Source organism: Trachinotus anak, unplaced genomic scaffold (genome assembly GCF_046630095.1).
Source record: "Trachinotus anak isolate AG129_WGS33_773 ecotype Australia unplaced genomic scaffold, CSIRO_AGI_Tana_v1 ptg000012l, whole genome shotgun sequence".
Taxonomy (NCBI): domain Eukaryota; kingdom Metazoa; phylum Chordata; class Actinopteri; order Carangiformes; family Carangidae; genus Trachinotus; species Trachinotus anak.
Genome location: NW_027273863.1, coordinates 24,842,958 through 25,345,918, shown reverse-complemented (window position 1 = coordinate 25,345,918; position 502,961 = coordinate 24,842,958). Strand labels below are relative to the sequence as shown.

The window sequence follows — 502,961 nt, the reverse complement described above, 5'->3', positions numbered from 1 at the left end:
GTTGATCAGTTGATCAGAGTTGAGCTCTGTCTCCTTCAATATCACACTTGTATTTTTAAAATCTCCCAGAAAATCTCATAGTATACGGTTATGATGATAAATACACACACACACACACACACAGACACACACACACAGACACACACACACACACACAGACACACACACACAGACACACACACACACACACACACAGACACACAGACACACAGACACACACACACACACACAGACACACACACACACACACACACACACACACACACACACACACACAGACACACAGACACACAGACACACACAGACAGACACACACAGACAGACACACACACACACACACAGACACACACACACACACACACACACACAGACACACACACAGACACACACACACACACAGACACACACACACACACAGACACACACACAGACACACACAGACACACGCGCACACACACACACACACACACACACACACACACACACAGAAAGACACAGACAGAAATGTGAAATGTTGTTGTGTTTTGACCTTCAGGGCCACCGTAAAAAACAGAGCAGCAGCAGCAGCAGCACAACAGAGGGAACAGGTCAGTGAGGTCAGTGGTTGAGGGGGGGCCTCTAGAAAGAAGCTGGGGGGGGGGGGGGCGCTCACACCAAGACTACAGGACCAACATCCCATCAACCACTGGGAGCAGACAGACATACAGCAGTGACCTCTGACCTGTATCTACAGCTCTGACCCCTGACCTCTCTACAGAGGAGACCAAAGACAGTGAGACAGAAACAAATAAACAACACTGACCTTTGACCTTAAGAACCACTGTTTTCTCTCTCAGGAAGTTTCCGTCCTTGTAGACTCTGCAGGTGTAGTCTCCTCTGTCTCTGACTGTGAGGTGTTTCAGGGTCAGACTGAGGTCTCCAGTTCTCAGCAGGTCTTCCTTCATCTCTGTTCGGTCTCTGTAAACCTGGTCCTGGTCTTCAGGTCTGTCAGAACCGTTCAGATTCACATGGACCTTCATGTTGTCTCTGTCCCTCCACTCCACTCTGACGTCTCCAGACAGACGAACAGCTCTCACACCAGACCAGTCCTTGATCTTACAGGGCAGCTGGACAGACTCCGCCCCCTCCTCCACCTCCACCTGTTGGACTGAGAAACAACAAACCAGATGATCAGCTGTTCAGACAGCAGCAGCAGCAGCAGAACTCAGTATGAGGTCAAATATTGATATGAATATTTGTCTCTGACAGAGAGTGAGTGAACCAGTTATTAAAGTGTGGTGGATGATTTTACCCAGAGTTCAAAGGGAAACAGGAAGTAAAATATCATGATCTCAGTACACAGTCAGTCAGACACTTAAAGTGGAAAACTGTGCTGTTACATCATTCTGACCTGATTTTTGTGACTTTACAATTCATATGAGTAAAGTTATTGAATATTATTCCTAATAAATTTCTCCCAGTTGAGGGTTGTAGTATAACAAGCAGCAGCCTGTTAATGTCTGACCTGATTTTGGTAACACTACAGCGTATGAGAGTGAAGTTATTGAATATTTATGCAGTAAGTGTTTTCAGTATTGCACTTTGTAGACGGTCCCTGCCCACTCAGCCGGCTGCACGTAGAAGTCAACGTTATTTCTCGAGCTCCGCTGACAGTTCGTTTTGATTCAACCTGGGTTGTAGCTTGTTGTCTACCTCACCACGACAGGAAAGAGCCGCTGTTTGTGCCCCAACAACATTTTAGTTCTGAGTTATTGAACCGAGAAGTTCTCTGTTCCCTGTGAATATCTTTCCAACTTTACCAAAGCCACAGTTGGTACTTGGAAGAACTGGTGCTAACATCCATCTTCAGAGATCCAGTCACGAGTGAACAGCTCTCAGTTCAGGTGTGAACACTCAGACCACATTCTGAGGTGGTCTGACCCACGTGTCCACATTCTTTCAGCAGCGTGAACGTGAACATGTCCTGGTCACACTGAAGGACCGCCTCCTCTACTGACGTCCTCTGACAGTCTGATGAGTCCTGACACAGTTTCATACTAAACTGAAAATATTTTACTGTTTCCAATGGACAGACTTGTGCACAGATGCACACACACATGCATACACACACACACACATACACACACTCTACCTACCTTGTCTGTCCTTCCACATTTGATACACAATGAAACCAACTGCAGATAGAACCAGGACAGGAACCAGGACACCTGTGAGAACCTTGGGCCAGACCAGAGGAGGAGGAGGTTCTGTAGTCGACACAAACAACAACATCAGATTAAAATGTGAAAATCAATAAATACAGATTAATAAAATAAAACTACATAGAATAAAAACATTTACAACAGAGGTAATTTCTAGTCTGACCTCTGACCTCTATCTACATCACTGACCTCTGACAGTCAGTTGTACTTCAGTCCGGCTCAGTTGTTGTCTCCGCCTTCTGACGGTGCAGGAGTAGGTGCTGCTGTCCCTGATGGTTGGTTTTCTCAGAGTGAGGCTGAGGTCTCCAGTCTGCAGAGAGTCCGTCCTCATCCAGGTTCTGCTCCTGTAAACCTGGTTCTGGTTTCTGAGGTCGTCTCCGCTCTGCAGACGTAGATGAACAAGCGGGTCTCTGAGGTCTTCACGGCTCCATAGCACAGCAGAGTTTTCAGAAACAGAGACAGTGACCTGACAGGGCAGCAGGACAGACTGCACCCCCTCAAACACCTCTACACCCAAGGCATGCTGGGAAACTGTGAGGACACAAACAGACACAAAGATCAGCTGCTGGTCTCCAGGAACAGCTGACTGAGTCTGACATCATCATCTTCAGTCTTTTTGAAGGGACACACACACACACTCTAGAGTCCAGATCTGTCTTGTGTGATCTAATGATTGGTTCTAGTCTGGGCTGGATTATCCAATGGGAATTATGGGCACGGGCCCAGGAGCCCAGCCAGCTGTTTGGGGAATAACTTTTTTTTTTCCTTTTCTTTTTTTTCTCTTTAAATTTCAGATAATGACACCATGTATAACCAATAAAAACTGTGTTCATATGACCCAGCGCTGAACCGCCCGGACCGTCAGAGCAGGAGCGGACTGATTCAGAAGGAACCAAAGTAGTAAAAGTGTCTGTTTTAAACGCAAGAGAACAAGAGAAAAAGAAGAGAGGGAGGCGTCTTTATTAAGGAGTGAGCCTCTGTTCACACATAGATGTTTGATGTAGGCCTAATATCAGTAATGTTTACATTTTAGGCTATGTAGTTTTATTTATTTATTTTTTATTTTGATATACTTCATTTTATTTTTATAAACCATTCAGTTGTATGTGGCTTCGATGCAATACCTTTGATGAGAAATACGTGTCTGTTAAAATAAATCTCTAAGCTATGACTCCACCTGACGTGCTTGATTCTCACATGACTTGAGACTTGCTTGTGACTTACTCCCACCTCTGGGGAAACAGATGATCAGTTTACAGAATCCAGAGACGAACCTTTGTGTTGAGGGTGCCTGGAGACAAAATCAGCCATGAAGGATTCAACCTCAGTCATTACTACAACACCACCCACAAAGACAAATACAACAGGTACACCAGAGCAGATATCATCACTGACCTCAAAGGTAAATACACTGACAGTATTTACCAAAGTCATGATTTCACTGGAGTCCCGTCTCAAGGTGTCTTATGCTGTTTCCCTTGAGCTTGATAAGGCAAATGACTAACACGGCTAAAAGCTCTGAAACAGTCTCTCGGTCCCATCACAGTGAAGTTAAAACAGGTCTGCAAGTTCTTCTCCCTGCTGTTCAGTGAGAGTACAAACGTGCTTCTCATCAACACACCAGCCACTGACACTTTGTTTGAAGTACACGAGGAGTTACTGAGATTGGTGTCTTCATGTTTACAGATGTTTTCAACTCCGTTAACAATGTTGGTGAGGATGGAAGATTTAACAAGCTTTCAGCTGTTGCTCCTCCAAGAGAGCAGCATTTACTGTCCAATACTGCACTGTGTCACACATCAGGGGGGAAACCTCTTTTAATTATTATTATCAATCATTTTTAATTATAGTGTTTATGTATATATATATATATATATATATATATATATATATATATAATTTAAATATAGTAGTTTTATCATAGGGTAAAAATCCAATTTCATTTTGATCTAACTGCCACGACAGTTAGATCTGACCTTCAGCCATGTCCTGTATTTAGTTACCATGGTTACCAACCTCACTGGAGGCGGGAACAGGTCTCAGGAAGTCTGTAGCTTTTTGGATGAAGAGAGCAGATACAGACTGAGGTCAGTAGAGGAGTCGGGGAAAGAGCTTGGAGAGGTTGTTCTGAGTCCCCAGTGTTTCTGGAGGACAGTATGTGATGTGACACAGAGGTGTGCTGCAGTAAACTCAGGGATACAGTTTCTCTAACTCATGGTCGTCCTTGTGGATGTTCCCTCACAGCCTAATTACCTGAGTATGTAGTTACAGGGAGGAGGCCAAACTGTGATGGATGGTTTTGAACACATGAAGCATTTCAGTGTTAACAGCCCTGACGCACAAAGATGTTCCTGAATGTGAGATTTAATTTCAGACTTCTACTCATCTTGTCTCTATCCAATCACAACCTGACAGCAGCTTTCAGCCAATCACTTGTAAGCTGTCAAATGATACAATCACTCTCTCTCTGCTCTCATTCAGCTGTCAGTTCAGCACCGTGTTCATTCTGTGACCCCCCTCCACCCCTTCACCCCCTCAACTGTGGACCCCAGACTATCTCTAGTCACACCACCTGCTGAGAGCTTCCCTCTCACGGTGATGCTCCCACCCTCATGCTCCATTCCTCTTCACCACCACTAGTGTCTCCACTCTGGGGGGAGGTTTCTCCAATCAGAAAGACCTCAGTATCACAGATCACTTCCGCAGTGATCCACTTCCCGCACCAGCAGGACGACTTCTTTCTGCTCACAATGAATTTCTCATCAATCGCATTTTAATTTCTCTCACACTCTTATTAGTCTCTTCTGATTGAACTTATATTGTGGACGATCTTACCTGGACATGTGATCTACTTTTCAGATGAATCGTGCAGATCGCCTCATTAAAAGTTTCTATATTCAGGTATTCAATTAAATAATAAAGTTCAGTCTCTGATAACCAAAGAGGCCACGCCCTCAATTCTCCAGCACTTTAGTCCTTAATCAAATGTAAACAGGTGAGTTCTATAAATTCACCAGTACAGTTGTCATGAAGGAGAAAATTATCTTTAGAGACCAGAACAGTTTGTGTTCCAGGCTGTAAACATGTTTGTTTCTGCTGTAAAGTTGGACATTTGAACATGGGAGTCTCTGGGGACTGACTCACTGCTGGAGCCAGACTCTAGTGGTCGTTAGAGGAACTGCAGCTCTCAGCTCTTCACTGTTGATGCTTCAGGTTTCAGACCTGGAGGGTTGATGATTCAGGCCATTATAAGCTGTTAAACAACCACTACCTGCAGAAATGTTTTATGTATAAAAAACAAGTTCTCTGATAATAAATACATGTTATTTTTTCATCCCAAGTAAAAGCTGCATTTAAAATATAATACATGGAGGACAGCTTTAGAAAAATGTACATCTTAAAATAAGGTGATTCATTTTATATTAATGAAATAAAACATGTAGCTGGAGTTTTCCTTTTTCCTCTTTTTTTATAAAAGTGACAGTTGTGGTCATGTGACCTATGGTTGTGTGAGGTCATCAGGTTCAGTCAGTGTGTTTCCTGCAGCAGATTCAGATCAGTTAAGAGAAGCAGCAGGAACAGAGTGATAAGCTGCTGCGTTCAGGGTCAGCAGGAAAAACGTGTTTTCGACACTTAATCAAATTTTATTTCCAAATATGATTTCGGCATCCAACGATTATGAAAACAAGATGATCGAGATAATTATTGATATATATCAATTATTGTACCTGCATTGGCTCCTATCAGCATTGACGTAAACCAAACATCTGGGTGAACCCCCTATTTTTCACCCCTTTTCCTGCTGTGACGCCTCAGAGCACAGACACTGTAGACACACCTGTCACCTGTCCAGCACAGTGCCGTCAGACCAGAAACACCACGGCCACTCTGAAGCCCCAACAGTTCTACAGGAGCAACAACCCGGAGGTGAGATGAGACAGATCTTTTTTACCAACTAGCACAGCGGCTAGCAGCTCCCGCTCTCTTCACTGCTTCTGTGTGTGTGCTCTAAGTGCCTGATGTAGGGCTGGGCGATATGGTTAAAAAATTAAATCTCCATTTTTGTCCATGTTCTGGATGATTCACAATTTTAAATCGATTTTGTTGTTCCTACATGAACTCAAGAGAAAAACTGCTCCCATTCCACCAGATGCTTCTGTCTCAGGTGTTGGAACAGGTTTGTTATTCTGCCACTTTTTGTTTTAACAGCACTTTTACAAACTCTGCACAGCACGGTGGTCTGTTCCAGGTCAGACCTTGCAAAACCAAACCATTTCCATATGACTGAAGTAACACGACTACCTTCTTTCAATATTATTTCGTTGTCTTTTGCAGCTGCCATGGCTCACACTTGTTCTTTTACCCAGAGGAGCTCAAACGTAAGGGTGTGTCTGGGAAATTGCACCAACCACCATGCTGTGGTGACTCCAGAGAATTACTTGTGCTGGCTCTTAAGTGACAGAGGAAGCATTAATCTCGAATTTGTGATTCAAGCATTTTTCAAATTGTTTATAAACAAAAACTTGAATTAATCAAATTAATTCGATTTATCGCCTGGCCCTAGCCTGATGACATCACTCCTTGCAGTTGTGTGTGTCCTCAGTCCGAACAGACGACAAACTCGACTGGCAGAGGAAAAGGGGTCAATCAGCCTTAAGCAGTGAGTTTACCTCTTGTGCTGGACCATGAACCTGCCATAACGTAACATGAGACATGTCTCAGATCCAGATTCCAGTCCACACAGCAGCAGGAGTTCATGCTCACTAAGAGACAGGCAGCAGACTCTCACTGAAGCTCTGCAGATAAACTTCCAGCAGAAAACTCAAAGGTGGAAGGGATCTCAGAGAAGTTGCTCACCTTCATTACACTTGATGACCAACCACCATCTGCTGTGGAAAATGTTGGAGTCCACAGCCTGTCGGAGCACTTAGAGCCCAGGTATAATCTGCCATCCAGAAAATACATTTCAGAGACGGCTTCACCCGAACTATACAACCCAGTGTCCTCAGTCAGAAGATGTTGAAGCTGTGAACTTATTGTTGATGTTTATCATATGTTTATTATCAGTTTTACATCTCAAATATTAATTTGAATAAATGTTACAGCTGTTGCTGCTACCTGAAGTGTTAGTTTAGCCTGATGATATAACTTTAAACACAATAATATTACAGTAAAAAGAGCTCTTGTATCAGAATCTGTGTCGGCCAATACTGATTTTCAGCAGTGTATCAGAATCTGATTGGAACTGAAGAAATGTGAATCGGCCCATCTCTAGTTTGAGCTCCTCACTCTGTCTCTGAGGCTGAGTCCACACACCCTACAGAGGAAACTCATTTCAGCCGCTTGTATCCACGATCTCATTGTTTCAGTCACTACCCTGAGCTCATGACCACAGGTGAGGGATCAAAAGAAGATCAACTGGTAAATCAAGAGCTTTGTCTTCCAGCTCAGCTCCCTCTTCACTATAACGGTCTGGTACAAGGTCCATGTTGCTGCTGACGCTCCACCGATCTGCCTGTCAATCTCCTGCTCCAGCCTACTCTCACTGTGAACAAGAGGTACTTAAACTCCTTCACTTGGGACACTGAGCCCCCCCCTGTTTTCCGGTTTTCAGGCCTCAGACTCGGAGGTGCTGATTTTCATCACAACTGCTTCACACTCAGCTACAAACTGTTCCAGTGAGAACTTGAGGTCACGTTCTGCAGAACCCAACAGAACCACATCATCTGCAAAAAGCAAAGATTAAATTCTGAGGTTCCTGAAGCGGAAACACTCCTCACCTGAGCTGCACCTCAAGATCCTGTCCATGAACGTCACAGACAGGATCAGAGACGAGGGGCAGCCTTGGTGGAGCCCAGCTGACAGCTCTCACTTTGGTTGTACAGGGACTAAATGGCTGGTAACATCAGGCCTGGTACAGAGATATCTTTAACTTATATCATGTATAACCAGAAAAACTACATAGGCACAACACCTTTTGCTCTGCAATCTGTTATATTATTCATTTTATAATGTTTTTTCTTTTTTGGAGGAACTTGATATTATTGATTGATGATATTATTGGTTGATACCATCAACAAGCTGCTGCCAGAGTTGCCTCACACCAGGTTTTTTAAAACATTAAATAAATAAATTATCAATATGATAATTGGCGTCTGTCACAGAAAACACTGGCTTGAGTCTGTATGAATAATAGTGTTAAATAACTGTGATCTCAAAAATGATCAAATTTAATAATTTAAATGCCATAATCGATCAGCCCTACAACTCGCCATCAACAACAAACCCCCAAAGCCTCATTTTTATGAGGCTTTTTATTTATAATATAAAGTTACTGCTGTGGAAACATGAATAACAGCATGACTTAATTTGTACTCATGAAGACAGGAATTTAAAAATATTTCCAGAACTTTGCGACAGTGTTACATATTTGTAATATTAATAGCAGAAATGTGCTGCACTTGTGCTTTTTCATGTTAGTTTTATATTTGAATTCTTTACTTTTCCTGAATCTCTTGCTTGCTTCAGCTTGTGGAAACAACAACAAATTGAGAACTTAAGCCTAACCCCAAAGGTAAGATGTTTAAAGAATGTGAATATTATGGGCTCAGCTGAATCAAGTTAACATGTGAATTAAAGCAGGTTAGTGGATTTCCCCACTAAATTAGAAGATTAAGGGACGTTAACAGATCACAGACTAGACTGAGATACTGGATATTGATCAGATCAACAACATTAACAGGAGCAGCCATTAATTTTAAAATCCTTTCTGGTAATGTCCTTTTATCTAATGTTGTGGAATTAAAGCAACATGATTCTAAACGTTACTTTTAGGGGCAGTTAAATATTAGTTAAATCTATACAGTAAATTAGTATGTATGGTTAAATATATCGTTTTCTGTCTGAAGCTCCTGATCAAACTGTGTCTCCATGTTTCTCTGAAGGAGCCAAACCTGGATTTAAATGTCCTGATGTTTCTATCAGTTACTGAAGGTGGAAGTTGTGTTTCACTGTTGTTAGTTGTTTAATTTATGAACATCAGAGACGTTACATCAGGTTGAAGAAGAAGAAGACGTTTCTACTAAATCCACCAGGAGTTTAACAACTGTTCATATTAACACCCACAGTCTGATACACACTGTTACACACAATATAACACACAACTGTACAGTCTGAGGTAACACACACACACACACACACAAACACACACAGACACACACGGACACACACACACAGTCTGAGCACAGTAATATAAGATAATCTAACGGTTCAAATGGCCGGAATCCGCCCAAAAATCGCGGACACCAGCAGTGTCCGTGTGTGTGTGTGTGTGTGTGTGTGTGTGTGTGTGTGTGTGTGTGTGTGTGTGTGTGTGTGTGTGTGTGTGTGTGTGTGTAGCTGCTGTCTCAGGGGGCCTTTGGGTACCTGCTGCCCATCATCTCCTTCGTGTTGGCCTGGATAGAAACATGGCTGCTCGACTTCAAGGTCCTGCCTCAGGAGGCTGAAGATGAAAACAGTGAGTCACAGTCTCACAGCTCTTCACTAATTACCACTGTTAAACTGTCAGTGCTGTTACTAATGCCACTGCAGTGCTACTGCTAATGTCACTGCTAATACTCTCACCACCACTGCTAATACTGTAACCACTATTATACTGTGGTGGAAGAAGTATTATTTACTTCAGTAAAAGTACCATTACATAAATGTGAAAATACTCCTACTGCATTAGTACTACTGATACTAATGTGACCACTACTGCTGCTACTGCTTATAGCATTGGCCTCATAACTACTGCTACTACAACTACTGTAACTACAACAGTAACTATTGCTGCAGGTTACCACTACTACCAGTATCATGACTACTACTATCACTATCACACACTGTTACTAGTACTGCTACTGCTGTAATATTATAGCTATTACTGTTGACTTCTGTTACTGCTGCTACAACAACTTGTATTACTACTACTACTCCTCTTTACCACTGCTATTTTTAAATTACTGTTAGTGTACTAATACTATGAATACTAGTACTGCTTATATTAGTGATTCTGCTGCTTCTGCTTTGCAATATTATCACTGCAGTTTGCATTATGACAGCCACTCTTACTATTGAATCAATCACTATATTACCACTGTATTACTACTATTTAATGTGTTAATCTAACTACTACTGCTGCTACTTTTAGTAGTAATATTGGTACATTTTTAATTAAATAATTAAATCTTTTTCCAGCACTTTTACTATTAAATCTTTTTATGTAACTAGTATTGTGCAACTTGAACTACACTGATGTTATTACTACGTCTACCTGTATTAATACTCTGTGGTCCTTCTCCTGCTGTGACAGTCCCCTCATGTGTCCTCCTGTTTGCGTTTCAGGGTATCAGTCTTTCATGGACGCCACGGAGCGAGCTCCACTCATGTGTCCAGGTCCTTTATCTGACGGACAGTTCTACTCTCCACCAGAGTCTGTGGCAGGTCTGTTTACTCCCACTGAACCAAGAAAAACATCCAGAATACTTACCTCAGCATCCTCCCTGTCAGTCCTGTCAATTCCTCCTCAGAGGCTGCAGGTCAAACTGCACCTGTGGTTTAGTCTGAACCTGTGTCCTGCAGAAATCACCTGAACTCCTGTAGGGGTCACTGAGGTTCTGCGGACCTGGTGATTTTTTTATCTATGTTCTTTTGGAGGTGACACTGCAGTCATGTATCAAACCTGTAAAATTATGTATTTACAATTAAGGGTGATCAGTTCAGTGTGTGTTGCCAATTCATTTTTGATCCGGAAAAAAACAAGACTAAAACTAAAATCACATAAATAAATATATCAAAATATACCATATTTTTAGTCACCAAGTAAAAACTAAACTATATCGACAAATTAACTAATTACTGTTGTAATGCAAAGTTTTATTCAACGACCTGTAGCTTTTTATTAGCTGAACTCTGCCGCCCAAAATAACTTGATATATATTTATCTGCCTGACCTGTTGTACGAGTGTCAGTGACAACACAGTGACATCAGCTAATGTAACATTACAGCGTTGGTCCCTTTGGACAGAGCCAGGCTAGCTGTTCCCCCCTGATTCCAGTGGTTATGCTAAGCTAAGCTACACTAGCTAACTAGCTAAGCTCCAGATGGTATTTTTTTGAATTTGCCATTTTATCTTCACATCCATTTGCTTCTCTTTTGTTTTCAGACTCTGACGAGGATCTGGATGATAAACACGATCCAGAAAAAGGGCTCATTCAGCAGGCGACCTAACAGGTACGTGCTAACACATTCTGTCAGTTCCTTGAGGATGATGCTTGCATTCATCTGTTTTCATTTTTTCCTCTCTTCAGGATCTCTCCTCCTTCTCCTGCTCCTGTTGTGCTACTGATGGAAAATTCTGCCTTACACATTCTGCCATTTTAGTTTTTATTCATCTCAAAAGAGGTTTTTGTATACGCATACCCACAAATGCACTTCAGTTTCTGATATCAGCCTTTCTGCATGTATACAGATTGGAAACGTGCTGCTTTAAAAGGAATTTCAGTGTCATGACTTGTGGTTATTTTTTAGGATTTATGTTTTGCACATTGCTTCTGAAGCTTCCAGATGCCTGAGAAGAATTTGGTTTAAAAAAAAAAAAAAAGTTAAATCATTACATTTTAGATCAATTTCAGTATCAAACTGTTAATTTCTTCTCTGAGGTATTAATGTCTTCTATTACCAATGTCATGTTTACTTTTAATTTGTGGATAATTTTCTCTTGCTTGGGTTTGAAGTCACTGTAAAGGAAAATAAGCTCGCTCCATAGACTCTGCATAGAAAAGAAGGATTTTTTTTGGCCAGTATTGAGTTTATGGACCATGTTTGTAGCAAATGAGAGGCGAAATATTAATGATTTACTGAGCTAATGAAACGACTCTGAGAAACGTATTCATTGCTTTTTCAAACTTACTGCTCTGAAAAAGCACTGGAACACCTTGCATGGAACAATTTATTAAAGACCATAAATCTGCAGCATTTACACATGAATGCTGAGCATATGGAACAGTGTGAACTGTAAACTGCTCTCAGCTGCTGTCAGAGACAGTTGGAGCTTGACATGAGTGGAAAAAAAAAGAAGTGTACATATCTTCTGCATGCCTTGCAAGCCCACTGGTTTTGTTTTTACCAAAAAGCTTGTCTGTAAAATAGAATCAATAAAATGTGAAACTTTGTGTGGTTGTTCTTTTTCTTCATATTTTTCTTTTGATTCCAAACTGTTTAGTTTTTTTGTACCGTCATGAAAACGCGAAACCATAGTGATGATGTCACAGTAACCCACCCCTGTCACCTCTCAGCTGACTCTGTCCTCAGCTGAGGGACTCAGATCAACATGGTGGAGGACCGTCAGGTAAAGGGGGCGTGGCCTCAGCTCAGTGGAGTGACAGGACCCAACAGATGAAGAGAACTCTGTGTTTTCAGTAGATCAGGACGATCTACCTGGTTTTATTCAGCACAGCAGAGAACACAGTCTAACAAGATGTCAAAGGTTAAAGGTCAAAGAAAAACAAGAAGAAACCTGTTGAACAGAGAATCAACTTCCTGCTGAAAACAAGGAGCTGACTCTGGTCAAAGTCTTTGGTCTGTTTTCATTCAAAGCTAAAATCTGCATAAAACAGCAGCTGGAGCTGGGACCCCCACAGAACCAGGTCCTCCTCAGTCCTGACTCCTGGGCTGCAGTGACCTCTGACCTCGTCTCCTCCACCTCCATGGAAAACATCAGGAGGTGAAGGATAGAAGTGAAGGAGAGGTGATAAGGACTTAGGAAAGGTATCAGGCTAACTATTTATAACGTGAAGAGGAGGAATCTGACCACACACACACAACAGAAGGAGGAAATGTTGAAATCAGAAAAATACAAACAGAGAAAGTTGTTAAAATAATAATGAAATCAAATAACTGAGCAGGTTAAAGGTTTAAACATTAGTTAAGAAGAGAAATGAATTTTTAGAGCAGTGAGAACGTTTCTGTACAGACTGTTATGATGATGAAGATGATGACTGTTCTTCATCATGACTCCTGACTGATGTAAAGAGAATAAATCTATATTTATTGATCAGGGAACAGTCAGACAGCACAAGCAGATCATCACCAGGGACAGAACACATGTGGGCTCTGCTGTCTCCAGACTGACGTCCTGCTGTGAGACAGCTGGGACAGTTCGGCCACACCCACATCTGATGACATCATCAGTGAAACAGCTCCTACATGTCCTGTCAGCCTCAGATCCAGATTCATGTGATCCAGCTCAGAGTGAGAGAACAGATGATGATGACATCACACAGGAAGAGGCTCCATGACGATGTCAGGACATATTTGACATCTATACATGAGAGTGAGGAGAATTCCTCCAGAGTGAGACCTCTGTCAGAATTGAGGATCTGAAGCTGAAGTCTCCTTGAACTCTGAGACCAGGTGGGCTCCTGGACTGATCCTGAACCTCCAAGACCCAGAGTGACGATCAAACGTCTGATTGATCAGTCATCGGAGGAGTTGGATCAATCAACCCCCTCTCGTTTGTGAAAGTGGGTGTTTCAACCACACCATTGGTTCTCCCTGTAGAGGAGACAGAAGACAGTGAGACAGCCAACCAGAGACAAACAAACAACCAGAGACAAACAAACAACACTGACCTTTGACCTTGAGAACCACTGTTTTCCATCCCAGGAAGTGTCCGTCCTTGGAGACACTGCAGACGTATTCTCCTCTGTCTCTGACTGTGAGGTGTTTCAGGGTCAGACTGAGGTCTCCAGTTCTCAGCAGGTCTTTCTTCATCTCTGTTCGGTCTCTGTAAACCTGGTGCTGGTCTTCAGGTATGTCATAACCATTCTGATTCACATGGACCTTCATGTCAGGGTTCCACCACTCAACTCTGACGTCTCCAGACAGGTCAGCTGTGGTCTTGAAGGGCAGCTGGACAGACTCCGCCCCCTCCTCCACCTCCATCTGTTTGACTGAGAGGACAACAAACCAGATGATCAGCTGTTCAGACAGCAGCAGCAGCAGCGGCAGCAGAACTGTGAAACATTTGTACTGAAATCTATTTGATTGGTTGAGTCTTAAAGAGACAGTGTTGTCTCCTCCTCCTCCTCCTCACTGACTCATGTCATTACTGTGAACCATCACATCAGTGTGCGCCCACAGCTACACATGAATTAATCTGACATCAAGCAGCACTCCTCAGGCTCAGTGGTCCTCCAGCTACAACAGAAACCAGGAAGCAGCTGGCAGAGAGGAGACCACAGAGCACCAATCAGCTCACAGCGTGGAACTGATCCAGCTCCTCTAGACCAGGTGGACTCAGAGTTCTGGTTTTTCACAGGAGGAGACTGAGCTGCATGCAGCTGGAGAGTCTCTCTGAGTCAGCTGTTATTGTAGCTGAAGTTACTGTAAGTTAACATTAAACTGTAAAACACGATCTAACGTTTGTGTTCTTCAGAACATGAACAGACTTCAGAGCATCTTCTCCTCACCTGCAATTTGCCCAAGGATGCAGAAAAAGATCTGAAAAAACATCTTCCAAAGTTTTTCTGACAAACTCAAAGAACTGATATCTTTAAAGTGTGTAAACAGGGAGTCAATTCATGTTTTCTTTATAATAAATGAGGGGAGCTTCAGTTCTACTGGATTTATAGAACCAGGGGAAGTCAAGTTCTAGCTTCTTTCACCGCATTATTGTTGATTTGGGAATTTATATTAGAGATGGGCCCGATCTGATCCTATATCGGTATCAGGTCCGATATTGACGTCATTCACTAATCAGATATCGGACTGACAGGGCCGAGTCACTTCATGCTCACTAAGAGACAGGCAGCAGACTCTCACTGAAGCTCTGCAGATAAACTTCCAGCAGACAACTCAAAGGTGGAAGGGATCTCAGAGAAGTTGCTCACCTTCATTACACTTGATGACCAACCACCATCTGCTGTGGAAAATGTTGGCGTCCACAGCCTGTCGGAGCACTTAGAGCCCAGGTATAATCTGCCATCCAGAAAATACATTTCAGAGACAGCTTCACCCGAACTATACAACCCAGTGTCCTCAGTCAGAAGATGTTGAAGCTGTGAACTTATTGTTGATGTTCATCATAAGTTTATTATCAGTTTTACATCTCAAATATTAAATTTGAATAAAAATGTTACAGCTGTTGCTGCTACCTGAAGTGTAACTAATAAATTCCTTTGCAATGCATTTAAATTCAGTGCATTCGTGTATATTTTTTGCTCTTCTAATAAGAAGTGCTGTGTGATTTATTTTAGCCTCATGATGTAACTTAAAACACAATAATATTACAGTAAAAAGAGCTCTTGTATCAGAATCTATGTTGGCCAATACTGATTTTCAGCAGTGTATCAGAATCTGATCGGAACTGAAAAATGTGGATTGACCCATTTCTAGTTTCTATGCCAGTAACTGGCTTTTCCATTGTGTTTTTGTTCTTCAGTGGTTTTTATTTTCTTAATTAATAATGTTTGTACGTTCCCCATCCTCCCCCCTGATGCAAGGATGACCGCTTTTCTGGATGGCAGATAAACCCTCCCAAAGTTTAACTTCATATGTTTACTCCTGCAACGAGTTGAGCAAGGCCCCAAGAGGTCCCCTCGTCAACTGTCTCACTCAGGCCTCAATGGTGGCAGCGGCGCCGTGAGGGTCTGGTGTCGGGACGGCCTCTGGGACCCACTATACTTGCAGCATATAGACTCATATGATGCAGCTCTCATTAGACAGATACACAATTGCATAGAATTGTTTTGGTTAGCCTGAATGTAAACTGACTTAAATATGTCTTTGACTGCTTCTCAGTGGAACACAATCTGGAGTTCAGCTTTAAGATCCTCTAAATGTGTGAGGTTCAGGATTACACAATACAGAATTCTAAATAGAGCATATATTACACCTGTTAGATTATCCAAGATGGATGACAGACACCAAGATTTATACTGGCCGGATAAAGCGGGACAGTCCTATCCAGGACTGTCCCGCTGTTAAAACACTCTGGGTAGATGTAAAATCCCTGATGTCAGAGTTCTTTATGCTCAGTTTCCTGTTTTGACACTCATGTCAAGAAAAATGGAAACGAGCTGTTACCAGACAGTTTTTTGGAATTTATGAATCAATTTTAAATCAGGAGATATAGAATCATGATTCTAATGTAAAATATTTTTTTTGTACACCTCTAAAACATGATGGCTCCGGTCCGGACTGTCCCCGGCGCAGAGGCATAACAAACAACCAGAGACAAACAAACAACACTGACCTTTGACCTTGAGAACCACTGTTTTCCCTGTCAGGAAGTTTCCGTCCTTGGAGACACTGCAGACGTATTCTCCTCTGTCTCTGACTGTGAGGTGTTTCAGGGTCAGACTGAGGTCTCCAGTTCTCAGCAGGTCTTTCTTCATCTCTGTTCGGTCTCTGTAAACCTGGTGCTGGTCTTCAGGTCTGTCAGAACCGTTCAGATTCACATGGACCTTCCCGTAGTCTCTGTTCCACCAGACCAGTCTGATGTGTCCAGACAGGTCAGCTGTGGTCTTGAAGGGCAGCTGGACAGACTCCGCCCCCTCCTCCACCTCCACCAGTTGGCCTGAGAGGACAACATACCAGATGATCAGCTGTTCAGACAGCAGCAGCAGGTTTTAATCTCTTTATTGAAGGATCACAAAGTTGTAGAGAAACCTGAAGGACAGAACCAGATCAGACCAGAAGGTAACAGGGACAGAAATCTAGAAACTAAAACCAGGTGTTGAAGGTGTTGGAGAGGATCTAAACACAATAACAATTCACGGGTGGGACAACACCTCTTGTTTGTGATTGGATAGAGTCCCTGTCAACCCTTTTATGTCATTTCTTGTTCCTGCTTCTACTCTCAACAGTGTCTCTGAAGGAATTTCAAACTGAGTTTGAAAGAATGGAGGAGGAGAGTGAGATTATAGGGGAATATTTCAAAAAGGACAAACACATGATTTTTGTCTTGATATGCTGTCAGACGCTGAAGTCAGCTTCTGATTCAGCAGTTAAGGGGAAACTTACTCAGCTGAGCGACCGATCCTCCGTTTATTGCACCTCTTACTGTTATGAACGTGTGTTGTAGACATTTGATATAGACCTTTATCGCTGCCTGAACCCCCCCACCCCTAAAATGGACCATACAACATCTTAACCTTGATGTTAGTTGAACGTCTGGTCCCCCTGCCTCACTCCATCAGGGGCTCACAGGGTTAAATGGGTCCAGAGCTGAGAGTTGATCAGTTGATCAGAGTTGAGCTCTGTCTCCTTCAATATCACACTTGTATTTTTAAAATCTCCCAGAAAATCTCATAGTATACGGTTATGATGATAAATACACACACACACACACACACAGACACACACACACAGACACACACACACACACACAGACACACACACACAGACACACACACACACACACACACAGACACACAGACACACAGACACACACACACACACACAGACACACACACACACACACACACACACACACACACACACACACACAGACACACAGACACACAGACACACACAGACAGACACACACAGACAGACACACACACACACACACAGACACACACACACACACACACACACACAGACACACACACAGACACACACACACACACAGACACACACACACACACAGACACACACACAGACACACACAGACACACGCGCACACACACACACACACACACACACACACACACACACAGAAAGACACAGACAGAAATGTGAAATGTTGTTGTGTTTTGACCTTCAGGGCCACCGTAAAAAACAGAGCAGCAGCAGCAGCAGCACAACAGAGGGAACAGGTCAGTGAGGTCAGTGGTTGAGGGGGGGCCTCTAGAAAGAAGCTGGGGGGGGGGGGGGCGCTCACACCAAGACTACAGGACCAACATCCCATCAACCACTGGGAGCAGACAGACATACAGCAGTGACCTCTGACCTGTATCTACAGCTCTGACCCCTGACCTCTCTACAGAGGAGACCAAAGACAGTGAGACAGAAACAAATAAACAACACTGACCTTTGACCTTAAGAACCACTGTTTTCTCTCTCAGGAAGTTTCCGTCCTTGTAGACTCTGCAGGTGTAGTCTCCTCTGTCTCTGACTGTGAGGTGTTTCAGGGTCAGACTGAGGTCTCCAGTTCTCAGCAGGTCTTCCTTCATCTCTGTTCGGTCTCTGTAAACCTGGTCCTGGTCTTCAGGTCTGTCAGAACCGTTCAGATTCACATGGACCTTCATGTTGTCTCTGTCCCTCCACTCCACTCTGACGTCTCCAGACAGACGAACAGCTCTCACACCAGACCAGTCCTTGATCTTACAGGGCAGCTGGACAGACTCCGCCCCCTCCTCCACCTCCACCTGTTGGACTGAGAAACAACAAACCAGATGATCAGCTGTTCAGACAGCAGCAGCAGCAGCAGAACTCAGTATGAGGTCAAATATTGATATGAATATTTGTCTCTGACAGAGAGTGAGTGAACCAGTTATTAAAGTGTGGTGGATGATTTTACCCAGAGTTCAAAGGGAAACAGGAAGTAAAATATCATGATCTCAGTACACAGTCAGTCAGACACTTAAAGTGGAAAACTGTGCTGTTACATCATTCTGACCTGATTTTTGTGACTTTACAATTCATATGAGTAAAGTTATTGAATATTATTCCTAATAAATTTCTCCCAGTTGAGGGTTGTAGTATAACAAGCAGCAGCCTGTTAATGTCTGACCTGATTTTGGTAACACTACAGCGTATGAGAGTGAAGTTATTGAATATTTATGCAGTAAGTGTTTTCAGTATTGCACTTTGTAGACGGTCCCTGCCCACTCAGCCGGCTGCACGTAGAAGTCAACGTTATTTCTCGAGCTCCGCTGACAGTTCGTTTTGATTCAACCTGGGTTGTAGCTTGTTGTCTACCTCACCACGACAGGAAAGAGCCGCTGTTTGTGCCCCAACAACATTTTAGTTCTGAGTTATTGAACCGAGAAGTTCTCTGTTCCCTGTGAATATCTTTCCAACTTTACCAAAGCCACAGTTGGTACTTGGAAGAACTGGTGCTAACATCCATCTTCAGAGATCCAGTCACGAGTGAACAGCTCTCAGTTCAGGTGTGAACACTCAGACCACATTCTGAGGTGGTCTGACCCACGTGTCCACATTCTTTCAGCAGCGTGAACGTGAACATGTCCTGGTCACACTGAAGGACCGCCTCCTCTACTGACGTCCTCTGACAGTCTGATGAGTCCTGACACAGTTTCATACTAAACTGAAAATATTTTACTGTTTCCAATGGACAGACTTGTGCACAGATGCACACACACATGCATACACACACACACACATACACACACTCTACCTACCTTGTCTGTCCTTCCACATTTGATACACAATGAAACCAACTGCAGATAGAACCAGGACAGGAACCAGGACACCTGTGAGAACCTTGGGCCAGACCAGAGGAGGAGGAGGTTCTGTAGTCGACACAAACAACAACATCAGATTAAAATGTGAAAATCAATAAATACAGATTAATAAAATAAAACTACATAGAATAAAAACATTTACAACAGAGGTAATTTCTAGTCTGACCTCTGACCTCTATCTACATCACTGACCTCTGACAGTCAGTTGTACTTCAGTCCGGCTCAGTTGTTGTCTCCGCCTTCTGACGGTGCAGGAGTAGGTGCTGCTGTCCCTGATGGTTGGTTTTCTCAGAGTGAGGCTGAGGTCTCCAGTCTGCAGAGAGTCCGTCCTCATCCAGGTTCTGCTCCTGTAAACCTGGTTCTGGTTTCTGAGGTCGTCTCCGCTCTGCAGACGTAGATGAACAAGCGGGTCTCTGAGGTCTTCACGGCTCCATAGCACAGCAGAGTTTTCAGAAACAGAGACAGTGACCTGACAGGGCAGCAGGACAGACTGCACCCCCTCAAACACCTCTACACCCAAGGCATGCTGGGAAACTGTGAGGACACAAACAGACACAAAGATCAGCTGCTGGTCTCCAGGAACAGCTGACTGAGTCTGACATCATCATCTTCAGTCTTTTTGAAGGGACACACACACACACTCTAGAGTCCAGATCTGTCTTGTGTGATCTAATGATTGGTTCTAGTCTGGGCTGGATTATCCAATGGGAATTATGGGCACGGGCCCAGGAGCCCAGCCAGCTGTTTGGGGAATAACTTTTTTTTTTCCTTTTCTTTTTTTTCTCTTTAAATTTCAGATAATGACACCATGTATAACCAATAAAAACTGTGTTCATATGACCCAGCGCTGAACCGCCCGGACCGTCAGAGCAGGAGCGGACTGATTCAGAAGGAACCAAAGTAGTAAAAGTGTCTGTTTTAAACGCAAGAGAACAAGAGAAAAAGAAGAGAGGGAGGCGTCTTTATTAAGGAGTGAGCCTCTGTTCACACATAGATGTTTGATGTAGGCCTAATATCAGTAATGTTTACATTTTAGGCTATGTAGTTTTATTTATTTATTTTTTATTTTGATATACTTCATTTTATTTTTATAAACCATTCAGTTGTATGTGGCTTCGATGCAATACCTTTGATGAGAAATACGTGTCTGTTAAAATAAATCTCTAAGCTATGACTCCACCTGACGTGCTTGATTCTCACATGACTTGAGACTTGCTTGTGACTTACTCCCACCTCTGGGGAAACAGATGATCAGTTTACAGAATCCAGAGACGAACCTTTGTGTTGAGGGTGCCTGGAGACAAAATCAGCCATGAAGGATTCAACCTCAGTCATTACTACAACACCACCCACAAAGACAAATACAACAGGTACACCAGAGCAGATATCATCACTGACCTCAAAGGTAAATACACTGACAGTATTTACCAAAGTCATGATTTCACTGGAGTCCCGTCTCAAGGTGTCTTATGCTGTTTCCCTTGAGCTTGATAAGGCAAATGACTAACACGGCTAAAAGCTCTGAAACAGTCTCTCGGTCCCATCACAGTGAAGTTAAAACAGGTCTGCAAGTTCTTCTCCCTGCTGTTCAGTGAGAGTACAAACGTGCTTCTCATCAACACACCAGCCACTGACACTTTGTTTGAAGTACACGAGGAGTTACTGAGATTGGTGTCTTCATGTTTACAGATGTTTTCAACTCCGTTAACAATGTTGGTGAGGATGGAAGATTTAACAAGCTTTCAGCTGTTGCTCCTCCAAGAGAGCAGCATTTACTGTCCAATACTGCACTGTGTCACACATCAGGGGGGAAACCTCTTTTAATTATTATTATCAATCATTTTTAATTATAGTGTTTATGTATATATATATATATATATATATATATATATATATATATAATTTAAATATAGTAGTTTTATCATAGGGTAAAAATCCAATTTCATTTTGATCTAACTGCCACGACAGTTAGATCTGACCTTCAGCCATGTCCTGTATTTAGTTACCATGGTTACCAACCTCACTGGAGGCGGGAACAGGTCTCAGGAAGTCTGTAGCTTTTTGGATGAAGAGAGCAGATACAGACTGAGGTCAGTAGAGGAGTCGGGGAAAGAGCTTGGAGAGGTTGTTCTGAGTCCCCAGTGTTTCTGGAGGACAGTATGTGATGTGACACAGAGGTGTGCTGCAGTAAACTCAGGGATACAGTTTCTCTAACTCATGGTCGTCCTTGTGGATGTTCCCTCACAGCCTAATTACCTGAGTATGTAGTTACAGGGAGGAGGCCAAACTGTGATGGATGGTTTTGAACACATGAAGCATTTCAGTGTTAACAGCCCTGACGCACAAAGATGTTCCTGAATGTGAGATTTAATTTCAGACTTCTACTCATCTTGTCTCTATCCAATCACAACCTGACAGCAGCTTTCAGCCAATCACTTGTAAGCTGTCAAATGATACAATCACTCTCTCTCTGCTCTCATTCAGCTGTCAGTTCAGCACCGTGTTCATTCTGTGACCCCCCTCCACCCCTTCACCCCCTCAACTGTGGACCCCAGACTATCTCTAGTCACACCACCTGCTGAGAGCTTCCCTCTCACGGTGATGCTCCCACCCTCATGCTCCATTCCTCTTCACCACCACTAGTGTCTCCACTCTGGGGGGAGGTTTCTCCAATCAGAAAGACCTCAGTATCACAGATCACTTCCGCAGTGATCCACTTCCCGCACCAGCAGGACGACTTCTTTCTGCTCACAATGAATTTCTCATCAATCGCATTTTAATTTCTCTCACACTCTTATTAGTCTCTTCTGATTGAACTTATATTGTGGACGATCTTACCTGGACATGTGATCTACTTTTCAGATGAATCGTGCAGATCGCCTCATTAAAAGTTTCTATATTCAGGTATTCAATTAAATAATAAAGTTCAGTCTCTGATAACCAAAGAGGCCACGCCCTCAATTCTCCAGCACTTTAGTCCTTAATCAAATGTAAACAGGTGAGTTCTATAAATTCACCAGTACAGTTGTCATGAAGGAGAAAATTATCTTTAGAGACCAGAACAGTTTGTGTTCCAGGCTGTAAACATGTTTGTTTCTGCTGTAAAGTTGGACATTTGAACATGGGAGTCTCTGGGGACTGACTCACTGCTGGAGCCAGACTCTAGTGGTCGTTAGAGGAACTGCAGCTCTCAGCTCTTCACTGTTGATGCTTCAGGTTTCAGACCTGGAGGGTTGATGATTCAGGCCATTATAAGCTGTTAAACAACCACTACCTGCAGAAATGTTTTATGTATAAAAAACAAGTTCTCTGATAATAAATACATGTTATTTTTTCATCCCAAGTAAAAGCTGCATTTAAAATATAATACATGGAGGACAGCTTTAGAAAAATGTACATCTTAAAATAAGGTGATTCATTTTATATTAATGAAATAAAACATGTAGCTGGAGTTTTCCTTTTTCCTCTTTTTTTATAAAAGTGACAGTTGTGGTCATGTGACCTATGGTTGTGTGAGGTCATCAGGTTCAGTCAGTGTGTTTCCTGCAGCAGATTCAGATCAGTTAAGAGAAGCAGCAGGAACAGAGTGATAAGCTGCTGCGTTCAGGGTCAGCAGGAAAAACGTGTTTTCGACACTTAATCAAATTTTATTTCCAAATATGATTTCGGCATCCAACGATTATGAAAACAAGATGATCGAGATAATTATTGATATATATCAATTATTGTACCTGCATTGGCTCCTATCAGCATTGACGTAAACCAAACATCTGGGTGAACCCCCTATTTTTCACCCCTTTTCCTGCTGTGACGCCTCAGAGCACAGACACTGTAGACACACCTGTCACCTGTCCAGCACAGTGCCGTCAGACCAGAAACACCACGGCCACTCTGAAGCCCCAACAGTTCTACAGGAGCAACAACCCGGAGGTGAGATGAGACAGATCTTTTTTACCAACTAGCACAGCGGCTAGCAGCTCCCGCTCTCTTCACTGCTTCTGTGTGTGTGCTCTAAGTGCCTGATGTAGGGCTGGGCGATATGGTTAAAAAATTAAATCTCCATTTTTGTCCATGTTCTGGATGATTCACAATTTTAAATCGATTTTGTTGTTCCTACATGAACTCAAGAGAAAAACTGCTCCCATTCCACCAGATGCTTCTGTCTCAGGTGTTGGAACAGGTTTGTTATTCTGCCACTTTTTGTTTTAACAGCACTTTTACAAACTCTGCACAGCACGGTGGTCTGTTCCAGGTCAGACCTTGCAAAACCAAACCATTTCCATATGACTGAAGTAACACGACTACCTTCTTTCAATATTATTTCGTTGTCTTTTGCAGCTGCCATGGCTCACACTTGTTCTTTTACCCAGAGGAGCTCAAACGTAAGGGTGTGTCTGGGAAATTGCACCAACCACCATGCTGTGGTGACTCCAGAGAATTACTTGTGCTGGCTCTTAAGTGACAGAGGAAGCATTAATCTCGAATTTGTGATTCAAGCATTTTTCAAATTGTTTATAAACAAAAACTTGAATTAATCAAATTAATTCGATTTATCGCCTGGCCCTAGCCTGATGACATCACTCCTTGCAGTTGTGTGTGTCCTCAGTCCGAACAGACGACAAACTCGACTGGCAGAGGAAAAGGGGTCAATCAGCCTTAAGCAGTGAGTTTACCTCTTGTGCTGGACCATGAACCTGCCATAACGTAACATGAGACATGTCTCAGATCCAGATTCCAGTCCACACAGCAGCAGGAGTTCATGCTCACTAAGAGACAGGCAGCAGACTCTCACTGAAGCTCTGCAGATAAACTTCCAGCAGAAAACTCAAAGGTGGAAGGGATCTCAGAGAAGTTGCTCACCTTCATTACACTTGATGACCAACCACCATCTGCTGTGGAAAATGTTGGAGTCCACAGCCTGTCGGAGCACTTAGAGCCCAGGTATAATCTGCCATCCAGAAAATACATTTCAGAGACGGCTTCACCCGAACTATACAACCCAGTGTCCTCAGTCAGAAGATGTTGAAGCTGTGAACTTATTGTTGATGTTTATCATATGTTTATTATCAGTTTTACATCTCAAATATTAATTTGAATAAATGTTACAGCTGTTGCTGCTACCTGAAGTGTTAGTTTAGCCTGATGATATAACTTTAAACACAATAATATTACAGTAAAAAGAGCTCTTGTATCAGAATCTGTGTCGGCCAATACTGATTTTCAGCAGTGTATCAGAATCTGATTGGAACTGAAGAAATGTGAATCGGCCCATCTCTAGTTTGAGCTCCTCACTCTGTCTCTGAGGCTGAGTCCACACACCCTACAGAGGAAACTCATTTCAGCCGCTTGTATCCACGATCTCATTGTTTCAGTCACTACCCTGAGCTCATGACCACAGGTGAGGGATCAAAAGAAGATCAACTGGTAAATCAAGAGCTTTGTCTTCCAGCTCAGCTCCCTCTTCACTATAACGGTCTGGTACAAGGTCCATGTTGCTGCTGACGCTCCACCGATCTGCCTGTCAATCTCCTGCTCCAGCCTACTCTCACTGTGAACAAGAGGTACTTAAACTCCTTCACTTGGGACACTGAGCCCCCCCCTGTTTTCCGGTTTTCAGGCCTCAGACTCGGAGGTGCTGATTTTCATCACAACTGCTTCACACTCAGCTACAAACTGTTCCAGTGAGAACTTGAGGTCACGTTCTGCAGAACCCAACAGAACCACATCATCTGCAAAAAGCAAAGATTAAATTCTGAGGTTCCTGAAGCGGAAACACTCCTCACCTGAGCTGCACCTCAAGATCCTGTCCATGAACGTCACAGACAGGATCAGAGACGAGGGGCAGCCTTGGTGGAGCCCAGCTGACAGCTCTCACTTTGGTTGTACAGGGACTAAATGGCTGGTAACATCAGGCCTGGTACAGAGATATCTTTAACTTATATCATGTATAACCAGAAAAACTACATAGGCACAACACCTTTTGCTCTGCAATCTGTTATATTATTCATTTTATAATGTTTTTTCTTTTTTGGAGGAACTTGATATTATTGATTGATGATATTATTGGTTGATACCATCAACAAGCTGCTGCCAGAGTTGCCTCACACCAGGTTTTTTAAAACATTAAATAAATAAATTATCAATATGATAATTGGCGTCTGTCACAGAAAACACTGGCTTGAGTCTGTATGAATAATAGTGTTAAATAACTGTGATCTCAAAAATGATCAAATTTAATAATTTAAATGCCATAATCGATCAGCCCTACAACTCGCCATCAACAACAAACCCCCAAAGCCTCATTTTTATGAGGCTTTTTATTTATAATATAAAGTTACTGCTGTGGAAACATGAATAACAGCATGACTTAATTTGTACTCATGAAGACAGGAATTTAAAAATATTTCCAGAACTTTGCGACAGTGTTACATATTTGTAATATTAATAGCAGAAATGTGCTGCACTTGTGCTTTTTCATGTTAGTTTTATATTTGAATTCTTTACTTTTCCTGAATCTCTTGCTTGCTTCAGCTTGTGGAAACAACAACAAATTGAGAACTTAAGCCTAACCCCAAAGGTAAGATGTTTAAAGAATGTGAATATTATGGGCTCAGCTGAATCAAGTTAACATGTGAATTAAAGCAGGTTAGTGGATTTCCCCACTAAATTAGAAGATTAAGGGACGTTAACAGATCACAGACTAGACTGAGATACTGGATATTGATCAGATCAACAACATTAACAGGAGCAGCCATTAATTTTAAAATCCTTTCTGGTAATGTCCTTTTATCTAATGTTGTGGAATTAAAGCAACATGATTCTAAACGTTACTTTTAGGGGCAGTTAAATATTAGTTAAATCTATACAGTAAATTAGTATGTATGGTTAAATATATCGTTTTCTGTCTGAAGCTCCTGATCAAACTGTGTCTCCATGTTTCTCTGAAGGAGCCAAACCTGGATTTAAATGTCCTGATGTTTCTATCAGTTACTGAAGGTGGAAGTTGTGTTTCACTGTTGTTAGTTGTTTAATTTATGAACATCAGAGACGTTACATCAGGTTGAAGAAGAAGAAGACGTTTCTACTAAATCCACCAGGAGTTTAACAACTGTTCATATTAACACCCACAGTCTGATACACACTGTTACACACAATATAACACACAACTGTACAGTCTGAGGTAACACACACACACACACACACAAACACACACAGACACACACGGACACACACACACAGTCTGAGCACAGTAATATAAGATAATCTAACGGTTCAAATGGCCGGAATCCGCCCAAAAATCGCGGACACCAGCAGTGTCCGTGTGTGTGTGTGTGTGTGTGTGTGTGTACTTGTACTTGCTACATAGTAAGGACCAAAAAAAGTATTTTACTAACAGAGTGAGGACATTTTGGGAAAGTGAGGACATTTTGGCCGGTCCTCACTTTTTGAGACATCTTCAAATCACATGTTGAGGGTTAAGACTTAGTTTTAGAGTTATGGTTAGAATTAGGTTTAGGTTAAGGTTAGGGTCAGGGTCAGGGTTAGGGTTAGGCACTCAGTTGTGATGGTTAAGGTTAGGGTAAGGGGCTAGGGAATGCATTATGTCAATGAGTGTCCTCGCAAAGATAGACGTACAAGTTTGTGTGAGTGTGTGTGTGTGTGTATCTTACTGTACAGGAGGATCACAGTCACCAGGAACATCTTCATCTTCTCTAAAAACTTCACTGACAACAGTCCCATTAAATCCGCTTCTTCCTGAACAGACTGACAGTTACACCTGGACTGGTGGAAACTTCCTCTGACGCAACTTCTAAAGTTTACTTTCAATTTCAACCTGAAGTCCCTAAACACACCGAGGAAGTTCCGGGGAGACCTTCACAATAAAGGCATTTTTTCAAATGTTTTTCCAGTACAGTCAGTAAGTGTATAAGAAAAGAATCTATGAGTTAGGTAATACAAAGATTGCAAAGGTCAAAGGTCACATTAATGAAGACAGTGTTCAGATAAACAGTCTGTATTAATATGTTTAATTATTAATGTGATTTATCTGAGCAGAGGCCCTATAGTGGCTTTATTGTGTTCATTATTAAACACATTCAGAGAGTCTGTGTATCATCATCAGAGGAGGATGGAGACACCACACAATGGAAACCATTAACACCAGTTTATTACCAGTGAGACAGCTGCTCCAGACAAACACATACCAGAATAAATGAATGAACAGTGAAACAAATAATCTGAACCAGCACATGTGACTGTAGAGATGTTGTGTTCAGTCCTGCTGAGGGTCTAAAGGTCACTATGTGGGTACTGGTCCAGTCTTCACTTATTCATTGAGGGTTCTTTGCACAGTGTAAATATCCATACAGAATATATTTATATATATTTTTTACATTTTCTATATTTTTTGCAATACATTCCCCATGTCTTTATTATTGTAAATATCCCACATCTTTGTTGTTTATTTTAATTTTATCTTTAATTTTACTCTAAGTTGATTTATATTACTGTTTTGCACCAAACACCAGCACAAATTCCTTGTATGCAGAAACATATTTGGCAATAAAACTGATTCTGATTCTGGGTAATCCAGACAAACTTCTATCAAATGGGATTAATTTTTAGGAAAGACCAGTATTTTATAATCCTATAGGATAAAACTATAAACTATAGCTTTGATCCTGGACTGAGTTTATTATAAATAATGTCTATTTTTACAAACATTTTAAATCACTGCAAGTTTACATGTTACAGTTTATATGAGGACAACTGAGAGAGCTTTAATATGATGTAATGAAAACATTAAAAAAATGAAAATTAGCTTAAATATATATAAATAAACATATACAAATGCCAATTCAATGAATAGAAATAACAAATGAACTGAAGTTAAAAAATAATATTAAGCTGACATTATTACAGTTTTTCACAACTGTTAAAACACATTTCTTCAGACCTTCCCTGCTTTTATCTAAACAAACCTCTGACTATTCACTCACCTCAGAACAGTTTAACCTCAGGATCTAACAATTTTCAGATTGTCCTGCTTCCCTCTCTGTCTCTCCATGAACAAGAACATGGTCTGTGTGTCAACAGTTGTGAGTTGTTGTGTGTAAATTTTGACACCTGAGCTGTGATTGAGTTTAACTTCTGTTCCCTGTGGTCACCTTGATGTATCACAGTGTGTTTTAGTGAAAATGTGTTTAGAGTTTTCAAAAAGGTGAAATCAGATCTGAAACTTGTCTCTAACAAGGTGAAAATAATTAGTTTTTCTCTAAAGAAGTGATTGATTTAATAAATGTGTTTACACTGTTTGGTTCAGAGAATGAGATTTAGTGTTTTAATAATTCAGAAAAACTGTTACATCTGGATTATTTGTAGACCACAGTTCACTAAGAAAAACTGGAGCTTGACATTTTCATTTGATGTGATGTGTTTACCAAAGTGTCCACCAGGAGGCAGAATTAGACCATGAACACCAACCTGGTGAACCGTTACGTAGTGGAAACTGTTGATTTTTATTTACCTGTTTAGATCTTTTATTAAAGGTGACATTTTAATGAAGTCAGAGGGTTTTTAATATGATGTTGGAGTGAATTATATTTTACACTGAGACTCTTATTAATTGAATAAAGACTGACATTAATCACTGTTAAAACAGTTTGTGTTTATATGAGACTGGATGAGTCTGTTGTTCAGCTTCTGGACTGAGATCCTGACAGGAAGCAGAGTTTGAACTTAATATTGTTTCACTTCAAAATCAAACTTTAATGACGGACACCAAACCAAACTGCTCATGGACAAACCTCATCAGTTCAGAGGTTCTATCAACAGTAAGGTCAGTCATGGAGTTCCACAAGGTTCTGTGCTAGGACCAGTACTTTTCAGTCTATATATGCTTCCTCTAGGAAACATTACGCAGATGACACCCAGCTGTACTTATCCATGAAGCCAGGTGAGACTAACCAGGTAGCCAAACTTCAGGTGTGTCTTAAGGACATAAAAACCTGGATGACCAGTAATTTCTTACTTTTAAATTCAGACAAAACTGAAGTTATTGTAATTGGCCCAAAACACCTCAGAGATACACTATGTGATAATATACTGACTCTGGAAGATATTACCTTGGCCTCCAAGTTTTTCAAAGCTCAGAAAAAGCCCAGAAAAGTCTTTTTTCTCTGAGTGACGTCACCACTGTGTACGTGCACTCTATCCACGGTCCCACTGTGTCTCGGGAACGAGCATGGTTGCTAGGTTACTGCTAGTGATGTCAGGACGAGAACAAGTTAGTGTGAAAAGTGAATAAATAACACAACGGCAAGTTTTCTTCTACACACATCAAGGGTCATTGATTTTGTGATTTTTTTTGTCGCATTTATTCGTCACTTCTTACACTTTTTTTCAGGAATGTTGTTTTTAATCGATATTAACCGCATAACCGGATTCACTAGTCAAGTCAAGTCAAAGTCAAAGTCAAAGTAGCTTTATTGTCAATTTCTTCACATGTTAAGACATACAAAGGAATCGAAAGGACGTTTCCCACTCTCCCGCGGTGAAACATATAAAGTGCACACTGCACAGGCACGACAGATAAGACAAGAGCACGACAGATAAGACGCCGATATGATTTTTCATCACTTCCTCTGTAACAGTTTCTTCAGGTATTTTAATTTAAGTCACTGAGCTTCTGTGTGATAGTTTGTGTGATGTGTGAGCAGCAGAGTCTCCTCCTGACTGCAGGTCACCACCTGTCATCAACAACCACCGCCTCATTATTTATAGATGAGGGACCTTCACTGTGTCAGCGGGTTAAACTAGAACTGAGTCCGGCCTGGACGCAGCGTCCTCCGGGTCAGCAGCGGGGGCCTGAGCCGCTGCAGCCCGCGGCCCCTCTCTGTCCCTGAGGGGAAGAACCGTCCTGGACATCCTCATCATCGTCTCTCTAACTCCCCACGTCCTCAGTGTGTGTTCAGTGTACAGTAGCTAAATGTTCAGTGGCATTCATCATTTAAATTAAATCTTTATAAAAAATAATTTTGATATATTTTTCATTTTCAAATCAAATATCTGTGAAACAGAACAGTGAAACATAGAAAGAGCAGTGACGGGACATAAAGCTTCACTACAGCCCTGCACAGTGTTGGTTGTTTTGGTTTTACACGCCGTATAAATCTGCTTCTCGATGAGAGAAAGTAAACGTAATAACTTTATCTGATGAGTTGTAGTTTTCTGTCACATGCAGCCCATTCTGTGGTTTGCATGAAGACTCTCTTTGATCAGTGTACTCTGTTTAAATAAGATGTTTTGGTAATGACAGGACAACGACTGCTTGTGATTGATTGCTGTGACGCGCTTCAGGGGCTAAGCATTAGCATAGCAATAGCATTAGCATTAGCATGGGGCGCGACGCTGGACAGCCCGACCCCCAGGCGGCCCTGCACCCAGCCATCGGGCTCGTGGTTCTGTTGCCTTCATCTGCCACAGATCCTGAACGTTGTAGTAGATTTTAGAACCAGCGCTGTCGTCCATCTTGAAAATGTACCACATCTTTCAGGATGTGCGATAGAGATGAAGATACCAGATCCACCTGTTCTCTAATTGGACTCTGCTTTGTGATTGGACCATCTTTTCCAATCATTTTAAGGTGTAAGGATGGCGTCAGAATTGTGCTTGTAAATTCAGTGTCACACACTGTGTAGGAGCTTTGAACACCAAGTTTTACACAGTTGTCTGCTTTGTATCTATACACAGACATTGACAAAAGCAGTTCTTCCACGGTGTCTTTGTGTTACCTCATCACTAATTTCATTTGGTCAGATTTTAAAATCACATGGTCTTTTCACAAATACAAATCTCCTCTACACAAGCACAATGTCTTCACGTGTACATACTTGAGTTTCTCATACAGATTTTGCAGGTTTACAAAGATTGATTTAAAACTACATTTGGAATTATTTGTGAACATCACTTTATCAGCTCAAAATCCTTTTGATCCTAGTTTAGGTTTAGGTATGTGATGGAGTCATGCCCATGACTTACCATTTTTTGCTGGGTGTGCGGCACCATACAGGATGTGGTCCTGGCCTGAGGTGGGTTCTGGCATCTCTATGAAAACATGCAGTTATACTAAAATACATTTTCCATTGCAGGGCAAATCAAGACATTTTAGGCAGCTTTTCACAAAACAATATTGAGAAACATTTTTACTTTAAATAATTCATTTCACTTACCATTATAAACTCAGTGCAAGTTATGAAGTTAGCTCCCATCAGTTTCACAGGAGGTTACTGCACACAGCTCCACCTGCAGATACTGTCAACAGGAATCCTGGAAAGACTTTTAAAACCTTACATTACTTGGTTGTGGTTTAAGTGGCATTTACTGGTGCCAAAAAAAGAGAAGTTGTTTTTTGTTTTTGTTTTTTTTGTTTTTTAAACCTTACTGATTGGACAATGACAATCCAATCACAAAGTTCAGTCAGAGGGCAGGTCATTCAGTTGCCTTCAGCTCCATGGCAGATCCTGAAAGGTGTAGTAGGTTTTCAAGCCCATGCTGTCCTCCATCTTGACAATCTACTCCACCTTTCAGGGTATAGGCAGAGATGAAGGTAAAGGAACCACCTGCTCTCTGATTGGACTCTGCTTTGCTGTCCAATCAGATCAAGTTAAAAAAAAAAAAAAAAAAAAAAAAAAGAGAGTCAGAATGTGTGCTTGTAATTTTTGAGCATAGGGGTGGGCGATCTGGCCAAAGGTCAAATGTCAATCTTTCGAGCTTTATCACGATCCACATTGTTTCCACTGATTTTATTGTGAAAGTCCTAACCGGAAGTAACAACGTCTTCTTCCGCCGCTTTGACACCAGCTCCAGATGTTAGCCAGCTAGCAGCTCTTCCTCAACAATGTTGTCTGACATGTACAAACTGAGCCACAATCAATCACATTTCTGGCTGAGCTCATATGGAGGATTCCTCTGGACAGCACAGTTATTTATGAGGTGTTTAAGCGCTTTGATTTGACAGTGAAGTCGCTGCTAACCAGCTGCTAACCAGCCGCTAACCAGCCGCTAACCAGCTGCCCCGCCTCCTGTGAGCCGCCTTTACCGCAGGTGTCTCATTGGCTGGTGATGTCAGCTCTTGTTCGGCTCAGGTGAAGAATATAATAATATATAATAATATAATATAATATAATATATGTCTGTGAGCCAAATGCAGCAGGCTGCAGAACAAGGGCCGCTGTCGCCAGCTGCGGTTAGCAGGCTAGCCGCGGTTAGCAGGCTAGCCGTTTAACAGGTGGCAGTGGGCAGGTTAGCAGCATTAACCCTGGACATTAACCAGGGCTCTCTGAATATAGCAGCTTTAATGAAGGCGTCTGTACATTCATATTAAAAGTTGATCATGTGCCACAGTGAGATCACCCGCCTCTAGTTTCACAGTTGTCTGCACAAAGATTTGAACAAAAGCACAACTTCTGTCTCATGGTCTCTGCATCAGCTCACCACTGGTGTCTCCAACAATAACATCACTTCTCAGAGATTCAGCAGCTACAAAAACTCTGTTCAACATATCCAGCGTCTCATTTGTGCCGAGTTTCCCTCTTTGCAAACAAAACAACAAGCATCAATATTTCAGTTAATTTCTCTTATGATGCAAAGGACTCGTCCTCCAACCAAACAGGATCTGATGAATAAAGTTAACTCTCTTACCTTCGGTGCTGCAGAGGAGCAGATCCGCTGGAGGCTGTTGACAGAGCAAAGCCTCAGTTTCTGCCTCATGTTTGTTTGTCGCTGCTTTTTAAAGAAGAAGACGCGCGTTTTCTGCCCAATCAGCGCAGGAGGGCAGCGGATAAACAGCGGCTCTCTGCGGCTCTGCTGCTTCCTCTCTCCTCCTGCTCCACCGGCCTCCACACCGCCGCAAGCATCAGCGTGTTTCTGCGTGTTTGTTCCAGGTTTATATTTCTTACATTACTCACATCATTCTGGCAAAGACTCGACCGAGTCTGACCAGTTTGTTTCCGGTTTGTCTCACGGACACACGGGAAATATTAAAGCAGAAACATGAAGGCCAGAAACAACAGGAAGTGCCAGTAAAGGAAATGTTCATAAACTGCAGCGGTGAGTGAAGGTAGAAGCCCAACAACAGCTGTGCAAAGTTTAACTTACTAGTGAATAATAATCACAACATTCAGAAACATACAGTTCATTTTGAATAAATAAAAGGCTGAAATGTCTCCAGTGCTTCCTGGGCCCCAGGAACAGTGAAGTCTGTGTCTGAAAACACGTCACTCTGTCCTGAAGCTGGAAACCAGAGAATCCTCCAGAGACAACACAACAGCACTGACTCTGAAATGTTAGCAGCTGTGTCCTCCATCAAAACACTGATTAAAATACATGACTGGAGGAAATATAATGAAATAAACGACTCACTCAGGAACAAAGGTGAGATCAGCTCAGCTGAAGGACAAACAGAATGAGCTCAGGACACAGAGCAAAGAAAACTCAAGACACCTGTGTGAGCTGCCCAGTTCTCCACCTGTGCTCCTCAGCCCAGCAGTCATGTGACCCCACTTCCCACAGGACACTTTATTTAAGTACCATTTAAAAAGAAAATGCAGTACTCCATTTTGCATTTTCATTTTCACAGACTCATGTGTGTTCTCATCTACGAACATATTAAAATGATGATTTTCAAAGACTGAACCTGCTGTGCAGTGACAGGATTTATTCATAATGAACAAACAGCTCCTCAGGCCACTGCTTTTACATGTCACTGTGCTCTTTAGGGTCAAAATGAAAATGCACTCAGTCCTCTCATTGAGGCAGGTCATCAGTGAGGACGTCACTTCCTCGTCAGTTGTAATGTTTCTGTCACTGGGGCAGTGGTTGTAGCTTGTTGCCTGTCAGGAAATGACCAGAGATGAGATTTAAAGATTTTTAAATGTTTTACAATAAGTGATAAGATGCTGAGGGACAGTCTCATCTCATCAGTGAGGACATCACTTCCTCGTCTCTCGTCACTTTATGGGGCAGTGGCAGCAGCTTGTTTTACCGTCTGTGTCTTATAATACAACTCAATGGAAATTACCAGACATATGAATTTATCTGTGGGCGTGAATCTCCATCAGCTGAGTCTGCTCCCTCTGCAGCTCCACCTTGATCCCTCACCTAAATGCACTCTTCTTCTCAGTCAGCAAGATCTTGAATTCATTTCAGATATAAAGCCTGTAAAATGATATGAGGTTGATGAGTGTTTGATCACTTCCAGTGGTGATTGCACACACAGTAAACTCAGAATAACAAACCTAAATAAATGCAGGTGAAAGACCTTGTAAATGTTTGTTGTCTCCATGTTGCAGCTCTGAGAGTCACTCAGCAACAGTTTGACTGATAAATCAAAGTTTAGGAGGATGTGCACACAATGAACGCACTCGTGAACGCGCAGCAACAGGTCGAGAACGTTTTTCGCTCGTTCTCATTGCCCAAAGGCATGATGGGAGTGACACTATTGCGCAGTCTCTATGGGCCGCAACCCGGAAGCCAGAAACTTTTTCGGCGTATGCGCCAGACGAGCAACTTGTATTGAACTGAATGGCGCCATTTTTAGATCCGTCATCCAGTTCTTATAATACATCCATGATTCGTTGCAGTGATTTTTTGAGCCTTGATTTGGAGACGGACATTTGCAGGTGTATGTGGTTTTTATTGAAGAACACAGAATAAATTGAAGGTCTTGTGGTGATTATCGCCGCTGAATTTTGCACAGGGACGCCAATCCCCTCTGCGCCATGTGCTGATCTTTAGCACTGTGCCCCTTGTGTTCCACCCATGGATGTATGATAATTCATCCATGGTATTATCATGTTTCCCAGAGCATGTTTCACCTATGGTTTGTCACATATGGGCTGTTGTTGGGGTGTGTGCGATGCTTTTGAAATAAAAGTAAAACACTTTGTACGGATTCTGACTCTGAGCTAAATAAAGCCTTTGTTAGTCTAGCCACCGTAACCGGTTACTCATTCAAAGTATTTATATTGAATAGTAGATAAAAAGCCATTCGCGATGTAGAGTTGTATATGATGTAATGTGTGACCCCGCTCTACAGATAAATCACAAATAATACACATAGTATTTGGTTGGCTGGTTGTAAATTTCTGTTATCGATTAGTCAGCCTGGCGAGACTAACAAAGGCTTTATTTAGCTCAGAGTCAGAATCTGTATCAGAACAAGAAATTATTTCACTGTCGTTTCAAAAGCTGCGCACACACCCCAACACCAGAACAGACGCAAATGTACAGATATCTCTATCAAGAGGCTCCTGCAGCCGGAAAACGGTATGTGAGGATGGAGCTGAGGGATCACCACCATTTATTCTGTGTTCTTCAATCAAACCCACGTATTCCTGCAAAGACATTTTGTTTACGGCCGCCTCAAAATCACCGCGACTCACGTTTGCTCCTGACTTCCGGGTAGGCGGCATAGGCCACTTTTACAACTTCCGGGTTGCACAAAAAAAAAAAAAACCCCACAAAATTGAGAGGTGATTTTGCAAAACAAAATCGCCATTATAATTAAATAATTAATTAATTGCATTTAATAATCAGAGCATTCCCAATCTCTCAAAACCAGCAAGGGGAGGCGCCTGGAAACAGCTGTTAATGGCCTCTCTCTCTCTCTCTCTCTCTCTCTCTCGTTAACTGCCCCACAGTTCTGTTAACAACCTTAAAATGCAACAGTCAAGAAACTGAACTAAGTGACATGTCCAGTCTGTCTGTCGATCTCCTCCGCTCTGTTGAGTTACAGCGCGGCACCTACACACAACCGGCAGCGTCAATCAGTGGCGGGGTGTGTGAGTGCGCCTGCGTTGCAAGAACCAGTTATATAAGGTTATACATGTGGAACTACGGCGGGGCAAATTAAACTTAATATTACTTTACTACTACAAATAGCGATGATAATAAGTTAAAATATTCATGGGAAAACAAGACAAACATCGTCTTGACATCAGCATAAACAATCATGATCTGTCGGCACAACCTTAGACTGTAATAAAGGCAAAAGCCTAAATAAAATAAAATAAAATAATGCTATTGTTTTTTTCTAATGTTCTCTCTGATCGAGCATTTTATAAGTAAATATAGCTGAAATCACAGCACAGTCTTTGTCTTTAATTCATGTCTTTGATGATTTCACAATAGGCGGTCCAGCCACATCCTACTAGATTTTGCCCTTGTCTTGTTATTTCACAGCACCGGTTGAATTCTGTAACAACGTGTTTCATCAAATCAAATTTTTCTTGGTTAAGAAAACCAGCTTTGAAAGGCAACATTTGAAATAATATCATACTATCCTACTTCTTGTCACAATAATAGTTTATTGTACATTACATTAAATTCAGCTGTATGTCTTAAGCTTTATGTCCAAATGGTCTGTTTCCAGAGTACATTTTTTTTCATTTCAAAACACTACTTGTATTTTATGACACTGGGTTTCAGGACATTTTGGAATAAAACTGCTGCAAATAAATAAAAATTATGTATTTTGGTGAAGCAGGATTAAATACCATTTCATACCATCTTTTCACAATAAGAGTTTTAAAAATATATTTCACAACTGTATTAGATAATAAAATGTATTTATTCATCTAACAATACATGAATTAAAACCAAATTATGTGCAGAAAAGTGTTTTATGGCATTTGGTCTCCATGTATTCAAATGATAGTTCATGTCTTTATTTCAAACATAGGTATTTAGTGGTGGTTCAGCTTCACAGTTAGAAAATCACTTGTTTATAAGATTCAAAATATTATGTTGATAAAGAAGAGGCCTTTATGTTAAACCACCAGCAACAACAGCAACATGTCGAACTTACCACTACATAAAAAATGTGAAATTTGCACACAGAATGAAATCCACAAACCATCAGTTTCTGTAATACTGTTTTATTATTTTTTCACATTTTTATCGACAGAAGTCAAGTATCCAAGGCATTTGTAAACAGTGTGTCCACAAATCTACATTTTGCCTCTATTCAGTGTGGCCTTTCAGTCAAAAACACTGTCCTTTTGAAATAAATACAATACTAATAAAAAAAAGAAGAAGAGGATAGTAAACTAACCTACATCTGTCTGAAGGAGCTCATACAGATCCAGATTCAGTCTTTGTGTGTAATCACAGTCTTGAAATGATGCCACATTACTACATGAAATGACACACAGATAAAAGCGCCCCCTTCTGTCCAAAAGAGGATGTGAAGGAGGCAGAGGAGGAGAAATGGTCGTTAACGGAGTGAAATCCTGGAACTGGCGTCGGCAGGTAACCAACAGCAACGTCAGAGGTTCCAGAGGAAATCAACGACATGAGGATGAAACACTGAGACCACCTGCTCGACTGATTGTACATCTCATATCTGCTGCCCCAAATACTCACTAGAGCACGAAATGTGGATTAATCTGCCACTGAAAATAGTCCCCAACAAATGCACTGTTTACTCTTGTTTAAGTCATATTTGCTAAAAACTAGTGTCTAGTTGTTTGAGGACATAAAAAGCCCATTTTTAAAAGTAAAACTAGATTCTTTTTAGCTGTTTTTCCAGAGTTGCATCTGCAGGAGAAGCCAATTGGTTTAGAGCTGAGGGCCACAGACAGAGGAGCAATAAGAAAAATATACAACACCACCAGCCTTGTTCTTAACTAAATCAAATCCAAATTATGTCACAAAATCAAATCTGAGAAAAAGTGCTCTCATCAAATGCAAGGTCCACATTTAAGATTTACAAAGGAGTTATGGGAATGATGGTCTCAACATTTCATCCTCATCATTTATGGTCTGACACCGCGACACCAGCTGAACAGGAGCGTCACGTGAAACAAACGGAAACAGCCGTTTCAAAATGTGAAATGTAGGCACAGAGAAAACAGAACGTACAGTAGGTGGATGAGTATCTTGGTGCTTCACTAACACTATACAGATCGACACAGGAGTTAGTTGTGATTTGTATGTTGTTCTTGCTTTACATGAAAATGGAATGTTGTGTTATGTGTTTCTAGTCTAGTCTACTGTGTTGAATACTGAAACCATGCGTCAGGTTTTCTTCTTCACTGCTTTTCTGCAGGCGTACGATGATAACCGACTACATTCCCCTCTTATTGTTTATTGAAAAGTAGTTCCTTTGTGTCCCTCAGACTTTTCTTCATTGTTCATAATCATTATTGTACTATCCCCCACCCCCATCTTCAAAGTTTATCTAGATACCACAAAAAAAAACACATCTTTTAACACAAAACGTGAGCTCTGATATACATCTGTCTACATCAGTTCAGATTTTTTTTTCTTCAATTAAAAGTTTTTTTCTTAATCACTGGAGCCTTGAAATTCATCAAAAAACACATGAATTTGTGTGTCTCATGTTATTGTTTTAACATTTCCAAACAGATGTGAGCAACAGTTTCCCACAGAATTATGACACAAAGTTTGAAAAACCCTTAAGACTGTTTTGAAGACATTTCCCAAATCCTCTTGTTTATCCTGCAAATATGAAAAATATGGAAGTTGCTCCATTCTTTGAACCAAACAAAAAAGATCTACTGTATTTTACAATTGTATGTAAAAATTAAAAGTAGTAGTGCTTAAATTTTTGATTAAGACGGACCTTTTGATTTTGAGTCATTGAAGCATGACAAGCAAGGAGTTGTGTTTTAATCACAGATTACTAGTTGCTGTGTACTGTGTACAAAACTCTATACTTCTTGACCCAGACTTGTCAGTATCACTGAAACTGTCAAGTGTCAAACAACAGCATCAAATGCTTTGTCAGACTCTTATGTATTCTGTAATAATAATAATAATAATAATAGTAAGATAAAATATCTTCATAGGAGAAGTTAAAATTGTTGACAAAAACTGTACATTGAAAAACACTTGAAATGTCCTTGTATCTACTTATAACATTTATGTTATAACATTATGATTTATATTCTATATCATATAATAATGTGTATAAAGCCATTTATTAAATATTCATATTTTGCCTAGAAATGCAGAACAGGGGGTTTTTGTCTGGCTGCAGAAAATCAAACAGGTTACTTCCCTCTTCATCAAAAAAAAAAAAAAATGGTCTTAAGGATTTTGGAAATGTTTTCAAAAAGTTATAAGTGTCACTGTATTACTCAGTTGCCAAAAAGTCACTGGTTGAACTTCTTGAATGTGAAGATTTTGCAGCTTTGCTTTGTCTTCCAAGACAGTAAATTAAAAATTCTTGGATCATCAACGGCATTTCCTTCACTTGTAAAAATACTGATTACGTGACACAAACCTCACAGCCCACACTTCATTTTTCCTGATGAGCATTCTGTTTTGGATCTCGTGATTTGTTTTTGCCTTCCTGTCTCTACATGCTGTTCCACGTCAGACCAGCAGGTGTCCTCGGAGGACAGCAACCGACCCGACTGCATGTTGCATGTGTATATACATGAAACACTGAACCTCTACAGGCAGCACAACAGTCATTAACACTGTATCTTCATTGAGGTCTGAAGATTCAGGATAAACAAGAAAAAAAAACAGTGCAAAAGAGAGATCTGTAACAAAAGGCAGACAAATGATATTTCACACTCCTGTGACACTGCCCATCATGAGTGAGGAGGCTGCTCTTTAGGAAATAAGTCATAATACTGCTTTAAATGAATACTGTGTATGTCCAGGTCTTACAGACATTTAAAACATCACCTAATTTTAGAGAATCATCAAAAATGTTTGCCCCTCAACCACAGTGTAATCAACTGTCACCTTAAAAACTGGACTTGTGTGAGTAACTGATAATTTAACTGCGAACCATTAGTGATTACTTAATTTACAGCCCTGAAATATTTCACTTTCCATTTGTCTGAATTTGTCTATTCCATATAATCATTTTAAGTGGTGCATTTTCAAAAACACAAAAGGATTTTTTTTAAATCAGTGTGTTAAATATCCAAAAAACTAATCTAAAAAAAATCAAGCAAATTCAACTTCCAGGTCAAAAAATTCCAGAATAAATGGATGAAATTCAGACGCCCCATAAGAAAATCAAACATAAACATCCAGGCTTGGTCAGTCATGTCGTCCAACAAAAAAAAAATTCAGAACTACTTGAAACCTCAGACACTTCAGATTTTTTTTTAAATAAGAATTTGTGAATCAGAAAAATAAAATCAAACCACACCACTTAAAATGAAAGAATTCAAACCTCATAAATCCAAATCAAATCAAAGTAAAATATTTCAGTTGTGACAATTCAGTTGCATTTCAATTTCAAAATTAGTATTTAGTTTTTTTTTTTTGTAAAATTCAAATTATTACCGAAACTATTACTCCCAAACTTTCACTAATGTACCAACTAATTAATTTTAGAATTAGAATTAAATGTGGTTTAATTTTAACAACTAAACATAAAAAAATGTAATTTCTCCATTTAAGTACATTTCTCTTCAAAATGCCAGACGTGTTGAAAAATTACAAAATTAGAGGAATTTTGGTTTTCGTGTCCGATGTGATTCTTCACTGCTTAAAAAATAAACATCTAACTAAGTTTTTTGTTTGTTATTGAGTCTCATTTTCTTAAAGCTCTCAGTGTGGTGAGATCATTTCAACAAATCAACCTGTCTCAAGTCACTTTTCTTGATTGCGAAGCAGCGTCTTATCGCTTGAAATAGAGATGCTCGTTTATAGAAAAAATGTTGATTGATTTTTTTTTTTTTTTTTTTTTTTTACAAAGTTCATTAATGACCTTGTAACACCTGACGAAGCTATCTCGCCTCCAGGCTCCATTTAGTATCTGTTCTGGAGCTTTTGATCATAGCACATGAACAGCAGATGTTGCCTGGGTCTCATGGAATTGCGTATATTCAAATGTCCTTTTTTTCTTATCACTTAAAAGACGGCTGCTTTCTACTAGTGAAGCAGTTGCTAAATGGAATCCTTTAAGAGCGCTAACAGAATAGAAATTTGAACCACATCTATAACTCTATGGCAACTTCATCCACCTGCTGAGGAAGATCACCTGCTATGATCGAACACTCCACTACAACAACCAAATGACGCTTGGGGTGAGATTGTTCTGTCAAAAGTCGGGTTGCAATCATCTGCGCTGGAAGATTTTTCACCAGTTCCCAAGAAGACATTTTTAGAACCCAATAGTAGACAAAAAATGACTTAAAAAGAGATTTTTTTACAGTGTAGTTATGGCTTGTTGAAACGACTGCAGCAAGAATTAATCTGCGTAAGAACTTCTTCAACTCCACGGCCTAAACTGTCGAAAAACAACTTGCCTGGGGACGATCTAGTGCTAAAACTCGATGTCAACTGACAGAAACATGATCAACAACATTTTTGATAATCAATTAAACTCATTAATCAAACAAAAACACTAAACATGAAATACTTTCAGCGTCTCATATGTGGAGAATTGCAGCTTTTCTCTGTTTTATAATATTAAAAATCTAATATCTTTTGAGTTTTTGTTGGTCGAACAAAGAAAAAAAACTAATTTGAAGATGTCAACTTAGGCTCAGGGAAATTACGACAGGTTTTTATCACTATTTTCAACTTTTTTTCTCAGATCAAACAATTTGTTGTTTAATTTTAAAGCATGATCAGATTTATAGATTAAAAAAAAACAATCATTAGCTGCAGTGATCATTAGTCTTTTCTATACTTTCCCTGTGATTTAGCTCAACTTCAAAACTTTTCACGACCTGGAAACTGTTGCCTTCTTTTTACTTTCCACATTTTAACTTGCATATATGCAAACTGTTGTCTGGTCTGGCATGTGGTGAAGAAAACGTTTCATTCAGGCAAGAAGGTCATTACCCATAAATCACTGATACTACTGTTCAACAACTGGCCAACATGATGCAGGGCCAGAAACTAACTTTCTATCCAGGATTCTTCCCAAACTAGCAGCTTTTATTTCTGGAGCTGACTGAGAACAGACGACTACACTATGACCTCTACATGATGGTTCGACTACTTGTCTTCCTACATGTTTAGTACAAATGTTGGTGTTGCTGTTGGTACGTGATTGGCTGTATCTCTCATTGAACCTGGTGAGTCTGTCAAGAATGCCAGCGCGCTTTCCCAGTCCAACCTCAAAAAACTTCTCCAAGCATAGTTTTTCTTCCAACTGTGTGGAGGATCCCAGTGACTCGTCCAGCCAAGAATGTGGTCAGGAGGAAAATGCCGATCCTGTTCTTTTCAGGTTAAACCACTTATCAGGATGCCAGTCGGGAGGGGGGGTGGGGGGGCAGCTAGGATATATGGATGCATTGTATGGAGCTGGCAAAAGCCAAACAATCCGACTTCCAGCGGTAATACTACGTGTCATTGTGTCAGGGGAGCAACAAAAGGCCTTGCATCGGACAGGAATGCATTCTGTGCGTGCCAAGCTGCTTAGCCCAGTGACCTGTTGTCCAGTTGGGTTCTTTTCAAATGTTTTTAACCCTAAAAAAAAAAAAAAAAACAACCAAAAAGAACAAAAAATGGACGCTAAACATTATTTTTTTTACATAGCACCATGCCATCGGTTTCCAGTTCTTAACACTTATTTGCAGTGTATCACATTTCCATAGGGTTTTTTTTTTTGTTCCATGAGAGTGCTGATATGCGGTGTCCGGAAAGCAAAAATTGCTGACATGAGGGTGAAGAAATGAAAACAGGAATGAAGAAGAAGAAGCACGCAGACGTGATGTGAGGGGGGAAGCGGGAGGACTGAAGCTGAGGTATCTGTTCCAGTGAGTCTCGTTCTTACACGGTGACCACAGGGACGTCCAGTGTGGGTGCGTTTATACATGTGCTATACATGTGAGGACCGTGGTGACAGAAGGCACATATTGCCGAGGGGGTGGGGATGAGGGGGTGAGGGGGAGTTGGGGTTTATGAGCAATGATCTCTCCAATGTCCCAAGCGAGGGAAGCAAAGCCTTTGTCCGCTCGCTGCACTGGCTGGTGGATGACAAAGAAAACACCTGCCCGCTTTCAACATTTTCACCAACCAAGCAGATTTTTCATGTCACATAGGGGTCTCCGGGCTGAGTGGTCCCCAAATTAGTTCAACTTGTCATCATCCCACCACGGATCTGGAGGTTAAGAATGAATCAGGATCCTCCAGTTAATGGTTTTTGAGCCACACAGGCTGCCGGCACGGAAGCTGTATTGAGTTTTTTACCAGCCATAAGCGTTTTGAGATGAGAGCAGGACGTCCCCGTGATGACTGAGGCCTCTGACAGGGGCTAAACTCCAGCTGACTAGATTTCAGAATAAAAGAGATGTCAGTGAGACCTGCCTCATCGCCCGCCCCCATCTGAAACTCTCAGACGCGGACTGAAACGTGTTCCAGCGACTGGGCCGGCGCGGGGGCGGGTGTTGCTGCGGGTGATGGCGCAGCTGGAGGGGGAGGAGTTATTGCTTTTAGCTCGTTGCCAGGGCAACTCTGGGTGCTGACGCCACGATTGAGGGCGCCGGCGCGGGGCGGAGCGTTGGCAGGCAGAGTGTTGGGGTCGCTTCGTGGGATGTTGACAGGGCAGGAGCGGGTGCGGGCGTGGCCCTTGTGGCCGCCCGGGTGGCAGACGAGGCTGCCCACGGTGTCGACGGGCGACAGGTGGCGCTTGAGCCAGCGCTCCACCCGCTCCTCCTTGTACTTGATGGAGTACCAGGTGAGGAAGATGAAGAGGAAGCCGAGGAACTTCAGGCTGGCTGCGAGGCCAAAGTAGACGAAGCGCAGGGAGGTGACGTCGTACTCCCAGCAGGAGCCGTGGACGCCGCAGTCCTGCTGCCACAGCATGCAGGTGGTGTCAATGACGGCGCCAAAGTAAATGGGTGTCGGGATGTAGGCTGAGTGGAGAAAAGAGGGAAAAGACAGAGAGAAAAGAGGAAGAGAGAAAACATGAGGGAGGAGAGGAGAGAAAAGAGAGGGAGCACAACAAGGAAGTGAAGAAAACAGAGAAGGTGGAAAGAAAAGGGACAGAAAAGATAGAAAGGACAAACATGAGGGAGCGTAAAGAAATCAAAGATAAAATGAAAAGGGAAAGTCAAGAAAGAGAAAAGGAGAAAAAGAGTGAAAATAAGAAGAATAGAGAGAGAAAGACAAAACTCATGAGCAGAGAAATTAGCACATCTGACAGAATTTGACCAAACTGAGGAAATTTCAGTGAGATAAGACCCTGTTTATTTCACTCCAGTGACTCAGCATTGCACATCAGTGATGTTGGAAAATAGAGTCAACATTGCTGTAATAAAGTTCAGAAGACTTATCCTATCTTGCCTCAAAAATGCTGGATCCTACAATTCCCATAATGCAAAAAAAAACAAACAAAAAAAACCAGCTCCACAGCCCAAGTTTGTCACAGTGTCCACTTAATTCATCCTGACAGCAGCTCTCTGGACGTCCTATATATCAATCCAATTTACCTCCTTTCTCCTTATTCAAGACAACAGTGATGTTGAGGCCTTAAAAAAAACAACGTCTCATTTCCTAACGCTCAATCAGCCCGTCGGTCAGCAGTTACAAGACGTGCGGTGCATTTACAGCAGTGCATTTAGCTGATGCCTAAAGTCATAATGACTTATCTTCCTCCGGTGCGCCTGAGCTGATGCAGGTTTTAAAAAGACCGGCATTGGTCTCAGATATTCTACCTGTTAATTTAGACTTTCTTTCAAACCTGGTGAAAATACTGGGTAGTGAAAACCTCTGTCACCATTAAATGATAAAAAATTAGTAGTTTTCTCAGTTTTGTCCTGTTGTCATTTTACTCACCGAGAGTCCTGAGGAGAACAAACTGCATTCCCAGAGCGAACGGCCTCTCCTGCTCCGCTACAGACCTGCAGGGACAAGCAGATGAATGGGAGTTACCAAATAAAAAAAAAACACCGACCATCTTGTATATTTGAGGTGAAACACTAATAAAAAACACCTTAAAATGAAGTGTTTATACATAGAATTGGATCTGAAATCTGAGTCCTACAATACAGAAATATAAAGGAGGCAAACAGGATACAACGTCATTCAGAGTGGCAGCATTTACAATAGAAGAAGTGATAACAACTGTATATGATGACCGCGTCAATAACTGTCTACTGAGCCGTGTGGCTTCATCTTTTTCAGTATTTGAAGAACCAAAACGTTTCTATGAACTTTAGTTGTACTGTGCACAAGCTGAAGGATCTCAAAGAGGGAGGGTGTTTGCAGACTTCACAGAGCTAAGTCTAATTTACCTTTAAGGACATTTAAAGCTCCTGTGAGCAGGATATTTTATGACTTCTTTGACTTCTATTGGTAAAGTGACATTGATCAGGAGGGTTGTCAAATTCTGCCTAAAATCTGAACTTAATCGATGTCATAATCAAAATAATACTCAACACTTAGCAACTTTAAGACCAGATATTAAGTTTTCAGTTGATTTCTGTCTACAGGTGTGTATAAACAACGTTTTCCAAAATGTGCCATTTTTGGCAGCTGAAAACAGTGAAATATAAAATAGTTTATCAACTAATGAAATGTTAGATTTTTCTGTTAAAGATCAACTTATTTGGACAAAAAGAGAAATAAAAATGTTCATGTTGAAAATCTGACTTGAAAAATTCCAATTTTCAGACCAATTAAAAAAGTTTTAAGGTTTGTTGTGAGAAATAAAAAATTTTTTTTTCTGAAAAACATCAGTCTGTGAATGTTTCTGATGAGCATCACTCATTTATGGATTCCCCAGACAAAGAGCGAGTTTCTTCATCTGCTGTGTTAATTTCAGCCTAAAATATTGCTCTCACCTCAGCTCTGAGTTAGAGGGTCATACCTGAGGGTGACGATGATGGCAGAGGGCTGGGCGCAGGCAGTGATCAGCGTGACGATGAAGAGGAAGATGAGGAAGGGGATGAGGGTGCTGCAGGTGCGGTCACACTTCCCCGACACAGCATAGCCATTCTCGTTCAGGTAGGTCTTGACGATGACGAGCTGCAGCTGGTTGCTGCCCTGACCACTGGACGACGGCGTGATGACCTGCCGACTCTGGACGCAGGCGCAGTCTGAGTAGTTACGAATCTGCAGGACAGACGGTGTCAGTGAGATAATCATCAAGAAGACTGGCAGCGTCTCTCAACCTCTGCACTTTGAATCTTAGTAGAACTAAATGACAGTATCCTAAATTTTAAAAATGCACCAGGATCAACTTGTTCAAACTCCAGAACCTGAAATCACTTTTTTTTAAATCCTGTCAAACAGTATCAAAGATAATTTCTAAGCTTTTTCGTGTGTTTTTAGGCCAGCCTAGAACAAGTAAAAAGGTCCCATATTTTATATTTTGTGTTGATCTCCATCAGAAGATACATTTGTGGTTTTAAGAACCAAAAACCATCTCAGTGTAGTTTTACATCTCTTCTCTGAGGCTTCTCTCTGGAGCTCTAGTAACAACAGGTCAGTCAGGTCAGTCTGGCTGTTTTCTGAGGGATCCAATAAAAATACAGCAGATTACAGGTGAACACTCAGAGAAACCAAATCCTGCAATGCTAAGTTCCAGAAGTCCTGACGGCTGGTTTTAAGGCTCAGTTTCTGAATACAGGCTGTGTGCATTTCTCTGTGGACTGAGGCTTTGATACTTTCACAAACACATGGCCATCTACCTTTAGACCTGATGGGACCTTTAATGTGATAACTTTGAACTTTTTAGAGTTTGGGCACTGAAATCACAAAGGTACAACTGCATTAGTTTGTCCTGGTCATCTACTATCCCTGACTCTTACCCCGGTGCTATCATTGGCCACGCTGCTGCAGCCAGCCAGGCAGGGGTTGAAGTACGTGATGCCATCGGAGCCGCAGACCGGAGCATACTCGTGGATTTTACAGCCGCAGTTCACATTACAACCACCGGTCAGGTTCCTCTGGGTCATGGTGAGAGTTGGTCTGCAGAGGAAAAACATGATGAGACGTTTAGGTTTTGCTGTTTAAAACTCACCCACTTTTTTATTGTGTGCAACATAGTAGTAGTAGCAAAGAGTCTTAGTTGAGGTTCTGTTCTGCACAGACAGACTGTTGATAGTTGAAAATCACATGAAACTCTCACCCTCCTTCAACTATCAAGCTGAAGCTAAAGATTACAGAAATCTGATAAAACAGTTTAAAATCAGCTCATTTTCAGGTCTCAGGTCAGTTTTGGATGGATCTTCTCCGTAATCAGCTGAGGCTTATGGGTACTGTAGTATTTTGAACCATCAGCCATAAAAAAAATGATTTGACTCACAAACAAAGTTGAAATAGTTTAAAATGCTCAGAAATAAAGCTGAAAATGCTAAATACTACAGAATGTAAATCAACACTTTCCATGCAACCCCATCATTTCAAAACTTGGAAATCAAATGAATTGTATTTTTTTTTTTTATTTTTTTTTTTTATTCAGAGTTGTTTAGTGGTGTCTTATATGCAGTGGTTCATAGTAAATGCTCATGACTGCTGCCCTGTAACATGCTTTGTGTTAGCAGTGATGTACAATTACAGCTCAGGCTGAAAGGAATTTAATGTTGTCATGAGCTGTGGAATTAGTGACCTGATTTTAGGGCTTTATCTAAGGATTGTAAATGTCTGCATTAAATTTCATGTCAATCTATGGTTCTTTGAATTTTTCAGATACTTCAAAATGCACAAACAGGCAACCAAGTGGCCAACACTGCCATCACTGGAGCCAACTCACAGTGTGGCTAAAAAAACATTAATGATCTGGAGAAGAAGCAGCGACTTTAACTGATACTGATTTAGTACAAGTGCATAATGGACACTGAAAAATCAGCAAAAATGGTGAGGGAAGAGAAAGAGACAGAAGAAAAGGCAGAAAACAAAATGATGGATAGAAGGAAAAGGAAAATAATGAAGAGAAACAGATGCAGAATCAAGATGGAAAAGGCTGAAGAAAGGATGAGAAACAAGGAGGAAGTGAGAGACAAAGATGTGAGATCGAGAGGAAAATATGGTAAAAAAAAAGGATAGAAGATGGCATTAAAAAGCGATGAAAACATAAGGACAGTGGAGAAAGGCACACAAGAAGAAGCAGAGAGAAGGATGGATGAGGGATGAGGAAGAGGAAAAACAAATACAGAAAAGAGAATTTAAAAACAGCACTAAAGATGAAGACAGGACAGACAGACAGACAGACAAACCAAAGACCAAAGACAGAAGCACAACAGAGAAAAAGAGAGGGCAGTCAGCCAAGGGTCCTCTCCTCCAAGCTGTCCTTGGACATTTTCCATCGTTGCCATGTAATTGCTCTCAGGGACGCTCCGTCCAAAAGAAAACGCCTCCGTTTACTGGCTCGTTATCTGTTATCCTGCACTGATCTGAACACTCGCTTCCTCCCCAACGTCGGCCACAGATGGGGCGATAAAAACTACCACTGACTCTGTCAGTGCCGGGAAATGATTTAATATGACAAAGGCCAAGTCGCAGTCAGGAAACGGCTGTCTCTGATTTAAATAAAAATCTTCCAAAAACCCTGTTTGGAATTACGAGGTGACCCGAGAACAGCAACCCCAAAGGAGGTGTAAAAGTCTTAAATCTGTGCCAAAAAAAGACCAACAATCACAGATAATCACAGGTACATTTACAAGCATCAGAATTTATCTATCTATTTTCTTTCCTTTGCATTAGCTATGATAAGACCCAGCACAGTGTGGAGTAGGCAGACTTTAGTGGATGATAATGGTCGACGGTGTTGAAAGCTGCTTCTACCTCTTCATGTCAAAAGTCAGTGATACTGTTTATGTAGTTTATTACTTATTTGCCTTTTTGTTTGCTTTACTTTTGCCATCGTTTATGACAGCTAGCCACATTATGTTAAAGGGTAAGGCTGGCATTTTTCTATATTTTTATTGTTGTCAATGAAAGACGAAAAGTCCATTTTTTCTCAACACGTCCCTGCCCTTTCTGTAGCTCTCAGCCCAAAGCCCACTGGTTGCTACTGGAGACAAACATGTTTAAAATAGACTCACAAAGTGTCTTTAATTCTTTTCATTAAGTAAATGTAACCCAAACCACATTTGTTGAGGTCTGTTTTCACCTGCGGATTAATCCACAATTGATGCTGTAATGAGTATAAACAGCAGGAGGATGGTGTATGAGAGTCTTCCAGGCTCATCGAACTGGTTTGAGATCCCAGGTTAGACCTGCAACACGCTGGAGAGATTATATACCTCATCTGGCCTGGGAACACCTCAGGATCTTCCAGGAGGGGCTCAAAAACATTTACGGGGAAAGGGATGTCTGGGCTATCTTGCTTGACGACCCCACCCCAGATTGGTAGCAGAAAATGGATAGATGGATAGATAGATAGATAGATGGATGGATGGATGGATGGATGATGGATGGACAAACCCAGACACCCAGCTGTATCCAGGATATTAATGAGTTGGGGCAGATGTCCTCTTTGTTTGGGGGTTTGAGAGAGGACAAGTTACCACAGGGTGTTTATAAGCGTATCAACATAACAGGCTTGGATGGAGACAGAGAATAACATAAAGGAGAAAAGAGATGGAGAAACAGATATGTGTTGAGATGGACACCAAAGCCATTTTTCCGACCTCTCTGTTTTTCTCTGTGGGTGTTTTTTTTTTTTTAACTCTTCCTTTACTGTCCATCTGTTTATCTCTTGCTCGTGTCTGTTTGTTCTCGCCTGTCTTTGTCTCTGCTTTCCTTCCCCGCTCTATCCTCCGAGTCTGTTTGGCTGCCTCGCTCCATCCCCCACAATAAAATCACAAGCCGACCACTCGACACCCGGTGTAAATTTTCAATTCAAATTAGACACAGAGCAGACAGACTCGACAGTATCGTGACGCGGTTCTCCTTCGTCAGCAGTGATGCATGACAACCCACCGCTTCCCTTAAGTGAACCCTCCCAGCTTCTCCACCCCCCTCGAGGCTCCTCACCCGGTGGTGTAGGGGATGTTGATTCCTCCAAGGTTGATGCTCTCACAGCCCACGATGAACAGCGTGGAGAAGCAGAGCAGGGAGACTCCGCTGCAGATCATGGCCAGCTTGGCCGACTCACGAGCTCCCAGCTTCAGCTTCTTGATGATGTAGCCGCCGAGGACGATGCCGACGCCGGCGCTGGGCACGATAATCACTCCTGGAGGGAAGAGAAAGGCGTATCATTACGAATTCACTCACTTATTCATAGACTGCTTTTTCTTCAAAGCATCTTACACTGGGGCCAGCTAGCTAATCCTCCCACCCAGTTAAACAGCTTTACAGTATGTCCCTTTCAAAACTCCATGAAAGAGTGAATTATGACCGACTCTGCACTGGAGCCTTTTAGCCTCCTTTAGCCACCAGTTTTGATTTTACGACACGTTTTCTGTCTGGTTCAGTCGTATCGTTTCCAGCAGGAGGCAGAACAAACAAGCTTTGATCAATCCAACAAACACATCCTGCCCAGCACCAAACTACGGACAGACAATGTTAGAGACTGGCTGGTGAATAGAGTCAAACATTTAACTGCAACAGAGCCAGATACTTTTCTCAGGAGTTGGTGGAGACCAAACCGGAGCCAAAAGAAGATGAATGTTGGGACTTACATTCACCAGGTGGATAATCACACCACTCCAAATCAAAGATACATCTGCTGGATGTGAAAATACACAAGTGTTTGCTAACATGTTATCCATAACGACTACACAGTGGTGGTTTTGTTTCTATCAACTAGTTTTGTTGCTAGGACTGCACCCATTTTCTTGAACAACTATATCTTTTTTTTTATAAGACTATTAAGTTATCTGTTATTCGTGCAAAGATTCACGCTTCACTGTCAACTTCTACTTGTACGAGTTGAATCATCTACAAATTGAGAAACTGTGGTCTTCGCAGCCTTCATTCTGTCTTCATTGACAAGATTAATCCTAAAGAAAACGCAGCAATCACAACAATGGCCGCCTCCGGGCAGCCCTGCTTCACCGTGACGGCACACATATTCAGTGTGGGTGGCCCCCGAAGGGAGCGGAGCCTCTGACCCAGGCAGAGTCAGTGCCTTTTCAGTAGGTGTTAGATAATGTTGTGTCCTGATGTGTGTGGCTTTCAGTCCAGTGTTTTCTACCATTATCACTCTGGTGTGGAGTTCACTGCCTAGTCAGACGATGATAAAACCTTGTCTGGGCTTGAGATTTCTGTCTTTCTCTGTAAGAAAACAACAAGGCCAATAGAACAGCTTTTGTTGTTCAGGGAAATTTGGCCCTAAATAAATTTAGGAAGTCCTTGGTTAAATGGGCAGCAACAGACCTGTCTTTCCAGGAAAAGACTGACTTGGTGAAGATTGTCTGGTCAAAACACATGAAAATCAGAAGATACCTCTCATCTGCCTTTCATGAATTGAAAATTATGCAGAAAGACTGAGCATAGCCTCCTGGTACTGGTACATAATCCAGGATAAATGACTAAGCAATGTGACAAGAGTCTAAACAAGCCAGGGCACCAAATGATTTATCTGCTGAGGGAATAGAACCACAAACCCTGGCAGGTGGGTGCCAGAGCCTTGCTCTACCCACTCAGCTACCAAATCGCAGTCATACTCCATGGAGACCTCCCATGAGCAGGCTCTCGAGGAATGATTTGATTTCACTCATAAGAGGTTGGTATAGTATGAAAATATGTGCGAGTGGCAGTTTTAATCGGAGGCTCCACAGCCCACTCCACCTACAGCTGAGACAGTTATGTAACTGTAAACACACTAAAACATGTCTGATAACAAAAGCCTGAAAAAGATGTGGGTATGACTAAACGTTTCCAAACAATATAAATGAAGTTTCAGCGTTATAAAATTTGCTTATTCTAAAAACTCATCAATAACAGAACTTTTTGTGTGGAAAGTTCAGATGACTCACGGCACCTCCAACTGTGACTAATGCTCCGCTGCTCTTTGACACCAGCAATCAAAATCATTTTTTTCTAAAGCCGAGTACTTTATTTTGTAATTAAACTCTGAAAATTGCACGAAGCATAGCAATGAATTGTGATGACAAACGGCCAAAACTGAGAAACGAAAAGAAGCTTTTGCTTGAGTCTTCATTGTCATACAATTTGTTGGAGAAGTAAACTGTCTACGGTCTTAGTTGCTATGTCTCTGCAAACACGTCCGTCCATCAAGACTACAGAGAAAAGTAAACTTCCAAATGTGGAAATGCTTTTTTGCTATCAGCAGCGACAGTGCACCAGAATAAACCAGCATCACTAGAAAATGTCATCAGGTCAGAGCGGAGCCTCACATTCCTCTCAGCTTATCAGGCTCCGAGTGGCTCTGTTGCCTTAAGATATGCTTCTGAAGGACTGAAGGTTTCTGTGACACACTGCTGCACTCCTCTGTGGTGGGCCGTAACACACAGGTTTCGCAAAGATAGTTTAGACTGGTCTGTAGCGTTAGGCCTGTTTCAGGCGTGTTAGAATGGACAGACTGTCATGATAGCTTCAGAGACCCAGTGTTAGACTGGGAACTGAGTGTCCAGGTAAAACTGTCTGAAAATGTGTGTTATCCCCATTTTTAAATCATAAATGTGTGGATAAGGTAAAATACTGAGTATAACCTGCCCCTTTGCTCGACATGCCACACTTGGTTATTAGCATGTTGTTCTCACAAAGAGTTTTTGTATGTAACGTATTAGCCTATATGCCTGTTTAAGCATCCATGTGTTTCAGCATGTAACTGTGAGTGTATGTGGAGCATTTTAGTGCTTTTATCTGTGTGTGTGTGTGTGTTTCTAAATGTGTGTGTAATGCACTCAGTGCTCTAGCTCAGTGTCCCAGGTGCCCCCTTCATTTGAAGACCAGCAGTGTCTTTATTATTAATGTGTGTTGGCTTGCAGCTATGGGCTGACAGCCTCTCCTGCTCTGCTCTTAGATAAAACCAGCAGAGCAGCGCTGAACAGGCAGAAATTAAAGTCCCGTGTGTTGTATGAATACTCTGGTCTGTCTGCATCCTGTCTGTGCTGCTGAAGAAATATTACATGGGAGCTCAGAATAGAAGGCAGAGAACAGTTTTGATGCTCAAATACTTCCCGAATCTTAGAGTTTCATGAGAAATAAATCCAGTTTTTGATTTCTTGTGGGCAGTAAGTGTAGTGCTCATGATTAGTGCAGACATCCAGACATCAGAGCAAAGATTACAGAGTGGATCAGACATTTGATCGGGTGATGAGGTTACTTGGAAAAGTGCCTCTTTGCTGCTTTAATACAAAGTGTTGTGTAATTCATCTCACCGGTGTAGATGCTGGCGTTGGAGGCTGGGATGCCAAACTGGGACTCGATGAATTTGGGGATGAAGGTAATGAAAGCGGTGACGATGGCGCTTTCTGCCGTGTAGGACAGGCTGACGAACAAGAAAGTCACATTGCTGAGGATCCTCGCTGCTGCTTTGGGCAGGTCTGCAAGAAGGAGAGATGAGGGGTGGACAGAGAGAAAAGTTAAATTTTTTGTTTGTTATAAAGAAGTTAACTGTTCCTCACAGAGCCCTCTGTCCTGGCTCGACTTCCTGTTTATTTGAACAGTCTACTGTCACCTAGTTAAGTACTCAAAGGAGCTATTTTTAAGTTCTGCTAACGCTACATAAATAACATTGAGTTTTCAAGAATAGCGTCATAATATGTCTTCTGCGCAGCTTCTTCTTCAGGAGAGACTGGACGCTACAGTGACTCGGTATTGGAAAGTGTTTTGGGGCTAGCTGGTTAGCATGCTAACTGCAGTGGAGGAAAAGAAGTTATGGAAATAGAGGCAAAACAGAAGGGTTGCTTTCCACCTCTGGAGACAGCTCTTAGTGAATAAAGGAATGAAGTTTGATGCTGAACTCGCTGAACATTTCTTCTAGACTGGTAAAGAAATGAAGAGAAGAGCCCAGACTCTCTATTCAGGGAAACGCTCCATCTATATCTGACCTCATCATCAGTGACATCAGCAGCCTCTTCCTGACATGTCACAGTGTTTTCTGGTACCTTTAATGTCCTTGCCGAAGCCCATGGAGGAGGTGACCGTCTGGCTCTTGTTGTTGTTGCTCTTCTCCTTGAGGACGTCGTCGTCACTGGACAGGTCGTCCAGGCTCAACTTTTTCCTCCTCTTCTTCTTCTTGTGTCGGGGCGGCAGCTTCTTGGGGAAGGTGAACATGGGGAAGATGACCAGCAGCATGGCCACGGCACACAGCAGGAACCCACTCCACCTGGACAGACGAGGTGGGATTGAAATGAAATATTTAAAATACAGGAAATTAAGTTTTCATCAAAGTGTCATCAAGAGGTGAGTCCACACTGTCAAAAAGTCAGTCTGGGCTTGGTATTATTTTATCTCTCTGCCTCATTAGTGTCACATAAATAAACTGCAGTCAGGCTTGTGCCAAAAAAAAAATAAAATCACTGGTACACTCATCCATCCTCTTCCTGCTACCATCACCTATAATTCATGTAGGAAGCCTGTGGCTGTTGGCGAGTGAGTCACAGGTTATGTTGTCAGTTAGAGGACGGCATCACTGAGAGCTGCAAATAGATGACTAACAGCATCTCACACACACCAACAGATTCACAGGTGGATATAAGATGTGTGCAAAGACGTAATCCAAAGCGCAAACGTGCATCTCGTGTTAAAAGTGATGCTGCATTTCTGGCAGATTCTTGACTTCCCTCCCACAGTGTAATTTCAGATGTGGTTGATTGTCTTTATCGGTTGCAGTTTTTTCCCTCTCGATTCACTCTTCTGCATAATGTCACAGTCACAGTTGAATCACAGAAATGGGCAGCAACAAAACATATTCGGCTCTTATTCAGTCCTTATAGCTACATCATCACAGATAGGGTGCACAATAGGAAAAAACTTTTACACTTTTGATACTGAATAAATATCCAAAATTCAATCCCAAATCAGCTTCAATTGTGGCTCAGTACCGACCAAAATGTGTCTGTAGCTTGATGCAGCAAAAAGTGTCAAGATTTCCACCAGTGGCATTAAATCTATGAACTTTTCTAACTTTACATGATATTTTATTTAGTAAAGCATTGAGCAGACTGGTAATGTTTTCTTCTGTCTGCCTCTCAGCTCCAGACCACTGGTTACAACTGAAGTCATGCATCTTTCAAAACCCCTCACAAATATATACTTAAATTAAAAAAAAAGACTAAAATAACTGCTCACTGTAGTTTTTAACAAACTTTGCTTATGAGAAGAAATGGTGCACTTGTTTTGGGACTATTTTCAGCTGTGGATTAATCCACATTCAGTGCTGTAGTCAGTATTTTTGTCAAACCACACGACAGAACAATGAAGGAACAATGAAGGAACAATGAAGGAACAATGAAGGAACAATGAAGGAACATATCACCCAGGGCAACAGTGTGGCTCACTGATGTGTTAATAGTTTTTGGAAACAATAAAGCTGATTTTGGTCTTTTCAAGGGATTTACTGACAATGGGACACATTTTACAATAATATAACATTTTTAACATCAAAGCTTCAGAACTGAAAAACACATTTTGGGTTTAGCACTAAAACTCAGGTCCAGTAGTGGCTCAGAAAAACAAAACAAAATAATCATATTATACAAAGCTCTATCTTCTATCAACCAGGCAGATATTTCTCACCAGTTGCCGATGAAGCGGGGGTCACTCTGGTCAATGTTGACAACAGTCTTAGGGTCCACATAAAAGCCGATGAGGACTCCTCCCAGCAGGTACCCCGCTGCTGGTCCCAGTGCTCCCATCACATACATGATGGCTGAGAAGAGGAAGAGAAAAAACACAAGAATAGTGCTCAGACTTTAAAGCTGCAATAACACATTTTTGGCAACTACAGCACCATTATCTCACCAATGGAGTTAGGTTTGATGAATATAAGTCCAATATTCACAGCCCTGGTTTGGTTTCCATCAGCTCCTGAGCTATAACCATGAGCTATAACAGGCTAAAAACCTTCCTGCAAAGCTGAAGGGTTGGTGATATTTTTATGTGACCTGGACTATGAGGAACCCTTTTCAATTTACAGACAGATTTTGTTCCATGTTAATATAAACAAAAATTAGCTCAAGGGCTGAAATCACCAATGTTACCTTCACAAAGATACATTGGTTTGAATAGTAATACTTTTTATAATTAGAAGGATGTAGGATGTTCAAATAAAGAGATGAAAACACTTCAGATTTTAACGAAAACCTATTTATTTAATACTGTATTCACGCTACCTTAATACTTGATTGCTTAGGATAGACTTAAAATAACTGCTGGTTCCTGTCAGAGAAGCTGCTCAGAGCTAAAACAGTTTTAGAAAATGTTTTCCTTACTTTTTCCTCCATAAATCAGTTTTTTTTTATTATACTGTCTTTTTCTCCCTCAGACTAACAGCCTGTGGTCATGTTTCAGCTGGATGACCGTTTCTTATATACAGCTGCTTACCATTTTAAAGCAACTGTGTCATCCTGATCACTTCCCCAGACTCTCTTTGGGTCTTATGTGCATGATTTTACTAACGTCTGTCTAAGGAGAAGAACCACTATATGTCAACTTCTAATTCAATTTTCCAAACTCAGTGACATTTGCCCAACTTTAACCCTTATGTAACTCTTCAGAACTAATCTAGCATTAAGAGCGGGGTACAAAAGCCCATGTGTGTGGGTCATGTGAGCAGATCATATGACCGTGCCATAAGGGGCCTGCTTGGGGCTGAGAATAAGATTTCTCCAATTAGAGGGAATTAACATCTTAAATTCCTTGGCCAGAGTTGAAAGGTGGTATGGCTTAAAAACTCCAAGCTGGACCAGGCACTGAATCAGCCACTGAACCAGGGCGAGCATTATCTAACTGTCAGAGTCCTGAGAACTCACTGGGAGCTCTGGGTTCATGTCAGCAGCAGTTTCAAAGATGCCTCGTATCAAACTTTTACTAACCAGTGTTGTACTTTTCAAAATAAAACGACAACTTGCCAGTGATGCACCAACAGCTATCATTAAAATCTTTTCTTGGCAATAGCCTGTCCAGTGTTGAATGGAAAATCAAGTTGTGTGGCATAAGACACATAATAAGTCACTGAAAAAGACTCATGAAGTTTCCACACCATACATTCTTTGTTTTGTTTGAATTTTAATTAATTTTGTGTTTTTTACAGTTTTCTCTTGCATTGTCTTTACAAGCCATGACACTAAAATCTACAAATCAAGCTAGAAATCTTGGTGTAGTTATAAAATGTCAACAGCCACATAAAGGCAATTACAAAATCAGCCAATTACAGTCTTAAAAACACTGCAAGAATTACAGGATTTTTGTCTAATAAGGATACAGAAAAAAATACTAACTTATCTATGTCCTATCCATATCAGACAAAACAGCAGGTTTTTTTTGTTCATTTGTTAACTGAAATGTGCTTGAGATCATTATTTCAAACAAATCATCAATCATTTTAATTTTCCATTAAGTTGTTAAGCTGTTCCAATTAATCTCATATTAATTATGAAGTATAACGTGAAGAAAGAGAAAAAAGTCACAATGATATTTAAAAACGATAAATTACCATAATTGGGTAAATGGAACCAGAGAATGATAAACAATAAAAGATAAATGACTTTAAAAATAAATGTATGATCAAAATTGTTGGTTATTGGTTGTACTGTTGATTCATATTCTGTAAATTGTATAATAAAGTCAGCACTGCACGTGATTCAAGTCCTCATTGTCACGCATAAACAATCCACATGTCTAACTCACGGATATTCCTCAAAAACTCCTTTTCAGCACCTAGTCCCCATAAAACCTCCACACTATTCCAGAAATGCCAGCAGCAGCATGAGCACTGCAGTTACTCATCTGCAGAGCATCTTCACAGAAGCATATTGTCCATCTCTCCACTCGTCTATTACATCATCCGACCGGGTCGGCCAGAGCCTGGGATGATAGAGCATAGGGTCGGGATTGAGGGCTTGGATTTTCCAAGAGGACCCTGCGGCATCATGGATAATCCCTTATCTAGCCGGAGAAGAGGGAAAACCCTCGGCTGGCAGGCTGCCGTGTTACGCAATGTGATGCAGAATATCAGCAGAGGGATAAAAGACGACCAGGCTGCTGGTGGTAAGGCGGGCAACCAGGCACCACTGAGATATGAGAAGCCAGAAAATAGGGAAAAAATTAAAAATATGGAGATGGAGAAATCTCAACAATAAAAAACACGAAGAAAATTTCCATAAACCACCTTCATGAAGTTACATTTAAGAGGATGTGAAGTAATCTGGGCCAATAACTCGGTAATTGCTGCTTTGGGCTGTGGGTGTTGATTTATTGTATATTATTAAGTTATTTTATGGCTTGTGTTGACACAACATTTAACACTGGAGAGGTTTGGTGTCTTTTAATAAAAAAGCCTGTTGAATCATTTTCATGTCACTATCATTGTAATATTTTTGCTGTTATTTTTTGTTGCTTCCACCCTTGAAGCTTGAAATGATAAACAGTAAATTTTGCGTTGTGAATAATAAAAGTAAAACAGGGAACATGATGAAACATGGCTGGTTTCATTATATCGTGACAGTTGTAATCAAAATGGCTTTAAGGTAACAAATCACATGATAATTTATCACTCCACATGCTTTTCCATTACCTCTATTTTTTTTATCAATTAACTGTTGTAACCTCCACCCCCATACTTTTCAGCCTGTTTACTGAAGGTAGACCATGACTGTGACTCCCCCACATCTTTATCCAGTCCACAGCCTGAGGCCTGCTCCAGCCCAATCCTCCAGTGTTGGGCTTCTTTTCCCAGAAACTTGCAAACTAAAACTAAAATATGTGGCGCAAAAACCGAAGAAAACAACTCATCTCTCTCCTAAGCTCCTTTGAGGTCAGTGTCAGTAACTGTGACAGTAGGATAAACAGTTTCTTTATCACAATACACTACAGGAGGCTGATAGTAAGAAGCAGAGATACACTGATATTTGTCTGATCCAAACTATTTCATTAGACAGGTATGAAGCAATTTATTTGATGCTATCAGTGAAGCTGATGCTATTATCAGTGACTGTTGAAGAAAATTAGGGACGGCGAAAAAATCGGAGACTCAAAATCATTAATATTGGTTTCTAAGATTTCTTATAAAATGGATTTATGATTTATTTATATAATAAATTAGTTGGATAGAACACACACTCTGAATATGTCAACCTAGGGGAATGGTGAGTTTATATATAAAGCGAAGAACAAACTTAATGGAGACCCACACACAAAGATTAGCATGAATCTTTTTTGCGTAGTTTGATGCTCCCTGTGACATTTCAGACACCTGGGGCCAGACACATAAATAATGCGTACACACAAACACCATGCGTACGCCATTTATGAACAATGTGAATTACACATTCTTTTGACCATGCACACACGTGGTTTTTTAGAGCGAGCCAAGTTAAAAAAAAAAGAAAAAGGAGACACAGAATTTAACATAAAATAATTATTAATATTATATTATATTATAATATAATATATAAATATATATATTATAATTTCACTGAGCTAGAATTCATTTTTATCATTATAAGTTTTTCTGTTTACAGAGCAAAAACAATTTGATAATTCATAAACAGAAATAATTGTGTTTGTGTAGTATTGTTTAATATTATTTTCTCATTATTTATTGTGAGTCATTTTGTAATATGTTTCCGTAATGTGTAAATATTTACCAATCACAGTTTTAGATGCCTGTCTGGAGCCTGATAATGAAGACGTTCAGAGTAAACCAGGACTTTACAGGTGGAGTTATTGTGGTGAAGATTAGTGATGAGCTCAGTTTGTGATCCGACCAACAATCAGTGAAGTTGTGTTTCTTTCTTGCCGTTCTGATAGCTTGTGGCACAGACGTGTTGTTTTTTTTTGCAAACTGATGTATTAAGGGAGTGTCTTCAACCATTCATGGCTAATTGTGGGAAAATTAGGCTTGTGTATGTGCACCCAATGTCTCACAGGTGAGGTTTAGTCATGAATCTACACAGAGTTTTAAACATCTGGCACCAGAATCACATGATTCTGAGCCAAGTCATAGCAGAACTTACAAAGTGACCATTAAGAAATACATGCAACGTTTCCTGATCCTTGCATAAGTGTCATCCAGTGTGTGGAAGTTACACAGTGTTACTTCAGTAAGCTGCCTGTTAAAGAACAGGTAGATGCAGCCAAGCAGTCTGATCTGGTCAGATCTGGTTTGTCTGCACTGTGCTGTGAGTCATGTTTTACTGGCTGCAACACCAGCTCTGAGAGTGAGCAGGTAGCTAATTGTCCATCTTCTTTTTCTTTTCATCCTGGCATATATATTTCTATTATAATAATGTGTTGGTAACCTGCCGACTACAGTGTAATAACACTCTAGTATGTCATAATAGCCTCAGCAGGATTCCTCCTGGTTATGAGCACTCTAGTGCTGCCAAGGTGTTGCATCACCGTCACACACATAATAGGAGTACACAGAGGCCTCTACTGCAGCACTGACAAACGCTGCATCTGTAGTCTGGCTCCCTACAACCCTGATTACATGAGTGTGGACCTGCTGGGCCGGCGTCACACCACAACACGGCCGTAAAAGAGATCGATGGCAGCTGTAAATTAGAGGAGAAGCTGTGGGAGAGCGACTGCTGGCAGAACACTGTTAATAAATGTAAAATCAAATTTTCTCAATTCCTCAATCGACAAGTAAAAAGCTTGTAAGCTTTCAATGTGTAAATCAAAATCATAAATCTTGATCTGGAGTTGACAAGTTTTACACAAGGTTTCATTAGAGTTTTGCTGGTTGATGGATGGGTTTATTTGTGATGGACAGCTTTTTTTTCTTTTTTTTTTTTAATGAGAAAACTGTAGCTGCTTTTTTTCCCCACCACCTGACAACATCAGTAAACGCTGAGCGAGAAGCTGCGTGACGTAGTGTTTGGAGGGACAGGCTGACAGGCACAGACGTAGCTGAGGCCAGGTCAGGCCAGACTGCAGCGAGATGGATCAGGGTGGGGGGAGACAATGAAATGTTATGGGATGTGAGCGATGTCATGGCAACCTGCTGACAAAGCACTGTCTGGTTACAACTTCCCAGCACCAACATCAGACTCCCTGCCCCCGTGAAATCTGTGCTCAGGCTTCCTGCACGTTTTTCATTCAGAGTATTCATGATCCTCAGTCAGTCTGTGTTGATAGGAGTCACTGTCAACATGCTGCTGATGGCAACCGTTGGACAAGATTTAATTCTAAAGCTTAACATTCACAACGACTAAAACCTCCAGAGATTTAGTCCCATAAGAGAAGGGACTCACGAGGGACAGATTTAAAAAGAGAATAATCAAAAATGTGGCTGCAGAGGCAGGAAATCCTGATTTTTAATCCAAAGACTATAGAGTGCTACAGGAATGAGTCCTAAACATAGACTTTATATGAAAATGGACAAAGACTCCAGGTCTGAAAAATTAAGTCAATGTGGAAGAGCCTTAAACCTGCATTCTATCTAATGACCATCAGGGGGCGACACCTCTGGTTGCAAAAATAAGTCTGATTGTATTGAAGTCTATGGGAAAATGTCTCTACTTCTCCCTTGATTTATTACCTCAGAAAATGTTTTCCTAATGAGTTTATAGTCTCAATCGCTAGTTTCAAGTCTTCTTCAACACAACATGATGATGTTCAGTTTTTTAAATTATAGTCCATTTAGAGGAAAATAGACGATAAAGTAGGGTATGCATTAGGGCGTGGCTACCATGTGATTGACAGACTGTACCACACACGGCGACCTGCCTGATTATCAGGACAGAGGACAGAGCAGGTCAGATCCACCCCTCACTCCTCCTCAGCTCCACCTTCTCATCGAAATATGGTGTCTTCTGGTTTCAAAAAACCAAGATGGTGAAAACGGCACCAGATTGTTGGCAAACGGCAGTTCACAAACCAATAGGTGACGTCACGGTGGGTTGACACTTGGTCCTAAAACCTGGAAGTTTGTTGCATTTTATCACTCCCTGTTCCCTCATCCTTTAGTTGCTGGTTTTTTGAATGGTTTTTGGTTAGATGGCTGAAATAAGGTCTGTGGTTAATGCAAAATCAAGACGTTTTCAGGTTTGTTCTATTACACAAAATACATCAGTAAATACTCCAGTCCTGATTTCTTTAAGATCTTACGTCTCTTTGAAAAGGCCGGTTGCTAACAAGCGTCTAAAAAGCCCATGTAAAAAATCCAATTGGCTTTTTGTTGAGGGAACCAGGGTGAGGCTAACATCCGGGCTAGCTTAAAGTACTAACCAAAACTGAATTCCCCAGTAAATGTGTGCAGTAGTTTATGCCTTCTTAACACAAATACACATTAGGTGTCAGTTTACTAGGTACACCCAGGTAAAACTGGTGAATTCTAATACATCAGGCCTGTAATAAAACCTCCATCGTGACGGTTTTAATGTTGAAACTGTTTTAGAGAAGTGCTGCATCGCTGTTCCTGCTCTCTCTCTCTCTCTCTTTTCAGTCTAGTTATGAAGCTGATAACATAACACAAAACATGCTTTAACATCAACAAGCACTTAAATGTTCAGTGGCATTAAGCCCTTCAGCCCCACAGTCCCTGGGCTGTTTGAAAGTACTTCCCTGCAACATGGACTAAATTTAGCCTCCGGTTTCTCTGGTCAAAACTGAAAGATCCTGGGCTCCAGGAAAAGCTCAGGCAGTGATAATTAGCCTGTCGACAAATGGCTGCACAACCTGCATTTGAACATTTGTAAGGTCCAATGGTGAAGTTTTTTGTTTTTTTTCTGGCAGCAGGTTAAAGGTTGAATCAAACACTGTTTGTGAAAGATGTTCCTTACAAAACTAAATACATTTCTGCACATTAGAACACAGAGCTTAAGGTTCATTTCCTGCTGTAAACTTGGAGACACAGACACGCGACATGAGGTTAAACAGACAACAGTGTCTTGGTTTTCTGGTTTAAACTTGTAGGTCAGTCTCTCAGAGGGAAAATACAGAGTTGAGTAAACAGGGGCTTTTAATTCCACAGGTTTAATTCCTGATTCAGTGGTAAAGCTTGACATCAATAACACATCAAAGGCCAAATAAATGAATAAAGGAATAAATTCTTTCTTTCACTCATCTACAAGCATTTTCCCGCACATGCTACTTGCAGCACTTCATTGAGGCCACAACAGAAACAAAAAAACAAACAGGAAGCTAACTTTTTACACAAACTTACTTTTCAAGCGCTATTTCATGATTTTAATCAGAGCACTGAAGGAGTTTATGATAATCTCAGGTAGGAGGTATTTACTAAGGATTGTAAAGAATTATACGTTTTGAAAGGCAGCTGGAAACCAAGTCACACAAAAACCTGAAGTCAGTAATGTATATTTTCATCCAGCTTTTGTATACTTATTTTCAACCTGTGTGCATGAAGCAAAGGCAAAAGGACAAAGAAACACCGTGTCCATAATCAATAATGTCTCAAAATAAGGTCCAGATGTGGGTCACTGTCGCATGTCACTTCCCTTGATCTCTACAGCAGCTGATGAATATTTCTACGTGGAGCAGTGCAGACAAATCCAGTATTATCCAGTATATCATCTGTTTAGGGGTAGTTCTAATTCTGAAAAAACACATTTGTTGACAGAAAATTAACTAACAGTTTTGACTGAGATTAGATTGTTAGCTTATTAATTGTTTAAATGAAGGAGCAAAAACACTCAACCTCCCACAATTCCCGCCTCCTCAAATGCTAATATTTGAGGACATGGAAATCTCAATTTCTCACATTTTTATGGACATCACATCGACTCAGAGAGAAGTCAGTTCCACACTTGGGCCAATATTATATTATGATAATGATATTTTTCTGCCATATGTGGTATTTTTCATAATGTCAAATTTTTCATAATATCAATTTTCTTTTTGTCTGCCATGTTGAACTGCTGTTTAGTGGCAGAATCATTTATATCTGAAACATTAAATACAATAATATAATCTTCTATTATTACAAAAAACAACTGACACATTAAATACAACAATAATTATATAATAAAATAGTCTGTGATAATATCATATATCATGATATTTGGGCTGGACTGTATCGATTAGATTTCAGATATCACCTGAGCCTGCAGCTGCTAAAGGAGATTAGCACTAGCCGCAGCACAGTGTGGTTTGCTGCTTTTCTGTTTTAAGCCCCGTTTCCCACAATTGATCATTTTTCACAGCACACCCAAACACGTTACACACCAGCTTTAAAACCACACTTCGACCATGGCCTTCTTTCAGAATTGCCATCAAATCCATCTATGACTGTTTTAACATTTTAAATGTCACAACAACAACCAACCAATCACGGCTTGTAGACAGGTTTTTGAAGGGATATATCATCTTCCTGTGCCAGAGCCACAGAAGTAGCTACGTCCATGAAAACAAGCAACAGAAAACAACAAAGTGTGGATTAGATCTCTCAAATCCACGTTTCTTTGATCAATCAAAGTTACTTGCAGGATATTCTAATACAGCTTCTAATAAGACTTAAACACAGGCCAATGTGAGAGTTAAAGACTTGATTTTTAAATACTGTTTAGAGCTGAATTACATTTCTGATCTGCTGCTTGATTAAGAGCCTCTCAGGACATGTGGGACAGGCCTGTCTACCGTCCCCTGAGTCAAAACTAAAGATGGCGGAGCAGCATTCAGCTTTTATGCACAACATATACCAAACTCTAAACTTGTCTTGTCTGCATTTGTGAAGTTAAATTTTATTTTTGTATTGCCTTGTGTCTCTTTATATTTTCCCTTTATGACCTTGTGTCTTATGTAAAGCAAACTGAATCCATAAAATGGGGCAAAATCAATCTCTAGTGGTTGTTTGGTTGCTGTTGTTTATATCTATACTGTATAATGAAATTGACTTTTGAGCACATTTTTTTTAACTCCCAAGATAACACAAAATAGTAGAAAAAAAACAGAAAAGCTGATTTACAAACCTGGCTTCATCAGCAGCACATGTCTAATGTCTGAATCTACAGTAAACTTAAATTCATTTAGACAACTTGTTCCTCCTACTATCATTATCATCATATAACAGACACAGCTCTCCACAGGTCTGAGCTCACATGCAGAGCACTGTAACATGACGCACATGTCGAAACACCGCAGCCCTGTTAAACCCAGCGAGGACCATATTGCATCTCTGAGCTGGCACATTAAAATTTCAAGTGGTTGCAGCGTGGCCTCGCATGGGAGCCAAACAGAGCATCTCTTATTGGGGTTACAAAGCAATATTGTGCTGAATTATTCTAATGGATGTCTGTTACGCCTTTGGGCATGATCTCATATGTAGGCTAATGCAAAAGAGGGCCAAAATGGACCAGAATGTTTGTTCTACCGCAGACAGCAAGTGTGCTGCACCCATACTGGCACATAACAGAGTGGTAATGATGAAGAGCTGGCTCAGGACCTTCTCTTCTCACTTGGTTTATGTCGGCTCTTGTTACTCCAATCTCTGCCGAAGGTTCCTTTAGTTCAAAATACAGCTGATGGATTGTAGGTGTGTTCAGTTTGTCCTTGTTACACTGGAGCCATGTGTGTTTTGGGACTGATCTGAAGATTAGTGTTAACTTCTAACACATTGCATTTTAGGGCCTGGTCAGTCCACCATCTCTAGCTCGAAGATTCTGCTGAACTGAACCAATGAGAGTCTTATAGAAACAGATTCAGACAGCCAGGAATTCATACATCATATAATCTAAGGAACCAATCATGTCAACTTGTGGGGACAGGGGGCGGGCCTAAATAAACCTGATACCTTGTCAGTAAATAGAGCCAGAGTTAGCATTAGCACAACCAGTAACACTGTGTCAGCCACTGCCAGTTACAAGCTAACAAACAACATAAACAAATAAAAGATGCTAACTACAATAACCGTTCTGATACGTCTGCTAGTCTCTGATTCTGGTCTCAACAGGCTCCTCATCTGAGTCTCTCCTCCTCTAATCATCTTGATACTTTCTGCTCTTTCACCTGGAGACCTGGAGCCAGCAGGTGGTGGACGGGGCACAAGGTCTGATCCAAGTCTCTCAATCAGGAAGTGAGATGAGCTTCAGACAGTTTTTCAGTTTTTCTTTTTTCACTTTTTATGTAGGAAAAACATTGTTAAACAAAATGTGAATGATTTTTACAGAATTTAAAACATGTTCGGAGGAACTTTAACAATCTTTTTCAGAAGCATTTTCCTGGACAAGACTGTAGTGTATCAGTAGCACTAAGGCTTATATCAGTAGTACTGATAATAGTACCACTGGTTACCATGACAGGATTAGAAACAAGTAGCTTCAAAGCTCTTGTGTCATGTGAACTTGTCGTCAGTTGGATTCCCGCTTTTAATAAATTACCAGCAATAAAATCCCGTCTTTGTCCCAGTGAGAGGTTCCTTCGAGGCGGGGCAGGACCTTAAATAAGACGTTGCATTGTGTTACTGCTGAGCTGACCCCATTCCCATCTGAATTAAGATTCACTAGAAACTCAAGTTTAAATCTCCCTCCCTGTCGGCCTTTTATCTCCATTAACAGCTAAGAGGAACCAAAAGATACCTTTGATCTGAGGAGGGATCAGGAGACAAATGGTACCGATTGATTTCTGGTTGCGTTTACTGCAGGACTGTGGCAGGAAATCCTCCCCTTTGCTTCTGTAAGCTTTCGATCAATCTGTGTTTTTAAAACGTCTGCAGAGATGAAGCGGCGGGCTAAATGAATACAGCGTTGGTCTATCTTAGATGGCAGTCCAGCTGAGTCCTCAGTATGGGTGCAGATTTACCAAAGACATCATCTGTCTCCGTTCATCTCATGTTTTGCCACTAACACAATAACCTAAGTAGGCTAAGTAGCATAAGAGGCCTATCTTTGCACAGTCAGCCCTTTGTGCACAGTTCATGGTCATCATCAGACACACTGGAGAATTCAACTCAGGCGAAAGAGACTGAGATCTGCAAATTAATGCTTCAAATTACTTTGTGTTGCATTTTTAAAACATCTTAAGAGACATTTTACACGATTGACACATTACATTTCTGATGGTTTCATTTCTCTACTAGAGGAACGTTAACTCCTCCTCATCAGTCCACAGAGATCTGATGGTTTCTTCCGATGTCACTTTTTGTCTCTTCAGCGATGAGAGACATTTAAGTTGAATTTCATGTACATTATAATTTATAAATTTTATAAAGTCTGTTTCCTTAGTGCCTCAGCAAAGCATAAAATCTTTCTTGCAACATTTTCAAATTTCTAATGTTTCCTTGTTTTCTTTTTTCAAATCAAAAATGTTTATAAAAACAGGAGGATGGAAACGTGCTTTGTGTTAGCAGCAGGTGACATCAAGGTTACTTTAATTAAAACTAGGGACCACTAGAGTTGAAAATTAGCAATAGCTATTAACTCCCTGTGCAACACATTCATGCTTTGTATTGGAACTATGTTAAAGTGCATTGTTCCGGTTAAATAAACAATAAAACTAAAATGAACAAAACAACATTTTGATTTCTTTCTAACATTTTTGACATCCAGGATTTGAGCTGGTTGGCACAAACATCTATTTAAGTGCTAAAATGTGACTTGAAAAGATTAAAAGTGAATTTTTGGCTTTAATAGTAAAACATAAGTTGAGATACAGCTGTTGAATGTGTTCAACTATACATAAAAAAAATGTCCTTGAAATGAAAGCCGCTACTTTGGAAAATAAAAGCAAGTGAGACACGCAACATTTACCAGTGTAAGACTGGCTGAACTTTGCGTTTTTCAGGATATTGGACTGGGTAGAAAAAAAACAGACTGTGTCCTCATTTCAATGGCTGAAGAAGCTGTCAGCTGCCATTAAACCAACCGGCTACACCAACATGTTTCTGCAGCCAAACAGAATCTGCTCCTGTTGACTGGGACACTCTGCTCTGCTAACCGTAAACTGGAAACAAATGATTTCATTCAGTGGCCATGAAAGCAACTGAATGCCAAAGTTTACTGGTCAAGTGGGTGTCGACAAACACTTTTTGGTAACTTGCCAAAGTGGCACAACAACAACAAGAGAGGGAATTTAAATATTTAGTTCACACAGATTTTCATTTAAAAGTTTCTCCAAATGTTGTCATGTGTTGTAGAATCAACTTGCAGTGGAAGAAAATCACCAAAGAAACTAGTGGTGCTGATTTTTGCCATTTTTAAAAAATAAATTTATTAATTGTTTGAACTATCAAGTGTCAGAAAATGACAAACACTGCTCAACATCATTTCTCAGAGTAAGTTTCTTGTTTTGTGAGGGTTTGGCCCTAACCCTAACTCAAATTTTGAGTCCTGCACACTGACTCCACAAACTACTATTCAACAGCATTTGACAAGTGTCTGGGACCACATTTACTTCTCTGCTTACTCAGCTTTTTAAAATTTCACTTTCCGGGGAAAAGTCTGAGTCCGACCTGTGGTCCTTTGCTGCTTGTCATCCCATCTCTCTCTCTCCTGTCTCTCTCTCACTGAAACTATAATAATAAAAGAATTTATAAAAAGGCCAAAAAATTCACTTTCCAATACTATTACAGATCTTGCTTTGACAGCCTCGACAACTGCATATGGGTGAGATGTTTCAGTGTCCACATACTTTTGGCCACGCAGTGTGCTATATAAGAGTAAATGTTTTGTTTGGTATTGCTTATTATTTCTTTTTTGCATTGAAATTAAGATAAAACACTCAACAACACACACAATTGCAGCCAAAGGAGTTTTTTTTTAGTTTTTTTTTTTTTACTACAGCCTGCAAAGTGTCCAATCACACATAAGACCTTCCCCTCTTCCCGACACTTCCCCTACTCTCTTTCATAACACAGCTCTCATTTGTTGGTTTAATTCGGCTTTACCTTGTTTGAGGCTACTGGGGCGAGAACTTCTGGGGAAGCATGTGAAAGAGAAAGTGGGGATGGGGGGGGGGGGGGGTTTCAGGGGCGGCGGGGGGCAGTTTCAAGGTCACATAGTCGATTTGGCCGCAGAACTTTCTGGAGCAAGTCTTACGTGTAGGCAGTGATGGTGGCAAATGTGGGGATCACAGAAACTCTGTGTCGCCGGTTTTAGTTTTTGGGCTTCATCAGCAACAATTCTGATGAATGATTAATGATTAATCATTAAGCATCTCAACATATGAGAACCTTTATTTGTTATATATGAAGGACAATTAAATTTTTTCCATTCTAGGATATTGTGAAGTGCATTTTTCACTGTTTTCTAAACTGGTAATTGATTCATCAATATCAAATAAAACTACTCTGAACTGTCACAACTCAATGGTCAGAGTCATGGGTCTGTACAATATGGCCGATCATCATGGACACTTGGCCCACAATGTGTTGGTGTCACAGGGATATTAAACATGTTTGATATTTACAACTGAATTCTGGACAAATATCAACATGATTGTGTTTGAGAGGGTTTAATGTGTAGAATCTGTGTTTTCACTGTTTGTCTGAACTGTGAAAATCCTCAAAACCACCTCAAGACTAAGATGATGTGAGCACGTGGATTTAGAACGGGACAAAGTTAAGGCCTGGTCGGTCGGGGTGTTGATTGCCTTCAGTCTCAGACGCTGTAGAAATTGATGCTTATTGTATGGTTTGGGTTTTGCAGTTTGTTTGGGTTCTCACAGCCCAGAAACAAGCAACCCAGGGCTTAAAACTAAAAGTCACATGGGCTCACAGGTGGCCGGTTTACTGCAGGGAGTAATCCTCATTTTGGTACATTTAGCTAACTGTGACTCAGTCCTTTGTCCTTTGTGCCATTTGTGTCCTTTTTATCTTTGTTTTCTACTTTTTGTTTTATTCTCTTTTGTCTGTTTTACTGATTTTAAATTTTAACATGCGTATTTGTAATTCTCCCTGTTATACTTTTGCCTTTTCTAACTGACACTTCTCACCTCTCCTTTCTTGGTGTCTTTTGGTGGTGTTTTGTTTTTATCTACTTGCAGCACTTTGTGACTCTGTTTTGAAAAGTCCTATATAAATAAAGTTATTATTATTATTATTATTAATCCCTCTTTTTGTCTCTTCCGTAGAGTTTACCTGCAGATATCTGAATATGAACATCAGTCCAGATTTAATTTCACTCTGCAGGGCTTTCCAAACTTCAGGAGCCATATTCATCTGTTTTTACCAATTTACCAAAATGAACATTGTATTTTTGGGGGGTGGTTTTTCAGGTGCTGCACGTGCTGAACATGAATGTCAACTGATCCCAACACGATTACTACTGCTATTAGATAATGTGAAGACAACAACAGAAGTAGACGCAGCCCAAACACCTGTTCATTCTAACCAATCACTGCACAGCTAACTTCAGTTATCTCAGATTTATACCAGGTCGATGAATTGGTGAGAGCAGCTGCTGCAGAGGTCGACTGGAACTCTTACCTAGATACAGCGAGGCGTTCTCCTTCTTGACGTTGTCATCCAGGTAGGTGGGTCCCAGCGTGTAGATGGGCGTGGATCCCATGCCCACCAGGATCTGAGCGATGATGAACAGCGCCACGTACAGGTTGTGCTCATTGCCCTCCTGGTCTCTGGGACAGGAAGTGATGTCAACGCGGTCCCTGCCGCTGGTGTTGCTGTTCATGCAAAGGCCCTCGTTGGCGGAGGACGAGTTGACCTCCTGGATCTGGTGGGCCGGGGAGATGAAGTGAGGTAAGGAGAAGAGGGCTGCACCCACAGCGATGAAAACCCCGCCCACCGCCAGCCAGCGAGGCCTCTGGCCCCGTCCACCAAAGTAGCTGATGAAGACGACCACCAGGAGGCTCCCGATGTCGAAACAGCTGACGAGGAGGCCTGATTCGGAGCTCCTCAGGCTGTACCGCTTCTCGATGGTGGTGATGACACTGCTGAGGTAGCCGGACACCATGAGCGACTGGATGAACGTCAGGTAGCACATGCAGAAAAGGAAGCAGCGAGAGTCCTGTAAGATAATGCCCAGGTACTTCCTACTGGGCAGGCGGACCTGTGCTAGCCTGGAAGCAAAAAATCCCGGGGGCTTCCTCCTCGCCATGTTTTTACTCCTACGAATCTCGGTGTTCTCCATGTATGAGCTCGGTCTGTTCAACGCCGACTTCCCTGGCTTGGGCAGGTAGTTTGTTCTGGTTGGGGACTCTGGCTCGAAGGACTCAGTTTTGGCAGGAAGCTGGATGAATTCTGCGCTCTCTTCTGCTGTTATGGACATTCGCACAGAACTAGCCAGTAAGGTTTCCTTTTGAGGGGCTGCTTCGTTTAAAATAGGCATACTTTTAGACTTGAAGTTTGTACCTGGTTCCTCCAACTCACTGGAAAACCCATCCTCCTTCTGAAGGGATTCGGACAACTCGGCTTCTTCGTGGTCAGCCATGATGTTCAGTCAAACCCACCTTTCTTTAGGGGTTAGAAAAATAAACCAGCCCAGCTTCAAGCATCTACATTTACAGTTCAGGGGCTGCTGCCCATCACATTTATTATTAATAGGTACATCTACTCCCACAAATAGAGTCTGTGGTACCTAAAGAGGCCCAGAAAAAGCAAATATGACAACCAAAGTCAAAGTAGACTCACAGCTTCTGCTTATCTGCAGGACAGCCTCTGGGTTTGTTTATCTTCTCATGCACACTTGCCTTCTGCCACCATCTAATCCGGAGGTGGAGACCGCTCAGGCCTCCTCAGCTTGACCAGCGGAGCTCCGGGGCCAGGGCTCCCGGCAGATGGACAGCATTTCCAGTCTCAGCAGGATGCTGCTGCTGCTCGGCGGGCAGGGATGAAATGAACTCGCAGAGCCTGCGCCGCATCCCTGGCACCCCTGCCTATGAAGATCACACAGTCACAGTGCCACTACTGTCCGTACATTACATGATTGTTCTCCCTTTCTCCTCCTAACTCCTTCTCCCCAAGTCAAGGGCATCCCCCCTCCACCCGCCTCCGATGTTATCACCGCACCAGCTGTCCTCGCAGCGGGCGAGAGAGGCGGTCATTGAGTGGTTATATTTCTATGTGAGTCCCTGGAGGTGTGTATGGGGAGATAAAAATAAAAATGAGGAAAGAAGAGCACCCGTCGAGGAAGAGGAGCGGGCAGTGAGAGGTCCGTGCAGCCTGGTGCCGACCTGTCGGAGGAGTAAACACCGCAGTGCTGCTCTCAGCCGAGTGTCAAGCTCAGGGCTTCACAACACGGAAACGGGGGGAGCGCACTTCAAAATAAAGGCTCACAATTTAACGTGTAATCATATATCATGTAAAGTTTCCACAAATTACTAAAGGAGTAGTTAAACCTTTGATGTTGCCTTAAAAATAAAAAGAGAATACAATATTCATAATGTATATTTCACAATGGAATAACTTTGATTTGATTTTGTATGAACTCATAAGTCGAGGACGGGCTCATATTCAATTATCAAACCATTTTACGGGTTTAGCGACTTAATAACATCAGCTTGGTTTAGCGTTTGCTTTTTGTTGAGAAGCAATTAGCTAAGAAAGTATTTGGAAAAATATGTACCAGTCAGAAGTAATGTTTTATATTATTAACTGAAGTTTTTAATCAATTTGAGTTTTCCATACACAGCTAACAATTTAGGGTTTTACTTTGAAGGCGCAGCCTCCTTCATTCCGCAGCTAGCCCCGCAGCTAGCCTCCCAGCTAGCCCCGCAGCTAGCCCCGCAGCTAGCCCCGCAGCTAGCGGGTGAACAGAAAACAACAACAATGGCGACGCTGCGCTTCGCTAAGCAGGAGCTCTGGAGCCACGACCCGGCCTCTAAAGCTCCACATCCTCATCTTACAGCACCGTCTCTGAGGGGCGGGCGGTTACAACCAGACAAAATCCGCGTCTGCATCAAAAACAAAAAGCCTCCAAAATAAAATCACAGGAAGTCAGCTAAGGGAAGACCGGAAACGGGTTTTGCTTTCAGAATAAAAGCAGAGGGTGTATCTCCAAGACAGTTTAGGTGTGATTATTATTATTACATTATTCGTCTGGTATCCTTGTATGTATGAGAATACATACATGTGCTTTAAGTATAAAATAAAATTTAAAAATGACATTATGTTACAATGCAATATACAATATAATATATAGTCCCTAAATTAATTCAGTAAAAGGCTAAATTACACTTACAGTAAGGTTTTCTGGTATTTTGTTCGAAATACAGCAATATGTAGTGCAAAAAAAAAAAAAAAACTGAACTCGGCTACTCAATGTTTTATGTTAAAAGTGGACACAGTGAACAAACCTGTCCTCGACTACCATAAAGGAAGATTGATATAGTAGCTACAGATTAGAATTATATTTGGATTATATCCTATAAGCAAAAGCAGCTGTTAAGCTTTGAGAATGTTCACCAAAATAAAGTGAAGTTCACTGACTCAGCTACACCTGCACATTTGCAACAACAGGAATCACACTTTAGCATCCAGGTCTCATCACATCAGTGAATTCAGTTTTATTGATTAGTTTCGAGACAATTTTTAACATAAACTATCAATAAGAACAACCATCACACACATGAAAGAATTATTTTGACTTTCAACAGTTTGACTCCACTGACCACGATGTGACACATTTAGAGGCCCACAGTTTCTTATCAGCTTAAAAAACATGTTCCCAACCATGTGGACAAACTGATCTGAGGAGCTTTAACCTCCACTACATCCCTGCTCAGCAGGATGAAGGCGCCCTCTTGTGTTGAGCATCAGTTTTCAGACTTCAGCTGTTAACTTGCTGTGATGTTCACTGCAGGATGATGAGTAAAAACTTCTTACGCTGCCAATGGCTTATAGTTGAAGTGCACTCGTTGATTGCCCCATATTAAATATCAAGACTATTTAAGTGTGAGTGCCGGCGTCTTCTTTGCCTTTGGCAACTTAAAACGTTTCTAAAGACACTTGAATACATGTAATATCACACTGTGTCAGTTTGTTCACAGGAGTCACACCCTGTAACACTGATACTTTTAACAAAATGCACCTTAGCTGACCTTTGTCTGTTTGAGTTTACAGAACTCAGTTGTGCATCCATGATACCAGTGAAGCCAAACTCCAGCATAGAGAGCCTGAGTTTCTGGACTCTGTGGAGGAGAGTCATGGTTTCAGAGACACTGTAGAAGGACAGAACACCTGCTCTGTGATCCAGGTACACTCCTACTCTGAGACTGGAGTTTTAATACAGTCATTTTACTTCAATACTTCATTTTCATCAAACTGTGGATAAATCTCAAACTAAAAGTACACAAAAGATGTTGGAGAGGGGTGTCCATATACTTTTGGCAATGCAGTTTATTGTACTTACTGACAAAGCAAAATAAAGTATGTGATAGAGGAATATGCAAATAACACCCTCTAATGGAGAAATTAATATCTGCAAATATATGACAGCACAAGACGGAATTGATTTTTAAATGGAAGTTAGACTGGACTCATGATTATTAGGATTTAACAATAAACATATAGAAAACAGCCTAACTATAATCACACGAGTACTGAACTCAAACCTAAATCAACCTTTTACTGAAGTAAACTTTATATTTTAGATTCAAAATAATACTAAAATGAATAAATAAAATATACAATTTAAAACTCCATCAGTAGATATATGACATATATGTCAGATGAACAACAATCAAAACACATGGATTCAATGCATCAGTGTTACCAATTTCTAAAAAACTAGTACTTAACTTTCATGTCTTCATTGCAAAAATATACAAAGAATATTTGAAAGCAGGACTTTCAGCTATTCTTTTCTTTGGGATGATACCTTTATGTCATTTCAGGCTTTTGGTATTTTTCCACCATTTTTCCTGTAGTTGATATGCAATTGATTTAATGTATTGAAAAATGAAATTGGCGACTGACAGAAATGGAACTGCATGGTGGTGCAGTGGTTACTGCTGTAGCCTCACAGCAAGAACGTTCTGTGTTCAAACAGCAGGCCTTCAAAGAAATAACTCTTGCCTACTCAAGTCCACACAGCTCAGCAGTGTTTTCAGTGGGACCACAGAGATAAAGTCCAACATGTAGAGGCTGAGTGAATGTGGTCTGGACTCTGTGGAGGAGAGTCATGGTTTCAGAGACACTGTAGAAGGACAGAATACCTGCTCTGTGATCCAGGTACACTCCTACTCTGGAGGACCGAGGACCTGAGACTGGAGTTTTAATATTGTTGTGTCTGAATTCATAACTACGTTTGTAAATATCTAATGCCCAAGAATTGAAATCACATCCAAACTTTTCACTGACACTGTTATTGTTTTTGTACGCAACTGCTACTGAAACTCCTCCCAAGCCTTTTTCCACCTCCCAGTATGAACGTCTATTAAGACCCTCTATACTCAAGACCTGAAACTCTTTAGTGAATCTGTCTGGATGACTAGAATAAGACTGTTCTTCTTTCATCACTGTTACTTTTCTGTTTCCCTCAGATAATAACAGACGTGTGTTTGCCGTGTTTGGATCCAGTGTGATTTCCTGTGAATATTTTAAGAATCCAGCTCTGGTCTTGGGCTCTGGTTGTGGCAGTAAAACATCCACTTGAGTCACTGTCAGTGAGATGTTTGTCCATGTCTCTCTCAGAATGTCCTGTAGTTTATCTCTGAGCTCTGACACAGCTGCTGTCACATCCTCAAAGTACCTCAGAGGACGGATATTGATGCTGGATGAGTCTGTAGATTGACTGAGTGGTGACAGTGAGGGGTAGTTGTGTAGAAACTGGGTGTGATCCTCTGTGTGCGAGAGCTGCTTCAGCTCAGCGTCTTTCCTCTTCAGCTCAGTGATCTCCTGCTCCAGCTTCTCCTGAAGCTCTTTGACTCCACTCACTTCAGTTTCCTGCTGGGATCTGATCTGCTGCTTCACATCAGAGCTTCTTTTCTCCATGAGACGGATCAGCTGAGTGAAGATCTTCTCACTGTGCTCCACTGCTTTATCAGCAGAGCCATTGATAGCCTCCACCTCCTGTTGAAGCAGCTTCACATCTTTCTCTCTGTCCTGGATTCTCTGCTGGATGTTTTGTCGACTCAGCTGGAGCTCTCTCTGCCTCTCAGTCCTTTCTGCTGCAGCTGAGACTGTGTCGTGGCCTTTATGTTCATCCACAGGGCAGAGATAACAGATACACTGCTGATCAGTGCGGCAGAACATCTTCATCACCTCATCATGACGAGAGCAGATGTTCTCCTGGAGCTTCTTGGAGGGCTCCACCAGCTTGTGCTTCTTTAATGGAGCTGCTTCATAATGAGGCTGCAGGTGTTTCTCACAGTAAGAGACCAAACAAACCAGACAGGATTTGACAGCTTTCAGTTTTCTCCCAGTGCAGACATCACAGGCCACATCTTCAGGTCCAGCATAGCAGTGATCAGCAGGAGCAGCTTGGAGTCCAGTCTTCTTCAGCTCCTCCACTAAAACTGCTAACATGGTGCTTTTCACCAGGACAGGCCTCGGTGTGAAGGTCTGCCTACACTGAGGGCAGCTGTGGATTTCCCTCTGATCCTCTTCATCCCAGTGGCTTTTAATACAGTTCATGCAGTAGCTGTGTCCACAGGGAATAGTCACCGGATCCTTCAGTAGATCCAGACAGATGGAACAAGAGAAAGTTTCCCGGTCCAGCTGAACTCCTTTCTGAGCCATTTCACCTCTCAGTGTCAACGACTGTCTGAGTTTCACTTCCTGAGAAGTGAATCTAGTTTGAGCTGTGATCTACACAACATTTGTCTCTGCAGTGAACGGGGCCTGTCAGCTCTCTCACTTCACCACATGTTGGTTCCACCCATCTTCAGACTGTAGATCTGAAGGGGAGGGAACAAGGAAACACGTGGACAGAGTGGAGCTGGCTGTGTTAGAGAGCAGGAAGAAGAGGGAGGGTTATCAGGCCTTGACTCAGTCCAGGAGGAGGAGCAGTTTGATACTGTGTGTTTAACCCTTTATTTACAGTCTGGTTCATTTCTCATTTAAAAACACTGATCACCTCAATTTTTATCTTAAAAACTCTCCTTGGGATCTCTGGGTTTTCACAATCAGTTACAGAATCAGCTTCTCTGTTTTCCTAAAATGCAGTGGGATTAAAGTTTTTATTGGTTTTAATGGATCAAATACAGTAGATGAAAAGAGAAAAATCAACAACTTTTTTAGAAGTAATTAAATATTTAAATATTGCTTTTGACTTTAAATTTATTTTGATAAAAAAGGTTAAATTCAGAATGTAACTTTGATCTCACATGACATGAATGCACCTAAACATTTACCTATGAAGATGGTCACATGAAAATCTCTTTTTAAATGTATTTCCTTCTTATTTCTAGATTTCTAGGTCAAACTCTGATGAGAATATTTTTATGAGGGAGAATAAGAACTATCATCATGAGCATAATCTGCGTGAGTAATATTGATAAATAAGAGACAAAAATGTTTGTCTCATGTGTTACATCAGTAGAAGATGAGAGGATGTTGATGGTCAAAGTTGAACATATTTGTATTTCTCCAGGTCTTTGACAGTTCAAAATGTCAAAAAGCAATTTGAAAGAAATTCATTTGCAATTAAAAAGATTATATAAATGAAATCTGCTCTTCATGAAAAATGTTTGAAATTGTTGTTACAAAACTAAAAGTACACAAAAGATGTTGGAGAAGGGTGTCCACATACTTTTGACAATGCAGTTTATTGTACTTACTGATAGAAAAAACAAGTAGATGTGATCAAGGAATATATAAACAGTACCCTCTAGTGGAGAAATTAATATCTGCAAATATATGACAAAAAGCACAATTGAGGATTGAAATTCAAATCGAAGTTAGATTAGACACTGGACTCATGATTATTAGGATTTAACAATAAACATAAACACATAGAGACTAACCAACTATATTCACATACTGAAGACTGAGGACCTGAGACTGGAGTGATAACATTGTTTTGTCTGAATTGATAACTATATTAATAAAAATCTAAGACCATTGACTCGTGATCATCTCCATATCAAACAAACATTATTCAAATCAGCTTTCAGGCTGGAAGTAGAACATGTGAATCTGAGATTTGAGGCCGAAAGTTAAAATTTCTCTGACTTCTTGAATTCTGATTGACCAACATGGAAATACTACAAAAAAATAGAAGTATAATGCATTCATTTCAGACATTAAAGACTGGAACAGACATAATCTTCACATTTACCATTTGTTGTTGACTTTAACAAATTTATTGAATGAATTGATTATTATTGAATGAATGAATCATCTCCTCATTGATTATTATCATGATAAAGACACTTTGATAAAACCTCATAGACTTTATTTGTAAGTGGATTTGAACAACAACGACATTTGTTCTGACAAACACATCAATGTAAATGTAATTATAGATTTGTGTCTTTACACAGTGAGAACAAAACATCAGTGATAAAGGAAGGTCTGCTGATTTCTCTGTTTAGGCCCATGCAGTGGAAGAGAAACAACAACACACAAATACATCAACACAAATATCCAACAAACATTTAGAGCACAGACAAGTTTGTGTTTTCATGTGGACAAATGTGAGTTTAGGTCAAACAAACATGATGATGAGCAGTGATATCCTCCATGGCTGCAGCTCCACCTGAACAAACTCAAACATCAACACAACCAGAAATGAGAAGAGGTCAAGGTACCACCCATAATGTTTGATTGACAGGTGATCTGTGTGCAGTGCAGAAACACAACAGCAATGAGCTTTTAGCAACAAACATGGAGACAAAATAAAGTGATGAACTTAAATACAGATTTGAACCAACTGCTCCTTAAATGACCTTTGTCTACTTGAGTTTACACAACTCAGCTGTGTCTCCAGGGACACAACCAGAACAAAGCCAAAGTCCAGCATGTAGAGGCTGAGTGAATGTGGTCTGGACTCTGTGGAGGAGAGTCATGGTTTCAGAGACACTGTAGAAGGACAGAATACCTGCTCTGTGATCCAGGTACACTCCTACTCTGGAGGAGTGAGGACCTGAGACTGGAGTGTTGATTTTGTTGAACCAAAATTCATAACTGTTTTGGTTACAACTTAACGCCCAAGATTTGTCATTCTGTCCAAATACACTCCCTGCTCTGTTGATATTCTTGTATGCAACTGCTACATTAACTCCTCCTCCTCTCCACTCCACCTCCCAGTAACAACGTCCAGTCAGACTCTCTCTACTCAGGACCTGCCACCAGCCAGTGAATCTGTCTGGATCACTTGAATAAGACTGTGGTTGATCCATTGCTGTAGCTTTTCTGTTTCCCTCAGATAATAACAGACGTGTATGTGCTGTGTTTGGATCCAGTGTGATTTCCTGTGAATATCTTAAGAAGTCAGCTCTGGTCTTGGGCTCTGGTTGTGACAGTAAAACATCCACTTGAGTCTCTGTCAGTGAGATGTTTGTCCATGTCTCTCTCAGAATGTCCTGTAGTTTATCTCTGAGCTCTGACACAGCTGCTGTCACATCCTCAAAGTACCTCAGAGGACGGATATTGATGCTGGATGAGTCTGTAGATTGACTGAGTGGTGACAGTGAGGGGTAGTTGTGTAGAAACTGGGTGTGATCCTCTGTGTGTGAGAGCTGCTTCAGCTCAGCGTCTTTCCTCGTCAGTTCAGTGATCTCCTGCTCCAGCTTCTCCTGAAGCTCTTTGACTCCACTCACTTCAGTTTCCTGCTGGGATCTGATCTGCTGCTTCACATCAGAGCTTCTTTTCTCCATGAGACGGATCAGCTGAGTGAAGATCTTCTCACTGTGCTCCACTGCTTTATCAGCAGAGCCATTGATAGCCTCCACCTCCTGTTGAAGCAGCTTCACATCTTTCTCTCTGTCCTGGATTCTCTGCTGGATGTTTTGTCGACTCAGCTGGAGCTCTCTCTGCCTCTCAGTCCTTTCTGCTGCAGCTGAGACTGTGTCGTGGCCTTTATGTTCATCCACAGAGCAGAGATAACAGATACACTGCTGATCAGTGCGGCAGAACATCTTCATCACCTCATCATGACGAGAGCAGATGTTCTCCTGGAGCTTCTTGGAGGGCTCCCCCAGCTTGTGCTTTTCAAATGCAGGTGACTGAAAATGAGGCTGCAGGTGTTTTTCACAGTAAGAGACCAAACAAACCAAACAGGATTTGGCAGCTTTCAGTTTTCTCCCAGTGCAGACATCACAGGCAACATCTTCAGGTCCAGCATAGCAGTGATTAGCAGGAGCAGCTTGGAGTCCAGTCTTCTTCAGCTCCTCCACTAAAACTGCTAACATGGTGTTTTTCACCAGGACAGGCCTCGGTGTGAAGGTCTGCCTACACTGAGGGCAGCTGTGGATTTTCTTCTCATCCTCTTCATCCCAGAAGCTTTTAATACAGATCATGCAGTAGCTGTGTCCACAGGGAATAGCAACCGGATCCTTCAGTAGATCCAGACAGATGCAACAAGAGAAGGTTTCCCGGTCCAGCTGAACTCCTTTCTGAGCCATTTCACCTCTCAGTGTCAACGACTGTCTGAGTTTCACTTCCTCAGAAGTGAATCTAGTTTGAGCTGTGATCTAAACAACATGTGTCTCTGCAGTGAACGGGGCCTGTCAGCTCTCTCACTTCACCACATGTTGGTTCCACCCATCTTCAGACTGTAGATCTGAGGGGGAGGGAACAAGGAAACACATGAACAGTGGAGCTGGCTGTGTTAGAGAGCAGGAAGAAGAGGGAGGGTTATCAGGCCTTGACTCAGTCCAGGAGGAGGAGCAGTTTGATACTGTGTGTTTAACCCTTTATTTACAGTCTGGTTCATTTCTCATTTAAAAACACTAATCACCTCAATTTTTATCTTAAAAACTCTCCTTGGGATCTCTGGGTTTTCACAATCAGTTACAGAATCAGCTTCTCTGTTTTCCTAAAATGCAGTGGGATTAAAGTTTTTATTGGTTTTAATGGATCAAATACAGTAGATGAAAAGAGAAAAATCAACAACTTTTTTAGAAGTAATTAAATATTTAAATATTGCTTTTGACTTTAAAATCCTTTTGATAAAAAAAGGTTAAATTCAGAATGTAACTTTGAATCTCACATGACATTAACGCACCTAAACATTTACCTATGAAGATGTTCACATGAAAATGTATTTCCTTCTTATTTCTAGATTTCTAGGTCAAACTCTGATGAGAATATTTTTATGCAGGAGAATAAGAACTATCATCAAGAGCATAATCTGTGTGAGTAATATTGATAAATAAGAGACAAAAATTTGATAAGTTTGTCTCATGTGTTACATTAGTAGAAGATGAGAGGATGTTGATGGCCAAAACTGAATATATTTGTATTTCTCCAGGTCTTTGACAGTTCAAAATGTCAAAAAGCAATTTGAAAGAAATTCATTAGCAATTAAAAAAATTATATAAATGAAATCTGCTCTTCATGAGAAATGTTTGAAATTGTTGTTACAAAGCTGGAAGCACACCACTATCTGAGTATCAATGTGCTGCACCATCAAGATTTATTTCCATCAAACTGTGAATAAATCTCAAACTAAAAGTACACAAAAGATGTCGGAGAGGGGTGTCCACATACTTTTGACAATGCAGTTTATTGTACTAACATGAGGATGTGATAAAGGAATATATAAACAGTACCCTCTAGTGGAGAAAGGACCTGAGACTGGAGTGATAATATTGTTTTGTCTGAATTGATAACTATATTAATAAAAATCTAAGACCAATGACTTGTGATCATCTCCATATCAAACAAACATTATTCACATCAGCTTTTAGGCTGGAAGTAGAAGATGTGAATCTGAGATTTGAGGCTGAAGGTTAAAATTTCTCTGACTTCTTGAATTCTGATTGACCAACATGAAAATACTAGAAAAAAATAGAAGTATAATGTATTCATTTCAGACATTAAAGACTGGAACAGACATAATCTTCACATTTACCATTTGTTGTTGACTTTAACAAATTTATTGAATGAATGAATCATCTCCTCATTGATTATTATCATGATAAAGACACTTTGATAAAACCTCATAGACCTTATTTGTAAGTGGATTTGAACAACAACGACATTTGTTCTGACAAACACATCAATGTAAATGTAATTATAGATTTGTGTCTTTACACAGTGAGAACAAAACATCAGTGATAAAGGAAGGTCTGCTGATTTCTCTGTTAAGGCCCATGCAGTGGAAGAGAAACAACAACACACAAATACATCAACACAAATATCCAACAAACATTTAGAGCACAGACAAGTTTGTGTTTTCATGTGGACAAATGTGAGTTTAGGTCAAACAAACATGATGATGAGCAGTGATATCCTCCATGGCTCCAGCTCCACCTGAACAAAGTCAAACATCAACACAACCAGAAATGAGAAGAGGTCAAAGTACCACCCATAATGTTTGATTGACAATGGCTGGCAATGAGCTTTTAGCAACACGCATGGAGACAAAATAAACTGATGAACTAAAGTACAAGTTTTAACCAACTGCACCATAAATGACCTTTGTCTATTAGAGTTTACACAACTCAGCAGTGGCTCCATCATAACCATAAAGCCAAAGTCCAGCATGTAGAGGCTGAGTGAATGTGGTCTGGACTCTGTGGAGGAGAGTCATGGTTTCAGAGACACTGTAGAAGGACAGAATACCTGCTCTGTGATCCAGGTACACTCCTACTCTGGAGGACCGAGGAAATGAGACTGGAGTGTTGATATTGTTATGCCAAAATCCATGGTTGTTGCCTTCACGACCTACCGCCCAAGATTTGTCATTGTTTCCAAATGCACAATCAAACCAGTTCCCTGCTCTGCTGATATTCTTGTATGCGACTGCTACATAAAAATCTCCTCTCCACTCCACCTCCCAGTAACAACGTCCAGTCAGACTCTCTCTACTCAGGACTTGTGGACATGTAGTGAATCTGTCTGGATGACTCGAATAAGACATTTGTTGAATCATTAATGTTGCTTTTCTGTTTCCCTCAGATAATAACAGACATCTGTTTGCAGTGTTTGGATCCAGTGTGATTTCCTGTGAATATTTTAAGAATCCAGCTCTGGTCTTGGGCTCTGGTTGTGGAAGTAAAACATCCACATCAGTCACTGTCAGTGAGATGTTTGTCCATGTCTCTCTCAGAATGTCCTGTAGTTTATCTCTGAGCTCTGACACAGCTGCTGTCACATCCTCAAAGTACCTCAGAGGACGGATATTGATGCTGGATGAGTCTGTAGATTGACTGAGTGGTGACAGTGAGGGATAGTTGTGTAGAAACTGGGTGTGATCCTCTGTGTGTGAGAGCTGCTTCAGCTCAGCGTCTTTCCTCTTCAGCTCAGCTTCTCCTGAAGCTCTTTGACTCCACTCACTTCAGTTTCCTGCTGGGATCTGATCTGCTGCTTCACATCAGAGCTTCTTTTCTCCATGAGACGGATCAGCTGAGTGAAGATCTTCTCACTGTGCTCCACTGCTTTATCAGCAGAGCCATTGATAGCCTCCACCTCCTGTTGAAGCAGCTTCACATCTTTCTCTCTGTCCTGGATTCTCTGCTGGATGTTTTGTCGACTCAGCTGGAGCTCTCTCTGCCTCTCAGTCCTTTCTGCTGCAGCTGAGACTGTGTCGTGGCCTTTATGTTCATCCATGGAGCAGAGATAACAGATACACTGCTGATCAGTGCGGCAGAACATCTTCATCACCTCATCATGACGAGAGCAGATGTTCTCCTGGAGCTTGTTGGAGGGCTCCACCAGCTTGTGCTTCTTTAACTGAGGTACATCATAATGAGGCTGAAGGTGTTTCTCACAGTAAGAAGCCAAACAAACCAGACAGGATTTGGCAGCTTTCAGTTTTCTCCCAGTGCAGACATCACAGGCCATATCTTCAGGTCCAGCATAGCAGTGATCAGCAGGAGCAGCTTGGAGTCCAGTCTTCTTCAGCTCCTCCACTAAAACTGCTAACATGGTGCTTTTCACCAGGACAGGCCTCGGTGTGAAGGTCTGCCTACACTGAGGGCAGCTGTGGATTTTCTTCTCATCCTCTTCATCCCAGAAGCTTTTAATACAGTTCATGCAGTAGCTGTGTCCACAGGGAATAGTCACCGGATCCTTCAGTAGATCCAGACAGATGGAACAAGAGAAGGTTTCCCGGTCCAGCTGAACTCCTTTCTGCGCCATTTCAGCTCCTTGAAGTGAATGTCAGCTTCCTTTAAACTACAAAGGTTGTACCAAGATCCTACTCTTGTTATGGTAGCCTGTCACTACTTTGCACTCTGTGACGTTCATTGTGTTTGAGATAAGCATAAAAAAGGAGGTGTTTACAAGATTTGCTTCATTCCAGGAAGAGGAGTTGTTTGACAGGTTCAAGGGTTTTTTTGTTCCTCATTGCTAACATTGTGACAACATGACAATGTGCTGACTCACTGTCCTTCACACTTAAAACTGAGTAAAGAGGACACATTCAGTCATTAATGAAGTTGTGAGTTTCATCAAATGAAAATACATGACACAGACACTGAGAGGCTGTTCCTCATGAAAATGTTTAGTTTCAATAAGTGATTCACTTAACAATAAATGCAGGACGTGTTTTTTTTGCTTTTGTTTTTTTAGGTTTTTTTTGCCTGAGCTAAACAGCAACTCAGAGCATCCAAAATGGATTTTATAAATTACAGTGATTTTTCAGACTCACTGCCAGAATCCACATTAGTAATAAACAAGAAGCAGGTGCCAGTTAGAGAATGTCATAAAGTACTGTTAATTGAAACACTTTAATTATGTGATTAACTATAATAAACTGAATTTAATAATAATCTGTTAATCCTGCATCTTCCTCACTGAGTTGATCAGCCACTCAATCAATCAGATAGGCTGGTTAAAATATGTTAACATGATGATCATTATTTGGTGTATCAGAAATGTAACTGTTTTTCATGTTGTGGCTGATCAGTGTAAATACAGCATTGAAGATTGGCTTAGGAAATATTCAGTACACTGTTGCAGGACTTGTCCTAAAAAGTGCCACTGCTCAAGAGCCTGAAAATCCTTTTGTATTGAATTACTGTTATGGGGTAGGGGGGTTGAATTGCATTTTGGGGGCCTCATCGCCATCCCATGCCGCACCTTCCCTTGCTACCACGTGCGAGGTTCCAGGCTCCAATATCAAATCATGAAGTAAAAAAATTACACCCAAGCAACTGTAAAAATTCAGATACTGTTCATATCTGTACAGATCTGTGCAGATATATATACCTCTTGTTGCCACTTGGTGCCCCCAGTGTCTCATGTTTACTATAATGAAACTTTCAGGTGCCTGTCAAGTTAAAATGTTAAAACACAGCATCACATCTGTCATGACACAAAAGTCAAAAACAATAACAGATAACAGCATTTAATACATTATTCTTGTCCTATATGTAAAACAACCTCAATTAATTTTATGATAAATGAGCTCCTTTATATGTGGTAGAAAATGACTAAGTACTGCACTTAAGCAGACTTTTGAGCTACAGAGATTGATTAGAAGACTTACACAGTTGCCACAAGTGCTTCACAATTCACAGTCTGTCTCTGAGTCATAGCTCAGTCAATACACAAACCTCGCAGCTGCATAACTAGAAATGAACTTCATTAAAATTGACAGTCGTGCACCTGATTAACATACAGTTATATGATATTGGAGTTTGGAGCTAACACATAAAGACTCTCCAGTGCAGTACAGTAAGCCATTGGGGAGATAGTGATATGATCTCCCAGTCTGTCAGAAAGGAAACCACCAGTAAATATTTAATCAGCAATTTGGTTCGCCTTTCAAATATTCATGAAATCTAATCACCTTAATCATGGTATGATCGTTATTTCACAGCATAATGAAACTCTCCGCCATCACTCAAGCATGACCAGGGTGGCTGACTTCACGGCACTGCTCTCAAAAACAATAAAACTAACGCACCCCTCTTACACACACACACACACACACACACACACACACTAAAAATACACACACACTCACAGTGACAATATAGGAAGGAAGCCAACAGGCAAAGGGGGGAGAGAGAGAAGGAAAGCAATAAAGTACGTATATTTATTTAGCATCTAGTCAAGGAAGTGTCAATATGCTTTACAGAAAGTAATATGGAGTGTGTTCAGTGCATTAAAACAGAAAAAATGTAATAAGAAGTAAGAGAGAGGAGAGAAAAGAAAGAAAGAAGGAAGGAACAAACTGTTGCTCCTGTTTTTAGTAATTCATAGTATCATAATTAATTTAAGTGAAGGGCAAGTGTTTTGCTCCTGTATCATGCATCCAGTTCATCAATGCACAAGTGTTCACTGTCTCATACACCATTAGAATAATGTGAAAGATGCCATATTCTCAAAGAAAATGCACGATGGCTTTAAGTTGGAATAAATAAAATAATAATAAAATATTATTCAACAAATAACAAATAATATAAAACCAGAAAAAAGAAGTGTGGGCTGATAAGAAGAAGGAGCTGAAGAGACAGGCAGGAAAACATAAATATGCTAATTGTGTAATATGACAAAATTTGCAGATGACACAAAGATACGCCGTCATTTATCCCCGAACATGCAGCTAAGTCCTCCTTGCCACCAAACCTGACTGAAGAGGCTGGGGAGACGTGCCTGGGGGCCACGGCAGCAGCTCTTTACACAGGAACACTGAGATGGATCTAATGTACAGTATAATGTTTGGCCTGAGGAGCACACAGGGAAGCTGCTGTGTCCTATTTGCTGGGATGTTGAGCTCATTTTTGGGGAGCACTTCATTCTCTCTGCCCTGTGGGATCTTAGCCACAGGCTCAAATACAGTACAATCTATCTGTTGTTCATCAGATGCTGCAATAGCCTCTCTGCTGTGTCTGCATGGTGCATCTACTTTATCTCACCTTAACAGTTTGGATGTTTGGACACAGCAGGAGGAGATGTCAGACATGTTATCATTTTTGTTGCCATAATATTTTGTTTCTCCCACATGGATGAACACATCAGAGAGCTGCAGCTTCATCTCTGTAGCACATACTGTATGTTTACACTCTATAATGTTGCTCTTTTTCAGCCAAGTGGCATCAAATTTATTTGAACATGTCAGAGTTTTCAGTCTTGTATCCTTAGTTACTTGGAGCCTTGAAACTCCAGTTTCAAAGTTGATCAATTGAGACAAACAAAATCTTTTAAAATGAGAGCTTCAAGGGTATTAAAATGTACCAGGGTACGCCTCTGGTCTTATCCAGCCTTAAGGGTAAAGCTTTTCACAGCGTTGAGGAGTGCGGCAGCTAATTAGCGCAGAGATAAACTTCTAATGAAGCTGTGACATATAAATAAAAAATACACTGAATAATCTGATAATGTTGTCTTTTTATTATTTGGCCAGGGGCAGATCCAGACTATTGTATATCATGTTCTTAGAATAAAGCAGGACATCTGCTCAGGCCTACAGAATCTTACATGAAGGCATTGTCCAAAGTAACATACATGTAATATCTTATTAGTTAAATCTGTACACAAATGTTGTTTTATGATGATAACAAGACTATAGGTGTCCTACAGGTGAGTCCAGACAGGAAGTGAAGTCTCACGTTTGTGATGCAGATCTATAAACGACTGCAATAAGCATAATTTTTTTTTCTCAAGTTGAAACATCTCACTGCGCTGCCCTGAGTAATTTTGTGTCTAATTGTGTTTTTCCATTGGTTTCCATTGTATGCAATCCTGCTGCCTCTAAACTTCAGCTCACATTCTATAAACACAGTAAACAAACAATAACACAATGCAACTACCAATAAAACCACAACATGTCAGTGTTCTACTTCTGTTTATGTACAGATTAAATAAACAATATACTTATTGTTTCACATGCACGTTAAAATGTATGTCTTGCTGCTAAGCTAATGACCCGCTGGCTCTATATTTAGTGTCAATGAGTGGTATCATTCTTCTCTTGACAAAGATAGAGCGAATAAACATATTTCTCAAAATGGCTGACTGTTTCTTTAAAGTCAAAATAAAATAAAAATGGATTGTCAATTTTTCACAACAAAATATTCATGTCTCTCTTTAACATAAATTATAATGAAACTATTTAAAATTGATTCTCCCATCTTTTGATTTGTCAATACAATCATATTTAAACGTTAAAGCTGCTTTACTTGGCTTCTTGACCACTAGGGGGCAGCTGCCTGCTGCTGCTTGAAACAAATCAACTGAGCCACGGAGTAACTGAGTTTATAAATCCAAAAGTCTGAGCTAATCAAGCCTGTACATCAGAGAGTCATTGGTTTTTATTTGTTTCCCTCTGTATCTGGCTTTTCATTTTGCCACTTGGGCCAATAAAAGTCCAATTTTAATGTTTTACAATTCTCCATCCAGACAAAAGAAACAACATGTAGTAAGTCTACGGGGTTTGCTAGCAGCTCTGAGAGGCAGTGCTTTGGCACAGTGGTGATTTAAGCAAAATGCTAACAGTTAGTTTGCCAACATGTTTACAATGACAATGCTAAAATGCTACTGTTAATTAGGTGTAATGCTTACCCTGTTCATTCTACTGCCAAGGCTCATGGGAAGGTCATCGGTTTTGCAGGTATTTCATCAAAAACCAATGTATAGAACAAATATTTTTTTTACTTTGAAAATTCAAGGTATTATCCAAAAACATTACAATTTATCCTAAGTGGAAGCAATTTTCATTACAATCTCTTTAATAGTTATTTCACCAAAAACTCAGAACTAGAGTAAAAAATTGTTTGTGCAAAATGTCATGCCAATCCTTAAGATAGTTGTATTACAGTATTAAAGTGAGGACCAGGTGGTGGACCAAAGATCAACACTGTGATTCCAGTTCTGTTCTGTTTACCTCAGAGGTCAGAGCCAGGTGTCACTCCCTCCAGGAAATAGATGACGCCATGATTCGTTGTTACTGGTGGATTTATTCATCTTCTGCACTTCTAATGGCACCATCATCACCAACGCCACCACCATCAAACTAATTACATACATAATATTGTACAAAATCAACACATATTCATTTTACAACAACGACAGAAACATAACATACAAGATGACATCTAAACATGTGAATAAACTTACCTCACTGGCTGCAAATGACCAGGAGGGAATGAATGGGCCAAATAAATCTTTAAAGCGGGCCGTGCACCACCTTCAACTTAACTTTAAGGAAGTACAAATAACTTTCTTTCAACTTCCTCTGAAGGAAAGTGTTACAACTTAAAGTGTCCCTGTGCAACAGAGTACAAACGTGGGTCCTACATCCTGCAGAGAGCCAATACAAATTAAAAAAATTCTTGAAAATAAATCATATAAATAATATGTACAAACAAAACATATTTAAAGACAATACGTCGGAAGCTTGTTATGGTTGTTGCTTGCTTGTTGTTGATATTGCTTCCAATACCAGTTGATAACAAGGCATTACGCAGTATTTTGTGCATGCAAACACTGTGGCAACATGTCCACAGATAGACGTTGAACAGTACTGTGTGTACGATTGATTTAATGAGACACAAAAAAGCAGCCATCTTGGATTTTAAGGTTGGTGCTAGTGAAGTTCCCCTGAATTTCAGAGTCAGAAATCTGACTTCAGGGGGCGTTCCAGCTGAAATTTCCAACTGGGAATTGGGAAAATCTCATTTCCCAGTTCAAATGTAACGCACTTCAAGTGTGCATTTATTTTCATTTTAGTCACTTTACAAATACAGCAGTCCTGTACATGCATGTACCTGATTTTAAGACAAATCCCTGACACTTCTGTGGCTGCAGATTAGAATAATCCTCCAAAGGAAAGTCAAATAAACGAGGGAGAGTTACAGCTGCCTTCAGTTCATTCCTCCTCTCCCTCTGCTGCGCTCAGATTTACTTACAGCACACGATTATTGAAGCCACGTGGTAAGACAGTGTGGATAATCATACAAGAAAGCAACAGCTTTGGGCGTCAGTGAGGTGAAATACTACAAGAAATGTGAATCCCAGAGGCTTGACACAATCCCCACAGCACACAACCTTCAGCGCAGCCCCGGAGATAAACAAAGAGGTACATCAACTCACTAATCCTCTGAAGAGGGAGTCAGTCACCGGAAACCTGAAAAACCAAGAGGGCCGAAACCCACCAAAGGCCAAAGAGGAGGAGTGGAGTGATGACAGGCGATGATAGCAACAATAAAATGATGTTGGGGAGCAAAACAGAGGAGACGATTTGAATCTTAGCTTGGATGTAATGCACTCAGATTATCAGTTTTGAGAAAGGTGATTGGCAGGGATTAAACAGCTGCTGTTAATTGGAAGTAAAGGTGAAGTGGGAAGAAGAGGGGAAGATTATGCAAAGTGGGCATTATGATGCAAAACGGCAAATAGTTCAAATTAGAGCAGAAGGTCTGGCATTAAAACGTCTGTTAAAAAAAGTTTTTTAAAAATCCTGATCTTGTTTCTTTGTTGTTTATTATTGATGTTCTCATCCCATAAAATCCAGTTTATCCCCTCATTTTCCTGTTAAGTGATTTTAAGGTTGTTAAAATCATCTTATTCCACACTTTATGACAGTATCACATCCATTATCTAATCTGTATCAGCGTGTTCCAGCTCTTCATTGAAGCTGCAGTACATGATGTTTGCACTGAGTGAAATGGTCAAACCCTGACCCCAAACCTAGGTCTTCATCATTGTAGACATATTTTCCCAAAATTAATCCTGACATGTTTGGTGTTCTTGGAAACTTAAGGATCTCAACTGGATTTAAAATCAAGTTCAAGAGTATTTAAAGAAATTTTGTCAACACGTCATAAGTGTGTACTGATGAGCCCACTGGTGAGAGGCTGATTTAGTCGAAAAAATAAAGACAACATTGTGGCCTCCACAGGCAACTTGTAGAAAGAGCAATAACACTGACAGGATTTGTTGTTTTCCTTAACTGACTTCATACTTTCAGGTCTATTAAATCTCTCTTTGGTTTTACTTAGATTAACGTATCTGAGCTTCTCCCATCACAGCATCAAGAAGTTTGGCTGGTTAACCTGTCACAGGGTCCTAGAGGAAACATTTGTAGCTGGGTTCCTTTTACCCCCTGGGGTAGTTTCCCATTTTGCCTGGTGGGTTACCGCCTTATCAAGAAGTTATCTGTTAGCTTTAGTGAGCTTTGTGACACTTTCCACTCATTTCCCTGGCTTCCTGCTATTCCCTTGCTAGAAGAAACACTTCCAACCCCCAAAATCTCTTAATAAGATACCAACCTATTATGATCTCTTTCTGACCCCTGAGACCTCACCTGGAAGGTAGAGCTTGAATCAGACTTTACTGAGGAAGACTGGGAAGAAATGTTCAATAGAGTTTGTTCTACCTCCTCATTTGCTCGTTGGATATTGATATGAGGTTTTACACAGATTATATTTAACAAAAAACTGACTCAGCAATCTAGCTGCAAACACAGACTCCTATTCTTGCAAATCACACCCATATTTTTTAATCTTGCCTACGGATAGCACAGTTTTGGTTCTATTTTAGTACAATTCTTCTAAAGCTCTGAATGCTAAATTACATTTTTTGGTGTGGATTTGTCTGGTGTCTCTAAAAGACAGAGAAAGATTGTGTCTTTTTAAGGTGTGTTCTCCTCTGGAAGAGTCAAATTACACCTCCAGCCTCTTCTTCGCTGGAGGATTTGACGTCTTTTCTACATTTAGAAAAAATTAAATATACTTAAACGGTCCTTTGATGACTCATACAGAAATGTAACATACAATATATGTCCCAATATCAAGATTGATGTTGCCATATATGGCAACATCTTATAAGGGGATATATTTTTATCACATATATACTTCATCCGGAAATATGAAATATATTTAATTTATATATCAAAATATATTAATTAAATATATTTTAACAACATACATATAAAAGTTTAATGTGCTTATATATGTTTTTCTTGTTAATTTCGTATTAATTTTAAACATGTCTGTCTTCCCATTGTGGAAAAATGTATAGGCTAGACATACATACATAGTTGTATGTCAATATATGAAATACTTAAATAATCTGACAGGTTTCATACATATTTTTTTACATATGTGTTTTTATTTATATTTTCATATATTTCATACTGTATATGAAAATTCAACAATCAGTCTTTATGTAATGGAACATTCTCAGTTTTACGGCACATTGCATACAGTAACTGGTTATGTTTGAGTCATTTACCTCCCTGAACTTAATTATTAGTAAATTAGTCAGCTTTCATAGCGTACAGTATTGCTGTGTGGAGTACTGGCTGACAAGGAAGCATTATTAAACTGTTTATTTAATTTCTCTTATATGAAATATTATCTTGTGGGGGAGTAATCATCCAGCTGCAGCTTTGAGTGGGTGCATAAAAAAAGGAAAGAAATGAGGAAAAACTGCTGTGTCACTGAATAATGTTCTCAACAAAAGTTATCTGTTTGGGCTTTAACCCTGAAGCCACCACCCCAGGCTTCATTTGATGACTCACTTGACGCTGACGGAGTCGCCCATGGTAGAAGAAGGTGACAACAATGACCTAAATAAAAACAAAAGAAAAAAAAAGAGATCTAAGATACATGTAATATACATTTTATTTCCTTAACATGTATGTGTGTGTGTGTGTGTGTGTGTGTGTGTGTGTGTGTGTGTGTTTCATTTCTAGCACTGAGTATCTCAAAAAGCACTTTTTCATGTTGTTTTCTAGTTGTGGTTTGATTTAATTGTGTCATGGAAAATTCATGTCACAATGCAAAATTCATTTAATTAAGACATGTTAAATGTACACATACTCACACATGATACACATGTTTTGTTTCATTTAGGAATTTCTTCCATCCTCCATAGGTTTTGTTTTGTAGCCTGCAGACTCGAGGCAGGAGAGACAAAGAAGATAAAAGTGTTGATGCATGGCGAGAAACTCGGTTTGTCTCCCGCTGCTGCAGAAACAACTCAGCAGGATCTTTCTAACCTACATTTCAGTGCTTTAATGTCCAATACATCTGTAAGTATGTATCTGCAAGTAGCATATTACTGCAGTATTATTTACAGTAGTATTAACTGCTACACGTAAAACATAGACATATGGTCCATATATCATCGTGTGGTTAGTGCTGAATGTTCATGAGTATTTATTTATTTTGTGGCTTTATAATATATCAAGAATATCAAGTACTAGCTGTACCATTCTGACAACTTCAACTAATTTTTTTCATTTGCTTTTAGCACATACACATAACATTCACCATATGAAAAAGAGATATAAGTCAACACCAGCAGCAAGCCTGTGAACATATATCTATTTAACATATAAAAAATAAAGTCAAATAAATACAAACTGGTCGAGAGAAAAACTGAAAGACAAACTATGTGAGATTGTGACCAAGAGGATGACAGCCCTTAAACCTTAAAGGTCCCATATTCTACACTATTCTGGAGTTAAATTTGAAGTGTTGATACGTTTGTGGTTTTAAGAACTAAAAACCAACTCAGTGTAGTTTTGCATCTCCTCTCTCAGGCTTCTCTCTGGAGCTCTAGTAACAACAGGTATATGAGCCAATCAGAAAAGAGGATCTGAGCTTCTCTGATGATTGGCCGACTGTTTTCTGGGTAAAAAATTCTGGGTTTTTGAATAAAAATTCCAGGTAAACACTCAAATCCTGCAACATTGCATGGTGGGTCCAGGTGGGCGGGGCTTGGGGCGGGGCTGAGAGCAGTGACTGCTTTGTTGTGACATCACAAAGTTCCAGAAGTCCTGACGGCTGGTTTTAAGGCTCAGTTTCTGAATACAGGCTGTGTGCTTTAAGGCTTTAAATGCCTAAACCTAAACAAACTGTGACTGTTCCACAAAGTCAACTTGTTAATTATTGTTGTCATGTCAATGAAGCTACGTCTGTGCTGGTACACTCCTGTATGGACATGTCATAAGAAGACATGTGAACCCACAGCAACATGGATGGGTCCTCAACAACTAAATCCACAGCAGCAGGCAGTCAGTGATTTATCCACAATGTGAATATCGTCTCCACACACCACAGGAAACACACTCTGGTGGCTGCTGTATGTAGCTTAGCTCTGCTGATGACCAGCTAAGTTTTGGTTATAGTCTGATGGCTGGTGGTCTGGAACTTGGCCCTGCTGATTACGATCCAGATGACTAATTGATAACAAACTAACAAATGACTGTACTGATGACTTACATAATTCATCAAAGGGACTGATCAATGAAAGAAAGCAATTAGGATGCATCTGGCAAAAAATGCAAGTACTCAGGTAGGATTCAGCAGCCAAATCAAAAATAATAATAGAGGGTTTGGTACGTTACTTTTATTTCATGGAAATCTAATTCTTGGCTTTATGAGACAGAATCTACTTTAAAGCTTTCCGCTCAGAACCAGGGTTTCTCCTTTTCCCCCAGTAACCTCCAGACATGATTTAAGCATTTAAAAAGCATTTAGCATCTCAGCATGATTCAGTGTAATCTATTGCTCATGGGTTTGAAAACATGCTCCTTTTACTACCAGCTGATGCCACAAAAATTCACTGACTTTCTATCAGTGATGCTGAATCACAGCCTCAACCGGGGCTCTTCCCTCCTCATGATGTCACAGCCGTAACAGCCGCCTGCCTCCTAAAGCCGGCAGCAGGGGGGAGAAGTCAGTCACTGTACTGGGCTTCCCGCTGCAGAGCTGCACTCTGAATCCTCCCTGAGCATTTGTGTCAGACAGACAGAAGAGAAGAAGCAGCAGAGGACAAAACTACTCCTGGAAAAATATTATTAGAATAAAAAAATAAAAATTTAAGATAATTTTCCCGAATGGCACCGGTTCATGGGACCTGCAGCAGAAACATGGAGAGGTCAGACTGCGATATGAAAGGAAAGTCCAAGAGGAAGAGGAGGAGGAGGTGTAAAGGTAAAGGTTAGTAATTGCTTGTCTGTTAGTTGTTAGTTTGCTGAAGTTTACGTGGGAAATGCAACAGTAATACTCATATTAATGTGGTGGGTTTACAGTGATTTTATTATATCTGATTTTTTAAGATGGGATCAATTAAATTATCCTCTAAGCCTTTTTTTTTTTTTTTAAACTATTTTGGCATTTTTTAAATAATTGAACTATGAAATTCTTACACAGGCTTAGTTTTGCTCTGACATTAGATTTTGACTACATTACTTTACATCACAAAACATTCATTTGGCTGATGATTTTAAAAGCAACTTAACGATATTCATTCAACACTGCATTCAGGGAGGACCACACGTCATCAAACAGTTGTTACCTGGTATTTATATCACAAACGAGTTTAAATTGCTGCGATCCTTTTGTAGTAATTTTTATAATTTGTTTATAGTAACTTTATAACATTTGATGGTGTTTTGGAGGCGCAACCTTGACAACTGCTTTATTATTGTAACCATGATGACTTACATCCTCTAACCTTAACTAATTAATTGACTTAACCTAAACCAAACTGTGATATTTCCCTAAACCTAAATTGTTTTGATGCCTAAACCAAACCAAATCAGACCTTTACCATAGTATTGTCACACAATGAATAGGTTAGTTATTGATTATTCAGCAGTGATCCTTACCTGGTTAACAGTGGCATATCTCCAGCTACTTCAGGAAATGCTCCAATGAGTCGCATTAGGTGATTGGGCACAATTATATCTAATATATGCTAGGAATTGACATCAGCATTGGGACAGATAAAGTCAAGTTAGTGGATCCTGATCAGTTTCTGTGCAGCATATGACGCCTTCAATCTTCTCACTGTTTCATTTAAGGAAAAAACTTCCCTGGTGAACTTTGTCATTTTTTTGTATGTATTTAGTCATAAACCAAACTACTGGACAAACTGAAATTTTGACCTGATGATGTTCCTAGAGCAAAGTCAGGAAGTGTAGTTAAAATAACCAAAGTCATTACACGTCATCCTGAGGGGAAGATTTCACAACAATCCATCCAATAGTTTTACCATGAATCAAAAATATCAACCTCACTGTGGCTCAGATTAGCCACAAAATCCAAGTCATTAGGATGCATCATCTGGAGACCATGAACGTCCATGAATGTCAGATATTTCAATCTGAGCCAAAGCGGCTGACATAGCAGATACCTGCCCCTGCAATGGATGAAAATGGGAGAATCCCCAGGCAGCAGTGGTACAATTGTGATATACAACAACCAGTGACTACATAATAACTTAACTCCAAGGTAACAGAATTACAGAATATGAAGACAAAGCAAGTGGCTCTCCTTTGCTCCCATAGACATATGACCAAATCCAGTGTTCATCCTATCCTCAAATCTTCAATCTTCCTTCAAATCTCTGCTTCTGGATGAAACAAAGTCAAGATAGTGTGACTTTGTTTCTTCATATTTCACATACACTGTGTTCAAACAGACCAACACAGGCAGATCAGAGGCTCAACAGGTGGAACAGGAGTTATATGAAGCTCACAACACAGTATGTTTCACTCTCTATTTACTCTGCTTCATATGTATCATGTCTGTGCATAAATGTAATGATGCGGGCTCTGGCAATCATAATTACAGTCGTCCGGGCAACAAGTCAGCCTTTGAGGATTAAACTGGCATTGTTCTCCACATGCTAATCCTGAGTAAATGCAGCAGATTACTCCGTGATGGCTTTTGTATTAAGTCCAATGGTTATTCAAAGTGCGCTAAGCTTATTCCACTTTCATTAATGACCCATTGGCCTTTTTTTTTTTTTGTGCATCAACGCCAGAATGACCTCTTCTAGAAAATCATTACTCAACATAGCTCCTCAAATCCCACTATTTTAGGGCCAGGACTCACTTAGCTAATGCTTCCACTGTATCCGACGACGGGCGCCACTTTCATGCCAGCTGTCATTTTAGAAACAGAAGGCGGCAAATGTTTCTCAAATGTTTACAATAGAGCTCTGTGCGTGCACAACAGAAGGGAAACTTGTTGTGTGACTGATGTACTGCCTATTTATCCAACAGTAACTCAACAATGTTTATGTTTTTCTTTTGCTTTGGTTGACTGAGTTTTGACTCCACCTCCATGAACTATTCAATTATTTGCACAGAAAACAAAGAGAAAAAAGATGCAAGGAGTCACATGGTGTTACCAAGTTCTTTCTGTCAACTCTTACATGAAAATATTCTAAATAACTTTCCCATTTCATTTCGTACTGAGCCTTAAAAGTCCTTCATCAGTGTGAGATCATGTCCTTTATGTAACCCTGCAGCATCAGTTACCATAAAGGAACAGTTTGACATTCTGGAAAGTATACTTAAATAAGCTCTTCTCCTAACAATCTCTGAGAGGAGATGGGAAAAAATATGTAGCTTGGCATAAATACAGACATTTTGAAAAGATGTGAAAAGGAGAACTGGTATTTGTGTGCAGAAAGGGTTCAATAATTGTGATGCAAGAGCTGCAGGATGATGGATGCAGATAATTGGCACAATTCAATGAAGAGAGAAAATTCACAATGGAAAATAACCCAACCTGAGTCTGAAGCTTTACATTAAAAAATGGTGGCACAATGCTAAGTTACACATCTCAACATAAAATTTGGTTGAAAATTTAATTCTTTCTAGTTGCCTACATTAAATATAACAACATTTCTATGACAACGTCTTAATTTCATATTGTCATAAAGTCATGGGAATGCTGCTGCTCGTTAGGGAAACACACATGCTTTGAGACAAACTCAAATTAAGAACTTTCTAGATCAAAACAGTGAGAAACTTTATTTTAGCTCCTTTGTTACAGAAAACTCAAATTCTCTCTCCCTGTTAGGAATTATTGGACAGACTATTGAGTACATAATGAAATTATGCTGTTAATAAGGTTTTTTTTTTCTCTGTGCACAGATGACAGGATGAAGTTGTTGTGGGTTTTTCAGTAAAAATAAATTTTGCTATAAAATCCCCTTCTGCTGGCTTTTCAGTCAAATTAACAAACTGGCATTTGTTGGCTGTAAAGTCTAGTTGGAGAAATTATTTGATTGTCCTGCTTTTAGCGAGGATTATGATTCTGCAGCATGGAACAGACAGCTGCTGCCTGTGATGAGTCTGTCAGTAGATTTCTGATGACGCATCACGCGTTTGGACATATCTGTATATTGGATGCATTTTGGATAAGTGAGCTCCATCGTGCAGTCAAACTTAGTGGGGCATGTCAGTGTGCAATTTCACTGATGGATTCGGCAATCTCCACACTTCTCTGGGGCTCTGGCTTCATGAAAACATTAGCAATATGGTTTGTGTGCCCATTTAACTTAATTGCAGGGATGCTCAGTGGGTAAAGTGTGGTACTAACTCTGCAAGGGTTAGGGGTCCCATTTCTTCTGAAGCTCAGTGTGAGGGGAACTGCTGCTAACACTGACAAGGGTTGAGTTTTGATCCACACTGGGGCTGAAAATGCTGTACAAAGTTTACATAACTGATTTTCTGCTTCCTCTACAGAGCATTTCAATAGTTTTTCCTTTTAGTGTTTGTTTCCAAATCTTATAAACTAAACTTAAAACCACAAATACCAGAAAAAAAGATGAATGAGAATGATAAAGAACATGTCCTCTTATAAAATTCCTACTCTATTTCTCTGTCTCTGCCTTTCTCCTCATCTTGTTTGCAGATGTATTTATTATTATTCTAAGTGGGGTTGGGATTATTTATACCAGAGGTTTTCAAAGTCTGACACTGAAGGGTAGCTGCCAATTCAGCCCTGATTTCAGCCTATAATTGTACACATTTTGGCAAATCAACGCCATTAAAAGTATGAACTGTTATCAATTTCTGTTTGCTGTGTAGCCATGGATGTACAGACAACTGTCACTGGATTACTGTGAAACTGAAAAACCAGTTCTTGAATCATAAGGGGCGTCTTCTATCTAAGATTTCTGAGCAGGTGTACGGACATTTGTTCGTGATGCACATCAGACATAGTGATACACTAGAAAGTGTCACACTGAATCTAAAAGAGACTCTCTTCCTGTAAAAAAAAAACAAAATAGGTTGTCTGTGCAGCAGGTTGTTATGACCCATAGTTAGGTTTTGTTGCTAGGCCACCCATTCGTTCAAGGCAATCCAAACTCTTCTCTCACGTTGTCCCCCGTTGGTGGAACGCACTACCACTTCCTACCAGAGCAGGGGCGTCCCTCTCTACCTTTAAAAGACTCCTGAAGACCCAGCTCTTCAGAGAGCACCTTCTCTCCTAGCACTACAGGACAAATCTACACTTAAAGAATCATCACTAGCACTTATTGCACTTAACCTTGATTGTTCCCCTTTCTGTAAGTCGCTTTGGATAAAAGCATCTGCTAAATGACTAAATGTCTAAATGTCTAGGCGACATCTAGTGGTCGTAGTGATGATGACAGGATCAAAGGGAAAAGTGCGGTGACGTAGTTTATAGAGCGACAAAGTCCACGTCAGGAGGAGGTTGGGGTGGATGGATGAATATGACCCAGGAGAGCGGTGTTCGATTCCCATGTGACAGTAGTTGTTTCTATTATCCATGACTGTTCATTGTTATTACTGTTACCATGACAACAAAGATCGTCTAATGATGAACCCAAATCACCATCTTTTCCTAAACCTAACCACGTAGTTTTTGTGCGAGGGGTGTGATGGTTCGCCTAAATTACAGCAACAGAGCTCTAAGATATTTAAAGTCAGTTTTCGCCAGCTGATTCGCAAACATAAGATAACTTGACCTCGTGTTTTGGACCTGAGGATGGCAGCAGCAGATTTGACACCTTTGCAAGAAAGAGTTATTTTTCTAGTTTATCTTAGCCAACTGCTAACTTAAACTTGGCCTAGAATAATTAATTAGCTCTGTGGTTATTTTGTTTCTTAACCATAAAATTACAGGTTGCAGTAAGTTGGATGAGATCAGCAGAACTATATTTTTTCCTTATGTCTCATGCATGTTGTGGTGCAAGAAATGTACTGTGTCTGTGTTGGGTTTTCTGCTGTTGCCGTTTTGTTCTAACTTTTCACAACTTGCTTAAACACCTGCTTTTCTAAAGTTACAGAATCAACAGACATCACGATAATCTGTTTGGATATTAAGGGTCTTTTTTATGTCTGTTTCAGTCAGAGATGTTTTTGGGAAAATTGCAGTAAATTCTATTTAATGGTCCTTTCGTTACATTTGTTTTGGCCTGAGCGATCACAATGACAGATCCAAATACTAAACAAACCCATATGGGTATGAAACTCACACACACACACACACACACACACACACACACACACACACACACACTAAATAATGATGTTGAGAGTAAAAATATAGTATCTGCAAAACAAACCAGAACTTAATTCATCAGCTTCCATCAGAGAAGCTTCACTCAAACTGAGAAGTGGAATTTAGGAAAACCACAGGAAAGGACACGATTAAACTAATTAAGTTGCTTGATATGTGTACCTTGGTACTAAATAATATGGAAGTGCCTGAAAACAAGACAAACATGCACCACTGCACCACTGTGCTGCCCCGGTGGTTGTTCAAAGTAATTAAAGTGGACATGTGTATGCAGAATCGTTCTACGAATCCATCTACATGAGCATAGCTTTATATGACAATGGCCTCTAGTGGTGAAGGCTGTTGTGTCAGGAGCAAACATTGCCATCACATCACATTTGCAAACACTCATACATCATAGGTTTTGGCTTTTAATTTCTAGCAAAAGTAAAAAACTAAATGTTTAAATGCAAAATTTTTGTTGAATGAGAATATTACCTGATAGTGACATCGCTCTGTGGTTAGTGAAGGGACAGGAAATGGGTCAGGTGAAATTTTTCTCAAACTACGTGGGGGGAAATTGTAATAACTTCATTGTAATATTATATGTTAGCGATGTCATTATGAGCATGTTAGAACGTTTAAGTTAGCGTGCAGCTCAAAGCACTGCTGTGCTGTCAGAGCTGTTAGCGTGACTATAGACACTAAGACTTGTGACATACTTGTATTGCCACTTTTAGATAAGGAAATGATCTGAATTCTTCTTCCACGTCCTGTCACGAGTGGCAGGCTGACATCGTTGGTTACTGTAAGATGAAATTTAACCACTCATACAGCTTTACCCAGAACGTCAAACAAAACACACCAGACTCCAAAGAAAAAAAATTCAAATTCACAGTAAATGACCCGGATCTGCACCAAAATTTAATGGGTTCTTCTCCGGCCCATCACCCATCCTTCCACCAAGTTCGGTGCAAATTGGCTCAGTACACTTTGCATAATCCTGCTGACAAATAAACAGACACAGGTGAAAACATAACCTCCTTGGTGGAGGTAACAACAACATACAGCGTCACAGTCAGAGACAAATGAAACCCAATCTTTCAAACTGATAAAGTGACAGTAAGGCAGCAGGCGAGGGCATTAAAAGTTGAAACAAGGCCATTTTCAGCAGTCAACAGCCTGCCATAGATTATTGCTGTCATCTTTATTATCTCTCATTGCGATTTCATTGCACATTACCATATGTTTCAGGCAATAATTTCATCACTCATTTCCAAATAATGATCATCAGCCTGTTGATTTGAAAGCAGACGTTTAGCTTTGGCCGGCTTTGTTGCTTGAGTGTGATTTGATGAGATGCTGCACTGAACTAAATTTAGACTTAGACTGAGAGAGGCTTTGTAGTCTGTTCTCTCTGCGCGGGAAGGAAAATGATGTTTGACATGGATCTGCTGTGAAAAAACAAACACTCAGGTGCAACAATTACAAAAAAAGATAAATATGTAAATAGAGCATACTTGTAAATGTGGTTGAATGCAGTTTTCTAAGTTTCATCTCACATTTGCCAGCTCATGATTAACTGATTATTTTTGCACAGACAGACCACATCAAGTGTGAAGTGATTAACACATGAGCCTATAAAGTTATAATTGTTATGAAACTTTTTTTGCCGTCATTTTCTCCAACTGTGTAACCTTTAACTTACGTTGTGCTGATTGACTCTCCCTTGCACCTAAATTTTAGCAAATATCTGATCAGTTTCACGATGTACGTTACAGTTATAAAAGTCATAGTGACTGAATGTGTTGGTATTTTCCTTTTAATATGTTTATGACAATGGGATATCAGGTTTTTTAAATTCATGTGAATCAAAGAAGAAAAGAAGTCATCTAGTTTATGGGTTGTTTGTGAAGAATGCAAATAACGTTAATAACATCATTTGGGTGATAAGTTAGTGTCAGAGCTCTTGAAACTTTTCACCACAGAAACAGATACTGTTGTGCCAAAGACTTCTTACTTTAGTTTAATATCTCCAGCTAAAACTGGAAGTGGACAAAATAAAAAAGATGGACGGGCCACATAAGGTCAATGGCACAGCGTTGCATCACTGCTGGCTGTGGTCACCAGGACAACAAACACCTGAACACATCCAGCTGTGATGCTGGGAGAATTTTGAGCTGTATGCGAACCACAAACACATCCACATATTTGCTTTGAATAATTAATTTAATTGATCAATTGACTCATTATCTCAACTCTGAATTGTTCATTAGTGTAAGCACAGGAGGTGGACGAAATAAATACATTAATACATAACAAAATAAGCAAAATAACAAAGTAAAGCCCTGGAATAAATACATAGAACCTTCGAGAAGCTCTGGTTTGTTTATCAGCAAAAATATCTCAAAAACTGGTCAGTTTGTTTTTTTATGAAGTGTGATGTGGAGCCAAGGAATTGATGAATGAATTAATCATTTGTTTATGGCCACTTAGGGGCAGCAAAACAAACTACAACTAGATTCTTTACATATTATCATCTAATAAAGTTGCCATGATGAAAGCATTAGCATTTTCTGCACTACTCACTATTCTTTCTCTTGTGGTCAACTATGTTCACCAGATAGTCTTCATTATGACTTTTATTTATGATTAGTGTGTTGATCATGAGGCCTTGTAAACAAGGTAGCCACATCACTGAGCAGTAGGGTTCAAACCTGTATTAGTGATAAAGTTTCACATCGCTGTGAGCAGGGTTTGAACCTGCGCGGGGAAACCCCATTGGATTTCGAGTCCAACGCCTTAACCTCTCGGCCATCACAGCTTGTGAGTGTTAATAGAGGTTATCAGGAATCAGTTTCTGATCACAATTACCATGTACAAAAGAGCCAAAATAAGTCGGACTTCCAGTACAATATCTTAGCTTTTTAAGCCTTACGTTGTTTTCATACAGTGTCTAGTTTGAAAATGACAGCTGGTCTTTCTGACTTAACACCTCCTAGAGTTTATGGCTGTGAGAAGGACTTGAACCTGCATGGGGAGACTCCATTGGATTTCAAGTCCAACACCTTGACCACTTGGCCCTCACAGCTGCCTTGTTGGAGTTTTCTATCTATTTTTAGTACCTTTCTTCAGTCTTTACTGGTTTGGCCATTGCAGATGTTTTCATTGTTTGAATAAAATTACACATATATGACATAAATTGAAGGATCTCATCACAGCATAACAGTTTTTATGTTATACCTCTGTTAGAAAACAAAGACTCAGTGCACAGTCTTTGAACCTGCGCGGGGAGACCCCATTGGATTTCAAGTCCAACGCCTTAACCTCTCAGCCATCACAGCTACAAAAAAGAAGTGCAATTATGATTTCTACATCTAAAGGTGCAAAATAAAGGCAACCACATGAGTGTGGGAGTTTCTTTATATTCTTAAAGAGATTTTTCTTCTCATCCAAAAGCCTCCTCTAGTTTGTTAGAGTCTTAGATTGAGCATTGTTTGAATAAAATTACACATATGACATAAATTGAAGGATCTCATCATAGTGTAACAGTTTTTATGTAATATCTCTGTTAGAAAACAAAGACTAAGTGCACAGTCTTCGCTGTGAGCAGGGTTTGAACCTGTGTGGGGAGATCCCATTGGAGTTCAAATCCAACACCTTAACGACTCAGCCATCACAGATACTTATGACCATAATGCAACAGTAAAGAGCCACTGATTGGTTCACAATAGAAGTAATTTAGTTCAAACATTTTCTGATCCACCACAAGCAGATTCTTCTTACTTTAAGCATCAACTCTAGATACTCATAGAATACACCACCAGTCCAGGAGTTTGGAAGTAAAAGTCTTCCAAGTTGTTAAATTCTGCAAATTGAAGAAGCAGCAGCTCAATAGTGAGTCAATAGTAGTCATAAGAATGATTTCTGTCCCTATCCCCCATCCAGGCCATGGAAGACAGGCCTTAAATCGTATGTACGACTGTGCCATGTGTTTGTGATTTGTAAGCAGACTGTCTTGTTATTTTCATTCACTTTGGTGTGTTAATCAAACTTTTTCTTCTGTAATTGTGAGGGTCTTGTAAGGGCATGTATTTGTTTGTTTGTTCATATTTGTGAGCAGGAGCCATTATGTGCAAATGTTTATGTGTTCATCAACTCACTTGAATGTGCCGTCAGCAGTTTGCTCTCTCAGCCCGCCCACTCACCTACAGAGAGCTGATCAAAGCTCCAAGTGTGGTGTTATCAGAGCATATTTTCTCAGAGACGAAAGATAAAAAGATAAAAAGAAAAAAAGAAACAGAAGGAAGGTTTTGCTCTATTATGTTGAGTTAGAAGACTGTAGACCACATTTTCTTCAGATTCTTTGTGAGCTGAGAAGCAGTTGATTTATTCAACTTTTTACTTTAGTGCATCTTCTTACAACAAGAAATTAGGTCATTTGCTGTCTCAGCTCCACTACACAGACTTTCCTTACGTCCTTTAGATTGACTCCAAAATGATCATCAGGATTTTAAAGAGCATCTTCTGAAAATCCAATCCATCATTCAATATGCATCACAGTCTTTGGTCATCATGTTTTCTCAGAAAGCCAGAAAGTACAATAAAATCTAATCTTAAGCCGTGTTTATTGAAACAGAAGATCATGAAAGCTTCTATTCTCTGTAACCTCTGCATATTCAAGCTTCAGCATTTTATTAGATTCATTCACAGATAGACAATTAGATAGATAATTGTGACTCTTGCAACTTAACCATGGGACAAAATTTATTATAAATTAAAATGTGACAGCCTTGCCAAGTACTTGAATCTGAATGTGTTAAACATTTAAGCACAGAGTTTTACAGGTTGCAAAATATGGATTTGGGTTTTAAGCCTTAATTCTTTTGGGCTACTATTTCAATCAGGAGTTTTAGAATCTCTTAACCATATTGAACCCCACTGTACTGCTAAGTTATTTGTTGGCATCAGTTCCTCCAGAAAAGTCCTTGCAGTTTTTAATTTTGGGTTCTTTCAAGGGTTTAGTATTCTAAGTAAGTGCTGTTTAAACTTGAACACAGGTATTAGGCAAGGAGCACCCCCACAACACATCAAACTCTTTCTTCAAATCATAGGGTGGACATCAGTCTAAAGGGGCAAATCTAGATGAACATTCAACAACGCTGTGAGCAGGGTTTGAACCTGCGCGGGGAAACCCCATTGGATTTCAAGTCCAACGCCTTAACCTCTCGGCCATCACAGCTGACATTTACCTATTGTTTCACTAGATCGTATAGTCATTGAATGATGAACATACGCCAAGAGAGATTTGGCATTTCTACGTCTTGCAAGCTTCCTTGGTTGTGTATTGAACAACCACACAAAAAGTGCATAATATTTCTTCCACAACAGTGACCAAACCACTTGCATTTCTTACCGCCTCTTAAGAACACGTTTTAAGAGGTGGGTAGTTTCAAACAGTGACAGACTTAAGAACACCCTTCGAGTGTGTAGTGTCTTAAATCGCTGTGAGCAGGACTTGAACCTGCGCGGGGAGACCCCAATGGATTTCAAGTCCAACGCCTTGACCACTCGGCCATCACAGCTACAAAAGAAGAGCATGACTATGATGTTGATATCTAAAGGTACCAGTTAAAAGGCAACTGAACTTTCTTTATATTCTGATAAATCTCTCTCTTTCCATCCAAAAGGCTTCTGCAGTTTGACTCACTGGTGAAAAGTCTCTGGCATTTACCTCTGACAGCTCGTTCACACCTTTAACATCTTTTGAGGTCAAATGTCGATCATTAGTCCGGCTGGTTGTCTGTGACAGTCATTACAGTCGCACCTGGCTTTCTTGGGATTGACATAATTTTCTCTAATTTGTTTTCAAACATAACTTGTTAATTGGTTTTGGCTTGTGTGAAAACAGTCAATTGAACTCTGCTGAGAATCAAACAACCTAGACCACTTGAATATGCAGGCGTCAGTCCACTTCCAAGCAAAGTCAGGTGCAGTTTTTTGAGGTGTCAGAGAAAAGATGACCAAAAACAGTAAATTGTCATAGTAGATACGTGATTGTAGCATGAATTCAAAAGCCTAACTACTGATAAAATTTACCTGCTAATTATGGGAACAGTTGTGTAGCCAGTGGTACTACAAATGCACACAAAAATCAAAATGAACAAAAAAGACAGCAACCTTATACTCAAAAAACCCAAACTCGATTAAAAGACTGCTTTAAAAGCCAAGCTGCAAAGATCTTTGTTGTATAATGTCATTCTGAAGAAGCTTCAGGAAGGCTTTTTCTACAGTTTGCATAAAATATTAAATGTTGCTGTGAGCAGGGTTTCAATTTATGATGGGGGTCCCCATTGGATTTCCAATATCTTATCCACGCTGCCTGCACAGTTGCTTTCTTGGGTAAGCTTGGGTAGGGTAGGCCACCCAAATTTCCTTAATTTCTATAGAAATACCTGTAAGTTCATTGTGTTGCAAAAATACCTTTTAGTAGGGTTACTACACGATAAAACACCTCTGCGTTCAGGCTCATACAAACACCAGGATATTAAGTGATATTAAGTAATACATAACAAGGGTCTAGGAAATCTTATCCAGTGAGGAAATATTAACCCAAACTTCCACGATTACAAATATCATTACTAATACTGAGGCATTCGATAGAGAAATTATGACTAAAAGTTTCCATATTTCTTTGCCCTTGAGGAAAGACAGTCCACATTACAAGTAAATGAAACCCGCTTGCCATTAATTACGCTTAGCAAATGAGATTATCCACAGCTGTCAGACCACACACACACACTGGACAGCGAGCGGGTGCTTTTTTGCTTCCCCCCTGCCATGCCTAATTTCATTATTCTATTAAATAAGCTTCATTAACAGTGGCTGGATGGAGAAACTCTGCTTCTAAGGTTTGATAAACACAAGCACTGTAATAATATCAAGTGATGCAAGCTTCCTGTTCTCATTTCTGCACGGCTCTTTTGTCTCAATCCATTCTCTCTTCGTACAGAGAATTGTAGTGTTTTGGCTCCAAGTGACTGTTCTGCAATACTTCGCAAAACTTTTTTTTTTTTTTTTTTTACTATTTGTTCTCAGTGATGCCCTTTCTAGACCAGATAAAAGAGTAAAATGAGCAATGCAAGTTGAAACTGAAACATGCAGTTCCTCTTACTTTTTACCAGATGATTGTCACAGTCGGTGATGTCACACCACTGTGATGTGACTGGTTAAGGTGTTGGACATGAAGTCCTATAGTATCTCCCTTCGCAAAGGTTCAAGTTCTGTTCACAGCGATGCATGACTTTAACAGTTGTCTTGCCAGTACACCTCCTTCTAAATAAACACTACTGGAGTCACACCCCCTGCATGAAGTCACAGACACCTCGATTTACACCCCAGTTCTTGCAGTCTGCAGAGAGAGTTCTCCTGAAAGCTGTGATGGCCGAGTGGTTAAGGCGTTTGATTTGAGATCTAATGGGGTGTCCCCCGCGCAGGTTCAAACCCTGCTCACAGCGATATCTACTGTCAGTGCTTGTTGTGCAGATGTATCAATTGATCAAGCTCAAAAAGAATGTAAACTCTAAACATTTTGATGGGCTCTGCCAGTGTTGAGCAAAAAGCAAGCCTCACTTTGTGCAATTCTATTACAAACGGAAAGAAAAGAGACAAGTTCAGATATATTGTCACAACTCTTTCCCAGGACCATAGTTATAGCCACATCTAAATTACTGCTTCAGTAGCATCAAAACAATCTCAGTTTATAACGTATCTTTTGACAGCAAGCACAAGGGAAATCAGAGTCTGGAAGTGTTCAAACTGCAGACAGCCAAGCAAATCCCTCTGATCATCCAAGAACCATATCGTTGATCATTCAAGCAATTTATCAGGTATCATCACCCCCAATAATTAAACATCAAATGACAACCAGCCAAACCACCTACAAAGGTGCTCTGGCCAATTCAATGGGATTGCAGTTCATTCATTCAGAGAATCACTTCTGTGCAACAACATGCCATTTTTAAATATCCCATGGAACAACACAGAGACGGAGCCATTTTTAAGAAGGAGGAGGAATGATGCCAGTGAACAGCAGCCTACCATGGATGAACCAGGAGGTGCATTGTTTGTTGTGTTGTGTTCATTGCCATCACACCTTTATAATGTCATGCTACTCATCTCGCTGACGCAGCTATCACCATCCAGCATACACCCCACCTACCAAGTAAGGGTACTGTTTGTAGTCGGAAGGTCTTTTGTAGGTCTCTTGTAGTCTGCAGATAGCCCTCACTTTGCAGCTGTGATGGCCGAGTGGTCAAGGCGTTGGACTTGAAATCCAATGGGGTCTCCCCGCGCAGGTTCAAACCCTGCTCACAGCGAAAGTTTACCAATAACCTTTAAACAAGGTTATGCTTTGCCATGATGGTAGAGCTGCTGTGCCACAGGGAACATCTCCATGCTACCATAGATCACTGGGGCCACACAGAAGACCCCAGGGCTTATTTGGAAGACGTCTTCCAAACACCAAATTGATCTTGTCCAACACCACAACCTACATTCAACCAAATGTCAAGCTCAAACAATATTGGTGGCCAGCTGCATGCCTGAAGGGATTGAAAACACTTAAGTCATATCCTCTGCATTATTTCTAGGGACTTGGGTGTTTTAGCCACCCCTCATTTTGACTTAATATTTTTTAAAGCTACAGGTGGCTCCATCCATCACAGATGAATGACATAATGAGTCAGATGCTAATGCTGTCAACCACATATTCACATATTAGACCCAAATATGTACCTACCTGTGTTGGAAAACAGCTGCAACTTCATCCCTAAATTGCTGCACAAACCCATTTTACAGATTTGCTTGTGAGAGAGATTACAGGTAGGTTACGCAAACAATTTGTCATGTTGCAACCTGGGTAACCTCTAGTTAAATCAAATGCAGATTGTAATACTGCAATTCATAAATGGGTGTGAGTTAATGAAGTGCTACTTGAGAGACAGAGAGAATGTGTGTGTGCACATTTGTGTGTCTACCAGTGAGGGGAAATTGAGTGAGAGACGAATGGAAAAAGCAAAAATGACAGCAAGTGTGAGAAGGTGCGAGGGCTTAGCCGATGTAACCCAAAGACAAACACAGTTATTATCTTTTTGGTCCTAAAATAAATGGCCCCATTAGCTGCGATGATGCAGGTCATTAAAACACCTCCAACGTGCACCTGCCGCTGCCTTCAGAAGCTCCAGACTCACATCATTACATTCACATCCCATCTCACAGCTCCCGCTCATATCAACCCACCACTTAATGGCATCACACGCCTAATATAACTGCAAGGTGCAAGGTTAATGCAGAACAGTTTAGTCTGCACTCTTCATTATTCTAATGACTTTTAGTTTGCATTGCAGTGCCCTCCAGAATCGCCAGTCACCATGGGTAAAAACAGGCCAAACGGACAGTGAAATTATCCAACAGGAAGTCAGAAAACATGCATATTCCATTTTATAGCTATTATTTTAGAGGTAAAACAAGTTATTTAATATCAGTATGGTTTTTCTTCAGTTTAAAAGTGACTTTCAGTAAAATTTATTACAATTTATATCAGTTTTTCTCTCATTTCAAATGATTTATGTATTTTATAGCTTTGTGCTGCTTGTAATCTTGGTAATATTGAAATTTAGAATAATAGTATAATATATTTGTGTTTGCCTGAAGGTAAAATCAAAATTAATTATTTTAACCCAAAATACTTATGTTAGAAAACAGTTGCAGTTCCAGTACACCAGCATATACAGATAGTTATGGCCTTAACAATGAATAATGAAGTGTCTTGAAACTGTGCATTGTTTTAATGTTGATTCATAATATTTATACTTTCAGCAGACAGGCATTAATATTTTAGATACAGTAGATATCAAAATATAATTGCCACTCTGGCCCATATTTCTCTATGTTTATGTGTGTATGAGGTGTGTGTATTCTGCCCCACATGCACTGCTAAACAAAAGCTGGTAAATGGTGGCAGGGCACCAGATTAATCTAAATGGGGATGAATGGGGTCAGTGGTTTCGGGGGCCAGCAGAGATCAGGAGATGATCAGTTACAGTGCTCGAGTTTCCTGAAGCCAAATCCCAAACTCAAAAGATGTGGAAAATATAATACAGTAAGTTGTTGAGTCTGGAGCACAGAGGAAACATCTGCACATAAACATGTGTGAATATACTTTGGGTTTTTAGCAGGATTTTAAAAATAGGTACCCAAATCGAGTGGATGATTCTCTTCTAGTTCAAAATCCCCTCCGTGTAGGTTTTCAGAGTGAAATCTTTGCAAGAGACAAGCACTGCAGATATTGTCATGCTGACAGGGTATTCCTGTATGGCTATGGTGAGGTGAATTTATTGCAGTGATGTTGTATTTAGACTTGAAAAAGTCCGGTCCTGTCCCGGTGGTTGTGAGTCTCACTGAACACAGAAGTTACCTTTTTCCTTGACAGCATCTGCGCGCACACAAAAAGCTCACGACAGCCGAAGACACGTTGCCTTTCTAAACTGAAAAGAACAGAGTGATGCAGACGAGACATCAGCCCGATCATGGCCTGATCCCCTGAACAAAAATAAGCATCCAGACAACAATTTGCTGCTGTATCTTGTGTAGTGTCATAGAGGAAGATGTCATATTGTGTGTCTAGGATGCCTCATCAGGCCCTGAAAGAAGACTAACATGTCAGAAGTATATTTGGCGCTGTGATGCTTCAGAAACCATGGTCGTGTTGACATTTCTAATCCTGGAAGTTTGTCTCTGGTCCCTGATCACCTTTTGTATCTCATGCAAGAGGTAAAGGGTTGATTCTAATGCATCTCCCCTCCACAGGGCAATAATCTCAGGTGCCATGTTCTCCTAATCTGATGTAACAACATGACAAGATTAGTACCAAGATACAATAATTATTATTTCTGTGATGGGAAATATGACAGCATATTTCTTGTGCATTTATCCTGGTCAAACTAACCCAAGTTCCTTTCAGACCAGTGTTTTAAAATCCTTATGTTAAATCAAAAGAAATACACAGTAAATGTTAGTAATATCACATATGTAATGAAAAGGATTATAAATGTGTATGTTCTTGTCTTTGGCAAGTATTTGGTAACGTAGGTAACACCACATTTGGAGAAAGCTGGTGACAACAACAACAAAAAAAACAAAAAAAACACCAATCACACCAAGAACACTGCTTTTCATGAAACCCTTGAACCTCTCACTAAATCTGCGGAAATCAAATGAAAAACGATTGTGCTTGATTCAAAAACTGTGTGACCGGGTTAATAAGACAAAGCTCCTCATGCAGTTTAAGCCCCTCGATGCTTCCTGTCTGAAAACCTCCGTCCTTATCACAGACACCTTTCAATTACCCCAGCTGGCTCTAAGCTGAATGTCTGTTTGTTTTCGTTCCAATCTTTTAGTGGGAACTCTAATGGGCACCCCGGCCTCAACCGTTACGTTTGCACTATCGCCATAAATGTGTTTACTTCAGTCCATTTCATTACTTCCATGGATGGGAGTGAATATAAAACTGTGCTGTATAGGCATTCAGAAACATGACTGTAATTGGGCTCATTTCAGAAACACAAAAATCAGAGCGATGAGCTGTTTTATTTAGTGTAGGTACATGGAAGTGAAAAGCTGCATCTTTCCCTTTATGATACTGTATGACCGTTGCGTCATGCTGTGGAGAAAATGCTCAATCATTTCATGCGTTTGTGATTTTGTTTTTCAGAACGAGGCAACATGTTATCAACCCTCATCAGTCCCATAAGACACTGGGATACTGGAGCATCATCAGCTGAAGATGCAGACAATTCAAGTAAAGCTTTTTCCTTCTTGCACTTCAAAAAATGTTGAGTTTTTTTCTGCCAATAGAACTTCATTTTTCCATGTTCTGCTACCATTGACAGATTACCATAACCAGGGTAGCACAGGGCCAAGTGACCTACACACATTATGTATTACAGTATGTTGCAATTGCAGTACATTCATTATTGCTGTTTGTTTTTTTTTGGTTTTTTTTGGTGTTTTAAAACTTTGCACTTTGCAAACCAGCCCAGATGGACTATTGGCTACTTAAATGACATTTTTAGGCATGCTAGCAGCATGTTAGCAGCATGCTAGCAGCATGGCAGTGTTGGTCTGCAGATCAGTTGGTTCACCATTTTGATCCAGACTTGGACCAAATACATTAAAAACTAATGACTTTCCCATCAGCTCCAGCTCTGTGTTGAGTCGGGAGCAGATGACGGCTCTGCTGAATATTTTACCTGCTAAACATCAGCAGGTTAGCATTATCTTTGTGAGCATGTTAGTGTGTTGGTGTTAGCATTTAGCTCAAAGCACCACTTGCCTAAGTACAGCCTCACAGAACTGCTAGCATGGTTGTAGACTAACTGGACACGATGGGAATGAGCGAGCAGACAAACATCAGATTATTTTAGCATTTCCCAATAAAGATATCCTAACCTGCTATTTGCTGCAGTTTTTTAAAAATGTCTTTTTAAGTTATACTGTGTTCTAGATTTAAATTTGTGAATTTAAAACGGACAAGTAGCCAGGTGCTAGCTAGATTGTAAGATAACAGTAGCCCAACCGACAGTAACTGACAGTTGGCAGCTATTTGTAAGTTCTGTTATTGCTGCATAGTCAGTGTTAGCATAAACAGATGTTTACTTACCAGTCTTAGCAAGAGCTTCAGCCATCGATGTGTTAACAAGACAAGTTAAAGCACAGCCTCTGAGCAGCTGCTTCTTCAGAGCAGACGCTGAAGTGACCCAGGCTCAGGAGGCGATCACACGCCGACGGGGCTGGAGCTAACTGGTTAGCATGCTAACCGGTTAGCATGCTAACTTCAGTAGTAGTCAGAAGCAAAACAAAACAAGAGGGTTGCTTTCCAAGTAAATAATGAAGTTTGACACTGAACTCACAACATTTGTTCTAGCTGGTTAAGTAAACAGCTGTTAATGCTAACATTGGCTACATAGCATGAAGCAAAACTTATAGCTCCTTTAATCAATATCTCTCTTCATTACAGCCCATTTAATGAACATATAAATGGTGTACATATAAAAAGTTATTTAAATTATTTATTTGAAATTATTAAAACATACTAATTTTCCGAGGTAGAAATTACAAGCGGTAAAAAAAAAAAAAAATCATCCCATCATCGCGCTACATCACTTTGTTGTGTATCTGGACAATTTTTCACACTCCATCCGCTGGAGTTTGCTCGTTCGTTGTATTTTAGGAGGAGCTGTTGTGTTGTTACTTATAAACAAACCCTGTTTGCACATAGTTCTGACCTAAATAAATCATCACATCACTCCAGGGACCTGTGCACATGCCCGTGTAGTAAACCATCCATGTGCAAATGTTGGGACCTACCACCGACATATTTCACCCTAACAAAGTGCACTGTGATTCCAACCAAAAAAAAAAACCTACATTTTCCTTATTGTTACTTTTCATTTTCCCTGTTATGATTTTTATCTGTCAACAGGTACAAGCAGTGTGGAGGTGAAAGAGAATCAGGAAGATAAAATCCAGGTGGACTGCGACCTACTACGAAAGTATCATCCGTCAACTTTTTGCACAACTTTCCCCAGACACGGACCAAGAGCCCTGAAGAGGAAGCAGCCGTTGGTGGATGGAAAAGACCGGCTGCTCTACCAAAGCCACCTGACCCATAAAAGAGCAGCCTGGGCTGTCACTCAGAAGAACGCTCTGGTGCAGCTGAACGAGCTACGACCTGGGCTGCAGTATGAGATCATCTCCAAGACCGGCCCCCTGCACGCCCCGGTGTTTTCTGTAGGCGTAGAGGTGAATGGTCTCCACTTTGAGGGTCGAGGACCTACAAAGAAGCAGGCCAAGATGAGGGCTGCAGAGCTGGCTCTCCGGTCGTTCATCCAGTTCCCAAATGCCTCCCAGGTTCACGCTATTATGGGGAACTTCACCAGCACACCTATGGATTTTACAGCAGATAAATTGGACATCCACGATGCATTCCTCAAAGGGTTTGAACCATCACTGTGCGAAAACTGTGATCTCCTGCACTGCAGCACAGCAAAAAAGGAGGTTTTCTCCAGCATTTACAACCACAAACGACTTGTTCAACTCACACTGGACTTGGTCTCCTCAACAAATCCAAAAAGACGAGCCCTCAGCACCTCACTTTTAGAGCACCTTAGCCCGGTGGCACTGCTCAACGAGCTGAGACCAGGACTCAGGTACATGTGCCTGGCAGAAAGAGTTCATGGCAGGCTGATGAGGAATTTTGTGATGGTGGTTAGGGTGGAGGGCAGAGTGTTTGAAGGGTGTGGTCATAGTAAAAGACTGGCGAAGGCACAGGCAGCAGCAGCCGCCCTGCAGTCTCTTTACAACATAAGTCTAGGACCAGAGAGGAAGGTCGTGGGCCTCCAGGGCAGCAGAGCCAAAAACCAGCTACCTCAGGTGAGTAGGACTGCCGTCCGTCATCACCACGCAGGAAATGAAATTAAAGATGCCTTTTCATGAACTACAAAGCACACTGCATTTGACATGTTCAGACTGTTGGGACATAGTGTCACCAAAACAAACATCATAACAAAACTGTACTGTAGAAGTATGTTCTTCCCATAAATAGTCACGTGACTCATTTGTAGACAAAAAGGTCTGATCAGTACTTCACAGGTCATAGCCAGAGCTGACGCTAGAATGTGCAGAAAAGTACATTTACTCCAGATCCAGTGTATGAGTGTCCTTCACATGTTTCCCCTCACTTGGAAAGACCATGAGTCAGCTTCAAGCAGCGACGCTGAATTTGTCCCTCATCTCTTTAGCTTTCACCAGTCTCCTAAATGATCTGGATAAATGGGTCTGAGGTGTGCCGTATGCTACCAAATGGAGTGTGCCGCACATCAGCATGACCATCATGTCCTGAGGCCTGAGAGCAGGATGGCGTCCTGGATGCTCATCTGTAGCATCTAAACAACTTCATTATGTATCTGAGCCTCTGAGAATTGTCCTCGACGTCTTTTGCTGTCGTGCTTTATGAATACAAGAAGATTTGTCTCCTGAGATCGGCTGAAGGAAGAGGGGGGGGGGGCTTAACATGGCAAATGCAGAGCTTCACCGTCATTCAAATATGCAAAGGAATATTAGAAAGATAGACATGTATATCCTTTATGAAACCCTGGGGCAAACTGATGAGAGAATCCGTAGACAGGAAGATGCAACAGTAACATTATGGATGAGAAAAAAGATTTCGATGCTCTGAATTTGAACTAAAAGGTGATTTTACACTGCTGCAGGCTGACACACCAAAACTTAATGACTGAACAATTTGCCGAAGCTTTCCTCCTCCTCTTTGTCTAGAAGCCAATTTTTTTCTCAGCCCCTGCAACTCATCATTTAGCCCCCCCCCCATATGAACTGTCTGTCAGGCGGCGTGACGCATTAATGAACATTATTACACCACATTAGGGATGAAGGAGGAGCGGCAGCAGACCAAGGAGATTGAGGTAGAGCGGGTAGGCGGTGTGAAGAGCATAATAATCTGACAGATAATTGTTTAACACACTCATTACACACGACCTTGTGCCACTGTCATCCAGAAAACATTGAGCAGAGAGTTTGACAAAAAAAAAAAAAAATCAACTGCATGTTCCTACAAAATAAAGTGAGACATTACTGAGGTCATGTCTGGGTAATATTTCAAGACTGCTGGCGTGGTAAGTGACATGAAGAGTTTAAATTTTACAATTATACACATATGCTAATTATGTTTTTTTAATGAAAATATGTAATTTGACTTTCCACCAAATTATACAGCTAGAAAAGGCTTTTTGCCAAGGCTTTTAAAAAAGCAATATCTGAACCATAATATAAGTAGATAGAAAGCAGAGAATAAAGAATGGGAAACTTTGGGGGTTTAAAAAAGTTAATGCCTAGTTATACATTTCTCAGGTGGGTGGGGATGTAATCTCATGGCTTAAATATCACTAAAATCCTGGATACAGCCCTGTTTGTACACTCAGACATGGTTAACAAAATGCTTAAGCTAATCCTATAGGGACAACAATGTGCAAACATTTTGAGTAGTGAGAAACCAAATAAAAGGTCCATTCACTGATTTTTGGGCAGATTATAACAGTAGTATAATATAGTATTGTACGATATAGAGTACAGTATTGATACTCTTTTAGCTCTGTTTTTGGGCTCCACCATCTGTGGGAAATATCACGCTCCACTATGTTCAGCTGGTCTCTAAATGTGTCGACTTGTTGCAGTGTTTCCATATTTGACAGACAAATAGTCGCCCACTCAGAGCCTAGAACCCACCTTATTTTAAAATCAAATGATTTAGACATTGATTCAGTCAGTTATATGACCATGAAAGTGTTGCCATGGACACTGGGCTACAACTTGAATGTTGTATTTGTTAGCCAATATTTATGTACATTTTGCAAATTTCAGCATGCCAAATGTTCTGTCAACAGTTCCTGTTTACATGTGTACAGTTTGATGTACTGACAATGAAATGCTCAACAATGACATACTTAAAAACTTAAAAATCTGGGGATTTGCAAGGACCAACTCTTTTCATTTCTTTATGGACATTTGGAAATTTAAGTCTCACTGAATCTAACAAAGACATGTATCATGTCTGTGTGTTCAGATATGACAGAATTATGAGTCAGATTAATGACACAAATTGAAAAAATTTGGGTGTTAAGAGTTTTTATCGTAGCCAACCTTCAGCAGGTCAAACTACAGTGACTACAATAACTAACTTTGATCACCTGCAGACACCTGAACCTGCCTTTGCCTCACCTCTCTCCCTCTGCTCCTCCCCTATATAATAAATCCAAATTTATAGTAGATGGAAACCGCCCTACAAAAAGTGGCCCAAATTATTACTGCTTCCCTAAGAAAAAGAAGAATTTGTTACCCAAGAAAAAGCAGCACAACTGGGGCCAAAAAAACAATGGCCCAGTGCTGTGTGGTGCTGGTGTATGTGCAGTTACATGAATAGACAGAAAGTTTGGGAAATACACTTGTTCACTTCCTTACCAAGAGTTAGACAGGAAGATTGATACCACTGTCATATCTGTCCATTAAATGCAACAGTGAGGAGCTGGTTAGCTCAGCTTAACAATGTAAGTGACATTTGCTTAAAAAAAAAAAAAAAAAACTCCAGTTTCCAGGATTTTTAGTTGTAATTTGTGACCAGTTTTTTAAAAAAAATTACATTTTCAGTAGGAATAAATTAGCTTGGGCTCAAAGCCACAGACAGAGGGGAAGTTAAAAGCTTTATGAGATGGACTAACTGATTTGGGTTTTATGAACAATATGAAAATATAACTAGCTTTATCCTTTAAGTGGCACTCAATGGATTCAGAATCATGTTATCATCAGTGTCTTAAGCGTCTTCTCATTAACCTAAAGTGGACCACATGAAACATGCAGTCACTACTCTCATTAAATGTTCTTCATCGTGTATCCCTCAAGTCATTAAAGCATAAAACATGGCTTCATTCTTATGGTTTTTCTGATGGGGGTGATCATGTATGAGGGTGTAAAGTTTCAGTGTGAGTCTAGTTTACCCACCAATCTCTTAAGAATTTATCAAAGATTAATTATTTGCAGCTAATACTGGGCTCAATCCAGACTCTCAAATATTTCATTTGCTTCCTCCAAACTGAGGAAAGAGATGGGCTGATCGGTTTTATTTTCTCTCAAATATTCAGCAGTCGTGTTTAATACAAGAACATTCAGCACAGCTGGTATTTTTATATTATCTCGTCTGAGGCATCACTGATCCTCCTCCTGTTAAAACTCCACAGGCTTGTTTTGTTTTGATGCTCCTCCTGACTTGTACTTGAACCTTGCTGCATATGGAAACTACCTGTAACTTCCTGATGTCTGCCACAAGAGTGACACTGCTCTAGAAATATAATTAGGCATATTTTGACAAGTAGGAGTGCAACACCTCTTCCTCCGCAGACTGGGGGAGTTTAGAGGGAGAAAACTCTCGGCCATCACTGACAGACTGTCAGAGTCCGCGCTCGCGGTCCAGACGAATGTCTCAGCTCTTGGTGCATCTCTGCAGACTTTGTCTGAAAGTTTGTGTGTTTTCATCGGCTGTCGTCTGAGGAAAATAAGACAGCAGAAGTCACAGTGTCCTCAGGTTTAAATATAGGTTGAACAGAAGTTTCTCCAGCCAACTTATTAGGAACATTAACAATCATGAATATTGCGTAAATAGAGGTTTATATAGATATAGACATTTGCGAATATTTCATAATCGAAATAGTCATGATAAACCTTGTGAAGCATTTATTTACTTTATTTTATAAAATGTTCATTGTTCTAACATATTTTCTTTTTTGTCTTATGTTTTTTTCCTTTCTGTTATCTTTTCCATAAAAGCACTTTGTAAAGAAAAGTTATTTATCAGAAGTTTCATTCTTATATTTCATTAAATAAAATAAGTAATAAAATCAGTATAGAAGGGTGATGCTGAGAACTCTCAGATTTTTGTTTTGCATTTTTTGGCAGCTAAACTTATGAATGATGAGTGAAGCAGAGCAGAACGTCTGAAACAAAAAGAGACTGTTGCTGTTAAATAAAAGAAAAATGCATTCTCAAGGACATAAAATGATTTATTATGAATCAAACAAGCGGAGTCTGTTTTTTTTCTTTATTTTACAATATTTTAATGATAAAATGCATAATTTATTGAAATCTAAATCGTAATAACTGCCAAGATAAAAGCTGTGCAATTTTGTGATTGTGTACATGAGAAAATTTAACAACAAGGAAGACGACCCAAAAAGATCAGGTTGAATTAACGGTGTAAAACACAAATGGGCAGACGCAGGTCTGAGGGCAGCAAGCAGGACACAACAGGTGGGACTAGCTAGACCATTATGGCAGGTAAACCACATACACAACAGTCTGACGTCCAGGAGGAGGAATGAGCCTGGCGTTTATTCTCTGGGGCTTGATGAGGGACAGGTGTGACTTCATTAGAGAATGAGCAACAGGTGCAGCACGAGGAGACACTACGAGGGCATCAGGTGGACAGGTGGGGGATGACAGGCACCAGAAGGTTTCATGATGAGTTCTGGGACTGGATGCAGGTAAAAACATGGGGTGACACAGCTCCTGCAGGCACTACAGGTGCTTTCAAATCTGACGACAAAGACGGGATACACATGTTTTTAGATTCAGCGTGGCTTGCATTCTCCTGTTATATCATTATCCCACATATTCATAATGAATAAGCATAAAAGGCAGAAAGAAAGAAGCAGAGAAGGGAGGACATGTTGATCATTCGCACTCAGCTAAACACTACCATCTCTACAATTTCTTCTTCTGCAGTTCTTCACCGAGTCGATCTTCCACCTGGTGAGAGAGAAATACACAGAACTGACAGACGGTTGTTTCTCTACCTCGCACGCCCGTCACAAGGTCCTGGCAGGGATTGTAATGACCAGAGGTGAGTGATGGAGACACGGTGGTCGAAACTCTCACAGGTGTGGTGTGAAAAGAGGAGGTCAGACGCTCAGAGATGCTTCGCCGCCCTGGTCTCACACCAAAGCTTTATCACAGAGAGTTCCTAGGACTTCATCACCTGGTTTTTATTCTGACATGCAAGCTGAGGATTTTCACTTTGCGTCACCAGCTGTGCCCGCCCTTTTTGTTGCATCGCAAGACACACAAAACTTTTTTTTTATAAAAACTTTTAAGGCCCTTGGTTTTAAGTTGTACTGTACAGTTGTTAGATGTTGAACTTAGCTGAAACCCAATACTTACATTTAAAAGTGTAATCATCAGGTTCTCTGTCGGTGCTATATTATTTTCATTACTAGCATATTGAATCTTGGGATATGTTGGGCCAATCCACTCATTGGATCCCTCGCTGCCCAGGAAAAAGGTTCAGGTTTGGGTTAGACACATTTGAAGGAGCCTTGGAAGTGGGACCGTCTAATCAAGCCGCTGTGACGCAAGCGATCTTCAAATGCAGCCTCTGAAGGATGTGGCCCCTGAACTGAGACACAGCTGCAGCATGAACTGCGGGACCTTATAGAAACAGGTGTGTGCCTTTATAAACTATGTTCAATCACAGGACTCCAGTCAAGTTCTAGACACATCTCCAGGATTATTAAAGCAAACAGGTTGCAGCTGATCAGCAAAGGGTCTGAATACTTTAGTAAATAAGAAAGTCAGAATTTAAAATTAAATCCACAACAGAATGGAGTGAACTTGAAGTGAAGAGGTCTGGATACTTTCTGAAGACGCTGTGTGAGCAGAAATGCATTTTTTCCCACATGATGTCTGCAAAGTGAAGAAGGACGCAGCAGCGCTGGATTATCACTTTAAGAGCATGGATGAAAATGTTTTGCCACTTGTCTGAGCTCATCATTTAAAGCAGGCAGAAGAGAAGCGTCTGAGCTGCTCTTACATGAAAATGTGTCACTGTAACTCAAAGAAACAAGTTACCTCAGATTACCCTGTGGATCCTGAAGGGAGGTAGTCATCTTTACCGTCCTGCAAATCTTTGATGAGGCTAGATTGCAACACAACAGCCTGTTTTTGAGGCGGTGGAGTGATCGTTCAGTCATACACTTTTCATTAGCCCTTCACAGCCTGTTAATGTTCTGGTTGTGACGGGACGGTGAGGCAAGTAAAGAGGAAACGTCTTGTTTTCTTGTTCTGAGAGTCAAATGAGGCGTCTTGTTTGAACTGTATCGTGTCAAATGTCTTGTTCCATCAGACAGTTAATCACTTGCTCAGTGAGTCACCAAAGATCTGAGCTGTGGTTCCCTCTTGTCTTTCTCTGACTTCTCTCTTTTATTTATCCACAATTTCTTTTTATTCTTTTTCTGCCTCCTCCTCTTCCTCCAGGCTTTGACCTCAGATCAGCCCAGGTCGTGTCTCTGGCCACAGGGACAAAGTGTCTGGACCTGGACAACGTGAGCGACCGCGACCTGACGCTCAGCGACTGCCATGCTGAAGTCGTCAGCAGAAGGGCGCTGGTTCGATTCCTGTACGCTCAGCTGGAGCTGCTGCTCTGGTACAAACTATAATACTTATCTTCTTTGTCGTCTTTCTTTCTTTAGTTGTCCACAAATCTAACAAAAAAAATAAACATAACATAAATAACAGTCAGTCCATCTCTCAGTACTGTCCTTACCCTGCTGTTCTGAGCTCCTCCCCATTGGTTCCTACTTATCAGCTTTTCACTGTGGATTTCAGCAAACGTCTCTCAAACAGGAGGAAGCAGTGCATTTGTTGGGGACTATTTTCAGCTGCGGATTAATCCACATTTGGTGCTCTAGTGAGTGCTAGAGCATGTGGCTCACTGATGTTTCTCTGGAAACAATGGAGCTCTATGGCTCAGAAGGATAGGGATACACCAACAGTACTTGTTACCTGCCATCATACTATATTATTCCACTTCATGGATTCTGTATTTGTGTTTTAAAGTGGGCGGGGCTCTGTTGGGATAAGGTTGTGTTTGGTATTTCAATGCACCAATCAAATTTTTTTGACTCATTGATTTATAACTGAGGTTGTTTTTCTAACTCTAAATTTGTTGCTGCCTATCTAGACACAAATATTAAATGTCACAGAGAACTAAGTATGTTTTCTTTAATGTTTTAGGGTCACAATAGCAAACTTTATCTGCCAGGGTTGATAAGTTTGTTATTAAATACAAACTGACTGATTATTGTTTTCAGTCTTCAGTCAGAAGCTGGTTTTGTTTGTTTCATGTTGAAATGAATCTGCCTCTTAATTCTTATTATTTTTGCTTTCTTTCCTCTCTGAAGTAAGTCAGCAGACAGTGCGGAACAATCGATCTTTGTACCAAATAAAGGTGGCGGCTTACGGCTACGGGACGGCGTCCTCTTCCACATGTACGTCAGCTCGTCACCCTGTGGAGACGCTCGACTCAACTGCCCCTACGAGACCACAGCTGCATGTGAGACGGACACATTTAGATCACAGTAGTAATGATCTCACTGTTTTGTTTTCCAGAGTCGTAAATATATCTTCTTTCTGTTATACCTACCATCTAGATGCACCTTTGGTTTTTTTGTGTTATCATCATGCACTTAGTGTCCTGTATTATCTTTAATAATCTATTGTTCTGCTGCTGTTCACAAACCCACTGACCCAAAGGAGCTTCATTTATTTATAAAAGGAGAATCCACCATAAAACACATTAATTAATAAGTACCAGTACTTCTGGCTCCATTAAGCAGCTCTGTCTTTGTTCCCTCCTCTTGTAGATGACGTATTTTCAGCAGATGAGTTGGAGCTTGATGCTGAAAATGCTCAAATGTTTTGCAACAAAGCTCAACAACTCACAGCCAGTTGCTCTTGTATTTCTACACTGACGAAATTATTAAACTTTAATGAAGCTAAACAGGTGTGCAGCAGATGAATACACAGGACTCAAATGCAAATACTGCAAATACTTTATGATATTTATTAATTGTTCGAAATGTGGATTTCCTGAACGCAAACCAAAAAAAGCTCCTGACACAATGAAAAACAACTTTAAACTATAGCAAACTGGACCGACCTTAACGCACTCTCACACTGTCCTGGCTGAGCAGAAAACTGTGGTGCCACTGCACAGGTAATTAGTCTCCTCACCTGATTGGCTGTTCCTTAACAAGCCAATTAAGCTGCACAGGGGGAGTCAAGCCACCTCCTATAGTATGACTGTTTAAGTCGACTCACAGCGACCTCTGTCTCTGTGTTGATCTCACTCACCTTTGTCACTATTTTTGTGGTCTGCTCGGTTGTTTTTCAAACCAGGTCCATTATCACACCATTACTATTACTATTTGAATCAATTAAAACAATCTGAAGAATGGAGAGTGAGTCAAAGTTTTGATATGATGTTCCTGGACATGAGAGGAAAGTACTGCGTGTTGGTCCTGCTCTGTGGGACCTCAGCAGTTACTCAGTACCACGGTGTCTAACCCGACTCCTCCTCTGTCAGACCCCAGCAGGAGGTTTCGCTGTCACCTGAGGGTGAAGGTGAACGGTGGCGAGGGGACGCTGCCCGTCACGGCACGGAGAGCCAATCAGAAATGGGATGGCGTGTCGCCTCGTAAACCTCTGGTCACCATGTCCTGCACTGACAAAATGGCAAAGTGAGTCTGACTCAGTCCTGGAAGCTGTGTCCTTCACAGCTGAGAGGCCGTCAAACTACCGCCATGACTCTGCCCGGTGTTGTTTTTTTTTTCTTTTGATTGTTTGTCTCAACAGGTGGAGCGTCGTGGGGCTCCAGGGGGCACTCCTGTCCCACCTGGTGGAGCCAGTTTACCTGCACAGCCTGACGGTGGGGACGCTGAGCCACACGGGTCACCTGGGCAGAGCCCTGACACGCCGCCTCGCACCCGTCAAGCACCTGCCCTTCCCCTACCGACGCCGGCAGCTGCTGCTCAGCTGTAGGTGCTGCACTGCACACCTACACACTCTTCATCTTCCTCTTCCTCAGTGATCCAGTAGGAGACAGTTTGTCCATGTGCTGCTCTGCAAACTGTTGCACAGGAAGTGATGGTTTCTGGTTCATTTGAGTGACGGGGAAATGAAATGAGTCGTATCTCTCTTTGTAGACCTCTCTTACCTGAGGTCTTCTCTGTGTCTGCGCAGGTTTGAGCAGCAACGAGGTTCGGCCAGCGGGAAAGGCCCCAAACGTCAGCGTGAACTGGAGCTGTGGTGACGGAGGCCTGGAGGAGATCAGCACCTCCACAGGAAGGAGGAGGGACTCTGGGATGCCGTCACAACTCTGCAGGGGCTCCCTGTTTGCCCGGTGGCAGAGGCTGCAGCAGCAGGTGGGTCAGAGACGCTCAGGCTACATCCACGCTACTACGTCTTCGTTTGAAAAATGGCGTTTTAAAATGAAAACTCTATATCAGAAACTATCTGCCTCCATACAACCACACCTGAAAACGTGTATGTGTGACCATTCACAGGCACTGGGCATGTGCAAGCCGGTGTAAACAGGAAGCCAGTTGTCTACTCTCAGGTGCACTCAGCTGATTAGTTGCAGAAAATACTATGAATGACAAAAGCAAAGGCAGTTGTAGCATTAACATACAGGATTTCAATGAACAAAAGCTGCTAGCAAAGACAACCAGGTCAGTGTCGCTTGTAATTCATGTTTTCACCACTGGTAGCCGAGGCTGATCAGAGCCAATCGGGGGGTGACCCGGTGTGTCTACATCATCGTTTCCAAAGGTCTCCATTTTTGCCCGTCCATACTACAAGATGGCCCCAGAGTTTTCAAAGTTTTCAAACAGCAGCATTTCCAAAATGCTCCCTTTTCTAGGCTCAAAGTTTCCAGAGTAATATGGACAGGAGGCGAAAATGTAGCCGAAGTGGTGCATTTTAAAACGAAAGCACGGTAGCGTGGACGCAGCCTCGGAGAGGGGAAAACACTGAGCCCAGAGAGGCTTCATGTCAGTAGGGGCAGAGGGGGGACCATTCCTGGAAGATGTCATCACCTGTATTTTCTCTTTAAGATTTTTAAGTACAATTTTAGTTTTCAGTCCTAAAGAAACCAGAGTTGAAGGCTCATTGAGACCATGAACCTGAGACACTGGCTGGGGTCCACCAGCTGATTCATTAGCGCACAGAGGTGATCCCTCTTTCCTAAAAAGACCACATTGTCTTTCAGCTCTGCCACAACAATGCTTCTAAAAGCAAGGTCTAATCTCCACTGAGATTAAAATATGCATGCTGAGAGAGTTGTGCCAGGCCAACCGGCCTCGGTTTAAAATTTGATGACGGCAGACAGAGTCGTAATTATTTACAGAAGCAGCTGGAATCGCTGTAAGAGAAGCTGCTCTTAATATCACATGGAAGAGAGGACGCAAACCATTATGAAAAAGAGTTGGAGATAAAGACAGAGCCGCAAAGACTGAATGAGGAGCAGAGAAACTACGATGTGGAAGAGTGTTTTAGAGAGCCACTGATTTGAAGAAGCATGAACGTGAAAGAAGGACTGGACGTTAGAGATGGAAACTTAAGCTCCTTAGTGTGAAAAACATGGCTGTAAAATCACTGGTGCAGCTGTGTTTGAAGCTTTGTCTTGGATTTATCGCACACTGATGTGTTTCTCAGATATCTGAGGTAGAGAGGGTGAAGCTGAGTCGAGCTAAAGCAGCATCCACCACAGCTGAGCATAATTGGCCTGATGGCTGAGACACGTGAGATGAAGCAAGCACATGTTAAACGTACCTTTCTGTTACAGAGCTTCAATCTCAATTTCTACTAAATTGTATCAAATGACAAGAGGATCACTCATAGTGATGAACCTGCACCGAATGATCAGCTGGATCTGCTAACTGTTGGACACAAGACGTCTGTTCTCTGTGTGCTCTCGAGGTTTTCACATTTGTGCAAGTTGCATATCTGATCATGATTGATCCAAACTGATAACACGTCTTAAACTTCAGCACATGAATGTGAAACTCTGCATAATATTATGCAATAATATCTAACATGCAAAACACATTTTTGAGTAGTTTTTCTTGCACAGTTAGCCAACAGTTTTCATTTCACTCTGCAGTCTGGAGAGGCTTAATAGCTCTTTCTAACTGCTGACAATCTGACTTGGCAAACACAGATGTCACTGACATTATCTACAATTTAGATGTAATTTCTTGGTCTCTGCTGTTGAATCGCCAGCATGGCTTTCAGGGAAACCTGATTGGAGGGGAGCCGGGCTTTACCTGCAGTGATGAGTCAAAATGTCTGCTGTGTAAAATAGCCATTTTCACGGGACAGGTGCCATTTGATGAGGATAAACTGTGTTGTTTATAGCTGAGAACTCAACATGAACCCATCCACAAAACCTTCCACTGTGAAATATGTCCTTATTATATAAAAATATTAATTCACTAAATCATGTTTCTGTCTCTCTTTTTCAGTTGAATGGTCAGATATTGGCTACAACAGGGACATACTTTGGCTCCAAAATGACTGCAGGATGCTACCAGAGGGCGCTGCAGCAGTTCACTGGTGCTCTGCAGGTTGGAGGTCTGGGAACGTGGCTCAGAAAACCTCCACAGCAGGGTCACTCAAACGTCAGTGTGTGAAAAACAGTGCTGAATGTGGAGGGTTGGAGTGAAGTTCATGTATGTTTTTCTTTGTGAGTATTTGGATGAAGTACAAAGAATATGGCGCTAGTTAGAAGAGACATGGGATAGAAGTACAGAATTATTATGCAAATGAGCGCAAAGCAAACACAAAAGAAAATCTAATTTAGGCAAAAACCGAAGTAGACTTATTAGCGTGTAATGTTAGCTTAAGTAGCCTGAAAGCTGCAGCTCTGGAGGCTAATGCTAGCCTGTCTGACTAGCTTAAACCTTAACAACCATGTCTCTGTAGCCACTTAACTAGCCAACTAACTCACTGGAGTGAAACTGAAAATAATAAAAGTTTAACAAAGCAATAGACAGTGTTTGAGTAAAAATTAACTCATAAACCTGCACAGAAACAGCTGCTCAGTTGGAGCTGGATGTGTAAATCCAGGTTGAATGCAAAGTGTGTCAGACAAATTTTTTTTTTTTTTTAAAGTCAACATAGCAGCAAAATGGCTGCAAATATTCAAATTACAATTGATTACAATACAATTGATTCATTTGATTAACAGAGGGGCCCTCATTTGTTGAGAAACCCCTGGAAATATATAACACTTTAAAAAAAAAAAAGCTAAATAAAGTCATACTCTTTTGTGACCACAAGGCTAACTGTTGAGGTAAAAATGGTCCAAAGTCAGTATTTATAAATATTTTTTATAAAAGAAGATTTTTTAGCTCTTTTCTTTTGCAAACATGACATGAATGCTGCATAATCCCACAGGAAATATACACTAGAATATACTCCTGATTTGTTGTAGTTAATGTGAATGAAGGGTCAAGGGTCATTGTTGCTGCACAAGTATGAATGGTGTTTAATACCCAGTGATAATTCAGTTGGACATCCCATTTTATCTTGTGTGTTCAAATACTTGTGAGGACCCTTTATTGCATAATGCAAAGCCCTTAACTCTTAAACCCAATCTTAACCCATTGTAGAAGTGAGAAGGCGCCAGACTGTCCTCATAAGGTCTGCATCCATACCGGTCCTCTCAAACACTACAGTACAGCAACACACACACACACACACACACACATACATACAAAACTAGTTTTTCTCACATAGGAGGACATTGCACCGACTTTGAATTCCTTGGTGACTGACCTATCCTAACAGTAAAAGCAAGTCTTAATCCTAAAATTGAATGGTTTACCTTAAGGGAACCAGTTTTTTTGTCCTCAGATTGGAGCCAAGTCCCCACATTGTGACTGTGTGAGCAGATTTATCTCCTGTATAATGTGATTAATAAAAATACCAACATACCTGATGACTGCAAAGCAAAATCTGTTTTATGAGTAACCTTTACTACTGAACTGACACTGTCACGTTTTAATTTTATTCTTAGTTTTTTGTGTGTTTTTTTTTTTCCTCTCTAAGTAAATGTGTGTTCTGTTGTTTCAGTGATGTACATTTGATGTAACTGTGCTGCTCATTATTATGTAAAGTTTTTCCACACTCATTTTGAAGAGTGTTGTAAAGGGCCAGTGTACATCAGGCTCCGGAGTGTGAAGACATGCTGCCACCTAGAGGAAGACTGTTTGCATTACAAGATGTGGAATTCAGATATTACTGAAGAAACATGATTTTTCCTTTTATTTCTTTAAAAGTTTAATTACAAATATCCCAAAGGCTGTTATTTTAGAAACTGTGTTCTATTTTCGTAGTTTCTGTGTTTTGGTGTTTATTTCTAGAAGTTTTCTGAGGTAAGGAATGTAAAGGAGTACTTCTACCGAAATGTGAAATGCTATGTAAACTTTTATTATTAGGTATGCAGAATGTATGTAGTTTATATCAGCCATGACTATTTTTATCACTGCAAATAAATTTACTTATTTGTGTTAATTTTTTTGTTTGTTTATCCTGTATGACATCAGATACTGAGGTAAAGTTACTCAAAAATGTCCAGAAATACTATTACTTATCAAAGATGTCATTCACACTCAAAAACCACTCAACTAGAAAAAGTTTAAACAGCAAAAATGGTTTATTTTGATTTTACAAGCAAATGCTTGTTCCTCAGTACACAGCTATAATCCACAAAACCGCGGTCAAGTCGATCCAACAGGTTTTCATCTTTTTTTTTGTTTCTTTTGTGAGAACTGAGCTGTGCTGAGCGTTTGTTTGTTTCTACATCAACCACTTCGATCACATGTAACACTGTTAACACCACAGAGCCACAGTTTTACAAGACGGCAGATGACCAGTGCTTAGTGATCATGTGATCTGGTTTCACTGTGATTGAGAGCGTGAAGAGTACGACTGAACGTTCAGTTAAAACAGGTGAATTATGAATATGGTAACAGAGTGGCTCAGTGCTGGTAGAAAATGCAGTTGAGTGCAGTGAAACTTGCTTAAACTGTCAAGAAGAAAACAATATTGGATGAACTACAGATCAAACATTCATTCACACACACTTTTCATTTTCTTCAAGCAAACAAAATGTTTCATCATTTAAACCAAGGACGATCCTTTCGCAAACGGCGAAACCACATCAATGGTCTCTGCCCCATTTCTGCTGAAGTGTTTTCATTTGCATTCAATTGTTTATTTTTAAGAGAAAGAGAAATTAAAGAAATTAAAGCCAGTGTCTGTGAAGTGGAAAATACAGTATCTCAACAGTCACACTTTAATATAAATAACCTTTTTTTAAACATAAAGGTATAATATTTTTATATTGTACCTTTTTGTCTGCAGCTGTAAGGTGATCATTTTTATAAGGCAAATGAATAATTAGCCCAATGCAAAACTTCTAATTAATTTGGTTCCACTAAGAAAAAAAAAGACGCAACATTCACCATCCCTGGTATAAATGATAAGATTAACTCAGTTTTTTGTCAATGTAAAACCTTTACAGATAAACTGACATTTTCAATTATTAAGCAATAAAATGGATTTACACAAAATAAAAAAACTGAAATGCAGGATCATGTCATCAAGTTATAAAGGCTAATAAAACTGCTGCAGCTAAAATACACTTTGCAGCCCAATGGACTGCTTTCTTTCATATATTACAATTTATATAATACAAATGTTATGTTTTAAAGTATTAGGAGGGTAACACTTTACATTTGCCTTTTGACAAGTACTGTAAACACTTTATTTAAAATTATGGTGTTTTTACATCTTCTAAATCAAAATTTATCTCCACAAACATGGTATTTCTAAGGCTTTTCTTTCATTAGAAATATATTTCAATGGACTCGCAAAAGGCAGCTGTTAAATGTTACCAAATAAACATACATTGAAACTGTGGGTATCCACCAAAAAAATGTTTTTTACCCACTGATGAGAGAAATGTTTGTCATGTCAATGTACTTGTTTGAATGAACAGTTCTGTTACAAACCAGCGAAACGGTCCACAAATCTAAAGCTAGACTCACAAAGAAACAATCAGTTTGAAATGAACTGTGCTTGTTAGTCACGTTACTGCTGTAACTAATGAGCCCTGTCGGAAACACACGTTAAAGTACAACTGCAGTCTGTTATTACATTAGACAGGTTTTTAGACATCGATTTGTATCATCACCAGACAGACACACACACAAACACACACAGACTTTGTTCTGGTAACATAGTGAAATACTCTCAAACACATACACACACACACACACACACACACACACACTTGAATGCAGCTTTGGCTGAGTGTTTTTGTGACAGTGGCGAAGCAAAGCAGGTGAAAGTGAACGCATCACGACGCTGCTCAGGAATTGGACTTGTTTTAAAGTACCATAACAAATATGACACTGACAGATTCCCCACAACAGTGTTTCAACACTATGAATAAAGGGCACTGCGATACACTAGAAAAACTTTTTTTTTTTTTGTACAATCATGTCTAGCCCTGGTACAACACCCCTTGCTGGGCATCAGTGGAAATGTTTCATCGTCTGTTCCTGTATATCACATATGACGCCAGTTTTGAATGAATCCACAGAACACAGCAGACCCACTTTATTCTCTACACAGCTGTTCAACATCAGTCTATAATACCTCCTCGTACTCTGACAGGACTCTACAGACTCTGCTGGTCACATTAGACCAGGAGTTACCTTTGTGTTCACAGACACAGGATGTTAAAACCACTAATCTGTAGAATTTTTGTGTTTTTATTCAAATTAACTTTGTGCCATAAGTTTGAATCTTTGTGGATGAATGAGGCGATCTACTTGAGAACTGTCTATACAGGTTTGAGAATAAAAAGAGAGATAAAAAAGGGAGCCAGGAGACTTATACTCTCTTCCTGCGTAAACCAACATTTTTCTTAAACTTTATTAAACTCATTTAAAGTGCACCATTAGAGAATTTAATGTCTGTTTAACAAGACATTCAAATTTACAAGTAGCAGCTGCAAGTTCTCATTTTTGACCCTTTTAGAATTATTCTTGCCGTTAATTGTGACTGAGCTAATTTATGCTAATGAGTTAATAGCTGATTATGGTGCCACTGCCGTCATTATATACTGCATTAAGTGACCAATATATCAAACTCCCTACAAGCTCTTTTAGGCAGCATAGTCCCAGGAATTACACTCAGGAACTAAAAAAAATCCCTTTTGACATATTCTTGTTTGCACTTTCACCACCTCTGTAGAAGTGTGAATATTAGGCAAAATAGTCCAATGACTGATTAGAAACTAATGGTTTTGTTTGAAAAATCATTTTCACGAATAACAGAGAAACAACAGAAAGTCACCTTGTTTTTTTTTTTATAATTTACTGCTGCCCCAACAGACATTAGCAGTAGCAACAATCAGCTAAACGTTTTTATTTATTTGTTTTAGCACATAACTGTATTAAAACATTAACAAAGTTTGTTTATCTTATTCACTTGCTTGTTCTCCATCGCACACTATGTTCGTCTTGAGTCAAGAAGTTGAATAATTTTAACATCAATCGATGGCCCTGATATTGATAACCCCAGTACTTGTTAACTAAGTACTGTAAAAGGATGTAACCGTGAAGCTTGTGTTTGACTTGACAGCAGACTGCACCCTGACGCTCTCTGGACCACCAGGACCTACAATGACCTGAAGCAGGAACTCTTTTCCGACCAGGAACTTTGGTCCAGGAAATTAATTTAGACAAAATGCAGGAGTTCCTGAGTTCCTAAAAAAGTTCCTTGGCTCCTGGAGGTAAGAAAGGCTGCTAGAGTCTATTTAGTCCTTCAAAGTTCAAGATATATTATTGGTATTATTTCTCTGCAGCCAGTCCTGTCTAACAACGCTCTGAACAGGTGTTTTTCTCAGAGACTAAAGATTTAAACTGTGCACATACAGGGTGGTTAAAGAAACACTGAACCTTTCACACCAATCTTAGATGGCACAATGCTGAGCGCTGTATGTCTACACATCTATCAATAACCTGTCCACAGGGCAGGGAGCTGACTGTTTCCTTTTTTCTGTCTAGTAAACACACAGTGGTCTGTTTACACAACAGAAACAGTTCATGTAAAAGATCATTTGAGAGATGTGACCACTGGGACTCACACCTGAAACTCTAAAGCCTCCACAAAGCAGAGGTAGCTGACATATGTGACCAGTCAGTGTATTTAAAACACCAACGAATCCACACTGAAGAGACCACAGCACTGTCAGTGGAGACCGCTCCATCCTGGAGGGAGTTCAAATTCAATGGCTCAGAGCTTCACTTGCTCATCCACAGTGGAGACAACACTGAGGAGCAGACAGGACTTCAGTCTTCTGACAGTAACCAGGCCTGACAGAGGACGTCACACTGTGTCATGATGCTCGGTGGTTATCAGACAGAATCATCAACACATTCACAATATGATTTATGGAAGATTGTTTTAAAATATAGACAGCATCCTCATCTCTCACCAGTTGGAGTGCTGCACTCAGTGCTGCCACTGGTGGCTGGAAGCTGTAGTACAACATTAATTATCAAAGGTCCCGAATAGTACAAAGGTAGATGTCCATGTGTTTTTATAAAGCAGGTCTAGGTTCTATATTAATACTGTGAAAGATCCTCTCTTCTGATTGGCTTACCAACCTGTTGTTACTAGCGCTCCAGAGAGAAGCCTGAGACGTAAAACTACACTGAGATGGTTTTTGGTTCTTAAAACCACAAACATATCTTTTTATGGAGATCAACACTTCAAATAAAACACAGGAAGTGTAAAAAGTGATAAAACTACTGTCTTATCTTAACATTGGTATAGCGATGATCAAAGTTTGGTAGCAGCTGCTACCTTTGTCTGTAATGCCTCAAATAGAAAACAAGTCAAGATGAACTTTAATTACTTTGAATACATCTAATAATTATAATTACTACAATTACACAAGCTTTATAAATTTTGCTGTAGACAGGAAGGTCTGAAAATCTGATCATGTATATTATGTGAGTTTTTCTTAGTACCGTTTAAAAATGGTAGATCTGGTTTCAATTACTTTACCCCCGCCAGGCACATTTCCTTCAAGCTGGTGAGTTTTTCTTTTTAAACAATCTTTTGATCAAATTTAATGAATGTGTGAGTGACTCAGTGTTCAGGTTCAGTCTGACAGCCATCCAGGATCTTGACATGTGGTATGACAGCACTATTTTTAGCTGTATCGACATACCAGCAGCACAGGTGTCTCCACAGTGGGGTTCTGTGCCGACACAGAATCCCTGCCAGCACAGGAAATGTTTTTCTCATGTTTCACAGGTCACCAGAGAAGAGAAACCAGTTCAGATTTCATTTCTCCATTATCAGCCATCACCTTTTTTTTGTACAGAACAGGACCATGAAATCCCTTTGGGTTATGTGCTGAACAATCTTACAATCTTAGCCAACAGCCAAAATTCACCAGCATTTGGCTGTTGGCTAATTTCTCCACAATACCTGTGTACAAAAGCTGCAAAGGCAGTTTGTTTTTCTAAAAGAGCAACAGCAAGAAAAATTGTAACAGCTATTGTTTTTTTGTTTTTAGTTTTTTTCTAAAAAGGTGCATAACTCACTCGCACAGAAATATCTGGAAACTGAGCAGAACCGAGCTGTGACAAACAAAGGTTTCATTCCAAAATGTGATTACCTGTCATCTGACCTCTTTTTCTTTTTTTTTTTTAGTATTATGTGTCTTAGAGATATTACATCATGAATCTCAGGTGCCACACAAAAAGCTTTGGAATGAAACTCAGAAGGAAAAATCCACCTTAACACCACCAGCTAAACCAATAAGTGGCTAAACACAGTCTAAAAATCGTGTTTTAAGTCTTGTTATTTCCAAAACCGTCAAAAAGTAAAGTTTTAGATGCAGAAGATCAGTGGCAAAAAGAAGATTTTAGCATTGTAGCACAGCACAAGAGTGAAAGCTTCTCTGTTGAGCTGCCATTTGCATCAACGTTCACCAATCATACTAGAAATCAACTTGTGCTGACAGGACCAAAAACACAGGATCAGAATACAATGTGAAGCCACCAGGACCAGCAGCATCATAGAAATGAGCAGAAGGTAAATGATCTGTGAAGTCATCACAGATTCTCTTCTGAAATGGAACACAAAAAACTAACTCGTGGATTTTCCTCTTTAAAGCATCAGGCTGCCATCCTGGTCCAAATTTGAAGATTAGATTTGCTGTATTAAAGCTTAACTCAGCATCAAGCAGATATATGCAGCAGTTCACTTATCTAACTCTGTTTTTTAGTTTTCAACAAACTTGTGTTACGTCTCTGTGCTATTTTTCATCAGTGGTATGAAGGTTTGTGTTTTTTGTTTTTTTGGCAAGGAATCATTTCCATGCAAAACACACACGTGTTGTGTATATTTTGGCGTTGGTGATTTAGAGAGTGTGACAGATGCAGGAGACAGTGAGGGCAAATCCTTTTCCCGCCCTGACCCTCAGAGAGTCTCGAGTATCAAACACTGACCTTTAGGCTCAAAAGACTCCTGTTAAAAGTCAGTGATTTTATCCTTCATTGAGTCGTGGCTCAAATTACATCAGTGTTACAAGCTTTCAAAAACAACTAAGCTCTTTACAGCTGCCTTTTCAGCCTACAGGTGATGGTGTCTGACATTCTGAACGTAAACTCTGTGTGGAGTGCCAGTGTCAGGTTACAGTAGGAGCAGGAGGAGGTGGAGGTCATTTCTCCTGCAGCAGGGCGGGGATGTTGATGTTCCAGCCGATGGCCTGCCGGTCAAAGCCGCAGGTGAACAGGTTGCAGGAGGTGTTGTCCTCACACCAGGCGGAGCAGCACACCATGCGCCGGTGACCCTGAACCATGACAGACGACACAGCAACTGTTAGACACTGAGGAGGTGAGGTGTGACCGACAGAATAAACTAACGATGATGAACAGAGTCTGACTATTAAATGTCGTCGATACAAAATCTTATGATCTTACAAAATTTCCTTTTCAGGTTTTATCGAACATTTATTTGCAACAAAGATCTGGGGCTGGACTTAAAATGGCTGTGACTCAGGAGGTAGAGCAGATCGTCTACTTATTGGAAGGTCGGTGGTTCCACTCCCAGCTCCTCCAGTCCATGTGTCAAAGGGATACTAGACCCTGAATTCCCCCCCTTGTATTAATGATATGGGTGAATGTGGCTCGTACTGTAAAGCGCTTTGAGTGGTCGATAAGTTGAGAAAAGCTTGATGCAAGTTCAGTCCATTTACTTTAAATCAGGGACGCTGCAGTTGCATCAACATCAGAAAGCACCACTGTTGTACTTCATTTCTGACAATTTTTTTAACCATGAAATACAAAATTTTGTTTTCTGGTAAAAGTAGTGAAGCAGTCAGGATGGAAAACCTGATTCAGCTCTCAGACCAACAGCAAACTTCACAAGACAACAACACTCAGTGCTTACAAGCTTTAAAAGCAAGATCACCTGATCACCTCTAAAACACTCTACTCTAAATAAAGGAAAGGTGTTTTGTATGGAAGCTGTGAGGGGCCAGTCAGAGGCTCCTCCTCCTCTGACTGACTGACCTGTCGGTTGCTTCGTGGGAGTCGAGCCAGTCGCACCCCAGACATGTCGAACAGCCGGACCTGCCGATTGTCGTGAGGAAGAGCGATGATTCTCTGGTTCACCGACACGCTGATCCTGAACGGAGCAAACAGCAGGGAGGTACAGTACACAGGAGATTAGATTACACCGCAGTAAAGTAACATATACAACATGAATTATGACCATAACAATCCACACACTCATATTTTCAAAGAGAGCAGTTCTCAAATGCGGTTCCACACAATTTTGTCATAATAATCACATAAGAACACAAGGATTAAATAATTTTAAACATTTTCTGCAGTCCTGTTATAGAAAAAATAACATTTGTGCTGAGATCACAAACATTCAAAACCAGTAATGAGGAGTTAAAGGAGCAGTGCAGTTGTTTTATTTTGAGTAATGTATCTTATCATCAAATGTTCCAGGTTAATTAACTGTGTAAAATCATAAACACTGAACTGCGCAGGCCTGTTCTCTTGTGATATCAGCGCCTGTCACTCATCTTTCTGTCGGTTTACAGCTCACAGACCTGTTGACAGCAGAGTCTGTGCGGATGGTTGCTATGGGCGACCTCATGTTCTTCAGGTCCCACACTTTGACGGTTCGGTCGTCGCTCCCCGACACCACGTTGTCTCCCACCGTGAACACAGCCGATGTCACCGTGCTGCAAGGAACAGGAGAATCGTGGCTGAAAAACACTGCTGCTGACACAGTTCTATATTATTTTTGTTTCTTTCTGCTATTTATCAATAGTTTTGTCCAGATATTTGTATTTGTCAAAACCTGAATGTGTGTGTGTGTGTGTGTGTGTCAGACTGACTCAGTGTGTCCCTGGAACACGTTTACAGAGTGGATGGACGGGTCTCTGAAGTCCCACAGTCTGAAGGTGGTGTCTCTGGATGAGGTGACCACCAGACGCTGTGTAGGGTGTGTGCAGCAGTGGGTCAGCTCCTGGTCATGGCCTGAAAACACACACACACACACACACACACACACACACACACACACACACACACACACACACACACACACACACACACAGTAAATTATCCCTTACACACTGGTGGTGTATTCCCCTGTCAGACTCATCTTCATTTAGCTAAAAAACCTCAGGCTCAAGGCCGCCTTGTTGGGAAACACAACCCCCCTGCTGAATTGCCCTTGAGCAAGACACTGACTCTCTTCCAGCTCTATGGAAATCCAAGGATGACCTTTGACTTCCTCGTAAAAAACAAATCCTAATTCCACTCTGAAAAGTAAAACACTGTGTAAAGAGATTTTAGAAGAATGAGGTTCAAATGTTTAACAGCTGCATGAGTTTGCTTTTGATCTGTAATAACACGTTTATTCCCCAAAAATACAAAGTGTCTCCACTACTATTTTATTTTTGTCAAGGTTAAAAAGACCTTGGATGAGATACTAAAGATCTTACAAACAGAATGATGATGATGATCCAAGTTTTTAATTACTTAACATTTTTATCATTGTTTGGCTGAAGTTAAGCCTGTTTTATACATGTAGTTATTGTTAGTAATAAATTACTTAAACTGAAGCTTACACCTTGAATCGTGTTTGTTTAACCAGGAATGTAAAATGCTCACTGGTGATTTTAGATGAAGTTATGCGCTGTAACTTTTTCTTGTCTCACTGCGGCTGCTGCAGCTGGAACCACTGAGTCTGTACAGAAACCAAAACCTGAGCTCACCAACCACATCTGTCAAACTGCTCTATAATCAGAGCTTCAGCAGAAGCACAGCACAGACTGATCAACTGTAGTTGCTTCCATTTCTGTTCATGTGAAATGACCAACACACACATGTAAATGAGCTTCAGAGATGTTGGTAGGCATATTTATTCAAACGGGGCAGAGCCAGGCTGTCTGAACATACTGTATAAATGTTATTGAAGTAAAACATTTAATAAGAAACACAGTGTAATATTCCCTTCATCATACCAGTAAGTGAGTGGACCAGCTCTGAGGTCTCCACATCGTAAAGGTTAGCAGCCCGATCCCAGGACGCTGTTACCACCTGTTTGCCCCCGACCAGCCAATCAGCAGCTATCACCACGCCCTGATGGCTGCGCAGAGTCGTGGTCGCCACACGGACAGAAGGACAGTCGTTCGGACCCTCGACTTCACCGTCGGCCTCGTCTTTATCCGAAAAGTCCACGTCGTCTTCGCAGGGCGTCTGCTGCTGTGGCAGGAGCGATAGAAGTTACAGGAACAAACGTCTAAACAATTCACAGCAACATCGGACAGTCAACCAGGAGCACAAACAGGCTGTTGATGCTTACACTCATATCAGCGATAGGCTGTGGAGTCGGCAGCTGCACCATGTATCTCCAGATGTGAGCTGTCTGGTCTCCAGAAGCTGAGCAGGGGAGAGAATTCAACTTTGTGGTTAAAACTGACAGAAAATTTACATAATATTACAAAACTAACATGACAAAATAGTTTAAAAAACTGAAAATAATATTTCTCTAGACTTATTTTAGGGCCTATTCCAGAATCAACACTTGGAAGTATTCCATCTCTGCATGACTCTTATTGAATATGTCCAAGTTGATATAAGGACAACATAGGGCTGGATGATATGGCCTATAAATAATATCATTTCTAGACTTTATCATGATACACAATATATATTAGATATTTTTATATATCTTATATTATATATCCTGTCTTATATCTTATATTAACACATCAGTACGATGATTCTAGTCCCTGCAGCATTTATCTGCATTAAAGCAATCATTAGTGGTTTCTATTGGATCGATTTTAAATTTCAATGCAAAAAGGAGGGGAATCACAACCAAGTTAAATTTGACCTTTAACTAAAACAGAGCTCAAAGCAACAAAGAAGTGCCTCCATTTTCAGTTACTCTTTCCGAACATCATAAACTTGCTTTTGGCGTTTTATTTCTTTCATTCCCTCCGCTCCAAATACAAAACACACAAAAGCCAGAGCAGTTTAAAACAATTAGGTGACAATTTGTACTTGATGTTTGCGTTATAGTCAATTACTAATCCCACATGGAACAAGTCATGAGTACATCGAGTATATCTGTTATAACGCTCACCCCTTGGACAACATTTTTCCAGCTGCAGTAAATAAATGTGTAGAAAACAACTGATGTGGCTGCAGCCACCTGGAATTTTAAGGCTGTTTTAAGTTTTGGATCATTACCTGTGAGAGCCATCTGTTCAGTGGGGTGGAACTTGATGGAGTTGACTGTGGAGACAGAGACAGAGGTATTACATCACGGCATGACAGACACTGTTTCATATACTTGTGCTGTAAACCTTGTCTTTGATTTTCTGATTCACATTTCAATTAGCTTTTGAGAGAGAGATCTTACATTTCCTGATAAAGCACATATATTTGCACATTTAAAAACACAGCACACTTAAGCAAAGAATGTATTAATGTATGTGACAAACACTTTCAGCTAAAACACTGCAGAATGTAACAAATATTAATGTTTCACATATTTACAGCAACAACAGGGCTGGGAATAAAACCCCACAGAGTCTCTGTTTCACCAGACCAGTCTGAGGAAACATAACTACATCTATTCTATTCTTTATTTACTGGACATCTATAACTTTACCTGATCCTTGATGTCCCAAATATTTGAGGAGGCACTTCCCAGTTTCAATGCTCCACAGCATCGCAGTGTGGTCTGTTGGAATACGTTATGGACGCGAAAGAAGAGGGACAAACTTTAATTTCAACAATGTGTGGCTGATGTATTAGAAAAAAAGACACATCTCATCCTCCGGCAGAAATGTGTTAAATAAGAGATTTTATAAGACAATAAATGATGAAGCAAAAGATAAAAGAAGAACACTGAAGAAATACTGCGGAAAAAGAGTGAATGGGATGCACAGTGTGTGGGAAACAGAATAATATATTTGGAGAGAAAATAAAAGATTTAGTGCAAGACAGAAAATTAGTGAAATACCTGCAGATGCAGTTCCCAGCACCACAGGTTGTGTCCTGGTGGCGCTGAGGTCCCAGATCCCGTCTCTGTGGCCAACATACTCCCTGACCAGTTGGCACACCGCTCTGGATGTTGTTGCTTTGAAACTGGACACAATCTGACACCGACACCAAACTCAAGTTAACACATGACACCTGGAAATCACAGCTGCATCCCTGACAGGGTTCCTACATCATCCCACACTTACTTAAATGTCATATTGACACTGGTCATCATTAGAAATTATTAAAGCCGCTTTGTAAAAACCTTTCTGACATGCTACACACCAGATAAATAAACTTTAACTATAAACTTTAAGTCACAGAATCACCTTATGTCCAATACAACGAAATACAAAGGTTTTACATTTTTCCCACACTTTTTTTCATTTCCCAAACATTTTAAGGCCTGGAAATTATCCAATTTTAATTTTCCAGACTTCTCCAGAGCTGTGTAGGAACCCTGTTCAGAGGGAAGGAGGAAGCGGGTCAGCGGATCTGAGGATCACTGAGGAGCGGCTCAGCGGGGTCCTTGTAGTATGCCGGGGCTAAGAAGCTTTGTTTGATAACAGTGTTATTCATATCAGTCCTGGGTTCGAGAGGTTTTACCAAATTATGTTTATTGGCATTTGTTTCAAGCTTCTCTGAGCATGTGACTCGCGGGGTTGCCACTAATCTGATGCTCCATGTGCTTTAAAACAAACACCAGTGATGACACATCAACCCAGATCTGGTATCAACACAATGCAGACACATTAAGTATCAGTACTGTATATTGCATTTGTCATACCAGGGTTATTGTAAATGCAAAACCGAATGAAAGAAAGAAAAATCTTGAGGGGGAAGAGGCGGCAAAAAAATCCTGAGTACTGAGTTAAAAAATTAAAAAAAGAACAGTTATTATTATCGGTCAAAGATCAAGGTTTGGTCAGGGTGTTTACATTTAAGATAGGGATGATACAAACTGGACCCTCGGTTCGTTTTGGGCACAGGCCACTAAATAAGTTCCAACTGAAAGGAAACAGGAGAGCAGAGAGAATGGTATCACTCCTCTGCAAAAGAAATCTCTCTCTGCAAGGAACATATCAGAACAGAGCACAGTGTTCACTTTTTTATCTGTTGAAAAAGATATTAAATCAAAAATGTATAATAAAAATAAAACTGACACTAAAAACATGAAGTACCATTGCTAAGCACAGTGGGAATCAATGATTGCTGGTGGTTAGCAAGCAGCATAGCGGATCAAGTGATTGATTTCTATACTATATAATTTCTGTGCTATATACACGTAATACAACTTGTTTTATCTTTCATTTACATTCCAATTAGTTTGTCAAATAACTTCAAATGTAACACTGATTTCACCAGGTCACATTTAACAAAGCTGCAACAGGGAATGGGAGGTTTAAGGAAAATGTGAAGCGCCGCAAAAAAAGCTTCAAGTATCTGGCTGAACAGCGACTCTAACGCACGCAGCAGTTAATGCTCTACAGTTCGCAGCTCCGGTGTGCAGTCTGCTACAGCCACATCAAGATTTTGCTGGTTCTACAACCAGTTTTACTGTCAGTGAATCAGTTCACAGGTTGATGTTTTTTAGTTCTGGAAAACAAAAGTTACTGCTTTTATTGTCTATGTGATAGAAAATCAATATATCAGCCGATTAGCTTATCAGAGATATATTGGTACAAGTGTCAAAAATGTTCCTCTGTGAATACTGTATCTTGGGCAGATGAGGTGGTGAGACATTTCAATCTGTGATTGTGTGTTTTTGAAACCTATTTCGGGGATGCAACTCACTCTTTCATCCTCGAGCACAGTGTAGCTGCGGTGGTTCTGGTTTAAGAACACCATGCTGCCAGGTGACAGGTCTGTCAACAGTGTCTGTGCTCTGAAAGACGTTACAGCAGGAAATGGGGTGAAAATTAGTGGGTTCACCCGGGTGTTGTGTTCACATCAATGTTGATCGGAGCTGGAGCTGATAAATACCTGCATCTACTGCAGACTCATTTGACGCGGGTGTGAATGCTGATTATATCCATTTCCATTGCCGACAAAAGCCCAGTGTTAGCAGGTCTTAGTGGGTTGATTTGACCAGTAGAAAAGGGGCTATATCGTATTCACAATGCTCTATACGAATACTGAAAAAATAATTTTTATTTGTTTTTTTTGTCATTTGAGTGAAATGACTCTTCAAAGTCATTATATCTGATAAATCTCTGTTTACAGATACAACTAAATAAGTTATCTAACAGAGAGTGTTAATCTTAAAAGGCTAAAAAAAATAAATAAAAAAAAAAAAAAGGCAAAATCTGATATGGCCAAGCACTTTTGAGCAGACCACACACGCCGCCATAATTGAGCAATGATCTAAAGCAGCCAACAAATGCTCCTCCACCTTGACTCTTTTATTAATCAAGGCACAAAAAGCATTTTGAGGTGACAATCGCTTCATGTTAAAGATGTCTCCAGAGTGTACCATTATGTGAATGCCAACAAAGAGCTAAATCAAAACTGAAGAGGTGCAAATGAAAAAAGCCTGTTAGTGAGATAATAAAGTCGAGTTTTATCTCACACAGAAACTCGTTTAAAAAAAAACTCCTACATTTGAATGACCAAGTCTCTTGGGGAGGGAGTGTCGACCCCCTGGCTGGGCTGCTCATGCATATTGGCACACAAGGGGGAGAAATCAACAAATTACCCATGAATCTCCACCCCACAACTCCCAACTGGTTACGCTGAAGTTGCGGGATCCACCTACTCTGGCATGGCAAGAATTTGAACGTGGCTACGAGCAAAAAGGTAAAAAAAAAAAAAAGACAGCAGTTCTTCTCTTTAACATTCATGAGCCATGTCATCTTAACACTGACGAGCTACAGAACAATGGAGCCAATTTACCAATTTTCATATTTTTGTATTCTATACAAAATTCAAGAAATTAACATTTTCTGTGCTGCATTATACAATATATGACAGGTGTTTCTAATATTTTGTCCAACCTCTCATTTATATCAGGCTAGGATAAATAACAATAACCTCTCAAATGAATCAACAAGTTGAATCTACACAGGTAGGATTTACTGCAGGGGTGTTGTGTTAATGTAAACACAAGCAGACTTCAACCTCTAATCTGTATAGGTTACATATATGTATGTATATGTTAATATGTACAATGATAAGAATTTTTTTTTAAATTTCCAAAATCTTCTTTCCACTGGTAAAAAACCAAGAATCAAACTTTTACCTTGCTTGTTGAAGCCTTGTAGGTCGTCTTCAGTTTCTGTGACAGCTGACTTGTGCTGTGACTTGCTGTGAATTAGTGTCAGAGAAAACAAAGCAATATACATTGATAATGGTGAGAGGATTCATGAAAATAGGTGCAGTAATTTTAAAGAAATTAAAGTATTTCAAATAGTGTGTACATTTGACTGTATACATGTTATTCAAAATAATACAGAATCTAAATGTAGCTGAACGTGGAGTGTGACTAACCTTTTGTTTTAAGTGCTCCTTTGGCTAAATCTGCCCCTTCGAAAGTCTGCCCCTCTGCAGCCAAACGGTCGTTCAGCGTTTCAATTTCTCTGCGTACTGAGAGTCAAACGTGTCCAAGTTAAGAAGACTGACAGTAGTGAGACCACCTGCATTCTGCACTGAACATTAATGTGTCACTGTCACTGCCACCATGTTCAGATCAGGTTACTAAAATATAAGAGAGTTGTTCTTCAAGTAGACACAATGAGAGATTCTAAAGTTATTCTGTCTAAAGAGTGATGCCATGTCAGAGCCAAAGCACTGATACCAGAGTAGAATCAAACAGTTGTTCACTACAGGAGACACAACCAACTTTAATGTTCTTGCTCTTTAATGATATAATCTTAGCTACTTCTCCCTTGAACACACCTTTGATTGCCAGGATTAGAGGTAGCATAAATTATTGTTTAAAAATTGGTATTTGAAGCCCTAAAGAGGATATCATGATGCCTAAAGGTTACAAATAAAGAATTTGAATCTTGACACCCAGATTAGCTGATTAAATCTGAGTGGAAAAAATTCTCTTAAACCCCCCTCAGCAAGGGTTTGTTGCAGCCTAGCTGCACCATAGATGACTGCACAAGGCTGACTTGTCATGAGAGTCTTCCACCTGAACTCCACATCCGTTATCTACTGGGTTTTTTTTGTTTATTTTCTCTCTTCATGATGACTTACACTCCAGGTTTTCTATGTAGAGGTTTTCAAACTCCCTCTCGATCTGGCTGAACAGGTCCATCAGATTGCTCCTCAGAGACAGAGGCAGTTTGGAGTCCTACAGGGAGATAATAGAGGAACAATTAACAACCTGGGATGATCATTGAGGAAAGGTTTGTGAGGTGTGTATGTGCACAGATGTATTAATGTGAAGTAGGTTGAGGCTGAAGCACAGAGCAGACAAATGAAGTAGAATAAAAATACAAGTTGAGAAAGTGACAGACAAAGCACATACACGCACATCTATACCAAATATTATCTGCTCAGAGATCCTAGAAAATAAATGATTGTGAGCATTGTCATTAGATCATCGTTGTGTAACATCAGCATCATGACTTCTGTCCCATCCCAAAATGCACATGTACAAAAAGCCATTAAAACCCCAACTAAGTCTCAACCTGCTGAATAAAAGATGAACTCACTGTCTAAAATAAAACATAACTATGTAATAAAGTTATTATGAGATAAGAGTCAGATGAGTATATGAAAGCCGTCACACAGTAAAAGTACATCAGATATCATGTTAATTAAGGGCCCTCATGTATTTCCGTGTGTCTTAATGTATGTAAAAGGGGAGCCCAGCTAGACCCTCAAACAGAGCAGGGACACTGACCGTAAACGTCAAAGTAAATCTAAAACAGAGTGGCTTCAAACAAAGAAAATTCACCCTCTGGAGTGGCCCAGTCAGAGTCCAGACCTTAACCAGGTAGAGATGCTGTGGAATGAGCTGAAGAGAGTCACTCACTCTCGATATCCTGAGAATATATCTGAACTGAAGCAGCTTTATAAGGAAGAATGGTCCAAAATTCCTCATGAACATTGTGCAGGTCTGATCAGTTGAGTTGACTTTTGTCAGTCTCAGTGTTTGAGGTTATTCAAAAGGTTCACACATTTTTTCTTCAACACATCATCTGTTGCCATCTGGCTGTGACAGAGTGAGAAGCAAAGGCACAAACAGGAAGTGGGCCATGTCTCCTCAAAGCTTTTTTTGTCCAATCATTATGACACTGCTCAGCGAGTAGAGCCCCTTTGTACCTGGGTGCAGTGCATGCTGCATAATGCACTCTTGAATTGCCGCTCACAGCTATATTTTCTAAAGAAATCAGTCCAGTGTGCTGTTAGCATTCACAGGCTGATGTTAGCAGCAGAAAAGCTGAAAAGAGCACACATCAGAGTAACTGCACAGAAGAAAAGGACCAGCTGAGAGGAAAGGCTGCAGAAAAAAATCAAACATAAAGTAGTCTACTGGAAACCTCTGTAGCTGTAGTAGCAAAATGCAAGAGCAAATCCACTTCCTGACAAGACAAGATTATCTCAGTTTCCTAGATCTCTACAACCATTGCATAATTGCTGGAATATCTCTTTAACTGTTACAAGCATCAGAACTCAAGTTTCCATCATCAGAAAATGTGGATCAAGTAGGCAGATCATCCACTGATGTCATATAAATATCAGGAGTTGGAAACTTTGAGACAAACAATTGGTGGCTCTTATTCTCCGGTTGGACGTTATTAAACTGTCAAAGAAGAAGAGATGAGATACACAACAGAGCACCAGTCAAAGCTCAAATGATAGAAAACATGATCGAAATATTGTTTCATTTGTCCTTCGCTTGTGTTAAGTCACATGCTTCATGTATGTCATGTTTATTTGCTCAGTTTGTTTCCACTGCACTTTTTCTCTATTTTTTTAAATCAAAGAAACACCAGAAAACATTTTTGTGAAATGTTGATGAATTTTCAACATTCCCATTCAGATTATGTGCAAATCAAAAATGTGGATGGGAATGCACCTAGAGAAGGAAAATACAATGTAACCATGATCTTGAATGAGTAGAAAAATTGCATCACATTTACAGTTTTAATTTACTCCCTCTCTGACCTTTAAAATCACAGAACAAACATTTACTACACCATCCAGACAGCAGCATATTTTTGAGTCATATGACCTTTGGTAAAAAGCCCTGATTTGTTTTACCGACTGGACAATATGAATTTAACTGCACCAAATACAAAATACAGTCAAGTCTGCTCTTCCACTTAGGCAAAATAAAACATACTGCTGGAATATCTAGAATATCACATTTTTAGGGGAAAGGATCCACCACACAACACCACCTTTAAATACTAATCAAACCTAAACTACACCAAACCTCTACAACTAGAGGTAGAACTAAAAACTATTACACTACTGTCTGAAACACAGGGGGCCACACACCTGAAACTTACCTCCATTCTCATGAAGGATTCCAGATTATCAGAGGACTGGGACCAAAAAGGACCAGAGTGAAAAAAGTCATGAGGAAGGGATTACACTGTTTGTCCTGCGTTTTAGCTGCAAACTGCTCCTTTCAACGGGCTGAAGTCCAGGACAACTCTTATGCTCCTCTCACAAGAGCTGCTTGATTATTTATACTGTACATTATAAACACAGCTTCCACACTCAGGGAGCCATAACACTTGCAAGGCAGCAATAATAAACTACTGACATTTATTTAGAAAAGCCAAGTGTGTTTACAAGCTGTCAATAAACTATAAAGGTGACATTAAACAACTTCCTCCAATCATCAAGACAGAGACTCATTATTGATAGCAGCATTTAAAAAATTCATAAAAGAGTTTATTATTTTATACTTAAATATATGGAAGGTTATGGAAGATATAAAACTGCCAAAGGTGTATCAGGGGAAATTAGTGCAAATGCTAATATGTTCATTCTTTTAATAGGCTTATAGGCTTTTTTCACAGCAGATATTTTGAGTTGACATAGTAGCTGCTAAAATCCTGATTTTATAACCATGTCGTCGTCTGACAAAATCACAAAACACATAAGTTAAAGACAACATCTTCATTTTACTTCTAGATGAGAAAAAAAGTCTGTAATGGGTCTGAAATGTCAGGAAATCTAGGTTGCAGCGCTGCTAAATCCTTTTGAAAGATAAACCGATGGGAAAACTCCAACACTCAGTCAGTCAGTGACATTCACGTCTACAGGGCTGGCACCAAACAAAGCAAATTTACATTTCATTTGTCAATTTTCACACATAGACAACTGAGATGGAACTAGCACACAAAAAACAACAAAACAAGGAAACATCAAAAATAAATAAATAAATAAATAGAAAAACAAACAAAAAAAAAGATTAAACCTGAAAGTTAGGACTCTGAATCTAAATATAGTACATATTGCAGATACAAAAATAATAAGGTAGTGATAAAAATGACATGAGGTCAACACAAACAAAAAACTTAGCACACTATGATATCATGCACTCAGGCTCACAACATTTACCCATATTTATCTATACTTACTGCTTAATGTCATAAACTGGAGATGTGGAGTTTAAAAGATGCCAGGCTCTAATGAAAAACTCTCCTGTGTTGTATTGTAGGATCCAGTATTTTGGAGATTCACCCATACAACAGGCTACATCATCTTATCTGCCTGCTACATGCCCTGTTTCAGTTTTGACTATTCTTTTCAGTCTCGCTAATTTCAGAAACTTTAGCACTACATCCCTGGCCTATCTCTTTAATCTGCTAAATTCCAGTTAAATAAACATTGGGTGAAACAAGCAATCTGTCATGGCTGATTTACAACTGAGGAGTCACAGCAACGTTGTTCAGGTTGTACAAGTTTGCAGGTGAAAGTTCAACAAGCTTAGATTCAGAGCAGAGAGATGAGTGTAATGTAGCCACTTCTTAATTCAGTGGCTCTCAATCTTTTTTGCTGCTTTTCCCCAAGTTTAACATCTTTCACATAATTAATTGCAGGTAACTGTGTTCACCCAACATCCCAGAAGTTTCAGAAGTATTTCAGTTCCTTACTGGCTGCCCATAGAAACCCAGCAAAGCCTCAGATTCCTGAGAACCAGGAAGGGGCACCAGTGATCTCACCAATCCACCTGAGCAAGTGCAAATACCTAATCCTGTTCTGAATCCATCTGTTTTAACCAGAGTGTCAAAATAACAGAGCAAACAGCAATTGTGCAGTAACTGTGGCATGGTTAAGCCAGCAACAATATAAACCACTATGTTCCCTCTAACCGGGTGCATTAAAACCTAATTGGCTTAGGCTTACAACCAAAGTGCTTACGCGTGCTGACAGCAACAGCAGGACGGCAAGCTAATAATGACAGACAGTGGTAGTGTGTCACTTCCAGAAGAGCAGCTGGAAATACATTGTGGTGATTCCAGGGGTTGTAAGCTTTGAATATCTTAAGAGTTTCTACTCACTTTTTAATGTAGTTTTTGTTTCTCTGCATTATGTAAATTAATAAGTCATTACCTGTCCCTCCAGCATATCTCTCTGCAGGCCAGATCGCTCCTGCTCCGTGCTGTTGGTCCTGCGGATGGACAGGCTGTGGGACTTCCTCTTCTGCTTGGCCTGGCGGGCGGCGGCGCTGCTCCCGCTCTCCACCGGCATCCCTCCCTCTAATCCTGATGTAACCACAGTCTGAAAGTGCAAAATTATAGGGAAGAAGGTGACCAAAGGGTCAAAAGAACAAATCCTGGCTTCAGTAACCTGGGGTTGAGGGCTGGATGTGAGTCCCTCACTCAACAACTGCGCTCACTGGAAAACATAAGATGACAGTGCTGTACTTGGCAGTGGTTGCATTTGGCGGCGAATATGTGTGAACGTGTGAAATGACAAAGTGAATGAGTGTGAAACGGTGTTGCTGGGCATACAGACTCAACAAATCCTCAGTGAGAACCTAAAGGTGTAACAAGATGAATTACCAAAACAGAAACTGAGAAGTGTACAACAATAACATGACCTTTTTTTCACTATTTCTAAAAGCCAAAAAATGTCTGCATCCCAAAAATGATCACAACATTCAGAAGACCATCTTCTGGTAACTTATCTTTTTAGTTATAAAGCCACAAAATCAATTAATCTAGTTAATGTTCATCACACTGGACTGTAAGGTAACAGAAAAAATAAGCATTTAAATATTTTAGTAAGACTGCTAAAATTTTTATTTTTACCATGTACTGGTGTACCATCACAGAGGCTGTAACCAGTGAATTTTTGGCACTTGTGATAAAAAAAAAAAAAATGTAAAAATGGCCTAAATTATTTCTCACTCATCAATTAATTGATTCACTGTCTAAGCAGCAAAACCTCCCATTTTATATAGGTTACCAGAATCATTGGATATATTTCTAATTCTAACTTATCACTGCATCTCAGAAATCACTTGAATTGTAACTTAGTATTTACTATCTACTATCATTAAAAAATATATATCACCAATATCTTGCCCACTTAAACTTGTAACTGCAGTCAGATGATCATTTCAACACCCCTGAGACTGCAAGAAGCCTGCATGTTGTCAGCTTTGTCATGACCCAATACCATAGATGTATGCATATTAGTAAAGGTTAGAATTAATGTAAAGGCTTTAGGATATGTCAGTGTTCTTCTTCAGAAAGCACACTTCCCAGCAGTGACACACACAGGACCGCCTCATCTGTGTCTGAGGGTGAGGGACTCATTGTTATGGCTGCTCATATCACAGTAATAACAACATAAGCCTGGCTCCAGCTGTCACATATGAAACCAGTGCGTTGCATTTGCCCTTGACCTGACATAAGACGGTCTCTGGACTCATAAACAAAGCAGGGGGGGGGGATTATTTCCTTTGTTAGCCCGTTATCAGTACAGACATGAGCGCCCGTTAGTCCATCTTGTATGAAACACCCTTGTTTAGCTGTCAGTTACCCGGGCTTGGAGTCAGGTAGTTCCTCTTGCAGACTGGCACTGGTCGGAAAAAAACCTTTAAGCTACGCTGTGTTGCAAGACATTTGGAGGAAAGAAATGAAGGAAGTATACACTCTTCCTGCCTGAAAATAAGCGTCAACTAAACAAAGTCTAGACGATGTTAGCTTTGTGACGGCGCGATGCCCAACAAGCTAAGGAAAGCTAACGTAACCCCGTTAGCTGGAGGCACCGAGTGAGCTAATAGGCTAAATGTCAAGACAACCTGCCCAAACATGGACTCCAACTTACCAGAAAGTCTACAAACGCAGGGTTTTATTCCGGGATATTGTGGGAAATGTCGACCTTTCTAACATTTTCTTCGACGTGGGAAATTAGAGATGGGCTGCTTTGGTCCTGAAGCCGTGTTGACAGTTGACGAGCTCCGCCGCGAGAGAAACAGATAACGAAGCCAATTCCGGCCGGGGTTTTTCACAATAAGAGCCAAACCAGATTTAATCTATCGCTTCTGATAAACTCTCATCAAAATGCGTGAGTATCTTGCTTTCTCGGGTCCATCATCAATAATTAACTTTAAACGGCTTTTTACAAATAAATGTCACCTTCCTGTAAAATCGACACATGAAAAAAAAAAAAAAAAATAGGGTTTAACTATGAATGAATAAAAAAAAAAAAAAAAAAAGATTATTATAGTTGCACATAAGATCAGTTCATCTGAACATGTAATTGTTCTATTACTACCGGAGTTTCTGAGTGTATAAAATACCTACCACACATACACCACGGTAGTAACATGCTTAGAATATTTCCAGTTCAGTACAGGTATGATAAAGGTGAAGTGAAACTCACAGCAGGGTAATCTCCGGGCATGGCCTTGGTTTTTCAAGATAAAAACACACTATATGGAGGAATTTTATTGCAAGTAAGAACCTGACTGCAGCTTTTAGTTCAGGTGTATATTTATTGGGCTCCCATGTTAATGGATATTTCTCAAGAGGAGACTTGTACAGGAGGCATCATCACTTTATCCAAAGTAAAACCCAGTATTTCCTGAGCCACATATAAACTGTAAGGCATAACATTTCACTTAACCACTAGTGCCAAGAGAAAAACCTGTGAAATTGTATACAAATCAGTTTAACAACTGAATAATGTTTCACATATTCACTGTTTATCAGGGCCCAAGGCTGATCACGAATTCAGTGAAGAAAAGTCAGACATTAACCATCATTGAGTCTGTTTTTCCACATAGTTTTGTTACAAGATCTTCACAATTCTGCAAGAATAATTTTGTGAGCAAAAGCCTGGAGCGCTGACAAACAAGACAAACTATTATTATTATCATTATAATAATTACTAATCATTTAAATGGGTTGGTGCATTTGCCCAGCAGTTTCTCGATTAAAAAAGGAAAGATATTTCATGTTCTCTTTGCTGCTGGGGAAATGTATAGAATGAAGACACTCTTTTTCACAAGAGTGCAAAGGTCTCAACAGTCCAGAAAAAAACAGTTTTATCTGCGGTCAGTGGTGCCTGACTTCCTCTTCCCGGCCAGGAGGTGTTTGGGTTTGAGGTCAAACACGTGTCTGTCTGACTCTCCCTTCCTGCATTGGCGGTTCATGCCTTTCTGGGAGTTTTTCATCATTTTCTTTGCCTTCTTCGCCATCTGAGGAACAAACAAAATAAAAGACACTGACATGAGTTCTCTTACACTTTACACCACGCTGCTAAAAAGCACATTAAACAGTCCTGAGTCCTAAATTAACTAACTCATGGGCTAACCTATTTAACTGTGAAAGAACTGACATCTACAACCTCCCCATAGGAAAGAGTTTACATAACCTTAAAAAAAAAACCCAAGGACTGAACAGCTTATTAAACTGCAGCATAGTTTATTAAATAAAAACTAAGTAGAGACACCATCACAAACCTTTGGATCTCGTAAGCCAGACTGGTCTCGAGGAGGACGGGAGGCGCTCTGGCTGCGGGTTTTGGAGGTCGGAGGGGCTGAAGCTTCACGCTTACGTTTCTTAGCGACGCTGCGGGACCGTCGGGCCTGTTGTGCGTAGTGGCTCTGAAACACAAGAGGAAAATGCTCATGAATCAGCGCCTCTGTGTGGGAGACTATTTCTGAGAGTGTTCCTGTGCACAGCAGCTTTCAGACACAACGTCAAGACTTTCAAGGTTTTGTTTGGCAAGAGACTCAACTACAGTTTTTTTGGACTTGAGATATGAAGTCAAAAATGGCATCGGGCAAAATTTCAGCCTCATTCTTAAGCTGTGAGAAAATCCTGATGAAACAACTGGAAGATTGAAAATGTCCTTCACAGGCCTTTTTATACATCAGGTTTCGATCTAAGGACAAAGTACAGTAACACCGAAGTTTAAGTGATTATTTATTACTAAAAACCTTTACAGCAACTTTTTTTTTTAAAACTTCAAATTCTTTTTATTTTTCTCTAATGGAGCGTTTTAGGTTTTTAAAGTGCAGCTGCAGGATGGGAGCTCTGACCACAGTCACAGGCAGAGTACAAGGCTGTAATATGCAATATTGTCATGTTATCTTATGAAACAGGACATAGTCCACATGATTAATTTAATTCTGTCATATTATAGAGTCAATGCATCCTGAAGGTTCTGATCTAAAGGAAGAACTTACATCATCCTTCTCGTTCATGTCCAGACCGAGGTTACCCATCTCCTTCTCTAGTGTCTTTCTTTCAACCTGTGGATAAAAAACACACACACACACACACACACACAGATGGTTAAAGGTGAACTTGAGTCAAATGTAAGCTCGTGTGTTGACTGCAAATGGAGATATTAAAACATCAGCCTCTGATGTGGACATGCTGAGAGGAGCCCGAGTTTGTAACGTCCCCCCCTCACCTTTGTGGCGGTCCTGGGCATGCGGGGCCCGTGCACGTCCTTCTCTTTTGACTCCACGACCAGGAGCTGCTTCTTCTCGCGGATCTGTTTGGCCAGAACGCGGATCTCCTGCATCTCTTCGTCTTCGCTCTCGTCATCCGATTCGTACTCTCCGGCTCGCTCCTTCAGTTCCTCCTCCTTCTCCAGCTCCTCCAGTTTCTGTGAGTGAAGAGGAAAAACAAACAGGACCGAAAAATGAATCCGTTCCATTTTTCTAACATTTTTTCTCTTAGTTGTCTTTCATCTTTATCCAGGTGAGGCTCACTCAGGATTAAATTAAAGGACCAATAAAGGTAGATACGAGTTAAAGGTCAACATCTAAAGGCAGTTTAACACAAGATCAGAATTAACAAAATGAATCTGACTGATACGACTCTGGTCTGGTGTTCTAAGAAGAGCTGGATAAGAGGATCTGTCAGGAAGCTGCGACCACAGACAACAGTATCATCACTGCAGCGAACGTCCCCACAGAGAGAGAGACGGCGCAGAGACTCACCTTCATGATGTCAGGATCTATGTAATCTGCGATGTTGTGGCCCTCCCAGACCTCAGGGATCTTGTCCTGCTTCTCATCCTCGTTCATCAGGTCCCAGTATTCTTAACACACAAATTAAACAATGTCAGCGCCGCGCACACAAGACTTTACTTTCTACCAACTCACAGAGGCAGCTTGATCTTTGAAATGAAGATGTTTCTTACTCTGTAAGTCCAGAACGTAGTCATCGCCGAGCTCCATCTCCAGATCTCTCTCCTGGGAGGGGAACAGGAAAACGTTTTATTATACTGACACACACACACACACACACACACACACAGATCCAGTGGTGGAAGAGTTACTGGGATGTGACAGTAGAAACACCACAGTGCAGGAATACTCTGCTACAACTAAGAGTCATTCATTCGTAATCAAATACAACACCATTTGTATCAATATGTACTTGTAAAGTACCAAAAGTAAAAGTACTCATTATGCAGAATGGCTCATGTTGGAATTACACTGTACTTATTGTTTTTATTGTTTGAATCACTGATGCTTTCAGTACATCATCACTTTATTGTTGCAGCTGGTGAATTTTAAGTACTTCATGTACTGCTGGGTAGTTTAATCTATGATAAAAGTTTTAAATTTGTTTGTTGATTATATTTTTTATAAATAATCTGAACCTACAAAAAGTCATTTGTAACTAAACTTTAAAATAATGTAGTGAAGAAAAAAGGCAGAATATTTGACTTGAAGTTAGAAAACAAGATTAAATTACTTAAGTACTTCAAAATTATTAGTACAATACTTTCACTCACTCACTGTTTTTTTTACTTTACATACCAGTTTGCGTTTGGGTGCGTCCACCTCCATCGCTTTCCTGCGCATCAAGGCTCCCTCTGGGATGAAGGGAGGCCGCTCCTGCAGGAGGAAAAAAATACAACATCAGACTTCATGAATCTCAGAAAACAGCTGAAGAAAAAAAAAAAAAGGTGAAACGAGAAGGCAGGACTCCGACAGTGTGGATGGCGATTATTTCTGACAAGGAGCTGAAACGCTCGTCTGGACGGAGATCGTTGTGGACGCAGCCTCCGTCAGGGACTGTGTTTACCTTCTCGTCTCTCTTGGTGGGCATGGCCAGGTGGAGCCGGTTGAGAACATCGTGGACCTTCTTGCCCTTCATCTTGTTGTCAACACGATGGGCGAGGAGCCGGTCGCAGGCCTGACACACACACACACACACACACACACACACACACACACACACACACAGGAACATGAATCACAACACGCTTGCCAACGGCAAATTACAGTACTTGGTTCGTCGGGGAGCCCGATTCTCTCACCTCAGTTTTGACCTGCATGACTCCCTCCTCGGTCAGGGTGCTGGTCTCGATCACAGGGATTCCCTCAGCAGAGAGGTCTGCAAAGATTTTCTGACCACAGCAAAAAGACAACCGTTCAGATAAACCTGTGACACCGTGAAGTCATCGCCACCGGGTCTCAACTGTCAATCACTCACCTGATTCTCCTCAGACAGCTCATTGAGCTTCTTCACGTCACATTTGTTGGCCACGATGATGAGAGGCTGCAGGGAGCGAGACGCAAGCGTTACTTCAACTATTCTAATTCTAACATGTCACCACTTATTTTCTCATTTAACCTCAGAGTGATCCACTAAATATAGTGGAGACTTTCCACTAACTGAGACACTGAGGATTCTTCCTCAGATGCCCAGATGTGAATCTGTAGTCAAGAGGAATTAGTTATGGTCTAGACTAGTTTCTAATGTTGTCTTTTTTCTGCCTTAATTTGAAAGAATAAGAGGAAAATGTCAGAGTAAGACAGAGAAGGGTGATAATACGCAATAAACGTCCTTGATTAGATTTGAAACAGGGATACTGTGAACTCCAGCTAACCGCCTTAGCATCGCACCAACATTTCTCCAACAGCTGGGAATTTGTTATGAAATATTCCCTTCAATTCCACAAGGTGAACTTTAAACTGGCTGCAGCTTCCATCTTTATCAGCAGTTACACATCCACCAAAGCTTGTGCAAAATTGACAACGTTAGATGCTGAAGTAATTAGTCGAGTGTAAAACTGTAAACGTTCAACTTGCGAATGGCAAGAGAGAAAAATATTTGCATGTTTCTTTATTTTCCCTTTTAACAGAAAGAGAATCAGACATGTGATCACAGGTCTGCGGTCACAATATGTTTTTGTTCTTTTACTCTACCTGAATAAAAATAAAAACTGAATTTTAAACTGATTAAATGTAAAGGAGACCGAACTCTAATTAGTTTTGCAAAAGTTTGAGGAAGTGACAAAATCTGAACACAAAACATTCACAAAAAGATGAAGATGAAGCGTCCCCACTTCCACCAAATCATGACGAGGAATCGATCTGAGCACGAGCCATTTTCTGACATATCATATGATCACAGAGTAACGAGGCCCCTTCTGCTCCCTGTAATTCCCACAGTTTTCTCCGACTCCCACTCGCGTCTGTGCCTAACAGGTGACACGTGTCACTCTCTGACCTTGTTGGCGAACAGGGGCCGGATGTTGTTAAACAGCTCCAGCTGCTCCTGCAGGGTGTGGCCGCACTGCTCAGAAACGTCCATGACGTAAAGAACCGCCGCTCGCAGGTGAGCCAGAGCCGTGATGGCCTGCATCTCTATGGTGTTCCTCTCCTCCAGGGGGTGGTCCAGGATGCCAGGGGTGTCCACCACCTGCAACAAAGCGCCACAGGACAGACATGAATCCGAGCCGCTAAGCCTCTGTGGCACACACTCTGTCTCTACTTCATATTCATACAGCTGAAGTTCAGTGGAACACAAAAACACATCTGACGCAGGAGAACGTGTTTGTGGGCGAGACAATGACTCCAGTGAACCACGGTGATGCGTCTTACCTGCCAGCGGAGGTACCTGTAGTCCATGTGACCCACAAACAGAGACTTGGTGGTGAAGGCGTAAGGCTGGACGTCAACATCTGCTCTGGTCACCTGACAAAGACGACCATTTACGTCACGTTAATTATCTCAAAAGGGAGAATCACTGTGAGCCATTATCACAGCAGTCGCGCACTAATGATGTGTTGTAAGGTGTCATTTACCTTGTTGATGAAACTGGACTTGCCGACGTTGGGGTAACCGCACAGAAGCAGGGTCCTCGTGTTGGGGTCAATGGTCGGCAAACGGGACAGATGCTGACGCACTGTGGAAGATTAACATGGGACATTAGTTATTTTTATTAGTATTAAAGCAGGCTTATAAAAAAAAACTCTGAACTGAGAAGCATAAAATAAACATGAAAGGAAAAAAAATCAAACAAGATATTTTTGATCATTGCTACAGATTCAGTCTGTTTAAATTTGACCAGTTTCATGCCTTAAAGCAATAAATCAATTAATTTAAGATGCCACATTTTTATTTTCTGTAATCTTTTCCTCACCTTGTTCCAGATACTCCAGACTTGACTTCTGCCTTTTCAGGATGGTGCACATACGACCCAGAGCGGCCCTCTTCAGCTGTTTACACCGATACAGAGAATCTCCATATTTCATCAGACGCACATAGTCCTTGGCGACACTGGAAGGTCAAACATGAGAAATGTTTGTTCACTGCATTGAGTCTTAAAGCTGCTGTAGGCCTGTCTTTTCTTATGTGTAGTAAGGAACTTGTTTAAAGCATATTTGTGTGTATTGATGGACAAAGTCGGGTTAAAGGGCGATTCATGTCATCAAAATCAGGTGTAAACAAATACTCATGCTGCACCAAATATCATATACCTAACATCACAGTGTATTCACAGCAAACATATTTGTTTTAACAAATGTTAGTCGCTGTACTAAATATTCACCAACACACAGCAATAAGCAACAATATACAATATACACAAACTCACTTATCAATCAGATTCTTGGCGATGTTGATCTGTCCTAAGGCCAGTTTGTAATGGTCTTTGTCGTACAGCACGTTCATCAGATCAGCATAGAATGGATGGATGTCCTGAGGAGACAAAGAATAACGGCACCAAATTTCACAAACAAAAGTTGCATCTTCAAAGTGATCCAAAATATTAGTCATTTAAAACGAATCGAGAGACGTTCGAGTGTTCTGACTTACGTCGAGCTTGGGGAAGTCGGTGAGGATCTGCGTGAGGCGGTCATGGTAGTTCTGCTGGGTAAACTTCACCTTTCGCATGTAAAAGTGTCGGATACGGTGGATCTGGTAATGCTTGTGTATCACTGTGGGTGTCTTTCTTTGCGTTTTGGATAAAGTGATGTCGATGAAATCCTGCAGGGAGAGGAAGAGTATGCATGTCAGGGTCAACGTTATTTCCTATATAGGATATTTATTTTATTTTCAGCAAAGTGTTGGATTCTACATTTTTATCCTAAAAATTGTTTTGCAACTTTAAGTTATTTGCCTCATCTGTTACATACTTTTCCTTGACTGTCTCAAATTGAACTTCTTGTGTCTTGGGTAATATTAATGGAGTGGGTCTATTGATCACTGCAAAAATTACTGTCTTGTGATACTTCTCATTAATCAATACTGCAGCATGCACTGGAACTGCAACCGATCATTTCCTGACAAAAACATGTCGTTTTCCTGTATTTACCTCGCAAAAGCTCATTGCTAACTCTTCTCAGAGAGTACTGCCAAACTCCATTAACAAACCTTTCAATTTAACAGACAAATATACTTGGAATCAAAAAACAGACAACTTACAAGGTTTAAAATTCTGTCCTAAAATGATCACTGTCTTCCTGTCAATTCGGCACATGAGGAATGCAGTTAGCAGCTCTTTTTCTGGAGACAGCCCACATGTGATGGCTCGACACGTTATTTAAATGGCCTGACGCTGCTGGACTAACAGGTGAGAACCACAGTCTCACCTCGGGCTTAATGTAATGCTGCTCGCTGTGCGACACTTGTCCTTACAGGGAAAATGTGAGTCTTAAACTTGGTGAGATCTCTGGACTAATAAAGCAGATGAACATATCCACTCGACACGTGTTCTCCTTCCCCGCAGACGCCGCCGTGTTTCCCCCGCTCCACTGCTCCTCACAGCGGAACCACGAAGCGGCAGAAACGGCGGCGGCTGAAAACACCACACTCCCGGAGCAAAACTCACCTTCGCGGTGGGAACCACCATAATCTTCTTGAAATTATACAGAGCCATTTTGTCGGGACACGTTGAGGCCCGCTGACGGCACAGGGAAAGGAGGGCTCGGTGTTCCGTCACACCCGGAAGAGACGCAGAAAACACGTCAGAGTTTCTGCGCATCGCCCCCTGCAGGCCAGATCCGGCAGGTCTCATTATGGGGGGGGGGGGATCTTGACTTGGTCTGATGTGTCCAGAATAAACAAATCAATTCTCTCTTTATACTGTATTTTATCGTTTGAATAATAACGCCAAATGATTACGTTACGTTTTTTTTATTAATATTTATATTTTTTAATATGATAACTTTTTCTTTTGATTGCAGAGGACTGAGTAACACACTGATATCATGACCTCTAAATATATATTATATAAATACTGGTTATTTGATTCTGTTTTACATGATTGAATTTTAAATTTAAATACATTTCAATTTAATTAAATAATAACTTTTAAGAAAGTGGGAGAGGAAATAGGAAAAAACTAAGTTCTGCTACACAAATTTGTATTTATTTGTAAAGATGTGTCTGTAATCTATGTGTTTTAGTGAAATATTGAGGAGTTTGACTTCTTTGGGGCTCAAACAGTGATTGGAATTAACCATCTGAGGAAATCACTTCTTCGTCGTGGAACAAATAACAACTCACAGATGTCTGAAAGCACTTTCTGTGAGGGGTCAAAAGCAATACAGGATGGTGTCCGCTCATTTAATCTTTAAAACTGCACTGTAACTTAGACATTTATCATGTATTTTTTTATGTAAAATCTTAATCCGAAAGGTTAGTAGTCAGTATAGTTGTCAGATAAATGTAGTGGAGTAAAAAGTACAATATTTCCCGCTGAAATGTAGTGGAATAGAAATGTAAATCATCATAAAATGGAAATACTCACATAAAGTGGAAGTACATAAATGGAGCAGAGTCATTCTTCACTGCATCAAATTACATCTCTGTCCTTTTTCTTCTTTCTTTTTTAAATATCATTATTATTTATTTTCTTTATCATAATTTTCCCAGTGTATTTTTTCTTGTTTTATTCAGGATACAAGATACGACAGTTGTGTCAGGGTCGGTTGTTTACCTCTAACAAAAACAAATAAAAACAACAACCAAACAAAACAAAAACAAAATATGACAAAACTAAACAAAAAAACAAACAAAAACAAAAAAACTCGACTCCATATTTGTTGTGATCAGAGGTTATCAAGAAACAGCCAATCAGGCGGCGACAATTTCTCCAGGCCACACCCACCCCACCCGATCACGAGTGGATCCGCGTGCGCCCGCCGCCGCTCTCGACCAATCACAACCGTCCGCTGTGAGCGCGAGGGAGGGGGAGGGGGAGAATGGGCGGGAACTCGATCCCTGTGTGACAGCTCCAGGTTCAGCGCTGCACCAGAGAGGGGAAAGACACGAAGAGGTCTCACTCCGCTGAGCTGCCTCCGGCCTCAGCTCATGTGTCCAAAATGTTTTAGCCAAACAGAATGTTTTTTCACGTCTTTCGAGAAGGCTTAAAATTGATTCTGATGTATAAATATATATTCTGAGTTAAATTCAAATCTTGTAAGTGTAACAAATGCTGCTATGTAAAAACATTTTTCTGTTACAGATACATGAGGGTCGACCCCCATCCCCATCCTTATTTAATATTCATGAGCAGGGTATAAACACCACACACCACAACACAGTTATAAGGAAGATTATTAATGTATTTTCTGAGCAGTACAGCGCCTCCTGAGGAGCATGAGTAACTGGTGTACTGAACAGTTGTATAATAATGATGAGAATAGATAGATTGCTGCAGGGGTCTACCAGGCAGGGGCCCTGGGGCCCATGTGGTCTGGGGGACCCTTGGGCTTCGCCTGCAAAATGTCACTGAAAAAGACACAAAATTTAAAAAAAAATTAAAAAAAGAGACACACAATGACCAGAGGGAGATGCAAAACAAACAAATGAGAAACAAAAGCAGAAAAAAAGCAGAATGACCACAAAGAGACACAAAACAACCACAAAGAAACTACAAGATGCAAAATGACTAAAATAGGATGTAAAATGATGTTCAAATCAATCACAAAGAGACACAAAACAACGATGAAGAGACACAACATAACCACAAGGGATGCAAAACTTCTACTTTGTCTAATTTTGTGTCTCCTTCAGTGGGTGTCTTGCTGCTGTGTGGAGGGGCCAGGGGGGGCTTTTATGTTACTGCCCACGGGCCCATTGTTTCATAATTCATCCATGTTGATAAAACACTATAATACAGATAATACAATACATATTTAATTATATATAATTACACAAATGAACAGATCCTTATAGTGTATTGTAAAACATTTAGTAGATGTTTGTTCACAGGTACAAATCCCTCACAGGAGGATTTAAAACTCTCTGTGTTCAAACCTCACGCAAACAAGCCCAACTTCAGGTTTAACTCTTGACTACAAAATAGTAGTTTGATGAAAAGAGTAAAAATAAAGTTAAATAATAACTACATGCCCACTTACAACAATATACACTAGTTATAGATGCTTCACCAGTTATATTTTTATCAACACTTAAAATGTGATGAAAATCTTGTGGGACGGATGAAGGAGTTTTTTAAGAGACATGCCGATGTCCTGAGCAGAGGTATTTATTGATGCTGAATGCACCAAGGAGACTGGCAATGGACAATTACAAATGTGAGCAGGTTAGTTAGTGTAGCCGCGTCTGAAGCCGTCCCCTGGACACGTCACTCCTGAACAATAAATGATGTTCACCTAAGTCACATTGTAAAAGGAATCTCAAGGGAAGACAGTCTGTCTCTGAGCTGGTGGGTTCCTGTATGTGACTGGACCCCCCCTCGCCTGGATTCTCAGTCCACGTTATCTTTACAACACTGATTGCGAGGACAGTTTGGCTATCCTTGAGACAGGCTGTGAACTACTGTTGTCAGGGCCTTCTCATACGTCTGATTAGCCTGATACTAAAGACCCAAAGAGGGAAAAATTCCCTCGCACTTACAACTTCATTGTCGATTGAAACCTAATAGCAGAAGGCAGTCAAACATAAAGGCTCATGAGTCCGGCTGTAAACAGAAGTAGCCAACTGTGTATGTATATAATAATAAAATAACAGATATGGATTTCTAGTGCACCTGAATTTATATACACATCAGTTTTCTTTATCCCTCCTTTTCTGCCCTGAGCAGAGTTTTTGGCCTTATTCAACAAAACAGTTATTTGGCCAAGAAAATAAAAGGGAAGTTAAAAAAAAAAGTTGCACACAGTAACATGGAATAAATTAATTAACGTATTTCAAACATCAACAAATATATATTTTGCACAGTGAATGGCAATATGCTGTATGAAAGGTACTGTTTACTTTTTTCTTGCGTGATTCATCTTCACGGTGTAGACGATCTTTGTGCTGCACTCGAAAGGGAAAGGAAACGGAGACTTCTCCATTCCGAAACCTCCTCTCGTCTTTAGCGCTAACGAGTGTTTCATCGATCGGAACCTTTAGGGCTAGCAACGTTTATTCCTCGGTATCAGCCAGGGCTTCTTGGTTTTCTTTTTTGATCCCCCCCTCCCGTAGAGCCTGCTGTCGACCGTGAGGACTTCGTTTTGAAATCCCAGGCGCCAGATTTATCGAGCCCGACTGCACAAAGTTGTTAGGCAAGCTAGCTAGCTAGCCACCTAGCTAAGTCTTAGCTAGCTTGCAGTGCTGGTCGGGGGGAGCCCGTTTTGTTTTTTTTCTTTGCAAACATTTTTTTTGGGGGGGGCGTCGTTTTGTCATCGTGCTGCAACTGGCCGTGGTTGTTTCCCCTCAAATCTGAAGACTATTTGCGGTGAGGTTTAGAGCGGTAAGCCGGTTGTTCCTAGCTAGCGTGCTCGATATAGCCTGCTAGCTAATACCCTGCGTATTTAGCCTGGAAGCCAGCTCAAGGCCTCAGTCCAGCGCCACCACCAGCTGCCACCGCCGCCACCAAAGTATTTGCATTGCCCCGCAGTGAGAGGTGACAGGTGAGTAAGCAACAAACACACGGGTACACACTGTCACGTCAGTGCTCCGTAAAGCTAGGTTCAGTTAGCTTGCTTGCTAACTCAATATTAGCCTGATTGAAAACGTTAGGGGGGAGGGGGAGGGTTGGGGAATCCGCGAAATCACGCCGGAGGTCGCCATCTTTCACTGGATGCTGCTGCAAGCCAGCTAACTAGACATGGCTGCTACTTTCCAGCCCGTGTCAACTTTGTGACACAGCGCGATGGTGTGTTCACGGCGTCCCTTGCACTGCTCGTTTATTAGCTACTGTACTTCGCTCTCAGTGAGCCCACATATGGCCCTTGGCATGGGCATGGCATGTTTGAGCTGCAGTCTTTCTCGGCTGTGTCAGCCACTAAATACGCCTGCATTGCGTCTTTGGTAGAAGTTGCAGTGTTTGACTGGTTAAGTGAATCCAAACAGGCTGCCGTAGCCTGTCTGGATGGAGATAAACACTGGTTCAACTCTCCCACAGAGACATGCAAGATGCCTGGTGACCAGCCTCCACTAGCGGTAACCCACCACTAAAAATAAACTGGCTGGCCCACTGTTGCATTTTTCACCGGTGGGGCTGGACCTCGGGGTTATTTTGGAACAACAGAGTAACATTTGGGTTGTAAATCACCTCTTGTGATTATGCAGGGATGTGTGTTGTTTTGGTTTAGGCCTCGTCTAGACGTAATGATCGACTCAGGGCATGTAAAGCGGAAACGGCATGTACTGTGACCGGGGTCAGCCTTTTTATGGGCTGTACCGGGTTAAACTGTATGGCAAACCCTGTCAGGAGTCATGTGATTACCCTCTGCCCTGTATTACACTAACCTCACTTACACTACTTTACTTTTTGCAAAACCTATAATGCAGGAAGGTAGATTATGTGTTTGTAAAAGGTGCTGACTCAGTTAAAAAAATTATAGTGTAGTTGGCATCTAATGCAGGACTGGGCCAAAACATCAAAAAAAATCTTTCATTGTGATTGATAGCGACATTGTACATTTAATACCATTAATGAGGAAGACAACACACTAAAGGTGTTTGTTAGACTTAAAGGATACTCAACAAGGCACCTTTTCCAGCACTGTATTTAGTTTTGAACTGAATCCTAAACACATAGAATAAAGGTTTGTTATGTTCCTAAATCATTATTTGCTTTTGAATCAATAACCAATGTGGTGAAGCATGTATGCCTAAACAAGACAACAAAAACAACAGTGCTTTTAAATAAATAGCTTTTGGCTATAGCACAGTGGTGCTGACAGATGTATTTAGTTTAATGTGCCACATAGATAAAATAAAAATGGATTCTCTAATAAATCACACTTTTTGAATTCTTATCATAAGGTGTAATGACTGAGAAGGTAGATACGAGCGACTGCTGGTGGGGTTTGAAGTAAAGTTACCACAAGAGGCTCATTCATGAGTTGTTTACTCCATCGTATGGTAACGTTACCTTTATGAACGGAGGGAGAGGTTTGTTGTGTGTTGTCCCGTCTTCATCAGCGCAGGTCGCCTGCATATTTTGCAATAGCCAGTGTCCTTGCCTTGTGCAGATGTTTGACTCTCCTCATTTTTGTGTTTCTAATAACATTTGTGTGTGTTTTGTTTGGTTTGTTGTTTGTTTTGCTTTGCTTTTTTCCCCCCTTGTTTTTTGGCCTCCACCCTTGTCAGCTACATAACATTGAGTTGACCCAATGGACAACAGGATACGTTTATTGTAAATTACTCATCAGTTTATCATTGTTGTTGTGGCATATTTTCCCCCGTAATATTCATTAAGATAATTTTATTTCCTGGCTGTAATGTAACATATTATTATACTCTGGTTTAGGTCATGGGCCTTTCAAATCAATGGGAAAACGGCCTTGTTTTAACATAAACTTTGTGAATTTGCACATTTTGAGTTAGTTATAAGTGTAAGTGCAAAGGTCCTCATAAGCATTGATGGTTGTAGGATTTTCTTTGACTCAACTAGGACGATTAAATTGCTTGTGAAGTTAAAGATGGAAAGTGACCATCAAGTTCACACAGCTCATACATGACAGTAATGTAAGGATTTGCAGCAGAGTTGAATGTGTAGGGCCAAGTTGAAATCAGCTGCTCAGAGAATTTGCCATTGTTTTTTGTTTTTTTAATTTTTTTTTTAATTTTTTTTTTTTTAAAAAGTGGGTTTGAATGACACAGAAATCTTGTTTTGCATCAGATCAAAACCCTTAAACCAAAAGCTGAATTAGAGTTGAGAAGATTCTGACAATTGACAGAAAAATAATCGTCAACTATTTTGATTGATTGATTGTTTGGCATTTTTCAGGCAAAAATAGTAGATTTCTTTTATTTATTTATTTTGAATATTTCAACATATTTCATAGAAGAATTACTGCTTTTCTTTGTCATATTGCAAAGTGAATATTTGGGAGGTTTTGTTTTGTCAAACAAAACAAGATATTAGAGGATATCACATTCAGCACAGTGAAACTTTTTATATATTGGTAAATCAAAATATAATTGGCAGATGAGTACTGAAAATAATTGTTAGCTGTCGTTGTTCTAATGTGTTTGCTGTGAAACCAAAGAAACCTTTATTGAACATGTCATGTATTCATGTTATTCGCTGTGCTATGGGTGTGGCTGAAAAAACACACTAACAGGTTTCAAGTCTACTGTTCAGAGCAGTTTATCACACAACAGCTGTTTTGATAACTGAGTAGAATTGATGGAGAGTTGTGTTTAGCTCCATTCATGGCAGGGGCATCACACACACACGCATGCCGTGTATGGGAATCAGTATGTGGATCAAAGGTCACCAGCTTTACAGCCATGCCATTCTTTTTCTGCTTTGTATGCAAACACAGCAAGGGCCTGTGTCAGAGACAGGCACCCGATTGTTGGGGCGGATTATCACTGCTTTACAAACTGCTCCAACAGGACAGGAACGAAGGTGTTTCCAGTGATGTTTGGACTGGGTTGTGTCCCCCTCTTTTTTTCTCGGATGTAGTGGAAGTTACTAACCAGCAGGGCTGCTGGTGCTGAAACTGCAGCCTCAGGGATGAAATAATGATGGTGAAAACCTGATCCACACACCAGCACAGCAACAAAAAAAGCAGAGAGTGCAGAAAAATGTCACTGTAGAAAGTAGAACTGCAGCAAATGATTATTTTCATTATCGATTAATCTATTAGTTATTATCTAGGTTGATTGTTTCAATATGTAAAATGTCAGAAAAAAGTAAAATTTCATCAGATGTCTTCACCAACAGTCCAAAACTCAGATAGTTTAATGTGGTACTAGGTCAAAACCTAGTATATGGTTGGACAGCCTAGTGTCAGCTGTACTCACTTATTCAGTATTTTAATACCGCTGAATTCCTAAAAAAGGTGTTCTTATTTACATGTTTTTCTGTTTCTGTTGTTAAAAAACAGAACAAGTGTGAAATAGTGACTGAAACGCAGCCCATTAAGATGCATGTTAACCAGCAGTCGCTTCCAAGCTGCGGTTAAAATCCTGATTTTTCAACCATGACGACGTCTGACGTCACCAAACACGAGTTAAAGACAAAGACTGTGCTGTGATTTTGGTTATATTAACGTTTGAAATGATCACTCAGAGAGGAAGTTAGAAGTTCATTTACATCAGCTGCCATGTGGTCAGCATAGAGAGTTGTGTCTGCGGAGGGAAAGACTGTGGGGCAATGCTGCCAACTCTCTCCTATGAAAAGTAGAGGTTTGTCTTGTGCAGGGGGATATGGCCTATAAATAATATTGGGATGTTTTTAGGCTATATGGTGAAACACCATATATAGCTCAATATTTTGAAATCTCCTCTACAGCGCTTCATAAATGCGCAATTTAACCCTTTGATGCATAAAATCACACCAGTATGATGATTCTTATTCTTGTCCCTGCAACATTTGTCTGCATTAAAATCTTCTTGTTTACTGTTAATTCATTAATGGTTTCTATTGGAACAATTTTAAACTTGCAAAAACAGGGAAAAGTTCAATTTGACCCTTAACGAAAGACAAGAATCCCTGAGAAAGACATTTCGCCCTGAGGCCTAAAACCCGCCTGCATGACAGGGGCAGAACATCTTGGTTTTCATGTTGCCCACGTTAACAGGTTAGACTGATTTTTACGCATGACGTGCACAGTTCCCAGCAAAGACAGACAGGGAAAACATCTGTTGATAGTGATATTGACATCATACCAGCAACATTACATAAAATTTACACCTTTTACTATAGCTTCAATGTCTTGGACATTGAACATGAGAAAATATAAATGTAACCCATAATCATATTATGTCAATAATTTAACAGGTGAGGAGCAGAAGTATGCTCTCTCTCTCTCCGTTACTGTTTCTTTCGCTTTGGATATGTGTGTCTGTCTGTGTGTCCATCCTGCTCTGAACGAAGGTTAACTTAAGTCAAGGCAAACTCAATGCAGAAAGATGCCGCCATGCACATGCAAGGCAGGCAGTGTGTTCTGATGCCGTTTCTTTTCTGAACCAAATTGTCCACCTCCATCTTCAGTTATTGTTTTAGAACACGTATGTGTTTGTCATCTCTGTCAGAATCTCACTACTACCTGCACGTACTGGTAACATTTGTGTTTGTATGAGGAGATGTCGATTTTATAGTAACATGTAAGTCACGTGGTAACAAACTGAGAAAAACCAGTTGAAGGGGCTGTCGTTCAGTGTAGTGTAGACACAAACCAGTTGGAATAAAATCACCTTACATATAAAAAGACTGTTATAGTTTTATTTCTTACAGTTTTCTGTAATACAAACATTTCAAACTCTGTAAAGTCTGTACAGTTTTACAGGCAACTGTGTCATTTTCTTTTTGCATTTTGGGTTTGTGGTTGCTTTATACTTTGATAAATTCATTAAATGAGAAGTCAGACTTACAGCTGAGTTCGTACTGAAAAAAACGGCACCATGCATGTGCTGTAAGGACAGTTTAAAAGGTGCTAAACCCCAGAGGACTTAAAACAAATCTGTATGAGAGCGTGAGCAGGGTTTGATTTAAATATCTACATCTGCACCATATATTATTCTGTGTACAAACTGGCATTGAAAACAAGTCACATTTGTATAATGAGTTTTCTCATGGTACTTTGTCCTTTTTTGAAAAGGTCACGCATCCTCACCAGGCTTCTATAAAGTCACTATCGGACACTGGCCCTCTGTCCCTTTTCATCTTACACGTGTTACAACTGATATTATTCCGCAGTTATGTGATAAACATCCATTTTTGAATTGAACTTGTTTGTCTCCTCTGCCCCCCCGTAGCTTACTTGGTGACGCAGAGACTTCTCCCTGAGGAGCCAAGAAGCAGACGGCTCATGACTTCTGACCAGGACACGAAAGTTGTAGCTGAACCACAGGTGCAGCAAGTGCAAGAGGCAAAAGAGAACTCTCATTTGGTGAGTTTTACATACAGACATGTTTTTCACTTGACCTGCTTTTTAACCCCTAAATTTCCGTGTTTCTTTATACATTAAAGTGAAAGTCCTGTTTTTTTTAAGCAGTGGAAGTGTATTTGAAACTTGTGAAATATAATGACAAATGTGGACGGTCCTAAAATTAAAACTTCAATTATATATTGACCTTGCCTACTATTTCTTAATGTGACAGATTAGTTGGCCAAATTTAAGAATAATATTGTAGGGAATTAATTCCTTTATCACCTTCATGGAAATTTTTGGCAGCACAAACTTAACAAATGAGTGAATTAATAAATAATTGCTCAGCAGCTGCTGTCAGTTTTAAAGAAACATTTGTTGTATTGGGAGTATTTCCCATTACACAATATGGATAAAAGTCTTTTTCCAGGTACGTGGCATTTTATATTCTGACATTGATATGGATTATGAATTATTTTATCCGTTATGTCATGGATAAAATATCCAGGTAGGAATGTGCGTCTTCACATAGTCCTGCAAATTGAGTTGTAACATCTTTTTAAATGTGATTAATGATTCATTAATTTGTCTTTTATTTTCTAAATTAATTGTGATTAATTAATGTGTTATTGTGTACTCTCATGCAGCAGCAACACGGTTACATTTCATAAAGTCATGTTGGAAATCTAGGACTCGATTGCAAAATACACATTTGTTCTTACAGGCTCAAGTGTTTTAGCTGATTGTCTCGTATTATCAGAGGCTCAGCCCACCACCCTTAAAGGACCAGTCTGTAGGATTTAGTGAAATCTAGAAGTGAGGTTGCAGATTGCGACCAACTCAATACCCCTCCCCTTACCCCTCCCCTTATAAGCATGCAGGGAAACCTACAGTGGGCTTCAGGACATGTAAAAAAAAACAACAAAAAAACAAAAACAAAAAACATGACAGACCCATCATTGTTTGGTTAGATTTGTCTGTTCAGGGCTACCGTGGAACCATGGTGGGCTCCGTGGAAGAGGAGCCACCCCAACGTAGAGTTGAAGAGCTCATTCTAAGCTAACGGATATATAAAAATTTTTAGTTTCAGGTGAAAGTACACTAATGAACAACTTCATCAACTTCATTGATGCCAAGAGCTGGACATAAGATATGAGCGGTTGTATTTCGTTCTGAGTCAGTTATTCTGTTGTGTTTTTTTTGTAGCCATCTGCTGGATGGACAGTTGTGTTGCATCAGAATTTTGATGATTTTCAGTTGCTGTAGAACTTGTATATACTTGGATTACCAGCATTACATTAAGTTCATAAGCATGCATTTGACACTCTTACAAGACTGAATTAAGAGTTTAACAGTGAAATGGACTTGAACATACTATTTGGTTGGCTGTTTGCCACTACATACTCAGGATTGCTGTGTGGCTTCAGCAGATGTTCAGCGGTCGGTGGTTTTAATCATAGACGTTTACATGCAAATGTAAGCCAAGTCCGCTGTAGTTGGCAGTAACTTCAGCATTTCAGTGAGTAACTGTATCTAGTACAGTAGTTGGTTTGTTTTGTCTGTTTTAACCTGTCTTGCCAAAGTTGAAGATTTTGTCAATTAAACCTTCTCTTATGTAATAAGGAACACAATGCAAATAAGCATTTAGGTTTATTGTGTTGCAATGCTTGACAACTTTAATTTTACGTCAGGACTGGGTGTTTGCAGTCTGGTGTTTATGTTTTTATCATTGTCAGATCTAACTTTCTATTCAAACTAGGTATGATTTTTTTTTTTTATGAATGAAACTTGTCTGCTTATGATTTTGTTTATGTTTTGCATGTTACATCTCTTGCATTTAGCTGTTGGAACCTAGTCATGGTGGTGGAATGCAAGTATAAGTTTCAGTTCCTACATCACCAGCATGACAGGCCTGTACCTTGGCACAGTAGATGTAGCAGATATAAATGTTGCTGTAATGCTTGAATTTAAAGCAGAAAGACGTTTTTTTTTGTTGTTGTTAATCATCCAGAGTGGCTGCAGAGTCGCATGATCTTTGCCGTCGTGCTAACAACCTTTTTCAAGGAAGACCTCTAAGTCATTGACGGCATCATACCAGCCACAGCCTACTTTTGACTGGGTTTGATTTCCCACACTGATTATGTATAATAGAGAAGTAAAGAAACAGGACACAGGAAAGGAAGCAATTCTTGTAACTAAATAACCGTGACCTGTTTTTTTATTTCTCTCTTTTCATGAGCCTGCACTGGCCCTATTGATCATAGGTGTGACATTTTGTTCCTTGTTGGAGCGTAAAGGCCCAGGACTGAAAACAGTGAGGTACCTCTTGGGTGCAGCAGAGCAGCAGCTGATGTTTGATTTTCATGCCTTCATGAGATGTGATGACACATCATGCACTGTCGAAACTGAGACCTTGTCAGAAAGTGTGTTGAAAAATAAGATCTTAAGTTACTATCATCACACGAAATTAGCCTGGGTGCGGATGATGTTGTTGATGTTTTAGCAGCTCCTTCGTCATGGTGTTGACAGACTTTTCATCTTATGCTTCTATCCCTTCTTTTATAAAATCTGTTTAGGGTTTGTTGAAAATTGACATTTTGAATCCAAAATAGATTATTTATTTTGAAACTGTGGTGGTGGCTGTTGTAGCTCTAACGGCATTCCTGAGGACGGGTCAACCCGAGGCTGGGGGGCCAATGAAGTGTTTTAAAGGTCCCATATTTTACACTTTGCCAGTGTTTTATTTGAAGTTCTGATCATCAGAAGGTATATTTGTGGTTTAGGGGACCAAAAAACATCTCAATGTAGTTTGACATCGCCTATCTCAGGCTTCTCCCTGTTGCTTTAGGGCTTGGGGTGTGGCTGAGAGCAGTGACTGCTTTGTTGTGACATCACAAAGTTACAGAAGTCCTGACGGCTCGTTTTAAGGCTCAGTTTCTGAATACAGGCTAAATATGGGCTGAAATGTACTTGGTTACTTTCCACTGCGGAAAAGTCTGGAATTGCAAAAGGTTGCTGCAGGTGTTAATCATTTCAGACATTTGCCATAACTTAAAGTCAAGTCAATAGTTTTCATCACAGTAATGGAGGGGAAACATCCAGCAGAGTTGCTCTAACTCATATTTTGGAAAGTATTTTTAGAAAGGTTGCATCAGGACCTGTGTTCCCTCTGAGCCGATATTTTAGTGCTCTGCCTGTCATCATCCATCAAACATACCAAACAATATCTTGTTGCACTCATCAGCCCCTTTTGCACATAGATCCCACTGTATTGCCATGAAGAAGACCCTTAATTACTCCACTTTTGCTTGTTTACACTAAATCAAATGATGACATAATGTGAATTATTTTAGACAGCATGCTGACGTCCTGAAATCAGAGGTGTGACATGTCCCACCATGCCGTGCTCGTACCTTTTACACACACATTGATGCAGTTCTGTAACTGCTTCCTCTGCTGGCATGAAGCCCCCCCGCCCCCCCAAAACCCCCTCTATACCGAGCAGTGAGGCTGAATAAAGGTACAACATTCCTGCTTTGAACAGGCTGTGTGAAAGGGGCGATCAGTAATCACGCCACAGAAGCTGAAGTGGTGTAAATGGGGTCAGCACAAGCAGGTTTTAACAGAAGATGAGGTGTGGAGGAAGTGTCTGATATTTACTTTCTGGGCAGCTAACCTGAAAATCAAGCTCTTATTTTTATACAGGCCAAAATAATTCACTCAACAGTACAGTGTTGCTGAATCCTGTAACCCGACCTGTTGCGTGACTGTGTGTAGAGTTTTGGGTACCGTGTGAAAAGGCGATTACAATTAGACTTCATCTTCTTCGCCTTCTCTCTCTCTCTCTCTCTCTCTCTCTCTCTCTCTCTCTCTCTCTCTCTCTCTCTCTCTCTCTCTGTCTCTCTCTCTGTCTCTCTGTCTCTCTGTCTCTCTCTCTCTCTCTCTCCTGTTACAAATGAGAGTAACTAGTTTTGCTATGATAAGACAAAGTCAGTTAACAAATGAAGTGAAGCATTAAATGTCAATTGTTATTAAACATGGGCAACAATATACTTTCTCCATGAATTTCACGCTCCACAGAGGCGAGCCCAAATAGACCCAATAAACAGCAAATATCTGTATGTGAATACACAGGAGATTGCCGGTGCTCCAGGGACACAAGAACCAAGCTGGTGGGACATTCAATGCCTTAGCACTGCCAATAAATGTACTGTTAGGCAGCAAATAAAAAAATACTGTTTGTCGTTTATTTAGTTTTATTTTTGCTGGGGTTTTTTTGTCAGCTATAACTTGAGCCTGGAAGTGACAAATGCCCACAGAACTAGTTTATCAGTGGTTGCAATTTTTTTTCTTAATGTCTTTATGCTAATTTTTCTGTTTTGGTTGCCTCACGCCTGTTGAGCCTCTCATGCGAGCAAAATAGAATTTAAAACAGCAGCCGGTTATTTTACCATCGGGACTGAAGAGGAGCAGATGTGGTGGAGGGTGTGTTTGTAGCAGGCGATGTAGTCAGTCGGAAGCCTGTTTGATATATAACCGTCATTTGCTTTGATTTGATTACCTTGTGTCCACAGAGAGTATGTGGTGGTAAACAGGAATCAAGATTTGACTGCATTTAATGGACTCATTAAAACGTTATTGTCTCAGTGGTGAGTGACAACTTGGGTTATCTCCCAGAAAATATTATTGTCATTTTGCACTGTTGTGTCTGCACTGGAAATATGTAAATGGACATATTACTCAATCTATGCTTGGCTGAATGGGACTGAATATTAGGATGGATAAACATCTATAAATCTGCTTGGAAATCATATAAAAAGATGCTAGTTAATATGACTTTTTTCAGAAAGTAATCCAAGGTCTATCATTGATTACAGCATGAAGAGAAAGCCCAAAAAGCCACTCTCAGCTTTTTTATATTGTATATGTTATTTTCAGATAAAGTCCTACAATATTTAAAAATTCATTGTGCATACCTAATAACGGTATTTGATAGAGATTGGGCGATCAACATTTTTCAGTTCCGATCTGATTCCAATACACAACCGCCGATACTGATACAAGAGCTCTTTTTAACTTTAATATTATTATTATTGTTGGTATTGTGTTTAAGGTTACATCACGATGCTAAAATAAACCACACAGCATTTCTTATTAAGACAAGTGATGACACTCGGTTGTATAGTTCGGGTATAGCCGCCTCTGAAATGTATTTTCTGGATGGCAGAGTATACCTGGGCTCTAAGTGCTCCAACAGGCTGCGAAATCCGGCATTTTCCACGACAGATAGTAGTTGGTCATCAAGTATAATGAAGGTGAGCAACTTGTCTGTTATCCCTTCAGCCCTTGGGTTGTCTGCTTGAAGTTTATCGCTTTTCTGGAAAGCATCAGTGAGAGTCTGCTGCCTGGTGGTGTCCTCTTGTCTCTTGGCTAGCATGAACTCCTGGTACTCCTTTATGTGAAACCTCTGCAGGTGCTTGATTAAATTGGTTGTATTGTACAACGCAACTATGCTTCCACCCCTTGGCACGCTGGCTTTACACACATTACAAGTAGCTGTCTTGCTTTTTGGCTTTTCCAGGCTAAAATATCTCCATACATACAACATTTTAGTCAAACCAACAGCTAATGTTATTTGCCCACTCAGTTACACACTGAATTGGTGACGTGTCTCATGTTACGTTATGGCGCGTTCATGGTCCAGCACAAGCTGTGGACTACAGTCTGGATCTGTAAGTGGATCTGTCTGATATCCGAATAGCGAATGACGTCAATATTGGACCCAGTACCGATATAGGATCGGATCAAGCCCATCTCTAGTATCTGAGCTCCCAAACCTATCCTAGGAGAAGAATATGGCATGTGTAGCTAAGAGATGTAGATCCAGGAAGCAGAAACGAAGCAAAAACAATCTGAGGTGTCAAAGTTGTCCTGCTAGAGGGAAGCGCTGTTCATGCTAAAGCGGTTTTGCCTGTGTGTTTTCCTCTTACAGAACTTCCTGTGTGGGTAATCCTGCATGCCATCCCCTCAGACTCCACAAACTCTTTTGCAGCCTGTGTAGCTTATGATTCTCCCAGGGTGCCACACAGCCCTGCAGGTTTGATTGATGGTAGCACATGTGACACTTTCTGCAAAGACTGTCAGGGCTAAATGTGGTCACCAGGGTGGGACGTTACACCAGCCTCCAGCCAAATACTGGTACATCCTGGCTGTGCCCCCCCTCTACCAGTGACCTAACCAGCTGCTGTTAAGATGCCTGTTTATTTCTAAAGAACTCACATTGAAGGTGGGTGGTGAGTTGTAGTAGCTGTCTACTCTAAATTAAAAACATAAGTTTCTTACTCCTCCCCCAGCTGTGTCATGCCGTCTCACTGTTCTGGCGTGGTGTCTGGGTGGCTGGTTTTCTTGGCTGGTGGCGTCACAAGGCTTTTGGTTTTGATTGAAAATCAGTTTTACTTGTGCAGTATTTGGCACCAGCACTGTGGCTTGAACAGGGCAGTGTTCAGATTCCGGATCACTCCCTGTTTTAGTCTCACTTAAGTTTCCAGTGCAGGCTCCAGCCCCAGACATCATTCTTCCTCGGATCAGAGATCACGCTTCTTTGTGTGTTTTTTTTTTTTTTTTAATCTTTAAAAAAAAAAAGTTTTGTCTTACTGTCATTTAAACTTAATGCTCTCTCTAGTGGAGTTTGTAATTCCCTTAGTGTAGTGAAGCATGGCTGCTGCTGCAATCCAGAGGAAATCCAGGGAATTGAATTGAGAAAGTGAACCTGTGTGTATCTCTAAGCAAACTTGGGGATGTGTCATCATGTTTCCCTGATGGGTTTCAATCAAATCCCCTCAAATGGGAAAGAATGTGAAACTGAGGAAATGGGTAAGAAGTAAGCGGATGGCCTTCAGGCAAAGAAAAAGTTATTTTTCCTGTGTGCTCCAAAATTAGGAAGTGGAAAGAGCCCGCTGTATTTTTCCGCTCTCATTTACACATGCTCGAGATTGGAAAGAAGATTGGCAACAAGAAAGAAGGGGAAACTCTTCCTCTGATGGAGTCCAGTGGGCTAACGCTCCAGGCTGTAGCTCTCATTACAGGCCGGGATTAGTGGTGGGAAAAGCGGTCGAGGAACCAAAATACTGCCTCCGGGCTTGAAAACACTCAGTTCAGGATGTCAAGGTCCCTGAGCAAAGTTAGTTTCCGTTTTTAAAGAAGTCATAAAATGCAAAAGAGTCCAGGTCATCTTTGTACATGTATATTTTATTTGTTTATAGACTTGTTACCTCACATACTTCTCATCGAATACGGGCCGATGTCTTTAAGCCACAAACAGTGTTGGGACCACAGGAAGTAAATGTAAAACTTCATTCCACGTATAAATTATGAGTTATTTCCTCAGAATTTAGATAAGAAATAAGGAATAACAAAGTAAGCAATTACAGAGCCATAATTGTGTTTTAATAGTAAGTATTCAGTTAATTTAAACTGTATACTTTAATGTCTTCATTTATCTGAGTAATCAAAATCTATTTTGCCCCAAATCAAACTGGTGCCATAGTAACACAAGCCATGTGGTGCAACCAAACCCTTGTGTTTTCCGCCTCATTCCTTATTCACACACATGCATCCACGCAGAGAGACACACCATATGCCTCGCACATATGTGTCAGAAACAGACCAGAAATTGAACATGAACTATTTATAGCCCTGCGTGTAAAATTAAATAAGTTATAGACAAAAGCTAGAAAAAAAACAGCGGCAAACAGCAAAAATAAAACAATTTATACAGCTGAATATTGTAAGAGGTTAACATCATATCATAGTATGATTGTACAGAAAGTTGATGAACAATATATCATCTCCCTGCTCTACTTCTAGTGTCCTGATAACAGACTGAGTAACAATTTCATTTCACTTCATTCATTCAGCCTGATCTTGAGTTCTGTTTGGCAATGGGGGGTCTGTTTGTTTTTGGTTGTGAGTAATGTATCCATCATTTATAGTCAACCTAGAAGTTGCTGTAGCTATAAGAGGTTAACTTAAATTGTTTCTGCATGTTGACTTTTGACAATGTGTAGGTTTGCGTTGATCTAAAAAAATGCCTGCCACCAATTTTGATACAATTTTTCCCAACGCTGTTTTTCAGGGTGGTAGATCCGTTGTGAGTAGAAAGATCCCACATCCACATTTTTTATTCTGCCTACAAAATGTTGATTAGCCCTGCTCAAGCTCCAACTTTGTGTCTGAATACATCAACAAAAACAAACACTGTGGTTGAATGCTATCTTACGTAGAGAAAAACTGAATTGGAAAGAGTTCATCACCTTGAGTCTGTTCTGCTGCTGTCATATTAACCCAGCTGTGTAGTAATGGAGGCTCAGGATGAAGCATTTTACAGTAGTTGTGATGCATCTGACTCCCGAGTGCTCAGCACTCTGGCCCACTGTCTCCTCCAGCTCTGTAGCTGTCAGAGTGGGTAGATGAGCCTCAGGTCTGCAGACAGACAGATAAGTCCAAATTCAGCTGTTTTTGTTTTCTCCCCTGAAGGACTCTTGCATGTCTGCTGTCTCTGTTTTTCTTCCTGCCGCTGCGAGCTCGCCTCCATCAGAGAGGCACAGCAATAAAACCCAGCGCTACGCCGGCTGCCCTCCGGTGACACCAACAATAACTCCTCTCTGTCCGCGGTCCATGATGAATCACGTCCTCTCGTCTCCTCCCAAAATACACCCTCAATCAGGGAAGCAGCTAACCTTTCCCTCCTCTGTGAAAGAAGGGAACATTTTAAAATTTTGAAAGGTCAAGCGGTGCCCACAACGTACACATCCGTTGATGTCAGCAGCAGTTTCTATGGCAGCCAGCTCGGACAGGAGTGGGAGTTTTACATTAGTGCAAGGCTGGATTATTAGCACAGACGGGGGTGTGTGTCTGTCTGGCCAGACACATCCCGAATGATCTTGTAGTGCAGCATTCGTGAAATACGACCCAGGAACGCTTTCTCTTGCTGGTAATCTTGTATCAACTCAGGCTTGTCTTTCTCTTTCCTCGCTCCTCAACTCTCTTTCCTTTAATCTGTCTTCCTCAGTTTTTGTTACCGACTTTCTTTCTTTCAACTTGCTGCTCCTTGAATAAGAAGCTGCTTTTCCCCAGCAACTCAGCTTGTTAGTAGAATAATGTATTAAAACCAAGGCTCAAGAGGGCTGATTTTAATTTGAGCGATGCCTCAGGGTTAATTTAACACGTGGATGACTGGAGCAGGCTTCGCTTGAGCTCAGGTGTGCAACTCAACACTCCCTCTACAGCTCCAGCATTTTGCCAGAGAATGACTCAGTGCAACAGCGACAAGGCAAAAGCAGAGATGGATGCTGAACAGGAGTGAGACAGCCAGTCAGCTTCTGCAACGTCAGCCTAGCCCACCAGGGCAGCCGAGCCTCAGTGCTGTCATCAGATTTGTCGAATCAACCCAGCAGCTCGGATCGGAGGGGCCAGACAGAGCGTGGCTGTGATTTGATGGGGATGACTTAGAGAGGTGTGGTGATGGGGGCTTTGCTTGAAGGAGCCCAGGTTATGGCTTAAGGCATACAATGCTGGTCCAGGGTCTTCCTCTTTCTGCCTGTGGAGATACTTAGACTCTGTTGATGTGTGTTAATCATGGATTGGATGCAGTGGAGCCTGATACCACCACCGACAGGAAGCGCCTGGCCCGCTTTGCCTCAGGACTTCAATGAAACTCTGGCTCTGACTACAGCTCTGGGTTACAGTCTGTTAGCCTGTGAGACGTGCATGCTGAACTGCTGCTTTGATCCCGTGAGTATGTCCAGCTGGCAGCAGGGCTGTGTGGGCCTGGTCCCTGTCAGGTTGTACCAGTATTTCAGCTCCTGTCAGATGTTGTTGGACTGAGGAATCTTGCTGGCGGACGAGGCAGTTGCATGATATGATTCACGATATGAATTTCTGTTGTTAAATTTAGAAAATTCAGTAGAACTATGGTCATTAGTGTAGCATAATGATTAGGTAAAATAAGTCTTCCCATTCAACCTGGTTACAAATTCCTGCTGCTCAGTCACTGGGAACAGTGCTTAAAAGTTATTAAAACAGTGAGTGATAAACAGTAATCTTATTTACTTGTGCAATGATTCAGTTAAAGTGAAACTGTTAAGATGTGATGTCATTCAGATGTCATTTCTCCCCTGTGTTTGACAATTTTCTTGGCAAAGCGGAATTTTACCCGGGTTGACAATTTAAACTTGAAGTTTTGTTTTAGGAGATTTTGCAGTAGTGGTTTTCCTCATGATGGTGTCTGTTACAAAACTGTCATGAAATGTAGGTATGCTATTAAGTAATATGTCATGTCATGCTAATATCTGGTGTCCTGGCTCATCTGCCAACACTTTGTCACCAGTTTTAACAGGCTGAATTGTCAAATAAGCAAAGAGAAATGTGTTTCTAAAATTCTGATGAAGGACATTACTTTTTTTTAAGCTTTTATAGTGAAATGAGAGAAAAGTCAACTAAAGACACAGATGAAGCCAAAACTTCTTAAAAGCACTATGTGAGAATAACATTTAGGCATAATTTATCCAGTAACTATGAATTTATGTCTACATTTTTACCTCACTGAACATGTTTTTATGTTATATTATATGTTGTTATATAAATATATGTCTGTTATATTAGCAAGTTTTAGTGGCACAACGAATTAATGAATTGTTAATGGTTTTCTGACCGTTTTTTTGTTTTTATTTATTTATTTGTATTTTTTTTTCATTAAGACTCCGAATGACATGAATCACCAAATTTGATGAATATCTGTTGCTTTTGTTTTCATGAGAACTTCCTTTCGAATTGCAGGTATACCATGTTAAAAGTTTAATCTCTGACCACACTCTGTTCCATTGACAGGAATCCGCCAAGGTTTCAGACCTCAACCCCAATGCGAAAGCATGGGCCAACCACATGTTTAGCCTGGACCCCAGCGGGAGTGCAGACACCACAACTGCTGCCCTGCAGCCATGGAAGGAAGGCTGCGATAGTTCGGCCGACCCCGGCCCAGAAGGTCAGCCAACCATTTTGGATACAAAATATGTTGACCGCTTCCATACTTTGCTTTTTTTTTGCCATATACCAAATGACATAAAATGTAAATCCATTGCATTTGCAATACACATACATTCACATATAAGTAGTAAGTCAACAAATGTAATCAAACACATAGATATAAGTCAGACACATATGACAATAAAAAAAGCAGCAGACAGCAAGACATCTGCCAGCAACGTGTTGGGACATCTTTGGAAACAACAAAAAAAAGTTGTTCCTCTAACTTTTTTTAATAATGGGCTTTTGCGTTTTTATTAGACTGCCAAAATATCTAATAAGCAAAAGTTGTCGTGACATCTCATGTAGCATAGTCAATAGATTCCACTCCCTGTACCCCCTGACTTCCATTATTGTACCGTAAAGTCTGGAGTGTAGGAACTGAAAGGAGCTGAAGTGTTAAGATGCACCCTGTAAAACATGTAGTGCAATCCCAATTTATGTATGTGAAAATGTACTATATAACATCACATGTGATTAAAATATTGTGGTAAAACACTGTAAAACGAAGTGTAAGAACTTGAAGTTGCAGTGTCAGTGGTGGCTGAAACACCGAAAGGAGTTCCAATGTTAGCTGACTTTGTACTACTGAAAGGAATTGAAGTGTCACCTGTAGTTGAATTACTGAAATGAGTTGAACTGTCAGTTGGATTTTGTGCACTGAAGGCAATTACACTGTCAGTTGGATTTGAAACAGTTGCTGGAGTGAAAGGGTCAGATGTGGTCTACGCAGTGAAAGAAGTTAAAGTGTTAAAATAAAGAGGATTCTTAAAATTATATTGGTATGACAGTAACAGGCTTAGTTGAAGCACATAAAGAGCTGAAGTGGCAGTTGTAGTAAAGCAGTTGTGGTGCTGTACCTCAAACACTGAAAGGAATTGAAGTGGCAGTTAAAGTGCACTGCAGTTATTTTTTTTTTCTTTTTAATTTTGATACACTGAACAGAATAGATGGGTTATTTAGAGCTGAAGAGTCAGATGGAGTTGAGCAGTAAAGTGTTAGAATGCAGCCATTTTTCTGCTCATCTGCCAACATATATGCCAAATGAAATATATCTGTAATAATCCAGTAGTGGCAACTAATGTTAGCTTGTTGAAAAAGAAAAAAAAAACAGCTGGACTCTCAATCCCTAATTTTACTTCACAGCCTGCCTTCGTCTATTCTTGTCACTTTTCTCGTCATGCCAAGACACCCTTTTAATCATTCATACTCAATTTAGTATGAGCTATGAATATTCCAACCACAGTCACCGTTCCCTCTACACAAATGACCATAATCACTCACTTTAATGTGCCCAGCCAAGTATAGCTGATACAGAGGCAACAAGGATATGGTGGCGAAACAGAAATTATTGATTAGTCTGCGTTTGACTCTGATTGACGTTGTGGCCTATTTCATCTTCTACGTCTGTGAGGACATTTATGAAAATTTATTGCAGAACACTGGTGACTTAATATAGTTGGGCCATTCATGTAGTGGCCTTTTTCACAACTATCAACTCTAGATGGCGTTTTATTTTTTATCTTTCAGCAAATAAAGTTCTGTCAGTTTTTAGGGTGTTATTGCAAAGACAGTGTTTGCTGCTCAGCACCATAAAGGAGTTAAGGATTTAATTCAGACGAGTTTCTTTTAACGAGATGTTTATTTAATTGTTTCCTGATAAAACTACTCACTTAACATGGTTAAATATTCACAACCATGAAAAAATTATGGTTTGTAGTTGTTTGTAGTTTTCAAGAGTAAATGTTCATTGTCCTGCCTTGACTGGACTGTTGCACCTCAAGTGATCTTCGGTAGTCGTCTCATTTATTTAAAACAAATCTAAAAGGTGAAATTAATCTTTTCTTGTGTGTCAGACAGAAGGGCCATCACACTGATTGTCATGTGATATTCTCAAAGAGAAAGACAGTTGTTGTTCATTTCTAATAACTTCAACTTAATTGTTTTGGGTTTTTTTTTTTCATTGCTACACTTCCCTCAGATGTTTCACATTAAAAGCCTTCAAGCACCCAAAAGAATACAATTCCTTACTTCCTCTGTAGACTTTTAATGTGAAACAGTTAGCAGGAAGTGTTAAGTTTCATTGACAGAACAAGATAAAGTTTATACAATTATTAGTTCATAAAAACAATATTTCAGTTTTTTTACGAAGTCAGAGCAGCATGTTGGTGATTATCACACTACTCATTTTTGCTCTTATGGAATTAGTGCTGTGGACCTTTATTTGTTTGTGTCCCATCTGCTATTTAAAATGCTTAGACTTTTTTTAAATAGCGTACAGTGATCTAAAATGCATGAGAGAGGGGTGGCAAACTGACTGGTTCAAACATATTTGTAGACAAAGTAAAGTAGAAAAAAGGGATGTCACACCAAATACCTTAGATAAATTGACTTTTTTACATTGCACATAGAGACAGGTAATTAGAGACAGGGCTAAAATATGAGGCACTTTGCTTAAAAGGCATCACTTTTAATTTAGATGGTTAGTGAAATCCCCTTCCGTTACCCCTTTAATCATTATTATACCTCCCCTTGTTGATTGCCACAGGCTATGAAGCCAGTGAAGACAAGGCTTACAAGGAGCCCCTACTAACCGACCCAGATGAGCCTCCACCGGTACCAGTAATGCTGGCTGAGCCGGCTCCCGTGGCCCCTGTCACCCTGGAGTGTGCCGAGCCAGCCTATACAGAATACCCGGAGCCTGGGCAGCCTGGGCACACAGGTGGGCTGGTTAGTGATTGGTTGTTTGTCAGAGCAGGCTTTGGGCTGGTTGCACATCAATGGGGGTCAAGGCCTGGAGACAACCCCCCCCCACTAAAAAAAAGCAGTGTGCACCCTCAATAACAGGGGTAAAAGTTTTTTGTAGTTTTTGTCCCTTCTCTCAGTATATTTTTGTTAATGTGAGGAAGTTTTTAGACTTTAAAAATGTTTTGTTTAGCAAATATAGCAGTGGAGTAATTTACTTAAAGTGTCTTTTTAAACCTCAGTGATCGGAGTAAACTTAGCTTCATGTTGGTAAAAGCCGTGCTCAGTAGCAGAATTTATTGTCTGGAGTCATACAGTGACTGCTGAAGAGCTATTTGTTGTTTTATGTTTTATTTATCGCAGCATTTAAGTTTCATTGACCTGTGCCAGACACCATCTCTGACAAGACATTTATCTCTAAATGCCCTCAACCTGAAGGGAAAGTCAACATAAACAACAATAACACTGAAGCGAAGGCTAGTGCTCAGAGAAATATTATAAAACACTGTACATATATGTGTCTGAGCTGGTTTTTCACTCCTAAATGATCAGCTGCAGGTGATCTGCACATTAACCTGAGCTCGGATTGTTCTGTGGAGGCTAGCAAGTAAATCGCAACAGATTCAAATGTGTATGTGAGCCACTAGTATGGTGGTGAAGAATAGACGATGAATTCACCCAAACAAGCTAATATTTAATGTCTTTATCAATGTTAAAGCCTCAGGAGTGATTTATTTATTTCCAACCCGTCTTGGTGAACATGGTAGCCTGGATTTTACAATTTACCCCTGATGATTCCACTGAAATTACACTGTTTTTGTTGAACCACAAACGAGCATAATGCAATATAAACATAAATACATTTTCTCATACTTGTTTATTTAAGTAATGCGTGTTTGCTCAGCATGTGTCCTCTTTCCCATCCACATCCTGCTTAATCCTTTATTTTTCTCAACCTTACATTTCATCGGTCTAAATAATGTTTTGCTCCCAGGGTCAGGGATTAGTTAAATTGCTCCTTATTTTACAAAGATATTTCCCCTTGTGTTTGTCAACAGGCAGTGATCCCCAGCCTGAGAATCCCCAGGAGGGCTTGAGGGAGCACCTGAAGAAGACCCTGGAGTTCTGTCTTTCCCGGTGAGTTTATCTCCATCATTTTACCCCACATTACATCACAATAAGATACATTAGGTACATCTTTGACAAAACCAGGAGTAGGTTTGCTTGAGTTGTAAGCATTTTCCGACAATGGGACACAGGAAGGATGGAAAAGTTGTTGTACCAAACCTCAAATTGTTTAGGAATTCATTTAATGGACAACAGCAGCAGGCTTACCATACTAAAATCCCAGCCTCAGCAGCTGTTTCACACTTGTTAATGGAGAAAAGCACTTAAATTGAGCCACAGTAAGAAGAATTGCTGCTCTTAAGTGATCATTAAAGACCAGAAAAGAAAGGCTCTTGTAGATGATCCCCTCTCTGGTTTTTCTGCCCCCTGAAATAATATTGATCCTGGTTGTCATCAGCAGCACAATGCTGCATTTCTGTCAGGATGTAATGATACTTCTGTGTCAGTGTAGACTCAAAGGTCCACAGTGGTCCGTGTGTTGTCTTCAGGGGTCTGAATTCAGGACTGTATGTACCCAGACTCTACATGAAGACACGCGTCTGTTACATCAGTGGCTCCCAGCTGGTCTAGACTCTGGGCCCAATTTTGACTTAGGATATAAAAACTCAAACATTGACCACCTTAACACATATTCACATCATTTCCATCAATTTATGACATCTGTTGGCGGATTATAAACTCAGGACCTCTTTGCACTGAGGAGAAGATGCTAACAACTGTGCTTCCCCTTTATTTCACATTCATTTTTTTAATTACAGGTGGGGCTTAAAACCCCTGCTACACTGTAAAAAGGTCATTTTCTTAGATGCATTTGATAAGTTTGGTTGTTAGAAATAAACTAAACTTCCACTCAAGTGCTATAATCTCTATTATTCTGAAGAGATGGAGGCAGCCACCTAACTAGAGAGGCATACAACCAATGGGAGCACAGTGACATGTACTGCAGTTCTACAATTACTCAACTAGATCATTATTAGAAGTTTAATTGGCCACTATTTTCCAAGCCAATATGGCAAACTATTGTAGGATTTTCTGCCTGTGATAAACTAAAATACCTTAATGTCTTTGCGGGTTGGTCAGACAAAACAAGTAATTTAATTTGCTTAAATTTTACATAATCATAATTTTTTTAAATGTATTTTTATTTGGTATATGATATTTTATTTGGTTTTGATTTGACAAATTAATAAACAAATTAACCAATAATACAGGTTATAGTTTGTGGTTGTGGCCACCCTGCCAACTTATGTTGATAGTAAATCAGTCACTTATTAGGTCTCTCTCTCTCTCTCTCTCTCTCTCTCTCTCTCTCTCTCTCTCTCTCTCTCTCTCTCTCTCTCTCTCTCTCTCTCTCTCTCTCTCTCTCTCTCTGTGGGCGTCGGGCGTGGTCTGAATGAAAGCCTTACTTCATACTGTTGAATGCCTCTGTGGTGGTGGTTCAACTGCTGGTTTTGGGGGGAATTGAGGCCTCACAAAATGTCACTGAGTATAGTTTACTGTCAAACCTACAGTCGGAGGAACAAAATCACATGAGGGCAGCGACGTCAGAGAAACCTGAATGCACCCAGTCTCAAACACCTACTGCTGCATTTCCTTTCAGAAAAAAACATTTAGCTCACAGTGGCATAATTAAAGCAGCCGAGTGTGCAACAGCTGTAGACGCAAGAAGCTGAGAGCTTCAAGAGGCACCACTTCACATTCCCAAATGTGTCATCTCTGTGTATCCTAAACGAAGCAGCTTGATGTTCATTAGATCTAGAGTGCAGTTGAATGTGACATCTCTCAGGTGAGGACAGGTGTAATTCTGCGGGTGCTAATCACACAGGTGCAGTCAATATTATCTTCTTTGTCTCTCAGGGAGAATCTGGCCAGTGACATGTACCTCATCTCCCAGATGGACAGCGACCAATACGTGCCAATTGTGACAGTGGCCAACCTGGACCACGTCAAAAAGCTCAGCACCGACGTGGAGCTGATCGTGGACATTTTACGATGTGAGTTAGGTGTCATTCCTGTCGTTATTTATCAACCACTTCATGATCTTAAAACCGGATTCCGATGATGGTTGCTCACCTGCAAGTCTGTAGGACAAGACAAACTTCTCAGACACAGCAAATTTTTATTAGCCTGTGGTTGATTTCCCAGGAGAGGTTGTTAAAGTGCATCCAGCAGAGCCTTACCTGCTTGTCTTTGATTTATACACATACTTAATTTACTACTACTTAAATTAATCCTATCTCACTGGAAGCTGCACTATTAGTTTATGGCTCAGTGATGTGTGTAGTGTCAAGATTTTATATATGAAATTGGATGAGATACTGAACTAAATAATTTGTGCTGCCGTTTGGCCTTATGTGATAGTATTTAGGACATTCATGTTAAAACCCACTAAAGGTCCCATATTTTATACTTTCCCTGTGTTTTATTTGAAGTGTTGATATCCATCAGAAGATATATTTGTAGTTTTAACAGTTTGCGGTTTAAGAGACTTTTTTTTTGGTGAATTGTTATTTCTGGCTTCCTCCAGCTCTGCCATTGGTCCAGGTGGATGAGAAGGGGGAGAAGGTGCGACCCAATCAGAACCGCTGCATCGTGATCCTCAGAGAGGTTCCTGAGAGCACACCCATTGAGGTCTGTGGATGTGCACGGCACTTTATTTGCACTGAGACGATCATTAATCGTTTTATAAAGACGTCAGTCAGTTGCTGGACTCCCCCAGCCGTTCTCCAGCATGAGTCAGCAAGGACATGGTGTCTGATTATTCCATGGATAATGCACATAAGCATAACCTGTGTGCACTGAAGGCACCAAAAATGTCTGGCTGTGTGATTGTATAATTATCCTTCATTGTCAATTCTATTATTCACAGTCCCGGTAGCGCTGTGCGTTAAAAGCAGGGCAAGTCAGGTTTATTTATACAGCACCATTCAGACACAAGGCAATTCATGGAAATACATTAAACATAGAAGATGACATTAAAATAGCATTTAAAAACAATAAAAACTAATTTGAATAAAAACAAATATTTTTAATAAGTTGAAATTACGGTAAAGTGAAAATATATTTATTTGTAATAAGCACCCTTTAAATCACCCTAATATGTATTGTAATGATTACTGAAATTAAAAACTTAATTAAGACAATTGTAGGGGTACGATTGATGGAGGTAGAGCAGGTCGTCTGCTCATAGGAAGGTCCGTGGTTTGATTCCCAGCTCCTCCAGCGCCACATGTTGGGCAAGATACTAAACACCAAACTGCCCCCAATGTATCATCGAATCATTGTGTGAGTGTTTGTGTATGGTAGAAAAAGTGCTAAATTTGATAAGACTAATAAAACACTATAAAAGTGCAGTCCATTTACCACAGTTAGTTATATCAGTACCTGATACTGTTAAAGGATCATTGATGTCTTAATCTGCAGGAGACCATCTGTATCAGAGAATCAGTTGGATAACCCATCAAAACCAGGGTGGTGTGGTACCAAGCGTGGCCATCCTACTTTCAGACATCTAAGTTTAGGAGGAAGTTAATGTTACTCGGTCTCTTTTCATGGTGCAGCAACAGCCGCTGAAAAATCCTGAGCAGTCAAGCAGTGGCTGCAGAATATTTGCTGAATGCTTATGATATCAGTAACACACTTATCTGCCCCAGCATGACAGAACATTTTCACTTCGACTAACTCAGGCCTAAAGTGGGCTGCCACAGCAGGACATGGACATTTTCAGCTCTGCAGTAGAAAAGAATCTTCTTTTTTGTATCTCATCATTTCAGTATTAAGGAAACAAAAATGCACTGTTAATGTTTATTCATTGGAGCATTTTCTTTCCACAGAGGTTAACGACTTCATGTTCGTACTGTGTGTTCTTCAAAATAAAAGCCTGGCAGTTGAGTGTGACAGCTTTATTCAGAGTTAGTGATGAGGCCAAAACAAAGGGGGGAACTTTATTAAATAATATTTATTTATTCACTTATTATGCACCAATATCAGTATCTGGCACATACTTAAATTTGTCAGCCACATGAACTATTCAGAGCCAGCTGAATTATTTACAACAGAACTCAGACATGAAGTTTCTTCTTGCCAGCTAAATTAGTTGAGGGAGTACCCACACTTATTAACTACAGCTCAGTTTAACAACATGGCCACATCCTGGTGTCATGTTCCCAGGCCAGTTGTGGTTTCATTTTTTTGTTTTTAGACATTTTACCCTGATGTTTATTAGGCATGAGAAGCTAACAGAAATTAAAACAGTCAGTTTTAGTTTCTGAAAGTTTGCACTTTCTAGACATGTAAAAGTATAAAATGATGGTTTCTTTGTCATGGGATTCCTCACTCCAAAATTCAAACACAAGCTTTAACATTTAACACAAAATTTTAGATTTTTCTCAAGGAAGAAGATTTTGACGTGTTCACAGCTGTTTGAAGTGAAACTAATGGTTAAGAAACATTTTCCTGTATGAACCACAACTTCATTTCCCAGCTTTTACTTTGATTTGCTGGTAAATAGCTGGTGGTTTTAGTGCCTGACCAGTCAAACAAACTTAATGCGATGACCTTCTCTTATCTTGCTACAGGAGGTCGAGGCTCTTTTTAAAGGGGACAACTTACCCAAGTTCATCAACTGTGAATTTGCCTACAACGACAACTGGTTCATCACCTTTGAATCAGAAGCTGATGCACAGCAGGTAACGACAAAGTTAACATTTTATTAATTTTTTTCACTGTCACTCTTAATTATTCTCCTCACCCTGGAAATAACACTGTCCTTGTCTCTCTGTCCATTTCTTAATTGCCTCAATCTTTTTTCCTTATAAAAATCTTTCCTCACTGAAGAACTGTATGTTTTGGTTTGCTGTTAGTAATTCACCTGAAGAATCATCTAGTGCTTGTATGTCAGTCCAAGCATCAGAGTTATCAGTTCTGTTCCTCGTGATATTTAAATCAAATTGTTTCCTAATGTTGTCCCGTAAGGCATATCAGTATCTGCGTGAGGAGGTGAAGACCTTCCAAGGGAAGCCAATTAAGGTAGGTTGCACGGACAAACACACACTGACTGATTAATGCAGAACAACCTGACAAATCAAATCAAAGACAGAAGTCGCTGCTTGGATAAATGAATTCTTTTTGGCTTCAGGAAAGTGAAGAAAGTGTATATTAAAAGCACAAATCAGCCCTCTGGAGACTCAGTGTTCTTTTTGTTCATTTCACCTGTTCTGCCGTGCACCTGTCTGTGGGCAATGCTTTCATTTATTAATTATTTGCACATCAGTGCTTGAGCAAAGTTGTAAATGTAGATTTTTCCTCAGCGAAGAACCTCATGAATAATTAATCAGTGTCACTAAGAAATAGGCAACAAGGTTTTTGGGGCTGAGAAATCACAGGTCTTCGCTTAAGAGGTTCATTTAGAGGTTACATGACATCACGCTTTTGAGTAGTTTCCACTAATGTATGAAAATCCCCATTAACACCACAGAGGCAGAGAACTTGGCTCTGCAGAACAGCTTCTTCTTTTATACCCCACTCTTTTATATTCTGTGTATGTTATGTTCAGCCATGGACATTTAGAGAAAGATAGACTTTATTGCTTCTGTCATTTAATACTTGAATGTAGACCACAAAATGAACTTCTATTTCCTGGTCACACTGGCCGGGACACTTACCACATGCTGTACCAAACTCAGTTTTATATGGGACTTGTATGACTGTCTACCAGCACTTTACCAGCCATTACTGCCAAATTATTTGCTTAAATTCAGGTTAACAAACCTTTGTCAGTCTCCACTAAGGTGTAACAAGGTGTAATTAAACAAAGACAAAGATGTGGACCAAGGCGGATATTTATCAATATATCAATATAAGATATTTATCAATCTGCTGAAGGTGAAAATTTGGACTGAAATGCAAGATGAAAGTAAAAATCTGTCACGTTTACTCCACTTCCACATCGTTTAAAGCTGAAGACGCAACTTCCTGCAATTTCATCCCCATTTTTCTGTTTCTGGCCCCTCTCTCTTTCTACCAGGCGAGGATAAAGGCGAAGGCAATCGCTATCAACACTTTCATGCCAAAGAACGGTTACCGGCCAGTGGAGGTGAACCCATACGCCCAGCAGCGCTACACGTCCTACTACATCCCGCCGGTTTACAGCCCCCAGCAGCAGTTCCCCTTATACAGCCTCATCACGCCGCAGGCCTGGTCGACCACACACAGCTTCATTGACCCCACACTGGTGAGAGTCGGCCCGTAGATTTAAATTCGTAGACACAAACTGAAGTTGAATCTAGTCAACAATAAATCTGCAGGTTCTTTTGTCAGCTGCTCATTTCTAGTCTTAAAGTTTGTAAAACTTTGTGATGATCGTTTGTTTAATTTAGTGGTTAGTTTGAAATTAATTTGAATTTAAACATGACACAGAACTTGTTAGTTATTTCAGATTTTCAAAATAAAATACATATATCAACTGGAAGCTTAAGGTTTACCTCTTCTGTTGTTTCAGAGGCTTCCTGATAATGTGACTAATGAATCTGTTTTCTGTTTACCAGGTTGCCCCATTTCACAACAACCAGTTCATCAACGGATTTACCACATCACACAGTTTCAAACCAGCGACGTCGCCCCTCACTGTCAGACACTACTCGCCCAGGAACAGGTCCGTATCTGTGACTTCTCAGATATGTGATCCAGCAAAAGCAAAAAGCCTCTGACTAACAGCTTCCCTGTGTGTACAGAGAGAAAAATAATCATTTTGTCTAATAGTTAAATTAAACTGCTTTAACAGCAATTTTCTACCAAATGAAACACAAGTAAAGTTGTAAAATCTCTGTTTCTTGTGAACAAACATAAAAAAAAAACTCTTATTGCTGAGTCACTGTTGTGCCACTGTCATTCCTCACATCACACGTTGTTTGTTTCCCTACAGGAATCACAGTAAACCTCACTTGAGGCCGACCATCCCCACAGCAGACCGCAGCACAGGGCTCCTGGACAGCCCGGGCCTCTTTCCCAGCTTCCCCAGCGAGAGGCTCAACGGGGTCCGCAGCAGCCCGCCGACACGACTCCCCACCAGCCAGCCCAGAACTAGGTTACCCTCCACCGCGGCCTTCCCTCGTAGGGACACCGTCGGCACAGGGCGAGTCACGGAGCCCACAACCACAGACTACTCCCTGGGCGTCGGTCGAGGAAGGTACGACACCGTCTGAACACACAAGTACTGACATGTGCCACTAAACACTGCTGTGGCAGGATAATGGTGCCAGTCTGTCCTGATCACATGGGTCTGGAAAGTTTTGAAAATGCATATCATAGAAATTAGAGCTTTAGATGTAGCTTTAGAGATTTATTGACTTGGAGGTTGCTTCATTTCCCCCCACATTGTCTCAGCTTGTAAACTATTGCACAAAAGGCTTTAGTTTCACTGGAGTAATTAAAACAACTTTAACAGCTTCAACTGGGCTGACACTCAGTTTGTCTGCATTACTCAGTCTTCTTCAACCAAACTGTCAAGAAAATGCAAGTTTTAGATTTGCTTATGAATTTGATGAAACATTTAGAGATGCAGTAACTAGAGGAATCGTGTTGACTTTTATTCACGCTGTTCCATGTCTTCCTCTTTCTGTTTGTTTTGTGTTTTTTTTTCTTGCTAAACTACTACAAGCACAAAGAATTGATTTTAAATCAATAACTGAGAAAGGTTGAATTAAAAAAAATAAGGGTAGTGGCAACTGTTTATTTGACAACTGGTGCAAATGTAAATCTGGGGGAAAGTCCTTTGCAAACATTGCAGCAATCAGCAGTTTCCTCACCTGGGCAACACAGATTACACAAACCTTCAGCACTGATTAAGTTTTGCTGCTCCTCTGAATTCAGCAGTAGAGCTGGTTCAGGCTACGTCCACACTGCTACAGTTTAGTTTGAAAACTCATCTCTTTTGCTGCATTTACTCCTGACGTCCACATTACTGCTGACCTTTCCTTACAGAAACACAGCTGGACCTGTTTTAGTCTGAAAACTCTGGGCTTGTGTTGTAGTCTGGACGGGCAGGAACACACCTTTTGAAAACAATGATGTAGACACCCATGGTCACTCCCTGATTGGGTCTTATCAGCCTCAACTACCAGCGGTGAAACCAACATGGATACAATTGTTACTGACCTTGTCCTTGTTGTCTTTGCAGTTAAATTCTACATTATAACACTACAACTGTCTCTGTGTCTATTTCTGATACGCAGCTAAAACCATCACTTAAAAAAAAAGAAAATGCTGTAGTATTGTGGACATAACCGCAGTCTGAGACGTGAAGTGTTACTTGTGAATGTGAATGCTCCTAACATAAGGTGAATGTGGTGTAGAGTTGTTTCCTTTGTGTCAGGTGAGGTCGTTGTTCCAGGTAGAGTGGATGTTTGTAAATTGAGATGTTCTCTTTCTTAAAGGAAAAATGTTTCTGCTTCTAGGAAAAAGAGGGACGAAAAGTTTACAGTAAGTATGTTTTTGTGTGTCTCCTCTTTGTCATTCTACTGTAGCTATATTTCCATCTCAAAATAACAAAGTAGTTGGTTTGAATTTAGCTTTAATTTCAATGGAGAGACTAATGTAAAGGAGACAATAAAAGCAGGGTTAAACTGTAATGTAATTATGCTTTGCAGTGTCATTGCTCCTTAGAGTTTCCCTCATGCTGAGGTAAAAGCTATTAGCACCTCGTCACTGTTGCTTGTGCAGTAGTTTGACTTTGTGTATATGTTACAAGGTTGTTCTTTTCCCTCCTCCCCTGAGTTTTGTGCTGACTCTGTGTCTGTTGCCGTCAAGCAGAGAGTGACACCTCAGTCGCCACCGCCTCCCCCCAAACCCCCATCTCCGAGTTTCGAGCTGGGCCTCTCCAGCTTCCCCCCCCTGCCCGGAGCAGCTGGTCAGCTCAAGACCGACGACGTGTTCGACAACCGGCTGGCCAGCAGTGTTGTTGTCGGAACCGCCAAGGAACGGGTAAGGACTGGTTCTGACATCGAGCTTACACACAGCACTGCTTAGGCGCACAAAGGTCAGAATTTAGAAGGTTGAATTTCTTATCTAAGTAAATTCTTCAAGCAGACATTTTGAACATTGTGATCTGTATGACTGCAACAAACCTTGGGCTCTGTTCAACCTGGTATTGACATAGTGAACAGCTCTGAGTTCAGGTGTGGACGCACCCAAGACACATTAGAGATCCGATCACTCAGACCACATTGGTTAAGCAGTGTGAACGCAGATGAGTCCTGTGCCACACTGAAGGACCGCCTACTCTACTGACGTCCTCTGCCACAGTTTAATTAGTCCTGTCTCATAATGAGCCAAATTTGACCGACCCACCCTCCTCTGACACATCATTCGTGTTCAGTGTCTTCAGCTGAAAAACTGAGTCTGGCTGATGATACAACTGCTAAAGGAAACAGTTCTTTGCTTTAATCTCTTCCTCTGTGTGTGTGTGTGTGTGTCTGTGTGTGTCTGTGTGTGTCTTGTCTTTGCAGAATGTAAGTGCTGAATCCAGTACTGGAGGAGCTCTCTCTCCAGCAGGTCCCAAAGAGCCTCTTCGGTCCTCCACCTCCCCGATGCCTACAAGCTTCCAGCCCTCGCCGACCACCCCGACCCCGGCCGCAGCCCCGACACTGACCCCAGCCACCGGCCCGCCACACAGTCCTGCTCCCTCCCTCCCCTCAGCGTAAGAACCACACTGAAGCACACTGAGAGCAGCACAACACACCGGTGACTTATGAGGTGTAGGAAATTAGGGCTGTACCTTGGTCACTTTCCCAACTCTGAGTTGAAGTTTGAGTTGATAAAGATTTTCGAATAATTTTCTTCAGCGTTGTTGCTAGTGCTTTTTCATGAACACTTCTTGTGTGAACCTATGAGCAACACTGTGTTGTTAATGACCTCTGCCCAGTTATGAGACACTACCACAGTGCACCTGCAGAGCTTTGTGTCCTGGTCAGAGCTCAGTAATGAACTGCTGAGCGCCGATCTGACTGAACTGTTGCGGTGATTCAAAGGTTTTATTTGTGTTAACATGCTCATAGAATATGTGAAGTGAAATGCAGGCCAGTAGTAGAAGAGGAAGCAGTGGCCAGTGGGTACTTCAGCTGACATGGCTGGAATTTAGCAGGGTATGAAAACCGCAAGCAGAAACAAGAGTGAGGCAGGAACGCTGTGTGGTTGTGTTGTTTTTTGATCATAACGCAGCAGGAAAAAAAAATGTTTCCTTTAGGGCTGAATGACATGCAGCAAAATCCACTTCAGTTGGGATGATCATTTTTGCTTTTTATTTCCACTGGAAAAAATGTAGAAATGATGTGATTTTTGTTTGGAAGTCCACACACTGATGGCATCAAGACATGCATCAACAAAGACTGTTGTGTGTCGCTGCTTCAAGATAGAGTTGCACAACATGACTTTGTCTCCTACAACATACATCAGTGAGCATCATATTTGTGTTACCCCTAGAGGAACAGACTTTCTTGATTTTCTAGATAGTTTTTGCTTTGCAAGTATAGAGGGTTTCACACACATCACTGCTCTGACAGATAGACTTCCTGAGTGATTCTGTTCTGTGCTTGTAGAGAAAAAAGGGTGTAGAGATGCACAAACAACTAACGAGCTAAAGAATCAGACAAAAATATCGACACTCTGTTCAAAAAAGGTTGCAGTATGTCCATGTAGTTCACACAAATCAGTTCCTGTTATGTTTCACTGCCTCTTCACAGCTTATTTTAATGTCGATGCTTCCTGTTTGTGTTTATTTCAGGGAGGTGAAGGTGACAGAGGTGAAGCCAAAGGAGGTGCAGTTGTCTGTGGAGCGAGTCCCTGGCACTTTGTCCACTGCAAGCAAATCGGTGCAAGTCAACGGTGCTGCCACAGTCAGTATTGATTTCTGCTTTTCCTTTTTTCCCCTCCCCTCCCCTCAGTCTCTTCACCCTCAGCCCTTTTTAATACTTGCCCCCTCTCAGACATCTCCATCACAGATGAATCGATCACAGTGTGAACAAAAACGGGGTAAATGAATCGTGCCTTAATTCTGCAGCGTCTCGTATTGATTTTGATTGGACGAGTCAGTTTCTCACACCTCCTGGGGAAAAATGTTTTTGAACAAGACAGGCATCAGTCTGCAAGATGTAAATGCAGCAGCAACAAGGAAAGTTTTTATCCATGAATTCAACTTATCCCTCTCTGAATTTTCTTCTGCCAAAGCAGAAAGGTCTGAAAAAAACAACCTTTGCTTCAGTTCTGGTGAAACTCTCCCTGGTTTTTAACATTGCAGCAAAAACACAAGCGAAGTGCAAAAAGCTGCAGCTGATGAAACATCTGATAGAAATAAGACTGAGGCTGCACAAGTCTGCAGGTGTGAACAGAAATCTCTAGAGGGCTTTTAGGATATGGTGAAACACGATACAGGATATAACAAATTAAATAGCATCTACACACCCAATGTGGGTCAAACAAATAATCACTGCTGCCAGGTCCAACCTCCAAAATGTCGACCTCCACAAACCAGAAAACCGCCATGTTTTTAGGTTTTAAACCTGGTTTTCATTAGTCTCAGACTTTGCCTCATCTCCTTTGTACTGCTACATCTTTTTGATTAACATAATGCTTTATAAAGGCTTTTATTAGGTTATTTTCATTCATGGTGTATGCCACCATGCGTGGTTTGATTTTGATTTGCATTTTTATTTTTGTTTTAGAAAATAAAACAGGCTTATTTTTCAGCTGGATAGTGTCCTGCTCAGTATGAATCTTTGATCCTTATCAAAAATCTTCATTTCTGTAAAAAAAAAAAAAAAAAAAAAAAAAACTATCACTATCAAAGTCCTGTGTCTGTCTGACCTTACTATCTTTATATATAAAAAGGCCAACATGAAAATGTCTTAATTAGTCAGATATTTAATTGAGTGGACATATTAAAATCTGTCATAAAACATAGTAACATAAATATTAAAAAGTAAATATTAAAAATAATCGTCCAACTTACATCTCCAGGTGTTTTTACAGCCACAACAAGACCTCGTGTCCAGCAACATTTAGAGAGGACGCCATTGCAGAAGTTCAGTGAAACAAAATATTGTTTTATTTGCAAACAACAACAAACCTAAAACCAAAAAAAAGAGACACACACACACACACACACACACACACACACACACACACACACACACACACACACACACACACACACACACACACACACACACACACACACAGAGTCCTCTGACTCCCTCATGTGTGTAGAGAGTGATCTCCCTCTCCTCCAGCCTCCCTTAAATAGTCCGTGGTGGGCGGGGCCGTAAACTCACTGTGGATCAGGAGCACCTGAGGAGAGGGAGAGGAACACAAAGGGGAGGGGTGTAACAGGTGTGCAGACAGAAATACACTGATGGTGAATGTGTGGAGGCCAACGGACAAACAGAATAGTTAACGACTCTGTTGTTTCCTGCCAGGAGCTGAGGAAGCCCTCCTACGCTGAGATCTGCCAGCGGGTGAAGGACGCTCCGACATTACAGCAACCGCCGACCCCCAAGGAAGCCAAGCCAGCCTGCGCTGCCCCCGCCGGCGAGGAGAGGAAGTGCCCCGACACCTTTGCCCCCGCAGGGGAGGCCAAGGCCAGAGAGACATACCCCCCCTCCTCCAAACCTGGCTCGGCCTCCGTCACTCCAGGCAGACCCCCGAGGGAGGCCAGAAGGCCGGCAGGGAGGTGGGCCTCCCCGCCCCCACACCCAGGGAAAACCCAGAGCAAAGATCCCCACCACACCCCACCCAAGTCCCCGCAGTAAGGGAGACTCCCTGCCCCCTCCCCGAGTCCTCCAGCCCCTCCCCACTATGCTCCACAGATGTGTTTAAAAAAGGAAATATAAGTCAGGGCTACTCAATACTTATATCCCAGAATCACCAGTCACAAACAAGCATAGAGGACGCCTTCTTTTCTTGATCAGGGCTTGCAGACAAAAAGCACTTTACTGTGCATGTAGAGCACCGTTTCATTCTTTTTACTCTATTTATTTGCTTTTTTTATTTTAAAATTTCACTTTCATTTCTCCTTTTCCCTTTTTGCATTACGTAGTTGTGTCAGCCTGTAAGTTGGCACCGACAACACTGAAGTTTATTCATTCTGTCCAAATGGCCTTGTGGGATTAAAGTAGTCTTGTGTGCGAAGCAGCAGGGCATTGTTGGGAAGCCACCCCAGTGGATGATGGGAAAGACCGCGTACAACAGACTCCACCTTGTTTGGCTCTCAAAGTGAGGGGTTTGTTTGCATGTCGAGTGGCACCGTTGTGCAACGTTATGTAGCTTAATTATGAGTCATAATTAGCAGATGTGTTTTTTTTCATACATATTCACATCCGTATGCAACTATACATCTAAATCTCATCACAACAAGACTCGGGATTCTTTGGTTTACATCGACTCAGTGTTTTTTGTTTTCTCCAGATTTATTTACACTAGATGATGTTTGTTGCTTTGTTTGCAAACTGTTGTCGACTGTCGGTGCAGTCCCTGCTGGTAAACGCTGCAGCGTTTTCTTCCTCTCATTGTTTTCTCTGTAAAGAATCACTTCCTTCTTCTCGTTGTTGCTAACACTGCTAACCAGCTAGTTATGTTGTATAGCTTTAGCTGATGTGATATCAGTGCTTTTAAGCATCACACAGGAAGGGCATTTGGATATCTGCAACCAAGACTTTGCTTGAAGACAAATTAGGACTCAAGGCATCTCTGGTTATTTGTCTGCTGGAAATGTCTGTAAGTGTGTTATGATGGGTTTTTCCAGTCACTCTCAGCATGTGTGAAGAAATCAACATTTTATTGGCATTTAATTCCTTTTTTTTTTTTTTTTTTTTTTTTTTTTTTTGGGAAAAGCAAAGCAGGCTCTTACAGCTGCAGCGTTCTCTTATCTCTCCTCATTTCCTGTTAAAAAACTGTGGAATAAAACTATCAGCAGGCACATACTGTGGAAGGAAGACGCAGGGTGGGTTTTTTTTTTTTTTTGACTGACACCTGGCGTTTCTTGTCTGAAGCGGTTTGGTTCACTCTGGAGGCGAGGAGGAAATTAACACTAGCTCATATGTGCAGTAAAACCCTCATCAGCATAACCACTGTGACGGGTAACTAACTGTTGTGAGGAGGAGGTGTAGGCTGACGTGTTCTTGTCTGAAATGCACCCAAAAAGGGCACAAGTGGAGAGTTGTTGTCCAGAGAGGTGACAGTGGGATGTTTCTCATTCACACCATTCAAACAGTGGCATGTCTCCAGTTTTTTCTCCCAGACACGGTGCTAGATGTCAAATCCTGGAATCTGTTACTACAGCTCAGCCAATACTGTATGTAGAAATACTTGATTTAGATCTGCAGAACTTTATTTGCACTCTTAGTGTTTTCTCACACTTCCAATCAAATGTTATTAGATGAAGCAAAAAAATAAAATAAAATAAAATAAAGGGAATTGATCCTGAAAGTCAGTTTTCCAGCTCAAACTTGAGGCGACACCTTCTCTGTAGACACAATCGCTGAAGCCTTTTGTTTTTGTCGTCCTCGTGGCTGCCTGCTGAAGGATGGTGAAGGATGGATGTTTGTCGGCTTGTTACTGATGCTAATGTTAACTTTTATTTCTGCTGAAGGATTTGGTGCTCGTACAGGCAAACGCATCGGTTTGGATTGGAGTGCTCCGAAAAGTGATGGATGTGGAAAGTGAAACTGATGAGTATTTTATGAAACTTAACTGAAGAAGGTAAATGATGAGTGGAGGGGGTTTTTGGGAACGTAGTTCTTTGGGAGTCCCATTTTGGGGGGGGGGGGGGGGGGGGGGGGGGGGGCTCGGCTCGGCTCATGTGGACAGTGATGAACCAAACATCCTTTAAAAATGTAAACATTTAACAAACAGGCAGACCAGAGCAGGTGGGTTTACAGCAGGCGTGTCCATCCTCGGGGTGAAGACGTTCAGCTCCTCCTCCTTCCTCAGCATCGAGTCTTTACCACTAGGGTTGTTTGTGTCCTTATTTTGTCTGTTTTTTGTCGCCGTGCTCTCGTCGGTTTCTCCTACTTCAAGTTTGCACACTTCGCTCTGTCCTGAGTTTGAAACTGGGTGTTTAAAAAATTCGAAAAGATTGACCAAAGCACACAAGCTTTCTTGCTACTTCACTCCTGTTTTCTTGGATAAACTGCAGCTGACAGGAGTTAAATTTAAAGCACAGAGTAAAGGAAAACAGCCTCTACTATATCCTTTCCTAGTACTAGGTACATGAGAACATTGAATATAAATAATTGAGTAATGTTTTGGCATTTTTCGATTCCTACGTCAGAGTAAAGTAGCAAGAACACAAATTGAGGGAGGGAGGTTGTGGAGTTGGGTCCGAGCTTGTTGAATTTCTGCTTTGGTTGGTATGTCTGTTTACTGTAGCAGCCACTTCGGCAGATAACCAACCAAGTCTCTGATTTTTTTTTTACTGTATTAAAAACATGATCATCCGGCGAAATGTTAAAAAATTATTGGTGTACAAGTTTTGAAATGACAGCCAGGTGATAAAAGTTAGTTTTTTGGGATGCTTCCCTCCCTGCTCCTCAGTCGTGTGCTCAGGTTAATCTTTTAAAGTTGTCACCTCAGATGCAAAACCCTTAAAAAACAAAAAAAAAACAAACAAAAAAAACACTGTACTACAAACGGTATCTGTTTGGGGGGGGAAACAAACCTACACGACGTGGGACCTCACATGTCTCGCCAAAGTCTTCCTGCAACAAGAAGCATTCTGGGTAATCCCTAAGAGAAAACAGGAGCCCATCTGGAGAAGGGAAAGCTTCATTAAAAAGCCTATACTCCTGCTCATAGCTGCTTTTGATTTGGATGCTAAATCTTGAGTTTTCTAAAAAAAAAAAAAAAAAAAATTGTTTTTTCTTTGAAGGACTGAGATGCACTTGGATGGGTTAATTATTATTTTCCTTTTTTTGTCATCGGTGGAAATGGTAAAAGAGATGGAAATGCACCATATCCACTTAGTTATAAACAAGTGCTGTTTATTCCATGAGAAATATCGTTAAGTTTTCTTTTTAGGGAGAAGAAAAAACAAATAGAGATGCATCGAGGTCTCTATACATACGCAAAATGTAAAAAAAAAAAATATTTCCATCCAGTGTTTGAGAAACTTGAATTTTATTTAAACTTGAAAAATGACTTTGCCTTAACTTTTATACAAGACAAGCATAGTTTATTTCTTTTCAAAAAAATAATCCCCAAAATGTTAATGAAGCGTGACATGTGGAAAATATTTAGTCGTACTAGATGTCACAAGTCTTACTGAGAGAGAGAGAGAGAGAGAGAGAGAGTACAAATCTGCAGCAGCGTTGTCTTTCTTTGCTTTTTTTTTGTTTTTGTAAAATGTACGAAAAAGAATCATTTTGTTCTTTTTGTTTCTTGTTGAATAGTTTCAGGTTTATTTTGTTTGTTTTTATTTTTTGGGGAAAATATAAACCTTGTAAATGCAAAATTAGTCAATACTGTATTAAATATGTGCACTTTGAGGTGTGTGCTTTGCTTGTACAGTTGTAAATACTCAGAAAAATATAAGAGGTACCTTAAAATGATTATAAAAATATATTGATCTTGTTGAACTATTAATGTCGCTATCGAGCTGGATGTAGGATATATAAAAAAAAAAAAGTTAATGTTGTGCTTTTGAAAATATTTTTCTTTAACTTTTTTTTTTTTTTAATTTTAGTTTGAGTGTGCAGAGTTTGAATTCTGCTCCACTCTGAAGTGTGGGCAGGTTGTCTGATTGTACTTTTTTTTTTTTTTTTTTTTAAGTTTTGTTTGTTGTCTTTCATTCCATTTTTCATACCTGTGTGGTCAGTCACACCTGGCCGTACAGGTGTGTGGCCCTAGCCCCCCCACTTCACTGTGCACACATTGGAAAGAGCCTGTGGAACTGGCCGAGCATCTTAATGAACGGACTTTCTAAAGCTGCGTGTCCACCAGCCTCCTCTATAAAGCTCTGGCTTATTTTTCCTCTTTCTGTTTATGCAGTAAATTATTATATATTATATATAATCCAGACAGTTTGAACACTGAAACTGTTTTGCAAGAAGAAGAAGCACTACATCTCAGAGTTTCAGTCCTCACTGTCCACAGCAGTAGCCTCTAATGCCAGGTATGTTTTTAATACTACTGTTGCAAGACAAAAAAAATTAATGTAAGTCAATTAAAAACTACAGTAATATTAAGGTTGAAATCAAGGTAGAAATGACCATGACACTAATATTCAATATCCATATGCCATCACAGTTATGACATGTCCATGCATATGCAACTCCACAGTGTATAATCAAACTGCATTGTGTCCACGTAAGGTGGACAGCATGACTAGACAATATCTAATGTAAAACAGTTTTTAATATCTGGAAAATACAAGGCTGAAGTCCGGCCTCTGGTTAAAATGTCCGCTAACTTTATTTTTCTTGCTGATGGTTCAGTTTTTCTAAGTTTTTCTGTGCATATCTGAAGCTGATTGAGACTCTGCTGCTGTTGTGGATGGTAAAACATATGTTTTTTTGTCACTGAAGAAGTAGTTAAGCTAGAGCCAAGAGGCAGTTGGCCTAACTTAGCATAAAGACTGGAAGCAGGTGGAAACAGCTAGCATGGCTGTGTCCAAAGCTCAAAAATACTCTTCTGAAGTTCGCTAATTAAGATTTGAGAAGCTGTCACTGCATCTACCTTCAGTTCAGTAAGAAATGATCTTAAAATGTTACGTACCTTCCCCGATATCAGATTCTGACATTTCTGTTTGTGCATGATTAAACGAACCAGACATAGCGAGTTAATGAGTGAGGTTTACAGATGTTGGTAGGTGTATATTTAAAGAGCCAGTCCAGCTGTTTCCACCTGTTTACAGTCTTTAATGAATACAAATGTTTTTTTGTTTTTGTTTTTTTTTATTTAACAAATCAGCGCCGTTTTATTTAAAATTAGAAACTTTCCTATCGAACACGAGTATGAATCTGACCAGATGTTTGACGCCAGCTTTTGGTGCTTGACAGTTTTACCAGTCCAGATTAACCTGTGCAGTTTTGATAGTGTAGCTATGGCCAAGACTCATGGGAGATGTAGTTGTTGAATGCTAGTAAATGTATCTTAATGGCGTGTTCAGATGTACAGTAGTGTCTTCAGAGGTTGGTTTTTGATTTGTTGTGTCTGAAACCAAACCCTGCATTCGGCACAATTACATTAAGTCTGATTGGATCAACTGCTGCCAGTCTTGATATTCTCCATGTATTTAGTTCTGTTTGGGTCGACCATGTTGTGGACAGGGTCTCCATCAGTCGTCTTAGAATATGGACAGAAACCCTCAGCAGCTTACCAATAGACGAATCCCTCAAAAAAGAAAAACAAAAGTTAGCGGAAGCAAAGCAAAACAGAAAATCATGACTTCAGCTGTTCTATATCACAAGTTATCCTCTGTCGCCGCTTGCCGCCTGTTGCCAGCTACAAAGAGTGATGGCTGATGGACACGTCCCAGTTTTGTCTTCTGTCTTCAGACACGCTGTGCTTCCAGGCGATCTGATGTGTGACGCCTGGGGATCAAATCAAAATGAAGCACATTCGAAGCACATCGCAGTTTGTACAGCACGCGGCGCTCTCGGTGGGAAACAATCGGTAGCCACCTGCGAAGTGCCGATGAAACCTGGGCCTCGGTGTTGCAAACATTTTGGTGTCATTTGTTTAAAAAAAAACAAAAAACATAAAAGACACTTTTTGGGAAATAAATTGAAATCTTGTCAGGATCGGTGTCATTGAGGCAGGTTGAGCTTTAAGTTCCCCACCTGAGTGTCTATGTCGGTACCTGATGAGTCTCATGATCTGCACTGTTTGCATCATTAACATTATTCCTTATCATCTGTCTGTTTGGGGGTTCTTGTTCAAGTTCATTAGCTTTCCTCCCCTGAGAAATAAATGTACAAATAATTTTGCTTTTGGACTTTTTGTTTCATTTTCTTGGAGCTGGGGACAGAAGCAGAGGCTCAACTGGAATCACAGATGTTTTTTTTGTTGTTGTTTTTTTTAACCTTTTGTTTCAGTGTGTTTCAGAGCAAGTTTTCTGGCACATAGTACAGTAACATGCGCGGATTGAGATGTCTGTTTAAACCATTTGATCACATGTGGACTGCATTTTGATGTGGCAAAGAAAACCAATAACTGTGCCATTATACAACTGTTGTTTTTGTCTTGACCGGGCAGTTTAACCTGTACATAGCTGAGCGCTTGCCATCTCGGGCTTTTACTTTTGTGTTTGTGTTTTTCTTTTTTATTATTTTAAGATGTGATTTTCGAGGTAATGAAAGTCCATCAAAGACTTCTCACATTTGGAGAAAACTACAATGTGACACCACTGACTGTAGGAGCGCTTTTTGTGCGTTGCGGTTTGGCGGTCGATCTCCGTCAAGGCACGTCTGAACCCGAACTTTGAGAGATGGAAACACAGACGCTGATTCTACAAACTTGAGCATCCCTGAACTGTGAATGTGTGCATGTGTGGAATAAATAAACGTACCACCCACAAATCCAGACCGATGCAAAGGTGACTCTTTCTGAAGCTTCGGTACCTCAGACCTGGATGGTACCGCTTTTGAAGGGATCTCTCATTTTTGGCGGTTTAAGATGGCCGCTAGTTCTGCACGCCTCTCCTGTCTCGCCGGCATTAACGCAAACGCTCAGCTGTGGCGTTTTAGGAGCTCCCCGGACTCCTTGATGGAGCGCCACCCTTCATATCAGCCTGTCAGTCGCCTCAGCTCTCAGTCTCCTCCTTCCTGTTCGCCCATTTTGACAGTGCCATTGTTTTGTTTTGTTTTTTCTCAAGGGTTGCATCTTGTCATAAAAATGGACGCCCTTGTGGCTGTGGTTTTTTTTTTTTTTTTTCTTGAAGTTATAATAACGAATGCTCACCAACTGACTGGAACAAGACTCGATCTCTTTATCAGCTCACTGTGGTTTAACTCATTAACACTCGTACCGTGCTACGCTAACAGCTGTGGACAATCGATGACTCCACCGTGTTGGGGTTTGGACAGATAATTTTGCCTAACGACACCTTTAACAGATGTGAAATGGAGGTTGTGTTCAAGAGGGCTTTTCAGTTTTGTTTTTTTTCTTTTGTTTTTTTTTTTTGTTCCTCTTGTGATTTTCTTTTTTTGGGTGGGGGGATCTTTTCTTCCATCAAGACTGGAATCAAGCGTACATGTCAGCTATAGATAATTTAAGTTACTCTTGTGTCATGATGTAAAACTGTCTAATTTGGAGAAAAAAAATGTAGCTTACTGAAAAATAAAGATTTAGGCACTGTTGAGGATTCACTGTCATTTTTCCTTTAATGTGCTTTTGACTAATTTTAAAAGTTTATATGACTGAATTTAACAACATAATTACACATAGGAACCACAATGATGCCCTTCCTCTTTCTTCTTGTGACATTGTGACAGGCTGACACACTAAGCTTGCTGCCGTGGACGGGGACAGAAAATAAAATTTATTTTAGCCACTTAAAACATGACAACAGAAAAAAACTATATCGGTCTCAGTATACACAATGTTTCGGATATTTTCCGCGCCAAACAGCCCTTTCCGTTGGAACTACAGTTTTCAACCGTTGAACTGCCGTATTACACACAAGTATTACTCCACAGATGTGATGCTTGATACAGTCTATAGTAGTAATACGGTAGTTCAACAGCTGAAAAAAAATCTAGTTCCTACAGAAAGGATTGTTTGGTGGCAAGTAAAGCTCTAAAAATATTCAAAATAAAGCTTACACTTAAACTGATAGTAGTATTTTTTTTATTTTTATTTTTTTCCCTGTGGGCATGTTTATAAGTGGCTAAAACACGTGTTAGCATCGCTCAGTGTCTGCCGGTGCTCTTACCTGCTTCTCTACACTGGCAGCCCACTGATATGAATTTACTGCAGGTGATATACTGACAATAGATAGGTATTTCACTCAGTCCCACGTCAGATAACAAGAACTACCACTTTAAATGCTTGAAATGTGATGATACTATAAATAGGAATTGTGAAGTCAGGATAATAAAATTGTCCTGTGCAAAGGTTTTAGACACTGTAGAGGTTTAGATTCTTCTCCATCACGCAGAACCATCGGGAGGCATTGGTCCTGAATTCTGCAGCCGGACGAGTTGAAACCATAACATACAGTCACAAAGAACCATCTTCAGACCCCCACAGAGACCTGGCCTTTTTTTTTAGCTGTTCTTTTTCCTGACTGTTTTGACTTATTCACTTCTGATTAACCCTTTCATCCACGATGTCCACTTGAGTGGATGGAAATAAAAATATTTTTTTCACTGGACAGTTAGATCTATATTGAAATAATAGAGCTCCATGTGAGTTGTTTTGTATTGTATTTTGCACTGGACTTCTGTGCTTTATTTTCACTGTATCTGGTTTTCACTGGACAGTAGATTTATATTGAATTAAATAATTGATGTAAAAAATTTGTTCTTTTTATGCTTAAAGATAAATGAAAACACTTGGGGGAAAAAAATCCTGACTGAGGCTTTTATAATTCATGCATGAAAGGGTTAACCAACTGAAATGTATGAAATCAAATGTAAAGAAGGACATATTCATTTCATGGTACCAGACTGGAGCTGATGCAGGCTGCACATTTTCCATTTGTTCTTGATGACTTCATAAAATCTCCACCAAACATCGGTTATTTTGCCTCAATGACTTACACTGAAAGAAACATGACAGCCTCATTCAGAGGTTTCATGTTCATGATCAGCATCACAACAAATAATGACCTCAAGTCCAGAAAAACACAGATCTTGTCTTCTATGTGTCAAGACTCAACTGAAATTCTTCACTCTAAAATTTGAGCAAAGTGACTCTGAACATTTTTCCAGGTTTTGAAGCAACAGGTGACAGAAAAGCTGAAAGGACAGAGACTGACTGACAAATGTTCCTCTGCCCTGAACGTCAACACTGTAACACTGTAGTTTTTGCTGCTTTGCCTCGTTTTAGTTTCATTTGTTCTCCAACAGCTTTGAATCAGATCCTGGAATGAAGACACAAGAAAAAATTTGATTTATTCTTTGGGAAAAACAGTTTTAGTTTTAGTTTGCTCACGTATCTCTCAACAATGTTGATGTACACAAATACAACAACAAATATTTCAACAAACATTTAGAGCACAGACAAGTTTATTTTTCATGTGGACAAATGTGAGTTTAGATGAAGAAAAACCATCATGAGCAGTGATATCCTCCATGGCTCCAGCTGCACCTACAGAAATAATGTTTGATTGACAGGTGATCTGTGTGCAGTGCAGAAACACAACAGCAATGAGCTTTTAGCAACAAACATGGAGACAAAATAAACTGATGAACTAAAATACAGATTTGAACCAACTGCACTTTAAATGACCTTTAACTATTTGAGTTAACACAACTCAGCTGTGTCTCCACAACAATTACACCAAAGTCCAGCATGTAGAGGCTGAGTGAATGTGGTCTGGACTCTGTGGAGGAGAGTCATGGTTTCAGAGACACTGTAGAAGGACAGAATACCTGCTCTGTGATCCAGGTACACTCCTACTCTGGAGGACTGAGGACCTGAGACTGGAGTTTTGATTTTGTTGTGCAAAAATATAAAACTGTTCTGGTTACAATTTAATGCCCAAGATTTGTCATTGTATCCAAATACAGATTCATTCCAGTTCCCTGCTCTGCTGATATTCTTGTATGCGACTGCTACAGAAACTCCTCCTCTCCACTCCACCTCCCAGTAAGAACGTCCAGTCAGACTATCTCTACTCAGGACCTGCCACCGTGAAGTGAATCTGTCTGGATGACTAGAATAAGACTGTTGTTGATCCATTGCTGTAGCTTTTCTGTTTCCCTCAGATAATAACAGCCATGTGTTTGCTGTGTTTGGATCCAGTGTGATTTCCTGTGAATATTTTAAGAACCCAGCTCTGGTCTTGGGCTCTGGTTGTGACAGTAAAACGTCCACTTCAGTCACTGTCAGTGAGATGTTTGTCCACGTCTCTCTCAGAATGTCCTGTAGTTTATCTCTGAGCTCTGACACAGCTGCTGTCACATCCTCAAAGTCCCTCAGAGGACGGATATTGATGCTGGATGAGTCTGTAGATTGACTGAGTGGTGACAGTGAGGGGTAGTTGTGTAGAAACTGGTTGTGATCCTCTGTGTGTGAGAGCTGCTTCAGCTCAGCGTCTTTCCTCTTCAGCTCAGTGATCTCCTGCTCCAGCTTCTCCTGAAGCTCTTTGACTGGACTCACTTCAGTTTCCTGCTGGGATCTGATCTGCTGCTTCACATCAGAGCTTCTTTTCTCCATGAGACGGATCAGCTGAGTGAAGATCTTCTCACTGTGCTCCACTGCTTCATCAGCAGAGCCATTGATAGCCTCCACCTCCTGTTGAAGCAGCTTCACATCTTTCTCTCTGTCCTGGATTCTCTGCTGGATGTTTTGTCGACTCAGCTGGAGCTCTCTCTGCCTCTCAGTCCTTTCTGCTGCAGCTGAGACTGTGTCGTGGCCTTTATGTTCATCCATGGAGCAGAGATAACAGATACACTGCTGATCAGTGCGGCAGAACATCTTCATCACCTCATCATGACGAGAGCAGATGTTCTCCTGGAGCTTGTTGGAGGGCTCCACCAGCTTGTGATTTTGAAATGCAGGTGATTGAAAATGAGGTTGCAGATGTTTCTCACAGTAAGAGAGCAAACACATCAAACAGGATTTGACAGCTTTCAGTTTTCTCCCAGTGCAGAAATCACAGGCCACATCTTCAGGTCCAGCATAGCAGTGATCAGCAGGAGCAGCTTGGAGTCCAGTCTTCTTCAGCTCCTCCACTAAAACTGCTAACATGGTGTTTTTCACCAGGACAGGCCTCGGTGTGAAGGTCTGCCTACACTGAGGGCAGCTGTGGATTTCCTTCTCATCCTCTTCATCCCAGTGGGTTTTAATACAGTTCATGCAGTAGCTGTGTCCACAGGGAATAGTCACCGGATCCTTCAGTAGATCCAGACAGATGGAACAAGAGAAGGTTTCCAGCTGAACTCCTTTCTGCGCCATTTCACCTCTCAGTGTCAACGACTGTCTGAGTTTCAATTTCTCAGAAGTGAAACTAGTTTGAGCTCTGATCTAAACAACATGTGTCTCTGCAGTGAACGGGGCCTGTCACCTCTCTCACTTCACAACATGTTGGTTCCACCCATCTTCAGACTGTGGATCTGAAGGGGAGGGAACAAGGAAACACATAGACAGTGGAGCTGGCTGTGTTAGAGAGCAGGAAGAAGAGGGAGGGTTATCAGGCTGTGACTCAGTCCAAGAGGAGGAGCGCTTTGATACTGTGTGTTTAACCCTTTTCTCTTTTGTTTAATATAGAGCTCATTTATCTTTTAAAAAAACTGATCAGCACAACTTTTAGATGAGAATCTTCCTTGGATCTTTGGTTAAGATGTTCTGCCGCACTGATCAGCAGTGTATCTGTTATCTCTGCTCTGTGGATGAACATAAAGGCCACGACACAGTCTCAGCTGCAGCAGAAAGGACTGAGAGGCAGAGAGAGCTCCAGCTGAGTCGACAAAACATCCAGCAGAGAATCCAGGACAGAGAGAAAGATGTGAAGCTGCTTCAACAGGAGGTGGAGGCTATCAATGGCTCTGCTGATGAAGCAGTGGAGCACAGTGAGAAGATCTTCACTCAGCTGATCCGTCTCATGGAGAAAAGAAGCTCTGATGTGAAGCAGCAGATCAGATCCCAGCAGGAAACTGAAGTGAGTCCAGTCAAAGAGCTTCAGGAGAAGCTGGAGCAGGAGATCACTGAGCTGAAGAGGAAAGACGCTGAGCTGAAGCAGCTCTCACACACAGAGGATCACACCCAGTTTCTACACAACTACCCCTCACTGTCACCACTCAGTCAATCTACAGACTCATCCAGCATCAATATCCGTCCTCTGAGGTACTTTGAGGATGTGACAGCAGCTGTGTCAGAGCTCAGAGATAAACTACAGGACATTCTGAGAGAGACGTGGACAAACATCTCACTGACTGAAGTGGACGTTTTACTGTCACAACCAGAGCCCAAGACCAGAGCTGGATTCTTAAAATATTCACAGGAAATCACACTGGATCCAAACACACTGGATCCAGGTTAAGAGATGGTTCCTCAGTTGTCTGATTTAGTTCTTCTATTGTCTTAAAATATGTTTTACTTTTTGTTTTATAAATTAAATTGAATGAAATACAGTAGATAGAAAAAATACTAAATCTGTTGACTTTTCAGTATTCTTGAATTGTTTGATAAAGTCCTTGAATTATCCCCGGAGTGAACCCAACTCTAGTAACAGAAAGAACAATGTAATATTGGGGAAGAATAAACCAGAACACTAATGAAAAATGGCCCCTATGGGTGATCACTGGCTTCATCATGAGGGCAGAGTATAGTCTCAATAACCAAACATGAACTACATAAAATTGGTCAGTTAACTAGTTCCATTTTCAAGTAAATAAAAGAAAAGCAAACATTTTTGCATTTTATTTGATTTAAACAATTAATTCCTGATGACTTGCAGCATTTTCACAGAACTAACCAGGATGTATGACATCAGGTATTTGATTATAAATCTTCTCATCCTAAAATCATCATCTTCAATAAAAGCTTGAGCCAAACTGAGCTGAGGAGCTTTAACCTCCACTACATCCCTGCTCAGCAGGATGAAGGCGCCCTCTTGTGTTGTGCATCAGTTTTCACATTTCAGTTGTTCACCTGCTGTGATGTTCACTGCAGGAAGAGGAGTCACACCCTGTAACACTGATGCTGCATTCAGGTCACATGGGAAAGATGGAAGACAAGAAAATATTTGATTTATTATTGAGGAAAATCAACTTTATTGATGATGTGAAGCTTCAGTTTGTTCCCACATTGAATCAGTAAAGTCTGTTCAATGACTCTTGTTCAGTGATGTCATGAACAGATTGACTTCATCCACACAATCAGTTTGTTTCACCTGAATCTCAGAGACGGAAAAGAAAAGAATCAATCGTCTCCTCATTGATTATTATCATGATAAAGACACTTTGATAAAACCTCATAGACCTTATTTGTAAGTTGATTTGAACAACAACAACATTTGTTCTGACAAACACATCAATGTAAATGTAATTATAGATTTGTGTCTTTACACAGTGAGAACAAAACATCAGTGATAAAGGAAGGTCTGCTGATTTCTCTGTTAAGGCCCATGCAGTGGAAGAGAAACAACAACACACAAATACATCAACACAAATATCCAACAAGCATTTAGAGCACAGACAAGTTTGTGTTTTCATGTGGACAAATGTGAGTTTAGGTCAAACAAACATGATGATGAGCAGTGATATCCTCCATGGCTCCAGCTCCACCTGAACAAAGTCAAACATCAACACAACCAGAAATGAGAAGAGGTCAAAGTACCACCCATAATATTTGATTGACAGGTGATCTGTGTGCAGTGCAGAAACACAACAGCAATGAGCTTTTAGCAACAAACATGGAGACAAAATAAACTGATGAACTAAAATACAGCTTTTAACCAACTGCACCTTAAATGACCTTTGTCAATTTGAGTTTACACAACTCAGCTGTGACTCCATAAGAAGAGTAAAGCTGAAGTCCAGCATGTAGAGGCTGAGTGAATGTGGTCTGGACTCTGTGGAGGAGAGTCAAGGTTTCAGAGACACTGTAGAAGGACAGAACACCTGCTCTGTGATCCAGGTACACTCCTACTCTGGAGGACCGAGGACCTGAGACTGGAGTGTTGATTTTGTTGTAGCTAAATTTATACCTGTTTTGGTAACAATTTAATGCCCAAGATTTTTTATTCAATCCAAATCCACATTTATCCCCCCTCCCTGCGACTGCTACATCAACTTCTCCTCCTCCTCTCCACTCCATCTCCCAGTAACAACATCCAGTCAGACTCTCTCTACTCAGGACCTGAGAGAATGAGGTGAATCTGTCTGGATGACTAGAATAAGACTGTTGTTGACTCATTAATGTAGCTTTTCTGTTTCCCTCAGATAATAACAGACATGTGTTTGCTGTGTTTGGATCCAGTGTGATTTCCTGTGAATATTTTAAGAAGTCAGCTCTGGTCTTGGGCTCTGGTTGAGGCCTCGGTGTGAAGGTCTGCCTACACTGAGGGCAGCTGTGGATTTTCTTCTCATCCTCTCCATCCCAGTGGGTTTTAATACAGTTCATGCAGTAGCTGTGTCCACAGGGAATAGTCACCGGATCCTTCAGTAGATCCAGACAGACCAAACAGCAGAATTTTTCTTGGTCCAACTGATTTCCTTGCTGCGCCATTTCACCTCCTGAGAGTCTCTGTCAAACAGGTTCACTTCTCTGAACAGAAATAATCTCTGTGACGGGGAGGGAGCAAAGAAATTTCTTGACAGGGTGGAGCTTGATGAGTGTTGAAACAAGTTAAAAGGGAAGATTGTTCAGGTTTAAATGTATTACACAAAGAGGAGGTATTTGTGAGAGACAGGGTGTGTTATCTGTCATATACAACATGCAGTCAGAGTTGTGCCCCAGCTACGATAGAATAGTTTCACTTTCACCTATCACAGTCAGTTCCCAACAGCTGGGCAGGTACTATTATACATACTTTACAAAGTTTGAGCAAAGTTAATGAAGTTCTATTGCAGAATAAAAAAGAAGTAGTTTCGTAAACTTTGACCCCATAACTGATTCCTAAAGTTAAGGATTCAAATCACTGTCTCTCTTTTATCTTAAGTCACTCCTACCTCCCTCCTCCAGCAGGCTGATTGCAGCAGCCGATGATGATGATGATGATGATGATGATGATGATGATGATATCATTAATTAGTTCAGAGAGCTTGAAAGTGTAAAATAACATGAGCTCAGGAGCTGAGATTAATATTTTTTCCAGACTCACAGAACAAGATGACATCATCCAGCATGAAACAAATCAAACCATTACAAGCTGTAACTGAACCCAGTGAAGAACAGATCGACAGGTATCACACTGAGATGGAAAACCTCCAAGTCAACATAGAACAAATATCTAAAAATAAAACCACTGAATGTAACACTACAGTCATTGAAATATATGCATTTTCACAACAGGAGTAATATAACATCTTTATGTTTTTATTTATATTCAGTGAATATTAACACTTTCCCATGAAAAAGCTTAAGGTAAATTAAAATGATCCTTCTTTGGAAAATAAACGGTCAAAATATCTTAAGGTTTGTTTTTCAGCTGTGACATTATATTTAACAGATCTGTAACACTCAGTGTTTTATTCAGGACTGAATAAGTTCTAGATGTGATAGATCTATGTTAACACTACACAGAAACACAATGTGGCTGCAAGAAAGTGAAAACTAGTGGAGACATTAATGTAGGAGCCGTAGCCTGTTGCACTGGTGAATGGTTCGTCTCTTGATTTGTTTGGTCTGGTGATGATTGCTGTAGGTGATATAGGGAGTTGGTTCACCTGCACTGGGTTTGGAGAGAGGCGAGTGTGGGTAGCCACAATTTTTGTTGACCGCTTTTTGTTCAGTCTATTGTTTAGTTACACACGCCACTAGTGTACACGTTTCCATCTTTTAGGCAAGTGTGTAACTTATAAGCCGCTGAATGTAGCTGTGCTGTTTTATTAAATGGTTAAAGAACTCACTTGGACTCAGCGTGCTCATATGAACTCTGCAGCAGCGTGTCACACAATACAGGACCTCATCTCATCCTCTTAAACGACTTCAAAGGGACAGGCAAGTCGTTATAATTAATTTCACAAAATTAAAGTTTGTTTGGGTAAAAAAATATAAATCAGCAACTATTTTCAGTACATACAGAATAACACATTTGATTTATTCTTTAGTGAAATCAGTTTTATTCACAATGTAAACCTTCCGTTTGTTCCCACATTGAATCAGTAAAGTCTGTTCAATGACTTGTTTCACCTGAATCTCAGATATGGAAAAGAAAACATTCAATCACCTCCACATTGATTATTATCATGATAATTGCAGTTTGATAAAACCTCATAGACCTTATTTGTAAGTTGATTTGAACAACAACATTTGTTCTGACAAACACATCAATGTAAATGTAATTATAGATTTGTGTCTTTACACAGTGAGAACAAAACATCAGTGATAAAGGAAGGTCTGCTGATTTCTCTGTTAAGGCCCATGCAGTGGAAGAGAAACAACAACACACAAATACATCAACACACATATCCAACAAACATTTAGTGCTGAGATAAGTTTTTTTTTCCCCACAATATTTTTATTTAGATTTTAGCATGAAATACATCCTGTAATATTTACTCAAAATATTATATACCTCAACACAAGATTGCTGCAGTCACTCAGGACATAGAAAAGGAAACAAAAACAAATACTTCACAAAATTAAATTAAATTGAAAAAAAAAAACAACATAAAACAAACAAGCCACCAAACAAATGTGCCTCTTGTCTTAACAGTTGGCAATTTATACAATATGGGGTATATTAATTGCAATGTTACAAAATATAACGAGTGTTTAAATCTAATTTTTTTATATAATTAATAAAGGGCCTCCATATACTCTCAAATATATGCTGCTTAGCCTTTAATATGTAGGATATCCTTTCTAATGGAAGGCTTGATAAAATCTGTCTTATCCAATGAGTAGTACATGGCCTGTGAATGTTTTTCACGTTTTCACAGAGCTATGCATTTTTTGGCATGAAGCAAACTGAGGTCTATGATTGCTCGTTCACTTGTGCTATAGTTGTGTTGCTTTGGATATAAACCTAGCAGAAATAGTTCTGAAATAATCTTTTCGATTGTAATTCTTACCTCCTTGTAATTCTTACCTCCTCCCCGAACATTTTGAGGTACGTTGGCCCTGTACGTTGCCACATACAGTGAAACAATGATCCCTTAGTTTCCGTACATTTTGTGCAAATTTCCCCCCAAGGCATTCAACTTATATTGTGAATTCTCAGAAAAGAAAGATGTCAGCATATTGTAAAACTCTGATATGACACCCTTTCTCAGACTATGCTTTAATAACATTTTTTCCAAAGGTGTGTGTACCGGTTTGGTAAGTACATTATTCTGATTTGCTTTAACAAAGATTATAAAATGGAGGTATTTAAAAAAAACGCTTTCTATAAAAGTTGAAAGGACAAAAGACATCATAATATTCAAATTTGCCAAGTAAAGGATGTAAAGTTGAATGCTTTTAAGTCCCTTAGAATACCACAGTCTGTTACGTTCATTCTTCCAGGTGCAAAGAACTGGTTACCCCATATTGGACTATGTGGAGATAATGAATGTGGTTCTTTTAAATCTATTTTTACATCACACCATATCCTTATCATATGTTTTACCATTGGATTTCTAATTTGTGTCTGTTGTTAACTTGCTTTGTCTGAGTAGATGTATACGGAAAGAGGCAATTTTAGACCATGAGACTCGATCAGGCACAGTTCTCACTTTGGTTGTACAGGCACTGAAATGGCCCATAGCAATGGGCCAGTACCCCAATACTCCTGCGGTAACCCCCATAGAGCCCCTCAGGGGACATGGTCATAAGCAGTTTGTCTGGTCAAACTCCCATGACCCCCTCAGAACTCCTGCAAGGCTGAAGAGCTGGTCCACTGGCCCACGGCCAGGACAGAATCCGCATTGCTCCTCCTCAATCTGAGGTTCGACAATTGGTCGGAGCCTCCTTTCCAGCACCCTGGCTTAGACTTTCCCGGGGAGGCTGAGCAGTGACTCCTGTGAGACCTTTGTCTATTTGAGTTTACAGAACTCAGCTGTGTCTCCATAAAGCCGAAGTCCAGCATGTAGAGGCTGAGTGAATGTGGTCTGGACTCTGTGGAGGAGAGTCATGGTTTCAGAGACACTGTAGAAGGACAGAATACCTGCTCTGTGATCCAGGTACACTCCTACTCTGGAGGACTGAGGACCTGAGACTGGAGTGTTGTTATTGTTATGGTAAAATGTATAGCTGTTTTGGGGACAATTTAACGCCCAAGATTTGTCATTGAATCCAAATCCACATTCATGTGAGCTCCCTGTTCTGCTGATATTCTTGTATGCAACTGCTACATCAACTCCTCCTCTCCTCTCCACCTCCCAGTAACAACGTCCAGTCAGACTCTCTCTACTCAGGACCTGAAGACATGAAGTGAATCTGTCTGGATGACTAAAATAAGACTGTTGTTGACCTCGTGTTGCTTTTCTGTTTCCCTCAGATAATAACAGACATGTGTTTGCTGTGTTTGGATCCAGTGTGATTTCCTGTGAATATCTTAAGAAGTCAGCTCTGGTCTTGGGCTCTGGTTGTGACAGTAAAACGTCCACTTGAGTCACTGTCAGTGAGATGTTTGTCCATGTCTCTCTCAGAATGTCCTGTAGTTTATCTCTGAGCTCTGACACAGCTGCTGTCACATCCTCAAAGTACCTCAGAGGACGGATATTGATGCTGGATGAGTCTGTAGATTGACTGAGTGGTGACAGTGAGGGGTAGTTGCGTAGAAACTGGGTGTGATCCTCTGTGTGTGAGAGCTGCTTCAGCTCAGCGTCTTTCCTCTTCAGCTCAGTGATCTCCTGCTCCAGCTTCTCCTGAAGCTCTTTGACTCGACTCACTTCAGTTTCCTGCTGGGATCTGATCTGCTGCTTCACATCAGAGCTTCTTTTCTCCATGAGACGGATCAGCTGAGTGAAGATCTTCTCACTGTCCTCCACTGCTTTATCAGCAGAGCCATTGATAGCCTCCACCTCCTGTTGAAGCAGCTTCACATCTTTCTCTCTGTCCTGGATTCTCTGCTGGATGTTTTGTCGACTCAGCTGGAGCTCTCTCTGCCTCTCAGTCCTTTCTGCTGCAGCTGAGACTGTGTCGTGGCCTTTATGTTCATCCACAGGGCAGAGATAACAGATACACTGCTGATCAGTGCGGCAGAACATCTTCATCACCTCATCATGACGAGAGCAGATGTTCTCCTGGAGCTTCTTGGAGGGCTCCACCAGCTTGTGCCTTTCAAATGTAGGTGATTGAAAATGAGGTTGAAGGTGTCTCTCACAGTAAGAGGCCAAACAAATCAAACAGGATTTGACAGCTTTCAGTTTTCTCCCAGTGCAGAAATCACAGGCCACATCTTCAGGTCCAGCATAGCAGTGATCAGCAGGAGCAGCTTGGAGTCCAGTCTTCTTCAGCTCCTCCACTAAATCTGCTAACATGGTGCTTTTCACCAGGACAGGCCTCGGTGTGAAGGTCTGCCTACACTGAGGGCAGCTGTGGATTTCCTTCTCATCCTCTTCATCCCAGTGGGTTTTAATACAGTTCATGCAGAAGCTGTGTCCACAGGGAAGAGTCACCGGATCCTTCACTATACCCAGACAGATAGAACAAGAACATTTTGCTTGGTCCAGCTGATTTCCTTGCTGCGCCATTTCACCTCCTGAGAGTCACTGTCAAATAGTTTCACTGTCTCTGAACAAAAACAATCTCCGTGAAACTATTTGAGCTGGAGTGAGCAAAGAAATTTCTTGACAGGGTGGAGCTTGATGAAGGGTGAGCTTGAAACAAGTAAAGAGAGAAGGTTGTTCATCCTTTACTGTATTACACATAGAGAAGAGAAAGGGTGTGTTTTTTACCATTTACAAAATGCAGTAAGAATTATGACCCAGCTACAATAGAATAGTTTCACTTTCATCTATCTCATTTAGTTCACAACATCTAGGCAGCTAATATTGTTCATATTTTACAAAGTTTCCAGCAAAGTTAATGGAGTTCTACAGAAAACAAAAAACTGAGCTTCATAATCCTCCTCCAGCAGACTAATTGCAGCAGCAGCAGCTGATGATGATGATGATGATGATGATGATGATGATGATGATGATGATGATGATGATATCATTAATTAGTTCAGAGAGCTTGAAAGTGTAAAATAACATGAGCTCAGGAACTGAGATTAATATTTTGTCCAGACTCACAGAACAAGATGACATCATCCAGTATGAAACAAACCAAACCATTACAAGCTGTAACTGAACCCAGTGAAGAACAGATCGACAGGTATCACACTGAGATGGAAAACCTCCAAGTCAACAGAGAACAAATATCTAAAAATAAAACCACTGAATATTTTCAGGGTCAGGTCAGGTTCTTCTTTGTGTGTGGACCCGTCACTAAGGAAGTAGACTGCTTCTTCACCTGTTAAAAACCTGTCTTGGCAGCTGGCAGAGCCTGACTTACTTTGAAAATATTTCAGAGGAGTTCGTTCCCGTAAATCAGGTGTAGCATCAAACCAGTCACATGATCGACCATTTACCTGAGCTCTGTGACCGGTTGTATCAGGCTTTTTGAAAACAACAGAGGTTTATGAGGTTTATGATCTGGTGCAGCTGATGATTATACAGAGGAAAAAAACCTGAGCCAATCTCTGTCAACAGTGTTGTAGAAACATGATGTTTTAATCACGTTTAGGGAAAATCATGAATGTAACAATGTTTTGAATCAGTATTTGTATATTTTTGTGAGGCCTCTCCAGGTGAATACTACACACACAACTCCAGCTCTCCACTGTCTACGTCAAGCTCAAGTCCACCCCCAACTCCTCACAGACACTCTCCAGTGGACAACAGCTGGCTCTTCAGTGTTGAGATCCTCTGCAGTAAAATACCATTAGAGATTAGTAGGAAGCTGGAAAATAAAGAGCAGCCAACAGGACGTGACAGACGTGAACTGACTCACCTGATTGTAGGAGAGATCCTCACCATCATTATCTCTGATTGAGGATTGTTTCAACGTCTCCTCTGTCATTCAGAGATGTTATTGAAGATCAAGTCGGAGGCAGTGGTTATGACTCTTACCGAGCAGCTGCAGAGCAGAGCTGACAACCTGATGAGGGGAAAACCTCCCTTTAACTAAAAAGACGAGAAGTGAGGGAGAACACCTGCCTTCCAGGACTGTGCGACTGGATCCATATGGCTGTTTAAACTGGAAACCAGAGCAGCTGCCACCATTCACTGACACTGATAATTGACCATGTGACCACCAGTAAAAGTAGATAAGTATCATAATATTTTAGCATTTCATCATGTCAACAAGTATTTGTGAATGTCTTCTTGTTATTGTGCCAAATAGTGATAAAATGCATTGACAGTAGCTCCTCATTGGGGTTTTTTGACAGTTGTGATGTTAGACTGATCTTTTAACTGTAAATGTGACTCTCTCCTCTGTTGTGTACCGTAGGGAGTTCTCCTCCGACACCTGGACTCTTCACGGTCTCAGTGGACCAGACCATCATGAATGACACTGTTCTGAATTTCCTCAATGACCTTGTACTGATGTTTACAACAAAGCACAGCCTCAACATCAGGTATCCACCAGAGCTGGGATCAACTCTGAGGTGAGACTTGAAGTGTAAATATTCCAAGTCATTCTATCTTTCACCAAAGATTGGACTCTGAGCCACGTGTGATTTTTCAAACCAACACTTGTAATATACAGATATCATCATAACAACTGATGAAAAGTCAGTTTATGATCAATATTTGACTTGAAGCTGTATTTCAAGGGTAAAGTCAGTTAATGTCTGGATCACCCACAGAACAAGTGATGATCACAATGATTGTTTGTAGCTACATTCAAGTCTCCTTCTGTCTTAACAGGAGCTTTTTCAGGATAAATCCAGACAAGGGAACCAAAGCGGAGAAGAAAGAACCTAAACAACAGCAGACCATCAGTCCCAAGGTTCTTTCATTGATCACAAACATTAGAGAGTTTGAATGAAACACAAGTCACTCTCTTTCAGACACACACAGAATATATTAATGTAGATATCAGCTTGTCTGTTAATTAGTAGTACTGTATATACAGGGGGTAAATTGGGTCAGAGCTGAGCTCAACCTCCTTCAGTATCATATCATCATATCACACTTGTATTGTGTGACTCTCCCAGTAAACATAATATCACCTGGGTTTTGATGAGTAACTCTCTAGACTACAAAGAGAGATATATGAGGTGATTTCTAAAAATACTGTTTGAAACCTGTGGACAAACTGAACTGAGGAGCTTTAACCTTCACTACATCCCTGCTCAGCAGGATGAAGGCGCCCTCTTGTGTTGTGCATCAGTTTTCAGATTTCAGTTGTTCACCTGCTGTGATGTTCACTGCAGGAAGAGGAGCAAAAACTTCACTCAGCCGCTGGCAGCTTGAATCAACATCAGTAAAGACACAATAAAAAATATATGTAACATCACACTGTGATAGACAAATAACACATTTCATTTATTCTTCAGGAAAATCAGTTTTATTCATGATGTAAACCTTCAGTTTGTTCCCACATTGAATCAGTAAAGTCTGTTAAATGACTCTTGTTCAGTGATTTCATGAACAGATTCACTTCATCCACCACAATCAATTTGTTACACCTGAATCTCAGATATGGAAAAGAATCAATCATCTCCTCATTGATTATTATCATGATAATTACACGTAATTATAGTTTGATAAAACCTCATAGACCTTATTTGTAAGTTGATTTGAACAACAACAACATTTGTTCTCACAAACACATTAATGTAAATGTAATTATAGATTTGTGTCTTTACACAGTGAGAACAAAACATCAGTGATAAAGGAAGGTCTGCTGATTTCTCTGTTAAGGCCCATGCAGTGGAAGAGAAACAACAGCACATAAATACATCAACACAAATATCCAACAAACATTTAGAGCACAGACAAGTTTGTGTTTTCATGTGGACAAATGTGAGTTTAGGTCAAACAAACATGATGATGAGCAGTGATATCCTCCATGGCTCCAGCTCCACCTTAACAAACTCAAACATCAACACAACCAGAAATGAGAAGAGGTCAAAGTACCACCCACAATGTTTGATTGACAGGTGATCTGTGTGCAGTGCAGCAATGAGCTTTTAGCAACAAACATGGAGACAAAATAAAGTGATGAACTAAAATACAGATTTGAACCAACTGCTCCTTAAATGACCTTTGACTATTTGAGTTTACACAACTCAGCCGTGTCTCCATAACCGAGCCAAAGTCCAACATGTAGAGGCTGAGTGAATGTGGTCTGGACTCTGTGGAGGAGAGTCATGGTTTCAGAGACACTGTAGAAGGACAGAATACCTGCTCTGTGATCCAGGTACACTCCTACTCTGGAGGACTGAGGACCTGAGACCGGAGTGTTGATATTGTTGTGCAAAAATGTAAAACAGCTTTGGTAACAATACAATGCCCAAGATTTGTCATTGTGTCCAAATCCACATTCATCTGAGCTCCCTGTTCTGCTGATATTCTTGTATGCAACTGCTATATAAACTCCTATTCCTCTCAGCTCCACCTCCCAGTAACAACGTCCAGTCAGACTCTCTCTACTCAGGACCTGAGAGAATGAAGTGAATCTGTCTGGATGACTAGAATAAGACTGTTGTTGACTCATTAATGTTGCTTTTCTGTTTCCCTCAGATAATAACAGATATGTGTTTGCTGTGTTTGGATCCAGTGTGATTTCCTGTGAATATTTTAAGAATCCAGCTCTGGTCTTGGGCTCTGGTTGTGACAGTAAAACATCCACTTCAGTCACTGTCAGTGAGATGTTTGTCCATGTCTCTCTCAGAATGTCCTGTAGTTTATCTCTGAGCTCAGACACAGCTGCTGTCACATCCTCAAAGTCCCTCAGAGGACGGATATTGATGCTGGATGAGTCTGTAGATTGACTGAGTGGTGACAGTGAGGGGTAGTTGTGTAGAAACTGGTTGTGATCCTCTGTGTGTGAGAGCTGCTTCAGCTCAGCGTCTTTCCTCTTCAGCTCAGTGATCTCCTGCTCCAGCTTCTCCTGAAGCTCTTTGACTCCACTCACTTCAGTTTCCTGCTGGGATCTGATCTGCTGCTTCACATCAGAGCTTCTTTTCTCCATGAGACGGATCAGCTGAGTGAAGATCTTCTCACTGTGCTCCACTGCTTTATCAGCAGAGCCATTGATAGCCTCCACCTCCTGTTGAAGCAGCTTCACATCTTTCTCTCTGTCCTGGATTCTCTGCTGGATGTTTTGTCGACTCAGCTGGAGCTCTCTCTGCCTCTCAGTCCTTTCTGCTGCAGCTGAGACTGTGTCGTGGCCTTTATGTTCATCCACAGGGCAGAGATAACAGATACACTGCTGATCAGTGCGGCAGAACATCTTCATCACCTCATCATGACGAGAGCAGATGTTCTCCTGGAGATTCTTGGAGGGCTCCCCCAGCTTGTGCTTTTCAAATGCAGGTGACTGAAAATGAGGTCGGAGGTGTTTCTCACAGTAAGAGACCAAACACATCAAACAGGATTTGGCAGCTTTCAGTTTTCTCCCAGTGCAGACATCACAGGCCACATCTTCAGGTCCAGCATAGCAGTGATCAGCAGGAGCAGCTTGGAGTCCAGTCTTCTTCAGCTCCTCCACTAAATCTGCTAACATGGTGTTTTTCCCCAGGACAGGCCTCGGTGTGAAGGTCTGCCTACACTGAGGGCAGCTGTGGATTTTCTTCTCATCCTCTTCATCCCAGAAGCTTTTAATACAGTTCATGCAGTAGCTGTGTCCACAGGGAATAGTCACCGGATCCTTCAGTAGATCCAGACAGATGGAACAAGAGAAGGTTTCCTGGTCCAGCTGAACTCCTTTCTGCGCCATTTCACCTCTCAGTGTCAACGACTGTCTGAGTTTCACTTCCTCAGAAGTGAATCTAGTTTGACCTCTGATCTGAACAACATGTGTCTCTGCAGTGAACGGGGCCTGTCAGCTCTCTCACTTCACCACATGTTGGTTCCACCCATCTTCAGACTGTAGATCTGAAGGGGAGGGAACAAGGAAACACATGAACAGTGGAGCTGGCTGTGTTAGAGAGCAGGAAGAAGAGGGAGGGTTATCAGGCTGTGACTCAGTCCAGGAGGAGGAGCGCTTTGATACTGTGGGTTTAACCTTTTTCTTTTTTGTTTACTATAGATCTCATTTGTCTTTTAAAATAACTGATCAGCACAACTTTTAGATGAGAAACTTCCTTGGATCTATGGTTAAGAGATAGTTCCCCAGTTGTCTGAGTTAGTTCTTCTCTTGTCTTAAAATATGTTTTACTTTTTGTTTTATAAATTAAATTGAATTAGATTACATCAGATGTAAAAATACAAAATCAATCTCTGTTGACTTTTCAGTATTTTTGAATTGTTTTATAAAGTCCTTGAATTATCCCTGGAGTGAACCCAACTCTAGTAACAGAAAGAACAATGTAATATTGTGGAAGAATAAACCAGAACACTAATAAAAAATGGCCTCTATGGGTGATCACTGGCTTCATCATGAGGGCAGAGTATAGTCTCAATAACCAAACATGAACTACATAAAATTGGTCAGTTAAGTAGTCACATTTTCTAATGGATAAAAGAAAAGCAACAATTTTTGCATTTTATTTAATTTAAACAATTAATTCCTGATGACTTGCAGCATTTTCACAGAACTAACCAGGATGTATGACATCAGGTATTTGATTATAAATCTTAGCCTAAAATCATCATCTTCAATAAAAACTTGAGCCAAACTGAGCTGAGGAGCTTTAACCTCCACTACGTCCCTGCTCAGCAGGATGAAGGCGCCCTCTTGTTTTGTGCATCAGTTTTCAGATTTCAGTTGTTCACCTGCTGTGATGTTCACTGCACTGCTTTATCAGCAGAGCCATTGATAGCCTCCACCTTCTGTTGAAGCAGCTTCACATCTTTCTCTCTGTCCTGGATTCTCTGCTGGATGTTTTGTCGACTCAGCTGGAGCTCTCTCTGCCTCTCAGTCCTTTCTGCTGCAGCTGAGACTGTGTCGTGGCCTTTATGTTCATCCACAGGGCAGAGATAACAGATACACTGCTGATCAGTGCGGCAGAACATCTTCATCACCTCATCATGACGAGAGCAGATGTTCTCCTGGAGCTTGTTGGAGGGCTCCACCAGCTTGTGTTTCTTTAATGGAGCTGCTTCATAATGAGGCTGCAGGTGTTTCTCACAGTAAGAGGCCAAACAAACCAAACAGGATTTGACAGCTTTCAGTTTTCTCCCAGTGCAGACATCACAGGCCACATCTTCAGGTCCAGCATAGCAGTGATCAGCAGGAGCAGCTTGGAGTCCAGTCTTCCTAAGCAGTGGGCTTATTTAATCTTTGAATGTACCTCCTCCTAGATAAGCTTCCACCTCTTCTTTCCAAGGGCTTTGGTACTGAAGCAAAGTGTCGTAGTGCTCCCAAACCTGGCCTGACCAGTTGCCACCATGCCCACTAGGATGCTGTGCTGCAACCTCGCCATAGCCCACTCAACCACCTCTAGTGCATGCCACTTCCTTGCTGTATGACCTCAATGTCTGCTGATTAGACATTGCTGTCCACAGAATGTTGGTACAGCAGGACTTTTTTCCTCAGGTGAACTTGAACTCCTCTATCACACTGCTGAAGGGAAGCTGGAGCTTGGTGTTATGCCCATAAAGCGCAATGCTACTCAGGCTTCATGGCAGTCCCACTCACCTGTGCAGGAATTGACTGAACTTCCTTTTGAAGCCCTCAACGATGGTCTTCAGGCATCATAGATTAGCAGTGTCCAGAGGAGTTGTGGCAGGATTCCATGTTGGTAAATCCAATGCCTGGAATTTGTTGGGGAGCCCTGACTTGTCCACAATTGAGAGCCAAGTGTGGAGTTCCTCTCTGGATGCTTGCCATGCTGCTGTGTTCTTCAGATCACTCATAAAGACCTTGCCCAGACTCTTGACTGGCTTTGGTGTCGCTGATGGACTTGGGTGTCTCCCAGAAAAAAAGCAGAACTGATCAGTTAATCTTCCCTTCCTGAGGACAAGTGACCTGGATTTTGTGGGCTTGAAGCTAATTCTTGCCCATATGATCAGCTTTTCAAGACCTTGGAGAAGGCACCTGCACCTGGGCACAGATGTTGTTGTGATCCATGAATGCTCTGATCTGAAGTTGTCAGGTTCCAGAGCTGGACATGGGTCCTCTGCGCACCTCTCTGAACTTGTGTTGAAATGTCACATTTTTGCCTTTGACTTCAAACTTCAATTAATGGCTGGATCATCCACAGAATTTTCAATGATCGAAATGATTGTTTGTAGCTACATTCAGCTTTTTCAAGATAAGTCCAGACAAAGGAACCAAAGTGAAGAAGAAATCCCAGGGTTCTTTCATTGATCACAAACATTACAGACTTTGAAGACTTTGATGGAGAAAGTAGAAGACACCACACAAATGCACACACACACACACACACACACACACACATAGAAGTCACTTTCTTTCGTTCATAGACACAAATATAACCAAATGTGCTCCACAAACCTTTTTCAGTTGAATATAGGAATGTGGATATTAGCTTGTATGCTAATTTGCGATGTTTAAATGTTCAAATGATTCATTGCAGGATCATTCTATTCATGCTACATAAAATTATGCCACTAAAACACAAATATTTTATAATTTGGCTCAAATGTTGTGTTAAACTGACAGAAGTCTCCAGTCAGACAAGGGTCGTGTGACACATTTATTTTGTGTCAGGTGTACTCATAAATTTCATGTCACTGTGAAGTACTGAAGTGAAACTTTAGTGTGCAAGCTGTTTCCAAGTAACTTTTAAATTGAGTGAGAGAGCTGGAATTTACAATTTAATTGGAGCCCACCTGTGAGTTCCAAGAACGACTTATTAAACTGGAGAGAAAAAGACTGATCCATGTCAAAAGTATGACACCACCTGCATCTGATTAAAGTCTGATTACATGTGCTGTGCAGTAAAACGTGATACAACTGGAGTTCTCACATTTACTCAGTAAATATAATTTTGTCTTACCTACATTTGTTTGCAAACAACATAAATATCACTATCTTATTGTAACTTACACTATTAAAAAAAAGAAAAAAAAAACACGTGGGCTGAAATAAGAGCTTCAGACTCAGGTGTCAGTTGGCTGTGATGAGAGTGAAGAGCCACAAGATGGCAGTGTGTTCACACAGGACAGTGCAGCCACTGTTTGTCAGATGGTGTTGGTGACTGTGACGATGATGATGATGATGATGATGATGATGATGATGATGATGAAGATGTTAATGGTGATGGTGATGATGGAAGGATTTGCAAACAAAGAAGGTCTCACAAAAAGGAATGAATGTTTTGCAAAAGGAGACGATTATATCCTACTTCATATGTTGATTTTCACATCGAGACATTAGCCACAAACTCAAAAAAAAATCTGCTCTCCAGAGTAACGTGGTGTCTGGCAAAGATCCAAAAATCTACAGAAGTCACCTTGTTGTTTGTCTCCACATCCAAAAGGAATATTTTGCCAATAATCAATAATCACATAATGTGTTAATTAGTGAGCTTTTAGAGGCACTAGTTAACAGGCAGGTGTTGTTCACCTTTGGGCAGAGCCAGGCAAACTGCTGTGCCCCTGCTTCCGTTCTTAATGCTAAGCTAAGCTAACCAGCTGCTGGCTGAGCCTTAAGTCAGTGCACAGGTGTGACAGTGGTGTCAGTCTGAACATCTAACTCCTGCTGCTCTCATCTGACGTCACAGAAAATGTGCAAATTTGAAAATATATATATATATTTTGTTTTGAAAATTTCCTGAACACAGAGTATAACAGAGCCTCCATGTGGAATTGGAAAATCTTTAACTTGTGTGGGTCCTTAAAGTAGTGATGGACTGTTGTTACAGATGATGATGATGATGATGATGATGATGATGATGTTATACCAGCGAACAACACAACCATGAAAACATTAATAAGAATTTGGATTTGGCTTTTTAAACATCCTGTTGTGCAATTTTTCTAGCTCATAATCTATTTTTGATTTACAATTGATATTTTATATGATAATTAGATTTGACCTTTGCATTTATACTCTGAGATCTGCCTCTTTGATTGACTGTTAATTGCCTCCAGATGTTAATCTAAGCATACACATATCACCAACTGCTGACACAAAGTTGGAAACACTTGAATTTATCATCATGCTATAGCATTTAGATTCTTCTGCATACTCAAATGTATGTGGATAATGGGGTCTGATAGATAGACAGACAGATAGACAGACAGACAGACAGACAGATAGACAGACAGATAGACAGACAGACAGATAGATAGATAGATAGATAGACAGATAGATAGACAGATAGATAGACAGACAGATAGATAGATAGACAGATAGACAGACAGACAGATAGATAGATAGATAGATAGACAGACAGACAGATAGATAGATAGATAGATAGACAGATAGATAGACAGACAGATAGATAGACAGATAGACAGACAGACAGATAGATAGATAGATAGATAGACAGATAGATAGACAGATAGATAGACAGACAGATAGATAGATAGACAGATAGATAGATAGACAGATAGATAGATAGATAGATAGACAGATAGATAGATAGATAGATAGATAGATAGATAGATAGATAGATAGATAGATAGATAGACAGATAGATAGATAGATAGATAGATAGATAGATAGATAGATAGATAGATAGGGCGCCCTCTGATGGTTATTTTTGATCAATAAAAAAAATCAGCTGCAGTCTTTATTTGCTCCTCAAAACAGAAAAAAACAACAAAAAGCAAATATCTAATTCCTGTGTGCGCAGTTATTATTCCAATGATTACTGATGTTTTCAGTCTGTCCATTGTCACCTGCAGTGAATTCTACCTGTGAACTGAATGAATTTTGACAAAATTAACAAGCATCAGACAGGAAGACGGATGGTTTTGCCTCCAAAATAAAAGCACAGAAGCACTTCGATGAGGAAAAAGAACTAAGTATTGGAGTTGTTTCAAAATATTCTGCCGATCAGAGCATTAATATTAATGTTTCTTTGTAAATGACAATGAGAACTTTGTGGATAAAAACAAACAAACAAACAAAAAACAAAAACAGATAAATCAAACTGTATAAAGCCCAAACCATGAAAAAAGATAAATCTAGATTTGTACTTTTTAAGATGACATGATGAGATAGTAAAACCATTGTCATAATTTGAATATCTTAAAAGTAAATTCCATTATTTCAGTATATTAATGGTTTTGATGTAAAATATCAGAATTTGTATTAATTATGACAAGACAAATGGTAAGATAATAGCCCCAAATAATTTAGACATAGCAAAAGTCTTACATGTGAATTTTAAATTTGTTATTTTTGCTTAGTAGTAGCAGTAGTCAGTTTTTTGATCATATAATATAATGGTTAACTGAAAAGCTCAAAATTTTGACTTACTATGAGAAAGCACTTGCAGTTTTTCTGTGATTAAAATCCTTGGGGACCTCAGGGACATTTATTGCTGGGTCCCTATTGCCATCCACTATATTTGGTGGTTTCATTATTTCCTCAGACACCCAGAAACCAACCAGTAGGCTGATGAGTTGATTAATCTGTTAAACAACTGACATAACATTAACTTGCAAAAATTTTGATAAGCAGCAACAATTTTAAGTTGTTTATTAGGTCTGATCAAAACGTATAAATACAAATACCATAATCTAAATTTGCATGTTTTAAAACCTGGAATTTTTAAGGTAGTCGAATTTAAACCGGCACACAAGCCGCTCTTATTTTGAAAACGAAACCGGAAGCAGAAGCGCCACATTTCGACCAGCTTGACGCAGGTTTGCGGACGAACAGCGCCGCTGCCGCACAGCCGGAGACTCAGAGCCGCTCTCTGACTCACTTTGGATTTTGGGGGATTTGAGAAGAAGCCTGGAGGGAGAAAAGAGGGAGAAAGAGCCGGAAACAGAGATTTAAGTCGGTTTCTATCGGCGGAATGGCGGACCGGGACCCGGTGCCGCTTCCTGCGGAGGTGCGGGCCAAACTGGCCGAGCTGGAGCTGGAGTTATCGGAGGGTGAGTACCTGGATCCCGCCGCGGAGCTCGGCCGCTCTGCTCTGGGGCGTTTGAGTCGCTGCCGGTCGGTCCCTGCTGAGAGGACCAACCGGTTCAGAGTTTGAACTACGAGGAGGAAAAGTGTTGGGCTCCAACTGCCACAAGTTTAAGACCATATTCATGAAAGGCACACACACACGCCGCCGTAGTGACTGACTGGTTTGCCAGGCTGTGATTTGGATGCAGGGGATGTGGTGTTTTGGTGGAAACAGAAAGACTGTAGTCTTCTTATGATAGTCTCACATTTTATCATAAATCATTACTGCACAAACAGGCCATCACAACTGGACATGGAAAACACAATTAAGTGCTCTTCAACTGCACAATTCAGCATAGTACCACAAAACCCTCCAGGAATACTACAAGAGACACAACATATGAAGTCATTATTTAGTACCAGACGTCATATTATAGGATAAAAATGCAATAAAGCAAGAGATTAACCCTTAAATCACTGCTGCTAGATTAGATTGAACTTTGTCACTGCACAGTTCAGGCACAGAGACAATGTGCAAAAAGCCAATGCACCAAACTAAACTCCCCAGCAGTGTTAGGGCTGCAGCTGTGGCTTATTTTCATCATAGATTCAAGTATTGACTCCTTCCTCATGACTTGATTGATCCTTACTCCACAAAGTGTTTAAAATAGTTTTTAAAAATACCCAATCTGCTTTTTCCATATTACACACCCAAAATATTCAGTTTACACTGATACTAAACAGAAGAAAACATCAAATTGTCATTTAAATTAAGATGAAATTGACATTTGTTTACTGATGAATCAATTTGCCATTTATGCTTAAGTGTTAGAAATATGTGTTGTTTTGTCCAACCAGCAGTTCCAAACCGCAATATACTCAGTTTACAGCGATATAAACAAAGAAAAACAGCAAATCCTCACCTTTAAGAAGCTGGAACCTGTGGATATTTGCCCTCTTTTGTGATTAATTGGTTATCAAAATACATTTTCTGTTGATTATTTGACTAATCTCTCTATTATTAGATGTCATAACAGATAATCACCACCATAAAGTGCACTTACAGGTCTCCTTTGAGCCCCAAAGGAGGTTAGAGCCCCCAGTGGGGATATCATGGGAATACTCTAGAGGTTTATCTTTGAGTTTGTCAGTAAGAAGTTGTTGTGGGAGACGTGTTTCTCTCTGTCATTTTGGAAAATCCCGTTGAGCAGAGCTCTGCGTGCTGCTTAGATTATGAGCAGAGAGCGAGCAGCTGTTGCCAGACACAGTTTTCACATGACACACTGCAGCCAGGCAGCTTTTTCAGGGGATGAATGATTTCTATTATATTCCAGCTTTTTTTTCCATAACACCAAAGCATATATGCTGAAATGCAGCCTTGGTATTGATTTTCTCATTAACTCCCCCTCCTCCTCCCTCCTCTTCCTCCTCCTCCTCCTCTTCTTCAGATTGATATGTCACATTGCTGCAGACTCACTCTCAGCCTGGAGAGTATCATAGTGTCATATTTCAGCTGCCTGCGAGCTCTGTGTTTTCCCTGTTTCTCATGCAGTCTGGAGGCTTCGCGGGGCTCAGCCATGTATGGAGAAAGAAAGGAAAAGGCACAGAGAGAGAGAGAGAGAGAGAGAGAGAGAGAGAGAGAGAGAGAGAGAGAGAGAGAGAGGGGAAGTGATTTTTAACAGCTGACTGCAAATGCACACATCGCATTTTAATATTTCCACTGCTGCTGCTGCAGGTTTCAAATGCTGAGAGAGATGCAGTGGTGTAGAGGAGGGGGGAGGGATGGGAAAAAGGTGACACAGATTTATTTTTTTTTATGTAAACCTCCAGCTTAGAGTTGCTCCAATGTAAACAAGTGCGTCTGAGGGAAATGGGGTCAGATTCACCGTTGCATTATTTACATGCTTAGCTGATGCTGTAAATGCACGGCGGCAGGCAGTGCAAAGCTTTTTTTCCCGCATCCTGCAGACTTTGACCTAATTTTTCAATTTCCACGCATCATCCCTCTCCTCCTCCAGAGCCCCCTCGCCAGGGGGGAGGGAAACGGTGGAAGAAAATGACATTATCAACAGTCAGGTGCTGCTGCAGCTCCACAGGGACCATGTGTCCTGGTGAAGTGCCCGTGAGCAAGGCATTAAACTCCTTTATTTCACTCATCGCTCACTTCCCTGGTGGTTCAGGGGTTAGGATGCTGAGTCCTAAGGTCTGGACGTGGGAAACATCCTCACAGTGGAGCACGTGTCTCTGAGGGTGTTGGATTAGAAATCACTGTTTCATTTGATGGAGCAGGAGACGTCGCCTGAGTATCCAAACAAAGAAACTGTGGTGCACGATCGCAACAACAACAAAATATCAAATCAGGAAAAATGTGTAGTTGAGATAAATTATACTCCACTCATCATTTCAGCATAAACTCAACTTTTTCTTGGTTACTTGATTTCTTGCCACCTTCCTGTACAGCTGTGTCCTGATTCAGGGGTGGCGTCCTTCTCAGGCTGCATCTGAAGACCGATTGCATCAGAGTGCCATGACTAGGCTGTTCCATTTCGAAGGGTCCTTAAAATGTGGCTGAGAAATGCTTCCTTGTTTTCCTGGGCCACGAAGGCTCCAATAGGTCGATCCTTTGTGGCCCATCCCTAATCCCAAGATTCACTGTGCACCGGTGATGAAAGCAAACAACTCTGACACTGGGCACTGGGTTTGAGCTCTGTTCACTGAGCGGACATGGCTGGTGATGCAAAGCAAAAATCCTCTGTTGACCAGATTCTCATTTCGATTTGGCCTTCGCGGTCTACGACGGTTACGAAGGGCCAAACCTTCATTGACCTTTCCTCCGAACAATGCAGCCCCTGAATTGGAACACAGCTTACATTTCTGCTTTTGTAAGTGAGTTCCTACGTTTCCCATGATGCCTTTCAACAGTCCGCAGCTCAGGTGTGACACTTGTAGCATCCAGCTGTCTGTTGAAGGTTAAGACAGAGGAAAGAGGAACTCAGAAACTTGTTCCTGCTGAAACTCTGACCCGCCTTAATGCTGCATTGCATTCTGGGATATTAGTTGGTTTTTAATGGGTGTTAAAGTTGGTCTGTCTGATGTTTGCTGTGGGAGTTTTAACTATCAGAAACCTTCTGTCTACAGGCAGTCAGTGTGTAATTATCTGAACCGTATCTGAAAACACTGCAGATCCTCAGGTTGCAGAAGCTGGAACCTAGAAATGATAAATGAACTGATTGATTAATGAATGAATCACTGATGTTTCAGCACCAACATAAATCAGTTGCACTCAAGAGGTATTGATGGCTGATCCCTGATAATGTCATTGAACCAGGCAGTATCCTAGTCTGACCTCAAACCAGAACCCAAACCAGTAGACGTCCAGAACCTACTGGGCAGCACATACTGGTGTCAGTGGATATCAAAACCCACTGTGTGCTATTTTAACCCCACACTCTGACAGCATATCAATGCATGTCAGCCCCTAACAGCACGTGTCAAGATGCTGCTGAAACTTCCATTAACTCTTCATCACATATGTTTTGTGGATTGACACATCCAGGCCACTGTACTTGCACTGTACTGACGTCATGCGCAAAGTAAGTGGTTCACTTTGTGGGAACCAGTTTTTTGGCTCCTGGAAGTTTTCCCCCACAGTGTGATTAATACAACAAACGTGTGCTGGGCCACAAATGTCAACCTGAGTCTGACGTTAAACCTGAAAACAAGTCTGTCCTTGCTCTCCAGGTCTAAAAAACTCAAACGGGGGCTCACAGCGGTGGAAGGACGCTCGCTGCCGTCCCCTCGCTGTCAGTTTGCTTGGCTGCAGCTGCAGACTGACAGGTTGTCCTGAACTAATCTGGCTGCTGGCTGAATATTAAGCTCTGCAGTTCAGCCCAGATAACAAGCTGTCCACCTCAACACACTGCAGATTACACACACACACCCACAAACACACACCAAGCTAACCCCGCCAGACCTGCTGTATCTGCTGCCTTTTTGTTGTAAATTTAGATTTCTGTCCTTTTTCGACCTTAGAAACGTGACTTTATTTTGTTGTACTTCCCACAGACCACCTGTCAATCAAACAGAGTAGGCGTGGTTGTGATTTACATTTTCACTGGAGGCAGGTAGTGGTTGGTAGTCATCAATTTTCTGTTCTTGTCCCCACTAAAAACAACCCAGGAGCAGTTAAATGATTCATTTCTTGGCTGGAAGATTATTCTTCCTGTGATGAATGAATTAGACAGAGGAGATCAATGAGTCAGACATTTAAAGGGTTTATTTTTTCATCATTATTGATCCATTTCATACTGAAATCGCTGTTGGATCATTTATTAATTTCTCTCTAAAGTGTCCTGGCTTGTAAAGTAAATTTTGTTTAATCAATGAGGGACGGGAGCCAATTTTGTTTTTTGCAAAATAGAAAAAGTCACTTGTAGCAAACAGTAGAGATTCAGACTTAAAGGATTTTTCATTAATGGATCTTCCTGGAAATTAAAGGAGCATTTACCACAATAAAAGACCTTCCTGGCAGCCTGTATATTCAGCAGGCGCATTGTAATCACACTAAAAGTTGCTTCAGCAGGAGGATGAAGGCTGATCTGAGCTGTTTCATTAGCAAAGTGAGGCTGTGAGGGGATGAAAAGCTCATTATCCCAAACCTTTTGTCTGAGTTGTTTCACTTTAAATCTTGGGTTGTTGTCCTGCAGTAAAATGTCGAGAACAGTGCAAAAATGTGAGTGAAGCTTGTGTGGTGGAGAGAAAAATGGGGTTTAAATGCATTTTTCAATGCATGACGTGGGCGGGTTTAGGCTAAAACAGGTGTGTGTAAGAAGTTATGCAGAGTCAGTTATGTCATCGTATTGTACAGTAAAAATCCCTTGCAAGCTTGGATTGATGTTTAAACACTGCAGATTCCTGTCTTTCCTCCTTCTCTCACATCTGGTCTTGATGATATTCCTCTGTGAGACTTCATCAGTCTGTTATTTTAAAGCTCTCCCGCTTCTCCCTCTTTCCTTTCTTTCCTGAAAGATCTTATGGCAGAGCAGAAACCTCCTGTTCTCCGCTGTTTCGCTTCTGATAATTACAGCAGAGCCCCAGAGTCTGTTTGAAAAAGGACTCCGGCTCCCATGTATGATTTATTGTCCTTGTTCTGGCCGGCGGACGCTGTGTTTTGCTCTGAGAATAACTGTAAACGTGAATCCAAGCTCGAGCAGCTTTCAGGATCTCGCCAAACCAAGGTCGGCTCAGTTCATCTGGTTTTCAGCTGATCTGAGCTTGGAGAGGCTTTTGGGAAACATAGCTGAACTAGTTTGCTATCATAGTTGTCTATTTTCAGATGGCTCTGATGCAGTTTAAGGTTGCAGCTTTTTTGTGGCAGAAAATAGTAAATACAACAGTTAAACAAACCAACCAGTCCTCCAACCTGAACAACCATTTAGGTCTCTCTGGTACGACCCATAGCAGTGTCTCCTGAAATAGTGCCCTGACAGTGGCAGGTGTACCAGACCTTGGTTGTCCAGGTTACAATAATTAACATATGGACTCTAACAAGAGTGGAGTACCTACCTTCGTACTATAATAACGGCATGACCATACTAGCTTGGTATGGTTTAGGAAAAGATGGTGATTTGGGTTAAAGTAAGTACTTCCTCAACATTAGATGATCTTTGTTGTCATGGTTACAATAATAACAATGAATGGGCATGGATAATCGAAACAACATGGGAATTGAACACCGCTCTCCTGTGTCATATTCATCCATCCACCCCAACCTCCTCCTGACATGGACTTTGTCGCTCTATAAACTACGTCACCGCACTTTTCCCTTTGCTCCTGTCATCATTACTACGACCACTAGATGTCGCCTAGCAACAAAACCTAACTATGGGTCAGGATAACCTGCTGACAGACGACCTGTGGGCTCGTTTTTTACAGGAGGAGAGTCTCAAACAAACAATTATCCATCCACTAATTGACATGTCAGTTTAAGTTTTGTGCCTCAGGGAATCAGAAGCAGCTTCACATATACTGTGAACCTTCAATACTTTGTCGTAGTTGTTGCACAATAATGGATGAACTTCCCACTCTGCATCAGGACAGGATGTAATGTGGCGTTTGAGGCAGTTTATCAGAGAGATGCTGACTCGAGGAGAGTAACAGCGTCTTTGAGGAGGAGCAGAGCTCTGATCTCGTCTCACCACTGACAGTGAACCAAGACACTCAGTGTTAATGCTGCTGTCTGTACTCAGCTACCTCAGCTCACGTCACTGACTCTGTTTTTTTATAAATATATATCAAACTAAAAAGACTCATTTCATTTCAGCCAATTTGAGATTTTGCGGGTCAACAACAAACTGATGAGAAATTATGAGCACTTGTGGATTTCCCTAGTGTAGATAGACTATGGGAAAATTAGTCTAACTGTTCCCCACTTCAGGTAAATGTCCCCTTCATTGTGATTCTTTAGAAACAACCTTATTAATTTTTCATTTCCTCTCAGTCCAACGATGACAAAGATTTCCACTCTAACAGGCTGAATTGAACTGTGGGATTTCTCACTGGTAATAAAAGGCCAAACTCACTAAGCCTCCTGCTTCAGTTTAATGCATTCAGCCACTGACATTTCACTGAATCACTTACAAGTTATGGGCTAAAAACTGACATCTTTATATATATTCTCTCTGTCTACTTGTTTAATTTACATTTCTTTCTTTCACAAAGGCAACAGCTTCACTAAACTGTCGAGTGAATTTTACAAAAATTCAAACATTTACTGGATGAGTTTGCCTCAGTTGAGTTAGAGAAATAAAATATCAAACAGAAACTTCCATTAGAAAAATGGCAAATGGACATTGACTGCACTGTGACGATTCATGCCAAAAATTATGAAAAAAATGAAATGAAGTGATAATGAAAAAAATGAAAATGCCCATCGTTATATCCTGGAGCACAAGCAGTTGCCATTAATGGTCCCATAGTTTACACTTTACTTTGAAGTTGTTATGTCCATTTGTATTTGTGGTTTTAAGAACCAAAAACCATTTCAGTGTAGTTTTACATCTCCTCTCTCAGGCTTCTCTCTGGAGCTCTAGTAACAACATGTCAGTGAGCCAATCAGAAGAGAGGATCTGAGCCTCTGAGCCTGTTCCTTTCTTCTGATTGGCTGACTGTTTTCTGAGTGATTGAATAAAAATATTTCAGATTATTATATGCAGATTTCAGGTAAACACTCAGAGAAACCAAATCCTGCAAGGTTGGATGGTGGGTTCAGGTGGGCGGGACTTGGGATGTGGCTGAGAACAGTGACTGCTTTGTTGTGACATCACAAAGTTCCAGAAGTCCTGACGGCTGGTTTTAAGGCTCAGTTTCTGAATACAGGCTGTGTGCATTTCTCTGTGGACTAAGGCTTTGATACTTTCACAGTATTAATATAGAACCTAGATCTGCTTTATAATCACAAACACATGGACATCTACCTTTAGACTGTATGGGACCTTTAAATGACTTGACCCATTATTCAGTTTACTTTCGTGTAGGGCCAAGAAAACCTGGAGCCATTAAGCATATATAAGATAATAAATCTTAAATAATCAATTGATTGTCAAAATAGTCGCCTTGTGATCGACTAAACTCAGGAGAGTAATGTTCAGGTAAAAAGACAGGTGTCACAGTCATCGTTGCAACAGGTGGTGACGCCTGCTGTGGCGATGTGAAGGTTTTTATTGGCAGCCAGGCGACTGGAGCTGGGCGCGGTTGGTCTGACCTTTGGATAGGAGCATGTAACAGATTCTGTAGCGTAACAAGCCAAGGATATGGTTATCTTAAAACACACACACACACACACGTATGCACACAGACACTTACCTTATCAGTGACACTGACTGCGAATGAGCACTGGATGATTGCCTGTGACTCAGGGATATAAACAGAAAGCGTGTCAGTGTGTTTCATCAGCGGTGACTGATGTTTTGGGCAGAGTCCAGATTTCTGCAGAGAGAAACCAGCTGAGACTCTTCAGTCTCTCTGTGGGGGACTCACTTCCTCAAGTTTTTAACTCTAATTTTAGGGCCTAACTCAGCTTGGGGTTTTATTCTCACAGTTTTGTCATTTCTCATTTCAGTGATAATCACACAGTACTCTCCTTGTCAACAGCACAATATAAGATTATTACCCAAACTATCCATTGTAAACATCCATCAGAGTTTGACCAGAGTTTGTCCTACTGGGCTTACCGTAGTTGTGTTCACAGTGCATGAGGGATTATTATCAGCTTTGCAGGTTTACTTTCTTGACAATATACCTCCAACTAAAGTGGTTTATATCATCTGGATACATTTTTAGTTTGTTGACAGATCTCAGCAGTTACCTCAGAGAGTACAGTGTTATCATACTGTGTTTTAATGCACACTGTCAAGTGTTAATGTTGATATTCTTCTTACTTTAGAATCAGAATCAGAATCAGAATCAGAATCACCTGGTCATCAGGTCACCTGATTCTGACCTGATTCTGACTTTACTGTAGCAAAATAAAAAAGTTTAGCTCAATTTTGAAGCACATTTTAAACAGAACTGACACTGTGCTTTGGTACAAACAGAGATCATGATGGGAATTACTGATTTGTCACAGCCGTGGTCGGAGGCGTTACCTTTTCAGGTTGTCTGTCTGTCCATCCAGTCATCTGTTCGTCCCGTTCTTGTGAATGCAGTATTTTGCACAAACTTGGACTCACTTGAACTGATTAGAAAATGAAATTAGCAATGACAGTTTGGAAATGTCACCTCTGCCTGTTTTGTGCTGTGAACTATCCTGCAGATTGTTTACGTTGAAATCATTTTGAAAGCTATTTGAAAGTTTTGCCATTGCTATATAGCTAACGTTAGCATTAACAGCTGTTTATTTATCAGTCTAGAGGAAACATCGTGAGTTCAGCATCAAACTTCATTCTTTTACTCACTAACAGCTGTCTCCAGAGGTGGAAAGCAACACCAATATAAAGTCTTGTCTCTATCTCGTCTTTTCTTCCACTGAAATTAGCATGCTAACCAGCTAGGCCTGGCCCATCTTGTCACTTTCCGATAGCGACGCACTGCAGCCTTCAATCTTCCCTGAAGACGCTGCTCAGAGGGTGAATTATAACCTCTTGACTTGTAAACACAACGATGGCTGAAGGTTTTGTCAAGTGACAATCACCACCACCTGCTCCTGGCAAGAAACCACGTTTGGCAACAGAGAAAACGTACAAATAGCACTTTTAAAATTTCTGTTGTTCTGATGCCAGTATCGGAAATGCCTCCAGTACTGCATAAAATATAGTATCAGGTATCGCTGAGTGGACAAGTCTATGCATAGATCTGATATCATGTAATTTATGAATAAACTTTATCGTTTCACACCTGGAAATCAATTCTTCTTCACTGCTCTAAAACAGTAGCCTACAGGAAGCTGCCCTGTGCAGTAACTGGCAACTACTGTTAAAGAGCAAAACTGACTGCTGGTAAAATGTAATGTTAGCCGTTAGCAAAATGTTAGCAGTTTGGCAACATGTGACACTGGACAGTCCCACCAGTTAATAGGCAACATATACAGTATGCAAGGCTTTAATTTGGCGGGGCGCAACTAGTGTTAGGACAACTAGTGTAGGAAGTGTTATTTATTCCTATTCCTGAGTGTTTATGTTTTTACTTCTTCTTTGAGAACCATTTTTTCCCTCACAGTAATTCAGTGTTATATTAAAAGATCTGTCTCCAATCACTGCAGGGTGAAAACATATGTTGTACTTGAAGAGATTTAGGATAAATGTCAGGTTACATCTTTGCTCGCTGTCCTGCAGCCTGTGATTTGGTGTGTATTCTCCTGCATCGTAACGTCTCACCTTTAGACCGGCAGTTGCCATAGAGATGGGAGTTATTTTCTCTCCTCCTACCTGAGAGATAACGACTTGTGGGGATGGAGAGAGAGGCTTGTTCTGCTTTAGTGGCGCAAAGCTTCTGTCACACAGCAGGGCCATAAATTCATATTTGGTCTCTTTGTTGGCTCCCCGGAGCAACATGAAGAGTGATTCAGGAATCCAGACGTGCAGTCACTAGACGTAAATCTGACCGCTGTCCTCGCTCGACTCCCGCTGGAGAGATATCAGCTGAAATTGTCGCTTTATTGCAAACACGGTTGTTGTTAAGGGGAAGCCGGCTGAGGTGAACAACACATCATGACATCAGCCTGAGATGATCCCACTCCGGAGCTGAACAAACACACCAAACTTTCAGCTGTGGAGGGGTGAAAGCCTCCTCTGGGCACCAAAGTTTTTTAAGTGAGGAAAAAAAACAAAATTATTTTTTTTAAACAGGGTTTCAAAAGCCCTCAGGGTCGTAAAACTCACTCAGAACACGGAAGAACATGTAAAACTTTCCACTCAGGGAAGAAAAACAAAATTAAAGAGACATTTTCTTTACCAAACAGCAGCTGTATGGATCCCCCAGAGCGCCAGTGCCATCTTTATCCACAAACACTTTTTTCAGTTGAATGCAAATCATCCTGCTGCAGCTCTTTTCCTCGTCCCTGAGTGGCCTCTTCTTCCTCTTTATTCAACCCTGCCTCCTAAAAATTAGGTCTCCATACAACTAAACTGCAGCAGCAAATACATTGTATAGGAAATGTAACCATACTGTGTTTTTTATAAACCTGATAAAGATAGTTGCTTGTTTTCCATCTAAATAACTGATTATCCACTAGTAGTGACACCAGCATTATTAAACTTTTTATGGTTATGTTTAGACTGTCAGAGCACATGGTTAAGCTTAGGGAAAGTTTGGTATACACTTAACCTGAACTACCATCTCTCTCTCAACCTCAATTAAAGTGCTGTTGTGGCCTAAACAACAGATGTAGTTCTTCATTCATTCATTCCTACAGAACGTGTTTTCTGTTGCAGTTTCATTATATAGAAATATCATGTTGCTTTGTTAAACACTTCGCTGTTAGTGGACAAGGTCACTGAGAGAGCTTCAAACCCTTCAAGCACAAAAGGTGAACAAAATAATAGTATTGTATTACAACTGCGTTGCACACTATGATTATCAATTCAGTATCCAATGATAGAATCCAACACTCAGTTGCCAGTTTATTAGGTTTCATTCATACATTCATCCATTATCTATTACCACTTATTACGGCTGCACAATTAGTTGAAATATGAAATCGCAATGTCCAAATCGCAGGAACTGCAAAATAATTGAAAGAGCTGCAAATTTTTTCATAAAGGTAAATTGTGTCAGAACATTAGTGTTGTGGTGCCACAGAGATGCTGTGGCCTGTAAATCATATCCTCCAGACGTAAGCAAATGTACTTGTCTGGTACAAGCCGCAACAAAAATAACATCATCATCATTTTTAAAACATCTCAGTGAATATAAAATGCAAAGATCATTGCAACTGAAATATCTGCCAAAATAATGGCAGTATTATTAATATTATTATTATTATTATTATTTGCATATTGTGCAGCTCCACAGCTTGGAGCCAATGCCAGCTGACACTGGGTCAGGGCAGAGTACACCCTGGACAGGTCGCCAGTCTATCACAGGCCTATAGGCAATTTAGAGTCACCTATTAATCTAACCTTTTGGAGGAAGCTGGATTACATGCAAACAAGCACATGCAAACTCTACAGAAAGGCCCCACCCACCTGGCAGCTTTAAACCCAGAACCTTCTTACTGTGAGGTGACAGTGCACTGCCTTCAGGAAGGTTCTACTGTTACCATTCTGGAGGTTGTAGTTTGTGCTGCTTTTGAACTGTATTGCATTACACACAGAGGTTTTTCTGTAGTTTATATTTAAATGGGATGGTCAAAGTAATAGTGGACTGACTGACCTCAAAATTATCATAAAGTTGAATCAACTCCTCTAAACCTGAACATTGAAACCTCCATGAAATTGATTACTTTTAGGTAGGTGGCAAACAGAGACACATCAACCTCCCCTGGATTAATACAGTGTCAGAACTGAGAATTTAAGTATAAACACCACATGAGATTGAGTTATAAGCAGCGTGGAGCAACTCTCCGGACTCCACCTCCCCACCCGCCCTTCCATGCAGTCAGTCCACATGTTTGTCATCAGCTGTCATCCTCTCTGAGAGCTGTGTGGCTTCTCACAGGAGGCAGCCGCATAAATATTCATCCGCCCTCGCTGTCAGCCTCGCAGCACAACAAATCTGAGGGCTGGAAATGTCAGCGGGGCGAACAGGGGCATTTGTTTCCCTCTGCTCCGGGTCATCAGTTGTCTGCAGGCAGACGGAGGACAGGTTGACGTCCAGTCAGAAAACTGACTGTGAGAGCAGGAGCAGCTCTCAGGCAAAAACTAAATTAGCTGTGGTTTTATCTGGAGGTCGCCATCAGTTGATTTGTTTTATTTGTTTTTGAGTGCAGAGTCTGAATAAGTGGTGAATTCACTTTCAGTGGGATGTGCTGACTGTCCATTGTCAGCTGAGCAGGGAGGCTGGTGGGCAAAGTAACACCTTTAAATTGTGGTAATGACTGATCCGACAGCAGTTCAAGCTGTCGCAGTTTTCTGTCAAATGTCTTAAGAAAATAAACTTTTAGGACTCGATTCTAAACAGAAACAACTTGATATAATGTTTGCAACACACCTCATAACACCAACACCTGAGATTAGACAAGAACCCTCAGCGTTTGTCCTTCTCCCCTTCTTGATCTGAACAGAGATGGCAGTTGTGCTTGCTCAGGCAATTTGGAAAAACCCTTCGGATGCTCGATGTAATGGGCTTCGGCTGCTCCATCTGCCATTAGAGCAATCAGAAGACCTCCCCACCCAATCAGCATTTTCAGCTGCTCAGCCTCCTGTGTCAGTCCGATCAATGTCAGATTTCAGAGCCCAGTTTTACAGCACGGCAACCTCAGATGCAAAAGCCCTTCAATCACCTAATTGGCCTCAGAAAGCAGCCGCTGGTCGTAAAGAAGTTTGTATTTTCCTCCAGAAACAACAATTAACAAGCTGAGTTTACAGATCCCAGACTGCAGTGATTTTTTTTTTTTTTTATACAGGCATGCATTTGTTGGCAGTTGGTTTTTGGACATTGTCTCTGGGTAAAATGTCATGACAGTTGAGCAGTGGGGTCATTTTTTATTTTTTTTATAAATTAAGGCTGCAACTAACGAGTATTTCATCATTGATTAATCCAGTGAATATTTTCTTGACTAATCGTTAGGTGTCTAAAAATAGCAGAACAGTTTCCGGAAGCCCAAGTTTTTATCAGAGAATACAACATTTTTGCTTCAAAACTGATTGTTTCAATTGTTGCTGATGAATCAACTAATGGTTTCAGCTCTACGTTAGATCTGCTTGATGGGGTCGAAAATGAGGGTTCTGGTTAGGGTTTCTTTCTGAGCTCAGATGCTGACGAATCTCTTCACAAACTTTTATCTTGTTTATTTTTTTTATTTGTAAAGGAATAAAGAAATAAGCTGCTAATCATTCCCTTGATTGAGAAACCCTTGGCCTCTCTGATGGACATTGTCCACGCTCCAGACCTGATGAACTTGGCCGTGAAAGGCCGTGCAGGGTTAATCCTGTCAGAGTGAACTGGAGAGTTCACTCTCTACCACAACGAGGACAGTTAAAGCTGTAACTCCCCATCTGTCCTCTACGGCAGCTTGTGAACGCAACGCAGATTGCAGAATAACACCTGTCAGTACTTCATGTGTCCTGTGTTTTGAAGACATTAAATACACACAGCTGCAAAAATCTCCAGTTTATCCAGTAATTTTATGTCTGGCATGGAATCACAAAAATCTTATTCTTTTCTATAAATGTGATTATTTGAACTCATTACTGATAAAAGATAAACTTGCTTCATGCATCACAGAGTTAACTTTTTTATATGCAAGTTTCTGATGCTCATTTCTACAAAATACATGAAACATGAATCTTAGTTCACTTGCAGATTTTTTCATTTTTTTTAGGAAAACGAAATATTTATAAAAAACATGCCTTGATAAGTTGGAAATTTATTAGCAATGTCATGTGGGCATAAATGAAATATGGGTCAATTATGATCAATCATGAGGCCCACAGCCGAGAATATAAGCAGATGGCTTTAGAAATTTCAGGATAATTAAATGCATTTTACTCGTAACAAAGCTAAACCTTTATATTTTTTCCACATGTGAATCCACAACATGAAAAACAAAGTTAAAATCTACTGCACATGCACAGATGAGGGTAAACAGACTTCACATGCAGCTTTAATTACTGGATTGTCGTTCACCTTCTACTAAAATTAGGGAATTACAACATATGAAGTCACTAATCTTGGAAACAATTTGCCGTGTTGCTGGAGTGACAGCTTGAAATAATGTAACTGCTGTCGGAAAAAATTTCCAACGACCGCATGCAGCCATGCAACTGTTCTCTGCCATGTTGCTTCTCAGGGAGGTGATGTCATCGCTGGAGCGGGTGGGCAGGAGGGGAGGAGGCAGGGGCGAGAGTAAGGGAGGGGGGCTGTTTCTGCCAGATTGCATCATTAAGCTGCTCAGACAGGCATTTTCAGGCCTCTCCTGCCTGTTTGCCTCTTTTTTTTTTTTGCCATTTCCCGCTCGTAGTTGAAGCCGGCGTGCTGCGAGGGGGGCCGCCGTTCAGACAGCGAGGTCTCATGGGGTGAAGGGAACAATAAAAAGCAAAGCAACAGCTCCTCTGCCCTCTCGCTGGGAAAATAAATGAAACTGATAGGGAAACACACACACCTTTTTTTCCCTTTTCTTCTCAAACACACGCCACAAATATTTGCCTTAGATGATGTGCTTCCTCTGCTCTCCATCCTGCTCGCGCTCGCTGTTCATTTACAGTTTCAGCTTTGACTCTGTGATCCCCCCGATCCCACTAACCCCGACCGGCCTGGACGCTGTGATGAATATTTTCCTTTCTGTGTTGCTGATGGAGGGTAATTACCACCAGCTCCTGCAGCCAGATGCTGCTTGTTTTGACTCTTAAAATCCGTTTTATGCTAAAAACCTACTAAAACGACTTAAGTTTGGTTTTAATTTCGGGTCCAAAACTTCCTCCCAGATCGGTTACTCATCATATTTAAGCTGACTGTTGTGTCTGGAGCTCCTCGGAGAACAATACGGACAATTAATGATCCCGAGGGTGACACAGTTCCTCCACCAGGGGAGAGGAGGGGAAGGGGAGAGGGGTGGCTGCTGAACTCTGCCCAAGTCGGGCTGTAGGGCTTTTGTCTGCACAGACAGTAGTCAGCCTGAGTTGGACAATGAGGCACTTAATCCGTTTAAATAGTGCAGCTTTATTAGATTCACGGCAGAGGAACGAGATACGGAGCCCCCCTGTGATTGATGTGGTTGGCCTCGGGCCGATGGATTCCGGTTTTCTTTTTCAGCCTTGGCAACACCACGAGCGCCGCACTTTAACTTGGTTTATTTCACTTGTTCTTTATGCGTCTTTCACTGCTCCATGTCCGTGTTGGGCTTCCTTTGAGTTCTGTTATTTTATTTCTTTGTATCTTAAACACCTCAGAGGTGTCTATTTCACCTGCACAGTGGCTTCAGCATTTTAAATCATGTCTGCAGTTAAATGAAACCACCTCCTCCTCATCGGGTCACCTTCGTCTCTGCAGGTGAACACTGCAGCTTTGTGCTGCTCTGTCCTGTGGACTCTCCTCTCACTGTGTGGACACAGTCCTCATCAGACACTGCCAGCCTGCATTCTTTACAGTGTAGCTAATGTAGGAAAAAAATGACTGATACAGTTGTACCGTGAAAACAGGTTTGGTCATAGCTTGTCCCTTGTGCTCTCAGGAATGGTTTTGTTTCTTTATGCTCACTCAGGCCTGTGGAAGTATCCAACTTGCTCACACACTTTCTGCTTTCTCCTTGTAAACAGTTCCTGCAACAACATGAGTTAAATTGATATGCCCTTAAAGACACATCAGTGGGACTGAGGTACAGCACCTGGAGCACACACTCCACTGGTGTTTTTATTTTTTTTGTCCACCTCATTCATGTCAGTGAGGGTTGGCTACATGACAGAATCACAAACAGAGATTCTTAAAAAGTTGAATCAACTCCTCTCAAACAGTTTCAGCACAGACTGAACATCTGTGAAAATGGGACTGACTGCAGGGCTGTGGTGTTGGTCTGCATTAGGTTTCTCTAGGTGACAATAATAAACTTCTAGCTTTTGAAGATAAAAACTAACACCAGCTGATCACTGTTAGCTTCAACCTCCATGACTGAGAAGACAGAAATGGCTGAAACTTGAGACTCAAGTCACAGAAACTTGACACTAAAGAGAAACCATTAAAATTGGTAACCCCCCCGAACAATAAAAAACAACTAGTGTCAGTGACAGGTAGTATATTTACAAACCTTCTTTTTCCCCCTTAAAGCAACAAGGATAGATTGTTTTTGGCCACTTGTTGGCAGCGGAATAAGCTGTACTTTATTATATCATTACCATATAAAGTGGTTGTGGCTAACACGGACACAGAGCAACATTAACATTCATTTGGAGCTGTGTCTCTGTCCACCTGATATCCACTCTTTTAGCTCTGTTTTGGTTTCCACCAACTCCTGAGAAAGATTTCTGTCTCTTCAGCTCCTATGTCTCCCACTTTCTTCCACTTTGTTGCTGCCCGTTCAGTGTTCAGTGGGTATATTTGCCTGAAAACACTTGTGAACAGGGTTGATGAGAGTTGAGAGTCAACCAAAACAGTAAAATGGTGCCTCATAAACCCAGAACGAGTAAAAAGATGCTAAATTGTTTCTTAAGCTTCAGGGAAACTGCAGCAGTTAAAGGCTGCTTTCTCATTTCATCTAGTCATTTGCTCGGTTGTGAATGTTTATTGTAATGTTTATAATAAAACTGTATTAGCTTTCCTGACTTTAGCGGTGGTCTTCTGGTGAAATGCAGTGGAAGATCATGAAATACTCAAATTTTGACTTGGAAAAAAAACAAAAAAACAGTTCTGGTTCCTGATATTTATCAGAACCCCCAGTGCAGATATATATATTATGGTTGTTGAGCTAATGGACTGTAAAATCCTAACTTATTGCCCCTTTAATTCTCTGACAAATCCATATGGCGGAGGTCTGTAGTGAACCCGCTGCCATGGTGCAAAGATCAAGCTAAATGTACATTCCTAAAGATAGTTTTTAACACTCTAAAGTGGGTTTTTAACACTCAGCCCTTTGGGTCACAGGAGGAGGCAGCCCGGTCTGAACAGGGAGAGTACAAGTGATGAATTCCATCTGTTTCACTACATAAAAAAAACCTCTCTCTTCTTCTTATCCCTGGAATCTGTCTAAAATAGCCCTCATCCTCGAAGACATTCTCCAAACTGGTTCAAACCACTTTGTAGATTAGAACGTTGTTGGCTTTAAGAGACCAGAGGAGGAAAAAAAAAAGAGGAGAGGACGGATAAGAGAAGCATTGTGCTGTGAACGTTAACAATGCCACGGCCTGCTGGAGTCGAGGACCGGCCAGTTGGAGGTTTGGCTGCTTGTTTGTCTCTTGGTATGTCGGGGTGATAAACTTTAGAGCAACGTACGTCCAAAGAGCCTGCCAGGAAAAGCTGACTGGCAGATTAGTCGCAGTACTACGTGGACGACGTTTCACTGAGCCCCTTCCAAAACAAGACCACACTCACATGTATTCATGATTAAAGGTCCCATATTTTACTTTCTTCTGTGTTTTATTTGAATTGTTGATCTCCATCAGAAGATATATTTGTGGTTTTAAGAACCAAAAACCATCTCAGTGTAGTTTTACATCTCCTCTCTGTCTTCTATCTGGAGCTCTAGTAACAACAGGTCAGTCAGCCAATCAGAACAGACACTCTGAGCCTCTCCTTTGATTGGCTGACTGTTTTCTGAGTGATCAAATAAAAGTAAAGCAGATTTCAGGTAAACACTCAGAGAAACCAAATCCTGCAAGGTTGGATGGTGGGTCCAGGTTGGCGGGGCTTGGGGCGTGGCTGAGGGTGGTGACTGCTTTGTTGTGACATCACAAAGTTCCAGAAGTCCTGACGGCTGGTTTTAAGGCTCAGTGTCTGAATACAGGCTGTGTGCATTTCTCTGTGGACTGAGGCTTTGATACTTTCACAGTATTAATATAGAACCTAGATCTGCTTTATAATCACAAACACATGGACATCTACCTTTGTACTATATGAGACTTTTACAATCTGCAAAAATAGAAAGTTGTTTCAGTTTCAGTTGTTTCCAGAGCTGCTCAAGTTGAATCAAGGCTCAGAGACTGATCCTGAGACAGCTGAAGGGATCTGCACTGTGACTAGATTGCGACACACACACCACCATGTCAGACGTCTCACTCCTTAAACTCTTAATGCTTAGAAATGTTGGAATCAACTCTCCAAACACTCAGGACAGGAGACCACACTCACAGTCAAACACAGATGACATCGCACAATCCAGAGCGTAAACTGCATAAACTGATTATGCTTTCATACTCATTCAATAAACTGGAGAAACACGGTATGAACCTGGAGTGGAAGGCCGCAGCTGATTTACAGGAATCTCTAACTGTACGTTCCCTTGCATGAGCTGTGGCTTCAAAAGGCCCGGTGGCATCACATCTGCCCAAAAAAGTCCAGCCTCCATCTCGTCCTGGAGACAGGAGACTTGGCTCGGACTGGAGTCTGCACACATCAGGGAGAGAGACTTTGGCAGGCTCTTCCCAAACTGACGGAGGAGGAACCGCTGGAGAACTCTGACCTCCGCCTTCCTCTTTGTATACAAACCATGTCGCTTCCCTTCTAAATGATGGGATCCAACCCCTGGACCTGGCTGTTGGGAGTCTGGAGTGCAGCCAAGTGTGGCTCAGTGGGGCGTTGGAGGTTTACAGTACTCCAGATGGTGCCTTTTACATGTGTAAATAAAATAGCCTCAGCACATGACAAATAGACACAAACACCCCCCTCCCCAAAATGTGTGGTGACTTCCCTCTGAAGCAACCAGGTGCTGATCATACACAACTGTTGCAAGTGCACGATGGAATATTATACGGGCTGGTATTGTGAGCTTATTACAGACATACTGATGTTGGTGACGTTGGCAGATTTGTGAAAATAAGATGCAGAGTTTAACTTAATTTGTCCTTGGGCTTTATTTTTCTTTGGGTTTCAGTACGTTTCAGAACGTTACCTTACTTAACCTGCTGCTACTGCAACCTGAACCAGGGTTAGCGGGTTGGATGGATGGATGGATGGATGGATGGATGGACGGACTAATATGTTTTGACCCTTTATTATTTCGGAAAATAGACATTCAGGCAAAATGTGAGCACATAGTGAGAAGGGAAAGACATGTATGTTGTGGTTATGTGTTATTACATGGATAACTTACCCTGAACTGAATCATTGAATATGATGTGAAAGTTCAGCATGCAGTGCTGAAGCCCCGGAGAATTAACACTAACATCTGTTTTTAGCCTCTTTCAGCTCAGTGTTTTGGTTCTTTAGCTGCACATTGATTTATGGTTTAGGTTCTTTAGCTCTCAGCAACATACATAAAATCATGAATAGCAGCTTTCAGGAAACTGTACCTGCCCAACCCCACAAAGTTGCTGGTGAGGAAAGCAGAACATCTAGTGGCTTAAGAGACAGATATTTTTCTCAGGAGTTCTCTGATTGTCTTTTTGCCCTACTGTTTATCTGATACTGTTTATCACAATGTCTGCTTTCTGGGCCTCCTTATGAAACATGACATTTACATTATAAAATCAGGTTCTCTGTCAGGGGTCAGCAGGCCCAAAAGCAGCAGATGACTGATCATGCAAAAGTACTGAGTTCACAGCACCTGAATGTAAAGCAACAAAAATGCTTCACAGTGGGATATAATTGTTTTAAGTCTCCCTTTTCACGTTTTTAAGAGAGTAGTTATAGTCCCTGCCCTCAGTTTTTGCCAACGATAGTACAGGCTGTTAGCACTGAGATGACAGAGTTGTGTTTTTTTGTTTTGATTTCACATATTAATAATTTTCTTCTTTCATCTTCTCCTTTCCTTCTCGTCTTTGTGTAATTGTCATTTCAGGGTTGTAATCTTGAAATCTCCCTGTGCAGAGAAACCCTGCCACCTTTTTAATGTTGATGGTTTTTGAACAGAGAATGAACCTAATTTGCATTTTTATGCTGTTGGCTGGGCTCCATGACCAGGGGGCTGATTTATCTTTGTGTAATCAACACCAACATGAACAAAGAGAAACAGTCTCTGGATGATTATGGAGTCATGAAAATGACTTTGCATCAACTGCTCATGTGGAAAAGCTGCTAGTTTACAATTCAGCTTAAACCTCAAAAGAACAGTAGCAGTTCTGTGTTGGGAAGGTTCTGGGGGGAAGGGTGGAAAAATGTCTCGTAACTGAAAAGGTCAGAAGTTCAAGCCCTGCAACAGTAAACATGTCGATCAGTGGCAGTTTGTCCTGTCAAAGTGAAAAACACTAAACCTCAACCTGCTCTTAAAATGTTTAATTGCTTAAAAATGTAGAACACATAAAGGATAAATGATTTTGTCCTTGATTCCATGCTGCCTATTTGCTATTTTCTGCTTGATGGTTTCAAAAGTATGGAGGACCATTGAAGCCAAGTGAAGAAAAAAAATTGATAAAATGTTAGAAATATACATATACATATAAACTCACGATATGTCAAAACTATGAGGTAGTAGGACAAAATAAAAAAATTTAACGTCACAATTATGAGTCCTAAATCAAAATTTTGAGACTATAAGGGAATATTTTGATTTTTAAATTAATGAAGGGGAAGATCAAATTTTGGATTTAGAATATCGCAATTTGTTTAGTTTTTGAATTGAGGCTGCACATGAAAAATTTCATCCGACCAACAGCCCGAAACCCAACAGATTTTTCTTTTACAATGATATAAACCTGAGAAGGAAATATTCACATTTAAGAGGCTGAAAGCAGCAAATATTTCACATTTTTCTTGTCTGTTAATGAATAAAAATTGTGGGTGATTAACTTTCTATCCATCTACTAATCAGTTAAAGACTACTTTGTATGTCTTAATTTTGCAACATGGGTATTTTCATTTTTATTATTCTTCCTTCATCCATTTTTTCCTGGCGCACTTAGGCTTCCAATCCTTGTTATGCATTTTATAAGTTGTTTTAAAAGGTGCAAGACAAACAAATGACTACAAACAAACAAACAAACAAACTGACAACATGGTGGGAAACAGTCGAGAAGCATTAGATCTGCAGCACTGGTGCGAACAGAAAGCTCTTGAGTTTATTGAGTGATAGCCATTCTGCTCTGAGCACTGCAGCTTTTGACCCTTAAAAAAAAGGCGGGGAAACCTTTTTGACCCACGTCATCTGTTAATGTGCACATGGTCTGTCTAAATGCACAGAAGAGAGGGAGTGTGTGTGTGTGTGTGTGTGTGTGTGTGTGTGTGTGTGTGTGTGTGTGTGGGGGGGGGGTGTCAGTGTCTTCCCTGGTAAGCGTTGAAGTGATTATGGAAGTCCAGTTAACTGGGTCATGATGGAGATGGATGATCTGCAGACGTCCTCCCTCCCTTGCAAACGCTCAGAGGCAAAAGCTTCCAGCTCACATCGGATGTTCCGCTTCACATCTGAGCTGATTTTTCTCTTTCTCTGCAGAAAGGAAGGAACGGAGATTTCATCATTTGCTCCTTTCAGGCTAAAAACAAAAAGGTTTTCCATATTCCCTTTTGCAAACCGGAGCTCACCCGCGCGCCCCCAATTTGCTCATCAATGGCATCAAATGACCTCCCCCTCACTCCGACGGCATTGTGTAATCCTCAACAATCTGACTCTTCTCTGCTGCTTCAAATGAGCCATTGTACGGTTTTTGGGAAGAGAGTGAACGTTGTCTTATGTTACACAGGGCCCTTTGGTTTGTTTTCTCACATAACCAGGCAACTGGGGGAACTTCAAGTCAGCAAGTGAGGCTGTGAAAGTGCTTATTAAGTCCTGGTGTACGTATACATTGTCCAGGTTTGGAGACTTGATCCCTACACTGAGAACAGCGTAGGAGGAGTTGAGTCTAAATGGCAAATATTACCTCACATTGTTATGTGACAGTGAATTTGACTGGTTTGAGCCAATAACAGTCATGCTTTTAAAGTTACACAACACTGGCCTACTTTAAACATGATGAGGGCTGGGAACTCTAAAGTATTATGTCATGCTAAGAAAGCTGTGGAGGGATCCAGCTGATCAGTGTGTGGTTACAGCGACACACTGCTGCATCTGTCATCACAGATATGAGGCTGAGACCTTTGACTTATTTTTCACCGGAGGCTTTTAATGTTAATGGAAAGGAAGGAAATAAAACTGATTTAGCTAAAGAGTAAAAGGGGTACTCCTGCTTTCTGCGAAATAAGCTTGTTTACTTATAGAAAATCTAGTATATCAGTTTTATCTCTTTAAAGGTCCATATTTTAACTTCTCCTGTGTTTTATCTGAAGTGTTGATCTCCATCAGAAGATAGATTTGTGGTTTTAAGAACCAAAAGCCATCTCAGTGTAGTTTTACATCTCCTCTCTCAGGCTTCTCTCTGGAGCTCTAGTAACAACAGGTCAGTCAGCCAATCAGAGGAGAGACTTAGATCATCTCCTCTGATTGGCTGACTATTTTCTGAGTGATCTAATAAAGATATAGCAGATTTCAGGTAAACACTCAGAGAAACCAAATCCTGCAAGGTTGGATGGTGGGTCCAGGTGGGCGGGGCTCGGGCCGTGGCTGAGAGCGGTGACTGCTTTCTTGTGACATCACAAAGTTCCAGAAGTCCTGACGGCTGGTTTTAAGGCTCAGTTTCTGAATACAGGCTGTGTGCATTTCTCTGTGGACTGAGGCTTTGATACTTTCACAGTATGTATATGTATATTGACCTGCTTTATAATCAAAATATGTTTCATTATATGCCATCAAAATATGGAAGCAGTGATGTGTAATCTAGATTAAGACAGCATTAAGCCTAGTTTTACCTACAATTGCTGACCTGCATGTCGTCACATCAGTGCTCACAGGTTTGCGGCTGCACACTGATTTAGGTGTGTTTCCACAATAAAATACCTCGTGCAACAGTACAGTGTATTCTTTCCAAACACCCGTAACAGCAAAACCACAAGCTTCATTTTTTGTTTCTCTGGCACATCTACCAAACTGAGCGTCTGACATTTGGCTGACTCTTTAATCTTGAGATATTTCCGACGGAGTGAGCAGGAGGAGGAGGTCCAGCGTCTCTGTTAAGCACCGTTCAACTGTTGCAGGGATCAAACCTATGATCTTTCTGTTAGAGGATGCTCTGCCATGCTCCCTCCTCATCATGGCGTCGCTCCAGTAATGAGAGTGTGTTTTGGGCCAGTGTTGTCAGTGTTATCTAAGTGCTTGGCTCAGTATGAGTGGTGAGCGGTGGGGGCTTTGTGTGTGTGTGTGTGTGTGTGTGTGTGTGTGTGTGTGTGTGTGTGTGTGTGTGTATTTTTTTTATTTTATCTCACTACAGCGGTCATGTTTCTGTCTGATAGCGTCTCATCCAGATAATCACTCCCACTCTCTGCTTCAGGGATATTAACATGTTGTTCAGCCCAGCTCCATGTTTTTTTGTTTTTTTTTTTGTATCCCAGACAAAACAGTCTGTGCACAACAGAGAGGCTGCAGGGAAGAAGTGTGTGTGTGTGTGTGTGTGTGTGTATTCTGGTTGGCCAGGTACAAACAAAAATGTGTGTGTATGTGTGGATCTAAGCTTGCTGCATGTAGAGATACTCGTTCTTCAGTATGAGCCGATGGTTTTATCCACTGATCAGAGATGGAGCTAGAGTGGAATCTGACAATCCTTCTCACCCTTTCAAAAAACTGAGAGAATAAATGAATGAAAAGCAAACAAGTAAAAGTAGTGAAATCCAACAAACAGGAAAATGTAATATGATATAAATCAGTGGTTCCAAACCTTTTCCAGCTCATGGCCCACTTAAAAATCTCAAAAATGTTGGCGGCCCACATCCGATCCTGGAACTAGACAGAGGTCAGATTATGCTTTCTCAGAGCACTTTTTTATTTTACCGATAACTGTTGAACATCCAGGACTGAACTGAAATCAGGGGAAGCCATTTTTATCTTTTTAATTTGATACAGGAGAGAGTCACCATCTGTCTCCTGCTTCTTTAGTTTTAACTCTGACTGAGGCTCAAACATGTCTCTGATGTTTCCTCCTTTAACCATCTTGATTCCCTCTGCTCTTTCACCTGGACACCTGGAGCAGGCGGTTATGGGCGGGGCCAAGGCCTGATCCAGATTTCTCAATGAGGAAGTAAGAGTAGATGTGCTTTTCCATTTTTTTTTCACTTTTGTTAGTGGGAAAACTAGTTACATAAAATACTAATCATCCTCCTGATTAACACTCCTTCACATATAACTGATCACTTGAACAAAAATACATGGTTGGCTTCTCCTGGTTTAATGCTAAATAATCCTTCTTGCATTTTCCTTTGACCTGACAGCAACAAGCTGTAATTTTCTTTGAGGGAAATGCTGAGTTTGCTTTTAGCTCAGTCTGGCTCTGCAAGTGGTAATTTAATAAGAGCTGGATAACGAGGTAACATCTCTGGATGTAGTGAAATCTACCTTTAAATAACTTGAAAATGCGGTAAACACCGTGCCAAATGTCATTACATGTAGGAAATTGATGCCAATTTAGCATCTTGTCAACATGCGTCTCCCACAGAGTCGAACATGTAATCAAATTTGTTTTTAAATGTAACTGTCCTCGTGATGAATCAGAGGTCGTTAAAGGGGACACTCGAGGAGGCGTTATCATCACATATGATCTCAGTAGTTAAAATAACATTACAGGCCTTGTTTTCCTTCCGGAAATATCAAATAAGTTGAACTGAAGGAAATTGAACTGACAGGATGAAAGTCAGATGTGCCAGGCTAATAACTAGGCAGACAGACACAGAGACTGACAGAAATAGGAGGACAGACTGAAGTAAACTGAAACCTGAAGCAGCGTCGAGGTCCTCGGGTCAAAGGTTGATTCTCGGCTCTGTGAGAATGGACTTGTGAACCTCGGGTCACTTTGGTTTGGGCTGCGTCCAAGAGAGAAAACATATAAACACTTTACAAACACACTGAGGACACTGGAGCGTCCACATACTGTTTACATGCCTTTCCACACATTTAAACATATTCTGATAGGGCTGCTTATATGTTTGTCATTCCCAGCATTTTGTTCAAGGATATTTTTACCACTATATTTAGGACATTCTCATCTGTACCCATAGAGGCTTTGAGTTAAGTCAGATCCATCAACAGGGCTTGGAGCTGATGCTATGTAGCATTAAAGTTCTGTGTTTGTTTACATATGGTCCAGGTGCTACAGAGACTGTGGAAGGATGCCAAAGAACAGCTTAAAGCAAGAAGGAGACATGGTGATGGGCAGGAGAAAAAAGTAGCAAACAACAAAAACTTTGTGCTGAATTCACCAGGAGAAACTAACAATTCATAACTGCCTGCAGACAGTGTTTCAGTGCATGCATTGTTTGCACATTGCAAGGCAAAAATTAAATTAGCAGATTTTTCAAGGAGGTTTTGTGACTTTACTCAAAGAAGGACTTCTAACTGGTGTGGTTTACTGCAGATAACTAGTGGTTAAATCACATTCTCGGGCCCGATACTGCTGTCAGAAAGTGTTTTTCATTCACAGGACGACTGCTGATGCTACAGGAAGGTGGATGTACACACGCAGCACACAGGAGGCATTTGTGTAAATCCAGGATGTACTGAGCTGCCAGGCTGCTATGAGAGGCTTAACCTGCTGGCGGTTTGGTCACACGCTTGAGAGGGGGAAGCTTGTGTGCTGAACATAATGCCGGACAAAAAGCATTCACTTCCTCAAAGAAGTTTTGGGATGAAGACATACAGTACCATACTTTTTCTTTTTACTGCTTTGAAGAACCAACTGCAGGAAAATTATACCAGAGATGATGTGATTCAAATTTTTTTTCTCTAAATATAGCATCACTCATGTTTATTTTGACCGAGGGTAAAATAACTCCATCTGTTCCTCACACTCGCTCCAACCCCAAATGTGTTTGAATTGTTCTTTCCCCAGTTGGGCGTATGAGAGGCTCCACTCTTATGGTTAATGCCTGCAAACTCATTCTTTTGAAGCGTAATAAGTTTTGGCGATTAGCTAAAGATAAAGCTTTAAGATGAGTCTCTTGCCAATAAGTAAGCTTCTGTTTGATTAGAACTTAGCTCAGTAGAGAGAAGTGAAGAGAGATGTCGATTGTTGACCTTTACAAAGGTCGGTAATGGGTGTGTCGCGCTCTGTGGTGGACTTTGATACAGATATCCTCTACATCTCAATTATACCTCCTTCCACCTTCATATCCCCTATTCCTTGCTCTCTTCCCACAATTTTTTCTCTCTCTTCCTCTCCTTCATTAACCCCCTGTGACTCTTATAGTCCTTTATCTTTTGATTCCCTCCATTCAAACCCAGCAGCTGTGGGATGGAGATTTTTCTTTCTTTCTCACTTCTCAAGGACGGAAATCCCTTTTTTTTCTTCTTTTGGTCCTTGCTTTTTCTGGACTGCCAAGAGATTTAGAAATCTGAGTCCTAATTATTTATAACCCCTGCACTCCTTTATCTCTATCTCTTCTCCCTTGCAATCCAATCTTTTTTCTTTTTTCTTTTTTTTTTTTGAAATCACGTCTTCATCCAGCCACTTTTTGCTAAATATTTAATGTTCCTGACGCAGCAGGCTGTGGCTCTCTGCTTTGCTTTATTGCCTCGAGGTCAGCGTGTGATCCAGATGGCAGAATCGCTTCACTTCTGAGCGTCTGTGAAAGTGCTTCTTCCTGTTTTAAGAAATGAAACCTCATTGCTCCGGTCTTCTGCCCTCCCTCCTTTCAGCCAGCGTGGAAAATACTCCTGAGCAGATGGTCGCTGTGGCATTGGATGGAAGTCAGGGCCGTCATCGAATCATGTGCACTCTGCTGTATGTCCCACACTGTCCCTTTGGTACAGAATGTGACTTCCTGTTGCCCTTGTACCATATGTTACTGATATACCATGTAAAAATCTATAATTTATTAGTATCAAGGTGTCAGCTGCACCAGTGGCATCTAGAAACAACCTTTGCGGAAATGACTGGCTTTGATTTCCAGGCATTTGATTGAAGGACTCATCCTCTGTTTCTTGTTTCCGGGCTTATACCTGAGTAATGTCTAGGAATTGTGCACATTTTGGATGATTTAAAGAGGTCAAAACTCCAGCAACACTTTCCTTAAACAGGAGAACTTTATTAGACACATTTCGGCTTGAGTTCTCATGACAGTGATGAAGGCCACAAGCCGAAACGCGTCGGTCTATTAAAGTTCTCCTGTTTACTGCAAGTGTCGCTGGGATTCTGAACTCTTTGGACTTTTCTCTCTCTCTCCATGGAAGTAGGTGAAGTTGTGCCAGAAACCTTACTTTGTCTCTGCACCATATTGGATGATTGTGCAGCACATGATTCATGCCCAGTACCAGTCTTCAGTGCGGGTGCAGGAACTAGTGTCTGCAGTAAGGTTGAGGTGGTGGACGATCACGTGGTCTGTCCTGTTTCAGACCATCCATCAGTGTTGGCTTTTTCCTAACTACAATCTTGATCTTTCCTTAACACTTACTGACCATTTCAGTTGCCTAAAGCGAACTACACCTTAACCGTACTGTGTTGCAACGCATATGAGAAAGAAATGATTAAAAAAATGTCACTAATTATTGTTCAAATAATGTGTCGGCCAGAATATAAGACAACATTTGTGAGTCTGAGCGATGAGGCATAAGGTACAGTTGCTTGCAGACACGTACCCAGGCAGCTGCAGACACCATGTACCTATAGTTGTTTTCATTTATACTCTGCTTGTCTGCTTCCAGACATGTGCAGTAGATTGTCTTATGCTTCTGCTGTAGAGGCTGGGCGGTCTGTCCTCATGGACGTAACACATGGGTGGGTACACAGATGCGGTGCAGATTATACAGCTGGTAAAGATTCGTGCATCGCTCAGCGACACTTTCATAGGGACCTGGATTCAAACCTGTGACCGTCTGAAGCAGTCTGAGCATGAGGACCAATGATCACAGTGACTCCGGTCGACATTCGGGTCAGTCATGAGTCCCGCATTGTATGACATTTTGCTGCCAGCCACATTAGACATGCGGCCTTGCAGTGTGTATGTGTCTTATTGTTCTGTGTACTGTAAGCTTTGCCCTTTAGGGATGGAGCTTGGCTTGTAAATTAGGTCATCACCAGCCCTACTGTATGTTGTCGTCGTTGCCAGGCCACAGGAGAAGAAAACACAGCATCAGCTGCTCTGATGGTGAGGCCCGTTTGGGCGTCAATTTGTCGCCTGATCCTTCAGTTAAAACCTGACATTGGAACATCTGTGCACAGGCTGCTGTGGTGACATTAATGACTGGTCATGAAATCAGATTCAGGGCAAACTACTTAGTTAACCAAGCGTCCAGCTTAAAAAACAAATACTAGTCTCCTCTTTTTCAGTTCCTGTCAAATGGGGCTTTCAGACAGAACACGATTTGCGCTGGAATCACAGCTCTGGTTTGTGCTCTGCTGGGACAGAGCAGACATGGGCTGAGTTTTCCAAACCTTTAGCGGGACACGTCATTGTGAAGTTGAAGGAAACTGTTTAGAGTCTGTTGTTGCCAGCAACAAAGATGCATCTTTCCAGTGCTAAGAAGCAAGCGTTAGCACCAGCCCCGCCAATAAACAGAAGAGGGGGAGCAGCAAGGAAGAGGCTGTGGGTGCCCTCAGGTACTCGGAGCAGCAATCCCTCTCTCTCAGCTGCAGGCTCAGAGAGGTCCATATGTTCTGCCCTGCTGTCTCAACCCTCGTTTTGGGAGCACTGGGCATACGGAGGCGAGGGCACATAGAGAAGAGAGTGGGCAGTGAACACCACACCTACCACCACTACAACCCCTTTACCCTCTGTTTCCATCATCATCATAAGGGCAGATGTAGCATTGAGGCGTGTGGGCGTTGACCTACATTTTAAACTGAAGGGGTGAGGGACGGGGGAAGGAACAGATTTTGTATTTATGTGGGGTCTTCAGTTAAAGTGTGAATTACGACCAGAGCTTCAGGCTTTGTCCAGCTGATGGAGGAGGATTGAAGGATTGTAGTTTTATTTTCTGTTTATTTACACCATCATGTTTGAGTGAGTAGAGACGAGCTTGAAAATAAATCAAAACTAAAATTCCTTTCGTAATGTTTTTTGTAATTTTTTTTTGTTAAATGGATTTGATAAAATGAGTTTAGAAATCAAGGTATTGGTATCAGTACTGAAACTGAAAAATGTGAATGATACCCAGCCACTAACTCTTAAGTTTAATTTGATAATGAAAATACAACTAAAGATCCTGAGAAACATATGATATGTTTTACAGAAGTGAGCTTTCACTCTTTATATGTTCAGAAGAAAAACTAAAAATTACAGCCACACAGTGACAAAGAGACACAAACATAGAGAGAGGAGATTCTCCACATACCCTCACTCTCCTCCTGTCATCACTGTCTCAGCTCGGTGACACGTCGCCTCGAGTCGCCACAGCCCAGACAGCAAGGTGATGGAGGTCGACAGGGGTCACCGACGTGACATTTTCCCCCCAGTACCCTCACCTTCCCCTCAGCCACCACAACATTTCCTCTTACAGCCCTCATGTTATGAGAATTAGGAGAAGGGGCTGCACACACACTCGTGCACGCTCTATTCACTGTAATCTAAAAAGTAAAAACAAAGTTACTCATAAGAAAAAGGACAAAGGAGGAAGTGACTTCTAATGAAAGAGGCAATTGCATAATGGAGCGATCACAGTGGACTGAGTGTGGTGGGATTGACTCTCGGCAGATCTTGGCAGCAGTTTGCCAGAGACTTGGTCTAGAAACCCAGTTAGTGCTTCTGCTGGATGGAGTCCAGCGATGATGCCTGACTCAGACCAGCTGATCTCCAAGAGCGCTGTGGATTAAGCTGCCGTTACACAACCGGCAGCTTCGTCTGATTGGATGATACAGTTCAGCGCTGGTGGGTGGTATGGCCTTGACTTCACTCTCACAATGTACAGGGATAATTGTTGGATTTGTACAGTTTATTGATGAGGTGAATCCAGGTGAAAACCATTATCTCTAACGGTTAAGAGGAGACGATGTGAGTGAGGTCAGAAATCAGAGGCTCCTGTTGTATTTAGCCACAGTGGTGACGTGGTCGTAGTGATGACAGTGTTGCTGCAACACTTTCGTTGGTTTAGAGTGAAATATCTCAGCCGTTTCCTGATGTATTGTTTGTGAACTTTGGTACAGGCGTTCCCAGACTTTTTTTATTCTGATCCCCCAAAGGAGTTGCAAAATAAATCTGAGGATAAGAAAGAAAAACCTTTCAGTTACACAAAATGTAGTTTGCTTTTCTGCTTTTTTTCTTGTGCAGTCCTCAATACTTTTAAAGTTTAAAAAATCTTTTTCAACCAAAACCTTGCTTCAGTTTAGTTGCTCTTGTTGACATTTAAAGGTCCCATATTGTATAAAGGTAGAAAGCAGGTCTAGGTTCTATATTAATGCTGTGAAAGTATCAAAGCCTCAGTCCACAGAGAAATGCACACAGCCTGTATTCAGAAACTGAGCCTTAAAACCAGCCGTCAGGACTTCTGGAACTTTGTGATGTCACAACAAAGCAATCACAGCTCTCAGCCATGCCCCAAGCTCCGCCCACCTGGACCCACCATCCAACCTTGCTTTGGCTGACTGTTTGCTCATCAACCTGCTTTTACTTCAGCTCCAGAGAGCTGCCCGAGAGAGGAGATGTAAATGGGATGATGATGGGAGGTTTAGACTGATAAAAACTGAGCCAAGTCTGATAAACAAGTGGAGTCTGACAAGCTGAGTCTGGGTTTGTCCTAAAGAGGCCACCGTACCGAGTCTCTGATGTGGCTGTAGACGACTGGTCTTTACCAACAAAACTTTCTGACTTTAAACAAATATGTGTTTTTTTGGCTTTTCAGAGCAAAATGATTGTTGATTTGAAGTTGAGAGAATATTAAATCACAGATGAGGGAGAATATTAGACTGTCAGCTTTCATGATTATCTAATAACCACCTCAGATAAAGAACATCTGCCAGCTTTGTGTTGTTCCTCTGCTGCCAGAGTAACGCACATTTCCACAAAAGTCTACACTGATGGAAAATAAACATGCAGCCTTGACTCGGTCTGTAATATGTTTTTTCTGCTCGATTCATAAGGAGAAAATAAGTGAAATCAAACTGCAGGAGGGAGGAAATCAAGGTGACAAATAGAGACGGAAAAGATAATGAGACAGTTGTGGGGATAAATGAGTTTGGTGAGAGCGCGGCTTGAGCGAATGTGTGTTTATTAAGGAACTGTGTGACAAAACCAGGACAGGAGAAGTCTGCTGTTAGTCGTCTGTGCTAGCTGAAACTTCCTTCATCTTCTTTAAATATCAGCTCTGCAATAAGCCAGCAAATCTCCCAGAAGGCTTTGCTCCCAGTAGCAGTGACCAATGCAAATTATTAGATTGTTCATTGTGGTTTTGTCGTCTGTGTCGGTGAGTGTTTTGTCCCTGTAGTTTGTAAGTGTGTCATTGAACAGTGCAGTCCTGCTGCTGAAGACATTACATTAACATAAAAGTCATTCGGTCTGAATTAACATCAGGGACGCTGCTTATTGAATATTGCCGTCTTCAGCACTTTCTCGCCATTCGACAGAGATTTTTTCCACCGTTATTTGTACTAGGTGGTGTTTGTTGAAAGCGTCGCAGCTTGCTGCTTCGCCTCTGGGTTTGAGGGGAAAAGTCGGTCAAGCTCCGGCTTTACAGCCCTAATTTTCCTCCTAATGAATTTTTGAACAGCGCCCAAACCCAGAAATGTGTGTTGGCTGTTAAACGTCGGCCTTTGAAACACTGAAAACACTACAGGCTGCTCAACACACACTCTTACAGCACACACACACACACACACACACAGCTTGCAGTTTGTTTTGCAGGATGTGTGTATTTGACTCACTTCACTGTCAGTACAACTGGATTATGTTTTAATCTACTCACACACGCTGTGCGACGATGCCTAGCAACCGCCTCTGCTGGGAATCAGGTAAAACTGTGTTGCCACATCATGAACGCTGCAGCATCTTCTTTGAAAACATTCTTAATTTCCAAATAAATAGAGCTGGTGGGAGTTTGCTTTTGTTCCTAGTGAGGATACTTGTCGGATAATCGTAGATTTTTTTTTTCACATTTTGATCAGTCGTTAGATGTTTTGCTGATTATTTTAACACAGAACTTCTTCCTTAACTTTACTACTGTCCTTAAATAACCCACATAACTTCAATTATGTGGTTTCACATGGACATACATTATCTTTTTAAGCGTTAAATTGCTGTGTTCGTGATTTCTTTTAACCTTGTACATGAGAACCTTGTAGATCGTTATCTTGATTTTCATACATACAATTCATAAATTTAAAGAAAATATATTTGGTGTGAAATGGGCTTCTGTATTTTTTACAGTATCAGGTTGATTCTTTTTTTTTTTTTTAGTTTGCAGTGTTGTCTTTTCATCACTGCACTACACTGAACTACACGGGCATGAAGTGAGCATCTCCAAACAAGTGATGAGATTTTGGTCAGAACTGATCACGGAGCTAAAAATGAGAGAAGTCGTCATATTTTCAGTCATGAGTTTAACAAGTGAAAAAAATGACTTTTCTTTCTAATTTCTCATTTTGCATTAGCTCCAGTCACACACTGTTGACTCTACACACTCACGCACATCTTATGACTGTCATGCTCACTCTGCAGGCTACCAGGCTAACCGCTTGTTGCCCCCCCCCCCCCCCCCCCCCACAGCTCCCTGGGGCTCCTATACTGCCATTCTGGGACTCCAGTTCACATGATCCCCCTTTGTTGAGGTCAGAGGTCAGGTCCCTACAGGAAAGATGGTCAAACTGCAATAAACTGATTAGTTTCCAGAATATTTTGTAGATTTTCTGTGATCTTTGCAAATAAGACAATTTTACATCAGTCTCTGTGACATGCAAACTTCAAACACAAACTTGCACCTTTATTTTATTTCATGTTTTTCCTGCTAACGTCAGCAGGCAGACCGTGACACTGTTTGAACTCTAGGCCCTGTGCAGCCATGTGATCTCCACCTCCTCCGTCAGCTGCAGCACTCAGCAGCCAGCAGAACAGTTAGAGCCTGTTTGAAATTCTCCAACAGTGATTAAGATCCCTTGACTTAAAAAAAAAAAAAAAAAAGATGCAGATTTATCAAAGGAAGGAACACATCAGCTTTTTAAAATTTTGCAGAAACCAAAAGCAGGCCTGAGAAACTGCAACAGAAAACAGTTTAACACACACAAAGATCCACAGTGCTGCAGTACATGTCAATTACACATATAAAAGTCTAACATCCTGTAGTGAATTTAAAGGTCCCATGTTGTATAAAGGTAGATGTCCATGTGTTTGTGATTATAAAGCAGGTCTAGGTTCTATATTAATACTGTGAAAGTATCAAAGCCTCAGTCCACAGAGAAATGCACACAGCCTGTATTCAGAAACTGAGCCTTAAAACAAGTCATCAGGACTTCTGGAACTTTGTGATGTCACAACAAAGCAGTCACTGCTCTCAGTCCTGCCCCAAGCCCCGCCCACCTGGACCAACATTTATTCCCCATAGACTCCTTTCCTATTTCCTCCTTCATGACGACTGTATGAGGGTGAATTTTATTACATGTTTACATTTTATTAAGGCTTAAAGTTATGAATAATTGAGGGCGTGGCCGCTTTGAGTGACAGGTGGGTGAGCTTTTCTATGGAAACATCTGGGACTGTCTCACATGCAGAGGAAGAGATTTAAAATCATCATCACGCAACGTAGTTTAATCTAATAAGAGCGTAACTCATTGATTAATATATTAATGCATGTAAACAGTCTGCTGCAAAACATGGAGCTATGTGTCCTGATCTTTACAGTTCGTTGTTTTGTCACAAATATTTACCAACTTGTAATTACAGCTGAGGTTCAAATGCAGACATGATTAAGCGAAGAAGACTTGATGTGAGCCTCCTGAGACACAACCATCCGCAGGCAGCAGGGAGAAGAAAGCTCTTTAAATTCCCTGTCAACAGGTGGTTGATGAAGATCCAGCGGGACGTCCGCCGGATCCACCTCCCTGATGAAGCGGCAACCAGATAAGAAACCCGATCCGGTTCTGTTTCCTGCAGAAACCTGCGACAGAAACATACGACAGTTTAGGCCCAAGAGTTAACATCTGTGTTTTAGATATTTCACCAAGATGTTGCCTCTGGAAAATAGTTTTCAATCAGCAGGGTAATATGATCAATCTGCTGATTACTTTCTTGCACAATCAATCAATTTATTCCTTGATCGATAAATCGTTTAGTTTATGAAACATGAAAAAATAGTGAAAAATGTCCATCGCAATTCCCTCGAGCCAAATGTGTCGTCTTCAGATGTTTTTGTGATAAAATCGGGCAGATTGTTTAAAAAGTGACTTAATCGATCGATTGATTGTCAAAGTAGCTGCTGATTAGTTTTCTGTTGATCGCAGCTCTAATATGATGTCACTGAAACTGAAATAAAGTTGATACACCAGAATGACAATCCTGTGGTTGGTTGCCATGGAGACGGTCATTAGTTTTAATTCATCACACCTGCTGCTTCAGTTTGTTTTCCTTTGTTTTGATGGAAACTTAAAGTTCGAGTCCGAAAAACTTGGCTGAGGTTTTTTTTGTTTGTTTTTTTTACAGCTGGAGGAGGGAGGGGTGGTGGTGGTGGTGGATGTGTATAGTGCATTCTGGGTAGTGTAGTCCATCTGACTAGAGCTCCATCTTCCTCTTATTTCCTGCTCTAGTCCTTCTTTTTTCCTCTCTTTTTTGATTTCCCGTCTGTTTTTGCTCCTTCTCTCCACTCCGCTGTCTTCACCTCTTTCTTTTCGCCTTTCTTCTTCTGCTTCCTCCCATCAATCTCTCTCTCCCTCGTCCTCTCTTCATCCTCCCTCCCTGTTTTCCTTCCTCTCTTTCATCCTTTCCTCCGTATTCTTCTCCTCCTTTCCTCTTCTTTCTTCTCATTACTGTATCCATCGCTCCTGTTTTTAATATTCTTACCTCCTATGGCTCCATTTTCTCCTTTTCTTTCTTTCTGCTCTCTTTTGTCTTTCCTTCCTCCTTTCTTTCTTCCCTTTTCCTTCCCTCTCTTCTTCCTCTTCTCCTCTCCCTCTCTCGTCCCTCATTCTTTCAGTTGTTTGCCTCTCCTCTGTCTTTCATCCCCTCCTTTTCTGTCCCTCTCTTCCTTCCTCCTTCCTGTTCTTTTTTTACTCCTCCTTCCTTTTATTTGTTCTCCCTCTTCTCATTCCCCTCCTCCCTTTCTTTCTATCCACTCTGTCCCTCCTTCCCTTCCCTTCTCTCACCTGTCATCTTCTTCTGTCCTCTGTTTTTCCCCTCAGTCCATCCTGTCTTCTCTCCTTCCTCCTTTTTATTATTTCTTTTGCCTCTCCTTTCCTTCCTTCTTTCCTTTCCTCCCTTTTCTCCCTGCCTCACCTCTCTTCCTCTCCTCTCACTCCTCTCTTCTCCTTCCTCCCTCTCTCTGTCAGGAATGCAGTCATGTGCTCTGGACTCTTCCCTCCAAACACACACACATTCTTTCACTCTCACACAGACACACACTCTTTGTCGCTGCCTCCACACATGGTGTTTACCCCTCGGATGGAGGACTGGGTGTAGCTGGAGTCTGCAGTTAGTCTGAGAAAACGCACTGAACGAGCTTTTAAAGATAAAAACAGCTTGCATGTGTGACAGAGTTAATCCTCAGGACTTTATTCGGAGTCTGTCTCAGTCCAGCAGTTCCTGAATCTCGTGTTCATTGTACTGAACTCTTGTTGCTCCGCTGCGATAAAAGAAACTTTGTGTGGGCAACGGAAGATGTACAGAGCTGCTTTTGTTCACGAAGGACAAAGGAAGTGAGGAATTATTTCCTTCAGGGTGGATGACCTGCGTTACAGTTACACTCCTCACTGTAACTGTGGAGTTTCTTCAGCTGCAAAGCAAAACACTAAAAATTCAACGTGGCGCTGACCTTTATGGCTCTGGTCGTCATTTCTGCTGGTTATCAAAACAGTCTGCTCACACGTTAGTTGACGACGGCTTGGTCCCTATCCACAATTTTATTTTAGCCCAAATATCACAATGTATGATATTGTCGCAAGGTGGGTGGGGCGTCAACGCTGCCACTAAACAGCTGTTCAAAGTTTCATTTGTCATGTGCCAAGGTACAATGTACAGAACACAAAGCAGTGAAACGAGGATCTAACTCAGCTGCAGGGCAAAACTGTAAAAAAGAAAAAAATAAAGTTGGAAAAAAGAAGAATTTTGATATTATAAAAGATATTGCATATGGCAACAAATATTATATATTATATATGATATATCGGATAAATGTGATAATAAAGGGTCAAATGGTCTGTTGGTGTGTAAAATATTGAAATAAATTGGTCCATAAAAAAAAAAATTAAGATAAATTGAAAAGTGTAGAATTTGAGTTATAATAATAGCAAGCTAGTTGCAGCAAAACAAAAAAAAAAGATTTTTGCTCAAATTTACCAATAAAAGTTAATATTAACCAAAAATGAACCCATTTTGTTAAAGTGTTATTGGTTTATTTCAACCTGTTTGTTGAAACTACTCCTGCTCTTTTATTTACACAACAGTTCTTCTACCTGAGCTCGATGATCAGTTTAAAGTGGAATAAAGTTGATGTTTGTTTACTGTTTTCATAAAGATGTGTCACTTTGATAAGTCTACACATCAGATTTTGGACTCCCTTTATGTTCGTCCCTTTTCCAATACAACATATATTATTCAAAGGCTGTTCTTAACACAAGGCTGTGTTTTTAATTCCATCCCACACTGTGTACGCAGACTTTTGTGTCTATAGGAAACAGAGAGGAAACAGATAAAGGCATGAACATGTTCTGTGTGTCTGGCTGTGAGGTGTCGTCCAGGTCACTTCCTCCTGCAGACAGAGGTGGAAATATGGCGGAAACTCCCCAAGCTTCAAGCCAACAACATGTTCTAACATCTGGGAGGTTGAACGAGTGCAACCCCCACCAGGACAAAGGAGACACGAGTCATAGTTATTATCAAGTCATTCTTCCAGTTTAATTAAATCGGCTATTGTCAACATGAAAATCTCAAGCGTTAATGAATCTTTCTTAACTGCATGGAAAGCTTTCTGTGAGATTAGTCTAATTTCACTATAGTCTCATTGTTTTGCTCTTATGCTCTTGCTGAGGAATTTGAAACCATTGTGGTGCTTTAATGTGCACAGGAACGAAGGCAGCTTCAGCTCACAGCCACACGAACAGGTGCAGTCACACACAGAGCACTGATTGTCTTATCCTGCAAGAAAACCAAGGGAAATGTTATGAAACCCCCCCTGGAAAGTACAGAGATAAAAATAAAGCATTTGAAAAGGAGGATACAGTTCATGGAAACAAACTGAGACGACTCATATTTGCAAGTTCCACCAAACACCTTAAGTTTTCTACTTAACACTTAAGGTTTAATTTCTCCTTAGCAGAGGGAGCTACTTAAGAGTGTTGCACGGAATCTCTTAAAAGGTTTCTTTAGTTAAGGAAAAAGTTTTTACAGCAGTAAAGGAGATTTTACAGTGATAAAATTACACTGTTTCCATGGGGACTGTGTTTCTAGCATTTGCACTTGATACCTGTCATCACTTTAAGGAAGCCGACTACATTAACGGAGTGCTGGTCAAATCTGTACTGTAAAATCAGTTTCTCATTGCTAAGGGTGTCCATTGGGTTCTCCCACTCTTCTTGGGATGTGTTCATGTTCTTCATATATCACCATAAACTTGGTCATGTTGCAGTTAAGATAGTTTTTTAGATAGTTTTTTTTTTTTTTTTTTTACCTTACTTTGGTTGCTAAGGTCTTTTGTGCAACAGAAGAACTAATTTTAAGTGAATCTTTAAGTGTAAGACCAAGATAAGGAGAAAACTTTAATACTTTAAAGAAACCTTAAGAAGAAAACTTAAGGGTGTTTTAAGGAAACCTTAGCTCAGGAAAATCTTAACTTAAGGTGTTTCGTGCAACTGGCCCCAGAGAAAACAACAAATTCTCCTGACTCTCATGTTTTTTTGTTTTTTTTTAATTGTAGTGGAAGGTGCGGTCGTGGATTTGAGTCTGTTTAACCTCAGTGAAGATTTTCCTTCATCTCGGCGACAGAAGCTCCGTCTCTGTCTTTCTGTTGTGTTCCCTCACAGCAGAGCAAACTTTGCAGGAATTCAAAAGACGGAAAACAACGCAACATTTGGCATTAAGGCTGTTTTTAATTTTCAACCTGCTGCAGTGTGTGTGTGTGAGAGAGAGAGATACAGAGACCCAGAGAGAGAGGGGGTTTTCTGTTTTTGGATACAGGGAATGTGGATTTACTGTAGTTGCAAGTTTGCTTTACTGAGTCTTTGTGTAGCAGCAAGACAAAGAATGTGTGTGTGATTCTATCTGATTTTTTTTGTACTTGTGTATGTGTGTGTGTGTCTGTGTGTTGCCAGAGGAGGAATGGCCTCTCTTTCTCTGATGACCAGGGACAGATGCCCTGCTTCAGGCGGGGCTAACATCTGTGTGTACGTGTGTGTGCATTACTATGCGTGCCGCCGGCCTCCAACAGTCGGTACAAAAAGGCTCCTGTGTGTGTGTTTCTGTTTGTCGACATGGCCACAAGGAATTGTGGGATGTGTGGGAGCTGGGGCACCGCTCATAAAAAGTAGGAGGAATGAGTGATGGAGTCTGCTTTCTTTGTTTATGATCGTCTGCTGGAAATAGAGCTCCAGGTCTTTAGAGTGAGGAGTAGCTGTCCTGCATTCGAAACATTTGTCTTTATCACCAGTGTGATCACAGTGTGAAATTATCACTGTAGTCAATATTTCCTTTGTTACAGCTGACACTCAGTCGTTAGGATTTAATTCATCAAAACTGACAAAATGATTTTATTATCTCTGTTAATATATTTTGACAAATTTTTTTTATAATCAGATTACACTTGGAAATCTCAATTTATACAATATGGGACCCTAAAGATCCACTTACTCCCTTTTCCTGGAGCTTTCAGCTGTATCACTGTCTTCGTTGGCTGGAAGAGTGCGCTCATTGGTCAGTGGAGGAGCTGGATGTGTTGACATGCAAGCGCAGTGGATGCTGTTTGATTCAGGACACTGGTTGAATCCAGAACTATCAGTCCGACAAAACGGTCCCGACTATTTATCCATTTCAAAGCTTTCAACAGTATCACATGGTTTTCATCAGTGCATGAAAACGAAGAAGATGATGTTTGTGATTAGTTTTAAAGCAACTGCACACAAACCAAACACTTAGACACAAAACACACACAGAGCATCTGAGAACTAAAATGAAATGTTAGCGGCACTAGCATGTGGAGATGGATCAGTGTCCTCTGGTTGTGTTTGGCTTATTTTGTCCCCGTCTCATGTTTTTACGTCTGTCGCAGAAAAGCTTTTGTCTCAGTTCATTATAACCATTGTCTGTCATCCTCTCTCTGTCCGTCTCTCTCCCCCTTTTCTCTCTGCTGAGGCTATTTCCAGCCCTCCTCCTTTATTTCTGCATTATCACGCATCATCCCAGCCTGGCCCTTGAGAGTCTGATTTCAGGTGCCGAGATGGACGACCTTTCGGCAGCGGAGAAAAAAGCTTTGAATGGTCGAGCTTGGCTGCGCTCCGCACTCATTCATGTGGCGTAATTGTCCTCTTCCGAGCGGTGTAATTCTATCGTCGTCCATTCAGGCTGAATGCCAGGGCGGTTCTGAATAAAAATGTGCTGTAGTGAGACGGTGCGATGAAACAGAAAGCTCAGACTCTTTTATGCTGGACGGGGTTGATTGATGGAGAAATTACATGAAAACTTTCTTGTCTGAGCCTTGATTTATCCAAGAAAGGTTGACTGAGCACTCAGTTATTCTTGATCTGTCCCTGACGCCGCCCCCTGGTCAACACTTAGCAGTGCCACCAGTATACCTGGCCATCAGGTGGGTTATATAAAAATTCACCCCCGCCCCCCACAATTATACAGACCAAAACTGTTTCTTGTAAACACGTGTATTTCTGCTGTAAAGTTGGACATTTGAACACTGGAGTCTATGGGGACTGACTCACTGCTGGAGCCAGACTCTAGTGGTCATTAGAGGAACTGCAGCTTTCAGCTCTTCACTGTTGACTTCATTTTTTAGCCGCTGGCTTCTATTGCATGAAAGGCGGCTGTGCTACACACTCATCCATCACCCTGAGCTCCACCTCTACTTTCTACCTCACTACATAAAGGAGACGCAACTTCCTGCTAAATGTTGCCGCCTCATGATTTTGTCCAGTGGATGATATAACTCGTAGGCTAATGGTTAGCATGCCCAGAGTTAGCATGTTGACAGAGGTTTACGTCCTCATACTTCAAACCGAGCTCTGAACTGTTGAGCTACACTCAATAGGTCATTTCAGTGCCTTGCTAAAGGGCACTGTGACTGTAAAGTCCAAAACCAACTGTAAAAAACCATCACAGCCGTCTTTTGTGTTTCTTTGTGTTTTGGAGGATGGATTAGCTAAAAGACGGAGGATGAGATGAGATCACAAGGCCAGCAACAGCTGGAGTGTGTGTGAGTGGGTGGGTGAATACAGCTCTCTGTACTCTCTTAGTGAGAGTGTGTATCGCATACACAACTACAGCATAGAGACACACACACACACACACACACACACAGACAGACTTTGAACTTCATGTACTGAGAAACATGCAAACAGGCGTCTCCTGTTCTGACTGAATGACAGTTTGATGGCTGTTTCTGCTAAAGAGACACCTAAATACACACACACACACACACACACACACGCACACACACACTGCAGTGGATGGCATTCAGTCATGCATTCCAGTTACATGAACAGCAGCGCAGGCAGTCAGACCCTCAGCTGTGCCTGAAGGTCACCATGAACACACACAGAAACACACCTCTCCTGTAGAAAACACACACACACACACACACACACACACACACACACACACACACACACACACACACACACACACACACACACAGTTGGTTTCATTAATGTAACTGGGCCACTGTTCATGTTCCTTTGTATATTGATTCATATTTAATGTGTTTGTTTGGGGGTGTCTGGCTGAGACCACGTGAAACAGGCTACTGTGTTGTGTGTGTGTGCGTGTGTTGTGTGTGTGTGTGTATGTGTGTGTGTGTGTGTGTGTGTGTGTGTGTGTGTGCGCATGTGCAGTATCTAGAACAATACAGCCTCCTGACACATTCAAACACACTGTTCCCACATCATATTGAATAAAACACGGTTTTCAAATGTGTCTAACCCAAATATTTGACCGGTGGCTCTCGGCTGTTTTGTCCTCATCGTTCGTTGGGAGCAGAGCCGGTGTTTGTTGATCTGGTTGGGACTTTGGGGAGACTCTAGGGGCCTCAGGTACTTGTAGAGAAACACTGAACAGAAAATAAATGAAAAGTGGCTTTGGAAAATCACAGTATTGAATCACAGCATCTATAATCCACCTTTATGGTGCCGATGTTGTTGTTCAAACGTTATTGTTTCTCTGCAAATCACTGCTGTGCCGCGCGACGGCCTCCTGAGAGCCACACACATCAACCACAGATGGATGAGGCTGCAGGCGTAGTTTGATAAATCTCCATTTACCTTTTGATGTATTTTGTTCCCCATGATTCTGGTTCACAAGCACCACTGGTTCAGCTGCAGGTGCAGGCCACAGACTGTTTAGAGACACCTTTCAAATCTACAGATGGTGGATGGTAAAACACTGAAGAGAGGTTTTAATTGGCGTATTCCTTTAAATGTCCTGTGTTTCACACTTTCCTGTGTTGATCTCCGTCAGAGGATATATTTGCGGTTTTAAGAACCAAAAACCAGGTCAGTCAGCCAATCAGAAGAGAGACTCTGAGCCTCTCTTCTGATTGGCTGACTGTTTTCTGAGTGATCCAATAAAAATATAGTAGATTTCAGGTAAACACTCAGAGAAACCAAATCCAGCAAGGTTGAATGGTGGGTCCTGGTGGGCCAGTGAGCTTTAAGACCTTTGAGACCCTTGTCAGTTTTGTAGTTCCTGTTCTACCAGAGAGGAGCTTTTGGATCCTGTAGTGTTGACTATCACTGATTGGTCAAACACAAATGATGTAATGATTTGTAGGTCAAGTTACATCTATTCATTTCCTGTTGTCTCCCTTATTCTGCCATCTCCTCTTTACATGCTTTATTTGTTTCTGCTGGTTCATTTAAATCTCCCAGAAAATTCATTCTCAGGTAGAAGCGACGAGGTTCCTCAGTGTTTTTAGTTTCTGGAAGTGCTGAGGAAGATGAGCGAGCGGTTTACTCTTTAGGAAACAGAGAGGAGATGAGTGTGACCATCTGTCAGAGGTTTATTTAGCTGCGCTGCTTCTCACGACCTCCAGATGCCTTATATAGGTGACCTGTTACACCCCGGTGTCTTAAACGTGGTGTATGGGACAGTGTCAAATAACAAATGAAGCATCACCGCTCGGATCATCTTCACCTCGTATTTAATAGTCCTACAGATGAATGGAATCTGGTTCATTCAGGTTTTGTGTACGAGCGCGTGTGTGTGTTTGTACATGACCCCAGCTTCTCTTCCTTTAAATGTACAGCTCAACTGTTTTCTTTTTTTGAATGTAGACTCTGGCTCCTGAGATTTGACCCTCCAGCTGATCCCTGTGATCTCTGGAACACTACAGTTGATCCAGTCCACTTACATTACAGTATTTTATTCCCAGCCGACCTGGTAAATATCAAGTTGGAGCAGAGTTTCTGAACTTTACATGAATAAATTCAGGCTTTAAATGGAGGAACAGCACTTAAATAAACATTAAACAGTTAACAAACCCTGATTGTGTTTTTTCAGACAGCGAGTTCAACTGGAGCTGTCGAGCTCTTTAACCTCTTAATACGGTTTGTTAGCTCTTGATTGAATTTGACAATTAGGAGCAATTTTCCAATCGCTGCTCGTCCTGTCGGCTGGATGAGCTTTTGTCCCGAGTGTTTATCAGAGCTACTCGTCTGTCAGGCCGTTTGTCTTTTGTCTGTTTCTGAAACTGGTCCAGGCTTCTCTCAATGTTTTGCATATGTCCCATAATAGTGAGCTGCAGGACAATGGTTGAGGTTTGATACGCTGCAATGCAAATATTAAGGTAATGTCATACTCAGACTGAAACGAAAGGGGCAGCTTTTAAGTGGTTAACACACACACACACACACACACACACACCTTTTAAGAGGATTAGCTGAATCACTCTCGTAGGGTCACGGGGGTCGAGGGCACTTGTTCTGCACTGATAGGTCAACAGCATCGTTGACCTGGTAAATCTGGGCAATTAGACCAATCGGAGCAGCCGGTTAGATGATGGGGCAGGGTGGGGGTGGGACTGAATATTTATACTGTTGGATTGATGCTTTCATTCAAAGCTGCTTATAGTGTAATATTTGCATACAGACATTAACATTAGGAATCAAACCCACAGCCCTGCCACTGACAGTGCCTTGCTACCTGAGGCTGTAATAGTTTAGCATCTTATAGCCTTAAATAGAAAGACACTTATACTAAATGTATAAGTTTGATGCCACTTACAATAAAGAAAAATTTGAATCTGAATGATGCAGTTGAAGCATGAAACATGAAGCATGAAGTATTAAAGTTTGAGTTTTGTACCTTTTAGTGTGTAGTTGTTTGAAATGATTTAATTTTTCGGCAGGTGAAAGGTTCAGTTTTACTTCTTGTCTTTCTTTCCTAAGTAGCTGGTCAGAGCTGTTTTTACAGACTCTTGTATGCTGCAGTCTTTCTCTGATTGACAGTATTTAAACTGCCGCTTCCTGGGGATGATCAGAGCTGCATACTTCTGGTAAAAATAAGAACAACACAACAGGTGCTGCAGTTCATAATAAAATTATTTCAAACTGATCCACAAAGCAAAGCCTGGAAAAGTTTTATTACTATTTCTGAATTTGCATGTGTTTTTACAAATGAAGGCGATGACTCGCTTATTAAAAAGTTAATTGTATTTTATTTATTATTTACACAGTAACTTTTCTTCTCTGAGTTACCCCGTCCCCTCTCTGATGGTTTGTCGTCTTAGTGGGAAATGACATGGCATTAAAACTTGTGAGTAAAATACCATTTTAATCAACTGAGGTTTGGTTCTCTGTCCACTTCATCTCTGCTATTAGTGGAAAACCAGCAGTCCTTTTCATTTCAGCTGAATCTTGGTACCACTTCAGCTTCGCTCAGTAATTTTCTCAAACAACCATCATCTCCATTATTTACACTGGCCCCTCTCTGTTCCATTCATCTCTCTCATTTGACAGTAACGACATTTCTACAGCAGCAGCAGCGTTTCAAACAGAAATCCTGCTGTCACCTTCCCTCCCTTAACAAGGTGACAGTGAAAGTGAGACGACGTCCCTGCAGGTGACGGAAATGAGAATCTGCACCTGGAGAGGTATTCTACAATCTGCTGACACCGACAGCTCTGTTTTGACTTCTCGTTGCGCGAGGGCTCGTTTTATATCTGAATTCGTGGCTTCAGGGTGAAGGGATCTTGAGCAACATTTGACAGACACTGTCATTAAGACGTTTTCTATGTAAATCCCTCTGACTGGGGTGTGAGAAAGCGCTGAATTCATTTCTCATGTGCAGTGATACATGCAGCTTCATCCACCGAGCAGGTTTTGGATGGTAGGATTGCTCAGGGTTTAAAGGAACTGCACTGCAAAAGGGAAAGGTCACAGGTTCAATCCTCAATACACCAAACTCTTCCAGCCTCATCTGTTTCCACTGGCTAACAGCCCAGAAAACACATGTAAATCAGTTCTGCAGCAGATGGCTGGAATTATGTATTTTTTTACTCTGTAGCTTCATTAAATAATGATGTTTTAAACTTTTTATTTTTCATGGCAACACTGTAAATGAGCAGTTAGGCTGTTTCTCTGATGAATCGAGGTTAATTGCCTTGCTCAAGGATTCGCTAACGGGATTTAATGTGCGTCCTCTGTTTAAACGGTTTCCTCATGATTGTTAGATAACGGGGGAAGAAATAAAAATCAGCTAAAGAGGCAATTTAATTGGATCTAAGGAGTAAGAGGTCACCAGTGAACCAGTTTTTAAAAATGTGATTATATTTATGAATTTTGTTAAATTATAAAAATTACTTATTAAAAAATTATGAAATTTAATTTTAAAGTAAATGTTTTTGAACGTAATTTCATACATTTTAATTGTAAAAATATTTAATTACAAATATTTAATATTATAAAAAATATTTCATTAAATTGTATTATAACAGATATTTTCAAATAAAGTATTTATGAAAAATATCAAATTGTAAAATGTGATTCTAAAATAATAAAAAATACATATTTTATAGTAAAAAAAAGTTTTGCTTTTCAAATTAAAGCTTTCCAGCTGGCAAAATACTCTTTTGAAAGAGTTTTTTGTGTGTTTTTACACACAAAGCCACTAAAGTCTAAACAGGCAAAAAGCAACACATACCATAGTGTAGAGTATAAGTTAATATAAACAAATTAAATTCAAAATGTAACTTCATATAAGTCAGTTACTTGATTAATTAAAGTTTTTTTAGTAAACTAAAAATTGCTGATTCTGTGGAAAAACATCATTCAGGTTCATGTTCATCATTCTGGTTTTCAGGGATTCAAACCAGCGACCTTCTAGTCACACAGCTGCATCTTCATCATTACTGTATGTTGACAAATCAACCTCTCAGAGCCTTGAGGGGAAAAAAAGCAGTTTGGTTATTAGCAGAATTCATAGTGATGTGATGACACATTTGCTAATTGCAGTTTTTATTCTTTGCCTCCTCAGCGGCACGTACAACACTCCTCTCCACACTTACCTAATTATCTTCATTATTAATTAATGAGCTCTCACACTCTCTCCCCTCGTTCACAGCCGTTCACAGGCTGCGCTGCTGCTGCTGCTGCTGCTGCTGCTGCTGCTGCTCTCCACCAGCTCAGCTGATACTGGAAATGTCAGAGTGTGTGTGTGTGTGTGTGTGTGTGTGTGTGTGAGACCATGATACCATGTTAAAGGCAGCGCAGGATAATCAGATGTGACATTTTGGCGTGAAGAGGGCTGCTGCTGTTACAGAGCTGTAATGATCATTTGCTGTGGCAGAGCGACCTGGTTAACCCGAGGAGGAAGAGACGAGAAAGGAAGGAATAAAGGGAGCAAGGGAGGAAACACTGAAGGAAAACAGGAAATGCAATTAAAGTCTGTTTACAGACTTGAATGGAGGGCATGGACAAAAAAATCCCTCTCTCCTTCTTTCCTCCATCCCTTGTATTCATCTTACTTCTCTTCCTTGCCTCATTACATCATCCGTCCTTCACACCTTCCTTACCTCCTTTCTTTCCTCCTCTCCTTTCTTCCTTCCCTATTGTTACATCCTTCCTCCTATCTAATCTTTTTCTTTCTTTCTTCCCTTGACATCTTATCATCTTTTCTCCCTTACATCCTTCAATGCTTCCTTCTTACTTTATTCCTCACCTTTCTTTTTTCCTTCCTTCTTCTCTTTACAACTTCCTGTTCTTTCCTCTTATCTTTACAACCCGCCTTCCTTTCATCTTTTTCCTTTGCTTTCTCCCATCCTTCCCTCCTTCACTACCCTCTCAATCCACCTGTCTTTCTTCCTTCTTTCCCTCCAGGCTATCTTGCCCTCCTTCCTCACTTCCTTCCTTCTAATCCACTCTCTTTACATCTCTCCTTCTTTCTCTTTCCTCCTATTCTGCTTTGTTTCCTCTTCCTCTCGTCTTCTCCATCTTCCCCCATCCACCCTTCCTACCTTACTCCCCTTCAAACTGCATTTCTTTCCTTCTTTCCTTTCTTTACAGCCTTCCATTCATACTTTCTTGCTTCCTCACCACTTCCTTCTCCTTTTTTAATGCGTCCTTCCTCCCTCACTCTTCTCTAATCTGCTTGTCTTTCTTCCTTGTCATTTTACCATCCTTCCTCCCATCTAATCTCCCTTCTCTTATCTTTACATCCTCTTTTCCCTCCTTTAATGCTCTCTTCTTATCTTCTTTCTTCCCTTCCCATCTTCCCATTGTTCCTCTTTATCTTATCATCACTTTCTCTGATCAGATTCATTTCCTTTCTCTCTCCCCTTATCCTAACACCCTCATTTGTGTCCTTTAATGCTCCCTTCTTACCTTACACCCCTCTTAAATACTTTTCTTTTCCTGTCCTCTCCCTGCATCCTTCATTCTACCTTTTTTTTTTTACTTCTGTCCTTGCTCCCTCATCAATCTTCTCACTTCCTCCCCTCCACCCTGTGGCGTGTTACTTAGTGGGTTAAACACCTTGCTCAAGGGCGAGAGTCAAGCTCACTGGCTGTAGTGAGAATTGAACCTCCACACTCTGAGTTTTCTGTGTGTCTGACTTTGCAGCACATTAGCAGAGGTGAATCAGATCACATAGCTTTTTCCTCTGCGTGTGTGTGTGTGTGTGTGTGTGTTTGTGTTTGTGTGGTGACATTGCAGTTGTTGGTCAGGGACACAGTCAGTCAGGAGGAAAGAATCTGTATACTGAGATACACACTCACACACATACACACACACACACTATCAGCTGTTCAATTATACATTATCATTCAAAGACACACACACACACACACACACACACACACACACACACACACACACACACACCTCGACTCCCACGCCTCAGGCATTTTTTTCGTATGTGTGTTCCAGTGAGGCTGTCTCTTTGCTGTGGTACTGGAGCTCACTGTTTGGGGTTTGATGCCTTGCTCAGTGGCACATGGGTGTCACTGAAGGAGGAGACGAGGCTCCTGGAAAGTCCAGCGAATCATGTGTTGTGGTTATACGTCTTTTTCTTGTCCGTTATGCAGAACCACACACACACACACACACACACACACACACACAAAGTCTAAATGCTGTGTTATTAATAGAAGTGTCAGGGTGACACAGTGATCCCACATGGCAGAGGCATTCCTCCTCTGATCTCTGCACACACACTTCGACTCAGCACTTTACAGAAAGAGAGAGAGAGCAGTGTGTGTGTGTGTGTGTGTGTGTGTGTGTGTGTGTGTGTGTGTGTGTGTGTGTGTGTGTGTGTGTGTGTGTGTGTACCCAAAATATTGACTGGTTTGTCAACTGGTTAACTAGTACTTTAACCTGTGTTTTTACCTGGTGTGAACCCATTCCTTTCACCCGGAGAGGAATGGGTTAAATATGTTACCAAACAAACTGTGGATTGTCGTTAACTGGGATTAGATGAATCGGTATCCATAGCAACAAGCATCATTGTCGGTGGATGATCAGGTTGGACAGTTTCCTGAAATGTCAGAAGCAATATCTGTGTGTCCTGAGGGACCTGACGGGTTTTGTTTATCGATTGGCTATTTATTGATCAGCTTCACTGATTGCCATGCTGACTCTTTGATTCGTTTACTTGATCACTGATGGACCGAGTGATGTTGTCAGCAAAAGTACAGGAAAAAATATCCAGAGCACTAATGACAATTACGATAGAAGTGGCTATCGTGCTTTCCATAATAATGTAGCATAACAGGCCAGAGAGGAATAAAATAATGTTCAGAGAGATGAGTAAGAAAATCACCCTGAAACAATAAAAGCGAGGAGGATTTTTTCAGTGGAAATTAAACAGCTGGATGTGTTTTTTTACAAATGGCTAATAGAGAGAATACAGGAGGAAGCTGCAGCGTCCAGAGGTGCAGCACTATTGTATTTCTGATTCTGGATATCTTGACAAAAACTGCAACTTCAGCTTATGGCCCTTAATACTCTGATCCTCCATGATCCTCGGTGCGCTGCCATACAGAAGACACCAACAAAAGACAGGAATCAAAACAATCAAGAGCAAATTCACAGATTATGAATCATACCTGCTGAGTTCACAGAAAAATTGCCCCAGAATATGAAGATAAATTGAACTGAATATCTTATCATTTTGCCTTTATCCTTGCCTTTAGCGGTGCAGGCAAGGATGTGAAGCTCTGCTGCCTGGGAGTCCCTGCTGGCCTCTCTCTCTCTAGGTTTTTCTGTCCAACCCCGTTGTTCATTGTTTGTTCTTGTCAGTCATCTCACATCGTCTTTGCAGAAAATAAACCACAACCATACTAGTCCACCCAAAATAGCTCTGCCCACTTCGCCTGCTTTGCCTCTCTGCTGACACTTTGACTGACTGTTCGCCTGCTTAAGTAGTTTACTGACAGACTGGTTTACTGGCTGGCCGATCACACCACATGTTCATGAATTAATCGGTAGGTCAAGCCAGGAGAGTTAGTGGAGCTCTTCAGCTGGGGCACCGAGCTGTGATTTCCAAAATAACAAGCACTCACTAAAAGATCACACACACACACACACACACACACTCTCAGTGGATTCATGGGACAGGACTCCTGACTGTTCTTGGGACCGACACAGTGTGTAGCTGCAGGGTTCTGGCGGTCCTCTGGATGCTGGCAAAGACTGAAACATGTGACTCAGCGACTCGTCAGAGCCGGTTCTCTGTTCTCCTAGCAGCCCCGGGGAGCAACACATCTCACCGCCAAGACCTGAGTAACACACACTGGATTTCAGGCTGAAAACAAGACAGCCACCTACTTATAAGAAAGAAACATTAGGAGATTATTCTACTTTTTGAATTGAATACTGAAACATGATCATTGAGCAAAATTATAACATTTAGTGAGAGCTGCTCGAGCTCAGGAAGGCTCAACAGATCTGTAACAGAGTGGCTGAGAGTTTGGACCCTGCTTGGATTTAAAATATATATTTTTTTCTGCATTTAAGTCCAACAAGAAATGTCCATGTTCTCTTGTGACTGTGGTTGCAGGCTTGTTAACCGATGGACGACACTCATTAAATCCAGATTTATTATCAACACCCTCGATTCATGTCAGGTCAAGTGTTACTGATATTGTGATAAATAATAGTATCCTACCACACTGGTGTTGTAGTCCCGATATCTCCATCAAAGTAGAAATGAAAATGAACTCTGTGTGTATTTTACACTCGACCAGGATCCAGATCAAAACATGGTGGACTGTGTTTCGACATGAAATGACACTCAGTTCACGCCTGCTGCTGACACGCTTCTCTTTCTGCACACGGCCATGTGGCTGCAGAGAGGACCAGTTGTCCGTTGGCATGGTGAGACTTAGTCTTGTGTTTGTTGGAGTGTGTGTGTGTGTGTGTGTGTGTGTGTGTGTGTGTGTCTGGCTGGGTTTGTGTGAAGCTGGGGGAAGCCACAGCCTACATAGGGTGTGTGCTTTCTGCTTGAATAAGATGCTTTGTTTTTTTCTTATTTTAAAAAAGGAGATTTAATAATTAGACACTGACATCATCACAGCAGCAGATATTCTGCTTGAATGGAGCAGTTGTGTTACAGCGTGAGCCTGTTCCTGTGAGAGTGTTGTATTGTGCAACAGAAATCTTGTTAGGTTAGCTAGTTTCATAGTTTCATGGCTCTATTGCAGTTACCACATTTACATCATGTCTGTTATTGTGAACAGAGATTATTTACAGATACAGTTTTTACAGTTTTTGTCATGTAAATACTACCAGATTGTGTAATCACACTGAGAGGAAATCTGCTGTATTGGCCTGAATATTTATCCTGATTGAAGACATAAAAGTAAAATGCTAAACAGTACCATGGAGGCAGAACATAAATCCCTGTCCGTTAAATACATGGACTGAATAAAGTTGGATGTAGCCTCCGTGACGTCATCCACAGGTTTCTGAAAAGCAGTTTTGAAGCTCAGAGTGGGCTGCTCTGCCGTCGCCATCTTGGCAATGGCATGGCACTGACTCCGCCCATCACTTATAGCTAATACAAAAATGGGCGAAGAGGCAGGGCAAGTGTGGAGCTGAGACTTTGGTGCATGCCGATTTGCGCCAAGTCGCCACGCCCTCAATTATGCAGAACTTTAAGCCTTAATAAAATGTAAACAAGTGAGTTATATAAAAATTCAGAGAAAGGAGAAGGAGAAAATTAGCTATAGAGACCAAAATCGTTTTTTGTACCAGGCTGCTACATTTCTTCATACGTGTGCTCACAGTCTATGGACTGTACTACAATAATTAAGATTCATCAGGTGTGAATATACTGGGCTTATAATAGATAAAAGCATCTTGGAATAATATTTGAATTCAAAATTTGTTAACATGGAGATAATAAACTCATAAAGGTTCAGTTAACCCAAATGACAATAACAGATATCCTTTTCTGAGATTTCTGACCCATAGCAGTGGGTGTGAATAAAATTGCCTCTGTATCATCCAAAGCTTTAGAAAAAGAAAAAAAAAAACTGTACCGGTTTCCACAAACAATCCACAGACCTCACAGTCACGTTTTTGAGGGGACTATTTCTTTAGTTTACTTTAGTTGATGAAAACTGTTGCTTGTCATGTTTACAGTTAATGGTAAACTGGGTCTTCGCCACCATAAACATATGTCAAGACTATCATAGTTGCTCCTGTGTGATTATGAAGATTTTTGCTTTGATTTTTAAATGTGCAAGGAAATATCCTGATTCATAAAGACACATCAACACATTCTGCAAACACACATACACACTTCTTCCCCTGCCTGGTTAAATAAGGGTTAAAAAAAAACAAATTACCAGAGTGTAAATGGCTGAGAAAAATGTAGTTAAGAAGTACATTTGTTGCTGACACCAGAATATTGTTGGCCATTTAAGATAACCATGTAGAGCTCGTAGACCTCCAGGGATATTTCACTAAAGTCCTTGTGCACCTTGTTGATGCCCCCCCTCCCTCAGCGGAAACATGCATATCAGTGTATCATAATTAACTGAGCGCTAATTCCCTCTCTGGTGGCTAAAGAGTGTGCTATACGGGTTCCGCTATGACCCAGAACAGTGATAATTTATTTCAAATTCGTATTTTTAATTAATGCTGCCTCAGTTGGTGCCGTGATTGATGTGGCATTGCTTGTAGGGACGTTTAATGGCCATAAATCTCCACGGAGAGCAATTATTGAGCCGCCACTGAGCATCACCATGTCAAAAATGTCACAGAGAAGAGCCCAAGTGCTTTTATTTGATTCTGATTTTTGTATGGTTCTTCCTTTCTGAATGCTCTTACATAATCCCAACAGCAATGAAATCCAAGTGGATTCCAAGGAAGGTGCTACATGGCTATCTTTGGACTGATGCATCAATGTGCCAAGTGTACTTCTTCTTTTCTCCTATCACAGCGTAGCCATTTTTGGACAGCTGGTTTACAGCCTGTTTGAGAGTCTCTCCTGCCTGAGTGAACTGCTACTACTACCGCTCGGGAACCTAAACTTCAAAAGAATGATGAATAATGAAGTTATTTACACCTACATTAGCTATTTTTTTCATATTTGATTCAGTTGACTTTGTGTAATGGGAAAGCAATTTAGCCTCTTGTAGTTAATTGTTTGTCCCTTATAGCACATTAGCTGTATGGCTAAGTGTCAGTGCTCTCATCAGCCATAGTAGTCCACCATTTTCAACAAAAATGATGTACAGTTTTTGTGCCACCTAACAGAAGAAGAAAGTCGACCACCTAGCATCTAAAGAGAGAGATATTTTTCTCAGGAGCTGGTGAGACCAAAACAGAGCTAAAAGGAGAGTGAAGATTAGATTTACACACTCAGCCTTTGATACTTTTACAGTATTAATATAGAACCTAGACATCTACCTTTAGATTTGTGACTGTTTTGAATCTTTCCAGTGGTGAAGTCATTATCTCCAATGAAACTGTTAATTTTGGGTTGTTCAAAGGGCAACAGGAGCTGTATTACAGCACAGGGAAACAGTGAAAGGCATGCAACAAGTAATGGACCAATAATCCATTAGTCGAATAAATATTTCTGGATAACCAAACTGATGAAACCATTGAAAGAACTCCACCGAAATAAGCCATTTTGGAACAAGTCTTTGACCACAATTTCATGGCTGAACCAAGCTATTGTGTTAATAGGATTTCCATCACTGCGAATGACCGGCGTGGAGAAAAAGCCCCGACAAGGCATTAATCTGGATTAGCATGGTTTAAGCGTGGCGGGGCCCCGTTCACATAAAAAGCTCAGGCCTCAGTGTCAGCTCAGGTAATTACATTGGAAAGTGAAGGGGTTATATTACTTCAAATCAGAGCTGGATGAGTTCGGAGGCTCTGGGAGCTGCTCAGTTGATTGAAAATGAGGAATTTGATATTTGGAAACAGCCCCCCCCCCCCTTTTTTTTTTCAAGAGTTATCAGGGCTTTTGGATATTACTCAGACCTTTAGAAGTGACGATTTCCTCAGTACCTGTCCAGTGAACGTTTCTTATTCCAGTCGTCCTTGTAGCTGTCTGTTTCATTTATACCTGGGGAATCTGGACTATTGTCTGGGATCATTTTCTTAGAGTCTGGTGGAAATGTTATTGAAGATGTACTGTTGTAGGAGTGCAGGCTGATGCCTGCAGTGCCACTCTGAACCCAGTGACATGGTTATAACTGAACTCCTCTGTGCAAAGACAAATATTCTCTCTTTCTTTCCTCCTCTGTCCACACACTGGTTTTAGTTACATGACTAAAACATATACAGGTGTAAAATTAATGCACGCACACACTACACAAAGACATATTTTAATACATCCAAATGAATCGGAAGCTGTCCAAAAGTATTTTGAACGATATTCAGGGTCTCATCTGTGACCTCATCTTGTCTCATGGATATTTTACTCTCACCACTCTCATATCCTGTTGCAGTTCTGTGCCTCATTGAGCATTTTGTTCATAACCTGAATTGTCTCCTCCATCAGCACTTCCTGTCTCAGAGGAGCTTCCACAGTTACTTTGGGAACTGTTTTGTCAAACATTAATCCCCTCCACCTCTTATCTACCTTTACCTCAACTCCAGCCTCTCCAGTGATGTCCCACTTTCCTCTCAGTGGAGGGTGGAGTCACGGTGCTCACCTGTCCTACAACACCAGGACTAGGAAACATATAGTAAACTGTCTTTGGGAAACAACATCACTCATTGTGCTCTGCATTGTCCTTCAGTCCATTCACAACCGCAGCCTTTTAATAGAGAAAATCACTGTGTGAAAGGATGGCATCGTCGGTGAAGAGAGTTATTATCCCGCTGACAATGACCAGGGAGGGGTTCACTTCCTGTGGTGGGGTTCTAGTAAAGGTCTTACTTGTAGTTTTACAGTGTTGATGTGACCTGTTTATGTGAAGAGGTCAGTGTAATGAGAGACAGTATTTACTTTTCAACAAATACCTGAAGGGCCTAACAATAGACAGTATATAGAGTATTACTATGCTGTGTGGTTTATCAAACCCACTGATCTGTTATGTATAAATCCCTGCTTGGGGCTGGTTCCTTCTTACCTGGGCTTGAAAACCTGAACCAATATACACTGTATTCAAGCCAGTCACAGTTTTTGTTGGCCTGTTTATGTCTGGTCTGTATTAGTGGTTGTACTGTTGTTTTATGCCATCGTCTTAGCCAGATCCCTAATTTTTAAACGTCAAGAATATGTGTTGAATAAAATTAAAGAAGCTAACGATTTAAAGACCCTCTCCGATGAAAATCTAGTGTTTACCCTTGTTAACGTGTCCATATGTCTTGTATTTTTATACAATACAAAACATATCATGAGCAAAATAAGCAGTCAGCCCCATGACTGAGTATTTTCACCCATTTCACTGCAGTGAACCATAAAAAGAGATTCAGACAGGGATTCAAATGTCACAAACCTAAGGAACAAATCGCGTCAACTTCCAGGAATGGGGGGCGGAGCAAAATAAATCGAAACATCAACGTCAGGACAGAGACTGAGAGTTTGCATTAGCACCACGAACACTGTGTCAGCCACTGCCAGTTACAAGCTAACAAACAACATAAACAAATAAAAGATGCTAACTATGCTAACTGTTCTGATACATCTGCTTGTTGCTGATTTTGGTCTCAACAGATTCCTCTTCTGATCTGGGTTTGACGTCTCACCTGATAATCTCTGCTCTTTCATCAGCTTCCAGCCCCAATTTTCCATTTTATTCATGTGTGAAACAATGTTAAACCAAACATTAGTCATAGCGGAGGAATAAAACTGAGGTTCCCAAACCCCACAAACCGGTCATGGTCATTGTATTTTGAACACCTGTACAACCTGACTCAATGTAACACAGGAGACCTGCAACAAGTCCTCTTCTTACAGAGCTCAGTCAGTGTTGAGACTGTCAGAGATTTGTCGATTCAACATTTGGAGCCACTTGTATTTAATATAATGCAATTAATTTCAAGTAGAATACAGCGTCATAATTTATGTTCCTTTACATTACCAGAGTTGAATCAGTGTCTCTTTGAACTCTATATTTAATGGGGTTCGGTTTTAAATTCAGGGTCAATACTCTCAATAGATTTACACTGAGTTGGTTTGTGCAGGTGTAAAGGTTTGACCACGCCCTTTGTGCTTTTTATTTATTGTTTCTTAAATGTCATATAGTGTGTCATTTGTTTCCTGTTGGCTCAGCATGTAAAGTGGGACCATCCCACTGTCATTAAGCTTAATTTTGTGCTGGAGGTGTTTGTTGCGTAGTGCAGGCTGCTTCAGTGACCTAGTTTCCTCATGAGAAAATTCAAAGTTCACAGGTTTGTGCTCACTGTTTAACTTAGAGCCACGAGGAACCAGGAAAAAAATGAAGCTATAAACCGAGCTGGCTGTTCTCAGTACAATAGCAGAGCCAGGTGCACGGCTGCTGTTTGCCCTTCTCCTCTTTGAAGAGTCGTATATGGTCTGTTGACTCAGTGATGTCAGTCTTTCAGCCACTTCTAGGGCTTAAAATGAGATCAGTGTTTGTCTGGGCTTCTATATGAGAGCGAAGACAAATATCCACTTTTCCTAACAGTAACTCTGGATGAAAAGACTTGTTGTTTAACTGTCAATTCCATGAAATGTAGAAATTAGCTGGTGATTAGCAGTTGATTAATATTTATGGGTCTCAGGATAAATCTGAGGGGTTGTAGAGATGCATCATGGGAAAGGTAAAGAAAGTTCTGCCACAAAATTTCAATTTGTATCTCTGGTCTTTCTGAATTGTTATTTGAAGCCTGAGTAGATGTTCCCAACGCCTGTAGAAGGGACTGCACACTTTTTTTTACAGTGTTGTGCAGAATTCATGGCTCGTACTACCTCAACTTTGCAGACATTTTGATGTCTGATAGAGATATATGACGTTATCTCTACCACATAAAGTGCTCAGCTTCACTTTTTCACATGCTGAATATCTCATCTTGCAATGAAACTCCGCTTTTGTTGGTGTCATCACAAAAGCTGCCAGCTGCACATGGCTCCTATCAGCACTCTTCAGCACTTCCTTGCTCTTCATTGGGAAACTTTGCCGTTCAGCTTTTTTTCCTCTGGATCTTCTCTCTCTCTCTCTCTCTCTCTCTCTCTCTCTCTCTCTCTCTCTCTCTCTCTCTCTCTCTCTCTCTCTCTCTCTCTCTCTCTCTCTCTCTCTCTTTTTCTCTCTCTCTCTCTCTCTCTCTCTCTCTCTCTCTCTCTCTTTCTGTGTGATTGATGCCTGACGGAGACGCCGGGTGGAGGCCGTACAGACTGGACTGCTCTGCTAGCTGCTATTGATCCCTTTTCACTTAAGCTATAATGAAGTATTGGTCAGCCTCAGTGAGTGTCAGCAGTGCTTAGCGAGGCAGCAGGTGAGAGGAGCCAAGGCCTAGACTTAATTACAACTGGTCCTTATGTATTCAGCTTCCCCTTAGGGTGGTGTTGGTTGGAGGAAGGAGGGACGAATGCTGCAGCTGATAAGGAAATGAAATAAGAAGTTAAGAGTTTTTATTCACCCTCAGTGGGGAAATTCACATGCGAGAGCATCACAGAAACAGGCCAAAGACATAAAATAATAAAATCATTCAAGCTGCACTAGTCAATATTTTTAATTTTTAACTAGTCAATATTAACAATAGATCAAATTACTACGTGTGATATAAAACCAACTGGTCCTCCAACCTGAACAACCCTCTGATATGACCCATAGGTGTGTCCTGAAATGACGCCCCTGCGGTGGCAGACGTATCGGACCTTGGTTGTCATGGTTACAATAATAAATATGCTGATTATACTGAGTGCAGTGTACCTGCCTTTGTCGTCATGGTTACTATAATAAGTTCTAGTTTTAGAACCTCAGAAAGGTTTAGGAAAAGGGTTAGAGAGGCGATGATTTGAGTTAAAAGAAGTACTTCATCAGCATAAGACAATCTTTGTTGTCATGGTTACAGTAATAATAAACAGTCATGGATAATAGAAACAACATAAATTGCAACTTCCACATGGGAATCGAACACCGCTCTCCTGTGTCATATTCATCCATCCACCCCAAGCTCCTCCTGACGTGGACTCGCTCTATAAACTACGTCACCGCACTTTTCCCTTTGCTCCTGTCATCATTACTACGGCAACAAAACCTAACTATGAGTCATAACAACCTGCTGCACAGATGACCTGTGGGCTGGTTATTACAGGAGGACAGTCTCTGTAATGTAAAAGAGTTTGCTTGAAGTGAAAAAACTTATGCAGACTGTCAGATTTAGCGTCTTTTAGCTTGTTGTTTTGGTCGCCAGCCTCATCTGTAGCAGCTGCACGTGACACATGATTCTTAGTAAACAAGTTCCTATAAACACAACGTACAGCTGCTCCGCACCAAACGGCACACAGATGGAGTTGGTGGGAGGTCTCTGAAAACTTCAAATCAATCAAACAAACGTCTGCTGATGAAGATCGCGTCATAAGGACGAAAGCTCCAGAACACCCTGTAAATAAACTACTACTGTTTTGAAAGTCAAGACTGAATTTAAAATCTTAGGCTCAGATGAGGTTGTGGTGGAAGCAGAAAGCTTTTTTAGTGCCGGTGACAGTTGGGAGGTGTCGTGCAGAACGGGATGCGCCTCAGTAAGGAGGTGGTTGTGTCTGCTAAACAGCTCAAATGGAAACGCTAACGTTTGCAGATTAATTACTGACAAATTGTTGATGCAGAAATTTTCTGAAACTCAAGCCTCACATACAGCCTCAGTGCGTATCTACACAGGGATAATCACAGGTCTTGATTCTCCAGCTCTAATGCTTCAGGCCGGTTTAAGATGCAGCTCGTGATCATGTTTGGATACATATCAGAATATCAAAATGTCCCCAAGGCCCTCATTTCACACTGGAAACATATGTTTGTGGAAAAAACGTTGCATTATTTATTGCGTGATGTAAACAACACGTGTCTCCTCACTGTCGACTGGTACTCAGGACGCCATATGTTAACCGCCCCCTCCCCTGATGAAGGATAATGCCTGCTGATCCTCAGTTTCATGTAGATTGACAATGTTTTAGCCCCAATTTGTTCATCTCCAGGTAGAATAAGATAAGATCAGATAAGATTGCCTTTATTAGTCCCACAGTGGGGAAATTCACAGTGTTACAGCAGCAAAGTGGCAGTGCAGAGAAAAGAAAGCTGCAAAGAAAATACAATAACAGATATTTAGGAAAGATAAATAATAAGAATATAATAATATACAAACTATACATAGTGTACAAACTTACATATTTACAAGAATATGCAACAGTAGCAGCGTAACAACAGTAGCAGTGTATGTAAATATTGCACAGATCGGTGTATGGAAGACTGCTGCATGAGAGATTGGTGTGTGAGGTTGTTGTGATGGTGAGTGAGTTGTCAGTTGTCAGAATGTTTGTTTGAAACTGGTTATCAAACCCGTATATACTGTATAAATACTATCTATAATGTAACATAAGACCAAATCTAAGCCTTTATGGTCTGAAATGGTGAAGAATGGGACATTTTCTAGCTGTCTTTCTCACTGGGTTACAATGATTTAGGAGCTCTCATTTACCTACAGTATGAACAGGTCATTTATAACCCATCTGTCTCGTTGTTGTGTCTGTTGTAAGGATCAAACCTGTGGCTGTCTGGCGACGAAGCCAGCAGGACTCCATTCCACCTTAAACCCTGGGAAATGTTGACCCAGTGTTGGTCTGCCTGAAGGAGCTTTAGCTCAGAGCGCGCTGCCCATAAATGGACACACTGAAGGGAGAGGATAGAGAAGGAGGGATGGATGAGAAAAAGAAGGGGGGGGGTATAAAGACTGTGACAGGAGGGAGAACAAGGTAAAGAAAACGTGTGAAATGTAGAAAGAAAGTTGGAAATCAGATGGAGAGATAAAAATAGGAGATGAAGGAACGACAAAGGACATGAAAAAGTAGAGGAGAGCAAGTGAGGGGGAAAAGTGATCTGCAAGCCAACGTAAACACAGGAAACGCCAAAAAAAAAGAAAAAAAAAGGAAAGGGTAGAAACATCTTTTAACAGAAACTGAGATCCACTGACTGCAAACAGTATCCTCGAGTGAACTGAGGGAGATTCTCTCTGCTCAGGGTCAGAGGACAGACGAAAACCTCCTTTTTCAAAAGACTGCTCCACTGATTTAGCATTGCACTTGTACATCATTGTCAAACGACAACACAAAAGCACCTGGCAACAAATCTAGAGAGTGTTTTGGAGTCACGGGCGTGGTCCTGTAGGGAGGCGGAGCAGCAGCTTGTTATCTTTCTCTCACAGTGATCATTTTACAGTAAATCCAGCTGAAATCACAGCTCAGTCTCTGTCTTTCACTTATGTGTTTGGTGATTTTGTTATGAAATCTGGATTTTTAGCAGCAGCTTAGAAACGGCTGCTGGTTAACATGTGGTCTTAATAATAACAGCTTTCTTGTGAATTCGGCCGTATGAGAATCCTGTATATTTGAGCACACAGAGAGGAGGAGAGAAGCAAACAGGTGAAGGGATGAAACCGGCGGACACCGTGAATGACATCATGAATATGCTAATCAGCACATTACATCATCTAGCGGCAGTTAGTGACTTTTCCATCAGGCTTTAGCTACTTTTCATTGAAAGTTGTCTCCACTACACCCTCAGTTTCGGACAGATGCTGGGTTCTGACTCTGACTTGGTAAATGTCCAGCACTGAGCTCAGGTCAGCTGAGGTGTTAATGTTAGAGTTTTAATGGAGCTTTTTAACAACATAACTGGGCTAAGGTAGCCTGCCAAGAGGTGGGACAGTGTCCTAGAAAGCACTGAGGATAATGTGTGTGTGTGTGTGTGTGTGTGTGTGTGCTATAATTGTACATGTCTCTGAGAGTGCATTTAATATGTGCATATATTATATATAATATCATATATGGTCCTTCTGCTTGTGTGTGTGTGTGTGTGCATATTTTGTGCAGGGGGATGCACATATCTGTGTGTGTGTGTGTGTGTGTGTGTGTGTGTGTGTGTGTGTGCTATAATTGTACATGTCTCTGAGAGTGCATTTAATATGTGCATATATTATATATAATATCATATATGGTCCTTCTGCTTGTGTGTGTGTGTGTGTGCATATTTTGTGCAGGGGGATGCACATATCTGTGTGTGTGTGTGTGTGTGTGTGTGTGTGGGTGTGTGGCCACAGGGGCCCTGTCACCCTGAGCGGAGTGCGAGGTGAAGTGACAGATTTGGATCAGCGGGGGGATACAGGTCGCTGCAACTGTGGCATGGTTAAATAATGCAGCAGATCTAATTCACACACCTGAATTATGGAGACAGAGCGGCTGTGTGTCTTGGGAATGTCCTTCTCGCGGCACCGTCTGTGTCTGAGGACTTGAGGCCAGACGCTCGGCCGAGACGGCAGCGCCTCAGACAGTCAGGAGGTCGGGCAGAGAGAGAGACAACTGACAGACACAGACCTTTAACAACGTGGTGGTTACAGCCTTATTCTGCAGGTAAATAGATGAAATCATAAGATGGATTTATCAACAGCATATTGACTTTAGCATGTTAGTGTATGCACTGTATACAGGGGGGTTATGGGAGATGTAGTCTGTGAAGTGATTTACTAGAAGCTGCAGCGTGCCCTGCCTTGAATGAATAACGAGGGTTTAGGTAATTTTGTAATTTTGTAAATCCTTCTCCCAGCTCTTTCTAAACAGTTTCCATCAGCTTTGTAGGTAAATAAATTTCTTTACTTTCATCTTGACTGATTTGTCAGTGCTGATTTTATTATTATTTTAAATTCACGTTAAATGTTCAATTTCTGTAGAATACAAAGTAACAAACGACAACTTTCACTCAATAACATGTTGAGATAAAAGTCATATTCAGGGATGGAGACACTGTGTGTGTGTGTGTGTGTGTGTGTGTGTGTGTGTGTGTGTGTGTGTGTATCTGCATGACATACACTAGCTGCCACAGCTCCAGTAATAAAGGCTGTGAAGGCTGAGTGCAGGAGCTAATAGGAAAAACACATATACCCAGACATGCAGCAGGTCCAGCCTCACACACTCTCCTCTCTTCACACATTCACTCACTGACAGTCACAGATAAGACTCTTAAAGGTCTTGTGTGTGTGTTTGTCCAGGCTGACTTATTTCAGCTGACACCTGATTTGAGAACTATGGACTTCCTGAGTTGCAGTTCTGGCTTTTGGGGTCATGTTCAGCGTCACACTGGCATCCATCAGAAGATATATTTGTGGTTTTAAGAACCAAAAACCATCTCAGTGTAGTTTTACATCTCCTCTCTCAGGCTTCTCTCTGGTAACAACAGGTCAGTCAGCCAATCAGAAGAGAGGGTTTGATCCAACAAAAAAAAAAAAAAAAGGGGTTTAAGTAATTATAGAAATTAATGCAACTTAATAACTAGATGCAAATAAAAGAAAATAAAAAAATAATAAATAGGGCAAAATCAAATTAGAATAACAACATATTTTATTTTCGTGCTCACCTGGCACTGGACGTCTTCCTGACATTACATTGATGTCCAGTGCCAGGTGAGTACGACTGAACTCTAATGACTCTAACGTCCAGCAGACATTAAAGTTTGGTTGGTAATGAAAATTGGATTGAAGTCAAAACCCAACATTGTCTAACTGGTATTGTGATGTTTACCAGACTTTGTTTTTTCTCTTGTATTCTTATATATTTCATGTTTCAAGATGGTGTTAGCACGAGGCGTCTGGAAGAAGTTGGATTTTGGTTCCTCGGCAACACAACTTAAAACCAACAAAATATCAATGTCAGCTGTCGTCATCAAAATGACGTCGGCTTTGGACGTTGGTTTTTTGGTTGGAAGTCTGCTCACCTGACGTCACAACCTATATTCAACCAAATAAACATCGTTGGTGGGCATCTGGGTGCCTGCTGGGTTGTAACTGATGAGGAAACAGTTGATTTGTCAAACATGTGGGTATAAAATGGCAGGAGCTTTAAAGCGTCTGGAGGAAGACTGCAGCAGTAAAACTCTGCAGTAAGAAAAAAACTGGCAACACTTTCGAGAAAAGATTTTCATAAAAGCTTCAGTTGTGATGTATCAGTGAGTTTGATAAGTTTGCTAACTAGCTACCAGCATGCTAGCAGCTAAGAGCTACTCAGCAGAACACATTGCACAATTGCTGAGTCATATTTTTTTAGGTCACCATGTCTTATTTGAAAAAAGGGGATTCATCACTGTCACTTTTTTAATTGTACTTGTGTATGTATGTGTGAAAGAAAACCAAAGGTGCTGGAGTGCTGCTACAGTGTGCGGTGTGTGCGCCCTGGACTTCCTCCTGTGTGAGGTCTGGCTGGGCGTGGACGGTGTCTGTCAGATATTGAGGTCAGACGGAGGAGCAGAGAAAAGGGAATTCTCTGGAGATCAAATAAAGGATGAAAGAGACGGCAGCATAAAAGGTAGAGACACAGAAGACAGAGGAGGAAACACACAGTAGGTCAGGGCTGTCAGAGAGCGAGAGAGAGCGAGGTTGAAACAAAGAGACAGTGGTGAGAGGTCCCCGGTGTGGAGATGTGGAGGGGGGGGGGGTCTGTCAACAGGATTTGTTCCAACCTGTGTTAGTGGTGTTTTAGACAGCATGAAAGATTGATGGAGATGAAAAGGCTGGCTGGCTGTCTGGGTCCCTCACTCTGATGGAGACGCCGGCGGTGCAGGAGGGAGCGAGGAGGAGCTGAACTTGTCCACATGCTGCAGACTGACAGACATACAGCGCGTTCGCCAAGGTACGATGAAAGAGACCTGAAAACCTTCTTCTGTGTCTGATCAGTTTTACAAGTTGTTCTGTGATATGTCCTGATCCGTCTCACCGCTGCGTGGTTTAGATCTACTGTGGAGGTTCTTTAACCTTCATTTACTCTAATGATGTGTAGTCTTTTCTTGTGAGGTCATGATTGAAACTACAGTGGTGGAGGAGGTGTTCAGATCTCTCGGAGGCACCCTGCGGGGTTTTTGACAACAGGTAGCACTTCATGTTTTTATGAGCGGTTTTGTTTGTATCTCGTGCTCCAGTAGCACAAACAAGGACACACATGGAGACAGTCGTGCACGTGGCGTCTGCTAAAGGCGGGGAAGAATAAACAAGTAGCACTACATTGATATGTAGGTGACCTTACAAGGATATAAAACAGCAAAATATTGTTTTTTAAAAACCATTAGTTTATTAGTTTCATTGGAAGAGTTTGTAGAGGCCTGAAGAAGTGAACGTATCCTGTGTTTCTCTAGTAGAAAGAACATTTTTGAGAAAAGTCAGAAAAAGTTTTCCATTATCTGTTGATTGGACTCGTCTAGAAACACAAATCAGGGGTTACCTCCACCGCTGTGGTTTTGTTTTCACCCGTGTGTGTTTGTTGGTTTGTTTATGTGTGTGTGTATTTGCTTGGTGGAGGGGTGGGGCACAGGCCGGGGAAGACCCCATAAAATTTTGGTGCAGATCTGATTTGGATTTTTTTTCTCTGAAGTCTGGTGTATGTTGTGTGACATTTGCCTTGCTTGTCATTGATTTGCTGAGAAGTCAAATCACTGCATTATTATATTCAGAATGAAATAACCAGATGTAAGGCTTGATCTGATGGGGGCTCAGACCTGGTAAAATGAGGTTAAAATCACTCTGTCTTTAGTGATTCAGATGTGGATCTGCTGCAGCTTGGTCCTGTCAGCTGTGTGAATAAACAGCCCACTGCTTTAAGCTTCACATTGATGTGTTTTCTGCCCCTTAATGTATAGAAAAAAGGGATTGTAGGCGAGCAGAGGCTGTTTCTTCAATCCTTTCAAATTAAGACAGAGCTGTGGTCGGGAGAAGGGGCACAGCTGTTCCTGGAGGTGGACGACAGAGGAGGATCTGCGCCAGTGTTTTACAGTAGCAAGCAGAGCGCTGCGTTATCAGCATAGCACAAGTTCCTCTGTCAGTCTGTCATGACGGAGGACCACCTGCTGAGGGGGAAACCACACCGAGGGAATACAACCCACTCCTCCAGCTAAGTGTTTCTCCATCTGTCTTTCAGTGGAGCGGTTTGTGTTGTTGATGCTGTTATGATCAACATTAGTTCAACATGACAACAAGTGCAGGGAGACGGTTAACAGCAGGGTTGGTTTCTGTCCTCGGGCTATAGACTTTCTAAACTCTAGAAAGTGCTGATGTGTTCTTTATTGTCGAGCTTATTTCTTGCTGTGTAGTGCTGCTGTTACATCCATGAGACAGGAAGTGACAACTTAATTTGTATATCAACCTGGATCAGTTTTTGAACTTAAACAAAATGAACTTTTTGACTTTTAAATCTTGAAAATACAGATTAGGTCAGTGGAAGTTTGAACTCTGTATTTATTCCTTCTGTGGTGGTCAAATGTATGTGGACACTCATCTGCCCACATACCTTTGTTTTCTTCTTGCTTGGAGCCGTTTTTCTTACTTCGGGCCAAGTCCTTGAGATCCAATATGCAATCATGTTTTAGACAATGGTTTACCGACTGGTCTGTACAGAGCCCTGACCTTAAAGGTCCCATATTTTGCATTTTCCGTGTTGCTGCGTTGTTGTGACATCATAAAGTTCCAGAAGTCCTGACGGCTGGTTTTAAGGCTCAGTTTCTGAATACAGGCTGTGTGCATTTCTCTGTGGACTGAGGCTTTGATACTTTCACAGTATTAATATAGAACCTAGACCTGCTTTTATCTACCTTTTATACAATATGCGACCTTTAACCCCATCCAGCACCTTTGAGATGAACTGGGACACCGACTCACTAATGCTCTTCTGGGTGAATAACAGTAAACCTCTGCAGCCGCTGGTGTGAAGACTGACACCAGAAGAGTGGAGGCTGGTACAGCAGCAGGTTAATGAATGCTCAGCTGTCCACATACTTTTGGTCATGAAGTATGTTTTTTTTTTTTTTGTGTCACAGCTTCTCCCCCTCCCTCTTAAGCGCTCTCTTATCTCTATTGGCTCCATTGCTGCAATGCTTGCTAATCTCATCTGGTGTGACGGAGCGCTAGCAGCTAGGAGAGGAGGCGCGGCTCCCTGTTGAAGGAGGCGTCCTCCTCCCACGATAACACGGCCACCTCTGGCCTGCTCCTCCGCAGCACGCCGGGGGCATCTTATCTGGCCCAGAATAAGCAGCTGTTGCCCTTTAGCTTTAAAACAGATAAGCTAGGCTAACATTTTAGCTTGGAGAGCCCATACTTTCAGCTTCAATGTCACTCCTGAGGTCAGAGACATCCACATGCTAACTCTAACTCGATAATCCAGTGGCCAGATTTGAGATGTACAATGTTCGACTGAAGCATCTCATATATTAACTTTTCAGGGATAAATTCTGCTCTTAACCTTGCAGAGCCTAAACTTTGAGATTCATATAATGTATTAAACTATAACAAGGAAACAAAAATCTAATGATTTCGGTTTTCTTTTTTAGTTATATTCCCAATGTTCCTCAAGGAGTCATGGCTTTTCCTGTCAACTTGGCTTGGCTGTTGTGATGGAGGAGAAACTAGTCAGGTTGATTTATGGCGTCAGTTTGGAACGAAATGCTGCTCCACACTCACTAACTTCAGCCCAAATCTGGGCCAAGTTATCTGATTTAAACAGCTAAATGTTGTTTTTTTTAGCTGTTAAGGCAAAAAAGATGAAACCTTAAACAACCACAAGCACAAACCACCCACACATCGCCACCACATCAGAACATTTATGCTAACAAGGCAGCAGTCGGGTTCAACCTTCAGGTGTTTTCTCAGCACGGCTGCCGGCAGGTGACCTTGCCGGGGCCATTGTAAATTGATTTTCTGCTCTGCTTCATTCCCTCTGATGGAGGATGGCTTTAGATGGACAGATTTAGCTGCTAACGACAGCTAGGAAGGCTAATCCCCCTCCTCACCCACCCACACACATACACACACACACACACACACGCACAGTCATTATAATGCAGCAGGTATCGCTCTGCTGCTTTTTGCTGTGTCACACTGCTGCAGCTGAGGGAGAAAGATTTAAGAAGCAGGGATTTATTTTACAATAAACCAACTTATTGGCTTATTGATCTTTTTTATTTGCAGCATAGTTAACCCTCCTGGCATGGCTGAAACTCTAATGGGCCAACAGGGATTTATATAGAGTATCCGTGGTGCCTGATAATGACTTTATGGTGACCAACAAATTTACAACTGTTTCCAGTGCTTTTCAGTTATTGCATAGTATATGAGCCATTTTAATACTAAACTTCTGTTATATTTATCATTATTATCTATTGTTGTTATATTTATAACATTAATCTTGTGAAATGAATAATCAGATCAATTTTACTGTGTTTATTTAAGTTGTGTAAAGGCAGGAGTTTTATGAGGGAAAATAATCCCAATTTAATGGAGCTAAAAATATAAATGCATTTTGTTTACTTGTTATTATCATTGACTGGCAGTTGAAATTACCTTTTTTATTATTTATCATCACACATTATTCTTAACAGCACAATGTTCCTGTGCACTTGCAGATTTTGTCCAATAGTTGGTTCAAATAAAGATTAAAGGTCCCATATTTTACTCTTCTTCTGTGTTTTATTTGAAGTGTTGATCTCCATAAGAAGATATATTTGTGGTTTGAAGAACCAAAAACCATCTCAGTGTAGTTTTACATCTCCTCTCTCAGGCTTCTCTCTGGAGCTGTAATAACAGTGAGTAACAGTGAGCCAATCAGAGGACAGGATCTAAGTCTCGCTTCTGATTGGCTGACTGTTTTCTGAATGATCCAATAAAAATATAGCAGATTTCAGTGTACAAATTGTTCTTCTAAGTTCAGACGCAGACAGAGCCACTTCCTATTCTTTAAAACATGACTCGCTTTACAACACAGAGCTGCCAAGGTGTCGTTCTCGCTGAATGAACCTAATCGTGTAACGGTTAAATGAGAGAGTGTAATTAGAGTCGATGAGGTAAAGCAGAGAGGGTGACTAGGTTGTTAAACTATAAGGGTAGATTAAGTGACTGGATAGAGACTGAGAGGTTGTGTTCATTTTAATTCCTGCTGAGACTCAGACTGCACCAAATCACCGTCTGACCTCTCATCAAACACTTTCACCTTTAGTTTTTGGCATCATTGCACCAAAATGAAAAAGTTGAGTCTTTCCGCAGATATTTGTTGCATGTTTTTCCCTCCTTCGTCTCTCTTCTACTCACTGTCAGGAAAGTTCACTTGTCTGAACTTTTTCACACCAGGATCTTAACCAAGTGCTGCGAGAGTCTAAACACGACCATAAAAAGTTTAACAACACTGCAGGGACTACAAGTGAATATTGTGCTGCAACACTGGAAACATTTTACTGATCTGTTCAGCATCAACAAATTTGACAAATATGTTAAATAAACACAATTTACTCTTTACGTTAATAGTAGGGCTGTCAAAGTCAATGTGATAATGAGTTGATGCAAATTCTTTGTAACACCACTTGGTTTTTTGAAGTGCGATTAACGCACGCACGTTCTGTGATTATGACCTTCGGCCCGCCCACATCGTTTGGGAAATCAGGAAGCGATGCAGCAGTAATGTTGTGGACGGCAGCAGAAACTAACCTGAAGCAGGAATGGATAAAGAAAAGGGTCTTTTGAACGACATGTTCAGCTTCAAAGCCTGCACGCAGCATCTCTGAGGTTATTCTGGAGAATATTCTGGACAGTATCATTGTTTTGGATTGTTGCAATAATAATCAACATACATTTGCATAAAGCAAACATATTTGTCCACTCCCATGTTGATAAGAGGATTAAAAACTTGAAAAATATAGTTTTAGATAGAAAAGAAGTGATTTTTGGTTTGTGTGATCATGATTCAACATTTTAATCGATTGACAGCCCTGGTTAATAGAAAAGCTTTTCTGGTCGTTTCGATATATTTCATCTCAGTGACAGTGCTGCTAAAGAATGCCCAAAACACCCTTTTAAAAACTCAGTTCTTCTTCTTGACCCAGTGCTGCCTGAACACAGCCAACCTTGTTTTCCTTTGGCATGTGGCCCTGGTGTGAGCGCAGTGACACACAGACTGAGCAGAGGAAACACCTCCTCGCTTTCCATCATACTGTTCTTCACCTCTGTCTCATCTGTTATCGTCTCATCAGGCCACCACTCACATATGTTTATTTTGTGCACTCAGGCTCCTTTGCATGTGTCGTTACAACAGAGATACATGGAGTTGGTGCATCTTCCTCGTAGAACAGCCACGTCTGTGTCCGTGTTTGAGGACGGCAGAGTGTGATGGGTGTGATGTGACACAGGATTATTGTAGCAGCGCAGTTCTGACAGTTCTCTTCCACCTTCATAGCCTCTGGTGCACCTCTGCCACAGATCGCTCCACTCCCCTCGGGCCCTGCAACAGCCCTTCAGGTCCGGTTTCAGACATGCAGAGAGGGCAGGGAACACCTCTGCCTCTGCCTCTGTCATGATGCCAAACAGCCTGCTTTGCAAACACTGATTATAACACTCTTTGCTCTGCCTCCAGCACAGTAAATGTTTGGCTTTGACGTGGTTTCATGGGAGCACGCAGACGGGGGAGCACACTCGTATCAGATGCAGTGAAATTCAATCCAAAATATTATTTTCCTGTGAGGGAAGTTTGTTCTGCTGAAGCTTAGTGAATCAATATAACACTGAGATACAATTGCAGCTGCAGAGCAACGTCTAACTGACACATGTTGTCAAACAGGCACAACTAAAACAGCGTGTTTACATGCACTCAAGTAACCTGGTTACTTTGGTCTCTACAGTAATCTGATTGCAATAAATCTGCACGTGCATGAAAAAGACACAACATATGAGCGTGGCAGCTGAAAGAAAAGTTCATGACTCTCACTGTTAACGTCCCAAGTGATTTAACCTGAAGTCCGTGTGAAACTGCCTCTGCAGCTAAACACTTGACTACACTCCAGCTCTCTCTCGGTACAGAGGCTGCCCCGTCACGCTGCCATCACTCCACAGGCTGCGAGCTCTTTTCCCACGCCCATGCACCTCTGCACCAACGTACGTCTGTGTAACACACACCGCAGTGCACGCTGCCCTGCGCTCTGTGAGGCCGTGGGTGTGTTGGGCTGCAGATGAAGTGGTGAGATAGCAGGGTGAAGTTGTGTGTTTTTTTTTTTTTTTTGTGTGTGTGTTGGGAGAGCAGAGTGATGGATTGTTGTTCAGGCCGAGCTCGGCTGGGATCTCCCTGTCTCAGCTCTTTTAGCCTCCTGGCCCCGCTAAATGGGAGCTGTGTGTGTGTGTGTGTGTGTGTGTGTGTGTGTGCGCTGGGTTAAGCATGTACGAGCACTCATCCATATGTTTGTGTACAGCTCTGTATTTCTTGTGTGCATTTGCACTGTTAACTGACTTGAATTAGTAGTTGTGTGTTTTTCAGTTTGTGTTTGTTGCTCCTGATGAACAAACTGCACATTTACTCAGGTCTGTGCCTAAAGGACCCATATTGTATAAAGTGAGATTCCTGTAATAAGCTATGTGTGTTTTGCAGTAGTTCTCTCTCTCTCTCTCTCTCTCTCTCTCTCACCCCTGACTGTTTTAATGGAGGTTAAACTCTTCTTTATGGACTGCAGACTTCCTGTCGACTCCGTTCAGAGACTCCTCTGCTGTTGCTGTTGCCGCCTTCTTGCACTAAATTAGCTTTTGAGTTTCCAATTTTTGGTGGCGTTAAAAAAAGCTTGAACATAAGCGGCGCTATGAGCAGCGACATTGAGGTGATAATAACTGGAAATGTTGTTTTAAAGAGCAGCAGGTAAAATAATCAGCTTCTTTCTGCTTCAAGTGGAAGTTTTACTTTATTTCACCTACACACAACTACAGGTTTAGAAACAGCTGATGATGTTAAGAGATAAGAACATTTGTAAATGAGCTCTAAACCTGTGCGATAAATGAAACTCAGTGGGTTCAGGATGTTCACAGCAAACACTGTACATATCTGTGTGTGTGTGTGTGCTTTCATTTACTCACAGTAGAATTTAAAAACGCATTCGATTACAAACCATGGACATGAAAACATTTAAGACCAAAGACATTTATCAACAAACCAGAGCAACAATGGGAAAAGTGAAGCCAGAGCAGATGAGAGGCTAAAAAAGAGAGAGAAAGGAACCACTGTGATAAATCCACCAGCTTTAATAACCTGCCCTGTGTGTGTGTGTGTGTGTGTGTGTGTGTGAGTAAATAGTAGGTGGCTGATGTTAATTTGATGCTGTCCTTATAGTCTGCACCGCAGGATGTCAAAATAAAGTTTTTATGGTGCTTTGGTGTAAAGTGAGAGACGGCCCTTGTCATTGTCTGTCTCCTTGTGGATTATGGGAATTGTAGGCCTATTGTTAAAGTGAAGTGACAGGCGGGAGGACTGAGGTCTCGGTTTCTGGTTCGGTGTGTGTGTGTGTGTGTGTGTCTCTATTCTCTGTGTTAACATGTCATCACCTTGACGCTGAAGTGTGTGTGTGTGTTTGTCTTAGCATGAGAGCCTCAGTGTGTGTGTGTGTGTGTGTGTGGTGTCTCATCAGGATGTCTGTGTCCTGACTGGGTCGGCTTCTCAGTTCCCCTCAGCCTTTTTCCTACATCCTGTTTTCACACATATGTAACACACACACACACACACACACACACACACACACACACACACACACACACACACACACACACATAAACACACACCTGGGCCCTCATTCCTCTGAAGCTGAGACCATATGAGGCCGCGTTCCGCCTCACATAACGACAGATTTCTTTGGTCTAGTTACGAAACGACTCGAGTTGTGTAACTAGACAACACCCCAGATTTTCACCAAACCAATGCAGTGCAGAGTCAGGCTGATATTCAATCGTATATCACAATAATTTCCACCATTTACAATATTTTTCATGAATATGTGAAGGTTCTGTCTCTTCAGATCTTCATCAGAGAGCAATCTTCCTCCACCTCAGAACAGCAGAGGACAGTGGAAATATGTTTGTGCTGCTTTAAGGTTTTAACTTTTCTTCCCATAAACAGTGTCCTTGTAACTTCCTGACATCCCTGTCAGCAGTTTTCACTGAAACTACATTCTACAAGAGAAATAGTCCCTACTCAGTAAAAACCTCTGACAGTCAGATTTGTTGATTCCATTGAATGATATCAGATATCGTATCAGTCTATGTTATGGCTGATAAGTAAGTTTCCATTACATAGTTTGTTAGGCAGACAGCTCTGACAAATTGCTTAATATGCATTTTGGTCACAATTCTTTAAAAAAAAACAAACAAAAAAAACAACATCAGTATTGGGCGTCAACACTCCAGCATCAGTGGAGTCTCCGTCTCCGGAGAGAACAACGCTGCTGAGCTTCAGTGAGCACCACACGAATGAAATTCCATTTACTTCTAATGTATTGTGAAGCGGTCAGACGTCATAGCAGCAGGTATCTCAAAACTAAAACGATCTGCTGGGTCACAAAGTCTGTTTTGTTTTTTTTTTTCACTTGTTTAAGAAGCTAAAATGAAGTCAGTGCCAAGCTGGGCACGTCTCTCCACAGGAGAAGCAGCTGGTGTTTCTTATCAAATGCAGCAGAAACGGTTCAAAATCTGTCCGTGTTTTTTTATTTATTTATTTATTTATTTTTTTAAAAAACTGGAAACAGGTAGTGAAGAAAGTTTTCAAGAAAAGTCATTATTTATTTTTCTTTGTGTCAGTTAGCTGCCCCCTGTCCTTCACCGTGGTTGTCCTTCGACTCAGACACAGATTTCCAGTTAGTGATGTTACTCGGAGAATCAGCTGACTCATGTTGTTGAATGTGGGTTACCGTGTGTGAGAAGGATAAACAGTTAAACCCCGTCGTAACGGGACACTGGGGCTTTTTTATCCAGCCTGCAGGGACAGGCAGGCGTGACGGGACGCGGCCCAGGTTCACCTGGAAAACCGTGAACGCCGCTGCTGCAGAGGCGCAGGACGCTCAGACTGTACTCGCCTAGATTTATAAACTGATACCAATACTGTGATGTTATTTAAATAATACAAATAACACCTCCGCCAGCACCACCTCCTCCACTACGGATAATGTAGTCTGATTTATTTATCACAGGAAGTTTTACATCCTGTCCTGCAAATATCTCAATTCAAACAGCAAATTCAAATACAGACAATAATCAGAAGTACCTGCAAACTGCTGCACAACAAGGCTGCAGTCAGTGATGATTTCACATGGATTAAATCAATGATTAATTTGTCTAAAGTAACAAAATTCCCAAAATAACTAATGCTCATCACACCCTAAAAAAAGCCAAAAAAACTGAAAAGTATTGACTTAACTGTGACGTGGAACAAAAAGGCCACAGATCCTCCCTGCAACTGCTGCGAGGATTTAAATGATAAATGACAGTAATCGACTGTCGAGGAACTATAAATGATTATTTAACGAAAAGGTTGAGAGAAAGAGACAAGACAATGCATAAGAATATGGACACTAAACACCTAAGCACGTCATACAGAGTTATAAGATAAGACAACACTGAGTCTCTGAGGCCGTGCTACTACCTGGACCACAGCTACCACAATTACTACAACCACCACTCCCTCCACTGAACACACACAAACAAATGGACGAGGAGGGAGGGTTCATTGTCAGTGATATAATAAGGACATGGAGCTGAATGTAACTGGAGTAGAAAGAGACTGAACTTCGACCCAGTTCTTCACTACAGATCACAGTTCACTGCTCAGCACTGAGCTCAGCACCGCTGGAGTAAACCTAACAAAACTTAGGTTGAAAAAAAAAGCTCATCTGGACTGTTTGGAAAGGCAGTGACAAACATGGCTAAGGCGATATCTGAAATTTAAAGGTCTCCAGAGAGAAGCCTGAGAGAAGAGATATCAACACTTCAAATGAGAAACTGTAAAAAATGTAAAATATGGGACCTTTTCCCAGGCTTTATGCTAAGCTAGGCTAATCATATTTACCACACAGACACAAGGGTGGTATCAATCATCTAATCTTATTCTCAGCAAGGAAGTGAAGTGATGCGTGTTTCTCAGAATGTCAAACTACTTCTTTTCGTTTCGACAACTAAAGCCACTTAGGGAAAGATTACAGTCATGGTTAAAAGAAGCCAGTGTTGTTTGTTTGTCGGAGACAGGACGTGAACAGACGTCTGCAGTTTGGAAGTCAGACATTTCTCGAAGATGTTTTGCAGAGAAAAATCATAATGTATCTTCTGCTCCGGCTTCTGGGACACACCAGTTGTTATTTACCTCTTTACCAAAGGCCCTGAAGGACCAGTTGTGTTGTTTTTCCAGGGAGGACAGTCTCTTCAGTCTGAAACTGAGTCACTTTAGACTGAAGCTCCAGCTTGCAGCTCATATTCTCTCAGTCAGTCTCCCGTCCTTCAGCAAAGGTTTTCTCCTCCTCACCTGCACAACAGAAATCAAATACAGGAGCGCAGTGCAGCCCCGCCGCTGCAGAGTGCACGTGAGGCGTCGGGCTGACGGAGGAGAGTCGGAACACCACCTGTTGATGCAGCAGCGACGGTGCCTCTTCCTCTGCAGCCGAGTGTATCTGCAGTTTGTCGCTTTCTCCTCCCAGATGGAAGCAGTTTGCAGCCGCGGCTCATCAGTATGGTGTCTGGGTTTGGTAGATGAGGCTGGAACATGTTGCTGTGGTGAACGCATCACAAATCACAGATCACGCCTGTTGCCCCCCCCCCCCCCCCCCCCCCCCCCTCTCTCTCTTCCTCTTGCCTCGATCGATCAGTCTGATTTTTGTCTGAGCATGAAATGGACCAGCTGCTGTGGGGCAAGTTGTTAAGGTGTAGGAGCCACAGTGTGCGAGTCCTCCTGTGTGTGTGTGCGTGGCTTATCTTTTGCTGCATCACTCGCCGCCTCCCCTCTCAAGTGAATTCAATTCATTAGTGTTTATTGGCATGAATGTTACATGAGCTGAGCTGCCAAAAGATCCCGAATATAGCAGCAGTTTATCATGAAAAAAACTGAAATAAATTACTGTAAGTATCTGCCAAATGTGTTGCAGGGCCACCCCCCCCCCCTTCTTCTCCTCTTTTTATTTCTCTCTACTTCCCTCCATCTCTCGGTGCAGCAGAGGCTCATGGGAGCAGCCTCCGAACGACCCTGTGGGATAGATCCATTTTAGAAACCCAAAATCTTGACAGATAGAAAGAGGGAGAGAGAGAGGGTAAGAAAAACACTGTGTGTGTGTGTGTGTGTGGATGCACTCAAATACACACACACACACACACACACTCAGCAGGGAGCAGGGAGAGAAGCAGGCAGGAGCCTCCCAGGCATTTTACTCATGTAGAGAATGTAATGAAATCTGAGACACTCTTCCTCCCCTTCCCCCTCCTCTGTTCCCCTCCTCTTCCTCGAGCATCACTCACGAGGCATTTCAATGACAGTAGGAAACGAGAGAACTCTGACTGCTGATAGTTATAGTGCTCTTTTAAGTAGGGAATATTTTTTCACAGGAGCCACCTGTTGATTGGCGTCTGTCACATACAGTGTGATGGTGCAGAAGCACAATTTTGAGGTACTTGTACTTGTAGTATTACCATTTGATGTTACTTTTTACTTCTACTTATTTCAGAGGTAAATATTACAGGTATTTGTCAGCTGAAGTTAAAAAAATATAAGCCCATAAAATAAAAGACATTAGCTGTGTCCCATTTCAGGGGTTGCATCCTTCAGAGGCTGCGTTTGAGGACACAGCGAGACAGGCAACGAAGGAACTTTTCCCAAGATTCATTGCGCGCCAGTAATGAAAATAATATGGGAACAAACAACGCCGACAAAGAGCCCGAGGATTACACTTAGAAATATAACTTTTTGGTTTCAGCTCAGTTGAAGAGCTAATGGTACAACTGTTAAAAAACAAAAAAAACAAAAACAAAAATCAAGGGCCTTAAAATGTCTTTTGTAAAAAGTTAGGTGCTGCTATGGTTGCTAGGCGACAGGAGCAGCTTCATAAACCGCGTTTTCTTTAACCTGCTTACCTACCATTATCTATGGGATACTGGTTTATTTTGTATATTTTGTGAATCTCACCTGGCTCATGTTAAGATCTGTTGATTAGCTGAACCTCTGTTAGCTCATTTCATTTGTTTGTTTGTTAGTTAAACAGATGCAAAAGGAAATTCTATTTATTTATTATTTAACTCTTCTCAGTTTCTAAATCAATAAACCTGTGGATGGAGACAGAGAAAGACGGAGACTGTATTCAGAGTTTTTAGCTGTTTTAGGAAACTGACACTTCTGGTAAGAACAAAACATCTGGAAACTGGGAGCAACACCCAGCCCGTTTATTTGTTTTGATGCTGATGTCCATCTCTCTGTATTCTGTCCATTGTAATTAGCACATCATTAGTTTTGTTCAGCCTTAATCACATAAAGACACAGACCTGAAGGGTGGTGCTGGTGGAGGTCGGATTCCAGCTGCTGCTTATGGGAGAGGATGGAGGAGGAGAGGATGGAGAGGAAGGAGGAAAGCTGAAAGTGGAAGAAGAGGAAAGATTTTTTTATTTTGTCTTTTTCTCTTCACTGCACCAAATCCCCAAATCATCTGGCTGGACTTTTATTATTATTATTATACGCCTTTAAAAAAAAAAAAACTGTGACGAATGAGAAGGTTGCAGAAATCCTGGGAGGCGGTGGGGGTAGTTGGTGGTTTATGGATCTTAATGGGCTCATCTAAATGTAAATGAGCGTCGAGGTGGAGACAGGGTGTCTGTCTGTCTGTCTGTCCGCCGCTGGGAAAGCAAATGTTTAGAAAGAGGCAAACTGTGTTCATTTACAGAGTTCAGTTCAGTTCACTCCAGAGTGCTTTACTGGTCAGAAAGTAAACAGTATTACTTGGAGGCTGAGGAACAGCGCTCACCCGAAGGTGCTGCGAGCACCATTTCAGTTTGGGGACATTTACCAATGAGACCATGAGGGTAAAAAACAGCTGAAAGGTTTTAGAGTTCGAGCCACTGGGGTCAGATTTGGAGGGAAATCTTGTTGTTTTACACCACAAAAGAAGAGGAGTTTTCTCCAACGGTTAGGTTCAGTGTGATAGATCGGCAGCGTGCAATAGTTCAAACCACACGGAGCAGCAGGTCAGGTAGTGAGATCCTCTCTCACAAGGTGACTGAGTTTAAATGAAATGTGTCACGGAGGAAATATTATCTGCTGCACCTTTTAATTCAGCTATTTTTGTCAGGTTCATGTACGTTCCTGTTACTGATGCAATTAACTGTTGTGTTCAATATCAGTGTATGAAATGTCAGAAAATAGGGAAAAATGTTTTTGTTGTTTGATAGATCATGAATATTGCTGTCGATTACTTTGCTGTTGACAAACTAATCAATTCAGCGACTAGTGTGTGTGTACGACCAGTCCTCCAACCTGAACAACCATACAGGTTTTTTTTTTTTTCCCCCGACCCTCTGATATGACCCATAGGAGTGTCTCCTCAAATAGCATCCCTATGGGCAGGCTCACCAGACCTTGGTTGTCATGGTTACAATAATAAACATGTGTACCTGCCTTCATCACCATAGTTTCCCATAATAACCCTGATGGTTTGGTTAGGTTTAGGCACTAAAACTACTTGGTTAGGTTTAGGAAAAGATGGTGATTTGGGTTAAAATAAGTACTTCCACAACATTAGATTATCTTTGTTGTCATGGTTACAATAATAACAACGAATGGTCATGGATAATAGAAACAACATGGGAATCGAACACCGCTCTCCTGTGTTTTGTTGACCCATCCATCCATCCCCAACCTCCTCCTGATGTGGACTTTGTCGCTCTATAACCTACGTCACCGCACTTTTCCCTTTGCTCCTGTCATCATTGCTACGACCACTAGATGTCGCCTAGCAACAAAACCTAACTATGGGTTAATAATTGTCAGTTTATGCAAAGGATATTGTAACATTCTCACAGTGGATATTGTCATCACAGGACCAACAAGAGAGTTGTGAGTGTTACAGGTGTCTCTCGACGTTAACAGAGGCTGGTGCTGGTCTCAGGAGAATCTACAGCTGCGGTGAAACCCTGCTGTTGTTTAAAATACTTCACAGTTTGAGTATGTCGTCAGATGAGTGTGTGCAGCCGCCAGCTGCTCTGTTAGCAGGTCAAATAGGGATTTGGTTTGTTGATATCCACCCACCACTGCAAGTACAACCACTCATAGTCTGAATAAGTGTGTGTGTGTGTGTGTGTGTGTGTGTATACACATGTGTGTCCGTGGGCCAGGGGATTAGCCATATTAGCCATGTTAGATACACACATGTGGCCGGCACAGATGCTGTGGAAACTCAATCTGTACAGTTGGAGCGATTGGGGTCACCAGAGGTGGTTAAGCACCAGCTGTGTGTGTGTGTGTGTGTGTGTGAAAAACCTGCTGGTATAACCAAGTCAATATCTAAGACAATATCCTGGGTTCCTAATATCGCAGCCAGGATCCAGTCTGAGGAATTCAGGGTTGCAGGATGACATCCAGCTTGAGCTGTTGTTGTTGTTGCCGCAAAATTACAGGGAGAAGAAGAGATGGAGTTTAATTTTGTCCCTCTTTACATGCCGTAACTACTTTAACATCCAAGCTATGTTTAACTATTCAAAGAATTTCTCTTAATTTGATCCAGATGAACTGCTTTTGCAGCATGGCAACAAAAACACACACAATAATGAAGTGAAGAGTGAAGATACACAAAATCAACCATGGCAACAAGGCAACAACAGCATTCATACAATCTCCACTGTAAAATATTAAAGATTAACAGAGAAAAAGAAGTTCATTCTTCAATAACTAACTCCTAGCAGAGCCTGTTTACATCTGTTGAACCTCTGTATGTCTCATTTCAGTTGCTTAAAGCAGAATAACAAGAGCAAAGACTTGACTCTGAATCAGTCAGTAAGTGTCTATGCTGCACAGTGTTGACATGATTCACCTGAGGGAAGGTTAGGTTTGTTCAAAATAGCAGAACTAGAAAAGTGCAAGTTTTTCCAGCATTTCCATTGTACTGATGATCGTAGGGTGAAAACATTTCCTTTTCTACGTCCCCTCGTGGATCAAATGTGGAAGTAAAGGTTAAGTTTTAGTTCTGATTTCTGTCTTTGAACTCATCTCGAATCCTCTTTCTTTTTGGAGGTGTTTGAAATTCCCCAATACCAGTGCTGATATCTGGTTTTGGTACAGATGATGTGCAATGCTGCCACAAAGAATTTTCTCAACTAACAGCTATATCACAACTTTATTTTGCCTGTTGTCACATAGTGGGATGTCATGCAACAATTTCCAACTGGAACCAAACTGGATGTAGAAATGACTGTATGTATGTAGAAAAACTGTCTTGAATTTACAAAATTCTGGTTAAACTTTTGGCACTTTCCGACTTTAGATTTTCACATGGACTTTTTGTCGTGATGTATCTTGGTCTGTGCGATACTTCAATATAATCAGTGGCAAAACTGGCACAAGGAAGTTCATTTCTTGCAGCAGTGCTTTATTAGAAGACCTTTTATTCTGAAAAGTTGGATAGGTTCTGTTGCTTGACAAACCTCTGAAGTAACCTACATGTAACATATGGTGTGACTAGTTCAGTAAATCCTTCAAACTCAGCCTATGCTGATGGTGCCACATGTGAACAGTAACAAAGCAAATTCCAGTTAAATTTTATATCAATCCGTGTCTTAAATTAGCCTTTGATTATCATCTGGCCTGCCAATTAATTGCTTAGAAACCTTATAACCTTTTTACACCAAAATTAGCAACTGTAAGCAGGTTTTTTAAACGTGGGTAAAACCTCTAAAAAGGCGTTAGACTTCTTCTACATTGATAGCCGAGTTAGCCTGAGAGGACCCACACAGATACAGACGTAGGGGAGAGACACTGAGCTTTTAGCAGACTGATAAAATGGATCTCGAGCGTCTCATCCCCAGGTTGGTCCTCTTGTAGGTGTCGGAGCCTCTGTGTGAGACACTTTCGAGTGGTGATTATATGTTTTTAAAACTTATTTCGGGGCTGCAGCCGCAGTATATCTGGTGTCACAGTTCTCAGCTGGGCAGGTGATAGGTGAGTTTTTGCTCTGAGAGACGGAAAAAGGGCAAATTTAGCAGGTTCATGCAGGTGGTGTTTACATTAATGCCGATCGGAGCCATACCCACATCTACTACAGAGTCATTTGACCTGGGTGTGAATGCCACTTGTACCCTTTTCCATTGCCGACAAAAGCCTGTGTTAGAGGGTCTTAGCGGTTTATTTGACCAGTGGAAAAAGAGGCTTTACTTGCCGACTCTTTCTTTAGATGCTGAGACGATGCCCAACATCCGAAGATGAGACTTACAGACTGAGGGAGGAGACGGCTCAACTTCCTGCAGCTTTCCTGGTCAAGAACATTTTGACAGCCACTTTCTCTGCAGTAGACTCAACGCTGTTAGAAGATCTTATTATTGTATCTTGTATCTTGTTCAGTATCAGCTCACTCTGCTGGCCCACGTTCAAACATCTGTTTGAGAAAACCAGAGCTTCTTCAGTATTTGGCACCCAGTTCCCGTTGTCACATCAGGCTGTAACACCCCAGGACTGCGTGTTTCTGCTGCTTTAAATCCGCTCTGAACTGTAGGAAATGAGAGTATATTTCTTTTATAGCCCCGGTATTAAGTGGGATATACTGTAGGTTGAGTTGTTGAGGGGAAATTGTGTGGGAGTCGGGGTATGTATTTCACCACTGCTCTCAGTGTCATGTGATTTTCTGTTTATGGAAGGTGACATTGTGAGAGAAAGGCGGAGAAGTCTTCCATCCAGACTGCCTCTCCGTCAGCTGTAAAAATGTCAGAGAACTCTGCCACCACCCGAGTGGAAAACGAAACTCTTGCTTTTCTAACTGAAGTTCACGTTTCTCCCTGTCAAGGCTCTCAAGTCTCGGGTCAGGGTCAGCGTGACGCCTCAGCCGCCCAATTATTTAACACAAATGGATTCAAAACTGACGGGAGAAGACGTCTGACGTGTCCTTCAGTTGTGTTTTTTAATCACCCGTCCGCTTTCATGCCATCTCAGCCGGCGATGAACCGCACTCTGAGCCTGACATGAGGCTTTCTTCTTTTCCGGCGGTCTAATATTAATGCTTGCAAGCCGTGTTTGATTTGGGCTGAGGCCTGGAGTGTGAATAGCGAGGCATTAAGGTTGAGGGAGTTTCTGTGTTCCCACATTTCACCACTCTTCCAACGCGTCTCCCTGTATGGGAGTCCATTAGCGACAGTCGTGTGGCGACTGCCTAAAGAGCTGAGGTGGCAGGGAGAGAGTTGCGAAAGAAAGGAAAGGAAAGAAAAGAAAAGAGAAGAGATGGAAGAGGATTTTGAGCAGTCGTCTGCTGACTAAACCTCAGGAGTGAAAGTGTTTTCTTGTACAAAGCAGAGCTTGAAAAAAAAAAAAGGACTGAGGGAGAAACTGAGTTGGAGTTTTAAAGGCCCGCACTCCTCTCAGATTAAAACCACATTGTTTTAGCAGCACATGTTGGTATTTCCTCTCGGTCAGGCTGCTCGGGCTGCTGGGTGGAGCACCGGGGGGAACGCGAGCGCCTTGCCAAGCAGAGCTGCAGCTGACTCTCGGCAGCACGTGGAAATACCTCCGCTGCTCTCACCGTGCCAGGCAAGAGAGGGCTGGGATATTTTAGAGGGAGAGAGAGAGTCATCACCAGTCGTTAGGTCCTGGAGGGTTGAAGGGTGCACTGGTCGAGGTTCCCAGGCTCCGTCTGTCCACTGGAGTAAATTTGAGGGAAAGGTTCTGGCAACTTCAGCCCTGGAACACGAGCAAGTCGCAGTTTGTGATGCAGCTTTGGATAAAATGGCTTCGGTAGCATCACAGCTGAAAATGTATCTTTAAACTTTTCAGTTTGAGGAAAAGCTGATTTGCAGGTCAAACAACAAAGCTCAAAACTGAACAGTGTGGTCAAGTGGGGTGAAAACATCCAATGAAGCTCAAGTGACAGCTCTTCCTTTCTCTATATTGGAAAAGAAACACAACAGTATCCCTCTATCATCTATGGGGCAGATTTGTAAGAATTTTTCCACCTGTTAACTTGTCTCGCCTCCTCTGATAGCTCAGACTGAAAAATGACGAATCCTCGTGGCTCACGTTAATACCCAGAATGCCATTTGGCAGCAGCGAGCAGCATAGCATTGGCCCAGTGATCTCTGGCTTCAAGTACTTTATTTCCCATGAGCAGTGGGGAGAAGCCGGCCATATGTGGGATCTGGGTGTGAAAACTAATACTGTGCGATGGTCTTAAACAGCAACCGGATTATGCACTTGTCTGTACGTGTGTGTGTGTGTGTGTTTGTGTGTGTGTGTGTGTGTACTGTATATAATCTGCTGGCATTAAGATCACTCCGGTCCTGCCACAGCACACAGGTTTTGGCCAACAGTGATTTTTCTATAATCCAGAGCAGCGGTATGATCCAGGATCCAGAGGAAAACTGGCAACAGCCTCCTCACAGGCTCATTTTTCTAGCCATGAGCACAACCCTCACTCTACACGGCTTTAGATGAGCTTAACCTGTACTTGTTGAATCTTTATTTATCCAGAGGAAGCTAACTGATCACACATGTTCTTTTACAGCAACGCCCTGCTTCATAGCTTGCATGAAACCTTTCTTTTTTCCTGGTGGCCACTGAGCTTCTCTACAGGAGCAAATGAGGTTGTGTTTATTGTTCAAAGACTGTGAAGGGACGGTAGCTGCTGCTGAGAGTCTTAAGTAGTCTCTTTCCCCACCCAGATCCTCTGGCCACTTCTGAATATTTGAACTTGTAGCTTTGGCTTTTCTTGTACCACCTTTTACCACATTTTACATCAAAACCAGCTCCTCTTTCTTCTTCTCAGCCACGACTCGATCAAAGCAGAGGACACTTGTCGCTGGAATCAGTGGTATTTAGGCTGCAGTGGTGGCAGTGCCTCTGTTCATGGAGCATGGTCCAATTAGAAATCAAATAAAAACGAGCTCCTGGGTCCCAACCTTTTCCAACTCATGGCCCCCATGTAAATCTAATACATGCCCGACCCCGTAACGATACAGAGGCCAAATGATTCGTTATCAGAGCATTTTTTTTATTTGAATGCTCATCAACATTAAGGACTGAAAGGAAAACAGGGAAAACATGAAGTTATTCTTGCAATGACCTGAACCTGGATCCAGACGGGTCCAGATTCTGTTCAGTCTCATCGGGCACAGGTAGCATCCGTTCTGTTACCACTGGTCTGAGGTCTGTATGTCAGTATAAGATTTTTATTTAAATTTTTTTCAGATTGGGTCCATGTGTAATTGCTTAACATATTCTGAATATCACTGTGATGTGTTTAGCTAAGAAATAAACCTGTTCATAAGGAGCCCAGAGGTCAACAGGTCAGGTCTTTATGCTTCACCTCCGCTGTCTCTGGGACAAAATCTGACCTCACAGGCCTCGGACTCGCCGAGGGACAGTTGTAGCTGCTGCACTGCACCTCTCTGTGCTGTGTGTTGTACACCCCCCCCCCCCCTCCCAAGATCACAGTCAGCTACACTGAGAGCCAAAGTCTGGGTTACCACTTCCTCCTCCTCTTCCTCCTGCTCCTCCTCCTCCTTTTCTCTACATTGCAGCTGGCGGATGTAATTGAATTGAGGAGGAAGCCCTTTTTTTGGGCTGTGGATGGATGTGGTGTAGGTAGCAGGTACCTGTTGGTGGTTTTAATTGGAGTTGGTAGCGACTGATTGTAAAGTTTCAGAAAGCTTAAAAATGTTTTATTCTTCATATTGATTGGTCTTGATTTATTCTTGGAAAGCGTCTGCTGAACAGATTAATGCTACAGTATAGATCAAACTAATGTGGGGAGCTGCCCAGTACAACAGCTGTTTGTCAGCCAACTTCACATCTGCCAAAGCAATCAGGAATCCAAGTGTTTTACTCAGAGATTTTTTTTTCCACTTCCTCCGTCAAAATCTCTTCAGTCTTTTACCTCAAGGCCAAACTCTCAGGCACTGACCTGCAAACAAACCTCTGCCAACACTAATGTCGCACCCAAACGCATCACTCGTTGGACCTTGTGGTTTCTGTTTTGTCAGTTTTAAATGATCCTCCACTGAAAATCCTTTATGTTGAGGGTCATTCGCTCACTGCTCGTTGGCTTGAAAGGTGTTTTTTTGAGTCGTGTAGTTGTCGTTGTTGTGGGGTTTAGTTTGCACTCAGTACAGGTTGGAACTTTTGTGATTCTGCAGTCAGACCATCAGAAAATTACATTGCTAAGTATCTGAAGAAATGTTGGATTTGTGGGGAATTCTGCCACAGCATCATTGGTTCTTAGCATCAATGACTGCAGGTCATGGTTTGGTGATCAATATGCACGCCATGCAAAACTAAAGACGGAAAGTGTGGGCTGTGTTTGATTCTCTAATACTCCAGTAGTGTCAATCATTAGCCCATCTATGGAACCGATCAGTGGCTCAGAGGCTGACAGTTTTTCGGGAGTCTAACCCTAACCCTGAATCCTATGGGAGTGAATACTGTCCCAGTGGGCATGATGGGAATCGTAAAAACATTAGGTCAGTTTTTATACATAGATATGCATTTGAATGAACACTGTTTTCTTTATTTGGAACATAATGGTAGACGTTCTGTCTGCTCTGGTGGCTGGTTGCTGCCCACTGCTCACATCCTTTGTGCAGTAGGCTGCGTTTGAAGACCGATTGCGTCAGTCAGCATCTGCCTCTTCTTTGTCGTTGAACCATATGTTCAGTATGTTCAAAATAATCACCCCATCACCAGTCAGTTGTTAAATACTCTCTGATGAGGTGATAACTCGAAGTAGTGTGAGCTCTCAGGGCTCCTGGAGATTGAGCAAACTTGAAATAGAGAACTGGATTCCTCTTCTTTACTGGTGCTGCTGTTGCAGTGGATTCTAGCATGTGACAGATAAATAGTTCAGTGATTGTGTGACGTAAACACACTGTGCCTCTCTCTTGTCTCCTACATGCAGTCCTCTTTTTGCTTTCTCTCTTCTGCTCTGAGGTTTTTCAGCAGCGGACATCCTTCATGGTTCATTACTGCCTCCCTTTGGCTCTGCTGTTAATAAAGCAACTGACTCAAAAAGTGTCTGTTGCACAAGTTACACTAACTCAAGTTGCACTTGCTTGATTTTTTTCCAGAGCTTTCAGCTGCATCTCGTCTTTCTTGGTGGTTAAAGTTTGCTCAGTTGCCATTCAGACAGCTTGGTTATTATCATTTGACGAAAGTGTGGTCGCGTGGTGACAGGTGACCACATTATGTCATGTTGTCAAGATGGTTTTGCTATGAAATGGAAATCCTGAATCCAGATCACTAGACCCAAGATTCACTGAGATCCAGCCAACCTGCCAAGTTTCAGAGGAAGGTCTTCTTCAGACAGACCCAGTCAGACTAACTCCCCAACCTTTTTGTTGCAGAGATAACAGGCAGAGATGTCGCACCTGTTTACAGAGTCAGATTTCTTGGCAGACATCACCTTTATGTAAAGCAAATCAAACGCAGCCTTTTGGTCTTGGAGGCGGTGTCATCTTCCCTGGAAAGACCCAGAGGAGAGCGCGTGGGCTCCCATTCACACGTGCTGTATTTCGGGAAGCATGCATCTATTTTGAGTCTGTGTGGTCGCTCCTGTGGGTTCCCTCTAAGTAGCTTTTAGCAGGGTTTGATAAGGCTTGCACACACTCTCTCTCTCTCTCACACTCACTCACACACACACACACACACACACACACACACAAACTCTGTTAAACCCAATAGTCTTACAGGGCATTAAACCCCCATTTTCATTTTCTCTAAAGCAGCTTTTGTTTGGAGGCATGTGAAATGCGCCCGGCTCCCCTGGTAACACTTTGTAGGTTATCGACAGGCGGAGGTCTGTGCTGAAGTGATCTCCGGGTCATTGCTGTGATGGGGTGCAGACTTCCTCTCATCCCGGCTCGTATCGGGTTGTATCTGTGATCTTTTTTTCACCTAAAGAGCTTTCAAGTGGTTTCTTTCTTAAGTGTAGATGTGGTTGATGTTGGATTTGGAGATTATTTGTCATTACTTTGGCTAAAGGAAAAGGTGAGAGGGCGGCATGGAGGTACAGGCCGGTTAGAGATTGACTTTTATCTCAATGAGCTGGATTTCTGTCCAATTTTCCACCAAAGTCTTTCCTGCAGCATCAGATGACGATGCTCTGTTGCTGACCTCTGACCTCCCTATGGACTGTTGCAATAGAACATTTAATAGTTTGAAATAAAGGTCTCATCCAGTCTAAAGGTAGATGTCCATGTGTTTGTGATTATAAAGCAGCTCTAGGTTCTATATTAATACTGTGAAAGTATCAAAGCCTCAGTCCACAGAGAAATGCACACAGCCTGTATTCAGAAACTGAGCCTTAAAACCAGCCGTCAGGACTTCTGGAACTTTGTGATGTCACAAGAAAGCAGTCATCGCTCTCAGCCCCGCCCCAAGCCCCGCCCACCTGAACCCACCATCCAACCTTGCAGGATTTGGTTTCTCTGAGTGTTTACCTGAAATCTGCTATATTTCTATTGGATCACTCAGAAAACAGTCAGCCAATCAGAAGAGAGACTCAGATCCTCTCTTCTGATTGGCTGACTGACCTGTTGTTACTAGAGCTCCAGAGAGAAGCCTGAGAGAGGAGATGTAAAACTACACTGAGATGGTTTTTGGTTCTTAAAACCACAAATATATCTTCTGATGGAGATCAACACTTCAGATAAAACACAGGAGAAGTGTAAACATGGGACCTTTAATCTGCCTTTTGAGTCTGTAAAGTCTGAGGCTTAACGTGTTGCAGTTTCATTCACATTTCTTTTTGCATTGTGTGTTTTTTCATTGCAGTTTTAAAGTGTCAAATTTTCATCAGATATTCAATAATAGTCACTGTCCAGCTCATTTATAAAAGTCTTAAATTCTGTACACATCTACCAGTCGGCACCACAGGACTCAAACCCAACATGTTTCTCTTTACCCCCTCTTCGTTCCTTGCTCCTCTGTTCCTCCAAACAGCTTCCTCTGATTCCTCCAGCGGACCCTCAGTCAGCAACATGTACATATACGGCCCATTAGCAGCTGAGCGAGTGTGACTGAGGAGGTTTCTGTTTAGACTCTGTGATGGGTTCAGCACACGGTGAACTGGAGGTCTTCTGCCCTCTCAGCACAGTTCCCATCGTGATTTAAGTCCTGGGATAAAATGTCTGGAAATTTGAACAGTTGCATAAAGTTTAGGCTCCAGTTTGTTCCATTTTCTTTTTAAGTGCAGTTAAGTTTTTGTTCCTCTTGTGCCGTCTGTTGTGTTGCATACCTGTTTTCACACAGAGGGTGAAAGTGTTTACTCAGAAACTCTGGTCTTATTTTGTGTGTGTTCAAAGGCAGCGTGATAAGTGACAAAGAGCTGCATTGCAACGTGCAGGTTGATTGTAATTTACCTGAGTCTGATCCCTCCACAGGGAGGTCAGAGGTCAAGGTGACCTGGAGACAGGTGAGGAGGCAGTGTTTGGTTTTACTGTTATGGTAATATTACTGCAGGCAAACCGTCACTGACTGAGACAGGTACATATGTAAAGAGAGAGAGTCTGTTTGTGTGATTTATGTGTTTGTCAGAGGTCTAACTGTCACCGTCTCTGCCCTTAAGGTAAATATCATCTGACAGCACCTGAAGCACAGGTGCAAGCTGTGTGTGTGTGTGTGTGTGTGTGTGTGTGTGTGTGTGTGTGTGTGTGTGTTAGAGAGAGAGAGAGAGAGAGAGAGAGAGAGAGAGAGAGAGAGAGAGAGAGAGAGAGCATGTGTATTGGCATGAAGGGACCTCAGCAGTATTGAGTATCAAAGGTTATCCTGTTCTATTTTAAGTGGATCTCTTCTGTAGGCAAATTTTTACTGGCTGCAGGATCCTGGTCCTGGACCGTTACACACACAAACACACACACACACACACACACACACACACACACACACACACACACACACACACACACACACACAGGTTTTCCTGTTCTATTTTGAGAATCATTGCAGTGGACACATTTCCACTGCTTACAGGATCTACACACAACCCCGAAGTTCAGGGTCCCATTGTACAAAACACCTTGATTTCTCTACTTAAGGTCTAATATCTCCTTAGCTGAGGGAGTTACTTAAGGATGGTTTCCTTAGTTAAGGAATTGACAGCAGTAAAGGAGATTTTACAGCAGTAAAATTCTACTGAACATTTTAAAGAAACCTTAAGGAGAAGACTTGAGGCTGTTTTGAGCAACTGTTTTTATTTCAATGAAACCTTAACCTGGGGAAATCTTAACTGAAGTGAAGGATTAAACTCAGGATGTTTATACTACATGTTGTGGCTTTATAGTTTGAGTTGGTGAAATTCAGTATATTTCTTATTGTCAATAAATTTCAACAATGAATGAATCCTATTGACTAGAACAGCACTCAGCAGAGGACATACCTTCCTACACATGTCTCTGATAACAGAAGAATCAAAGGAAAAATGAAGTAATCTGATGACGTAAACAATTTATTTGTCATAAAATACAGTAAATTATAAGATTCATACGTTAGTTCCTCAGAAATGTACCAAAATGTTGAAAAATGCAGCACACAAACAGATCAGACCCTGAACCCTCTGATATGACCCATGGGAGTCTCTCCTGAAATAGCCCCCTCATGGTTACAGTAATTAACACAGAGACTGTATTGAGAGCGGCGTGCCAACCTCTGTTGCCATGGTTCCTACAGTAACAGTCATGGTTTGGTTAGTTTTAGGAAAACACGGTGATTTGGGGTTTAAATAAGTAAATCTCAATCAATCTCGAGGAGCTTTTCACTAAAAAAAAAAAACATTAGATTAGAATCACTTACTGTACCTTTAATATAATAACGTTGCACAATAAAATCCACAGAAATTCCTGGGCTTTCCACAGAACTTTAAACACGTCTAATGCATGTCATAAGTCTGTGGAAAGCCTCATTACAGAGCTGCAGAGATGTGCTTATAATCTGAACCATGTCGTGACGCACTGTAACAGACACATGGCGCTGCCCGGGCGATCTGCTGGAAAAATTGCCCCCGTGACCCAAATCCTCGATGGCGAGTCAGTCCCACTCTTATCACAAGACGGCCAAGTGGACGGGGGGACTTTCCTCGGACATGTAGGTCAATTTGTTGAAGCTCAGCGTCGTGAGAAAACAAACAGCGTCTCGGGACCAAAGACACGAACGAACCACAGCTGTAAACCTCCATCTCTGTCTCTATGTATCACTCTGTGTGTGTGTGTGTGTGTGTGTGTGTGTGTGTGTGTGCTGCAGGAAATGAAATCACTCTGGAGGATTTTTTTTTTGAAGGATAACATTTTTTATCTGACTAACTTCTCCCTGTGCTTCAGAATTAAAAATCTGGGAAATGTCGACAGCACTTTATATCTGTTTTGATCAGGGTGTGTGTGTGTGTGTGTCTGTGTGTGTGTGTGTGTGTGTGTGTGTGTGTGTGTGCTACAGAATCTCTGCTGTTATTTTGAGCACGTTGGGCCGAGCATGATCTTCAGTCTCTTGATGTTCTCTGCTCTGAGACCAGCTGGAGTCTTCTGCGGGAGTCTCTGTAGGTGGCGCTCTTCTCTTTTACTCGTCCTCCGTGGCAGCAGCTGCTGAGGCCCAACACCAAGTTCTTCTTCTGTTTAGGAGTTTAAAACGTAAAAGTTGCTGTTTTTCATGGATGAGATTTACAACATGGCGGGTGGTATGGCATATTTGTGTAAAACTGTTGCACATATGTTTTTTTTTGTCAGCTGGTACAATGACAAAGCTAAGCAGTGGTGATGTGTCAGGTGTGAATGTGCAGCTGCAATCAGGGTTTTATTCTCTTCTGTCTGTGGAGGGTTGCTGTAAACATCATCACTGAAAGGTCACTGGAGGTCAAAGTTCCTTTAAACAATTCTGCGCCACTGACTCGACAGAAAAGTCATTTTTGGTTGAAGTTGAAAATCAGCCTTAAACCAGGCAAGTTTCAGTGTGAACAGAGACAAAGAGATCGAGCTGAGTGTCTGTACAGTGACGATACAGTTATAACGTGACACAATACTCATCAACACATCAGTTTTATTATCTGGGGGAAAAACTGAAGAACATCTTTTATTTTAAACCAGAGTTTTGTTCTGAAGAAAAAAAAACTTTGCTCAATGAGACAAATGTTCAGATTTTGACAGTAACTCAGAATATTTTAGTATAATATTAATAAGATAACAGACAACACTCAGATAATCATCTCAATATTAATTTCATCCACATCCCCCCTGCTGTTGGTGTTATCACCATAGTAACCACTAGAGCTGGGACTGGGACATCCCATAGGATCAGAGGCTGGGGACGTGAGGGAAAACCTTGAAGGGAAGTGTGTGTGTGTGTGTGTGTGTGTGTGTGTGTGTGTGTGTGTGTGTGTGTGTGTGTGTGTGTCCTCTCACACATCACTGTGAACTCGGCCGACAAACTCACCAATTTGTTTATTTTGCTGATGTCACAGAGCAGCGTGTTTGGGCAGGCGGGTTGGACTGTACCAACTGAGAAGGAGAGGGGGTGTACTTCTCACACACACATACACAGACACACACACACACACACACACACACACACACACACACACAGACACAGACACACACGCACTCCTTCCTAGACTAAAAACGGAAAGTAAGTGTTTAAGTAATTGTCAGCCAATCCAGTGCTCTGTGTGTGTGTGTGTGTGTGTGTGTGTGTGTTAAAAACAAAGGCTGCATCAGTAGCTAAATGTCAGCAGACACCTTCAGCCCTTTGTCTGTGTAGAGGAGGTCGACCTGCTCCTCTTTGAAACCAATAAGCTGCTTGTCTTTGTGTGTGCGTTTTAATTGCGAGTTTATGTGTGTGTGTGTCTGAGTGTGTGTGTCTGAGTGTGTGTGCTGCCAATGGGGAATAAGCAACCAGTGTTTTTGCAAACTGAGCAGTGGGGAGGACCACAGACGAGGACGGAGGCTCGTCTGAGAGGAGCATGAGGCTGAGTTTGACTGCTGTGTCACTTTTCTCTTCCTGCTGCCTGTTTGTGTTATGCTGGGTGAGTAGAGGAAAGACGCACTGCTGTGTTTTCATGCGCTAGATATCAGCTGTGTGTGTGTGTGTGTGTGTGTATGTGAGAGCTGACTTTCTTGATCTAATTAGCCTAATTGGAGAAATGTTTCACAGTTCTCTGGTTTCTCTCTTTTGTGTTTGAACAGTACAAAACTTCTAAAGTAACTTTGACATGATGTGAAAGCTGTCCCTGAACACATCACCAGTACCACCACTTACTAAGACTTACATCATTCACAGTAGTGCTAGTGTTGTGTGTCTGTGCAGACATGATGTTGGTGATGGGATGTCGGCTGAGCTGAGCTGACCCTGCTTAAAGTCAAACAGTCAGTTCTACACTCTGCAGCTGCTGCAGCGTAAACAAGGATTATATTGCACTTAGGTTATAATGCGCACAACTCTGAGCTGGTAGAACAAAATAAAGACGCAGCAGAGGATGAGAGCAGGTGTTCTCCACAGAGGGTCCATTATTTTCTACAGCAGGACACATGCTCTCTCTGACGGCTGCTGTATTTAACTCATCAACCGTTTTTAGTTGAGTTTGAATTTTTATTTTAATGACAACGATGGAAGATTCAGGACTGAACTGGAAACAGGGAATTCGTCCTGTTGCTAACCAGCTATCCATTATGATTCTCTATGATTCTTTTGCCATGAATGGAACCTCTGTAAATATACAGTCAGCAGCAGCGGTGGCAACTATCGGTTCATCATACGAGAGAAAAAAAAGATCATTTAGTTTTAAAATATTTGAAAACAGTATTTACATTTTACATTTTTTTTCTGTGATTACATCTTTTCACCAAAATTGTGTTTTGTAAATGATTTGTCGGCCCACTTGCAATACCTTCATGGTCCACCAGTGGGCCCTGGACCACAGGCTGGGAACCACTGATTCATAGTATTCTAAAAAAAATTACACATAGTTTGATTTTACCATTGTTGTGCTTTTACTTTGGTAAAGCAGGTTATAGTTAGTTATAATAGCAGCAGTAGTATTAGTAATAGTAGTAATAGTAGTAGTAGTAGTAGTAGTAGTAGGAGGATCAATGGGAGCAGCAGCTACAGAAATAATACAGACAGCTGTAGTAATACTGCAAACTGAAACAATAGTATGAGTAAGAGGTACAGTAGTAGTACTAGTATTTATAGTGCTAGTTCTGGCAGTCGCAGTAACAGTGGTATCAGTGGTAGTGCTGGTGATGACTGGGTTGGTCTTTGTTGTTTTAATTTTTGATTGACAGGTCAATAGTCTGCACTTTAATGAACCAGCCGCCATAATGAAGCCAGGCGTCGCTGACAGATTTATTCCCTCCGTCCTTTCACGCGGCCGAATGTAAACCGTGACGGGGACTTTCCACCCAGACCTTCTCACTGTGCCTGTAATGGTTTTACTGGAACTAAACCACAGCACAGTTAGCTCTGTTTTTCCAGCAGCGCTCAGGATGACTGTAAATCTTTTTCAACTGCATATTGAAATCCAACTCACCCAGACATTTATAATTGGTATGTAGAGTATGGGAAAACTGGTTACATGCTCCTCTCTCCAATTTCATGACAACCTGAGGGGGGTGTTCCTTCTAACCATGTGTAGGTTGTTCATGGGAGCCGGCGTTAGCGTTAGCAGTCGTGGTTGCAGTTTTTTTGTTGGAAATGTTTGTTAGGAAAGAAAAAGAAGCGACACTGCTAAACATCAGGTCTGCAGAAAGGCCAGAAGGTTGTCAGTGCTGTCGCCAGAGAGTCAGAGAGGAGCAGCCGTGTTTTCACCGGAAGACACGGAAATTCAAAACCGTTAATGCAAAGTTCAGTGTGTGGTGACAAACAGGCTTGATGTGCCTCCATGTGAGCTTCTTCCTCTGTGTGTGTGTGTGTGTGTGTGTGTGTGTGTGTGTGTGTGTGTGTGTGTGTGTGTGTGTGTGTGTGTGTGTGTGTGTGTTGACCTGCACGGAGGTGAGTGTCAGTCCTGACTCAGCATGTTGCTACTGTAAACACCTGCTGCCCCCGAATGCACACAGTACCTGTGTGTGTGTGTGTGTGTGTGTGTGTGTGTGTGTGTGTGTGTGTGTGTGTGTGTGTGTGTGTGTGTGTTCCTTGCCCTCATACCCAGGGGAGTCCGTGGGCGTTTCTTCTCGGCTCAACTGTGTGTTAATTTGTGTTTTTATGGTTGCAAGGCTCTGTGTGTGTGTGTGTGTGTGTGTGTGTGTGTGTGTGTGTGACTCCCTTATCTTATTTGTGAGTGTATGTCAGGAATCACAGGTCATATTTTTCTTTTTGCTATTTACTGAATTTAATAAAGAAATTAGATCTTAATTCTCCACAGAGAGTTGATAAAAATAAAAAAACATTTAGATAAAATAGTTTTCATGTGTTTGAACCTTTAACAGCAGCTGTAAGTCTTTTTTTTTTATGTAATCAAAACTGACCAAAAAGCTGCTAGCATGGCTTTAGCTTGTGAGCTTTGTTGGTCTGTACATATAAAGACTTGTTGTCATTATTTTGTCCTTGTTTCACACTCATATAACCCTGAGAGAGAGAGAGAGAGAGAGAGGCATGTTATGGTAGGCTCGCTCGGTATGTTTAGTTTCCATTGGCCCAGAGTCACGTGACTGAAACCTCTTTCTCTCTCCTCTTTTTCTCTCTCTCCTGCAGCCTCTGTCTCTCTCTGCTCAGCTCTTTCCTCTCACAAACACTCCTTTTTTAAGCTCTCACTTCTTCCTCTTCGTCCTCTTTGTCTCTCCATCTCTAGTGTTGCAGTGTGGAAACAATAAAATCAACGGTTTCCTTTTTAGGTTCTGGATAGATGCAACACTCCTCTCTCTGTCTCCCTCTTTATCTTTCTCTCTGCTTTTTTTTTATCAATGTCACTCTTCCGTTTGCTCTCACATTCTTCTTCTTTCCTTCCTTTCTGCTTTTTCCTCTTTATTTTTGTGTCTTTTCCCCTTCTCTCACTCTCTCTCTCTCTCTCTCTCTCTCTCTTTGTCATGGGTGTTTGCTGTAGCACTCTTGTCCCTTGGCAGTCTCTCCCTCTCTCCTTCATACTGTATATGGTCATGGAGGCTCAGCCCTGCTGGTTCTGTCCACACACATTCACCCTCTGTGGGACGGTGATTTAGCAGAGCAGACTTGTGCTCTGAGGCTGAACTTGACTGCAGAATCTGTTTGACTGGTGTAACGTATAACCACCCGTACAATGGCAGAGGCTGCCATCCCAAAACCACGGGCGTTCATCTGCACCTCTGGTTTTAGGCTTTCTACCAGATGTTGAACCTGCTGCAGGGATTTTCTCCCATTTGCAGACACAAGAGCACGAGTGAGGTCCGGCACTGATGTCGGAGGACAAGGTCTGGCAGATGGGGTTGAGGTCAGGACTCTGAACCTGGGGAAACTATTTCTTTATGAAGCTGGACGTGTGCACAGGGGCGCTGTCATGTGTCATGTTGAAGCAGTGAAGGGTCTTCCCCAAAGTTGGAAGAACAATATTCAAAATATCAGTATATGCTGGAAGTAAGAGGCCAAGTGAAAGCCACAGAAAACAGATTCAAAAATAGGTGTGTCTGCATACTTTTGGCCATATAGTGTAGGTGATAATGTAATAAGTTCTCCAACATCTCCTCAGTTAGATTTGATCACATTTGAGCCCAGTTTGCTGAGTTATTACATAACCGGTCATTATATCATCAGTGGCTTGTGGAGCGCCCACAGCGCGGGCGCTCCACGGAGGGATTTATTCGCCGACTCACCACAGCGCTTGACTTCAAGGTCAGGGTTAAGAGCCGGCGAACCTGACGCCATCACGGGGAGCCGCTGAGGGTGCAGCCTGCAATATGTGTATATCGGACTGTCAATAATTCATAGGCAGCTGACAGTGAGGTTATACAGCTGTCGTCAGGCTGCTGCAGGCGTATTTCATAACAATCGGAGGCGCTGCACTTGGAGCCGAGCGCCGGAGACCGTGGCTGGAGATGCACCTTACATGGTGCTCATCGTCTCTGAGAGCATTGTGAGCTGAAGCTCGCTGCGTGGTCCTCGTTGTGTTTTCACTTTAATTTACTGTTACTTTGTCTTGACTTTGTTTTACTACATTTACTTTGCTCTAACTTTGTTTGGGTTTGGACCAGAGGCGGGAGGAGCTAGACTGATTCCCAGATTTGTACTTTCCCCCACCAACCTGTGAGGAGCAAGTGCGTTACGCTGCAGAACATGTTCACCCATTCATACAGCAGCTTTCTCACACACACTCTCACACACTGATGATACACTGAGGCCAGTTGTGGATTCAGTATCGTGCCCAAGGACACGTAGACGTGTGGCCTGGACCAGCAGTCCTCCAACCTGAACCATAGTGTACTGTTGCTTTTCTCAACCCTCTGATACGACCCACAGGAGCGTCTTTCGAAATAGCGCCCCTATGGTGGCAGGTGTACCGGACCTTGGTTGTCATGGTTACAATATCAGACATTTGGACTGCACCGAGAGCAGCGTATCTACCTTAGTTGCTATGATACGGATCATTGCGTCTCTGTTGAAAGACACTTCAGCACACAGAGGCGACAGTCAGTGAATGCATCCTCATACGTTCAGTCTGTTCTAGTCCAAGCACTTACGTTCACTTCAGGACAAAAGAAGCTGAGACAAACTCTGTACATAAGGTCAATAGCTCAGCAGCCTGTTAGCTTAAACAGAGTCATCAGATCATATTTGCTTCTGTGGCTTTCACCATCTTTAATGTGCTTTAACGAGCCCGAGCCGAGCCGACGACGGCGCTCTGAGTCACCAGGGCAAGGAGCTCCCGCTTTGAAAAACTGATTCAGTCGCTGACGACAGTGAGTCAGTTCGGTTGGTTCACTTTGAAGATGTGTTGTTAGAAGTTCCTTCGCTCACGTACTGAAGCATCTCGCCTGAAGGAGGACGCTGGTGAGGTATTGAAGCGTATCTTATCTCTTCTTACCAAGAATAATTCAGATGAAGTTGTGATCTGCTCTCTGTGTCAAACTAACATTTTTGACAGTTTGACAACTTTGTGTTGGTGATTGAGGGAGTTTTAAGTCAAAGGTTTCTCCTTCCTCACGCCAGCTGAGCTACTTTGATATGAAACTACTTTGATATGGTACATCGACTCAGCAGCTCACCCTGACCTGCCTGTAACGCTCTGTGGCAGCGTCATCCAGAGCAGTTTTTTACTGAGAGAGACAGTCAGACGGAGGGGAAAGAGTTTGCAGCAGGGTCTGAGTCATCCTCCCCTCCTCTGTCGCTATTTAAAGATCCTCATCCCTCCATCCTCGTCAACTGCCTCTTCATTCCTGTCCTTGCTTCTTTAGAGGTTGAATTCTTTTTTTTTTTTTTTTTTACAACTTGGGTCTTATTTGTTTAGTACCCGGCCTCACCAAATTAATTTCAGAGATGTGGGAACACAAGAAGTCAGACAGGTCAAGAAACACGAGCGGTCAGATGACCGGGTTGTAGACGAGCCTCCAGGTTAGCCAAGCGTATCTGGAAGACATCCATCCCAGTTTTCAGGCGACTCCCGGCTCGTTCCTGTAAAACTTCAGTAACTGTAGTTGTGCACACAGAGTTTGCCTGTACCACATGAGGTTCATTTAGAGTAACGATGAGTCAGTCATCAGAAAATCATCACAAACTGTTGTGCAGGGCTCCGAGGTGAAGATTGAGGTTAGATTGATTAATAATGAGACTGATGGTGGAAGCCCCAATATGTTTGGTTCACTCACTTTTAGCTTTACCTTCAAATTCAGGTTTATGTTAGTGATTCTTAAACATTTTTGGTTTGGAGCAAAGTCAACTTTTGACCTTTTATAACAAGATTTTTGAGCCAATCAGCTGAGGAGTTTTTTGTTTTCTTCCTGGACTGTTACATTTGATAGATTTTTAAAGACCTGAACAGGTTTAAATGTGCAGAAACTTTAGAAACTTCATCAATACGTTTCATCTTCGGATGAACCTTCAGGTTTTTCTTGGGGTTCGTTGTTTCAGTCTCAGGTTGGGAACTGGTGGTTTAGATCATCTTGTTATACTTCAGCTGACTGACTAACTGACTGACTGTTTCTTGAGCAGGTGGACTTTGTTGTGGCAGAGCTCTGTGATTAATTTGGTGAATACATTGTGGTCATAACCAATAGATAGGATGCCCAGTCATCACATCAAGTTGTCATTTAACAGATACAGATTTAATCATTTCTCTTCACTGTGTCAGGCTGGAGAAAAATGTTCAAATTGTGACACTTTAAGAAAAAAACTGCTGCTCTCATTTGACCACATCTATCTTCCATATGTTGGCTCCTGAGCGGCTGATTGGCTGCCTGTCTCACTGAGTGACTGTTTGACTGACAGACTGACTGACTGCCCGTCTCACTGGAGGTTATTGGATGGAGATTGCTAACACACAGCTGTTACAGTGCCTAACTGAATCAGCGCTCTGACTGACACATTCATTTCACTCTGACTCTTCTTTCGGGATTAAATCCCAATTAAGTCAAGATGGTTGGTCACTGAGAATGTATGTGTGTGTGTGTGTGTGTGTGTGTGTGTGCCTGCGTGTCTCACCGCAACAAGTCGGTATCTGGAAGACAAGGTCAGACCTCCCTCTATTGATCCCATGTGTCTCAACCTCCCTCAAAGTCTCTTTTTTGTCTTTTCAAACTGAAGCTTTTGCCCGTTTCTCTTTCTCTCTGCAGGGAACTTAGATCCCCTACCAGAGATGCTAATTATTACCATGTGCCTTGCCTTCACGCTACCGGAGACACACACACACACACACACACACACACACACACACACACACACACACACACACACACACACTGCTGACATTGTCACCAATGACGTCTGTGCCCACAGTTGGTTTCTTGATCCGAACCAGTTAGTCACATGTTTGTGTGTTTAAGAAGGATTTGTCAAGTCAGCCGCGCAAACAGCTCTTTCCATGTTCGACAAATCCGCTGCAGATTTAACGTCACTCAGGTCTGTTTCATGCATCTCCCACTGCTTGAGTCAGGCGACGCTCTTCCCTCTGATTTTCTTGGAATTAGATTTTTTTTTTTTTTTTTTTTTTACTCCCTTATCCTCAAGTCAAAGAAATCCAGGAATTGTTCCACAGCTCATCAGTCTAACTCACATTTAGGCTGTATGAGTGTTTGAGAATTAATATTTACTTTAACTAGTTGCTTTAATTCTGTCATAGAACAAAACACACAAACAGCAACACACTTGTCTGATTAGCCGAATACATAAAAGTGAAACCCAAAATAAAAAGTACAGCCTTCAAATAAATGATATAACACGAGCTGTGTCTAAATTGTAACATAAGTAAGAATGTTAATGCATGATAAGGAAGCATAACTGTGTTTGGCACAAGTGTAAGAGGTGGACAAAATAACAAGAAACTCACAGAAAAGACAAAAAACTTCATATCAAGGTGCTGATCATCTGATTATCCTTATAGTTGACAAAAGCTGCTCTTTGTAGTCAGAGTAATATTTTCTTTATATTTACATTTATTCTTTTTACTCTTTTACATTATTTTGTCTACATATATGAAAAAAAATCATTCAGCCTTTGTAAACATAAATGACATTTCTTCCTAATGTCTGTAAAACTAGTTTTTGTTTTTAATAATTTTATTAAACATTTTAGAAAGTTAAATTTGCGTTTGTGACAGTGCATCAGAAGTTGACCTGCAAATGTTCACCTGTAAAAAAAAAAACCAAAAAAAACAAACACACTTATCAGATTTAAACCAAGCATCAAACAGCGACGAAAGTAAATTTATTACAAATAACATTCACTTGGACTCAAGGATGAACTGATTCAAATTTGGTCAAAGGTCAAAGGTCAAGGTCACTGTGACGTTACAGAACAAGTTTTTGGCCTTAATTCACAAATTCATACACAATTTGTGATGACATTTTATATCCAAAAGGTCAAAGGTCAACTTCACTGTGACTGCAAAAACACCTCAGGCTATTATTCAATGGTGTAACTCAGGAAGGAGATTACGACCATGTTTCCTGCAACTTGTCTGGCCGGTGGAGGGATACAGTACAACCATGAGGTGGTGATTAGTTTAATAAGTTGTCCTCCTTCTTTTTTCTTGTCCTCTCTCCCCTCCCTCCATCCTCACAGCCTGAATCCAGATGTCCGACTTAGCCCTGACGTTATGTCGATACAATGGACGCTGTAATATTTTTAACCGCCAACACAAACATAAATGTATAAAACACACGTTTGATGAGATGTGACTGTGTCGTACTCTTGTAGGAATGTGTTGAATAAAACTATAAAATGGCACTAAAATGCATTTTTCCTCACCTTCCTCCTCCTCCTCCTCCTCTCTGTCGTCTAGCTGCCGTGCTGTTATAGCAGCAGATGGGAAAACACACACAAACAGCTTCAAACTGGCTGCAGTGTTTCCATCAGATACACTCATGTTTATTAAAGCTTGCTCCATGTTGACTGGTCCTCCCTCTCTTACCAGTTTGACAGACAGGTTTTGATAGTTAATCTGCACCGACAAACCCATCACCGCCACTCAACACATTACAAACTGCATTACCCACGTCCCCCCTCTCTGCCGGTCGTCTGCTTTTACACTCAACCTTTCATTACTTTTTTTTCTTGCTTTTCATTTGCTGTCAGAGAAAATGCCTCTGGTGCTTATGTAAGCTTTTAAAACTCCAAATCCCATGATGCCTCTCTCTATTGCTTTATGCTTCTAAAATTGTAGCCTTATGTCACCCAGAAAGTCTGTCAGTGGCTTGTAGTGTTTGTTTTCTATCACGTGGTGTAAGAGTTGGGTGGGGTTAAACATTCAGATCCTGTCAGTCACTCGACTGATGGTGATTTTCCAAAATTTCCCATCTCTGCTTTCTGAGAACTTTCTTTGGAAATGTGGCAAACTCCTCCCACCTGGTATTCCCCAGAGGTTAAAATCCAACACCAAGAGTCATTTACAAAAGAGCGATTGGATTCAGATGTGCTTTGCGCTGCATGGAAATCTGCTGATGGCACCTGAGGTAGCCTTGATTTATCACTTCCCTCGGGGAGATCGGTCAGCAAGTTTTGAGGTGGTTCGTCATCGTCACACCGTTAAAGGTGAAATAAGTGCACCTGCAACACTTTGAGCTTTAAGTTCATGCAAGCACACACACACACACACACACACACATGCACACACCCACACTGTGCCATCTGGTCCTGGTTAGAAGAAAGAATGACAAAGCATGATGTGATAAGTCGCAGAGCTTTCTGCATCTGACTGGTTTGGTGTTTTGAAGTCTAAGTACCTTAAACACAGTGTAACCTGGTTGTTTCTGTGGTATTTGTTTCCATTAATTCAGCTGGTAATTAGGCTGAATATCCTACGTGTAGTATCTCGATACAGTCCAGCTCAGATACTGCAAAATATGATATTATTTTTTCTTTAAATATATATATGATACCACAGATCCTCTCCTGTGATTGGCTCACCGACCTGTTGTCACTAGAGCTCCAGAGAGAAGCCTGAGAGAAGAGATGTAAAACTACACTGAGATGGTTTTTGGTTCTTAAAACCACAGATATATCTTCTGATGGAGATCAACACTTCAAAATAAAACACAGAAGTGTAAAATATGGGACCTTCAATACCATAAATAAACTTTTGTGTAGTTAAAGATAACCTTGATTTGACAATATGCATTTATAATGATGATAATCATGCTTTATTCTACGCTGTGACTGCTGGGTCCAGTGTTACCATTGGACACCATTGCACACAAAAGAACGTGGAAAGTGAATGTGTCTTTCTCTCTGTCCTCCTGTGGCAGGTGATATCACACAGAAGGGCTATGAGAAGAAGCGATCCAAGCTGATTGGAGCCTACTTCCCTCAAGCACCAGGTAAAACTGACTTTTCCTCACCACCGCTGTTTTCATTAAATCCAGCTCACGAGTGTGAGACCACAGCAACGTTTCGAAATCTAAAAAATTATACCAAATAGATAAAAAGAGGAGGTTCACTGGCTTCACATACATATATAAAATATGTCTTTTTTGTACTACACTACAAATCTGTGTTTGGTGATGGTGGTCAACATGGATGAGGTTCTGACCTTCCTACAACAAAGCAGCAACAGGTTTTCACGAATCTGTCGACATGGATTCTTTGGAGTCTATTCTCTCAGTTTCGACTGTTTGTCCCAATCCTAACAGGAATATTTTACGCACTGAGGAAATAGTAGCTGAAATATATATCTATCCTTTAATAGAAACTGGAAGAGTGGACTTAAAAAAGCCTTTGGATAAATGTGAGTGTACTCTTTTTGTACTTGCTAGACTATGACTATAGATACATGAAATCCAACTCTTTCATCTTTTGTGGGGAAAATTTTTTTTTTTTGTCCCTTGGACACTTTTCCAAGGATGTTAAAAAACTTTTTTCACATTGTCCTCTTGGCAAAGTGAAAAAAGAGAGAGAGCTATGAACAATTTGGACATGTAACTGCTGGTTTTACACACAGAGAAAGTGAAAGTGAAGCAGGTAGTGGTCTTTGGGGGGCTGCAGGCTTTGAAACTGCAGTGCTACAGGAAAACTGAGTTATTTATTTAGATGTTTTTCTACTGCATTCTTCCAATATCCCTGTCAGGGTTTGGTTTTGTTCTTCTGATCCTCGCACATTTATTAGAGCCTCACCAGCTGAGTTGTTTTTGGTAATACAGCACAGATGGATGTTATTGAGTCCAACCACAAATGATCTAAAAGACCATTTTACAGTAAGACATGTTTGGGGGGGGGGGGGGGGGGGGGGCAGACCGCATCTGACTGAGCGCTGAGGATGGGACTGGAGCGTCACTGCAGACCAGCAGACACACTGGCACTGCCTAAGCTATTACTGGAATACACTGGTGTGTGTGTGTGTGTGTATCTGTGTGTCCTCTTAGGGTAGGGGAATGTCAGGAAGTGCATTATGGGAAGGAATGAGGGGTGTGGGATGAAGAAAATGTGTGGTATTCACATCTAGGCCCGGTGGGGGGTCGTCCCCAGTTCGCTATGGGGGACCGGATGACACACACTCTGCAATGCACGCCCACACACACACACACAGACACACACACACACACACACTGTACACAGATACACTGAGCTGTAACACCCAACACTTCTCATTCTTTCTCAGTCCTGTAACACACTTTTGTTTTGAATTCCCATGCACCAGTAACACACATTTGTGCACATACATACACACAATAAGCCCCTTTCTCTCATTTTCAGACCCTCTCTCACACTTGCACACACTTACATTGACAACACAATACTCTCTTTCTCTCTGGGAAACACACATGCAAACCCACCGGCAACACATTCCCTTCCCTGTGATGTGTATCGGCTCTAAGGCCTGTTAGTCTGCTCTGCTTGGTCCACAGTCAGGCTGATATAGTTTGATTAAATCATTTACAGTGTTCAGTGTAGTGGATTTCCCCCAGTTACTTCATATTCCTTCCTTCCTATTTCCTCTCATCAAAGATGAGGTTTAGTTTACTCAGACAGAAATTTGATATCATGAGATCCAGTACGCTGTCCTCTTAACATCAGCCAAAAAGGGAAACTGGAAATACCTTTCACTTATTGCAGTTACTGATAAGTACACTAGGTATTGTACAGTTTTTGATCATAGATGAGAAGAACATGAATTTGGGTTTGTAGAAACATTTCAAAAACCTTTGACTTTTCAACTGTTTACTCAGTGGGAAATATGTTTTACAGGCAACGAGTATTAAAATAAAATACATAAAGCTTATGAAACAATTGTTAAAACTCACCACAGATGCTCACATAAAGAAAAGCTCTTACAGTGACAACTTAAAAAACTACTGTATATCAAGCTTTCATCATCTAAGCCAATCATCAAGGGCTAAAACAACATCATAATCATCACCCACCAATTTTTACAGCATCAGTTTCTAGAAATTTGATTGCAAGAGACATAAAATTATTTCTCACCCTGTTAGACCTGGGCATTAGTGTTATAAATCTCCATCAAGAGGGAGGAAGTTCAAATGCACAAAGTAGGACACTTTAAAAGGATTTTAGTGCTTGAAATTACTCTCTTGTGTAACATGTGAAGTCAGGAAGTTGAGGGACATCATATCATGACGTTAGAGAACATAGACACATGCCTAGGTTTTACACTCAATCATTCTCTGTGGTTATGGTATTTGCCAACTGGCCTGCTGAAGCCTCACTCTGGCATTAACTACACTCAACCACAAACGAATTGTGTCTAACTGATAACCTAAAAATAACTCTCACTTTCATAGTGCACACCTACATTTAACCATTCGATGCAAAATGTTTTTCATTTTCTGAAATAAATCTGCAATTGTTCTGACTGTTCCCATAATTCCTCAAACCTGAGTAATCAGACTTTACAAGAACCGAGCCCAGCCCCCCTCTTCAGAGCCACTCCTGCTTCTGGAATGAAGCAAAGCCTGCAAAGCTTTTCCTCTCTCTCTTGTTCAGATAAAGTCAAACTCTCTTAGTCATTAATCACTTTGTAATAAGACAAGACTAAAGCAACATGGCACAAGGGATTAAACTTGATAGAGCTAATTTCTGCTGCTCAATCTGTCTGGACCTACTCAATGACCCGGTGACTATACCTTGTGGTCACAACTACTGCATGAATTGCATCAAGGACCATTTAGATAAAGAGAATCATAGCGGGATCTACAGCTGTCCGCAGTGTAGACAGAAGTTCATACCGAGGCCTGTACTGGTGAAAAATATCACAATAGCATTTGTAGTTGAGGAGCTGAAGAAGACTGGACTCCAAGCTGCTCCTGCTGATCACTGCTATGCTGGACCTGAAGATGTGGCCTGTGATGTCTGCACTGGGAGAAAACTGAAAGCTGTCAAATCCTGTTTGATGTGTTTGGCCTCTTACTGTGAGAAACACCTGCAGCCTCATTTTCAATCTCCTACATTTGAAAAACACAAGCTGGTGGAGCCCTCCAAGAAGCTCCAGGAGAACATCTGCTCTCGTCATGATGAGGTGATGAAGATGTTCTGCCGCACTGATCAGCAGTGTATCTGTTATCTCTGCTCTGTGGATGAACATAAAGGCCACGACACAGTCTCAGCTGCAGCAGAAAGGACTGAGAGGCAGAGAGAGCTCCAGCTGAGTCGACAAAACATCCAGCAGAGAATCCAGGACAGAGAGAAAGATGTGAAGCTGCTTCAACAGGAGGTGGAGGCTATCAATGGCTCTGCTGATAAAGCAGTGGAGGACAGTGAGAAGATCTTCACTCAGCTGATCCGTCTCATGGAGAAACGAAGCTTTGATTTGAAGCAGCAGATCAGATCCCAGCAGGAAACTCAAGTGAGTCCAGTCAAAGAGCTTCAGGAGAAGCTGGAGCAGGAGATCACTGAGCTGAAGAGGAAAGACGCTGAGCTGAAGCAGCTCTCACACACAGAGGATCACAACCAGTTTCTACACAACTACCCCTCACTGTCACCACTCAGTCAATCTACAGACTCATCCAGCATCAATATCCGTCCTCTGAGGTACTTTGAGGATGTGACAGCAGCTGTGTCAGAGCTCAGAGATAAACTACAGGACATTCTGAGAGAGACATGGACAAACATCTCGCTGACAGAGACTGAAGTGGATGTTTTACTGTTACAACCAGAGCCCAAGACCAGAGCTGGATTCTTAAATCATGCTTGTCAAATTACACTGGATCCAAACACAGCAAATATACATCTGTCAATATCGAAGGGGAACAGAGAGGCAGCATACATGAGAGAAGAACAGAAATATTCTCATCATCCAGAAAGGTTTGCATATTCCTGGCAGGTCCTGAGTAGAGAGAGTCTGACTGGACGTTGCTACTGGGAGGTGGAGAGGAGCGGGAGAGGAGTTTTAGTAGCAGTCGCATACAAGAATATCAGCAGAGCAGGGGACTTCAGTGAATGTGTCTTTGGACAAAACGACAAGTCTTGGGTGTTAGATTGTTATAGAAATAGCTACGAATTCAGATATAACAACGTAAAAACTCAGATCCCAGGCACATTGTCCTCCAGAGTAGGAGTGTACCTGGATCACAGAGCAGGTATTCTGTCCTTCTACAGTGTCTCTGAAACCATGACTCTCCTCCACAGAGTCCGGACCACATTCACTCAGCCTCTACATGCTGGACTTTGGCTTTCAGAAGGAGCTAGAGCTGAGATTTGTAAGCTCAAATAGACAGGAGTTACTTTGGCTATGAAGTGTTTTTTGCTTTGGTTTACTGTCAGTCAAACAGTGGGCAGTATTGTGACAAATTCATGATGGCAGAAACCTTCATACTAAGTATGAAATGTAAACCATGCAAGAAAAAGTGCTTTGGAGATTTGTGATGTAGCCATTGATGGAGGTCTCACCACTCCTTGCACTGAGGAGATAAACATTGCATGATATTTTGTGAGCTTCCTGTATTTCTTTGGTCTATAAAACCTTATTCCACGTGGTAACTAGTCACCACAACCCCTCAAAGACAGTGGAGGGGAAGGGACATAGTTACCTTTGATATGGTGATATAAATGTGTTAGCTTCAACAAACTGCTCTTTCTTTGTTGCTCTGAGTCCGTTTCAGGGTAACCCTACATGGGTAACACTTGACTTAATGGGTCTGTTATTTCTGAATAATTTTTAAGACGTTTCCTGAGAGAGAACTATGAAACTTGGTCCTAATTATAGGAAATTCCTTGAAATTACAGGCTTTGTTTACACCCACATAAATATTCACTCATTGCTGACCTGCTGTGCACTGACTAAAAGACTTTGGCACAAGCATTAAATAGGAGTTAATTAATCGGCAGTGGCACTGTTCCAGTTCAACTTTGTTTCTATTTTAGTACCAAATGACAGAACTATTTCCAGGGAACAGTTTGAAACCCAGTTTGGACCCATATGCCACCTACACTGAGAGACTAACCTGACCAACTCACTGACTTGAGTCTAACTTTATGGAATTTGTTTTCTTGTTAGTTGACTATCCACATTTTGAGCCACATTCTGGTTTGATTGTTACTGGCAGTGCACGTCATAATTGATAGTTGGCATAAATACTCATGACTCATCATTGTTCTCTAACAACAAAAGCAAATGAAATATGTGTAACATGCATGTCATTACAAGAATGTTGCTGCTTACATTTTATCCTGTCAGTAATGACAAACAAACTTGTCTGTTGCCTGTTCTAAATGTAATAGTTTGAATTATCAACATAATGTATAATCCAGTGGTAATAGAAAAGATTGACATGTAGCTATTTACCCGAGTTATGTATGTTTGGTGAGAGATTTCACTCCTGATCTTTGTAAACAAACTAACAAATCTGCTCTTTTGTCCCAGTCCTTTAATAAATCCTCTGTCCATGAAGGTTATAATGTTCAGTTTTTCTTGAAACTGTGTTAAAGAGGTGTTGATTGCTCCAGTTTGTGCTGCTAGTGAACTGTATTACATTATACAGAGAGTTGTTTCTGTTATGGTCCCTAACCCTCGTTGATAAAAAATCTAGTGGACAAAGTAATAGAAACATGAAAGGAGGGATTTATTGCAGGACTGCTGTATTAGACTGCCTCAGTGTTAATGTCATAAAACACTAAAACGTAAAACATCCACATTTGGTCAAACAGGAGTGTTGGCATTTTCATCAATATTTGGGCAATGAAAAGGAGGTTTTGCAAAGGTGAGATGGTCCTCTGTCCTACCCTGCAGATTTTATGGAGTGACTAAAACATAATTATGACTGCACTCTCACTTGGCAGCCACCTTCCCACATTAAATGTTTTTAAATGTTTTTAGCCGACCATCCACATTTCTGACAGGCGAGGTTCAGTTCCAAACTAATCTAATACTCTGATCCTTTTGATGACCTTTTGATAACCACCAGTGAAACCAATACTTAATTTAGCCAAAATACTTGTATGGCTACTGGATCTGATACAATTTGTAGAGTTTGTAAAGTGAAAAACATGATTCACGTTAGTCAAAGATATTAATAAAAGACTTGTTTTGTTCCAGAGGTCAGATGTTCGAATAGTACTAACAAGTGTCTAATGAATGAGTCAGTTGTTGGCTCAAGTGCTGTCATGTTTACAACGTTCAGTTTATTTGTAGTAAGCTGGGCTAGGACTACATCCTGGTTTGAAGAGAATCCCACTGGCATAACCTAAATGAGATCAACCACTTACACCATTCACCATTTATCTACCTTCCCCATTTGAACACTGCTTCATCTCTTATTCAGAACAGGCTGAGAGCCATGTAGTGTGTTTTTTTTAATGATTAATTCAGCCCTTTGTTAGCTTTTCTTCACTGTCTTTGATCTGGAAACACACAAACCTTAAATTATACACCAAGAACTGCTCAGAGTCTGTAACGTAAAAAATAAATCAAATTTAGTGTTTCATGTTTCCAAGATATTTACACTGTTGGGAAAACTTCTGCAGAATTGGGAGACTTTTTAAAAAATGTATCCACCATCTCTCATCATGCAAGTGTCAACTGTTATTTCCCTTCGTACACATTTACATCTATCTGATCTATAAATTGAATGCATTATTACCCTCTTTGTTCGGATGATTGGTTGAAAAATTAGCTGTGTATATTACATTATATATGTATATGGTATATATGTATATGGTATTTTTTTCAATTACTTATTTTAAATTTCCTTTTTATATACTGTAAAAGTTTTATTTTGCATTTTGTATATATTTTTTGAATTCAAGTCCAGTAGTGAATCTTATTGTTAGTTATTTTTGTATTTTTATACATTTTCCTCTTATTAGATTTTTTTTAAGTAAAGTTGCTTCTTATTTATGTTAAACAGGGCATCCAGCCCAAAGCAAGAGTGGGTTTAGTGCAGCAGGGCATTTGGGAACTACAATTTGTGGATGTCCCTTTATAGGGTGGTTGAGGTGCTGGAGGTGGGTCTCATGGGTGTTGTCTTCTTCCGCCTCAGTTCCTTATTGGACTTAGCGTCTTTCTATTGACAGTGGTTGATAGAAAGAGAATGAATGAGACGCATGCATTGATTTCCTTTAAGGCTTCACTGTGTGTGAGTTTGTGTTGCGTTTGAAGTGCCTGTCGTAGAGAGTACAAGATGGACGCGGTGTAACTGGGGAATTGACATAATGTCAGATTATTTATTCATTGAATGTCACCCACTTCCTTGTAAAAATGTATTTATTACGTTCTGCTGTTACTTCCTTGTGAATTCCCATCAGTTGCTGTATTAATATGCTACAAACCTCCCCCACATAATAAAGAATACTACAGGTGTGAGTCGAGTGCGGTGTTCTGAAGGCTTCATGCACATAGTCATGCAGGTGCAGTGTGTGAACATGCATGTTTGACTTTCATTTACAATGTTTCTGTAACGAATTAATAGACAACCAAAGAAATAGGTGTGAACAGTTTGCTTGCAAATAAAACTGAGTACAGGGAAAAGAGAGAGGAAGAGCGAGTCAGGAGGGGGGCGGGGGGGGGTCCATCCATCCATCCATCCAGACTCCCCAGAGGACAACACCAAAGCGAGGTATTTCCCAGACCTCTCGTATATTCCTCCGCTGGCTGGTAGTCGTTATATGGTCGGGTAATCAACTTTTAGCTTCTCTCCTGAGCAGCAGCGATGCTCTGAGCCGCGCTGAGAGCTCTAATGAAGACATACGAGGGTGGATGTGTGAAGCTGAGATGGATGCTCATAGATCAGCAGCTGTGGAGTGGTTGGAGCTGTCAGTAACAGAGTGGTTATTATCATCAGACTTATTGATTGGTGTGTAGGGAGGTTTTTTTCTCTCTCTCTCTCTCTGAGTCTGTGTGTTTCTCTGTAGCTGTATCTCTACCTCTGTTCTTTTTTTTCCATCTACTGTGCGAATATCTGTGATCTGGGTGGTGACCTGCATACAATTGACCCTACAGGGATAAATAAAGTTACATTGAATTGAATAGAGAATTTTCAAAAGAACACATTCATTTTATGTTTTGGACTTAAAAAAAACAAAAAAATGAAAAATCAATATGAATAAAAACTAAATTTTCCTGAAGGAAGAGAATTTTCTTGAAGGAAGTGTGATTTCCTATACAGGGTGTGTGTGCTTGTGTCTTGGCTGGTTTGTGGTGACTGTTTGGTACATGTTCCAGATTTTTTTTTTTTTTTTTTGCTGAGTCATGCTGTTTGGTTTCATTTTATTGTGTCATAGATCATGTTTTTTTTTAAGTCCGCTGTCGGACAAAACAGTGGCGCCCATCCAACCCCCCAACTCCACTAGGCTTTGGCCGATATTAGATAATATTGAATATTACGATATTTCCTGCAGTATTTTCCACAATATTGAAAAAAAAATTTGATATTGTGAAAAATATTGCATATCGCAAAAAATTACAATATTTAATATTATCTAATGTTTTCCCAAGCTTAATGGGGCTGGGGGGTAGATGGGCGCAAATGGCTGTTTTGTCTGAGGTGGGACTTTGAAAACTGCTGATCTATGACACAATAAAACAAAACCAAACAGCATGACTCAGCAAAATATTCAGATACATGTACCAAGCATGTGTCTGGGCTTGCTCTTTGTAGTGTACCCATGGATCAACAGACAGCTCTACACTGACGAAAACGTCAAAACACGATGATTTTCAAGCAAGTTCTGGAGCTCTAAGGAGCATCTTTTTATGATTGACATGTGTGCAAAAGATTGCATATGCGAAAATATTACAAAATACACAAGGAAAAATATAAAAATGCAAAAGGACAAAGCTTGTAGGGTTCTACTGTGGAATAACTTTTAGACTTGAAATGAATTCAGGCCACAATCTGAACCTCTCTGTTCCAGGAATGGATCCGTCCATGGGCCAGGAGAGGAGAACACCCGCCACCCCGTCCTCGTCCTCCCGCTACCACCGCCGGCGGTCCTCTGGCTCCAGAGACGAACGCTACAGATCAGGTAAGAGGCGAGGTTGACACCACTTCACAGCACATCAGTGGGACATTTTATCTTTTTATGGCTGCATCTGTCTGTCTGGTCTGACATGTCTGTCTCAGATGAAGTAGAGTTTAAACTGCATCAACGTAGAACAGTGGTGATCTTACTAAAAGTGTCTCACCTACTGGCATAGAAATATTTTCTAATCACTGTGTTAATTTGCTTCATTAATCACCCCATTAGCATAGTGGGTTTTGTCTGACATCTCAAGCAACACATGACAAAGTTTTTTAATTTTACTTTCTTCAATAAAGGTGATGGTGTGATTAGAATTTGGAAGTCTGCCGCATAAATTTACATATCAATCAGGAAATCTGCTTTTATTACCACTATAACTCTCTCATACTTTAATACATGGCGGCCATATTAATATCACCCATGCCTTATAAGTAGATAAGACATACTTAATGTGTATTAATTAGCTTAAAGGGGCGCTCACACCAGATCTCATCATTCCAGATCTTGTCTTAATGAGTTCGCTTGGATCCACTAACTGAAACTGAATATAATTTGGACTCTGGAGGGTCCCAGTCTTTTGCGGGGGTATTTTGGTCTATGTAGTGCTGATATGTCAAATACCTGATTGGATCCATGCGAATTTGCTATCAGCTCTAAACATATGGTTCGTCATAATCATCACAGGAAAAGATTGTGTTTTATGGGAGACTGTGACCTATGAAGCGCAGGGGAAATGGAGACTTGCCAGCCTTAGGAAGAAGATGAAAAACAGGGTCCTCTTTTGAAATAGTTTACAAAAATTATGCTGTTGTCCTGTTTGCATCGGTTCAGGTCCACCACAGTTAGGATTCTTGGGTCTTGTTTTGTGGACTGGCTTTCAGATCAGTTTTTTTTTTTTTTTATTAATATTTTTTTCTGCAGACCCCCACCCTGAACCCCCACCAGATTTGGTGGTATTACGACATGGTGCCCTGGTTGATATTCTCAGTCAATGTGTGTAGACTGAGCTGCAGCAGACCCAGCATTTGGCAAAGACCTGTGGAAAAAGCTTTTGTTAAATCTGTCACAGCTCTTGCAACATCTATTGTTTGGTTGTGTTCCATCTGGTGTCGACTGAAGATTAATAAAGGATAAACTAAGGATTTCCACTTCTTTTCAGTGGCATCTCATTCGAAATGAATCTGTAGGATTTTGTCCTGGTGACGTCTGGGGTTAGCAGGAAAGATATGCAGTGGTCCAATAAGAAGAGAAACAACCTGGACCAGCTGAGAAAACCTGCCTCACTTTGTGACTCTGTTCCCCCAGGCTGATGGAGAGTTTGAGCCTGACAGAAAATAAATCCTGTGAAAACCTTTTAACCCATTAAATTGAAAAAGAAAAGCTATGCAAGCACCTTTAAACAACACACACATGCTCATTTTCACACACTGTGCAGTCACACTCAGTCAACCACGTGACAATAAACGCGCACTTGAGATTTAAATTACCTCCGTTCCCCTACATAAGCACACACACAAGCCAAACAAACGCACATCTGTGAGTCCCATTCATTCTGACAAATGTCTTACTCGTGTCATTATCGGGCCGACAGCCTGCCCTCTCCGCATCATCAGGCGCTGCTGCCACCAATGGACACCCTTCAAACACACCAAGCTGCGGCTATATCGCAGCGCTTTATCTCACTCCCAGAAACACTCATTTACAAAAGGTCCTCACGACACTCCCCTGGACTCAATCTGCTCGGAAACCACAGGGCCTCATGGGAGCCGCTGTCGAGCTGGGAATGTTTGTGTACGTAAACTGAATGTGAAGAAAAGGGAACACGGTGCTCATTGTAACAAGAACACTGCAGCACAAACAGAGGGGCCAGCTGGTAGTCCTGCTGCTGTTTTTCTACTCCGTCCCTCAGAGCCAGTGCTTTGGCTTCACGGACTGGGTCTCATTTCTCTATTATTTAATACCCCTGCCCAGTGTTTGCACTGGAGGCCACTGCCATTATTGTGCCTGAAATGTCAGTTTCTTTCCTTAGTTGTTTAGTCAGCCACGTTTATGTGTATGTTTACTTTTACTAAAGTAAAGGAACCGCAGTGTAAAAATACTCCTTTACAAATAAGAGTCCTGCATTCAGAAGTAGATGTACAGAGGTATAGTCTACAGTGGCCCACAGAGCTCAAAGCACTGCAACGTAAGAAAACACATGCAAATATACACAACACAAACACACTGAGATAACATCTTCATCAGTTTGACAACACAATCACACACATTGCAAATACTCACAATGCAACGGATCTGTTTCCAGGAGACACAGAAAAGTGAACAACCTGGCCGGGACGTATTTGCATTAATGTATTGTAACACATGTATTATATTACATGTATTTAATAAAGGTCATGAAACTGTAGTTTTCAGCCTAGAGATAGAAAAGGGTTTTGGTTGTTCGATTGTATTTGGTACCACCGTGAATCAAAAGGCTCTGAAAGATAAATCGTAAACTTGAAACTTGTATGTTTGTCTCCAGATGTGCACACAGAGGCAGTGCAGGCGGCCCTGGCCAAGCACAAAGAGAGGAAGATGGCTGTGCCTATGCCTTCGAAGCGGCGGTCGCTGGTGGTCCAAACCTCCATGGATGCCTACACACCACCAGGTAAAGACCAAGCTACACACTCTGTTAACTGTTAATATTAGCAGGTAAACACTTGGTTGTGTTTTTGCATCATGTAACATCACTGTGACTGAACTTCTGCTACAGCAGGTGTTCAGCAGATGTTTCAGTACCACACCAAATATTGTTCAGTGCTAATTCCAGATACTCATTTGACTGTGCGTTCACACCGAAAGTGGCGAGAGCAAAAAAAAACACATCGCTCTTGTTTCCTGGTCAAGAACACTGTTTAACACTGTGGGCGCTCTGATGTAGATGAAATAGACAGATAACAAGTATGTTTGGAATCCTTGGTCAACCAAACTGTATTTAAAGCAAACAGACATGTCAACCAGTATCTTTGTGACAACTGTCCACATGTAGGGTAGAAGATAATCGCATTAAATCTTTCAAATTAGCCCACGTTAACGTTAGCGACTGATTGCCATCAAATTGTCAAAGTGGTTGCTTGATGCCCGCACTGCTCAAGAGGCGCTGCCAAAAGGTGGACACCGGAGAGATGCTGGTGTTTAAAGAAAATGAACGACTTCCGGTCACTTTGACGTTCTTACATACATTGAGTGGCCCTGTTTGGAATTTAAGTGTTGGACAAACTCATATATTGACCAGTTGGTGTGAGCAGAAGCAAACGTCAGGGTTCGCGTAAGTCGTTGGGATTCATCCTCTGGAGACCATGAATGCCTGTACAAAAGTTCCTTGCTTATCACGTTTCCTGAACATCTCATGCACTTGACGCTCATTTGTTTTAACAGCTTTAAGTCGCTCTGCGTCTCCTGGAAAGTATCTCCGACGTGTAGAATCTGTCCTCTGGGAAAGACTTGTAACTGTTAGATTACACTTACAGTCAGTCTGGCAATCTGCCCTGGTTGACATTCATGTCAGTCAGTCAGCGAGCCTGGCAGGCAGCTGGAAACTTCCAAGTTCATGTTTTAGGAACATTTTCATTTTAAAATTTGATGTATGTTGAATTTTTAAAAGGCATTATTTAACCATGAAAGAGAAAAACGGGGTGAGTTTGTGTGAATATGGAGCTGATGAAAGCTGCTGCAGCTCGTAGATGCAGTATTGATGTCAGTGACGTTAGTCAGTGACTGAATGGGACGAGCCTCCACCGACGGAGAGCACGGTCCCCTGGGTAGAACCTGGAGATTGATGAGCGCCAACTTGAAACAGTTGGTCATCACATGCCACAGTCACTGCGTTGGCATTATAAACAGATTATGCTTTTATTCTGTATTTTGCCTCATCGGTTTGGTCGGGGATGTCAGGAATGTGAGAGTTCAGTGACACAAAGCCACAGCCGTTATTCGTTCTGAGTAACACTGATAACAAAATTCATTTCGTGTGGTGTGCTGATGAGCGGGGATATCGGCTTTACAGGAAACTTCTTTTACATTATTACTTTCAGCTCACTGTGAAGACTGAGGACATAAAATGAAAATGGATTCTGTGTGGTGCAGTTTCATCTCTAAATAGTTTATGAACATCTTTTATGGCATACATTGCCTCAGAGTGATGTGAATATAGAAAGTGTTCTGTAAGCCTGAGAAAGTGAATAAAACTATTTTATGCAGTCACCTTAAACCATCATATACTTTTTTATGATGATATTATATTATATTATTTACTGTGGATACAAAGTTACACTTACATCCATTTATCTTGATGGTCTCTAACCGGGGCTGCTGTGTTAAACTCAGTGTTAAAAGAAACAGCACAGGTTAAAATAGACATTTGGGATCTAAACTAATATCCAGTTCATCTACTGGTCAGTGCATGCAGTATAAGTACTAGTCTCTGCCTCTGGGAAAACCTCTGTTGAACTGGTTTGGGCACTAAGTCACAGTTCTCTTTTATTTAAGGATGAAAATCAAGAAAGGTTGAATTTCCTTGGACGTTTTGTGGCGTTTCTGTTCAGTAGGACAGTGTAACTCTTACAACCTCTGGGCATCCTGGTGGTGCAGCATTTAACACTATCATTACCTGATTTGATTTGTGGCATGTTGACCCCCCCCTCCCCCAGTTCCCTGTCTGTGTCTTCACCATAAAAGACAGAAAAGGCTTTAAAAACAGTCACCGGTCAGGTCACGTATGACTCCCCACTCTGCTCCCCCTGAGCGGAGTTAAGGTTTCTCATTTCATGTGTTTGCCGCTGAGCAGGTGTACTTTAAATGAACATGTCAGGTGGAAGAAAAAGCTCTAAGTCACAAATTTGGGGTTTTTATTATTAAGTTTTCTGGAATTTTGAAGACAACATGAACATCTATTCAAACAGTCAGTCCAACTGTTATTAACTAACGAAGGGCTGAGCCTCCAAAGACTGAAATAAAGTCTTGTTTGCAGTTTACAATTTGTGTGATGTAATAATAATAATGTAGATTCCACATCTATTATAGAAGAAGAAGAAGAAAAAATCCAGCAGAGAAACTGCTGAGCTGGATTAATTTCTATAGTTTTGGACCCTGTTTGGCCTCAGGCTTTTATTTTCTCCAGGCCTGGCATCACTGCTACTAGTTAGCACGTGTGCTTGTGTCAACCACCACGCAACATGTTGTTTCCTTGCTCCACATTGATTTAATTGCATTTTTGAAGCGACAGATTTGATCCCTGTCACTGAGCCTAACCTGCTACCTGCTGGATCTGTCCAGGGTGGTGGGTGGCGGTGGCAGTCATCCACGACTTTATGGAACTGGTGCCGTTTAATGAGGATGTTAATGAGGCCATTATCTCTCTGGCTGCATGGTCGAGCCTCACAGAGTTTCAGTAAGCAAGGCCTGATTTAGACTAACAACACAAAGAGGAACTGTACAGCAGCTAAAGAATAAATGTGGGGAGACTTTTATTGGATTGGTTCAGACACAGCTCCCTCAGTGCACCATGATGATCATACATCCATATTCACTGTAATCAAACCTCAAGATGTACAGTGTCCATTATCAGGACGTTCTTGTCCTCTGTCTCTGTCCCTCAAGCTTAATTTCTATCCCTCCATCCTACTCTTTCTCCATCTCCCTGCTTCATCTCCTTCTGATCAGTTCTCTTTTTCTTTCTTCCATCTTCACCCAAAACTAGAAAGAGAGATAGAGGTGCTCCAATATAAACCACAAATACATCTAGAAATAGGCTATATAAGTAACATTTTATTCAAGTAATATTGGAAATTATTATTGTATATTTTCTAATAAAAATTACGTAAATGACAAAATGATGTCAAAGATGTTTGTTACGACTCATAAGTAGACAGTGGATGAGTCTGGTGTTCTTCTATCTTTATCTTATTGTCATTTAATCCCATAAACAGACCCAAAACGACAACATACTAATCTCTTCTCTCTGTACTTCATGACTTTCTGTGCCTCTGATTTATGTTTTCCTGTTGAAGACATAAATCCTACAAAAAAACAAAGATATATTTTCATTTTCATTCAGTAATTTAGATAAAAAAAACACCTGGACACTGTAGTTTCTACCAAGCATTTCTCAAACAGGAGGAAAGTGTGCATTCATTAAGGACTATTTTCGGCGGATTAACCCATATTTGGTGCTGTAGTGAGTATTTGGGGCAGCAGGATGGTGTGTTTGTGTGTGTATGTGTATGTGTTCATGATGTCAGCCAGAGCAACAACTGATGTGTTTTTAATATTTTTTGGAAACAATGGAGGAAGAAGATATATCAGGGTGTAGACACACATACACACACACACACACACACACACACACACACACACACACACACACACAGTTGGTTTTCATGAGATTTGTTCACAATAAGAAAAATATAATGCATATCAAAGCTAAATCCTTGCTGGTCTTTTGTGTCTCTGTTATTTTGTCCACCCCTTGTCCACTGAGTTCTTGGCATTGCTAAGACTTCAAGCTGAATATGTAAGTGTAGCTCATAAATACAACAGACACACATTTATAGACACAGAACAATGCAACAATTAACAGCCGCAAACATAAATCTTTCACAAATGTTGACAAACACTTCCCTTGCACACACACACACACACACAAACAGACACACACACATATTCAGCGGACATAAAAACACAGTGTCAGTCTGTCCAGGCGCTCACATGCAGAAAATTCACATAACTTCTGAGTCTCTTTCATTTTACTCAAGACAAGGTAAACAAGCTGCGAGGACTCACAGGAATACACGCAGTCCTTCATGCAGATTTAAAAAGCACATGTCCCGAGGGAGCAGTAAAAGTCATATACACACACTGGCTTTCTGCCAGGCAGCGAGGTTCATTCGAGGACAGCAGAGTCGTGTGCTGCCGACGTCGTGCAGACATGACAAGTCGACTCTGACTCTCACGTTGGCTTTTCACCGCTGCACCATCTCAATTTCTCACTTTCTCAGCTCATCATTAAATAAAATTCAGCTTTATAAAAAGCTGCGGGGCATCAGGGCCTCGCTCCTCACTCTCACTTCTCTCTCTCTCGGCGTTTGTGTGTGTTTGCTCCATGAGATTCCCGCGTTGCCTGGCAGCCTCATATTTTTTCATCAACATGTTTGTGCTTTGTCACTGGAAGTCCCCACGGGGTCCCCGCTGATAACGAGACACGGATTTGCCAGTCAGGCATGTCAGCAAAGCACCATGGGAGTTAACATGTTGAGACCGCGTCAAGTCCCGTGGCATTTTAAACCACAAATGTCAGCTGTAATCTGTGACGAACTGCAAATGTCATCTTTTAATGTAACAGTGACCAAACAAGGAAACAATCTTTGATGTAAAAATTAACTTCAGCAAAAGTTGTTGAACTTTACATCACCTGTTTATGTTTTTTTTTAAGCTGTGCATCGGTAGTGAGGGATTGTTGTGTTGTGTTTGTGTCCCATTTTCCCGTGTGAAACTTCTTTTATCCGCGACCGTCCGACAAACTTAACTTTGTGTTTATTATTGTAACCATGACGACGAAGGTCCTCTGGCCTTGAAGTTATAATATGTAACTTTTCCGCATTAAAATATCTATGGACCAGATGTTTCCATCAATTCTTAAACCAGAGAAATGCATCATTTTAGAAACAGTCAGAAGCCTCAAAACAGACTTTTTATCCAGTTTTAAGCCACATGTTTATATATAATATAGTTATAATATAACTATATATTTTAACTGGATGAGGGATTTCCATGATTGGATGTCTGGATCTTAAGTTATCAGAGAAAAAAAGCTGAGTAAATGTTTGACAGCTCAGCTCCGAGACGTCCTGTGTTGAAGAGTGAAAAAGTGAAACTGCTTTATTCAGCGTTTTTTAATAAAAAACCTCCTGAACCTCTGACACTGAAGGAATCCAAACTGGGAGAACCTGATCACAATGGTGATGAAGACAACAACTCCCATGATGCCACACTATTTCATGACATCACCCTATGGTGTCTTTTGGTATTGTTTTGATTGAGGGACCCCTGGAGGCAGAAGTTACATGCTGCACTTAACTGAACCCAAACCACGTCTTTTCCTGAGTCCAACTATCTGAGGAAGGGGACGTGGCCTACATGATCGTTTAAGTTTGAAGACCTGCTTCTTGTTTTTCCGTCTTTGTTTGGGTGATTGGAGATCTTTCCTTGACTGGGTGTCTGCGATTGCCCTATGAGGAAACTGTACAAACCCAGAAACACACACAGAGAAGGATGGTCCATTCATTGTGGACAGCCTAACCCAACCCTAACGCCTGCTTTAACCAGGATGTTTTCCCTCATTAGGACTTTGGGGCTTTGTTCCCCGTGAGAACCTCTGGTCCTGACGAGGTCGGTGTTTCTATCAGAAAAGGTCCCAGAGAGGTAACAAAAATGTGAACACACACATAAAGTACCTGGTTGTTTGTGTATGTGTGTGAGAACTGGGTCAGCTTCTGTTGTTATTCACATCACCATCATCAGTCTCCTAATGCTGTGGGCATTATGGAAATCGCATGCAAAATATGTGCACACAAATCCACACCCATATACACACAAACACACACACACAGACACACACACAAAACAAACTTTACTCCATTCCTCCCCTGCGGCGACTTTAAACAGATGGGAGCTGAAACCTTTCCAGGCCACAGACAATAGACTGGGACATACACAGACACTGTCTTTGTGTTTGTCTCTAAATATAACGTTATGTTGTCTACAGTTGCATCAGGACTGGATCAGTCAAAGGTCTGAGTCCATGGTTTGATGGCTGCAGTTTTTTCTTCTGTTATCAAGACTCACAAGTTGTTTTGTGGTTTTATTAGTTTTTATTTCTTCTTTTCTTTCCTATTCTTTTTCCTTTTTTTCTTTTGTTTACCTTTTTTCCTGCTTAGACACTTCCTCTGGCTCGGAGGGCGAGGGTCAGGGCGACGGCGATGAAGGAGAAGGAGGCGATGGCGAAGAGGAGGACGGAGGAGGCGGCGGAGGAACCTCGTCCAGCCGAGAGGGGAGCATCAGCATGGAGCACTGGATCAGCCGGGCCATCCACGGCACCTCCTCCACCACCACCACCACCTCCTCCACGGCCTCGTCCTCTTCTTCCTCCACACGCAGCGGGGGCAGCGGGGCAGCCGGCGGCAGGCTGGCTGACGTCCTGGCACAACACGTCCACATCTCCGCCCACCACCACCTCCGTCACCACCATCACCACCACCACCACCACCACCACAAGACAGGTAAGAGGTTCGGACGCAACGGTCTGAATGTCTCTGATTCTGGAGCTAATGCTGACACCTTGAGACAAATCTGAAGACGGACATCTTTTATCAAACTACAGGCAAGAGGTCAAAACACACTAACCAGCTCCTTTTCAACCAGGGGCCAAAGTCCAGCAATCCTGGCCCACAAACAAAAACCTTTAGCAAAACACAGACCTTTATAACAAAAGCCAGAGAAACATCTAGACACACACTAGAGAAGTCCTTACCTACCTAAACTGGTATATTTCACATGCAAGTAATGATTCAAATGAATTAAAAGAAAAAAATAAAGAAACATATACAAAGAAAGATTTAACATGACTACCTGCATCTCAAATTTTGTCCACCATGACATTTTTTGAGTTATGATAATTAAGTATTTTAATAATATAATGTTATTACCTCAGTATCCCTAGACTTAGAAACCAAACTGATAAAGTGTTTGTATCAGGGACGCTGAGTTTTCAGCAAAATCTCTTATTACAGCAATTGTTCCATTTATTTCGTCTACTTTCAACTTCCTAAGATCCAGATAATTAACGGTGTAGTTAAAGAAGACCCCGTTCAGGTCCCTGATTCCCACTCTGGGAACAACAAGGCCAAAAAACTGCAGCTTCACTTCAAAGCTCGTCTGATTTGGTCTTTAAATAAAGCAACTATCCTTGAGTTTATTCTTAGCTGTAGGTGAAGTTAGTTTCTAATAAAACTACATGAGATGTGTGTGTCTGTGTGAGTGTGTAGTGAGAGGGGGGTGGGCTTACTGCTCAGTCTTTGAAGTTTAATGGTGTGAACTAGGGATGTTGGGTGGTAGAGTGTGTTTAGGTGGAGGGTCGTAATCTTGTGCACAAAACGTTAGTCTTTTTTGTTGTTGTTAAATTGCTACGTTGCTTCACTTTTTAAAAAAATTCACATTTTGCTGCTGCTCAAATTTTGGTGTTTTTTTTAACAGCACCATCTGCAGTTTGTTTTTATCTCCCTCTTCAGAGAACACATCTGAACATAAACATGGGCAATTCTTTTTTAAAAGTTTTATTTATTTTTGCCAAGAAATGCCATGAAAATACAATATGTGATGTTCTGCCACTGTCCTCCACTGTCCTTATGTCAGTTTTTAATGATGAGGATTTAAAATAGACATAAGAACGTACGAATCAAAGGACAGATTGTGAATCCCCAACTAAACTAAAGGCAGCACGTGGCACCAACAGTACAGCAGGGTGGAGAGTCTTCTCCACACTGTCTGCTGAGGTAGCGTCGTGACTGAGCGCTCAGGCGGCTACAGGTTTGTTTTCATGCTGGCACCGTTGGTATCCAGCTCTGAAGATAACGCACGGGCAGACACAGAGAGAGGGGAGCCCCCACCGGCTCCACCCAGCCAGCATCCAGCTCCTCCGTCGCTCTGATGTGACAGGGAAAGGTTCTCTGCACGCTGGCTGGTTTGCTGGTTTTTTATTTGTTTGGGCCCCATTTCCACTGATTTCCTGTGTCAGCGCTCCCCTGCAGTCTGGAATTAGCAAAGTCAGAAAGATGTTTACAGAGGGAGCAGCTGCTGAAAGCATGTGGGCCTCGGCAGAGCAGCACTCAGTCAGGTTCAAAGAGGGAACTGAGGAAGATGGTGAAGATGACGGCAGGAAAATCTACTTCAGCAGTCGGACTGTGGGAGGAAGAGAGAAGGAAATAGACTGCAGGTAAAAAGTTAAAAGCATCTCTCTCTGTTTGGCATTTAAGGTGAAATTCACCCCTCTGGATTTTAAAGGTCCCATATTGTATAAAGGTTGATGTCCATGTGTTTTTTTGATTATAAAGCAGGTCTAGGTTCTATATTAATACTGTGAAAGTATCAAAGCCTCAGTCCACAGAGAAATGCACACAGCCTGTATTCAGACACTGAGCCTTAAAACCAGCCATCAGGACTTCTGGAACTCTGTGATGTCACAACAAAGCTGTCGCCTCTCTCAACCACACCCCAAGCCCCGCCCAACCTGGACCCACCATCCAACCTTGCAGGATTTGGTTTCTCTGAGTGTTTACCTGAAATCTGCTTCATTTTTATTCACTCAGAAAACAGTCAGCCAATCAGAAGAGAGGCTCAGACTTTTCAACCTTATCCAAACTTTTTTATCTCTAGACATACGTCAGCTCTGTAATAGACTGGCGGCCTGTCCAGGGTGTACCCCGCCCTCGCCCAATTTCAGCTGGGATTGGCTCCAGCCCCCCCGTGACCCGGTTCGGATAAACGGTATAGAAAATGGGTGGATGGACTCATTTTTTAATTTGTCATTTCCACTCCCATATATTTATGTGCAAATTAAAAATGCTCATTAAAAACATGCTGATGAAAACTGGTCCAGGCCCCATGTCACTTTGCCAAAACACAGAAAAGATTCATGACCCTAATCACCTACCTTACCTGTAGTCTGATCTCAAAATAAGTGTGGACTTGTGTTCAGGTGGCACCAGGTGTGAACGTCCACTGACTCCCTCCCCAGTCAGTGCTGTGACCGGTGCAGGTCCGGTATTCACAGACAGCCCATGTTACTTTGCATCATGTTGTTGTACATGTTTGAGTTCTTTAAGCATGTCCATCACAGAGGAAGTAGTTAGTGTGGGTTGCAGCTCTGTTTCTTATTCCCTTGTTCAAGGCCACAGCGGTCCTGGTCTCTAGAGTTTTCAGTTTGTGCATGTAAATACTTAGGGGAGATCGTTTTCCGTACACCCTCATTCAGCTCTTATCAGAACAGCTCTGCCTGCATGTGCAGATATCTTTGTGTTCCTCTGATATCTCCCCCAATTTGTTGTCACTCCTTTCATCCTGCCACATTTTCCTGCAGGTTGCAGATCCCTTTTAAAGGATCTCTGTAGACGATCTGGTTGTTATGGTGGACTCTTGGCTGAGTTTAGGTTCACACTGTGTTTGTGTCACTGGCTACTGTTTTTTCCTAACAGATAAGGGCACTAAGTGCTTGTTTGTGCTGCCACTGTTGCTGCGTAATTATTGAAAACCCTTTAGAGGCACGTGGTGCTGTTTCGATGAAAGTTGAAATATTGTTATTCTCGAGCTCTTAGCAGTAAAATACACAAACTTCTCAGCATCATGAGAACAATTACAGATTCTACAAAGGCTCGTGAGCCCAACTATATCAAGCTGGTACTGCTCTCCCACACCCACTCCGCCTCTTTCCCCACCTGAGAGGTCACATTCCAAGTACCTAGAGCTGGTCCACAAAGCCAGGGATTGGTATGCCCAGGCCCCGTACCCGGCCTGCTGCCCAGCTTGCATCACGCCTCAACCTGCTGCCCATCCCTGCAGCTGGTGGGTCCACAGGGAGGGGGCTCCATGTAATTTTTTCAGGCTGTGCCCAACCAGGCCTCATGAGCCAAGGTCCGGTCACCAGCTGCTCACTGAGGTCTTGCTCCAGGGGGGTTTCCCGGTTTCCCTAATCCAGTCGAGGTGACGCAGACTGACTTTCATCCGGTGGTCATTGGATCTCTCTTTGTCCGGCCTCTCCTCTGAAACCATAGAGGGGGCATGAATCGTTATATAACCATATATTACTGTGTTATGAGCTTTATGGAGTTTCCTGTTTAGACCTTTTTCTTGTGACCAATCACTTCCACACCATTTAAAAACCCAACAACACTGAATCAATTAACAGGAATTAATGGCATTTCTAAAAGCTAATAACAAAACCACACAACCAATACACCAATACCAATGAGCACCTATTTACTCACAACTTCCCCAGAGTTTCCTGCTCAAATTTATTGATTTTCTTCTACATCATGGTTAATTTTTTATAATACCTAAATACACAGAAGTGAAGAATGTTTAAAGTAAGATTTAGCTTTGATGGCTGTGTTAAGAAAAAAAAAAAAAGACTCCATCATTGTAAAGTGTGTCAGTTCTCCTGACTGACACACGACTCGACTCCACTTTTCAAAATTCCCCTCCCCTCTTGTTCCTCACATGCAGGCCTTTTAACCCACCTCTCCTCGAGGAGGAGGAGGGCAGTGCCAGCTGCTATGGTAGAAAATGGAAAGTCTGGGTCACGACACTCCGGTAAGTTTGAGGTCGGAGCATGGCTGGCTGAGAGCCAAGAAGCAGGGTCAGTCTCCTGCCATCCCTTGGCACGAGGCAGGGATGTCGTATTCTTCCCTCTTAATTTTCAGTGAATCATTTCCCCTCCGTCATACGCTTGCTGTTCAACTTGGTTGTTCCCTGCTAATTAAATTTGCTTAGCCATGTTGTGGCAGTTCAGAAAGCATCATTTCAATGCTAACCTTGCTGGGAATAGCATTGTGCGTTGTTGTCGAATGCATGAAAGCAGCTTTTTAGAGTGCGAGTTGTTGATGAAGAAAATCAACAATGCTCTTAAAAAGGCTAGATAGCAGCTTGTCTGAATGAGTCGTCGCTGTAGTCAAGGTTACTCTGTTTGGCGTTGTGTATTGATTTGGCTAATTATGCAGCATGTTTTTAGTTGTTTGCTCAGCCAGAGTCAATCTGCTTTTGAAATGGCTTTTCATCTAAGCCAGAAAGCAGATGGTAGTGGAATGTAGGCTGTCTGCCTGCTTCCTCTTTTTAGCTTTGTGTCAGTCTCTTGTTTTTTGCAGCATTCTTGCAATTTGCTGCCTGGAATCACAAACACTGCATCAATGAATTTAACCGCTGATCATGTCTGGTGAAAGAGAGGTTCTCATTTACAGCCAGACTTAAAGAAAACATGAATAACATGGACTCATCAAGTTATACTTGTTCTATATTTTAAGAAGTAGCTACAACCCCAAGACTCCATCAGCCAACTTGATGCTTGGCACAGCTCCGTGTCTGGCAAGTGAAAAATCAGCAGCTGATGCTCTCATTTATTGAAGTGGCTCCCTCCGTTTCTGTTAGATTGCTTGAGAAAACACAGTGACCCAGGGCGCTGGGAACAATGAGCATTCACTAAAAGAAAAGGCTCAAAGACCAGAACTTTAATCAGCCATTCATCATTGTCAGAAAAATATATACCCTGAATCCATTAACACCGCTCTGGAAGCACTCCCATATTTGCTATAATTAAGACTGCCGTCAGGATGAGATCTGTTGGGATAGTGCTGTAGTTTAGCCTCCTAACATTGCTGTATATCTTCCAGGGGAAAACTCTGTGGTCTCTGTAGAATAACAGTTCAGCAGTTTGGGAGCAACCAAAAGTCCCTGGATGTTACTCATCAAGTGTCTTGTGATTCTGCTGTTGACTAATAGTAAAAGTCCTGCTGAATTCCTCTTGAGGGACAGTTTTTCTTTTGAAAGGTTGCTGGGTAAAGTCTGATTCAAAAGCAAGGCAAGGTATATTTATTTGTATTGGTCTTTTAACAACTACCTCCAGTTTGTGCCTTTCTTGTATTAATACACATGTGGTTCAGATAATTCAGATAATTAACTGGCAATGCTTGAAGGTCAAAAACACCAGTGTTCTGACAATATTTTCAGAATCACAAAGACTCTTCTAACCACCTACATGAAAAAATATTCAATCAACCCTATCTCTTAAAAAATGTTTCTTTACAATTAAACTGCAACAGCATGACTCTACTATCCACCCCAACCACATCCCAGCAACGCTGCTGCTGTTACGTACGTACGTATAGAGACAGCTCAGACCGAAAGATAAGAAAGATTTTTTATCCCAATTTTCCATGTTGTTTTCCATGTTTGTTTTGTTTCCCAATCAAAACAAAGATGGCAGCTCACCAGCTACCTGGGGAGGAAACAGTTGAGCTTCCATTGAAGCTCAACTGTTCAGGAACAGACTGTAGTGGTGGTGTCATCCAGAGGCAAATCCTGGAGCTGCTCCACAGATGGTGAATAATGGAACAACTGCTGGGACCCTGCGACAGCAGCCAGTGTTATCTTACTGGGGTATGGTCACATTTCCTGACTCACAGTTTTAAGCCCTACATTAAAATATGAATGAAATACCTCAAAATAACCTGGAGACACAGTCTGTGATGCAGCATCGTTGGACGATCAGATTTCTATACTTTGGAGGACAGCAGCCTGTGTTTGTGGATATATATTAACTGTGCCATCCAAAAGCACTGATTTACCATAATGCAAAGTGTGGAGTTTTTCAACTGAATAAGCTGATGCTACACAGTTAAGGTCTCAGAAATGACTGATCTGTCAGGTTAAGTTATGGAAACAGTGTGTTGCTTTCACACGTGTAATGACGTGTTCTGTTTAGCTCTGTTTGGTCTGGTCTGTGTTTACTGTAACAGGGTGTAGCCATGAAGCTGTGCAGACTGACAGGTAACTCCTCAGACAGCTTTGGTGAATGTTATCCTCTATCATCAGTGCTGTTTAGTCCCGTGATTGACATCTGACTTTTCAAGCCCATTTTCAAGTTACCTTTTAATGAGGAACTGTTGGAATATTTGGACAAACAGAACACACTGGCATTTTCTAACTTCTGATGTATTGGGAAAAAATCCCCACAGCTACATTCCAGCAAAGGTTTGGGTGAAGATCAACAGCTGGATCACTCTCAAAGCTATAAACGACAACATTATACAACCTCACACCCTTAATTTGGATAAGGAAAAACTTGATTAGATGATAAAACAATGTCATCCTAAGGTCCAGCTGTTCTGGACCTTTCAGTTGTATCACACAGTTGATCCATCTGTAGATGAAAGAGTTGTGTCTTCACGTAAATCATTTGTAAATCTTTGTGTATTCCTATTTTGCCAAGAGCTTTAAAGACTTCTTGTCCATGTTGACTTAAAACTTGAGATTGAAAGTTCATCCCAGACACAGTCTGCCGCCTTCACGCTTAACATCGACATTTTGTTGGAGATGGGCCACAAGTTGTGATCGTATTAAAATCAAACACCAAAACATTGCCCCCAATCTTCTCCCTGCAACTTTTAGTGGTGCTATAACAGTATCACATCACTTCCTACTTTGCTATGGAATGCACTATTACTTCAATAAATCACCAATGCTGACGTCAGGATTCGTACAAGTGCAAGTTGTTTGTCAGAGAAAGTAAAACATGGAACATTTTGTGGGTTTTGAACATGTGACCGTTGAGCCACAGTATCTTTACCCATCAAACCACCTTTAAACCCTTGTTGACCCGTAGTGGGATACGTCCCTGAATCAGCTCCCTCAGCCGGCCTTGATTGGTATTCCAGCAGTGAAGGAGGTATTCATCATCATCGTCCTCAGCCAGCGCTGATATTCCTCCCTGTCACACATCATCATAAATACATTTTGAAGAGGTCACTGGAGGCACGTGCATGTACTCTCTCTCTCTCTTTCACACACACACACACACACAACTAGTCCAAAATAAGGACACGCTCACACTTCCCCACATAGATAAACAACACAGGATTTCAGACAGTGTATGTCTAGTTCAGTGCAGCTCAAACAGACAGTCCAGATGTTGCAGAGACAAGATATACAGCGTGCTACAGTAATTAGCATGCCTGTGCTGTGTGCTGCAGTATTGATATGCTCTCCATGTCTGGATAAAGAATTCTGTTTGGTCTCGCTGGCTTTGGCTCAGTGCTTTGCAGGGAATCATCTCCCCCTGTTTTTCTCTCACTATGTATCTTTCGTCTTTCTCAAGCTTTCAAATCTTACTCGGTTTAATATTTGCCAGGTTTATTGGCATAAATCAATGGAAGAGAACCAGAATTTCCAAAAAGCATCTCAGTGCTTCAGAAAAGTTGTTGGTATTTTTTTGCAATTGACATAAAAGCAAAGCCTGTCATAGATGTCATAGAGCTGTCAACATGAAAAATGGAGTGAATAGATGACAGGAAATTGAAGAAATGAAGCCACAGAACTTACACACTAAGTTAGATAACGTTGCTATTTTCCAATGAGACAATAAAACTGTAGTAATTTGAATTGCAGTAGCTTTTATCATGTGAATTTTGTACCAAGGTGTAAATTAACGACTCAATATGTACAATATAAAATATGTATGGTGTATATGTATATATAGCCATCTAACTGTCCATATAGAAGCTCACTATCTCCCAGAGAGAACAAGCCATGATGAAATATTAAGTAAGAGGGAGACTGAGAGATCAGAATAAAAATACATCTTTGTTCTCTTACTGGAAGTAAGTGTTTGTTTGCGCAGCACGGTCCTGTTTGTATGACTGAGAAGTACAATAAAGTACATATTACAACAGCCGCAGTAATAAATACTACCAGCAGATAATTCACTGCAGGAAATTAAAGCATGAAACGCTGTATTGTGTGCTGCTGTTTTCAGTTTGGCCCCTCAGTTCCAATGAAGAGAAATCTTAATGCTGCATAAACCAATAATGTATTCGATAATAATCAGCAACAGTTTGGGGAAGGTTCAGGATTCCATTTATTTTAACCATATTACGCATTGTCTTGATGCCACATGAAGATTTATTGATCCCATGTTTATATATACTCTATATGCAGCCAATACAACAATATTAGTTTGAAAGATTCAGTTTATCAGAAGTCCAAAGAGGTAAAAACTCCAGCAACACTTGCAGTAAACTTCATTACACCTAACACGATACGATGCTTTTACCCTACATTACCTGATTTGAAAAAACTCAAGTTGACCACAATAAAGAACATGGTGGTTAATGGTTGAGTGACTCACAATCTACAGGCTTACAGCCATCAAAATACGAAAACACCCATGACCAAAATCCTGAAGCATTTTAATCGGATGAAAATGTGAACTAGATGCCAACAGTATAAATGAAATATATTTTCATCATTTTAAAAAAGATTTGAGGTTTTTTAATACCTTTTTGAGTCATAGTATATCAAATAGCTTGGTTTTTGTGGAATAATCATCTATGGATTTAATTATGGACTGATGTGGATTCTTTGTGTACATGAGCAGCACGTCTGAATGAGACCCCTCAGCTGTAACTTTCTCTGCTGCCTTTTCACTGAGGGAACCTTCAAGCTGTGAAGGGCGGTGGGCTGAAGTATTTTGATCCCTTTTATCTTCTGGTCCTTGACTGAGGCAGCGGAGCTCCATGTGGGAAGCTGAGAGGGAATAAGCAAACAGGGAGGCAGGGAGTTCAGGTTTAAATCAAGTGGCCCCCTCTCTCAGCGTTCATTTTTCTGAGGGTCTTTTAGAACTAGAGCAAAAAGGTACATCCTCCATTTGTTATTTCCGATGCAATCAGATGGAAAAAATTGTACTGATGAAATGTTGACCTTTCCTGACATCAGTAAATTGTTTTTTCCTTGTTGAATATACCTTACACTCATTTCATCTCATGGTGGAAGATCCTGATTACTTTTCCTTATACATGTTGTTCATTCATACATAAGTGTACATATTTATACACAGCCATGTAATACGGTTCTTCTTATCTTTGATCAGCCTTTCTTTATCTCGTCTTTGATAATTGTGGTTGATTACAGGATCATGCATATATTGTATTATGCAGTTTTTCTAGGGCTGTATCAGATTGTTGTTCTTTTTTTAGAGCTCAAGAAAATAATTGGACCATTTTTTGTCAACTACTATTTTCTTATTATTAAAGGAGCTATTTGTAAGTTTTGCTATTGCAACATAGCCAATGCTAGCATTAACAGCTGTACTGGCCAGTCTCGCCAAGAGCTTCTTAGAGCGTTTACAAGAGAAGAGCCTATAATACTTCTTCTGAGCAGCACTACATCCTAAGGGCAGACTGGACGCTAAGGTGACTCATTATCGGAAACTGACAAGACAACTGGTCTAGGGCTAGCTGGTTAGCATGCTAAGTTCAGTAGAAGTGATGAAGATAGAAGAAAAACAAGAGGGTTGCTTTCCAAAATTGGAAACAGCTCTTGGCGAGTAAAAGAATGAAGTTTGATGCAGTTTGTTTTAGCTGACATTTCTTCTAGATTTGTACGTAAACAGGTGTCGCTGCTAATGTTAGCTTTGTAGAAATAGCAAAACATAGAAGAAGCTCTTTTAAACATGACTTTGCAGTGCAAGGCTCATTGACTCTTCTGTATTCCTTTCTCCATCTCAGATATGAACCATAATGGAGGGATGTTAGTTGACCCACCACAATTGTTGCTAGCATTCGGTGGAGATACTTTCCTACTTTTCTTATTTTTAACTTGTCGTTCCTTCATTCTTATTCAACAACATAATTCCGCTCTTAGTATTTGCACTTTTAAAAGTAAAGGTGAAAGCAAGTTATTCTAGTTCAAACCCGGCTGAAGGCTAATTGTAGCAAGCTAATGAGCATCTGTTCTCTATGTCTTCATAACAGAAAGTCCTCATACAACATTACTGAAAACTGAACAAGGCGAGATCCATTTTCTGCTGATGCAAAATCAGCTCTTATAAGAATAAAGTTAGGTTGAACTAAATGGGTGAGTGAACACAAAGGGACAGTAAATGACACACAGGCTGTACCTACACACATCCATATTTAGATTCACCACACATCCTTCCCCCTGCATCATTTCATGCTCCGACCACTCAAAGTGAAGAATCCCTCGGGCAGAACAGTAAATACCGATTGATGTCGTTGAAATGCAGCCGAGCCTCATGAAAGAGGTAAATGTGAGGTATTTGAGGCATGGTGGGAGCTTTGAAACATCAGGCGCACCAGATAGGCTGAAACACAATCTAAATGTAGCACAAAATAGGGGGTGAAATGACCTAAAAATGAATGTTGAGGTGTGGGTGTTGAAGGAAATGGAGTCTTTTTTTATCTTCAGAGAGAGGCAGTCAACACAGTATGTGATGGTGGGTAGTTTGAGACGACTGGCATTTTTTTTTGTTGACACACGTTGATCAGTGAGAAAATGACGGCAGGATTGTGGAGGGAGTTGTGATACTGGTTCTGGTGGATGCTGAATATTTCTTTGCAAGAAGTTAGTGATAGATCGTCCAACCACAGATACTAATCAGTATTTGATTCTCCACACAGTGTGTTCTAGCTGAATAACTTGCTGCCCATGAGAGAGTAACATTCATAATTTAGTCCGAGGATAAATAATCATATCTACAGGATCAAACAAACGTTAAATCCAATGTCAACCAGCTTTCGACTTAATTGGCATCACTTTAGTTTCTGAAGTTACTGACTGTAAGACAACCCTCAACCAATTTACTAGCAGCTGATTCCAGTTCTGTTCGAGGTTTCTGCCTCTTAACGGAAGCTGTTCATGGCCACAGTCGACCAGTGCTTGCTCATGGTGGGAATTGTAGTACGGTCTAGACCTGCTCTGTAGAAAAGTGCCTTGAGACAGCTTCTGTTGTGATTTGGCACTATTTGAATAAAAACTGACTTGACTTGAACATTTCTTACAGAACAGTGGCTTCAGCTGACTCCTCAGCTCCTTTCATTACTTGCACTTCAGAAGGCAAATTGGTTAATTTCACCAGTTGCAGTTAAATTAAAACTTCCACACGTCAGCTCTGACGCTTCAGCTCGCACTTCATCCCTTTTTAGTGCTTCAGCTTCAACTGACACTTCAACTATTTACAGTGCTTCAACTTTAGTTGTTACCATAGTGACATTTCAGAAGCAAGTAATTGTTATCCTGTTTTAGTGTTTACAGCTGCAGTTTTCAGTGCAAGCAAGAACAGTTAAATCTTCGTGGTTAATATTCCTGTTCTCTGTGTTCTAAGCTAACTGGTGTGTAAAAATCCTTGTTATCCTCATGTACTATAACAGTGAGATGTCTATTTGAGCTAACAACATAATTAACCCCAACTGCTGTCATGTATCTACACAGTCTCACTGGTGCTGATTGTAAGAATCCCCAATAAAATGTTTTAACAGCAGGATGTGTGGGGGTGTGGGGGTACTAACCAGGCCTTCCCTCCCTCCTCGATCCCCCCCGTTTTCTCATATCCCAGAGAACCACTCTGCCCCTCCAGATGTCACCAGTTACACCAACAACACCGCCAATACCACCGCCACCGATGGCATCCAGGTGGAGAGAGCCCCGGGCGCTGGCCCCGCAGCTCAGAGGCAGACGCCCAAGTACGGCAACGCCGAGCTGATGGAGACCGGAGACGGTGAGTCAGGGTTGGGAATATTGTCTGGGGAGAAGAGTTACAATAAGAAAATTACATTCTCTAATGCTTTAATGAGCATAATTATATTGATTTATTATCTTCAAATATGAATTATGTCTTGAAACTTTTATTTATACAATAATTAAACCATGAAAGTTCAAGGTAACATCTCTAAAAATGAATGTAGATGAGTTCAGACCAAAATTTCCCACTGAAACCTGCATATATGAAAAAATCTTATGAAGTTTGGTGAAGTTCTTTTTTACAGTAACTTTTAATGGGAAAATCAATATTAGATTGGCTCGAGTTTTTTTAGAGTTTGCCCATGAAAACTCATTTTAAATACAAATATGAGCAAACTTAGGAGGTAGGTACGTTTTGTAAGAGCGGAACATCAAACTTTTAAGCTGACTTTAATGCAACATTAAATATTGTCATCAGTTGTCAGGTTTGATATTATAAAACAGGTTTTGGACCATTTGAAACAGATTTTATGTTGATTAAGAAATTCTGTGATGTGCAGCCATACTAGTGCATTTGTTAAATACATAATGATATAGATCACGGGGCTTGTTATAGAGAAGGTTTCATTCTGTATAATATCTGTTCAAATCTGCAGGACTTTGTCTGCAAAAACAGGTTCATCAGAAGTCTTTTTTTTATTTTTGTCTTCACATGGAACCAGGAGGTGTGATTCTAGAGAGAAACATTTCAAATCAGTTCTTGATAGACTAACTTAAATCTGTCTAAATTAAATCCATCAAATGTCCAGTCTGACATAAAATCACCTGTGAAGAACATTTATTGCTTCCTAATATTAAATGCCTGCTGTTCAGATTTATTTTTTATTAGGAAAGGATAAAAGGCTCAGAAAAATCAGACACATATCCCGACCCTCATGTCGACTTACAGGTGGCAGTTTTTCCATCACAGTCGGTCGTGTCTTTTTTGCTGAACTATCCACAAATGTCTGAACAAAACAACAAACCATAGCAGCAGAATTTCACATCTCCCTTTCTCGCCACATTAGCATCAGTCAGCTCTTTGAACATCAACACACGCTGTGGTCAGATGTAAAATGTTTTTTAGCATCAGAAAAGATGAATCCAGATGTTCCTGCAGACTCCTCAGAGATGACTGAGGACACCAGTTTTCTGGTCCTCAGTTTCATGAGTCCGTCTCTGGAGGGATGTGGAGCTGCAGCAGACCCTACTGATCGATGCAGCCGTGGATGGAGACGTTGAACGCAGTTCACAGCGAAGCAGCATTGACAGATCAGGTGCCAGAGTTTACAGATGGGAGCTTATTGGGATTTTTGGCTGAAAGCGACACAACAAAGCTGAGGCTCTTTTTCAAAGCACTGAGAGGGTGTCATCAGAGATTCTGAATCTTTTTATTGTCAAGTTTACAAATGGCTGCTGTGCATTTTTGTTTTCAGAGAGGAGCTTTAGTCAAAGCAAGTTGTAGCATAAACTGTTTGTCTTTGGATTTTTGAGGATTTAACTTTTGATTCACTGTGTGGGAGCAGAGATTTTGCTTCAGTCTGTTGCCCTCTGGTCGTTCCCTACAGTAGATTATACATCTAAACACATTTTTGTGAGGATTCTTTTGGTTTAATTCATTAATCTGGTGTTTGGAAGCATAGCACTACAATTATTAGGCTATAAAACATTATCAAACATTTGTAATGTATAATCAAATACACACTCAATTTGTGCCAGTTCAAAATATATTTTTTCTGATTAGATGAAGAGAATAACAAGAAGAATAAAATAAAATGATTTCCCATATTATTTTTCCTGAGGATTTTTTATTATTTAAACCAAAAAACGTCATTATTTTTCTATAAAGCAAATGTCTCGCCTCCTTTCTGATGTTTTATTTTTGTTTGTAGGACCTTGCTGTTTGAGCACAACCTTAAGTCTTTTGTGAAATTTCATGGGTATGTGCTGCCCTGCCCTGACCCTGCTTCCTTCACACAAACTCCAATATGTGACAGTGTTTGTTAAAATGTGCTGAGGCTGAATGCAAAGCAAATTTTCAAGGTGTGGATGATCGAATGTGAAGTGAATTCAGATGTGAGCCGATGAGAGTTTAGCCCTGGGCGGCAAGAAATGAGCCAGACACATCCAAACTGTTTCAAGCCTTGAAATAAGCACTGATTCATAAACAGACAAAGGAAGAAAACAAGAGGAGTCACTGTTTGATAGCTTTTGACAGATGTGAAACAGTTTCAGGGTCAATCTGAGTTATTAGTTTTGGTGAGAAAATGTTTTCTTTCACCTTTTAATTTTAATGTTTTTCCCTTATATGTAGTTGTATTTTCATATACACGTACACTCCCCTATACAACCCTATACAACCCATGAACATCTCTGCATGTGAACATTATGTATTTGTCATAAACAATATGAAACATTTTCTAGGAAGTCGTTAAAACGGCCTGTAAATGTTGATTCGTTTGTTTATGTGTTCATCCTTGAGGATTTCATCACCAGGACACAAACAGAAAGTTCACCAGAGGACTGAGGGTGAATAATCAGTTCGTTACTGTTCGATCTGGAGCCGTGCACTTCCTGTCTCTCACTGACTTGTGTTGTCAACATTCACTGATGTCTGTGGGTCAGAAATGCCAAAACATCTGTTTACATCCAGATGTCAGCACTTACACTCTCATCCCACCTCTCCGCCTGAAAGCGCCTCACTCTGACAGTTGGCTTTATGACCTAGTGAAAGAGCAATTTGCACCCATCCTTCGTGTCATCTGCCCTTTTTCACCTCTGTCTCATCAGCGTCGCGTTTAGCAGCGGCTCTGTTGATTGCTCGCTCGAGGAAACGTGTCACTTTAATGTTTAGAACCTAGAACTCCACTCAGCGTGTCGCTCGGTGGAACGGGAGGCGGCGGCTACTTCACTTGTGCACCAGTGAAAGCACAATTAGTCTGGGATTTACATTAAAGTATGTGTTCCTGTGTGTGTTCCTCCTCCTCCTCTTCCTCCTCTTCCTCCTCCTCCTCCTCTGCAGGTGTTCCTGTCAGCAGCAGAGTTTCAGCCAAAATCCAGCAGCTTGTCAACACCCTGAAGAGACCTAAGCGGCCGCCACTGAGAGAGTTTTTTGTCGACGACTTTGAGGAGCTCCTGGAGGGTAACTACCTCACTCCCTTTACTTTTAGGACATACTTGGTACACCTTTTTAAAAAGTCTTCTCATCATTCTTCTTTTATCTATTTATTTTTACTTTATTTCTTCTGTTTTACTTTTTGTTTTCATGCTTCATCACATTTTAATGTTTCTGCACTGGATTGCGAACACGATATCTCAGTAACGCCTTGAGGGAATTTATTCAGATTTGGCAGGACTGTCCACTTGGTTTCAAGGATGAACTGAGTAGATTTTGGTGGTCAAAGGTTAAGGCCATGGTGCCTTTTGTTTTCAGAGTCAAAAGCTGCTGCAGGAGCCAGAAGTGAATTCATAATTTAAGCACGAATAGTAAATGTTGGAAAGACTCCGTTTGGTTCAGTGTGACATTAAGATTCATTAAGATGGTGCTCTGCTTCATTTCCTTCCTGTGAATGTTCTCGGTGATACAGCAGTGATAGATGTGTGTTGTAGCTTCCCCCAAGCCCTCATGCTCATGCTCTTACATCTAATCCAACAAAGTTCATTACAATTATTTGATAACAAAAAACTTTATTATCATCATGATATTGTCCTTCTGAGGATCACTCTCAAGGCTGTAACTTTTATAAATTCATACAAGAATTATTCATGTAAATGGTTGTTAGATGTTTTATGTGTTGCTTTAAAAGATCAGATGTCAGTCTGCATGCATAAAAATACTTCTTTAAAGTAAAAAGAAGATTAAAAAAAAGTTACTTCTGATATTTTCTGTCAATAATCAGGTTGTAAGATAAATCTATGTTCTGTACTATTTTACATATTCTATACTAAGATATCTGTGACCCAGTGCAACAGGGTGGCTCATCAGTGTGTTGACAGACAGTACGTCCCAGAAACATTCACTCATTTTCAGTTTTAATCTTAATCCTTGAAGAATGTCTCAAGTAACCCTAACCCTCTGCCATTTTCTCCTGGCCTCCTCCAGTCCAGCAGCCAGACCCCAACCAGCCCAAGGCCGAGGGGGCCCAGATGGTGGCCATGCAGGGCGAGCAGCTGGGCGTGGTAACCAACTGGCCCCCGTCTCTGGAGGCGGCCCTGCAGAGGTGGGGCACCATCTCCCCGAAGGCCCCCTGTCTCAGCACCATGGACACCAACGGCAAGCCGCTCTACGTGCTGACCTACGGTGAGCGGAGCCTCGGTTTAACACTGATCGGGGCGGGAAACCACACGGGGCGGGGGGGTCATTTCTTTCTCTACAGCTTTGGGTCTTTTGTGTGAAATAATTTTGTGGTCCCTCTTGTTTTTTCTTACATGTAAACTCCCAGATTGTGACAGTGATGCCTCATGCAAATTTGAAAAGTTTGTTTGGATACCGACAGGAAAAATGACTTTTTGATACTTTGACAAAAATAACCAAGCCTGAACACAAGTAGCTGCACAGGTACTTAGACTAAATCAAATTGTCCACATTTTGATTGAATTTAGATATAATCTGATCATTGGTAAACAAGATCAGAAATCTGACTGGATGTTCAGAGCCAGCTTATAGTATTTGACAGTTTTTGATACTCTGTGCCATGTGTGTGTGTGTTTGCACGTGTGAGTGTGTGTGAGACTATATGAAAATATAGAATTTAAGATGAAAAATGACATAGTGTCATGAGTCACTTTATCTTGGCCACCTAATTCTTGATAATTAGTCTTTATTATCTAAATATTATGGATCAGAAATGAGAATTGAAGCCTGTTGGTTGTCATCTGTGACCAAATTTTTTTTGTCAACCATCAATAAACCACTGCTTCCAGTATTTTGTTACAACACTGAACTTAATGCATCATGAAAAATAAGTGCTTTTACACACAAACATATCTGACAGCCCATGTGACTTGTCTGCAGCCTGAATCAATCAGTTCTCAGTATATTATCGTAACAACCCGACCTGTAGTAAAAATAGCTTTTGTACTATATGAATACAGCAGAGGGTTTTTTCTGCATTGCATCCCATTTCTGAGCACATATGGTGGCTTTACCAAGCTGATTAACTGAAGCACCAAACAATGTTTAACACCCGCTGCGTGAGCATAATTCCACTAATGGCAGCCAGACAGAGTGCTAAGCACATTAGCAAAGTGTGAAAAAGATGCTTTCAAGAAAGCTGCTCTGCTGCAGAGAGAGAGAGTTTATTATCCTAAAGGACCAGATTCTGAGAATATGTTTGTAGATGAATTATTTACTCAGGAATATCTCCAGAGTGACTTACAGCACGGTCTCCGTAGGGGACACAAAAAAACTTTTGTGCTGACAGGTCTGGAGGATTTCGCTCCTTACTTAATGATTCTGTCATTTACTTAATAGACGTTTTGGCTACAATCACATGGGCAATGATTTTAGATGCTTTTGGTCCTTGGTCATTTTAACCTAAGTGTGCTTTCACACAAGTCCCCCAACCTAAATGCCATAAAGGCTGTTTGTCTCCCGACCCTCTGATATGGCAGAAGTGTTGCACCCCTACTGGCGGCCAGAGATACATATTAAAAATTACAGTTTGAAAATAATTAATTAACCTTTTCATGATGTGACAGTGTTGTGGTAGTTAAAAGAAACAACATTGACTTTCAGTTCGAAATGGGAAACGAGCAGCAGTGTCCCGTCTTAAAGTCCAGTGTTTTGTTGATCCCTTACATTCATCCCGACCTCCTCAGTACGCAGACTTGTTGCTATGTAACGTGCCACCTCACCTCCTCCTATGCTCCTGTTATAATCCCACGGTCACTAGAGGTCACCTAACAATCAAACGTAACTATGGCTCGTAGCCGTAATAATCTGCACAAGTGAGGACAAATGTATTTAAGACCTTTAGTTTGGATCCCAAAACATGAGACGCTGTCATCAAAAGTTTAGGGAGAAAGTAACAAAAATAACAAAATGAAGGAGGCTTGGGAGGCAGCTGGATTTCCCTCAAGTGAGACTCCATCTTGCCAGGTTCCAAGTGATTCACTTATGGCCAAACCACAGTGGTTTGGACCAATCAGCGTACTATGAGGGAGGAACTTTGGTCGGCTACGGAGAGGCGACTGTTTTGGTTTTTGTAAGAGCATAAACAAAGACGGCAAGAATCGTCTACAGACATGCTAACTGGCTTTCAAAGCTCATCAGACTGTGTTTCGTTGTTGCGTTGTGTCTCTCCTACTACATCGTATGATGATGACAGATGGTTCGTCCAATCACCTGTCGAGTATTTTTTGAAAACACCTGCCCTTTTCCTAAGCTGTTTCCTAAGAAGCCTTCCCATATGATGCCTCAGGTTAGAGAAAAGCAGAACTGAACTGAAGTGACCCCATTACCCATTAAATGTTAAAGAGACTAAAAGTGGATTTATATCTCAGCATCAGGAGGTTAGACTGGAGCCTTCATCCGTCGTAGTCTGCTCATGCACCTCCTCAAAACTATGATTAAACATCGAACAATAAGAATTGGTAGTTGAGGTGTGTACCTGATCTTAAACAGGCCAGGTGAGAAGGTGTAAGGCCCAGGTGGTCTGCACAGTACCACAAGGTAGAATGGTTTAGAGTCTGTTGTCCTGAACAAAGCAATTTGTAGCTGATGGAGATGGTTTTAATGTAAGAGCCTCAAAAGAGTTAAATGTAACGTCCACTTTTAATGGAAAATTGAAAATAGACTTGTAGAGTAAGACAAGGCCGCCTCCCTGTTTAGAGCCTGAGAAACTGAGGTGCAGAATCTTGATTACATTTTTTTGTGAGACAGAAGTTTAAACGTCCATTAAGTCTTAGATTTATCAGAATACAAAGGAAAATAAGTCTGAAGTGAGAGGACATACACACACTATGATAAAAAAGTGATGTGAAATGATACAAAACACATATCTGCCGTCTCGCCTGCAGCAGTCCTATTATCCCAGCTCAGCTCCCTAAACACACTGACTGCAGCTGAATCACATCACGTCCTCAGTTCAGTGCCACAGTTTAAGTCCACGTCCAGCCTTTGGTCTGTGGCTCAAGGCTGCAGATCCCAGTTATCCATCTCCCAAGCGGCAGCAGAGAAAATGGCTTCTGGTCCGCGGGGTGTAAAGAGATTTAGCGGCGGTAAACAGAGCTGCCTCTCTCAGGTTCCCGTGAATCAGAGCCGGACCTCCATCTGTACAGCGGAGAGAATGAAGTGATACCAAGAGAACTCCAGACCCATCACTTCACAGAGAGAACATCCCACAGGCGAGCAAACAAAGTGGGAGAAGCACTCGCATCAGTACTTCCAACTAGAATGACAGTGAAATATACTTCATTACAAGTAAAAGTCATTGTTCAGTGAAGAAGAGTAGATTTCCCTGTCAGCTGCATTTCCCTGTTTTCATCAACATCACCAAGTTGGAGCTGGATTAGAAAAAAAGCCCTGTATTAGATCAGCTGAAGAAGAAGAGACTCTGAAGAAAGTAGGAAAGAAAAGGGGAAGGAGAGAAGAGGAAAACAGAAGTGAAAAAAAAAGGTAAACGGAAACCAGAAATGATAGAAAAGGGGAAAAGGATCATAAATTGAGAAAGGAAAGACAAAAGGAAAAAGAAGCAAAAAAAGAAGAAATAAAATAAGGAAGGAAATGATAGAGAATAGAAAGGAAAAAAGAAGAAAAAGAAGGTAATGAGGAAGAAAGGACAATAAAAATGATGGAAAGCTAAAATGAAAAAGTAGGGAAAGGAGAATGAAAGAAAGGGAGATGCAACAGAGAGTGAAGACCGTTGACTTTTGATTTTATCTCATGTTGACAGTAAAAGCTGAGTCAGCGGGGGCCGATTTGACCAAAACTGTTGCGGAGCAGTGTTCACACCGCAGATCACAACCGGTGACCAGCTTCACCTTTCACAGAGGGTTGTTGTGCAAACTGCAGATCAACCTGTGAGCCCTGAAGTGCAGCGCTTGTAAAGTATTTAGCTCCTCTCCCACTCTGTGGAGGCTGGTGGCTGTCATGCACATTTGTACCACACTTGACTACACATAATCATACACTCCCACACACACACACACACACACACACACACACACACACACAATCGTTAACCTGAGGGATAAATGTGAATAGGCAGCAACTTTATCACAAGAGCATTGGCTTTCTCCAAATAGGCGTACAGTGTGTGTGTGTGTGTGTGTGTGTGTGTGTGTGTGTGTGTGTGTGTGTGTGTGTGTGTGTGTGTGTGTGTGTGTGTGTGTGTGTGTGTAACGAAACAAACTGATTTGTGTGGAGATGATGATGAGGCAATACGAGTGCTCACCAGACTGTGAAATGTCTTCAGCTAGCACTCAGGAGTCCTTCACCGGAGAGACAACGACATGGTGAGCCTGTGTGTGTGTGTGTGTGTGTGTGTGTGTGTGTGTGTGTGTGTGTGTGTGTGTGTGTGTGTGTGTGTGTGTGTGTGTGAATCTCAATCTCTCTCCATCTTCCTTTATCTTTCATTCCTGTGGAGTCGTCCCTTTGATGTCGGCCGACAAGGACAAACTTGTTTTGTTTCTTCCTGTCGAGTCATCCTCCGCCCCCCCAGAGAACAGAGAGAATTCATGATACCGAATTCTCCCGCTGTCCTTAAACTCATCCCTCAGCACAATGCACTGCAGATAACCCCAGATAATTGGCAGGAGAGAAATACATTTCTGTTTGTTTAAAAAAAAAAAAAGTCATGGGAGTCAAGAGTTTCTCCGGGAGCTTTGATCCTCTGTAAACAGTGCGGCCTGTGTTGTTCACCAGCAAATCACGTTATCGATGAAGACGCTTGGATTTGTGTACAGCATGTGGAGGACACACAAACTGTTCAGGCTCTGCGTGTTGTGTTTTTTCTTTCTTTGGTTACCCACGTGTGTGTCTGCCTTTGTGTGGAGTGTGTTCTGTAAACTAAAAATCCTGTTTCAAAATCAGAAATGCAAACTCCCAGAACCAGCTTGGTTCGGTTCACACAGATTAAAATGAACTAGTTCACGTTTGTTTCTTCCATTCAGTAGAATCTCCTCCTACCCATCCATCCCCAGCCCCCACCATGGCTGTTATTACTGTAAACTACTATAGAGATACAGACAGAAGTTACTTTTAAAAGACAAGAAAAACAGGTGTGAGTATTTGTTTTACCCAAGCGGCATCACCAGGGCTGAAAGATGAAGCCAACACAGAAGAGCCTAAAGCTGCAGTTCCTCTAATGACCACTAGAGTCTGGCTCCAACAGGGAGTCAGTCCCCATAGACTCCCATGTTCAAATGTCCAACTTTACAGCAGAAACATTTTTTTTTAATTAAGTGCATCATGTAGTAAAGTGCATATGAAACACTACATTATGGTACATATCAAACCATAAGTTGTGGTTCAATACATTATAATACAGTAGTGTACATTACAATACTGTACAACAGATAGCACAAAAGTACAAGCAGTTCATTGCTCAAAAAAAAAAAAAGTCAGTGGTGATTATCAGATCTAATTCCTTTATCAGTTTGCATCAGGGGTTGAAGCTGCTTCATGCTCAAATAACAAACTGAATCCAAACGACCTGTTTCTGAACGTCTGTAATCATCTACTCAAATTTGTCTCAATTTTTGCTTCAGGGCAGAGATGTGTTGTCAGGGGCTCAGTGTGTGATCTACTGTCTCATGAAGAACCAGTTTTATCTTGGAGTCATTTTGAGAGAGTAGCTGCTGCTCAGATGGAGAATATCTCATCTCAGAACAGAATCCCTTTCATTAAATTAAACTACACGATTAGGCAGCTTTCTTTCTCCTCCTCGTGGTTTCAGAGGACAAAAGGCTGCTGGGTGAATCTTTCAGGGGTAGAGTGAGATGCGTCATCCTAAGAAACCAGACCCCAGGTCTGCACAGAAACACTCTGATTACATCTGGAGCTGCAGCTCTCTGATTTGGACACAGTGCAGCTGGAGAGACACTGCAGCAGGGATCCTCTTCCTCTGATTGTTCAAGATGGTTGACAGGCATGTTTTCCAGCTGGGGGACGGCTGGTTGTCACCTCCAGGGTGCCCGCCAGTACAGCTGAATAGCCCTTGAACTAGGGCTTCAGGGTCACTGCTGTACAGAAGATGTATGTTCTGCAGCCTGTGGACATGGGTCTGTTCTCAGTCAAGCTGTTGTGGTTCCTGAAGTTCTAACAGTATCTTGAAAATGTGAGGGATCAAGATCAAGATCACAAGATGATTAACAGGATGACCTGGAGTGACACATGATGATGTCTCAGCTTCTGAAAACTATTCAAAAGGAACAATTACTCATAGCAACCAGTCCTCCAGCTTGATCAACCACACAGGTCTTTTTTTTTTTTCAACCCTCTGATTCGATCCATAGCAGTGTCTCCTGACAGAGTGCCCCTACAGCGGCAGGCGAAACAGACCTTGGTTGTCATGGCTACAATAAATTAAGCACTACAACTACTTGGTTAGGTTTGGGAAAAGATGATGGTTGGGTTAAATGATTTGGGTTAAAATAAGTACTTCCTCAACATTAGACAATCTTTGTTGTCATGGTTACAATGCTAACAACATGATTACCTTTGTGGGTAATAGAAATAACATAAACTGCTACTGTCACATGGGAATTGAACACCACTCTGTCATATTCATCCATCCACCCCAACTTCCTCCTGACGTGGACTTTGTCGCTCTATAAACTACTTCACTGCACTTTTCCCTTTGCTCCTGTCATCATTACTGCAACCATTAGATGTCGCCTAGCAACAAAACCTAACTATGGGTCATAATTAACTGCTGCCAAACGACTTGTGGGCTTGTTTTTTACAGGAAGACAGTCTCACTCATAGACATACGCAACCTACAATAGAAGGTCATGACTTACTTTAAAGGGGCACGAGTCAAAACCTACAACATACAACATTTTTCAGACCTTTAAACTGTACCTCAGTTGTTGTGTTGCTCTGTTCTGACCGACTGTGGGCGGGACCAGATGCTCCGGATACATGTGTGCATTTTGTTGTGGCCTTGCTCATCACTCTGACAGCAGGTTTTAATGACTCAGCTGAAGTCAGCAGCGCACGGCTGCACAGACTGTGGTGTGAACCATAACAGCACATGAAGAGTTTTATTCCCACAATCTCGAAACATACACTTTAAACACAAAGATAAACAGTTATTTTTGAATGAATATAAGAAACTCTGAGGGTAGCTGGTGAAAACGTCTGGTTCATAAGATATCAAAGAAACAGTTGAAACAAAGGTTAGCAGCAGTGTGAGCTCCCTGCCCCAGTTTAACAGTCACAATCACCTTGTCTGTTTGTTGTGAGACCTCTGTAGATAATTCGGCTCCTGAAGCACTCACACTGAAGGCTGTCTTTTCTGATTGTTTTGATTGAGAGACCCCCAGCAACAGACGTGACAGACTGTGCATTCAAATAATTTTTTTCCCTTTAACCAGTCACTAGGCAGATTTTAGGTAGTTATTGGTTTCTAATCTCTTCTGGCAACCCTAAAGAAAAAATCCACTTCATATGGTGTTTAGTGTCTCTTACTTCTGAATTCATTATTCCTTTTCTTTTTTTTTTAAATCCACTGCGGTTGCGCCTACTGTCAGTGAATCACTGTCGCTCTGCCTCTGTTTGCAATTTACTTTTCCTCCTAACAGTTCATTTTCCTCATGGGATCCACAAACTGTCCTTTTCTTCAATTCATTAGTTTTGACAAACAGCAGAAAAACCTCATTTAGAGTGAAAAACAATGAGGAATTCACACCAGGTTGCTCATGCATAATATCTGCATCTGTCAGTCTGAATTAGGTGGGGAAAAAAAGCAAAGGCTGGAAATTGATTCTATTGTTGTTGAGTTACTTCATTAATGAACAGAGCTGACTTCACCCTGCAGGGAAAATGAAACTGATAGAAAAGATTTGATAATATTATGTACAGCGAGACATTTGAAGAAACTGTTATTCTACACCTCCTGTATAGTCAAAATATTTCTCTAACTGCTTCCTGAGGTTCCAAGTTGTTTCTTCTTTAAAGCGTTGGTTCACATTTCCGAAAGCTGCACGAGCTCAAATAATAACCAAATACAATTTGTCAAGATAGCGACACCCTTTGCCTGTGTAATTATATACTGATGTGGACTATGTGGATCTAGTTACTCTGCAGTCATGAGGGGGTTTAGTTTGTGGAATATTATGAAATCTGTATGATTATCTCCATACCAGTCCACTTGTGAGGTGAAATATATGAACGTTCAAAAGTGATTTATCTCTGAGCTCCATGTGAGTGTCGTAATTTCTTGCATATGGGGGCTCATGAGGTCATCCTTTGTTCCATTGTACAATTATTAGAAAAGTTGTTTTAGGGCACAAAATAAATTGGCTGAGATTTCAGCCTTTGATCTCTTGATTACATCTTTCATAAATAACATCTGGGACTCAGATTTAGTCATTTCAAACCTCATGTTTCCTGCCTGTGTGCACTGTGGTGTGTAACAATGCTTTATATCTACCTGCAGGTAAACTGTGGTCCAGAAGCGTGAAGGTGGCCTACAACCTGCTGCACAAACTGGGAACCAAACAGGAACCACTCGTCAGGCCTGGAGATCGGGTCAGTTAAAAAAAAAAAAAACTGATACTGACAGATTCACAAGAGACAAAAAGAGTGATATCCTAACTTGAGGCGTGAGGATCACACTCGACAGACTTGACGCTGTGCTGCTCTGACACTTGACAAACTAAAGACTTGTCTTGACTTTAGACTTGGAAGTCAGCACAATAAAGTCTTAAGTTTTGACCTGGTGAATCTCCAGAACTGTGACAGACAAGCTGGTCAACACGAACCTTTGCAGCCTAATATGTTGCAAACAATAGGAAACATTGTTGGCAGCTCATTTTGGCCTTATTGCGTACTTAACTTTGCCACAGCCTTTTTAAATTATCCAGTGTCTGTTTGGAAAACATTGCCTCTGTTTTACCCCAACCAATCAGTAGCAAGGGATGTATCTGTTCTGCTGATGTCAGTTTTGACATGCAGCTGTTGTTAATGGTGGCAAGAAGGTTTTCACAGAAACTGATTTCATTGTAAGGGCAGTTCCAATACGACACAGAAATGTGCTGTTCAGATTTTCAAACATGATTTCCAGTACCATGAACAAATTCCAAAACCAGTTTGAGTTCTCGTAGAAATCTGAGATCTGAACTTGGAAAACAAAGCCAGAGTATCTGTGAGGTGGACACCACTAGAAGTGTTTGTGTTTTAACCTGATTTAACAGAGCAGAGCCCAGGTCTGCACGGAAACACTCGGAAACACTCGACTGGCAGTTTCTTGACGTCACCTCTCAGGATTTTGTGGGTTCTGGCCAAAAATCCTTGGCGACCTGACACATGGCCGTCACTTAGTGCTTTAAAATGCATTGTCCTCAAGGCCTCTTTACCAGGCATTCCACACGTGAAGAGACGACCATGCTGAAATGGAAAAGGGTTCAGTAACAGTCCCGCATATCTGCTGCCATGTGACGCCTCCACTGTCTCTGTTCCCCTTCTTCTTGTCCTTCTTTCATCTTTATTTTAAGCTCAATTTCCTGCTCGACTGGAGACTAAGTCCAGACTGGGACGAGGCCAGTGTGTGTGTGTGTGTGTGTGTGTGTGTGTTTTATGTATCTCAGCGGGAAGGGTGTGTGTTTTAACTACCATACAAGTCCCATTTTGTCCCCCTCAGTGTGAATTACAAACTAGTCTTTTTCACAGTTTTACAGGAGCTTTAATAAGCTGCACACGCATAGAAATTACGGCCTCGTTTTGTGTTTCGACAGAGACATGTGTCTTGCAGGATGATTGCAGATACGAGTTTTCCTGAGAGAGTGTTTAGGAAGCTGAGGGGAGTTAATCACACTGAGAAATACAGGAGTTATTATTTTATGAAATCACATCAGAGGTTCTGTAGTCCTGTGTGGTGAAACAAGCTCACACCAGTTTCGGGAAAGAAGTCTGTTGAAGAGTCAGATATGATTTGTGGATGTGATTTGACTTTCATTTAATCGTTTTCTTTTAACATGGGAGTGTGTATAATAAACAAACAAAACGAACGTTCCTTTCCCACTTCATGCACAGTGAAACCCTTGTAGAAGGTCCAGAATGCAACAACCCGTCTGGTCTTCGATCAGCCCAAATCACTACACTATTCTTCGCCCTACACTGGCTACCCATGGCCACCCAAATCAAATTCACATCACTAATGCTGCCTTCAGAGTAACTTCTGGGTCTGCACCCTCTGCTTGGACTCAGTCTCACAGCCTCATGCTCCTTCTCAGCCACTGCTTCCTCTGAGAAATGTCATCTGGCATTGCCATCCCTGCTCCTTTTCAACAGTGAGCCTCATGTAAACTATTTATATGACACTGTTGAATCTCTGCAGCCTCATACACACAGCAACCGACAGTGGTTTCCCCTCTCGTCTCTCTGGTGTCATCTACAGAGGAAACCTGAACGTCTCCAATGAGACATGCACATGTCAACATTAGTCCTGTTAAAGATCATTACATCACTCTCATTCACTCAGGTGCACTCAGCTTATAGCTTCACACTATACCACACACACACACACACACACACGCACACAGTCCTGCATATGGAAGCTATTAAGCAGCACTTAAGCTGGTGTTCACTGTTATCATCACAACCAGCAACTGGAGCCGAACTGGATACAGCATGGCAGAGCAGGAGATAAAGGGTCTGCCGCTGTAGTGCTACAGAAAGATGTTGGATCTGGTTGTTGCCTTCATGTCCTGTGTGTAAAACGGCAGAAAATATGTTTCAGATGAGATTTCATGGCGTAGATATGATCTTCAGATGCTTCACCAACGAGACCAACAGAATGAGCTGTTGAATCAACATCTGATAGCATCAGCGAAAACCGAAAATTGAAAACAAAGCTGGTACTTTAGTTTATTAGTCATGCCAGCATCACCTGATTCTGGGGTATAATGGGGTATTACAAATGCTGCATTCACTTACCTGCTGCAGAAAATATTCCCTCACATTAAATTACTTTTTTGCAACTGCAGTTCTTCCACTTTTCTGCATCAGTACACTGTAGCACATCCACATGTTTAATCACTCTGACACATTGTCAGTCTGCACATTCTGTGATGCAAAAAGCAGGTTTCTTAACTGAATCCCGGTTCAGAGGCAGCTCTCAGTACAAAACCATGCATGTATGGAAAAGACATATTGGTGATGTAAAGTCGAAGAAAGAAAGATGTTTATTAAATGTTAATTCAATCTTTCACCCATTTTTTATTCTTGTTTAACAGTATAATGAATTTTCATTTTCTGTGTTATTTCTTTTCATCCAAAGGTTTGTTTTCATATATGCAGCTGTTACATAACGGTTTTGGCAGTGTCACATAAACCTCAGTGTGCCAGTTAAACCATGTAAACTGAGGTGAAATGAGATGAAACAGAGGGAGAGAGAGAGAGAGAGAGAGAGAGAGACTCTGTCAGACAGAGACACTGGAGAGAATAATGATAGAACAGAAAGTCAAGGAAATAAGAAAAGAAAACAGAAGAAAGACAGACATGAGAGTGAGAGAGAGAGAGAGAGACAGAGAAAGAGAGAGGCTAGCCAGATGCCCCCTAAAAGATTCAGCTTTTATTCTTTTCTGATAAGACCCATTATCTGCATGGATGAATTTCTGGCTTTCTGGTGATCCTGACTCTTTGGTGAACTTGTCCACTCACCCTGTAGTAAAACAAAATATAACACCATAACACTGTAGATTATTTGCATCCATCCTATAATCTTCAGAAACCTTTCTTCTCTTCCCACTCTAACCCTTTGCTTCCTGTCTCCTCCCGCCTGTAGGTGGCGTTGGTCTTCCCGAACAACGACCCTGCTGCCTTCATGACGGCCTTCTACGGCTGCCTGCTGGCCGAGGTCGTCCCTGTGCCAATAGAAGTACCACTGACCAGGAAGGTGGGTTCAGAATCTACAACCTCAACCAGGACTTAATCAGTTTAGTCCAAAACTAAAATTTTTTTTTTAATGTTTCTAGGTGTCAAATGTGTCAAAAAAGTAAGGATGGTGATATTACACTCTTACTTTATTTGCAATACTCTTTTCCCCCATTGGGAAACAGATTCAGACAGTCAGGGATTCATACGTCATAGAACCTAAGGAACCAATCCTGTCAACTTGGGGGGACATTGGAGGATGGGGCTAAATAAACCTGAATCCTTGTCAGTACAGAGAGCCAGAGTGTCAGCCACTGCCGGTTACAAGCTAACAAACAACATAAATAAATAAAAGATGCCATCTACAATAACCGTTCTGATCCGTCTGCTAGTCTCTGATTGTGGTCTCAACAGACTCCTCATCTAAGTCTGGGTCTGGCTGAGGCTCAAACATGAGGCTGAGTCTTTCTGATGTTTCCTCCTCTAACCTTCTTCATACTCTCTGCTCTTTCACCTGGAGACCTGGAGCCAGCAGGTGGTGGGCGGGGCACAAGGTCTGATCCAGATTTCTCAGTGAGGAAGTCAGAGTAGATGATCTTTTACAGAGTTGAAAACATGTCTGGAGAGGATCTTTAAATGACAAACTGTTGCCATGGTGACATAAACCCTTGGTTAAATTTTGGGCTGGATCTTGTTTGGATATTGTAAAAGTCAACACTGACTTATATACGTATATAAACATATATAGCACTAGCAGCATAAAACACGTGATGCAGCATGTGAGCCTCCATCACCATGTTTTTCCTTCAGTTTCTTCTTCTTCATCTTCTTCTTCATCTCTTTCTTCTACTTCTTCACGTCAAACAGTGTTAGTGAGTTGAAAAGAGGACACGCAGCAGAGTCGCGCAGCGCTAATTCGCACCAGTCACTGGAGCTAATTCTGCGTTCGTAGGGATTGTGTTAAAAACATGAGTGAGTCACGGTGCAGCTCAGAGCGCGCTGAGCTCTGCTGAGGTGTAATCAGAGCCAAATGTCTCTGCTGTTGTGGGTCTGTCTGAGTCAGAGTTTGGATTGGCTGTCACCATGCGCTGACATGTCCTCTGGGAAGAATCAGGACGGCTGACGTGTGTCTCAGGGTCAGTGGAGGTCTAAGTAGGGCTCTGTGGATTTCAGCCTTTTATTTATTTTTTTTTCCAACAGAGTTTTATGTTTTTTTTGTATTAAAATGCAATACCTCCTACTTTACAACCACAGAGAACGTCAGAGCTAACCACTATCCATGAGCACGTATTGATTAATTACAACCCAACCCAGCTGATTAATCACATTTGATCTGTCTGTCTCTCTCCAGGATGCCGGCAGTCAGCAGATTGGATTTCTGCTGGGGAGCTGTGGAGTGACAGTGGCCCTGACCAGCGACGCCTGCCACAAAGGGTTACCCAAGAGTCCCACCGGAGAGATCCCACAGTTCAAAGGTCTCACATGAATAAACGCACACATGCATCCTGTCGTCACACCTGTGCACATATCAGCAGGGAGTGTCTCTGTGGTAACACACACACAAATCTGTGTTCATCATACAATAAATAACTATGTCATAAATAAAACAATAGTGGCAATCAAAAAACCTGCACACTGTCTGACTTGCAAAACACCTTCATCTAGGCAAATGCCTGATGAAGGTCTAGCACCGAAACGTCGCTAATAAATTGTGTGTTTTGCAAGTCAGACAGTGTGTGGTACTTTTTATGGCCCCTTTGGATCCACTCCTTCACACCTACCTCACCAGACAGATGTGTTTTTCTCCTGCTTTATAAATAAAACAATAACAATAAGACAATAACAGGGACTGAGGAACTAAGGAAACGCTATCGTGAATATCATAGATTTCCACTGAGGAAACACTGAAGCCTAATAAAACAGTAAATAAAATAAAACAGCCTAAAATGTATAAATTAACAGACAAATAATGAAGTCACAACAAAACATCCAAGAACAAACTCAAACCTCAAAAACAACATGCTGAAATGTCTTCTCCTCTGTTAACTCAGGTCAGTGTTACAACAGAATATGCTCAGAGGTCAGAGGTCAGAGTATGGCCGTGCCTCTCTTGTTTCAGTGCAGCTCTCCCGTGTGGGATGAATGGAAAGACTGATGGGAGCAGACAGCTGGCTGGGTAATGGATGACAGGACGGTAGAGAGACATAGAGAAAGAGAGGAGCACTAGACACAGAGAGAGAGAGAGAGAGAGAGACGGAGAGAGAGTCAGTGAAGCGGTAATGCAAATCGATAGAGAAACTACTGACAAGACGGAGGAGAGAAGGAGAACGAATGGAATGATGCATGATAGATTGAGAATAGAGAGACATTAGCAGTGAATAGAGAGAGAGAGAGAATCTCCTGGTGATTAATAACGACTGTTTGCTTTTCAGTAATGGATGTATAAATAGCAACGTGATGCCGCCAGATTTACTGCTCTTCACTCAGCATGGATTTAGGAGTGTGTGTGTGTGTGTGTGTGTGTGTGTGTGTGTGTGTGTGTGTGTGTGTGTGTGTGTGTGTGTGTGTGTGTGTAGCTCATTAAGGTGGAGTGCTCCTCTTATTGATCACCAGGCTTTAAACTCGTCTCATTCACATGGCTGATTGTTTTTTCTGTCTCGCTGCCCGGCAGGAACATCAGCATTAATTCAGACATAACAGCTCTCACATACTCAGGATTTTACTTTCACTCATGTTCGGCCATATAAACACTCAGCACCGAGCAGCACGTCCTCGTAATGATAAAAATCTGTCTCTATAACAGTGGGAGTTAAATGCATGCATGTTGACACTCTACATGATGCTCTGCTTGACCAAATAATACAGAAATATACTTTATTTTCTTCCACTGATATTTGATGACACACAACTTGTGAAATCTGGAATCACTCCACCTCCAATCTGAGCTGCTTAAAAACGCTGCCTGGCTGAGATTAAAGGGAGGAGGTCCTCAAATTTAACTCAGGAGGGTGTGGGTGGCATTTGGGATGGACAAGAACCGCAGATACATACCTGCCTGAGAGACTGCCATGTCTGAGGCCCTTCCTGTGTTTCCATGCCTTCACTGGCTATGACACAGTATCTGCATATGCAACCAGGGTGCAGGAAGAGCATGGGATACCTGGGATGCCAATGACATTGCAAAAGTGGCCTTCATGGCTCTGTCAAGGGCCAAATATGCCTCCAGCAGACTGAGGTTGAATGGACCCAAGCGACTGGAGACCAGTGTGGTCAACTCATCCACAGGCAAACAAGGCTCTAGGATACTGTCATTTCCTACTCACATCACTGAACTCACCTTTAACTACTCACCTGAACAGGTTATGGTGTTGTATATGGTGTCATTGTAATTCTTAACCATGACAACATTGGGGGAGACGTCATTGTTTATGTGCTATCATGTTTAGTTCAGGAGGTATGATGCATAATATACATAATTTGGTTATGGCTCCATTTATGAAAATGTTCAGGGCTTCAAACTGTACAAGTTCACCAAGTTTCATTAAAAAAACATACATATCACCTCAATGTTGGCACATTTGGAGTTAACTTTGACTATAATCTTACTTGTGGTCGTCATGTTAAAAAACTCTGTAGCTCAGGTGTCCCCTGCAAATGTAAGATGCTTTGATAGTAGTGTCTGCTAAATGTGATGAATGTAACCTAATTTAAAACTTAATTTGCACCTAAATTAACCACAAAAAAGGCAAATGAATAACTTTTCATTCCCTACTAATCAGAACAACAGTGCAATAAAAATGCTGCACGTAAACACATTCATCAGAATGAACTGAACAGGAGGATAATTTGTTCTACACAGGAACCTTTTTTCATGCAAACCTTCTTTTTTTATTGCCTTCTTTTGTCAAAACTTTTCTGTGCATGACACTTGACTTTAGTCAAAGATTTTATCCAGAAAACTAACCCAGTTATGACTAAAGAAACCAAACTTTAAGTATCCAAATCCAAAACCAGTATAATCAAAAATCTGGTTTTAGTCCCAGTCCAGTCTAAATGAGGTTCAACAATGATATGAAATAACAAATGCTACAATAAAAATGTCTCCCAACATTCCCAAACCCTCCGAAACAGCTGAAGACAGACCTTCCCAAACATAAGAGATCTTTTTCATCCCTTGGAGACACTAGTGGAGGTTTGTTTTGTGTTCTTGTGTGTCCAGGCTGGCCCAAGGTGCTGTGGTTCGTAGCCGAGTCCAAACACCTCTCCAAACCACCCCGAGACTGGTTCCCACATATCAAGGACGCCAACCAAGACACTGCCTACATCGAGGTAACACACACTGATGCAAACACTGAAGCGTGTCCGCTCAGGGGCACCGAAACATTTCCACTCGTGTAGTTTTGGTCATTACTGTCTTGTGAATGGAAATCAATGGTGTTACATGTCTTTTGGATTAGAATCACTGTTTCTCTGCCGGCTGCCAGTCAATGCTATCATCCCGTCTGATTGATTTGAATTTACCTAACGACCCTTCCAGCAGCCGGGGCTCTAATTGCACCAGCAGCAAGGTGAAATGTCTCCTTGATTGCGCCACGGATTGAAAAAGGCAGAGAGGAAAATGATGAAAGGAGGGGGATGATTGAAAAACGATCGACCTTTAGTTTTTAACAGAAGCCGTGCCCCAGACAGTCAAGACAAGATGAAATTACTCAGGAGATTATTTCTGTGGCTCAAAGAAATGTGTCTTTTCTCAGTAAGACTAATATTTATTTGAAAGATAATGTCTCAACATGATTCATAACTTTAATAGCAGCCCAGGATGTGTTTCATTTTCATGCCAGCAGTTGTTTTGTCAGATAAGTGCCAGACTTTTCAGAGAGACGAGATCTTATTTTGGAAAGAATGTCATTGATTACTGTTGACTTCACAGCACTCAGACATCATACCAGTTTTGGAAACTGAGTAAAAATTAACCTTAAATCCATCAGTCAGTATTTCCACAGCTGATTCAGGCCTCAAAAATATATTAATGTTGTTATCACAGTGTCTCAAGATGACACCGTAATACCTGTATTCTTTTATAACCTACACTGACAAACAAATCAGGTCGTCTCAAAGGGAGTCACAGGCAAAAGACATAATATCTCTTCTGATGTTCTTTAGTGGACTGTTGCTAATTGGCTTAATGAAAGGTAAAATGATGAAGAAGCTGTGTGAGTAATTTCCTGCAGATGTGCCACAGATTTTAGACAAAGAAAACACAGAAAAACAGCATAATCAAAGTCGTCTGGTTTGGCATCACATAGTGAAATTTAAAAAACTGATATTGTACGTTTTGCTGTTTCTACGTAGCTAACATTAGCAGTAACAGCCATTTATTTACCAGTCTAGAGGAAACACAACGAGTTCAGCGTCAAACTTTCCTCTGCTCACCGAGAGCTGTCTCCAAAGGTGGAAAGCTACACCAGCGTCGACTGTTGTTTCTTTGCTTCTACTAAAGTTAGCATGCTAACCAGCTAGCTCCGGTCCATCCGGCCCATCTCATCACTTTCCGATACCGAGTCACTGTAGCCTCCAGGCTGCCACAAAAAAGTAAGGTTGGCAAGCAACCAACAACCATCCTGGCAAGAAGCCACATTCAGCGGCAGAGAAAATGTACAAATGTCCCCTTTAGGGGATCAAGTCCACCAAAATTCAATCAGTATTTTATATCTGTTTCCATGGTGTTTTTGACAGTAGACTGTTCTACCATGGTATATACTATGGGCTACAGTTTGGTTTCATTGTATGTAGCACCACTGATAAAATACCATAGAATACGTTGAAACTCTGCATAGAACACACAGTGTTCCAGAATAATCTGTAAAAACTACAAAAAGGAAATCCATGAGTCTCAGGCTCACAGTAAGAGAACCCGTCTCTGTCTGCGTCTCTGTCTGTCCAGTATAAAACCTGTAAGGACGGCAGCGTCCTCGGCGTGACAGTGATGAGGATAGCCATGCTCACACACTGCCAGGCGCTCACACAGTCCTGCTCATACACAGAAGGTAACGCGCGCACACACACACACACACACACACACACATTTACACCTCATTTTATTCGGTTTGAAGTCTCTCTCACCTTAGATAGTACGGAGTACTGCATATAACAGCACTGAGACACTCAAACTGTAGAACTGTATTTAAGATAATGTGTTGTCTCTTACTGAATAACGTTCATGTCTCTCTGTCTCTGGTCCTCCAGCTGAGACCATAGTGAATGTATTAGACTTCAAGAAGGATGTAGGACTGTGGCACGCCGTCCTGACCGTAAGGAAAAACCCACCTTAATCTAAACAGTCACTCAGTCATTTCTATCGATGAATAATAAAGATATTAAACTATTATAGCTCTCTGTCTGTGTTACACATGTTCCATTTTTGACGTAAGGCTTTACAAAAACAAGTTCCCTCTCTCTCTGTGTTTGTCAGAGTGTGATGAACATGATGCATGTCATCAGTATTCCCTACGCCCTCATGAAGGTCAACCCTCTGTCCTGGATCCAGAAAGTCTGCCAATACAAAGGTAGTAAAACCACCTCGCTCTGGTGCGAAGTACTCGCTACTACTTCAGAGGTTCCTGTGAAACATGGAATAAGTTAACATCAATAAATCATTTACATATTAACTTTGAGACGGGAGTTTCTGTCCTATAATGTGACATCCGGAAGAATTTCAGCCTCTGTGTTTAAGTAATAAACACTATAACCAACACAAGGGAGCAATATCTATGAAAACCTTCTAATATCATACACACATGAAGTCAGTTTGTGTCATACGTTACACAGAATTGTTATTGACAAAGACACTGTTGCGTAATACACGTTAAGGTCTTATTACATTACTACACTGGTTATTTTTACAATATTGATTTTGTGATTTACGGTAACTTAATGTGTGATGTATTGTTTTGTTTGTTTGTTTTGTGTGTGTGTGTGTGTGTGTGTGTGTGTGTGTGTGTGTGTGTGTGTGTGTGTGTGTGTGTGTGTGTGTGTGTGTGCGTGCGCGCGCGCGCAGCCAAAGTGGCGTGTGTGAAGTCGCGGGACATGCACTGGGCTCTGGTCGCCCATCGGGACCAGCGAGACATCAACCTGAGCTCCCTGCGCATGCTGGTTGTGGCTGACGGTTCAAATCCCTGTAAGAACACACTCTAGTTTGCAGTTAAAGTAAAGTACTAAAGTAATGAAATCATTAAAAACTAAAGGGTCCAACCTTTAGTTTTTAATGCATATTGTGCTTTTCATCATCATGGAAATACCATAAACATCTTCACTGTTAATGCACCGACCTCGATTACAGTGTCTTTGCCCTGACATTAACAGCCTGTTGTATTTGCATCTTTGCTGAACACAGCGCCCTCCTTCACTGCTGCTTACTGAATTTTGTTGTGTATTCAGGAGAAGATCCTAATTACACATTCTCACCTGTTAAGCAACAAAAATCCACAGAACATGTTGTTGTTGTTACAGTAAATCTGTAAACAGCCTGAGAGGTGAAACCCAGGGGGAAAAAGTCCATTAGTCTTTGCAAAGCTTAGTTCAGTGAATGCACAACAATAACTGAGGCGATCCTAATGAGTACATCACCATTTTCATCAAGTCCTGTCTGGGTTCTGGCAGCAGAGCAACTGAAACAGTAAAAACACTGCAGGATTTTGAAAAGTGATCCCCAGTGGAAACTTCCCCCTTACGATTGAAACAACAAGAGCAGCTGTAATGAGCTGCTCCCAGCCTCCTGTTTGCTGAACTGCACATGATGAAGGCACTGAGCTTTTCTGTCTCTCACTCAGGGTCGATTTCATCCTGTGACGCCTTCCTCAACGTCTTCCAGACTAAAGGTTTGAAGCCGGAGGTCATCTGTCCCTGCGCCAGCTCCCCCGAGGCTCTCACTGTAGCTATAAGGAGGTACACTCACTGACACACACACACACACACACACACACACACACACACGTGCCAGGGGTAGATTTTCCACATGTGTCTTTTTTAAAAACATTTTGGTCTGGATTAGAAAAGAGAGACATCCTGACGTATAGTCTCAAATTATTTCTGTTTTGTCTGCTAAGTGTCAGGATTTTCAAAGGTTTAATGTCTGTACAAAATCAAGTTGTCATCATTATAAAGAGTCACATCCTCCAATTTTAAACACTTTTTCACCTACAGTGATTTTTACTGTGATTTTACATAATACAGATTTATTTCCTCAGTAAAGTTTTGTAGTACCCTCCTTCCACGACATCCCGGTCTTGTTTTAACTCTTTTTATGTCCTGACTTCACAGGTTTGTGGCTTTTGAAACTCTTAACTCACAACCTTTAATCCTCTTTCATCATCTACACTGTAGTTCAACATGTAAACTCCATGAACCAGGGCAGCTGTCATTCATATGTTGGCCTCATGATCGTATTTAACACTGTAAAAACCCTGTGCGTGTGTGTGTGTCTCTTTAAGGTTTATGCGTGTGTGTGTTTGTGCCACACACATGCTAATAAACAGTACTTCATCTAAGTGGTTGTAATTAACTGACTTTATTTTCAGAGGAGCAGCTTCAAAAGTCACAGAACAGGACCCACCCACTCACACACAACTGAACGTACACTTGTGAGGAGCCTGATTGATGTGCAGCAGTTTAATTCTAACTTCAACCTAATTAACCTTCACACAGCCTGGTGAAAACTGGCAAAAAAATACCCTAACTTTCCGAAACTTTTCAAAAAGACCCTGACTTTCCAAAAATATTGTGACTTTCTGAAGTTGCTCTCTCGTTTGAAAAATGTTCTCACTTTCTGAAAGTATCTTTACTTTCCAATTTGTCCTTGCTTTCTAAAGATGACCTCTCTCCCACTTTTTAGAAATGTCCTTGTCTTTCAAAAACACCCACACATTCCAGATGTGTCCTCACTTTACAATAAATGTCTCAAGACTATGAAAATGTTCTGTCTATCCTTATTCCTGAAAATGTCTAGAAAATGTCCACACTTTACAATTTTCACTTTCACTTTCTCAAACTGCTGACTCTTAGAAAATGTCTCTCCAAAAAATATTGTAATTTTATAAAATGTCTTCTCTGTCCAAGACGTCCCTGCTTTCCAATAAAATTCCAAAACTGTCATTACTCCCTAAAATGTCCAGAAGTGTTATATTATTAATATCCACATATTATTAATTTCCTCGTCTAAAGTTGTCCCTGTTTTCTAAAATATTGTAATTTTACAAATTAATTTTAATTTTACAAAAAACATCTGCTCTGTCCAAATTGTCCCCACTTTCCAAAAATATTGTAATTCTACAAAACTATCCCCTTCTTCCCAGTTGTCCTTGCTTTCCAAAAATGCCCTTACTTGTTGTTGTATTGTATTTTATTGTCACTTCACACAAAACATCCTCGTTCTCATGGTGTAAAACAGATAAAAATGTGAGAGCACACGCTCAGAATTAGCAGCCCTCCTTTACCCTCCATGTCGTCTGATTGGCTGTCTCCTCCCCTCTCCTGCAGGCCTGTGGAGGAGGGCAGCACCCCTCCTGGTCGCGGCGTGTTGTCTATGCAGGGTCTGAGTCACGGCGTGATCCGGGTCGACTCAGAGGAGAAGCTGTCGGTCCTCACGCTGCAGGATGTCGGCTCCGTGATGCCTGGAGGTGAGACAGACCCCATCCTGCTCCCAGAGACTCTCAGACAGAAATCACTACTCGAGTGTAGTTTATAGAGCGTTTAATCTGTCAGGAAACTCTCTGCAAATGCAGAGACATAATGTATTATTATTATTTATCAGACAGCTGGAGTTACTCTGTAGATTAATACTTTATATTATTTTTATAAATGTGAATGTAAAAATTCTATTGAAAAAACAATGTTGAAGAAAACATCTTTGTTTCAGCTTCATTCCACAATGACTTTAAAACATTAAAGAATTTACTCAACTTGCTCCAACTTTGTTGTCTTTCCTTCTTTCTTCCTTTCTGTTATACCCTCCCTGTTAACTGTTTCTTTCTACTTTTTTTGCTCTTTTGATCACTCCTTCCCTCTTCCCTCTTCTCTCTTTCCTTCTGCTCTTTGTTTTATGTGTGAGTGTTTTTTCTTTTTCTTTGTTATTGAATTTTGAACCGTAAAGGAACAGCTAGATATTTAAGACACTTTTTAGCAATAGTCAGATGAGAAGATTGAGTCTGACAGACCTCTGACCCCCTGCAGGAAAGGAAATAAACATTTTAACCAATCTGTGTCTGTCTGTCACTGATTTTATCACCTCCTCATCTTTCCTGTCATCTCCGTGTGTCTGTAGCTGTGATGTGCGTGGTGAAGCCAGAGGGCGTTCCTCTGCTCTGTAAAACCGATGAGATCGGAGAGTTGTGTGTTTGCTCCGTCGCCACGGGAACCTCCTATTATGGCCTGGCTGGCATGACCAAGAACACCTTTGAGGTGAGTGTGTTATTAATGTACTTTTCTCACCTTCCTGTCGCTGAATTCTCACTGAACCTGGACTGTCCTTCCTCGCAGGTCTTCCCCATGTCCAACAGCGGGGCTCCCGTCAGCGAGTTTTCCTTCACCAGGACCGGCCTGCTGGGTTTCATCGGACCTGCAGGTCTGATCTTTGTGGCAGGGAAGATGGACGGCCTGATGGTGGTCGGGGGGCGTAGACACAATGCCGACGACATCGTTGCCACGGCGCTCGCTGTGGAGCCCATGAAGTTCGTCTACAGGGGCAGGTTCGTGTTTGCTGCTGCTTCCTCCACAGCCAGTGACGACGCTGACGTCTCTGTAGATACAGTTTGAGTTTCTGAAGATGTTCACATTCACAAGTACTCATATGCAAATCTTAAGTCATTTAACATTATTCATAAATTCATTAATTAATTCATTTACGTGTTTTAGCTTGAACTTCTGTTTAACATCGTTGTATATTGTTGTGTAGATTGTAGAAAAATTCATCATAGATTATGCATCTAAAATATTAATCTGTAAAGCAAATATAATGTTATTAATATAAAATATTATTCTGTAAATACACTCAGTTTCCAGTTTATTAGGAACACCAAATTAAAACTAACACAGCCCAGAGAGAGAGGTGTAGATTCAACCGTAGGATCATATGGAGGATGGAGTGTGAGGTTTCGTTAAACTGTGCTGTGGCTGAAGTATTCCTAGTGCAACGTGTTTGTGTGTGTGTGTGTGTGTGTGTGTGTCTTGCAGGATAGCAGTGTTCTCCATCACGGTGCTTCATGATGAGAGGATCGTGGTCGTGGCCGAGCAGCGGCCAGACTCCACCGAGGAGGACAGCTTCCAGTGGATGAGCCGAGTCCTGCAGGTGAACTGCTAAAAACAAAAACTTGACATCACATCAGTGAGTCTCACTGCTGCACTGGGTTACACGTTCATCACCATGAACACACACTCTGTAGTTTATTTTGACTCAGTCCCACACACACACTGTCCTGCTGCCTCAAACTTTCACCAAACTACCAAATGTGGATTAATCCACCGCTGAAAATAGTCCCTGACAAATTTTCCTTCTGTTTGTTTGATAAAAGATAAACTGACCAGTTGTTTTTTTAAATTACTGAGCCTTTTTCAAAAACAATACTTTACATTTTCAGTATGAACCAGTGTGCTGGTAAAGTATCGACAGATCAAACACTTGGATGTTTTTGGTGTTTTGAGATTAGCTGACAATAAGAAAACTACTGAACAACACCAGGCGTCTCCATTAGCACAAACCACCTCCAGAAAACTGTCACACTCACACACACACACCAGACAGACGCATAAAGAGACAAAACAGCTCACACACATTCTTTCACACCACATTTCTGTCTCTTTCGCTCTGTCAGACTTGCATTCACACAAACACACACACTCACACACACACACACACACACATGCATACAGTATATAACCCTGTGCTGTACATTCATGCTGTGCAGATAAAATCTCAGTCCAAACTCCAGCTCTCTCTAAGCCGGTGTGGAGACTGTGGTGAAACTATAAAAGTCGTCTGCATTTTTACGGCTGCAATAAAACCAAATGTCTTTATTCCTTTACCATCACAGATATTCTGTCGGTCTGTGTTTTTCATTTTGCTTGTCTGGTTATAGACACAGTCAGCGTTTAAATACTATGAAATTGACATCTCGACTCCTGGAAAACAGCGAATAATCAGAAAAGTAAAGACATCTCAAATGTCTGAAGTAATTCCAGCCACTCAAATCACCCTAAATGATAATACATGTAGTGTGAGCTCTCACTGTGTATGACTTTTAAAACAGGAGTTTCATCACTACATCGTTATGGAACTTAATTGTGTCACAAAAAATGATTTTTTTTTTCTGACACATTTAAACGTTCCAGGCGATAGACGGTATCCACCAGGTGGGGGTGTACTGCCTGGCGCTGGTGCCCTCCAACACTCTGCCCAAGACGCCCCTGGGTGGCATCCACCTGTCCGAGACCAAGCAGCTCTTCCTGGAGGGGGCGCTGCACCCCTGCAACGTGCTCATGTGTCCGCACACCTGCGTCACCAACCTGCCCAAACCCCGGCAGAAACAACCAGGTAAAGTGTGAATATGGTGTGGAGTGAGGGTGAACGGGACGGCATTTTGATGGAGTTTAAAGGTCCCATGTTTTACACTTGTTTTATTGGAAGTGTTGATATCCATAAGAAGATAGTGAGCCAATGATTGGCTGACTGTTTTCTGAGTGATCTAAGATTTCAGGTAAACACTCAGAGAAACCGAATCCTGCAAGGTTGGATGGTGGGTCCAGGTGGGCGGGGCTTGGGGCATAGCTGAGGGCAGTGACTGCTTTCTTGTGACATCACAAAGTTACACAAGTCCTGACGGCTGGTTTTAAGGCTCAGTTTCTGAATACAGGCTGTGTGCATTTCTCTGTGGACTGAGGCTTCGATACTTTCACAGTATTAATATAGAACCTAGATCTGCTTTATAATCACAAACACATGGACATCTACCTTTATATAATATGGGACCTTTAAATTTCTTTTTCTGGAGCCAAAGGGCCATGTTTTTCTTCTGGTTATGTAACATTTGGTTAAAGACAAGTAAAAAAAAAAGATGTTATACAGGAAGAAGCTGGTGAATCAGGGGGATTGAAGAGAATTTAACTGAATAAAACCTGATAGAAAGTTTGTTTTAATCAGTAACACACAGACGTGTCTTACTGCACCATGAACGTCTTGTTTTTGAAAACTAAAGCTGTTCATAGTGTGATCATACACAAATGAAATCTGTCGTTAAAGAAAGATGCTGTCTGCTCTCACATCGCTCGTTTCACCTGTCTTCATCTCACATCTTCTCCCTCCTCTTCCTCAGAGATCGGTCCTGCGTCCGTGATGGTCGGGAATCTGGTGTCGGGGAAGAGGATCGCTCAGGCCAGCGGCAGGGATCTGGGTCAGATCGAAGACAATGACCAGGCAAGGAAGGTGTGTGTGAGAGGGGGGTCTGCTGGTTTTCTTCATCATCATCTTCACCATCATCATCATCATCATCATCATCATCATCATCATCATCATCATCATCATCATCATACACATTACACACACACATATACACATAATGAGGCATTTGGCTCCATTTCTTCATGTGCCACTGTTATTGGTCTATTTGGATCATTTCATATTGATGAGTTTACCTGCAATTGATTATTTGTTAATTACAGCATTCATCACACCACAGTGTCATCACTGAGCTGTGCTGTGTGTTGCTTTAAATCAGTGGTCAGCGACTGGCGGCCTGTGGGTCACGACTGGCCCACCAGTAATAAAACCTGGCCTGTGGGATTATTTTGATAATTTCTTAAAAATCTTACAATATCAGACTGACAGTCTCATATTTAGCTGTAGGTTAATGTCCAAACAGAGAATCTCCCCCCACCTGAAGATGCTTATTATGCATTGATCCATGTTGAGAGTGAATGTCAGACACAGTCACATCAGGCTGCAGGCTGCACCATCAGTGCACAGCACCCGGTGTTAAAATAGATCTCCGTCATCAGCGTCAGCAGCAGTTACCCACAGAATCACTTCCAAAATAATAGAGCGAGAAAGTTCTTTCTCTTTCTGCAGCAATGCTTTATTTTAAGCTATTGTGAGCTTTTATTCTCAAAAGTTCTGACAGGAAGTTCCAAAGGTTCTGTTGCTTGCTTGAAACAGTGGACATACGGGTATGATATATCCCAGTATGATTCAATATGTCAGTGAAGCAAAAAAACAGAGTCTGAAGCCAGAAGGTGATGGCAGTAACAGGTAGAGAAAAAGTGGAGTGTGTTTAGATGCTTTGACATCACTGTTCATGTCTTAGTTGTCCCAAAAAAAGTGAGTAAGTCAGGAGCAAAGACAGAGACCTAGAGAAGAAGATGGAAAATAAGACAGAGAGGTTACAAGAGCAGGAAAAACAGACTTGAAGAGAAAATGAGAAATAAAGAGAAAACACAGAAAAGAGAGAAAACAACAGAGAATAATTTAAGTAGAGAGACGACCAAGAGCGAGACCGGGAGTGATGGGGAGCACCAGGCGGAGTGTGTTACTGACAGAACTGATTTTCCTCTCGTCTCTTGTGCTGAAAATGTCATCGGTTACAGCACGCTCTGCAGACTCTAATGCCAAGAGACAGGCCCTGAAAAATAATAACAACCACCACCTCTGCCACCAACACCATCATCCTCAACCATCCACATCATCCCCATCATCTTCAGCCACACTCATAACATGCTGCCAGCTGGTTTGGATGTGAAGGAACAGACGCTGTTTTCAAAGTCTTGACAACTAAACTCCACAAGCTCGCTCAGGTTTTTGGGCAATGCTGGACTAGGTCTTGGCACAGTGACCCCCCCGGTGTACGACTGTCATCATGAGGACAGATACAGTTGTAGCTACAGTCCTGGTGGCTTGTTACATCTGAAGCACAAAGCTGAAGACTGGCCCCTGATTGGCTGCTAATCACATTTTGACAATCTCTGCTCTGCCATTTTTAAAATTCAACTGAACAGAGACTAATAGTCCTGAGGCTTCGTGTCATAATTACAAGTCCAAACTGAATGATCATATCAGTCACAATTATTCATTCATTGGCTTCATTCTTCACTCCTCTCTGTTGAAATAAAGGTTGAATAGACTTTGGGGAGTTTAGCTCAGCAGATGATGCAGATGCTCAGATTTCCTGCAGAAGCAGTTTGTGAATTTGCTTTAATTTCACTGACACTTTGTCAGAGTTAAAAGGATAAGTGTCAGTCAAAATGAAATTTGTGATGTGGGGATTTTGTATGGAAATGCTGGAGCCGGCTGCTGGTGAGTCCACATCTGCTGAGTGTTAATCAGGTTCAGGGGAAGAGCGGGAGCTTCTCATCAACATATCCATTAAATCCATTAACTTAAGCTTCATCTGTCCGTTCGTTCATCCACCACATTTCTGAGGAACCACCACCTCCATCCCTCTGAAAACCAAGCCCTCTGTGTGAGTGAGCTCCTCCTGCTCTACAGGCTGTTGCTTCTGCAGTTGTTCCTTTGTTTATTGAAACCTTGTGTGTGTGTGTGTGTGTGTGTGTGTGTGTGTGTGTGTGTGTGTGTGTGTGTGTGTGTGTGTGTGTGTGTGTGTGTGTGTGTGTGTGTGTGTGTCAGTGTAATCTCTTAGAGTGAAATGTGATTTACTTTGAATGTCTTCTCAGATTCCTCTTCTAATATTTGTCCAGGGAAGGTTGACTTGACTCTGTTCCACTGGGGTCAGATCAGCCTCTGCACAGCAGTGAGGAAAATTACTGTTTTCCTCACTGCTGTGTCCATAAAGGGAAGAAATATTGTCAGGATAATCTATAAAATTATTAACATTCAAGAATTAATTTCTGGAATTACAGATCAGTTCAGAATCATATTCAATTCCTAATTCTTGCTTGAATTGTTTGTTTTTCACTGGTGACACAGCGAGGTGTTTTTAGAGCTTCCATGTCTCACTGTGTTCATCAGTCATAGAGAATTAAATCAGTTGGTGAAGAGGCTGAGACCAGTTTCAAACCTGCATTCACACACAGAGACAATAATGTAGATCAGAAAATAATGCAGCCACGAAAACAGCTTGAAGAATAAAAGAAAAGAACATTTACAAGTGTGTGTATGATATCACGGACTGGAAACATACATTAATGATATCTAAGAGAGTGAGTGCATGTGAAGGCTTAATGCAAGGTCACAACTTTAATACAGCACAGTCCAAGACATTTTTACAGGTCAAGCAGTGATGTTGACATTTTTTTATAGGGTAATGTCATTTTTAAAGGTCCACACAGTCTAAAGGTAGATGTCCATGTGTTTGTGATTATAAAGCAGGTCTAGGTTCTATATTAATACTGTGAAAGTATCAAAGCCTCAGTCCACAGAGAAATGCACACAGCCTGTATTCAGAAACTGAGCCTTAAAACCAGCCGTCAGGACTTGTGTAACTTTGTGACGTCACAACAAAGCAGTCACCACTCTCAGCAACACCCACCTAGATCCACCATCCAACCTTGCAGGATTCGGTTTCTCTGAGTGAAATCTGCTATATTTTCATTCAATCACACAGAAAACAGTCAGCCAATCAGAAGACAGGCTCAAATCCTCTCCTCTGATTGGCTGACTGACTTGTTGTTACTAGAGCTCCAGAGAGAAGCCTGAGAGAGGAGATGTAAAACTACACGGAGATGGTTTTTGGTTCTTAAAACAACAAATATATCTTCTGATGGAGATCAACACTTCAGATAAAACACAGGAGAAGTTAAAACATGGACCTTTAAAGTAAAAGTCTGAGTAGATTCTGTGGAATCAGAATATAAACATGTAAAAATGGTTTATAATGGAGTTGTTAGCAAATATAAGGACATTTTAAGTGTTTATTAATATACAGTATTTTTACTTCACCTATGAAAAAATCTGTTATTCATGTAGCAGCTTCCATGTCTGGGCATCAACAAGGGAGTTACATTTGACAGTTACATTAATCAACCCTCAGGTCTGCTCACAAATAACATCATAAACAATTAATTTATAAATGCTGAATAAGGGGATTTAAAGTGAAATGTTACCCAGTCAGCAGATTTAGTTTTCCTAACTGAAGTAAGGATTGTGACAGACTCCATTTCCACTCACCCACCTGAACTACTTCACTCTTGGAAAACATGACTGCTGTTCTGGAAATGTCTGATTTCCCCAAAATGATCCAGTGATATCAGTTTCTGAATAAACTGCAGAGGTGAAATCGACCATGCAGCAGAAAATTTCTTCTGAAAATATTTTCTTTCTGAGCACAGGGAGCTCGTAGAGGTGGAGATTCATGTGATTAAATAAACTCCCCATGGTTCACTGTCAGATTTATGGTTTCAGAGTCCACATGGTTCAATAGATGCTGCTATTAGCCATTTGATTTATGTGAGTGTAAGTGACGTGGAGTTGTGTGTCTGCCAGGCAGTCGATGTGTTCGGTTTCGCTGTAATGATCGTCACGTCTGATAATGACGACTGAGCCACAGACATCAGTGTGTTAGCATCAGAATCCAACACCAGAAAACTGATAAAATTCTACTATATGAGACCAGATTTCTATCTACAGCCTGGAATTCAACAGGAACACACACACACACACACACACACACCCACCGCTGCAAACAGAGGCTTTTTGTGTTGGTGTTTAGCATGCCGGTCCTCTCTCACAGAGATAACATGGGTTTTATCTACCGGCAGGTTCCAGTTTATTTTATCTCAGGCTTCAGTCGAGCTCTGGAGGTTTAACTAAGGGTCACGGCATCTCTCAGAAAACACAACACAACTTTACCAACTTATGTGTGATAGTTTTGATTGATGAAATCTGAAAAGTAAAGCTACCAGCGGTGCTGTATTTCCACCTCTATTCTCCATCCTCTGGAAGAGTCCTAGACCCATTTTGGCCTAAATTTGAAACTATTTGCGACATAATTTCCAAGATATTTAAGGACTTAGGTCTTCATTGACAAAACAGGGCTGTTATGTAACAAGACTTTATTAATTAAACCTAGAAAGTCCCTGTATCAGGTGGCATCAAACCTTTAAATCAGGCCTTTCAGTGATGACTGAACTGCTTGGGTCAAAGGAAGAGACGACTACAGACTGAAGATGTTAGTGATGAAAGCTGGTGAATGCAACATTTCACTTTACATTACTTCATGTGACATTTAAAAGAAAAATCTTTCTTTTTTATGATCAATTTTTGGAATTTAATTTATGTCCATTTGAGTTTTTTCAGCATTTCAGTTTCATTCTTGCCAAAATGACTATGTCTGTGATTGTCATGATTTATCAGGCAGATTGTTTGTCACATGTTCTGCTTTCAGGAGATCGTGAGTGATTCGTTGTACTGACGGAGCTCTGACATTGTTGGTTCATACATGTGCAGTCATGGAGCTGTAGCAGCTTTCACCAAACACTGGTTAGGCAGTTATGTTAATATATTAGGCAGGAAACTGGGGGGACTGGAAAGGAAGCAGACTTTCATTTGCTGTAATGAAAGTTTTATGAAAGCTCAGAGTCAAGCCGACAACCAGCTGAGTGATGTTTTCATCCAGAGCAAAAAACTCTCTTTTAAACCCTCCCCCTTCAGAGATTTGTGATGCATGAAGCTGGTGGTGAGTAGATGAGAGGGCGTTTCGTCAGCCAAACTCTGAGGGTCGACTACATGAGTTTAAAGGGTGAAACAGGAAACTCTGGTTGGTGACGGGCTGAGTGATGTTTTCAGCTGTAGGTTATATTCACCACTGAAAGAGCTCCTGTGCAACAGAATCACCTCAATTAACCGTCAAACAGAGACATTTGTCTTTGTGACAGCTGATATAAAACACACAGTGGACACACAACCTCACAGTCAATCAGATATAACATGGACAATTGTTTTCTTTCTTTTCTTTTTTTTATTTGATTTGATTTGGTCTTTATTTAATCAGGCAGTCTCATTGAGATTAAAATCTATTTTTCGAGAGATGCCTGAGGACAAGAATAAGACATAATCAACGACAACATAACCACAAAATACAAGAAACAAATACTTAACAATTACAATTACAATAATCATAAAATACAACAAATAATAAGGCTTTAAAATCTCCAAGGGAATGTAAAAAGATTTTAGTTTGTATGTTAAGGGTACCACGATATTGTACAACGACTCAAAGCTGCTCTACATATCAACATTTTATATTAACAACTGATCAAATTACTTGTTAACATTTAATCTTTGATGTATATGTAAATATATATATTTATTTTTTTACTTTGTTTCCAACAGCAGCAACAGGCAGCTGCTTTCTATCAAATATTCTGTTTATATTATCTACCTAGCAACAAATGACAGACATATTAAGTTAGCAACTAGCTGGTGAAAAGGTGAAACATCAACTATCCAACAAGCCAGATATTTCTCTCAGGAGCTGAGGAGGAGGAGACCAAAGCAGAGCTAAAAGAGAAGGAATATCACTCAAACATGACTATAAATAAAGTGATATTATACTGACCTGCCAGATGAATAAATAAGAAACTGTTTGCTAGCATGTGAGCAGCAATACTGGTGATGACACTTTAATCTTGTGTTTATTTGTTCTCCCAAGTAACCAAAATCAATTTTGGATTCATGACCAAGAAAAAGGAATAATAGCATATTACTTGTTGTTTTTCTTTAGAACTGCGAACCAATAATTATTTTTGTTATCGATTAAGCTTCAGATTTTTCTCTAGATTAATAGATCAGTTGTTTTGTCTGTAAAATGTCCAGAATTAATGAAAAATTCCAAAAGTGACATCTTGAAAACCTAAAGATATTCAGTTTATAATGATACACAACAAAGAACAGAATTAAATCCACACATTTCAGAAGCTGGATCCTGCAAATATTTGGCTGAACCAATTAATCGAAGCAAGTAATCATTTACAAACTTCGTGTTTTTAACCACATGAGAAAAGTAATTAACTTATATTAACTTTATATTACCCCATAAAATATATGTGGCAGAACCTACTTGTTCATAAATGCAGTCCATTGATTATTATTAGAAGTTGTTTCAATACACACAAAGTTCTTTTCTATTAAGGCTGATTTTTAAAATTTTTCATTCACATTTATCACTTTGTTTAAGGTTTCAGTAAATCTTGTGCTGTAATTCTCCTGATTCTGATATTTTTTGACCTGAAGGCAGAAAGACACAGGAAGTCTTGTGGTTGAAATCTGAACAGCGACGTTTTGATTTAATTCTTTTTGCACAAGTCCAAACGGTTGCTGTAGTCAAACTCCAATCTCTTGGCGGTCTGTGAGATTTGCAGTACAAATCAGGCGCACCCCGAGTCCTCCCAGACGTGACGACACTGAGCAGAAGTCCATTTGCTTTGCGGTCGGTGGGTTAAGACCCTGAAAGCTGAATCCTCATCTGTCATAGATGGCAACGGGCTGGCAGCAAGAACACACGCACACACGCACAAATAAAACTGACTTTCTCTGGCAGAACAAAACGTAAGAGGCATGAATTACACTCCCTGCAATTCACTGCTCAGCAGCAAATCTTGAAAAATTCATGAGGCCAGAAACAAACTCTCTCACTCTTGATTTGTTCTCCCCTCCCATCTCAAATTTCCATTTCCCTCTTCTTGGCTCTGCTGTTGTTGTAAAGTATGAAACCTTGTTACCCTCCCTGTCTCTCCTGCTTCCATTCATATCAACTTCTCTCTCTCTCTCTCTCTCTCTCTTCCCCACCAAGTTCATCCCTTAACACTCGAACACACTGAGTTACCACAATTTCATTTTATGGACATGCTTCATCAATGTTCACTCTTAATGGTAACCTGTTAGCCTGTTAGCATGCTAACAAGCTCACAGTGAGTTGGATTCATTCTGTGTGGTGGTGATACGTAGTTTGTTGGCATGAAAATATCACAGATTTCCTCTGACTGCAAGTTTACACATTCCTGCTGTGACCATCGTGTTTCCTAACTATCTTTAAACTTTCTTAAAATGTTAAAGTCGGAAGGTGGAACACACCAACTTAAGTGAAACTACAGCAAATTTGTTTCCCAGTTCCAGGTCAGTCTGCATTAGTCTTTAAAGCTGCAGCTCTCATTCTGCTGCAGCTCTCACTCCGCTAAGTCCTGAAACTACCCTGAATTATCTTAATATGTATAAAAAGCCATTACGATTCCCTAAACTAGAGAAAATGGGTCTTTTTGAGGGGTTTTAACCCACATACAGAGCATGCTGGGAAGTATGCTAGCATGCTAACCATGTTTCCTTACAGACTTAATTGGAGGAGTTTATTGAGGGCTCTTTAATTCCACCTGCCATGTCAAGAATGATTATAAGATGAAAGGTTTGTCTTAAGATGATAGTTTTAGATATATTTACTATATATATTAGTTATATTTTTATTCATCTTAAGTTTAAATATATTTATTTCTTCTCGGTGTTGGCTTCTCTGCTGCCTTATTCACATGCTCAAGATGGATGTGTGTGTGTGTGTGTGTGTGTGTGTTTATTTGTGAGTGTGTGTGTTTGTGTGTCGTCACCCAGTCTGACTGTTGCTGTACTGTTGCTTGTGTCTTCCAGTTCCTCTTCCTGTCTGAGGTGCTACAGTGGAGAGCCCAGACCACCCCAGACCACGTCCTGTACACACTCCTCAACTCCAGAGTAAGACCCAGGACAGACACACACTGCGCATGATGATGTTGTTTCATATTTCGTGCCAGACTCGGGCCTTAAAGGAGAGGTCTGCAGTTGGGTTCACAAACAGGACTGAAGTGAATATTATTATTTCTTTTTAATTTGCCTGAAATTAAAGTATATGTGTTGGTTTGTATTTAAACCCATAGCGGCTGAATTATAGTGAAAATTCATAATCGATGAAGAGCTACAGCAGGAGAGATGATGAATTAGGTCGTCACTTCTTTCCAGGGATCCAGTTTAGAACTTTTTACAACATGATATGAGTCATAAATGCCAGGATCCTTTTCCTGCATTTATATTATTCTTTTTTTTTTTTTTTTTTTTTTTTTTTTACCAGTGTGTAAAATGATTTAACACTTGTGACAGAAAATGACAGAATGATTCATAGCTTATTTATGAAGTTGTTTGTTTGTCTGGAGAAATGTGGTTTAGTAACACACGTATGAAGAAGAATAGAAATCACTGATAGCTTGTGTGTGTGGCTGGCTCTGTGTGACGGGTATGTTAGTTTGCATAATGTCAATATGATCCACTGGTTTGTTTACAGCTGCTCAGCACCGAGATGCTGCAACCGAAAATGTGACATGACATCTGCTGATTGAACGTGTCAGTCATTTGTATATATGTGTGTGTTTGTGTGTGTGTTTGTGTGTGACCTTGTGCAGGGTACGATAGCCAGCTCTCTGACTTGTGTCCAGCTGCACAAGAGAGCAGAAAAAATTGCGGCCATGCTGGCTGAACGGGGCCACCTGCAGGACGGAGACCACGTCGCACTGGTCTACCCTCCAGGTAAGCCCTCACTGCAGATCAGGCAGCAGCCAATGTCCTCATGTTAAATTCTGCACCTAACCTACAAAGTCTCAAATTGGAGAAAAAATTAAAAAAAAACTCCAATTGAAATTCATTCATTTTTCAAAATAAAAGCTGATTCTACTGCAAAAGGGTGAGCAGGAGGGAGATTTTCATCAAGCAGTAAAATGGCTTTGGATACTGCTCTGAACTCATGTTATAGTGATACATATGGTCTGATTTGGGTCCATTAGATCCATTTAATGGGAATCTGAGCACTGCAATGACTTTTTGGACATTTGTTCTTCCCAGTTTGGTGTGGAAGGACTGCACAGAGCCCACTGAATGCCAGTGTTGGACCTCATGATGCTCCTGTGACTGAATGGGTTGAGTCAATACCTGCAGCCTGGTTCCACTGTCTGGTTTAAAGGCCATTATACCAGCACATTAATGCTAAAACACATGTTGAACTATCAAAAGTAAGGCCGTCTATGTGTCCATATACTTTTGGCCATGTAGTATATTTAGTGTTGATTTTGGTGCTTGTTTATATTCACGCTGGTTGAGAGTGTCATCAGTAGACATGTCTTCTGGGTGTTGTCCACTACAGACCCACTGAATAAGCAACAGTGTTAAGATCATTTAAGACATTAGTGGCCACAGTTGAGTTCTGTTTTCCCTCATGTTTCATATTATGGAAGAGTTTTCTTTACATTCATGGTCAGTATGGTCAGGTTTAGATTTGTACTAAATCCACTAAAACATGGCAGAACTTTGCAACGATCCTTTAACTTGTGTGCTGACGTGTAAACAAGGACAAACTCTGGGTGTTTTTCAAATGAGGAAGGACATGACAAAGACGTTCAGAGAGTTCAGTCAGATCGAAGAGAGAGAGAGAGAGAGAGAGAGAGAGCCGCAGGGAATATGAAGGAGAATGGAAAGAATTATAATTTCTCTCAGAGACACAGAGCTGGGCGTCCATCACAGCGGGACGGATGCAGCCGTGCAGGACAAAGTCCCCGACACGAGGAGATTGTCTTAAAGCAGCATTCAATTAATCTCCTCCAGAGTCCACCGCTCAATATTTCACCTGCCCTCGCCTCTGTAAATGTGTCTGTGTTTGCCCTTTTTTTTCTCCCAATTCTCCCTCTCTTCTCCTTTTATCTCTCCCTTCCTTTTCTGTTGTCCTTGTTTTTGTTTTCCCCTTCACCATTCTTCCACTTCCTCCCATTTCTCCCCATCTCCCTGTCTTACACCGTCTCTCTTCTTTCTCTATCCTCTCCCTCGTCTCCATGCCTCATTTCCTGTCCTCTCCTCTTTCAATCTTCCCTTCTTGTACCTCCCTCTTTTCTCATCTCTCTCACTGTTCATCCCTTCCCTCATCTCCCCTTCCTCTTTCCTCCCAATCCAATCCTTTCCTTCCCTGTCTTCTTTCCTCCTTCGCTCTCAGGTATCGACCTCATCGTGGCGTTTTATGGCTGCCTTTATGCTGGCTGTGTGCCGATCACGGTGCGGCCGCCTCATCTGCAGAACATCGCCACCACTCTGCCCACCGTCAAGATGATCGTAGAGGTAAAACACTGTCTGTCTGAGGCTCTGAGCCTCTCTTCTGATTGGCTGACTGTTCTCTGAGTGATCTAATAAAATTATAGCAGATTTCAGGTAAACACTCAGAGAACCCAAATCCTGCAAGGTTGGATGGTGGGTCCAGGTGGGCGGGGCTTGGGGCGGGGCTAAGAGCGGTGACTGTTTTGTTGTGACATCACAAAGTTCCAGAAGTCCTGACGGCTGGTTTTAAGGCTCAGTTTCTGAATACAGGCTGTGTGCATTTCTCTGTGGACTGAGGCTTTGATACTTTCACAGTATTAATATAGAACCTAGACCTGCTTTATAATCAAAAAGACTTAGAAATCTACCTTTATACAATGTGGGACCTTTAAAACAAATGTTTGTGTTGTCCTATCGTGATTTAACTCATAATTAGTTGCCATCCTCACACTAGAAACTATGGTGGATGAATTATGACTACTTTCTGGAATAAAAGGACAAAATAATTAGACAAAGTTTTACTGATTATTCTCAGTAGATAAAACTTAAAGCTTCCATCTGTTTAACTGGGGTTAAAAACCTCAATGTCAGAATTTCAGAAATAAAAAAGTATTGCAAATATGAAATTGCTGCGGGAGAAAAAGAGTCATTTGGGTAAACAAAAAGGTGCTATACCAGGTTATATGAGGTTGCAGAATCAGCCTCCACTGCATCAACAGTTTCTAACAAGAAATGTGAGGGAAAAAAGTGAGAAATTAATCAAGAGGAAGAAATCATATGTGTGCAAAGGGGAAACAAGAACAGATGATTGAAGTCACATTGATTAATATTTTCTTTCAGTGACTATTTGGAAAGTTTGTGCAACCTTAGGATAGAAATAAGTGCTCGATCATTATTTGAATAGTTTTTTTTTTGTTTTTTTTTTTAAGTGAGTGGTGTACAGGCTCCACGCTGGCTCCCCACTTCAGTTCATCCTCATCACTCTACCTTTCCCAGCTGTATAAACCGGATAATATGGTGACATATTTGGGAAAATATCATTTAAACTTGATCAGTCTTTCAAAATGTGAGAGACTCCAGACAAACTCATGGGCAGGCTGAGACCCTCCTGTCGCACCTGCTTTGCCAAACGGTCGTTTTTACAAATCAGCCACAGAGCTGTGAAATCACTGCACACAGGAGGCCGGCGATGCTCAGCTTACAACACCTAAGGAAGACAGAGGGAAGGGGGCATGGGAGTCGACAGCTTGCAGAAAAAGCCAGCAGTGTGGAACAATGAGTAGAATGAATGATGCAATGAAAGAGTCGATGCAGCAGGTCAGAGCTGCTGTAAATCTGGACGAATGGTTTAAAGTTTTCCACGCTGTGGGATAACACATCATATATGCAGTTGTTGGTTAACGGTGATGCATCCGATCAGATTGGATCAGCTGTGTGCTCTGTGGTGCAGGTGAGCCGCTCCGTGTGTGTGATGACCACCCAGCTCATCTCTAAGCTGCTGAGGTCAAAGGAGGCGTCGGCCGCCGTGGACGTCCGGACCTGGCCCCCTGTCCTGGACACAGGTACACACACACACAAATACACACACAGGTAAAGATTTTAAAATGTTTCTACAAAGTTTTGTTAAAATGAAGACAGGTTGCGGCGTTGATACCCCAGTGTCAGAGGGACTGTTTGTTGCGATGAACACTTACAGAACTCAAACTGATTAAACTGGTAAAGTTCACGTTGTCTAATTGACAGGAAGAGGCGCAGCTTCTGAACACACAAGACAGGAAACGGCCCCGGGCTATTAGGGGCCCCCGGGGGCTGACAAACTTAGATTACATCCACACTACTCTGTCCAGATGAGCGTTGTTGCACCGTATCAGAAACGATCTGCATCCATACTAACACACCTAAAAACACACACCTGCATGACCATATAGGGACACTGCGCATGTGCGAGCCGGTGTAAACAGGAAGCAGATTGTCTACTCTCAGTTGTGCTCAGCTGAGTAGTTGCAGAAAATATTTAAAACGAGGAGAAAGACGGTTATAGCGTTAACATGAAGAACTTCACTGCACTGACGCTTGTAATTCATCATCCATGTTGCTTTCACCACTGGTAGCCGAGGCTGATGAGAGCCAATCAGGGAGCAACCAGGTGCGTCTACCTCATCGTTTCCAAAACGCTCCGTTTTCGGGCTCTAAAACTCTAAAAGTATAATCATCGGGAGGCGAAAACGTAGCTTTAACTCCACAGCAAATTCTCAAACTGCTGCTCCCCATTAAACAACGTGTGGACGGTTTGCAATGACATGTCAGTGGGAAACCTCCTTGAAGGGGCCCCTTTCAGTGATTAGTCGTTAGGTACGTCCGTTCACAGCTCATCAACGCCTCTGTCTGAACGTGTATCTGCTGTCTCTAGATTTGTTGCTAACACTTTTATGAAAAATAGCTAAATGTTTTTAAAAGTCAACAAATCTAGCGAGAAAAACAAGCTGCTAACACGGCTCAGTAGGAAACCCCCTTCAAAGGGGCTTTACGTATGACAATGTTAAATTATTTATTATGTTTTATTGTTCTTTATAATCTATATTTTGAAAATTCTACTGATTTGGAATAAATTTCAATTTTGTGCATTTTTTTGTTGTTGTCAGATTATTTATTAAATAATGGTGATGGACGGTGATTGGAGGCCTCCTGGCAGTTTTTTTGCAGAGGGCCCCTAGAATCACCACAGAACACAAAGTGGAGACAAACATTCAAAAACCTGAATTAAATATAAAGTAAATAATAAAGAAACGACACTGTGCGGACATCACGGCTGTGTTCTGTATACTGAAGCAGCAGTGATGTGATGATGCTGATTTTTCCCTTCAGATGATTTGCCAAAGAAGAAACCTCCTCTGCTATATAAACCATCCAACCCTGACACCCTGGCCTACCTGGACTTCAGCGTCTCCACCACTGGCATGCTCGCTGGAGTCAAGGTGAACACACACACACACATGACATCTCAGTGTTTACACAACCTGGATGAAGCACATTTTTAGCAGCGTATCTCTAGAATTGCTGGTGTCGGTCTGTGAGTCAGTGTAACAAGTCCATGGTCTCAGGAGGAATAATCTAAAAGACTTTGGTGACCTTTGGCTTATCATCTGGTGTCATCAGGTCAAAATATCTTCTTTTTTTTTCAAATCTGTGTTAAAACATCATTCGGAAGTGACAAAATCCACAGTCGTGGTTTTGTGTTTAGTCCTAAATTTATCTGAATCTGAGGCTTCAGCAGCCTGACTCTGTTAATCCTTTAGTTACTGTTGAGTAAAAATCTGTGTAAAATCCCCACAGACTGGTTGAGCTGAGTGAAGGAACAGTAACAAAAAGAGGGAATTTTCTGCTAAAAAGGCTCCAACTTTGGAAGATGTTCTAATGCAGAAGCCTCATAATAACTTCAGATAAACTTTGAGCTATAATAAATTTTGTCTCCCATCACTTACACTGAAGGTTCATTCATATGGGAACAGTAGGAATGATTACAGCAAACAAAACCTGAATCAGAATCAGATTGATCAGGTTTATTGCAGAGTAGGTTTCCCAACATGGGAGGAATTTGTTTTTCATATGAACTAAGATAAAACAAACACGTACTGCAGGAGAGATCAGTTAAATATAACATTTGACAATGAAGTAAAATGAAATATTTACAATAAAGATGTGAAAAAAATTTTCTAGAAAAATATAAGAGTTAATATAAGAAATATAAGAGTTCCTAAACTCATCAGAGATGAGACTTAAAACTCTTAAGCTGAGTTCAGCCACTGACTTTTACTGTTGAGTCAATCAAAACAAACCCAGTATTAACACTGATACAACCCATTATCCAGTACTTGACCCAAGTTTGTTTGTCTCAGGTTTCACTTGTTAACAAACTACAAATAACACAACTAAAGTAACTGATTTATTCAATGAAACGGTGGCTGATGGAGGATAAACTCTTTTTTTTAGGTTAATCCTCAGGCACAACTTGACTTTTTTTGGCTGCAGTATTAATAAGAAGCTGTCTCTCAGGACTGTGTGTGTGTATATGTAGGTGTGTAATGACCATTACAGCAGTTGTTGTACAATGTGGTTGTAAATGACACTGATTGGGTCGTTAGTGGCTCTGCATTTTGACCATAAACACTGATTAAAGGTCAAAATCTCAGCGCTACATCACTGTAATTGCACCATCATCATCGCGAGCAATAACATGTTTATTCAGTCAAACGCTTCATTCAACAGTGTGAGAGCCACTGAGCGGTGGAGGCTGAGAGTCTGAGTGTTGGAGGTGTGGAAATAGATGGTGGTGACATTTTAAAGATTGAAGCAGCTATTGATTCCTGCTGCAGTAAAACAAACCTGCATCCTGCACTCAGCTCATTGTTTCTCTGCCACTATTCATCTGGTACAACAGAGTGTGTGTGTGTGTGTGTGTGTGTGTGTGTGTGTGTGTGTGTGTGTGTGTGTGTTTGAATCCACTGAAGCTTCTCTTAAACAAGACCTTTTCTTGTTTCTGGTCTCAGATCCTTTCGTGTTACAGATGCTCACAGAGAGCAGATAGAGAAGTTTCATCTGCTCCCAGACAATAAAAAGAAACACCAGCAGTATAAGAAATTATTTTATAAGCATGTTTTTAAGATACAATTTAAAATATGTGTTAGAAAACCAAATTAACGCTCCAAATGCCAGTTATTCTCCCAAAAATGGTGAATAGGCTGCACTTATCAAGCTCTTTCTAGTCTTATCGACAAACTGGAGAGTGGAGCCGGGAATTGAACCATCAACCCTCTGATTAGTGGACAGCCTGCTCCACCTCCTGAGCCACAGGTTGAGAAAAGGTTGCATCTCTGACATTAAACTTAAATCGTGTCTTGAATGAGACATCTCACTTTCCTCCCAGTTTTAAAGGATGAAGCCAGATCAGGGTCTTGGGTCTAACCTCCTGTCAGGGCCGTCGTCTCCGCGCTGTGTTCGAACTCTCGGGCAGGATGACACTTCACCAGTCATCAGTGACCTGAGATAACGGTGCACACCAGAGAAGACTGAAGATAATTACAGATCTGTCATCGGAGGAGAGGTGTTGCTTTATTCTACAGGAGGGAACCTTTCTTCTCCTCCTGTCGAGATAAAAGAGCCTCACTGTCGTTGTTTTGGTTGTTTTTTATGGGAGGATTTAGATTTGTTCATGGACTGTAAACTCTGTAATTAGTTACTTTAATTGTTCGTCACTCAGTCTGTAGTCAGCCATAGTTGAATGAGCAAAATATCCAGAAATCTGCACTTTTTATATAATTTGCTCCAAACTCGGTGGAGGGATGGGGCAGGTCCAGGGACCAAACCCAGCACATTTTGGTTTTAGTCCAGTTAAAGTGTTTTTTTCTTGCCTTTCCTTAACATCATGAGAAAGGTTTTTTCTAAAAAAAGCATGTTCATCAATTTCTCTGGAAATGATGTTTGGATCTCGATGGTTGGACTCGTCATGTCTCAGATATAAAGGCCCACTGAGCCATGAGTACTGAGAGCATCACTGCTACTGATCTGTGACACCGTTCACCTCCCATGGCCACATTTTGCACCTGCTGTAGGGTCCAAACATGTTAACAAGTGACTGATCTCAGATGTCTTTGCTCAGCAGACACCTGCTCATCATAAAACTTAATATAATAAACAAAATATTTCCTCGGACAAGTTTAGCACCGTCACCGACTGTTGATGTCGTCATTTAGCATCGTAAAACGCCACAGAAGTCTTGTTAATGAACAACTTGGAGAAACACACTAATCAGCAGCACAGGAAAAGCAGGGCAGGAGGAAACAATGCCAGGGTATTTCCTCATGTGCTGCTAAATTACCCGTCCATTATATTTAATCACCGAGCTTAATGAGCAGATCAGTCAGTGCTGGAGTATTAACGCTACCACAGGCAGCGCCGGCGCCAAAGCACAAAAAGGCAGAAACAAGGTGGTTAATCCATCCGGTCAGCGTCCTGCGACCGCAGGGACGCCACGTCAGAGGTTTTGTTATGCTAATCCTGCCCGTGTGTTTAATATTTCTAGTTAACTAATCATTTTTAGCTCCACCGAAGCAGAAGGCTCTGAGTCCATCCTTCATAATTTCATTGTGTTTGTGAGTCTGGGTTTTCTGTTTCTCATTTGTGCTTGAAAAAGAAAAGGAATCATCACAAAAGTGAACCGACCAATGAGAAGACTCACAATGAACAGCTAATAAATTACCTTTTGTTTGTAGAAGTTGCACTGGGGAAAAAATGTAACAAACCTTTTCTCTGTGTGTGTGTGTGTGTGTGTGTGTGTGTGTGTGTGTGTGTGTGTGTGTGTGTGTGTGTGTGTGTGTGTGTGTGTGTGTTGCAGATGTCTCACACAGCCACCAGTGCCTTCTGCCGCTCCATCAAGCTGCAGTGTGAGCTTTATCCGTCCAGAGAGGTCGCCATCTGCCTGGACCCGTACTGCGGTCTGGGCTTCGTCCTCTGGTGCCTTTGCAGGTTAGACACACACACACACACACACACACACACACACACACATATAAAATTAATGCAACAGTGTGAGAATCCAGCATCTTAAAGAACTAGTTTTAACTTGACCGTTCCCCTTTCACATGTGCCCAGTTACAAAGAAAACTAATATATTTCAGGTTAACCTCCTAATACCATCTCCCATACACAAATGTAGTGTATGTGCATACACTGAATTTCCATAAATGAAATATATCAAATAAAAACACACACAACAACATGTTATACCATATAAAAATTCAACATATAGATATTTTAAATATGTGTACATATAATAAATTTACAATGGATATTTCATATATGTTATAATCATATATCTTCATATATCCAGAGGATGTATTTATATATATTATATACAGTATATGACATATATGGCAGCATCACACACATACTGTATATTTCTGTTTGGTGTAGAAAGTCAGATTATCTATGTTAAAAGACTAAACACTCATTCATCCTGCTTTTACTACTTAATTGAATTTTTCTCATTAATTAAAAAAGGTGGTTTGCCGTCCTATTTTTTTTTTTGTCAAGGTTCAGTTGTCGTCACGTGATGATGCAGTTTAAAAACACAGTCTCTTGTTGGTGCATTCAGGGACGGCTGGGATGTAAGTGCTGGCGGCCCACACTCACCCCTGGTCTGCTCTCTCTCTCTGCAGTGTGTACTCAGGTCACCAGTCCATCCTGATCCCTCCGTCCGAGCTGGAGGTGAACCCGGCTCTGTGGCTGTCTGCTGTCAGTCAGTACAAAGTCCGCGACACTTTCTGCTCCTACAGTGTCATGGAGCTCTGCACCAAAGGCCTGGGCCTGCAGACCGACTCACTCAAGGTAAGTTTGAGGGGGGGGTTGTGTGGTCGCTGTACATGTAATAATTTTAGCTAACAAGAAACCCTCTGAAGTGTTATTTGACATCATCTCACTCTCCGTCCTCCTTTAGTCTCGAGGCTTGGACTTGTCCCGGGTCAGGACCTGTGTGGTTGTAGCGGAGGAGCGTCCCAGGATAGCCCTGACGCAGTCCTTCTCCAAACTCTTCAAGGACCTGGGACTCCACCCTCGGGCCGTCAGCACTTCCTTCGGCTGCAGGGTCAACCTGGCGATCTGCCTGCAGGTCAGTCCTCCTGCTTTTCTCTGCTTCCATCTCACCTTCCTGCAGAGACTGAGGACATTTCTTGGCTGGAGCTGCTCTTGAATCTGTGCGTTCACCTTTGAGAAACCAGCTGCTTTTACTCTTAATGATGTGGGACACATCAGCTGATTGTTCAGTGGTGATTGTTAGAGGCTGAAGCCGAGCTTTTTGTTAGCAGAGGTTTCATATTTTGATAAATATCTGATGATCTCAAAGGTAATGACAGTAAAGCACATTAGCTCTGTTACACTTTGGTAAAGACAACAGAAACTCCACTGACCTGTAGAGCCGAGTCAGCTTTGTCTCTGAGCTACAAGCAGGTGTTTGCTCTCTGATCCAGAGTCAGTTGAACTGATGATAGATGCACTAGGTCTTTGTGCAAATACAGGAAGTGGAGGCAGATGCTAAATTAGCTGTAAACCATCCTACAAACTCCAGAACTGGTGCATTCACATGTTGTGTGTAGAGGTTTGTTTGATGTCGGAGATATTGGACGGCGCGCAGCACAGTGTTGCTAGCTCCAGTAATTATCGTTCGAATTATTGGGTCCCTTGGGTCTCTTTAATCCTGTAAAGAGAAGGTCCAGACCTCGTCTATTTGAAAAGTGCCTTGAGATCATTTCTGTTGTGAATTGACGTTGTATAAATACAACTAAAAACTGAAACTGAAATTGAAAAATTAAATTGTATTTGTTTTAAAATTTTGCAGCTTTAAGATGTAAGAGCAGTTATTCTAAAAACCCATTTTTAATCATCGCAGTATGTTATAAAGTTATAAAGCTCGGTCAGAAGATGCAATATGTCTAAAGACAGGTTTTGGATTCAATGAAGGTCTTTTTTCCATTTTGATGGAAGCTAACAGTTCCCACCTGCTTCCAGTCTCTGTGCTAAGCTAGGTTAAACATGTCCTGGACCTCTCTCTCTGTAGTGGACGCAAAGAGAAGAAACTGATGTCAATTTTATTTTTCACCTTCATCTGATTGTGGGTACGACGGCGGTCAAGCGTCGTCCACAGTGGAAGTTGCAGTATTTTCCAAACAGCTCAGTTTTTGGAAGTGTTTGCGTTGTTCTGGATCTGACAGAAACGAGGGAAACACTTAGAGCACATGCAGAGAGCGGAGAGTTCAGGGAGGAAAGTCTTGGTGCTTTCAACCTCTAATTGGTTTTCACACTCTACAGTTTGGAGTCTGCAGGTTGGTTCGTCCGTCTGCAGCTCTGGTTGTTCTACATTGAAATTTTACAACCTTGTTAATCAGCTGAACGATTTTCACAACTGCTGGGCTCTTTAATGGCTCTGAAGTGCAAAAAAAAAACATTAATGACCTTTTTCAGTTATTGAGTTATTTGCAGATATGAGGGACCACAGAGAGAGAACAGCCTCAGTTAGAAGAACCCACCCTCATCTCTTTGGTCTTTTCTCATCCAGACAAACCAGTTCCTGAGACATCCAGCCGTCTCTGTGTGTCTCTCAGGTTCAGCGTCATCCTTCCATTTCAAGCTGATCATTGTTCTTACATTTCTGCTACGGTTTTCAGCCTCCACTGGTTTTTCCCCAGGTCCATTTTAAAACGTTTTATCTTTCTGCTAAAACCCAGAGAAAAGTTTGAAGAGGAATAAAAGGATTATTTTGCATCCAGAGGATCCAATTAAAGTTATTGTCTGAGTTTCTATTTAATTTAAATATTACTGATTGTTTTACAGACATTAATGTTGAGATGCAGTGAAAATCAAAGCCTTTATAAAGACATTCTGCAGAGAGATTTTTAATTCTTTCTGTTTAAATCTGTTTGTATGTTGAGCAGCAGCTCCAACTGCATGAACCTGAATCAGTTTACACTGATGCTCCTGTAAAGAAACTAATACAGACAGTATGATCAATAATTGTACTGCAGCCTGAATTAACCAATCACTGTCCAGTTAATGACCAAACTAACATTTGGCTGAAAAATCTTCTTGCGTTCTGATTGCTTGTTTTTGTTTCTTTGAGTTTTCCATCTTGATGTTTTTTTCCCTCCCTCTTCCTTCCTTGTTTTATGCATAACTCCACCCACATGTCTCATACTTGGTTTTGTCTCCGCCCTCCTTCCTTCCTTCCTCCTCTTTTTTCCCCTTTATTGTCCTCCTCCATCCTTCTTTGCTGCTGTAGCCTCACAGGCTGGGAAAGCTTGCTGACCAGGTAGGGAACCACCATCAACCCCCTCCCTGAACCACCACCACCACCACCACCACACCCCACTGCTTGTCAGCACATCACTCATCAGCTGGCTTTAGACTGAAGTTCCAGGAAAGGGGGAGAATATTGAACCGTATACGCAGTGTGTTCAAAATGTTTTGTCTACATTAAGAAAAACCTGCAGCAGGTTTTTTTTTTTTTTTTTTTTTAAACAAAGGAATCATCCGATGGCTCCTCGTGTTTCACACCTTGGATTCAGCCTTCGGCTCAGGTTTTCGTTCTCTGCAGCAGCTCAGTCTGCTGATCAGTTCAAAACCATGTCCAGTTTAGTACGGTGGCCCAGAGGGCTCAACAAACTGCAACTCAAGGAAACACGTGCAAACAGACAAAACACAAACAAATTCAGAAATCTGCTTCATCAGTTTCCTAAATACATGTTCAGCAAATACTCACAGCTCTACCAAGTACACAACTGTGCTGCAGGCACTCACAACACAACAGAAGTGTTTCCACTAAACACTTCTGTTGTTTTGTCAAATTGTTGTGTTTTGTCTGTTTGCATGTGTTTTAAGTTGCAGCGCATTGAGCCCTCAGGGCCACCGTAGTTGAGACAAACTGAAAAAGGTTTTGTAAGTTGATTGACAGAACTTTTCGAGGTTGCACCAGGGGCTTGGGACTGACAGATAAATTGACAATGAAAATAATCACCAGCCTCATTTGTCAACATGCTATGAAACATTGTGTCCAGGAATGTGAATTTCGGAGGATCCAGACCTTGAGTCTTGCTCCCAGTCTCTCCTAGCAAAACCAGATTTTCCCAGAAAAGTCATTAAATCCATGTCAGACACTGATCCAGGGTCTGCTGTAGCATGTACAGCTACCTGCCATCTTGTGCTCTGGGTGTGTGGGCGTCCGACTCCCAGCATGCCTCTGATGTGTGTCCGGTAGGTGGTGGGCTTTGTTTTTTATCCCAAATCACCTCAGAGAGAGAAGAGAGGGGGATGGTGGAGGAAGAGAGAGGTTGGAAATGGCGGGGGGGTTCTTTATCTCTTCCCTTTTCTCCATCTTTGTTTTTCTTCAGTTTTCACTCTCACTCACAATCAGTAAAATATTCAACTTATAACTAATGAGGAGATTTTTTATTTCAGGGCAGATGTGTAACGCTTTACCATTGAGAGTTGTACCAGATTTTAAACTACGTCATCACCACCCCTGTCCTCCATCTTTCTTTTCCCTGGTTTGGTTTCACTCTTCCCTCTGTTCTTTCCTCTAAACAACAATTTCATTATTTGCATGTCAGTGTCAAGAAGAACCTGATTTTAGGACGTCTGTTAATTTGGGATTTTTTTTTTTTATTTAATTTTGAATCAGTGTTTTTTTCGTTGTTTTTTTTTGCTGATTTCCTTCATAAATCATCCACCACTGCTGTCACTCGACATCATTTTGTGATGAATGTTGTAGAGGAGCTGTGGGTTCCCATCATCACTCTCAAACCCCAAAGCTTTTCCCTCTGCTGTGAAGGGAAAGCTTGTCTCTGTGAGTACTAACGCACGAGCAGCAGTATCCACCACGGCCTGGTAGGATTAGAAGTAGCTGTAGCGGTAGATGTTTTTGTGATGCAGTTGTGTAATTGTAGTAGTTACATAAAAGGACACTGTGGCGTGACCCTGCAGTGTTAACTCTGCTGTCGTTGGTGTTTCTCAGGGCACCTCAGGACCCGACCCCACGACTGTGTACGTTGATATGAGAGCGCTGCGGCACGACAGGTGAGTCAAACAAAGCAGAACTGTCTTAAAGGTCCCACATTGTAGAAAAGTATATATTTCTAAGTTTTTTTAATGATAAAAGCAGGTCTAGGTTCTATATTAATACTGTGAAAGTATCAAAGCCTCAGTCCACAGAGAAATGCACACAGCCTGTATTCAGAAACTGAGCCTTAAAACCAGCCGTCAGGACTTCTGGAACTTTGTGATGTCACAACAAAGCAGTAACTGCCCCAAGCCCTGCCCACCTGGACCCACCATCCAACCTTGCAGGATTTGGTTTCTTTGAATGTTTACTTGAAATCTGCTATATTTTTATTTAAATACTTCAGATCCTCTCCTCTGATTGGCTGACTGACCTGTTGTTACTAGAGCTCCAGAGAGAAGCCTGAGAGAGGAGATGTAAAACTACACGGAGATGGTTTTTGGTTCTTATGAATATCAGCACTTGAAATAAAACACAGAAGTGTAAAATATGGGACCTTTAAGGCAAAAAGTTTTTTTTCAAACTAATTTTTGAGATTTTACGCGATTTTGCCTCCAGAATAAACTAAAGTTTTCTGTAAAGATTCTTATTCTAATGCGAGACTAGTTCCACAGCTGAGAACCATCACTTTTCAGGCATGTCAGCTTGACGGCCCGGCTGTCACCCTCACTGCCTCGAAAACACTTCCAGTCTCTGAGAGAGATGCACTTTAAAAGCCCATCAAACCCAGTCTGAGTCACATTTCACGCTGGGTGACACCGCAAATAGCAATTCAGGATTCTCTAGGATTTGTTTTGGAGAGAAGTCTGACTCCATGAAGCGACCACAGGTTTAAAAATCGCCGCGATGTTAGTGTCAGTGGTCAGAGATGGTCAACATCACCAGCGACTACAATGTATTCAAACATCCCCTGACAGGGTGGTCCGGTGGGATTTAAGGAGCAATGCTGAGACCAGCCTCAGCTCAGCCAGACACCAGCTCCCAAACTGTAAAATGTAAATGTAATCACGTCTGGAGCTGCTGCCACCAGCCCTGAAAGTTTCCCAGTGTGTCGGGGGAAACTTCAGCTTTCTGTTCCAGCCGATCATTATGTTGCTCAGCCGGCGTCTGCGACCGCTCCGCTGTCATTTCCCTCCAGAGAAGTCAGAGTGCATGAAGCGGCGAGGCCGTCCAGTCCTGCTGTGCATAAATATAACATGATTACATGTAATCACTGCAGATTGAAGGAGGCCTGCTCGTACCAGAGATGCTCAGAGTTTCTCATTTATAATCTGACCGACCACTTCTGTCAGTTTCCGTCGGGGATCAATAATTTTATTTTTACTTTAGTGGTCAAAACAAAAGTATAATTACTGTTATTCCCCAGTGGCCTTTGTTACTTCATTTGAAATGACTTGTTTGAAGATTGAAAATACAGCAACAGAGATTCCACTGAATCTGAAACGTCCAGGTTTGTTCCCTGCAGCAGCTCCTCAGTAAAACCCTCCAAAGCTACAACTGGTTAAATATTAAAAACTTTATTCAGAGAGGAGAAAGAACAATTATTTAGCTAATTATCAGATATTACACATTTTCCAATTCATGTCCTTTTCTTACCTGGAGGAAAAATAAATAAATAAAATTTCATTTCAATAAGTACATTTCTTCTTCAACAATTATAATAATAAAATACATTTGATATTGTATTTACAGGTTCCCCATTGGAGTTTTTTTTTCACTTTTTATATTTTGTACATTTTTTAAAAATGTTTTCTACATTTTTATATTTATATATATATTTTTTTCTAACCTTTCAACTCTTTTGTTTTCTCTCCACAGGGTCAGACTAGTAGAGAGGGGGTCACCACACAGCCTGCCACTGATGGAGTCTGGGAAAGTGAGTTGAAATCTTTAAATCATTTAAATGTTGATGGAGATGTTTTTTTCCTCTGGTTCACTTTGCTCTTTCCTCTTTGAACAGATTCTACCCGGGGTCCGAATCATCATCGCCAACCCAGAGACCAAGGGACCAATGGGAGAGTCGCATCTGGGAGAGGTTTGTCTGAGATTTAATCACAAATCACTTTTCCCCAAATCAAGATAACGACAGAAAACTGTAACTCAGAAGCAAAAAATATACATTTATAATCTTACAATAAACAAATTAAGACAATAATTGATATTATTTGTGGGATTATACAATTAGTTGCTTGACAGAATTTTACATTTTAAATAATTTGATTGTCCATTAATCATTTTAAGCTGCTTTCAAGCTTCTTCAATGTTCCTGTGATTCATTAAAAACTAAACAAAATGAGCAACAGAAAGACAATTTTTCAGTGACATTTTATAGATGTAAGTGCCTCATAGATTAATTAAAAAACCTAATCAGTTGTTGCAGCAGTAGTTTTATTATCACCTCAGAATGGTCTTTGTGCTCCATGTGTTTCTTCTTCTGTGTTTGTAGATCTGGGTGCACAGCGGCCACAACGCCAGCGGCTACTTCACCGTCTACGGAGACGAGGCGCTGCAGTCCGACCACTTCAACTCCAGACTCAGCTTCGGTGACACACAGACCATCTGGGCTCGGACCGGATACCTGGGCTTCCTCCGCAGGACCGAACTCACCGACGCCAGCGGAGGTAAGGACGTGACCCAAAGGTGTGTGTGTGCGACTGATGGGGCCGACGCTGACCTGTAATGTTCTTGTATAACAGAGAGGAGGATGAAACGGTTTCAGGGCTGGTTTTAAATGCTGCAAACCTTGAAAGAATCCATAACATCATCATCTGTGATGCTCAAAACGCTGATGGAGAAGATTTTCCTATTTGACAAACACAAATCTGACAGAGTAAATTTGTCTTCAGTATAACTTTGGTATAAAACTTTGGTATGAATCTAAATTTGTCAGGTTTTCTTCCTACGACTTTAACAGATGTTCGTCACTGTGAGAATTTCCAAACCACATGAAGTAATTAACACGTTTGAGGTTCCAGAAAACAAACAGAAACTGTGGCTCATTTACCTGTGAACGTGTCCAGAGGTGGTGACGGCTTCATCAGCCTCAGTCTAAAGACGCCTGTAATCAAACTGCGTCTTTAACTGTAATTAATATTTGACCTCAAACCAGAACAATTATTCTGTCATTTGATTGATGATTTATGAGTTGGTTTTATTCACCGAGTGGAATTTTAATTTTGTTGTAAACTTCTGTGAGAAATGTCCTGAATCAGAAGCAAGAAAACCTCTAATATTTTGAAAACATTTCTCAATAAAAAATAAAACATTATAATGAAGTTACACTGTGTGTGTGTGTGTGTGTGTGTGTGTGTGTGTGTGTGTGTGTGTGTGTGTGTGTGTGTGTGTGTGTGTGTGTGTGTGTGTATAGAGCGTCATGATGCCCTGTACGTGGTCGGTGCGCTGGAGGAGGCCATGGAGCTGAGAGGGATGCGTTACCACCCCATCGACATTGAGACCTCCGTCATCAGGACGCACAAGAGCATCACAGAGTGGTGAGGAATAATATCATAAGCTTTAAAAACACAGTGACAATGTGCTTAACAAGACAAGATAAAGGTGAGGTCAAAAAAAGATAAAATAAAAAAAGTTTTAAGTTTTTACAGCATTGGGGAGGAGATAGAAGAAAATGTGAGGCGCAGTGAAAATGAGATTCTACAATGATTAAAATAAGAATCATCCGAATTACTCAATATAATAATAGATAACACTATTAAATATATATGTGTATTAGTTATCATCTGAACTACGTTTAATAAGACAAAGTCTAATAACAATCCAGCTTCTGTTAGCACCAACAAGCTTCCTTTAATTGGTGGCTGAGGGACTTTGCTTCCCTACAGCTTGTCTCCTCCAGTTTAACCAACAGAACCAGTTCTCATCTAATAACTGAAACTGACTCTTAGGTTTATGGAGCTTGTTGGCAGAGCTGGAAAGTGCGGTAGGAAACACCACGTTTACCATTCAGACTTAGTTCTTTGGTTTCTTATACTTTCCTGGAAATAACTACTTTTGTATTAATTGATTCTGAGACTTGAATTTTAGTTCATACTTTGCACCTACTTATAGACAAATTTCACATTTTTGTATTTTCAGCTGCAAAGGACCAGAAGAACTTTGGCTACTGAATCTTAGCAATCAGTTGTAATTAATTAGTTGGAAGTGCACCACTAGAACGCTCTATTAGTATAATTAAAAACTCTAATTAGCACCACATTACACAGTTCTTTACAGGAAACTTTGTAGGAAAATACTGGGGAATTATTGGACCAGTAAAATAAAGTTATAAAGCTGTGTTCAACTTCTTGGATTGCAGCAACAGACAGGAATATTCATGATGGCAGTACAGCTGAAATTATTAGTTAATTACTCATGATAATATGCAGCTATTTTCATTAATCAATTGTTAGTTTACAAACATGCTCTGATTTCAGCTTCTTAAATGAGGATTTGCTGTTTCTCTCTCTAAGATGAACTTCTTGGCTTTTAGAAATTTGTCGAACTTAACCAAACATCTGAAGACGTCGACATGAGGTTCAGATTAATCAATAATGAAAATAGCTGTTCTCCTGAATGGTACCTGTTACATTTAAAATGAGACTTCTAATCAATTGTTTTAGTGCTGATATTTTAAAAACCCAACCTCTGGACAGACCCATGCATGTGGTTTCGTCTTGTGCCTCCAGCGCGGTGTTCACATGGACCAACCTGCTGGTGGTGGTGGTGGAGCTGGACGGCTCGGAGCAGGAGGCCCTGGACCTGGTCCCCCTGGTAACCAATGTGGTGCTGGAGGAGCACTACCTGATCGTGGGCGTGGTGGTGGTCGTCGACATCGGGGTCATCCCCATCAACTCCCGTGGCGAGAAGCAGCGCATGCACCTGCGCGACGGCTTCCTGGCCGACCAGCTGGACCCCATCTACGTGGCTTACAATATGTAGCGACCCCCCCCTCCCCTGGTGGCCAACACGGAGGTGGATGAAGGATTATATAGGAAACTGCAAAGGCTGTCTGCTCCTGAGACTGAAAAGGAAAAAAAAGATGGAGTCCAAGGCTTCTGGCATAAGGGGAGGAAAAGGCGACTTTTTGCCCTGAATTTTGTCTCTCAGGCGGAACTTAATCCCAGGCTAAGTATCATGTGGTTATCTTTAGGCTAGGGTTAGCATTCAGGCCGTGGTTTGAGTTTGTAAAGGTGTGATTTGTACTCAGCCTGAGAAGAAGTGCAGCCACCTCCTTCCAGGGCAAGAAAGTAGTCCCCCATGTGTGCTGACTGTTTACAGACAAGTGGCAATCCTGAGGCAGAAATGGACAATCGTTGACGTAGCAAAGATTCTGGCTTTTAAAACTACATTTGGCTCATTCTATAGTTTCCGGTTAAGTTTTTTTGTTTGTTTGTTTGTTTGTTTTTAACATGTCCTCTAAAAAGTTTTGGCTATTTTTTGAAAAGGATATTTACACACAAAAAAAACAAACTGTGGCAAAAATGATATTTTACGTTTTTATGATATCAACCATTACAAAGTGTGAGATATGTTTTGATACGAAGGTCTGAGGGGGCAAATCGCAGCTGTCCTTCAATTTTATGATGAGGTACTAACCATTTGTTTCATGTTAGCTTGTTTGTTTGTTTTTTTTTTCCTCTTCTTTTTTGTAAGCCTAAGTGTTACATTTTTTTTTAATTCAACATTATTTCTGAACCGTCCGTCCCATCTCAGCGGGAAACCAGTGTGCTAATTTTCATAAACTAACAGCTGCAGCCTTTAACTCCGTTTATTTTTCCGTACAAACATGCTTCGACAGAAGCGGAACAATACATAAATTCATATCATGTAAGTATGTACAAAAAGAAACTGATTTAATTTATTTTGTTTCTCTTTTAGAAGTATATGACGAGACGTTCAAGAATGTTTTGCTCTTGAATATTTGCTAATATAAAAAAAAAAACAAAAAAGCATTGTATTATCATGAGTGAAACAGACTCACATCAAGCATATTAAAGAAAATAGAAATATATGATTAAAGCTTATATAAATAGTTGAGTTAAAGGATTCATCCCGGACAGAAGCAGTTTTACACGTGATGCTTTTTATCTGCTTGTTGGTCTGAAATGTTTAAGTCAGTGAAAAGGAAAATTATTAGAAGAACTGAAGAGTTTCATTCCTGCTTTAATATGAAGAGTTCTGTCCAGTTTGTGGCATAAAGATTAGTCATTTGTGCCTTAAGATTATAAAATATTCCCTAAAATTTCAAATTGGTGCACTGGATATTTCTATTCACTTCCCTCAGTTCATTCATTTACATAATAATAAACTAAAATGACATTATTTGCTCCCTCTGCTCTCTATTGTGGTAAGACTTTGTCTCACATAGCCAGAAAGTTTAAAAAAAGATGAAATTTCAGTTTATATGAAGTGATGAGATCTGTAATATTAGTTTTTTATTATTTAATTAAAAATCTGTAAAACAAAGAAATGTTTTTATAAAGTTTTGGTTTACAAAAAAAAAACTTACAGGAGCGATAAAATAAATGTTTGAAATACTATTTTCATCAGCCTTTATTATATTTCTGTTAATTAAAGCACCAACTTTTCCACCTCAAGGATTTACAGATTCACTTCACAAATTCCACGTTTAAGATTTTTAAACCCTTATTTCAAATTCAATGACACTGTTATTTAACAGCCACAATCCAAATTATATCATAGTATGTAAAACAATGTTAAATCCAGGTAAGGTGACTTTGATTTGAAGACACATTTTGTTAATTCTGAGGAACAGATTACATATTTCAAATAAATTAGTTACTGAATGTAAACAGCTAAATACATTTTGAGCAAACTTTTTGTAATTTGAGGTCACTTGACTAATTTAAGGGATCATTAACCAATGCTCTGTAACCTTACATCTATTGCTATAAAAGCACATTAACTGATTTAGGACTTTTGCTGACCTCTAGTGGTGACCAAGGGGACTTACAACAACATTGCCCTGAAAGAGGATCAGAACTTTTCCTTTATCACATTAATTAAGGAATAAATTAATCGAAAAACAGTCAGTTCTTATTTCTCTATCATTCTCTAAACTCCTGAGACTGGAATGAAACTCCTCAGCTAAATCAGACCGACAGCAGTACTGGACTTGTTTTTGTTTTTACCACCTCCGGCTGGGAAAAGGTGAATCCTCATCAACACCTTCGAGTGCCCCCGACATGGCAGGTAGGCGAGCAACCGCTTCTATTGTAAATATCAAGTGTCAGAGGTCCCTCATATTTTTTACATTGACAGATTAATCAGGGCTCATTACAGTGATGTCACGAGAGGTTTAAAGACTGAAACAGGAAGCAGAAGGTGAAAGCGTTTTACCTGAGACCCTTTAACTCATTACAGAGCTGTGGAGAGGTCTGTAAAACTTGATTCGAGGTTGATGCTTCTTGTCTTTGGCTTAGAATGTCCTAGTTTTAACATCAGGATTTTTTTTTTTTTTTAAGAAAAAGCACTTTCTTCACCGTTTGTTTCTCTTTCTTTTATCAGCAAAATGTTATGTCCCCTGGTATGTTTTTTTTTTTAAAGGTTTTAAAAATGTCTTATTTGAGTTGACATAAGTCTTTCAATTAAATAAATATTTCAACAATTTTGACAATAAAAAAAATAAGTTTTTGTCTTGTTTGCAAGTTTGGGAAATTACTTAATTATAACTATAACAGATTTGAAGAACCTCTTAAGGTCATCTATCTGTAGGTACAGCAGATTGTTATTGTTAAATATTAACTTGATACTTCATATTGCGCTCCTAAAATGTCCTCGATGGAAAATTTCCTGGGAATGTAGATGTAATTCAGAACATAACAAATTTATAGATTAGAGAGCTAGTTTGTTAAAGCTAACGCTTTACTTTAAGTCCCTCAATTTACAAATATTTACTAGTGGTGTATAAACATTTAATAAATATCCCATAAAACGTGTACAACTGACGATATACAGTTGTAATAATGTAAAATATATCTTCACAGGAGACATTTTAATTGTTGACATATATTACTTATTAATAAACACTTAAAAATGTCATCTGCTTTCAACTATAAGTACTAACCTTATTATAGGGTGTCATAAAGCATTTATTAAATGCTTATGTAGTGCCTACATATGCTAAATAAGGGGACTTAAAGTTAGGTATTACCTGTTAAAATTTAGATTCAATTTTTTTATTATAATTTTTTTTAATTAGAGGTGAAACAATTAGTAAATGTATTAGTCGGTGAAAACTTTTTAGTAACTGATTTTGAGTCTGCAGTGTGTTCACACTGAAAAAAATTAAATGTACTTGAAAACTTAGAATGTGCAAACTAAAAAACACCCACGCTGAAACACATTAATTGGTTTGATTGAGAAAAAATAAAAATTGACCAACCATTATTTTCTAATTTATTAACTGTTGAGGTCAATTAATCAGGCGAAAATGCCAGGTCTACTCTGTGGTTCAAACTTCTCAAAGATTTGCTGCTTTTCTCTGCTTCATATGATAGTAAACGGAATATTTTTGACATTATTTTTTAGTGCGGTGTTCTTTATGGGATTTGTTGACAATAGGAAAAATACAGAATGATGCCAATCATATGCTCAGATTATCATCTTCGTCAATGGGATCAATATCACAATTAAGAGAATTGCCAACTTTTTAGTATTCATTAATATACTCAACACTAAAAGAAATAAGATTTTTAGCATTCAACAACTACAACTCCCATGAGGCTTTGACAGCACCCACAACAGCCGAGGTTGAGATGCAAGTTATATTTTTGTTTACCAAAATCAACCAATCATCAAATCACAAAAGAAAGAAATTCCATCTTACCTTTAGTGGTAACATTTCATGCAGATGGTTTCAGTTTTTCTTCATCCAGGTTTTGAGATTTGTCTCCGAGATTTAAAAACTTCATCTGTCTTTCCAGGAACAGTCTCCGAGTTACAGCTGTCAGCAGTTTTTAGAGGAACTACTGTATTTCTTTGATAGAAAACAGTTCCATTCATTCATCATTCAGAGTAACTGGAGTATTGATTCTGGAAAGAGATGGTGCTGTTAAATTTTTCAGGGTTTTTAGCACTGTAAAACATTTTTAAGGGCATCATAAAGAACGTGATGAATGAGACATGTACTTGTTTTTCTTGAGAGTTTAAATTGCCATCATGTAGTATATGTGGTATTTCATGTTTTACACCTTATTTTAATATGTGGTGAGTTTGTATGGTTGCTACATTGAATAGGTCTCTCTTGTTTTTTTTTAAATCTCAATGGGACTTCCTGGTAAAATAAAGTAAATTAACAAAATTACATTCAGCTAAACATCCCGGTCCTGCACAAATAAAACCAACTATCTGCATGAGTAGATATCGTATAAGGTAAGTAAGAAAATATGTTGTTATTCTGGTTGAAGAGACCCTGTAAGGTGTAAGGTGTAAGCACAGTAACAGTCATTTAAAATGTATAAAACAATTTTATAACAAAAACAACAAAAAATTGAACCACAGGAAACTGTTGATACATTTATTTCCTCCATGTTAGCACATAGAATATATTTATATACATATTGCTAGCTAAAGCATCAAAAAACAAAAAAAAAACAAAACAAAAACAAACAAAAAAAAAAAAGTCAGGAGCATAGAAAATGTTAAGCCACGATTAATAGTTTACATATGGACAGAACAGAAGAAAATGACCAACAGGAGGCGAGGACAAAGGAATCTTTAAACTGGTATTATTCCAGTTAAAAGTACATAAATACTCAACTAGTTTTCAACTAGTAACTCACACAGTATCATATACTTAAAATACTCTGGAATAAGAACAGCAGAAAGCCTGGTAATGGGCGACAACACAAAATTGATTCACTCAGTTTTTCAAGCTGACCTCTTCAAAGACGTGATTTAGCTCGACTGAAGTTCCAGGAAATTGAAAAAAAAAACCAAACATCATTGTCATATTGCATTTCTCTGAGGGAGTGCAAATATGTCTTCTTTACACGAGGGAAGAAATAAAAAAAAAAAAAAAGAAAGAAAGAAAGAAAAGGAACCGCAGATACACACACCTTTACTCATGCAGTTAAAAACCAGAGATACAAACTGGAATGACATCAATTTTTTTGTCCACAGGGGGGAAAAAAAGTTTTCACACTGAAACCTTTACGGCTGGATGGACGAATATAAAAACAGTCATTGAGAGAAGCAGCGGCCTCACAGGTCGTATGTATGTTATATAAAACGTGTCACCTTCAATAAGTGTCTCAGCTTGGAAGAACATGCATTTATTGGTTGGTTTTCAACAATATGTTAAAAAAACAACATTGAAATACTCGGATACATTGAAGGTGCAGTGTTTAAAATAAAAATAAAAAAAAAATGCTGAAATGACACAAAACTCAGAGCGTCATGGTAACAACAGAAGCCAGGGTTTATATGATAACAGTTGTACATTGTACAAAACTAGAACTAACAGTCATCCAGATCGCTGTGAACACAGATGGAAACGGCTGAAATCAAACATTTGTGAATTCATTTACAATGTACATATAATAATATGAAGGAGGAGATATTGACAGGACATTTTATTTACATGTAGTGCAATGATGATGATGATGAAAAAAAAAAAGCGTGTTTGAGCTTAAAGCCGGCAGAGAACTGTGATAAAAACACAAAGAGAGAACATGAGAGAACTCTGATTTTCCAGAGGTCAAATATCAATGTGAGCAAGAAACATAAATCATAAACTGCAGCGCACTGAGTAAGACGAGAGAAGTCAGACAGTGGCTGATCTGTACAGTAACATCTTACATTTTAAAGTGATACACTTAAACAGCTTTCAAAACAGAGACTCAGAGACGAGCGAGATGAAGTCTGGAACAACAGTTACCCTAAATTCCCCAACAGTAGACTGTTCTCAAACAATAACCATCATATTGTTTGTCATCATACGATAATAATATTCTCTATTTTTTTTTAATCATCATTTAACTCTACAAAAAGACCAAAACCAACAGGTATTGTGTGCGTCTACACCCTATATATCCTGTGCCATAGAGCTCCATTGTTTCCAAACACTATTAAAACACATCAGTGAGACACAGTGTTACATTAAGTGACATGTTCCTTCATCACCATGACAAACACACACTGTATTTTATTTAAACTCAACCCAACATACACCATCCTGCTTCCAGAAAGACTCCCCAGAGCACCAAGTGTACATTAATCCACCGCTAAAAATAGTCCCCAGCGCACACTATATATTTGTGCTTGGAGCTGAGTAACACACTGTTGGTTTGGGTCTTTTCAATGGATTTGTTGACAAAAAAAAAAAAAAAAACAAACCAGAATAACACCGTCCTCATCCTTAAAGCTGCTGTCAATGAAACTCAACATCATCCGCACATATTTCACAATAAAAGCCTTCCACATAAAGGGGGGAGATTATGACTGTAACCAAGCATCACACTTCATACTAGTCCAAAGCAGGTTTAGAGTCTGTAGTGTTTTCACACTGGAAAGGTGAGGAAATGAAATAAGTAAAAAAAAAAAAAAAAAACCAAAACAATGTGAGTACTTGACTACAGGGTTGAATGTTCATTGTTGAAAGTTAACAGGTGAAAAATCTAAAAACCTGCAACTAATGTAAAATAAGTTGAATAATAATTAGCATCTTGATTGGCTGAATCATGCAAATTAATGACTTAATTGAATAATAATTGATTTTCAATCAAAAATGTTTTCTTTTCTTTTCACTGTTTAACATCATTGTAAACTGAAAACACCTTTGGGAAACAAATAACAGTGATATCTGAGGCTATCACTCAACCAGTATTTGCATGTGCTCACTCTGGGAAAAGTGACCAAACTGTAATTTCACAATGTAATGCACAAAAGAAATGGAGGAGTTGGAAAAAATATGGATGATGGTGAAACAGCTTCAAGATAGAAAACAGAAAACACTGTGACATTTTTGATAAACAAACAAAACAAAACATTTTGCTGCCTTTTTAAGTTTATGTGGAAGCTGCATTATAAAGCCACAAGTGTGTTGATTTCTGATCGTTACTGCAGAAACAGTGCATCAACATTAGCATAGAGTACATACTGTATTCAGCTTGTATACTGTGTGTAACTGGAACCAGGCTAGCTACAGATAGATAACATAAAATTAAGTATTAAAACATTTTGTTTTGTGTTTGTGAAGTTTTTATTTGGCATTCTGAACTGTACTGGCTCATGTGTTGTATTTCCTGTTGGTACAGAATGAACAAGTAACTTGAACTGCATTGATACAAACATTGATATATAGCTCATGATGTAGTATGTGGTGTGTTGTCATAGGTATACCACAATAAACTAATAACCGAGTTTTCATTTACAGCTACAAGAGGCAACATAACAAACAAGATAAAATCTGGAGTATTAAAATAAAAGCCTGGCTCTCTCTTTAACTGGGGTGAATGAAGGCCCTGTCCACTATGTGAAAATTTATGGTATTTTATTTCCCACATTAACATAAGCAAAAACTGATGTGGGTTGAAAAAAAAAAACAACAACTAAACTAAATGAAAAAAAAACCTAACAAAAACAAAAACACACAACAGCGCATCTGTACAGAGTAACTGAATTATTTTCCTCCGTTCAGTCAGTCGTCATAACTGAGGAAACAGTTGACAAACTTTAAAAGTGTCACACTCACAGAAAATCAAAAATTGGCAATTTTATTGCCGCATTGGGGGAAAAAAAAAAAAAAAAAAAAAAAATCCAAGCACCATATGTATACACAATTGACACGCAACACCCAGCGCAAGGAAATCTATAGAAAAGATTCATTTGATCATTCACATTTGCATAATGTTTTATATTGGTCCATCCGTCGTCACTGCTTATTAGACACCAGGAGCTTCTGGTCTTTTTTATTTGTTTTTTTATTTTTTTTTATTTTACGGTAATGAATGAAAAAAGACAAACTATGAAACTATCAACATGCATGTAGCCTCACTGGGAGTAAGAGGATGAGAAAAGAAAATGAGAAAACAGGCACTGACCACCAACTACAGCATAAGCAGTGAAAGAGTCTCATAGCTAGTCACTTTAGGTTTAAAAAAAAAAAAAAAGAAAAGAGGACGAATTTCAAGTGTACATCACTAGAAAAACGACGACGCTCTGAAAAATATACATAATGTTGTTTTTAGCCTGTAGGAAAGCGAGGGAGGGAGGACTCAGCAGATCTTCTCAGGTAGGTTCAACAAAATGTCAGATTTTTTGGCAATATTACAAGCGTTCTGGGTTGTTAAGAAAATTAAATGTGCAAAAAAAAATAAAAAATAAAAAATAATAAAAAGTGGAAAAACTGTCAAATCATGGAACCTCTCTAAGATCCAGCTCAGGAAAGATTGCTTTACATTTCCCCAATTTAGAACCAAAAAAAAAAAATTTACGAATCTGATTTATAAAAATTTGTCTATTAAAAATGTGCATAATAACATTAATTATAATAATAATACATGGAAGATTTCTTTTGTCGGCGTCTTTTAAGGCCGAACTCGTGACCCTGTTCCCAATAAGTGACTTGAGGACAATAAGATTTTAGGTAGAAATGATAAAAGGTGCTATCCACCGCAATAGATTCATGAAAAAAAACAAAAAAACAAAAACAAAATACATTAACGTCTGTGAGCCACATTGTCCACTCTCCAATATCTTTTTTGTCGTTTTTTAAAATACGTTTTCTCTATGAAAGCAGAGTGAGTTCAATGCAGCGATAGTACGTACGGCATGTTCTCATTTTTTTCTTCTCATAAGATCGACTGTGTGTATTTGTTGCATTTACAGTAAGAAAAGTGAGTCTTTAAAAAATTCAGGTAATAAAATGTATTCAGTTAATGCTCATCTGTTACTACACACTTAAATAACACATTCTCTGACACAAGTTCAAAATTAGCACTTCAGTAAAGAAATTTTAAAAATAAGTCAAAAGAAACCACACACACAAAAAAAAAAATCATCCCATCACTCTGCATTCGAGCCATGCTCTCAAGCAACCTGATCACGATTCAGAGACAAAATAAACAAAATATAGAAAGAAAAATCAATACAATGGGTACATTAAATAATAAAAACAAAAAGGGAACGAATCGCTCTTTTCACGCAGAAAACATCGGGTCCACAAAGTTTTCAGGAAGGCAAGTTGAGAAGCAGGAGAGAGGGGGGGTGTGTGTCTGTGTGTGTTTATGTGTGTGTGTTGTAGACACTGACTGACAGGCGTAGGAGAGGGAAAGAGCCAATGGCGTGCTGTGTAGGGGTCAGAGAGGGCGGGGCCTGTTCATCTCTTCCTGCGGCAGGTTCGTTTGTGGTCGGCGTGCCAATGCTCCTGCTGACACTTGATGGAGCAGTACGAGGTGTTCCAGCAGCAGTGGTACATGGCCTCCTCCTCACAGTTATAACACTGAAAACAACACAAACACAGTCCGGTTACAACACAAAAACACACAGACACACACACAGACACACACACAGACACACACAGACACACACACAGACACACACACAGACACACACACAGACAGACAGACAGACAGACAGACACACACACACACACACACACACACAGACACACACTAAACTGGAACAACAGGTGACAAAATAAAAGTTACAGCAGAAGAAATTAAATTAGACAAACAGAAAATCAACACCACACTCTCGAAACAAGATCAAATAACATTTATATCAGTGAAACAGAAATCAGCCTGTTGTGTTTCTCAGCTGTTTATTATCAGATGTGTTTTTGCAGAACATTATGATGTCACAGTTAAATTGACCTTTGACATTTTGGATATAAAATCATCACTTCATTTTATTCTTATAAACATTAGCATTTTGTCTTAAGACGCGAGTGCGTTATGGCCAAAAATGTGTTTTGTGAGGTCACAGTGGCCTTGATCTTTGACCTTTAACCACCAAATTCTAATGAGTTCATCCTTGAGTCCAACTGGATGTTTGTGATAAATCTAAAGAAATTCCCTCAAGGTGTTCCTGGCCGTCCTGTTCTTGAGGATGACAACCTGCTGTCGCCAGCAGAGACATAAAAAGGCTGTTTGAGTGAATTCATTGGTCTTTGTTGATAACACGTTTTGCTGTGCAGCTGTGTTACTGCAGGAAATATAAATATTGAGAGGATTTCTCTACTGACAGACTCCATATTTAAAGTCTCAGATCTAGTTTCTGGAGTTTATTTAATGTAGTAGAACCTTCATGACTGAGTTTAAAAACCAAATAAAATACCTCAATTTTATTTTGTTCTGCTTGTGAGAGACATATTCAGTGTTATGATCCTTAAAAGAGCCCGATACAGGGTTTCTAAGGATGGTGTTGATTTCAATATGGAGGGTTTCAAAAAAATCTGTTAACAATATATCAACCAATAATCAATATTCAATGTTCAGGCAACGACCTCCGTTCTTATAAAGTGTAGGACAATGTTGACAGAGTCAACAGAGGAAACGTTAAGCTTTGCTGTTTGTTAAAATACATGTGGACTGTTACGGGCGGCTGATCCAGGACTCACCCACTGCTTCTTCTTGGTCTGCGAGATGAGCTGTTTGTTTTGGGCCACGAGCTTCTTCACCTCCTCCACCAGCTCCTCTTTACACTTCTCCTTCACTTGCTTACACTTCCTCTCCATCTCCGCCTGAGCTCCAGCCACCGCCTTACTCACCGCCTGACGCTTCTCCTCCTCCATCTCTGCACGGAGCTGCAGGCACAGAGAGAGGCAGGGTCCAAACGTGTCTTTACTAAAGATCCAGACATTAGAAGTAAAACATATTCTTTAAGCACAAACACAAACCTTCTCCAGGGCTTCTCGGACGACCCTCTCGGTCTCCCTCTTGTTGTCGGCCTTCATCATCTCCTTGACGTCGTTGAAGACCTTGGTGTATTTCTCGTGGCACATGTTCTGGCAGGCGCCGTCGCTGTTGGTTTGGGTGCCACGGTGCAGCGTGCGTGGCGACCCTCCGCTGGCCTTCTTGGTCTGCGTGGACACCGACAGCTTCTCAGGCTGCTGCGGCGCAGAGGACACGGGAATCTCCTGACTGGAGCTTACCGCCTCCATCTCCGGCTCCGGGTCCTGGCAGAGAGGAGAGGAGAGGAGAGGGCGGGAAGAAACAAAAGATGTTAGACAAACCAAAAAAAAAACTTAAGGCATCTTCCAAAGTCTGTTAAAAAGACAATAAAGCTTTAAAATAATAAAATATTTAGCTTTTACTGCAACAGTGTTGTTATTTACTCTTTTTAATTTCATCACAAATGCTCTGAGGAAACCAAGGTAGATTTTTGAGTTCAATGGCAATATCTTACACTGTCTTATTAAAAAGAAAAAAGAAATTGTGATTATTTTGGCAGTTTTTTGCGATATGAGTCGTGTTCTCAAGTGGAATTGTAATTTTTGCTTCATTTTCACTGAAATAAATATAAAAATTATGTTGATATAATTTTTGTTGGGTCTTGTACCAAACAAGTTCACTTACATCTCTGTAGAACCAAAGCGCTTAATTTATAGTCTGTTGTGACAGATTTTATGTTGCAGCTCCAGTGATTTGGATGTTGCTGTTGGCCACAGTGCAATTTTGATAATATTTTGATTAATTGCACAGCTCTACTTAAAACAGATTTTACATACACAAGTAAAATACAAAAACATCTTTTGATCAGAATAAAGAATTTACAGTTGTGCGCAAAGTTGTGCCGCTGGGCAAATTACATATTTTGTTGATTTTCAAAGTGAAAAGAAGTAAATGTAAACGCTGCAGCAAACACACAAAATAATTTAATATAATTTCTTCAAAATGTTATGTTATTTTTCATTAAATGAGCTTAAAAATGTAAAAACACTCATTTTGACCTGCATCTTACCAATTGTTTATCAAGACATGCAACTTGCCCAGTATGTAATTTTTGCACACAACTTTACAATAAGCTAATGTTGGCTCAGGTGGCTACATGATAAATTAAAGATTATGCTACTACTAACAAATATTGTCTGACTGCTGACAAACAGACTTACACTGGCTTCCTCTTTGGGCTCCATCATTTGAGTCCGGCGGCTTTTCTTTGCCTTGGGCTCCTGGCTGCCTTTGAGCTGCAGGGGGAAAAAAGTTAATGTAAAATGTTAAAGTAAATATGACAAACGTTGAATATCATGGTGCCCAGGAAGATTTACTGTTCTATAGGAATACAGACAGAGAAGTGAGGTCGAGTGCAGCAGGGACATTATACAGAAACATTTTCTGTATAATGTCCCTGCTGCACTCGGCTCTGTCACCTCCTACAACATTTACAACTCTTTAAAAATAACAGTTACAATAGGATGTAACTATCTGTGCTTTTTAAAGAAATGATCCAGAGCCAAAGTCTAAGGCCATTTTAGAATATTCTTTTTAATCTACTGTTGAGACAATAAGACTCAGTCAAATTTTAAAAATGTCCTCTGTATCCAGATGCTGTAATTCCTGCACACAGGATGCATGAAAGCATTAACCACAGATCTGCATTAAAGAACACAAGAGGAACAAGACATTTTTACACTAAGATGTTTTATGGCAATTTATAGAAAATACTTAAATTGTATTCATTTATTTTTCTGTTCAGTTGCAGAACTTAAGAGATTTAAGGAAATTTTGAAATAAAAAATAAAATTGCCACTCAAATAATTACACTGCTCTTATGTGGTAATCAAAGATCCTTAATCATAATAGTTGATGATTTGAGTTATAAGGTCACAACTACAAATAATACTTTAGTTCTCCTCTTTCCATTACTGTGTTTTCCTACTTTGACAGTTGGTTGTCATGACAACAGTAGTAAAATAATGTTTCCAGCCCAATAACATGGAGAGAGTAATGCTGAACAATGTGGCAGTTCAGTCACCAGATGGCACTGTTCGATGTATTTCGATGTATCTACTCTAAGTTTTACCAGTGTAAGGTTTATCTGGTCAAGTTTGATCTTTGTTTGCTTGAGTTTGTCCTTTTGCTTTTGTTGTTTTAATCCATTTTCTATCACGCACTAACTTTGGTTGACACAAGTTTCACACCAAACTACCTGCTGGTTTGCTGTGTTTGGTGTTTTTGTGTGAGTTTGCAGCAGCACCTGGCAGATTAATGTTTATATTTAAAAAAGAACGAGCGCAGTGAAAACCTCAGAGGAAGCTCAGACTGGTTTTGAATCAAAAAATAACACAGATTGTTTCCTCTGTAGAAACTTACTGACGCAGAGTCGCAGTGAAGCTGCAGAGGGAAACAAAATCAGGTAAAGACACGACCAAGTCTGGCAGCAATAATTTGAAGGATGAGGTGAGCTGAAGTCTGGGTGGCTTGTAGCTTTTAAAAAGGTTCATACAGTTTACAGTGTTGACTTGGAAGCTTTATATAGCACGTTTCCACTGCAGGAACTTTATCAGGGTCCAGGAACCATTTAAGGAACTCAGGAATCTTATAAGGGACTAAATTTAGTTCAGTGCCGGGCTTCCCTACTCTTGGGGTAGTCCTTTTGATGGCCGCTAATCTTCACTCTCACAATATGCAGCTCCTGATCATCACTATTGTGGATATCACTTGTCTCAGGAGCTCTCTGGTAAGAGCTCCAGGAAGTACGGAACCACAAGAGCTAAACTGGGAACTCAGAGTCCGATTTGCAACTCGACTTACATGTCGGACCTGCTCGTTGCTGGTGGAGGAGATGCTGGACTCGGCCTCGTCTGTCCGCTCCAGTCTGTCTGTCCTCACGCTGCTGCCCTCCTCCTGCTGCTGCTGCTGCTGCTGCTGCTGCTGCTGCTGCTGCTGCTGCTGCTGCTGCCGGCTCTGGCTCTGGCTCTGGCTCTGTTGGTGGTGCTGGTGTGGCTGGCTGCCGTCCTCCATCTTTGTTTTCCAGAAGCGTCCCTCCCTCAGGAAACGCTGGTAAACCTCGAGCTCCTCGCACGCCTTCTTCCAGCCGTTGCTGCGCTTCACCTGCAGCTGCTGGACGCTCACTTTGATGTCCTGGATGTTGTCTGAGGGGATCCACGCTCTAGAGGAGACCAGGGGGAAAAAAAATAAAAAATTCTCGAGATTTACCAAGCAGCACTGCACAATTTTTAATATATTTATACATGTGATTGTTTTAATTGTTTCAAAATAAGATGATAAAATTTTAAATGTGAGGACAGTGAGAGTCCTACTTTACAGAACACTAAATTATTAAAAAATGTGATATGGATATGAAAAAACCACACAGCTGAAAAACGATGCTGCGTGCTGTCATGACGTCTTCCAGCTGTGCTAACCTCTGATGCTGATGTCCAAAGAAGCGCACATCCACCTGGTTGTCCTCCCTCTGAAGGACTTTGGCCGGCCAGTAGCCAAAGCCTTTCATCTTGGCCCAGACCAGGTCATGGCTTGGGCTCTGCCGAGGTAACACACACAATAGAGAAACCTATTAGACCCAAGATACGACCTGCTGGTACATTTCTAACAAGCAAAACTCAGGCGCATTCATGCTAAAATTAGTTATCGCAGGCCTACTTACTTTTTTTGCTACTGTGCATAAATTTGCAAGAAATTATGTATATACTGTTGATACTACTGATGACTATTCATTATTGATCTGTGCATTGTTTTTTTTCTTGTTGTTAAATGAATCATTTTAATCTAAAACTTCTCATAAAAAAGTTCAAGAATGTCTGTAGCAGTTTCCCAGATCTTGTTTATTTACGTCAAACTAACAGCGGCGTTGGGTTGTGCAAATACACCTGTCATCTGCCACACATGAAAAGCTTTACTCCCCTGTCTCTCAAATCAAAGCACCACTTTGTCGTCGCATTAAATCAGATTTAAAAAACAGTTTAACAAAAACAACATTGTAATTGTATCTTAGTTGTATAAATGTAATGCTTCTGCTGTTAAAGAAAAACATGACAACAGAAACAACATCTAAAATAAAACCGTGTGTTAAGAAATAAAGTTTGGTTGAGAGAAGCTGCAGCTGGGCCTGCTGCAGTGGGTTTGGTTGTACTCACACAAGGGTAACAGAACCAGTTGTCGGGCCGGGCATTCGACAGGTAGAAACAGTTCTTACACAACAACAACTCATTTAACTGGAAAAAGAGGAGAGGAAAAGAAAAAAACAGAACTGTTGAGAACTTTCAGAATAAACCTGGAGTCTACGCAGACTCATTAAGCTCTGAACCTACGAGGTGAGTGAGACAAAATAAAACAACGGTACCTCGTGACATGTGTCGCTGAAGAGCAACCGTGCGATCTCTGCTTGGTCACTGTGAACTGCAACACACAAGAAGACACTCAGCCAGAAACAAACAAACAAACATGTTTTCTAAGAAAACACATCATTAACTTTTTATCAGTCTCAAACTTGTAACAGCCAAAGCTTCTTTGTCAGTGTGGTTTAGTCAGTGTTTTTTACAGAGGTTTAGTGAGATGATAAAACTACAGGGTGCACCGCACAGTTGGTTCAGCAGGTGTTGCAGCTCACAAATAGCATTTTAATTAATTTTTCCATCATTAATCGCGACATGTTTGGACCAATAATGCTTGACAATTCACTTTCATCTCGTTTTCTGGATGAAACGAGGAGGAGACAACACAGAACAACAAACTGAAATCTGTAAAAAACTTTGACTCACCTCCGTACAGGATGGCAGTGTTGTGAACAATCAGCTGAGCGTCTGCCTTGAACTCCTCAAAGCTCTTATACTTTCCTTCAGACAAGTTCTTAGATGGGAGAGAGAGAGAGAGAGAGAGAGAGAGAGAGAGAGAGAGAGAGAGAGAGAGAGAGAGAGAGAGAGAGAGAGAGAGAGAGAGAGAGAGAGAGAGAGAGAGAGAGAGAGAGAGAGAGAGAGAGAAAGAGAATGTTGGTCAGAGAGAGAGAGTACAGGTACAAAGAGGTCTATTCACATGCTGGGTGTGTGCGCGCGTTTGGGGATCGACATGCGAGAGGTCCAGGAAAGGGAAGTGTGCATATTTACACACACACACACACACACACACACACACACACACACACACACACACACACACACACACACACACAGTATTATACACAACTATTTTGCTTTATGAATAAATCTTGTCAGCCTTGTTAACATTCAAAATCATGAAAGTTAAGATTTGTTAAGAAAATAAAGGACAACTGCCATATAGTTAAAGTATTGTGTTAACATGAGGAGTTATGTGAGAGTGTGAGTGTGAGGGGGTGTTTCCATCTTCTGTACAGGTAAAGAAGTTTCAAAAATAAGATGATAAAAAAAAATTTAAAAGATAAAAAAGAAGTAAATAAATATGAATGAAAGCAGAAAAATGTTACACACATTAAAAAAGAACAGGACACTGACACTGGACTTGACTGTTACCTCTTGGATGTTGGTGACGTCCAGCGCAGTGTGGATCAGCCGTCTGTACATGGGATGTTTAATGTCTTTGCCTTTCTTGTTCAGGTCCACTGCCTGCAAAGTGGAGGAGCAGAGCTGCAATTAATCACTGATTAATTAATTAGTTGATCAAAAGAATATTAATCAACAACTTTTAGTTTAAGTCATTTTAAGAGCAGGTTCAAACTTCTCAAATGTGAGGATTGTAAATTCTCACATTTGAAACTGTTCACTTGATGCCAATGTGTGTGTGCAAAGTATTTATTTATTTATTTTTTACATTTTTTGGACATTTAAATCACTAATTGACAAAACAATCCGCAGAGAAATTGTTAATAAAAATAATCTTTAGTTGCAGCCCTACAGAGAGAGGATACTGATTTAATACGTCTTTACAGGCTGGAGGACGGGAGAGAAAGGGTTAATGAAGCAGGGGCGCGTGCAAGGCCTACAGAGACGGAGGCAGCACGGAGAGTAAATGATGAGATTTGATACTAATTTTAAAGGGTGCAGTGGGATGAAGGAGGGAAGGATAGAGAAAGGGATGAGAGAACAAAAAAAGCAGTAGAAGAGTAATGAGATTATTTAACACTCGAGGTTATGGGAGCGAGAGAATGGAGGAGATGAGCGAGCAGAAAGAGATGTCTGAAAAGACAGAGGAAGGCTGGTGATGAAGGAGGAGAATGAAGGGGATATCTTCTCTTGAGTGGGGCAGAGGGGAGGGTTATTGTGAGTCCAGACCCCAGGATGTCGTCATGTCACAGTGGGTTTCGAATCTATTTTCTCTGGAAAATAGATTGAACTATTTTACAGGAGGAAAAACATGTTTGTGGAGACATTTCAGAGTCGCTCCTTCAGCCTGTCAGAGTGGGCGGGCCGCCACATTTGACAGCTAAGTCCACATGGTGAGCATGACACAATGTAAACAAAAGCACAGCTAAGTGATACAGCAATTTGTAATCACTACGTTGAATCACTGGATTTCTACCAACTTCCTGCAGTGTAAGAACAAGGAAGCATTTTGTTTTTACCGTCAGTCATTATCAGTGAAACCAAGCTTAAAACAGTGAGTGGGGAAAAAAAAAACATCAAAATCTTTCTTAATATGACAAAAACAGGATCTGACCAGCAGAATTTAAATCATAATAACTGAATCTAAATGAGACCCAGACCAATAAAAAGGTAAAGGGTCACACTAGAGCAGAGGTTGAATGACGTCATCACATGGACAGCAGTCTGCTGTATTCTCACGGGGAGGAGGTTTGATGAGTTGAAGGTAAACAGCAGCAGTAACAGGCAGAAATAAATGTTCAGTTGTTCTCACCCTCTCCTTCATACGCTGGACGATGAAACGCAGGTATTTACACATCTCCTGTTTGTTCAGGTTCTTCTTTTTACTGCCCTGCAGGAAGGAAGGGAGGGAGGGAGGGAGATGGTGATTCGACCCTTTAACTTGAATTTAATATTCATTCATAACAACACATTACAGAAAAGCAGGAGTACAGAAGAGGAGACGGGGCTGACTGAAAAGTGAAAATTAATTAGGCGTCTGCTGGTATGAAACTTACAGTGAGAACTGACGTCTTAAATGTCATGAAAGCAACAAGACCCTTAACTGGGGTGAGTAAATATAACAGAAACATTTCTGCTGCAGAATCCTGATTTATGTTTTTGTCTCTGTACAGACTGAATTATTACAGGAAGGTTATTACAGATGAGCATTACGAAGACGTCAGACAGATAAAGTACTGCAGTGGAGGCAGTGTGGAAGGATGAAAGGAAGGATTAGGACTTGCAGAGGCACATTTTTTTATCCAAAGTCTGACAAAGAAAAGACTGTTAGGCTGCAGTTTCAAATATCACTTAACATGTTTATTCTTTATAAAATCAACTTATAAAAAAAAATAGAAACAACCTCTCAGTGGCACCGTTTACTGTGTGAACACAGCTCAACAGAAAGACAGACTGCAACCAAAAAACAACCAAATAGGCTCATTTCAAAGACTCAGGGCCCCATTTATCAAAAAAAAATCAATCCATCATCATCAACTTATGATGCACTTAAAGATGTCAGTTTGCTTTAAAATGCCTACCTTGCACCCATGATATCATATTAAACTAAACCTAAAACCTCCAACTCTCTAACTGCCCTCTGCAGTGATTAATAAAATATCCTACTTTCCAAAAAGATGCTCATAAATCATTTAAAAAAAAGACATAATAGACCCTTAAGAGTGTATACATGCCCAAGTTTGAGCACCTACCCTGCAGACGACACATTGCCAGTGAGACCCTCCATCTCTGGGCTTACACTCCTCTGACAGACACTTGAGATGGTAAACCCGAAAACAGTTGTCGCACGTGAGGACGTCCCCTGGTAGGTGACACTCGAAGCAGTACCAGTCGTGGCTCTCCGCCTCCCAGTCCTGCAGGGAAGACACAGCAGAGCACAAGTTTGGGTGACCCCCCCCTCCGACCTGCCAACCACAGCAGGGGAGGAAATGATTTTCTCCATCCTTGATTAAACCTAGTGCTCAGATTTACAGATTTACAGAGTGTCAGGAGGAGAGAAGGTGACAGAAGGTTTGATCTCACACTGCAAGACATCAACTTCCTCACGCAATGAATGAGGGAGCATCTAAAATCTACAGCACGAGCTTGCAAATAAGACCCCCCCCCCCCCCCCCCTGATCTGAGCTTTTTAAGTTTTCTGTGGGTATGAATTTGTTTTCAATTTGTGTGTGCAGCTTTCAATTTGGTCGTGATGCTTGATCGTGGTTGATGCCTTATAGAAGAGACACAGAGGACACTTGTTAGATTCCAGTAAATCAAAATACAAAAATCCTGCTGGTGTTCTGCTAAACTTCCTTCCTTTTAATTTCTAAGTTTCAAAAGTGCTCCAATCCATAAAAAAATCCATGGTAATAAATTCCAGCTCAGATGACTGAACAGTTCCAGATCTGATAGCATGATTATTATATCTGAGCACACACTCATTCTTCTGTGTATTTCACCAGCAAATTTAAAATGCATTATTTCATTGTGATTCTGCATTAAGCACACATTCATGAAACACCTCAAAATATATAGATGTTTTATCTACTTTTCACCTGAGTGTGGATGTGGTAACAGAAGTCAGTGAAGGAACAGTAAAGAAACTGAAGTGATTTTTGTAAAGCTAATTTAGACACACTGGCCTTAGTGACAGCAGGTGGTGACAGCGTGGCGTTCAGAGCATTGTGCCAAAAGGTCAGTGGTTCGAACCATGAGGCAGCTAAGAAGATCTAAGTGGGAAAAATGGATGCGAAGAAAAAAAATCTAATAATAATGTTGAGCAGCTTTTCAGCCCTTCTGGAGCCTCCTTTTTCCTGTGTAGCTGCTGGGTGGAAGTAGCAAAAAAAAAAAAAAAGACTTTTTGGTGCAGACAACACATGTCAGAAGCACCAAGTACTGAAATCTGTCAAAAACACTGACATTTAGAAGATTGCTTTCTTTTTCATTTATCAGCTTGCTCCTGAGTTTAATCAAAGATTGTTCAATTTCAGACATTTTCATTGGAGCAATGTGCTTATACTAAATGCACAACATTTAACATTTCTGAATGGCTAGCTGTTTTCTGAGTGATCCAATAAATATAGCAGATTTCAGGTAAACACTCAGAGAAACCGAATCCTGCAAGGTTGGATGGTGGGTCCACGTGGGCGGGGCTTGGGGTGTAGCTGAGAGTGGTGACTGCTTTCTTGTGACATCACAAAGTTCCAGAAGTCCTGACGGCTGGTTTTAAGGCTCAGTTTCTGAATACAGGCTGTGTGCATTTCTCTGTGGACTGAGGCTTTGATACTTTCACAGTATTAATATAGAACCTAGACCTGCTTTATAATCAAAAAACACATGGATATCCACCTTTATATAATATTGGACTTATACATGACTTTAAAATAAACATTTCAATATTTCAAAACAAAGAACTGTGGTACCAAATTTCAACTGATACCCAGCCCTTGCTGGCATTTTGTAATGTTAATTTTAAAATAACCTCCCTTTATTGTGTGATAATTAAAAGTTCATCAAGCAAATGCGTTCATGGCTGAAAGGTCATTGCCTTTTTTTTTTTTTTTTTTTTTTTTTTTTTTGGAAACACACAAAAGGCTGCAGTCGTCTTGTCTTATACTAATTTTAATTAAAGGGTTCAAATGAAGGGCACAGAGACGGCAAGTGTGAACCACTAAAAATTCAACTCCTCATCCACCTGTCAAGAGTCCAACTCCTCCCACTCACAGTCTGGACCGGCTCAGTAGGGAAGAGCATCAGAATCGTGACCAAGTGCCGCTCAATGAAAGCTAGAAAAGAGCCGCACTTCAGTCCCTTCCTTGATCTTTTCTCCATATGTTTATGTGCTGTTTGGGTTTGAGCTTAAGGAATCATACAAGATCATCTTACCAGGAATGCATTTCCTAAATAACCCTGATAAGTCTTTAAACAGAAGACTGTGACAAGAATGTGCACTGCAGCAGGGAAGCCTTCCTCTGCCTAAAAACACATGCAGATTTAAACAGACTTGGACGAGAGTGGCTCCGTCGGAAGTGTAGGGGTGAAACGAGCCCCAACACAACCATAAATAGTCATAAGGACAAAAGGAGTGAGGATAGCTCTGACATTCACGCTGCCAGTGTCGCTGCAACAACAAAGACCCTGATCTGAAGCAGGGGCTGCCAGGAAGCACTCTACACTCTGAAATCCAGGGGTTTACTGAAGGCTCTTTAAAAAGGATCATCTGCAACTGTAAGAGACCTCACCAAAATAAAATATTCTGCAACCACTAGGCAGTAACACAGACAAATACAACCAATTAATTGATTTGTAGATTGACAAAAAAATAATCATTAACAATTTTCAATAATTGTTTTAAGTTATTTGTTGCGCAAAAAAAGCCAAAATATGCTCTGCCTTCAGCTTCTTAAATTTAAACGATTAACTGCTTTTCTCTATTTTACATCATTGGATACTGAATATCTACACAAACAAGAATAGAAGATGTCACACTCCTCTCTGTAAAGCCGTGACAGGCATTTCTCTTAACGGTTTTTGGCATTTTATTGACTAAACGATTAAAAGATTCATCAAAAAATTGCCCTAAGTAAGTAATTGTTTTTGGCAAGTTGGGTTTAAAGCACTAACTGTAACATCCTTGGTTGAAGTCATGTCAGTCAGTCTCTCCCCCTCATTTCACGTTGTCTCTCTATTGTCAATTCTAGAGTAAATTCATAAAAATTTGGTGAAAGTCTCTTTTACTAACAGCTGCAGCTTTTCATCTCACACTAAATAAGGATCTTGTCTTTTCAGTTAGTGTGGTCATTGTCAAAAACACCTGTTGTAAAAATAATCCAGGTGCACTGAATGGGACAATAAACCTGAAACCTTAAAAATATGCTGGATCTGTCTTTAAAGCACCCAGGCAGCTTTCCAACAGTGTCAAAAATTCTTTACAACTTTATCTTCAAAGTATAACCTGACAGATTATTTTAATTTATTTAATTTTTTTTGGAAATCAATCCTAACAATGATGTTTGAAAATTTTGAAAAAAATTCATAACAATAGTGCATCTGACATTGCATTAATTTTTTAATAAATGTAACAATATATATTTCAGCAAATATAAGCAACGTTTTAATGGGGATTCCTTAAATTCGAGGATTAAGCAAAAAAGTCTGAACAGGGAAGAAGCCATTAAATGTTAGGACAGATCCAGATCATTTACTATGAATTTTATTTTCTTTCTCTGAACTCTGTTGCTTGACATTGGCCTTGGTGGAGGTCTTGTGGCCAGGATCTGTTAACGGGACATTTTGCGGCTGAAAATAAATTTGTCATTGCAACATGGAGACACATTTCTAATCACTTATTACCTAATTTGAATGCAATGGTTTTCTGCCAAGTCATTAGAAAAGCATTGAATATACTTCATTCAGATCCAGTTCTTAGTAGCTGGAGCTACTGTGCTAACAAAACTCAGCCTTAACCCATAATTCACACCCGGTGTTTACATTACTTGCCTGCAATGCAAAGTTGCACTTGATATCTATGGTCAGACCATATTCTCAATCCGATTTGGGAACAAAGAGTGAAAGTTAAGTGCAACAGTTGTGTTCACATATTCCCAAATGAACAGAAGTGAAGGAGGAACATTCTCCATGGTTTTAAATTAAAGCCCGTCCAGAGATTCCTCCAAGGACTTCTACTTTTTAGAGCGTAATAGGCTCTTCACCCACACAAACACTTGACAATACAGATGGTCCTTGTGTTCTGTTGAGTGTCAAGAGCCACTCCACTATTGTTGGACTGTCTGAAAGACAAGTGCCTGACTTCAAAAGGCTAGAGCTCTCTGAGTGAAGGACACCGTGTCTGTGGTTTCAGCAAAGTGAGTGTCAACAAGTGTGTGGACAGAATAAGGCCCAAGCACAACAGATATTATTACAGCAACATGATGTCTGAGGACCAGATTAGTCAAAGTGCATGAGGAAAATCCCCCAAAAAAAATTAAAACAAAGTTTAAACTTTGTTTTTAGTTTTTATATTAAAGACTTCCCTAAACATCCGTGAAATATCTCTGCACCTTTTTGGAGGGAGAAATGTGCCCTCTCTAAAGGCTGCGAACAAAGGCAGGGACCTGGATAGTGATAGAGTTGGCTTCCTTCAGCCGTCTCCCGCTGCTTTCCGACTCTGGTTAACAGCTCTACACTGACAGTGTCAAGCCGGGACATGTCGGAGAGCCGAGCGAGGCTGAGCAGCAGGCTAATGTGCCTTCAAATGACCTACACAAAACAACCCCGGGATTCATCTCCACCTCCTGCCACTTTTAGAAATAAACTGCTTCACTTGTAGTCTGACATTTTCTTCAGATCCACATAAGCTAGACGCTCCTTTGCAAGTTTCGCAAGTTTTGGTCTTATAAAACTCATACCATACATATATGGTATATATACACACACAACTTTTCACGATGTATTACATGCTTGTGTGAACACTGTTACACACCACTTGTAGTGGTTGGGCAATATGGATAAAATCTTCTATTTTAGTATATATTAACACATTATTGCTATAAAGCAGTCCTGCTCAGGGAACATTGCCTGTGATGTTAAAGGACTAGATACCTCTGTGTAAAAACAGAATGGCAAAATATCTGACAGTACATAAATTTATACTTTGTCATTGTATATATCGTCATATTGCCTACCCCTCTTTCAGAATCTCCCCAAAGAAGTTGTTTATCTGAGGTGGTCAGCCACTGGGGCTGAAGGATATAAAGAAAAAAAAATAAAATGATTAAAAGAAAAAAATTATATTGCAATTATTTGGGCAGATATTGCGATTGTGATATGAGTGCTGATCATTATTGTGTTTCATTTTTTACTAATGAAAATATAAAAATGATGATGATAATGATGTGATTTTTGCTGCATCTGTGCCAAACAAGCACGTTCCTTTAAATCTAGTGAATATAATTTTTAGGCCAGGGCATCTCTGTGGCAACAAAATGCTTCATTCATGTTCTGTTGTTGTAAACTAAATAAAATGACTGAGGAGGGTGTAAAATATGAAAACAATGTTTGCACAAGGAAGTTCACTATACATTGTCAAAATAGTGCGTTAGTAAATTCAATGAAATAATGTGTAGTTGGGCTCTTTGTTACAATCACTACATCAACACATCATATCACGTTCATTATCATGCATCACAAGTGTGCAGATTTAAATGTTTAAGCACCAAACTTTAACTGTTAACAAAGCATCCAAGTGTTTTTTGAAAAACAAAAACCTTTTTAAAAAATACCCCCTTAAAAAAAAGTAGGGGGAAATATATGGAAAATATAGAGTAGAAGTTAATGTAGAAATATAGAGTAGAATTTCACAGATAAAATAATCTGTTTGGGCAAACCTGGATTTAATCTCATCTGGCCTGAGGCAGTGCATTTAAAACTTGTTTTCAAAAATTTGGTGGTGCTATTTTTAAATGTTACGATTGGTGGGCAAATGCCATGGTTATCTGTTTGAGGATTAAATATTCCTGAGGTCAAGGACACAGCACATGCCAGCTGGATTGAATCCAGGCACCTGCAGAGGGAGAACCAGCCTCCATCTAGCAACTGCTTCTCACATTCAAACTCTAAGTCTGTCCACTGAGTGACCTGGGACAAAAAAAAAAGTTGGCTGTGTTACTAGCAGCAAGCACGGAGAAAACTAAAGAGCACGACCACACAAACTACAACTACCCTCCCTCCCGCCTCCACCCTCTTTCATTAACCAAAAATGAAGGAAAAAAGAAAATAAGCATGCCAGACAGAAGTTAAGAACACAGCAGGACACACCCCTTCTGAGGAGAACTACAACTACCAAGACCAAAATACTACAAACGCACAGATGCTTGCTACCAACCTGCGACTATGCTAGCATTGCTTGTTATCTCACAGCAAAATGTGATTCAATTAAGCACACTGATCACAGTTAAAGCCATAATTCACAGTTGCTATTTGACTCTAGTTGGCTGGTGTTTCAATGCCGAGGACTGGATACGGCTTTGAGCTGCACCAGGTTAAGACTTTGTGTCTTTAAAAATCAAGCAACAGCACATATGTAGATAAGTAGCGAGCACATACTTTCATCAAGATCATTGATCACTTCCGCAAGAAATTTGGCCACATGGACACAGCGCCGAGATGGACTTTCATGAAGCTTTTTACAGCACGACTGAATGACAGCAAGCAGCTTCTGGCAGTGTGGTTACTACTAGACTGTAGGCCAGCAAGCAGAGTGATCTGCAAATGGAAACCTGATACGTTTTTAGCCCTTGTGTGTAATTTTATTTAAGTGCAGTGAGAAGCATTACATAGTGCAAGAAGACATTTTCTCACCACTGGCCGAGAAGCCTTACTGTTTCATTTTATACAGCCCACAACTTTGACACTCACCAGAACATACTGTATGCCGTTTGTTTTTTTCTGCAGCCTGCATAAAAAGATTCACGCAAATCCCTGACTGCACTGCATGTGGCAGAACTGATTTCTCACAGAATGATGTTAGTTGAGAGGTGGGGAAAAAATGAAGGGATCGAATGAGGAACAAACCCTGAATTTGAAAATAACAATGCAGCCCTTACCTTGCTTCCCTCGGCTTTCGGCTCCTGTGATTGCAAGTGATTCAGAGAGTAGTGTTTAAAAGTCCTGCTGCTAAAAATGACCTGAGCTCCGCTGGTTAACGGTGTTTTGTCCTGAGAGACCAACACCTTTTTTGCGATGACACCACACAGTACATACAGACCGGCTACAAATAAGTTCCCCAAGCTTCTTTGCATGATTTCCATGACTGCTTTTCTGGCCTTCAAATCATAATGAATAACTTTGGATGCAAAGATTTTATCAGCAAAATATATATATTGCATCATAATGAACTGGTGCATGTTTTGTGCATGAGTATGTGCAAGTCAAAACCAAGCAGTTCATCTAATAAAAGAAGCTTCGTCTACAACCACATTGTTATAGTGATACAAATCACATCTGTCATTTCTGTTTTTCCAGTTTTGCGCTTCTTGTAGTTTAATGTGTAAAGCACAACACTAATATTGCTAGGGTGTTAGTACCCTGTGGTAAAAAGCACTGGGATTAAGGCAGCCACCAAATACATGTTAATGCCACTCGCACTTACAGAGTAATCCATAAGGTGCTTTTTGCATTACAGATGAGGATAGTCCCCAGGTAGTGCTGATATACTGTGAAATGACACGCTCAGTGCAGCGCTACTGCGGAAGAGACAAGTCAAAGCCTCTCTACACTGTGAACTGTTCTTACAACTAACAAGGGAAATAAGGTGGAAATAAAAACAAGGACTAAACATGAAGAGACACAAACATTACTAGCACAACACTGCACAACACAGGGCATACTAAACACTGTTGAAAAATAAATTGAAAATAGTTGGGTGACATTTTTATATGTATACAGAACCAAGTATTAAACTAAAGCCCACAATTTGACCAAAATACTTCTATATTGTTTTCTTATCTCTGCTGTTTGGCTCGAGGATGGTACAAGAGTAATATTTGCTCCATCTAAAGTCTGTGTGTGGTGACTCCATTAACACTGTGTTCACACTGCAAGCAACTTGACAGATGGGTGGCTATATCCTGACAGAATCCAATTTGTAGAGGACACCCAAATACATGGGATGTGTCTGCATATAACCATTTAAAAGTTTTTATTCATTATTGTACTATTATTATTATTATTATTATATTTGTAAAAAATTATGAAAACATGATTGTTTCCCATTTCTCTCTAGTGTTTTAGACGGAGAACATTGTTTTTTTAATTATTCATTTATATATTTATTTTGACTTTAACCATTTGGTTTTCGGATTTTCTTTTTGAAGAATTACTACTTGTATGACAGCTTTTACGGACAATACTTAGAGCATTTGCTGATTTTTTTCTGTCATGTAACTCAGTTACAAACTAAAGCAGTAATCTAGAAACTTGGAAATCAGGAAACTAAACCAAAAAAATAAATTGCTAAAATTAAAAAACTACCATTCATTTTCTATTTGTTATTGTAACCTTTCTAGACCTGCAACCATTAATCAATCTACAGAAAACTAAATAAAAAAGGCAGCTGTTTTGGTAGGTGATTAAGCAAAAATATCAAACTCTCTCTGTCTCCAGCTCCACAAATGACTGATTTTTCAGTCATTTCGTACATTCTGGTAAATTCAATACCTTTGGTCAAAATAAACTTTTTTTATTTTTCACTGCTTTCTGATGGTTTATTGGACCAAGTGAGTAATTAACCAACCAAGACAATAAGCAGCAAATTAAGCAAAAAAGAAAATAGTCTACAGTTGCGGCCCTGAATCTTGAACTGTTAAACTAGAATTTATGTATAGTTCATTTTCCACTTGTCAGCTAAAACTAGATCATAAAATAGAATCCTATCAGTTGGGAAACTTTCTTGGCTATTAGACAGTGGTGGTGGCAAAACGTTTTGTCACTGAACAGTTACCAGAAACACTCTCTTTAGGGAAACACTGGACTTCAAGCCTTAAAAAATGTTGCTTGCAATGTGAACATGCGCACCAACACAATTCTACTGTTATACTTGAACAAAGCCACCACATAAAAGGATGAATTAGCTCACTGTTGTTGACCTATAACACAGGATCTCGAAAAAGGATTCAGTGTTCACCGTTGCCTGTGTTGAGAACCTGATAAATTGTCACTGGACTTACCATCTCATCCCCAGGCTGCCAGTATCCCTCCTGCTCAATGCCGGCCTTGGAGCCCTTGCAGCCAACCGTCAGGGTCTCCACCACCAGGCCGTCCTTTACAGCTAGGCTCAGCTGTCTGGCAGTCTCCTTAGGGTGCATGCCAAACACACGACTCAGGTACCTAGGCAGGTCAGAGTAGAAAAGTCACTGAGCGAGTGTGTGAAGGCAGCTGTGCCGATGGTAACCATTTTTCCATGTTAGCCAAACACTAACATTTCAAATCGCAAACCTACAGTAGGGGCAGACCTTAGCTGGGACCCACCACTGGCATTAATGTGGCCATCGTTCGAATGGTTGTTTTATAAAGTGAATGCATCATTGTCAGTCAAACAGCATTTTCAATGGTCTTTGAATTACTTGCTTCTCAGATTTGTAATATTGCACCAACAGCATCTCACTGCTCCATAAGTTATTTTCATATTCAATCAGAAAACGGATTAGAGATACATGTGGTGTTTGAAATTACAGAGACATTTTTTTCCATTTCCTCTCATGTACCTACATTTTCCAGTGTGGGAGAAAATGTGGTTCAAATAATGGCTCAGTTGATTCCTGCAGCTGTCTGCTGACTGGCAGTGACCCTCACAAAGCAAGGTCATGCATCCTCTGCTGTGGCAGACAGCCAATGAACAGACCATGTCAGTGGGGAGTCAGGTGAGAGTCAGTATTTACTTGTACAAAGAAAGGCCAAGAGTGTGTCTATGAGGTCGGACTGGAAAATTAAATCCATAACTATCAAAACCTACATTTAGATCATTCATGAACTGTCCCCTTAAAAAAAATACTACCTCATGTTCATGTGCCTTCATGCCGTCCAACTAATGTTAGTCTGTGTTCACTCAAAGTGAAGCTGGAGATGTGGATGAAACAAGCACAAACACTGAGCCTCAACTGGAGTAGCTTCTACCTAAAAAAAAAAAAAAAAAATGCTGTGTCCATCGAACTTAAAACAAGCTGTCACGACTTTTGTAACTCTGTGATGTCACAACAAAGCAGTCACCGCCCTCATCAATGCCCCAAGCCCACTCAGACCCATCAGAAGAAAGGCTTGGCTGACTGAACTGTTGATGCTGGAGCTGTGAGAAGCCTGTGAGAGGAGATGTAAAACTACATCTTCTTATGGATATCAAAACTTCAAATAAAACACTGGAGAAGTGTAAAATATCGGACCTTTAATCAGCTGGGGGTGTTTCTGTAGTTACAGTAAAAACTCTGTAGTAAATTTTTTTTTTTCCTGAGATAAAATCACAACTTTACTAATCAGTATCTAATTCTGATAAGGTAACAGAAAATGTAAGAATACCTGGCTTCAACTATCAACCCAATCAGGTGTCCTCTTAGGTTACGAACTCAAAAATGAAATAAATGATTAAAATAAATTACAAACTTGCTTTTTACATTTTATAGCAATGAAGTAGGACTGAAACTAATGATTATTTTCCATTTGAATAATGTGATATTTTCTCGAACAATTGTTTTGTCTGTAAATGTCAGAAAAAAACTGAAAAATGCCAATCATAATTTCCCAGAGTTCTGGGATTAATTTTTATAATAATTAGCCAAGTATGGGAAAGCACCTTTCAAACGGTGGAGAAGGTTTGTTGTGTTTCTCGTCTCCATGGGCACAGGGTGCCTGCATATCTTACAACGGATCTTAAAGCAATTAGCATCTTTATGATTAACTAACTGGTTTTAAGCAGTGTGACTGCGGTGGCTTTGACCTCGCCATATGAGGAAATCACGTTTCCCTCTGAGCGAGAGAAGGCGGTTAATTATTCGCCTCTGCCTCCCTGACTTGAGTCTCCTCTGTTTCCACAGAACCAAAGTCATCACCCTTTTAGCCACACAGCCTATTGGGTGAAATTCAGCTACAGTGGGACTGGATAGGATGGAGGTGATGTGGACGGGAGGGCTATCCGTTGCATGTCGCTGCTTACTGTTGCCATGACAACAGCCTCTCGCTGTCAGTTTTCATTTGGCAAGCGGCCAGCTCCCAAGGTGCTCGCCAACTTGCTGTATGAGATGTGTAAGTGTTTCATTTAGTCTCTGCTCCATCCCCTGACTGAAAGAAAGGAACGATTGAGAGGCGAGGTCTGCCGTGGATTGAACAATGTGAGGTCCTCTCCAAAGATGAAATCATGACGTTTAAATCCTTCATGAACCCAACCCAGCTGTAGATTCTACATCTCAGCCTGGTTTCTACAGAGAGGGTCTAATATAGGGTGGCTGGCTTCACTGCAAGAATTCCAATGAGTGAATATTGGTTGGAGAATGTCAGAACTCCAACAGCTGTCAGTCCAGCTATTGATCGTCATCTGGTGTGACCCTGAGTGCAAATAGGACTCAACCAAACATCCAAGCCTTGCCTCTGCAGCCTGAGCCAACAAACACTGTAAATCAAAATCACCTCACAACAATGTCAAGTGCAATTAACTAATTAATCAAAAGGAAACCAATAAGCAGCCTTTCTCACAATCTATTGAGTTATTCATCAAGCAAAACCTCTGAGAAAATAGTTGTTCCAGCCTTATAAATGTGAGGACTTTGCTGTTTTCCTTCACTGAAAATTAAGTTATCTTTGGGTTTTGGACTGCTGGACAGACAAAAAGAGCAATTTAAAAGATGTCAGCTTGAGCCCTGAGAGGAATAGTTTTCACTATCTTCTGACATGTTGTCAAAATGAATTAAAATCAAATAATAAATAATGAAAAAAATCCTCACTTGAAATTCTTAGACCAAAGTCACCACAGGAAACCGATCAAACTTTTTAGGCTGGTACAATTACAACACATTCAAATTTAAAACAAAGATGAACTTCTCACTTATGTACTGCTGATTGAACAAGGGTCCCTGTCATGATGAGTTTACCACCCACTTTCACCCAGAGCAAACAGACTTAAGAGTTACAAGAATGAATCACAACTGCAACTACTTTGAGAACTGAACTCACTACTTTATAAAGGATTAATTGAAACAAATCAACAGACTAACTAACAAAGCAAACTGTTAGTTGCAATCCTACACGTTTTAAAAACTAAATATATTTGTGAGTTATTCAACTACCTTTATTTTAAAATGAAAAAACATTTTTTCAAAGATCTGCAAAATAACACGACAAACCGAGAAAATGATTAAAGTAGCCCACTACACAGTCAGTTCAAGTAATAGCATGTTTGTGTGTGAAGCTATTTTCTGCCCTCAGGTCATCGCCATGCTGCTTTGAATCACCTGAAATGCTGTGAAGATGCAGCTGTTAGGGACAGGGTACCTTGCTCAAGGACACAAACATGCCAAACCAGAAACTGAAAAGTGTTCACAGCGACATCCATGTATTACCCAGAGTAACAAGGATGTTGTTTCTAGGAGGACAGATGGCCTTTAAAGTATCCTTTAAGGGTACATATAGTCTTATTGGTGGTGAACTTACTTGGAGATCCTGTCCATATTTGCGATTTGTTTCTGGTTGCGAATGACCTCAATGGCCGCCCACACATATTGGACCACCTTGGGGTCTGCCTGCCTCTTCTTCACCACACGTGACATGATTTCCTTATTCATCACAACTGTCAGAAAAAAAAAACAGAAAAAAATATAAATCAGTGGCTCTATTTGTTTACTTTTTTTGTGAATGAAAAGTAGGTTTCACTGTATGTGAATGTTTGTATTTGTATGTCATCCTAGCAAACATCTGCAGAAGCTGCATTTTTTTAAATTCACGCTCAGCTGATTTGAGGCAAACTAATCATCATGTGCGCAGGGAAACACACGTTTGGGATGTGCGGAGCAGCTTAACAGGAACCTGTTAGATAAAGAGTGGCTGTTTTCATTCCAAGTGATTCTGCAGTGCAAGAGCAGCCGGTGGTCAGGAGGGACCACGGGGGACAACAAAGACCAGGAGAATCACATGTGACCATCTGTAAAGACGTTACTGACCATTATGCACGGTCAGGTGGGAGATTAGCTCACCTGACACTGGATGAGTGGTCATCACGACCTAAAAGCACTCTATTATCATACTGCATGTAGTATATCCTCAATATTATTTAACAACTACATCTGGTCATAAAAACAAGCACTAAGGAAATCCTGTCAGTAACAAACCTGGTGTCTTCAGGACTATGTGATGCTGCTCTGTTGTCTGTTAGTCAGTGCAACTAAGAGTACTGGTCCAGACTTGCTAAGAAGGAACAACTCCAGAGAAAAAAACACCTAGGTCATTTGCGGCTGGATTTTTTCATGTTTTTTTTAAATTAATCCCTTTTGGTCCAACATTTTTGGCACTGCTTCTAAAGTTAATACCTCTGATCTAGAACCAGATCCTTCACGAAATATTCTTCAACTCATCTAAATCAACAGGGAAACTTTCTTTCCTCTTCCCTCACTTCAGAAAAAATAATACATATTAGAGGAAAACTACTGTCCCAACCATTATTATGTGGCTGGAGCCACAACTTTTCTCAACTCTTGACAGAATTTTGCAGCACATTGAGCAACTAATCAACATTTCAAACTTTTGTAATATTGTACAGTATTATACAAATAGTGTTGAAAGATATACAGGCATGTTGAGAGATTTGTGCCTATGTGAATTGCTCTACAAAATACATGCAGTCACAATATCTTAACATGCTTGGAATAAAAATTCTTGGAAAATGGCATGCATGGTAGCTTTGATTCAGTAAAAAGTCCAGGAAATGTTTTTTGTGTCCTTGACTATCATTCCTCACATCTGACAACATCCACCTAAAGCTAGAAACACCGTCTCTGTCATACCCATACACTATTTATTTAAAAATTCACATATGTAAACGTTATTCCTCTTAAAAACAGTGATTACATATAAGTGGAAAGAGTTTTTCTATCATGCCTTGTTGTTATTAGGACATTCTTAATACCTCAGACCATTTCCCTCCTTGCCATGTGGACAACAAACACTGTGCCGATGAAGGACGCTCAGAAAATGCCAAAGACATTTTGACAAGGAAAACTCTTAAATACCTTCAAAGGTTCTGAATAATACTGGTTTGCCTCCTCACTCTGGTGCACAGGCCTGGCCTTCCCTGAATATCCTGAAATCCAATTTTATGCGGTCCTCCTCTTAACCATCTGTGAAACTTAAGATGTCACTTTCATATATCGCAGCCAAACACTAAACATAGTAATGCTTAGAGCATTTTTATACGAAGGGCTATGCTTAGGCTTTAGCGCACTTTGTGGTAGAGGATGCGGTGACAGATGTCGAGAGAGGATGTTCAACTTCACACGTTTCTCATGAGAGTATGAACTGTGGTTTAGGATGAGACAAATTAGCCAAGAAAGAATGCAAATGAAGCTAAAATCAACAGAAAGCATGTGGTCAGTCACAGGAAACAAACAAAAGATACTGTCTGAAAATGTAGTGGTCCTGGTCAGGGTAGTGTTTTCTTCAAGTCAAGTGCTGTGAGACATTATCATCATATCATTCAAAATATTTTATATTTCTGTTGAGAGATCTGAGCTTGGGCAGCACACAAGGATCAGCCTGATGTGAATGATATAAGCGTTGCAAGTCAAGCTCACATAAAGCTCTCATTACCACCATCTGGATTCTTCTTGATGTGACCGATCAATGTATTAAATTTTTCAGCCTTTTTTTTTTTTTTTTTTTTTTTTTTTAAATTGTTATATCAACAAAGACTGTCTTGCTGTGGCAATTCCACCAGCTGAAAAAGAGCGCTGGAAATGGACACAAATCAAAGAGAAACAACACAGAGACATAAATGGTAGTAATAAAACAAATAAAAAAATATTGTGCTTATAATTTTCAGAGCCCACCAGCTCTGGATATTCAAAACTGAATGAATACCAGCCAGTCTGAACACAACAGCGCATAAAAGGAAAACAATGATTTTGACTTCCTGTTGCAAAATAGTGAACTCAAAGATTTGAGGCTGTTCAAAAAGCAGAAATGGCACATTTGGATGCCAACAAGAAAGCACTAAAACTGTCTTCTCTTTTTCAAGCAGCGTGTAAATATTGTGACATTTACATTTGATTGCAGATTACGCTATAAACTAAGAGGTGAGGTGAAACAACATTTTTCACACATCATGGCTTAAAAACATTGCAGAACTCTTGGTTCAGATAGTGGAGAACCAACTTGGAAATCTTAACGGGCAGTTTTGCTGACTTTACAGCACAGCTGATGAATAAAGAGGAGAAGGGAGCAGGAAGATGACTGTGAGTAATGTGAGCTTCCCTACTCTGTATCAAGAGAAGTGGGTGTGAATGAGGGCCACCTGTGCCATGATGCCAAGCCAGCTCGGCAACCAGCCTCTCTCTTACCTCCATATGTGTCTGCTGGGCTGGCATGCACACAACACAACCACCTCTGCTCGACTCTGCTGCCAGCCAGCACCTCTGTCCCCAGAGGGCTCACACTACATGATGACAAGACGACCGGTTCTGCAAGCCAAGGTGCTCCCCAATCAATTAGGCGAGGTGTGCGACACGGGAGGCCAATTACAAGACGGGCCGAGAGGGTTTTGAGGCTCCCAGGATAAACAAAGAGACCACACGGCGCTGCTGCTGCCTCGTTAAAATCCTGACAGCTCCTCCTAACATTATTCCACTGAACACTCATACCTGCTGTTTATAAAGTCGATTAAATCAGCACTGACAGTCAGACAGGTCAGAAGATTTCAACGTGACAATCTGCCATTCACCGTTAGCCCGCTAAGAGCAACCAGGTTGACACGGATATGATCACCTACCGTGTTGTTCTAGCAATAGATACCCGCACTGTCGCACTGTGACACAAAACTTTACGACAAATCTTTCATTTAAACAAAAGATATTACCTGTAACCTGTGTCTTGGGCAACAAAGAGAGAGCCGTGGAAGGCCACGGGCACTACCATTCAAGAAGCTGGATTTCGCTACTAGCAAACTAGCTAACGTCCAAACCAAAGATTGTCAAGACAAAGGGAGCCATTTAACTTTCCCTAAGAACTTAAATCAGCCCGTTTATACATTACATTGACCGAGTGACAGCCCACAACTCAGAACAAGCGCGTAAAATTAATGGTTGGCTGGGGAGCAGGCTATCGTGGTGAGTTAATTTTTTGTTAGCGATGCTAGTAAACTGTTACGTAGCTAACCTAAGCTAACTTGCTGATAGACCTAGCCAACTTGTCAGCGAACCTAGACAAAATTCACAATCACCACAATGACATAGTTGCATTTGGAGCACACATGAAGGTCTGTCCGCCGCGACAAAATGCCGAAACACTGTCAGCTAACTAGCTACCTGCTCGTTTGTTTTGGAGGGCGCCATGTTCACAGTCCTCCATCACGGGATAGGAAAGGCAGCGCTAACGGTGCTAACGCTGCTAGCGCCTGTAGCTGCTGGCTAACTAGCCGCGCTGGTGTTGTCATTGAGCCTGTGCGATTTTCACCAGAATAAAAATCAAACTCACCTCTGCTCCAGTGTCACAAACACACAGCGCTGCAGAAAATCCGTGTAGGATTGAACGCGAAGCAGATCACATCGGTAAATTTCGGGCTAGTTGGGGCTGCGGGTGGTGGTTTGAGTGCAGCAGCTGGCCACAGTACAGCAGCGCTGCGCTGGGAGGTAAACACAGACAGCGCCAGCCGAGCGGGGCTGCTCCGCCACAGGGAGAGCTCTAGTGGTGGAATCCGGCTCACTGCACCCGACACCGGGACTCATCAGCCGGGATGTAAAAGGGGCACTCCGCCGATTTGTTTCTCATATAGGGAGTACCACTGTGGATGGCCAGAGAAAACACTGGTCCAGCTTCATAAATGTGGTTTCTCAGTTTTCTACAACAATAAACTTCACTGTTTTCCAGTTTTTGAAGCAACAAGTAAGATAAAAATTTGCTTTGTCAGAGACTGATAAATGTTCCTCTGCTCTGAACATGAACTACTGTACTTTGTGGTGCTTCAGGAGGAAAGCTGCCTCAGTTATGCTCTCATTTTAGTTTCACATTAGGCATCAGCTTGGAAAGAGATCCTGGGATGAAGACAAGAGAAAATATTTGATATATTATATACATATATATTTAAGAAAAACAGCTTTATTCAGTGATTTCATGTACAGATTCACTTCATCCAGAAAATCAGTTTGCTTAACATGAATCTCAGATATGGAAAAGAAAATAATCATCTCCTCTTTGGTTATGATTATAATTAAAGTTTTATGTAAAGTCACATATATCATAGACCTTATTTGTAAGTTGATTTGAACAACAACATTTGTTCTGACAAACACATAAATATAAATGCAATAATAGATTTGTGTCTTTACAAAGTGAGAACAAAACATCAGTGATAAAGGAAGATCTGCTGATTTCTCTGTTAAGGCTCATGCAGTGGAAGAGAAACAACAACACACAAATACATCAACACAAATATCCAACAAACATTTAGAGCACAGACAACTTTGTGTTTTCATGTGGACAAATGTGAGTTTAGGTCAAACAAACATGATGATGAGCAGTGATATCCTCCATGGCTGCAGCTCCACCTGAACAAAGTCAAACATCAACACAACCAGAAATGAGAAGAGGTCAAAGTACCACCCATAATGTTTGATTGACAGGTGATCTGTGTGCAGTGCAGAAACACAACAGCAATGAGCTTTTAGCAACAAACATGGAGACAAAATAAACTGATGAACTAAAATACAGATTTGAACCAACTGCTCCTTAAATGACCTTTGTCTACTTGAGTTCACACAACTCAGCTGTGGCTCCAATACAGTAAAGCCAAAGTCCAGCATGTAGAGGCTGAGTGAATGTGGTCTGGACTCTGTGGAGGACAGTCATGGTTTCAGAGACACTGTAGAAGGACAGAATACCTGCTCTGTGATCCAGGTACACTCCTACTCTGGAGGACTGAGGACCTGAGACTGGAGTTTTGATATTGTTGTAGTAAAATGTAAAACTGTTTTCATAACAATCTAACGCCCAGGATTTGTCATTGCGTCCAAATCTACATTCATCCAAGCTCCCTGCTCTGCTGATATTCTTGTATGCGACTGCTACAAAAACTCCTCCTCTTCCTCTCCACTCCACCTCCCAGTAACAACGTCCAGTCAGACTCTCTCTACTCAGGACCTGAAGACATGAAGTGAATTTGTCTGGATGACTAGAATACAATGACTGTGGTTGACTTGTTACTGTTGCTTTTCTGTTTCCCTCAGATAATAACAGCCATGTGTTTGCTGTGTTTGGATCCAGTGTGATTTCCTGTGAGTATTTTGAGAAGTCAGCTCTGGTCTTGGGCTCTGGTTGTGACAGTAAAACGTCCACTTGAGTCACTGTCAGTGAGATGTTTGTCCATGTCTCTCTCAGAATGTCCTGTAGTTTATCTCTGAGCTCTGACACAGCTGCTGTCACATCCTCAAAGTACCTCAGAGGACGGATATTGATGCTGGATGAGTCTGTAGATTGACTGAGTGGTGACAGTGAGGGGTAGTTGTGTAGAAACTGGTTGTGATCCTCTGTGTGTGAGAGCTGCTTCAGCTCAGCGTCTTTCCTCTTCAGCTCAGTGATCTCCTGCTCCAGCTTCTCCTGAAGCTCTTTGACTCCACTCACTTCAGTTTCCTGCTGGGATCTGATCTGCTGCTTCACATCAGAGCTTCTTTTCTCCATGAGACAGATCAGCTCAGTGAAGATCTTCTCACTGTGCTCCACTGCTTTATCAGCAGAGCCATTGATAACCTCCACCTCCTGTTGAAGCAGCTTCACATCTTTCTCTCTGTCCTGGATTCTCTGCTGGATGTTTTGTCGACTCAGCTGGAGCTCTCTCTGCCTCTCAGTCCTTTCTGCTGCAGCTGAGACTGTGTCGTGGCCTTTATGTTCATCCACAGAGCAGAGATAACAGATACACTGCTGATCAGTGCGGCAGAACATCTTCATCACCTCATCATGACGAGAGCAGATGTTCTCCTGGAGCTTCTTGGAGGGCTCCACCAGCTTGTGCTTCTTTAATGGAGTTGCTTCATAATGAGGCTGAAGGTGTTTCTCACAGTAAGAAGCCAAACAAACCAAACAGGATTTGACAGCTTTCAGTTTTCTCCCAGTGCAGACATCACAGGCCACATCTTCAGGTCCAGCATAGCAGTGATCAGCAGGAGCAGCTTGGAGTCCAGTCTTCTTCAGCTCCTCCACTAAATCTGCTAACATGGTGCTTTTCACCAGGACAGGCCTCGGTATGAAGTTCTGCCTACATTGAGGACAGTTGTGGTTTTTCTTCTGATTCTCTCCATCCCAGTGGATTTTAATACAGTTCATGCAGTAGCTGTGTCCACAGGGAATAGTCACCGGATCCTTCAGTAAATCCAGACAGATCGAACAGGAGATGGATTCCTGGTCCAGCCGAACTCCTTTTTGCGCCATTTCACCTCTCAGTGGCAATGACTAAGTTTCAATTCTGTGGAAGTTAAACTAGTTTGAGCTCTGATCTGAACAACATGTGTCTCTGCAGTGAACGGGGCCTGTTGGCTCTTGCCCTTCACAACATTTTGGTTCCACCCATCTTCAGACTGTAGATCTAAAGGGGAGGGAACAAAAATGTTATGGACAGAGTGGAGCTCACTGTGTTTGAGAGCAGGAAGAAGAGGGAGGGTGACCAGACCTTGACTTATTTCAGGAAGAGGAGTGGTTTGATACTGTGTGTTTAACACTTTCTTACAACAGAGCTCATTTCTCATTTAAAACTCTGACCACCAAAACTTTTAGGTGCTAATCTTTTCTTGGGCTCTTTGGGTAAAGAGATTTTTCCAGTTTTCAGAATCTGCTCTTCCGTTCTCTTAAAATGTGTTTTACCTTTCATTTAAACATTTTATAGATGATAATAAAATAAAATACAGGAGATTGAAAATACAGAAATGAATCACTGTTAAATTTTCAATGTTTTTTAGTTGTTTGGTAAAGTCCTTTAAGTATTTTTGAATGAAACAGGTTAAATTTATAATTTCATTTTGAGTAACAGTTGTATTTTAATGTTTGATGTTTTTAAAGAAATAAATCAAACAAATTATTTGTTGAAACTGTGAATACCACAGGCCATGAATGTACCACATAATTTGACTCTGTACTTCAAATTTTGGAGACTGAAATGGCTGAATGCATCCTAGAAAATTAAGAGTTTTTATACACGTGATTAATAATATACTTTCAGTTGTTTTCCAAATGATCCATCAGACATCACACTAGAGAGATTATGTTGTCATCATATTTCTAAAGTTTAAGTTTTACTGATTGATGTCAATACAAATATTAATACAGAAGCATCAAAAGTGAAGCAACTGTTTCAACCCAATGTGAACCCTAACTTAAATAACTAGAAGAACAATCAAACATTAGTGAAGAATAAACCAGAACACTATTAAACAATGTCACATATGGTTGATTACTGTATTTATGAGGGCAGAGTATAGTGGAAATAAACAAACACAAACTACATAAAATTGATCAGCTTCCTTGTAAAATTTTGTTATAAAAAAAAGAAAAGCAACAATTTCTACATTTATTGAACTTAAAAGGTGAATTCCTAATGACTTACAGCAATTTTACAGCACTAACCAGGATGTATGAGATCAGGCATTTTATTATAAATCTTCTCAGCCTAAAATCATGATCCTCACTAAAAACTTCCGACAAACTGAGCTGAGGAGCTTTAACCTCCACTACATCCCTGCTCAGCAGGATGAAGGCGCCCTCTTGTGTTGTGCATCAGTTTTCAGATTTCAGTTGTTTACCTGCTGTGATGTTCACTGCAGGAAGAGGAGCAAAAACCTCAATCAATAAAGCTGGTTAAATGACTCTTGTTCAGTGATTTCATGAACACATTCACTTGATCAACAGTTCGTTTAACATCAATTTCAGCTATGATAAAGAAAATAATCAACTCACTGATTATTATCGTGATAATTACAGTTTTACAAAACCTCATACACCTTATTTGTAAGTTAATTAGAACAACAACATTTGTTCTGACGAACACAAATGTGTAAATGTAATTATAGATTTCTGTCTTTACAATAACTTTAAAAATATCAGTGATAAAGGAAGGTCTGCTGATTTCTCTGTTAAGGCCCATGCAGTGGAAGAGAAACAACAACACACAAATACATCAACACAAATACCTAACAAACATTTAGAGCACAGACAAGTTTGTGTTTTCATGTGGACAAATGTGAGTTTAGGTCAAACAAACATGATGATGAGCAGTGATATCCTCCATGGCTCCAGCTCCACCTGAACAAACTCAAACATCAACACAACCAGAAATGAGAAGAGGTCAAAGTACCACCCATAATGTTTGATTGACAGGTGATCTGTGTGCAGTGCAGAAACACAACAGCAATGAGCTTTTAGCAACAAACATGGAGACAAAATAAACTGATGAACTAAAATACAGATTTGAACCAACTGAACTAATTGACCAAAGTAGTTAATTAAAAGACCTTTGTCTATTTGAGTTGACAGAATTCAGCTGTGCCTCCATAAGAAGAGTAAAGCCGAAGTCCAGCATGTAGAGGCTGAGTGAATGTGGTCTGGACTCTGTGGAGGAGAGTCATGGTTTCAGAGACACTGTAGAAGGACAGAATACCTGCTCTGTGATCCAGGTACACTCCTACTCTGGAGGACTGAGGACCTGAGATTGGAGTTTTGATATTGTTGTGTAAAATTGTAAAACTGTTTTGGTTACAATCTATCGCCCAAGATTTGTCATTGTATCCAAATACACATTCATCTGAGCTCCCTGTTCTGCTGATATTCTTGTATGCGACTGCTACATGAACTCCTCTTCCTCTCCACTCCACCTCCCAGTAACAACGTCCAGTCAGACTCTCTCTACTCAGGACCTGCCACCAGTAAGTGAATCTGTCTGGATGACTAGAATAAGACTGCTGTTGACTTGTTACTGTTGCTTTTCTGTTTCCCTCAGATAATAACAGATCTGTGTTTGCTGTGTTTGGATCCAGTGTGATTTCCTGTGAGTATTTTAAGAATCCAGCTCTGGTCTTGGGCTCTGGTTGTGACAGTAAAACGTCCACTTGAGTCACTGTCAGTGAGATGTTTGTCCATGTCTCTCTCAGAATGTCCTGTAGTTTATCTCTGAGCTCTGACACAGCTGCTGTCACATCCTCAAAGTACCTCAGAGGACGGATATTGATGCTGGATGAGTCTGTAGATTGACTGAGTGGTGACAGTGAGGGGTAGTTGTGTAGAAACTGGTTGTGATCCTCTGTGTGTGAGAGCTGCTTCAGCTCAGCGTCTTTCCTCTTCAGCTCAGTGATCTCCTGCTCCAGCTTCTCCTGAAGCTCTTTGACTCGACTCACTTCAGTTTCCTGCTGGGATCTGATCTGCTGCTTCACATCAGAGCTTCTTTTCTCCGTGAGACGGATCAGCTGAGTGAAGATCTTCTCACTGTCCTCCACTGCTTTATCAGCAGAGCCATTGATAGCCTCCACCTCCTGTTGAAGCAGCTTCACATCTTTCTCTCTGTCCTGGATTCTCTGCTGGATGTTTTGTCGACTCAGCTGGAGCTCTCTCTGCCTCTCAGTCCTTTCTGCTGCAGCTGAGACTGTGTCGTGGCCTTTATGTTCATCCACAGAGCAGAGATAACAGATACACTGCTGATCAGTGCGGCAGAACATCTTCATCACCTCATCATGACGAGAGCAGATGTTCTCCTGGAGCTTCTTGGAGGGCTCCACCAGCTTGTGCTTCTTTAACTGAGGTACATTATAATGAGGCTGAAGGTGTTTCTCACAGTAAGAGACCAAACAAACCAAACAGGATTTGACAGCTTTCAGTTTTCTCCCAGTGCAGACATCACAGGCCACATCTTCAGGTCCAGCATAGCAGTGATCAGCAGGAGCAGCTTGGGGTCCAGTCTTCTTCAGCTCCTCCACTAAAACTGCTAACATGGTGCTTTTCACCAGGACAGGCCTCGGTGTGAAGGTCTGCCTACACTGAGGGCAGCTGTGGATTTCCTTCTCATCCTCTTCATCCCAGAAGCTTTTAATACAGTTCATGCAGTAGCTGTGTCCACAGTGAAGAGCCACCGGATCCTTCAGTAGATCCAGACAGATGGAACAAGAGAAAGTTTCCTGGTCCAGCTGAACTCCTTTCTGAGCCATTTCACCTCTAAGTGTCAACAACTGTCTGAGTTTCACTTCCTCAGAAGTGAATCTAGTTTGAGCTGTGATCTACACAACATATGTCTCTGCAGTGAACGGGGCCTGTCAGCTCTCTCACTTCACCACATGTTGGTTCCACCCATCTTCAGACTGTGGATCTGAAGGGAAGGGAACAAGGAGACACATGAACAGTGGAGCTGGCTGTGTTAGAGAGCAGGAAGAAGAGGGAGGGTTATCAGGCTGTGACTCAGTCCAGGAGGAGAAGCAGTTTGATAATGTGTGTTTAACCCTTTCTTTTTTGTTTACTATAGAGCTCATTTGTCTTTAAAAAAACTAATCAGCACAATTTTTAGATGAGAAACTCTTCCTTAGATCTTTGGGTTAAGAGATGATTCCCCAGCTGTCTGAGTTAGTTCTTCTATTGTCTCAAAATATGTTTTACTGTTGGTTTTTATAAATGAAAGTAATGAGGCTGCAGGAGATGAAAAATACAGAAAACAATCTCTGTTGATTTTTCAATACTTTTGAATAGTTCGATAAAGTTCTTGAAATATTTTTGGATCAAACAGGTTAAATTTAGAATTTAATTTTGAGCAAAAGGGATATTTTAATATTTGATGCATTTAAAGAAACAAATCAAAGACGTTACTTTTTGCAATGTGAATCCCACAGGACTTGAATGCACCAGAGCATTTGACTCTGTAGTTTAGATTCGCACCTAGGTGTGAATCGTCAGGGGGTTGTGGTGCCGTTGTTCAAACGCTCGACCAACTCTGGCTCAGGCTTTTGGAGGGACATGTATTCTCCATTGTTCTCTTCAGGATACATGACTTGAGATCTCTTCACACCTTTTCACACTTTTTGTTTGTATTTCCCTCAGACAGTAAGGACATTATTATGTCTGAATACATGAAGTGAAAAGAATCTAATGCACAGGACTTGTCTTTGTATCCAAATGCACATTTATTTAAAATTCCTGTTCTGTCTCAAAGACCTTATTTATCAGTTGATTTGAATAACAACAACATTTGTTCTGACAAACACATCAATGTAAATGTAATTATAGATTTGTGTCCTTACACAGTGAGAACAAAACAGCTGTGAAAACACACAAATACATCAACACAAATATACAACAAATATTTTAGAGCACAGACAAGTTTGTGTTTTCATGTGGACAAATGTGAGTTTAGGTCAAACAAACATGATGATGAGCAGTGATATCCTCCATGGCTCCAGCTCCACCTGAACAAACTCAAACATCAACACAACAATAAATGAGAAGAGGTCAAAGTACCACCCATAATGTTTGATTGACAGGTGATCTGTGTGCAGTGCAGAAACACAACAGCAATGAGCTTTTAGCAACAAACATGGACACAAAATAAACTGATGAACTAAAATACAGATTTGAACCAACTGCACCTTAAATGACCTTTGACTATTTGAGTTTACACAACTCAGCTGTGTCTCCACAACAATTACACCAAAGTCCAGCATGTAGAGGCTGAGTGAATGTGGTCTGGACTCTGTGGAGGAGAGTCATGGTTTCAGAGACACTGTAGAAGGACAGAATACCTGCTCTGTGATCCAGGTACACTCCTACTCTGGAGGACCGAGGACCTGAGACTGGAGTTTTGATATTGTTGTGCAAAAATGTAAAACTGCTTTTGTAACAATCTAACGCCCAAGATTTGTCATTAAATCCAAATCCACATTCATTCCATCTCCCTGCTCTCCTGATATTCTTGTATGCAACTGCTACAGAAACTCCTCCTCCTCCTCTCCACTCCACCTCCCAGTAACAACGTCCAGTCAGACTCTCTCTACTCAGGACCTGCCTACATGAAGCGAATCGGTCTGGATGACTAGAATAAGACTGTTGTTGATCTATTAAAGATGCTTTTCTGTTTCCCTCAGATAATAACAGATGTGTGTTTGTTGTGTTTGGATCCAGTGTGATTTCCTGTGAATATTTTAAGAATTCAGTTCTGGTCTTGGGCTCTGGATGTGAGAGTAAAACATCCACTTCAGTGCGGCAGAACATTTTCATCACCTCATCATGACAAGAGCAGATGTTCTCCTGGAGCTTCTTAGAGGGCTCCACCAGCTTGTGCTTCTTTAATGGAGCTGCTTCATAATGACGCTGCAGGTGTTTCTCACAGTAAGAAGCCAAACAAACCAAACAGGATTTGACAGCTTTCAGTTTTCTCCCAGTGCAGACATCACAGGCCACATCTTCAGGTCCAGCATAGCAGTGATCAGCAGGAGCAGCTTGGAGTCCAGTCTTCTTCAGCTCCTCCACTAAAACTGCTAACATGGTGCTTTTCACCAGGACAGGCCTCGGTGTGAAGGTCTGCCTACACTGAGGGCAGCTGTGGATTTTCTTCTCATCCTCTTCATCCCAGAAGCTTTTCATACAGTTCATGCAGTAGCTGTGTCCACAGGGAATAGTCACCGGATCCTTCAGTAGATCCAGACAGATGCAACAAGAGAAAGTTTCCCAGTCCAGCTGAACTCCTTTCTGCGCCATTTCACCTCTCGGTGTCAACGACTGTCTCAGTTTCACTTTCTCAGAAGTGAATCTTGTTTGAGCTGTGATCTAAACAACATGTGTCTCTGCAGTGAACGGGGCCTGTCAGCTCTCTCATTTCACCACATGTTGGTTCCACCCATCTTCAGACTGTAGATCTGAAGGGGAGGGAACAAGGAAACACATGAACAGTGGAGCTGGCTGTGTTAGAGAGCAGGAAGAAGAGGGAGGGTTATCAGGCTGTGACTCAGTCCAGGAGGAGGAGCAGTTTGATTCTGTGTGTTTAACCCTTTCTTTTTTGTTTGCTGTAGAGCTCATCTGTCTTTTAAAAAACTGATCAGCACAATTTTTAGATGAGAAACTCTTCCTTAGATATTTGGGTTAAGAGATGATTCCACAGCTGTCTGAGTTAGTTCTTCTATTGTCTCAAAATATGTTTTACTGTTGGTTTTATAAATGAAAGTAATGAGGCTGCAGTACATGAAAAATAAAGAAATCAGTCTCTGTTAATTTTTCAATATTTCTGAATTGCTTGATAAAGTTCTTGAAATATTTTTGGTATTTTTAGTTTTTGAGTTTTACACATGTGATCAATAATATCCTTTCAGTTGTTTTCCAGATGATCTATCAGAAATCACACTGTAGATGTTATGTTGTCATCATCTCAGCAAAACTCAAGTTTTACAGTTTGATGTCAAAACAATTATTAATACAAAAGCACCAAGAGTGAAACAGCTGTTTGAAATAACACAAACACACTGGAGTGAACCCCAACTTAACAACAATCTGACGTTAGTGAAGAATAAACTACAATTTAAAAAAATGTCACATGTAGTTGATTACTGGCTTTATAATAAGACCAGAGTATAGTCTCAATAACCAATAACTACATAAAGTTGATCAGTTACCTGGGAACATTTTCTAATGAATAAAAGAAAAGCAACAATTTCTGCATTTTATTTAATGTAAAAGATGAATTCCTACTGACTTGCAGCAGCTTCACAGCTCTATCATAAATCTTCTCAGCCTAAAATCATCATCTTTACTGTTTATGTTCAGAATTTAAAAAATTAAAAAAATTAAAAAAATTAAAAAATTAATCAGAAAAAAAAACCAATTAAAGGTTGAAGGGTGCAGTAGCATTATCTGACATACTTTGGTCTTACAGCCACTAAACAGCAGTAAGACTCTCACACTCAGTGTTTCCATCTGTGTGTTTATTTCCACTCTCACAGTCAGTTACAAAGTTCACACTCACAGGTACAAAACCAGCATCTAAACACTGTGCAGGAGGAAAATGGTCAAACTGATCACAACATCACAGGTTTGATGATTTCATGTGAACAAATGTACACATGGCAGAGGATATGGAACAACATTAATTACTCTGTACAGTCCATGTTGCTGTTGTGTTGCTACCTGGTCCAGAGTTGCTTTAAATGAAACAATGACCACAGTGTTATGTTGAAGCTCTGACTTTAATTTGAAGGTTTTCACATCCACATCAGACGATCAGTGCAGCAGGCAGCTGAAGCCTTTTAATACACAGTCCTCCACTTTCAGTCACTGCAGGAGGAGAATGATCTGACACATATAGGTAAGGCAGCCGGAGAGTTTTCATGGCTGAACAGGAGAAGAGTTTTTGGCTGGTCATATCAGTCACCTGACCTCAGTCCAACTGTGTTGTATTGATGAAGACCTGAATGAAGGTTAAAAAGAACCAAAAACACACAAGGAGTGAAGCTGTCTGTGGTACAGGCCTGACAGAGTGAGACCAGGAAGTCAGACACTCCTTTAAATTGACTTTAATGTTAATGATTGGTGTCTGTAATGAAGAAATAGATGGTTATATTTTAAAAGTGTTCCCGGTCTCTCACACACCAACGCGGTGAGAGGCTGCAGCAGCTGTAGGACGTGGTACATGAGGCATCAAACAAAACCAAAGAGTGAAAGACAGACAGAGAGCGTCACCACAACAAGAACAGGAGGGAAAATGAGAAAGAAGGCTGCACTGAGCTACACAGACACTCTGCCAGAATCAGAGTCAACACTTTATGATCTACACTGAAGCTAACTACAGGTGGAAAGTAGTTAAGTACATTTACTCAAGTACTGCACTTCAAGGAGAATCTTCAAGTACTTGTACTTTACTTGAGTATTGCATGTTACTTCTACTCCACTACATTGTAGAGGCAATTATTGTACTTTTAACTACAACTAACTGACAGAAGTAGAAACTGGAAACTTTTCAGATGAAGATTTTACATTACAAACACAATCAGCTGATATAAAACAATATATTGATGAAGATTAACCCACCGCTTTAAAACCTTTTTTTCCTCATGGCCCCACATAAAAACACAGGTGTGGCTCCTTGTCATGTTTCACCTGTAAATGAGTCATTACCTGGTTACACCCATCCTCCAATAGGAAGAAGTGTGAAGGAGAGGGAACAGGGAATAAGGAGACAGAGGGAGAAAGAAGAGGATGTTGTTCCAGCAACAAAGGCAGCATGTGTTGTCATTTACAACAAATAGGATGAAAACTGTTTCTGTCTCCACATCTTGACCTGAGTACGATCAAACCACTGAGTCATATTTCCCTCAGACAGTCAGGACATTATTCTGTCTGAAGACATGAAGTAAAAAGAATCTCTGTGATTTCATGGACAGATTGACTTCATCCACACAATCAGTTTGTTTCACCTGAATCTCAGAGACGGAAAAGAAAAGAATCAATCATCTCCTCATTGATTATTATCATGATAAAGACACTTTGATAAAACCTCATAGACCTTATTTGTAAGTTGATTTGAACAACAACAACATTTGTTCTGACAAACACAAATGTGTAAATGTAATTATAGATTTGTGTCTTTACAATAACTTTAAAAACATCAGTGATAAAGGAAGGTCTGCTGATTTCTCTGTTAAGGCTCATACAGTGGAAGAGAAACAACAACACATAAATACATCAACACAAATATCCAACAAACATTTAGAGCACAGACAAGTTTGTGTTTTCATGTGGACAAATGTGAGTTTAGGTCAAACAAACATGATGAGCAGTGATATCCTCCATGGCTTCAGCTCCACCTGAACAAAGTCAAACATCAACACAACCAGAAATGAGAAGAGGTCAAAGTACCACCCATAATGTTTGATTGACAGGTGATCTGTGTGCAGTGCAGAAACACAACAGCAATGAGCTTTTAGCAACAAACATGGAGACAAAATAAAGTGCTCCCCCCCCCAGGAGTATAGTTTGGGTTCTGTTATTTTTTCTCCTCTCCTCTCCACTTGTTTTTCCCCATTCCTCCTTTTTAAATGGCGCCGCAGATGGCTGCCTCGGTGTTTTGGTGCGCTCTACACCATTCACTAGAACAAATTCCTTGTATGTGAAAACATACTTGGCAATAAACCTGATTCTGATTCTGATTCTGATTCTGAAGTGATGAACAAAAACACAGATTTGAACCAACTGCTCCTGAAATGACCTTTGTCTATTTGAGTTTACACAACTCAGCTGTGTCTCCATAAACACAAAGTCCAGCATGTAGAGGCTGAGTGAATGTGGTCTGGACTCTGTGGAGGACAGTCATGGTTTCAGAGACACTGTAGAAGGACAGAATACCTGCTCTGTGATCCAGGTACACTCCTACTCTGGAGGACTGAGGACCTGAGACTGGAGTTTTGATATTGTTGCAGCTAAATAAAAAACTGGTTTGGTTACAATTTAATGCCCAAGATTTGTCATTGTATCCAAATAGACATTCATTCCAGCTCCCTGTTCTGCTGATATTCTTGTATGTGACTGCTACAAAAACTCCTCCTCCTCTCCACTCCACCTCCCAGTAACAACATCCAGTCAGACTCTCTCTACTCAGGACCTGATAACATGAAGTGAATCTGTCTGGATGACTAGAATAAGACTGTTCTTGACTCGTTACTGTTGCTTTTCTGTTTCCCTCAGACAATAACAGATGTGTGTTTGCTGTGTTTGGATCCAGTGTGAATTTCTGTGAATATCTTAAGAAGTCAGCTCTGGTCTTGGGCTCTGGTTGTGACAGTAAAACATCTACTTGAGTCACTGTCAGTGAGATGTTTGTCCACGTCTCTCTCAGAATGTCCTGTAGTTTATCTCTGAGCTCTGACACAGCTGCTGTCACATCCTCAAAGTACCTCAGAGGACAGATATTGATGCTGGATGAGTCTGTAGATTGACTGAGTGGTGACAGTGAGGGGTAGTTGTGTAGAAACTGGTTGTGATCCTCTGTGTGTGAGAGCTGCTTCAGCTCAGCGTCTTTCCTCTTCAGCTCAGTGATCTCCTGCTCCAGCTTCTCCTGAAGATCTTTGACTCGACTCACTTCAGTTTCCTGCTGGGATTTGATCTGCTGCTTCACATCAGAGCTTCTTTTCTCCATGAGACGGATCAGCTGAGTGAAGATCTTCTCACTGTGCTCCAGTGCTTTATCAGCAGAGCCATTGATAGCCTCCACCTCCTGTTGAAGCAGCTTCACATCTTTCTCTCTGTCCTGGATTCTCTGCTGGATGTTTTGTTGACTCAGCTGGAGCTCTCTCTGCCTCTCAGTCCTTTCTACTGCAGCTGAGACTGTGTCGTGGCCTTTATGTTCATCCACAGAGCAGAGATAACAGATACACTGCTGATCAGTGCGGCAGAACATCTTCATCACCTCATCTTGACGAGAGCAGATGTTCTCCTGGAGCTTCTTGGAGGGCTCCACCAGCTTGTGTTTCCTTAATGGAGCTGCTTCATAATGAGGTCGGAGGTGTTTCTCACAGTAAGAAGCCAAACAAACCAAACAGGATTTGACAGCTTTCAGTTTTCTCCCAGTGCAGACATCACAGGCCACATCTTCAGGTCCAGCATAGCAGTGATCAGCAGGAGCAGCTTGGAGTCCAGTCTTCTTCAGCTCCTCCACTAAATCTGCTAACATGGTGTTTTTCCCCAGGACAGGCCTCGGTGTGAAGGTCTGCCTACACTGAGGGCAGCTGTAGATTTTCTTCTCATCCTGTCCATCCCAGTGGGTTTTAATACAGTTCATGCAGTAGCTGTGTCCACAGGGAAGAGTCACCGGATCCTTCAGTAGATCCAGACAGATGGAACAGCAGAATTTTTCTTGGTCCAGATGATTTCCTTGCTGCGCCATTTCACCTCCTGAGAGTCTCTGTCAAACAGTTTCACTTTCTCTGAACAGAAATAATCTCTGGGCTCAGGAGGAAAACAGATCTCTGCTCTCGTTCTCTTGCTGCAGTGAGTCAGACTCATCATCTCCTGCAGTTCACAACATGTTGTTTACACCCATCCTCATACTTACAGATCTGTGAGAGGGAGGGAACAAGAAACACCTTGACAGGGTGGAGCTTGATATGTGTTGAAGCAGGAATAAAAGAGAAAAGAGGGAGGTGTCGTTCAGTCTGTTGTGCGCTCCACAAAGAGGAGCAGTTTGTGAGAGACAGGGTGTGTTATCTGTCATTTACAACAAAGAAAGGTCGAAAGTCAAGTCAAGTCAAGTATTTGTTAAAAACAACAACTATGTGAATCCAAACTGAAGACATGATCAGTGGTGAGGCTCAACAAGGAGACAGTGAGAGAAGACATGTTTCTGTGGATGTCTGTTTACAGATACACAGCAGGAAACTGTACAACTCAGCGTGCATCATTCCCAGTGTGCGACACTGACAAGGACAGATTTGAATCCTTGTACCTTGAGTGTGGCACACTGTGTGGGAACTTAAGAGCGCAGAGTTTTACAGTTTCCTTCTCTGGATCACAGATGTTGACAAAACCAGTTCTTCCTTCACAGCGTCTTTGTTTCACCTCAACACTGATTACTTGTTCATAGTTTTGATTCTCATGGTCCTTCTTTAACAAATACAAATCTCTGACACAAGCACAATTTCTCCACCTGCAGAATTTCTCATGTAGATTTATTTGACACGTTTACAAAGGTCGAGTTCCAACCACAAACTTTAGAATCATTTGTGAACATCACTTCACAAGCTCAAAATCATTTGGACACTAATTTGAGCCCATATATGTGTGGGGTGGAGTCACGCCCATGACTTACCATTTGTTGCTGGTTGTGGGGACCTTAAGGTGTGGTACAGGCCTGAGGTGGGTTGTGGCGTCCCTGTGAAAACACATGATGGTGTTTGTATTAAATAAAATTACTTTTCATTGAAGAGCAAACCGGGACATTTCAAGCAGCTCTTTGTTTGACTGTGAAATGTTTTTGAAGCATTTTAAGGAGATAAGAACATAAAAGATTGATCAATCACCCATTTAAACCTCATTTAAGTACAAGAATGATAAATGTACTAGTTCAAGCACAAGCTGCAAAGGTGACATCTGATAGGAGCCAAAGCCTTTTTTAAAAACGTCTGCTGCTGATCTAATATACTCATGTTCACACCACATCTCTCAGCAGGAAACAGGCTGTGTTAAATCTTACATTGCTCAGTTGTGGTTGAACTGGTATTTTACAGTTAGCAGAGCTTTGCTCAGTAAAGTGATACATCACACACAGTTGTTACTGAGTAGTTCCTCATTACTTCATTATTACATCACAATGAGTTCCCTCACAACCAATCAGAGACAGCTGGTTTCTTAACAAGTATTTGATCATAATATTCAAGACACTTATGTTAATAATCACATCCAGGTAATTTTCTGATCCATCGTGAGTGTAACAAACAGAATATCATGTCACTCATTTGAAACATTTAAACATGGATCTGTGTTAAAAGGCGATTACACAAAATATAAACTGATTTTTTTTAAAAATTCCATATTTACAAAACACGTTTGACAAAAATAACAGCTTAAACATTAATTCCATTGTTAGAGCAACAGTCCACTGGCCTTATATAGATGCAAAAATCAGACCCATTCTGTGTCTAAAGGATGCTGAAAAACTAGTTCATGCATTTGTTACCTCAAGACTGGACTACTGTAACTCTTTATTGTCAGGATGTCCCAAAAATTCAGTAAAACGCCTCCAATTGATCCAGAATGCGGCAGCACGAATACTGACAGGAACTAGGAAACGGGATCACATCTCTCCTGTGTTAGGTTCTCTGCATTGGCTCCCTGTAAAATCCAGGATAGAATTTAAAATCCTCCTCCTCACCTACAAAGCCATTCATGGTCAGGCACCATCGTACCTTGGAGAGCTTATAGTTCCCTATTTTCCCAATAGGACACTTCGCTCTCTAAATGCAGGTCAACTTGTGGTTCCCAGAGTTTGTAAGAGTAGAATGGGGGGCAGAGCCTTCAGCTATCAGGCTCAGGAGGCAGACCCCCTCTCTACCTTTAAGATCAGGCTTAAAACTGTCTTGTTTAGTAAAGCTTATAGTTAGGGCTGGCTCGGGTATGTCCTGACCCATCCCTTAGTTATGCTGCTATAGAGCTAGACTGCTGAGGGATTCCCATGATGCACTGGGCTCTCTCTCTCTCTCTCTCTCTTTTCTCCTCTCGCCTCCCCCCCACCCCCCCTTTCTCCTTTTAAACCCAACCGGTCGAGGCAGACGGCCGCCCACCCTGAGCCCGGTTCTGTTGGAGGTTTCTTCCTGTTAAAAGGGAGTTTTTCCTCCCCCCTGTCGCCAAGCGCTTGCTCTTTGTGGGAACTGTTGGGTTTTTCTCTGTAACAAAGTAAGGTCTTGACCTTACCCTGTAAAGTGCCTTGAGATAATGTATATTATGATTTGGCGCTTTACAAATAAAATTGAATTGAACTGAAAAGGTGAAACGATGGAGGGAAGCAGCTCAGCTGAAGGACAAACAGAGAATGAGCTCAGGACACAGAACAAAGAAAACTCAAGGCACCTGTGTGAGCTGCCCTGTCAGCAACACCTGTGCTGTTCAGGTCAGCAGTCATGTGACCCCACTGCCCACAGGATGTGATAAGTAAAAATGAAAAAGAAAATGCAGTAATCCAGTTCTGTGACCACATTAAAATGAAAATTGAAAATCAGTTTGACAGTTAATGTTCACCTGCTCTATAGTGGCAATATTCAAATACAATCAGCAAACTGCTGCCTCAGTCCATTCACTGACATTCACATATCACTCCACTCTTTAGGGACCCCTAAAGAAACTGTGTTTTATATCAGTGCAGCTCAATGGAAAGTACCAGAGGTCAGATTTAAAGAATTTTAAATGTGTCACAATAAGTGATAAGATGCTGAGAGACATGATTTTGGTGGCTATTCTGGAGCAGGTCAGCTTCACCCAGCGACCTGCTGACACCAAACCTGATGGACTGATGGATGCTGAGGCGTCTCTGGAGGCATCTGGAACAAAGACGTGAGAGAGAAGAGGAGCATCAGGGCCCACATGAAATCCTTGAGAGGAAAATAACTGACATCTGATGAATCTTCATGTGCTGACAGGATCCAACAACAGACACTGGTCTGACATGAAACACTGAGAGTCACTTTATTCTTTGCTGTCTTGACGTCTCCTCCTTCATCCTCAGGATACCTGGCAGAGCAGGTGATGCTGTATCCATCATGTGTGGACAGGGAGGAAGAGCTGAGCAGGTGAGAGCCACAGACTCCGCCTCCTTCAGATCACCTGAGAGCTCAGTCCTGGGGCTCGGAGGAGAATCAGTGGTGTAAAGTCAAACAAACGTTTCACAGTGAAGACAGAGTCCACTCTGTTCTGTGAGGCTGCACTTTGACCTGAAGACTGACGTCACCGCGCTAACATGCAACAGTGACACCTGAAGTTTAGCAGGTGTGATGTCACTGTCAGACAGGAGGCGGGAAACTGCAGCGCTGTGACGAACGTCAGGTTCAGTGATTAACCCCGGTTCTCTGAACCATGAGGGAGGGGTCTCACTGTGGGACACGCCCCTCGCACTGTCCCCCAAACGCTGCTTCGTAACAGGCGTCCCCAAATGCGCTGTAGCCCAGGACACAAACAGCTGCTCCGACCTCCTGAAGCCAGGTGTCCTATCCATGGAGGTGCGGGACAGCAGCCGCTCCTGCTCCCCTGTGGAAGAAGGAGGAGGAGAAAAAGCTGAAAGCTCTATAGCACAACAGCTGAAGAGTCTCCGCTGTCAGGATCAGGCCCCGTCCCCGCCCTCTGGAGAGAGTAGGAGTGATCAGCTCTAACACCCACCAGAGCTCTGATCGGTCAGGGAGGAAAACACAGGACACTGATCGCTCTCCTCTGATGCAAAGACATCTATTTCCGCCCGTCCATACTTCCCCCATATCTGAGCCCCCACCTTGCTGTGGAGTCCCCCTCCTTGTAGCGGGGGCCGCCTCTGGACAGTAGATCTGCACCTGGATCCCACAACAAGCCTCAAGTCCTCCAGCTGCTCTCTGCACCTGAGGACACCCGCAGCCTCTTCTTGCTGCTCCGCCAAGTCTTTTTAGCGGGGCTGCTGCTAACGCTGGTTTCTTAGCACTGGAAAGACACATTTGTGTCAGTGGGAACGATGGTGTATAAACACAGCAGGAGCTTCCTGCCACAAGTTTGGAAAACTCCGCCTCTGTTTGCTCTGTCTCCCCTGAACAGTTGCTGAACCTGGCAGCAAGAGCAGCGCAAACCGCGTCCTGTCTGACAGATGCATCATCCAACACAAGATAATATAACACACAGCTAAAGAGGAAACCAGTGACTCCAACCTTTAGTCTGGTGAGCACCGTTAAGTTTGGACACCACTGTTTGAGGCTGAGAGTTAAAATGCTGATGATTCTGTAAATCAACTGTTAGTAAAACTGTATTTAGAAGAAACTTTCTGAGAAAACATAGAAAGTGATGATCCATAAACAATTCAAACAAGCTGACGAGCAGAAACGAGCAGTTTAGTTCATATTTTAATAAAATATGTACAAAATAATGTTGTCAGCATCTTTTTATCATTATAAATAAACTTGGACAAAATCAGTTCAAATGATCGATGTGGTGGTTCAGGTTGGAGGAATCACCTTGAAAAATGAACCCCATTTTAAAGAATTTATTCCTACTAAATATTCTGACACATGTTCAATCCAGATGTACAATATATGAAAAGGAAAAACCTCTTTAACAGTATGTAATACTGAGTATGCTGCAGAATCAAATCATTTCTGAACTCACAGTAAGTAAATATATGAAATGTGCAGTCAGTGGGTCAGTAGTGTTAGTAAGTGGATGTATGAAAGGGTGGTGTTGTATGGTGCAAAATAAAAAGTACAACCAAACCAGAGAAACCATGTGGTTTCAGCAATAGAGTGAGAGACAAAATGAGGATGGATGATTTGAAATGCATTCTGGGTAGACTGGCCAGGTGCACTGATACCAGCTCCACCTACCAGGACCTGAAGGGAGACAAAACACACAGCAACCAAGGGCAAGACGATCCCAGAGGCCACAGCAGAGCCAGAGGCCCGACACAGAGCCTTTAAATGAGGATCTGGTTCTTCTGAAGGTTTAAGGTTGTGTTAAAAGAGTTGAGCTCATTTTTCCACGAGTTTTGTCACATTGAAGATGAAACAAATAAATCACTTACACACGACTTGACCTACAGACACATGGTAGTGGAGTCATGGTGATTTATGTGTTGTGTTTGAATACAGAAGCATTTGTGTCTTCAAAGTTTCTTAAAAGATGAATTTATAATGACTTCCATCAGTTTCACAGCACTAACCATGATGTATAATATCAGGCATTTGATTATAAATCTTCTCAGCCTAAAATCATCATCTTCAATAAAAACTTGAGCCAAACTGAGCTGAGGAGCAGAATCTTTCTCGGTCCAGCTGATTTCCTTGCTGCGCCATTTCACCTCCTGAGAGTCACTGTCAAACAACAAACTGAGAGTCACTTTCTCTGAACAGAAACAATCTCTGTGCTCTGGAGGAAAACAGATCTCTGCTCTCGTTCACCCGCTGCAGTGAGTGAGACTCATCGTCTGCTGCAGTTCACAACATGTTGTTTATACCCATCCTCATACTTACAGAAAAAGAGGAGAAAAGAGGGAAGTGTCGTTCAGTCTGTTGTGTGCTCCACAAAGAGGAGCTGTTTGTGAGAGACAGGGTGTGTTATCTGTCATTTACAACAAAGAAAGGTAGAAAGTCTAGTGACTGACTCACTATAGCCACTTAATAAAATACAATAAACCACCATATCATGCATATAAAAGCAAAAAATAAAATACAAAGAAGATAGTCATTGGCTTACCACTGAGCACAAAGTCCATACAGTCCATATGAAATCCAAAGGTTGTGTTATTGTTACAGTGTTATTATTGAGGAGATGTTGGGGAGAGTTGTCTGTGAACCCTGCAGCACAGCTTTCATAAGCCGAACACACTCACTGTGAAATCTGAATAACTAATACCTATGTATGATTCTCCTCCTGTGTGACAAGGCCTCATCTTGAATCAGTGGTGCCCTCTTGTGGTTTACAGAGAACAGTTTCTCCTTTCACTGTTATCAGAACCTTGAAGTGAGTTGAAGTACAGCGCAGCGAGATGAGACATTGGCTGCTGCTGTAGCTGCTTCTCTGGCTTGCAAGGATGTTGTGGAGAAGGTGGTTGGTATTGTCCAAGATGGCTGCATCTTACAGAGCATGCATCTCTCCACAACAGTGCTCAGTAAGTCCAGACTCCTACCAGGCACAGGGTGAACAGGAACGGAGGCAGAAAAGTCAAATTACAAGTAATGAGATATTGCATTCACAAGGCCAAAATCGCATTTTGTGACATCACTGTAATGTTGACCTTCGACCCTCCATGGACCTGGACACCTCGGAAGACAACGAGCTTGACCCCGGCGGGCCCAGTGCCCAGCCATCAAGCTGGACACCTGGGAGGCATCACACAGGGCTGCTCTCTCCAGGTGGAACACGGTCGAGTCCTGATCCCACTGCTCTTCCTTCTCACGGAAATGACCGGCTTCATGGAACCACACCATCGCCAGGTGGAGCGAGTCAGGAGGTGACTGAGATACGTATGTGCATATGTATGGTTGGACAACCCACTGACTGAGGCTCCAGCTGTTGTCGGCAAAGAGCCACTAAAAAGAGGAAACAAAAGGGGTTAACTAGAGGCATAAGTTAGCATTATCAGCATTTTACTCCAGATCTCTGCTCTCGTTCTCCTGCTGCAGTGACTCATCATCTCCTGCAGTTCACAACATGTTGTATACACCCACCCTCATACTTACAGATCTGTGAGGGGGAGGGAACAAAGAAGTGACGGAGGTGTAGGTGGAGGTCTACAGGTCAGTGGTTGGCTCCTGTGCAGAAGAGAGGAGAGAGGTTTAGATTAACTTGAGCTGGTTCAACTACCTTAGAAACAGGTAGATAGTGTTGTCGTGATCTGCCCCTCTGGGTAATTTACCTGCCTGGATTGTATTATTTCCCTTTTATTTTGAAATGTCTCCCCTTGTGTGTATCTGTCCTGTTCCCTGAAGAAACCTGGAGCCTCTGGTTTTTGTAGCTGGAGTTTGGTTTTGTTGAGTTTGGTTCACCAGAGTCTGGATTTTATGAGCGTTTGGCTTCCTGTTTGAACCTGTTTTTGCTTATTTATTTAATTTTTTTTAGGTTTTCTTTTCAGGATGTTTTCACTTATTAAACTACCTTCAAAACACCTTCCTGCCTTTGTGTGCGTCTGCTTTTAGGTCCTGAAATCCTTAAACTGTGGTAAGTTTAATCCAGTGTTTCCCAAACTAGGGACTGGGCCCCTCCAAAGGGTCTGAGGGGTCATGAGAAATATGAGGATATTGATTATTAAGGTAATTCACAGTATGTAGACAGTGTTAGATACACATTACTATAAGGACAAACTCCAAAAAGTAGTGTATAGTGTAAGGCACTGCTCACTAACAAAAATGCAGGAACAACTGTGAAAAGGAATTAAAAAGAGTAAAAAAGGAGGAGGTAAACAATTTGTTCTCTCACCCATCGTGACCGTACTGACGATTAAAAGTAAAAATCATTTCTTCTGGTGAAGCAGAGAAAAAAAAGGAAACTGAACAAATCAAAGGAGTAGGATTATAAAGTAGTAGATATTGCATTCTGTTTGGTGCAAATAAATAAAAAAGTTTTAAAGAAGCTTGAATCTGCTGGATAGCGGCCTTTACAGTCTTGAGACTTTGCGCTGTCACATTGAAGAACCTCCCTCTGATCCATTATTTTCTCCCTGCATCCTGATGAAGGCATCAAAATTTACATCATGCAAAAAACCACAAACATGTGCATCAGAGTTTAAGACATATTAACTGCCTCTTCCTAAAAAGGCACCATTCATAAAGGGTTTAGAAGCTGTAATTAATGCTTGAGTCCTTTGTTAATGTTTTATCAATAGGTAATAGTTTATGCAGTTTATGAAGATTATAATTATAACTAGAGCTGTAAACGTGAAGTGTTGATGCTCAGAGTTGTTTACTACTTTATTACATTTTGAAGTTCCCATTCTGTGGTTTGCATGAAGACTCTCTTTGATCAGTGTACTCTGTTTAAATAAGATGTATTGGTAATGACATGGCTGTGTTTCTATTCAGTGATAATGCACTGAATGTTGGTAAACCATTCATCATCAGATTAGCAATTATAAATGTCAACTTCAAGTTAAAACACAACATACTGTACAACACACTACATGCTGACATAAACAAGAGCATCTGTCTGCTGTCTGATGACCTGCTGTGCAGATTCTATTTTCAAAGATCAGGAGGGCGGCGACCAGGACAACGACTGCTTGTGAATGATTTCTGTGACGGGCTTCAGGGGCTCCCAGAAGGTGATGACCTTCAGCAGTAGTCGGGGAAGTATTCAGATTTTTTGTAACAGTACAGTGCATTCAAAACCTCGTCCTTCTCACAGAAACAAACTGCTTCATGGAACCACATCACCTGAGATACGCATGTACATATGTATGGTTGGACAATGCACTGACTGAGGCGCCGGCTGTCACCTGCGACCTGTGAGAAAAGGACAGAAAAGGGGTTAGCTAGCAGGATTAGCATATCATTAACATATAATTAGCATATCATTAGCATTAGCATTGGGGGGGGGGGGGGGGGGGGGCGAGGCTGGACAGCCCGACCCCCAGGCGGCCCTGCGCCCAGCCATCGGGCTCGTTCAGCCTCGCGCGAGGCTACTCCCCCGACTTACTCCCCCGACTTACTCCCCCGACTTACTCCCCCGACTTACTCCCCCGACTTACTCCCCCGACTTACTCCCCCGACTTACTCCCCCGACTTACTCCCCCGACTTACTCCCCCGACTTACTCCCCCGACTTACTCCCCCGACTTACTCCCCCGACTTACTCCCCCGACTTACTCCCCCGACTTACTCCCCCGACTTACTCCCCCGACTTACTCCCCCGACTTACTCCCCCGACTTACTCCCCCGACTTACTCCCCCGACTTACTCCCCCGACTTACTCCCCCGACTTACTCCCCCGACTTACTCCCCCGACTTACTCCCCCGACTTACTCCCCCGACTTACTCCCCCGACTTACTCCCCCGACTTACTCCCCCGACACCATATAGGCTCAAATTAGGGTACAAATGATTTTGAGCTTGTAAAGTCATGTTCACAAATCATTTCAAAGTTTGTAGTTTTAAACTAACCTTTGTAAACATGTTAAATAAATCTGCTTGAGAAAGTCTAGTATGAAGGTGGAAAAAAAACTTGCTTGTCGTTAAGAGATTTGTATTTGTTAATTAAGACACTATGTGAATCAAATCTGAACCAATGATCAGTTGAAAGGTTAAAACAGTCAAAGAAGAAAGTGGATGTCTGTGAACAGATACAGAGCAGAAAATTGTGTAAAACTCAGCACTCAGACTGATGGTGATCACTACAAATTGTGATCCTTGTAACTTCACTGTCACACACTGTGTGGGAACATTTGAGCGCAGAGTTTTACAGTTTCCTGCTGTGTATCAGTGAACAGGTTTTGACAAAACCATTTCTTCTCTTACAAGGTCTTTGTTTAACCTCAACACTGACCATGTGTTGTTAGTTTTGATTCATTGTCTCTTTTTTAACAAATACAAATCTCTTTGACAAAAGCACTTTTTTTTTCCATGTACAAACTTGAATTTCTCGTGCTAATTTATTTTACAGGTTCACAAGGGTTGATTTACAACTACAAACATTGAAATTATTTGTGAACATCACTTCACAAGCTCAAAATCATTTGGACACTAATTTGAGCCCATATTGATGTGGGGTGGAGTAACGCTATTGACTTACCATTTCTTGCCGGTTGTGGGGACCTTAAGGTGTGGTACAGGCTTGAGGTGGGTTCTGGCATCACTGTGAAAACACATCAAATTACTTTCCATTAGAGGACGCACAGGGACATTTCAAGCAGCTCTTCATTTCACCGTGAAATGTTTTTGAAGCATATTTTCACTTAAAGGGAGACTTTTAAAAATCTTTCCAGGATTCCTGTTAACAGTATCTGTAGTTGAAGCTGTGTGCGGCCACCTCCTCTGAAACCAGTGGGAGCGTCCTGCATAACTCGCACCTGACTGAGTTGATAATGGAAAGTGAAATGTGTATGATCCTGTTAAATGGTGTCTCATGGTATTTTAGGGTCTCCTCTTTGCTCTCTCATCAACAGAGTATAATTCGATGTAACGGTGTCTAAGTACCCTTTGTTTTGGATCTAACACAGGATTATATGTGGTTTCTAATGACAGTATAATTTAACTGTAGCCAGCGGTGTCTAATTAGGGTATAACTATGTTTGTTTACTGTCTAATAAAGAGGATATTAATTCTAGTTTTGTCTAATTTGACATAAAGTGCAGCTTGTTACGTCTTATTACAGTACAATAATATAAAGAGTGAATGAGATTTGTATTTGTAATGAGAAAAACAAGACTTTGAAGAAAACTGAACAAATGATGCCAGTGGTGAGGTAACACAAAGACACTGTGTGTTTGTCAGAATCTGACAACAGTTACAAAGCTGAAAACTGCATAAATCTTTGCACACAAAGTTTCCACACAGCGTGTGATACTGAAGTTACAAGTACAACTTTGACCCCATTTTCACACCTGAAAATGATTATGCAATGAAAGTCCAACCACAAAGCAGAATTCAGAGGGCAGGTGGTTCTGTTGTCTTCATCTCTGCAGCTGAACCTGAAAGGTGGAGTAGATTTTTTAAGTTTGCGCTTTTGTCCATCTTGAAAATCTACCACACCTTTCAGAATCTGGACTCTGCTTTGTGATTGGATTGTCACTGTCCAATCAGATTCAGGGGTTAAAACAGGGTCAAAATGTGTACTTGTAACATCACTGTGTGGGAACTCTGAGCACCAAGTCTGACACAATTTCCTGCTTTGTATCTGTTCACAGATGCTGAAAAAAGCACCGTCTTTGAGTTTCCTCCCCACTGATAACGCTTGTTCAGTTTTAGTCACAAACTCTTGTTTTTCTTGTTACAAATCTCATTTGCACTTTATTTTATTGTGCACTAATAAGATGTAACAAGCTGCACTTTGTATCAAGCTACACAAAACTAGAAATAATGTGCTCTTTATTAGACAGTAAACAAACATAGTTATACTCTAAGTAGACACCATAAACCACAGCTAAATTATGCTGTCATCAGAAACCACATATAATCCTGTGTTAGATCCAAAACAAAAGGTACTTAGACACCGTTACATCGAATTATACTCTGTTGATGAGAGAGCAAAGAGGAGACCCTAAAGTACCCTGAGACACCATTTAACAGGATCATACACATTTCACTTTCCTTTATCAACATAGTCAGGGGCGAGTTATGCAGGAAGCTCCCACTGGTTTCAGAGGAGGTGGCCGCACACAGCTTCAACTACAGATACTGTTAACAGGAATCCTGGAAAGACTTTTAAAAGTCTCCCTTTAAGTCAAAGGATGACTTTAAAATGTGTTTTAGAGCAGTCTGAGGCCTTTAAGTCAGGAAACTCTGTCTATGAAATAAAGCATAAAAAGATTCATCAATCATCCATTTAAACTCATTTAATACTGTAAGTACACAAGTATGAAAACTGACTAATATAAATCTAGTAGTTTGACAACAGCTGGCAAAGGTGACGTTGAATAGCAGCTACAGCTGACAATAGTCTGAGTCTGTTTTTAAAACCATTCACTGCTGAGCCAACATACACATGTTCACAACACCAAACACTGATCCTTCTTCTTTAGTTTGGGAAGAGGGTTACTCTGCACAAATGTGTAACACTGAATAAACTGAACTGAGGATCCCTGATGATGTCAGTGGGGAGGTAAAACACAGACACTGTGACAGAAGAAGAGCTTTTGTTATTGTCTGTGAACAGACAGAAGAAAACTGTATAAAGCTCACAGTTCTCTCAGGGTGACGCAGAAGCTACATGAAGCATTTTGACAATATTTTTACTCCTGAATCTGATTGGACAGTGACAGCCCAGTCACAAAGCAGGGGCCAATCAGAGGGCAGGTGGTTCTCATGTCCACGGCAGATCATGAAAGGTGTTGTAGCTTTTCAAGATGGACGACAGCGTGGGCTTGAAAATCGACCACACCTCTCAGGATCTGGACTGTGGTTTCTGATTGGACTGTCGCTGTCCAATCAGATTCAGGTTGAAAAACGGGGCCAAACTTGCACTTGTAACTTCACCGTCACTCTCTGTGGGAACTTTGAGCCCTGAGTTTAATACAGGTTTCTGCTCTATCGGTGCACAACAGCACTTCTTCTGTCACGGTGTACTTGTTTTACCTCACCACTGATATCATTCAATAAAAATATCACTTGTCAGGGATTCAGCAAAAAAACAAAAAATCATTTCAATGTATTCAGTGTTTCTGAGTAACCCTCTCCCCAAACAGAACAATAAGGATCAGTGCTTCATTTCTAGTTCATTCATTTCCTTTACCATGCAAGTGAGTTATAGGAATAAAACAGTGACTTAAACCTTTGAAACTGAAAACAAAATCTGAACTGAAAAAGGAAACAATGGCGTGAAAAACTTGTAATTCTAATATTTTCATCATTACGTTTCTATGTCACTGGTTTTGAGATTGAACTCTGTCACCTTTTTGGTGTTTGGGGGAATTTACATCAGAAGCCTGACAGGAGGCCGACCTGGTTCACCCGGAGCTCCCGAACCAAGGTTCAAGGTAAGTTTTTGTCTTTCGATGTGAGAGGAAAAGTGAGGGAGAAGTTAACTCTTAACAGACATGATGTTTTCACAGAGGTCCACTGGAACAGGCGGTAACGTTGGCCAACACAAGTCATCCAGCTGACGGTGATGCCGCTGAGTCTCCCGCACCGTGAAGTCTTTTGATGAATAAGAGTTTGAGGCCAGAGTTGCTGCTGCTGCACAAGGTCTCATCAAGGTGCTGACGAAAAAGAAACTCAGCATCAAACCCCAGCACAGCAGAGCTCGGTGCCGTCACAGGAGCTGCAGAATCGGCTCCAACCCCAAACCAGACAGAGCAGCAGGAGATCACCAGGTTTAACCAGGTGTGTCAGCTGACGTCAGCGCTGGATCCAGCAAACCTTTGTCAAAACAACGTCACGTCCGTTAAAAGCCAACTTCACCCATGGATGTATTATAAGAACTGGATGACGGATCTAAAAATGGCGCCATTCAGTTCAATACAAGTTGCTCGCCTGGCGCATACGCCGAAAAAGTTTCTGGCTTCCGGGTTACTTCCGCGTTACGCGGCCCATAGAGACTGCGCAGTAGTGTCACTCCCATCATGCCTTTGGGCGATGAGAACGAGCGAAAAACGTTCTCGATCTGTTGCTGCGCGTTCACGAGAGCTCTGCTGGAGGACTGATGTGTAACAGACTGATCCAGGACCGGCCCGGGGCCTGAAACACGGATTATACAGCAACAACATTCAGGCTGAAGCTTCAGAGCCGAAAGTCACATTAAAATCAACATTTTAAAAAATCATAACCAGGCAGAAATATTATGTTTAAATTGTCTTTTAGGCAATTTTAAGATATTGATGCTGCATGTGACAGAAAACTACAACTCATCAGATAAAGTTATCACGTTTACTTTCTGTCATTGAGCAGCAGATTATACGACATGTCTTCTTTAAAGAACTGCAGGGCTGTAGTGAAGCTTTATGTCCCGTCACTGCTCTTTCTATGTTTCACAGATATTTGATTTGAAAATGAAAAATATATCAAAATTATTTTTATAAAGATGTAATTTAAATGATGAATGCCTCTGAACATATAGCTGCTGTACACTGAGCTCACACTGAGGGAGGTAGAGGCGGTGATGAGGCCGGTTCCTCCCCCAGGGACAGAGAGGGGCCGCGGGCTGCAGCGGCTCAGGCCCCCGCTGCTGACCCGGAGGACGCTGCGTCCAGGCCGGACTCAGTTCTAGCTGAACCCGCTGACACAGTGAAGGTCCCTCATCTATAAATACTGAGGCGGTGGTTGTTGATGACAGGTGGTGACCTGCAGTCAGGAGGAGACTCTGCTGCTCACACATCACACAAACTATCACAGAAGCTCAGGGACTGAAATTAAAACACCTGAAGAAACTGACGGAGGAAGAACAATCATGGCGGCGTCTCAGTGAATCCAGTGATGAGAATATATCGATTAAAAACAACTATATTCCTGAAAAAAGTGCAAGAAGTGACGAATAAATGCGACAAAAAAATCACAAATCAATGAACTTGATGCTCGTTCCCGAGACACAGCGGGACCGCGGATAGAGTGCGCGTACACAGTGGTGACGTCACTCAGAAAAAAAGACTCTTCTGGGCTTTGAAAAACTTTTACAAAGGTTAAAACCCCGTGGCTTAAAAATGTCTTAAATCTTTTACTGTTGCGCTCTGTGGGAAAATGCTTTTTGGGCCGCGGGGGCATTTTTCGCTGCAACACCACGAGTGGCCACCGGAAACAGCGGCTGCAAGTCTGAGCGGCGGCGCCGTGTCCAGGTCTGATGACACATCCATGACGTCACCTCAGCGAGGGCCTACGTCAAATAACAGCGACAGGGCGTCAACAACAGTTACCTGCGGTTTGGGAGCTCCAGGTGAATGTGTGGAGGCCATTGCTTTAGTACACACCTGTCCAACCGGAAGTAATTAATCCTACACACCGCTCCCGCCAACACGGAGACAGGAAGTTAAACTGAAAAATGCTGACAGCGTTTTAAAAAAGTAAATAAATCAAAATAAGACGAAGGAAAAAAACAGGCTCGACACAGAACAACACAAAAATATCAACATTAAAGATTTTAAGATTGTAGTTTTCAATGCCATTGTTTCGTTTCAAGATTTAAAGTCCCTGTTGTCGCCTCATAGTGAGTCCTCCTCCATCAGACAGGATCTCTGACACCGTAAACTGAACACCTGGCGGACTCACCTGTGAACCAGGTAGTTGACATCTGAGCAGACAGGATGTAAGAGGAGGAGGAGGAGAGTCAATGTCGGAGCCCGGCGGGATGGAGACGAGGCGCTGCCGGTGTTTCCCTCACTGCCCGCGGACTGCGCTCAGAGCCCGGGAGGCTCACTGCCGCCATGTTGTTTGTGACCCGGATTTAAAGCTGGGGAGGCGCGAGCTCTGCCCAGTTCCCGCCAGAGGGCAGAGTATAAACAGAGCAGCTCTGCTCTGCTTCTTCTTCTTCGTCTCCTCCTGCTCACCTGCCTTCCCTCATCGTCTCGCGTGTTTCTGCGTGTTTGCTCCCCAGGTGACTTTTCTGGTGCAGTTTGTCATGTGACTGTGGCAGAGCCGAGGCCGAGGCCCAGAGAGCCGCTGCTGAGCCATGAACACACAGGAGAGAGGGAAGCAGCAAACATGGCGTCCAGGAAGAAAACACTGAAGTGACTCAGACTCCATGAGCTGCAGCTGAGAGTGAAGGAGCGCTCACAGGCCATAAACTGCAGGAACAGTCCACAAACTAAAGCAGTAACTGAAGCTCAACTGCAAGTAAAAGTCCAACTGTGCACGAAGCTGAAGTCAGTGACACACAGACAACACATAATCATAGTTTATTAGTCTGAAAGCATTTTAATAAAAGTCTTAAATGTCATGTTTTTCCTGTGCCCAAGGACAGTTAAGTCTGTAGTATCTGTCCTGAAGCTGTAAATCACACAGACCCTCAAATGGACAAATATCCACAGACAAATCAAGACACAAGCTTTGTGAAGAATCAGCAGGTGTGTATTTCACTAACATATCGATTAAATGTCATAAGAGACAAATGAAAATGTGGAATGCAGAAATTGCTTTATTCTTTTTAATTGAGCCCCACCCCCCTACATTAGGAGCTACTGAGCACAAGTGAACTATTACAGCATAGAAACACTCTGGCAGTAAAGACCTGATGCTAAAGTCATCCTCAAATAGTTGAATGCTGGCGTTCTTAAGTCAGGCCACTGAAGTTATATAACAAATTACTCTGAGCCATAATCTACAGCAGCTGTGTCGTGTGGCCCGAACAGGTCTCATCCAGGTTTTACATTGGACGTAAAGTTTAAGGTCTGAAACACTGATCTTGGTGTAAGAGATTACACAAACATTTTATGTCCTCACAGCGTCCCACTCATTGTTTCAGAGCAAACTGGGTTCACATCACATTTTTAATCTTTGGTTTCTGCAGCACAGGAATGAAAAATGTGGATTCTTAAAAAGAGTTGTGTTCTTTTAAATACACAACCCATGATGATAATATAGTGTTTCATCTTCAAAGCATCTGCTGCAGAAAAATAACTAAAACTATACAGAAAATGCTAAAGTCATGATAGAAACATGGGACTTTATTAAAATGATGACGTAAACTTGAAGATGTAATTTTTCTAGAATTACACTGGACCTGACTTAATGAATATGAGCAAAGCAGGAGAAGCAGCCAACAGGTTTCATTTGAAAGTATTTAATGTTTTGCTTGCAGTCAATCCTATTATCTTGAATAAATCAATTCTAGATCAATGCATCAATTCATTCTTACTTTAGATATATAATCATGTGAGAACAAACCAGGGAGATTACACGTACTTCTTAACAGCAAAATAAATGAGATGATGAAATATAATGAAATGAGATACTCACTCGACACAGGCAGGAACAAAGGTGAGATGATGGAGGGAAGCAGCTCAGCTGAAGGACAAACAGAGAATGAGCTCAGGACACAGAACAAAGGAAACTGAAGACACCTGTGTGAGCTGCCCCGTCAGAGACACCTGTGCTGTTCAGGTCAGCAGTCATGTGACCCCACTGCCCACAGGAGACATTATGAAGTAAAAACACATGACATCACATGTCACTGTGCTCTTCTGGGGTCAAAATGTAAAAGGCTGAGACACTGATGTACCTCCTGTCATTTAGCACCACCACACACTGCCTGCTGCTGTAGAGTCGTTCACACTTCAGTGGAGTCAAAGCTCAGAGAGTGTGTGGACGCTCTGAATCCAAAAGGCCATAAAAGAGACACTGAGACTGTCCCCCTGTAAAAAATGACCGGTCGTCTGTGCGAGCAGCTCATTACAGCCAAGAGTCCCTGTCTAAACTGTGTTTGTTGTTGTTACAATGGAGACAAAGTTGTGGTCGGCCTGCTGCTGATACTCTTATGGGTCGTACAAGGGTCGGGACAAATGATCTATGTGGTGGTTGAGGTTGGAGGGCTCACCTGAAAAAATAATCCCATTTTAATGAATAAAATCCTACTACATATTCTGACACATGTTCAATCCAGATGTACAATATATTAAAAGAAAAAAACTATGTAATACTGAGTATGCTGCAGAATAAAATCATTTCTAAACTCACAGTAAGTAAATATATGAAATGTGCAGTCAGTGGGTCAGTAGTGTTAGTAAGTGGATGTATGAAAGGGTGGTGTTGTATGGTGCAAAATAAAAAGTACAACCAAACCAAAGAAACCAGGTGGTTTCAGCCATGGAGTGAGAGACAAAATGAGGATGGATGATTTGAAATGCATTCTGGGTAGACTGGCCAGGTGCACCCAGGTGCACTGATGCCAGCTCCACCTACCAGGACCTGAAGGGAGACAAAACACACAGCAACCAAAGCCAAACTGAGCTGAGGAGCTTTAACCTCCACTACATCCCTGCTCAGCAGGATGAAGGCGCCCTCTTGTGTTGTGCATCAGTTTTCACATTTCAGTTGTTCACCTGCTGTGATGTTCACTGCAGGAAGAGGAGTCACACCCTGTAACACTGATGCTGCATTCAGGTCACATGGGAAAGATGGAAGACAAGAGTTTCCAGTCTACAAATATTATTCGCATCAGTCTTCAGGTGGGAATGTGACTTCTTCACTTCTGATTGAGCGACACTGAAACAGTTGAAATCAAAGCTAAAGAAATATATTCATGTTATGATGACGAGACTGGAGCTGATGCAGGCTGCACAGTTTCCATCTGTTGTTGACTGTTCAACATTTGACTTGTTGTAAAAGCTGTGTGACTGTGGTCGAGTGACGGCTGTGAAAACTTCTCAGAAACAACATAAATCAGTTATTGTGTCTTGATGACTTTCACTGAACATGACAGCCTCATTCTGAAGTTTCATCTTCATGTGAATCGACATCACAACAAATAAAATGACCTCAAGTCCACAACAACACAACCTCTCTTGTCTTATGTGCGTCAGGACTCCACTCAACTTCTTCACACTAAAACTTAGTGTGAAACTAAGTAAAGTAACTCTGAACATTTTTCCAGTTTGTGAAGCAACAAGTGAAAGAAAACTCTGCTCGTTTCTCTGTGACAAATGTTTAGTGAAGGAAGCTGAAAGGACAGAGACTGACTGACAAATGTTCCTCTGCCCTGAACATCAACACTGTAACACTGTAGTTTTTGCTGCTTTGCCTCATATTCGTTTCAAACAAGGCCAAACAAACCAAACAGGATTTGACAGCTTTCAGTTTTCTCCCAGTGCAGACATCACAGGCCACATCTTCAGGTCCAGCATAGCAGTGATCAGCAGGAGCAGCTTGGAGTCCAGTCTTCTTCAGCTCCTCCACTAAAACTGCTAACATGGTGCTTTTCACCAGGACAGGCCTCAGTGTGAAGGTCTGCCTACACTGAGGGCAGCTGTGGATTTTTTTCTTATCCTCTCCATCCCAGTGGGTTTTAATACAGTTCATGCAGTAGCTGTGTCCACAGGGAATAGTCACCGGATCCTTCAGTAGATCCAGACAGATGGAACAAGAGAAGGTTTCCCGGTCCAGCTGAACTCCTTTCTGCGCCATTTCACCTCTCAGTGTCAACGACTGTCTGAGTTTCACTTTCTCAGAACAGAAACTAGTTTGAGCTCTGATCTAAACAACATGTGTCTCTGCAGTGAACGGGGCCTGTCAGCTCTCTCACTTCACCACATGTTGGTTCCACCCATCTTCAGACTGTAGATCTGAAGGGGAGGGAACAAGGAAACACATGAACAGTGGAGCTGGCTGTGTTAGAGAGCAGGAATAAGAGGGAGGGTTATCAGGCTGTGACTCAGTCCAGGAGGAGGAGCAGTTTGATACTGTGTGTTTAACCCTTTCTTTTTTGTTTGCTGTAGAGCTCATTAGTCTTTAAAAAAACTGATCAGCACAACTTTTAGATGAGAAACTCTTTTTTGGATCTTTGGGTTAAGAGATGATTCCCCAGCTGTCTGAGTTTGTTCTTCTATTGTCTCAAAATATGTTTTACTGTTGGTTTCATAAATGAAAGTAATGAGGCTGCAGTACATGAAAAATAAAGAGAAAACAATCTCTGTTGACTTTTCAATACTTTTGAATAGTTCGATAAAGTTCTTGAAATATTTTTGGATCAAACAGGTTAAATTTAGAATGTAATTTTGAGCAAAATAAAAATATTTTAATATTTGATGCATTTAAAGAAACAAATGAAAAACTTTTTGCACTGTGAATCCCACAGTACTTGAATTTGACTCCGTATTTTAGTTTTGGAGTTTTACACATGTGATCAATAATATCCTTTCAGTTGTTTTCCAAATGATCCCTCAGACATCACACTGTAGATATTATATTGCCATCATCTCAGCAAAACTCAAGTTTTACAGTTTGATGTCAAAACAATTATTAATACAAAAGCACCAAGAGTGAAACAGCTGTTTGAAATAACACAAACACACTGGAGTGAACCCCAACTTAACAACAATCTGACGTTAGTGAAGAATAAACTACGATATTACAAAATGTCACATGTAGTTGATTACTGGCTTTATAATAAGACCAGAGTATAGTCTCAATAACCAAACAGTAACTACATAAAGTTGATCAGTTACCTGGGAACATTTTCTAATGAATAAAAGAAAAGCAACAATTTCTGCATTTTATTTAATGTAAAAGATGAATTCCTACTGACTTGCAGCAGCTTCACAGCTCTAACCAGGATGTACGACATCAGGTGATTTATCATAAATCTTTTCAGCCTAAAATCATCATCTTTAGTGTTTATTATTCAGAATGAAAATCAATCAGACAAAAACAATTTAAAGCTTGAAGGGTGCAGTAGCATTATCTGACATACTTTGGTCTTACAAGCACTAAACAGCAGCAAACTCTCACACTCAGTGTTTCCATCTCTGTGTTTATTTCCACTCTCACAGTCAGTTACAAAGTTCACACTCACAGCTACAAAACCAGCATCTAAACACTGTGCAGGAGGAAAATGATCAAACTGATACAACATCACAGGTTTGATGATTTCATGTGAACAAATGTACACATGGCAGAGGATATGGAACAACATTAATTACTCTGTACAGTCCATGTTGCTGTTGTGTTGCTACCTGGTCCAGTGTTGCTTGGACTTGTCTTTGTATCCAAATGCACATTTATTTAAAATTCCTGTTCTACGAAAATCCTGTTGTGTTATTGTACATCCACCATCCCTCTCCACCTCCCAGTGACTACATCAGTCAGACTCTTTCTGCTCAGGACCTGTCAGCAATTAGGAGGAAAACTGCTTCAGATATACGCTCATATTTTCTCCATCAGCTTTGAATCAGATCCTGGAATGAAGACACAAGAAAACATTTAATTGATTATTGAGGAAAATCAACTTTATTGATGACATGAAGCTTCAGTTTGTTCCCACATTGAAACAGTAAAGTCTGTTCAATGACTCTTGTTCAGTGATTTCATGAACAGATTGACTTCATCCACACAATCAGTTTGTTTCACATGGATCTCAGATATGGAAAAGAAAAGAATCAATCATCTCCTCATTGATGATTATCATGATAAAGACACTTTGATAAAACCTCATAGACCTTATTTGTAAGTTAATCTGAACAACAACAACATTTGTTCTGACAAACACATCAATGTAAATGTAATTATAGATTTGTGTCTTTACACAGTGAGAACAAAACATCAGTGATAAAGGAAGGTCTGCTGATTTCTCTGTTAAGGCTCATGCAGTGGAAGAGAAACAACAACACACAAATACATCAACACAAATATCCAACAAACATTTAGAGCACAGACAAGTTTGTGTTTTCATGTGGACAAATGTGAGTTTAGGTCAAACAAACATGATGATGAGCAGTAATATCCTCCATGGCTCCAGCTCCACCTGAACAAAGTCAAACATCAACACAACCAGAAATGAGAAGAGGTCAAAGTACCACCCATAATGTTTGATTGACAGGTGATCTGTGTGCAGTGCAGAAACACAACAGCAATGAGCTTTTAGCAACAAACATGGAGACAAAATAAACTGATGAACTAAAATACAGATTTGAACCAACTGCTCCTTAACTGGCCTTTGACTATTTGAGTTTACACAACTCAGCTGTGCCTCCATAAAGCCCATAAAGCCAGTGATTAAACCCATGAAGCCCATAAGGCCCATAAAGCCGAAGTCCAGCATGTAGAGGCTGAGTGAATGTGGTCTGGACTCTGTGGAGGAGAGTCATGGTTTCAGAGACACTGTAGAAGGACAGAATACCTGTTCTGTGATCCAGGTACACTCCTACTCTGGAGGACTGAGGTCCTGAGATTGGAGTTTTAATATTGTTGAACCAAAATACATAACAGTTTCGGTAACAACTTAACGCCCAAGATTTGTCATTGCAGCCAAATCCACATTCATCCCTGCTCCCTGCTCTGCTGATATTCTTGTATGCGACTGCTACAGAAACTCCTCTTCCTCTCCACTCCACCTCCCAGTAACAACGTTCAGTCAGACTCTCTCTACTCAGGACCTGATACCAGTCAGTGAACCTGTCTGGATGACTAGAATAAGACTGTTGACCTCGTGTTATTTTTCTGTTTCCCTCAGATAATAACAGCCATGTGTGTGCTGTGTTTGGATCCAGTGTGATTTCCTGTGAATATTTTAAGAATCCAGCTCTGGTCTTGGGCCCTGGTTCTGACAGTAAAACGTCCACATCAGTCACTGTCAGTGAGATGTTTGTCCATGTCTCTCTCAGAATGTCCTGTAGTTTATCTCTGAGCTCTGACACAGCTGCTGTCACATCCTCAAAGTACCTCAGAGGACGGATATTGATGCTGGATGAGTCTGTAGATTGACTGAGTGGTGACAGTGAGGGGTAGTTGTGTAGAAACTGGTTGTGATCCTCTGTGTGTGAGAGCTGCTTCAGCTCAGCGTCTTTCCTCTTCAGCTCAGTGATCTCCTGCTCCAGCTTCTCCTGAAGCTCTTTGACTCCACTCACTTCAGTTTCCTGCTGGGATCTGATCTGCTGCTTCACATCAGAGCTTCTTTTCTCCACGAGACGGATCAGCTGAGTGAAGATCTTCTCACTGTCCTCCACTGCTTTATCAGCAGAGCCATTGATAGCCTCCAACTCCTGTTGAAGCAGCTTCACATCTTTCTCTCTGTCCTGGATTCTCTGCTGGATGTTTTGTCGACTCAGCTGGAGCTCTCTCTGCCTCTCAGTCCTTTCTGCTGCAGCTGAGACTGTGTCGTGGCCTTTATGTTCATCCTTGTCGCAGAGATAACAGATACACTGCTGATCAGTGCGGCAGAACATCTTCATCACCTCATCATGATGAGAGCAGATGTTGTCCTGGAGCTTCTTGGAGGGCTCCACCAGCTTGTGTTTCTTTAATGGAGCTGCTTCATAATGAGGCTGAAGGTGTTTCTCACAGTAAGAGGCCAAACAAACCAAACAGGATTTGACAGCTTTCAGTTTTCTCCCAGTGCAGACATCACAGGCCACATCTTCAGGTCCAGCATAGCAGTGATCAGCAGGAGCAGCTTGGAGTCCAGTCTTCTTCAGCTCCTCCACTAAATCTGCTAACATGGTGTTTTTCCCCAGGACAGGCCTCGGTATGAAGGTCTGCCTACACTGAGGGCAGCTGTGGATTTTCTTCTGATCCTCTTCATCCCAGTGGGTTTTAATACAGTTCATGCAGTAGCTGTGTCCACAGGGAAGAGTCACCGGATCCTTCAGTAGATCCAGACAGATGGAACAGCAGAATTTTTCTCGGTCCATCTGATTTCCTTGCTGCGCCATTTCACCTCCTGAGAGTCTCTGTCAAACAGTTTCACTTTCTCTGAATACAAACAATCTCTGTGCTCTGGAGGAAAACAGATCTCTGCTCTCGTTCTCCTGCTGCAGTGAGTCAGACTCATCATCTCCTGCAGTTCACAACATGTTGTTTACACCCATCCTCATACTTACAGATCTGTGAGGGTGAGGGAACAAAGAAACAGCTTGATAGGGTGGAGCTTGATACGTGTTGAAGCAGGAAGAAAAGAGAAAAGAGGGAAGTGTCTGTTCTGCGCTCCACAAAGAGGAGCAGTTTGTGAGAGACAGGGTGTGTTATCTGTCATTTACGACAAAGAAAGGTCGAAAGTCAAGTCAAGTCAAGTATTTGTTAAAAACAACAACTATGTGAATCCAAACTGAAGACATGATCAGTGGTGAGGCTCAACAAAGTGACAGTGAGAGAAGACATGTTTCTGTGGATGTCTGTTTACAGATACACAGCAGGAAACTGTACAACTCAGCGTGCATCATTCCCAGTGTGCGACACTGACAAGGACAAATCTGAATCCTTGTACCTTGAGTGTGGCACACTGTGTGGGAACTTAAGAGCGCAGGGTTTTACAGTTTTCTTCTCTGGATCACAGATGTTGACAAAACCAGTTCTTCCTTCACAGCGTCTTTGTTTCACCTCAACACTGATCACTTGTTCATAGTTTTGATTCTCATGGTCCTTCCAAATACAAATCTCTGACACAAGCACAATTTCTCCACCTGCAGAATTTCTCATGTAGATTTATTTGACACGTTTACAAAGGTCGAGTTCCAACCACAAACTTTAGAATCATTTGTGAACATCACTTTACAAGCTCAAAATCATTTGGACACTAATTTGAGCCCATATATGTGTGGGGTGGAGTCATGCCCATGACTTACCATTTGTTGCTGGTTGTGGGGACCTTAAGGTGTGGTACAGGCCTGAGGTGGGTTGTGGCGTCCCTGTGAAAACACATGATGGTGTTTGTATTAAATAAAATTACTTTCCATTGAAGAGCAAACCGGGACATTTCAAGCAGCTCTTTGTTTGACTGTGAAATGTTTTTGAAGCATTTTAAGGAGATAAGAACAGAAAAGATTGATCAATCACCCATTTAACCCTCATTTAAGTACAAAAATGATAAATGTACTAGTTCAAGCACAAGCTGCAAAGGTGACATCTGATAGGAGCCAAAGCCTTTTTTAAAAACGTCTGCTGCTGATCTAATATACTCATGTTCACACCACATCTCTCAGCAGGAAACAGGCTGTGTTAAATCTTACATTGCTCAGTTATGGTTGAACTGGTATTTTACAGTTAGCAGAGCTTTGCTCAGTAAAGTGATACATCACACACAGTTGTTACTGAGTAGTTGCTTCATTATTACATCACAATGAATTCCCTCTCAACCAATCAGAGACAGCTGGTTTCTGAACAAGGGTTTGATCATAATATTCAAGATACTTATGTTAATAATCACATCCAGGTAATTTTCTGATCCATCGTGAGTGTAACAAACAGAATATCATGTAACTCATCTGAAACATTTAACCATGGATCTCTGTTGAAAGGCGATTACACAAAATACAAACTGTTTTTTTTTTTTTTTTAATTGCATATTTACAAAACAGGTTTGACAAAAATAAAAGTTTAAAAATGAATTCCATTGGTAGAGCGACAGTCCACTGGCCTCATATAGATGTTTGTCACACTGAAAGTTACCTTCACTGATCCAATGGCACATTTCTCCTAACGCTAACTGTCAGTCATCTGTGTCTGTCCAACAGTTTAGAGACTAAAGCAACCTGCGACTGTAACGTTACAGTTGTGTCCATCCACACACACACGACAAATCTATTAGCAGAAATATGCTATTGGAGGAGTCAAGTTCACTTTCAGTGGGACAAACATCAGAGTGAGGCCAGTAGATTGTTTGTCTACAAGTGGCGTTCATTTTGAAACTATTATTTCTGTCAGACGTTGGACCGTTTTGTAAATATGCAAATAGTCTTTTTTTAATAAAAGCAGTTTATATTTTGTGTAATCACCTTTCCACACAGATCCATGTTTAAATGTTTCAAATGATATTCTGTTTATTTTACCCGCTAATGCATCAGAAGATGATGTGGAAGTGATTATTAATAAATCTGTGGCCTGAATATTAGGATTGAAATACACTAAAATTATTAAAATATTTTGAACCCTGCTGCCTCTGCTTTGTTGTGAAGGAATGTGTTGTGATATGATGAAGTCATGAGGAACGAGTCAGTAACAACTCGTTTACAATATAGTTCTTTTGTAATGTGTCTCAAATGAGCCTTTAAGAAAGTCTAATCAGAGTCTAATATGTGTCAAACAGTGGGAAATAAAGATGCAGTGTTCTGACGCCTTCCACACATTCATGTTTGTGACATATGGGAGTAGAAACTATCAGTAACTACAACCTCCAAGGGACTGTGGACAACATCCAGACTACAGCGGACAGGTGAAGGAGCACTAAGGTGCGACCCGATGACCTCAGATTAGGGCACAGTTTTCTCCTAATGAGCAGCAAATGACACTAAGAAAGTGAAACTATGTTAAAGGCCAAATAATATGACATTACATTCCTCTAATGACAGCCTGTGTTGTCTCATGGAACCATCATAGGTCCACGATGGAAGTATTCAATGTGATGTATTGCAGCATCATTTGTAGACTAGTGTCTAAGTCAGGGGTCTCAAACTCAACTTAACTGGGGGCCGCTGGAGGTAGAGTCTGGGTGAGGCTGGGCCGCATCAAGTATTCCTCAAAAAGTACAACTGATCCAATCTTCTCAACCTTTACTAATAACACGTCAGAACACACAGAACAGCAACGGTTCTTCAGAACAGAGGCTTCTCTTACTTCCTCCTGCTCCTTGCTGCCAGAGACTTGGCAGCGCTTCCTCTCACACAGCTGAGCCACATTTGGCTTGAGGGAGGAAGCAATTGAGACCCTCAGTGTGGCTTTAAGATGCTCATCTTTAAGTTTGGACCTAAACTTTGACTTATTAAAGTTCATTGTGGAGAAGAGCTTTTCACACAGATAGGTGCTGCCAAAAAGGCACATGATCCGCTTGAACATCCTGGAAAGCTCAGGGAAGGTGGGGGGCAATTCTCTCAAAAATTGTCCAAGCTTGTCTGTTTTTCCACTCACCTCCCTGAACTTGGCTTTGAGTTCAGAATTGCACTGCAGGTCAATTAGCTCCATCTGAAGCACAGGGGGGGCATCTTCCACATCGAAGGAGAAGGGGTCAGCAAACATTTGAAAAGTGGCTCTGTGAGTCTTGAAGTCTGCAAACCTGTGATCAAATTCTTCCTGTAGCTTTCCAATGGTATCAGCATACGTCTCACCACTGAATCCACGAGTGCCTTGCATGCTGGGAAATGGCAGAGGTTTGTCTGGGAAAGCTGGGCTGTCCATAACACAAGTCTTGTGGAGAACGCTCTGACATTGTCATATGCAGCACTGACAAGCTGGCCCTGGCCTGTCACTTCTTGTTCAGTACACTCAGCTCCTGTGTGACGTCAACAAGAAAAGCTCGGTCCATTCGCCGTTTGGGATCACTGAGTACAGGAACAGTCATCCCATCCTTCTCCATGAAGGCTTTCACTTCTGCTCTCAACTCAAAACACCTCTTCAAGACCTTCCCCCTGCTGAGCCACCGTACCTCGGTGAAGTAGAGCAGGTCCTCATATGCTGACTCTGGTTCCTCCAAAAAGGCGCGGAACTGCTTTAAGCCCCTGGATCTGATATGGTTGATGAATTTCACGTCAGACATCACATTCTCAAACTTCAGGCATTTGCTGCAAAGGGCCTGCTGATGGATAATGCAGTGCAGAGCGACGGGCTCTTCCACAGCCTCCTCTTCCGGTTTCCTTTGAACAAGTGCATTTGAATCATAGTGAGCATCAACACCACGGACATGCACTGCGGCTGCGCAGTGTCAGTGGCGTCTGTGCCCTCATCAAGAGCGACTGAGGACGGAGGGAAATGTTTGGCTTTCTCCCGCAGTCGATCGTAAATGTTACCTGACATGTCAGAAATGCGGATGTTGCTAAACTGACCCTTCTTTTCCCGCCAGACGACACTTGCAGCCTTTGAATGGTTTTCCCGCCTCAGCGACCATCTCACGCACCACGTAGCTAGCTCTGACCGCCGCATCGCTCTCCTCGCTCGCTTCCTTGAATAAATCTCGTTACCTCAGCAGACATGTTTTAAGTTTGGCGACCCAGTCCTCTCGCTCATCTCCCGGGTGTTCTGCACACTCCTCGGCACGTCTAGTTGAGTAATGGCGTCTGATGTTATCCTCCTTTCTCCGTGCATGTTAGACCCTGTGCTCAGCTAAAACATATTCCGTTTCCCGCTTCTCCTGAAATCGTCTGTGCTCGTTGCCAACCTTTCTCTTCACGGCAGGTGTTGAAAAAGACAGGACTGGGGCTGGGTGACAACAACCGTACAGCTCTGGGTGACAGGATATATTTTCCTCCGCTCGGTGACAGAAACATGTCGCAGGTGACCGAAACATGTCGCAGGTGACCAACGTCGCTGACTCGTGTTGTTGTCGTGAGCCTGAGCTACGGTGGCCCACAAGTGTTAAAAATGTAAAACGCCCAGATGCATGTGAGAAAAAACGCGCGGGCCGCACTAACACCAAGCTTTGATTTCAGGCAGGGGGCCACAAAATATCCGCAATTGGCCCCCGGGCCGCGAGTCTGAGACCCCTGGTCTAAGTGCAGCATGTTCTGGATCTGATCTGACAGTGTATTTTATTTCTCATTACACTATGATCTTATACAGCGGTGTCTAATAGTATATTAGAATCTCCTATTCGGGTTCTAATTAGAGCATTATTTAAGTATTGTTTATCTTGGATCTAATACGGAATCATATCTTATAAATAAACATATTATAACTGCAAGATGCTCTTGAAGCAGTTAATCTGGACAAAGGGAAGCTGCTGGGGTCACTTCAGGCACACTCACACGGAGCAAAGGATATAATATGGTTACAGTTATAGTTAAAATGCCTTTGTGTTAGTGAGTATCTGAGTCAAATATGAAACAAAAGAAATCCCAAAAACCACCTCAGCATATCACAATATATTACAAGTAGTTTATGTGGACATTAACACAATGTTTCATCCTCAAAGCATGTGGTGCAGACAAATAACAGAGTAAAATTAAAAATATTAACATCATTACAGAAGCCTGTAGGAGACTTTATTCAAATGACAAACTTGAAAATAACATTAAATTTTTCACACATGTATGTGTTGTAGGATTACACTGGACCTGACTTAATGACTATGAGCAAAGCAGGAGAAGCAGTCAACAGGTTCCCTTTGAAAGTCAGTCAGGTGTGAGTGGTGACAGGTGAGTAGTTATATTTCTACAAGTGAAAGAAAACATACATATAGGTCAAATATTTACATATATTACAATATAAACATATATATATATATATATATATATATACACAAATATAACATTCATTACAGTTCTTTTGGGGTCAACATGAAGATGCTCTCCTGTCCTCTTATCAGTGAGGACGTCACTTCCTTGTCACTTGTCTCTTTGTCTGTCCGGGGCAGTGGCAGCAGCTTGTTTTACCGCTCCATGTGCAAAACTGTCAATATCAAAATCAATATCAGTACAACTCAATGGAAATGATCAGAAATAAGATTTAAATTATTCTTTTTACATATTTCAATAAGTGATAAGTTGCTGAGAGACATGAGTCTGGTGGTTCTTCTGATCCCAGTTCCCAGCAGAGATGCAACCAGCTGTGGGTCTCAGTGCAGACCAGTGTGGTTCGGACTGACAGGACACAAAGGACACAAAGATCCACTGTGACGTACAGGATTTATTGTTGTTGGACACTTACTGTGATGAATCTTGAAGAATCAGGGGAGGAAAAAAATGTCACAAAAGGAGTTTCTATGTGGAGGAGTCTGGAAGGAGATGTGAATAAAGAAAATGTTGGAATACTGAAGAATATTGCGTGAGATATTGCGTTCACAAGGTCAAAATCGCATTTTGTGAGATCACTGTAATGTTGACCTTCGACCCTCCATGGAACTGGACACCTCAGAAGACAGCGAGCTTGACCCTGGCGGGCCCAGTGCCCAGCCATCAAGCTGGACACCTGGGAGGCATCACACAGGGCTGCTCTCTCCAGGTGGAACACGGTCGAGTCCTGATCCCACTGCTCTTCCTTCTCACGGAAATGACCGGCTTCATGGAACCACACCATCGCCAGGTGGAGCGAGTCAGGAGGTGACTGAGATGCGTATGTGCATATGTGTGGTTGGACAACCCACTGACTGAGGCTCCAGCTGTTGCCGGCAAAGAGCCACTAAAAAGAGGAAACAAAAGGGGTTAACTAGAGGCGTAAGTTAGCATTATCAGCATTTTACTCCAGATCTCTGCTCTCGTTCTCCTGCTGCAGTGAGTGAGACTCATCATCTCCTGCAGTTCACAACATGTTGTATACACCCATCCTCATACTTACAGATCTGTGAGGGGGAGGGAACAAAGAAGTGACGGAGGTGTAGGTGGAGGTCTACAGGTCAGTGGTCGGCTCCTGTGCAGAAGAGAGGAGAGAGGTTTAGATTAACTTGACTGGACGATTCAAACCAACAGGAAACTGACATCTTTGATTTCAAATGATAAAAAGAAGCGGGAAGATCAGTGGATGGAGAGAAAAAGGGGTGTAGTTTAATTTTAAATTAGAGGAAATACTAAGAGTGAATCATTTGTTTCTGAATCACTAAACTTTTGCTGTGATAAGTTCAACAAGCTTTTGGTTGAAGTTGACTGATTTTCAGGCAGACAGGAGTTTGTCCACTTCATCGACCACATCTGTCCAGGTTTTTACAGTATTTTACAATCACAGGGTCAAAACCTCATTCAACATGAACACTTCACTGTGTGTTGATGACTTCAAAGTTGCAGAAGGTGTTTTTTTCACAAGACAAAAATAAAATATCAGTTTCAACTTGCAAAACACAAACTGCTGCACTCTGAAACCTGCTGAGGATAACGCCATCAACTTCACTTTTATAAAATGAACTTATGCTAAACATTGAAACATGTAAGAAAACCCAGGGAAATAAACCTTAAACATAGGAGAAGATATGTTGAAAAACACAGTGGCTGATGCTGAGTGGTCAGTTAGAGAGACAGTGGGCAAATTTAGGTCCTACAAAATAAAAATACACAGGTAAAATGATCCAGCAGTTAAATGTTGGTTGGATTATTGTTATGAATCTGATAATAAGGTTATTTTTCTCAGCCTGATGTTCACACAGTGAAAAGGGAGCAGGATCAGGAGGATTCCTCTTTACAGTGTGTGTTTGTCTGTGAAAAGGAATTAAAAAGAGTAAAAAAGGAGTAGGTAAACAATTTGTTCTCTCACCCATCGTGACCGTACTGTCGATTAAAAGTAAAAATCATTTCTTCTGGTGAAGCAGAGAGAAAAAAAAAGGAAACTGAACAAATCGAAGGAGTAGGATTATAAAGTGGTGGATATTGCATTTTGTTTGGTGCAAATAAATCAAAAAGTTTTAAAGAAGCTTGAATCTGCTGGATAGCGGCCTTTACAGTCTTGAGACTTTGCGCTGTCTCATTGAAGAACCTCCCTCTGATCCATTATTTTCTCCCTGCATCCTGATGAAGGCATCAAAATTTACATCATGCAAAAAAACACAAACATGTGCATCAAAGTTTAAGACATATCACTGCCTCTTCCTAAAAAGGCACCATTCATAAAGGGTTTAGAAGCTGTAATTAATGCTTGAGTCTTTTGATCAGTGTACTCTGTTTAAATAAGATGTTTTGGCAATGACATGGCTGTGTTTCTATTTAGTGATAATGCACTGAATGTTGGTAAACCATTCATCATCAGATTATAAATGTCAACTTCAAGTTAAAACACAACATACTGTACAACACACTACATGCTGACATAAACAAGAGCATCTGTCTGCTGTCTGATGACCTGCTATGCAGATTTTATTTTCAAAGATCAGGAGGGCGGCGACCAGGACAACGACTGCTTGTGAACGATTTCTGTGACGGGCTTCAGGGGCTCCCAGAAGGTGATGACCTTCAGCAGTAGTTGGGGAAGTATTCAGATTTTTTGTAACAGTACAGTGCATTCAAAACCTCGTCCTTCTCACAGAAACGAACTGCTTCATGGAACCACATCACCTGAGATACGCATGTACATATGTATGGTTGGACAATGCACTGACTGAGGCGCCGGCTGTCACCTGCGACCTGTGAGAAAAGGACAGAAAAGGGGTTAGCTAGCAGGATTAGCATATCATTAGCATATCATTAGCATATCATTAGCATTAGCTTTTTTGGGGGGGGGGGGGGGGGGGGGCGAGGCTGGACGAGCCTGACCCCCAGGCGGCCCTGCGCCCAGCCATCGGGCTCGTTCAGCCTCGCGCGAGGCTACTCCCCCGACACACTCCCCCGACACACTCCCCCGACACACTCCCCCGACACCATATAGGCTCAAATTAGGGTACAAATGATTTTGAGCTTGTAAAGTTATGTTCACAAATCATTTCAAAGTTTGTAGTTTTAAATCAACCTTTGTAAACATGTTAAATAAATCTGCTTGAGAAAGTCTAGTATGAAGGTGGAAAAAAAAACTTGCTTGTCGTTAAGAGATTTGTATTTGTTAATTAAGACACTATGTGAATCAAATCTGAACCAATGATCAGTTGAAAGGTTAAAACAGTCAAAGAAGAAAGTGGATGTCTGTGAACAGATACAGAGCAGAAAATTGTGTAAAACTCAGCACTCAGACTGATGGTGATCACTACAAATTGTGATCCTTGTAACTTCACTGTCACACACTGTGTGGGAACATTTGAGCGCAGAGTTTTACAGTTTCCTGCTGTGTATCAGTGAACAGGTTTTGACAAAACCATTTCTTCTCTTACAAGGTCTTTGTTTAACCTCAACACTGACCATGTGTTGTTAGTTTTGATTCATTGTCTCTTTTTTAACAAATACAAATCTCTTTGACAAAAGCACTTTTTTTTTTCCATGTACAAACTTGAATTTCTCGTGCTAATTTATTTTACAGGTTCACAAGGGTTGATTTACAACTACAAACATTGAAATTATTTGTGAACATCACTTCACAAGCTCAAAATCATTTGGACACTAATTTGAGCCCATATTGATGTGGGGTGGAGTAACGCTATTGACTTACCATTTCTTGCCGGTTGTGGGGACCTTAAGGTGTGGTACAGGCTTGAGGTGGGTTCTGGCATCACTGTGAAAACACATCAAATTACTTTCCATTAGAGGACGCACAGGGACATTTCAAGCAGCTCTTCATTTCACCGTGAAATGTTTTTGAAGCATATTTTCACTTAAAGGGAGACTTTTAAAAATCTTTCCAGGATTCCTGTTAACAGTATCTGTAGTTGAAGCTGTGTGCGGCCACCTCCTCTGAAACCAGTGGGAGCTTCCTGCATAACTCGCACCTGACTGAGTTGATAATGGAAAGTGAAATGTGTATGATCTTGTTAAATGGTGTCTCATGGTATTTTAGGGTCTCCTCTTTGCTCTCTCATCAACAGAGTATAATTCGATGTAACGGTGTCTAAGTACCTTTTGTTTTGGATCTAACACAGGATTATATGTGATTTCTAATGACAGTATAATTTAACTGTAGCCAGCGGTGTCTAATTAGGGTATAACTATGTTTGTTTACTGTCTAATAAAGAGGATATTAATTCTAGTTTTGTCTAATTTGACATAAAGTGCAGCTTGTTATGTCTTATTACAGTACAATAATATAAAGAGTGAATGAGATTTGTATTTGTAAAGAGAAAAACAAGACTTTGAAGAAAACTGAACAAATGATGCCAGTGGTGAGGTAACACAAAGACACTGTGTGTTTGTCAGAATCTGACAACAGTTACAAAGCTGAAAACTGCATAAATCTTTGCACACAAAGTTTCCACACAGCGTGTGATACTGAAGTTACAAGTACAACTTTGACCCCATTTGTGTACTTGTAACATCACTGTGTGGGAACTCTGAGCACCAAGTCTGACACAATTTCCTGCTTTGTATCTGTTCACAGATGCTGAAAAAAGCACCGTCTTTGAGTTTCCTCCCCACTGATAACGCTTGTTCAGTTTTAGTCACAAACTCTTGTTTTTCTTGTTACAAATCTCATTTGCACTTTATTTTATTGTGCACTAATAAGACGTAACAAGCTGCACTTTGTATCAAGCTACACAAAACTAGAAATAATGTGCTCTTTATTAGACAGTAAACAAACATAGTTATACTCTAAGTAGACACCATAAACCACAGCTAAATTATGCTGTCATCAGAAACCACATATAATCCTGTGTTAGATCCAAAACAAATGGTACTTAGACACCGTTACATCGAATTATACTCTGTTGATGAGAGAGCAAAGAGGAGACCCTAAAGTACCATGAGACACCATTTAACAGGATCATACACATTTCACTTTCCATTATCAACATAGTCAGGGGCGAGTTATGCAGGAAGCTCCCACTGGTTTCAGAGGAGGTGGCCGCACACAGCTTCAACTACAGATACTGTTAACAGGAATCCTGGAAAGATTTTTAAAAGTCTCCCTTTAAGTCAAAGGATGACTTTAAAATGTGTTTTAGAGCAGTCTGAGGCCTTTAAGTCAGGAAACTCTGTCTATGAAATAAAGCATAAAAAGATTCATCAATCATCCATTTAAACTCATTTAATACTGTAAGTACACAAGTATGAAAACTGACTAATATAAATCTAGTAGTTTGAGAACAGCTGGCAAAGGTGACGTTGAATAGCAGCTACAGCTGACAATAGTCTGAGTCTGTTTTTAAAACCATTCACTGCTGAGCCAACATACACATGTTCACAACACCAAACACTGATCCTTCTTCTTTAGTTTGGGAAGAGGGTTACTCTGCACAAATGTGTAACACTGAATAAACTGAACTGAGGATCCCTGATGATGTCAGTGGGGAGGTAAAACACAGACACTGTGACAGAAGAAGAGCTTTTGTTATTGTCTGTGAACAGACAGAAGAAAACTGTATAAAGCTCACAGTTCTCTCAGGGTGACGCAGAAGCTACATGAAGCATTTTGACAATATTTTTACTCCTGAATCTGATTGGACAGTGACAGCCCAGTCACAAAGCAGGGGCCAATCAGAGGGCAGGTGGTTCTCATGTCCACGGCAGATCATGAAAGGTGTTGTAGCTTTTCAAGATGGACGACAGCGTGGGCTTGAAAATCGACCACACCTCTCAGGATCTGGACTGTGGTTTCTGATTGGACTGTCGCTGTCCAGTCAGATTCAGGTTGAAAAACGGGGCCAAACTTGCACTTGTAACTTCACCGTCACTCTCTGTGGGAACTTTGAGCTCTGAGTTTAATACAGGTTTCTGCTCTATCGGTGCACAACAGCACTTCTTCTGTCACGGTGTACTTGTTTTACCTCACCACTGATATCATTCAATAAAAATATCACTTGTCAGGGATTCAGCAAAAAAACAAAAATTCATTTCAATGTATTCAGTGTTTCTGAGTAACCCTCTCCCCAAACAGAACAATAAGGACCAGTGCTTCATTTCTAGTTCATTCATTTCCTTTACCATGCAAGTGAGTTATAGGAATAAAACAGTGACTTAAACCTTTGAAACTGAAAACAAAATCTGAACTGAAAAAGGAAACAATGGCGTGAAAAACTTGTAATTCTAATATTTTCATCATTACGTTTGTGTCACTGGTTTTGAGATTGAACTTTGTCACCTTTTTGGTGTTTGGGGGAATTTACATCAGAAGCCTGACAGGAGGCCGACCTGGTTCACCCGGAGCTCCCGAACCAAGGTTCAAGGTAAGTTTTTGTCTTTCAATGTGAGAGGAAAAGTGAGGGAGAAGTTAACTCTTAACAGACATGATGTTGTTTTCACAGAGGTCCGCTGGAACAGGCGGTAACGTTGGCCAACACAAGTCATCCAGCTGACGGTGATGCCGCTCAGTCTCCCGCACCGTGAAGTCTTTTGATGAATAAGAGTTTGAGGCCAGAGTTGCTGCTGCTGCACAAGGTCTCATCAAGGTGCTGACGAAAAAGAAACTCAGCATCAAACCCCAGCACAGCAGAGCTCGGTGCCGTCACAGGAGCTGCAGAATCGGCTCCAACCCCAAACCAGACAGAGCAGCAGGAGATCACCAGGTTTAACCAGGTGTGTCAGCTGACGTCAGCGCTGGATCCAGCAAACCTTTGTTAAAACAACGTCACGTCCGTTAAAAGCCAACTTCACCCATGGATGTATTATAAGAACTGGATGACGGATCTAAAAATGGCGCCATTCAGTTCAATACAAGTTGCTCGCCTGGCGCATACGCCGAAAAAGTTTCTGGCTTCCGGGTTACTTCCGCGTTACGCGGCCCATAGAGACTGCGCAGTAGTGTCACTCCCATCATGCCTTTGGGCGATGAGAACGAGCGAAAAACGTTCTCGATCTGTTGCTGCGCGTTCACGAGAGCTCTGCTGGAGGACTGATGTGTAACAGACTGATCCAGGACCGGCCCGGGGCCTGAAACACGGATTATACAGCAACAACATTCAGGCTGAAGCTTCAGAGCCGAAAGTCACATTGGAACCAACATTTTAAAAAATCATAACCAGGAAAAAATATTACGTTTAAATTGTCTTTTAGGCAATTTTAAGATATTGATGCTGCATGTGACAGAAAACAACAACTCATCAGATAAAGTTATCACGTTTACTTTCTGTCATTGAGCAGCAGATTTATACGACATGTCTTCTTTAAAGAACTGCAGGGCTGTAGTGAAGCTTTATGTCCCGTCACTGCTCTTTCTATGTTTCACTGTTTCACAGATATTTGATTTGAAAATGAAAAATATATCAAAATTATTTTTATAAAGATGTAATTTAAATGATGAATGCCTCTGAACATATAGCTGCTGTACACTGAGCTCACACTGAGGGAGGTAGAGGCGGTGATGAGGCCGGTTCCTCCCTCAGGGACAGAGAGGGGCCGCGGGCTGCAGCGGCTCAGGCCCCCGCTGCTGACCCGGAGGACGCTGCGTCCAGGCCGGACTCAGTTCTAGTTGAACCCGCTGACACAGTGAAGGTCCCTCATCTATAAATACTGAGGCGGTGGTTGTTGATGACAGGTGGTGACCTGCAGTCAGGAGGAGACTCTGCTGCTCACACATCACACAAACTATCACAGAAGCTCAGGGACTGAAATTAAAACACCTGAAGAAACTGACGGAGGAAGAACAATCATGGCGGCGTCTGAATCCAGTGATGCGGCGAATATATCGATTAAAAACAATTACATTCCTGAAAAAAGTGCAAGAAGTGACGAATAAATGCGACAAAAAAAATCACAAATCAATGAACTTGATGTGTAGAAGAAAACTCGCCTTTGTTGTTTATTCACTTTTCATTAACTTGTTCTCGTCCTGACGACGCTGGCAGTAACCTAGCAACCATGCTCGTTCCCGAGACACAGCGGGACCGCGGATAGAGTGCGCGTACACAGTTGTGACGTCACTCAGAAAAAAAGACTCTTCTGGGCTTTGAAAAACTTTTACAAAGGTTAAAACCCCGTGGCTTAAAAATGTCTTAAATCTTTTACTGTTGCGCTCTGTGGGAAAACGCTTTTTGGGCCGCGGGGGCATTTTTCGCTGCAACACCACGAGTGGCCACCGGAAACAGCGGCTGCAAGTCTGAGCGGCGGCGCCGTGTCCAGGTCTGATGAGACATCTATGACGTCACCTCAGCGAGGGCCTACGTCAAATAACAGCGACAGGGCGTCAACAACAGTTACCTGCGGTTTGGGAGCTCCAGGTGAATGTGTGGAGGCCATTGCTTTAGTACACACCTGTCCAACCGGAAGTAATTAATCCTACACACCGCTCCCGCCAACACGGAGACAGGAAGTTAAACTGAAAAATGCTGACAGCGTTTTAAAAAAGTAAATAAATCAAAATAAGACGAAGGAAAAAAACAGGCTCGACACAGAACAACACAAAAATATCAACATTAAAGATTTTAAGATTGTAGTTTTCAATGCCATTGTTTCGTTTCAAGATTTAAAGTCCCTGTTGTCGCCTCATAGTGAGTCCTCCTCCATCAGACAGGATCTCTGACACCGTAAACTGAACACCTGGCGGACTCACCTGTGAACCAGGTAGTTGACATCTGAGCAGACAGGATGTAAGAGGAGGAGGAGGAGAGTCAATGTCGGAGCCCGGCGGGATGGAGACGAGGCGCTGCCGGTGTTTCCCTCACTGCCCGCGGACTGCGCTCAGAGCCCGGGAGGCTCACTGCCGCCATGTTGTTTGTGACCCGGATTTAAAGCTGGGGAGGCGCGAGCTCTGCCCAGTTCCCGCCAGAGGGCAGAGTATAAACAGAGCAGCTCTGCTCTGCTTCTTCTTCGTCTCCTCCTGCTCACCTGCCTTCCCTCATCGTCTCGCGTGTTTCTGCGTGTTTGCTCCCCAGGTGACTTTTCTGGTGCAGTTTGTCATGTGACTGTGGCAGAGCCGAGGCCGAGGCCCAGAGAGCCGCTGCTGAGCCATGAACACACAGGAGAGAGGGAAGCAGCAAACATGGCGTCCAGGAAGAAAACACTGAAGTGACTCAGACTCCATGAGCTGCAGCTGAGAGTGAAGGAGCGCTCACAGGCCATAAACTGCAGGAACAGTCCACAAACTAAAGCAGTAACTGAAGCTCAACTGCAAGTAAAAGTCCAACTGTGCACGAAGCTGAAGCCAGTGACACACAGACAACACATATAATCATAGTTTATTCATCTGAAAGCATTTTAATAAAAGTCTTAAATGTCATGTTTTTCCTGTGCCCAAGGACAGTTAAGTCTGTAGTATCTGTCCTGAAGCTGTAAATCACACAGACCCTCAAATGGACAAATATCCACAGACAAATCAAGACACAAGCTTTGTGAAGAATCAGCAGGTGTGTATTTCACTAACATATCGATTAAATGTCATAAGAGACAAATGAAAATGTGGAATGCAGAAATCGCTTTATTCTTTTTAATTGAGCCCCACCCCCCTACATTAGGAGCTACTGAGCACAAGTGAACTATTACAGCATAGAAACACTCTGGCAGTAAAGACCTGATGCTAAAGTCATCCTCAAATAGTTGAATGCTGGCGTTCTTAAGTCAGGCCACTGAAGTTATATAACAAATTACTCTGAGCCATAATCTACAGCAGCTGTGTCGTGTGGCCCGAACAGGTCTCATCCA

At 41.1% G+C, this 502,961-nt stretch overlaps 18 protein-coding genes, 3 long non-coding RNA genes, 5 other non-coding genes and 1 pseudogene across 77 annotated transcripts; 7 read left to right on the top strand and 20 right to left on the bottom strand.

The window, feature by feature from the left end:
* Window positions 1–32,622: 32,622 nt before the first annotated feature.
* On the bottom strand, window positions 32,623–73,540 carry LOC139628694 (solute carrier organic anion transporter family member 5A1-like). 4 transcript variants are annotated; one of them, XM_071490667.1, is made up of 11 exons: window positions 72,247–73,540; window positions 71,968–72,069; window positions 71,086–71,871; window positions 56,280–56,412; window positions 54,647–54,867; window positions 53,918–54,082; window positions 50,604–50,802; window positions 47,435–47,594; window positions 46,492–46,736; window positions 45,459–45,523; window positions 37,593–44,536 (listed from the first exon to the last, which is right to left on the bottom strand). In XM_071490667.1, the coding sequence occupies exons 2-11, from the start codon at window positions 72,044–72,046 to the stop codon at window positions 44,016–44,018; spliced, it is 2,574 nt and encodes an 857-aa protein (XP_071346768.1). In that variant the 5' UTR covers window positions 72,047–72,069; window positions 72,247–73,540; the 3' UTR covers window positions 37,593–44,015. The 4 variants fall into 4 exon arrangements, with proteins under 4 accessions (XP_071346769.1, XP_071346768.1, XP_071346766.1 ...); XM_071490665.1 differs by having other exon boundaries at window positions 71,086–72,069; window positions 72,247–73,539; XM_071490668.1 differs by lacking the exon at window positions 37,593–44,536 and adding an exon at window positions 32,623–34,567 and having other exon boundaries at window positions 71,086–73,539.
* A 549-nt stretch (window positions 73,541–74,089) lies between these two features.
* Window positions 74,090–77,882, bottom strand: LOC139629548 (tripartite motif-containing protein 16-like). Its single transcript, XM_071492231.1, has one exon. The coding sequence runs from the start codon at window positions 77,293–77,295 to the stop codon at window positions 75,631–75,633; it is 1,665 nt and encodes a 554-aa protein (XP_071348332.1). The 5' UTR covers window positions 77,296–77,882; the 3' UTR covers window positions 74,090–75,630.
* A 422-nt stretch (window positions 77,883–78,304) lies between these two features.
* LOC139629527 (tripartite motif-containing protein 16-like) lies at window positions 78,305–81,122 on the bottom strand. The gene has a single exon (XM_071492193.1). It carries the CDS (start codon window positions 81,120–81,122, stop codon window positions 79,452–79,454), a length of 1,671 nt encoding a protein of 556 aa, XP_071348294.1. The 3' UTR covers window positions 78,305–79,451.
* Window positions 81,123–82,965: 1,843 nt separating this feature from the next.
* Window positions 82,966–90,042, bottom strand: LOC139629528 (tripartite motif-containing protein 16-like; annotated as a pseudogene).
* Window positions 90,043–95,076: 5,034 nt separating this feature from the next.
* Window positions 95,077–128,918, top strand: LOC139629746 (double-stranded RNA-specific editase B2-like). 3 transcript variants are annotated; one of them, XM_071492546.1, is made up of 10 exons: window positions 95,077–95,555; window positions 112,663–112,749; window positions 114,433–115,382; window positions 120,297–120,414; window positions 121,824–121,992; window positions 122,750–122,901; window positions 123,934–124,087; window positions 124,203–124,384; window positions 124,590–124,771; window positions 126,872–128,918. In XM_071492546.1, the coding sequence occupies exons 1-10, from the start codon at window positions 95,459–95,461 to the stop codon at window positions 127,037–127,039; spliced, it is 2,259 nt and encodes a 752-aa protein (XP_071348647.1). In that variant the 5' UTR covers window positions 95,077–95,458; the 3' UTR covers window positions 127,040–128,918. The 3 variants fall into 3 exon arrangements, with proteins under 3 accessions (XP_071348647.1, XP_071348646.1, XP_071348648.1); XM_071492545.1 differs by having other exon boundaries at window positions 95,077–95,561; XM_071492547.1 differs by lacking the exon at window positions 95,077–95,555 and adding an exon at window positions 95,573–112,546.
* trnas-cga (transfer RNA serine (anticodon CGA)) lies at window positions 103,632–103,713 on the bottom strand. Its single transcript has one exon. It is a non-coding gene; the product is annotated as a tRNA-Ser (tRNA).
* trnas-uga (transfer RNA serine (anticodon UGA)) lies at window positions 106,050–106,131 on the bottom strand. Its single transcript has one exon. It is a non-coding gene; the product is annotated as a tRNA-Ser (tRNA).
* On the bottom strand, window positions 106,393–106,474 carry trnas-uga (transfer RNA serine (anticodon UGA)). The gene has a single exon. It is a non-coding gene; the product is annotated as a tRNA-Ser (tRNA).
* On the top strand, window positions 108,324–108,406 carry trnas-uga (transfer RNA serine (anticodon UGA)). The gene has a single exon. It is a non-coding gene; the product is annotated as a tRNA-Ser (tRNA).
* trnas-uga (transfer RNA serine (anticodon UGA)) lies at window positions 109,186–109,267 on the top strand. Its single transcript has one exon. It is a non-coding gene; the product is annotated as a tRNA-Ser (tRNA).
* Window positions 128,919–131,778: 2,860 nt separating the features above from the next.
* Window positions 131,779–150,437, bottom strand: LOC139629748 (WD repeat-containing protein 37). Of its 4 annotated transcripts, none has more exons than XM_071492550.1 (15): window positions 150,275–150,437; window positions 148,550–148,717; window positions 144,224–144,320; window positions 143,510–143,605; window positions 143,262–143,326; window positions 142,719–142,805; window positions 140,004–140,139; window positions 139,650–139,721; window positions 139,226–139,270; window positions 138,333–138,409; window positions 137,992–138,232; window positions 136,858–136,999; window positions 136,567–136,701; window positions 136,016–136,130; window positions 131,779–135,294 (listed from the first exon to the last, which is right to left on the bottom strand). In XM_071492550.1, exons 2-15 carry the CDS (start codon window positions 148,685–148,687, stop codon window positions 135,163–135,165), a joined length of 1,578 nt encoding a protein of 525 aa, XP_071348651.1. In that variant the 5' UTR covers window positions 148,688–148,717; window positions 150,275–150,437; the 3' UTR covers window positions 131,779–135,162. The 4 variants fall into 4 exon arrangements, with proteins under 4 accessions (XP_071348651.1, XP_071348652.1, XP_071348653.1 ...); XM_071492551.1 differs by having other exon boundaries at window positions 137,992–138,229; XM_071492552.1 differs by lacking the exon at window positions 142,719–142,805 and having other exon boundaries at window positions 150,275–150,436.
* LOC139629749 (uncharacterized) lies at window positions 135,200–136,073 on the top strand. Its single transcript, XR_011693033.1, has 3 exons — window positions 135,200–135,338; window positions 135,441–135,534; window positions 135,950–136,073. It is a non-coding gene; the product is annotated as an uncharacterized lncRNA (long non-coding RNA).
* A 487-nt stretch (window positions 150,438–150,924) lies between the features above and the next one.
* On the bottom strand, window positions 150,925–158,692 carry gtpbp4 (GTP binding protein 4). Its single transcript, XM_071492549.1, has 17 exons — window positions 158,539–158,692; window positions 157,524–157,694; window positions 157,303–157,406; window positions 156,850–156,986; window positions 156,512–156,612; window positions 156,309–156,401; window positions 155,935–156,126; window positions 154,915–154,980; window positions 154,739–154,828; window positions 154,504–154,614; window positions 154,236–154,313; window positions 153,611–153,662; window positions 153,408–153,508; window positions 152,873–153,070; window positions 152,643–152,708; window positions 151,914–152,057; window positions 150,925–151,649 (listed from the first exon to the last, which is right to left on the bottom strand). Exons 1-17 carry the CDS (start codon window positions 158,689–158,691, stop codon window positions 151,497–151,499), a joined length of 2,010 nt encoding a protein of 669 aa, XP_071348650.1. The 5' UTR covers window position 158,692; the 3' UTR covers window positions 150,925–151,496.
* Window positions 158,693–159,516: 824 nt separating this feature from the next.
* On the bottom strand, window positions 159,517–162,064 carry LOC139628684 (uncharacterized). Its single transcript, XR_011692842.1, has 2 exons — window positions 161,934–162,064; window positions 159,517–160,442 (listed from the first exon to the last, which is right to left on the bottom strand). It is a non-coding gene; the product is annotated as an uncharacterized lncRNA (long non-coding RNA).
* larp4b (La ribonucleoprotein 4B) lies at window positions 161,995–197,768 on the top strand. Of its 5 annotated transcripts, none has more exons than XM_071490606.1 (17): window positions 161,995–162,574; window positions 167,883–168,016; window positions 178,883–179,036; window positions 181,626–181,799; window positions 182,881–182,959; window positions 184,808–184,944; window positions 185,478–185,581; window positions 187,528–187,638; window positions 187,925–187,978; window positions 188,976–189,182; window positions 189,496–189,602; window positions 189,873–190,136; window positions 191,404–191,428; window positions 191,759–191,929; window positions 192,454–192,644; window positions 193,728–193,839; window positions 195,418–197,768. In XM_071490606.1, exons 2-17 carry the CDS (start codon window positions 167,936–167,938, stop codon window positions 195,748–195,750), a joined length of 2,304 nt encoding a protein of 767 aa, XP_071346707.1. In that variant the 5' UTR covers window positions 161,995–162,574; window positions 167,883–167,935; the 3' UTR covers window positions 195,751–197,768. The 5 variants fall into 5 exon arrangements, with proteins under 5 accessions (XP_071346707.1, XP_071346706.1, XP_071346705.1 ...); XM_071490605.1 differs by having other exon boundaries at window positions 191,383–191,428; XM_071490604.1 differs by lacking the exons at window positions 161,995–162,574; window positions 167,883–168,016 and adding an exon at window positions 168,023–177,787.
* Window positions 197,769–204,990: 7,222 nt separating this feature from the next.
* LOC139628679 (tripartite motif-containing protein 16-like) lies at window positions 204,991–481,364 on the bottom strand. 19 transcript variants are annotated; one of them, XM_071490636.1, is made up of 9 exons: window positions 479,530–479,691; window positions 479,178–479,305; window positions 477,224–477,690; window positions 474,407–474,469; window positions 472,842–473,122; window positions 471,365–471,436; window positions 470,379–471,214; window positions 465,274–465,336; window positions 459,952–464,524 (listed from the first exon to the last, which is right to left on the bottom strand). In XM_071490636.1, the coding sequence occupies exon 9, from the start codon at window positions 464,350–464,352 to the stop codon at window positions 462,685–462,687; it is 1,668 nt and encodes a 555-aa protein (XP_071346737.1). In that variant the 5' UTR covers window positions 464,353–464,524; window positions 465,274–465,336; window positions 470,379–471,214; window positions 471,365–471,436; window positions 472,842–473,122; window positions 474,407–474,469; window positions 477,224–477,690; window positions 479,178–479,305; window positions 479,530–479,691; the 3' UTR covers window positions 459,952–462,684. The 19 variants fall into 19 exon arrangements, 14 of the variants coding, with proteins under 14 accessions (XP_071346737.1, XP_071346740.1, XP_071346732.1 ...); XM_071490639.1 differs by lacking the exon at window positions 472,842–473,122; XM_071490631.1 differs by lacking the exons at window positions 477,224–477,690; window positions 479,178–479,305 and adding an exon at window positions 470,156–470,243.
* Window positions 205,403–207,061, bottom strand: LOC139628682 (tripartite motif-containing protein 16-like). Its single transcript, XM_071490643.1, has one exon. The coding sequence runs from the start codon at window positions 207,059–207,061 to the stop codon at window positions 205,406–205,408; it is 1,656 nt and encodes a 551-aa protein (XP_071346744.1). The 3' UTR covers window positions 205,403–205,405.
* LOC139629512 (tripartite motif-containing protein 16-like) lies at window positions 213,787–215,623 on the bottom strand. The gene has a single exon (XM_071492171.1). The coding sequence runs from the start codon at window positions 215,446–215,448 to the stop codon at window positions 213,787–213,789; it is 1,662 nt and encodes a 553-aa protein (XP_071348272.1). The 5' UTR covers window positions 215,449–215,623.
* LOC139629511 (tripartite motif-containing protein 16-like) lies at window positions 218,960–220,943 on the bottom strand. The gene has a single exon (XM_071492170.1). The coding sequence runs from the start codon at window positions 220,688–220,690 to the stop codon at window positions 219,020–219,022; it is 1,671 nt and encodes a 556-aa protein (XP_071348271.1). The 5' UTR covers window positions 220,691–220,943; the 3' UTR covers window positions 218,960–219,019.
* On the top strand, window positions 226,678–417,219 carry LOC139628672 (disco-interacting protein 2 homolog C). Of its 7 annotated transcripts, none has more exons than XM_071490598.1 (38): window positions 226,678–226,932; window positions 327,484–327,555; window positions 336,539–336,649; window positions 339,168–339,293; window positions 345,619–345,960; window positions 357,876–358,016; window positions 361,041–361,160; window positions 362,121–362,318; window positions 370,624–370,715; window positions 373,972–374,082; window positions 375,412–375,535; window positions 378,280–378,389; window positions 380,005–380,107; window positions 380,307–380,371; window positions 380,533–380,626; window positions 381,118–381,237; window positions 381,890–382,004; window positions 383,595–383,734; window positions 384,379–384,515; window positions 384,594–384,802; window positions 385,287–385,401; window positions 386,442–386,643; window positions 387,422–387,531; window positions 395,689–395,769; window positions 396,471–396,594; window positions 398,045–398,166; window positions 399,593–399,704; window positions 401,008–401,117; window positions 404,534–404,664; window positions 405,357–405,525; window positions 405,635–405,805; window positions 407,969–407,998; window positions 409,700–409,761; window positions 411,563–411,620; window positions 411,705–411,779; window positions 412,191–412,365; window positions 413,112–413,235; window positions 414,427–417,219. In XM_071490598.1, the coding sequence occupies exons 1-38, from the start codon at window positions 226,854–226,856 to the stop codon at window positions 414,677–414,679; spliced, it is 4,833 nt and encodes a 1,610-aa protein (XP_071346699.1). In that variant the 5' UTR covers window positions 226,678–226,853; the 3' UTR covers window positions 414,680–417,219. The 7 variants fall into 7 exon arrangements, with proteins under 7 accessions (XP_071346699.1, XP_071346698.1, XP_071346697.1 ...); XM_071490597.1 differs by having other exon boundaries at window positions 357,855–358,016; window positions 387,422–387,522; XM_071490596.1 differs by having other exon boundaries at window positions 357,855–358,016.
* On the top strand, window positions 329,348–335,725 carry LOC139628681 (tripartite motif-containing protein 16-like). Its single transcript, XM_071490642.1, has one exon. It carries the CDS (start codon window positions 330,234–330,236, stop codon window positions 331,899–331,901), a length of 1,668 nt encoding a protein of 555 aa, XP_071346743.1. The 5' UTR covers window positions 329,348–330,233; the 3' UTR covers window positions 331,902–335,725.
* zmynd11 (zinc finger, MYND-type containing 11) lies at window positions 419,266–450,425 on the bottom strand. Of its 12 annotated transcripts, none has more exons than XM_071490613.1 (18): window positions 448,817–449,772; window positions 445,920–446,055; window positions 442,454–442,613; window positions 440,333–440,356; window positions 438,413–438,469; window positions 433,439–433,600; window positions 432,499–432,576; window positions 431,157–431,249; window positions 430,431–430,518; window positions 430,013–430,068; window positions 429,807–429,884; window positions 429,075–429,193; window positions 428,611–428,818; window positions 428,470–428,580; window positions 426,819–426,893; window positions 425,604–425,882; window positions 425,325–425,510; window positions 419,266–424,205 (listed from the first exon to the last, which is right to left on the bottom strand). In XM_071490613.1, the coding sequence occupies exons 1-18, from the start codon at window positions 449,112–449,114 to the stop codon at window positions 424,083–424,085; spliced, it is 2,331 nt and encodes a 776-aa protein (XP_071346714.1). In that variant the 5' UTR covers window positions 449,115–449,772; the 3' UTR covers window positions 419,266–424,082. The 12 variants fall into 12 exon arrangements, with proteins under 12 accessions (XP_071346714.1, XP_071346712.1, XP_071346713.1 ...); XM_071490611.1 differs by having other exon boundaries at window positions 428,461–428,580; window positions 448,817–449,771; XM_071490612.1 differs by having other exon boundaries at window positions 428,461–428,580; window positions 428,617–428,818; window positions 448,817–449,771.
* Window positions 450,552–453,827, bottom strand: LOC139628677 (tripartite motif-containing protein 16-like). Its single transcript, XM_071490623.1, has one exon. It carries the CDS (start codon window positions 452,892–452,894, stop codon window positions 451,215–451,217), a length of 1,680 nt encoding a protein of 559 aa, XP_071346724.1. The 5' UTR covers window positions 452,895–453,827; the 3' UTR covers window positions 450,552–451,214.
* LOC139628678 (tripartite motif-containing protein 16-like) lies at window positions 453,963–456,740 on the bottom strand. The gene has a single exon (XM_071490624.1). The coding sequence runs from the start codon at window positions 456,647–456,649 to the stop codon at window positions 454,973–454,975; it is 1,677 nt and encodes a 558-aa protein (XP_071346725.1). The 5' UTR covers window positions 456,650–456,740; the 3' UTR covers window positions 453,963–454,972.
* LOC139628683 (tripartite motif-containing protein 16-like protein) lies at window positions 457,902–459,469 on the bottom strand. Its single transcript, XM_071490644.1, has one exon. The coding sequence runs from the start codon at window positions 459,180–459,182 to the stop codon at window positions 458,091–458,093; it is 1,092 nt and encodes a 363-aa protein (XP_071346745.1). The 5' UTR covers window positions 459,183–459,469; the 3' UTR covers window positions 457,902–458,090.
* A 3,339-nt stretch (window positions 481,365–484,703) lies between the features above and the next one.
* On the bottom strand, window positions 484,704–489,000 carry LOC139628676 (tripartite motif-containing protein 16-like). Of its 2 annotated transcripts, none has more exons than XR_011692836.1 (2): window positions 488,529–489,000; window positions 484,704–485,147 (listed from the first exon to the last, which is right to left on the bottom strand). XR_011692836.1 is itself a non-coding variant. In XM_071490622.1 (2 exons), the coding sequence occupies exon 2, from the start codon at window positions 487,617–487,619 to the stop codon at window positions 485,910–485,912; it is 1,710 nt and encodes a 569-aa protein (XP_071346723.1). In that variant the 5' UTR covers window positions 487,620–487,791; window positions 488,529–489,000; the 3' UTR covers window positions 485,235–485,909. The 2 variants fall into 2 exon arrangements, 1 of the variants encoding a protein (XP_071346723.1); XM_071490622.1 differs by lacking the exon at window positions 484,704–485,147 and adding an exon at window positions 485,235–487,791.
* Window positions 489,001–492,545: 3,545 nt separating this feature from the next.
* Window positions 492,546–502,228, bottom strand: LOC139628569 (uncharacterized). 4 transcript variants are annotated; one of them, XR_011692815.1, is made up of 8 exons: window positions 501,874–502,227; window positions 496,885–496,947; window positions 495,652–495,932; window positions 494,164–494,235; window positions 493,713–494,007; window positions 493,537–493,603; window positions 493,149–493,278; window positions 492,548–493,041 (listed from the first exon to the last, which is right to left on the bottom strand). It is a non-coding gene; the product is annotated as an uncharacterized lncRNA (long non-coding RNA). The 4 variants fall into 4 exon arrangements; XR_011692814.1 differs by having other exon boundaries at window positions 492,547–493,041; window positions 493,537–494,007; XR_011692813.1 differs by having other exon boundaries at window positions 492,547–493,041; window positions 493,149–493,603.
* Between the last annotated feature and the right edge of the window lie 733 nt (window positions 502,229–502,961).

Bases quoted from the DNA above. Each gene is read 5' to 3' on its own strand.
- LOC139628694 (XM_071490664.1), bottom strand. From the start codon at position 72,046: ATGGCTGACCACGAAGAAGCCGAGTTGTCCGAATCCCTTCAGAAGGAG. The intron at 56,413-71,085 runs GTAAGAGTTCCA...TCCTCTTCTCAG, and splicing joins GAACGCCTCGCTGTATCTAG to CCATCATGTATGTGATGGGA. The intron at 50,803-53,917 runs GTGAGATGAATT...TCTTCCCTCCAG, and splicing joins CAACGCCAGCATCTACACCG to GAGTGATTATCGTGCCCAGC.
- LOC139629548 (XM_071492231.1), bottom strand. From the start codon at position 77,295: ATGGCTCAGAAAGGAGTTCAGCTGGACCGGGAAACTTTCTCTTGTTCC.
- LOC139629527 (XM_071492193.1), bottom strand. From the start codon at position 81,122: ATGGCTCAGAAAGGAGTTCAGCTGGACCGGGAAACCTTCTCTTGTTGC.
- LOC139629746 (XM_071492545.1), top strand. From the start codon at position 95,459: ATGGCACCGGTTCATGGGACCTGCAGCAGAAACATGGAGAGGTCAGAC. The intron at 112,750-114,432 runs GTAAAGCTTTTT...ATCTGTCAACAG, and splicing joins TGAAGATGCAGACAATTCAA to GTACAAGCAGTGTGGAGGTG. The intron at 124,088-124,202 runs GTGAGTCTGACT...TTGTCTCAACAG, and splicing joins TGCACTGACAAAATGGCAAA to GTGGAGCGTCGTGGGGCTCC.
- LOC139629748 (XM_071492550.1), bottom strand. From the start codon at position 148,687: ATGCCGGTGGAGAGCGGGAGCAGCGCCGCCGCCCGCCAGGCCAAGCAG. The intron at 143,327-143,509 runs GTTAGTCACACT...ACTAATTCACAG, and splicing joins AGGAGCACTTAAAACAAAAG to CAAGTCACAGCACAAGTCAG. The intron at 136,131-136,566 runs GTCTGTGAGCTG...TGCTCCGTTCAG, and splicing joins ACAGACTCTGCTGTCAACAG to GATCAGCGTGTCGGTGAACC.
- gtpbp4 (XM_071492549.1), bottom strand. From the start codon at position 158,691: ATGCGCAGAAACTCTGACGTGTTTTCTGCGTCTCTTCCGGGTGTGACG. The intron at 156,987-157,302 runs GTGAGTTTGTGT...TTGACCTTCCAG, and splicing joins GCCAAGAATCTGATTGATAA to TGTCGCCAAGGACTATGTGC. The intron at 153,509-153,610 runs GTAAGAAACATC...TTGTGTGTTAAG, and splicing joins CTACGTTCTGGACTTACAGA to AATACTGGGACCTGATGAAC.
- larp4b (XM_071490603.1), top strand. From the start codon at position 177,632: ATGGATTGGATGCAGTGGAGCCTGATACCACCACCGACAGGAAGCGCC. The intron at 184,945-185,477 runs GTGAGTTAGGTG...GGCTTCCTCCAG, and splicing joins GATCGTGGACATTTTACGAT to CTCTGCCATTGGTCCAGGTG. The intron at 185,582-187,527 runs GTCTGTGGATGT...ATCTTGCTACAG, and splicing joins CTGAGAGCACACCCATTGAG to GAGGTCGAGGCTCTTTTTAA.
- LOC139628682 (XM_071490643.1), bottom strand. From the start codon at position 207,061: ATGGCGCAGAAAGGAGTTCAGCTGGAAACCTTCTCTTGTTCCATCTGT.
- LOC139629512 (XM_071492171.1), bottom strand. From the start codon at position 215,448: ATGGCGCAGCAAGGAAATCAGCTGGACCAAGCAAAATGTTCTTGTTCT.
- LOC139629511 (XM_071492170.1), bottom strand. From the start codon at position 220,690: ATGGCGCAGAAAGGAGTTCAGCTGGACCAGGAAACCTTCTCTTGTTCC.
- LOC139628672 (XM_071490596.1), top strand. From the start codon at position 226,854: ATGGCGGACCGGGACCCGGTGCCGCTTCCTGCGGAGGTGCGGGCCAAA. The intron at 396,595-398,044 runs GTAAGCCCTCAC...CTTCGCTCTCAG, and splicing joins CGCACTGGTCTACCCTCCAG to GTATCGACCTCATCGTGGCG. The intron at 411,780-412,190 runs GTTTGTCTGAGA...CTGTGTTTGTAG, and splicing joins GAGAGTCGCATCTGGGAGAG to ATCTGGGTGCACAGCGGCCA.
- LOC139628681 (XM_071490642.1), top strand. From the start codon at position 330,234: ATGGCACAAGGGATTAAACTTGATAGAGCTAATTTCTGCTGCTCAATC.
- zmynd11 (XM_071490609.1), bottom strand. From the start codon at position 449,114: ATGAGTGTTCAGTGGAATAATGTTAGGAGGAGCTGTCAGGATTTTAAC. The intron at 442,614-445,919 runs GTAAGTTCACCA...TGACCTGCCTAG, and splicing joins AATATGGACAGGATCTCCAA to GTACCTGAGTCGTGTGTTTG. The intron at 431,250-432,498 runs GTGAGAACAACT...TCCACTTTGCAG, and splicing joins TCCAGCGTATGAAGGAGAGG to GCAGTGGACCTGAACAAGAA.
- LOC139628677 (XM_071490623.1), bottom strand. From the start codon at position 452,894: ATGGCGCAAAAAGGAGTTCGGCTGGACCAGGAATCCATCTCCTGTTCG.
- LOC139628678 (XM_071490624.1), bottom strand. From the start codon at position 456,649: ATGGCTCAGAAAGGAGTTCAGCTGGACCAGGAAACTTTCTCTTGTTCC.
- LOC139628683 (XM_071490644.1), bottom strand. From the start codon at position 459,182: ATGGCGCAGAAAGGAGTTCAGCTGGACTGGGAAACTTTCTCTTGTTGC.
- LOC139628679 (XM_071490638.1), bottom strand. From the start codon at position 464,352: ATGGCGCAGCAAGGAAATCATCTGGACCAAGAAAAATTCTGCTGTTCC.
- LOC139628676 (XM_071490622.1), bottom strand. From the start codon at position 487,619: ATGGCGCAGCAAGGAAATCAGATGGACCGAGAAAAATTCTGCTGTTCC.